General features: G+C 42.4%; 5 protein-coding genes and 2 pseudogenes across 11 annotated transcripts; 4 read left to right on the top strand and 3 right to left on the bottom strand.

The window, feature by feature from the left end:
• Window positions 1-11,316: 11,316 nt before the first annotated feature.
• Window positions 11,317-65,103, top strand: Psma8 (proteasome 20S subunit alpha 8). Of its 2 annotated transcripts, XM_057789149.1 has the most exons (7): window positions 11,317-11,418; window positions 31,146-31,272; window positions 35,593-35,717; window positions 45,019-45,141; window positions 58,363-58,482; window positions 58,700-58,762; window positions 65,011-65,103. In XM_057789149.1, the coding sequence occupies exons 1-7, from the start codon at window positions 11,317-11,319 to the stop codon at window positions 65,101-65,103; spliced, it is 753 nt and encodes a 250-aa protein (XP_057645132.1). The 2 variants fall into 2 exon arrangements, with proteins under 2 accessions (XP_057645132.1, XP_057645133.1); XM_057789150.1 differs by lacking the exon at window positions 58,363-58,482.
• A 17,820-nt stretch (window positions 65,104-82,923) lies between these two features.
• Window positions 82,924-84,256, top strand: LOC130886547 (60S ribosomal protein L3-like; annotated as a pseudogene).
• Window positions 84,257-106,365: 22,109 nt separating this feature from the next.
• On the top strand, window positions 106,366-307,007 carry Taf4b (TATA-box binding protein associated factor 4b). 3 transcript variants are annotated; one of them, XM_057789330.1, is made up of 15 exons: window positions 106,366-106,999; window positions 121,216-121,361; window positions 124,408-124,515; window positions 130,313-130,453; window positions 130,544-130,666; window positions 132,787-132,876; window positions 139,338-139,934; window positions 145,961-146,078; window positions 146,768-146,879; window positions 163,209-163,378; window positions 167,341-167,471; window positions 172,646-172,771; window positions 177,413-177,469; window positions 190,406-190,510; window positions 306,464-307,007. In XM_057789330.1, the coding sequence occupies exons 1-15, from the start codon at window positions 106,657-106,659 to the stop codon at window positions 306,743-306,745; spliced, it is 2,649 nt and encodes an 882-aa protein (XP_057645313.1). In that variant the 5' UTR covers window positions 106,366-106,656; the 3' UTR covers window positions 306,746-307,007. The 3 variants fall into 3 exon arrangements, with proteins under 3 accessions (XP_057645313.1, XP_057645315.1, XP_057645314.1); XM_057789332.1 differs by lacking the exon at window positions 306,464-307,007 and adding an exon at window positions 268,728-268,876 and having other exon boundaries at window positions 106,367-106,999; XM_057789331.1 differs by lacking the exon at window positions 306,464-307,007 and adding an exon at window positions 224,571-226,498 and having other exon boundaries at window positions 106,369-106,999.
• Window positions 121,687-122,362, bottom strand: LOC130887057 (protein UXT-like). The gene has a single exon (XM_057789338.1). The coding sequence runs from the start codon at window positions 122,340-122,342 to the stop codon at window positions 121,911-121,913; it is 432 nt and encodes a 143-aa protein (XP_057645321.1). The 5' UTR covers window positions 122,343-122,362; the 3' UTR covers window positions 121,687-121,910.
• LOC130887055 (60S ribosomal protein L17-like) lies at window positions 259,896-260,500 on the bottom strand (annotated as a pseudogene).
• LOC130887056 (40S ribosomal protein S23-like) lies at window positions 267,948-268,448 on the top strand. The gene has a single exon (XM_057789337.1). It carries the CDS (start codon window positions 267,972-267,974, stop codon window positions 268,401-268,403), a length of 432 nt encoding a protein of 143 aa, XP_057645320.1. The 5' UTR covers window positions 267,948-267,971; the 3' UTR covers window positions 268,404-268,448.
• On the bottom strand, window positions 294,197-500,575 carry Kctd1 (potassium channel tetramerization domain containing 1). 4 transcript variants are annotated; one of them, XM_057789333.1, is made up of 5 exons: window positions 396,783-398,796; window positions 342,816-342,994; window positions 315,331-315,475; window positions 299,849-300,154; window positions 294,198-295,651 (listed from the first exon to the last, which is right to left on the bottom strand). In XM_057789333.1, the coding sequence occupies exons 1-5, from the start codon at window positions 398,574-398,576 to the stop codon at window positions 295,493-295,495; spliced, it is 2,583 nt and encodes an 860-aa protein (XP_057645316.1). In that variant the 5' UTR covers window positions 398,577-398,796; the 3' UTR covers window positions 294,198-295,492. The 4 variants fall into 4 exon arrangements, with proteins under 4 accessions (XP_057645317.1, XP_057645316.1, XP_057645318.1 ...); XM_057789335.1 differs by lacking the exon at window positions 396,783-398,796 and adding an exon at window positions 500,457-500,575 and having other exon boundaries at window positions 294,202-295,651; XM_057789336.1 differs by lacking the exon at window positions 396,783-398,796 and adding an exon at window positions 398,917-399,386 and having other exon boundaries at window positions 294,202-295,651.
• Between the last annotated feature and the right edge of the window lie 28,200 nt (window positions 500,576-528,775).

Here is a 528,775-nt window from a genome sequence, read left to right as displayed (position 1 = left end):
CCTTTAATCCCAGCACTTGGGAGGCAGAGGCAGGCGGATCTCTGTGAGTTCGAGACCAGCCTGGTCTACAAGAGCTAGTTCCAGGACAGGCTCCAAAACCACAGAGAAACCCTGCCTCGAAAAACCAAAAAAAAAAAAAAAAGATGACACATGTACATAGTCTATTTTAATTTGAAATAACTTCCATTTAGAGTGTGTGTGAGTGTATGTATGTATACTATGGCTCACATGTATAGACTAGAGGACAATTCACTGGATTGTTCTCGCCTTTCATCACATAGATCCAGGGGATCAAATTCAGTTTTGTCAGGCTTTAGAGCAAGCACCTTTACTCCCAAGTCACTTGGCTGCCTGAATCTACAATATTCTAGTTAATTAAAATTGGTATCTCTCAAAATAAGAAATGAAGGCTGGAGAAGTATGTCAGAGAAGAATTCTTTATCCAACAAAACTATTTTTCAAGGATAGTTTTGAATTCAAGGAGAAATTTGAAGCTGGGAGATGGTTCAGTTGCTTAGGTGCTTACCACACAAGCCTGAGGACCTGGGTTTGGATCCCTAACATCCACAAAAAAGCCAGGGGCATGGCAGTGTACATCTTTAGTTCCAGGATGAGAGGCAGAAATAGGCAGATCCCTGGAATTCACTGACCAGTCAGCCTGACCAAATTTGTGCAATGTAGGTTCAGTGGGAGATCACATCTCAAGAAATAAGTTGGGGAGTGATTGAGAACACAACCAATGTCAACCTCTGGCCTCCACTGCCACCCCCCCACACACACATGTGCAAACAGACTTGGATGTACACGCACACACATACACACAGAGACATAATGAAGGAGAAATTGAGACACCCCTTACAAACAACAATTGAGAAACTGTCACTAGAATACCTGACTTATACAAAATACCAAAGAGAAACCCTTTCAGACAAGGTCTCCTGTAGCTCAGGCTGGAACTCATAAAGTTGACCTTGATCCTCCCTCCCGGTCCACCCTTCACGCACTTGCATTGAAGTTATACACCGGCACACCCTGCTCTGAAGGGAAGCCTTGACGCTAAACTGGTAATGTGCTAGAAAGTGACTTAAATCCCCCTCCCCTAGAAAGAAAGTATTTTAGTGGTAAAGGTAAGCACATAGTAAATATGACAGAAGCAGCATATATACATTTTTGTTATAAATCTATCACATTAAAAGAAAACTACAAAAGTCAAGTTATGATTTGAAAGCTAGTAATACATAATGACAGAATTTGAGTGTCAAATAGCAGCATAAGGGAGAGAGAGCTGAATGTGGTGATAAGTGGATCTCTGGAAGTTTCAAGCCAACCTTTTCTACATAGCGAGTTCCAAGACAGCCAGAGCTACAGGGAAAGACCCTGTCTGATAAACAAACAAAGGGAAAGGAGAGAAGGAAAGGAGCAATACAGAAGTACACAGAAGTAGATAAAGTATTAAACCAAAACAGATTTCTTCAAGTTATTAATTATAACATCATAATTCTCTTAAATAAAATGATAGTCTTGGAGACATAGTCTCACTATTGGTTGGCTGATCTAGAACTTGATATGTGGCCCATGCCAAGCTCGAATTTATAGAGATTCACCTGCCTCTGGCTCCTGAGTGATGGGATTGAAGGCATGCATTACAAAAGCTATCTAAGAAAATGAGGGTTTTTTTTTTGTTTTTTTTTTTTTTTTGGTTTTTTCGAGACAGGGTTTCTCTGTGATTTTAGAGCCTGTCCTGGAACTAGCTCTTGTAGACAAGGCTGGTCTTGAACTCACAGAGATCCGCCTGCCTCTACCTCCCAAGTGCTGAGATTAAAGGCGTGCACCACCACCGCCCGGCTAAAATGAGTTTTTAATGTAGTAAAGAAATACCAAAAAAATGTCTCTGCCAGCTTAGACTATTGTAACACAATATCAGAGATTATGTTGCTTTAAAAATAAGTTTACTTCTCCATTATGGAGGTTAAGAAGTTAGAATACCCGACAGGAAGTGGTGGAGTACGCCTTTAATCCCAGCACTCCGGGAGACAGAGGAGGTGGATCTCTGTGAGTTCAAGGCCAGCATGATCTCTGGAGTGAGCTCCAGGACTGCCAGAGATACACAGAGGAATTCTGTCTCAACAAAACAAAACAAAATAAAAGTTAGAATGCTTATCCTTTACCCCAGATGTACTTTGTACATCAAGAATTTAAAAGCAATAACACAAAATTGGAAATAATCCAAATGTAGGTTAGTGGGCAGGTGTAATCCATCCCTGTAACAATAGTAGTCGGCAGTGAACAGGGGGAAGCACATTACTGTGTGTAATAAAATGCACAAATTTCATGAATAATTCAAAACAGACAAGCATAAGTAAAGCCAGACACATAACAGTCCACTGACTGACTAGAAATGAGATGGATTAAGACAACGACAGAGAAGCACAGATGATCTATTGGGGACGATGAAATCACCCCGTTTATTCTATCATCATCATGATTCTATGGGTAGATACATATGTGAAGTTCATCACAGTATATTTAAATATTAACTGAAGTACTTTCTGGAAAAATAAAAGTATTGCAATTCTTGTTGGTTTTGCTTTGGGCATCTAGACGTCAATGTGAGGAATTCATCCAGGAATCTGGTTTTACCCTTGCTTAGGTGTTCCTTAGGTTTTCGCAGTAATGCTTTATGGTGTTCTCTTGGGCCAGCTAGTTCTGCATCAAAATGACAAACTGTATGAGATAATCAGATACTGTTTTGATACAACTTCTAAGAGATGGAGCTATAGCTCAGTGGCATATCGCTTGCTGACCATATATAGGGCTATGAATTTATTCTCCAACACCATAAAGTAAATGCACTAAATAAATAAATGTCTCGACATTAGTGTTTGTTTTCTTAAAATCTTGTCTTCTATTTTAAAATTTTATTTATTTGTTTATTTATTTATTCATTTATTTAATGTGTCTGTATGTTTATGCATCCAGGAGCCGAGAAGAGCCAGAAGATAGTGTGAGATGGGACACCCTCGAAATGGATGTCCATGCAGTCATGAAACACCAGATAGGTGCTGGCTACTGGACTCAGTCCTCTGAGAGAGCAGCCCATGCTTTCCCTGCTGAGCCATTACTCCAACTCCACTTCCTCCTTTCCTGGTGTGAACATCACGCTTTACCTGCTGAACTCCAACTCCACTTCCTCCTTTTCTGGTGTGAGCATTTAGGGCTATAGTTTCCTGTTTGCTCATTATTTTGGTTATTACACAACAGTTTCACTCCATTACATTATTAAGATGATTATCAAAATATTTTGTCGGTTCCTATTGTTAATTCTTTCATGGCATGTAGTTTTTTTCCGTAAAAGTTCAAATAAATGGTACCCTGCAATTAGTCTGTTATTTTTTGTTGATTTCATTTCTGTCAGAAAATGTATTATGTCTGCTTATGATGTTTTGAGATTTATAAAATTTGTCTCAATTTCTATCATACAGCCAATTCTTGTCAATTTTCACATCTGTTTAAATTATCATCTTCATTTCTTCTTTGATCACTTCTTTCTGCTTGAAGAACATTTATGAGTGTTACCTTTAGTGAGTGCCTGCTGGTGACTAGCCTCTTCTGCCTCCATGGAGCGTGCCTTCACTTACCTTCACATTTGATGTCTGTGTTTTACACTAGAATGTCATGCAGACAGTGAGAATTTCTGTCATATAGAAATTAGCTGATAGCCTTTTATATTTTTATATTCAGATGGTTTTTAAGAGTTTCTCATTGTATTTCATTTCATACAGGCTTACTGTTTTTTGGGGGGTATTTTGTTTTTTGTTTGTTTGTTTTTGTTTGTTTTTTTGGTTTTTCGAGACAGGGTTTCTCTGTGGTTTTGGAGCCTGTCCTGGAACTAGCTCTTGTAGACCAGGCTGGTCTTGAACTCACAGAGATCCGCCTGCCTCTGCCTCCCGAGTGCTGGGATTAAAGGCGTGCGCCACCACTGCCCAGCCAGGCTTACTGTTTGAGTGTAAATTTTATTATGCAAATATTACATTATTATCAAATCTTAAGTTTGATTCTACTGTCAATTTTGAAATATTCCAAATGAAGCACGTTTGTATATCATTCTTACTCAATTATGTAAATCTTCTGCCTGGCATCCCAGTATATATGTGAGTAGATGTTTTAACACATCTTGTCAAATCCTTCACCATCTCTTTATGTCTCTATCTGTACTTTCATAATTTTTTTATTTTTACTATCATCTACCCACATCTGCCTTCAGCTCAGTGTTGGCCACTTTTGTATCATTTTCTTTATCTTTGTGAGCCACTTTAAAAGCCATTCACGGAGCTTGTACTCCAGTTAATGTCCTTTTTATTTCTACACCTTTCATTGCCTGGGCGTCTTAATCTTGTCTTTGATTGCTTGATTATGATTATCTTACGTTTTAAAGATGTGCCTCTGATAGCTCCATAACTCAGATCTACTAAATTAATATCTATTAATATCAGATCAATTAAATTAAAGTGTCCTAAGTTTCATGGTCTGTTTCTGTGCCAAATGTTCTCCTTACTCTTTGGGTGCACCATTTCTTTGGTTATTTTTGATCAAGCATAGACATTGTGTATGAAAAAAATTACAAGTATCCAAGCTGCTCTTTGCTTCTGACAGGTACCTAGTCACTCTCAGGCTTTCAAAGCTGCAGTCCTTGCTTTTCCATCTTAAAACATTTTTAACACCTTAAGGTGCACTAAGATTAGAAAGTTAGAGGTACTTTAGATACCAGCTCATGAAAAATGCTTTTTACATACTCACAAACTTAACATATTTCTATAAACATTTTTTCATTTTAAAAAACAATTTTACCATTTTAAATTGTGCTCTCTTCTCTCTCTCTCTCTCTCTCTCTCTCTCTCTCTCTCTCTCTTCTCTCTCTCTCTCGTGCGTGCGCACATGTGAATATGGGGCAGAGGTGTTGAAACCCCTGGAGCTGGAGTTGCAGTCCGTTATGAGGGGCTGATGTGGTGCTGGGTCCTTTGCAAGAGTAAGGATGTATCTTAGCCACTGAGCCAGCTCTCTGCCCCCAAACCATCATTTAAGGGAGAAGAGTGCCACTGCCGTTCCTTTCTTCCCTTCTCTTCCAGTGCTTGGGATTGAACTCAAGGCAATTCACAGTGTAGGCAAATATTTTACCACTGAGTCACTTTGAGACTTGGCTTAATTACAGACAGATTCTCATATCTGCTTCTATATTCAAATTATCACAATATGGTATTCTGGTTGAATATATAGCTAAAATTTTTTTTGTTTTGTTTTGCTTTGTTTTTGTTTTTCAAGACAGAGTTTCTCTATGTAGTTTTGGTGCCTGTCCTGGAATTCATTCTCTAGAACAGGCTGGCCTTGAACTCTCAGAGATCCATCTCTCTCTCTCTCTCTGTCTCTCTCTGTCTCTCTCTGTCTCTCTCTCTCCTCTCTCTGTCTCTCTCTCTCTGTCTGTCTCTGTCTCTGTCTCTCTCTCTCTCCCAAGTGCTGGGTTTAAAGGCATGCGTCACCACTGCCTGGCCGCTAAAATATTCTTACAGGAATACTAGCAAGCAGAGGAGTACTTGAAGTGTTTCTTGAACAATTCATACCAATTATTCAGCGATTTCATATTATTAGATATTCTTTGGCAGCAAACCAAAACTCAGGAAATTGTTTCCTACAGATTAGTTGACATTCATGATCTAAAATAATATCAATAAACCTTTAGTACATTGTTATATTAAAACCTATTTGAATGTTTTTTACTTATATATACTTTCATATCAAACTTTATTATAAAATACTAGCACACAACTGTGCATATCTTGAAAATATACTACATCAACAATTACACTTATAGCAAGGTATATAGCGCACACTTGTAATTCCAGCACGAGAAAGGCAGCAGCAGTAGGATCATCAGAAATTTGAGGCCAGCCAAGTCTATGCAGCATGTTTCAGAGTAACCAGGGCTATACAGCAAGGCCTTGCCTCAAAAAACAATTGAACAAAAAATGCTAGCTTAAATAACTATCGTTCTTATTATAAGAGTCTTTGGTTATTGAGAACTGACAAGTTCATAATGACGAGTAAAAGTCTTCAAAATCCCAGTTTGCCTGAAATACTGAGTTTTGTCTTTGGCATAAAAATCTGTTACTTTTTTTTGAGAAGCAACAGGCTCATTTTCTTCATGTTCAAATGCCTCCCTACCTAGGGGAATAGCCACAGTCTGTCAGTCATTCTTCCAAGTACAAAGGCAGCAAGGAGAAAAGAAGCTCATTCATTCAACTCAGGGGTCCACATACTGTCTTTCTTATTCCAAACCAATGAGATCTATTTGAAGGCAGCAAGATTGCTTTCTGTGTGCTTCCTGCTTCACCATTTTTAACACGAAGACAGTTACTCAACAGCCAAAAATACAACAAATAGTCTAGAGATAATTGAAGGGCATCCTAAACTTAAGCTGGCATATTTTTCTCATGAACGCTATGTGATGAGAAATACCATATGCACTAGTCCAAGGTTGCTGCTAGTGACTCAGTTTACACCAAGGACCCAGTAGCATCACCTAGTTTTTCTTTTGCACTATTAATATAAATATTTATGCAACAAAAAGGCAAATATTAAGTTAGTGGGGCTGGAGCAATGACTCAGCAGTCCAGCGTACTTTGAGCTCTTCGTGCAGAGGACCCAGGTTTGGTTTCTCGAATATATATATGGTGCTCGCAATAACTTCAGTTTCAGGGAATCAATACCCTCCTTTGACTTCTACAGGCACCCAGTGTGCATGTGGTATACAGACATAAACCAGGCAAAAACTCATGCATATAAAATAAAAATTTATATATATTTACCAATATATATCATTAGTGATCTACTCTATTTTTGACTATGTAAAGTCCTTGGAAATTTTCTAGGTACCTTCAAAGATCAGGGAATTTCAATTATATAACTATGATTTTCTTCCAGTTTTAATTTGAAATGAATTAAGTCTTGGTGTTATTCTCTGCAAGAAAATTTCTCTCTTTCTCTTCTCTCTGTCTCTCTCTGACACACATACTCTCTCTCTCTGGTAGGTCTGAAAACTTTATTTGGATATTTTACAAAACTGTTAATTACGATTAAATTCTTTGAGTTAAGAAAACAAGAATTCCAATGACAATACATTTTATCAACTTTAGCATATCTTGAACCATTTAGGTTTTTATTCAAGAAGATTTCTAATGTTTATTTAGTATGTGTTAACTCTGTGTGTGTGTGTGTGTGTGTGTGTGTGTGTGTGCAGAGGAAGAAGAGAGTCTTGGCTCACCAGAAAATGGAAATGGAGTTACATGGCGTTGGGAGATGCCCGATACTGCTGCAAGAGTAGCAAGAGCTCTTAACGGTAGCACCTTCTCTCCGGCTTCTAATTTTTATTCTACATTTTAGTGACCTCACCTCTTCTTCCTATACCAACAGAAGAGTTCTTTTTTGCCCCTACCAGCTGGCCTCACAGGTGCAGGAGGCAAGCCAGTCTTTCAGCTGATTCTGATGTATAACGGGGCAGCAAAGCCTTCTAGACTTGAGCCAATCTCCTTGGATATTTCAAAGTTAAATAACTATAATAAACAGAAAAAAAGAAAGAAAGGAAAGAAGGAAGGAAGGAAGAAGGAGAGAGAGAGAGAGAGAGAGAAAGAGAGAGAGAGAGAGAGAGAGAGAGAGAGAGAGAGAGAGAGAGAGAGAGAGAGAAAGGTTAATGCTCGTGGAATGGATGGTGTATATTGGTGGCACAGGCTTCGTTATAATTTACCTGCATGTTTCTCCTGTTCAGTTTATTTGGGGACCCGGGATGTGGCTCTGTGGTAAAGCATTAGGACCCGATTTTGGATCCCCAATGCCCATGTAAAAACTGAATGTGGTGACCCAATCTGTAATTCCAGCGCTTCTATACTGAAATGAGACAGACGCTGTGGGTCAGCTACCCTGATGAATGCAGCAATGAGCACTGAATGAAGATCTTATCTCAAACAAGGTGGAAGCTTTGAGAACTGTCGCTCTAGATTGCCCTTTGACCACCACATACGTGCATGCCATGACGTGTGCACACATACATACACATGCACACAACACACACGCGCACACACACGTATCAACTTGAATTTTTTTACTTTTGAGGTAATGGATTATTGGAAGACATGTGGAAACACAGGCCCTGTGCCACAGAAGACACAGAACAGGGCATTTTTCTTTTGCCCTGATTCTGTGCCACAGCCTTTGGAACTCAACAAAAGCCTAAATGTGTACCATAACACCTTGCCAGACTTTGAATTTCAATTTTGTCAAAGGTCCACTTTAGCTTCTTAACTGTGCTTTGAGAAGAGGCAAATGTCTCCAGGGTGAAAGCTGAGCCTGTCTTCCTATGTCAGAATCGCTCCGCCACAAAGTTGTATTCTTTGTAGCGCTCTTGAGCGGACACAGATCTACTTTAAAATTTCTCTTTTACTATTAATTATGAACATTCACATGATTCTGCGCATGTGTGTGCCGAGGCCTGGAGACACTGGATTCCCTGGAGCTGCAGTTACAGGAGGTTGTGAGCCCCCTGACAAATAAGCTGAAGACTAAACTTGGGTCCTATGCAAGCTCTCTTAACCACTGAACCATCTGTCAAGCTGGCACATGGATTTTAAAAGTATTTTGTTCAGTATTTTTAGTGGTTCTTTTTGCTTGTTTGGTTTGGTTTTTGTTTGTTTGAGACAGGTTTCTCTGTGTAGCTTTAGTGCCCGTCCTGGAACTAGCTCTTGTAAACCAGGTTGGCCTTGAACTCACAGAGTTCAAGTTAAACCTGCCTCCTGGGTTTAAAGGTGTGAGCCACCACCTCTTGGCTGTGGTTCTTTTGTTGTTGTTGTTGTTTGTTTGTTTGTTTGTTTTTCGAGACAGGGTTTCTCTGTGGTTTTGGAGCCTGTCCTGGAACTAGCTCTTGTAGACCAGGCTGGTCTCGAAATCACAGAGATCCGCCTGCCTCTGCCTCCCGAGTGCTGGAATTAAAGGCATGCGCCACCACCGCCCATAGGAGAGTTAGCCCAAGTCATCATGATTGACAATGTCAGAAACCTCTAGGAATTATACTGTTTCATGATGTTACTTTTGCTAAGTGTAAGCTAAGCAATGCTGAACAAAAATTTAAATAACACACACACACACACGAGTTTAAAATGGCAATTTCTTCCTCCTTGCCACATCTTTCTAATCTCCAGCCCTCGTCATGGAAACACCCTTTTGTCAAGTTGACATACGTCTTTTCGCTCTTTTCTCTATTCAGTTCCAAAGTTCCATTTCTGAAATGTGTCCTCTAAGAGGTTCTACTATTTACAAAATGCTTTTAAGTCAAAACTAGAGATGGGGCCGGAGAGATGGTTCAGTGTTTAAGAACACTTGCCACTCTTATAGAAGACCTGAATTCGGTTCCCAGAGCCCACCTCAGGCACCACACACTGCCTTGTAAGTCCATACGCAATGGTCTGACATCCTATTTTTGCCTTTAGAAGCCTATGTTCATGTATACATACACGCTCATACAATGCACATAATTAAAATAATTTTTTCTTCAAATGTACAGATATACAGTAATGCTAACCCCTGGCTTTTTTTTATTATTCTGTAAATGTGAAAGGTATAACCACCTGGTTGATACAAGGAACCTGTATTGTTCTCTTGACTTCTTGGGAGGCTATACTCATTTTTTTGAATAAACTTTTTGGCAGAGGAAATTATAGAGGTGGAGCACAGGTTAGTATATGTCAAAGGTTGCCGAAGGGGCACCAGTTAGGTGTGCTTGCACAGGGGACCTTGACTGTGTTGGTTGTATAATAAGCTACACCTGGCAGATCTCACAGAGAGGCCTACAGAGAGGTGCAGGGAGTTGTTGGAATCTAGAAAAGCTCTCTGAGGTGCATCGATGCCAGTTTCCTGGGTTTGATAATGTAAGTATGCAAGTATATTCATCAGACTGAACTAAGGAAAGGAGGCCCTCACTTTCCCTGCAATTTTGAGACTTCCCATGAATCTATAATTATAGCAAATTAATTAAAAGGAAAGTGAATGTTTAACAAGAATATCAAACGTCACACATATGTCTTCTGGCAAATGCTGTTTTGTCAGGATACTGTGAAATCGGTGCATAGAGAAAGTGGTCAAGAATGCCACCCCACCCCACCCCGAGCAGATCAAACTTTTTAAGACTGGTGAGCACGGACGAGAACCTTGGAGGGGAGGGATGACTACCAGCTACTTTTAGAAGCCTACTGGAATCTAGGATTTTGACCTGAGAGAAACGAGTTTCCCTTCTTTGTGACATTTCTTTTTCCATTTTAGTTAAAGTTGATTTCACAATTTTAAGAGTCTTCCCTATGGAAAATGGTATCTAATAAAAATACATGTGATGTAATAATAGCTAAATGTACCTGCCTGCTAGTGCCCATCTGGCACCATTTTAAGTTATTACACCTATAAACAAATTTTAATCTCACAACTCATTGCTGCAGATTTTTAAGATTCCCATCTTACTGATAAGGACAAGGATTTGTTCCACGGGCAGTAATGTTGCACCAGGTTACATATAAATTTTCTACAGCTCAGTTTCAAATATTTAAGCCATATCTTTGGACTTTTAAATTTTTTCTTTAATTAAACAGTATTATCTTAGTTCTTGCCTGTAGAACTATGTCTTATTTGCTCATAAACTCCATTTTGTTTACAGAGTTGGCAGAGGAGGAAGAAGCAACAACATTTGGAAAATCACTATTTCTTTGCCACCCTGGGCAACTTAGTACGATTTTCTCAAAATTTGAAAAAGCTAGGGATGTGTCTTGGGGGCACATCCTGTGTGTGGCCTGTGCAGTATGCTAGATTCAAAGTCTATCACCAAACCAAACATCCACCTTTTTGTTGTTGTTTTGTCTTGTTTTATTTGGGACAAGGTTTTTCCGTGTAGCTCTGACTGACCTGGAACTCACTCTGTAGACCAGGTTGGCCTCGAACTCACAGATCCTTTGAAGAGCACACATGTTAAGTCCATCCTCCCTATCGTTCAGGCCAGGTCTCCTAGGCAAGTAGGACTTGGGAGGCAGTCAGGGCGCCCAAACCTGGGGGCGGGACCAAAGTCTGAAACTCCAACTCCGGGACTTCCTGGAGGCGGTTGGGAGCGCGAGAAAGTTCCTTCCTGTGCACCCACTTCCGGGAGTTAGCAGAGTTGGCACGTGGTGGCGCGTGGGCTCCAGCCTCGTTCTAGGCGGCTTTTGAGGTGTGGTAGAATCTTCGAAGTCCATCGTGATGGCTTCTCGGTACGACAGGGCAATCACCGTCTTCTCTCCAGACGGACACCTTTTCCAAGTGGAGTATGCTCAGGAAGCTGTGAAGAAAGGCTCCACCGCGGTAAGCTGCTCCCCGGGCCGCCGCTGCTCCCCGGGCTCCCGCTGCTCCCCGGGGCTCCCGCTGCTCCCGGGGCTCCCATTGCTCCCCAGCCTCCCGCTGCACCAGCCAGGGGGCCCCCAGAGCCCCGGAACGGCCGGGTGTGAGGACCACTTCCTTTCCTGGAGCAGACACAGCTTCAGGCCAGCGGTCCGGGTTACACAGACACTGGTAGACAGGTCAGCCCTTTGTCTAACGACAGCTCCAGGCACTAGGGCGCATGTGTGTAGCAGCTGGTAAAGACACCTAGAACATTCTGCCTCAGTGCTCATGGCCCACTTCCTCAGGGACCCACTGACCCATGGTAGAGGTAATAGTTCTTTTCTGTTGGAAGCCATTGTTTGATAATGATAAAAATTAAAGCCTGGCCGTCCAGGTCTGTCACCGCCTCCCATCCCAGGACAAATCGACTACTTACTCTCCACTAGTGAGAGGAACAGTTAGAAACTCTAATCAAGATGGTGCCATTAAATTGTGTGTGTGTGTTCAATACCAGAAATCTCATGAGCGTGTACCCCATTTTAGACTCATGGATTCACATTACCTCAAACAGTTTAAATACTCAAAGCAACTGTAATACTGCTGCCAATTTTTAACACAGTTCAATGATCATCATAATTTATGAAAATGTTAAAGGCCAGAGGCTCCTCGGCCACCACAGATCTGTCAACCCAGACCCCAAGTCCTAGTCTAGGAATGCAGGATATGAGTTTAAAAGAAGAAAGAAAGAAAACTTTTGAAATTTCAGGAGTATTTTCACTGTGTGTTTTGGAAATTGAGACAGTGAACACACAGAACATGTCCCTGTCTCCAAGTGTCTGCTCTCGTTCATTTCTGAACCAACTTGGTAATGGAAAGAAGTTAATTCACTTTCATTGGTAATCTAGCAAATGTAAAGTGACAAAAATAATTACAAAGAAGATAATTTTTAAAAGTGTTTTTCTGTTTAACTCGGCCTGCTGGTTAAGCTCTGTCAGAGTTCAAGTTTAAGGAAAGCCTGATACAGTCGAAACCCAAAGGGTACCATTTTGGTAAAAACAAAAAGTTATATAGTCCCCAGCATGGTGAGTAGCATATGTTTAGAAAATAATGCCCGAGTTTTAGATCCTAAAGTAAAGGGAGTAATGGGAGAAGATGGGGATGTGATAAGAAACCACACTGGCCCATTTAAAATGTTTTAAGGATGCTGTAGAACTGATTGATAGTTCCTCTGTAATGAGCTGTAAAGGGTGAGGATATAAAAATACCTAGAGTGGGCATTTTTAAAGATACAGTGGAAGGTGAGACTCTTACCTCAGGATTCTGAAATTATATTTGCATCTTTTTATGGAATTATCATGTTTCACTGCAAGTGCTATGACCTTTTGCCCAGGATAAAGCTGTGTTTGTTTATTAAACTAGGCTTTTAAATATCATGTCTATAAACAGCAGATACGAGGGGCTACAAGTAAGCTAGACTGATCAGTCTTGACCACTATGTAGACATGGTATTACTTAGTAATATAAAAATTATATGGGCCGTAATTAAAGAGCACAGGCTCTGCTTCCTGCTTGATAATCACCTAACAGCATGAAATGGAGCCAGAGGGCTCCTTTCTTTTTAGTTAGGTTTCCTTTTCTATAAAGGCAAAATACGTTTGGATGGCATTTTGAAAAAGTACCACAATTTTAAGAGAATATGAATCACAGCATTGTCATGAAAAGTTAAGATTTATTCTCTTTTTTTGTCTTATCCTTTCCTTGACCCCGAATTCTTACTGGGGCTATATTTCCCCTTATCAGATCACATCACTGTAGTCTTAACCTTCAAAGTTTTCCTTGGTTGTCATCTACTTCTTTAATTAAGGGGTAAATTTTTGGTTTCACTAATAAACATTTCTAACACTGTACAGGGAAGAAGGAAGCACACTCACACACATATGTGGTTTTTCTAGACAAGATTTCTCTTTGTAGCCTGGCTGTCCTGAATCTTGTTTTGTAGACCATGTTGGCCTCGAACTCAGAAAACCGCCTGCCTCTGCCTTCCGAGTGCCGGATATAAGTGTGTGCACACTACTGCCTGTATTTACTTTTCTTTAATGTTGATTTGTGTCTTTTATCTCTTGTGTTGGAAGTCAAACCCAGGGCCATGCGTGTTATATGTGTGCTTTAGTATTGAACAACATTCTCAGCCCTTATTATCTTTAAGAATCTTCATACTTAGGTGGGTAAAATGTGTGCTATGTAAGCATAAGGGCCAGACTCCAGTCTCTTAGAACCCGTGTCTAGATGAAGCACATGCTTGCAATCAGAGTGGATGCAGGATGGTCCCTGGGGTTCAGGGCCTGACAGCCTAACCGAATCTGATGGGACACCACCCTGAGGGCGCTGGGAATCGAAGGAGTCCTCTGTGAGAGCAACAATCAGTGCTTTTAATTATCTAACCATCTCTTTAGCCTACAGTTTATTTTTCCTTTTTTAAAATTATTATTTAAGATTTGTTTGTTTTATTTCTGTATGAGTATATGTGCCTTCATAAGTTTTGCACCATGTGTGTTGGTGCCCTCAGAGACCTGAAGAGGGCATAAGATCCCAGGAGCCACAAGCACTTGTGAGTTGCCTGATGTGGGTGCTGGGATCAAGCCTGAGTCCCCTATGAGAGTAGTAAGTGCTCTTGATGACTTAGCCTTCTCTCCAGCTGCTCCCTAGAAGATTTTTGTTGTTGATGTGGTGGGTTTTTTTTTTAGTAGTAGCAAAATGAACATCAAAGTAACTCCTACTTTATAGGATTGATGTGTGTTGAAAGAATACATGTTAAGATGTAAATTACATAAACTAATAAATTGTATCCATTATTATCTATGATTCTTTTGTTTCTTGATTTAGTTTTATCTATGGTTCTTCCAGCATATCAATTTTTAAGACCTTTTAAAAATTTACATATGCTAACCTGGTCTGTAGAATCTCACTATGAAAGTGATGCAGTCAGTCCCAGTTCTCAAAGAACTCTTGCAAGACATTTAGAGAATTGAGAAAATACTCCTTTAATCGCAGCACTCAGGAGGCAGAGGCAGGCGGATCTCTGTGAGTTTGAGGCCAGCCTGGTCTACAAGAGCTAGTTTCAGGACAGGCTGAAAAGCTACAGAGAAACCTTGTCTCGGAAAAACAAAAACAACAACGAAAGAAAGAGAGAGAGAGAGAGAGAGAGAGAGAGAGAGAGAGAGAGAGAGAGAGAGAAGAAAGAAAGAGAGAGAGAGAAAGAGAGATAGAGAGAGAGAGAAAGAGAGAGAGAGAGAGAGACAGACAGACAGACAGACAGACAGACAGACAAAGAAAGTAGTCCTTGATGACAACGGTGGCACATGCCTGTAAATCCTGCACTCAGGAAGCAGAAGCTGGAAGACTGTAGTTTCCAGGCCAGCCTGGGCTATGTAGGGAGACCCTGTTTTGAAAAAGAGGAAGTCCTTACAAAGCCTAAATGAGTGTAATAGTAGAGAAGATATGATATGATACAGAAATTGCAGTTGTAAGAGAAACCCTCCTGAGAAAGCATATTGAAGAAACCATTGGAAGATGGAAGGTAGCCAAGTGAGGAGGTGGGAAGGGAAAGAAAGAAGAGTACTTTAGACAAAGGGAATATTGTATGGGAAGACAAGGCACACAGACATTCAGAATGGCTGAGGAAAATAATAGGAAGAGATGAGCTATTATAGTGAGAATATGCTTGACCCTGAAGGATCCTGAAACGATTTTGGTATGACTATTTTCCTTTTTTAGGTTATTGTCATTTTCTTCTTAATACAGTCTATATGCATACATTCTACTCTTGGTCAAGGGACTCGGTCCTGCAAGTCCATCACTAGAAATACTGATAACTTTCCTTTTCTGGGGGAGCTGATGGAATATGAGTTCCAAGATACTGGTGGCTATGTTTGTTTCCATCGAGAGGATGCCTGTCTGCTTCAGAACAAAGGATAGGTATTACACAAAGGATAAATGTTACAGATTTTGGATCCTTTTGCCCAGGATCTGTGCTGTCCTGGTTTGCTTAGTGAAAAATTGCTCCTACCTATACAAAGTAGGAAGGAAAAAATTTTGACTTTTGATTGGGTGGTAGTGGAGCACATTGTTAATCCCAGCACTCAGGGCAGAAATGTTCGAGGCCAGCCTGGTCTACAAAGCCCAACACAGCCAGGGCTACAATAGAAAAACCCTGTCTTGAAAAACAACAACAAAAAGGAACGGTGACTGAGATACACCCCTCCCTCTGTTCCTTCCTTTCTCTCTTCCCCTCTCTTTCCCACAGCCTTTCCAAAGATTTCTCAGGCTGCACTGTGAGTATCAGATATGATGAACATAACTAGAATCAGAGAGAACAGTTACACATCTGTGGTAATAGCATAGTTAAAAGGTATTAATTACTAATGTTTGCTAGGGTTGGAACAAAAAACAGACCCCGGAGAAACACATCATTATTATCTCTTTGGTGCTGGCCAAGGGAGGAGGAAGATCTAAGGTGGTGCCTTCATTCCTGAGTTCAGCTGCAGTTTTCTTTAAGGGTATGAAACACAAAATTTGAGAGGGACTAAATAGCAGACTTGGCGAGATTGAGGTGTTTCTGAAATTGCCTCTAATCCTCATCTTCTAGTGTTCATGCTCTCTGTGATGGCTCCTTGGATGGAGGATGCTTACTTTTAATGAATTGACTAGACAGAGTGATGGAATGCCACTCCAGGCAGGCAGATCTCTGTGAGTTCGAGGCCAGCCTAATCTACAAAGCAAGTTCCAGGACAGCCAAGGTTACACAGAGAATTCCTGTCTCAAAAAAACAAAGAAAAGAAAATAAAGAAAGAAAAATCCAATCCATAACTAATATGCTTGTCTAAAGCTCCTAAGATTGATCTTCACTGGAGATCATAGCAATTGTGAGGTATAATCTTCCTATCCTATTCCTCAAACCTCTGTGGAAAGTTTGGCTAACAAGAACTTCTGTTTGAAAGGAGCCTTAGTCTATGACCTGGGCTGGTATGAAACATGAAGCATCCTCCTGCTTCTGCCTCGTGATATTGGTTCTGCAGGTAGAGGCCAAAGAGAATACCCACAACTGAGCCTTGAACTTTGTGGACCTGCCTGCTCAGATTCCAGTGGAAGGGGAGCAGGAACAGTAACTAGGTTTCTGGAGACAACATTTGGCTTTTATAAGTTTGAAAAGCAAAAATGTAGAATTAGTGCTACCATCTTTTAAGATTTTATTTAAGACAAGAGAAACTTTAATATATTGGTGAGTAAAAAGCCTGGAGATAATATTGAGGTATTTTGAATGTATTTTCAAATTTTTCTTTTGTAGTATTTTAAAAGTACAACATGTAAAGGAAATCATAAAATGTCCTATATATGTTGATGGAAAGAGGGACCATTTGTTCTACCCGCCTGGCTAGCTTACACCCAAAATAATCACACAGAAACTGTATTAATTAAAACACTGCTTGGCCATTAGCTCTAGCCTCCTATTGGCTATCTCTCATATCTTGATTTAACCGATTTCTATTAATCTGTGTTCACCACGAGGTTGTGGCTTACCAGGAAAGATTCAGCATGTCTGACCTGGCATCTCCATGGTGGCTCTCTGACTCTGCTTTCTTCTTCCCAGAATTCTGTTCTGTCTTCTCTGCCTACCTAAGTTCTGCCCTATCAGGCCAAGCAGTTTCTTTATTGATTAGCCAATGAAAACAACACTAAACAGAAGGATCTCCTACACCATATATGCTTATTGCCCATCTTTAACAATTATAAACATTTTATCAATTTTTTTCTTTTTTTCTCCTGTTTTGGGAATTGAACCCAGGGCATACTCTACCACAGAAGTACATCCCTAGCCCTGTTTCATCTTTACATACACTTTCCCCCTCTTTACAATGGGTTTTTGTTATTATGATTGTTGTGTGTTTATAGTGGGGTAGCTTTACTGTGAGTCAACCCGAGAGGTTGTGCACGCTAGCATGCGCTCTCCGCCCCTGAGCTGTGCTGTCTGGTACTGCGGTCGTAGCAGTCTTTCTTGTCACCATCGTCGTCCTACTCCTCACTTCTCCAGGCTCAGCCAGGCATTCCAAACAGGCCTTCAGCTTCTGTATAGCTGAGGATGACTTTGAAATTTTGATCATCCTGCCTCTGCCGTATGTGTATATAAATTTATATGAAATTTTATTGCTCTTATATATTCATACTTTCACAGTTATGGAACTGAACACTTCCAATCCCACAAAGATCCCTCATGTAACCACTTTTTTATTCCCTGCCTGTACCCTAACATATAGCCTAGTCCTGTCTTCTCTGCCAATCATACTCCATATATAAAATTTTGTCAGTTCAGAAATGTGTTTCCAGGCACATACTGTGGTCTTTTTGGGGTAGGGGCTCTATCAGCAGGACTTGCCCCCCCCACAAGTTTAGTCTTAATACTTACTTAAAATTTGCTTTATGCTTTGAGAGTCATCCTTGTATCCCGTGTTGCTGTTTTACTACTGACATTCCCTGGTTGGAAACCTTTTAACTATTCTCCTGTTGAAGAACATTTGGGCTATATCTAGTTTCCTGCCTATGCAAAAAGGTGTTATGAGTATTCTTAGTAATTTTTGTGTGAATATAGATTTTTATTTTTCTGGTATAAGTTCCTAAGCATGTAATTGCAGGATTATAAGGTATTCCTTGTAATGGATAGGTTATTAGAAGATCACATGGTAGCTGTATCATGTTACATTCCCACTAGCACTGTATGGGTGATCTAGTTTCTCTGATTCCTAGCAAGCATTAGGTGGTTTTAATATTTTGCTGTTAAGTGTATAGAGATAACACAGAGGTCTGAATTGATGAAGTACATTCAGCATTAATGACTGATAACATCAGAGCACACTTCCATTTGCTTTTATTAGACATCTGTATAATGCCTTTGGTGAGATGTGTCAGATCAGTGGCCTGTCTTCTAATGATGAATGCTTTTTAACTGTTAATATTTTCAAGTTCTTTATATGTTGGAGGAACTAATCATTCATAGATGTGGTTTGCAGATACTTTCTCCTACTCTACAGCTTGTATCTTCATCATCTTTAATATAGATTATATTATCCCATGTTTATTGTAAAGATGAGTTTTCTGTGTTTCCTTGTATCAACAGAGGCAATTAAAATTTTTAAAAATTATACTTTTAGCTGGGAAGTAGTGGCACACATCTTTAATCCCAGCACTCTGGGGAGGCAGAGGCAGGTGGATCTCTGTATGTTCAAGGCCAGCTTGGTCTACAGAGTTAGTTCCAGAAACCCTGTCTCAAAACCTCCCCCACAAAAAAAAATTGTACTCTTAGTTTTAAAATTTATTAGTTTATGGTTAAATTTTTAAAATTGCTTTTTAACATTTCTTCTTAGATTAACCATGAGATTGTTCTTATTTTTTTAAAAAAAAAATGCTTGCTATTGATAGCAATTTTATTGTTTTCTTCCTATTCACTAGTATCTTCTTGCTTATTATTTTTTCCAGCTAACTTAAATGTTTGTATCTCTTTTTCTGAACTCCTAACCCCTAACTCTGTCTTTGAAAGTGGCCCAGGATATAGCAAGATATAAAACTGATGAAAGACAATGTCTGTATAGAACACAGACTCAGGTTTCAAGCAGCACTCCGGATATCAGGAAGGACTGCCCAAGTGTGGGGACTAACATCTGCATCCTGATCCACAAAGTGGGGACCAGCATTAGCAACCCAGCCTCACAAAGGTTTCCTTAGGAGAAACAGTACATTAGAAGTCATCCTCCTGAAGGAAGCCAAGAGGTTTGACTAGTATCTTTCATGAGACCCCAGAGTTACAAAGGACTACCCAGAGGCAAGGACAACCTTCACTACTTGACCTTGAAGGACCACCAGATTTACGATGAGCACATATGACCATGACCCCCACTGATGGGACAAGCATCTGTGATTTGACCATGCAGGAATGTTGACAAGTACCTGGGAACCTAGAAATAAATGCTGAAAGAGTTGAGGTTTCAACTTCCAGTCAGGCAGTATTTCTTTGTTTTGCTTTTATGTGTCCAGGTATTTTGCCTACATGTGTATCTATGACCACATGTAGAATAAGGCCAGAATAAGGCAGCCCCAAGAGTATTATTTTAAGAGAGTACCAGAGACTGAGCTTGGTGTTCTGAACAGAGGGCTAGTAGGAAAAGGCAGCACTTCATCCATACTGCAACCTAGTTCCTCTTGAACACTGCAGACATTTCCACTGAAAGAAGAGCAATGATTGAAACAACAATCTGGGCACAAGAGATGGCTAAGAGGTTAAGAGGAGACCCTTGCTTGAATCCTTGAACTCACAAAGGGGATTACAACTGTTTATAGCTCCTGTTCCAGGGTATTTGATCTCCTTTTTCTGGCCTCCATGGGCACCTGATATGCATGTGGTTCTTAGACATACATTCAGGCAAAAACCCAGATACAAAAAATAAAAATATCTTTTAAAAAATCCAAATAGTGAATTAGCATCTAACTCAAAATTATGAAATACCAAGGTATCATATCTCCTTCAAAAATGATTAATCTCAGTAAAATCCTCAAATAAGAGTGAATGAGATGAAATTTCCAACAAAGAATTCAAAAGAATAATTATTTTCAAAGAAATCAGAGAGTATACAAACTCCTGAATAAATTTAAGAAAACACAAGCAACTGGAAAAGGAAATCAAAATAGGATATGAAGGTAGAATTCAATAAAGGAAAAACATATAGCTCAATAAAAACAATAACAAAGAAAAATCTAAAAAAAGAGAAATAGTGAAAAGAATTACAAATTAACATGCTGCAAGTAAAATAATCAAAAGTTTATTAGCTCCATGGAGACCTCACTAGTATAATGAATCAAGGTAGGACAAAATACCAAGAAAGCATGTGTAGAACATTGTAGATCTGTGTGACTTAGGGTTTCTGTTGCTGTAAAGAGACACCATGAACATCCCACCTCTTATAGAGGACAACATATAATGGGAGCTAACTTACAGGTTCAGAGGTTTAGTACATCATCATCATGGTGGGAAGCATGGCAGCACTCGGGCAGACATGGTGCCAGAGAAGGAGCTCAGAGTTCTACATCTGGATCAGCAGGCAACACGAAGAGAGAGTGAGCCACTGGGCCTGGCTTGAGCTTCTGAAACCTCAGAGCCCACCCTTAGTGACACACTTCCTCCAACAAGACCACATGTCCTAATCTGTTCAAATAATGCTACTCACTGTGAGACTATGTGAGCCATTTTAGTTCAAACAACCTCTGTCCATTCCTTGGCCCCCATAGGATCATAGCCATATCAACTCAAAATTGTACTCACTCCTTTAGCTCCAAAAGTCCCCATAGTCTATAACAGTTTCAAACTTATTTAAAAGTATAAACCTCAAAGTCACTGATGCTTATGGAAATCTCAACTATTATCTCCTATAAAATCAAAATGAGAAAGTAGATCACAAACTTCCAACAAACAAAAGGGAGGAAATGGAACATAGTAAGGAAATACTAGACCAAAGCAAGACCAAAAACCACCTGGGTAAACTCCGAACACTGCATCTCCATGTCTGATGCCAAAATGCTCTTCAGATCTCCAGCTCTTTCAACTTTGTTGACTGCAATACATGTAACAGGAGGAGCAGGCTGCTTGTCATCCTGGCCACCCAGCTAGCTTACACCCAAAATAATCACATAGAAACTGTATTCATTTAAACACTGTCTGGCCCATTAGCTCTAACTTCTTATTGGCTAATTTTTACATTTTAATTTAACCCATTTCTATTAATCTGTATATCGCCACATGACTATGGCTTACCAGCAAGATTCTAACCAGCGTCCGTCTCAGGCAGGAGATCCATGGCGTCTCTCTCTCTGCTCTTCTTTCCAGCATTCAGTTCTATCTTCTCCACCTACCTAAGTTCTGCCCTATTAGGCCCAAAGCAGTTTCTTTATTCTTTAGCCAATGAAAGCAACACATAAACAGAAAGACCTCCTACACCAAATACATTTCTCTTTTTTGAGCTAGTTCCAGTCCCTTTTAGCAGCTCTCCTCAGCAGATATCCCATGACTGGCATCTCAAACATCTTGTGGTCTCCATGGCAATCTAGGCGTCACTTTATAGCTTCATACAATGACCTCCCTAGGCCTCAATCCAGGGACACCCCTGCAACATGACTGGACTCAGCTGCTTTCCTTAGTTACAGAAAGAGATTCTATAACCCCTGCCCCTTCTTTTATCCTTGACTCCAAAGCCATAACCAAGTAGCTAAAGCTGCCAAGCTCTTCTGCTTGTTGGGGCTGGAACATAACCCCCTCATTCAATTACATCTACATCAGCTTTCTGGTTTTGATGGTTTCCTTCACAGCCTAAGCTTGGCTGTTCTAGAACTCAATCTGGAAATCAGGCTGACTATAGACTCTGAAATCCACCTGCCTCTGCCTCCTGAGTGCTGTGATTAAAGGTATGTGATCTAAACTCTTCTTTAATTCCTTTTCACAAGTTGGAAGCTTAGCTGGGTAAGATCTGGCCCTTTATTCTTAGTGTTCCTTTACTCCTTAAACTGTTCGTTTTGTATTTTTCCTTGCTCAGCTTGCTTGTTTGCATTATAAATGTGGCCACTAATAACCAAACAACATAGTCAATACTTGACTGTCTGGAAATCTCCCATGCATGCATTGTTAATGTAGAACTCTTCAATTTAGCCTCAGGCAGAATTTATGGATAAGGGCAGAAAGCAGCCATATTCTTCAAAAAACATCACAAGAGTGATCTCTAGGCCACATATTAATAACCTTCTCCTATGAAAACTCTTGAACCAGAACCCACAGTTCAAATCAACATCAGAACCACTGTCTTCCATGCTCTTATTAGTATGGCCCATTAAGTCCACTTAAAGTGTTGAGTTGTTTTTCTAGTACAAAGTCCAAAAGTGTTCTATATTCCTTCACACAAAAACGTGGTCAAGCTTATAACAGTAATACCACAGTCCCCACTACCAACTTCTGTCTTTGTTATAATTTCCATTGTTGTGAAGGAATGTCATGAACATGGCAGCTAAACAGGAAGACATTTCATTAGGACTGGCTTACAGGTTCAGAGGTTTAGTCCATCATCATTATAGTGGGAAGCATGGTAGCACTCAGGCAGAGATGGTGCTGGAGGCAGAGCTAAAAGTTCTACATCTGATCATTAGGGAGAGAGAGAGCTGCTGGATGTGGCTTGAATTGCTGAAACCTCATAGCTTATCCCAAGTGACACACTTGCTTCAGTAAGGCCATACCTACTCCAACAAGGCCAGATTCTTAATCCTTTCAAATAATGGCCTATAGGGGCCATTTTCATTCAAACCACCCCACTATAGGATACTAAAAAGGTAAGATAACCTCCCTACATTATATTATAGACAAATCGCTAAATGTACAGAAGACAAATGGATATTTGGAAGTTACGAGAAACAAGAAGTCACACAGAAAAGCAAACCTATCATAATAACATCAGATTTTTCAACAGGAGTTTTTAGAGTGATATGTTTCAAGTTCTGAATGACAGTTACCAACACCGACTACCATACACAGTAAAACTGTTGGTCATAACTGAAACAGAAAAAGCTTACCACAATAAAAATAGACTAAAAAAATACATGACTACTTAGCTCTACAGGGATTCTTGAAGAAATCCTTCCAACTAAAGAAAATAAATACATTTGTAGTGCTAAAGGAAATACCGAATCACATTGGAATAGAACATAAGCAAATAAAGAATAAGAAACACACACACACACACACAAACATTGTAAATATGACTCTGGAATTAGTAACATTTCAGTAATGAGTCAATATTAGTGGTCTACATTTCTCAGCTGAAAGACAGACTAGAAGATTAAATTAAACAGGATCCAGCCAGATGTTGTGGTGCATACTTCATCCTAGCACTCAGAAAACAAAGGCAGAAAGTCTCTGTGAGCTCAAGAAGCCTACTCCAGTCTACCTAGTTTCAGGGCAGGTAGCTAGGACTGCATAGTGAGGTCCTATTTCAAAAAAGAAAGTAACAGCAACAACAACAAGACACAGAAACACCACACACATACACAACCAAAAATTAAAATCACAGAATCTAATTGTTGCCTCTAAGAAATGCACCTTATCATCAAAAACGTATACAACCTCTCATTGGAAAAAAAAATGTAAACAAAAAGTATTCCAAGGAAATGGAACTTGGAAACAAGCTTGTGTCTAATATCTCACGAAATAGATTTAAAACAAAAACTTTAAAAAGTGGTTAAGGAAACAATTCACCACCCAGAGAACATTATAGTTTCAAACATATATGAACCAAACACAGATGCACTAGTTTCATAAAACAAATACTACTAATATAGTATCCACAAAATAGTAGTGGGTAATGTTAGTAACCCATCCTCACCAATACATCATCCTGATGAACAGCAGCGCTAGTTAAATGACACCATAGATGACAGAGACTTCACAGACATCCATAGACTATTCCATCTGAACACTGTAGACTGCATAGTCTCATCAGCCTGTGGAACTTTCTCTAAAATAGATTGTTTAACAGAAGGCAAAGCAAGTCCTAAGAATGCTAGGAAATTATGATCAATTTTGAATGCTATCTAACCACAATGGGAAAAAGAATAAATAATAATAGAAACTTCAGTATATACAGACTTGTAGAGATTGAACAACATACTACTCAATGACAATTGTGTCATAGAAGAAACCAAAAAGCAAAGTAAATTCTTAGAAGCTGCATACCATGCATAATAGGAGAAACAATGAGTGATTTTGAGAGTTTATAGCTACAAACGTCTATAACTGAAATGTTAAATCTAAAATAAATAGGTCTGCAGGGACCACGATAAATCAGGAATCTGGTTCTCCGTAGGCACCATGCAGTCAGGTACCATTATACCAAGTACTACCAAGGTCTTCTAGGCCAGGCACACACTATCTCTTGTGGTTGGGGCAGGCAGTACAAGCAGCTCCTGTAACCCAGCCAAGAGCCCTGGTGCTAGGTGGTTAGGCACCCCGTGGGGAGAGGGCACTTGGGGGGAAGTGGAAGAGAGAGAGAGGTGTGGGGAGATGAAGAACTGGATGACATGAATACCCAGCTAGAGCTGGATGGTGTTGGTGCACACCCTTAATCCCAGCACTGGGGAGGCAGAAGCAGGTGGATCTCTGTGAGTTCAAGGCCAGTCTGGTCTGCAAGAGCTAGTTCCAGGACAAGCTTCAAAGCTATAGAGAAACCCTATCTCAAAGAAGGTTAAAAAAAATAATAATAATAAAAGAATGTGTATTCCTGGCTGCCCTGGAACTCACTCAGTAGACCAGGTTGGCTTGAACTCACAGAGATCTGCCTACCTCTGTCTTCCTGGTGCTGGGATTAAAGGTATGTGCCACCATGCTCAATTTAATTATTTCACTCTATTGATTTTGAGTTTCTTCCAAGGCTCTAAGATTCTTTTATATAAAGGTATTTATTAATTTTCTAAATCAATATTGCTTTTCTGTAGCATAATAAATGGTAAATATTACATTTCCCCTTTAATTGCTGATAAAAAATGTTTTAACGTATGCTCAAATAAAATCATTCTTTTTTAAAAAAAATTGGGAAACAATGCCATACACAGTTGCTTTAAAAAGGGACGGGAGTGTATCATATGTGCTTAGGAAGAAGAGGCAGAGCAGGTAGGCTTTACAAAGAGATGGAAGTGTATCATATGTAGTTAGGCAGAAGGGACAGGTAGTTTTTCTTGAGTTTGAGACTAGGCTGGTCTGCATACAGAGTTCAAGACCAACTAGGACTGTGTAGTGAAACCCTTTCTCAGATCAATAATATATGAAATCCTTTAGAATAAACAATGGAAAAAGACCTCTACAATAAAATCTTAAGAATTAAAAACAAAAGAAACAAAAACAAAAAAGACACTTAAAGCTGGAGAAAACAAGGGCTGGAGAGATGGCTCAGAGGTTAAGAGCATTGCCTGTTCTTCCAAAGGTCCTGAGTTCAATTCCCAGCAACCACATGGTGGCTCACAACCATCTATAATGGGATCTGGTGCCCTCTTCTGGCCGTCAGGCATACACACAGACAGAATATTATATACATAATATATAAATAAATAAATAAATATAAAATTAAAAAAAAGCTGGAGAAAACTCTTAAGCTGGTGAATTGGAAGAATTAATATAGTGGAAATTGTGTTATCAAAATTCCAACATTCTTCACAGAAATTTTAAAAAAAAGCTTTATGGGAGCATATGCAGAGACCCACACCCAAACATAAGGTGGCACTTGGGGAACACTAGGGAAGAAGGGAGGAAAGAATTGTAGGAACCAAAGAGTTGAGGACACCAGATGAACATAGCCCACATAATCAACTAAGCAGGGCTCATAGGGCTTCACAGAGACTGAAGGGACAATAATGGAGCCTTCATGAATCCTCTGCATATTTATTTAAAGCTGTTTAGCTTGTGGTTTTTGTAGGACTCCTAATAGTGGAAGTGGGAGTAGCTGTGACTCTTGCCTGCTCTTGGGATTCTTTTTGTCCTATTGGGTTGCCTAGTCCCAGTAGGTTGATATGAGGGTTTGTGCCTATTCTTATTGAATCTTGTTATGCCTTATTTGACTGATATCCCTGGGAGGCCTGCTCTTTTCTGAAGGGAAGTAGAGAAGCAGTGGATCTCAGGGGAGAGAGAGGAAGTGGTTGATGGGTAGAAACTGGGAGGAGTGGATGGAGAGGAAAAGCTGCAGTCCAGATGTATTATTGTGTTGTATGTATTGTAAGTCACATTGGCAGGAGCTTAAGGAAGCTGAGCATACTGCATCCACAATCAGGAGGCAGAGAACAGGTCTTTGGGGTGACACTGTAGGTAACAGTGTTTGCTGCCAAGCCTCATACTCTGAGTTTAACCCCTAGGAAGCACAGAGTGGTGGGAGAAAACTCAGTCCTGAAAGTTGTCCTCTGATCTCCACATGTATGCATTGTATGAGCTTTCCCTCACACATTAAACTAAATAAAATTATGTAAATTAAAAATTTTAAAAAAATCAGGTCAGGCAGTGGTGACGCACGCCTTTGATCCCAGCATTTGGGAAGCAGAGGCAAGCAGATTTCAGTGAGTTCGAGGCCAGCCTGGTCTACAGAGTGAGTTCCAGGGCAGTCTGTTACACAGAGAAACCCTCTCCTAAGGAATAAACAAAAAAGAAAGAGGAAAGAAAGAAAGGAAGGAAGGAAGGAAGGAAGGAAGGAAAGAAAGAAAGAAAGAAAGAAAGAAAGAAAGAAAGAAAGAAAGAAAGAAAGAAAGAAAGAAAGAAGAAAAGAAAATCTTAACAAGGAACAGTGAATGTCTGTGTTCAACTTATCTTCTTCTATTTGTTTGGTTCAGGAACCCAGCCCATTAGAACAGTACCACCTACATTTATGTTGAGGAGGCCGTCCTACCTCACTTAATTTAATCTAGATAATCCCTACCAAGAATGCCTATAGTTGTATCTCCTATGTGATTTTAATGCCTGTCAAGATGATGATATTAACAATTACAGATACTAATTCAGTTTATTAATGTTCTACCTTTAGAATATTATCACCTCTCAAAGGCCCTGTGTTCTAATACACAGAATTTGCATTTCAATATATGTATTGGGGCACAGCAAGCCCCTAACTCTTGGGCCTCTTAATTTGAGCTGCATAGGAGAGCTTTTGTGGTATTTTATCTGCTGAACTTAGTTCTAATGTTGAGGTTTGAATCCAGGGCCTTTAGTTGTTGGACAAGTAAGTGCTATACCACTGAACTGCCCTCTCAACCCCTTACCTTGATGTAGTTATATTTTAAACCTACAAATAAGAAAACCATTTTTAAAAGAATTCTTGCCCTCATTGTGTCTGTGTTGTCTTGTGTGGTGTGTACACATAAGTGTGCAGGTATGTGTACTTGTACGTGCATATATGGAGGTCAAGGAGAATAGCAGGCACCTTAGTTCTACTGCTTTCCACCTTGACTTGAAAGAGGGCCTCTACTGAACCAGACACCTGCCGTGTCAACTAGACTGGCTGGCAAGGTGGCTCATTATTGGCATCCACCTTTCTCTGTCCCCAGGGACTACAAATACTTGCAGGCATGCCTGACCTTTGTGTGGGTACTGTCTTCATTCTCATATAGCAAGTTTCTTACTCAAAGGGTTCTCTCCCAGACCCAACCTTCTATCAATATTGATAGAAGCTTTCATCAATGTTGGTTCTGCTAATACTGATTTGCATCTTCTTTCATTCTCCTAAAGTTGTATATTTAGGTGATGTGGGAAATTTTTCTGTATATATGTTGCTTTTATTGGTTAATGAATAAAACTGTTTCAGCCAATGGCTTAGCAGAGTAAAGCCAGTCAGGAAATTAAAACAGAGTAGGCAGAGTCAAAAAGATGCCATGTAGCTGCAGAAGGAGAAGATGCCAGAACCTTACCCTGTAGACCACAGCCTCGTAGCGATAAAGATTAATAGAAATGGGTCATTTTATGATATTTAAGAGCTAGCCAATAAGAAACCCTAAGCTATTGGCCAAGCCATGTTGTAATTAATATAGTTTCTATGTGATTATTTGGGTCTGAACATTTGGGAAACGAACAAGCAGTCTCCAACAACAAATTGCCTAAGGAGAAAGACACACAGAAACCTTGATGGTAAGCTATGGCCTCATGACAACACACAGATTGATAGAGGAAAGAGGTAGCTAGGAATATGCTAGAGTCACTGGCCAAACAATGTAATTAATATACTTTCTGTGTGATTATTCAGGTCTGGGGAGCTGAGAAATTAACACACAGTCTCTGATTACAGATGGCTCCAGCGTGGGGGCAACTATATCCACATAAAAACTGAGAGAGCTTGGGAAGGAATTCTAGACACAAAAGAACAGAGTTTAAGCACAGGTTCTTAGTAGCTACATTTCTTCAGATAGACTCTGTTTGCTGGCAGCAAGCAGAGACATAGCTCCTTTAAGCGAAGTCTTCCTGACTCAATGTTAGCTGCAAAAAATTTCATGGCTTCTTTGAGATCCAGCTTCCTGATTCATGCTGGAAGAACAAAGTCTTGTAGAAAGGAGCAGTGGGCTGCATTCCTGCCACCCGGTTCCCGGCTACCTGGCAAGCTTATGCCTCGAAATAACAATACACAAACTGTATTCATTTAAACACTGCCTGGCCCATTATATCTAGCCTCTTCTTGGCTAACTCTCATATCTTGCTTAACCCATATTTAATAATCTGTGTAGCACCACGAGGTGGTGTCTGACCGGGAAAGATTCAGCATGTCTGACCTGGTAGCTTGCTCCATCGCATCTGACCAGAGAGGCATGGCATCTGGCTCACTTCCCTTCTTCCCAGCATTCTGTTCTGTCTACTCCACCTACCTAATTTTCTGACCTATCAGACCAAGCAGTTTTCTTTATTGATTAACCAATGAAACAACAGATTGGCAAATGACCTTCCCACATCAAACTCTGACTCTTTCAGGAGGTCCTATACTTAAATGGAGTCAGTGAGCAGCGTGTTAGAAATTGCTTAATGGTGACATAGACCTGTTGCATCCCTGGAGCTGGTAATGTGAGCATGACTCGCAGAACTGGTTGTGAATATACCTTCCTCCACAATTGTTGTCGGAGTTTTTATCCTGCCTGGTTTCTCTCCTCCCACCAGGTCCAAAAGAATCACTCAGAAGGTCTCCATAAGTTATAAAACTAATTGGCCTATTAGCTCAGGCTTCTTGTTAACTCTTATAACTTATATAAACCCATCTTTCTAGTATATGTTAGCCACATGGCTCAGTACCTTTTTCAGCAGGGTAGGTCACATCCTGCTTCTTCAGTGTCTGGACAGGACTGTGGAAAGAGCTTCCTTCTTTCCAGAATACTCCTGTTCTCATTGCCCTGCCTCTACTTCCTGTCTGGTTGTCCCACCTATACTTCCTGCCTGGCTACTGGCCAATCAGAGTTTATTTAAAACATAATTGACAGAATATAGAATTGTCCTACACCACACAATGTTGGACTGAGCAGGGCCAAAAGGCAAAGCAGCCTTAGTCCTAGCCATGCTGCTTAGCATTTAGAAAAAAAAAAAAAAGACACTCCTGATCAGAAAATGATTATAGATACGCAATAAGACAGATTCAAACACTAAATATATGTAGGCTTGGGAGAGAGAAGAAAAAGAATATAGACAGTTATAAAAAGAAATAGATTTAAAAAAATAAAAATCTTTAAAGAGACAGTAAAAGTAATATAAAAGAGTACAGACAGTCGTAGATTAAAGGAGTAAAGAAAAATAAGCCATATAAAGAAGAAATATACATAGAGAGTCTGGATTATGTATCTTACTGTTTTTTTTTTTTAATTTTTTGACTACAGAGAAATACTTGATTCTGGCATCTGCTAAGCTAGACATATATATATATATATATATATATATATATATATATATATATATATATATATATAGAGAGAGAGAGAGAGAGAGAGAGAGAGAGAGTATCTTGTCTTCAAAATTTGGGTCTAAGTATATGTTGTTTTGGAAAAGAGGTTCTGCTTTTGTTTCCACAGAAGATGAGAACATGTGGATCCCTTCCAGGCTAATGTGGTTTGATGGAACAAGATTCCCCAAAAGTTCTCCATGGACCGTAAGAATACTTTGTACAATAATCAGCAGGAAGTAATCTCAAAAACTACACCCAGCCGGGCGGTGGTGGCGCACGCCTTTAATCCCAGCACTCGGGAGGCAGAGGCAGGTGGATCTCTGTGAGTTCGAGACCAGCCTGGTCTACAAGAGCTAGTTCCAGGACAGGCTCCAAAAACCACAGAGAAACCCTGTCTCAAAAAACCAAAAACAAAACAAAACAAAAAACAAAAAACTACACCCAAATTCCCAAAATTATTGTTTGTAAATGTTTGTTTTTCATTTAAAGGGGAATATGATATAGAGATAATATGCTGTATAAACTGGACATGCAGGACCCACAGAAAAGTGACTGTTGAAGTTTCCAAAAACCAGGATGGTCCTTGAGGATTCCTACTTCATAGAAGTCTGCCAGACATTTTGCAGGGCACAGAAGAAAATGACTGACAAACTGCCAGTATAGGCATAACAGGGACGCAGTGCGGGAACTCCTTCAGCCAATGGCCTTTAAGATACTGGCCCACTTTGGGCGTGGTCTTATGTACTACAAATGCAGATGTAAAAGTGTACATGTGCTCATTGACTGCTGGATTTGGTTCCAGTTCCCTGTGCACGCAGAGGACTGTGAATCACTGCTCTTTCTGTGAGTTTACCCTCCAATAAATAAACCTTGGTTATACTCCATTCTGGGCTAATCTGGAACTCTTTTGCACTGCAACATTTAGGTGTCATTTTCATGTGTTTTGTGGAAGATTAAGACTCTTGCATAGATTTACCACTGATTTTATTTTCTTTGTATTTTCTTCTGTTGGCCTTCTTTGTCTTGTGGCTGGGGACTAGGAATCTTCTCAGCTGGCACCTGTGCATCTCCTTTCCTACACAGCTCCTTCTTTATTTTATTGTTTAAAAGAGAAATCCATTACCTGTTTGATATGTTAGAATAATTGGTCCATTTTTACTTTAAATTTACTTTTTAAAATTGGCTTTACAGGTTGGAATTCGAGGAACTAATATAGTTGTGCTTGGGGTAGAAAAAAAATCAGTGGCCAAACTTCAAGATGAAAGAACTGTGAGAAAAATATGTGCCCTCGATGACCATGTCTGTATGGCTTTTGCAGGTATGTACAGACTTTCAGTGGTATGTATGATATATAATGTTGTAGTGGGATAGCACAGTTGCCCTATTGCCACTGTTTTGCTGTATCTACACAATATAACAATATATGTAGTCAGACCTATTTCTGTTTAAAACAAAGTGTCACCTATATTTAAAAGGCCTCAGTTCTATAAACTGTGGTTTCTCATGGTCTTAGTTAGGGTTTCTATTGCTGTGAAGAGACACCATGACCAAACAACTCTTGTAAAGAAAATTGAGACTAGCTTACAGTTTCAAAGGTTTAGTTTATTGTCATCACTGCAGGACATTGGTGGCATGCAGGAAGACATGGTGCTGGAGAAGGAGCTGAAAGTTCTACAACTTGATCCACAGGAAGAGCAACCTGTGCCTCACTGGGTGTAGCTGGAGCAAAGGGGACTTCAAAGCCCACCCCCACAGTGATACACTTCCTCGAAGAACAAGGCCACATCTACTCCAACAAGGCCACCCCTCCTAATGGTGCCACTCCCTATGGGGCATGTTCTTTCAGACCTCCACACTTACAATGGTCTTTGATAGACAGAGAGTAGATATGAAGATGGCCTTCTCCTTACTTATAACTTAAGAACTTATAATTCATAGAATTTATAGAATTACTGGGGGATTTTTTTCTTTTTGGGGGTCTGAAAATAATATTCCCCAACATAGAATTTTAAATGAGTTCTACTTACTTGTTTTTATTTGTATTAATGTATATGTGTGCGGGTTTCTGCATGTAAGTGTAGATGCCTGCAGAGGCCAGAAGAGGGTTTCAGTTCCCTGCATCTGGAGTTACGAGCTTCCCAACATGTAGGTGTAGGTAACTAAACTTGATGTTGTGCAAGAGGAGTAAGACCTCTTAACTAGTGAGCCCAGTTTAGGAAAGAGAGGGAGGGAGAGAGGGAGGGATACATTTGTGTGTGCTGGCCTACAGATTGACCTCACGCATGCTAAATCTCAACTTCTTAAACTGGGATTTGACCCAACTAAATGTGAGATGGAAAAAATTGACAATAGTAAAAGGTTTCACAATTCACGAAAACAGAAATTAACTGAGAATAAAACAGATAATGAGTCAGAGCTGCCTTTAGAAGTGCTTGTCTGTGTTGCATGAAGCTGCTCTATAACTTGGCTCTGAACACACATGTGAACAAATGTGCATTTTCACTATACATGTCGCCAGCCACACGCCACAACCATTACACTAAGTACCTGAGCTCATATATATGTATGTGTGTGTGTATATATATGTATATATTTACACATACACACACACACACACACACATATATATATGCAATGTTTTTACCTATATGCAAAGCTTTTACTCTTGTGGCATGACTTCATTATGGGAAACAGATAATATTTTCTACTACCATTTCTCAAAATATATCAAATTTGTGTGTCTTTGAATTGTATGAGTCAAAATATTTGATTTTAAAGGTTGTTTGAAATATTGACTTGACTTTCATAAAAAAAAAATCATTCATTGAATTTGGTTTAGTACATGTGGTTTGGATAAGAATGGCCCCAATAGTCTGATATATTTGAATGCTTGGTCATCAGGGAGTGGCACTACTTGAGGAGGATTAGGAGGTGTGGCCTTGCTGGAGGAAGTGTGTCACTGGGGGTGGGCTTTGAGGTTTCAAAAGTCCATGCCAGACCCAGTCTCTCTCTGTCTCTCTACCTAAGGATCAGGATGTAGCTCTCAGCTACTGCTTCAGCACCTGCCTGCGTGCTGCCGTGCTCCCTGATAATGGACTAAACCTCTGAAACTGGAAGCAATTCCCCAACTAATAAGAGTTGCCTTGGTCATGGTGTCTCTTCACAGCAGCGAAACACTATCCTGTCTTAATTATAGACAGCACAGGATTTCCAATTATTTCAGAAATTACTTTAATTTCTGTCATTTTATTAAATTAATATCTGTCATTTTGTTCTATGCATTTATGTGAAATTGCACTCTCAGTATTGATGGTTAGAAAATCAAAGTATTGATCAACTTTGAAAAAGGCTAACACTGCTCTGTGACCTACTGTATCAATTTTTTATGTGGGTGCAGGGAGCTTAACTCATATCCTTATGCTTGTGATAGAGGTACTTTGCAACTGAACTGCTTCCTATCCCATAGTATTTTGTAAGTTTTATAGTTAAAGAAAGAGTCATGGCGGATGATGGTAGCACATGCCTTTATTCCCAGTGAGAGGCCTTTATTCCCAGTGAGAGGCAGAGGCAGGCAGATCTCTGTGAGTTCAAGGCCAGCCTGGTCTACAAGAGCTAGTTCCAGGACAGGCTCCAAAGCTACAAAAAATCCCTGTCTCGAAAAACCAAATAAATAAATAATTAAATAAATAAATAAATAAATATTAAAAAAATTAAAATAAAAAATGGAATGAAACAGCATGATGGGGGAGCCTTTTCAGATGATCCTTGTTCATGCCACATCATCCTTCTGCAGTTGTCCCAAGCTGTTGGATGCCTCAGTAGTGGCTTTGGTTTGTGTTGTTGGGTAGTGTTGCATGGTATGAATGAGCCACTACTGTTAACAGGTTGCCTGTGTGTCTTAGGATAGGAGTTGTAAACTACATCATTCAGAAAAGAGAAAGGAAGAGCACCAGGAATGATATAGAGATGCTAGAGCAGAAAGAGCAACAAAGTGCTCAGGGGAGTAGGAGACAGCCAGCCAACTGCCCAGCTGCTGAAGCTCATGCCGAAAGCACAGTCACACATTCCTGGTGAAATGGAATAAGCACACTGTTTGCACAGGGTTAAACCTAGCAGAAGGACTTGGTATTGCTTTGACACATGTGACCTGCCAGCACCAAAGTCAAAGCTGATTTTGCTGTCTGTGTAGCGAACACTCACCTGTGGCGCCCCTCCCTAGCCCCACTCTAAGTAGTTTTAATGTCAACGTTTCTCTAGCTGTGGATCACGTTCACACTGTACAGAGGACATATTCTCAAGTAGCTTATCTGAACTATTTTAGTTGCATAAAACACTAACCCGGGGTAGATTAGGCCATTGCTAGCTAGTCCTTTCTCTTAGATGTACAGAGAATTGCTTTCTCTTTCTTTATTATGTATATAATATTCTGCCTACACGTATGCCTGCAGGCCAGAAGAGGGCACCAGACCTCATTACAGATGGTTGTGAGCCACCATGTGGTTGCTGGGAATTGAACTCAGGACCTTTGGAAGAACAGGCAATGCTCTTAACCGCTGAGCCATCTCTCCAGTCCTGCTTTCTCTTTCTTTAATCAGATCATACCCGACCTGTGTCAGGGTGATTTTTAAACTGGCGAATATTCAGACACTCCATTTTCTTTCTGCCCTCCTGTTTCAAGGGGTGAAGATCCAAGAGGATGTAGCAACAAGGTTTGACGTGATGGGGAAGGTAAATCTCGTGATGAAAAAAGAACAATGGCTATGTGAGAAGTGCCCGTTAACAAGATGAGTGAATCTGGGGTTCAATCTAGTTAGTGGTAAAGGAGGAAAGGAAGGGGTCTGGAGAGGTGCCGCAATCAGAGCGTGTAATACTTTTGCAGAGACCTGGTTCGTCCCCAGCAACCATGCCAGTCAGCTCACAGCTACTTTTAGGTCCAGTTCCAGAGAGTCTACTGCCCTTTTCTTCTTGTTCTGGTATCTGCATTCATATTGCTGCGTGCACACACATGCACACACAACACACACACACAGTTCAAAATAAATCTTTTTTTTAAAAAAGAGGGGGGGTCTAATAAAAAACCAAATGGCTGTAGAACAGTCAAATACCAGTGTCGTCCTTAATTTATACAATCAAACTAATCTGACAGTTACATGCTGCAGCCAGTCTCTGGCTTCAGCTAGAACACACTATCTCCTTACAGACATGCTGAGAGTTGTTTGGATGAGTCTTTTGGCTATTTCAGAAGCTCAGTCAGAGTCTGCCTGTCTTAATTAACATCCTTGATTTCAAAGTTTCCATTTTGACAAAAATTGAGAACTGCTATATCCCAGTTCATCAAGTATAATTTGAATACAATACTGGTGTGCTTCAGGATAGAATACCTTCCTTGCTTGCATAAGAAAAAAACTGCAATTTACTAGCAAGTCATTTGCTATTTCCTTTACCAGTGAAGTGTGGAATGAAGTCTTTAAAGGAAACGAGTTGCAGCTAAGGACATGGTGTTTCCTAGTTCCTCTATGAAGGCAGTGTTGTAGGGAAAAGATAACTATTGATGGGAAATATATATATTTAGAGAGAGAGAGAGAGAGAGAGAGAGAGAGAGAGATGTATAGGTTTTTAAGTGTTGACAATTCCACAGGTCTGACGGCCGATGCTCGGGTGGTTATAAACAGAGCGCGGGTGGAGTGCCAGAGCCATAAGCTCACTGTGGAGGACCCAGTCACCGTGGAGTACATAACGCGCTTCATAGCGACTTTGAAGCAGGTGAGCAGGCACTCTTAGCAGTTCTTCAGCTTTCTCCTTTCCACTGCCATTGGTCCTGCCGTAGACATGCTGCACTAGCTCCAAACATTTATTCTACCGAGTGTGTCAAATTCCTTATTCATTCCCACAATTACTTCGTTCACTTACTTGGGTAAAGTGGGTTACGTTAATCACCAGAAATCAAAATCTGTTTCAGTTCTTGGAATTATAAAAATTTTAAGAGAGTGTCAAATTTTGAAAGGTCATTTTTATTCTTGTAGAAACACAATAAAAATATTATTCCTTAAAGTTTTTCAAAGAAATAATACATTGTTTTACCTACAAACCAAAATACCCTAATCAGGGTTAGATGTGCCCTCTTCTGAATCTATACTTAGCCATGTCATTGAAAGCCAGGTGTAAGTGTGCGTGCAGGCCTGAGGGTTCACTTGCTGTTTGCATACTGTGTATTGGCTGAAGACTCCTTCCTGGGCATTCTCTCGCATCTATAATGTTAGAAACTGTGACATTTCCGATGATGTTTGAAAATGGGCGTCATTTCAGCGTCTTTTCTTCTCCTTTCTGCTAGCCTAGCATGATTCTGTTTGGTCATGGCTTGTTTTCTTTTTAAAGTTGTACTGTTAAGTTTTAGTAGGGTTTCCTAGCTTGGAGATTATAATTGATTGTAAGACTTTTATTGTATTTGACAGATTGCTTTCTAGAAAGATTGAACCAGTTTTTATCATGCAACCAGCTATGCCAGAAGAGTCACCAATGGAGGTTTTCACTTCTCTTTCTTTTGTTAGTGAGTGTTGTATAATGTAATAGCTGCCTTACTTTGTGTGTTGTAGCGAATGAGATTGAATTTCCCATGTTGGTTCATTCTTTTCACTTCTACTTGTGCAAATTGTCCTTCAACAGAAACATTGGTTTTTTGCTGCCTAATCTTGAACAGGATGCTCACTGTACAGATTTGTGCCCATTTATCTTCTCTTTAGAACATTTTTAAATTAAATTTACTTATTCTGGGGAGAGGGGCATATGTCACAGTATACATATGGAAGACAACCTGGAGGTGGGTCCTGGTGACAGAACTCAGATCAGGCTTGGCAGCAAGCACTGAACCATCTCACCAGGCCTACATTCCCTTTTCAAACTTGTTTCTGAATTTAAAGATGTATATAGTATATATTGAGTAAATTCCTCCATGTCTATCCTACCTCCTGTCCTCCCCCATAATACCCTCTGTTCCTCTATGCGGTTTCTCTTCTGCTTTCATGTCATGACTCTATATGTCTATATAAAACATGAACCAAAAATCAGAGAAAATACATAATTTTGTCTCTTTGAGACTGGCATAATTCATTTAATATGATTGTTTCCAGTTCTGTTCATTGTCCTACAAAGGACACAGTTTGGCTCTTCTTTGTGGCCTGGACTTTTTATGTGCATTCATACCATATTTTCTTAAGCCCTATTTTCTGTAACTTTGATTTTGATCCTGGCTCTTCTGTATCTTACTGCCTTTAAGAAACCATTCTTTGCATCTCCTAGTGAGCACGGGTGTTAGAACGAACGCTCCTGCTTCGCTGACTTGCACATCTCGCTGCTCTGGCAAAACAGGTACTCTGGTTCTACATGCAGACTTTTTCATAGACTCTTTGTAATCCAAATAAGAAAATTTTGAGATGAATAATATATATCAAATCACTGTTTTGGTTTTTAAAAGCTTTGCTACTTCATTTTAGAAGAAATTCCAAAATTTTTGTATTGCTACTTTCATATTTTGTTTCAGTTTTCCCAATTGTTAAAAAAGGAATTCATCATTCTAGCAGTGGTGGTGCACACCTTTAATCCCAGCACTTGGGAGGCAGAGGCAGACAGATCTCAATGAGCTTGAGACCAGCCTGGTCTACAAAAGTTAGTTCCAGGACAACCAGAACTAAACAGAGAAACCTTGTCTCGAAAAAACAAAAACAAAACAAAAACAAAACAAACAAACAAACAAACAAACAAACAAACAAATAAATAAATAAATAAATAAATAGAAAAAGGATACCAAAAACCAAGTATACATACAAGGTTCTTAAGTGTGGTTGTTAAGATCTCTTCTGGAGAAATCGAAGTTGTAAGTCTGTGACAATAAGATTACCACTGGGGAGGACAAGGCCTCTTGGCCAGAGATACAGCATGTTTTCCTTACATATTTAACTTGGTTTATATGACTTTTTCACAAAATGAAAAGACTAAACAAGTAAGTTAAAATGTCTTTCTTCTAAGATAATATGTAAAGCATCTATGTCATACCTCAGTGTGAGGAGAAACATAAGACAGTGCAGAAGAATTCGCCATAACCCCCACTTTAAAACAGGTCATTTATGTTCATAGCTCAGTTGTTTGCATTTAAAATCAAACTTTGCTTGCAAAACATGCAATATAATAAGCTTGAAAACTGAGACAATAGATCCCATATATTGATAAGCCCTAAAGAAAGTCACTTAAAGCTGTTTCAACCCACAGAATTATACAGCACTACATCAGCCACAGGATTAAGTAAAGTTACCTATGTATTCAGTCCTTAGCTTTCTGTCAGGGCTGCCTCTTCATAGAGCCAGTCTCAGTGAGAATGGCACTCTTTGGAACACAAATCCAGGAAGATCCCTGTCATGAAAATAATAGGAAATATAATTGGTTTCAGTGTTACATTTTCTGTGGGGGAAATGTATGCTTTTCTTCAAAAGAAACATAAGATCCCTTTTCTTTGGAGCTGAAGGAAATGACAGTGAAGTGAACAGAGCACATTTGATAGCAGCATTATCAAGTAGAAGTAGTCCCTAACAGTAACTACAGTGTCCCTCAAGGCGAACTAGGGTGTCCTTCCAAAGGGCAGCTCAATGACTCAGCATCCCTGACAGCAACACAAAAGCCCAGGCCTCTGCGGGGTCAAAGAGATTGCATACTGTCTTAGTCATGGTTCTGTTGCTGTGAAGAGACACCATGGCCATGGCAACACTTATTTTAAAAAGCATTTAATTGGGGCTGGCTTACAGTTTCAGAGGCTAGTCCATTGTTATCGTGGTAGAGAGCCTCACAGTACACAGGCAGACATAGTGCTGGAGAAGTAGCTGAGAGTTCTACATCCTGGTCTGCAGGAAGCAAGGAGAGAGAGAACTGAACCTGGCATGTGCTTGTGAAACCTCTAGTGTCACCCTTTCTCCAACAAGGCTACACCTACTCCAAAAAGGCCATGCCTCTTATAGTGTCACACTTCTCAGATACTGCCTTCCCTGATGACTAAGCATTCGAACATATTGGTTCATGAGGACCATCCATACACAGAGCTGAAAGAAAGTGTTTAAAGACCAGATTGTAATGATCTGTCTCTTTAAGAGACAAACCACGCCCACTCCCTCCCCCATCTGCAGAGGCAGGCTGATCTTCAGCTTCCTGCCTGAGCTCTATCTCTTTTACATCTTCCTCTCGGAGAAGCAGCTTCTGCCTCTCTCCCCACTTTTCCCCTTCCCCGCTTCTCTCTTTCTCTCTCTTTGCTCTTCTCTCCTTCTCTCTTCCCCCTCCATAACCCCCTTGAATAAATATCCAACCTCACTCTGCACAGCGTGCCTATCCATGTCTGTCTCTTGCCCACCTGCCACGTGTTTCCCTGCCTGGGACCAGCCACCACTCGGGGACAGGCAGTCATCTCTGCCTGGGACTGGCTCCTCTCAGGGCCCGCTGCCTGCCACCACATGGCCCGTTACCACCGCTTGAGGACCTACAGCATTTCTGCTGCCTATTGTCTCCGGGGATCCTGCATCATTTTTAATTTTTCCATTATACAAACTGGGTGGGTCAAAGAACGAAATCCATTTAACATGAAAATGGAAGAGGGAAGAAAGCACTCAGAAAAGGAGGACACCCAGGAAGAAGAGGGCAGGAAAATGGGAGTGTTGTGTGGAAAGGATGACTTAGAACGAAGCTGATGACAGATATGTATGGAAATGATCCAATGAAACAGATTAGCTTGTTTGTTAACCTAAAATTTTAATCTAAAAATGGGAAATAATAAAAGTTGAATAGGGATCTTCTAAGAAAAATAAGATCTGTTATGCCAAAATGTTATGTCCAAATCCACGAAGTCCCCGAAAAGCCAACAAGGAGACTGAGTCCCATATGTAAAAGCAAAGAGCCTTTATATTATGCAAGTTTCTCCACATGTCCAATGTACTGGAATAAATCGAGAGCCCTGAGCTCAGTTAGAGTTGGGTTTTTATAGTAATAAAGGTCATGGTGAGAGGTTTCTGAGGTTCAGGACCCCTGATTGACTGACCTTTGTCTAGGGGTGTCCTGATGAGTGTGCTGGCAGGTGATCCTATCTACAGTGGTTGGAGCATTAGGCATTTCCTTTGGGTAGTCTGTTCTTGGGGGGTGCACAGGTAATCTCAGTTTGTGGTTCTTCCTGCAACCAGGTTTTGCTTCAGGGTAAACTACTGAGACTCAGGCCTCCATTAAACTTATCGATGGCTGAGTCCTACTCTGGCAGGTGATAATGGTTGGAAGTAAAGAACTTCCTTTGGGTGATTTGTTCATATTTAGCTTATCATACCTGGCCTCTACAAGATCTATGAGCAAATTTGTGATTATATTTTACAGGTTGTATATATTAATTTCATTAAAATGTCATTATGTATTAGCAATATTCAAGAAACACTAAAAAATGTATACAATAAAACCAGAAAAATAGAGCCTAGAGAGATGACTCATTGACTAAGAGCACTTATTGCTCTTCCAGAGGACCAGAGTTTGGTTCTCAGCAGCTCATAACTACAGGTAACTCCAGCTCCTGTACACTCTGGCCTCTGAGAGTCCCTCACTCACATGTCCATACCCACGTGAAGATAGACACACATTCCTAATTTCAAATACTGAAAATGTTTTTTTTAAAAAAAAAAAAAAAAAATAGAAGAATCTAAAGTAGATGTAATGATCTGTTCTGTCTCTTTAAGAGATAACCCATGCCCACTTCCCTCCCTCCCCGGTCCGCTGAGGCAGATCTTCCTTTCTGTTTGCAGCCTGAGTCTCTTTTCTTTTCTCTCTCCCTCTCAAAGAGACAGCTTCTGTCTCTCCCTCCTCTCTGTCTCTCTCTCTCTCTCTCTCTCTGCTCTTCTTCTTCTCCCGTTTTTCCTTACCCCTCCACAACCCACTAAATAAATATCCAGTAAATACCTCACTCTGCATGGCGTGCCTATCCGTCTGTCTCTCTTCCACCACAGCCACCATGTGGCTCTCCACCCGGGACCAGCCACCTTTGGAGACCTGTGGTGTGGTCTGTGCACCATTCCTGCCTGATCTCGGACCTGCTGCCCCCTGCCTGCCACCATATGGCCCCATTGCTCAGAGACCTACAGTGATTCTGCAGGTACTCAGAGATCCACAGCATTTTATTTTACCATTACAGTAGATACTTTTGATTTATTTACTTTATTTACTAGAATTTTATCTGATAAGTGACATGTGTTTTGTGGTGATTTGAATAAAAATGGACTCCATAGGCTCATAGATTTAAATACATAGTCATCAGGAACTGTTGATTATTTGAAAGGATTATAAGGATTAGGAGGCATGGCCTTATTGGAGTAGGTGTGTCACAGAGTATGTATGGGCTTTGAGCTTTCAGAAGCCCATTCCAGGTCCAGTCTCTCTCTCTCTCTCCCTGCCTTTCCCCACCCCCACCCCAGTTTGTAGATCAGAATGTAGCTCTCAGATACTTTCCCAGCACCACTCCTGTCTACTGCCATGATGATAATGGACTAAGCCTCTGAAATTGTAAGTAAACCCCCAATTAAATGCTTTCCTTTACAAGAGTTGTCTTGGTCTTAGTGTCTCTTTACAGTAGTTGCTATGGATTTGCTGCGGGTCCCCAGCAGCTTGCTGCAGGGTTGAGACCACGCAGGTCCACAAACCAAGGTAGCTGGTCCCCGGTGGGTGGGAAGCACAGATGCTGCAAGTCTCTGGGACAGCTGGGGATCCAAAAGCAGTCAGTCACAGAGACTACGTGGCAGGGAAGGTGGCTGGTCCCCGGTGGCGACGGACAGATAGGCACATCATGTAGAGTAAAGTTGGACATTTATTAGGGGGCTTATGGAGGGGAAGGAAAAAGGGGAGGGGGAGAGAAGGGAAAGAGGAGAGAGAGACAGAGAAGGAGGGGAAACAGAGGAGTGGGGAGAGAGGCAGATGCTGCCTCTTCAAGAGAGGAATGAGAAGAGAGCCAGCTCAGGGTGGAAGCTGAAGATCGGCATGCTTCAGCGGATGGGGGAGGGAGTGGGCGTGGCTTATCTCTTAAAGAGACGGAACAATCATTACATTCCCATCTCTTTTTTTATAATAAAAAAGTGGGCAGTTAGGCACCACAGGTCAAAGCAATTGGGGCAGCGGATTCTCAAGACTGCTTCCCACTTATTTGTGGGCATCATCTTTGGGGGGGGGGGACCTGAGAAGGCTGGGCGCTGGCCACATCCTGGCATAGCTGGTCTCTTTGCTCCTGTCCGGTGTTTGTGGTATGGAAATGTCTGATATCTCTTACACCTGGTTAAGGTATTGGCAGAACAGAGGGCAAAGTTAAATTAAGGGAAAAAAAATTTAGGACCAGGAAATTGAGGGGGATGTATCTGACCTGTTTAAGATGGATTCTTTAATTCAGCTCCCTGGAATGCATAAAAATTTTTTGGATTTGTGAAAACAGAAGTTTTAGACACATACACTGTATAATGACTGTGACGTATTTTTGTACAATGAAAAGTATTTTTAAGACTATGGAAGGCAGCATGAGAGTGAAATTTGGTCTGAAATTTGTTTGGTAATGTTGTTCTCTTAAACTGACAAAACCTCTTAGCTATCAAACTGCATCAGAGATCTTTTGAGAAGGATAAAATTTTACTTGAGTTACTGATTAAAAAATGACGGAGAACTTTCTTGGTTGGCACCCAGAGCTACTCTTCAGGGTCCTCCATGGTCGCTGAAGGTTGCATTTGCCTTTTGATGTTTAGTGCAGGGCCTACCAGGCTCCAGAAGATCCTGTGGGCTAAGAAATCTGTAGGAAGACAAGCCTACCTTGACCTGAGCATCTAGGCTGTCAATTCCAGCAATTCTGTCCACTGTCTGGAGATCTTCGGTTTAGATAAAAGGCAGTTGTTCCCAGTGGTCAGTACTTGACAGTTGAAGTGAATTGCAGATGGACGTTGTTCTGTGCCCATTTGTCTTCTGTCTTCTTTGGAGGAAGTAGAGTGCTGCTTCTAGGAGCCAACCTGTCTCTTAATGTTATGAAAAGTTTTCTTAGTAATTAAATATTTAAATGCCATATTCCCTAGTTCTCTGAGCAGTTGAGGGCTGTTTATCAGATATAACTACAGTTTAGAATCTGCCTGGAGAGCTGGGTCTGAGCTTGACTTTACTGGCTCTTAACAGGTAAGATTTACACTCCTAAAAAGACAGAAATAAGAAAAAACTGCTTGCAATAGAAGGTTAATGGCAGAACTGACAATAATAGAGGACATCTTAATATATTTTAAATGAGGGTTGGATTAAATATAAAGTTTTTTTGTAAGAGACTTAAAAGTACATACCAGTTTAAAACATGAGACTTATTGTTTTTGTAGTCTGAAATGAGATGCAATTATAACATCAAGCACAGGTGCATTAAGTTACATGTATGATCACACACATAGAGAGTGAACAGGAATTGGGCAAAGTGGATGCTCTTGGTGGGCCCTACCAAAGGCATGTCACTATGCAAAACACATGAAACAGAGTCAACAAGAGGAATTTAGTGGAAAAAACATATGTAAAATACCGGGGCACAAGCAGGGCATGCTTCAGTAAAGATGGGAGAACTTGGTCACCTGACCTGGCTCTCAGCAAAGATGGTGGCAAGGTCACCTGACCCCAGTCAAAATGGCAGCAGCCACATGTTGAATGGAAAAGCCACTCAGTTAAGATGGCCGTGAAGTCACTTGACCTCAGTTAAGATGGTAGTGAGGTCAAAATGGCAGCAGTCACATGTTGTATGAAAAAAGCCACAATTTTTGAGCTGTAGGGGTTTTAAGCTCAATAAGAGATGGAAAAGCTTCAATTTTTGAGCTGCAGAGATTTTAAACTTAATAATAAGAGAGACCTAGAGGCATGATCTGCCCTGTCACTGAGTAGCCATGCCACAAGCCGCAGCGGGGAGCAAAAGGCTGGAACTGAAAAAGCCACACCATGCCATAAGCTACAGCAGGGAACAAAAGGCTGGGATTGAAAAAAGCCGGGGGACAGACATGAATGGTTGCTATCCACAGCTGAAATTGTGAAAACCTGCAAAATGGCGACACCACAAGGCCTATAACAGGGACGTCTCCCCCTATAGGTGGGGTGCAAATTGGCGTGAACACTGCAGGGCCCATGAGCCAGGTGTCCCCTGATCCCGGGTGAGGTGCTATGGCCTGGCTGGGTCCGGTCGGGGTGACTCGGAGGCCAGAGAGGCCAGAGGCCACTCTGAGTGGCCTTTTATGGAGAGGGGAAAGAAAAGAAAAGAAAAGGAAAGAAGTGGAAAATAAGAGAGAAAGAAGGACCTAAGGGACCCTGGGCTGCAGGCCATTCCAAACACAATTTAAGCTGAGGGAAGCAACCATAGCAGAATGGGGAGACTCACCATTGGAAGCTGGTGGTGGGAGTAGAGAAAAAAAACCTGGTTCAGGATCCCAATCTCTGGAGAGGAACTGGAGTGGAAGAGCCTATCTGAGTCATGGCACAAAATGTTATGGAAAAAATTAAAAATGCTGCAGAATTCCCGGCGGCAGTAGGCAGCAGAAATGCTGTAGGTCCCCAAGCAGTGGTAACGGGCCATGGCAGCAGGCAGCTGGCCATGAGAGCAGCCAGTCCCAGGCAGAGATGGCTGCCCGTCCCCAAGCAGTGGCTGGTCCCAGGCAGGGAGACACGTGGCGGGCAGGCAAGAGACAGAGACATGGAGAGACATGACATAAAGAGTGAGGTTGGATATTTATTCAAGGCGGTTATGGAGGGGGAAAGGAGAAGAGGAGAAGAGCAGAGAGAGAGAAAGAGAGAAGCAGGGAAGGGGGAAAGTTGGGAGAGAGGCAGAAGCAAAGCTGCCTCTCTGAGAGGAAGATGGAAAAGAGAGAGAGCTCAGGCAGGAAGCTGAAGATCAGTCTGCCTCAGCGAATGGGGGAAGGAGTGGGCATGGTTTGTCTCTTAAAGAGACAGAACAATCATTACAGTAGTAGAATAGTAACTAAGACAGTGTTGTAGTAAAATAAATTTTATTTTTTAGAAATATACACAGAGCAATGGACGAAGACCTTTTGGTATTTCCGCCTTAATTGTAGGATTTGATGATGATGGAATCCCAAGATTGTATCAGACAGATCCCTCCGGAACTTACCATGCTTGGAAGGCAAGTAATGAATTCATTCATTTTTCATAGAAGTTGTCAGATGCATTAATTTTTTTGCAAAATTGAAATAAATATAAATGTCTTATGACTTTCAGGGGTATGACAGAATTATGTTGCATTAAAATATTCACTGTGACACAAACTATAGATTGTAGTGATTTAACTCCTCAGAAATGATAGTTTAGGATAGTAAAAGACCTTGGTTTAAACCAGTCATGGTGGTGCATGCTGTTTGGTTGGAAATGTGGCCCCAAGCTGGCATCCAGATACCCAAAGAGTTTGGAATGTTTGGGTTAAGGCCTCACCACAGCCCCTGGCATCCATATACCCAAAGAGTTTGGAATGTTTGGGTGGAAGCTTTATCCCAAACCCCTCCTCTAGGAGTTGCCTCAGTCCAGACTCTACTTCCGAGAAAGCCCTCCAAATGATGACCCCTCCCCAGGGATGCTCAAGACCATTTCCACAGGGAATTTAAATTGTACACCAGAGAACAAACTTGTGATTTTTTGAGTCTTCTTTCTCCAGCTCCTCTCTGGGGGGGGGGGGGGTGGATGGGGGGAAATGGAAGGCCATAGAAGGCATTATCTAAAGGCAAACCCCAGAAAAGTTACATTAGCAGGGTGTATGCTGACAGGTGATCCTATCTACAGTGGTTGGAATGTTAGGAATTTCCTCTGGGTGGTGCCTGAGTTTGTGGTTTTTATCAAACCAGGTATTGCCTCAGGGTAAACTACTGAGACTCAGGCTTCTATTGAGCTTATCATGATTGGGTCCTACAAAGGGAGTGAAAAGTTTCTACAACTGATAAGCCTCTCCACCTACTTAGCAATCCAAATCAGACCAAATCAGAGGGAATTAGAAAAAGCTAAGGTTAAATGGACACCACACTCCCAGATGATTTTCCAGCCCCCCAGAGAGAAAAGGGGAAAGGAAGATGGGAAAACCATATCTCTGTTTTCTTAGGGGGAGAGGCTCGGTTTAAATATTCTGTGGGAGTGGTCTTAACCATCTTTGGGGGAGAGGCCATCATTTGGCAGGCTTTCTGAGATTTGTCAGGGTTTGGAGCTTAGGATGAAATTTCCACTAGAACAGGGAAAAAGAGTATTTATTATTTGTCTTTCTGAGTCTGGTTTCCATAGTGAAATGTTTAATTTGTCCATTATTGTTTTTAATATATATTTTTATGAATATTTATTTGTATGAATGTTTTGTCTGCATGTATGTCTGTGCCCTATTTGTATGCCCAATGCTCTCAGAGGCTGGAAGAGGGAATCAGAACCTTTGCAACTGTCCATAGCCACCATGTGGGCTCACTTTTAGCTGCTGAGTTATCTCTCCAGTACCATGTCCTCTCTCCTAGGGAGTCAGATAACCATAAACTCTGATACATATTTTGTGCTAGTATATAGTAGTAAGCTTCATACAATAAGTAGATTGTTTTTCTGCATAAGTTATTCTTGTTTCCGTACCCATCTACCACCTTCCTCAGTTGTGTACTCAGACACAAACGCTCAGAGAAACAGAGTTTCCAGCAGTGAGTTCTCATAGACTGCCTTGTGTAGAATAAGACTGCAGCTACAGAATGTAGAATAAGTGATTTTAACTTAATTATTAAAAATTAAGTATTCAGGCTTTAAATAATTTCACACTTGAGTTTATATCACAAGTACTTAAAGCCAAAGAAATAAATAGGGGATCTCTGCCGTGGTCCTTATTACCTGCATTAAGAAAGTAGTTTGACTGAGAGCAGAGTATTTGACCAGCTTGCATGGAGTCCTGGGTTTGATGCCCAGCACCAGCTCTCTTGGCCCTTAGAAAATGGGTGCAGGAAGTCTAGAAGTTCGAGCTGATTCTCAGCTTTTCAGTAAGAGAAACAGGTTAAGTTATAAGTGTAGGTTTTTGTGGCCCTATAGCCTCTCCACCAATGCAGTAATCCAAATCAAAGAGAATGAGAAAAAGCCCAGGTTTAATGGGTGTCCCTGGTAGCTCTCCGGGACAACATGGAGAGGGGGAAGAAGAACTGAAAAGACCACATGTTCATTCTCTGGGGGGCAGCTTACATAGCCTGTGGAGTGGTCTTGACCCTTCCTGGGGAGGGGTCACCATTTGGTGGGCTTTTTTGGAGGTGGAGTCTGGACTGAGGTAACTCCCAGGGAAGGTGTCTTAAAATGGACTTTTCCCACCCAGACATTTCTAAATGGATGTCAGGGGCTGGAGTGAAGCCCACCCAAACATTCCAGACTCTTTGGATAGAGGGTGTCAGCAGCTGGGGTGATGCTTCCAACCAAACAGTAAGAACTAGCAAGAAATGAGCCTAAGGTAGGCCAAGCATTCATAACTGATTATAAACTCACCATGCCGTGATTTTGAAGCTGGTTGGTGGCCCAAAAGAAAAAGCCTGCTACACTGTTTTCTAACTCAGACACCAGTAAAGCAGCAGATTATAATCTTCAGTCAATATAGGAGTAAGTTAGTAGTCAGCAGCTGTGATTACCTATGGAAAGTCTAGTATTTTATCCTACCAATGAGAAATCTTTTGTCCTCTACTTTTAAAAACAATTTGTATTGCCTCTGTTTGTTTAGTGTATATGTGGGTAAAGATGTGGAGGTTACAGGACAGCCTGCAGAAGTCAGCTCAGTTCTTTTCTTCCATTTTCCGGGTCCTATGATCAAACTCAGGTTTTTCAGGCTTGGTAGTAAGTCCCTGTCCCTGAAGAGCCATCTCACTGGCCCCTTACTTGGTTTCTGTGTCTTCTAATCATTGTCCTGAACAAACCAGATGTTCTGTGGTCAGTCTTGACATATTTTTAAGCTTGCTACCTTCTGTTTGTAGCTATCTTACTTCATTACTGTCGATTCTGATACAACACAGTAGTTTTACGCTTGCATAAATGTTTTTAATTTGACTAATGTCTGAGAGCATCCAGAAAAGATGGTTGTTTTGTTTTGTCTCCTGTTAACTAGGAAAATAACAGAATTTCCAAAATGTTTGAACCTTCACCAATGATGTGGATTTGAAGTGCAGTCTGTTCTGGTGTCTACTGGAGTCCAATGGCAATCTCAGATCTAGTTCAGTGAGATTGTGTTTTCTGTAGAAATATCTTCTGCACACACCTGGGGAACTTAGAGACTGTGTCCAGTATCAAACAAGACTTGATTTGGATTTATTAAAGTGATTGAGAAGCTATGGTCCAGATAGTCCAGCAATGACTATATACCAATGTAAGGTCCAAGAATCCAGTAATTCAGTCCACAAGACTGGATGCTTTGACTGCTCTTCAGTATACACCAGAATCCTGAGGACTTGGCTCTAGTACCAGTGAAGGAGCAGATTTGTCAGCGAAAGTGAGGGCAAGCAGGCAAAGAGTAAGAGTGTCATTCTTCCATGGCCTTCATATAGACTGCCACCAAAAGGTGTGGCCCAGATGCCAACAAGTGGGTCTTCACACTTCAGATGATTTAATTTAAAAAAAAAATCCCTCACAGGTATAGCCAGCCCCTTGGGTTTAGTTAGTTCTAGATGCAGTCGACAAGCACAGCCATCGCAGTGGCTAACATGGCGCATGATGCAGTGGGAGGAAAACCGCGTTAGCTGCATTACCTTTGGAGCATCATGTCATTGGGTTAACCCAAGCCTGATGAGGAAGGGACAGTCAGATATATCCAGAGTGTGAAATAGTCTGCTGTGCTACTGAAAGACAGAAACAACACAGGAAGACGTTTCTAACTTAAAGGGATCAAAGGGTGAATGTGAACCGTAATCATTTATAGCATTCTGGATGGGGAAAATAGACTGAAAGGCCATTTTGGAGGGGTAGAGGTACTTATATGTGGACTTACGTTAGACAACACAGTGAAGTTGTATGACAGTCATAGGCATGTTACATGTAAGGCACACCTATTTATTGTCTGTCAAAGACCTTTTAGATCAGGATGACCAAAAATCTTGGCCAACTTACAACTAATTCTATAATTCAGGTGGGGGAAAATCTTCCAACAGCCAACCCAAAGTGAATTGTTAAATGACTGTGCAACTGTCTCCTGCTCTAGGAACAGATGTGTTCCATAACTGAGCCTCTTCAGGTCTCCAAGCTGACTCAGCCTAACAGACTGACATTGTGGTATCATATCAATCCAGAAATATTAATGATACCTTCACTTCCAGCATGTAAATTAAATGTTGGGGTCCGGGGTCTGTTCTGGGCACCTTGCAGATGTGAGCAAGTGAACAGATATAACCAGTTCCATGGGCTTAAAGAAAGCTGACAGCAAGGCTAAGAGTGCAGATGGGAGCTTCACTGCCCCTCGAGCTGAGTGATTCTGTCCCTAATGTCACCAATTGCAGGTTGAGGCCTCATCAATAATTGGAGAAATCCCGGGAGTTCGCTCCCTATGCCTATCCCTTTGATATTCTCAGTGCTTCCTCAGAATTTCTATTTATAGGGCAAGAGTGAACATCTGGAGCCCAATAAAAAAAAGTGCTAGGTCAGTACTCATGTGGCCCAGCTCACTGTGTGTCCTCACCTCCCTTCCCTTTGTACATCTGAACTTGCTTGTGCCTCTCTGAGCCACGAGGAAAACCTTGTAACAGCACCAAGATAACAGATCCCTGGCATATACATTGATTCAGTGTGGTGAAGCTACTGGTGCCTCGGCGCCAAGCTTTAAAAGTACCTACTCTCCTTACACTCCACCAGCATGAATTTTCAGGAAGCAAACGAGAAATGTAACTGAGCCGCAAGCCTCTTTGGGTGAAGCAGTACGCTATGGCCGCTGTAGGATCTTGGCTGCATGCACAGCACTGTAGCAGTCCATTTCGTGGGACGATCGTGTGCAAGTATGGCAGGGTTGCTTTCGGAAAAACAGGCTTTTCTCACTTCCAAGGTGAAGCAGCCCATATTTAATGGAACTTCATTTGTGTCAGATAGAACAACAGACAACAATGGTGTTTATTTGCATGTGGAATTTGGCAGGACATGTTCTCAGGATTCAACAGACTGTACCTGTTTTATGCAGAAGAGGTTCAAAACAAAATTTGGAAAACATGTTTTTATCACAATGTATCTGACAGTTTCTCAGTATTTCTTTGAGAGTATTGGTAAAATAAAGGAGCGTGATTATTTGATATTTTAGAAATGAGATAGGTCAACAGAGTATGCTTCCAAGTGACCAATTCTTCCAGGTGACCAAGGCACAGTCCAAAACCTCCATTCAAAACAATGACTGTTGACTATTCAAAGTTAAAACCGATCATAGCACAAGAGCTGAATCAAGAACATAGAGTTCAGGCTAGCCTAGCCAGAGGGGGTAGGCTTTTCAAAATACAAAACAAAACCAAAAACATGACAATACTATCACCACCAACAACAAACTCCTCAGGAAATATAGAGGTTTATTTTTAGACAGTCTCTTTCTGTGTAGTTCATGCTGGCTGAGACTCATGCACCACCATATCCTACAAAGAAATTTTTAATTTACTTTAATAGTTAGCTAAGAGACTTCAGTGTAAATGGCTTAAAAAGTTCCCTTTTGTGGTTCCAGATTCCAGCCTGTAATTAGCTGTTAAAAAGCAACTACCTTGAGTGGAATACAGATGCTTCACTGAGGACATTTAGTATCCTTCCCTGACACTTGAATGAAGCCATAATCCAGCTAAAACACAAACATAGCATTTCAAAACAGAGAATGTGAAAAACACAGAAAACTTTTCTTTTTAGTGTATGTATGTTGTAATATGAGCGGCTGGGCTGCGTCCCCGGCACCCAGCCGCCCACATGGCTAGCTTATGAACCAAAATAATTACACGGAAACTGTATTCTTTTAATCACTGCCTGGCCCATTAGTTCCAGCCTCTTATTGGCTAGCTCTTACATATTGATCTAACCCATTTCTAATATTCTGTGTAGTACCACGAGCTGGCTTACCAGGAAAGATCTTAACCTGCGTCTGTCTGGAGTGGGAGAATCATGGTGACTCACTTACTCGGCTTCTTTCTCCCAGCATTCTGTTCTGTTTACTCCACCCACCTAAGGGTTGGCCTATCAAATGGGCCTAGGCAGTTTCTTTATTAATTAACCAATGAAAGCAACAGATTAATACAAGACCCACCTCCATCATTTCCCCTTTTTCTGTTTAAACAAAAAAGAAAGGCTTTCACTTTAACATAGTAAAATTACATATAACAAAATGGTTATCAAGCAAGAATTACAGTTACAATATTTATATCTATTTTATCTCTTATCATAACTAAGGAAAACTATAACTATCTATCCATTCTTCAACTCCATCAAAGACTCCAGAAGGATATAATATTACCTAAGTAAAAAAGAAATCCAAAACTCTAGAAATGACAGAGACATTTCGCTGCCTGGACAGTCACTCAAAGTTCCTCTGTACTGTTGGGGCATCCATCTTCAGCCTTCAGGCCCATAGTATCCAGCAGACATTTTCATCAAGCAGGAAATTCCAAAGACAGTTCAGTCACTTTTTGCTGTGTCCTGCAGAATGTCTTGCAGACTCTTTTATGAGTCAGGAACCCTGAAAGACCATTTCACCTTTAGGCAAGTTCAGCAGTCCTCTTTCTGCGGGTTCTCTGTGTCCAGTTTATGCAACAGTCCAGGCAAGAGCAGTTTCTTGCCCAAATAGCTATCAAACTCCTTAAGGAGCCTCTTCGGTGCCCATCTTCCTCTTGAAGTAGATTGGTGCTGCCAGGAGCAGACGTGTCTCATTGTCATGAAAAGCCCTAAGTTATTAAAACATTAAATGCCATGTTCTGTAGTCTTTGAAAGATATGAAGAATGCCTAATTGAAATATATCTCTATATATCTAGAAAATCTAACTAACATGACTACAAGCTTGACTATTATTTATGATTATCCATTAGCAACCTATATTTCCTAATTATACATTACATTTTTAAATGAACTACACAATCACAATACCTTAATCAAGATCAGAAATACATATACATATAACAAAATTGACCTTAAAATCCATACCAATGCAAATTATTCATATCTATATCATATCCCCCTTTACATGTAAAAGAATATTCATAAACAATATTTGGGAATATGGGCACAGTTTTTTTCTCTCCAAACTGCTTCCTGCTGAATGGGGGCGCTGTATTCAGATCTTTCATGGTGTAACCTGTGTGTCAGGGTCATCTCAGTCGGCAGTTGAGTGAAGTAATTTTCTGAAGGTGTTCACAGCAACCTTTCAGGAGGGCGTGGTCTATCATACCACATTGGGATAGACACAATCCACAGAGTCTCATCCTCTGTGAAAACAAAAGAAGACCCTCTCCAAAGCATCATATCCTTAGACCCATATTCTGAAATCATAATACCCTTGTATCCATTCTGGTTTAGCTTGGCAGCCCATATAATGAAATGTCTCTCTGCACTTAGCTCCTTTACAGTCAAAAATTTTAAAGAAAACACAATAATACAAAGAATCCAGACTCTCTGTGAATTTTCCATTTTTACGTGGCTTATTTTTCTTTATTTCTTTAATCTATAATTATCTGTACTCTGTCTCTTTAAAGACTTTACCCTTTTTTTAAGACATTAACTTTATTCTTTATAGGTTAAGATCTTTCCTGGTAAGCCAGCTCGTGGTACTACACAGAATATTAGAAATGGGTTAGATCAATATGTAAGAGCTAGCCAATAAGAGGCTGGAACTAATGGGCCAGGCAGTGATTAAAAGAATACAGTTTCCGTGTAATTATTTTGGTTCATAAGCTAGCCATGTGGGCGGCTGGGTGCCGGGGACGCAGCCCCGCCGCTCATATTACAACATATGTATTTGTGTATGTGTGTGCATTCAACTTTTTTGAAAAAAAATTTAAAGATGTATTTCTTTTTATGCGTATGGATGTTTTGCTTGCATGTATGTCTGCATACCATGTGCATGTCTGATACCAGGAGAGGACATCACATCCTTTGGATCTGGACTACAGTTAGTTGTTGGTTGCCATGTGGACATCTACTATGTCCTCTGAAAGGGACATATATACATAAAGGTGCTTCTCTGCCAATGTTTGAGAGCATGAGTGGGGTCTTAGCAGTGGGTCCCATGGCAGGTGGGTCCAAACCACAGTGGGTGAATACACCATGCAGACAGGGCTTGAATGTGGAGTTTATTAAGAGGATGCTATTGAGAGGAGTGGAAGGTAGAGGGGAGGGAGGGATGAGAAAGACAGAGAAAGAGAGAGTGAAGGAGAGAGAGAGAGAGAGAGAGAGAGAGAGAGAGAGAGAGAGAGAGAAGCCTGTTTACATATTTAGAAGAACTATAGAGAAAGAGAAGGAGCTTGGGAGTGGACTGAGCTTGTCTCTTAAAGGGACCTTTGCACCTGTTTACAGTCAGGCAACTGCTTGCCACGTGCAGAGGGGTGAGGTGCTAGGTTTCCAAGGGGCAGGGCCAAAGTGTGCCTGAATACCAGCATTCCTTCTTTTTTATTAAAATGGTGAGGAGTTAGGTGTGGCAGGTTAAGGGAATAAGAGCATCAAGCTCTCAAGACTGCTTCCTGCTGATTTGTGGACACTGAGATCTTGGGGACTGCTGCTAGGAGCCAACCTGTCTCTGTTACAAAAAGCCTTTTTAATTAAACTTGCAAATACTATATTCCCCAGATCTCTGAGCATTTGAGGGCTGTTTATTGAATATATCTGAGTTATGACTGCAGCATAGGATCTGCCTGGAGAGCTGAATCCAAGCTGAGAGGTTGTGGGGGAATGCTTCACCCAGCTTGACTCTAACTGGTTTTAACATAACAGGTGAGATTTTTTTACTTGCGAAGGACAAAGTAGTAAAGAAAAACTTCTTGCAATAGAATAGAAGCTTAACAGTAAAAACTGGCAATAATGAAGAACAGCTTACAGGAAAGACTGGGTAGTGTAAATTTCTAGGTTAGCTTTTGTTAATCTGAAATAGATATTTATAACCTTAAATTTTTATTATTATGTAGAATATATTTTAAAGCAGAGATGAATCACATAGACAGTATGTTGTGACAGATCTAACTATGTACTGTTTATTATTTAAGATTATATAAATTAAAATATTTGAGACTCACCACTTCCTTAGTCTAGAAGGAGATGACAATGAACAGAGTTTCATCTATGCACAGTTGAATTTGTGTTGCATACACAGGTACACATGCAGAGTTAAAGCTAGCTTACTTTCACACATACATGAAAGGTGAGCGAAAGGAAGCTGACTTTTTCATCTCTGACTCACACTTTGTAACAAGCAGGCAGGGTATTTAAAGAGAGAGCAGACAGACATCTGCAGGTCTTTGGAGCAAAGAAAAAAGTGAAGAATCAAAGTCGCAGATTGCTAGCAGGTGGAAGAATCACATCTGTTGCAGGTGGGGCAGGCAGGTGGGTGGGATCCCTGCAAGCCTGAGAGCTAGCAGGCAGCGGTCCTGTCACTGGCCTGTCACGTCATGTGGTTACCATAGCAAAGATGGCAGTTAGGTCATCTGACCTGCCCTTAGCCAAGATGGTGCCTGCCTACATGTTGCAAGGCACTAAGAAACCATGAGTTTTTTAGAGAAGTGCAAATTTTAAACAGACACAGTTAACAGGACAGACATACAGCACGCAGAAAAGATTAAAAACTCAGAATCACATCTGTGTGGCCACACCATTCACAGTCTTTCATACATAAATTAGACAGGAAACTTCGCCAGCACGTGCTGTCAGCCTGCAGCCAGGTAAGAGAGCAAAAGGGGGAAACTGAAGTCGGACTGGTTTGGCCAGGGTGGGGTCCGGTGCCACCACCCCAGGCTGGATGGTGTGGCGGTGTGGGCGGGAAAGGAAAAACAAAAGAGTGAAAAAAAAAAAGCCGAGGCTGCACTTCCAGCTACCAGATCACTGGCAGAATGTAGGGTGCAAATAAGCAGCTATGGGTTTTGATTTATGGGGTGGGTGTGCACAGTTTCCACGAGTGAGGTAAGAGATAAGGTCTGGAGACTGAACTCCAGTGTCCCAGAGATTCGGCATGGACCGCGGCTCAAGCTGAGTTTGGGTTGTCACCCACAAGGTCCGGGCTGTGGGGATTGGGCCACACCCCACATCATCACACAGGGATTGGGCCACACCCCACATCATCACACAGGGATTGGGCCACACCCCACATCATCACACAGGGATGGGGACCCAACCCCACATCATCACACAGGGATGGGGACCCAACCCCACATCATCACACAGGGATGGGGACCCACACCCCACATCATCACACAGGGATTGGGCCACACCCCACATCATCACACAGGGATTGGGCCACACCCCACATCATCACACAGGGATTGGGCCACACCCCACATCATCACACAGGGATGGGGACCCAACCCCACATCATCACACAGGGATGGGGACCCAAAGGGTCTAAGCCTGAGAGATAGGGGGTTGCCCAGCTGGTACTTCCAACTGGAGCTGGGAGGAGAGGAACCACAGTCCAGAGGCGAATCCTTACTCATGGAAGCTTGGGGGGTGGGGGTGGCGAGGAGCCTATCATTGCTGCCACTTTTGTCGGTGTTGGGTGTAGAATTTAAGCGATCCTGAGTTGGAAAAGCACTAACTGGATTGGAGATTACAGGGTTCTGTAGCTCCTTGAAACAACCAGGCAGGAGGAACTGACAGAACCTGCCAAGTGTCACAGGTACCGTTGTTATGATATGGTGCGAGTGGCACCTCAGCAGCGGGACCCATGGTGTGTGGCTCAAAACCTCTTTCATTGTCACGGTGTCAGAAGCCTGAACTCTGACCTGGGGCCCCGGTACACCGAAAGGTTTTTTGCGCCCCGTGGTGGTTGGAATTAAGTTTGCTTCTGGTTTCTAGACTTTGGTGGCCTGTTCCCTATTATTTACACGCCCTTGGGACCCAACAGTATAAAGCTGTGAACCGTCTGTTGTGGTAGGATCCTAGGCTGTAGTGCTGAAAATAACAAGGGCTGTAGAATTGCTCCAGAATTTCTAGAAGGAAGCAAGGAGAGGAACAGCAACTGGACTAGAGGCCATTCTTACAGTGTTTTGGCAAAGAATCTGGCTAACTCCTTCCCTTGTCAATGTTATGCCTAGATCACTGAGTCCCCCCAAAACCAACTAGGAGACCAAGTCCTCTATGTAAAAGCAAAGAGCCTTTATTCTTACACAAGTTTACAAACTTGGACTCTCCGTGTGTCCAACGATTGAGTGATTCAGAGAGCCCCAAGCTCAGTTAGGGTTGGGTTTTTATAATAGCATAGGTAGAGGTGAGGGATTTCTAAGTTTCAGGATCCCTGACTGGCTGATATTTGTCTCGGGGTGTCCTGGTGAAAAGCGATGGGTGTGTGCTGGCAGGTGATCCTATCTACAATGGTTGGAACGTTAGGAAGTTCCTTTGGATGGTCTGTTTCTGGAGAAACTCAGTGTTCTCAGTTTGTGGTCTTTCTCAGAACCAGGGTAAACTATTGAGACTCAGACATCTATTGAGCTTGTCATGGCTGGGTCCTACAGTCTTGAGAATTTATCAGAAGCTAAATTAAAAGTTAAGAGGCAGCTGGGTGTGGCGCACACCTTTAATCGCAGCACTTGGGAGGCAGAGGCAGGCAGACTTCTGTGAGTTCAAGGACAGCCTGGTCTACAGAGTGAGTTTCAGGACAGGCCCCAAAGTTACAGAGAAAACCTGTCTTAACCCCCCCCCCCAAAAAAAGGTAACAGGCTAGTTCTTTGGTGGAGAAAATATGAAAAATTGCATATTGTTGAGTCTGTGTAAAGGTTATTGTTGATAATGCTTACAGAGGTTTGCAATGAAAAAGAACAAATGATACAGAAAGAAACACAAATATAGTTTGAACACTAAGAAGCTTAGTGTTGCAACTGAGGTACATGCTGAGAGAGGGGGGCTGTCATTGGTAAAGGAGATTAGCACTCTGGAGGAGAGGCTTGCTCTCTGCTAGATAGACAAAGCGAATGGTGCCCTTAGGACCAAACCCTATCTAGCTAAACTTCTAAACTTGTGAGAAGCCCAATGCATTTTTCTGCTCCAGGAAAGCCAGCAATAAACAAAAACGGCTGGAAATGTGATTCAAGGGACGCAAGAGTCTCTCTCAAGTTGGCACCAGAATTAGATGGTTTGGTGCTGGCTCTAGAGATATGAAGGATACAAGACTATGCAGGTTGTGGATCCTTCCTTCATGATATCAGAGCCACTGAAGCTCGGTGACAAGGGGAGTCAGAGATGAAAGGCTATGGAAGGCCATTAAATGATGCTGTAAAAGTGAAGCCTGGAGAGAGGCTTTAGGGGAAACCCCAAGATGGACATGTCAGAGATTTGAGACATGCTGAGGAGAGCTGCATACACGGAGGACAGAAATAGAGGGAGAAGTACAGGCAGCAAAGATGGAGGGCTGAGCCGTCTAAATCCTTTGAAACTAACGCCCAGACACAGAGCTGCAGGATTTGGTGTTTGCCTGGCTGGGTTCCCATCTTGTTTTGATTCAGTATTTCCTCACTATACCCAATTCTTCCCTTTTGTAATGAAAATGTATATACTAACTATGCTATTGTATGTTGGAAGCATGTAATTTGTTGTTCTTTTATTCTATAAGGGGTAAAAATTAAGACTTTTAATTATGAAGAGACTTTGGAGTTTTCAACACCATTGGGACTGTTAAAGTCTGTGGTGGACTTTATAAATGAATTTTGCCATGGGCCTATGGGGGTAGGGAATGGAATGGAATGGTTTGGATAAATTCCCCCATAGGCTTGGCTCTTTGTGAACACTTGATTTTCAGTTGATGCCACTGTTGTGGCATTTGAATCCACTGGAAAAGACCAAAGACTTAGAATTAATTCAAATTTAGATTAAATGAATTTATTCTTACTGCTAGCAGAAAGACAGCAGCCTTGGAGTCTAATATCATGCCGTGCTGAAGCAGCTAAAGGAAGGGTTTATAAAGGTGATATTAAAGGTGTACATTACAATTTCTGTGGGCTCCTCAGCTGGCCAAGACAATTGTTTCACTCCCTGAAGATGTTTCTCTTTCCCGTTGTATGGCAGTTGTAAAGTAAAAAAAAAAAAAAAAAAAAAAAAAAAAAAAAAAAAAGACCATGTCATCCCAGTCCCTTTGTGACTCTGTTATTGAACACTGAAGTAAACCCGAAAGCCCGAACATACATGGTAACAACAAACCCAATTGTATTAATAGTTTTGTTTTAATTTTTCAAGGCAAATGCAATAGGCCGGAGTGCTAAAACTGTTCGGGAATTTCTAGAAAAGAATTACACAGAAGAGGCTATTTCTAATGACAGTGAAGCTATCAAACTAGCAATAAAAGCTTTGCTAGAAGTAAGTAATCTTGTAAGGTATGTTCTGAGAATATGCTTTCGGTTTCCTTATCCTGTTTTGTTCAATTAACACACAATTTTCAGAGATAGGTTGTTGTCGTTTATATATAGTGTCGAAGAATCAAACCAGTACCACACACACACCAGGCACACACACTACTACAGAGCTCTACCCAAGCCAGCTAAAGAAGTTCTTATGTGTCCTTGTTCTACACTAGGTTGTCCAGTCTGGTGGAAAGAACATTGAACTGGCTATAATCAGAAGAGATCAACCTTTGAAGGTAAATTATTGACCAAAGTAGAAAGTGTTACTAGCATAGCTTGATAGAAGTTCAGATGCTGTTGGAACCCATGAATTGCAAGCATGGTTCATCCATTGGCAGCACAATGGTTTCTTCTGGGCTGAGTGGCTCATCTCTTGGTTATTGCAAGCCACTGCTTACATCCTGTCTTTGTGAAGAGTTGGAGGGAATGAGAGCTCCGTACAGATCTGCCCATTTAGTATCCCTGCCTGTAGGTAGGAACCCTTACAGCCTGTCCACCCAGAGACCTCCTCTATGTAAGAGAACGCCACTCTTTCTGATCGCTGCAGTTTTCGTCTTGTTCTGAGGTCTAACCCTAGGCTTTATGCATGGCAAGTGCTGTACCACTGAGCTACACACCTCGGCCCTGTGTGCTGGTTTTTAGTCTGTTGTCTCTACATTTCATTTGAAAATGCCTTGAGCCTCTTTCACGTTTTAATTTTAATCCCTAGTATCATAACCTTTTCATGTTTCTTGGTGACATTGCTTGTATGTCTGTTTCAACCACTGTGAGTTACCTCAGAACATCCTGTCAGACATTTCGCTGGAGGACTCAGTGGCTAGAGAGTACTTGTTTCATGGTTTCCTGTTGTCCCCGAGGTTAGCAGTCTAGTTTGCCAATAGTTGTCTATGTAGAATGTACAAAACCTCTCAAAACATGGAAAACTACTAAAATACGCTTAGAAGACTTATTTTATATAGTCTTTCCTTTGTCTTTAAGGAAAGTATTTTCACAAGAAATTTGTGCCAAGTCAGTACTGTATAGAACAATGATGGTGCGTGTTTTACCACTTTTCCAACAGATGGGACAGCAGCAAAGTGTCAATAAATAAGGGGAATGGGGACAGGACTTTGGAGTCTGCTCTCGGCATAGCCCCACAGAAAAAGAGGGTAAACACAGACTATGGAGATGGCTAATAGGCTCAATTTTCATGTTTTCTGACAAGACTTTAGGGACAGAAACACCAAGACCAGAGGGACCCTGAAACCACAAAAAGCAGGATTATATCTTTAGCAATGTTACTAGCATACCTTCTACGATAGATATACATACACAAGTTATTCATATTTTCTTGATGCGTGACAGAAGGGTACATTCTGGAAGAAAAGTTACATTACAATTCCATATAACGTTTCAGGCTAGGCTGCATAGTAAGTAGAGCCCTTTGAACTTAGTAGACCTGCTTTAAAAGTTTGAGGTGTACTGACCTGAGTCTACATTCCAGCATATCAATTTCTTTCACAGAATGACCTTGAGCAAATTGTCCCCATCATTAGTTTTCAGTTTCCTTATCCACAAAATGAGGCTTGTAGTTCCTCTATCCAAACATTGTTGTATAGCCTAGCATGCCTGCCATACTAGCACGAGCAGAGATCACAAGTTCCAGGCAAGCCATGACTATATGGCAAGATCTTCTTCCTCAAAAGAGCATGGGGCAGGTGTAATTTAGTCCCGGCACTCTGAGTTGATGAGGATGACTGGCCAGGTCTCTTCCTCTTTGTATGGTAGCCTTTAACCAACCAGCTGGACCTCTTTCCACCCACGTACTAAATTACCCAGGTTTCCAGAGGACCTAGCTGCTCTATTCCAGTCTCTCCATTGAGGAGGTAGCTACTGGGAGACCCAGTATGGACAAGTTCAGCAGAAACACCTGGGTTAAAGTCCCAGAATCTGACAGTGCCCCAGTACCTCCATGTCCTAAGCGCAGGACAGGTAATCCTTCTCTCTTAAAGCCAAAAGTGGGGAGGGAAGCTGACAGAAATGGACAGGAGAGGCACTTCCTCAGGCCAAAAGAGTCACCACAATAGGGACTTAGGACGTGAGAATGCTAAACACAGTCGGGGAACTGGCTTGCTTATGCACGAGCTCAGCCACATCAGATGGGATGTCATCAGATTGACAGAAACGCATTGGACAGGAACAAGAACTTGTAGTAAACGGGTGCAAGATTATAAACTCAGGTGCAGGGGAAAACATGCAGCAAGTGTAGCTTTAGTGCTGTCCAGTTTGACTCAAAAATGCATGCTCGGGTACAGACCTGTAAATGACCGAATTATATCAGCCAGATTTCAAACACAGTTCACATGACACAGCCAGTAACTATCATACAGGTATATGCACCAACAGTGGAAGCAGAAGAGGATTCATCAACAGTTTCTACACAGATCTACAGAATGAGGGCAACAGGGTGCGTAAGAATGACATACTAATCATTATGGGTGACTTCAATACAAGAGAAGGATCCAGAAAAAGAATGGACTATAGCGTCATGGGAACATACAGATTCAGACAAAGGAATGACAGCGGAGAACAACTGCTTGACCTCTGCTATGAAAATGATTTCTACACATCCGACACAAAATTCAAGCAGGCCAAACCATGCTGAACATGGGAATCCCCTGACAAACGCACACACAGTCAAGCGGACTACATTCTGGGCAGCAGGAAACTCTTACCTAGCATGCAAAACAGCTGATCATTTCCTCGTGCTGACTTAGGGTCAGATCACCAACTTGCTATGTCCAACATTCAACTGAAACTTAGGAGGGGCACACCAGGCAAGAAGAATCAGAAGACCGATTGTAAACAACCAATGAACCCAGCTGTACAGAGAGAGTATAAGAGAACCACTGAAGAAAAGGTGAGGGAAGTTATTAAAAAACCCTTTACAAACATAGAAAGTGAATGGGAGAAAATCAAAAGAGCTACACAGGGGGCTTCAAAGGAGATGCTTGGTTATGTAAAAAGGACAACACCAGTAGAATGACTTACTGCAGAGATGATCAACCTGGCAGAAGAAAGAAGGAAGCTAAAGAGCAAACGAAGCGGCAATCCACAGGCAGCAAAACATCACAACTATGTGTGCAGGGAGGCAAAAGAAGAGCGAAGAAGGATGGAGAGCTGTATATATAGGGTGTATGCAAAGAGGTCGAAGAGGCTAGACTCCATGATAAAACACATCTTGTCTGTGAAACTATTACATAGACAGCTGCCTGATATGCTCCTCAGATTCGGGTGATTGGAGATGGGCAAGGTCATTTATTAACAGAAGAGGGGAAGTAAAGCAAAGGTGGAGACAATACTTTGACACCCTATGCAATGACCCTGGTGCTGTCAACGTAGACTACAATGAGAAACACTTCGGCGGCCACTCGAGCACCAGAGATGGTGAGGAAATATTAAATACTGACAGGAGCTAAAAAAAAGGAAGCTATTAAGAGAGCAAAATGCAGAAAAACCCCAGAAGTGAATATCATGGTGGAGGAGCTGGAGGCAGCTACAATAGATTCAGGGGCCGAGATGCTTCTCAGACTCTTCAGAGAGCTATGGGAACACGAAGTGATTCTCACATAATGGAAGCACTCAGCCATAATTCCCATCCACAAGAAGAAAAACAAGATGGACCGCTCACATTACAGGGGCAATAGTTTGTTGTGCCATAGCAGCAAGATCGCCATTTTCCTGCAAAGAATCAAGGGCAGAACAGGAAGTCCTAGCAGACGCCCAGTGCGAATTTTGAGCTAACAAGAGCACAATAGGTAGATCTTCATTTTGAGGCAACTGGCAGAAAAATACAAAGAATTTGGAAAAGACTTATATGTCTGTTACATTGATTTCAGGAAGGCATTAGATAGCATTTGGAGGAAAGGATGTTGGGAAATAATGAGGTTCTACAGGTACCCAGAGAAAAACACAAGAATACTAGAAAATGCCTATCAAGATACCTTTGCACCACTCAAAGTCTGTGGAGAACTAAGTGAACAGTTTAAGACAATCGTGGGAAGGTTGTAGGGATGCGTCCTCTCACCACTGATCTTTAATACTCTCCTGGAATTAATAATAAATAGCAACAGCCCTGGAGGATGAGGAGACAGGCGTGCAGTTGGTGGTGTGCGAATCAATAACTAGCATTTTGCTGATGATACAGCACTGTTTGCTGAAAGTCCAAAGGAGCTGCAGGCCGTGGTAAACAGAGTGGTGGAGGTCAGTGAAAACCTTGGTATGAAAGCAAACATCGAGAAGACTGAGATTCAATACATGAGAAGGGGGCACAAAGATTTTAACATTGTAATAAAGAATCAGAACCTCAAGCAAACAGTCAACTTTGTCTATCTGGGAGGAAACCTCAGTTCAAAGGAGGAAACTATTTCAGACATCAAGAGGCAGACAGGGATAGTGAGGGCTGCATTCCAGGCATTAGGAAAGGTTTGGTCAGCAAGAGACATAACGACAACAAAATTACAAGTATATGAGACACTTGTCTTGATCTGCCTTCTTTACAACTCTGAAACCTGGACAATGAAATGCTCCTCAGAACAGCGGCTGCATGTGTCTGAGATGGCATGTCTCAGGAGGATTCTAGATGTCCCATGAAGAGATAGGCTGTGCAATGATGACATTAAGAAACATCTCCATCTACAGAAGGAAGTAAATAAGGATGCGGCAACAGCAGTTGAGATACTTTGGCCATATTATGAGAATGACGGCAGATACCCAAAGATAGCACTGCTTGGAGAAGTGCATGGGATAAGGCAAAGAAGAAGGCCCAAAAAACACTGGATAGACAACATAAAGGAAGACTGTAGAACCTTGGGTATGACAATAACACAGGCATCTAGGACTGCCCAGGATAGGAACAACTGGAGAACCGCCATAAATGGGCTGCCCATGCTTAGGCATTGCTGGGGCATAAATGATGATGATGACTCCGAAGGCAGAGGCAAGCAGAGCTCTGTGAGTTTAAGGCCAGCCTAGTCTACATAGTGAGGTCCAGGCCAGTTAAAATAACATAGTGAAACCCTGACTCAAGCACAACAACAACAAAAACGCTATTAGTAAATGAAATAGCATAAAGTAATAGTGTGCTACTCAATAGATTCTTAGTGAATGGTACCTGTTTCATTGAGTATCATCATGAACTAAGGAAAGATATAATATATCTACATATGTGTTCTCATACACAGGCAGAAAATACCAGCATTTGGTTCTTGGCCCATTGAGCCAGTCTTTTGTAATGTCTAGATAAAGCAGCAAGACCAAGCAAAAATGTAAATCAAAAAGACAGTTAATGGGGAATAAAAGGAATAATAGTAAACAAAATGAGAAAATGTATTTACCAAAAAGAAAAAAGAAACACAGAGAATTTCTTAGCAGCAACGTCAATAGTTCTTAAAGGTGGAATTCAGAAAATAAGTTTTATCAAAGCAAAACTGAAAGAAAGCTTGGTGTTGGCATAAAGATTAACGATAGCACACACATAGCTGTGGACATGCGGGAAGAATGGTAACGCCAACACTGGAGGTGAGGTGAGAGGTTGTTCACAGTCTGCAAATCGGAGAGCAGAACGGCTCTAAGGAAAACAGGGCACAGACTCTCCTCCTCCACCCCAGGGAGTCAAATGGTTATCCCTTAGACTCCTTTATGAAGAACTAGATATATAAAAGTCAGCTCTTCTGGCCCGGTTCATGCTGTGTTCCTAGAACATACTGTTTACCCCTGACGACTATAAAATTACTTTTAGCCTGTGTTAGTTGGGGAGGCTTTAACTTTATCATAGACTCGGTGGCTTAAACAACACATTTTTCTCAGCTCTGAAATTCAAAGATCAAGTGCCAGCACAGTCAGCTTCTAGTAAAGACTGTCCTCTCTTCTCCTCACAGATGTGTACATACATGCACTCACTACCTGTCTGTCTGGCCTCACCCACCCCATAATCTGGGCTTGAAATCTTCCCTATCTCCTCCTATATACTCTAGAACAGTAAGTAGAGACAAGGACAGGAAATGACAGCAAGCCATAAAACTCAAGGACCCTACATTTCAAAGGTTCCATTGTTTCTAAAACAGCTACACCAGCTTGACACCAAATGCCCAAAATGCATGAGCCTGTGGGGGACCTTTCATACTCTAATCATAACAGTAGCTAGACTATGTAAGAGCAGCACACAGTAGGATGGAGTTACTCAGAAATAAGTCTTGCAACTAAATGTTGCAGAGTGACAGTGTACGTACAGGATGTCTAACGAAGTTTCTTGTCCTCATCCTGCCGTGCAGTGATACCAGATGTCACAGACCTGATTTGACCTCATTAGTACAAGTGCATTTTTTTGTTTTTTTTTTTTTGAGACATTTTGTTGCATTCCTGAAGGTATACAGTACAAAGCTACAGATAAAAAACACTCAAGTATTGGTATAATTGAAAAATATTTGATGTTTTCTTTTTTCAGATGTTTAGTGCCAAAGAAATTGAATTGCAGGTGACTGAAATAGAAAAAGAAAAGGAGGAAGCAGAGAAGAAAAAATCAAAGAAGTCAACCTAGTTGTTGGGATAAGCTCTGGATTTGTTTGGATTAGAATTTCTTCCTGAGGTTTTAGAAGAAATGTCAGTTGGAACCATATGTTTTTATATGTCTATTTTCAAGAGTGTTAGGGTTGAAGTTGTCTTCAAACATAGGTTAATGTGAAGATTTTCCTTAAAACTCCTCAATTTCACACAAGCCTGAGACTAGACTGTGAAGCTAGACCAATATGTTGCTTTTCTTCATACAAGCAAATTCCTGAAAAGAAGATGATTTTAAAAGTTGGTAAATTTTTGAAGTTTGTGTCTTCCTCATTGTTAGTTAAGGAACTAATCATTTAAAAATAAACCGAGTGCAGCGCCGAGCTCCATTCCTTGATGAACGGTAAGAACATCAATGTTCTGTGAAGTGTCAGCCATGGGACAAAAATCCCTGTGTGCTGACTCAGGAGGCTGAGGCAGGGAGATTGCAAGTTAGATTTGTGATAGTTGCTAAGAATATAGTGACAAAAATAAACTCAGTTTGTCGGTTTTTCTTTTAAGACCGGGTCTCATTTAGCCCAGGCTGGCCTCAAACACCTTATGTTGATGTAGGATGCCCTTCTGTTCACTGTGAATATGTTTTATTACCACTGGTTAATAAAGAAGATGATTTGGTTAATTGCCAGGTAGAATAGAGCCAGGAAGGAAATCTAAGCAAAGATAAAGGGAAAAAGAAGGCAGAGTCTGGGAGAAGCAAGATGTGAGGTAACACTATGGCCACGTGGGAATATACAGATTATTAGAAAAGGATTAATTTATACGTAAGGGCTAGCCAGTAAGAAACTTGAGCCACTGGCTAAGCAATTATACTTAATATTAAGCTTTAGAGTGGTCATTCAGGGACTGGCAGGCAGGAGAGAAACTTCTATCTACAAATGGTGCCAAAACGGGACATGTACATCTGCATAAAACATGAGAAAGCTTAAAAACATGGATGCTAGGAGCTGGAGAGGTGGCTCAGCAGTGAAGAGTGCTGACTGCTCTTCCAGAGGTCCTGAGTTCACAATTCCCACCAACCATGTGGTGGCTCACAGCTATCTGTAATGAGATCCCATACCCTCTTCTGGCCTACAAGCATACATGCAGACAGAACACTGTATACAAATAAATAAAAAAATGATTATAGACATACAAAACAGACTCAGAAACGACTTCTTTATAGTCATATTTTTCGGATAGGCTCTGATTGCTGGCAGCGAACAGAAATACAGCTTCTTTAAGAGACGACTTCCTGGTTTGTGCTGTCAGCAATGAGGGGTCTTTTGGGAGGTCATGCTATGGGGCACTTGAATGAGGTTTGTGGGCAGTGTGCTGCAAGTTACGTGGTGTCAGCGAGGACCCAGTGTTTCCCAGAGGTGGGTCAGTAAACACAGCTCCCACAGCTGTCAGTAAACATACCTCCACCAGGATGCAATGCTGAGTGGAGTGGAACCAACAGCCAAAGCAGCCGCTCTGGTCCTAGCCACACCCACTTTACAGTTTAAAGCTGTCATCAAAAATGGATTGCAGATATGCAATAAAGACAGATTCAGACAAAAATAAACCTCTAAATGGGTCACCATGTGTTTAAAAAATTGTACAGAGACTTAAGAAAAAAAATAAATGGGCATAGGCAGTTTAGTTATAGAATAGGCAGTTACAGAAAGAAATAGTTAAAAAATAAAGTAGCTAAATGGTGGTGGTGCATTCCTTTATTCCCAGCACCCAGGAAGCAGAGGCGGGCGGATCTCTGAGTTCAAGGTCAGCTTGTTCTACAAGAGCAAATCCCGGATAGGCTTCAAAGCTATAGAGTAACCCTGTCTCAAAAAACCAAGATAGTAATAATAAATAAATAAAATTTTTAAAGAGACAGTAAAAGTAATATAAAAGAAATAATTCAGGCAAAGATGAAAAATACAGAGTCAGGATTATGTACACTATTGTGTTTTCTTTGAATTTTTTGGCTGTCATTGAACTAACTGTTGAGAAACATTTGATTGTAGGAGCTGCTAAGCTAAACCAGCATAAAAAAATCTTGACTTCAAAATTTGGGTCTAAGGATATGTTACCTTTGGAAAAGAGGTTCTACTTTTGTTTCCACAAATGATAAGAAGCTGTGGACTCCTTCCAGGTTAATGTGGTTTGATCAAGAAAGACCTCTGAGAGATCTCCATGGGAACAATGACCCAGGTGATTCAATATCCAGAACAGCTTCAAGGAAACTGAGACTATGTAACCTCACAGACTACTACAGCCAAGATTTAACCATAACTCTAAATTTTCTTGGGATCTTTCTAAAATTATCAGTGTCCCCAATCAGCAGGAAGTAGTATATGGAAGAAAGCTATGCCCAAATTCCCAAAATATCATTTATTACTGTTTGTTTTCATTTAAAGGGGGCTAGTTATAAAGATTAATGGTTATTGTCAATCTCTTTTTAAAGAAAAAAGGGGGATACACATAGAAATGATGAAAAATTAGATTATTTTAATCTACTTTAATTCAAAAAGCAACTTAATTTCAAAATGCTTTACATTGGTGTGGATTTTGGTTTACTGATGCAAATTTTAGGACAATTTTGTTATTCTATATGTATATTTCTACTCTTGTTTAAGATATTTTTATGCTGCTTATTTAAAAATGTAATATATAGTTAAATACAAATTAATATTCATCTATAATAGTCAAACTTACAGTCATGTTAGGTTTTCTAGATATTCAGAGATACATTTCAAATGAATAGATAATCTTCAAACACTCCAAATACCTACAGGATATGGCATTTAAAATGTTTTAAGAACTTAGACTGGGGCTGGAGAGATGGCTCGGTGGTTAAGAGCATTGCCTGCTCTTCCAAAGGTCCTGAGTTCAATTCCCGGCAACCACATGGTGGCTCACAACCATCTGTAATGAGGTCTGGTGCCCTCTTCTGGCATGCAGGCATACACGCAGACAGAACATTGCATACATAATAAATAAATATTTAAAAAAAAAAAAAAAAAAAAAAAAAAAGAACTTAGACTTTTCTCGACAATGGGACACATCTGTTCCTGGCAGCACCAATTAGGTCAAGAGGAAGATGGGCATCAAAGAAGTTCCTTATGGAGTTTGTTTTCACTGATGGCAAGGCTAACCATTTGGGCAAGAAACTGCTCTTGTCTGGACTGTTTGGTGGTATGCTGTATAAACTGGACATTCAGAACCCACAAGAAAATGACTACTGAACTTGCCAAACAAGGTGGGACAGGCCTTCAGGGTTCCTGTTTCACAGAAGAAACTGCCAGACATTCTGCAGGACACAGAGGAGCATTACTGACAAACTGCCAATTTAGGTGGGACAGTCTTTCAAATTTCTTGCTTCATTGAAAAGCCTGCCAGATACTATGGTCCTATAGGCTGAAGATGGATGCCCCAACATTGTAGAGGAACTTTGGGTGACTGTCCAGGTAGTCAGATGCCTCTGTCATTTCTAGAGTTTTGGAAGTTGCTTACAATGCACTACCCAATTACTCAGGTAATATTATATCCTTCTGGGGTATTTGATGGAGTTAAATACTAGATAGCTACAGTTTTCCTTAGTTATGATAAAAGATAAACATGAAACTTTAGACTCACAAAGATAGAATAGATAATAGAATATTTTATTTAATTTTGCCAAATTCAAATAGACTAAATATTATAACTGTAATTCTTGCTTAATAACCAATTTGTTATATGTAATTTTACTATGTTAAAGTTAAAACCTTCCTTTTTAATTAGATAGAAAAGGGGGGATGATACGAGATGCCCTTCTGTTCACTGTGAATATGTTTTATTACCATTGGTTAATAAAGATGATTTGGCCAATAGCCAAGCAGAATAGAACTAGGCAGGAAATCCAAGCAAAGATAAAATGAAAAAGAAGGAGGAGTCTGGGAGATGCTATCAGCTACCAGAGAAGCAAGATGTGAGGTAATGCTATAGCCATTTGGCAATACATAGATTATTGGAAATGGGTTAATTTATATGTAAGGACTAGCCAGTAAGAAGCCTAAGCCATTGGTCAAGAAATTATAATTAATATTAAGTCTCAGAGTGGTTATTTGGAAACTGGTGGATGGGAGAGAAACCTCCAGCTACACCGTAGCCAGAGGATGACCTTGAACTCCTGATCCTCCCAAGTGATTACAGGCATGGTACTGCCTTACCCAGGAGACTTAGTTTTTGTCCTTATTACTATATAGTAGGAAGGTGAGCATTAAACCATAATGCTTTTTATTTGGGATTAGAGTTGTGAAACTTTTGGTGTCTTCTAATTTAGAGAATCTATATAGGAACTTTAAGGCTGGATTCTGATGGCTTGCCTGTGGGTAGGACTTAATAAATGCTTGTAAAGTTGTTAACTTTTAGATTGACTTCTTTAAAGAGCTGGGCATTAGGAGGAAAAGGTGGACTAAACATTCTATCTAATTACTTGTCAAGAACTCTCTTTGGCACATCATGGGAATATATACATACGTATATACATACAAACATATATACACCCAAATGCATATATGCACACACACAAGCAAAATGGAGTCTTAAGTCAAAGCAGGCACACTTCCAGGAGTGGGAGGCATTATATAAAAGTATGTGACCCTAAGAAAGCTGAAGGTTCAGCCATTTGGAATGACCTTCTTATTCTGTTCCTCCCATTAGATACATGCTGAGCAAACAGGGAAACTGGCAAGGTCTAATCCTTGTCTAGAAGAGGTCATGATGCCAAATAGTTGAACTCCTTCTTACAAATTTATGAAAGCTGAAAGTCTTATTTCCTTTACAACCTGTGAATTGAAAAAGACTGTGTTGCTAATGGTTTTGGAATTTTTAAAAAAACCTTCTATAATAAATATAGCATACAATACCAGATCTTTTAAAAAGGGAACTGAAGTATTTTATGTCTTTATGAAAAAAGACGCAGCTAAAACAGCAAAAATGTAAGAAATTACAATTTATTCCTAAGGTAGCAATCCTTTACAAGAAGAAGGGTGATGTGGCGCAGATCTGTAGATCAGCATAAAGACTCTCAGAGATGTACAAGTGAAAACAGCTCTGTGTCTGAATAACTGCTTCTCAGCTAGTGACACTGTTTTGGAAGGTTGTGGAACTGTCAAGGACAGAGCCTTTCTGGAGTAAGGTCGCCCCATTTAGAATGGAAGTGTTTATTCTATGCCATTGTTTATTGGAACTGTGTAACTTGAATTTTATTGTACAACATTTCACAGTTAAGAGCATGAATCTTAACAAGAGAATCTGTACTTAACCCTTGAACAGCATTGGAAATGTGTCTTAGGTAAGGTTTCCATTGATGTGATGAAACACCATGACTAAAAAAAGCACAGCTTTGGGCTGTTTTTGTATGTCAACCTGACGCAAGCTACAGTCGTCAGAGGAAGGAGCCTCAGTGGCGGAAATGCCTTCCTGGGATCCAGCTGTAAGGCATTTTCTCAGTTGGTGATCTGTGAGGAAGGGCCCAGCCCATTGTGAGTAATGCCATCCCTGGACTAGTGGTCCTGAGTTCTATAAGAAAATAGGCCGAACAACTCATGGGAAACAAGCCAGTAAGCAGCCCTCCTCCGTGGCCCCTGCATCAGCTCCTGCCTCCCAAGTTCTTGCCCTGCTTGAGGTCCTATCCTGATTTTCTTCAGTGATGAACAGTGATATAGAAGAATAAGCCAAATAAACCCTTTCTTTCCTCTCCAACTTGCTTTTTTGGTCATGGTGTTTCATCACAGCAATAGAAACCCTAACTAAGAAGTCATGTATACGACAGTACTTCTACACCCCCCCCCCCCCGCTAATGTGTTTGTAAAATACATGTTTGTAAATGCTTGCTGACTACACTAACCATAATAATTCCAAATTCTGTGTTGTTTTATTTACTGGTATAGGGCCTGTGCCTCATACATAAGGAGGTAGATGGTAAAACCTCAGTGAATACCTTAAACCCATTCATTTAGATTAAAACTTGAAAATTCAAAAGCAAATGTCTGTTCTTTCCAGTCTTTTTGATTAAAAAGTAATGTATCTCAGTGTGGGGATGCACATTCCAGTACTCCAGAGGCAGGTGGGTCTCTCTGAATTCAAGGTCAGTTTGGTATACAAAGTCTGCATTGGGACAACCGTGGCTACATAGTGAGACACTCTTAAAATGAACAACAACAAAATCGATAGGTAAAATCGCCGGGGAAAATTGGTTTACTCGCTGTGACTGAAGACCTTATTGATTAATGATGAGGAAAACAATGGTAAACTTTTTTACAAGCTCTCCAAATGATAGGTACGATGATTAAGTTTAATTGCCATCTTAACTGGACCAAGACATATCTAGTAAAGCACTTTCCCCATCGTAGAGGGAGAGTGTTTCCAGAGACTATTGGGATCATCTCTCTCAGTGTGGGTGGCACCGTCCTCTAGACTGGGAATCTGAATGGAACCACACCCGAGAAAAGGCAGAAGCCTGTCGCCACTTGCAGGTCCCCTGTTTCTGGGCAAGGGCTTCTGTTGCTGTTGTCTTTGCCTGTGGAATCATACCCCTTCTTCTGTCCCAGTTGTAGACTAACACCAACAATTCAGGGAGCCTCCTAATTTCAGTCTTGGACTAGAACTGTATCATTGGTCCCCCGTTTAGATTTATTTATTTTACGCGTATGAGTGTTTTCCCCTCATGGTTGTATATACACTACCTTTATGCCTGATGCCAGTGGAGGTCGTAAGAGGGCATAAGATCCTCTAGAATTATGGGTGTTGGGAATCCAACTCAGGCCGTTTACAGAAACAATAAGTGCTGAGCCTTATCTCCAGGTCCCAGTCTCTCCCCCCCCCAGCTTTTTGAGGGTTCCATCTTCTATTGAGCAGCTTTGTTTGACTGACTCTCCATCATGCAGATGGACACTGGCCATTCAGCTTCCAATCACATAAAGTTATCATTTTGTTCCTCTAGAAAATCCTAAGTAATATGTTTATTTGGTGAATTATAGTTCTTGTCTTTGAGCTGTATATAAACATGAGGGTGATTGTGCATGGAAGATTTCCCATACTGCACTAGCATTTCAGGGACAATTCAAGGTCACCTAATTCAGATGTGGTTCTTGAATTTTGATGACTTTGCTGTTTCACTGTGCCAGTTTGAATTGAGATATTTTGTTTTTAAGAAAGATTCACTTGGATGGTGTCCAATAAGGATACAGGAAATAAAGGCTGTGCTCTCGTGGGGGAGTCCAGAACTGGCGACAACAGCAGCATTTTACATCTTAGCAATCAGCAGACCCAGACATGAGAATGTGAGCCTATAAAGATTGATTTTCATTATATGTGTAGGTGTTTTGCCTGCGTGTATGTCTCTGCACCATATTTGCAGTGCTCCTGGGGTCCACAAGAGGGTGTCAGAACCCCTGGAACTGGAGTTACAGATGCCTGAACAATTGTGACAGCTGACCCGTGAACCTGGGTCCTCTGGATCAACCTGGGCCCATGGTCCTAACTGCTGAGCGACCTCTCCAACCTAGCCTTTGGGATCTTAACAATTCTGTTCTTTGTAACAATAATAGGAAGGCTCATTCTTCTTGTTTTATCTTTACTATCTGACTTTCTCAGTTTCATTTTCTTTCATTTACTGCTTTTGCCAAAACACGGTTGTATTAAATGGTGAATCAATAAAAAAGATATGATTTTTCAATTCTCTGTGTAATAAATGAGAAGAACACATCACAGTAGAAGTTTGAAGAGAAGTATTTGTATAATTATTTGAATTCTCATTTGGGTTTTTTGTTGTTGTTTTTGGTTTTTTCGAGACAGGGTGTCTTTGTACAACTATGGTGCCTGTCCTAGAGCTTGCTCTGTAGACAAGGCTGGCCTCAAACTAGTAGAGATCCACCTGCTTCTGCCTCCCGAGTGCTGGGATTAAAGGTATACACCACCACCACCAGGCTGGGTTAAACATTTTTCAATGAACCACCATTTTGAATTCAAAAGACCCACTGAAAGACAAACTATTACTTTGTCTTTCTTGAATATTTGGCAAACATTTTCTCAGAAGCGACAATGGTGAATTGTCTCTTCAAGGAAAACAGCTGACCCTGTTTATTAGCAGTGCTAAGAATTTCAAGGAAGTGTGGGTCTAGTGCTGCTGGCCGGTGGTTCTAGCAGCTACCCAGGAGGCCAAGGTAGGAAGGAATCCCAAGCTTATGGCCTACATAAACTGTAAGTGGGTACAAGCCCAGTCTAATAAACTCTGTAAGACCTTGTCTCAAGAAGTAAAGGGGGGCCGGGCGGTGGTGGCGCACGCCTTTGGACAGCTCGGCCCGTAAACAAAGTACAGTCTCTGTCTGCAGCTTTCAGTAGAATGTAAAGTTTCATCTCATATGAAACAAGGAAAACATGTATAAGAAAAAAGATTTTTGTAGAAATCCAAGTGGTAATAATGCCAGCCTAAAATCTGGAGCTTTGCTGTGGTGGACTAGTGATTGTAGTTTGCTTCATTTTGTCATAAATGTGGTTTGGACTAAAATATTGATAAATTTTTATTTTGGTGTTGATTTGTCTTTTGACTATATATATCTTCATTGTAGAAATTTTGAAATACTTATTTTTAATTATGTGTCTGTATATATCCCTGTATGATCATGCTCACATGAGTTCAGGTGACTGGAGGCCAGAGGCATCAGATCCCTAGGTCCTGGAGTTACAGATGGTTGTAAATCACCAGACAAGGGAGCTGAGTCCTCTAGAAGAGAAGGGAGCCCTCTTAAACACTGAGCCTTCTCTCCAGCCCTAGATTTTTCTTACATGAAGAAACAAAACAATGTCAACAGCATGTCAGAAGTTGTGTGGCTGGGTGTGAGTCATGAAGGTATCCTGTAACATCAATTGGTAGGAAGTGCTCTTTTGGTAGGTTCATGAAAGATGCTTGTAGTTGATGGATTTTCTTTTACTCCAGTCCCACATTGGAACATCAGAATGTAGTTGCTTGTATTTTACTCTTTGATTCTTTTTCCTTTTCTTATTTCTGTATATATTACTTTCAGTCTTATCCTCCATGGCTGGATGTGGGGGAGGTAGCTGGCCCCTGACACCTTCTCTTGCTCCTTCCTCCTCTTCCCAGATTTCTCCTCCTATTTATTCTCTCTGCCATGCTTGCCTAACCTTTTTCCTGCTTCACTATTGGCTATTTATCTCTTTATTAGATCATCAGGTGTTTTAGATAAGCGAAGAATCACAGCTTCACAGAGTTAAACAAATGCAGCATAAACAAAAGTAACACATCTTAAAATAATATTCTACAACAGATGCTAAAGATGGAACTGCAGTTCACTAGTGGAGGGGAATGAGAAAAAGGGCATGTCACATATATGGCGCTCCCTTCACCTGCAGATGCAGATGCTCGTGTGGGGTGGAAGCATATCTCCCTATACACTACCCCCCACATACACCAATTGCTTTTCTGACAAGATAGTCAAGATTCCCTGTAAGTGAATGTATAGACTACATTACTAACATATAGATCATATAGTTTGATGAACACTGGGGCACAATGTACCTAATTCAGGACAGTTTCAAAACAAATATGATAATAGGCAACTAAAAATGGTTACAGAGATAAGACAGTACAAGTGAAAACGACAGGCTTATTTGGAGGTAGACAACTACTTCTTAACTTCAGGAGATACTGTTTAAGTCTCTCCTCTCAGTAGGACATTCTAGGGGTGAGTATGTTCCTGGGACACACCCTGCACACCACAGCCAGAGGATTCTACCAGAGGTGAAACAGTAATGACAGAGACATGACTGGGCGAGATAGAAGCTGGTGCTGCTTACTGTCTGTCTTGTGAAAGATATCTGTCTTCCAAGATAGTAATTAAAGCACTATGGATTGCTGGGATAATGTGAGGACTCCATAGTCACTATCAAAGAATCAAAAAAGTGAGAATTTGCCTAGTCCAAAGTACCTTTAGCTTTGAGCTAGGTAATTTAGTACAAGTGTGGTTGTAGTGATGAGGCAAGCAGGCCTGCTTTTCGTCCCACCTGGCTCCCACATGGTTAGCTTTACACCCGAAATAACAACACACAAATTGTATTCATTTAAACACTACCTGGCCCATTAGCTCTAGCCTCTTATTGGCTAATTCTCATATCTTCGTTAACCCATTTCTAATAATCTGTGAAGCACAACTAGGTGGTGGCTTACCGGGAAAGATCCTAACCTACATCCGTCTTGGGTCAGAGAATCATGGCGTCTGCCTGACTCTGCTTTCTTCCTCCCAGAATTCTGTTCTGTCTTCCCTGCCTATCTATGTTCTGACCTATAAGGCCAAGCAGTTTTCTTTATTAATTAACCAATGAAAGCAACAGATAGATAGATAGATAGATAGATAGATAGATAGATAGATAGATAGATAGGAGACACTCCTACATCATGTGTTATTGACAATGAAAAGGCTGAATGGATTTATTCATATTCCTTGTGGTTGGAGTCAATGTTTTGATTGGTGTTTATATAAAAAATATGTATCTGCCTGGGCATGGTTGCACACACCTTTAATCCCAGCACTTGGGAGGAAGACCCAGGTGGATCTCTGAGTTTGAGGCCAGTCTGATCCACAGAGTAAGTTCCAGAACAGTTGGAACTATATAAACAACATTGTTTCAAAAACAACAATAAAAATATGCGTCCTTCCTTGTGGAACTGGGGCTCGATGCTTTACTCTCAGCAGAAGATAAGCACAAAACAACTCCTTCAGAGCTCAGGGAGCATTAAGGTGGGCACAAAAAGAATGTAATAGCCAGAAGAAATGGTAGGTAGTTTAAAAGTAGATTCAATAATATACACTTTTTATCCTATCATTCCTATGTCCCTTTTTTTCTTTTTAGAAAGAGATTCACTCCCATCTCTTGGGAATGTGGGAGTTGTGATCTTAAAATTGCTTCTTGTTGTCTGTGGGAAATAGCATCTTTAGGGGTGCCTGAGAAAATTGGGATAATGGTAAGTTCTGGGACTTTGCTGTCTCATTTGTTGACCAGTCCCTGTGTGATGGGAAAGTACAGGGCATATCTGAGATCCTGATTGTAATAATCTGTGAGGATGGACCATCTCAGCTAGCTACTTTGAAATTGTCTAGTATGCAGACTTTTGGGGAAATGGCAATGGAAACATTCTGTGAGAATGGATCACCTGGACTACTTGTCTGTCTTCCTTTTGTTCTGAAAACATTCAAGTTTTAAAGGTAACATACGTATCTGCATAAATACAAATATTGAATGTGAGGTGTGCACAAATCAGTTAAAGATGATTCTCATGAGGACTCTGTAACCAATAAGATTTATCATCTCCTGTGGTCTCAGGGCTGTTCCCATGTAGTAGAATAAGCACATACGTCACCTGTCTTACAGGTTTTCTTGTTTTTCTTCATGTTTGTAGGCAAATTTTCAGGAGATCTCCCCCAGTCAAGTCTGATATTTATCAATTTTGAAGGAATCCATAGTTTATTTCATGTGGAAACAAAGGCATAATCCCCCCCCCCTTTCAATACATTTTGAACTCCACTCTAAAGTTAAGACATTCTTAAAATGTGTGGGCTGGTTTAACTAACAGTTTTCTACACTCCAATGTCTCTCAGTAGCTGCTGTTTTTGTTCATTTGTGTTTAAAGAAGTTAAAGTTAATAAAGCACTATGTAGGGTCCAAACACCCTGTCTTCCATCCTTATGTGACTTACTTTTTCATATTACTTTACTCTCTCTTTAAAAACTTCACTTTATTATTTTCAAATTGTTTATTTCTCTATATATACCCATTTCTTTTTTTTTCAGCACCTAAGCACATTTTCAAGCATACTGTAACTGTTCAAAGGTTTTTTCAGTCTGGGCTCGGCTTTTTGCTTGCCTGCATCCATTCTGTTGTGAGCCAAGCTTTAACGTGCCAGGCAGCAAGTTCCAGAGAGGATACAGTTGCTAGGAAGCTGTGTCTGATTCTTTGTCAGGAATTTTTCTCATATTTCTCAGGCCCTATGCTTGGATATACATGCCTGATATTAGGCACCAAATGTAAGCAGCCTTTCTTTGGATCACCAACTTCTGAATAATGATGAAAGGACTTCTTATTAATTGTGAAAGCTTGTTCTGAGCTTAGGCTTGTTCCCAACTAGCTTTTAAAACTTAAATTAACCTGTTTGTATTAATCTATGTTCTGCCACGTGGCTCATTATCTATCCTCAGCACAGAAAGTCCAACTTCTTCCACATCTGGCTGATAAATTTCCCATCTCAGATTCTTTCCCAGAGCTCCTATCTCTGCCCAGAAATCCCACCTATTCTCTTCTGCCTAGCTATTGACTGTTCAGCTCTTTATGAAACCAATCAGAACGTGCCTTAGGCAGGTGAAGTTAAACAGAGACATATCTTCACAGTGTACAAAAGGTGATCCCAACACAGAACCACTGTGGAGAGAACTGGTTCCTGCACACATGCACTGTTGTATTTATGCAGTTTAATGAGGCTGTCACTCCACATTCCAGATATCTCTCTTGTCAAAGTCACCGATCATCTTCCCAGGGTGTTGCTATACAGGCACTCTCCATTTTACCTTCCCATTTTAAAATGCCTTCCCATTTTACTGATCAGCTGCAGTTGACACAGTCATATTCTTCATCTGGAAGTTTTATCTGGAATTTGTCTCTTGGATTCTGGGAATCTACACTGTTGATGTTCCTTGTACCAATGGTGACTCCTCATTTACCGCTGGATCTGTTCTCTAACACTGGAGTGTCTGCGACTCTAACCTTTTTGTTCCATTCATTCTCATGGTTTTTCAAATGCTACTTACATGCCAGAAAATGCATGTACACCAACGCACTTCACTCTGCCACACTCACTTTTACTGTGTTTCAGAGACACTGATTTTACAAATGGCAAGGTTTTGTAGCAACTCCCCCCAGCAAATCTCTCAGGGCATGTTTTTCCCATAGCATGTTTCTCCTTCCTATCTCTGTCACATTTTGGTAATTCCTACATTTCAGACTTTCTCAGTGTTGCTGTCTCTGTTATGGTGACTAATGGTCTCTAGTGTTAACTGTTGTAGTATTCTAGTGCCCCGTGGACAGCATCCATAGAAGGTATTAATCTTCATCAGTGACTCTGTGTTCAGCTAGTGAGATGGCTCGGTGGGTTAAGGTACCTTCCTCCAAACCTGGCAACCATGGTTGGATCCCCAGAACCGACATAGTCTCTGGAAGGAGAGAATCAGCTCCTTAAGGTTGTCTTCTGTCCACTACATGTGTGCTATGACACACCTATGCCTCCACATGTATACACAATAAATAAATATGAAATGCATTATAAGATAATGTGTATATATTTGTGACCATTTTACTCTTCCAAATGGATATTTCTCCATATCTCCCCCTCTTCAGCTTTCCCTATTTTACTGAATAACAATGTATTAAAATTAGGTCAATTAATAACCCTCAAGTGACTAGTGACATTATATGTATATGTATAAAGCTAAAAATGATAAAATTTAGTGAAGACTCTTTCACCATACAATGCTGAAGGCCGACACCATTGTTGATCCTTTTAACTTGCATCTCTAGAACTATATTTCCAAATAATCCTCTTTTCTTTATTAAATAGCTTGCTTTAGGTATTTTGTTACAGTAATGAAAAACTAACAAATGCATTTTTTGCTACTTTAATATGAAACACAACAAAATTGCCATAAAAGGCTTGTTTTTTGAGGTTAGAGCTTCTGCTTTGTATTATCAGCAGGCTACTGCATGTGGCGGAGCAAATGAATGTAGACAGATTATATAGATATATACAGCTTTAATAAGGAAATAGACTTACAGGACCACAGGTTCCCGCGGCGGAGCAAAAGACAAAAAGAGCTGCTGGGCTCACGCCCGGCAGATTTATCCGTAAACATTAGCCCGAGGCGAACACGCCCCCAATGGGTGGGGCTATGTCCCTACATCTCCCCCTTTTGTCTAAATAAGATAGAACCAAACCAAATACAACTATATACAATAATAACAAATAATAAATATAACAAACAATATTGAGAACAAAACTTTTGCTAAACATTCTATCTCAAGGAGTCTAAATAACATAGAGAGTAACTACAATTATATAATCTTTAACTCCGTCAAAGATCTGAGAAGGGAATAAAGATTACTTAACAATCGAGAGATATCCAAAATGTGTAACAATTGACAGAGACAACTGACTACCTGGGCAATCACCCAAAGTCTCGTTTGCAATGTTGAGTCAACCAACTTTGGCTAAGGCCTAACATAACTGGCATACCATTATTAAAGGCAAGGAACTTTTTTAGGACTATCCTACCCTGTCTTGGCAAGATAAGACAATCCTGTTTTATCCACTTAGGGATATTTTGTATCTTTGTCAGAAGTTGAGGTATGGGCTTTTTTTTAACCCAAAGGCCAGTTCTGCCAAGAAGACAAACTCCCAGTGGAGTGTCTTTGGTGCTCAACGTTCTCTCGGGAGTAGAGTGGTGTTGCCAGGAGTAATTGTGTCTCTTTGGCATAGAAATTTTAGGTTAGATTAAAGGCCATTTTCTACAGCTCTTTGAAGAGGCTGAAGATCATACTATCTATACTAAATATAATCTCTATGTAACTAAAAGACCTGATAAACTTAAAAATAAATATGACAAACATATAATTCTCAATACCTATCTAACTTTGAAGACTAAAAGAATAAACAACTGTGCAATATATGAAGACAATGATCTTCAACTGTAAACAATGTCATAGTATCAGAGGTAGAAATGTACAATGTAATATGGTAGAAGTATCAATACAATATAGACAAAGTTATAAGCATACTCATACAAAAATAGAGGTAGGAACACTCACATTCAATATTTAACATATCAGTATACAAGAAACAGTACCAGTACAATTTTCTATAAACAGTAATTTACAAATACCAATCATCCCAAAAAACCAGTTAATCCCCCTTCCGAGTCACGTTCTCTGTAGTAACTGGAAATGACTGAACCATGTTTGCCATGGGGGCCTGTGAGGCCCCCCCTCTCACGTTTTCCGTCTGTATTAGGTTGCCTTGTCTATCTCTTGTAGACCTGCACTCATTCGTCCAGTGTCTGCCCTTTTCACATCTTCTACATAAACCTGAAGGCTGAGTCCTCCTATTTTTGTTATTTTTAGAAGATGCATTATTATTATTTCTGAAAATCCGTTGTCTACAATTCCTTTTTATATGACCCATTTTGCCACAATTAAAACATTTGGTATTTTGATGTCTCCTTTTACCATTGGAAATTGCTTTTTCTACCCATGCTTTAGTGCCATAGTCAAATGTATCAACATCTAGTGTATGCAAGACCCATTCTTTTAATGGCGCTGATCTGAGCTTTAAAGGTCCCAAAATCCTTTTGTATTCCACATTTGTATTTTCATAAGCCAAAGTCTCGATCATTATACGTCTTACTTTTGGGTTAGATATCCCTATTTGTACAGCTTTAGTTATTCTTTGTAAAAAGTCACTAAAGGGTTCTCTCTGACCCTGTTTAACTCTGACAAATGATTTCATCCTCTGTCCTGGGTCTTGCACCCTGTCCCAAGCCCTTAAGGCTGCTGTAGTACACACGGAGAGTATGTTTTCATCCAAATTAGCTTGTTCCTGAGGCTCAGAAAATAGCCCCTCTCCCAAAATTTGATCTATGGAAATCTCAGTTCCCTTTGCTCTTTCTTGCTGTTTTAAAAGTCTAGCCTCTTGCCTGAATAAGCATTTTCATTTTAATTGCGTTCCACTCTCAAGGACAGCAGAGCTCAGCTGAAACCAGTCAGAGGGCGTGACCTTATTCGTGGTGGCCCAAGACCTTAGCATCTCTTTAACAAAAGAGGCATTCATTTCAAAAGTCATTACAGCCTGTTTAATTTTTTTGAGATCATTCATACGGACAGGTTCCCATGTATCTTCCTTGATGAACCTAGGGTTTTTGGAACCAACTACTTTCTCAGTTGTTACAACTGGAAAGGCAGGTAGAACTGTAGGTAGAGCTTTGTGGGAATTGTCCCGGAGGGATTTACCCACAGATTTAGTTAAAATATGCTTTTCTACCTCTTGCTCTTCTTTCTCAGAATTTAGAAATTCCTCAATCATTTCAATTTTATTTACCATTGCCTTTTTTAATGTCTGAATCTCCTGTCCAGAATTATGTTTTAAAGCCTTCATTGAGGATTCTAAAGTATGAAGTTTGTCCATTAGAGATAATGTCTCATCTTTGGACATAAGTTTTATAGCATATACCGTGCCTTCTTGTACAGATAATCTTTTTGTCAATCTGTCATAAGCTTTAGACAAAATCCGATTGTCACATTCAGCAGTTTTGATTCTCTCAGTTAATGTTTCTGTTCCTACTGAAAGGGACTGTAGCTTACGATCCAAATCAGCTGTTCCTTCTTCCATAGTAATGAATTTCTCCTTAATATCAGCCGTTAATATTTCAGTTCCTACTGAAAGGGACTGAAGCTTACAACTCAAATCAGCTGTTCCCTCTTCCATAGTAATGAATTTCTCCTTAACATCAGCCTGTACCTCTTCTAAATTTTTTTTAGTTTGTCGAGTTGTGTTAAACAAAGATCTGTTCTCTGCCTGGAGAACTTCAAACTGATTTTTGAGAAGATTGTTGTTATTCTCAATTGTTTTTAAGCGTTTTTCAGTTTGTCGAGTTGTGTTAAACAAAGATCTGTTCTCTGTCTGGAGAACTTTAAACTGATTTTTGAGAAGATTGTTGTCATTCTCAATTATTTTTAAGCGTTAAACCTCGTCTCGTAAAGACTTTATCATATTTTTATTGTCAAACCATACAGTACCAAGGAAAACTACGAATCCCAGAAAGATCCATATCTGTGGGCTGACAGACACTTTTTGTAAAATCTCCCACATGGTACAACTGAAAAGGCTGTTAAAGTCTTGAATGGTAATGTTTTTAGACATTTTTCTTATTTATAAAAGAAAATTATGTACCTGTAATGAAGTTTTCCTGCCAGTGGTGGCTAAAGAAATGCACCTGAGTCCACGTGGTCTAAGCCAGAGCCGGTCTGAAACAATTAACTCAAAACAAAAATTATTGTACTGCCTGTTAAGGAAAGGGGTTGGTGGCTTTTACTTCAAAACCGCGGGTGCTTTACTTAAATCAGGCAGTGAAGGTTTGGAAGAAACAGGGAGCTATTAACTGCTCTGTGGGGGTTGCTGCTCTGCGACCGTAGTGGCCTGGAGTGGGGGAAGGGAAAGCGAGCAGGGAGCACGCTGTAAATCGCCTTCCTGAGCTCAGGCAACTAGCCGGGAAAGGTGGAGCTTGCGCCCCCCCTGTGCCGGGTCGGGGGCAAAATAGCCCCACGTTGGGCGCCAAATGTGGCGGAGCAAATGAATGTAGACAGATTATATAGATATATACAGCTTTAATAAGGAAATAGACTTACAGGACCACAGGTTCCCGCGGCGGAGCAAAAGACAAAAAGAGCTGCTGGGCTCACGCCCGGCAGATTTATCCGTAAACATTAGCCCGAGGCGAACACGCCCCCAATGGGTGGGGCTATGTCCCTACAACTGCACTTGCACAGCTTCTGAAGTCCAGTAAAGTTTCTCAGGTTCTATTATAACAGCCTGGAGATAATGAACACATTATGTATGACAGTATGTGTAATGACAGTATACACACACACATATAATATTTGATGTTAATATTTGAATAATTATGCATCCACTGCAATAATATTAGAAAACAGAGAGACTCTATTGGTGGTGGTGTGTGACAGAGAGATGTCTCACAGCAAATTTTCTGCTCCCAGGCATGGGTCCTTGGGCTTCTTGCCTCAGAAATGCCACAGCAGGCATCATAATAAAGTGAAGAAGAAGAAGAAAAAAAAACAAAAACAAAATAATAATAAAGTGAAGAGCTTCCCCAAGGATGACCCTTCGAAGCCTGTTCACCTCACGGCCTTTCTAGGCTACAATGCTGGCATGACCCACATTGTCGGGGAGGTTGACAGACCAGGATCCAAGGTGAACAAGAAGGAAATCATGGAGGCTGTAACCATTGTAGAAACACCACCGCACCAAAGATACAGAGAAACCCTGTCTCAAAAAACCAAAAAAAAAAAAAAAAAAAAGAAAAAGAAACACCACCTATGATAGTTGTGGGCATCATGGGATATGTCAAAAACCCCATGGGATCTCCACACCTTCAAGACAGCATTTGCTGAGCACATCAGTGATGAGTGTAAAAGGTGCATTTCTAAAAGAACTGGCACAAATCTAATAATGCCTTCACCAATAAGAAATGGCAGAATGACACGGGAAAGAAACAGCTGGAGAAAGACTTAAATAGCATGAAGAAGTACTACCAAGTCATCCGCAAAATTGCTCACACTCAAATGGGTCTGGTTCCTCTGTGCCAGAAGAAGACACACTTGATGAAGACCCAGGTGAATGGGGGTACTGTGGCTGAGAAGCTATACTGAGCCTGGGAGAGGCTTGAGCAGCAGGTTCCTGTGAACCAAGTATTTGGGCAGAATGAGATGATTGATGTCATCGGGGTGACAAAAGGCAAAGGCTACAAAGAGGTGGCCAGTCATTGGCATACAAAGAAACTGCCCCATAAGACCCATTGAGGGTTGCCTGTATTGGTGTTTGGCACCCTGCCCGAGTGGTCTTCTCTGTGGCTCGGGCTGAGCAGAAAGGCTACCCTCATCGGACAGACATCAACAAGAAGATTTACAAGACTGATCAAGGCTACCTTCTCAAGGATGGCAAGCTGATCAAGAACAATGTATCTACTGACTATGACCTTTCTGACAAAAGCATCAACCCACTGGGTGGCTATGTCCATTATGATGAGGTAGCCAATGACTCCATCATGCTCAAAGGCTGTGTGGTGGAAATCAAGAAGGGAGTGCTCACTTTCCACAAGTCCTTGCTGGTGCAGACCAAATAACAGGCTCTGGAGAAGATTCACCTGAAATTTATTGACACCACCTCCAAGTTTGGCCATGGTCATTTCCAAACCATGGAGGAGAAAGCATTCATGGGACCACTGAAGAAGGACTGTTTTGCCAAGGAGGAAGGTGCTTTATCCCAGAATTTGCTTAACTAGTGTGGTCTCAATAAAAACGTTTCCAGTGGAAGAAATAGAAAGAAAGAGAAAGAAAGAAAGAAAGAAAGAAAGAAAGAAAGAAAGAAAGAAAGAAAGAAAGAAAGGAAGGAAGGAAGGAAGAAAGAAAGAAAACAGAGAACATCGTGGAGAATGTATCCACAATGTGTGTGTGTATTTATGTGTTAATATATTATCATCTGAACATCACCAATCTGTCACATTATCAGCTTAAAAGATATCTTTATTTTCTAAATGGAGTTTTATTCTATATAATTTTATGAATGTTTTATGCCTAATATGCTAATGGCAGAAGTTGCAAAGTAATCCCACACTATTTCAGAATTGCATATAATAAAGGGTTATTTATTTAGGGGAGATTTACAGATCACTGTCCTAGATCACAATCCTCTGCATGAACGGGGAACAGGAACGGAATATAGCAGCTGGAAGTGAGGGCCAGAAGCAAGAGAGCCAGTGTAGGCTTTACAGTTGCATTTATAGTATAAGAGACCATGCCCAAGTGGGCTGGTATCTTAAAGGCTATTGACTGAAGAAGCAGAAGGAGCTCCCACAGTATCTCCCCCTTTTGTTTAAATATGAGAGTTCCAAAACCAATACAAAACTATATACACTAGGAATAGATATCAAGTATAATATTAGAATTACAATTAGTATAAACAATATTAAGCAAGGGACATATGCTAAATGTTTTAATAAACATTCTATTGTAAGGAGTCTACATCTTATATTGGAAATGACTTGGCTAGATCATAAAAGCATGGAAACTATGACTATCTAATCTTCAACCCCATCAAAGATCTGAGAAGAGAGATAATACTACTTGAGTAGGCAGGAAGTGCAATCAAGCAGCTTCCAAAATGTGCAGTAGATGACAGAGACAATTGGCTGCCTGAGCAATCACCCAAAGTTTTGTTTGCAATATTGAAGCAACCAACTTTGGCTAATGCCTAGAGTAACTGATAGACCATTTTCAGAGGCAGGAAATTTTTCAAAACCGTCTTACCCTGTCTTGGCAAGATTTGATAGTCTTTTCTCTTATTTCCTGCTTGTCCAGTCTAGACATTGTGCACTTTGTCAGTGGTTGAGGCATGGGCAGTTTCTTGCTCAAAGGTCAGTTGTGCCAAGAAGAAGACAAACTCCAAGTGAAGTGTCTTTGGTGCTCAACACTCTCTCGGGAATAAATCAGTGCTGCCAGGAGCAATCGTGTCTCACGGCAACAGAATCCTAAGTTATTTAAATGCCATATTCTACAGATCTTTGAAGTGGTTGAAGGTTACCTGTCTATGCAGTATACAATCTCTGTGTATCTAAAGAACCTAATTAGTCTGACTAAACATATAACAAACATGAATGACTATTGACTTAATACTACATAACTTAAAGATTAAGAGTTCATGTAAGATTATTAAACTATCTTTAAACAACTGTGCAGTAAAGGAGGACAATGACATCAAAATGTAAATAATGTGTAAATATCTTAATCAGAGGTAGAAATATATAATGAAATGTGATAAATATATCCTAAAACTGTATCAATATACAAAATGTCTTAAACAGAGATAGAAACATGCATAAATACAATATGACAAAATAATTTTGCATAGGTTTACAAATATTGTAAACAAAAATAAATATAATTTGAACTTGTATCAATATACAAGAAACTATACCAGAGCCAGGTGGTGGTGTTTCTAATGGTGACAACAAACTTTGTTAGGGGAAGGGATGATGCTTTCTAGAATTACTTCCAGCTGTCATGAGGGCAATGTTTATTTTATGGAATCCTGTAAAAGTAAAATGATGGTTAAGTTTCAAGATTGCTGTTCTGTATAATTACAAAAGGTCTCTGAGTAGTTGATGGGGTCTTTATGTTGTTTATTTGTTTGTTTTGAAGTTGTTATTTGGAGAATAAGTTCTTATCTGACCAGAACATTGTAAGAAGATGCGCCATTTCTGTAGCTGGTACCCAAAAACCAGTCTCATAGTAGTACTATCAGCATCATGATGTCATATCAACCAGATGGAGTTGTTGTTGTGGGGCCCCATCTTCTTCCTGGAAGCTTCAAAGATTACTGCAGGAAAATCTACTGTTCATTGTGGAAAGCTTAAGCATTATTCATATAAACATTTATTCAATGAAAGATACAATAAAAACAAAATGGGCATGGAGAAAAGTAAAATATTTCCTTAAAATCTATATTCATACTGTCACATACCAGATGGCTCCTGAGACAGAAATTCTGAATTTTGCTTTTAACAACATCCTTTAAAGAAGGATAGCCATTGTCCAATTCCAAAGTCGGCTGTTATTTTTAAGTAGAGATGTATATGTGTCCAAATAATTAAATTTACTATGTAGATAATACAGCATCATAAGGCAGACTTCTCTTTGTTTGTTGATTCTTTCTGGATAGCTATATTTTTATCTTTAGGCATCTATATGTCCAATGTTTCTCCACTCTTTGAAGATGAATATTTTCCTGCAAAGACAAGAACAGAACCTTGCCCCAACCCTTATGAAGTTTTCTTACCACCTGTAGGGTTGTCACCTCTGTGGATGAGCTATAATTTCTCTTTCTGAAGAGGTTTCTCATGTTCAAACTGAATCTTTATCAATTTTGATGGTATCCATAGCTTTTCTTCTCCTGTGGAAACAGGAGTGAAAACCCTTTCCCAATGTAGCACATCTCCTGGTTTCCATTTTGAGGTCAACACATCCTTGAAATATATTGGCTGATTTAATTCAGAAGTTTTTTCTATTATCCAATGTCTCTCTTATGCTGTTGTTCCTTTCTCATTAGCATTAAGAAAATTCAAGGTTAATAAAGCATTATGCAATCTATTTCAGGAGGTATATCCATCCCTTTCTATTTGTTTAGCATATCCTTTATAGTTTGATTTGATCTTTCTATAACTGCCTGATCTGTAAGATTGTTTGGTATACCTGTAATATGCTTTATATTATAATAATCAAGAAATGTTTCATTTTCTTTGAAACACATACTGGACCATTATCTGTCTTTATTTGTTCTGGTATATCCATGGTGGCAATAACTTCTAATAGATTCATGATTACTGAATCAACCTTTTCTGAGCTCAAGGCAGTTGCCTATTAAAAACCTGAATAAATGTCAATCATGTCATTTACATATTTTAATTTTCCAAATTCTGTAAAATGGAACACATCCATCTGCCAGATTTAATTCATTTGAGTACCCTTTGGGTTACTCCCTGCTGCTAATGGTGTTTGGTTACAGAAAGAGTAAGTAGGACACTTCATTATAATCTCTTTAGCTTGTTGCCATGTAATAGGAAACTCTTTCTTTAAACCTTTGTTGTTGACATAATGTTTCATATGAAATTCTGAGGCCTTCAGTACACTTCCAATCAATAATCAATCAATTTCTGCATTACCTTGTGCTAAAGGACCTGGTAGACCAGTATGGGATTGGATGTGTGTTATGTATATGGTACAAAGCCTATTCTTGATTATATCTTGATACTGTATGAATAATGAAGTCAATTCTATTTCATCTGGTATAAATTCAGCAGTTTCAATATGCAAGACAACTCTTTCTGCATATTGTGAATCAGTAACTTTATTGAGAAGTTCTTTAAAATCTCTTCATACCATGAGAATAGCATATAATTCTGCCTTTTGGACAGAATTATAAGGGCTTTTCTCCACCTTATTTAAATTTTCTGATTTGTAACCTGCCTTTCTGATTTATTTGTATATGTATAAAATGTATGGGCTCCAGTTATTGGTACATCACATACAATTCAGGTAAGAATCCAAATAGTTCTCTTTATAAGGTTAATTCTATCACTTTTCGGGATAACTGCTATTAATTTCTCCCCCAAAATCAGCACAAACTCTTTGCCAAGTTTCATTGTCTTCCAATAATTTTTAATTTCATCAGCAGTAAAAGGAACTATAATCTCTGCTGGATCTATACCTGCTAGTTGATGAAGTCTCAATTTTCTTTTTATAATTAATTCAAAGTCTTTTACCACATATGTTTTTAAATTTTACTTGTTTTTTAGTGGTAAAAAGATCCATTCTAAGATAATCTTCCCTCTGCATTAAAATTTCTGTAGGGGAAATTCTGGAAGGCTACAGTTAAGATTTGGATTTACTCTATCTACATATGCCTCCTGTAATTTCTCTTCAACAGCCACCAATTCTTTTCCCACTTCAGCTGCTAATTCTCTGGGACTATTTAAGTCTTTGTCACCATCTAAGGTTTTGTTTAAATAAACTATTAGGTCAGGTGTTATCCCAACAGCCAGTTGTAGGCTGGAAATACCTCCTAACAATCTTTGAAAGTCATTAGGAGTCCACAATTGGTCACTCCTAATTTGTGCCTTTTGTCTTGTAATTTTCTGTAAACCTATTATGTAACCTAGGTAATTGACAGACTCTCCTCTTTGTATTTTTTCAGTAGTAATTTGTAATGCCCATTTAAGCAAAACTTTTTTTGATTCTTTAAACATTCTTTCTAAAGTATCTTTATTTGAATCAGATAACAAAATGCTGTCCATGTAATGGTAAATTATAGACTTAGAAAATTGCTTGCATATTCTTTCCAATGACTGATTTACAAAGTATTGACACAGTGTGAGACTACTGTTCATTCCCTGTGGGAGGATTGTCCATTGGTATCTCTTAGTAGGCTGAGAATTATTGTAAGTAGGCACTGTGAAAGCAATTTTTTTCTCAATCCTTTTCTTATAAAGGTATAGTGAATAAACAGTCCTTTAAATCAATAACTGTAAGAGACCATCCTTTTGATAATAGAGAAGGCAGAGGAATTTCAGATCATAGAGGGCCCAATAGGTTGGATAACTTTGTTGGCAGATTTTAGATTTGTCACCATTCTCCATTTTCCAGATTTCTTTTAAAGAACAAATACAGGAGAATTCTAAGGGCTGGTTGATTCTGCAATAAGGTGAGCATCTAATTGCTTCTGTACCAGCTATTCCAAAGCCTGCAGTCTGTCTTCCATTAAAGTCCATTCTTTAACCCATATAGGTTTCTCTGTTAACCATTTTAAAGGCAAGGCAGTTAGTACCTCTGAAGGTTTGCTAGTTGATTTGTGTTTTTGTACAGTCTGAATGACTGGTGACCATTGTTTATATTTTATAATATCTTTCCCAGAAACATGGGTTTTGGGGACTGCATGAATGTTAATCTGGGTATTCCATTGCTGCAATAGGTCATGGCCCCATAAATTCACTGCAATATCAGCTATATATGGCCTTAGCCTTCCTTTTTGTACTTCTAGCCCTATTCATTCAACCCACCTTGTACTTTGTTTTACTTGAGATAGGGTTCCAAGTCCTAAGAATTGAATATCTGCCTCTTGAAGAGTTCAATCTGGATGCCAAGATTTTGAAGTAATGATAGTCACAGTTGCACTTGTATCTACTAATCCATCAATTACAATGTCATTTTTATATATGAATGGAAAACAGAAACAGAGTCTAGCAGCCAGAAGCAAGAGCCAGAAGCAAAAGAGAGAGAGAGAGAGAGAGAGAGAGAGAGAGAGAGAGAGAGAGAGAGAGAGAGAGTAGGCTTTACACCTGCATTTATAGTATAAGAGACTATACCCAAGTGGGTCTATTAACTGAAGGAGCAGAAGGAGCTCCCACAGAAATATACCATTATTTCCCTGTGTTAATTAATGTACCTTATAAGTGTAAATCTTTTTCTTTGAGATAGGTCTTACTATGTAGCTCTGGCTAGCCTGAAACTCACTATGTAAGCCAGGCTATCCTGGAGCTCACAGAAATCTACATGCTGCCACTTCCTAGAAGTGGGGGCTTAAAGGCTTGCATCACCACATCTGGCATAAGTGTAAATCTCAATGGCCAATTAATTTTCTACATTTTGCATGGATTTTTGATAATGCTTGGATCCTTTGTCCCTGTTCATTCTTTGTTTTTTCAAGACAGAGTATCTCTGTATAGTCCTGGCTTTCCTTGAATGCATTCTATAGACCAGGATGACCTCAAACTCAGGTGTTTGCTGCCTCTGCATCCTGAATGTTGGAATTAAAGGCATGTATCACCATAATCAGCTGTTCCTGATTATTCTTTAAGAAGTATTATTTGAGTCTGGATAGATGCCCAAGAAGGCAAGAGTGCATATTGATCTAGAAGATCTGTATTCTTTTCCCTTGCCCACATTGGGCAGTTCACAATGGCCTACAACATGAGTCCCAGGGAATTCAATGTCCTCTTCTGTCCTCTGCAGGCATGTACAAACACATGACAGATACATATAGATTCAATACACACCAGTAAAAATAAAAAGAGATTACCTGTTATATAGTGATCAGGACTATGAAACCTTTAATGGAGGCATAATAATGGAGGGAATATATTTGCATGGTGGCTCTCACCTATAATTCTAGCACTTGGAAAATTAAGGAAAAATTATTTTGAATTTGAGGACAGTCAGGGTTATAGAGTAAAAACCCCATCTCATAAATAATAATAAAGGATATTAGTTACGAAGTTAAACATTTTTTGAATTGTTTAATCTACATTCCTCTCGAAGGGAAATGGCAGCATATTGTGTGAAATATGTGTGCTCTGTTGTAAAGGTGTTTAAATGCATTGATGAGAAAACACCATGGACTAGGTGCAAATTATTACCCATAAAGATATACCTTGCTGTGGGAACTCTTTCAGCCAATAGCCTTTAAGATACTGGCCTAATTTGGACATGGTCTCATGTACTATAAATGCAGGTGAAAAGCATGCATGAGTCTGTTGGCTGCTGGATTCAGTTCCAGTTCCCAGCACACACAGAGGACTGTGGACCACTACTCTTTCTGTGAGTTTATTCCCAGATAAATAAATCTTTGTTATACTCTATTCCAGGCTATTGTAGAACTCTTTTGTACACCAGCAAATTGGCACCAACATGGTCTGAATCCATGCCACTGCAGGGCCCTACCCAGGCCCTTATGGCCTTGTCCCACCCTATGCAGCTTAACTACACCTTCGCAGCTGAACTACCTCTCTGTGCAGTTTGGCTTTGCTGGCCCACCATGGCGATTTGGCAACTCCCCACTGGCTCATGGCCCATGTGGCTTGGTCAGGCCTGCTACTACTGCCCAATGTGTTCTGCTGCAACTCCTCCATAGCTTCTCTGGCTTCTGCCAGGCCTGCTCTGATAAGGCCACGTTCCGACTCTGGGAGCAAGGGCTCTAATCCTGCACCTAGAGCACCTGGAGGTTTGCATTCCCAGTTCAGATCCACAAATTCTTGGCTTGAGCTTGGGCCAGTAACCTCACGGCTAGCATCTACCTGCTAGTTCTGGGTTCCTTGATATTCTGCCCATCTCAAACCTCCATAGGCAGATGTGCTGCTCTTAAGTCATTAACCAAAATTGTTAGTATTTCTAAGTCTCCGGTAATTCAGGTATTGATCTTGGACCTGTCTTACATTCACAACTCTGACACCTGCTGGCCAATCAAAATTATTATGCCAACAACAATTTTCTGAAAATTATAATGGAAGTAAGTTAATTTAATTAATAAAGAAAGAAAGAAATTTGAAAATAAATTGTAAACCAACCCCAAGATAATATCAAAATTTAACAACATTTTTGTTTCTACTAAGGATGGAATTCTGCAGGAACTACGTGAGCTACCTTGTACATATATTTTTTGTGATCATGGTGGCAATTAGCTTTGCTCTTCATATTGTATCCTTAAATAAATGGTTTGATAACAGAGTCAAGAATGAGAAAATTTTAGAAAGGATAGAGTCTTTAGCTGAAAGGATTCATACAATTGAAAATGCTAACCTTAGTTTGACAAGAAAAATTCATGTCAATGGGTTATAAAACTTTACAAAAGGGTACTGAGAGATTACCTGAAAGGAATCATACTTTTGAAATTGACAATCAAAGTCTGTTAAAAATGTATAATAAGCTAAAAGGTAGACCATCTCTCCAGGAAGCAATCTACACACCGCTCAAATAATATCTAAGGATGAGAAGATATTATTAATAAAAATTTAAAACCTTGGAATCATGTGCAGAATCAGAACAAGTAATTAATTGATTTTATGATATAAGTAGAAATATTTACAGGTCAAGGGATTCAGGCTTTACAAATGACAGTGATAAAAAGAGTTGAATAAATTGAAGAACTTGTCAGAATTGATAAACAAGAAGAGGAGATACAGGCAAAGGTACAGGCAAAGGATTTAACTTTGCCAGTACCTCTCAGAGTCAGACATGACTTACCAAGAGTTGTAGCTACTTATCCTGTTATTACTTCTGAAAATCCAGCAAATACTCAATACCAATACAAAGAATATAAATAGAAACCTATACATATGAATGATTAAAAGAAATTAAGCAAACAGTAATATCTTATGACATGCAGTCACCATTTGATAGGGAGATGGTAATGACATGGACTTTAAGCAATAGGGTTCCTTCCTCCACATGATTGACTTTAACTAGTCTCAGTGGTGCTAGAAGATGGGATGCAGTTATAGTGGAAGTACTATTATAGAGACGAGGTGTAACATGAGGGGGCCTGCCTGATGGGGTTTCTGTACTGCCCAGTACCCCACAGCTGGCAAGTCCCAAAGAAAATCACACATAGGTCTACATGAGTTATAAACTGATTGGCCCATTAGCTCAGGTTGCTTATTAGCTCTTATCACTTATATTAACCCATTATTCTAATCTATATTAGCTATGTGGTTCAGTACCTTTCACAGTGGGGCAGATAACATGTTACTTCTTTGAAGTTTGGGCAGGAGTGGGGAAAGAGCTTCCTTCTTCCCAGAATCCTCCTGTTCTCCCTGTCCTGCCTCTACTTCCTGTCTGGTTTTCCCACTTACGCTTCCTTCCTGCACCATTTCCCAACACGAGGGGCCTGCTTGTTGGGGTTCCTGTCCCAACCAGTACCCACATTCGGCAAGCCCCAAAGAAAATCGCACAGAGATCTCCATAAGTTATAAAACTGTTGGCCCATTAGCTCAGTTTTCTTATTACCATCTACTTCCTGTCTGGTTGACCCACCTATACTTCCTGCCTGGCCAATCAGCATTTATTTAAAACATGCTTGACAGAATACAGACAATTCTTTTGCACCACTTTCCCCTCTTTTTTTAACAAAGGAAAATACCCATAGTCCATTTTTGGGGAATGTGGGCATAGTATTCCAGGCTACTTCCTGCTGGTTGGGGGCGCTAATAATCTTATGGGGACCTAAAGAAAATTTAGAGTTATAATCAAGTCTTGACTGGAGTATCCAGTGAGTCTTCATCATCTCAGGCAGCAGTCTTGAATCTGTTCTGGATGTAGAACTCTCGACAGCCAAGCCGTCTGTTCGTACCGGAGATTTCTCAGGTGATCTTCCTTGATCGAACTGGATTTTTCTTAACTCACAATGAATCCACAGCCTCTCATTTTCTGTGGAAACAAAAGCAAAATCTCTTCTCTAAAGTAACATACCTTCTGACTTCAATTTTGAAGTCAAGGTATTTTCAAAATACCTATCTTGGATTAATTCAGCAGCATTTATAAACAAATATCTGTTAGCAGCTGTTGCTACTTCCTCAGCATTCAAACAATTCAAAGAGAGCATAATAGCATACAGTATCAAGATTCTCTGTGTATTTTCCATCTTTATATGGCTTTACTTTAACCTCTATTTCTTTTATTTTTACTTTTACTGTTTGAGACAGGTTCTCTGCATATCTTTGGCTGTCCTGGAATTCCCTCTGTAGACCAGGCTGTCCTTGAACTCACAGAGATCCTCCAGTCTCTGCCTCCCAGTGCTGGCATTAAAAGTGTGTGCTACCACACCTTGAAGTCACAGAGATCTGTCTGCATCTGCCTCCCAGGCATTGAGATTAAAGGTGTGTACCACCACACTCTACTAGTCTCTTTCTTTCTTTTTAATTTTTAAGAACTTTAACCTTAGCTTACATATATTTTTAACACACTATAAACCACTTAGAGGTTTTCTTCGACTTTGAATTTTTCTTTTACTGTATATCTCTCTTTTTGTGACCACATGAGTCTTTAATTTACCAAGCAATATCAGTAGGAATAAAGCCATGGCTTTGATGGCTGTATCCAGCCCATTCCTTAGCTTTCCAGCCTCATGGCAGAGGTACTGCCTGTAGACATGTTTATCGCCACAACTCTCTGGCGTTTCAAGATCCTTGCCAGCAAGCAAGCTGCAGCATTCTGCTCACAGACCACACACAGTCACAGTCTGACTGCCTGCCTGAAAAAGTCAGAGTTTACCCTGGCAGGAAGGCCCAGAAATCCAGCATTTTGAAACGGTGCAACTTTTTTCCTGCTACGGCTGAAAACAGAAAAGCATACATTCAGCTTTACATCAACACTGTTTAAGTGTTCATGCAGGACCTCTTAAAAAAGCTGCAAAGTTTTGCAGCTAAAACTGAGTCAGAAAGCCTCTCTTAGATGAGAGCGCTTACTTGCCTCTAGCAAGCAGAGGAGACCCAAGAAATTGTTGCTACCAAGAAGCCATGCTTTATTGTTTTCTGCCCAGAATTACTTCCCAAGGCTTTATGTGGATGCAGTTTCCCCACGTTGGGCGCCAGATGAAGTCATAAGTCATAAACAATCCCACACCGGTTTGGAATTATGATTAACAGAATAGTTATTTATTTAAAGGGGAAAACTTAGAGATCACTGTCCTAGACAACAGCCCCCTGCACAATCAGTTTCAAGAGGTCCCATTTATTAATTTTTCTCTCAGTATCTGTTATACTTGGGTTATATTTGATGGGGTTAAAGACTAAATAGTCTTATTACTTTCTTCTCATTACTTAGCCAAACCATTTCTAATATAAGACTTATATTTTTTTAGGATAGGATAACTATTGAAACATTATCATATGTTTCTTGCTTGATGTTGTTCATGCTGGTTGTAATTATAATTTTTATACTTTATATTTGTTCTTTTTTAATATTTATTTATTATGTATACAATGTTCTGTCTGTGTATATGCCTGAACGTCAGAAGAGGGCACCAAACCTCATTACAGATGGTTGTGAGCCACCATGTGGTTGCTGGGAATTGAACTCAGGACCTTTGGAAGAGCAGGCAGTTCTCTTAACCACTGAGCCATCTCTCCAGTCCTATATTTGTTCTTTTTGTATATAGTTTTGTGTTAGACTTAGAACTCTCTTATTTAGACAAAAATGGGAGATGTTGTGGGAACTCCATTCAATAGCCTTTTGAATACTGGCACACTTTGGCCGTGTTGTCATGTACCATATGTGTAGACAAAATGAGTGTAAGGGCCTTTGGCTGCTGGATTCAGTTCTGGTTCGCAGTATATGCAGAGGACTGTGGATCAGACCTCTTTCTGTGAATTTATCCCAAATATTTAAACCTTTGTTATAATTCATTCTGGGCTAGTGTGGAAATTTTTCATACTGCATCAGTGACTTTTACTTGTGACTTCTAGGCTTCTGTAGGGTCCCAAATATATGTCCTCGTCTAATCCCACCACCTTCTTTACTTTAGCCACCATTTAGGCTTCTTCCAGGACCTTCCATACCTTTGTCCACCCCCAGAACCTTTTTTTGCACTGCCTCTACCATTCTACTGCATATCCAGACTTCTATAGGGCCTGGCCTGGTGAGTGGCTAATTGTGATCTTTTCATATATGCCTTTTTCATAATTTACAAGATTTTACCTTGATCCCACAACCAGTACACAGATCTATTCTTAGCTTCCCAACCTTCACTGCAGAAGATGTCTGGATTGGGCCAGTGTCCTCCCTACCTATCTGCCATACTACAGGATTCTCTTACATTAGATTCAACCTTTCCAATCAGACTTAACAACCCCACATTTCCATCTTAGAACAGGAAGAAAATCCTGTATACCAGTCCAGTCCCCTCTGCCCAGATGACACCATTCTACTCTAGACAGTCCCAACATGCCTCCACATCTTCTCTTCTCTCCTACACTGCTCTACCATAACAAACTTAAAACTAACAAAGGAACTCCGCACGCTTAGATAATTCCATAGTAATACCAATAATATGAAAGATCAAGCCAGTATCTTTTCCCCCAAACATATCAGTCATATAGAAATGTTTGCTTATGAGAATTACCTAGATGTACTTCAGGACAAAGAAATTAAAAAGAACAATCATCTCTACAGAGAATTTAGGGAATTGAAAGAAGACAGAAAAAACCAGCTCATTAACAGCAAGAAGCCAGAGTGATGCTCAAGAAAACTCAAACTTCAGGTTGATTAAAATGATGAAGACAGTTCAATAAAGAGGCAGAAACATTGCAGTGAACTCAAGCAGAAAAAAAGGTGGAGTTGGAACACCAATAACCTAACTAGAAAACTCAAAGGAAAACCTGACAAGTAAGATGAACCAATCAGAAGACATAACATCAGGTTTCAAAGAGAAATAGAGAATCTAGACCAAATAAGTGATAAACAGGAAATAATTTAAAATATATAGGAAAGGAAGACACAGGAAATTAAAAACAAAAACAAAAGCCAAACCTTTGAATTATAGGCACAGATAAGAGAGAAGAATCACAAACCAATGGCATAGGCCAGATCTTCAATAAATTATAAAAGAAAACTTTCTCAGCCTAATGAAAGACACACCTGTAGACAGAAGTTCCTGTCCTGCCTGGTCCTGCAGCCATTCAGTCCCAAATAAACACACACAGGCTTATATTAACTATAAACTGTTTGGTCTATTACTCAGGCTTATTACTAACTAGCTCTCACAACTTAAACTAACCCATAATTATTATCTATGTTTAGCCATGTAGCTTGGTACCTTTTCTAAGTAAGGCATTCTCATCTTCCTTCCTCTGCATCTGGTTGGTAATTTACTCTCTGCTTTTCCTCTTCCCAGGTTTTCCTAGACTGGTTGTGCTGCTTGTACTTCCTGTCTGACTACTGGTCAATCAGCATTTTATTAAACCAATATGAGTGACAAACTTTTACAATCTACAAAGCATTATCCCACAGCATTTCCCAATATTTTTCTTTTCAAAACAAGAACCCTGAATCTAATCTCCTTTGTTTAATTTTTTCCTGAACATTATCCAGAATTACCTTTAACCAACACTTTAAACAAACATCTATAATTCGTTTGGGGGGGGATGTAGTTTCCTGTTCATTAAAGGTTTCTGGTAATCTTTGGGGGACCCTGAGAAAATTTAGGATTATGGTCAAACCCTGACTATAATAATCTGTGAGGCTGGATTATTTCAACCAGTCACCTTGAAAGTGTTCTGGAGCTGGGCGGTGGTGGCGCACGCCTTTAATCCCAGCATTCGGGAGGCAGAGGCAGGCAGATCTCTGTGAGTTTGAGACCAGCCTGGTCTACAAGAGCTAGTACCAGGACAGGCTCCAAAACCACAGAGAAACCCTGTCTCAAAAAACCAAAAAAAAAAAAAAAAAAAAAAAAAAAAAAAAAAAAAAAAAAAGAAAGTGTTCTGGATACAGAAATCAGAGTAAACGACAACAGAGGGGCTCTGAGATATTGGCTTATCTGGGCTATCTGCTCCTATCTGAGATTTTTCAGGGAGTCTTCCTCTATCAAACCTATTTTTTCTTAACCCAGAATAAATCCACAGCCTTTCATTTCATGTGAAAATAAAAGCATAACCTCTTTTCCAAAGTAACATCTTTTGACTTAAAATTTGAGGTCAAGGTATTTTTTAAATATATAGGTTGGTTTAATCCAGTGGCATTTATAATCAAATGTCTTTTATCAACTGTTGCTTCTTCCTCAGCCGTCAAACAATTCAAAGATAACACGGTAACATACAGTGTCCAGATTCTCTGTGTACTTTCCATCTGTATGTTTGGTTTTTTTGTTTTTTTGTTTGTTTGTTACTCTGTTTTTTTTCTTTTTTGGTTTTTTAAGACAGGGTTTCTCTGTGCAACAGTCTAGCTGTCCTGGAACTAGCTTTATAGACAGGTAGGTCTAGAACTCACAAAAATCAGGCTGCCTCTGTCTCCCAAGTGCTGGGATTAAAGGCCTGGCTTCTATTTCTTTTTTAAAGACTTCCTCCATCCTTTTTCTTTTCTCTCCTAAGCATATATATGTGTGTGTGTATATATATATACACACACACACAAACACACACATATATGTGTGTGTGTCATCATTGTATATCTCTATCTTTTTATAACAATATGAATCTTTAATCTCCTATGTGGAATGACTAGGATTAAAGTGGTGGCTTTACCAGCTGGCTCCACCCCACTCTTGACTTCCTGTGTTTCTACCTTTATGGTGGGGGTACTGGTGAGACTCATGTTTATCGCTACAACTCTGTGGATTTTCTAGGTTCATGCTACTAACAAGAAGCATGCTGTGGGCTGCTCATAAACACAATTTAAGTGTTTGGTAACAGGGCTTCTTAAAATAGCTGCATGGTTTTTACCGCTAATGCTGAGTCAGAAAGCCTCTCTTAAAGGAGCCTTACTTCTGCTTGCCTCTAGCAAACAGAGCCCACCCAAGAAAATGCTGCTACCAAGAAGCTGTGCTTGACTCTGTTCTTTTGTGTCTAGAATTCCTTCCCAGGCTCTCTCAGATTTTATGTGGATGTACTTGCCTCATGTAGGGCATCAATTGTTGCATAAGTTCTAATTGGTCTTAATAAGAAAAACCTGGAGCCAGGTATGGGGCAAATACTAAAAGATCTGAGAGAGAAATGAACAAGCCACAGCCAGCTCTTACCTTGCTAATGCCTCAGCTGTAAAGGGCCAAAATATATAGATATGATAGGATATAAGGGTAGTATATCATTGAATCTACTCTAAAAATAAAAAAGGGTAATATAGAAATAGAAAAAGACAGATTATTGAATCTACTTTTAAACCAGAAAAAGCCACTGCTAGTTTTAAATATTTTACATTGATACAGATTTTTGCATATTGTTACAAATTTAAGGTTATTTTTGTTAGAACATACTATACATAGATTTCTAATCTTGTCCAAGGTATTGTACCTATACAGCTCATTTAACAGTGTAATGCAAATTTCTAGTCCTTGAAAGCTCTTACCAAGTAATTATGATATAAAGAAATGTAAGTTAGTAGTTAGTCATTACAATCTAACATACTAGGTATGTTATCACGGTCAAAAAGATATATTTTAAATAGAAAGTCTTCAAATACTTCAGAGATCTACAGAATATGGCATTTAAGATGTTTTAATAACACAGGTCCTTTTCTTTCTTTATTTTTTCAATGACAAGGAGACATGTGTGCTCCTGGCAGCACCAACATAATTCAGAGAAGATGATAAACATCGAAGAAACTTCACATGGAGTTTACTTTCTTTGTTGCAAGAGTTAGCCACTGGGCAAGAAAGTGCCCTTGCCTTAGCTGCTGACAGTGTGCTGTCCTAATTGGACAAGTAGGACACTAAACAAAGGACTATTGAATTTTGCCAAGACAAGGGAGGAATATCCTACTTCACAGAAAAGTCTGTCAGGTAAGTTAGGCATGTAGACTGAAGATGGATGCCCCAACATTGCAGAGGAACCTTGGATGACTGTTCAGGCAGCCAGATGTTTCTGTCCTTTCTCACCTTTTTTTGCATGCCACTTGTTTGCACTTCCTGCTTACTCAGTTAATATTATCTCCTTCTTTGGTCTCTGAGGTAATTGACATGATAGTTATAGTTACTTTTTTTTTTTTTTTTTTTTGTTCTTTGTTACCAGATTTTGAAAGCAAATTCACTGAAGAGGTGTAAAGTATATAAAGTCAGAAGATATAAAAAGGTACTTTTGGGTTGGCAGTGCACGTTAGAACGGAAAGTGGACAAGAAAAAGCTCATCAGGCCTCAAGCCTACACAAAGAACTTCAGGCAACTGAGTAAAACTGGGAACTGGAGGAGTGTCCCTCCCCAGGGACAAGCACACCAATTGGTTGTCTAGTGCAAAAGAACACTGAAGACATACCTACAAGTAACGCTATATGGACTCCACATGTTATATTTGGGAATATATGTGTATACACAAATGTGTATATGCATGCAGTAACAATTGATGAAAAAAGGGAATATGAATTTGAAGGACAGCAGAGAGGGGTTCATGGGAGAGTCTGGAGGGAGTAAAGGGAAATAGGGACTGTAGTTGTCTTAGTTAGGGTCATTGCTGCTTCAGTGAAACACCATGACCATAAAGTATGTTGAGGAGGAAAGTGTTTATTTGACTTAAACTTCCATATCACTGTTCATCACCAAAAAAATTCAGGTCAGGGGCTCTAGCAGGGTAGGAACCTGGGGGCAGAAACTGATGGAGAAGCTCTGGAATGTGCTACTTATTAGATTCCTTTCCTTGGTTTGCTCAGCTTGCTTTTTTATATAACCCAGGACTTACAGCCTAGGGATGGAACCACCCATAATGGGCTGGACCCTCCCCCACCAATCACAGGTGTAGGCATTCTCTCTCTCTTTCTCTCTCTCTAAATTTATTTAGTTGTATTTTATATACATTGGTGTTTTGCCTGCATGTATGTCTGTGTGCGGGTCTTAAATCAACTAGAGCAGGAGTTACAGACAGTTGTGAGCTGCCTTGTGGGTGCTGGGATTTGAACCCACATCTTCTGGACCAGCAGCCAGTGCTCTTAACTGCTGAGCTATCTCTCCAGCCCTGGAGGCATTTTTCTCAATTGACATTCCTTGCTTTTGGATAACTCCAGTCTGTGTCAAGCTTACCAAAAAACCAGCCAGCACAGTAATTAACATACAATATCAAAAAAGTGCATGGTTGACAAAATATTTAGGGCCAGTGTTTTGTGGGCATGACTTTTCCCTAGCCCAGAATGAGACAGAGGCTTTCATCAAAGTGGGGGTGGGAATTCAGAAAAAGAAAAGAAAAAGGTCAGGTGTGGTGGCTATGCTGGACCAGAAAAATCAAGGCTAACCCATCTACCCAGCTTTTGATAAACCGAACTAAACTTTAAATAGCTTACACTACTTTTGCTTTGCTTGAATGTTGCTTGTCTCTATTCAGTCCATCCTCTTAGCAAGTAATCATTAAATACTTTGTATGCCCGAGGCACTAGGGCAGAGACAGTGTTTTGTTTTGTTTTGTTTTTGTATAAATTTCTCTTTTAACAGTAGGGATTTTTAGGAGCCCATGAGTCTAAAGCATCCTAGGCAAACACTCTTTTCTATTACTGTGCTTCTGCCTTTAACTGCCCTGTTAAGTCCCTTACAATGAAGTAATCATAAAAATAAAAGGAAGTGCATTCCAGTGAGTGTCACCCGGGAGCTGCTTAGTACTGTCAAGGCACATTTCCTGAACTTCATTTGGGGAGTCAGCATCAATGTAAGAGAGCAGGAAAACTGTAGAGTGCTTCGGGTACAGGATGAGGAGAGCTGTAAACGAACTGGGTCACCATATGACTACCAAAGCTGGCCACCCTCCTGCCTCCATTTCCTGGGTTTATAAACTCTCATTATTACAGCCAGCACGAACAGAGGTTTTACCTGGAATGGATATGTGAGACAGACAGTGGAAAAAGTGGAGACTTCTAAGTCACAAGTGAGGATGGAGAAGGAAAAGTTCTGAATGACAGATTACTTGCTATCTTTGTCATTTCAGATGCTGCAACAAAAATACTACCCTAAGCCAGTATGATGGTTCAGCCAGTAAAGGTGTCTGTGACCAAACCTGATGACCTGAGTTCAATGCCCAGAACCCACCTGGTAGAAGGAAGCAGTTGACTCCTGAAAGTTGTCTCCTGACTTGCACACATAATAATTCCATTCCTCTGTACCTAAGTAATTGCCATGACAACCTATCCAGCAGATATCTAAAGTCTGAGACATACAAGATAACAGAGTTGGTTATCTGGTAAGGGATGGTCATCTTTTTATCTTGACCTTACCATGCACATTAGAAGAGGCACAGGAATTCTTTTAGAACTCGTTACAAAGTATTTATTAATGAGTTTGTTTAATTTTGGCAGACAAAACAGGGTCTCAAACTATAGCCCTGTTCATTCCTGGCTGCTCAGCCCTGAAATAACCACACCGAAACTGTATTAATTAAACCACTGCTTAGCCAATTAGCTCTAGCTTCTTATTTGCCAACTCTTACACCTTAATTTAACCCATTTCAATTAACCTGTTTATCACCACGTTGCTGTGGCTTACCGGGCAAAATTCCGTCCTGTCTATGTCTTTGTCTCTGACTCTGCCTTCTTTCTCACAGCATTCAGTTTAGTCCTGTCCCCTCCCACCCGTGTAGCTCTGTTCTGCCCTGCAGATTCCTTATTAACCAATGGTATTCACAGCATACAGAGGGGAATCCCACATTGTTGTAATATGAGCGGCGGGGCTGCGTCCCCGGCACCCGGCCGCCCGCATGGCTAACTTATGCCCCGAAATAATTACACCGGAATCTGTATTCTTTTAATCACTGCCTGGCCCATTAGTTCCAGTCTCTTATTGGCTAGCTCTTACATATTGATCTAACCCATTTCTAATATTCTGTGTAGTACCACGAGCTGGCTTACCAGGGAAGATCTTAACCTGCGTCAGTCTGGAGTGGGAGAATCATGGCGACTCCCTGACTCGGCTTCTTTCTCCCAGCATTCTGTCTGTTTACTCCACCCACCTAAGGGCTGGCCTATAAATGGGCCAAGGCAGTTTCTTTATTAAATGAAAGTAACTCCTCCATCATTTCCCCTTTTTTTGTTTAAACAAAAAAGAAAGGCTTTAACTTTAACATAGTAAAATTACATATAACAAAATGGTTATCAAGCAAGAATTACAATTACAATATTTATATCTATTTTATCTTTTATCATAACTAAGGAAAACTATAACTATAACTAACCATTCTTCAACTCCATCAAAGACTCCAGAAGGATATAATATTACCTAAGCAAACAAGAGATCCAAAACTCTAGAAATGACAGAGACATCTCACTGCCTGGACAGTCACCCAAAGTTCTTTTGTACTGTTGGGGCATCCATCTTCAGCCTTCAGGCCCATAGTATCCAGCAGACATTTTCATCAAGCAGGAAATTCCAAAGACAGTTCAGTCACTTTTTGCTGTGTCCTGCAGAATGTCTCGCAGACTCTTTTATGAGTCAGGAACCCCGAAAAACCATCTCACCTTTAGGCAAGTTCAGCAGTCCTCTTTCTGCTCTGCGGGTTCTCTGTGTCCAGTTTATGCAACAGTCCAGGCAAGAGCAGTTTCTTGCCCAAATGGCTATCAAACTCCTTAAGGAGCCTCTTCGGTGTCCATCTTCCTCTTGAAGTAGATTGGTGCTGCCAGGAGCAGACGTGTCTCATTATCATGAAAAGCCCTAAGTTATTAAAATTTTTTAAATGCCATATTCTGCAGTCTTTGAAAGATATGAAGAATGTCTAACTGAAATATATATCTCTATATATCTAGAAAATCTAACATGACTACAAGCTTGACTATTGATGATTATCCATTAACCTATATTTCTTAATTATACATTATATTTTTAAATGAACTACACAATCACAATACCTTAATCAATATCAGAAATACATATACACATAACAAAATTGACCTTATAATCCATACCAATGCAAATTATTTATATCTATATCACCACATCACAGCCCAGGCTGGCCTCAAACTTGATACAGTCTTCTGACCTCAAGTTCCCATGAGTGCTTTGTTTGATTATTATTGTTTTATTATTTTGAGGCATCACACCAGCTCCCTAATACCTCTTTATACAAAAAGTCTAGATTTTTTTGCCTGAGGGCTCCTGAAATAAGACCCCTCCCCAAGGAGGGTCAAGAAAGCCTGACAAACGGTAACCCCTCCCCAGGGAAGGTCAAGACCACTCCCACAGGCTACTTAAACTGCCCCCCAGAGAATGAACTTGTGGTCCCTGGGTATTATGTGGTCTCCCCTTTCCTCTCTTTCCTCTTCATGCTTTCCTGAAACCACCTGGGGGCGTAGCATTAAACATGGGTGTCTTTTTGTGTTGGCAGAGAGACTCATCTTAAGAAATACCTAACAGGTCTCATTACATAGCCCTGGCTGACCTGGAACTTACTGTGTAGACCATGTTGGCCTTGAACTCACAGAGATTCATTGCTTGTCTCTGCCTTTCCCGTGTTGGGTTAAAGGTGTACACTGTGAAGCTTGGCTGATTCTTTTATTCTTTTTTATGTGTCTGTGTGTGGGTACATGAGTGCAGATGTCCACAGAGAACCGGGGAGTCACACATCCCTGGAGCTGGAGTAACAGATGGTTGAGAGCCATCTGATGTGGGTGCTGGGAATTGAATTCGGTTCCTAAAGAGCAGTAGGTGTGCTTACCACAGAGCCATCTCTCCAGCACTGATTATTTTAATGTTTAATATTTAATTTTTTTTAAGAGCGTGTCTTGCTATGTAGGCCTGACTGGCCTGGAAACTGCTGTATAGTCAAGACTGCTGAGACAGAGTATGTAGCCAAGAATGGCTTTGAACTCTGGATCTTTCTGCTTGAATCTTCTCAGGGCTGGGATTCTAGGCTTTCATTCCCACACCTTACTGCAACAAGTACTATTTGCATATCTGTAGGTTATAAAGTGCTGTGTCATGCGCGCTTAAATCATGTTACCAGAAATACTCACATACTTGCTAATTTTGTAGGGGGTGGGTTATCTTTTAATAAGAGCTTCATGATTTAATCATGTCCCAGAGGCCCTATTTCGTAATGCCATTACAATTTCCACATATTTATTTGCGGGAAACCCTCTCTGAGCTAAGCACCTGTATATATGCAAAGTTTCCCTCAGTACAGTTAATGTAAATCACTACAAAACGATCCTGTGACAGGTAGGCGGTAACGGCATCTTCCCCGGCTACGTCCTGGAGAAGGTTTCTAAGGGACTGTGAGCAGCTTCAGTAAGGCACTTACGATCTTAGAGCTGGAATCTGTAGACGAAGAACCCGAAGTCCTGTCCCAATTTCGCAGAATTTGTCACATAAACAATTTAAATGAGCTAGGAAATGTTCAGCATTGAGGGAACTGACACAGGAGGAGCCGCACACTTTCAAGGCCAGAATGCTCGTGTAATGAGTTTGGGAACATCCTCAAAGACAGTGGGAGAGTCTAACAGACAATTCCAGGTGGAGAGGAACTGGGGAGGCAGAGGTAAGCAGCTAGGTCCCAGGCTAACCAGGCTAAACAGGGAGGCCCCATCTAAAAATACAAAACAAAAACCAAAACAAAAAACTCAAAAAATTCAAAAGAGGAACAAATACACTAACAGAGACATATAAACTGGTGAGGAATAAAAATTCTTTTCCAGTTTGTTTTAGGTATTTCAAGTCTAAAGTAATATCTCACAAATATATTTTAAATTTGGTTTTTCAAGACAGGGTTTCTTTGAAGCTTTGAAGACTGTCCTGAAATTAGCTCTTGTAAACCAGGCTGGCCTGGAACTCAGAGATCCACCTGCCTCTGTCTCCCGAGTGCTGGGATTAAAGGCGTGTATCATCACCGCCCGGCAATATATTTTTAAAGACGATAAAATTACACACGGTTTTGATTTTTACAAGGTCAACAGGAGTGAAAAAAATTTGGAAGGCTTTTCAGTGATGCCGAATAAACAGGAACCAGACAAACCCAAAGCGGGACTGAGTTCCTGAATTCTGCCTTCAGCAGAATCAGTTCTCTGCACTCATGTCCTAATGCGTCGCGTCCTGGGGACGGCGGACGGAGGTGCTCCGAGGCGACAGCCCGGGCAGCCCGCGGGGACGCCGGGTCGCAGCTCCGCCGCCGCAGCTCGCCCAGCACGTGATAACTTCCCGGACCCTGCGCCTCAGAGCTCTCAGGGGAGGAAGAGTCCGAGCCACTCCGGAGCCGGCCCTCGTGACGTCACGAGCGCGAGTCCTCTCGCCGGCCAATCAGAAGGCCGGATAGCAGGGAAGCCCCGGCCGGCGGGGGCCGCCAGGGCGCGTGCGCATGGGCTCCGCGTGGCTATATAAACATGGCTGGCAGCGCGGCGCCGTGGCCGGTGCGGAGCGCGTGTGGGGCGCTGCTGGACGCTGTGGGTCTGTAGGGCTTTGAAATTTTTGGCGGGGAAGCGCAGAGCGAAAGCTCCCCGGGTGGGAACTGAAGTGACGGCCCGAGGGAGCTGCCCGTCCGGGCGGTTCAGCGGCGGGACCGGGGCTGAGGCGCGCACGTGTGGGCGCCGCTGGCGGAGGGAGTGCCCGGCGCGGTCGCCGCCGGCCGGGCCAGGAGCGCGCGTGTGCCCCGCGATGCTGCGGCGCCCGGACTGCGCCCGACTGCGTTGCCGCCTGCCCCGGCTCGCCTCGCCTCAGCTCCGGGAAGGGCAGCGCCGCTGCCGCTGAGTCCCCGAGGGCATGCCAGCGGGCCTCACGGAGCCGCCGGGCGCCGCTGCTCCGGTGGTCGCGAGCGCCTCGGGGACCGTGAGCATGGCCCCCGCCGCCGCGCTGCCCGTGCGGGTGGAAAGCACCCCGGGGGCCCTGGGTCCTGTGACTAAGGCGCCTCCTGGCAGTGTCTGCGTGGAATCCGTGGCGCCCCAGCCCCTGCCAACCCCAGTGGGGACGCTAGTGACCAAAGTGGTTCCTGTCACGGCTCTTCCTAAACTCGGCAGCCCCCGGCTGCCAGCTCCTCAGATAGTCACCGTGAAAACTCCGGGCACCACGACAATCCAGCTGCCTGCTAATTTGCAGCTGCCTCCAGGTATGTTTATCACCTCTGCTCGCCGGAGGTGACTCGGGGACCAGGCAGCCCCCCTGTGTCTCCGAGGAACTTCCTAAGGTTGATGTTGCATGTGGGCGGTGCTTTGGGCTTAGCATTCACGCAACCTCTAGGTTCATCTCTGCGTTTCGTATTGAGGAAAACAATCTTTCCACCCTGTGGACACAGACTCGCAGACGCACGTTCTAGACTGCCCTGGAGGTGTTGCCAGGCACCCCAGTGGGGACATAGGGACTAGCTGGAGTTAATTTTCTTGTGGAGAAAGGTCCAGTAAAAAGATGACTTTTTAAAAGAAAGGGTTTTGAAACTTAAGACGAAGGGGTTTCTTAATTTAAGCAGGTTAGAATAAGTTTACTGCAAAAGTGATTACTCCTCCCCCCCCCCCCCCCCCCGCCGCTTTGAGATAGGATCTTTTATTCCGGGCTGGCTTTGAACAGTCCCAGTGTAGGGAGGGTGACCTTGAACTCCTGTTGTCTCCTTCCAAGAGGTGGGATTACTTGTGCGTGCCACAGCATCTGACCAAATGCTGCTTTCTACATCGTCTTAGTGTGCAAAAGATTCCTTCTAGTAGGGAACAAGTGCCCGGGTTGACAAATCGGAAACCTGCAACTGTTGTATTTGATACAATGTGAGAGTGTTAATGAGTCTTTGGCTGCTTTTTCTCCACTGGAGGCTTGAGTTGGGCTGTTTTGCTTTGTGATATTTTACATATTGTAAATGTCTGACTGTTGTGTTGTTATGTGTTCCTTGATTGAAAAATATCTTGAATTCGTCTTCCATTAATTTTGCTAAGCAGAAAGTGGAAATGGAATATATTGGTAGTTAGCAATAAAAAAACTGTCAAGAGAACTACAGTTAAGCCGAGCGATTGTGACACACCTTTAATCCCAGCATTCGGGCGGCACAGAGGCACGTATATCTCTGAGTTCGAGGACAGGCTGGAGTACAGAGCGAGTTCTAGGACTACCAGGGCTACACAGAAAAATCCTGTCTCAACATATCCCCCCCCCAAAGAGAACCTTGGTAAAGAAGTGGAAACATTAATCGAAAAAAATTCTTTAGTATCCACTAGCAAAAGGAGAGAGGCTCCTTTTTTTTTTTTTTTTTTTTTTTTTTTTTGGTGGGGAGAGGGAGTGTGTGTAATACTTTTATGTCAACTTCACACAAACTGAAATCATCTGAGAGGAGGAAGCCTCAACCTCCTTCAGAAGATGAGGCTGTAGGCAGGCCTGTAGGGCACACTCTTAATTAGTGATTGCTGGGAGAGGGCCCAGCCCATTGTGGGTGGTGCAGGCCTGGTGGCCCGGGGTTCAGTAAAAATGCAGACTGAGCTAGCCACGGGGAGCAAGCTAATAATAATAAGCCTCTCCCCTCCATGGCCTCTGCATCAACTCCTGCCTCCAGGTTCCTGCTCTGCTTGAGTTCCTGTCCTCAGTGATTTTGATGAAAAACTTTATATGAAACTGAGTGAATGAAGCCTTTCCTCTCTAGGTTGCTTTGGTCACGGTGTTTCACGATAGCAATGGTACAAATACAAATATTGTATTTGTTTATGGACATCCTGAGCACATTATGTTCTGCACATTTCACACAGCTCTGAGTACAAGTGGAGTACACAGGGTACCTCTACAACAGTAATCATTGGATACAGTGTTTGCCAGTTGTAAATTGTTACCCTGCCTACAGTCTTACAAAGTAGTGGTGAATGTATTTGAATGAAATTACCTGCTTGTTTGTTACAATATACATTCTTGTCTAGTCACTGATTTTTTTTTTTCAGAAACAGCCAAAAACTATTAAGAGAGAAGATTGTCAAGAGGGAAAGCTTGTTGCTTAGTTGTAGCAAGTTATTAACTGAGGGCTTGCCATGGTAGTCACCACATCTATTCATTCATTCATTCATTCATTCATTCATTCATTTATTTCTAAACAGGGTTTCTCTGTAGCTTTGGAGCCTGTCCTGGAACTCACTCTGGAGACCAGGCTGGCCTTGAACTCACAGAGATCCACCTCTCTCTGCCTCCCAAGTGCTGGGATTAAAGGTGTGCACCACCACCGCCTGGCACCATGGTAGTCACTTTTAATACATTATTTATATTTTTATTCTCTCCTCATAGTGGGAAACTAGCAAAAGGAAAAGAGGTCTGTAAGGATAGATAATTCCCCAATGCCAGGCAAGTAACTCACTGAAGACTTTGAATCCATGTCTGTTTAGCTATATTCTGTATACATGGCTGTGTTTGCCACATGAATGTGTAAAGTATACTTCGTGGAGCGTCAGTGCTGAAAGGTAACACAGATTTGTGAGTAAAACTTCTCTTTACTTTTTTTTTTAAACTTGTGTATACAATGTTCTGCCTGCATGTATGCTTGCACACCAGAAGTGGGCACCAGATCTCATTACAGATGAATTCTGGGAACTGAACTCAGGACCTCTGGAAGAGCAGCCAGTGCTCCTAACATCTGAGCCATTTCTCCAGCCCCCAAACTTTTATTCTCTAAATCAAGAAACTCAAGCATGCCTTTAATCCCAGCACTCGGGAGGCAGAGGCAGGCGGATCTCTGGGAGTTCGAGGCCAGCCTGGTCTACAAGAGCTAGTTCCGGGATGGGCACCAAAGCTACAGAGAAACCCTGTCTCAAAAAACCAAAAAAAAAAACAAAAAAAAACTCAAACTGAAATGTCCTTGAGTTTTATTATAGCAAAATAAGATCACAGCCCAAGTCTTATATGAGTTGCTTGGGGGAATTTCTACTGGTGTGTATCCAATAGATGAAATGACAGTGATTTATTGTGGTTTATAAATTCTATACAATTCAGATGTGCTGATAATTAACAGTTACTCAAGAATGTTTATGTCAGTTCTTAATTTACCCAGATAAATGCCTTTGGGTACTTATTTTGGATTTTCCCTTGAGTAGAACTTGTTTTTAAAAATACTTAAACATATGAATATTTGTTCAGGTCAGAGAGTGCACAACCCTGTAATTTGAGCACTTGCAAGTTCAAAGACCATGTTCAGGCCTGTAACCCAGTAAGGAGGCTGAGGCAGGAGGATTGCCTCAGGTTTGAGGCCACCCTGGCCTAGTGTGAGACTGTCTCAAAGCTAGGAACTAGGTAAATGACTTGACTCCTAAATGCACTAGCTCAAAATATAGTGTTATTTTATTTATCTTTTAATAAACAAAGCTTGTCTGAAGCTCAGAGGGTAAAACTAAGCCACTAGAGGCCAGGCAGTGGTACCACACACCTTTAATCCCAGTACTAGGGAGTCACACGTCTTTAATCCCAGCACTAAAGGGGAATTTAAGTCTGCAGCCGCCCAGCGTTGGTAGAGGTGAGACTTCTATAGTGGCATGACTGTTTTGCTTTTCTGATCTTCAGCTTGAACCCCAATATCTGTCTCTGGATTTTTATTACTTGTGCTACAAACAAAGCCTGAATTTGTTCCCTTACACAGTGGTTCTCAACCCTCCTAATGCTGAGACCCTGTAATATAATTCTCATGTTGTGACCTACAACCATTAAATTGTTTCATTGCTACTTCATAACTAATTTTGCTTCTGTTATGAATCATACCATTGTGCAGGATATCTGATATGTTAACCCCTGTGAAAGGGTTGTTCCATTCCCATAGGGTCGTAGTGGTTTGAGAACTACTGCCTTAATAGAACCCATGCAAAAAGCTGGATACAATGGTATACATCTTTAATCCCTGCTATCCTAAAGTGAGATCACAGAGACATTGCCTTAAAACAAGGAGGAAGGGGAGAAATGACTTCTCGAAAGTTTATCCTCTGCCTTTTATGTACATGTTCCTCTCTACACGAAATAAATAAATCTTAAACAGAAATGTGTTTAAACATGTACAGGGTCTAAAGATAAAAGATAAGGGGGTATTTATGGGGAAATAAAAGATTTGTCTTCAATATTTTCTTTAGTGAACATGTAGGACTTTTAGGTCCAATTGTGGTCATTTCTTGAGTCACTTTAAAGTGTAGTGCCATGGTTCATTTTTCTTCGTATATCTGTAGTTATCCTTCCAGAGAAAGTTACAGCAGTCAATTTTGCCCTAGTATGTGTTCCCAGTCCTTCTACTATGGTAGTACTATTGCACAACATAGTATTATTGCTTGCTTTTGCTCTAGTTCTGGCCATCCTTTCTGCAGCCATAATGCACTCTGTAGTCCTGGCTGACTTTAGTGTCCTTAGTTTTAGGAGTACATGCATTCTGGAATTACAGGTGTAAACTACTAATCTTAGCTACCCGAGTTGTGCATGTGTATAGATGAATGTAAAAATTTTTAAAGTGTTGGGTTGTGCTGGGGATTGAATACAGGACCTTGTGTGTGCCAAGCAAGTGGTCTACTTCTGAGCATCCCCAGCCTCCTTAATTTTTAAATACCAGCTTCTAGACTGGGCATGAAGCTGTGTTCCTTTAATCCCAGCACTCAGGAGCCAGAGTTAGGCAATTCTCTTAGTTTGAGACCATCTTAGTAGTGTATTCCAGGATAGCCGGGCTATGTAGAGAGACATTGTATTAAAAAAAAAAATAGTAATAGTAATAATACCAGCCTCATTGAAATATAATTTTTGTAATTATATTTCAAAATTGGAACCCAGGTAGTTTGGATGCTCACCTTAATAGACCTGGATGGAGGTGGGTGGTCCTTGGACCTCCCACAGGGCAGAGAAACCTGCTTGCTCTTTGGGCTGAGGAGGGAGGAAGACTTGATTGGGGGAGGGGGGGGAATGGGAGGTGGTGGCGGGGAAGAGGCAGAAATCTTTAATAATGAAATAAATTAATTAAGAAAAAAATAGTAATAGTAATAATACCAGCCTCATTGAAATATAATTTTTGTAATTATATTTCAAAATTGGAACCCAGGTAGTTTGGATGCTCACCTTAGTAGACCTGGATGGAGGTGGGTGGTCCTTGGACCTCCCACAGGGCAGAGAAACCTGCTTGCTCTTTGGGCTGAGGAGGGAGGAAGACTTGATTGGGGGAGGGGGGGGAATGGGAGGTGGTGGCGGGGAAGAGGCAGAAATCTTTAATAATGAAATAAATTAATTAAGAAAAAAAATAGTAATAGTAATAATACCAGCCTCATTGAAATATAATTTTTGTAATTATATTTCAAAATTGGAACCTATTGCTGGGCACTAGTGGTGTGTGTTTTTAATACTAGCACTCAGCAGGCAGAGGCAGGTGGAGGCCAACCTGGTCTACAGAGTGAGTTCCAGGACAGCTAGAGCTACAGAGAGAAACCCTGTCTCAAAGCAAAAACAACAAAACAAACAAAGGAACCTATTTTCAGTGAATGTTGAAAATTTTGATTTAGCCACCTAAGAAGTACTGTCTTTTTGAAAGAAAATATATGTATGTCTTCTCTATTCTGTGATACCATTTTTTTTTTTTTTTTTTTTTTTTTAAGTTTCTGGAGACAGGGTTTCTCTATGTAATCACCATGGCTGTCCAGGAACTTTGCAGACCAGGCTGACTTTGCACTCATGGAGAATGCCTGCCTCTGCCTCCTGAGAGCTGGGATTAAGGCTTGTGCCACCACAACCCGGTCTGTGATACCATTTTTATGTCTGCTTTTCATTTACCATTATACGTTAACAATTTTTGTTCTAAACTCAAAAGCTTAATATTTATTTATATTTCTTGTCTCCTCTGGAGACAAGGTGTTAGTATGTAACCCAGAATAATTTTGAACTTGTGATCCTCTTACCTCTGCTTTCAGAAGTATTAGGATTACAGGTGTGTTCCCTCATGTCGAGCAAAAGTTTAAATTTATTTATTTAACTTTTGTAGGGGTGTTTACATGGGAGTTAGAAGGCAGCTTATAGGAGTCAGTTGTCTTCTACCATGTGGATTCCAGGTCTTTAATTCATGTTCTCAGGCTTTGTAGCAAGCTCATTTACCTACTAAGCCGTCTCAATAGCCAAAAAGCTTAATTTTTAATGGCAACATAATTTATTATTTAATAATTCCCTTATTTCCTGTTTAGGTTTTTATTTTAATTTTTTTTTTTCAAAACAGGGTTTTTCTAACAGAGCCCTGGCTGCCCTGGAACTTGCTTTGTAGACCAGGCTGGCCTCAAACTCACAAGAGATCCTCCTGCCTCTGCCTTGCAAGTGCTAGGATTAAAGGCGTATACCACTATGCCTGGCTAGTTGCTTATTATTTTTTTATGTACTGAAGTAGATGTTTTTGTATTTAGCTTATGTTATGCATTATGATTTTTTGTGGGGTTAGTAACATGGCCAATAGCATCTTTTGTACTGATAATTGCAGTGTAAGCTGGGATAAGAGCTCAATATATTTGTAGGAATATAGCAGTAAGTAAGGTAAACATTTCTTTCTTGGAAATCCAGTTGATTTTCTGAGTTTTGATAGATTACTTTGGGCTTAATTTTCTCAAACATTTACTTTTTGAAAAATAATGCATCCATAAAACTAGCTACAGATATGGAAAGTAATAGTCTCTTGGAGTCTTACATGTCTGATTTTAAAGATGAAATTTAATAAAGAGAAATAAAACCTGCTTTGGCAAATTAATCTGTTTTGACCAGTGAAGAGTAGTTAAAACCTAGTGATTTAGTTCCTTTTTTTAGAAAATTTAGGAAATGAGAAAAGGAAATTATCACATGAAAAATTAGAGGAATTTAGCCCATGGTTCCTAGAGAAGAATACAGCTTAGACATACACATATTTGCAGGACTAAGTGTGAAAATGTAACTGAGCTAATATTTATATGGTTTTGAAAGTAACCCTTGAATCTTATGGATCCTAAAGGAGACACATTTTGTTTGGAAGGACTTTGTACTCCTAGTCTGCTTTTGAAAGAGTTATGGTTGTGTATCTCATTTTTCCTAACTCTGGGTTGAGAAAAGACTAGAAAGTCACAGTCAGGTCTTTGTAGCAGTTGAGTTAGAAGTTTTCTGGATCTTGATTTTTAGAGATCTACTATTCTTTTAGGGCCCTGTTCACAAATGCCAAGGATATGGAAAAATCAAAGAGCTCCCACCAAGATCAGACTTCGCTGTTTGAGACAGAACAGTAAAAAAATAGACCATTAGATTATGTGAGGGAGAGACTGGATACTAGTTTACTTTAAAGTCATGGTATTTATAAAGTCTTTTTTTTTTTTTTTTTTTTTTTTGATTTTCGAGACAGGGTTTCTCTGTAGTTTTTGGTGCCTGTCTTGGAACTAGCTCTTGTAGACCAGGCTGGTCTCGAACTCACAGAGATCCGCGTGCCTCTGCCTCCTGAGTGCTGGGATTAAAGGCGTGCACCACCACCGCCCGGCTATTTATAAAATCTTGTTACCCGATCTTTTTCTTTAGAAAATAGAACATCTTTTATTTATTGACAATTTCTTACATTGTAAACAGTGTGTCTTCATCATATCCACTCCAGTTCCTCTTCCATTCCCCCAGCCAGGTATCCACAAAATGCCCACCTCTCTGTTAATATCCTCATTTTTTTTTTAAAGTAATCACAATTGAGTTAATGCTAACTGTTGGAATGTGGACTGATCTTGTTGGCTTGATCCTGAATAGTTCTAGTGCAGGTGCACTCATTCCCAACTTCTGACCTAACATTCTATTCAATCCCTCTTCCTTGGTGTTCTCTGAGCCTTGGCAAAGGCTGAGGTTGATACAGATGCTGCATTTAGGGCTGAGCACTCAGTAGTCGCTTATTCTCAGCCCTTAAATCAGCTGTGAGTCTGCATTAACTGCTGACCACTGCAGAGAGAAGCTGATCTGGCCAAGATTGAAGGCAGCACTAATCTGTGTGTGTAAACAAATATTTAGAAGGCAGTTTGACAGTTTGTCAGTTTAGCAAGACAACAGTATTTGGACACCTTACCTTAGAGCCTATGGCCTCCAAAGGTGTGGGTTTTGACCAGGTTTACAATTCCAGCCATGAATTCCTTCCTGTGGAACTCTCCTTAAATCCAGTTTCAAAGTAGTTGGTTACCTACAGCTGTCATCACTATTGCAGTGGTGGCCCATCTTGTCTCATGTATGACTTGCTCTACTACCATTGATACTACTCCCACATGGCCTGCTATAGTACCTCATGAAAGTTAGTCAGGGCAGATATTTTGGGTCAGTGCTAGTGTGGTTTCTTTATGTCCTGTACCAAAAGTGTATGTTCAGCAATAGGTCTTGCCGTCTGGTTCTTGTGAACTACCAAGAATAGTGGCATTTAACTCTGTTGTCTTAAGGGCCTCTGGGGCCTCTCTAACTAATAACTTCTTCTTTTTTTTTTTTCCCAAACATCTATGGGCCATCCCAGGAGATTTTTTTTTTTAAATTTTATTTATTTATTATGTATACAACATTCTGCCTCAATGTATGCCCGTACACCAGAGGAGGGCGCCAGATCTCAGTACAGATGGTTGTAAGCCACCATGTGGTAGCTGGGAATTGAACTCAGGACCTCTGGAAGAGCAGCCAGTGCTCTTAACCTCTGAGCCATCTCTCCAGCCCTAACTAATAACTTCTTAAGGCATTATCTCATACTGTTGTTGGATTTTCTTTTACTCTAGCCCCACGTTGGAATGCCAAAATGTTGTTTTGTACTCTTTTTGCTCTTTTGGCTTTTTTGGGGGGCCCACCACCCAAATAAATCTCTCATGGAGACAGAGGCTTATTATTACCTATAAATGCCTGGCCTTAGCTTGGCTTATTTCTTACCAGCTTTTCTAATCTTAAATTGTCCTGACTACCTTTTACCTCTGGGCTTTTTCCTTTTAATATTACTTTCACTCTTACTCTGTGAGTGGCTAGCCTCTGTTGTTCTCCTCCTTTCTTTGTTCTGTTGCTACTTTTTTCCCAGAGTTCTCCTTCTATTTATACTCTCTGCCTGCTGGCTCCCTTTTTATGCCTTGCTATTGGCTATTCAGCTCTTTATTAGATCATCAGGTGTTTAGACAGGCAAAGATTCACAGCTTCACAGAGTTAAACAAATGCAGCATAAACAAAAGCAACACATTGTTACATTGTTAAACAACTGTTCCAGAGCATAAACAAATGTAACATACCTTAAAATAATATTCTACAACATCATACCTGGCATATTAATAACTCATGTCTTCTGGGGGAAGCATTGTCCAGTAATGCAGGATAATTGTGTTCAAACTTTTGCAATTATATTTTAAAATTATTTATATTAGTAGATTTTTAATTTTTGGTAAATAATTTATTATTATTATGTTGTTTTTTTTTAAATTTTAAGTTTCTCAAGACAGAGTTTCTATGTAACAGCCTTGGCTGTCTTGGAACTTGCTCTGTAGACCAGGCTGACCTTGAACTCCAGAGATCCACCTGTCTCTGCCTCCCAAGATTTGGGATTAAAGGTATGTACCACTGCCACTGAGTGGATTTTTAATGTTTTTTTTGAGGCAGGGTTTCTCTGTATCATTGATTTTTTTTTTTTTTTTTTTCCTGGAATTCTTTGTAGACAAGGGTGGTCTTGAACTCAGTGATCTGTCTGCCTCTGCTTCTGGGGTCCTGAGGCCAAAGTTGTATGCCACCACACCTAGTCTAAATTAGTGAATTTTCCTAAGGGTTTTTCATACTACCTTAATTTAGATTAATCCACCCTATACCCACTCCTCTTCCTTGTCCCCTGTTTCTTATTGCATAAACCTTTAGCCTTCAGTATTTTCCTTTGCTACTTGCATATGATAAGTGTTCTACTATCCATTTACTCTTTTTTTCCATCCATCCATCCATCCATCCATCCATCCATCCATCCATCCATCCATCATGCTGGCTGCAGTTTTCCAACCCTCTTCTCCTCCCAGTCTTTCCCCCACCCCTCCCTTCTATTCTTACCTCTCAATCCACTCCTCACCTTCTGTTTAGAAAAGGACAGCTCTTCAATGAGTATCAATAAAACATGGACTAAGCAAGACTGGGTAAGGTGACCCAGTAAGGGGAGTAGGGTCTTAAAAGTCGGGAAATGAGTCAGAGACAGTCCCTGCTGCACTGTGAGTCTCACAAGAGGACTAAACTACACAGCTGTAACATGTGCAGAGGGCCTAGGTCAGTCCCATGCAGGCTCCCTGGTTGTCAGTTCAGTCTTTGTGAGCCCAGGTTAGTTGGTTTTGTGGGCTCTTGTTTTCTTGTGTTTTTGAGGCCTCTAGCTCCTGCATTACTTCCCCTTCTTCTGCTTGACCTAATGTTTCACTGTGGGTCTGTATCTGTTTCCATTAGTTGCAAATGAAGTCTGTCTGACAATTGGTCTAGGCACCAATCTATGAGTGTAGCAGAATATCATTAGGCATCATCATATTTGACATTTTTTTCTCCAGTCGAGTTTGTTTCTAGCCTAGACTTGAGCCATCCAGCCTATGGCTTCTGGTGCTCCAGGCAATTTCAGGGGTGGGCTTACTCTCCTGGCATGGGTTTTAGGCTAGATCAGTTATTGAATTGGCCACTCCCTCAATCTCTAGGCATCCCTTACCTTAGCACATCCCATAAGCAGGACAGACGTAGGTAAAAGGTTATGTGGCTGTGTTGGTTTCCCAATCTTTCTACTAGAAAGTCTTGCCTGGGTCACATTGAGATGACCAGTTCAGGCTATGTTATCTGCTATTGCTAGAAGTCTTAGCTGGCGTCACCCTTGTAGATTTGTGGGAATTTCCCTTGTATCAGGTTTCATTCTGACCCTGAAAAGCCCTCCTTTCCAGCCATCTCTTTCTGTACTCTCCCCCTCCCATCAATCCCCAACCAAGACCCCTCAGGTTCCCATGTCCATCCACACCCAGTCCACCCAAGAGATCTCTTCTATTTCTCCTTTTCAGGGAGATCTAGGCATATCCCCCTCTCCCCCCCCATGAATCCTCTTGTTAGTCTTTCTGGGTCAGTGCATTGTAGCATGGTTAACCTTTATTTTACAGCTCATATCTACTTATGAGTGAGCACATACTGTGTTTGTCTTTCTGGATATGGGCTATCTCCCTCAGGATAGATTTAAAATAGCAGGAACCTGGAAACAACCTAGATGCCCCTCCATCGAAGAATGGATAAAGAAAATGTAGTCCATTTATACAATGGAATATTATTCAGCTGTTAACAAGAACATTATGAAATTTGAAGGCAAATGGATGGAACTAGAGGATGGATCTATCCTGAGGGAGATAGCTTCCGTCAGAAGGTGAGGGATGTTAATGGTTTGAGATCTTTTTAAGATAAACGTTTGTAGCTATAAATTTTCTTATAAATACTTCATTGACTACACCGCATAAATCTTGCTATTTCATATTTTCATTATCACTTACCTCTGTATTTTTTTCCAGTTTCCTTTATGATTTTCTTAAATTGATCCATTGGTTTCTTGGGAATGTATTGTTTAGTATCTGTACGTTTGTAAATATATTAACTCTTTCTACTCTCATCCAATTGCAGTTGGACACAGTACATTTTATAATTTCAGTACTTTTAAATTATCATCGCTTGTTCAGTGTCTTATTTTCATTAATCTGTGTACGTTTTCCTGTGTATTGATATGTACATATGAGACCAAGTGTTCTCAGAGAATTAATCCCCTGGAACTAGTGTTTCAGAAGTCTCCTGATGTGATCGATGTTCCATCCTGCTGATGAAAAGAGCAGCAAGCATTCTTAACCTCTTCCTCATCTCTCCAGTACTCTCTCTCCCCATGTAGTACTGATTGACTTGGAATTTATATAAACTAGGCCGACCTTGATCTTGCAGTGATCTCCCTACATCTTCCTGAGTGCTAGGATTATGGATGTATACCTTCACACCCAGTTTAAATGGTTCATGTTTAAATTTTTTTCTCTGTACACATCTTAGTATGGGGTAAAATATCTCTGAATGTGTGTTGAGTTTATTTATACTGCTTTTGTCTTCCTTGTTGGTCTCCTGTGAGTTTTTGGTGGTACTGCTAGGCATTGTCTTCAGAGCCTTGTGTGTAAAACAGGTATATCTCCTTCCCTGAGCTGTCTAGTTTTTATGTTTAGTGAAGATGGCAGTTTTACAAGTGTTCTACTATTCTTGTCATTTACAGTTTTTCTTTATGTATTTTAGGCTTTGTAGTTTTGTTACCTGTGATAGAATCTGATTGTTATTTCTCGATTCTTGGCCTCTTATTCAGGGAACAAGATAAAGGAGATGCACGGTAACAAACTTTATTCTAAAGCAACACCACAGTGTTTAATCAGAAAGAGACACTATCCTTAGTCACAGCTGGTCACGTGATTGAGATTACTAAGGACCTAAATAGTTGTTTGAGCTTCCTTTTGAGAAGAAGGATCTGGTTACTAAGGGATTTCGTTTTGTTTTGATCGACAAGCATGGAATGTATAAGTCTTTGCTCACTGTGCATATCCCTTTCATTAATAAATGTTTTAGTTAGAATTTCTGTTGCTGCCATGAAGCACCATGACCAAAAAAAGGAAGCTGGGGAGGAAAGTGTTTATTTGGCTTATTCTTTTACATCACAGTTCATCATTTTTTTTTTCTTCTTCCCCGAGGCAGGGTTTCTCTGTAGCTTTGGAGCCTGTCCTGGAACTAGCTCTTGTAGACCAGGCTGACCTCTAACTCAGAGATCCGCCTGCCTCTGCCTCCCGAGTGCTGGGATTAAAGGTGTGCACCACCACCGCCCGGCCATTTTTTGCTCGACTCTGTTTTGTTATTATTATGGTGACTTTTGCCTTCCTCTGGCTGCTGTTCTGTGATTTTTTTTCCCTCCACCTTTCTTTCTTGAGAGTAGGTCTTCATGGTTAGCTTAGACTGGCCTCAGACTTACTGTATATGTCAGGATGCTCTCGAATTCTCAGCCTCCAACACTGAACCTTTACCATGCCCAGTTTCAAACTTTCTGTTTCTAAATCTAAGATAAGTCTTAGGAAAATTCAAAAAAATGAATTTGGTGTTTGCTTTATTTAGTCCTATATTTTGATATAGTTGACATTTAGCTTTGATATTTTTGTTTTTCATTTCCTTGTTTCATCCTTTTGTTTATATTAAGAGGGTTTTTTTTTAGCATACCATAATTTCTTTAATAGTTTTTCATCATTTTTTTGTGGGGGACCGATTCCTTCAATGAGGTATTTAGGGTGGTGACAAGACTGGCATGTTTCCCTTGGAGTGACATCTTATAGGAGTAGGCTGTTGTGTGGCCCTTTCCCATGGTGTTCTCCCGTCAGAGATATACCTTATAAAAGCATGGTCATGGTCCTTGGGCTTCAACTGTTCTTCTTGTGCCAACTGAGGGATACCTCCGGTGAGTGGGAATTCTGGGAAGGAAAAAAAAAGTAAACTTGCCTTCCTATGGATGATTCCTTACCAGATCCTCCCTGTGGAATTAACTCTGAAGGAACAATGGCACGTCTCCACCAAGGGTAGACACCATTCTTCACTATAACTGTGTCATACTTGGAATGGTTTGGGTTTTGGAGCATATTGGCTTTCCTTGTCTCAGGTTAAAAATGTTTTGAAAAAGTCTAGGCAAATATTCTAAAAAATCTGAAATACCTCAAGTCAGAGGAATTTTGGATACTTAATCTGTATGACATTTCTTCTGGGGACATTTTGTTCTGTTTGGTTAGTTTATGTAATACAGTGCTGTTCCCATACCATCTTTTAAAAGTTTTATGTGTATGATTGTTTTGCTTGCATGTATGTTTGGACCACTTGTGTACAGTGTCCTCAGAGACTTGAAGCGGGCATTGGTCCTCTGGAACTGAACTTAAAGAGAGGGTTGTAGGTTTCCATATGGGTTCTGCAAGATCATCAAGTACTGCTGCGGCCCCCATCCATCTTAATATACTTTTATAATATCAGTATCATCAAGGAAACGTATTTTGCCTACTTTAGGAGTATCTTTTTATATTCTCAGATTAAAAATATTTTTGTACAGCTAATTTTTATTTTTTAATAAGACAGGCTCTTACTGTGTACCCTCACCTGGCCCTGAGCCTGTATTCCTTTTGGCTTAGCTTCCTAGTCCTAGAATTATAGGTATGTGCTGCATGCTCAGCTTAGCTTTGAATGAAAACATTTTGCCAGCTTATGCTAATTAGTGAATATGGACTTCATTATATTTCGGCATTTATTCTGAGCATTTCCTAGTGTTGGAATGGGAGACAAAAGTATGTGATCCTTGTGTTATCAGCTTTAGAGTCACAGTTGTTTTTCTTTTAATTATAGGGACAGTTTTGATCAAAAGTAACAATGGTCAGTTGATGCTGGTATCTCCTCAGCAAGCTGTAACAGGAGCCAAGACCACAAGTAACATAACTCCAAGGCCAGCAGTACCAGCAAATACTCAGACAGTCAAGATCTGTACCGTGCCGGTAATCTACCTTAATTTTCTTTGTTTATAGCTACTATCTTCCTATAAATTTGAGATAATTTAAGTGCCAATTTAGTTGATACTTGGTAATTGCTAAAATAATGAAAATTATACCTTTATACTCAGCGATTTTATTGTCCTCAATGGAATTTTTCAAAGTATGCATCTGTTGAAAGAAAACAACAATTCTGAGTCAGGGTTTTAGAATGTGTTTGTATGTGGTTGGATGCCTGCATGTGTTTTCATATGAGTCTGCTGGCCAGACTGATAGCCATTGGATATCTTCCTCAGTTGCTCTTTGGTGTATTTTTTTTTTTTTTAGGAAAAGGAATTAAATTGTGACGAGGTGGGTCGAAGTTCACAAGGTGACAAAAAGGGTAAAGCATAAAGTCACGTGGAAAATACAAATCAGAGGCAAGACCTCTAGAGTGTTTTAGAGGTTCTACAGAGTGGATGGGTCTCCAGGGCACTTAGTCAGTGAGAGGGGGAAAAAGAATGGCTATGTAATTCCAAGGCATTCGGCTCTTTAATATTAGATGGGAGGAAGCAGTCAATGGGGAGATGGCTCTGGGAAATTCTGCAGGCCTTGTAGTTCTCTAAGTCCCTCTAGCATCATGTGGATATGGGCCTTGATATTCATGGAGTCCTTGGTGAGGCTGTCGCTGAGCTCTGTAAGGAGAGAACTCTTTCGGTCAATGAACTTGAGAGCTTCAGCCAGTGTCAACTCCAGGAAAAAACCATATCCCAGGGCCACATAGATGCGTGAAGTATCTGGGACCACTGTGTCAACGAAGAAGTTACAGCCCAAATCCACCTGCATATATAACTCCGAATGATTAGTTTCCTGGAGTCGCTCAATGACATTTCTCAGTTGAAGGTATACAGACAGCTGCTCATATACCTTGTCTCGATGATTCAGCACCTTTCGCAGCACTTTCTCTCCGACAGTATCCAAGGCCCGCCGTTTGGGGGTTGTCGCCATGATGTTGCCTTAAGGCCACCTGCAATAACTCTTTGTATTTTTTGAGACAGGTTTCTCATTGAACTTGGAGCTCACAGATGGACTAGATTCTGGGCTAATCAGCAAACTCCCAGAATACTCCTGTCTTTGGTTTCCCAGCAATCCCCCTACCTGTTGGTTTTGGTGTTGTTGTTTTGTGTGTGTTTACTTTTTGTATAGTGCTGAGGTCTGAATTCAGATCTTCATGCTTATGAAACAGTCACTTTACTGTTTGAGCCATCTACCTATCTCTGTTTCACTTTTAATTTGTGTTTAGTAAGACTCCTATTAAAATATTCATTTCATCCATATATTATAGAAATTACTTCCGAGTAATATGAGTCTGCTTTAGTATTTCATTAGTTTTGTCTTGTTTGAAGTGACTTTTTTTAATAAAGATGTTGATCTTTTTTTGTATCTGAAATTACTTTGTGTCATTGAATTTAAAAATATTCTTATGAACGTCTGTCTTAATTAAGGTTTCTATTGTGTGAAGAGACACTATGACCATGACAACTCCTGTAAAGAAAAACATTTAATTGGGGCTGACTTACATATCAAAGGTTTAGACCATTATCATCATGGCAGGATATGGCAGCGGGCAGGCAGACATGTTGCTGGAGAAGGAACTGAGAGTTCTGTATCTGGATCTGCAGGCAGCAAGGAGAGAGAGACACACTGGCCAGGTTTGAGCATCTTGAGACCTCAAAGCCTGCCCCAAATGGTACACCTCCTCCAGCCATGCCACATCTCCTTCAACAAGGCCATAATAGTGCCGCTCTCTATGGATGTTAGGGGGGCCATTTTCATTCAAACCACAACATTTTTATTTATGGTGTTAGGGAGATAGTTTGTTTAGTAACATACTTGTAGCCCAAGCGTGAGGATTTGAGTTTGATATCTAACACTCACTATACAAACAAATGCCAGGTGCTATATCGTATGCACCTGTGATCATAGCAGAAAAGAGGATTCCAGGACTTGCTGTCTGGCCAGTAGAGCCAAATTCAAGAGCTCTCAATTTAGTAAGATACTCCCTCAAAAATAAAGGTAGAGAATAATTGAGGTAGATAGTCTATGCAAAGGTTGACTGCTTTCCTGCCTATCCTCCTCCTTCTTTTCCTTCTTTTAAAAGCTTTATTATTACATTTATTTTAGAGTGTGTATGTGTGTGTGTGTGTGTGTGTAATATGCATGCTGTGGCTGTACTTGTACAGGTCAGAGGCCAGAAGTCACTTCTCTCCTACCAGGATGGAACTCAGGTCATCAGACTGGCAGCAAGCTCCTTTACCTTTATGCCGTCTTGCTGATCCTACTTGCAGGCTTGATACTAGTTCCTCAATTAGTTATTTTCTCTGCCAATAGTGCATTTTCTTTCTAATTTAACTATGGGTTAACTGATTTTTGTTTATAATTAAATATTAAATTTTATTTGTATAACAAATCAAGTTTAAGATTTTATTTTTTATTTTGTTTATGTATGTATGAGTGTGGGTGCATACATGCTACAGTGCTTGTGTGGAGCTCAGAGGATAACCTTTAGGACTTAGATTTGTCTTCATCATGGGTTCTGGGAATCATATGCAGATTATAACAAGAGCTTTTTATCCCCTGAACAGTATTCTTGGCCCAAGTTTAAAATTTTAGTTGGAAAATTAGATCTAAATTGGAAAATTAACATAAAAGAAAAGGTTATTTTGTGAATCAGTTGCCTTCTTTAAGAAATGTCAGCTGGTCAATTGACCAGTTAAGTCATAGTATAGAATGTTCATAAAATACAGTATATAGCAAATATTTTTGCAAAAGTCTTTTCATTTTCTTCCCAATACTGATTGATTTAAAATAATTTATATTGACTGGGTGTGGTAGCATATGCCTTGAGGCAGAGACAGGTAGAGCTCTGTGAGTTCCAGGCCAGCCTGGTTGGTATATTGAGATCTAGGCTAGCCAGGTACATACTGAGACCCTTTCTCAATAAAACAAAATAAAAAATAAAACCAAAATGACTAGTATCAATAACTTTGCTGTCTTGTCCCTTTTTCCCAAGAATTCTAGCTCACAATTAATGAAGAAAGTAGCAGTGACTCCTGTTAATAATTTGACACAGATAGGAACTACTGTGGCATCCACTGCCTCCAGTGCTTCCTCAGGACAAGTAAGTGGTGTGCGTGTATGAGATATTTAAGTGTCTAACTATGTGACGTTGAAGGCATATAATATATAATGCTGTTTATCAGGCTGAACCACTGGAGATGTAGCAATAAGAAAAAGTGGTATTTTATTAGACATCCATTTCATAAATGCATTCAAGTAATATAAATACATCTAACAACCACATATTACAGATTCCAGAAGGAGATGCTAAAATAAATATGATGGATAAGTTATTTTTTAGAAATCCTATTTGTGAATAGAGGGAGAGTAAGTTTAGCCTAAGTTCATGATTGATAAAGTTCCAGCCAACCTAATTGAGATCATTAGAGCACATGTACCTTGTCGGCATTGGACCACTGCTGGGCTTTACTGGACTTTCCTGGGGAAATTACACAAGGTCTCTTCTTTGCAGCAGAGACCACATTACTGGAACTCATAACTGAAAGTCATCCAATAGAATTCTAGCAGCCAAGACAATACAAATCTCTCCTTGCAATGGTTCATTGACATTTATATCTTATTTCACTTGTATATATACTTCTTGTACATGTTACAGACAACTGTCCTGGGATGCTAGAGAACATCTTTACTTTGGAAATAAAGAGGTTAAAAGAATAGGTTTTGTAGCCTTATTCCCACAGCCTACACTAAATCATACCAGTTCTTTTTTTTTTTTTTTCCGAGACAGGGTTTCTCTGTGGTTTTGGAGCCTGTCCTGGAACTAGCTCTTGTAGACCAGGCTAGTCTCGAACTCACAGAGATCTGCCTGCCTCTGCCTCCCGAGTGCTGGGATTAAAGGCGTGCGCCACCACCGCCCGGCCATACCAGTTCTCTGTTCATTTTATATCACCCTCATTCTTGGCCTGCTACTATGCTGGTCTTGGGATTGCCTACTAGTAGAATCAGATTTTCCTCTTAGGAATCTCTGTGGATCCCTATATGGATGTGTTTCTGCCCTATCTTGGAATTTTTGTTTTTCTTCACTTGTAACAGGATAGCACAGACTGAGTAATTTATAAGGAATAGAAACTTGTTTGACTCATGATTCTGGAGATGGGAAGTCAAAGATCACAGTGTCAGTATCTGGGGAGAGCTTTATCCTATGGCAGAGATATCCTATATCAAGAGAGCATGGAGTCCCAGGAAGAGGAGAGGTTACATAGAGGAGGGAGGGGAATGATGGGAGCTGAACTTACCTTTTTAGGAGTTTCTCCTAGGAATGAATCTCCACTCCTGTAATAACAGCCTTAATCCATTTACAATTTAAAAATACTCATGCCTTGATCACTTCTTAAAGAGTTTTGAAAGGGATATTTAAACCATAGGATCCTCTATTGTGTGATAACAACTCTACATCTTTTCAGATGATGGGAGTCAATTACCCCTCTCAAGGTTCAGACTCAACTTTCCATCTGGTCCCTGAAATACATAGGCACTGGAAGTACCAGGTGGCAGCTGCAGTGTCTGGTCTCCTAAGGAAAATGTGTTCCCCGTGAGCAGAAATGGAAAGCACAGAGTCTCCCAGTGGTTATTAGGACTGAGTAAGGGTCTATTCATACATCTGCTCCTAAGTTCCTTGATCCATGTATTTGTCCTACCACGAGGGCAAAGTACCATACAGAATATTTTGACTTAGTGATTTTCCTGAGTCTTGGAAAATAGAATCCCATCCTTAATAAGTGTATCGACCCAGTTTATCTGTGCTTGCTATGCTGGTAGCTTCTGAGTAATACTGTATGTGAGCCACTAGTGGGTTCCATGGTTTGGAGAATGGTGTTATGTTCCTTCTGTTGTGAAGAAGATGCATCGTTTTGGTGCTTAGCTAGATAGAATACTGTACTGATGATGAGTCTTTCTGTTGGTGTTGTAAAATTTATTTAATCATTCTTTTTATATACTTTATTTTCTACTAATTGGGGTCATAAGCACAAGTCTGATTTAAAATAGTTCTTTAAAAATTATTGGCTAGCCATTTTTGATCACTTAGTGTTCTTTACATTTCCTAGGTATTACATATTGCCATCCATTAATCACTTCATTTTACCCTTGTTAATTGGAGTATTATATCCATCTATATATGTGATAATAAGTTAGAGAGGCTAAGAAACTGACCTGATTTCTATGTGGAAGAATGTCTATTTTAGCCTCAATGTCTTAACTTTGGAAACTATTCTTGAACTAGAGTACTTATTGATTAGGCCCGACTGTATATTCTCTCTAGAAAGTGTCCTTTTTTTTTTTTAAATAGTTGTCAGTATTTGTTTAAAATGACTTGGGAAACGTGTCTTATTGTTGTTATTATGAAACAGAACCTATTGAGGTCTTATGTCTAAATGATCCAATTTAGAATTAGTATTTTATTTTTTCATTTTGGTTTTTCAAGATTTTTTTTTTTTTTTTTTTTTTTTTATAATTGCTTTGCCTGTCTTGGAACTTGCTTTGTAGACTTGGCTGTCCTCAAACTCATAGAAATCTACCTGCCTCTGTATCCTGAGTGCTGGAATTAAAGGCATGTGCCACCACTGCCCGGCTAGATTTAGTATTTCTAATTGAATATGAACAAGCCTAATGTAATTGCTCTTTCAGACAGGTACAGAAAATGACCTTCTTGAAATATAGCACAATCTAGTAAACATTCATAAGTGATTTTTACACAGATCCATTTCATATATAATCCAGCCATTTTCTCTGCTGTCTCCAAAATATATTTAATTAATGCAATTCAGTCTTGCTAATATTGGAAATACCATTGACTGCTCTAGAATATTTAATTCTAAGACAGAGTTCTGATTGAGTTTAAGAAAGTCTATTCAATACCGAAGTGGAAAAACCAGGGTAAAGTATCTCCCCATGCCCTTTAAAGATCAGAATAGACATAAATACATATTTGGTAAGGTACAGCAAGAATTATTAAAGACAGCTTTGTGTTGGAGTATGTAATTTTTTCATCATTGCAACAAATAACTGAGGTAAATCAACTGGAAAAGTTCTATTTTGTCTCACAGTTTTGTAGATTTTATCTGTCACCTATATGCCCTGTAATGGCACAGTACAGACCATGAGTATATGTGATGCAGGGCATAGTATAGTGACTCTTTCTTTGTACCAAATTCCCAAATAATGACATGGAGACTTATTAATTATGAAAGCTTGACCTTAGCTTAGGCTTGTTTCCAACTAGCTCTTAAAACTTAACCTATATTTTTAAATATACGTTCTGCCACGTGACTTTTTTCCTCTCCACGTGGTTCTTTACCTTTACTCAGTGTGCACATCCAACTTGCTCCAAGTCTGCTGGCAAAATCCACATCTCTTCTTCCCAGAGTGCTTTCTCTCCCTGAAGTCCTACCTATTCTTTCTTGCCTAACTTTTTAAAAACCAGTCAGAATGTGCCTTAGGCAGAGACATCTTTACAAGTGTACAAAAAGATTGTCCCACAACAGGGTAGCTCACTTTATTACAGGAAGTCAAGGACAGGAAGAAGTGAATGCCAGTAGCCCCTTCAAGGGTGCATCTCTAATAACTGGGCACTAGGTTCCATTTTTCTCAATGTTCTATCACCACTCAATAGTATCATGGGGCTGGGCCACAAGCTTTAGAGTATGGGCCTTTAGAAGTCATTTAAGAATCAAACCAGAAATTGGTGAAAAAAGAAAATATTGGCAAGGAAGTAAGATTCTATGAATACTTCCTCTGTTCATGGATGACATCATTGCGTGAGCTGACATGTCACTGGACACTGTTTGTTTCATACATAGCAGACACTGCTGCTCTGAGGTACTACTCCCACCATGCCTTGAAGGCATCATAATCACTAGTTAAAATTACAAGCCACACTTTTCTAAATGCAGCCTTATAGATTATATACCTAATTATTAATTCTGTAGTCCAGGTTTAGCTTAACTTAGTGTGTAGCTGAGGTTGACCTCTACCAGTTCTTTAATTTTCACCAAGTGATAGGATTTCAGATATGTTGTGAACCACTCTTATCCCTGAAGAGTCTTCCTTATTGTTACAAACATAAAAGTTTAAGAGTCTTCAGAAGGATTCAGAAGCCATGTCATAGGATTTGTCTCTGGAAAACGTGGAAGAGTTCAAACTGGGGAAGGAATTTACTTGGAATACCGTATTTAAGCGTTCTGTTTAATGAAATTGGACTTTTTGGAAAAATCATCCTTTAAAAAAGTTATTTTAGGTGTATGGATACTTTACCTCCATATATGTATATGTCCTGTGTGTATTCATGTTGTGGAGGGCAGAAGAGAGGGTTGGATCTCTATGTAACTGGAATAGAATTAGAGGTAGTTCTGATCCACCTTGAACTCAGGTCTGGAAGAGCACCCACAAGTGGTCTTAGTCACTGCCCCATCTCTCCAACACCTTAATTTTACCCAGAATTTCATCACTGCTTTTAGTCATCATTAATCAGTATTTTAAATTTACTTCCTATTTTACTAGAAAACACTCTGTCTGTATGTACCAGTTTATCTGGAAGGAACTTGGGTGTCCATTTGCCTCTGTCTTGACTTTTACAGAAAAAACTTTTCTTGAGAAGAATGCAAGAATCTCAGTTACAGTTATGCTGCAAATGCTTAGTATTCTCTGTGCATATTGTTCCTTCTACTATGCTTTTTTGTTGTGTAATCTTTAGTATATTTGTTGCTGTATCTCTCTGGTTTTCTAATTTTGTTCTTAACTTATAATTTTTTGTTAAACTCTCTGTCCTGTAGGTGGTGCTAGAGTCACACCACCTCACCCGACAAGTGTAGAAATTAATGAAATTCCTTTCAATGTGGAAATAAAACATCCCTCTTAGAAAAACCAAAAAAAAAAAAAAAAAAAAAAGCCGGGCGTGGTGGCGCACGCCTTTAATCCCAGCACTCGGGAGGCAGAGGCAGGCGGATCTCTGTGAGTTCGAGACCAGCCTGGTCTACAGAGCTAGTTCTAGGACAGGCTCCAAAGCCACAGAGAAACCCTGTCTCGAAAAACCAAAAAAAAAAAAAAAAAAAAAAAAAAAAAAAAATCCCTCTTTTGTAATGCTATTATGCTTATTTTGATGGTCCATATGAGATCAGCATAGGTGAGCATATGAAAATTAGTTAATAACTATTTTATACTTAAGAAGAAGCAGGAAAGTACATAAAAGCATGAAGATGAAGATTTGCTATTACAAATATATTTTTAGAGAAGTGCAAATGTGTATATGTGTTGTCTTGTGTGATCACCTGTGTGTGCATGGTGCTGAATAAAGTTTTCCTCAACTGCTCTCTATCTTATTTTAAATAGTGTTTCTCACTGAACCTGGAATTTGTCATTTGGCCTATAGTGGCTGTCCAGTGAGGATACTCCACTCTGAGATTACCCTTCTCCACCACACAAACACTTGGAATTCTGGAGTGCACCACCATGTCCAGCTTCTGTGTGGGCGCTGATGTTTGCATTCAGTCATCTTCCCAGATCCAGTAATAATATATTTTTATTAACATCTTAAAGACTTTTGCGTGGCATTGTTTTTCACAGGCCACCCTAGGGACAGTAAATTTCTATTTTTGTTCCTGCAGGCGGGTGTCAAGATTAGGAGCTTAAAGTGACTTGCTGGTGACTAGCACTGTAGTAGACGACAGCGAGGAGTAGAATGGTGCTGAGTGAGGTGCGCCCTGCTCTAGTCCAGCGTTCTGATGGAGTGCTGTCTGAAAGCAGAGATGTCAGATTCATTTGTAGTCCTTTCAGGGTAAAGTGAAGTTTCCACTAAGGGATCATAGCAATACTCATTTAACTTTATGTTGACTTAATTTCAGTCTGTGACTGTACCTCCTGTCAAGCCAGTGAGTACTGTACCTATCCTGAAGCCATCACGTGTGGGAGTGTTACCTACCCCCTCAAATGACTCCAGTCTCAAAGCAGAGACCCCAGTAGCTGCTCAGATTAGTCTTTCTCCGGTAAGCTTTCAGTTGTGTCTTGTATATAGTTTTTTTTCCCTATGTTCTATTTTCTGTGTGCTCTTATTTGTGATTATTTTTCTGTTATAGGCAGTGCTAGAAAATGTGAAAAAATGTAAAAACTTCCTTTCAATGCTAATAAAACTCGCTTGTAGTGGATCTCAGTCTCCAGAAATGGGGCAGAATGTGAAGAAGCTGGTGGAACAACTCTTGGTAAGCTAGTATTATATAATTTTCGCAAGCATTATGGGATTTCATAGGACATGTTTCAAATGGAAAATGAGAATGTTTTAATGAGATTTGTTTTAAATATACTTGCTAAAACTTTATACTTCATTAAAGCTTTGTAATTACTACAGCTAGACAGTCTATGTACAAGAGTAAATCTTTATTTAATTTTACAATATATCTAAAATGAACTTAATTTTGAATATATGTGATTTTTTTTTTGGGTTTTTTTTTTTTGTTTTTTTTTGTTTTTTGTTTTTTTTCGAGACAGGGTTTCTCTGTGGTTTTGGAGCCTGTCCTGGAACTAGCTCTTGTAGACCAGGCTGGTCTCGAACTCACAGAGATCCACCTGCCTCTGCCTCCCAAGTGCTGGGATTAAAGGCGTGCGCCACCACCGCCCGGTGAATATATGTGATTTTTATACCAATCTTTTGTATGTATATTTTGTGAACAGATAGCAAGTTAGAAATTCATCAAATACCATTTCTAGTTATAGATTTATTTATCTCAGACCAACAGACTGCAGTTCTCAAAATTTTGGTATAGGATACATTAATATTCTTAAAAATAAATAACCCCTCAAGGTATTTTTGTTTGGCCCTTGGAATTAAAACTATTTATTCAACTAAGAATAACAAAGCCATTGCATATTAGCATATGTAATATTTAAAGAAAAACTAGTTTCCAAAATAATGAAACTGAGTGGGAATTGACATTGATTTGCATTTTGTAAATTTGATGCTGCACTTAATAGAAAGCATCTGGATATTATTCCCTTATTTTATGAGTTGTTAGAGAATTTGTTGTCAAAGTTAGGAAATTACTATTTTCTTGCAGAAAGGTAGTTGGAATATTATGCATTATTTTAGTAGCCTTCTGTAGATCCGTGTGGATATTGTGTAGTCTACTAGTTAATTATTATACTGTGAATTAATATCTTTACTGATGTATAATTTTTATATAACATGCATTGTTTAAAACAAAATACTGGTTTTTAAAATTATGCAGTTCTTTCAAAAGTTTCCATATAGTTGTGTATTAAGGTAATTGATTTTTAATTTCATCTAACCTTAACATATGTACATCTGTATATAGCTATAAGTGTCTGCCTAACTCTACTTATCTTCTTAAATCGTGTGTGTCTGACTGGTGTGTATAAGTGTATGCATGCTATACACAGAGGCCAGAGGAAGGTGTTAGGTATCCTTGTTTATCATTCTCTTTTTTATTTGAGTCAGGGTCTCTCATTGAACCTGAAGTTTTTGGTTTTTTTACAAGACTGGCAGTTAGGATGCCCTAGAAATCCTTTCACTGCCCAGATAACATTGGGGTTACAAGTGCACTGGAGATTATATCTGATTGTTGTGTTGAATATTGGAATCCAAAAGCAGGTCTTTTTACACAGCAAGCTCTTAACCACAAGCCACCTCTCTGTCACATAAGCATTCTTTGTTTTGTTTTTGTTTTTTTGGGACAGGGTTTCTCTGTGTAACATTCCTGGCTGTCTTGGAAGTAGGTTTGAAGACCAGGCTGGCCTTGAACTCATAGAGATCTGTCTGCCTCTGCCTTCCAAGTACTGGGATTAAGGGTGTATGCCAACACCACCAGGGCTTTAAATTTTAGGAAGCTATCAAGTTTAGAGAAAGAGTTATTTCCAGAATTGTGATTCTTTGCATTTTGGAATCATCTTCTTCATGAAAAGAATACTGTCTGTCTTCACTGTTTTCTCTGATTGGGCATATCTATTTCTTATTCATTTACTTCTCTGGTAACATGATATAACAAGCCCTTGTAAATGTGGAATTTACCACTTATGAAAAACTTGTCTATAATCATGAATTAAGTACTTTGCTTCTTTGTATTTTTTAAGTTCATTTAATTTTTAAGAGACTGGCTCACTGCTGTTATACTGGCCTTCAGTTCCTAGGCTAAAGTGATTCTCTTGTCAACATCCTGAATAGCTTTCCTCACAGGCATTCACCATTGTTCTTAGTTTTTTAAAATATTTGTGGATTGGGGAGGCTGTGGTCAGAATGTAAAATAAATAGTAAATTAAATAAAAAAGCATTTGTAGATTGAAACGTATCTTTTTTCCATTTTTTTAGGATGCAGAAATTGAAGCAGAAGAATTTACTAGGAAACTATATATTGAACTCAAGTCTGCACCTCAGCCACACCTTGTACCTTTTCTTAAGGTAGAGATGTATTTCTCTGGAAAAATTGTTTGGGTTAAATTACTTTAATTTAAAAGCTGAATGTTTTAATGTGACTGGAAATCTGTCGGGAGATACTTAATGATGAGAGGGACTTTAGTACATTTTGAAAGCACAAAACAACATTCATAGTATTGATTTGAGCAGTTTAGAAAAACAGGCATAACAGTAGCTTTAAAAATTCACTTGCTTTTAGTTACGCTTATATCATATGTACGAAGGTCAGAGGACAATTTGAAAGTAGGTTTTCTTCTTCCCCATGGAGTTTCATAGTATAAAACTCTGCTTGCCAGGTTTGGTGGCAAACACATTTCAGCCACTGAGCTATCCCACTGGTTCTCTCAGACCCCACAGAATAACATCTTTCTCATGAATGTAACTTGATGACTTGATATTGTATAATGTTTGTATTGTAGTATATTCAAAGATTTTTGTTTTTAGTTTGTGTGTGTGTGTATTGAAACCAGAGGTTGAGGTTGAGCATCTCCCTAAATTATTCTCTACCTTATATATTGAGACAGAGAATCTCTCATAAAACACAGCTCATGGGTTTGGCTAGTTTTATTAGCCAGTTTGCTTAAGGAATGCCTTGTCTCTTTCTCCTAAGTGCTGGGTTTCATGGGTGCTGGGGATTCAAACTCAGATTCTTAAGTATTTTTTTTGTTTGTTTGTGTTTTTGGAAACAGGGTTTCTCTATACCCTGTCCTGGACCTTGCTCTGTAGACCAGGCTGCCTTAAACTAACAGTGATCCACCTCTCTCTGCCTCCCCAGTGCTGGGATTAAAAGACCTGTGGCATCAGCACCTACTCTCTTAAGTGCTTTAAATTCTGAGTCTTCTCCCTACTCTCCTTAGTTTTTTCGAGACAGGGTTTTAGGTCTTCCAGGCTAGCTCCTACTTAACATGTAACTGAGGAGTACCTCGAGTTTCTGATAATTCTGCCTCTACCTTCCAAGGGCTGGAGTTATAGATGTAAGCCAAGGTTCCTGACTCAAGGGGGGCAGGGTGACAGAGAGAGAGAGAGAGAATGAAAATGAGATCTTGGTGATCCATGTTAAAATAATAAAGCAAACATGGTTTATTATAGCCAAATTTAATGTGGTTATAATTTAGCTAATTTACTAGTGCCAAATTAAGTGTGATTATAATTTTAATGATTTATAATGTTGACTTTCCTATTCTGAGTTATTGAAGTAAATAAAATTTCGATGAAGAATTGTATCTTTGATAACAAAATCTTATTTTAGCAGAGTAAAATAAAATTCATTTAGATTTCAGAAACTAAAGAGGAATTAAATTAAAATTATAAAGTCATTAAAGACCTAGAACTGTAGTGAATTAAAAGTTTGAAGTAATAGAATGAGGAGTTGTCTTTTGAGATTGTTAGGGTAATGATCCAGGAGATGAAAGACACTTCACAGGGAAGACTTGTTCTGCTTTGTAAAGAATGAGTGGGAAGAAGGTGGGAACACCCCAATTTCATAAGGATATTTAAACAATGGAAACTGTTCCTGAGTAAATGTCCAAATTGATTAGGTGGCTACAAATTATAGGAAGTACCAAAGAAACCGGGAAAGTGTCAGTTAGAGATTTGGTCCTAGGGTAAGAAAAGCTGAAAGATTAGCATGGTGTCTAGTCTTATATGTAAATAAAATGAAATATTTGGTCCATCAAGAGCCATAGCTAGGATCAGGCATATTTGTCTAGAATGTAAAGTTCTATTTGTAAAATCACCCACGGATGTTGTCTGGATGCCCTCACCTACGGCTTATAGAGGCAGTAGAGCCGTTACTCCAAAGCCCCTTCATTTCTAATGTTTTTAGTTGTAGGTGCCATCATAGCAGTGATGTTTTCCTTTGTCCATTAATGCTTTGTTTGCCCCTGCTTATGTACTGTGGGGGAGAAGGAGGAAAATTGGTGACTTCCCCATCTGCTGTGTAACAGATGATGTCAGTCAGCTTTCAGTTGTCATAATGTTGAAGTGATAAACCTTGTAAGAGAAAGGCATATTTTGGCTCATATATTTTTAGTCTCTGATCTGTGATTGTCTGTGGTGTTAGCCGTGTGACAACACCTCATGACAACAGCATGTGATAGAATCAAACTGTTCACCACATGGCCTGGAGATAAAAGTGAAGGAGTAAGAGATCAGTCCTACAGCCCTGTTAAGTGGCATGCTCCAGTGGCCTTAAGATGAGGTCTCACATTGGGCCCTATCTCTTAAAAGTTTCTGCTAGTACCTTTCCATGGTGCCAAGCTGGGGACCAGTCTTTCAATCTCTGAAAGACACTGAAGAACTGTCCAAATTATAGCAGATGACATAATTAATATGCATTGTTTGCATTTGATTGTCATATGACTTTTTTTTTTTTTTTTTGGTTTTTCGAGACAGGGTTTCCCTGTGGTTTTGGAGCCTGTCCTGGAACTAGCTCTTGTAGACCAGGCTGGTCTCGAACTCACAGAGATCCGCCTGCCTCTGCCTCCCGAGTGCTGGGATTATCATATGACCTTTTGAGAATAGACACCAGATAGTAATTTCTTTTTTAGAGAGAACAAAAACCATTTAAATTGCCATTCTCCCCCCTGAATTTATTTATTTTTATTTTATGAGTGTTTTGTCTGCATGTAGCTGCACAATGTGTGTGTCTTGTTTATCAAGAGGTCAGAAGGTGTTAGATCCCCTGTAACTGGAGTTATGGATGGTTGAGTTGCCATGTGGGTGCTGACAATCAAACAGGTTGTCTACAAAAACAGAAACTGCTTCTAACCACTGAGCAATTATGTAACTCTATTTTTGCAAAGGTTTATTTTCTTTTTATTTATGTGTATGTGTGTATTTGAGTATATGGTGTGTGTGTGTGTGTGCGCGCGCGCGCGCATGTTACCTTCAGAGGTCAGAAGAAGACTTCACATATCCTGGAGCTGGAGTTACAGGTGATTGTTAGTTTCCCAGTTGTTGCTGAGAACTGCGGTCCTCTGGAAAAGTAGCAAGAATTATTAACTTTTGAGTCATCTCTTCAAATTTTTCTTTTTCAAAAATGTTTTTATTATCATAGAATAGTTATATGTAGTAATGGGTTTTATTATGATAATTTTAAAACACGTATACGTTATAAGTATTTTGACTATATCTAGCCACCATTATCTTCTCTTGTCCCCTCTCAAGACATGTGCTTTTCCCCCTCACTACAGAATGTTGAAAGGACCAATTTGGTACAGATCATTTTCTTAAAATAGTTTTTGTATTTTGAGAATTTCATAAATGCATACTATATATTTTGATCATATTCACCATGTCCCTTTCATTCATAGTTTGATACTATATTTAGTAGTCCCTATTTCCTATTCCTCCCAACTTTATTTTCATTTTTTCTTCTTCAGCAAGTTCAGTTTGTTCCAACCATATGCTTATGGGTATAGGACATTGTCTACATACCAGGGGCTGCACTCCTAAGAAAAACTGACTTTTCCTCCCCTAGAAACCATCAGTTGTCAATAATTCCCTGGTTGGGTGTGGGGACTTGTGGATTCTTCCCTATTTTTTGACTCTGTGCAGGTCTTTTGTGGGTAGCCAGAGCTGCTATGCACTTATAAGTGAAGTGGTCCTGTCATGTCCAGAAGACTCTATTTCAGTGATCCTTATTCTTTCTGCTCATTCTCTGAGATGTTATATAGATGTTTCATTTGTGATTGAGTACTTAACATATTTGAGCAGTTTTGAGTTTCTGTACTTCATGCCCCCCCCACAGTGCTTTTCTGATGAGATCTGAGCACTGTCCTAATCTGTAGTTTAGAGATAAAAATTTAGAGAGCAGTTTGATATTATGTTCATTTAGCAAGATAATAGTAGTAGGATCACCCCTGGGGAATATGAGCTCCCCCAAATACTGGTTCCTGGTCAGGTTTATAGTACCAGGCATGTGTTATCCCCATAATATCCTTGCCTGTGTTGTACCCATGAGTTTATTTTTGACAAGCTACTGAAACTCACAGGGTTCTCTAGCTAAGACTGTTCATGACTTACCCCCAGCAGAACACATAGTACCTTCCAGTACTATGGTACCTTCCTGGTCAGTACCAACTTGGTTTCTCCATGTTCTATGGCCAAAGTGTGTCTTCCACAGTAGATCTTACCAAATGGAAATAGCCTGTGTTGCTTTAGGGGTCTCTGGAACAACCTTTACTAACAAGTTGAAAGGATGTATCCCACACTTACTACTGGGTTTTTATTACCCCTTCTTCACTCTACCTTCCCTTCCTCTCTACTTTCCCATTTTCCCCACTTTTATGCAGATCTTGTGAAGGCAATCACACCTGGAATCTATGTTCTACATGGACTCCCCTTCCTCTGGTGCTATAACATGATTACCCCACTTCTGTGATAATCCCTGAGACTTGAAGGGATTGATAGAAACGCCTGTTATAACTGGCCATTCAGCGACTCCTTATCCTTAGCACTTTGACCAATTATTAGTCTTTATAGACTACTGACTGCCGCAAAAAGAAGCTTCACTGATTCAAAGTTAACAGCAGCACTAGTATAGGGACACAAACATTATTTCGGAAGCAATTTTGTTGATGTATAGTGCTCATTTAACAAAAGAACAGCAATAACATTACTAGGGCCTATAATTTCAGCCAGAGGATTTTGAACAGGTTTGCAGTAGCAAGATCTCAGATCTATCTAATCAGAAAGCAGTTGATTTCCTCTATGGTGGTGTTGCCACTGACTGCAGTAGTGACTGTATCCTGCCTGGCTTGGTGCATGCAGAATCCACAGCTTAATAAAACTTTTTGATGACTTCCCCGGAGCAGCTTAAATGGCACATCTGAGGACTATGGAGGGATACCAGCACAGAGGAGCCTCCAGCCCAGTTTCACCTTGCTTTTTTTGTTTTGTGACCCTCGCATGTGTCCACTTCAGCAAGGTCTTAAATAGGTCTAGCGGGGCCATGGTGGCGCACGCCTTTAATCCCAGCACTCGGGAGGCAGAGTCAGGCAGATCTCTGTAAGTTTGAGACCAGCCTGGTCTACAAGAGCTAGTTCCTGGACAGGCTCCAAAGCTACAGAGAAACTCCTTCTCGAAAAACCAAAAAAAAACAAAACAAAAAAAAAACAAAACAAAAGGGGGGGGGTCTAGTGAGCAATCAACAGCTGTGGCAATTGTCTATATTGTTTGGGGGCCTTGGGACTCTGCTCAACACCTTGAAGCAGTAGTCCCCTGCCGGCAATGAGAAGATCATTTAATGGTCTCTGGCTTTTGCAAACAGCTACCTACCACACAGGGTACCTCCATTCTAACTTATACTGTTTTTCCGATAGCTTACCAAGCATTGGATTTTTATCCCCTGCACCCATACTTAGTTTTAGTTGACTCTCTTCTCTTCTCCTTTCTGGCTTCTCTCTTTGTTCTCTTCCTCACTTAAACCTTTCTACCCCTAGAATTACCTCCTTTTGTATCATATTCTAGTACTTGCCCCTCCTCCCATAGAATTTTTTTTTTATAGTATTGGTAATTGAATCTAAGGTGTTGAACTCCAGTACCCTAGCTAAAGTCACTAGCTTTTGTTTTCCTTCCTTCCTTTCCCTCCCACCCGCCCACTCTTCCTCCTTCCCTCCGGTTTTGTTTTGTTTGAGACAGGTTTCTTTGGGTAGCCCTGGCAGTTTGCTACTCACTCTGTTGACCAGGCTGACCTTGAACTCAGATATCTTCCTGCCTCTAACTCCAGAGTGCTGGGATTAAAGGTGTGTGCCACTATGCCCAGCTGTGTCTGCTTTTTAAGGACCTATGAATCTTCTTTTTTTAAAAAAAAAAAAACCAAAAAAAAACCCACTTGATATCTCCTGGCATCACTGAGAGTGCTTGGGGATTAAATGCTACATAGAAAGGATAGATTTGGCACTTAAGCTTAATCTTTGTCATGATTAGAAATAATTAATTATCTCTTTAACTCTCATTATTTTAGCATTTGTTTCCAGCTAGGTTTTTCTGGGAACTTCCTTTTAAATTTCTAGTTGAAACATATTAAATCCTTTTTCACTCTGTTAGTTTTACTTTGATGTAAAGGCTTTACATTGGATGTAAACCAATGTACATCCAATGTTAAAAGCTATTTAACAAAATGACCTAGGTCCTCTGGGCTATAATTAATCTTACAGATAATAAATCAATAGTTTACTGATGAACTTAGATGAGTAGAGAGATGAGTTTTATCAAGTTGATCATTGACATATCCAAATAAATTTAATATTTTCACATTTAAAGTAATATTTTCTCACTGAGAAAGCAGTTTGGCCTCTAAATCCATGTACTGATAGGAAAACAAAAATACCAGTTTTCTTATGAAATACTTGATTACTTAACCATATGTTGTTAAATACAAAGTTTGGTTTACTTTATGCTTATTTTGTTAACTTTTATCTTCTTTCCTCTACTATGTCTAGAAGAGTGTGGTTGCCTTAAGACAACTTCTCCCTAACTCCCAGAGCTTCATTGAGAACTGTGTTCAGGAACTCTCTGGTGAGGTGGTCGTTCCCTCCTGTACCACGACAGCAACAACTTCTGTGGTGACAAGTACTGTTTCCCCCGTCCTTGGCTCTGGAGCAGCAACACCCAGAACTCTGTCTGTTCAGACTCTGAATCCACTTTCTGGTCCAGGAGGAGCAAACACTGGGGTTGTGACACTACATTCTGTGGCCCCAGCTGCTGTGGCAGGGGGTACAACACCTGCGACTGTGTTGCTGCAGACTTCAAAACCACTTACAACGTCGGTACCAAATCCAGGGACAGCAGTCTCCCTTCAGCCTGAGAAGCCAGTTGTGTCTGGGGCAGCAGTTACACTGGCCCTTCCAGCAGTAACTTTTGGAGAAACTTCAGCTGCACCTCTTTGTCTTCCATCTGTAAAGCCTGCCATCACCTCTGCTGGGACCAAACCTGAAAAAACTGTCATTGGCCCTCCAGTCCAGATGAAACTTGCACAGCCAGGCCCCTTCCTTCCACAGTCAGCTGGCATTGCACAGGCAGTCAAAGTCAAGCAACTAGTGAGTAACAGTTCATTGCTTCCTCAGCTACCTATTCCGAAAACTTCACACAGTCAGAAGACTGGCAAGACTTCGTCTACTTTCCAAATGTGAAGTTAAGGTTAAGGTTTTGTTTTTGTTTTGTTTTGTTTTGTTTTTGCTTTGCTTGGTCAATTTTCCTCTTTATAACTACATAGAGAAGCTCACACATAGTGTTTATCGAACATTTGAGAGGTATGTGGGAGTGTGACTGTGTACTTTAAAATTTTATGTATATTTGTCCCTTCCCTTTCCACTCCCTTCCTCCCATCTTTCTTCCCTTCTTCTTTTTTACTGATAGAGAGTGTGCTAAAATGCCTTAAGCATTCTACACAAACATTCTCCCATTGGCTATATCGCTGACCTTTTTTGTTTGTTTGTTTGTTTAACTTATTCCCAAGTTGATTTTAAATTTGCAATCTAGGAAATACATGATTGTACTCACATGTGTGATTGTGTATCTCCTAATGAAAGGGATGGTTTTTAAATTTACATAGCCAAACCTGTTGTCACACATAGGACATTGATATAAAATTTATTAGTTGTCCCAATATTAATCACTTTTAAAAATTGTTTTTAACATTTATTTCCTTTATTTCGTGTGTGTGCGTGTGTGTTTGTGTTTGTGTTTTGCTAGCTTGCTGCATGCGTAAGATTCACAGATCCTCTTCCCTTTGATTCCTAAGTGTTGGGATTACATTATTGTAATGATTTAAGTGCTTAGGATAAATATTTGATAGAAGTCTCTTTTATTATTGCTTCAATATTACATTAAGTCTAAATACTTTCGAGAGCTATTACATAGGTGGTTATTATGATGACATTATTTTAGTACTGAAGATTGAAACTAGGGCCTCGTTCATTCTGGGCAAATGTTCTATCATTGAACTGTAACTTTAGTTTTTTGTAGTGTTCCTTCCCTCCCTCCCTCCTTCCCTCCTTCCCTCCATTCCTCCCTCCTTTCCTCCCTCTCTCTCCTCCCCAACCCCACCCCCCCATGTGTGTGTATCTACAGGTGTATAGAAACCAGAGATTGAAATTAGATTTCTTCTGGATTTCTGTCCACTTTATATTTATTTCTGCACATGAGTGTCTGAGTGAATATATCACACCTGTCAGAACTGGGAGCTGTAATTACATACAGTTGTGAGCCTCCCAGTGTGGGTGCTGGAAATTAAATTGTGTCCTGGAGAGCTGTCTCTCCATTCTCTTCACAGTCGAATGCTCCTGTTTCTGCCTTCAGTATTGGATTTATAGGCTTGCTCTACTGTCCCAGCTTTGTGGGTACTGGGAGCACTATTCATTAAACTCATCCTTCCACCACCCTTTTTCTTTTAAAACAGGGTCTTAGCTGGACAGTTGTGGCCTTCAGTCCCAGCACTTGGGAGGCAGAGTCAGGTGGATCTCAGTGAATTCCAGGACACCAAGACTGTTAGACCAAGAAACCTGGTCTCGAAAAACAAAACAAAACAAAAAGTCTCTAGCAGGGCATGGCACATTCCTTTAATTTCAACACTTGGGGAACAGTGGCAGGTGGATCTCTGTGAGTTTGAGACCAGCCTGGTCTACAAAGCAAGTTCCAGGACAGCAGAGAAACCCTATCACAAATACAGAAACCTAAAACCAACCTAGGGTCTCATTGCCCACGCTAACCTTGAACTTGCAACACACCTGCTGACCTCATATTACCAAGTAACTAGTATCATAGGCCTGTGTTGTTAGGTGTGATTCTTATTTTGCCTTTAATATTTAAAAAAAATGCTAAGGAATTTAAAGGTGAAAAGTAATTAAAAATATCATTAGGTCTACTTTAAACCATAATCCTATGTTTAGGTGAGGAAGAAAATGCTTAGGAAATAAAGCTAAAAAGAAGCGAGCAAACATTTCTTTTTTTTTTTTGTTTTTCGAGACAGGGTTTCTCTGTGGTTTTGGAGCCTGTCCTGGAACTAGCTCTTGTAGACCAGGCTGGTCTTGAACTCACAGAGATCCGCCTGCCTCTGCCTCCCGAGTGCTGGGATTAAAGGTGTGCGCCACCACCGCCCGACTGAGCAAACATTTTTTTATAGTTTATAGTTAACCACACAAAGTTATTTAAAAATGAAAATCTCCACATTGGATCATATCTGCGGTCAAGCTCTATTCACTATAAAGAAGATGCGTATTATAAAGAATATGCTCTTGAATGCCCTGATTAATGAATGTCAGGATTCTTCCTTTAATAATTTTTTGGTGAACTGTAACTTTGTTAATTAATTCAAGATTTGTCTTTTCAGGCACTGCTTTAAAGTGAATACAATTCTAGCATCATTAAAACCACACAGACACAATTTGACAAAGTATGAGACAAAGTTTATTCTTTACGATGTCTTACTTGAATTCATTAAAAATCTGAGAAAGACTGGATCAGTCTCTTATTAGTTACCTTACATCAAGAGGAAAATAGAGGCCGGGCGATGGTGGCGCACGCCTTTAATCCCAGCACTCGGGAGGCAGAGGCAGGCGGATCTCTGTGAGTTCGAGGCCAGCCTGGTCTACAAAGGGAGTTCCAGGACAGGCTCCAAAAAGCTACAGAGAAACCCTGTCTCGAAAAACCAAAAAAAAAAAAAGAGGAAAATAGAGCCTAATTACCTAATGGGTTCTGGAACAATGGTTTGAGAAGACTTGACTTTGAAAGAGTAATATTTCTCGCAAGTCCAATCACATGTCTGTAAATTGCACCGCGGAACTTAAATAAAAAACACGAAAGCAGCGTGGTTGAAGAAGACTGTATACTTGTGTTCCTAATACTACACCGGCTTCTAAATTGGGCATGTGCTTTGAACTCTTGGTTGGCTCTTTGGTCACTGCTACATTTGCAAAAGTACTAGACTATGTTCTGGACCCTGGCACTCCGTTCAGCACCTTTCTCCATCATGCTTTATTGCTACTGCTTTCCAGCACAGCCCTGCTTCCTTTTTCCCCTAACCTGCAGAGGCTGGCTGTTAGACCTGCTAATCTATTTTCCAGTCTGACTTTAAGGAAGACATCATCTGTTTATAGTAGGCCCTTTCTGAGATGAGCCTCATGCCAATATCACTATTCTTTAATGAAAGTAACATAAGTAGCATCTTTGACATCAGAAGATGTTACATATTTTTGGTCTCCTGATATGTAAATGTAGCCATTGGTAAGACATCCAATACTGCTAACCAAAGCTTCATCTCCTTCAGCTTCTCTTTGCCAGAATAGCCAAATCTTACTACTCTTTGTTTCACAGTCAGCCAACCAGTAACTACATCTATATTCATACTATGATAATTCTTTTAATACTGATCATGAGCTTAAGATTTTCTTACTATTTACCTTTCATTAGAATAATTCTGGAGAGTTTTGTATCTTTAGGCTTTTGCATAAGATCTCCACACAAGTTGTAAGAATTCTTCCAAACTACCATTACATGGTTTCAATTCATATTTTATGAAATACATTTTACCCACCACCACTTTAAAGAGTGGTGCATGCTCTCTTTTCTTCACATGTTACCCTTTTTTCTTGTTAACTGTTGTATGTTATATTCAGGGTTTAATGTTATACAGGGGTTGTATGAACTAAAATTGCTCAGTTTCTTTTAGTTGTAAGCTTTTTATTTTGTACTCAAATATTTGAAATGTGAGCCTTCTTGGTAGTCTGGGAATTTTTGTAAGAATTCAGTTCTTGTAAAGGCTAATTTTACCAGCTCTACATCATTTTTCCTATAGTAGTTACACACTCAAAGTAAATACTAACCTTTTATTTTATCCTTAGCTGTTTTGTATAGAAACAACCAAGTGAGTTTTGATCTGGTTTATTTCCTTTGGCAGGTAAGGATTTGAAGTGCAGGAACACTCTCCAGTGAAGCAGGTAGCAGCAGAGAAAACTCACCATAAGCAAGAACAAACAGAATCAGCAGTTTAAGAAAGGCTTTTGTTGAGGGTGAAGAAACACACATACCATAAACACACAGACAAAACAACCCAAAGCCCCTAGGCATCATTTCTTGATGGCTCAGCTCAGGGCCCTAAGGTTCTCTGGTCAGTAGAGCTTCAGCAAAGTACATCAGCAGGCCAAGTAGGACAATGAGGAGGGCGATGACACTCCTGTGGCAGTACCAGTGAGTCATAACACCTTGACTGCATCTGGATGGTACTCTGAGCCACATAGGATCATGCCACAACGATGCTGTTGCTGCTGAACGCTGTCACCTTCAACATGGGCAGGGCACAGGACACCAGGGCATTGGCACAGCCAGGCAGGGTCAAAACTATCCTCAGGATTGCAGACCAGCAGAGGCCATGGTAAGGCTGAGGGGGCTGTAAAAGAGACTGCAAAGATTCCTAGGTCAAAAGAGAGATTCTTTTCTGATTGTCAGTCTGAATGTATAAAAATGTATTACTTCATTAACTTTGAGCCCAAACCCTAGTAATTCAGAATATGCATGATCTCAGATCTCAGTTCATATCTTGATTGAAACATATTATTTTTTAAAAGAGTTCTTTTCTAGCCTGACTTTGTGGTTCAGGTCTGTGATCCTAGTTACTCAGGAGGGTGAGGTAGAAGCATCACACATTTAAAGCCCACCTAAGCTACTTAGTTTTAAACTCTCTCAAACATATAACACAACTTTTATCAAATAATGATGGCAAATGAATTATTCCAACTTACATCTCCACTGCTAAGAGATCACTTCTAACAAACAGTGATAGCAATTGAATTATTTCTATGTCTATAATCTATGGAATGCTGTGTGTTTCTTGTTACTTTTGTTTTTTTCTTTTTTGAGACAGGTCATATTATGTATCCCTGGCTAGCCTGGAACTTGCTGTGTAGACTAGGAACTCATAGAGATCCCCCTGCCTCCTGAGTACTGAGATTAAAGATACATACTTGCAGTGCTTTGCTTGCTACGTTTTTTTTTTTTTTTTTAGTTGTACACACTTGATTTATACATTTTTATTACAGATAATTATGGTATAGAATAAATTGTTTTTATAAATTTTTATTTAGAATCATTTCTCTTGGGCAGACCATCACACTTTATATAAATATAAGAACTTCTAATTATATCACTATCAGTAGCTGGCCCAAGTACATGATGACTTTTTCTTCTTTGAAGTGAAAATATGACATTCTGCTTTTCTGTCTTTTCTCTGAAGCTTAAAATAATAATCTTGTTAGTACTTTAGTTTCTCTTTATCCCCAATCATTACTGTATTTCTGTAACTATTATTTGAGAGAACAGTACTTTCTGAAAGGTTTAGGATGATACTTTTTTAAAAATAGTACATAAACATTCTTGTCTTTTATAGATATGCTTTGAAATATTATGGATATAAAAGATATTTCTTAAGCCAGGTGGTGGTAGCGCACGCCTTTAATCTCAGCACTTGGGAAGCAGAGGCAGGCGGATCTCTGTAGTTTGAAGCCAGCCTGGTCTACAGCACAAGCTCCAGGACAGCCAAGACTGCACCGAAAAAACATGTCTGGAAAATACGAACATACAAACAAAAATTTCTTTTATTTGCTTTAAAATTGGGAAGTGGGTAAAAGGTATAAGTGAAATGTGATTATGTAAGAATTAATCATTATTTAATCTGGCTAGTGGTGTAAATGGTTTCATTTTTGTTCTCTATATTTTGCATGTGTTTGCAATTTTCCATGGTAAATTAAGAAAAGTACTATCTATATGATTTATTTCTTAAATTTGAATTCTGCTGTAGAAAATGATTTTAATATATGTGATAATGTTTTTTAGTTTTGAATGAGATAATTTTGCTTCATACAAATTAAACTGGGTATGGTGATAGACACCCAAATTCCAGGTAGCATTCAGGAAACTGAGACAGGAGGATCCCCATGTCTCAGAGGCCATCCTGAAGATGAATTTTAAGTAGGCTTTCTTATTGTGTTAGATAGAGAAAAACTGTGGAAACTCTTGTTCATTGCTAAAGCGTGCTTTTTTGAGTGGCTATAATGGACTCTTATTGTTTCAGGTAGTTCAGCAGCCTTCAGGAGGCAATGCAGATCAAGTGACCACCATTTCCCATTCATCACCATTGACCACTCAGAAATGTGCACCGAAGATGCTAGCGAATACTATAGGGCCTACTAGTAAGTTTCCTCCATGTAGTGCTGGCATTCCAGGCTTCATCACAGTGAATCTGGAGTATGACTTGCACCTGTTGTATCAAGAGAAGACTGAAAGATAGTTATTACATTACAGAGACACTCTTTAGGGTTATATATTGTTTTAAAACAAACAACTGCTTATGGTATTGTATTATTACATAAAACATTCTAGTAGTAAATATGTATTAGTAATATCACAATGAGGCCGGGCGGTGGTGGCACACGCCTTTAATCCCAGCACTCGGGAGGCAGAGGCAGGCGGATCTCTGTGAGTTCGAGACCAGCCTGGTCTACAGAGCTAGTTCCAGGACAGGCTCCAAAGCCACAGAGAAACCCTGTCTCGAAAAACCAAAAAAAAAAAAAAAAAAAAAAATCACAATGAATAGCAACATTTTTCTGTCACTTTTTGTGTATGATGTTTTTATAATGATTCTAATTCTAAAGACAATTTGAGACTGCATTAAAAACATAATCTAAAGGTATTTATAAGATGATTTCTTATTCAGGGGTTTCATTCACTGTCCTTTTATAATTTAAACATAATTCTGTGGTAGCTTAAGATAGTCTTTGATTATTTTATGTGTATTAAAAGCTGTCCTGAATTTTCCTGATGTGACATGATTGCTTTTTTTTTTTTTAATTCTGTTTTCTTTCTTGTTTTGTTTTTACAGCTTCCATCATAAAACAAATTACTCTGCCTGGAAATAAACTTCTCTCGCTTCAAGCTCATGCATCTTCTATTCATAACAATAAAATAAAAGAGAATGGAGCAACACGCTTCAGGTAAAGAAAATCAGTAGTTAAAACTTGATCTGATGTGTAGAAATAAAGTTTTAGGGGAAAAAGATGTTAAAGAATAATGTATAAATAAACAGATACGAATGTTGTTTATAAATACTGAAAGAAATAGCCCTGGTTTGATTCCTAACACCCACATGGCAATTCATAACCTTCTGTGAGTCCAGTTTCAGTGAATCCAGTGACCTCTTCTGGCCTCCCTGGCACCAGGCATTTTTGTAGTATACAGACATAAATGCAGGCAGTATAACCACATACTTTATAAATAATTTAAAAACTGACTATAATTTACAAATATCAGACACAAATCTTATGTGCTTTTTTCAGTGGATTGGAAAAGTTTGCATAGTAGTCGTCTAGACCCAGGCACTAAGCATGTCTGCTATCACCTTCATGTCCTCTTCAGGTCATTTAGCTCCGTCCCACGCTTCTGCCAGGTCCTATTCTTAGGCTTGCTACTGCACAACAGATCATTTTTGTTTATTCTTGAACTTTATACAAATAGAATATTATTACTATTCTTTTATTTCCAATTTTGTTTCTGTAGTGTCAGATAATGACAATTAGGAATGTTATGAAAATATTAAGTGTAAAATTCTGGAAATAATCCATATGTTTAAATATGTCATTTTGAATGGCATGACAAACACGTTGTCATCACATTCAGCAGGTGAGTCATTCCTTGTTCAATGTGTCCAGAATTAACATGCTGTCCACTGCTTGGTCAGTTGGTGGCCACCACAATTACCAAATGAGTCAGTGCATCTGTTCAGGTAGTTTAGGTTCGACTGTCACAGTGCCTGTGTCACTCACTTTGCTTCATCTCCTTATGTAGGCATTTTATTTTCTATTCATGTCATCATACAAAGGGTGAGTCCTGGTTATTTTGAGGACTGAGAAGAACCTCATTATACTCTTGTTAAAGTATATTGTTATAATGAATTCTAATTAGCCTTACTGCACCTAATTTACAGATTAAACTTTATTGTAAATGTCTGTTTATAAAAAAAAAAAACAAAAAAAAAAACCCACCATATACGTAGGTCTTGGTTCTAGGACTTCTTGTTCAATTCCAAAGTCCTTAGATGCCCATCTTTTGAGGAACTAGATGTTTTTTGACATCTATGTCTTTTTTATTGTAGTTGTTTCTCTTTTTTCTTGTGGTACTTTGAGTTTATAATTTAATCTTCAGAATAGGTGCTTCTCCTTTTACATTTCTCTTGTCAAGTATCTCTTTCCAATTATTTTCTGACGTGGGGTATATTAGCCATTCTCTGATAGTGTATTTTGTCCTTATGGCCATTGCTACCTCTACTTTCTCTTTTCTGTGACCCTTCCTGTTTACCACAAGGCTTGAGGCCGGTGCCTGTGGCATGTTGGGCAAATATCAGGCATCGTAGATCAGTGGCTTTATCCTGCGCTTTCTTTCCATTTTTCATTTAGAAATAATTGTAGTTTGGATATTCAGGCTACACAGAGACTGTAGCTATTGTTCAGTATTGTTTTGGGAGGAAATCTTGAAAGACAACGGGATATTTATGGAATAGTGTTTTCCAATTCAGTAAGTATTGACAGAAAGGGTAAACCCATGTGCCAGGTACCATAATCAAGATAAAAAGAATATTTTCAATATCCCACAAGGTTTTTGTGCTTTTTTTTTTTTTTTTAATCAGCCAATCCTCACTCTTTGGACCCAAGACTACCACTGTTCTGATTCTTAACATTGGAAGTTAGATTGAGGGTTAAAGTGTTCCCTATTTCTAGCCTCCAAAGTTGGAGATTTAGTTCATTAAACTTCAGTTTTTCTTGATCTAAACATTTAAAACTGCCAAATTCCCTCAAATACTGACCATTGAAGTTTTGCTTTATTTTTTTCATGTTTATGTTCTGCTTCCTGTTTAGTAGTACAATTTTCTGAGATGGCTCTCAGACGATTACAATAAAGTAGTCCCACACTAGCTCAGAATTGAGTATAATAAAGGGTTCTTTATTTAGGGGTAGACTCACAGATCAACAGTCTTATGCAGAAGTGGAGAGCAGAGAACAGGAACCAAATCCAGAAACAAAGAGGCTGCACGTGTTTCTACATCTGTTTATATAGTACATATGGCCTGTGCCAGTATCTTAAAGGCAGAAGGAGTTCCCACAGTACCTTACAGTTTTGTCTAAGTATGAGCATTCTAAGCCTAATGCAAAACTATATACAATAAGAACAAATGTTAAGTATAAAAATTAGAATTACAACCAGCATAAACAATATTAAGCAAGAAACATACTAAATGTTTCACTAATTGTCCTATCCTAAGAAATCTAAGTCTTTTATTAGAAATGGCTTGACTAAGTGATGAGAGGAAAGTAGCTACTGCTATCTAGTCTTCAACCCATGGAAGACCTGAGAAGGGAAGTAATATTACTTGAATAAATAGGAAGTGCAAACAGGCAACTTCCAAAATGTGTGATAAGTGACAGAGACATCCTGGGCAATCACCCAAAGTCTCATTTGCAACATTGGACCAATCAACTTTGGTCTAGAGTTACTAACAGACAATTTTCAGAAGTAGGAAAATATTCAAGACCGTCTTATCCTGTGTTGGCAAGGTTTGGCAGTCTTTTTTTCTTGTATCATGCTTGTCTAGTCTGGACATTGTGCATTTTGTCAGTGGTCAAGATAGGGACAGTTTTTTGCCCAAAGTTCATGTTTTGACAAGAAGAAAAGAAGCTCCAAGTGGAGTGTGTTCAGTGACCAACATTCTCTCGGGAATAGATTGGTGTTGCCAGGAGCGATTGTGTCTCACTTCAACAGAACCCTAAGTTATTTAAGTACCATATTCTATAGCTCTTTGAAGTGGTTGAAGATTACCTATCTTTGTGAAATACAGTCTCTGTGTATCTAAAGAACCTGATTAGTCTAACTATAAGTATGAAAAACATGGATGACTATTGACCTATAATCCTTAATACCTATATAGCTTAAAGATTAAGGCTTCATATTAGAATATTAGACAATTTTTAAACAAATGTGCAGCAAATGAGATCAGTGACCTCAAAATTGTAAACAATGTGTAAGTATCTTGATCAGAGGTAGAAATGTATAGTGCAATATGATAAACATATTTTAAAATTGTATCAGTAAACTTGCATGCATACAAAATATGACAAAATAACTATGCATAGTTGTACAAATATTGTAAACAGAAATAGGAACATATTCAATATAACAAATATAATTTGAATTTGTATCAATATACAAGAATCTTTACCAATGTAAATTGTCTATAAATAATAGCTCACAAGTATTGACTATTTTGCTCAATTGTTAGTGTGAGTAAGCTCACACTGATCAACTTATTATCTCTTCCAATCCCCTCCCCCCTTTTAAAAAAGATCCCTGAGCCTACATAATTTCCACCCCAACCCCTAACTGTATACTAGTTATACTCAACCCCTAATTGATGTCCGTAACCCTGAGGACAAACTTTGTTGGGAGAGGGGATGTTGTTTTCTAGAATTACTTCCAGCTTTCATGTGAGTGATGTTCTTTCTATGGGATCCTATAAAAATTAAAACGATGGTTCAGTTTCAAGATTACTGTCTATTATAATTGCAAATAGTCTCTGAGTAGTTGGTTGTTTTCTGAAGTTCTTATTAGAAGTTCTGACCAGAATGTTGTAAGAAGGTGTACCATTTCAGCTAACCAAGTTGGAATCATCTTGTGCAACTGGTACTCAAAACTGATTTTAAAGTAGTGCTATCACCGTTATGATAGCATATTAACCAGGTGGAATCGTTGTGGTGCCCCATCTTCTTTCTGGAAAGTTCGAAGATTACTGCAGGAAAATTCATTGTTTATTGTGGAAAACTTAAACATTATTCATATAGACATATTCAATGAAAGGTATGATTGAGACAAAAATATTTATGGGGAAAAGTAAAATTTTTCCTAAATTCTTTCTTCTTTCTGTCCCATACCATATGACTCCTGATATGAGACAGAAACTCTGAATTTTCTTTTAACAACATGCTTGGATTTAGAGAAGGATAGCTATTGTCCAACTCTAAAGCCAGGTTTAATTTTAAAGTGTGTGTGTGTGTAGATAGATAGATAGATAGATAGATAGATAGATAGATAGATAGATAGATAGATAGATAGATGTATGTTAAATAAATTTTACCCCGCAGATGATATGTCTGCCTAAGTCAGATTTCTCTTTGCTTGGTGATCCTTTCTGGATAGTTACCTTTTCTTATTTAGGTTTTCAGATATCCAAGGTCTCTCAGTTTTTTAAAGATGGGTATTTTCCTGCAAAGACAAGTACAGAACCCTACCCCAAACCTTAAGAGGTTTCCTTACCACCTGTATGATTGTCACCTCTGTGGATGAGCTGTTATTTCTCTTTCTTAAGAGGTTTGTCTTTTCCAAACTGAATATTGATTAATTTTGATAGTATCCATGGCTTTTTTTCTCCTGTGGAAACCAAAGCAAAACCCCTTCCCCAACCTAACACATCTATTGGTTTCCATTGTGAGGTCAACACATCTTTGAAATACACTAGCAATGATTTAATTCAGAAGTTGTTTTTTTATTATCCAGTGTCTCTCTGCTGATGTTGTTCCTTTCTCATTAGCATTAAGACAATTCAAGGTTAATAAAGCATTATGCAATCTATTTCTGGGGGTATTTTCCATCCCTTTCTGTTTGTTTAACATATCCTTTATAGTTTTATTTTATCTTTCTAAAACTGCCTAGCCTATAGGATTGTTTGGTATACCTATAATATGCTTTATATTATAAGAAGCAAAGAAAAACCTGATTTCTTTTTTTAGAGACATATGTTGGACCATCATCTGTCTTTTGTGCAGGTATACCCATGATGGCCTTAACTTCTGATAAATATGTGATTACAGGATCATCCTTTTCTGAGCTCAAAGCAGTTGCCCATTGAAAATTTGAATAGGTATCAATGGTGTGGTATGCATATTTTATTTTCCCAAATGCCTAGTGGAATTATCCATGTGCTAGATTTAATTCATTTGAGTACCCTTTGTGTTACTCTCCTGCAGGTAGCAATATTTGGTTATGATATAGAAAGAGCAAGTAGGACATCTCCTTATAATCTCCTTGTAGCTGTTACCATGTAATAGAAAACTCTTTCTTTAAACCTTTGCTATTGACATGATGTTTTTATGAAATTCTGAGACCATCAGCACATTTCCAATCAATAATTGATTAATTTCTGTATTATCTTGTACTAGAGGGCCTGCCAGACCCTTATGGTATCAAATGTATGTTATGTATATGGAACAGTTCTTACTCACAATTATATCCTTAACCTGAATATATACTGAAGTCAATTCTGTGTCCTCTGGTATAAATTCAGTGGTTTTAATATGCAAAACAACTCTTTCTGCATATTGTGAATCAGTAACTATATTGAGAGGTTCTTTAAAATCCCTTAGTACCATGAAAATAGTACATAATTCTTACTTTTTGACACAATTATATGGGCTTTGTTCCACCTTACTTAAATCTTCTGATTTGTAACCTGCCTTTCCTGATTTATTTGCTTCTGTATAGAGCGTATGGGCTTCAGCTATTGGTGTGTCACATACAATGTGGGGAAGGATCCAAGTAGCTCTCTTGATTTGGTTAATTCCATTGCTTTTGTAATAATTGCTGTTAATCTCTCCTAGACAATTAGCACAAGCTCTTTGCCAGGGTTCATTGTCTCCTCATAATTTTTTTATTCATCACTAGTAAAAGCACTATAGTATCTGCTGGATCTATCCTTGCTATTTGACAGAGTCTCCGTTTTCCTTTTATAATTAATTCGGAGACCTTTCCACATAAGATTTTAACTTTTTATTCAGTTTATGTGATATGGTTTATTGTCCATTCTAAGATAATATTTTCCTTCTGCATTAAAATTTTTGTAGGGGAAATTCTAGAGGGCAATATGACTAGAATGCATTTAAGCTTTGGATCAATCAAATCCACATGTTCCTTCTGTTAATTCTTTCTCAGCTTCAGCTGTTCATTCCTTGTGACTATTTAAGTCTTTGTCACCATCTAAGGTTTTGTTTAAATGAATTATTAGATCATGTGTTATCCTAACAGCGGGTTGTAGATTGAACATGTTTCCTAACAATCTATGAAAGCCATTATAGTCCACAATCGGTCTCTCCTAATTTGTGCTTTCTGTGTTTTAATTTTCTGTAAACCTATTTTGTAACCTAGATATTGATAGACTCTCCTCTTTGTATTTTTTCATGAGCAATTTGTAATCCCATTTAGGCAAAACTTTGTCTACTTCTTCAAACATTCTTTCTAAAATATTTACATTTGATTCAGATAGCAAAATGTCATTCATATAAGGCTAAATTATAGATTGAGGAAATTGTTTATGTATTGTTTCCAATGACTGACTTATAAAATATTGGCATAAGGTGGGGCTATTGAGCGTTCCATTTGGAGAACGGTCCATTGATATCTCCTAGTCGGATGAGATTATTATATGTAGGTACTGTGAAGGCAAAATTTTCTCTGTCCTTTTCTTGTAAAGATATAGTAAAGAAACAATCTTTAACTATAAGAGCCCACCAGTTAGGTAATAGGGAAGGCAAAAGAATTACAGATTGTAGAGGGACCATAGGTTGACTTACCTTATTTACATTTCTCAGTTTTGTCACCATTCTCCATTTCCCAGATTTATTTTTGATAACAAATGCAGGAAAATTCCAAGGGCTAATTAATTCTTCAATATGGTGAGCATCTAGTTACTCCTGTACCAGATGTTCCAAAGCCTGTAGATTCTCTTCTGTTAAACACCATTGCTTAGTCCATATTGGTTTCTCAGTCAACCATTTTAAAGGTAGGTCCATTAGTACCTCTGAAGGTTTGTTAGTTGTTTTGTATTTTTGTACAGCCTGGATTAACTGGTTACCATTTTTTATAGTACCTTATAATATCCTTACCAGAAACATGAGTTTCTGGGACTGTAGGAATCTTAATTTGGGTATTCCATTGCTGCAGCAGTTCACAACCCCATAAATTCACTGTGATATTAGCCACATATGGCCACAGCCTTCCTCTCTGTCCTTCTGGCTCACGCATTCAACCCATCTCATGCTTTGTTTCACTTGAGATAGGATTCCAATTCCTAGGAATTGAACATCTGCCTCTTCAAAAGGCCAGTTCGGATGCCAAGATTCTGGAGAAATGATAGTTACATCCGCACTCATGGCCAGTAATCCTTTTTAATTGTAATACTTTTTAGTCTCACTGTCAGCTTTGGTCTTTGTTGATTTATAGAAGTCTGCCAAAATATGTTTCCTATTGTCTATTGGAATTTTTTATTCATTCTCTATGTTTATTCCATCATCCAGAACAGCATGGTTTTTTACAGCAGGCCTTGGATTTTTAAATTTTCCCGATGAGACAAATCTTCCACAGTGACTGGGAATGACTGGACCACTTTTGACCTGGGGGCCTGCAAGAGCCCCACCCCCCAAGGAGTTTTCCGATGATAACAGAATGCCTTGTTTGTCTTCTGTTGATCTACGTTCATTGGTTTAATGTTTGTCTTTCCCATATCTTCGACATAATTCAGAAGGTTGAGACTTTGTAATTTTGTTATTCCCAGAGGAGACATTATTTCTAGGAATGCCTTGTCTACAATTCCTTCTCAAGTGTCCTGTTACCATAATTAAAAAACATTTGGCATTTTGGTGTCTCTTCATACCTTTGGAAATTGCTTTTCCTACCCAAGCTTCAGTGCTATAGTCAAATGTCTCAATGTTCATTGTATGCAGGATCCATTCATCCATTGGTGCTGATCTAGCCTTTAAAGGCCCAAGTATCTTTTTGTATTCTATGTTGACATTTTCAAAAGCCAGAGATTCAATAAGTACTCATCTATCTTTTGAGTCTGTTACTTCTATTTGTACAGCCTTAGTTAATCTTTGTAAAACATCACTGATGTGTTCTCTTTGGCCTTGTTTAACCCTTATATTTGATTCAGTTTTTTCCTCCTGATTCTTGAATCCTGTCGGAAGCATTTAAGGGTACTGTATAGCATAGGGACAAGGTATGTTCATCATAAAGAGCTTGATCCTGTGTATCAGCATAAAAGCCCTCACCAAGAATTTGATCTTGGTAAGCCTAAAATCCTTTGACTCTTCCCTGTTGATCTAATATTTTAACCTCCTCTCACTAGTATCACTTCCATTGTAATTATGGCTCATTTTCAAGGACCACTGAGACTAAGTGAATTCTGTCAAGTGCAGTAGCCATATTGTTTGAAGCCCATGTCTTTACCGTCTCCCTAACAAATGGTGAATGCAAGCCATAAGATACTACTGCTTGTTTAATTTCTTTTAGATCGTTCATACATATAGGTTTCCATTCTTATTCTTTGAATCCTTCTGGGTATTTAGTACTTGATGGTTTATCAGAGGTGATTATTGGTAAGTAGCTGAAACTGTTGGTAAGTCTTTTCTGACTCTCACATGTACTGGCATTGCTAAATCCTTTCCTTGTACCTTCTCTCCCTGCTCATCAGTTCTGATAGTTTCCTCAATTGATTCAAATCTTTTTACCACTATTTTTTGTAAAGTCTGAATCTCTTGACCTGTGACTATTTCTAATGATTTAATCCACTCAAATAACTTCTGGTCCTCATTCTACACATAATCCCAAAGTATGAAATTTTTTCATTAATGATAACTTCTCATCCTTGATTATTATTTGGATGGCATGCAGATTGCCTTTCTGGAGAGATACTCTATCTGCTAACTTATAGTTTTTAACAGGTTTTGATTGTCAATTTTAATAGTATTAATTATTTCAGATAATTTTTCAGCACTCTTTTGTAAAGTTTCATAACCCATTGACATGGATTTAATTTTGTTTGTCAAATTGCTGGTATCCTTTTCAACTACATTAATTTTTTTTCAGCCAACTTTTGATTTTTAGTGGTATAAATCCTGTCAGCTAGCTGTTCATTATTAGTCTGTAATGACTGAATCATTTCTAAAAGTGCCTCATTCTTGACTCTGGTATCAAACCATTTTTAAGGGTATGATATGAAGTAAGCTAAGCCCCAGTATCACATAAATGGATGTATCAGAAAAACCTCATAAACTTCGCAGAATACCATCCATAATATAAGCAAAGTTTATTAAATTCATGGGTAGTGATATTGTCTGCAATTATATAATTTTTAAATTTATTGATTTATTCATTAATCAAATGAACTTAACCTCCGTTATGAGTCTTCAGTAAATTGTTGTAGGTGTAATAATATTTATTGACCAGCAGTGTCACTGTTTTGGTTGCTTGCAACCGGCAGTGGCAAGGCAGGTTTTGGTACCTAAATTTCCTGGAATTTAATTACCAAGAAATTTAGATAATTAAGAGCATTGCTTTTATATATGGAAAAGGGTTGAGCTGATCAGAAGAATATCAAAGAACTCAGAGCTTCCAGGCAGTCAATGATCTACAAGCGCAGACCAGAGACGTCTGTGCTTCCAGGTGGTGTGCAAGTTGCCACACAGAAAAGTATGCATCGGAGAACAGGCTACAGGGAAAGCCACCAGGGTAGGGGAAGGAAAGCGTTCACGTCTTGTAAATTGTTAAATTGCCAAGTTGCCGTGCGGCATGCCTGCCAAAAGTGTTGCTCTGCTGCAGCTTGATTTTGGCAAACAACCACTTAGTTGAAATCAAGCCAGGCAGTTGAAGGTGATGGTGGTGGGGACCTTGTGGGTCGGTCCCATTAGGCATGGTGTTGGAATCCTTGTGGGGTGCTAGATGTAGATGATTACAATAAAGCAGTCCCACACTGGCTCAGAATGGAGCATAATAAAGGGATTTTTACTTAGGGCTAGACTCATAGATCAATAGTCTTCTGCATGAGTGGGAGACAGGAGCTGAATCCAGCAGCCACGTGATGTCTTGACTTTGGAGTCCTTTATGTACTCAGGAGTAGGATAGTTGAGTCACTTTTGTACATTTGATAAACCTGTATGGATTTTCATAGTGTCTGAACTAGATTGCATTCTCAGAAGCATTCTCACCTTCTATTCACATCTTTGCCAACATTTTTTATTTACTTATTTATTATTTTTATTTTGACTGGGTGACATGAAATCTAATGTAGTTTTAACTTAATTTATTTAATTCATTTTTCAACTTTTGAGAATTGTCTTCATTTCATACTTTAAATAATGGGTTATTTGATTTCCTTTTCTTTATTCTTTGAATGTTCTAGGTATTAATACTCCAGCAAAGATTTTTTTTTTCCCTTTCTGTAGATTGTGTCCTTATTTGTTAACTCTTTCCTTTTCTGTGCAGGAATTTTAATTTCATGAGACCCCACTGTTTAGCTGTTTATATTATTTTCTGAACATTTCCCTACATTTTCCTCTAATGGTTTCAGAGTTTTAAGTCTAAGTCTTTGATCCATTTCAAGTTCATTTTTTTTAGAGGGCGAGAGGTATGGATTCATTTTCATTCTATTTGTGGATATATCTGTTTTCTTAGCCTCATTACTGGAAGAGGCTACATTGTGTTTTATTTTTGATGTCTTTATTTTTTTTTTAAATCAGGTGTCTTATTTTTGCACTAAGATATAATTTAAAAATACTTTCTAGTAATTTGGATCATATATAATCTTACACATCTTATAGGAGGTTTAAGAAATTTGTGCTTTTTTGGAAACATTATTACTGCTACTTTATCCAAATGAAAATAAAAAACAGACCCTTAAAAAATAGTAGTATATGACATTAGGCCCTGTCTTATCTAAACTAGATTGGTGTTAGTAATACAGAGTGATATCTTGCATTTTTGTTGATCAGAGATATCTGGCTAACCTAAATTTATATTGTAGATTTGTGACTTTTTCACTAGAAAATCCTATTTTATATTTAGCTTCTTGGTGTCTCTGCAGTGATTCTTAGAGGTTATATAGTGTTTAAGACACTAGAGGGCACCAGAGATTCAGGTTTCTTCTAAAACAAGGTACTAATGCTATTTCATAGTTTGTATTACTTTTAAATTTGCTATTCAGTTTTTCTGTATTGCAAGGGTAATCAAGTTCTCTAATATATTTTAAATATGTTTAAAGATATGCATATGCATCTTGTTTTGTGTATCGTACATACAAATCCATCAATAGTATGTATTGTTTATGTGCTGCTGATACAATGTTTAATCATTTCAGGTTAGTGAGTTTTTAAAAACATGTTATAGTTGAGCTGAGTCACTACTGGGGAGAAGAACTTGGAAGGCAAACTTCACAGGGAAGATGCTGAGTGGCTGAGACTAGGTGTTTACCATACCTACCTTACTTTGTTGGTAGTTAAAAAGATTTTTGACTGAAATATAAAGCATTTTGCATACTATTTTGCACTAAACTCAAAAGGTTATATAGAAAGAAAAGTAAGGCCTGCTCATGCTTTTGCTCCACTGTCTGGGATGCTAACCCAGAGCCCGTTACCATTTTCCTGTGTCTTTATATATTTTTTGTCATGGTGTACTTTGCCTAACTGTATAACAGTCAAAGTATTCTGAACTGTTCACAGGAGGCTAAGGTAACCTATGATGCTTGGTGTAGAAGGAGCTGTGGGCCGCTTCCCGCCACCAGCTCCCGGCCACACTGCTTGGCCCATTAGTTTCAGCCTCTTACTGGCTAACTCTTGATGAACCCATTTCTAATAATCTGTGTAGCACCACGAGGTGGAGGCTTACCAGGAAAGCGAAGAATCATGGCGTTTGCCTCACTTTCCTTCTTCCCAGCATTCTGTTTTGTCTACTCCACCCACCTATGTTCTGACCTATCAGGCCAAGCAGTTTCTTTATTAACTAACCAATGAAAGCAACATATAGAAAGAAGACCCACCTATGTCAGCTTGGTATATTAAATGTTTGTTCAATTTAGGAAGCTTATAGTTTACAAAGGACTTGTTGGGAATGCCACCTCCATCATAAGTTGAAAAGCATGTGGACTCCCTGTTTGTATGATATAAATTCCCTCTTCAGTCCTCAGTCTAAGGGGAGGGACTAGTATTCTACCCTTTTATTGAAAGTAAAGTTTCAGATACATTAAACTTTATTTTACTTAGTAATTGGCAGAGTCAGTATAACAAGGTAGGCATAGTGATTCAGAATTCCTTTATTTTTTGTTTTGTTTTTACTCATCTCTGCTGCTTATTATATTGTCTTAGGCAATCATCACATTATTATAAGGCACATAAAAATTCTTTAAATATCTATGTGCAAGTCATATACTGTTTTGTTAAAAATATGGTCAGTAAGGGTAGTTTTGTTGTAAACTGAGGCAATTACATTGAACATTAGATTAGATACTGTAGTAAGATCTATTGTAATGGGTAAAAATATGTTCTCAGAAGTTTAAAAGTTGTACCGATTTGAGAAGTAATTGAAATATTTAAAGAGAAATTGGGCAGATGTTTTAAGAATACGTAATTGAAGTTGACCTAGCATATAGATCAGGTTTTAGCTGAAAATAAGAGAGCAAGGCAAGTTGAAGATTAGACAAGAATCAAGACTTTCATAGAGGCTAGGATCAGGAGGAGCTGTTGATAATAGATAGAGAGGGGGGGAACCAGGCTCCTTCAGTAGACATGAACAGGAAAGGGATGTAACTCTGTCTCCTTCAGAAGACTTAATCTAATGCTATTGTAGAGTTTAGCAGTAGAAACATATAAGGAAATAAACATTGAAAAAGTATTTAGTTTTATCAAAAACAAATAGAGGAGTTTCAGAAGACATATACATGACAAGTGGATGGTACCTAATTTGTATAATGTGCTACAGTACCCAGACTCTTGAAGGCTTTTCTACGAAAGTACTAAATTTCTCAATATTTTTTTAAAACTAATAGAAAATGGCATAATACCTTCATTAGAAGGTCCTGGATTACACTCGAAGACTTGGGCTCAGTGGCTTTCATTTTTCACCTTTAAAAGGAAATAAAACCAAAACAGAATCACAAACATTGCTGTGCATGATAGCCTTGAATTTGTCCTAGTCTTTCTTGCCTTTCTTGACAGTGCTGCTGCCTGTGTTGCCTTTGCTTTCTTACCGTCTGCCCCCTTTTCCTGAGAAGCTTTTAAAAGGCCTGAGTACTCTTTCTTTGCCCCTTTTCTTTTTCAGTAGAGGCCCTCCCTGCTCCTGTGCAGTGCTTACTGCTAGCTGTGCCAGAAGGAATTATGGTTAGGTTGGGACAAGGTGGGTAAAAAGTAATTGTTGGGTAGTTAGTTTTTTATTTGTCAGGAAGAGCTTCTCTTTGAATTAGATCCTAGTACTGGTTTTTGAACTTATAGTATATAGGCCTGGAAATGATCTCTAAAGGCTGTTTGAATTCTTACTAGTAGCTGTGGAGAAACTCTAACAGAAAAGCAAGATGCTATATTTACATGGGTCTGCAAACAAATCTCATTTATAAGCATTCAGTCTTAATTGGTTCTCTGTAATAAACCTTTATTTTTAAAGATTCATTTATTTTAATGTTATGTATTTGAGTGTTTTGCCGGCAGCTAAGTAAGTGTAACACATGCATACAGTGTTCACTGAGGTGTCAAAATCCCTGGAACTTGGGCCAGAGACCGTTGTAAGCTGCCATGTAGGTGCTGGTAACCAAATGTAGGTCCTTTTCAAGAGCAGCAGATTCTCTTAACCACAGAACCATCTTTCCAGCTGCATAAACTTTTAATTTATTTATAATTTTTATTTTTTGAAATTATATCACATCATTTAGCTTCTTTTCTTTTTCCAGCCCTTCCTACATACCCCCACTCAAAATAATGGCCACCTTTTGTTTGTTATTATTCATGCAGGCACACATTTTAAAATATATAAATACATTCTGTTCAGTCAGTTACCTGTATGGACTAGGATCTCAGTGTTTATTCCAACTGTCCCAGTCCAATCATGAAAGCTATTCTATTTCCCCTTCCCAGAGAGGTCCATGCATTCTGTTGGAGCCCTCATTGTTATTTAGCCTTTCTGGGTCTATGGATTATAACATGATTATCCTTTGCCTTATAGCTAATTAATGTCCACTTACATGAGTTTGTCTTTCTGGTTCAGGGTTATCTCACTCAGGATGATTTTTTTTCTAGTTCTGTCCATTTAACTGCACATTTAAAATGTCATTTTTTAAATAGCTAAATAAAACTCCATTGTGTAAATGTATCTTGGTTGTTTCCAGTTTCTGGCTATTATGAATAAAGCTTCTGTAAATATAGTTCAGCAAATGTCTTTGCGGTAGGACTGGGTGTCCTTTGGGTTTATGCCTAGGAGTGTTATATGTGTCTTACATCATTCGGAATGGTCTAAGATTAAAAACACAAGCTGACAACTCGTGATGGCTAGGATGAGGAGTAAGGGAAACACTCCTCCATTGCTGGTGGAAGTATAGCTACTTTAGAAATCAATATGATGGTTCCTTAGAAAATTGGCACTTGAGCTATAATGTTATATATTTATTGATACTGTGTTATGTTTCAATACATGTATACATTGTATAATGTTCAAATCAGAGTAATGTGATACAGTATTAATTGCCATTGCTTTTTGGTGAAAATACTCAAGATCCTTGTGTTTTATTTTGTTTTGTTTTGCAACATACAGTCATTTTTTATAGTCACTTTACTGTATAGTAGAACATCAAAACTCATTACTCCCTCTTTTAGTACCCAGGGATGCTAGGTCATTTTGAAGTATTTTACTTAGGCCTTTTAAAAATGATTTCTTAAAAAAATCTTAGACTCTGATCCTTGTTTTGGTAATTATTTTTGGCATATTATGCTTTGTGTTTAAATATTTAAATCTGGACGTTCCATTTGGTTTATATCAGTTTGAAGTTGATTTTTAAAGCCATTGAGAACTTTGCGATATTAATAGATGGACTCTATTTTCTTTATTATGAATGTTTCAGTAGTAATTTTGAGATATTAAATTTTTTCTTTTTTCTGCTCTTATAGACACACCTTTACATGTTGAGCAGTTAGTAGCCTGCATGACGATAAAGCCATTGTTTTCTCTTTAACTTTAAACTGTGTGTCTGGCACCGTTTTTTTCACTTGACTCACTTCTGTATGTTTGTATGGGCATTTTTATCTTCTTGTCTTTAATGTGCTGCTTTTTAAAGGTGTACACCAAGGATCTTCATTTCTTGAGTTTTTGATGATTATTATTCTTTACATAAATGCATCATCACAGAGGGATATGTAATTTAAATCTATTTGACTTAGACTCATGATGTACCATTTTCTCATCTTTTTATGGAATACTTGTTAATATAATAATCACTTTTGTATATTTAGTACGTGAATCATGATCAGTCTAGTTAGACTGTTATTACATGTGGTGGGTAGGATCCTCAGAGGGAATTGTATTATATTTCTCTTAACTACATATCCTCTCATTAGTACTATAGACAAATAACAGCCCTATAAGATTAATTTTACTGGTGTAAAACAAGGAACCCAAACCTATTTCAAGTTTGTTTTTGTGTGTATGTATGTGCATGTGTGCAATTTTATTTATACTTTGAATATAGGTCCTTTGTAGCCAATTGCTTGAGAGTGTGTTTTAATGCATTCATTTGGTACAGAGGACATGTGCAAAAATGTGAATCATAAAAACAAAATTAATTTAGAAATTTGATTTCAGAATAGCTAGGCTTATAAATAGTTTCTTAAGGGACTTTATGTGATGTGACTTTATGATCTAGTGTTTCTGCTGCCATTAAGTGGAATAGTGGAGTACACAGGGGAAATCTTGAGAGGCTTTTAACAATCCTGGATGAAAGCAAAGAGTCAGTTTTCATTTCCTTGTCTTTCATTGTAGAGGATTTGTGGATGACTGGGGTAAGTCCAAATCTCTCTTGGTGTGTCTCAACTACCATAAGAAAAGATAAACTCTGGAACACACAGCAGGTTCTGATTTCTCTTCCGGGAAGCTTGCTCTTCTAATTTTAAAATCTTAAGAAGAAAGATAGTCTTCTTTAGTTCACTTCATTGAGTTTATAAGAAAGATCTGTTTCTGTTTTCCATATGAAGACTGACCTCGAATTGGCTGTGTAACCAAGGATGACCTTTAACTGCTGTTTCTCCTGCCTCTCAAGTACTGGGATTACGGTGGGCACTGCCATATTTGCCTAAGACCTATGTTTCTTTACACTCTGAAATCATGTATATACATGCACATGCATAGGTGTGTGTGTACACATGCACACATGCACAAACATACATACACACTATCCAAACTATAACTTTTTGTCCCTTTAGAGGTGAAGATGACATCAATGATGTGACTTGCATGGCCGAGGTCAACCTTGATGAAGAAAATGCCTGCATCTTAGCAACACATTCTGAATTTGTTGGCACACTCATTCAGTCATGCAAAGAAGAACCATTTCTTTTCACTGGAGCTCTACAAAAGAGAATTTTAGACATTGGTGAGTATGGAATTATGATTATTGATCTGATATGTATGTTTGTTGAAGAGAAATGTTATTTGAAGATATAGCCAAACTTTTCTAGATAAGGCTCTAGAAATATTTTGAGATTTCCTGAGTATTATAGAATGAAGCATTTTAGTTTAAAAATAGTTACTTCAACCTTTTGTTTTTGGGATAGATAATAGAAGTTAATAATTTTTTAATATTTTGTTTTTGAGTAGTAGAACTACATATTTTGCATGAATATTTTATATGTGCTGTTTTTAAAATATTATTACTTGTTGATTCTTAGTAATGTGTGTATACAAATAAAAGTCTATTTTAAATGCTGTATTTATAAATTGTAGGAATACATAATAAGAATCAATCCCTCTTTCCTTGTATCAATCCGAAAATTTAATTCCACTCTTACCATAGAAGAAAACTGAGCTAGAATATTAAGATTTTTCTCTAGGTACAGGGTGGTCTTTAATTGACTGCAGTGAATTTAAGAAAATGGAAGAGAATGTACTCTTATTATTTGGAGCCAAATTTCAATACCACGTGAAAGACTATAATATATAATATTTAATGTAATGAGAAACAGATTATAGATTTTATATGAATTATACCATATTTGGTTTGCTTCATAATAAATGAATGTTTTAGCTGTGATATATTGGACACTTTTATTTTGTAATTTAAATAAGGCCATATTTTTTGTGAGCAACTATAATTAACAATAGTTTTTTCTGGTATGGTTTTTGTTGGTTAGACACAAGCTAGGTTATCTGGGAAGAGGAGCCTCTATTGAGAAAATGCTATCATCAGTTGACTATAATGCCTTGTTATCCAGAGCATTGGCTCAGTTCTCTTGACCTTCCAAATATATTATTCAGTTTGGTTTAAATCTTCATTAAACGTTACATTTTAAATTAAATATTATTTTTGATTCTGTGTATATGGGTATATTCTCTAATGTGGGTGCCTACAGTGGTCAGAGGTGTAGAGTACTTCTGGAGCTTGAGTTACTGGTGATTGTGAACTTCACAATGTGGATGTCAGGAACTCTGTCTGAATCCTCTGCAAGTGCAGTATGTGTTCCTAACTACTGAGCTATCTTTTGATCCCTGGATGATCATTTTTTTAAGGTTTGAAGACATCGTAAGATAATAGCCAGCAATTCTTTCCCACATGGGACCAGGTGATCTCTGTCACAGATGTTCAACTTTCTTGTTCCAGGTGGAAAGCAAACAGGAGCAACATGAACAGAGGAGCAGGACTGTATCTTATTGGGGTTCTGGCTTCCTTTACAAAATACCATAGCCTTGAAGGTTTCAATGATGCATATTTATTGTCACAGTTCTGGAGTGGGAACGTCAGATCTGGATGCTCATCCGGATTCCTTGCCAGAGACTCCTTGGTGGTCTTTGGACAGCTCTCTTTATGTTGTACCCTCGTGATCTACTCTTACCTTATTCCTTTTGATAATTATACCTAAGGGCTACACATTAGTTGTCATAACTAAGTCACAAACAGAATTTCTGCATCTGTTTTGGGAGAGAAACAAACCTTTAATCCATTGATTGGATTCCTATAAAACTTTGTGCTTAGAAAGAGATGAGTTTTGACTTGTTGGCTGTAGTTTGCAGCCCTATTTGCATTAGGAGAATTGAAGAAACTATTTGTGTTTTCAGTTCTTAATGATGAAACAGAAGCAATATAATACAAAATGTAAACTGCAAAAATTCTCTGAATTATCTAAGCTTAAAGGAAACAGCCAAGGGGTGAATGAATGTTCATTTATTTTTGGAGGTGTTTTCCATTTATAATAAAATTCTTTCCTACACAATAGTTACCAACTGAGGGCATTCCTAAAGATAGAAATTACACATTTTGTGAAGGTTAGATTAAATGTCAGTATTCTTCATTTTTCTCTAATTATCTTAATTAAATTGCAGACATTCAATAAAGTCAATAGTAAACACACAAGCACTAACTAACTCTCCTTAATCAATTATGTTGGCTTTTTTTTAAAGTATTAAAAGTGGGAATTAATCTATAGTTTTTAACTTGTGCTTTAAGATTTGTTGCTTAATGAAGATAAGTTTGAACATTTGTTGTTGCATATACTCAGGAATTATTTATTAACACTTTTTCATTTCTACTGCTTCAAAAATATTATAGATTTTTAAAAATAAATACCAATTATATTTTATCTGTTTTGCTAAGAATCAAGTCCATAGCCTTCTATAGATAGTATAGATTTTTAAGTAAATTGCTTCAGCTTTATAAGTATATTGTTGTTTTCAAATTCCTCTTCCCCAAGAACTAATTTTATATGCTCATTTTCTTTAATCTTGAAATAACTTGGCTTCCCATGTCATTTAATCTTGAAATAACTTCACTTCCCATGTCTACCGTATGTTTTGTTGTGATACCTATTTATTTTTTAAGTTTGTATATGTGTGTGTATCTGTGAGTATCTGCATGTAAGTGCTGTTGCACAGGGAGGCTGTTGGAGTTACAGGTTGTGAGTCACCATTAAGTATGTAAGGAATTGAATTCGGGTCCTGGAAGAGCAGTGTGCGGGCTCTTAGTTACCAAGCCATCTCTGCCACCCGTGTTCAGTTACCATTTTAACCATGTGATGTTTTGAAAGTTTACTGTTTCTTGTATACAAGGCCCAACTAATTATTCACATTGAGTGTTTGTTTAAAGGTAGTTGGGAATTTGTAGTGGGTTTTTCTTTTCCCTTTGTTTCAGTTTGAATTGGAAATGAGCTCAGTTTTGCCAAAGTAATGAATTAGATTTTGAAGGCTTAGTTTAAAATAAGTTGGATAATTTTAAATCTTCTCCCTAGTTAGTTTACTTAGACTATGTTTTAAATTAAAATTTATTTTGTAGTAATGCCAAAGTATATTTGAGCTGTAATTAAATTATGTTTTTGCTGTAGTTCAGCCTTTGATGAAAATACGAGTATGGATTATATGAATTAGCATATAAAAATCAAACAATATTTTTAAATTACTGTGAAGATATATATAAATGTCTTTTAAAACAACATCAGAGGCCTGGGGAAATGGCTCAGTGGATAAAACACTTGCCCTGCAAATGTAAAGACTACATCACTAGCATTACATACACACACACACAGCACCATCACCATCACAACAGCAACAAAAAGAACACACAGGAGCCTTTAAAAACATATCTGACTTAGATTCTTTACTGCCTGTCTCTTTAGGTTTGCATGTCTATTGATTGCAGATCTATTGTTTTGTCTGAGAAACACTGTTTGGATACTGTTAGGACTGTTTGTAAGAGAGGTGCTGCTCTTGTTTGTCATTCAGATTCTTTTCTTCATTACAACCTGGATAAAACAAGTTGTTTTTAAACAAGTTACTGAAATTGATGGTGAAATAATGGCTTTTGAGCATATTTCAACTTGTAATTTAATAGGTTAATTTTTGAAAACATGAGTAGTGCAAAATGTAATTGGTAACAGACAAAAAAGATACTTTTATAGATCAGGAATTAACAGATTTATAATTTAAGTTCACTGAAATGAATGTCATGAATTGTTAACAGTGTCAAACATGGTAAAATGTGACTTTCCATTTTTTTTAATTACTAAAATTAACAGAATATAACACTAATTTCTGCAGTTACCATTTTCCTCCCTGAACACTAAACTTGATTTGTGTTCTTATTAACTTTGTCCTATAAATGACCTTGCAGGGAGAATGAATCTAGAGGCTAAGGGAAACAATGTCTATATTTTCTGAGGCTCCAGGCTAGGTTTTATTAATGTAATGTCTAAGATCTTTGAAGTTGTGACTTTACCAGGAAAATCATAATCTCCAAACCTTTATTCATAATGGGTATGACTTCCAGGGGGAACTGAATACCTGCTGTGCTAATTATTTCAATTATAAGCCACTACTAAAACATGTAATGGATTTTCCATGCCTCTACAGGTAAAAAGCATGACATTACGGAACTTAACTCTGATGCTGTGAACTTGATCTCCCATGCAACACAGGAGAGATTACGAAGCCTTCTAGAGAAACTGACTACAATTGCTCAGCATCGAATGACTGTTTACAAGGTAAAGGGAATCATCAAGGAAGTGTAGACTGTCATCTCCCGAGAAATGCTGAAGGTGGTTTCATGGACAAAGGTCCAAATCTTGATGTATTTTTAGAAGGAAGGTTGAAACTTATATTTCCTGTTAGTAGTTTCCTTAATTGCCTTACTTGGATATGCTTATATAGTAAATCAAATTAAAATAGGATTTGAAGTAGTGTCTAAAGGAGGTTTTGTGTTGCATATTGGAATATGCACCTGTTTTGTCCAAGGCTCCTCCTCAGAACTGTGTTAGGGAGGAAGCTGTGCTAGGGTAGAATATTGGTGGTGGGTGTTCTCTTTGGTGGTCTGGACTCTGCTGACAGATATATGGCTATTAGTTACATGGTGACCATGAGTGCTCATACTAGTGCCACTCAGTACTGTTCTTGACTGCTGCTATGAACGACTAAATGCAAGGATCGCCTGTCTGATTTCTAGTGTTACAAAATGACCTGCTCTTACCAAGATGAAAGTACTTAGTGTGTTTGAATTGTAGTTTTTATTGCTTCGTGGCCTTTAGGGTAAGATCAGTTGTGAATTGTAGTTTCAGAGCCAGGGAAATAACTAAATGATTGTGGATTTTAAGAAAAGATAATGGGATGAAAAAAACAACCCTTTATTAAAAAATGTTGAGAGCTAGATTTCCAACATGTTGGTAAATAGGTAACTTCATGAGGTTTTAAGTTTGCAGTAGGATCATTCATTGCCAGCCATACAGATGCAAAGAAATCCAGAATATCTGCTGCTGTTTCCCTAGCAAGCTAGCTGGAGAAACCAACCATCTTACGTACATTCTGCTTCATGTAGAGCTTTGGAAGATGTATAGGTATTAAGGTCCTTACTTTCAAATTTTTTGTGAGAATTTATCAGACTGTCTTAAAAATATGAAATCAGCATCATAAAAAGCTGTGGAAAACAGTGTCAGTATTTCATTTTATGTGAGTTTAGGAATTTGTCTCTTTTTGTAGGTTATCTATTATGTCAGTTCAGTTGGCGGTAGTAATTGCCAATTGATAGTAATTTTGTTTCTGATTCTTTCTTGTGTCTTCTTTTTTTCCTTTGTTATTCTGGTTAATGGCTTCTCTATTTTATTAATCATTACAAAGAACCACATACTTTCTGTTTCTCTGTTGATGGCTGAGCAAGCCTCTGATCTATGAGTAAAACAGAGTATCATTAGAAATCATTTTATTGTTACTTTTTTTTTTTTTAAGGCCAGTAGTATTTGGTTTTACCCTAGGTCTCTGGGCTATCTAGTCTCTGGTTCTTGGTCACCCGAGCAGTGTTTGAATATGGGTTTCATCTCGTGGAGGGGTCCTTAAGTCAAATATAGAACATTCCAAATTTAAAAAGTTGTAGAGAATTTAAAAGAACCCATCACTCAGAAGTCTAACTTTTCTTTAAAAGTCAAAAAACTCTCAACTGTAAGATCCTATAAGTTAAAGAAAAGTTATATACTTTCTTACTTGAAGAGGAAAGAACCAGAGCACCGTTACAACCAAAGCGAAGCCCTAGTCCATTACAATCAAAGCAAAGTCCATCAGTATAAATAGCTCAGTATGTGACACTCATGGTCTTCTGGGCTCCAAAGGCTTTCCTTTCACCAGCTCTGCCATTTACAGCATACCCAGTTTGTCATGAAGTTTCAATTCAGCTTTTTCCCATAGCTGCTGCTGTCTTTTGTTGTCATTGCATGGTCCTGGCATCTCCTGTTGACTGGGGTGTCTATGGGAGAAACACCTTCATCGTTTGCCTCCTGGGCTCTTTTCAGGGACTCTGCCCTTACCACATGGTTTCAATAGTCTCTCTCCATTATGCCTTCAATCATGGGTCTCCACTGCAACTGAGACTCTGCCTTTGAAGAGAATGGCTGATGGCTTCTCCTGGCATCTTTTTAGGGACTCCAGCCCTTATATACAGACCTTTTTACTCTATTACCTTTTCATGCCTGAATCTTACACATTGTCAGGTTTGGCTGTCAGCATGAGATATACAGCCTTGGCCTACTCTGGACCACAGTTTCTAACCCCAAGGAAATTCTCCCAATAGATTTCATTTCAGTGTGCCATTCAAAGTGCCATTCAAAACTTTGTTGTATAATCTTCAGGTAGAATCTTTCTATTGTATCAGTTACCTTGTTACCAGGATTTGGTATCCATGGAAAATGTGTAGTATTTACCCTATTTGAAAGACCTTGATCACTTAACTTAAAGATAAATACCTTCTTAACTTACTGTTATACCATTGGCTCTCAAGTTTTTTTAATGCTGTGACCTTAATACAGTTTCTTATTTTGTGGTGACCCCCAACATAAAATTACTTTTGTTGGTACTCATAACTGTAATTTTTATACTGTTAGGAATCGTAATGTAACTATCTGGTATGCAACCTCTATGAAAGAGTTGTTTGACACCCCAGGGGTCAGGACTACAGATTGAGAACCACTGTGCTCTGTATTTACTATTTCTATTGATTTATCCTGCACCCTTTTCCCCACATTCATTCTTTAGCACAGCTAGTATTGCTGTCTCAATATTATATAGAAAGATAAAATTATCTTTTAAGAAGAAATTAAAAACCACCTAATTGCATTTGAACATACTTTAAAACTTACCACTATTTTATGGACGTTAATTGTAAAAATAGTATGTGTATCAAAGATTTGGCCTGGTCCTTCTGTCTCTTGAGATTTATTTTTATCTATACAATAAAAGAAATACTCCACAAACTATTAAAAAAACGAGCCACCATTATTAAAAACAAAATTCTAGGCCGGGCGATGGTGGCGCACGCCTTTAATCCCAGCACTCGGGAGGCAGAGGCAGGTGGATCTCTGTGAGTTCAAGACCACCCTGGTCTACAGAGCTAGTTCCAGGACAGGCTCCAAAGCCACAGAGAAACCCTGTCTCGAAAAACCAAAAAAAAAAAAAAAAAAAAAAATTCTACCATCTTTCCTACTCTAGATATTAGTTACTTTTGAAATTCTTTTACTTGATTAGATATAGTGTTCTAATAGGTCATAAACTGAAATTTAAATAAAAATGTAGAAGTAATCTAGTATGTAGTCTAGTGATCTTTTTTAAATTTGTTTTTTCGTTTTTTTTGTTTTTTTTTTTTAAGACAAGATTTCTCAGTGTAGCCCTAGTTATTCTGGACTTATTCTGTAGACCAGACTGGCCTTGAACACAGAGGTACGCTTCCACAGTGCTGGGGTTAAAGATGTGTATCACCACCACCCAGCTCTGCTGACGCTGCAGTCTGTGCTGTGGCCATGGAGAGAGAAGTTTCACTCTCCCTGAAAGGTACTGTGATGGTTCCTTTAGGTGGGGCCGCCTGATGGTGCTAATATCACCTGAGTCTGGGTATCTAGTGGCTTTCATACTTTTGGACGTGAAGACTTTAGTTAGTTGGTTCACCGAGACAGGAAGGAACATGATAATATTGGGGTTACCTATTACTTAACAAAGGTGGAAGGGATTTAGTAGGTTAGGGAAAGATAGCTATTTACTGTAGCTAGAAGAAAAAGGAGAAATTATGCCGCAGGCAGTTGTATCTGAATTGGTAAAGGAAACAGAATGAGAATGTGATATGGTTAAATTTTAGAATGCCAGTGCTTTTTAATTTAGTGTTTATTGTCCCTTTTAAATTAAATTTCTGTCTGTAAACTGTCTCCGGAGTTTCTGAACACAGAAATGGTTAAGATGAAGTATTTAGGAAACTGCTGTAATTGTGCTTAACCTCTATACTTGGCCTATAATGTATTCCACATTTTATCTTGTATTATTTAACTTTAAAGACCATTTGGGAATTCTTGTATTAAACTTTAAGTAAAATAAGTAGCACTAATACATCCTTCTTCCTTAAACCATGTAATATTCTTTTGATCTAGTTAAATGCCAACAATAAAAATTTAATTTAAAAAGAATCTTGGGCATATGAAATCTCTTAGTCTAAGCTAATTGAAGCAGTCACGAGCACGAGGATAAAGTGGAGACAGAGATGGAAGTAGTGAGGTGCTGGGTTCCCAGACGGGCGCTTACTGTGAGCTCAGGGTTGCGTTGTTTTTGGCAGTAAGAGTCTCCTCAAGTGTTGACTGCTGCGATTAGATGGCAGGGTAAGTGTTGATTGTTTAAACCTTTCTGCTTCGCCCACAACAACCCACATATGGATATTTGTATTATAGAGGGCGCTAGGTGACCATAGGTGAAGAAACTAGAAGATTCTTAGATTTGAAGGCACTGTTATTGTACTTTAGCATACCCAGATAAGTGAGATAGTTTTAATTTTGTCATTTTTATGGAATACTGAAGGTAAGAAAGTAGAGTTTTTTTGGTTACAGTTTTCATTTGTAAATTATATGCTTTCCCACTACTTGGGAAGCTAAGGCAGGATGACTTCAAGTTCCAGGAGATCCTGGTCTGTATAGCGACAACCTGCTTATAAATAATTAAATAAATGATAAATAAGCATATTATATACAAGACCGTCATTTTGGGGGAGGTGGGGGGAGATACAGGGTTTCTCTGTGTATCTCTGGCTGTCCTGGAAGCCTCAACTGAAGTAATCTGCCTGCCTTTGCCTCCATAGTGCTGGGATTAAATCATGTGCCACCACCTCCTGGCTTGTGATTTTAATGTTTCCCATTTTATGTTCTATTAGGATAGAAGTGTTTTAGTTTATTTAAATTAATATTCTAGTTAAGATTAAGCCAATCTATTTCTTTTTCTTAGCTGTCTTTTTCAGTAAGGTGATTGTTTCTTGCTTTTCATCAAAGATTTAATTGCTCATGTTTATGTCAATAGATAGGAATTAATTTGACTAAGGGAGATTGAAATATAGGTAATGTTATATTCTACTGGATTCTTTTTCCTATTGATAGGATCTGTTTGACTTAATTACTTTTCCTGTCTCTTGAGAGTAGACTTACTAAGGAAATCTTTCTGAAATGTAAATGCTAAATATCATCTCTCAAATTTTATGGTTGATTAAAGTTTCTGGCTTTTATTTGTTTGTTTGCTTGTTTAACAAAATTTAAAAAATACTCTTTTCTGAAAAATATAGTTCTCTTTGTGTATCCGGTACTCTTTTGTATTGTTGATCAAAATGCCTAAGGCAAATGTATTGCCCAGAATCATAAGACTGTTTTTTCTTTAGGGAAGTGAAAATTACATCTTGTCTACCGATACCCGATCACAACTCAAATTTCTTGAACAGCTAGATCAATTGGAGAAACAGAGGAAGGATCTAGAAGAAAGAGAGATGTTACTAAGAGCAGCCAAGGTAAAGCACTGTGTGACTTATAGGAATGTGGCCTGGCAATGTGATCACAATTGGCTTCATCATTGACTGATAGTCTTGCTTTTATTAAGCCTTTAGATTTCTCTTAAGAATATCTTAAATGAAATTACAAATATGGTGTCTCATAGCCAAGGTGGTGTGGGGTGGTAGCTTTCTGTTAATTTAGTTAGTGAATCATAATCTTTTGTCTGCTCCCCCCAATTCATATTCTGGTATACCCAATATAATTTTTATCCAACTGTCCCTAGTCCCATGTTAAACTTTTATACACATTTTAGATTCTTAAGCTACTATTTGGTATATACAAGTTGAAGTTAACAAGAACAGTTTTTAAAAGACAGGAAGATTGCGATAGTGTTAGGAATAATTTGGAGTATATGGAACAAAATAAGTTGATGGAAAGGGGTTAGATAGGGAAGTGACACGAGTGCAGGCAGAACCATAGACCCTGTTCTTTGTTTAAGTTGTTTTCTAGGACTAGTAGTTCAGTTCTACTACAGGTTTACATTTTGTGCCTCTACAGCTCTTCATAGACAGACTTGGAGCTTCACGAAAATTGTAAAGGCTGAACTCCAGAGTCTTAATTTTTATTTTGAGGACCTTTCTTTTAATTTCTCATGTTCCTGAAAGATTTATTTTTTTCCTAGTTACAGACTATTATCTTCCCCTTTTCTTTTTTTCTTTTTGAGACGGTCTCATCATGTAGACATGGGTGTCTTGGAACTTTTCCCCTATGTTAGGTTGGCCTTGAACTCATAGAGACCTGCATTCCTCTTCTTCTTGAATGCAGACATTAAAGACATGCACCATTACACCCAGCCCACCAACTACTGTTTGTAACCCCTTTAGTCTCCTATGATGAGACAGGATCTGTGTGCTAATACTAGTGTAGCCCATACAGTCTTTGAACTCACTATACTATTGCCTTTTCTGAAGTGCTGTGACTTACAAGGGTCAGTCATGATATGTGGCTCTAATTTCTTCTTTGATCTATTTTAAAACAATTTTATACTTACATTATAGTATCAAATCTATACATTTGCCCTTTTCTAAGATTCTGTCATTTTCTGGCATTTGTTCATCTCTACTCATTCCCCCACCCTTTGTATGCACCTGATACACACAAACTTTAGTTTGTCAGTATGTCCACCTTCCCTTTAACCTTAGTTGAGAGGTTTTTTTTTTTTTGTATATTTACAGTTATGTAACTCTACTAGACAATTCAGAGACTCATTGGAAAGCAGTCCTGAGACATAATGACTCATCACCCTTAAATATTCTAGTATGTATTTACAAAAATCAGAACATTTTGTCTTTTTAGGATGCTAGCAGTGTTAACACTGTTGTGCATAGCACAAACCCCTGTTCATATTTCATTAGCCATCTCACTTGTTTCTTTTCTTCATGTTCCATTTTTCTTTTCAGAAATAAGTATTTCATTTAGTAGTTCACACTTTTCACATTTCTTCTGACAGTCTCAACTTGTCTTATATACTTCTTTCCCTTAGCACTTACAAGATCTTACTTCCAACTTATTTTCTATGTTATGACCTTCACCTGCATTCATTTGGTATTTTCTTAGAACTTTATGTAAGCCATGTACTTCGGACAGATGTACACAGAGGTGATTATACATTTTTCTGAACTAATAACCTCAAAAGGCAACCTGATAATCTGGGCATGTAGTTATCTACCAGTTCTTTCCATTTTAAATTGACCATCTTCCCTTGAAGGTTTTTAGTTTTACATGGATTAGTTTCATGTTCATAAATTGTATCAACATTTTTTCCTTATCTAATTTTCATGCATCAACCTTAACAAGTTCCTGAATCAGCCACTTCTGTGGAGATTGCCTGACACTAATTATTCCCATTAGCTTACCATCACATATTAACCCTCTGTTATATGAAAGGCTTTCTTCTCCTCCCTTTTCATGAATAATGAACTGTGGGTTCGTTCGTTCATTCATTCATTCATTCATTCATTCATCATTCATTCATTCATTTGTATTTTCTGCCTGCCTCTCTACCTTCAAATAACTGCAGAATTTTTTTCTCCAGGAGTCAGAAAGTTTGCTTTTGTTATTATCCTTAGCATGTTTAGCTTATGTCTTCAGTCAGTGTATATATCAATGACATTCATATATTACCAGCTTAACTGACTCTTATCTACTGTTTCCTTCATGCTATTTTATTGGCCTTACCATTATGATCACTGGTTTGTGTCTTCCTGAGACATCCCAAACTTCCATAAGGATGTGAGCATCATAACATTGTCACTGCCCTGCTGTCTCAGTCCCAAAGTGACTCCTTTGCTGAGAAGGGCAGGTATATGGGACAGGAAGATATTTTTCTTGAGCTTAAACTCACTGTTGTAACTAGGTAGTTTGTTTGTTCTTTATTTCTAGTAACTGCATTAAATAAGGTTATAAAACTATTAAATACTATTCTAGTTATTATTTATGTAAGATATCTGGTTCTTAGTCTCTTTGGGTTTTTCTTCCTTTTTGAGGTAGAGTGCTAAATATTGGGATGCCCTGGGTTTTAGTCCTATGCCTTCTATGTCTTTGTGTTCTCCTAAGATTATACTTCCAGCTTGGTCTACATTCTGAAACTTTTGGCATGTAGGTTAACTGGTTGTTTGCTATCACTTTTCTGGCGAATAGGACTCTCAAAGTGTTTATGTCCAAACAGACTTCTGATTTTTCTCTCCTTTAATATGACTTTTTCTAACTCAATCAGTAACAACCTAATTTACCATAGGTTCATGGAAAAAAACCTAAATGTCACCTTTGCTTCTTCTCCTGCCCATGCCCAGTTTTCTCACACTAGTCTACAGTGTCCATCCTCTCTTCAGTACATTGTCACCACCCTAGTCCAGGACATTTTATATATTCTATCTTATCTGATCTCTTTTTCCTTCCATATCCATTCATAAGAATGGTTTTCATAATAAAAACACATAGTCTTCAAGGTGTGGTAGTTCATGTCTTTAATCCCAGTACTTGGGAGGCAGAGGCAGGTGGATCTGAGTTGAAGACCATCCTTGTCTACACAGTGACTCCAGGACAGCCAGGACTACAGGACACACTGGGTCTCAAAATAAAACATAGCTTTTACTGATTTTTTGTTGTTGTTGTTGGTTGTACTTATCCAAACTTCTTACAGGACTTCAAAAAAGGCCTTACATTATCTAGTAGCTGACTTGTCTTTGACGCTCCTTTACTCATTCCATTCATCGTGCTCACGGGTCTGTTCCAAGCTTGTGTCCAACTTAGGACATTTCACCTTTCGTTTGGCATCTGAAACTGACAGTTGATCCTTTTATTTCACTGTATACTTTTCATTAGATCTTCCCTATAGAAAGTTAGAATTCCTCTCAGTTGCTTAGGCCAGAATCTAGATATTACTTTTTCCTCTTTAGTTTGTATCCTGTATCTCGTCTACCACAAATTTGGTTGGCGTTACTTGCAAAATGGGATTTGAATTTATTTGTCATGGTCATCTTTGCTGTACTGCTGTTCTAGACTGCATTCATTATCTTCTCGGCCACCCTCTATTCGTAGCAGTTGTTTGACAAGAGTTTCTTAATTATGTGGGCACCTGTGCCTTCAGTCATAGATCTTTGTAGTAAACAAGATCTTTGTAGTATGCTGGAGCCCCTTTCTTAAGGGGTTGCTCCAATGTATTCTCATTCTTGTGCTATGTAATAATAGTATTCCTATTACAATAGTCTTCCTTTAACAATCAGTGGCTGGTTGTTAAAACTACAATTAAACCCTTCTACCTCTTAAAATGGCTACAGGGCAACACATTACCCTCCTTTCTCTTCATGTTTTCTAGTGCTTCAGACACATGGTCATCTTGTCTTTACTCAGGCTTGCTGTCATTTTAAGGCTTTGGTATTTACTGTATCTTCTTATTTGAATTCTCTTTCATAATGCCTTAATGTGACTAGCTATTTCTTGTTATTCAGACTTCTATTCATATGTTATTCATCAGAGATAGATGTCTAACCCACTACCGTACTAGAGAAGTACCTACCACATTCCTCATGCTCATTTTTATTACGTTTTGTTTTTTTATAGTATGTAGCATTGGTTCATTAAGTGTTGTAGAGGATCTAAAACTAATAAAAACATTAGAATGTGCTTAATACTTTTGCTTTCAGAAATTACTCTTTTTAAGATATTTCATTCAAGGCTAGTTGAGTTCTTGATTTTAATAGCTGTTGAAATAACATATGCTTTGTCAAAATGGCTTCACCTAAAGATGAGCCAGTATTGTTTGTTTTCATTCATTTGAGCACACACTTCTTTTCCTTTTCTTCTGTTCAGGCAAGTTTTCATTTTGCTGTGTTCCAGCAAGAACAATGTCATGCCTTGACTGGACCTGACTGACATTGTTAGCATCATTTTCAGTATGTGTTTCCTCCAGGCTAGAACTGCAGCAGCCGGCCCAGATGATGAGGAGGAGGGGGCCAGGGCTGGAGTGCAGCTAGACTGGATTGAGGCATTGCCCCTGGAGCTAGGGTTTTCAATCACAGGAGAAATCATCATTTATTAAATATTTAACAGTAATGCTAGTATTTAGATGATTTCTATTAATTTTTTTCCTTTGACAGAGCCGTTCCAATAAAGAAGATCCAGAACAGCTGAGATTAAAGCAGAAGGCCAAAGAGGTAAGACTTTCAAGTTACAGTTCTGGTCTTTTTGTTTGAGGGAAGGTTGGCAGCCTCTCTCTTGGCAATTAGGTCAGGGTTTATTTTACTGTTGCATACCATTTGCAAAAGCCTTGGGGAAGGACAGGAACTGCTGAAGGCAAGGGCAGTACTTCAAATGAGGTCAGTGAGCTATGTGCTCTCCTTTTAAAATTTATTTTCAAGGCTTAGGCCTGTCTGGAAATGACTCTTTGTAAACTTCAGTCATATAGTTGGAGGAATACAGTGTGGGATTAAAGGAAAGAAAGGAAGAAACTTTGAGATTTAGCATCTGGGACTGTACAATAGGCTACATTTTTCCAGGGTAATTGTTCGTTTTGTAAATCTGATACTGCTTATAATTCTTTGGCTGGGAGGCGGTACTGGGATTTAGTTTTAAATGGAAAATGCCTCTGGCTTTTAATTTTCTGGGCCCAGCAGTTTTCTGTTCTGGAATGGAGCCCTTGTTTCACACAGTTCATGTTTAGCTGCGGGGGTTTTAGTTTATAGCTTAGACTGGTTAAGCTTTTACTCCCAGAGGCCTCTGCATAGCAACTGTAGAAATCAACAAATAAGTTCATTTATGTCTGCAGCCTCCTCTCAGTAGCTGACTTTTTACATTTCCCAATATCCATTTCCTGACTTCTCTAGCCTCAGAGAAAAAAGCTCCACTAATTGGAGCTTATTTTAATTGAGCCTTAATATTGGATCTCACTGGAGTTACCCCCAGAGCTACTGAGAACAGAATGAAATGAAAGTACCTAAGGTTGAAGGGCTGCGTGACTGTGTGTGTGTGTGTGTGTGTGTGTGTGTGTGTGTGAGAGAGAGAGAGAGAGAGAGAGAGAGAGAGAGAGAGAGAGAGAGAGAGAGAGAGAATTTTCACTTGACCTACAGATTCTTTTCCCTCCTGAATAAATCATCAAGCCTGTTCACATTCCTGGTTAAGGATCTGACAGCAGACGATAATAAAGACAATTGAGGTGTGAGATGTGTGATATGGAGCTGAAGAAATCGGTTTCTATAGTTACTTGGCTGATTTCATGCAATTTTTAAGCATCTTTGTGCTAAATAAGAGTGATTTCCTGAGCAACTTTTTCTTTAACTGTGCCTCTTGAACTATGAAATCTGTTGTCCTCAGCATTGCTGTACTTGGCATCTAGGTGCCAGCAGCAGGAGGTTATTTATTAATGTTCTAAAGGCCCTTATTGTTTGGATTAATGTAGGAGCTGAAGCAAAACACATGGAAATGTAGTAAGATTCTTAGAATCAACGTATTTTATTTTCTTTAACATAAAGAAAATACTCTGTGTAGAAGGGCTTAAAAATCAGGGCAAGAAAGGAAGAACATTAAATGTTAGAAACACTCATTTTAAATAAAATGTTCCTTATTCTAATTTCCTTCCTCTGGGTTTTATCTAACACTGTTAACCTGAGAACCGTGTCTCGATTTCTTTTTAAGCACACCTAGATTAATGATAGTGACTTGCAGCTGTGCCACTTGTCATTGCGCTGAATCCTGGGTATCTGTTCTTTCTTTAATTAAGGACTGATTGGATACTTATATCTTTTTCTTTTAATTGATTCTTGTTTTGGAAAGTATCTCCCAAAAAGTTAATTATTTTGCCATGTGTGTTGTTGTTTACTTAGATTCTTTTTTTTTCAGCTTTGAAAGAGGTGGTTTTATTTGTTTAATACATTTTGTTTATTCCATAAAGTCAAAGATAGTCAGCAGTCTTCAAACAATACTGTGGGGTAGGATGTGGTTTCTTTTACCAAAAATGATTGATAGCAAACCTGCTTTTTATATGTTCTTTGCACATCTATTTAGTATTTCTTTTTAAAGAAAGGGTAAAAGAAAATATAATTTCCTTCCAAACCGTTTTTTGAAGTCTGTTAGTTGTTTTTTATTTTTATTTTTTACTGTAAGTCCTCTAGGATCAAAAAGAAATGAAATTTATTGTCCTGGTTCCAAGAAGAGAGACATTCTGTGTTATTGGCTGCAAAGTTTTTGTTATATTGAAAGTTAAATAATGTGATTTTTGTCTTCCTTCTGTTCTGTGGAGATGTAACTTTGCTGTACTAAGTAGCTCCCTTTCAGAGTCACACATGGGGTACTGTATTTTGATTATAAAAATACTATTCCTCTCTGTGGAGTTGAAATATTCTCAACTATAGTAATTTACAAATTTAAGAGCTTGTAGAAGTTGCAATACTGTGGGCCTTTTTTTGGTATAAACTAGGAAGTTTTCTTGGTTTAATTGGGAAGGTTGGCGCTATTTTGTAGTGGTTGCTCCAGTAGCACAGCTTTGTTTCCTTTTACAAACCGGTCACAGGACAAGTGGACCAATGACAACATTATAACTGCCGAAGTCCAAAAGAACTGCTTAGAGAAGTTGTAGGCTTTGTTTATGCTTGGAGATATTTCAGCAGGGGTCTTTATCATGATTCAAATCATGCCTGAATCTGGAGTTTGAATTGTTAATGAATACAGTTTTGATACTGATAGTTCTCCTGGGATTTTTCATTAAAAAAATAGTTTTAGAAACTTTATTTTTTCATGCTCAGTTTATATGGGCAATTTGTTAAATTGGCAGGTTTTTATCTAGGTGTCTCTTCTAAAGTTGCAGTTCTCATCTGGTTGCCTTTGGGTTTGCCTCCAGCCTTGTCTCAGTTTTTTGCAGTGACCCCTGCTGCACACCGCTGCCACTGACCCGACAGGTCATCCATTTGAAAACCTTATTGCTGTCTGGAAATGTCTGGGGCCATTTCTGTAATTCAGACATTTGATTTTAAACTCAAAGGGTATCTTCTCTCGTTTTCAGTGTGTTTTTTGTTTTTGTTTTTTCTTTCTATAAAAACAATTTCATTTTTGGCTTCAAACTCAGTTTTCACAGCTGCAGTTTAGGGGTAAATAGATACTTTTTAAAAATATGTATGGTGATAGTCTTCCATTTTACCCTCTATTTGTGAAGCTTTAAAATACATTGCTAGTTGCCAGATTCTAATTCTAAATAAGCAGGCTTAGTACAACTGCAGACTTATGTGTGTTGTAGAATAACATCTATCTTGCCCTCAGTGTTTTCCCTTAGTACATCATTGTTGTAATGTTTTGCTCTTTTGACTTTTTGGATGCCCACTACCCAGCTCCCAGATAAATCACACACATAGACTTACTCTTAGTTTTGAATGCCCGACCTTAGCTTGACTAGTTTCTAGCCAGCTTTTCTTAACTTGAATTATCCCGTCTACCTTTTGCCTCTGGGCCTTTTCCTTTTCTTACTTCTGTATATCTTACTCTTACTTTTACTCTGTGGCTGACTGGGTGTGGGGTGGTTGGTCCCTATCCCTGTGGTCCTCCTCTCCTTTCTCTCTTGTTGCTCCTCCTCTTCCTTGTTTCTCATTCTGTTTACACTCTCTGCCTATCCTTGCTCCTGCATCGGTATTGGCTGTTCAGCCCTTTATTAAGACCATCAGGTGTTTCAGACAGGCAAAGAATTACAGCTTCACAGGGTTAAACAAATGCAGCATAAACAAAAGCAACACACTTTAAAATAATATTCTAACACATCACCCCCAGTCCTGCAGTGCAAGCCTTCTGATTTTGAAGTTCAAGCATCCTGATTTCTTAAGAGTTTAAAAATGTGTTTTTATATCCTTATATTCATTTGGATTTCTTTTTTCTCTTGAGAAATATGAGTTTAGTAGATCTGTGCAGAGTGAAGCAAAGAGCTCATTCATTTTCTTTTGGACACTTCAATGCATTCTCGCTTTCATTTTTGTATGAGACAATAAAGGGGAATAAAAGAACTACAGTAATGTATATGTTGGCACATTGACTTTGCATAGTAACCTGTAGGGGATTAAAATGCATAGCAGATTAGAAATATACTCTGAAATAAGGTTTTTTTTTCCTAAATAGATTATGAACTGAAAACTCAGGGTGCAACTCTTGGTGACCATTATTGTGTAATTAATAGAGTACTGCATATAAGGCTTCATTTCTGAATAGAAAGTATAATATGAGAAAGGCAGCGCAGAATTTGTTAGTTGGTCTTTTGCTGTTATTACTTTTTTGTTGTTTGTTTGTTTGTTTTGAGGCAGGATCTCACTATTTAGCCCTGGTTGCCTTTGTACACTCTGAATAGAGAAGGTTGGCCTGGAATTCATAGAGATCGTCTTGCATTTGCCTCCCAAATTCTGGGATTAAAGGTGTGTGCCACTATACCTGAAGGACATTGTTTTGTTTTGTTCTGTTTATTTGAGACAGAGTCTCCTTATGTCGCTCTGTAACTTTCTGTGTAGACCCGAGTGACCTCAAACCCACAGAGATCCAACGCCTCTACCTCCTGAGTGCTGGGATTAAAGGTGTATAATACCACACCCAGTTTTTATATGAGATAGATCAGCCTGGAATTTCTGTTAATCCTGTCTCAGTCTCTCAAGTGATGAAATTATAAGAACCTCCATGCCCAGCACTGACACATTTTGTAGTGGAAATTTAAAAGATATGAAATAATGAAACATGATAGATACTTAAAGGTAACTGTAAATGTAGTATTTTGTGGTTAATGCTATTTTTGCCTGTGCCAAGGACTTGTGGAATATTGATCAAGGCAATCAAATCTTTTATTAAGAGTATATTATAAAGATCTTTTATTAAAAGTATATTATATGTATGTTCTATTGTAGAAATCAAAATAATATATGATGAGACATTCTTAAAATGACAAGTTATAAAGAACTTGTGTATATCACAGTGAAAGAGATGATTCAAAGCACTGACAGTCTCAGGATGTGACTTTCCAACTCTAATGTATATGCATGTTATCTGGAGTGTTTGAAATACAAGTTGCTGGTCCCTGGGTAAAGAAGTTTATGATAGAGTAGGTGTGGGGTAGGGCCTAGAAATGTGCATTTCCAGAGGTTCCTGCTGTCGCTGCTGCTCAGCAGATTGCCCACAGATCACTGATCTAGGAAGAAAAAGAAGGATGTTTTAAAATTTATTATTTTCCTATTCCCTTTTGAAGGTATAACATTGTGATCTGGGAATTGGAAATTTAGGATCTTGAACTGGCAATATTGGATTATCATCCAGTGATCCTTCTGTAAGTTTCTTTGGTGACCAGGAAAGCCACCACAAAATTTTTCAAGTGATCTTTTTACAGAAGACCTTTACTGAGAGTAGAGACTCCAGAAGGATGACAAATTCTTAGTTTTGAGATGTTGGATCTGTGTATATTAGACATAGTGGTCTCTTGTTGGAAGAGGTATGTACATTTCATAAAAGAAATAGCTGTGGGCTAGCAGTCAGGAGTTGTGAGTTCCATGTGGATCTAGTGCTCAGGTATGTTGCTTCACTTTGAACTTACTTTTGTTCTTTTCTACTTAAATGTAGCATAGCTTAGTGTGTTGTTTATAACCGGCAGTCATAACTTAGGTAAAGATGGAGCTGTAAAGGCTTACAACCATGAGCCAAAGGAACAGTTTGGGTAACGTTATGCCATCAGTCTTAGCGTTAGGCTCAGACTAACCCTGAATATTTTATTTAACCGCCCCCCCCCCCCAAGACACAAAGAAAAGTAAAGGAGAGGCAGGACTATATGGATGAAGAACTATGGGGGAGGATGGGGCAGATGAATGGATTGCTATTTAGGATAAACTAAGATAACTATAGCACATTTTTATCCTGAACAGTTCATAAGTATTATGTTTAAGTGAGGGTGACCGTATCTGTTGTAGTCTGACTTCTTTTTGCTTTAACCAAATACCTTAACAAAACAGTGTAGGAAAGGAAGAATGTTTTGGTCTTTTGAATTTAGGTTCCAGTATATGGAAAATCTGTTGGTTCTAGACCCCTAGCAGGAAGAACATCATAATGGCGGTATATTTGTGGTAGAGGCTGCTTAGCCATGCAAAACTGAAATCAGAGAAGGGAGAAGTTCAGGACAAGATTAGCCTCAAAAAACAAGCTAACTTACTAGAGTTAGGTTCCACCTTCATAAAGTTTCCGAATCCTTCTGACCTAGTGCCATGGTATCTTGTCAATACCTTAGCCTCTTGAGGAAAATTTCATATTTGAACTGTACCAGTGTGTATTTAATTAATGTTTTATTCACTGTTTTAAAAAGCATATTCTTTTTTAATCATTTTATGTGCATTGGTATTTTGCCTGCATGTATGTCTGTGTGAGGCAGTCAGATCTTGGAATTACAGATATTTGTGAGTTGTCATATGGGTGCTGGGAATTGAACATGAGTCTTCAAGTGTTTTATAGTTATTAAGTAAATTGAATTAATACTTACAACCCAAGTGCAGATCATTTTACTATGTAAATTCTATCTAAGATTTGATACCACTTTTATACCATTTCTTTAAAAAAATCTAAGAAGTAATATCTCCAGTTTATTTCTCAAGAAAGCATAAACCTAATATTCAAAACCAGAAGGGTATTTCAGAACAAGACATCCAGTGTCTCCCATGGAGACATCAAGAATAATAATAGTCAAGTCTAACAACATATAGAAAAGAGTGGTAGACCAGCACAACATAGTATCAACCAAAGAGGTGTAAAGTAGCTTTAATATTTGAAAATTAATATATAAAACACCAAGACAAAAGTAGGTTGGGGGTAAAAGGTTTTCAGTTTACATGTTCCAGTCACAATCTGTCATGAAGGGAGTTGAGACTGGAATTGAAGTAGGTGCTGTGGAAGATCACTGCTTACTTACTGGCTTCCTGTTTGCTTTCTTAGAGCATCCGTGATCACCAGCCCAGGCGGCACCACCCACAGTGAGTTAGGCCTTCCCACATCAATCATCAAGTAAGAAAATGCACCACAGGCTTTCCCACAGTCCATTCCAATGGGGCATTTTCTGAATTAAGGCTCCCTTTTTCACAATAACTAAAACTTCTGTCAAACTGACATAAAACTAGCAAACATACTTAGCTCCTTGTCAGCTTGACACACAAGTCGACACTGTTAAACCATAACCTTTTCTGACTTCTTGTCCCCAAGATGTCATATTAACATCACAATATAAAGTATATTCCAAGGTTTGAAAGTTTCAAAGTTTTTAAAAATTCAAACACTTTAAAGTTCTCTTTAAAATACCCCAAATCTCTTTCAAAGTTCAAAGCTTCTCCAAAGTATCCAAAGACTTCCCAAATGTCCAGAGGCTCTCTAAAATATTGAACATCTTTCCAAACATACAGTGTTCTCTGAATATCCAAGTCTCTAAAATCCCAAAATCTCTCTAAAAGTTCAGAGTCTCTCAAGTGTGGATGCCTATAAAATAACAACAACAAAAATAGTGACATACACAGTCACAGTCAAATTAAAGCAAAACTAAACTCTAACCAGGCTAATTACTCACTGGCAAATGTCTGGTATTCATACCTCTCTGATTCTGCCATTAATAGCATGTGCAGCTTCTCTGTGGGCTCAGAGCAGCTCCACTCCACAGCTGCTGTTGTCATTGCTGATTGCCCCATGTTACCGGCATCTCCAAAATGCTGGGGAGTCTGTAGCTGGGCTTTACCTTCCGTGGTAGCCTTTTCTGGAACTCTAGCCCTGCCACGTAGTACCAAGCCTTATAAGCCTTAGCTACTCTCCATGACCCCTTCATGGCTTTAAATCCAGTACCATCCGAGTAACATTCTCTCTCTCTCTCTCTCTCTCTCTCTCTCTCTCTCTCTCTCTCTCTCTCTCTCTCTCTCTCTCTCTCTCTCTCTCTCTCTCTCTCTCTCTCCCCCCATCCCTCCCTCTCCTACTTTCTTCCTGTCGTGTTGTCCTGTCCCAGTCCCGTCCGTCCGCCCGCCCCCGCCCGCCCCGTGTGTGTGTTTTCTGAGACAGGGTCTCTCAATGTAGTTCTGGCTTTCCTGGAACTCACTGTAGATTAGCAGCTTGTGTATGTATCAGGTTGGCCTCGAAATCACAGAGATTCATCTGCTCCTGTCTCTCTAGTGCTGGGATTAAAGGCATGGGCGGCTACTACATCTTAGTGATGGCAGTTTGGCTGCCAGCAGGAGATACAGCCTCAGCCCCCAGTATATATGAGTAAACACTCCCAGATTTAATCTTCAATAGTGCTAGTCTTTTGTTAATCACTACTCATTTCTAAAGCAAAGATTTCACTTCAGTGATGCTGGTCTCTTCTTAATCATGGCGCATTCTTCAGTGCCATGACCAGAACTACAGATGATTTCAGAATGGCACATAAATGTTCCCAGCAAAGTCTTCACTTTTCCCTGAAACTTCACAAGCCAGGCCTCCATCGTCTGCAGCGCTCTCTGCATTCTTATCTTCAAACTGCTACAGCAACATCCTATTAAGCTTCATTGTTTTCTCCAGCCCAAAGTTCCACAATCTTCCGTAAAACACAAGGTCAGATCTGTCGTAGCAATACAGATGGCCTGGTACTAATTTCTGTCTCAGGGTTTTTTTTTTTTTTTTCATTGCTGTTACTAAATTAAGATCATGACCATAAGCAGCAGCTTGGGAGGAAAGGGTTTATTTAAGTTTATGCATCATAACCATGTAGGGAATTTGAGGTAGGAGCTCAAGACAGGAAACTGGATGTAGGAACTGAACCAGAGACTGAGGAGGATCGCTACATACTGGCTTGCTCTTCATTGTTGTGAGAGGTTCTTCGGCTCCTCCAGCCAATAGCCGCTGAGATACCAGCCCATTGGGGCGTGGTCTCTCTCTTTAAAAAAGCGGCCACTTCCCTCCTTGCTCGTAGCGCTCTAATCCTCTCAGCGGCAATAAACACAGCTACAGGCGGTACTCCGCCACGAGGCTGGAAAGCTAAGGAATGGGCTGGATCTAGCTGGCAAAGCCACAGCTTTAATCCTACCCATGTTGCTCAGTAATTTAAAGGCTCATATGGTCAGAAAAAGAGAGAGATACAGTAAAGAGAGATTCAAAGACAGAAAATTTCTAAATGGTTTACAGTGTGTTTAAAATATATGCAGGCTAAAAGTTAAAGTTCTTAAAAGTAAAAAAAAGGAAGAAAGAAAGTAGTTGGGTGTGGTAGTACACACCTTTAATCCCAACACTTGGGAGGCAGAGGGAGATTGACCTCTGTGACTTCAAGGTGTGGTAGCACACACCTTTAATCCCAATGCCTGGGAGGCAGAGACGTGCGGATCTCTGAGAGTTCAAGGACAGCCAGGGCTGCAGAGTTATTCCAGGACAAAGATATATAGAGAACCTGTCTCAAAAAGTTAAAAGTAAAAGTAAATGAAATAGAGGTTAAAATAAAGCCACACAAAGATGGAAAATACACAGAGAATTTTGATTCTGTATGCTATTCTTCATGACTTGTTCAACCAACTTTTTTATAGCACCCAGGACCACCAGACCAGGGGTGGCACCACCCAGTATTTACTTGTGCTCTCCACATCAATCACCAGTTGAGGAAATGCACCACAGTCCAGTCTGGTAGTGGCACAGTGACTCCAGCTTCTGTCAAGTTGACATAAAAACTAGCATTTCATTCTCTTAAATGTATTTGTCACAGTTCAGAAGATTTTAATTTTGATGAAGATCAGCTTGTCAATGCTTTTATGGCTAGAAATACCATATCTGAGAGGTCTTTATGAGACTCCCAACTCATGAATCTCTGTGCTTTTTATGGACGTGTATGCTTTTTATACCTTGAGTTAATTTTTTTATAACGTTTGAAGTTCAGGTCCAGGTTGAATGTTTTTAAACTTTATAAATGAATGTCCACTTACTCCTCCATTTCTTGAATGAACATAATGCTAGACATTCAAGTGCTAAGGGCAGATTTTGTGTGTGTGTAATGAAAGAAAAGTACTTTATTTAAAAATGGGGGATTGGACATTCCCAAGGAGGAAGTAGATGAGTAAGCTTGGAAGGCAGATGTGCAGTTTTTGACAGGATTTCTAGTCCTTTATTGTCATTCACCTAGCACCCACCTTCCAGGGGCTCTCCCAGGGCGCTGGTGAGGACCATAGCTGCACTTACTTTTGCAGTGCTGAGTAATTCCCACGTATGCTGAGCAAGTACTCTCTCTTGAATTGTAACTCTTCTCTCCCATATAAACCTTAAAATCAGTTTGTTCTTTTTGGTTTTTTTTTTTTTTTTTTTTTTTTTTTTGGTTTTTCGAGACAGGGTTTCTCTGTGGCTTTGGAGCCTGTCCTGGAACTAGCTCTGTAGACCAGGCTGGTCTCGAACTCACAGAGATTCGCCTGCCTCTGCCTCCCGAGTGCTGGGATTAAAGGCGTGCGCCACCATCGCCTGGCCGCTAATCAGTTTGTTCTTATTCACCAGGAATACTTACTGGAATTATGTTAGATCCTTGAGTCAATTTGCAGAAAACTCTGGTGCTTAAGGTAGGGAAGTTGGGTTCTAGGGATTAAACTCGGCCGGCCGGCCTCACACATACTGGATAGGTGCTCTGCCTTTGAGCTATAACCTTGGTTTTCAAAACTTTTTATCATGTCCAAATTAGCAATTCATGAACACAATATGTCTCTTCATTTGTTTTTCTTGAGTGATTATTTTGTTGGTTTATCCCCCAGTATTTCATTTCCGTGTGTCTGCTTTCACCTGTTTCTCATTGATGTTTGGGTAGATGATTATTATTGTTTGTGAGAACTTTGTATCTTGTAGTTTTGCTGAATGCATTCATTAGAAGCAGGGAGATTTTGTGTAGTGGCATTTCATTTGTATTTTAATAAATATAGCTTGCCTGATGAGAGAGTAAAACACCCCCACTGGCTAGCCTTACAGCCAGGCAGTGTAAACACACACTTTTAATATCAGTAGTCCCACTAGTTGCCATAGATACTGGGTGATGCATGCCTTTAATCCCAGTGGTGCACACCTTTAATCCATGCCCTAGAGAGGATTATAAAATGGGAGGAGACAGCTCCCAGTCTCAGTCTCATTCTGAGATTTCTGAAGGCAGGATTGCCATTTTGGGCTGAGGTCAAGGTATAAACCAGTATCTAGCTGCTTTGCTTTTCAGATCTTCAGGTTGAATCCCAATTTCTCTCTGAGTTTTTATTAATCGTGCTTCAATTTTGTTTTTGTTTTTTGTTTTGTCTTACATTTCTTTGTATATGAGTATGTGTGTGTGTACATACTCTCAAGCCACAGCTCACATGTGGAGGTCAGAAGACAACTTGGGAAGCTGGTTCTCTTAACCATGTGGGAGGCTCAGCAGGCATCTTACCCATTCACAAGCCATCTTGCCTGCTGGCCATGATTTCTGTTGTGGGGGGGGGGGGGTTGTTGCAGCTGTTTTCATAGATAATTTAACTTTTCTGCATTGATAATTATACAGTCGTCTTGAACTTTTTTTCTGAGCTTTATGTTGTCATCAATTTCAACTACAGTTCTATCAAATCTATATTAATGGCCAGAACTTCCTCTTGTTCCAGTTGTAAGTGTCTGGTTTCTTTGCTTTGTACTGGCTAAACTATATTGGTTTTGAGAAGGTGTTATTATGATCAGTTTCTAGGTATTTTTATTAGCTTGGTTTTATTTGGAAATTTTTCTAGAATAGTATGTGTAAAAGATTATTTACATAGGTTAAAAACCTTTCTTTCAGTGGGTGGGAGTGAGTCCTCATTTGATACGGCTGTCTTTAAGATACCATATCTTTTTATAGGGAAGGCCTTTAAAATACATTTTTATTTGATTTGTGCTGTAGATTAACTAAAATCTTTTTTGTTTTTGATACATAGAAAAAGTTCTGGATTGTGCCAGCATCAGACTCTTGACTTTAGTTTTTATTAAAAAGTCATCAGCAACAAAGGATATAACTTCTGAAAACCCTTATCAAACAATATATTTATAAGAAAGCCTACTGCTTAAAGAGGATTTCAGTCCTGTGATTTTTGGAGCAAATAGAATATAATTCTTAGTTTATCTACTTGGATTAATTGTTGTCTAAATATATTTATGCTGCTATATCAAAAGCCCCTTAGTGAGTAGCTTATATTCTATAGGATTTGGCTTTCCACAGCTCTGAAGGCTAGGAAGTCTAGCTGTCATCCTTCTTTTATAATGTGTTTGAGCTTTGGTTATTCCCCCGCCCCCCCAAGAATGTTTCCAGTGTAAGTTTTTCTTACTGAACTGTCTCGATCCTGTTGGAGTATGTCTATCATTCAGTCTCAACAACATTTTTGCCTTATATAGCAGTAAGATTTTCTTGAGAATTGAACATTTTTTCTCTTCTAGTAAAACTGAGGGGCTTATGCAGTGGTATTTTATTTTTATTGTCTTTATCAAAATACATAACTATGCATAATCACTTTGATGAAATCCTTTTTCATAAGACATAATTTGTGAATACCTTCTGTACTGTTGCCTGAAGACTGAAAAATTGTACATTGTAATTTTGGCCATTCTGGACTAAACTACATCACTCAAGATTTTTACCATGAAGACAAATACAGAGTAAATCCATGAGTCTTATTTGTAAATGTTTGTAGTGAGAACATTTATCTCTGAGTACTGGTTCTCCCTCTTTTTGGGGTGATTTCTATGAAATTGTCCTAATCTCTTCGACCCTCACTGTGTAATTTTTTTTTGTTTGAACAGTCAGTGAATACCCTTTCGTGTGTTTGTGAAAGTTAAGAGAGTAGTTTGTAAATCATACAACATACTAGAATGAGCTCTGTAATGTATAAGCTCTGTTTGATTTCCTCTTCTTCTGTCTACAATTCCTCTTCCCTGAACTTTGTCTCTTCTTTGTAAAGATTAGGGACTATGAGTTAGTGGAGTCAAGACATCAGGAATGTGCCCTTGGCTGCAAGGGAGTCAGTATTCATTTTATTATATAATTTTATTTGGGAATAAATACAGAAACTGGTTTAATGATAGTTTCTTTTTCCCTGAGCATCTGTGTAAACATGGACTTTCTTTTCTCCCCCATCTTCTAGTTGCAGCAATTGGAGCTCGCCCAGATCCAATACAGAGATGCTAATCTCACAGCTCTTGCAGCTATTGGACCACGGAAGAAGAGATCACTAGAATCAGGAAATGAGGTACTGATAATTGTGCTTGTAATTTTTTTTTTTAATGTCCAGAAAGTAAGCCAAAAAAGAAAACAAAAGACACGAGGCGTTGAAATAGTCTATCCTGCTCTACATGCCGCCAAACAAATTCTTCTTTGACAGTTTTATAAAGTAGATTTTGCCAGTTTTTTTCAACTCGATTCTTACATACTGTTTTTCTTTCTAGTCACTATCTCCAGGTATACTGAATATCACCATTTCCATTTTTAAAAGCTCTGTATTCTAACATTTGCAAACATTTATTTTTAGTCTGCACGCGTGCGCGTTTCTGTGTGTGCGCGCGCGCGTGCGAGTGTACACCTGTGAAAATAGATGACTACAGTGGACAGAGCGTGTTAGATCCTCTGGGCTTGAGTGACATGTGGTTTTGAGCCATCTGAGATGGGTACTAGAAACTGAACTTGGTTCTTCTGCAAGAGCAGTATATACTCTTAAGGACTTCAACTCTAGGCCCCTTCTAATATTTTTATATAATCCCCCACTACTAAGACTGCATCTGCCCCTGCACCTGAGCACAAAATGTGTTTATATGGCTTGATGATTCTTTTATTATTTCCTAAATACCATTTTTAGAATTTTAATTATTTTGTGCACATTTGTGTGTGAGAGTGGATTATACACACTCTTGCCAAATTGCACATATGGAGATCAGAAAACAGCCGGCAAGCCTCAGTTCCCATTTTCTGTTTTCTCAAGGCATGGTCTTTTCTTGTTTTTGTTGCTGTATTGCTCACTTCAGGTTATCTGGCCTGCAAGATTCCAGGTGATAATCCCATCTCCACCTCCCATTTCTCCTTAGGAATGTTGGAATTACAAACATGTACCCTTATATCCTAAAATCTTTTAACATAGTTATATGACAGTACTGCATTTAAATGAACCATAATTTATTCAACCACTTTCCAATAAATACTCAGGTCATTTTCAGGCCTTTGCTTTCAGTGTTTCTTAGGATTTCCTTTTACTTAAATTGTTGTGTAAGTGAAGTTCTGGAAATACTTGGTTGGGTTAAAAAATATCCGTATCTGAGCTGGGCGGTGGTGGCGCACGCCTTTAAACCCAGCACTTGGGAGGCAGAGGCAGGCGGATCTCTGTGAGTTCGAGACCAGCCTGGTCTACAAGAGCTAGTTCCAGGACAGGCTCCAAAACCACAGAGAAACCCTGTCTCGAAAAACAAAAACAAAAACAAAAACAAAACAAAACAAAAAAAATCCGTATCTGAAAAAAAATTTTTTACTAGAAATATTCAGGTATACACAAAGGTAGAGAGCAGCGTAATGAACTCCTGTCTACCTCACCTTTTTCTGCTCTGTCAACTATCACTTTGCCTACTGTGTTTTATTTATGCCTGAATCAACGCTATCAGGCTAGGAAGGTTTTTACCCTTCTGACTGTTGTAAAGTCAATTCAAGAGTCAGTAATAATATTTCTTCATTTTTTTGGTCATTCCTAAAAGTGTAAATAGGAAATGACTAGACTGACTTCTCATCACTTGTCACTTCTCAATTTTTCTTTTTCCCACTGAATTATTCTTTACAATTAAAGAAATAGAAACCTTTCCTCTCATTTTCTTTTCTGTTTTTCTGTCTTTATTCATCTAAAGTATACTTGTTTGTTTGCTTTGCTTTTACATTTGAAAACTTTAATTTTCTTTTAAATAAGGCTTCCATTATTGTTTTTTTCAGTTTATATTCTCATTAGAATTCTCTATCTGTTTTGTTTCTTTTACTTTTATTTTTAACTCACTGTGTAGGTCAGGCTAGCCTTTAACTTGGATCCTTCTGTCTCAGCTTCTAAACTCAGGGATTGTAGCCAACATGGCTATGAAGCCCCTTTTTAATTAGAATTACATGCTAATACTTTTAGTTTTTTCACATTGTACTTTTTAGGTCTATAGTTTTTAAATTTGTCTGACTTTTTCTTATGGTGCTGGTATTGAACCTAGGGCCTTCTACACTTCTGTAGTGTTTCTTTCTGACTCAGTGTAGTGAACTTCTCTGTTCTACCATGGTTTCCCTGTCTTGATGAATTGACCTCTCTGAAACTGTGAGACTGAATGAATCTTACCTCCCAAAAAATTAATAAATTTGGTTTAAGTTTATTCCCAAGTCTCTAAATTAGAGCTGAAATGTAGATTATCCATGGTAATGGTGCATCCTTACAATATCAGTGAAGCCAGGAGTGCACAGCCAGCTTTGCCTAGATAGCAAGGTTGAAACAGGTTTTCTGAATATTAATATATAGTGAGACATTTTCTCAGAGGGCTGGGAAAGTTGTTAACGCATATTTAGTTTTATTTCTCTGGTCCTAATAACTAGTCAATGCTGTTTACTCAATAATTCTTAACTTACTGATTTGAAATGTCACCTTTATCACAATCCAAATTTGAATTGAATCCATATGTATTAGTGTCATTTATGCACACTGTGAACCTGTTTTAGTAGATTTGCTATGAGTATGAAAATATTTTGTGTCTGTTGCATTTGTTGTTTAGTTCAGAAATGAAGCTAGCTAGTATAAGGGAGGAAACTCTCAACTTTTATGTGAACAGAAATCTTAATATTCACTTGTGGCTTCTGACTATTTTATTGGGCAACACAAAAAGACTTATTCTGGCATATATCTTTGTTAGTTACTATTGTTAGTTCTGTGGATTACATTGAGAGCTGCACATAGTCTGTCAGTGAGGTGCATCCTGGCTCTTGAAGATCTATTAATCTTTCATTCTCAAAACCCTTTTAAATACCATCTGAACAATTGTAAGTGTGTGGATAATTAGTATTGAACATATTTACATTTTTGAAAGATCTTCCTTACTTTTTCATCTTTATTAAAACACTGTTCTGATTAAACATTCCATTTCCTAAGCCCCTTGTAAACTTTACACCATTCTGCTTCTATAAATTAGACTACTATTATAATTAGATATCACATGTACCTGGAATTATTATTCTCTCTTTCACTACTAGCTTATTTGATTTAGCATAATGTCTTCAATGTTTCAAATCCTAAAATATACTTAAAAATGTGATAAAGCTGGTTCATCAGAGAAGTTACTTTCTTCTTCCCTCGCACTGGAAAACCCAGTGCCCTATATGTATGTAAATCTGGGTAAATGTCAAGATGGAATATGATATTTCATCAAGAATATAACTATGAACAGTCTTCTTACCATATTTTTACTTTTAAAGCACACTTAGTAACTGTTTAATATTGTTACTCATTAAGAATGGTTTATAAGCTCCCGACCAACTTTCTTACTCTACTGACATTATATAACATAGTTTGTCAGATTTTTTTCATGGCGAGAACTCACTGCAACACATGGGGTAATAAATAAGTACATGTACAGGTGTGAGCTTGATTCTCAAGTCTGGTAAACTTAAATTTGGAGACGCCCTTTAAGCCTCATTCTTCAGTTATCCCAGTAGGTTGAAATGGTATAGCACTTACTTTGTCATGTTTTATGGATGGATTTTTATAAATTCTACTATTAAGTAAATGCTTAATAGTTTATCTTTGTCATTATAATAGAAATATCATTGTTTCAGTTTGAATGGCTTAGAGTTAGTTTGAAGTGCTGACCATTAAACTATCTAGGTCAGTGGTTCTCAACTTTATTAATGCTGCAACCCTTTAATACAGTTTCTCATGTGGTAACCTTACCCCCATACACTATAAAATTATTTTGTTGCTACTTCGTAGTTGTAATTTTGCTACTATTATGAATCATAATGCAAATATTTGATATGCGGGATATCTGTTATGCAACCCATGTGAAAGGGTCTTTTGACTTACAGGTTAAGACTTGAGGCTACGACTCACAGGTTAAGAACCAGAACTCTAGGCTTTCATTTTAGTCTCATTTGACTTTGTTGCAAATTTCAGAGATATTAAATCCTGATTTCTTGTAAGATTTATTTTTAAATTTATTTAGTATGTGTATGTATGCATGAGCACATGCCACAGCATGCCTGTTGAGAACAGAGGAGAACTTTATAGAGTTGGCCCTTTCTTCCACCTGTGTACTGATTCTGAGGATGAATTCAGGTCTCCATTTTTCCATGGCAAGCATCTTTAACACCCAAGCCATCTCACCAGCCCCAATAGAGTTTACATGCCTTTCCTTCATTATGTATTTATGTCTTCAGGTATTTGGTAAGAAATGAATGTGTCTTTTATGTTCCAATGTGAAAGTCAGTTTATGTGATTTGTCTGTGTTGAATTTTTCTGGGGAGACACAAGTATCTGTCTACTCCAATTGGGTACTAACCACATACCAAAGTCCAGCTTGTTGAGAATAATGAGCTTAAAGGGCTTGCTTACACGCTGAGGTGAGAAGTACTTACAGACGTCCTGAAACAGCTACATCATCTCAAAAGTTTCACCCTCATATGGCACCCTTTGCCTGGAAGCTGCATCCTGAAGCCATCTTTCTTTCGTCCTTACACTGCTTTATGATCGAGTATCTTTTAAGTTCTACTCTACTAAACATCTCTAGTCCTATGGGGAATGAGGTGATCTTATTAGACTCTACTGTATTTTAAATTAAAAATACAAAGATACACCAGGATTATAAAGTCCACCAGAATTTTATTTTGCATCTGTTATATGTTAAATATAATAATAAAGAAATAATGATAAAACAACAGCAGTCAGTCCAGGGAAAGAGAAAGCTAATATATGATTTCTTTCAGGAATGAGGATTATTTGGAGAAAGGGCCTCCAGGCTGTGATGGGGCCTCATGGTGGGAAGCAAAGCATTAAACATTAAACGGCACAATATATGAGAAAGGCCAAAACATGATGAGGGTCTTAAATGAAAACAGAAGCTCCATTTGAAAGTCTGGCAAGAAGCTTCATAAAGGACAAGAGAAAATAGGAGGGAAGAGAGGGGAAAGTATTAGACTTTTTAATGTAAGTTTTGTAGGGTCTGGCGGGAAATTTCACATCACATGATTTGTTTCAACATAGAGTATGTGAACAGGATCATGGAAGAGCCAGGGCCTGGTTAGTAACATAAATCGGGGGCTGCTGTTAGGATACAGGACAAAGAGCTTTCTTAATTCTGTATTAGGAAGAGCCTGCAAGGGAAGAATGGCCTGTTCTCTGCAGTCTGACTACTTGAAAGTGACCACTGTCTTAAAGGGGCAAGCACACAATTCTTTATATATAAAAAGTAAACTGATCCTGTTTGAAGAAAAATTGAAAGTTACTTAAAAATCAGTGTTGAAGTAATATAAAAATAGTAAAATGCATTGTATGTTGGACAAGTTTCCTTTCGTGTTATTAGTTCCTGACCTCTTGAGACGGCTGAATAAAATAATTAACATTGATTTGGCAAGTTAGTATTGAATACTTGCTATTTTAAAATCTTTAATGAGTTAAATGTAGCCCAGATTAGCCTTTAACCTATGTAAGTGTAGTGGCCTTAAGCTTCTGGTCGTCCTGCCTTCACCTGCTGAGTGCTGTAGGCATATTTATACTACCACTCTCAGCTTCTGTTGTGAATGAACAAAATTCATTTTGTTGTCTTTGGAGCCTACTTTTTAATTTAATGATCTAATCTATACACTTACCAAGTCATTAAATGCTTCTTTATACATTTCATTGTATAATTTACCCCTCTCTGTGTTGCTAAGTATGTTTAGTTTCTAGTATAATATGTGATCCTTTTTATAATTACATTTTTGGATGTGGTTTTGATTTTTATCCTTTTAAATATTAAAAATAGAATTAACAGCAAAAATGAATATTCATTATTAATTTTTTCAAAACAAGGAGATGGCTTAATAGGTAACTGTGCCTACAGTCATACCTGATAACCTGAGTTTAATTCCCTGGACCCACATGATGGAAGGAGAGAACCTATTCCTGCAATTTGTCCTCTAACCTCCACAGGAACACCAGAGCATGCCCCCCCTCCCCATTGAATGAATAAACAAATAAATACAATTTTAAAAATTGAGTGGCTTGGGCTGACAGATTGAATGAAAAGGGAAAGATATGTTAGGTATAGCGGTGAGAAGAACATAACAAGGTTTCCATTTTCTTGGAAGGTAATCATCTAAAAGCTAGTTTTCTTTTTTGAAGCAGAGCTGCATTTGTGTTCTTACATTTTCTGTCTTTAATTCAGAACTGTGACTTGGACATAGACAAATGGTGAAAGTATTATGTTACTTTTTAGCAGTTGACCATTAGAGGCTTATGATCTGAAGATTGATGTGATGTGGGGGCAGAAAAAAGCTGAAACATCTTGGAGTGGTTCTATGAGCCTTTAGCAGCCATTTCTTCTCTTGAATGTTTCATTGTTAGCACTCTGTTGCTACATTAAGTGTTCTGGGTAAGGTTCTCCTGGGGGGCACATGGTATTTATATGTAACATTTAAGACTTTTCTTTGAAAGTATGTTCATTAAGGTTAGCTTAGGTAAGCTTTTCCTGAGAAAGTTGCTTACTTAAAATTGCATAGCTTTAAATTTATTTCTGTGAGCTTTCAGGATCCCAGAAGCATTTCTTGAAATGTTGTATCTGTCTTTTTTTCCTTTTCTTTTTCTTTATTCACTTTTATATATTTTAATGCATCCCTTCCTTCCTTCCTTCCTTCCTTCCTTCCTTCCTTCCTTCCTTCCTTCCTTCCTTCCTTCCTTCCTTCCTTCCTTCCTTCCTTCCCTCCCTCCCTCCCTCCCTCCCTCCCTCCCTCCCTCCCTCCCTCCCTCCCTCCCTCCTTCCTTCCTTTCTTTAAGATTTCTGCCTCCTCCCCGCCACTGCCTCCCATTTCCCTCCCCTTCCCCCCATCAAGTCCCCCTCCCTCATCAGCCCAAAGAGCAATCAGGGTTCCCTGCCCTGTGGGAAGTCCAAGGACCACCCACCTCCATCCAGGTCTAGTAAGGTGAGCATCCAAACTGCCTAGGCTCCCACAAAGCCAGTGCGTGCAGTAGGATCAAAAACCCATTGCCATTGTTCTTGAGTTCTCAGTAGTCCTCATTGTCCGCTATGTTCAGCGAGTGCGGTTTTATCCCATGCTTTTTCAGACCCGGGCCAGTATGTATCTATCTTTATATGCGTGCTTTTTCTGTAATTTAGACTAATGCTACCCATGTTGTGGCATTCTCACTTAACTCACTATATTGTTGTGAGTATTTCTTGATGCTTTGTTTTAGACTCTCATACAGCTGCTTGGCTCACACTTTAGTGATAAGCACAAATTGCTTGTTAATATAGGATTATCTGTATTAAGTATTAGATTTTAGAGAACTTTCCAAAATGATAGGTAAGTGCTAATTAACAACAAATAGCATTTATTGTCAGAGGATTGTAGGCGGCTTTTCTTAATTGAAATGATAGTTAAGTTCCCTATGTTTCTTGCCCAAATTAGATGTTCAGGTTTTTCAATTAATGTTTTCAGCTTATTTTTTGTTTGGACTTTGCAGCACCTACAAATTTTTAATTTGAGGGGTTTGTTGATACTTATTTATGAACAGTAAAGGCACCATTTCCCTCTTCTTTTTATTTATTCTTTGTGTCTTTTTTTTTGTTTTTTTTTTTTGTTTTGTTTTGTTTTTTTGTTTTTTTGTTTTTCGAGACAGGGTTTCTCTGTGGTTTTGGAGCCTGTCCTGGAACTAGCTCTTGTAGACCAGGCTGGCCTCGAACTCACAGGAAACATGTCTATCCCATTCATTTCTTTATCCCTTTGTATTCATCCTCTGGCCTTGCAACCTCCCCCACAAAATAAAATAAAATAAAATTTAAGACAAAAAAGGAAAAGAACCCTTTGTATTCATCCTCTGGCCTTGAAACCTCCCCCACAAAATAAAATAAAATAAAATTTAAGACAAAAAAGGAAAAGAAAAAGAGAGAAGGGAAAAATTAATCATCATGGAAGCTATAGTGACACAATGAGTCATTCGTAAACCCTTATGGATAAAAGGGTTTTTAATCTGTATTTTATTCTAGCCAGAAGATTTTCTCTGTCCAGTCTGGTCCCACTGGACTGGTTTCTTCCCACCTGCTGGCCCCTGCAGCCACTTATAAGTAATTACTCATAGGCTTAATATTGATTATAATTGATTATAATTGCTTGACCAATGGCTCAGACTTCTTTGTTTTGTTTATTTATTATATATACAGTGTTCTACCTGCATAAATGCCTACAGGCCAAATGAGGGCACCAGATCTTATTACAGATAGTTGTGAGCCACCATATGGTGGCTGGGGGCTCCGACTTCTTATTGACTAGTCCTTACATATAAATTAACCCATTTCTAATCTATGTATTGCCACGTGCCCTTGACTTACCATTAATGCTCTGGCATCTTACTCCTTTGGCAGCTGCTGGCATCTTTCCTACTCGGCCTGCTTTCTCCCTCACACTCTCTGCTTGGATTTCCCACCTAGCTCTATTCTGCCCTGCCATAGACCAAAGCAGCCTATTTATTAACAAATGGTAATAAAACATTCATAGCATACAGAGGGGCATCCCACATCACTTTACTTGCAAGTGTTCATTGCAAAGTGTCATTGCAAAGCCTTTGATTTCTGTGACATTATCAGTACTGGAACTCCTCTTGGTTATCCTGTTGTCGTGTTGCCTTGTGTCAGAGATCCTGCAGCACCAGTGCCATCATGTGTTCGAACAGATCACAGATGGGGTGGATATTGGGGTAGACCAACACATAACCCTGTTGCTGGGCCTGGGTAGTTGCAGGGTTGGTTAGCCCCCCAGCTCTCCCTTGTCTCACCACTAGTGTGGGCTCTCCTACATAGCCCTGGTGAGTTTACCCCTTGCTGTCATGAGCAAGGGGTGGGACCAGTTCTTCTGCTTTCATGTCCTCAGAGTCTGGTCGTCCCACACCTACACCTTCAGGGTCAGCTCTACAGTGCTGCCCAGTTGTGCAGTAGGGGCTACTCTCTCAAGAGTTGGAACTGATGAGGTGCAGGGACTGCTCTCCCAACCTTATGACCTCAGGACAAGCTTTCCCACCAGCCTCAGAAGTTAATGGAGTGGGGGAGGCATCTCTCCGCAACCCATGATGGCACATGATAGAGGGCAATAGGGACAGCTCTACAATGCTCACAACTTTAGGGCTGGATTACCCTTACCTCGACCAATGGGGTTGACTCTTGTGCTGCCCTCGCGAGGTGCAGGGCCTGCTCTCATGAGTGATGTGGCTGGTGGCAGACAGGCCAGCTCTCCCACCTGCCTCAGGCATTGATGGATTGGGGTGGCGGCAGATTCACCATTTTAAAGTGCACAGCTCAGTAATTGTCAGTATTTGCACCACACAGTTCAGGTAATCACCACTCTAACCCTTGAGCATATTTGTTACAGCTAACAGTAGCCGTGATCTGTTCAGCTATGAGCAGCTAATCAGCAGCTTTGGGGCTTTTTCTTAAAATTTTGTCCCTTTGAACTGGCTATGGTGGCGCACATATAAGTAGAATTGTGTGATGGTTATCCTTTCGTGTTCAGCTTCTTTTACTAATTGTGCTTTTATGGTCTGTACATGTAATATATCAGCTGTTGTATCTGTTTTGTTTGGATAATCCATTTTGTGAATGCACATATAGCACTTTGTTCTTACATCAGCTTTTAGACATTTGTTTGCACTTTTTGAGAACTAATAAAGTTGTTCTGAACGTTCATACACAAGTTCATGTGTACTTGGTTTTTCTTTCTCTTGGTATATCTCTAGTAGACTTTTAGAATCAAATGGAACTTGATATTTGGTTTTTTTTTTTTTTTTTTTTTTGTTTTTTTTTTGTTTTTTTTTTTTTTTTTTTTTTTTGGTTTTTCGAGACAGGGTTTCTCTGTGGTTTTGGAGCCTGTCCTGGAACTAGCTCTTGTAGACCAGGCTGGTCTCGAACTCACAGACATCCGCCTGCCTCTGCCTCCCAAGTGCTGGGATTAAAGGCGTGCGCCACCACCGCCCGGCGATATTTGGTATTTTGAGGAGCTGACAAAATGTGTTTTCTGGTGATTGTACATGTTATTTACAATACAGGATAATCCTTGGCACCACTTAACTATCATCTGTATTTAAAAACCATAACTATCCTGGTGAGTATGAAGTGTATCTCACTTGTGAGTTTGTTTTGCATTTCCCTCATGACTAAAGATGATAAGTATGTCTTTCATGTGCTTACTGACCATCTATTTGTGTTAATTTTTGATTGTTTATGCTTTGAGAATCATAGCCAAGAAACTAATCTAATGCAATTCTACAAAGACTTATATCTATGTTTAACTTCTTAAAGGTTAACACATTCTAGTCCTTATATTTACCCTGTCTTTGATTTATTTGACCTGTTGTAAGTCACATCAAATTCATTCTTAGCTAGGGAGATGGCTCAGCTGGTGTGTTATGCCTGATGAGCTGAGTTCAATACCTGGGACCCACTTGGTGAAAGAAGAAAACTCATTCCCCCTGAGTTGTCCTCTAGCATCCATCCAAGTGCCATGGTGTGTTTATACGCACACATATAAACAGAATGAATGAATCAATCAATCAATCAATAATTTTAAAAAGTCATTCCTTTCTTTTATTAAAAATAGGGTTTTTTATATAGTATACTCTAATCATGGTTTCCCTTCTTCCAAATCCTCCCAGTTCCTTCTCACCTCACCTCACCTAGATAGTCCACACTCTTTTTTCTTTCCTCAGAATTTGAACAGACATCTAAAGAATGATATAGTAAGATAAAACAAAACAAACAAGTTGGAATAGGACAAAACAAAGAGAAGAAAAAGCCAGAGAAACAGAGATACACACATTCACACACCTAGGAATCTGATAAAAACACAACACTAGAAACCATAATACATACAGAGGACCTGTAAGGTTTATATATTGGGGGAAAAAAAAAAGCCCTGGCACAGCATCACCCAACAAAGAACCTCTAAAGATACCATTGAGTTCATTTTGTGTTTGCCATCTCCTGCTGGGTATTGGGTCTGCTCCTAAGAGTGGATGCACCACTGAGACTTCTCGGAAAAATACTTCACTATCAAGCTTCTGGATTAAGGATTGGGATATGTGTTCACTTTCCCTCTCAGTGCTAGGACCTCTTCTGGTACAGACCCTAGCATGCTGCCACAGTCTCTGTGAATTCCCATATGCCTCTGTCCTGCTGTGTTTAGAAGGCCTTGATTCCTTTGTGTCCCACTGAGTCTTAACACTGTTCCCACCTCCTCTTCTCAGGGTTTCCTTCCTGATCCCTGAGGGGAGGGATTTGATAGAGACACTCCATTTAGGGCTGAATGTTCAAGGTCTCTCACTTTGCACATTGGCTGTGGGTCTCTCTATTTGTTCCCATCTGCTTCAGGAAGAAATTTCTCTGACGTGGCTGAGCAGGAATTGATCTGTTTCCTTGGCTGTTGGAGTCAAGTTGTCTGGCATCAGTATTATAAAGTCCATTTTTTTTTCCCATTGAAGGTTCTCAACAACCTTGTTACTTTTGGCCTGTCGCTTTTACGCCATTCATCTTTATGCTGCATTTGATTACTTCGTTGCTGTAACTTTTATAGTAAATCTTGAAATTGAGAAATGTCAATCTATTATCTTTTCTTTTTTTACTCTGAAGTGTTTGGACTATGATGGATCTCTTAAATTTTCATATATTTTAGAATCAGATTGGTACTTTCATCCAAAAATGTGATGTTTTGATAAGAATTAAATTGACATTGCCATCTTAACACTGTTAAAGATGCTAGTCAGTGAACATGGTGTGTGTTACTTTTCTCACTGCTATGACAAGGATACCCAAAAGAAACAGAGAGGGAAAATAGATTTTTGCTCACATTTTCAGAGGATTAGAGTCCTTTATGATAGGTAGGCACTGCAGAGGACTTAGTTCATGTGCCATAATAAATGGCTGCTTTTTAAATGATGCCTACCAGGAAGCAGAAACTGGGGTAAAAATTAGGGCAGCCTACAGCTTAAGGCTGGCCCCTCAGCAACCTAATTTTCCAGCTTGATCCCATTTCACCTAAAGATTCCTAGAATTTCCTGAAGGTGTACTACCCAACTAGGAACCATAGAGAAGGTAATTTATGCTTGATTTAGTTTAGAATGTGTTATTCAAGGAGATTTTAGTTGTTTACCATGTATTGCTATCTGGGAACCGTGTATTTGAGCCAGTGCTAAACATGCATGGGTCCTTCAGAAAGTCTTGTGGATATATTATTTCACTCAGTAATTTGGTTTCCAGTGGCATTTCTTTTTTATTTGTTTTCTTTAATTTCTCTATTTAGAAATGTCAATAAAACTATTATTCCTCATTTGCTTGAGTCAGTCTTAGACATAGCAAATAAAAGTATGTATTTTCTTCCCCTTCGAGATTAAGCAGGTAATGCTGGATAAATCATCAATTTTAGAATTAGAACGGTGAGATAGATTAAATCTACTAATTGGATTCTTTTTTTTTTTTAATGCTGCTTGCATGTGCTTTTGATTAGAGTACTAGCCTAGAGTATTCTTAACTATGGGCAGTACCTTCTCCCGTGGTGTGTTTGGAAATGTGTGGAATGTCATTTTGACACTACAACTCTGAATATTATTTTGTCGCTGTAATACTGTTCCTGCCTTCCAACATGTTATTGGAATTTTTGATAGCTGGGTTCCACTAAGCATTGAGCAGTGTGAGGGGTCAAGTTGACCCACTTAAAGCTACGCAATATTCTGTTGTTAAATAACAGAAATAGGTAGGTAAATTTCTCAATACTTGGAGGAGTTAGTCATATTCTAGGTTGGATTTTTTTTTTTTTTAAAGAGAAGTTTCGTTTAGCTTAGGCTGGCCTCCAACATGCTATAATATTAGAGGATGTTCTTGAATTTTGGATCCTCCTGCCTCTTGAGTGCTGAGATTACAGATGCACACCACCACCCCCAGTTCATGCAGTGCTAGGGATCAAACCCAGAGTTTTGTGTATGCTAGGCAAACTTTCTTCAACTGAGCTACAGTCCCAGCCCACACTCTAGGATTTTATAGCATCTTCCACATACCTTAGTTTATAAGTTTTCTGTGCAAGTATTGGAGTAAGCATGTTTTTTGTTTGTTTTTGTGTCTGTGAATGTAAAATTCTACGATCACCAACTTCTCAAACTTTTATACTAAAGGGCACCATACTGTACAGTTGAGTTACCATGTTCCATTGGGCACATCTTGACAGAATACTTTTGAAATCTTATTATTAAGGTAAAAGTTAACAGAATCTAATTTATTTATTAGATTTGAGACATAATTTATATACAGTAAAGTGTGCTGGGTTTTATTATAGTTATTTCTTAAAATCAATATATAAAGGTGTTTTTATGTCCTTTCCGAAAGTTTAACCATGCATTCTTTTTGCAAAACTCAACCCACTTTGCAATCACTGTTTTAATTAATTTTTTTTCAGATTTATTTGTATCTAATTGTGTGTGTGTGTATGTATGTATGTATGTATGCATATATGCATATGTCTGTGTGTACATTCACACGTGAGTGCAGGTGCCCTCTAAGGCCAGAAGAAGGTATCATCTGGAGCTGAAATTACAAGCAGTTTTAAGCAACCTTGAGTGAGTGCTGGGAACTGAACTCAGGTTCTCTGCAAAAGTAGTCTTAACTATCGACTGCTGAGCTTCCAATGCCTTAATGTCTATTGCCATAACTTAGTTTTGCCTATTTTAGAATTTTGTATAATTGAAAATCATGGGTTAATGTACTTTCTGTTTATGTCTGTGTAGTTTCATTTAGCATAATATTTTGAAATTTATTTATACTGACCATTGTAGTAGTACATTACTGTCAGTGCTGAGATGCTATATAGTATATGAAGACTATAATTTGCTTATATGTTGACTAGTTGGTTGGTTTATAGATTTTGCATAGTACAGATGAAGTGGCTATGGACATCTTTATAAAAGCAATTTTGTGGATATATTTTTATTTCTCTTATGTAAAGGATTGGAGCATAAAAAAAAGTTGTATGGTTAACTTTCCAATGAGCTCTTACTGATTTCCAGCTTACTACACTAACTACTTTATACTCCTTTGAAGAACATACTTTGATTTTGTTGTCCTGGAAGTAGTGAGGGCAATTATTACAAAATCTAGTTCATGCTTTTAATGATTATTAATTTTATATAATAAAATAAAATGATTTGTTCCATATTCATAAAACTTCACTATGTTAGGGTTTGTTTTATTTATTTATTTTTCCAGCTAAAATTATTTATTTATTTATTAAAGATTTCTGCCTCCTCCCCACCACCACCTCCCATTTCCCTCCCCCAACCAAGTCCCCCTCCCTTGTCAGCCCTAAGAGCAATCAAGGTTCCCTGCCCTGTGGGAAGTCCAAAGACCATCCACCTCCATCCCGGTCTAGTAAGGTGAGCATCCAAACTGCCTAGGCTCCCACAAAGCCAGTACGTGCAGTAGTATCAAAAACCCATTGCCATTGTTCTTGAGTTCTCAGTAGTCCTCATTGTCCGCTATGTTCAGTGAGTCCGGTTTTATCCCATGCTTTTTCAGACCCCGGCCAGCTGGCCCTGGTGAGTTCCCGATAGAACATCCCCATTGTCTCAGTGTGTGGGTGCCCCCCTCGTGGTCCTGAGTTCCTTGTTCGTGCTCTCTCTCCTTCTGCTCCTGATTTGGACCTTGAGATTTCAGTCCGGTGCTCCAATGTGGGTCTTTGTATCTGTCTCCTTTCATCTCCTGATGAAGGTTACTGTTCAGAAGAATGCCTATATGTTTTTCTTTGGGTTCACCTTCTTATTTAGCTTCTCTAGGATCACGAATTCTAGGCTCAATGTCCTTTATTTATGGCTAGAAACCAAATATGAGTGAGTACATCCCATGTTCCTCTTTTTGGGTCTGGCTCACCTCACTCAGGATAGTGTTTTCGGTCAAGGGTATACGAGTAGCTGCGCTCCCCTGCTAGAACCTCCAAACAAGCTCTCAAGGGTTTGTTTTTTTTAAAGCTTTATGGTTGACTGTTTTTCTTTTAGATCTTTGACCTGTCTTGCTATTTTCTTGTCTGGTGTTAGGTGTGGGTTGGATTCCTTCAAACAGAGGTAGCTTAACTATACCCTACTTACCCCATTGCATTTGACATTAACTATAGATTGAATATCTTCTGAAGACCCACCATCTTCAGAGTCTTATCTACTTCAGGGAGATGATGGAGCCTTGGGTAGAAGTGACCTAATAGTCATTAATGCTGTGGCTTGAAGGGGACTTGGAGACTCCTGTCCCTCCTTGTTCTCTTGCTCCCTGACCATGAATTGAGAGGATTATGCTCCATCACATACTACTGGCATATGGCTTTGCTATAGTACCAAATTAGCCAGTTCAATTTATGATAGATTGGACCCTCCAAAATTATGAACCGATCAAACCTTTCTCTATTTGTTAGTTGGTTATCTCAAATGTCTCTATAGGTGGATTTTTCTTTATCTATTACTATATTCCAGCTTTTCTTCATTATTTGACTTGAAATCAGGCAATGTAGATTTTATGACTTTTTTAAAAAGCTATTCCAGGTATTTTTATGTGAACTATATGCATTTACATGAGTTTTATACTTATCTCATCAGTGTTATAGAAAGCCTGTGTGGGACTCTTTCCTCATTTAGGCTGACATTGAATCTAGAGATAATTTGTAAGCAATGGACATCTTAGCTTTTAAGCCCATGAGTATTGTATATTTCTTGATTTATATCCATCATCATTTTAGTTTTTTTTAAAGTCTGTTATGCCATTCACTGCACTTACACATAAGTACCAGTGTTTGATGCTTCTGATAAGAGTATTTTAAATCCCAGCTCCCTGAGAGTATGAGGCACAGGACAGTACTTTCAGGGCCTGCTTGTGCTACAGAGTAAGTTCAAAGCCAATCCTGATAACTTACTGAATAGTGTTCCAAAATGAAAAAAAGTGGGCTGGACATATGACTGTCATATAGTGTTTGCCTGCCTTAGGTTGAATCCCTATATATGTGTGTGTGTGTGTGTGTGTGTGTGTGTACGTACATGCACACGCGCGCGCGCATACACACACACACACACACCGGAAATTTCAAGACAGGATAGTATTCAGGCCAGAGTGCAGTGACAAAGTTACTACTTACTGCTCTCATCTAAGGAAAGGAAGGGAGAAGGCTGAGAGAGAGAACACAAGAACAAAAAGTGTAGGAGAAAGATATTAAACATGAGCACAGCTCATGGAGGTTTTAGAAGGGAATAAGAACTCTTTCTTGAACTGAGCTAGCAGCCGTTTGTGTGACATTCTGACTGCATTCTGTCCATGTTTGTGAACTTGACTGAAGCTGAATACAGGAGTAATGGACTGATTTCTTTGGTGTAGGAAATTTCAAGACTGGATAGCATTCAGGCTACTGCTCACGTCTCTTTTTTTCTTTTTTTTTTTCTTTTTTTTTTTTTTTTGGTTTTTCGAGACAGGGTTTCTCTGTGGCTTTGGAGCCTGTCCTGGAACTAGCTCTGTAGACCAGGCTGGTCTTGAACTCACAGAGATCCGCCTGCCTCTGCCTCCCGAGTGCTGGGATTAAAGGCGTGCACCACCATCGCCCCGGCCTTCTGCTCATATCTCTTAATCCAGGTCTATAGACATTTCTGTGTGGAGAAAATTCAGCATTGGATTTTCTCTTTGTATTGCTTGGTAAAAGCATGTTTCTTAAACAGTTTTTATACTTGCAATGATTAATCTGGATTGTCAGCTTGATGGGATTTAGAAACAACAAGCAAATATCTGGGCCTAACTGTGTGGGTATCTAGATTTGATTAATCGAAGTGGGAGGACTCCTGTAAATTAGGCCGTTGCTTTCCGTGGGCTGGATTTAAGACTGCATAGAAGAGAAATGGCTAGCTGAGCACGCACATTCTTTACTCTCTTTGAGTCTGAATGAAAGTTGGCCAGCAAGCATCTCCTGGTTTTGCCACTGTACTTTTTCTGCCAGAGAGACTATGTTTGTCTGAGTTGTTCAGTTTGTTAATAGGAAATTATTCATCATATTTTATTATTTCTTTTAATGTCTGTGGCAGTGCCTGTTCTTTTTCATTCCCGATGTTAATAAATTTTCTTCCTCTCTTTTCTCTTCTTGGTTAGTTTAGGTAAAGGCTCCTTTTTTTAAAATTAATCTCTCTAAATGCTAATTTAGAATTTATTAACATTTTCTTTAGACATGATAGCATGTAGATCAGGCTGACCTAAAACTTACCATATCGTCAAGGATAACATTGAACTTCTGATCTTTCTTCCTCTATCTCCTGAGAGTTGTAGAAATCGAAGCTGTCTACACCTACCACTACCCAAGTTTTTGTGGTACTAGAAATTGAACGAAAGCTTTGTGCATGCTAGGCAAGCATTCTACCAACTGAGTTTCTACTATAAATTTTCATTATCTTTCTATTCTGTTTCACCTATGCAAACTTCAGTATGTTGGGTAATTTGCTTATAGTATTAGTTCTAATTTCCTTTTTGATAGTTTTCACATACCAGCTCTTTGAAAGTGTATTGTTACATCTACGCATTGGTTTTGTTTTCATGTGGCCAGAGAACATAGTATATGATTTTATTCCCTTTAAATCTGTTGAACCTTGCCTATCTGTTTGGTTGCTTTGGATAAGTTTTTAGAAACATATAAATCCTGCCGCTATCAGTAGGATGTCTCTAATCCTCTGTCTTCTAACTAGTTTATTTTGGACTAGAGATGCTTATTCCATAAAGTTCTGAGAGACGGGGTATAGGCATCTACTTTTACTTTAATTTCTTCTGTATACTTTAATTTTCTTCTATCATAAGACTTGTCTTTCTGATAAAATTGTCCTTTAGTCATTATGAAATGATCTTTATTCTAGAAATAGTCTTTGTTTAGAAGCCTGCTTCCTTTAATATTTTGTTGCTAAGGTAGCTTTCTTAAGCCTAGGATTTGCATGGTTTGTCTTTTCCACACATAGACTTATAAGTTAACTGTGTCTTGATTTATAATTGGTCATTAAGAATACTATATAAATTGAACTTTTTATTTCTCCTGTATGTTACCATTTACCTTAGTCAAGTATATTTAACAGTTTCACTCTGAGTCCTCTTTTTTTTCTAACCTTTTTAGTTGTACTTGTGTTTTTGTTTTCGTTTGTCTTTTTAGAGGTGTTTTTAATCTGTTTAAGCATACAATATGTATATTTGACTGTTCCAAACCTTGAGATAGTGTCATTCATTTTATGTAGGAGTCTTCTGAGCCACCACCCAGATGCTTCCTGTCCTTTGTACTGTGTCTTACCTCTGTAATGCGCATTGTTGCTTAGCCTTACAGCGAATGGAAAAGCACCACTGTTACTGCGCTTTCACTTTTCCTGTCAGTCCAGATTTTTTTCTTGGAGCATTTTCTATCCTGTATGCAGCTCACCAACTCTATAATTCCTAAACTTATAAATGAAGCGACTGTTAACACATTCAAAGGTATTAATAAATCCTCCTTTAATTTTTCTACAGTGCCCTTCATGATTCTCCAAGTAGGAAACTAGAGCGATTTCACTGTCAGTCTTTTGAAGAACTTTTTTTTGTTTTTGTTTTTCTAGACAGGGTTTCTCTGTAGCTTTGGGCCTCCTGGACCTAGCTCTTATAGACCAGGCTGGCCTCAAACTCACAGAGATCTGCCTGCCTCTGCATTCCAAGTACTGGAATTAAAAGTGTGCCACTACTGCCTGGCTCCTTTGAAGAACTTTTAACAAAATGTAAGCAGATCTAGATATAGTTTATATGAGTTTTCTTACTTTTCAAATGCTTTTTAGAAAAGTCCCAAGTTGAAGGACATCTAGGTTGCTTCCAGGTTCTGGCTATTACAAATAATGCTGCTATGAACATAGTTGAACAAATGTTTTTGTCATATGATAGGGCATCTCTTGGGTATATTCCCAAGAGTGGTATTGCTGGGTCCAGGGGTAGGTCGATCCCAAATTTCCTGAGAAACCGCCACACTGATTTCCAAAGTGGTTGCACAAGTTTGCATTCCCACCAGCAATGGAAGAGGGTACCCCTTTCTCCACAACCTCTCCAGCAAAGGCTATCCTTGGTGTTTTTGATTTTAGCCATTCTGACAGGTGTAAGATGATATCTCAAAGTTGTTTTGATTTGCATTTCTCTGATCGCTAAGGAGGTTGAGCATGACGTTAAGTGTCTTTTGGCCATTTGAACTTCTTCTGTTGAGAATTCTCTGTTCAAATCAGTGCCCCATTTTTTAATTGGGTTATTTAGCATTTTAACGTCTAGTTTCTTGAGTTCTTTATATATTTTGGAGATCAGACCTTTGTCTGTTGCGGGGTTGGTGAAGATCTTCTCCCAGTCAGTAGGCTGCCTTTTTGTCTTAGTGACAGTGTCCTTTGCGAACCTTCATCTAGCGATGGATGGAGATAGAGACAGAGGCCCACACTGGAGCACCGGACTGAGCTCCCAAGGTCCTAACGAGGAGCAGAAGGAGGGAGAACATGAGCAAGGAAGGCAGGACCACGAGGGGTGCACCCACCCACTGAGACAGTGGGTCTGATCTATTGGGAGCTCACCAAGGCCAGCTGGACTGTGACTGAAAAAGCATGGGATAAAACCGGATTCTCTGAACATGGCGGACAATGAGAGCTGACGAGAGGCCAAGGACAATGGCACGGGGTGTTGATCCTACTTCATGTTCTGGCTTTGTGGGAGCCTAGACAGTTTGGATGTTCACCTTCCTAGACCTGGATGGAGTGGGGAGGACCTTGGACTTTCCACAGGGCAGGGAACCCTGACTGCTCTTGGGGCTGGAGAGGGAGGAGAAGAGGAGTGGGGGGAGGGGGAGAGGGGTGGGAGGAGGGGGAGGGAAATGGGAGGCGGGGAGGAGGCGGCAAATTTTTTTTCAATAAAAAAATAAAAATAAAAAGTCCCAAGTTGTATTTTTCTTCTTGGCCACAGGAGGCAGTCAAGTTAATGTCTTTTTAGAGTTGGCTGCTGTTTGGCCATGTGCACAATTGTTTCTTTACTTCTGTCTGTATATCCCAACCAAAGTTTCCTCTCCTCCCAATCTCTCCTCCGCTGTACGCTTCACCCATCTACCACTTCTCTACCGTTTCATTTCATTTACTTGTGGACCCCCCCCCCCCCCGCCATGGATATCAAGGTATATAAAGTTGCAGTGAGACTAGGTACCCACCCCTCTCTTCTGTTAAGGCTAGATGAGGAAATTCAGTAGGAGGAATAGGCTCCAAAAGCAGGTTATCAGAGTCAGAAACAGCCCGTGCTCTCACTGTCGGGTGTTTCATAAGAGGGTCAAACTACACATCTGGAACATACATGAAGAGGACCTAGGTCAGTCCTTTCCAGACTCCCTGGTTATCGGTTCAGTCTCTGTGAGCCCCTATGAGCCCAGGTTAATTGGTTCTATGGGTTTTCTTTTGGTGTTTTTTGAGTCCTCTGGTTCCTACAACCCTTCCTCCCCCTCTTCTGCAGGAGTCCCCCCAAAATTGTTTGGCTGTTGGTCTCTACATCTGCTTCCATCAGTTGCTGGGTGAAGCCTCTCTGATAACATTTGGGCTAGGCACCAATCAATGAGAATAGCAGGGTTTTTTTGTTTGTTTGTTTTTTGTCATCGCTGTTTGGTTCTATCCTGTGTCTCTGGGTCCGGATTTTCAGGGATGAGCTCCCTCCTAGGGTATGATTCTCTAGCTGGGCCCATCGTTAGTTGATCAGTTTCACAATTTTTATACCATCTTTACCCCAGCACATCTTGTAGGCAGGACAAATTGTAGGTTGAAGGGTTTGTGGTTGGGTTGGTGTCCCTAGAAGTCTTGCCTGGTTACAGGAGATGGCCAGTTCAGGCTCCATATACCTCATTGCTAGGAGTCTTAGCCAGGGTCACTCTCATAGATTCCTGGGAGTTTCCATTGTACTAGGTTTCTAGCTCATTCCAGACATGCCGCCCAATTCCCTTTATCTCTCCCTACATCCTCCCCACCCTCACCTGACCCTTCCTATATTCCCTATTCCAGGCCCCTCCCCCTTCCCTTTGCAAAGTCCCATTCTCTTTTCCCTTCACAGTGAGATTCTTGGAAAACACCTCTCCCTCCCACCTCCCAGCCCTTTTTGTTACTTAGCTTTCTGGGTCTGTGGGTTGTAGCATATTTCTCCTTTTCTTAATGGGTCTGGGTTACCTCCCTCAAGATGATCTTTTTTAGTTCTATTCATTTGCCTGCAAATTTCAAGATGCCATTGCTTTAAACAGCTGAGTAATACTCCATTGTGTAAATGTACAACATTTTCTTTATCCATTCTTCCATTGAGGGACATCTAGATTGTTTTCAGTTTCTGGCTATTTTGAGTGACGCTGGTATGAACATAGTTATGCAAGTCTTCTTGTGATATGGTGGAGCATCCTTTGAACATATACTAAAGATTGGTGTGGCTGGGTCTTGAGGTAGATTGATCCCCAGTTTTCTGTGAAACGGCCACACTGACTTCCAAAGTGACTGTACAAGTTTGCACTCCCACCAACAGTAGAGACATGTTCCCCTTGCTCCATATCCTCTTCAGGATGAACTAACACTTGAGTTTTTTATCCTAGCCATTGTAAAAGGTATAAGATGGAATCTCAGAGTTGTTTTGATTTACATTTACGTGATTCTTGGCCATTTGAGATTACTCTGTTGAGAAATCTTTGTTTATGTCTGTATCCCATTTTTTAATTGGGTTATTTGAGTTTTTGATATCTAGTTTCTTTAGTTCTTTATATATTTTGGAGATCAGCCCACTGTCAGTTTTTGGGTTGGTGAAGATCGTTTCCCATTCTATAGGTTTCTGTAGCAGCAGCACAGACACTAAGATCGATAATTAAGAAATGGGACCTCATAAAACTGAAAAGCTTCTGTAATTCAAAGGACACTGTCAAAAGCTAAAGTAGCAGCCCATAGAATGGAAAAGATTTTCACAAAACACACATATAACAGAGGGCTAATACTCAAAATATAAAGAACCCAAGGAATTAGCCATTTGATATTCTTAGGTGTTTTATTACTTGGCCAGCTGCTGAAATATCTTCTCACTATTTTGAGAATGTTGGAGGGGGAAAACTTAAAAAAAAAAAAAACCATTGTTTTGAATAAATTCTACCTGATAGTAGCTTGGCGAGAGTGAATAGATAAAAAACTTTTTAGAGGACTAGATAATACATTACAAATATACCAATCAAGAACTTTACATTTTCTTCCAAGATTTATTTGGCTTAAAGCTAAGACTAGCAACACTGTTTTGACTCAGAAAAGCCAAGGATTGTTATTAGCTCAATTTCACTGTTCATTCATGCCAGTTACATTATTGTGTGATACTGGATTCTGCACAGGAATCAACCTACACATACTGATCAGATCCTTTCTCCATGACTGTAAAAATCTTCATAGGTCACAGACATCCTCTAAAGTACAGTGAATGATGTTTACCTGACTTGAAGCCGTAAACATTTCAGCGTTGGGACTTGAGAATACGGTTGCTGGACTGTAGAATGTCCTTTCATGAAGAAAGCATACTGTTTGCCATTAACTGGCTGCATCAAAAGGAGAAGTTACTTCTTCTATGATCAGTAGTTTGTGATAGCAATAAAGAAATGAGAGACAAGACTGACTTTATTGTGGTTGTAAATGACTATTTATATCCTGTCTTTGTGTGTTTGATTTTGGTCCTGTGGATTTTTAGTCATTAGAGCATTTTAAGCAGGCAAACCATATTGCTAGATTATTGTTTTAGAACAGTCATTCATACTGCAGGGTAAGCAATAGTAACACAATAGATAGGCTATTTAAAATTATTAGTTTTACAAAGAGTAGGTAATAAAAGAAAAAGTGTTGAAAGAAGTAAGTAGGATTGGTAAGAGTGGCAGGTAGATCATAGTGGAAGGAAAGCCTGAGGGTCTCGTCCAGGTTTCTGGATTGGGCATTTTTGTACATACATTTGTACTCCTTGGAATAAAATGAAGAGGAAGAAGGGAAAGAATGACGGTTCAGTGTATGTTGAATGTGGTATATGTGTAGTACATTTACTGGAAGCTTTTCTAGAAAATTGAACAGTGGGGCCTGAGGTAAAGATAAGGGTCAGTATATTTCCTTTGTAGCTGACATAATTTCAGAACTACAGTTAGAGTTCATAGCCTGTGGTTCAGTGTCACTTAAGTCTCTTTACTTCTTTTGAAACGCACTTAGGAATGACAAAAGTTTTTGGCAGAGACAGACATGTCAGACTGCTTGTGCCATATCTAAGGATATTGAGTGTGAGTCAGAGACTTCAAAACTTCTGCTTGTTGACCAGCAGAGGGCAGTCAGTCTTAAAAGTTCAGTTCTGCTGTGTTTTCTTTAAGGTTTAGAAAACAGTCTTGTTTTTTGATTTGAGTCAGGGTATTGTGTAGCCCAGGCTAATCTTTAGCTCCCTGTGTCAATGTGGTTGACCTTGAACTCTTGATCTCCCTGCCTCCACCATCCAAGTGCTGAATTCTCAGATGGGAGCCATCTTCCTTTGCTTGTGTGGTTGAATCAGCACTCTATCAACTGACTTGTGTCTCCGACCAATAGCTTAGATTTTTGAGTATAGATTCTATGTTTTATTGCCTTGGGTCAGGCAGAAACTTCATTTATTTACTTGAGGTCGTGATACATGCCTGTGCAATTTTGTTCACCTGTGCGTGTGTGCATGTATAGACCAGAAGAAGACGATGGATGTCTGTTACTCTCCACTTTCTTACCTCAAGACATGGTCTCTTACTGAACTTGGAGCTTGCAACCCTGGCAATTCTCCTATTTTGATGCCTCCCTATAGTGCTGGTGTTAGAAGTATATATACCTGATCATGCCCAACTTTTTAAATGTGGCTTCTGGATATCTGAACTCAGGTTCTCACACCTGTGCAGCAAGCGTTCTTGTCTACTGAGTCAGCCCCAGTATGCCTATTTATCCTTGCTTCTGGGTCCTAGAGAATATTGAGTTTTTATCCTGGAACCAGGTGTCATCCTGATTCCTAAATCCCGTGGCTAACATTGTTTCGTCCTTCAAGTTTAAAAAAACTTAGATCCACTATAAGATTAAAATGTTAGAATGGTTTCTCACTGGGCTTTAGTATAAATTAGACAGAGCATCTGAGAAATGTGGTGAACCATTGTTTCCAGTTCCTCTCTATTAAAAACGCCCCAGTTTTTGTGCTTGGTTAACTGTTAAGGTTCAGAGAACATTTCTGTTCTCTCAGTCTTATAATTCAGGAAACAGTGTGGAGTCAGCTAGAGACAGTGTTTGATGAAGTTACAGCAACTTTTCTGTGGTTTTATTGAGAAATATAGGAAAGATGTCTCTAGACGTATCCATTGTCCAGCAACTCCATATAGAAGTGGCCATTAGTCTACATTTTAACTTTAAGCACTGAAAGTTCCCTGAAATTAAAAAAGTTCACCGAGAAACAAGAGAAGTCTAACAGTATTTATCATTTCTCTAAAGTTAGAAGGTTAGCCATTTAGGGAGGACTTGAGATGCTAGGGTACAGGTGGTAAAATTAATTAGGAGGAAATTTCTGGAGTAAAGTTATATTCTTACCTGTTTGCAAACAGTCCGTGACTCCCAGTGACTGATAAAGGCCAACACTTAGAGATCGCATATCGTGTCCCAAATGTTGTTTTCATTTAATCTTCATATGGATCTTTTAGGACCCTCTAGCATAGAGATACTTGTTGTTAGTATCCTTGTTTGCAGTTTAAGAAACTAAAGCACAGAGAAGTTAAGTAGTCTGTTTTAGCATGTTTATGAAGTTGACAACTAGTGTTTTTTTTCTGTTCAGTATCTTGTGACACGATACTTGAACTATATCAAGCTGTGGGTTAGCATGGAGCCAGGTTACTTTGAGTAGGTTTTTAATGGAATATTTTTTATTAATTCTTCTAGAATTTTATGAATTCTTATACTACATTTTGATCAGGTTCATGCTGACTCTTCCCCCTAATTCTTTCAGATTCACTCCCCAACTCCCTGCCTCCTCCTTGATGTCCTTTTTAGATATCCAGTCAAGTCCAGTTTGTGTTGCGGGCCATCCACTAGAGAGAGCATGGTTGATTGCCAGGGCCACACCCTTAAAGAACACTGACTCTCCCTCCCTCAGAAGTCATCAGCTCTCTGTAGCTTCTCAGCATGCGGAAAGCAGCTCATAAGCCATGCCCTACTCCATGCTAGCATCTGGACTAGCTGTTTTGGACTGGATCTCACACAGCTGTTCTGCTGACTGACATAGGAGCTGTGGGTTTGTGAGTGCAGTGGTCCTGTCATGTCCAGAGGACACTGTTTTCATCAAGTTCTTTCAATCCTGACTCTTAGAGTCTTCTGCCCCTCTTCTGCAAGGGTGCTGACATTTGGATAAAGGTCCACGTGAAGTGAGGGACCTGTGGGAAAACTCTTGAAGCCACTTGGGTCACACAGCTCTTGTTTTGGCTTCTAACTTGGTGTAGTAATAATATAATTTAAGGAAAAGTTGAAAGGTTCTTAAAGATTTTATTTTATATTACTTGCTCTATTGCGTAGATGAGAATAAAATGTGAATGACTGTTTTTTCAGTTACTGCTAAGTGACTTATATCTAAAGCTGTTAACTACTGGTGCTCACTTTCTCCTTACAAGAATAGAAGAGTTCCTGCTGTGTTTTTTTTTTTTCCTAGATAGAAATAAGAAACTTTGTTCAATGAAACAATCTAACAAATTGTGAAACTAGTTGACTTGGTCTGTAGTTCTAGAGGGTGCTGACAGTAGGTTTGCTAGGCATTTGGTGAGTTGATTGTTTCTCCATTCTACTCTTTGATTCTAGTAAGAATCCATAGAAAAGAATATCCTTGTGTGACAAGTGGATTAGGAATCCCTCTGTTTCAGAAATAAACAATGTGTTCTTTATAAAAGCCTGTTTTTTTCTTGTATGTGCTCCCTGAACTACATTAGTGATTTAGTCTTGACACTGTAGAGCTGAATGAATGAGCTAGTGGCATGGAGGGAAAAGAAAAGTGGTGTGAAGAGGCAGGTTTGGTGTTGATGGATGTAAGCTGTCATCTGATGACCAAGAATTGCCTTCTTATTGTGGCAACAGAGGATTTGTTAGATTGTTAGTTTCTAACCAGTCAGAATTGTTAACTATCCCAATTATAAAAATGATAGGAATCTATTTTGCATATAGATTCAAGAATTCGGCTTGCTAAGTCAGTCGTGATTTTGGTGAAGAGAATGCTATCACCTTTGGGAAGTTGTAAATTATGAAAGCCGTTTGTGATGGATTGTAGAATGTCCCTTGGGGTTTGTATGATTGATAACATTGCCTCAGGCCTTCTACTGCCTCCTGTTGGAATGACCTCCTCTTCAACCCTGGACTGCCAGCTATAACGCAGCTCTTTCCCTTGCATCCTTTAGGTTTGTCACATGACAGACATGAACTGTGACCCCTTTGTTCCTTATCTAGATGACTGGGTCTATATTCTTTGCATCTTCTTTTTGTTCCCTTATTACACTTTCCTTTTAATTTCCTACAGAGATGAGATGGGGTTTTTGCTAGTAGTTTTTATTTTCTGTCAGAGTGCAGCATTGGTGCAGAAGGATCAAAAATCAAATCATAAGCTGACTAAATTTTTATGTAGGGAACATACCCACCTAATCAGTGCTCAGAATAAAAGGGAAGCATCATGGGGACTCTAGGAAATCACTGTACTCATCTAATTGTTTCTTCGTTCCCCAAGAACTCACTACCTGAATCCTGGAGCCTTGCTTCTATGGAGACTTGGCAAAAATAGAACCACACAGTTCTTTTGTGTCTTGGGTTCTCTCAGTTGTTACAGTTACTATGTGACTTTTGCTAACAATGACTTTTCTGTCTTTTCTTAAAGACAGAATTTCTGAGCCATTTTAAAATTTTTGTAACATGACAAATTTGGTTGCAGGAAGATGCTTGGTGTGAACACTTAAATATATATAGATTTAGAATTGTCAATAATATATCAATTATGGATCAAGTAAACACTGCCTTGAGCTGGAAATGTAGCTAGGTAGGTCAAAGTGGTGATATTTGGTTTGTGCTTTAACAGATAACACTTGCCTGAAGATGAGGGTGTGGAGCTAGCACACAAGTTAGCCATAGAGGCCAGGCAGTGGTGCACACACCTTTAATCCCAGTACTTGAGAGACAGAGACAGACGGATCTCTGTGAGTTTAAGATTACTCAGGGCTACACCAGATTGAATCAATCTAAAAAGGAAACAGAGCCAAGTGGTGGTGGCGGCTAACACCTTTAATCCCAGCATCAGGGAGGCAGAGACTGGAAGTGATGTGGCTGGGCCGAGAGAGGAATATAAGGGAGAAGGAGACAGGAGCTCCGGATTTAGTCTGAAGTTTCATAGAGACAACATTAATGCTGAGGACTTGTAGAGACAGGATACCCCATTCAGTCTGAGGATTTCATAGAGGTAAGAACAACTAGTGGCTGACTGCTCTGCTTCTCTGATCTTTTAGCTTTCAACCCCCTAATATCTTATTCCAGGTTTTTATTACTAAGACCAGTTAATAATTCATGTAACAGTAAAGTCCTTGTACAGCTTGCTGAAGCCCTGGGTTTGATCCTCACAACCATGTAAACCAGGCATGGTGTCACATGTCTGTGATCCTAACATGTGAGAGGGACAGACAAGAGAGCCAAAAGTTCATTGTTTATCCTTGGCTGCAAAGTGATTTGGAGGATAACCTGAACTAGGTGAGATCAATCCTTCCTCCCTCCCTCCCTCATTCCCTCTCTACCTGATTTTCTTCTTTTCATCCTTCCTTTGTCCCTGTCTCCCTTCTTTCAGTACTTTTTTTTTCAAGACGGGGTTTCTCTGTGTATAGCCTTGGTCTTCCCGAAACTTATTCTGTATGCTAGACTGGTCTTGAATGTGGAGATCCACCTACCTCTTCCTCTCAAGGACTGGGACTAAAGGTGTGCACTACCATGCCTGGTATCAGTACTTTAGAATGCACTAACGTTTTAAATAAATCTAACTCTTATAAACAAGATTATCACTGTCTAGGCAACCAGCTTCCAAGCAGCACAGGACTCAAAGGGAAATCCACAGTGTCACTGCATACTAGACTTTTCCAAGGGGGGTAGGGAAAAAATTATCACTCACATACTTTCTTGATGGTTTCCTCCAGAAACCTCTATAGAATAAAGGAAAGCCTTTATTCTTCTTTTGTATTCTCTATTCTTTATTTTCCCAGTGATTTTCTACTCTTCATTGTTGATGCGTTCTTTCTAACCTATCTTTATTCTTGATGTTTTCCTTCTAGTTCCTACATTCTTGATGTTTTCCTTCTAATTCTCTTATTGGTATTTTCCTTCTAGCCCATTTTAACTTAATTTATTTAATTCTTAAATATTCTTTCCCTTACAGCTTATATACCCTAGCAGAATCTTTCAGGAACTATAAAAATTAAAATGAGGTTTCATTCTGTTTTTCAAGTGAATGAATACAAGTAAAAAACAACATCTTTTTCATATTTATTATGTGATAAAACACTTTACATATTACAGATGAGAAACAAATTTCCCTAAGAACCAACATACTCTAGCACCTTGTTATAGATTAACCGTGTAGGCAAGGAAGCTATTCTTCTCAGTCATGTCTTTTACTAGCAAGCTGCATTTTGCTGTTATACAGAAAGGGTCAATTGCTTTATTACTTATCTTGAAAGGGAATCTTAAAGGAATCACAAACCAAAACTTTTATATATGAAAAAGAATCAGTCAGCACTACTTTAATTCTTTAGAGTACATACTTATATCTCAAAAAAACCAGAGATAGATACTGGAGTTCAAGCTGAAGGGAAGAAAAGCAAAAACATTCAAGCCATTGGAGAAATCTTAACCTCTACCAAGACTGGGCAACTGCATACTAAGTCCTAAGCCTCTGTCTCTTTCCCTCTTATATTCCCCTCTAGTGTTAGAATTAAAGACGTATGACTCCCTAGTACTGAGATTAAATGTGTGCTTCACCACCATCTGGATCTGTTTCTGCATTGATCTTATGTAGTGCAGGGTGGGCTTGAACTCACAGAGATCCATTTGCCTCTGTCTCCTAAATCCTGTATATAAGGTGTGTGCCACCACTGCCTGACCTCTAGTGGCTTAGTTTTGCCCTCTGATTTTCAGGAAAGCTTTATTTGTTAAAACATAAATAAAAATATCGCTATATTTTCCTTTTGTCTAACATAAAAAATGCTATAACTAATAAAAACTGTATACATTAAGTAAAATAACTATATACAGTATATATAGGCAGTAAGTACATCAACAATGTCTCCTCCATTTGTATTTGACAAATTCAGAGAAATGACTCTATTTATCTGATCTTGGTAAATCCAAAGATTTGTACCTAATTTATTTTCTACCACAACTCACCATACAAAACTATATTTTGATATTTCTCAACCTTCTATACTTTATATTGCTTTAGTGAATTTCTTTCCTGAGTCATGTAAACAGGAAAATGATAACTATAACTGTCTAGTCTTCAGCTACCTCAGAGACCCTAGAAGGAAATAATATTAACTAAGTAAGCAGGAAGTGCGAACAAGCAACTTCCAAAAAACGTAAGAAATAACAGAAACAGCTGACTGCCTGGACAGTCACCCATAGTTCCTCTGCAACGTTTGGAGTGTCCACCTTTGACCTACACACCTAGAATAACTGACAGACTTTTCTATGAAGCAGGGTTTTAGAAGGACCGTCCTATCTTGTCTGGGCAAGGTTGGACTGTCATTTTCTTTTTTTCACTGGCTCTGGTTTCAGGGTTTGGGTGGGTTTCTTCGGCTGTCAGTAATAATTGGCAGTAGTAAGGTGTCATTTATTGCACACCTGAGTAGCAAGACTTGCAGAGAAGAAAGACAGCAGATAATTCAGTCTGGACTCCCATGCTTATTTGATCATAGCCCAGTATTTGGAATGGACAGATCATGTTCTGCACCTGTCAGAGCTCTGAACTGTAGGTGGTGTAGAGAACAATCCTTTTTATTTATGGACTGTCCTATGAACAAGATTAACGTAATGGGAGAAAAGATGTGGTTAAGATGGTATAGCCCTCAAAAAATTGAATGTGTTAGAAGAAAATTTGTTTGGCTAGATAAAGCCTCCCGAAAGTCATGCTATGAATGTGCATTAAATTACGTTGACTGATTTGATTGTGGTATTTTGTTGACTTTACACACATGCCCTGCACTGTCAAACAAACCGAAATTGTGATGGGAATAATTAATATCCAGTATTATTAAAACAGAATGGGAAGATTTGATTCCCATGTTACCTAAGTACCTTTGTGTAAGTCTTGAGGATGAAGCAGAGTTGCCAATCCAATCAAAATGTTTTTCTTTTTACTTTGAGATTTTACAAAATCAATTTATTGTTGTGTATGCATGCATTTGTGATGCATGTGTGGTGTGGTAGAATTGTCTGTATTCTGTCAATCATGTTATAAATAAACGCTGATTGGCCAGGCATGAAATATTGGTGGGAAAACCAGACAGGAAGTAGAAATGATGTAATGAGAACAGGAGAATTCTGGGAAGGAGGAAGTTGATTCCTCCCATTCCTGCCCAGACCACCGAAGCAGCAGGATGTGATCTGCCTCACTGAGAAAAGGTACTGAGCCACATGGCAAACATAGGTCAGAAAAATGGGTTAATCAAGATATGAGAATTAGCCAGTGAGAGGCTAGAGCTAATGGGCCAATCAGCTTTATAACTTATCGAGATCTATGTGTGATTTTCTTTGGAGCTAAACAGTTGTGGGGTACCGGGCGGGACAGAAACCCAAACAAGCAGGCCTGGCCCCTTCATGTTACACATGTGTGTTGATTTTCACAAGAAAACTTTCTGGAGTCAGTTTTCTTCTTCTGCCTTTACATGGGTTTCAGGGATCAAACACGGGTCTCCAGGCTTATGCTGAATGTGCCTTTACCACTGAGCCATCTCCCCAGCCCTGAAGATACTTTTCAAAACAGAATATAGTTCTAAAATAAAATGAAAGGCAAAAGATTTATATGATCTGGAGAGTCTCAATGAATAATTGTCTAGATTAACTTGACCTGTCTGTGCAAGATTATTTTGATTATGTTATTGAAAATTAGATGTCAATGTGGGCATCGTCATTCCCTACTATAGGGATTCTGAACTTAGCAAGAGTATAATGTTTAGTGCTAGCTGAGTGATAGCATGGACATATCTGTGACTCTCTTCTGTCTGCAGATATAATTTGCCCATTTTTCTAAAGGCCCTGCTGCTGTGCCTTCTTTGCTATGATGGACCGTAACCTGGAATTCTGACTAAATACCCTCCCCAACACACAAAATGAAATCAAGAGTTTCACTTTTATACAATTATCCTTTAAAGTAATTCTTTGTTTGGGCCAAGCAAGATTATTCAGTGGGTAAAAGTGCTTACTGTGCAAGTTCAATAACTGTAGTTTGATCCCTGGAATCCATGGTAGAAGGAGAGAACCTACTCCTCAAAGTTGTCCTTTGACATCTGTACACTGCATGTGGCATGTGTCCACCAGCACTCATATATAACATACACACATGCACAATAATAATGATTTAAATTCCTTTTAAATTTATTTTTATTTTATTTATTCTTCTATTTATTTTGGTTTATTGAGGCAGAGTTTCTCTGTGTAGCTCTGGCTATCATGGAACTTGCTCTGTAAAACAGGCTGGCCTCAAACTCAGATCCACGTGTGTGTATACGTGTGTGTGTGTGTGTTGTGTATATACATTATATGTCTTCCTGAATATAGCATGTTGAATTCATATACTACTTTTAATATCTTTTCAAGGCTGAACGTTTGGCACTGGACAGCTAATTGCTGTGCCTTTCCTCAGTTGCTTATACTTCTTTATATTGGGTTGAGGCCTCCTGGGCCTTTCCCTATTCAGTTTGGCATGTTCATTGGTGTCTTGCTCCTTCACATTTGTGTGGTCATGTTGGTGAGACTTTATATGTGTAGCTTCTGATATTAATAGAAGACTCAAACTCACAGCAAACTTAATCCCTCTTCTGAAATGATCTCTGAGCCTTGGGTGGAGCTGCAGTTGTATTGTGGATGTATGTCAGAACAGGACTTTGCAACTCTGCATTTTTATTGGTTGTAGTTTTCTGTAATGGTCTCTGGCTGTTACAAAGAGAGGTTTCCTTAGTGAGGGTTAAAGACTACTCTTATCTCTTGGTATAAGGATAAATACTTAGTGGATTATGGTTAGGAAATATGTTAGTTTAGTAAAATTATGATTGTAGATTCTCCTCCAGTAACCAGGATTTCACTAGTACTGAATAGTTAGCTAGCTTTCCAGTATCAGACATGGTATGCCTCTTGTTGAGTGGGTCTTAAGTCTAATTAGAGATATGTTGGTTCGCCATGCATAGCATGGCAGTACTGCACCCAAAGGGTAATCATGCCATTCTGGTTGCCTATGTGGTTCATAAATGTCATAGCTGAGTAAGACTGTTGGTTGTCTTTCTTTCTTTCTTTCTTTCTTTCTTTCTTTCTTTCTTTCTTTCTTTCTTTCTTTCTTTCTTATTTATTGGTGACATTGAGATGGCTCAGTGGATAGAGTACTTGCCACAAATGCTTGACAACCTGAGTTTGATTCCTAGAACCCATATAAATATAGAAGATAACCAATTCTACAGAGTTGTTCTCTGGTCTCCACATCCACACCATAGCATGCATGTGCCTCCCCCCAGCCCCACATCATAATTCACAAAATAATAATAATAATAATAATAATAATAATAATAATAATAATAATAATAATAATAAATAATTTAACATAATAGTGCATAGATGTCAGTGTTCAGGAAATGGTCTTAATGCAGGAGTACTGGGTTTCAGTTTATTCTTGGATGAACTTGAAACTTATATTGGTTGTTGTGTTCATAGTCAGTAAATTCAGTTAAGAAAATATTACGCTGGGTATGGTAGTACATTGATTTTAATGCCAACACTTCAGAGCAAGAGGCAAGTAGATCTCTGAGTTTGAGGCTGGCCTAACTACACAGTGAGTTCCAGGCCAACCAAAGCTAAATAGGGAGATCCTTTTCCAAAAGAAAATACTATGGATACTCATGCTGTTTGTTCACGATTTGACAAGTTTTGGAGGGGCTATAAATAATAGTCATTGTGCTTAGAGAGCTTTGGTCTGGCAGGTTAGTGATGGTATGGAAACATCCTCTTGCAGAGAAACATGTAGCTAAGATTCTTTGTAAAAGAGTGGGAAGTGTATGCTTGGAGGCAACCAGAATGGAGAGTGCTTACCTGGCACCATCAATAATACAACATAACACAGTGACTAACTTTATATCAAATTAAAAATTGAGACCTATTACTCCTTTGCTGTGAGACTCAGGACATATGACTAAGACTAAAGTCATTTTCCTGTCTTGTCTGAGAAATAGAAACTGCCCTCACTCACTTTGCTGTTTTATGAAAGAAAGGAAACAAATTGTCAAGTGAAGCTCTGGCTACCGGGGAGCTATTAAGAATTTTTTGGTACTGTGACATGATGAAATTTGAACCACAATGGGCTTTTGTTATGTTTATTTTTACTATTGATGCACAAAAAACTGCTGTCCTTTGAGGCAATGGATTTTTATGTATATGTAATTTTTCATCAGCCCAGGATCAAAATAAATTTATCCATCACTTTGAAGTTTTTTGTAAAATCTTTTAAATGGGATGGGCAAGAGAGTAGAGCAAAGAATCACCTAGAAGAGAAGAAATCATTTCATTCAAAGAAATCAAACTGTTTCCTGCCAGGCCAGGAGAGAGAAGTAAATGATGTCATGACCTCAGTGGGTTTAACCTTCCATAATACCTTCCCAGTGGACAGTGGGCTCCTATGTGCCACAAGAAACAAGTTTTCCTTTATGAAAATTTTTATTTTAAACTAATTTTATCTTTCCCCCCTCCCCTTTCCCCTATACCTGTTTAGGGCTTCAAAGATAACCCTTCTGCTTCTGGGACGTCCACCCTAACAGCCACCAAACCATTGCTTCGACCAAGAATCACAAGAATCTGCCTCAGGGACTTGATATTCTGTATGGAACAGGAAAGAGAGATGAAGTATTCTCGAGCCCTATACCTTGCCCTTCTGAAGTGATCACTCCATCCATCCACCCATCCATCCATCCATCCTTCCATCCTTTTGTCCATCCATCCAAATGCTCACTGTTTACTGCCAAAGAAGATATAGAGAGCACTGTTGCACTGTCCTGAAATCTACTCTGGAAAATAGTCACCAGTATGGAAGACCACTGTTTACACTGACAAGCTCGCGCTTTCTTTTTTCTTTTTTTAAACTAAATTTTGTCTGTATGTCCTGTGGGTTTTTGCAGATGAGAATTCAGATGCTTTCTGAAAGTCAGTACTTTAGAGTATACTTTATATATAAGTATCGCCTACCCACCTGCATTCAATTACAGCAGCTAGGGATTCCCTCTTATCGTCTCTGTTTTCTGTTTTGTTTTTTCACACCATAGCAATAAGGTACCACTCTCAGATACAGACTGCATCTAGATGTAGGAGAAAGGAAGCATCAGAATATATCCTGTACTGAACCTGTCTCCTAGTATTAGATTTCATGTCTGCAATTAGAAGTTAGGTAGCTAACTGTGACAGGTACCTTCTGAAGTTGACATGTGGCAAGCCACAGCATAGGGTCACTCTCGACTTGGATTAGCTGAACTAGAATTACAAACACAGCTGATGGGACCATTTGTGCCTGAGGTTGCTGTGTCTCTGGCTCCCCACACTGCACTGTTTATGATACCTAGTGAGGCATTCTTGTCAACTAAGTTTCAAAGCTGAGTTGCTACTGATATACCTCACTGAAAAATGGAAAAACTAGAAAATATTAGAAGGAATATGAGGACTTGCATTCAAATTGACAAGTGAAAAATGAAAATGGCAATATGAAACAGATAGGTATACCATGTGCCCAAGGAGGGTGACTGCACTTGGAATGAATGACAAAGCTGGTTCTTGTTTTGGTGATGGCAAAAAAAAAGAAAAAAAAAGAAGAGCGAGAGAGGAAATCATAGATCAATCAAAGAAGAAAACCAGGCAAACATTTAGTTACAGTATTTCAAAAGATTCCTCTTTTTTTTTCTTTTTTTATTTTTGTATTATCTTATTTCCCAAGATGGAGTTCTTTCTTTCTTTTGCAAAGAATCTCCCAGTTACTTTATGTTTTAAGCATCGAGTGCTTTTCAAAACCTCTAACTGCTGGCAAGAACATTCTAGGACACCCTTCGATTGTCTAAGAGGTGCTTTCAGAGTTTCACCCTTGGGGTTGTGGCTCTGTGAGCAACACATTATGTACCACTCTGCACGGAGGAATCCGATACTCAAGACACCTCCCCTCTTTTTAAAATCTACCTATGTAAATTATAGCTGACAAAAAAATAATAGTGGAATTGAAATCACATACCAAAAGAATGCCACACCCTCCCAGAAGATAATTAAAGGAAAATACTAGGGGAAAGATTCAGAGGGAACACCTCTAGTATATTACTATACATTCTTCTGTTCTTCCCACAGTATCTGTTATGGCCATATTCTATATTGTTATAAGAGTTTAATTGGCCACAGTTTTTGTTTTAGCAAGTTATGTAAAATGCCATAAATTATGTATATGTTTAAAAAGTAACTTAACAAGAAATCTATATCCAAAGTTGTTTTGTATATTTAAATGCTTAGCTTTATTTTTTGTAAAGTACAATGTGCTTCCACATCTGTGTAATCTTAGTGATCAGATGTTTAAAATTATTTAAAATACACCATTAAAGCCATTATTTTATGATTAAAAAACCAACAAAACACAAAACTTTGCTCAGTCACTGACTTTGCAGCAGTTTTCATTGGTAGCCAATCCCTGGAGGGTTCTGATGTGCCTGGCAGTGAGTCTCTTATTTATTTTGGACTATGGACATTTGGTTGTGGAATCTCACTTAGATCTAAGTTGTTGTATCACTTCCTTTGCAATAGTTATAAATTTGCCTGCTGTTTGACTCACAAAGAAGGCTAAACATAGTTATTATAAAAGCTTTTCTTGGCCCATTGAGTTTCTCTTACCAAGATAATCTTTTTCAAAAATTTTAATAGAAAGCCTTTTTGTGGTATACATGTGGGTGTCTTCCACTTTCACCCCTCTATCTTACGTTAGATAACAAGGTCTCCCTGAGTCTGGAGCTCACTGTTTGGTCAGGAGCATCCTCCTGACTCTGCCTCTGAGCCCTGGGATTTTAGGGGCTACCAACATGGCTTTTCACACGGGTGCTGAACCTACACATGGGACCGTATGCTTGCACAGCAGGAGCGTACCAACATGACTTCACATGGGTGCTGGGGACCCACACTTGGGACCGTATGCTCTCATAGCAGGAGCATACCAACCTGACTCCACATAGGTGCTGGGGACCCACAGTTGACACCGTATGCTCACACAGCAGGAGCGTACCAACATGACTTCACATGGGTGCTGGGGACCCACACTTGGGACCGTATGCTCTCATAGCAGGAGCATACCAACATGACTTCACATGGGTGCTGGGGACCCACACTTGGGACCGTATGCTCACACAGCAGGAGCGTACCAGCATGGCTTTTCACATGGGTGCTGGGGACCACATTTGGGACCTTATGCTCAGTCTGCAGGCCCTCTAGCCTCTGAGCCAGTTCCTAACTTCCTTAATGTCAGTTCTGAAACTTGTGTTGTGGGATGTATATTACACAGGGAAAAACAAACATGTGCATAGAAATTATTCCTCCACACATTTGGCAAAGCGGATGCTTTGGGGTAGATGCATTTTTTTTAACACAATATTAAGGAGCATTGATTTTTTGTTTTTTGTTTTTTTTAAATGTGAATGCTATGGATCCAACTCAGGTTGTCACATTTGCACAGCAGTACTCTTACCCACTCAGTCGCTTCCCTAGCCTCAATAGTCTTTTTTTCAAAATAAACATTAAATATTTTTTATATTTTGTGTGTGTTTTCATGTGGAGGTCCGAGAACAACTTGCGGGAGTTGGTCTTTTTTATGTGAGACTGGAAATCACTTCAGGTCATCAGGCTTGGCAGCAAGTGTCCTTAACCTGCTGAGCCAGTTTACTGACCCAGCAAGCACATTTAAAACATATAAAACTCTTCAAACTTACACATGACGTATTTTGTTTCATTAGGATTTTTTTGAGAGAAATTTATTTAGAATTAAGACTTTATACTAGTGATGATATGGTTCAAGCAGAAAACACAGCAATGCTAAGGCATAATTTTTAGGAACGTTAACAGGACCAAGGTACTTGCTGATTTGAACTTTATTACTTTGTCTGTTGTAGAACCAGTTAAGTGTGTCTACAAATTGCCCTCAAAAGTTCCAGTTAATATTCTGCAGAGGGGAAAAATTATATTATGTCACATGTGTGTATATAACCTAGTAGAGAGTTTTGCATTGTACCATTCTTGTGATATTCTGGCTCATTTTTCAATGTCACATATAGGCTTCAGGGAAAGCCTGTGAGGGATTATCTTGATGAAGTTTATTGTCTAATCTACAGCACACACAGCTTGTCTCGTAGGTTCAAGCTGACTCCACTCTACGGCAAGTTCTTGGTGGCCATTCCATGGTACTGACATCTCCAAAATACTGGGGTCTCTCCAAATGGCCTGTATCTTTGCCGGTAGCCTTTCATGTCCTGTCCTCAAGGACTTTTAACTGTGTCACATGTGCCAGGCCTCCATTTCTCTCCATGAACCCTCTACCTGGGTCTCTATAGCAACTAAGTCTCTATCTTGGCCAATGGACTTTCCTTGGGGTTTGTAGCCCTATCACACGGTACCAAGACTCAGCGGCTCTCCATGAACATTTCATGCCTTTAAAACCAGTACCAGTGAGTGACCCTTACACTATCAACATCAGCTAACAGCACATAATACATTCCTGGATGGCTCTGGAACACAGATTCAGAGGAAAGATTTCCAGAAATTTCACTTCAGTGATGTCAGTCTCTTCTTAATCACTGCTGATTTCTCAACTTCAGTTGAACAGTATAAACTGTCAGAGCAAAACGAAAGATTTAACATTAGTGGCTCTGGTCTCTTGTAAAACACAGCCAATTCTGTTGGCTAGTTCTGTGTGAACTTGACACAAGATAGAGCCCTCTTTAGTAGAAGGAACCCCAATTCAGAAAATGCCCTTACCTGGTTTGTCTGTGGGTAAGCCTGTGGTGCACTTTCTTGATAGGGGTTTGATGGACAATTCAGCTCTCTGTGGGTAGTGCCACCACGGGGCTAGTAGCCCTGAGTGCTATAAGAAAACATGCTGAGCAAATCAGTAAATACCACTCCTGTGGCCTCTGCCTCTGCTTCAGCTCCTGTCTCTAGTTCCTGTCCTGTTGCTCTTACTTCCCTCAGTAATGTACTGTGTGATGTGGAACTGTAAATTGAAATAAACTATTTCCTCTTCAAGTTACTTTTGCTCATGATATTTTATATGTTTTATCACAGCCATAGAAAGCCTGCAACACATACCTTGGGCAAATTATTTTATTTTACTTTTGTTTCCTGTTTAGGACAAAAAGTATGTGGCCTATGGGGTGACTTTGAGAATTTAGTAAATGATTGTGTTTTTATGTAAACCACTCAGACCAGCGTATCACAATACTAGGAAACAATGCAGGAGTAATACTTGTTTGGAGATTTACGTCCTGCCTAACTGCTGTACTTGGCTAAAAGCATAAACCTTAGTGTATTATTTAAATCTAATTAAAGCTTTACAAATTCCTGTGTGTACCATTGAAACTGGTACAGAAAGTCACAAAAAGACTAATTAATACAGAAAGCTATTTAACAGGCTCTCTCTCTCTCTCTCTCTGTCTCTCTCTCTCTCTCTCTCTCTCTCTCTCTCTCTCTCGTGTGTGTGTGTGTGTGTGTGTGTGTGTGTGTGTGTGTGTGGTGCTAAGGACTGAACTGAGTCTTGTCATGCAAAGGTTCTACTACTGCGCTTCATTCCAGTATTAGTTACTTGTTCCTGCAACAAAATACCCAACCAGAGATCAACTTAGGAGAGTTTATTCTGGCCCTGGTGTAAAAGACGAGCAATCCATCAAGGCTGGGAAGGTCTAGCAGCAGGAATGTGAAATAGATGAATCATATGCTGTCTGCAGTCAGAAAACAGGTGAATGCTGGTGTTCAGCTCACTTTTTTTTAATTCTCATTTTAATTGTTTGGATAGGATGTGCCATACATTTTCCACCTCCCCTTCCACCAGCACCACCCTGCCCTCCACACTCCCAATTTACTCAGGAAATCTTGTCTTTTTCTCCTTCCTAGGCAGATCAATGTATCTCTCTCTTTGTTACTTTGATTCTCTGGGGTTGTAACTTGTCTTTCTGGGTCTGGATTACCTCACTCAGGATGGCTTTTTCTAGTCCTGTCCCTTTGCCTGCAAATTTCAAGATGCCGTTGTTTTTTACTGCTGTGTATTCCATTGTGTAGATGTACCACATTTTCCTTCTTTGGTTGAGGGGCATCTAGGTTATTTCCAGGTTCTAGTTATTATGAATATTGCTGCTATGAACATAGTTGATCAAATGTTCATGTGGTATGATTGAACATCCTTTGGGTATATGCCCAAGAGCGGTATTGCTGGGTCTTGAGGTAGAATGATTCTCAATTTTCTGAGAAATCACCATACTGATATCCAACGTGGCTATACAAGACTGTACTCCCACCAGCAATGGAGGAGTGTTCCCCTTACTCCGCATCCTCTCCAACATAGGCTGTCATCAGAGTTTTTGATCTTGTTCACTCTGACTGGTATCTGGTATTTCAGAGTTGTTTTGATTTGCATTTCCCTGATCACTAAGGATGTTGAATATTTCCTTAAGTGTCTTTCAGTCATTTGATATTCCTCTGTTGAGAGTTCTCTGTTTAGCTCTCCACCTCATTTTTTTTTATTGGATTATTTGGTCTTTTGATGTCTAATTTCTTGAATTCATTGCATAATTTGGAGATCAGCCCTCTGTCTGATGTGGGGTTGGTAAAGATCTTTTCCCATTCAGTAGGCTGCGTTTTGTCTTGTTGACTGTATCCTTTGCTGTACAGTAACTTCTGGGTTTCAGGAGGTCCCATTTATTAGTTTTTGCTCTCAGTGTCTGTACTATTGGAGTTATATTTAGGAAGTGGTCTTCTGTGCCAATGTGTTCAAAGCTACCTTCCACTTTTTCTCCTATGAGTTTCAGAGTGGTTGGTTTTATGTTAAGGTCTTTGATCCATTTGGGCTTGAGTTTTGTGCATGGAGATAGATATGGAATTATTTGCATTTTTCTACATGTCGATATCCAGTTATACCAGCACCATTTGTTTTTTTTTATTCTTTTTTAATTAAAATTTCCACCTGCTCCCCGTTTCCCATTTCCCTCCCCTCCTCCCAAATATTGCCCCTCCCCCAAGTCCCCTCCCCCTATCCCCACTCCTCTTCTCCTCCCCCCACACCATTCCCCCTCCCTCTCTATACTGAAGAGCAGTCCAAATTCTCTGCCCTGCGGGAAGACGAAGGTCTTCTATCTATGTCCAGGAAGGTGAGCGTCTAAACAGGCTAAGCACCCACAAAGCCAGTTCATGTATTAGGATCGAAACCTAGTGCCATTGTCCTTGGCTTCTCATCAGCCTTCATTGTCCGCCATGCTCAGAGAGTCCAGTTTCAACCCATGCTTATTCAGTCCCAGACCAGCTGGCCTTGGTGGGCTCCCAATAAATCAGTTCCACTGTCACAGTGGGTGGGTGCATCCCTCGTGGTCCTGGTTTCCTTGCTCATGTTCTCCCTCCTTCTGCTCCTCATTTGGACCTTAAGAGCTCAGACCGTTGCCAGCACCATTTGTTGAAGATGCTTTCTTTGTTCCACTGTATAATTTTAGCCTCTTTGTTAAAATTCAGGTGTTCATAGATGTGTGGATTGATATTAGTGTCTGTGATTTGATTCCATTTGTCCACCTGTCTGTTTTTGTGCTGACACCAAGCTGTTTTCATACTATAACTGTAGAGTAGAGCTTGACGTCAGGCGTGCTGCTGCCTCCAGAAGTTCTTTATTGTACAAGACTCTTTTGGCCATCCTGGGTTTTCTTGTATTTTCCATATGGAGTTGGGTATTGTCCTTTCGAAATCTTTGAAGAATTTTGTCGGGGTTTTGATGGGTATTGTGTTTAATCTGCAGATTGCTTTTGGTAAGATTGCCATTTCTACTATGTTAATCCTACCTATCTAAGAACATGGGAGATGTTTCCATTTTCCATTTTCTGATGTCTTCTTCAATTTCTTTCTTCAAAGATTAAAAGTTCTGTCATACAGGTCTTTCACTTGTTTGGTTAGAGTTACCCCCAAGATATTTTGTGTTATGTGTGGCTATTGTGAAGGGTGATGTTACTGTGATTTCTTTCTCAGCCCTATTATCATCTTTATATAGGACGTCTGCTGATTTTTTGAGTTAATCTTGCATCCTGCTAAATTACTGAAGGTTTTTTTTCAATTTTAGGAGTTCCCTTGTAGAATTTTTGGGATCACTTTTAGATACTATATCATCAGCAAATAATGAAAGTTTGACTTCTTTTCCAATTTGTATCCCATTAATTTTCTTTTGTTGTCTTATTGCTCTAGCTAGAACTTTGAGTACTATATTGAATAGCTGTGGAGAGAGTGGAAAACTGTCTTGTTCCTGATTTCAGTGGGATCACTGGGTTTCCATTTAGTTTGATATTAGCTGTTGGCTTGCTGTATACTGCCTTTATTATGTTTAAGTATGTTCCTTATATTTCTGCTGTTTCCAAGCCCCCCTTTTTTTAATCATGAAGGGTATTGAATTTTGTTGAAGGCTTTTTCAGCATCTAATGAGATGATCATGTGGTTTTTTCCTTTGTTTGCTTAGATGGTGGTTTACATTGAAAGACTGTCATGTTGAACCATCCCTGCATCTCTAGGATGAAGTCATTGTGGGTGATTTTTTTTTTTGAGGTATTCTTGAATTCGGTTTGCCAGTACTTTATTGAGCATTTTTGCTTCGCTGTTTATGAGTGAGATTGGTCTGTAATTTTCTTTTTTTAAAATATTTATTTTTTATGTATGTATGTGTGTATGTCTGCAGGCCAGAAAAGGGCACCAGAGCTTATTACAGATGGTTGTGAGCCACCATGTGGTTGTCGGGAATTGAACTCAGGACCTTTGGAAGAGCAGGCAATGCTCTTAACCACTGAGCCATCTCTCCAGTCCAGTCTGTAATTTTCTATCTTAGTTGTGTCCTTTTGTGGTTTGGCTATCAGGGTAATTGTAGCCTCGTAAAAAAGAGTTTGGAAGTGTTTCTTTTGTTTCTATTGTGTGGAACTGTATAAGGAGTATTGGTATTAGCTCTTTGAAGTTCTGGAAGAATTCTGCACTGAAACCATCTGGCCTGGGACTTTTTATGTTTGGGAGACTTTTGATGACTGTTTCTATTTCCATGGGAGTTATAGTTCTATTTAATTTGTTTGTGTGGTCTTGATTTAATTTTAGTAAGTGATATTTATCATGAAACTTGTCCATTTCCTTTAAATTTTCCAATTTTATGGAGTACAGTTTTTTTAAGTATAACCTGATGATCCTCTAGATTTCCTGAGTGTCTGTTGTTATGTCCCCATTTTCATTTCTGATTTTATTAATTTGGATATTCTCTTTCTGTCTTTCGGTTAGTTTGGATAAAGTTTTTATAAAATCATGTTGATTTTCTCAAAGAACCAACTCTGTGTCTCATTGATTCTTTGTATTGTTTCTATTTTATTGATTTCATCCATCTATTTGATTATTTCTAGCCATCTATTTTTCCTGGGTGAGTTTGCTTCTTTTTGTTCCAGAGCTTTCAGTTGTTCTGTTAATTTTCTAGTATAGGATTTCTCTAGTTTCTTTGTGTAGGCATTTAGTGCTATGAAATTTCCTCTTATCAGTACTTTCATTGTGTCCCACAAGTTTGAGTATGTTGTGCCATCATTTTCATTGAATTTTAGGAAGTCTTTAATTTCTTTATTTCTTCTTTGACCCAGTGGTAAGTCAGTTGAGCATTGTTCAGTTTCCATATGTTTATGGGTTTTCTACAATTAATGTTGAATTCTAACTTTAAGCCATGGTGATCTGATAAGATATAGGAAGTTATTTCAAATTTTTTGTATCTGTTGATGTTTGCTTTGTTACCGAGTATGTGGTAAATTTTAGAGAAGGTTCTATGGGGTGCCAAGAAGAAGGTATATTCTTTTGCATTTGGGTGGAATGTTCTATAGATACTTGCTATACACATTTGAGTTATACCATTTGTCTGTTTTTATTGTCTGACAGTGAGGTATTTAAGTCTCCCACTATTAGTGTGTGGGGCTTGGCATGTGATTTAAGCTTTTGTAATGTTTCTTTTGCAAATGTGGGTGCCATTGTATTTGGGGCATAAATGTTCAGGGTTAAGGATTCATCATGATGGATATGAAATGATCTTCTTCATCTCTTTTGACTAATTTTGGTTTGAAGTCTATTTTGTTAGATATTAGGATGGCTACACCAGCTTATTTGTTAGGACCATGCCCTAGGGCATCCGTTCACTTCTCAAGATGCGTCCATTTTTATCAGTTTCGCTCGTATCAGTCCATGCAGTTCCTATGTTCTTACCCTCTTAATTATATATGACTGCATACTGACTTATCTTAGCCGATTTTCACAATTCCATTATTCTTAATTCCACCTGTCCTATTTTACAGGCCAGCTGTGCTAGTAGAATCTTGCTGTAATCTTCAGAGGAAAACAATTTCCCTTGAGGGATTTAGTTTATTTACTATTTTGTAAATAGAACATGTTTGTTTGCCATTTTGTAAATCGTACTGTTTTCCTAGAAAAATCTACCAAAATATGTCTATGGGTTCCTTTAGTCCTCTACCAAATGAGCACAGTAAGAGATACAGGAGAGGAGAGATATCCTATGCATATATTACAAGAAAACAAGAAAAGTCATCTATCAGAATGACAGACTATGTCAGCTATAACTCTAAAGCCTCACTGGCATCATCATCCTACGTGAACCAACCTGGCTTCAAGATCACTTCCAACTTCTTTGTGTGATTTATTTTCTTAATTAAAACAGTGAGTGAGTCAGAACAGGGATGATGTGAATTTGGCATTCCTAGGTGCGATGAATGCGATTGCCAAAGGTACCCAAACTACCCAGCAAGCCTCTAATAATCTGTCAATGAGGTAATATGCAGGACAAAGAAGTAAGATGTAGTGTGTGTCCTCAAAGGGTGCTCCTCATGGAAATACAGAATAATTGCATAAATACTGCATAAATGGCTATGTGCACTCTTTTCCAAAAATTGTTGAGAATAGGTTTCATAGAATCTTTAGAGAAGAAATATGTTACTAAGTGAACCACTCCTGTTCAGTGAGGAAATAAATATTGATCTTGGCTTTGGAAAAGACATCTTTAAACATGTGTACCACAGTAGTCATGTGGAGATCAGAGGACAACACCCAGGAGCACATCCTTTCTTTCCATCTTTACTTTGGTTCTGGGAATCAAACTCAGGTTGTCAAGGTTTGCTTAGCTGGGCCACCTCACTGGCCCTCTAAGTGTTTTTAGTCATATACTCTAGAGCCTTAGGAGAAACACCATGAGGCATAAAAGCATGCTGCTTGAACTTAAGTATAATTAAGATAAAACATTTTTGGCTAATTTTTGAGACCCATGAAGGGAGGAAATGGAGATAGCATTGGCAATGTGGAGGGGAGGAAAGTCATATTTTCATAATGTCCAAATTGTTCCAAAATTTGAAGAGTTCTGAAACTGGTATCCACCTTGGTAGATAAATTCTTCACAATTTGTGTTTCAAAAAGTCGCTAAAAGGGAATTTAGTAAAAGTGTCACCTGTAAGCTTTTTCCTTGGTTATAAGAACTATACAATCTTAGTTAGGAAAATTGGCAAATAAAATTATAAGACAAATGAGAACACATCACTGTGACGCACTTTGGTGTCTTTCTCTCCAGTCTCTTTCTGTGCTAACCATACATTCAATCTATTTATGCAGCACTCTGTCCTTTTGAACATGCCCCAAAAGTCACCAGGGGGAGTGAGGAGCAGCACCAGTAGGAGAGAGAAGTAAAACTGTGCAGTTCCATCACTCAGTGTGATGTGAAGGCCATGTTTCTCATTCTCTCAAGGAATGCATGGATTTGCTTAAGCTACTTCTTGCTGAACTGAGGGTCAAGATGAACATGTCCTTCCTGTTTCATTACTAACAGTGGTCCTTTACATGCTGAGGTAATGAGGCAGAAAAATTACCACAATTCTATGCAAATTATTTTGCAGATTGATAGCTAGTATAGAAATGTAAGCCTTGAGGTAGATGCCAGGGACTCAGAACTTTTCTGTTTGTAATACTAGTGAAGGTTTTTCATGAAAAAAAGGAAGGGACTTGCTGGTTGACTTCTTGAAGCCTGTTGTGTTGGGACTCCAATCCTAAGGCTGAGAGAGGTCTCTCTCTGTGGTTATTTTAATGAGATTGGCATGCATAGGCTCATGTTTGAATAATTGGTCCTCAGTAGAACTGTTTGGGAAGGGTTGGGAGGTGTGGCCTTATTGGAGGAGGTGCATCAACAGGTGCTTTAAGGTTTCAAAAGCCCAAGCCATTAAAATATCTTGATCTTCCTTCCTTGTACTGTGGATACAATGTAATTCTTGCCTGTTGCCACAGCACCATGTTTGCCTGCAAGTTACTAAGACACTATTCAAAGAAACTTTACTTTTATTTGCTGATAAAAAATATCTGATGTGGGAGTCTCCTCTGTGTGCTGTGATTACCATTAATGAATAAAGAAACTGCCTTGGCCTGTTGATATGACAGAACTTAGGGAGGTGGAGAAAACTGGACTGAATGCTGGGAGGAAGAAGGCAGAATCAGAGAGATGCCATGGAGCCACTAGAATCAGACATATCCAATCTTTGCAGGTAAGCCACTGCCACATGAAAATATACAGATTAATAGAAATGGGCTAAATTAATATAAGAGTTAGCCAATAAGAAGCTAGAGCGAATGGGCCAAACAGTGTTTTAATTAATACAATTTCTGTGTGATTATTTAGGCTCTGTGCAGCCGGGATGAACAAGCAGCCTCCTCCTACAAATATCTCCCATCACACAGCTCTTAGTAATGTTAATTCTTATAAAATTATATGTTAGCCTCTACTCCCAAAGGGGGAAGACCATTGACAAATGGTCAATAAAGTCCTTTCTGTGACTTCTTTAGCTAGGGTCATCCTTGTAGATTCCTGGGAATTTCCCTAGTGCCAGAATGCTTGTCTGAGCTCACTGACTCCAGACTGACAGAGGGGGAACCAGGATAGGACCAAATTAGGCCCTCTGAATGTGGGTGAAAGTTGTATGGCTGGGGCAGTCTGCGAGGCCACTGGTAGTGGGACCAGGATTTATCACTAATGTTTGAACTGGCTTTTTGGAGCCCATTCTCTTTGGAAAGATACCTTGCACAGTCTAGATATAGGCAGGAGGGCCTTGGTCCTGCCGCAAATCAATGTGCTAGACTTTGTTGACTCCCCATGGGAAGCCTTACCCTCTCTGAAGAGTGGATAGGGGTGGGGTGAGGGGAAGAGGAGGAAGTGGGAGGAGCAGAGGGAATGGGAACTGGAATTGGTATGTAAAATGAGAAAAGATTGTTTTTTTTACTTTTTTATTACTTAAAAAAATACAAATCCAAATTCCCACTCCCTTCCCTCCTCCCAGTCCCCTCCCTCTCCCTCCACAGACCCTCCCTCCTCCAACCCTAAGGGATTGCCATGCACCCTATCCTGTGGAAAGTCCAAGGTCCTCCCTACTACATCTAGGTTGAGCAAGGTTTACATCCAAAGAGAATAGGATCCCATGAAGCCGGTGTATGCAGTAGAGACACATCCCAGTCACTATCAGTGGCCCCTCAGTCTGCCCCACTGTCAACCCCCTTTCAGGGGGGCTTGGTTGTTCCCATGCTCATTCACTCCCAGTCCAGTTGGAGTTGGTGAGCTACCATCAGCTCAAGCAAACTGTTTCAGTGGCTGACCCCTTCATGGTCTTGAATTTCTTGCTCATACTCTCACTCCCTCCACTCTTCAACTGGATCTTGGGAGTTCAGTCCAGTGTTCCGATGTGGGTCATTGCCTCTGTTCCCATCTGTTGTTGGACAAAGATTGTTTGTTTGTTTTTTAAAAATTATTTTTAAAAAGTTCTAAAACGTCCATAATGTCACCAGCTGGGGATTAAGTGCTCAAACACCTGTGCTTATTGTTAAGTTGGGAGCATAGGCCCCAGCCCCTCACATCTATCCCAGCCCCCAGGCCTAAGAGTTATATTGGTCTGGACTCCAAATCCCTGCAGGCCAGGTCCTGACCCTGAGTTATGTTGGTCTGGACTCCAAATCCCAGCAGGGGGGTGGGGTCAGGACCACTCCCACAGAGTATTTAAATGAACTCCCAAAAGAGGAACGCATGGTCTCTTTTCCTTCTTCCCCGTGGTGGGCCACCGGAGAGTACAGGAATCCCATTAAATCTGGATATTTCTTCTTTTTTTTTTCCTTTCTTTCTTTTTTTCCTTTCTTTCTTTCTTTCTTTCTTTTTTTTTTTTTTTTATTTTCGAGACAGGGTTTCTCCATAGCTTTTGGTTCCTGTCCAGAAACTAGCTCTTGTAGACCAAGCTGGCCTCGAACTCACAGAGATCCACCTGCCTCTGCCTCCCGAGTGCTGGGATTAAAGGCATGCGCCACCACCTCCTGGCAAATCTGGATATTTCTTAATTTGGCTTGTTTTGATTTGGCTTGATTGGGAATTTGCGTCGGTAGAGAGCTCGCATTAGGAAATAGTCCTAACACTTATAGCAGATATTCTTCATTCATCAACCATCGATGGTTAGTGTTGTCAGCTCCATAGATGGTTAGTGTTATTTGTCTGCTTCATAGAATCTTGAATCACCTATGAGATGTAGCTTGAGGCATGCCCATGGAGATTATATTGATAGCATTAATTAAGATGAAAAGACCCACCCATTGTGGATGGCACCATTCCCTTAATGAGGTCCTGGACCCTTCTAAGTGGAGAGGAGTGGAGCATCAATGTGAGTTCATCACTCGCTCTCTGCTTCCTGATGGAGGATGGGATGTGACCAGCTGCTTTAAGACACCACCTTCTTGGCACCCTTGCTGTGGTGGGCAACCCCCTTGAATTGTGTGCCCAATAAACTCTTCCTTAAGTTACCTTTGTGAGAGTATTTTACACAGCAGCAGGAAAAGAAGATAAGTCATGCAGCAAAAGAAACTTATTCTCTCACATTCTGGAAGCCAGAAGACCAAATGCAGGGCTCCAAGCAGGACCACACTCCCTCCTCAGGTTCTAGAGGAAACCCCTTCATTGTCTTTTGGCTACTGGTAGGGCCTGGCTTATAACAGGAAAACTTTTCTGTTCTTACATGGATTCTCTGTGTCTTTATATCTTCTCTTCCCAAAAGGACTCTATTCATTAGATTGGGTTTGTGCTTAGTCCAGTATAACCTCATCTTGACTCTTAGTAATAACTTCTGTTACTACTTTTTTTCCCAGTAATGTGTTCTGAGACTCCAGTGGACACAAATTTAGGGAGAACACCCTTCCCTCAACTACAGAAATCATATTATATATGATTTTGTATCTCTAATAAGTCTTCACAATTTCTGACTTCACAAATAAATAGTGGAAATCAAGACATGTCTGGGTTAATTTTGCGTTTCCATAGACTAGGAACTTAGAATCTTAAGGTCTATAAAGATGATGGTCATTACTTTCCCTTTACCCAGACCCAAAATTCTTCGTAAGTGGCTTTTTCTGAGAAATGTCTTTGTTGTGGTTAAAACAATGCCACCTTGGTGTTCCTAGTCATATATACAAGTGAACATCTTCAGAAAACTTTTTCTACCTTGCATTAGCCTTTTGTTCTTAAGGAAATTCTTCATCAGTCACTGTTACTATTTTTATAACCTTAGTAAGGGGGTCTTGTGAATTTTATAAATTTCAGGAACCTCCAGAGATTTGAGTTATTCACTATGTTTTTAAAAATTTCATTTACTTCTTGAGTCTTATCAAGTGTCTGGAATGAAACTCAGGAAATTGCTACACAGCAGTACCTCTTCTAGCTCTTATATTTTTTCTGTCCCATCTTCCGTGATATTCCCTGAGTCTGAATATAAAATGTCTGATTGCTTGTCTCTGTCTATGGCTGAGCATCAGGCCCCTGTTCACTGCAGCGGTCATTTCTTCTCAGGAGTTTGACTAGTAAGGAGTATTTGTAGTATAGCTCCCACTATAGAAAATGTGACTTTCCATCCATGGCCAATTAAGAATGAGAGAAACAATGGACTATGGAGCATAGCACATGTATAGAAGGCAGTTTGACAAGCACATCACATCCACTTAAAAAATAGCTATGGTTGGGGGCTGGAGAGATGGCTCAGAGGTTAAGAGCATTGCCTGCTCTTCCAGAGGTCCTGAGTTCAATTCCCAGCAACCACATGGTGGCTCACAACCATCTGTAATGGGGTCTGGTGCCCTCCTCTGGCCTGCAGGCATACACACAGACAAAATATTGTATACATAATAAATAAATAAATGTTTAAAAAAATAGCTGTAGTCTACCCACTGGGACCTACAACCTTTCCAGCCACAGGCCTATGAATTTTGTTTATGACGTAACAAATAAAGCTTGCCTGAAGGTCAGAGTGCAAAGGTAGTCACACTAGTCAGCCAGGCAGTGGTGGCACATATCTTTAATCCCAGCAGCCCCACTAGTTAGCCATAAAGGCTGGACGGTGATAGTGCACGCCAGCACTAGAGAAGATTATAAGGTGGGATAAGACAGGAACTGATGGAGGAAGGTCATTGGTTAATTAATAAAGAAACTGCTTGGCCTGATAGGTTAGAACATAGGTGGGTGGAGTAAACAGAACAGAATGCTTGGAGGAAGAGGAAGTGAGCTCAGACGCCATGCCTCTCTCCAGGGCAGACGCGATGAAGCGCCGACCCAGGATGGACATAGGCTAGAATCTTCCTGGTAAGCACACCTCATGGTGCTATACACATTAATAGAAATGGGCCAAGCAGTGTTTATATGAATACAGTTTGTGTGTCATTATTTTGGGGCATAAGCTAGCCGGGCAGCCGGGAGCTGGGTGGCAGGAACGCAGCCCCGCAGCTCCTTCTACAGAATGGCACCCAGACGTGGATAACTTAGTCCACAGATAGCCTGAGAAATCTTGGGAAAGAATAGAGTAAAGCATGTTTTCTTGGTAGCAACAATTTCTTGGGTCTGCTCTGCTTGCTAGAGGCAAGCAAACGCTTTCATCTATGAGAGGCTTCCTGACTCAGCTTTAGCTGCAAAACCCTGCAGCTCTTTTAAGAGGTCCTGCCACGAAACACTTAAACGTTGTTGACGAAAAGCTGAACACATGCTTTTCGGGTTTTCAGCTGTAGCAGGAAAAAAGCTGCGCCGATTTAAAATGCTGACTTTCTGGGCCATCCTGCCAGGGCAAACTCTGACTCTTTCAGACAGACAGTCTGGTTCGACTGAGTATGGTCTATGAGCAGGATACTGTAGCTTGCTTGCTGGAAGGGACCCTGAAACGCCATAGAGTTGTGACAATAAAAATGGCTACAGCCGGTACCTCTGCCATGAGGATGGAAAGCTAAGGAATGGGCTGGATCCAGCTGTCAAAGCCACAGCTTTAATCCTACCCATATTGCTCAGTAATTTAAAGGCTCATGTGGTCAGAAAAAGAGAAATATACAGTAAAAAGAGATTCAAAGACAAAGAAAACATTTAAATGATTTACAGTGTGTTAAAAATATATTCAGGCTAAAAGTTAAAGTTCTTTAAGTAAAAACAAAAAGGAAGAAAGAGAGTAGTTGGGTGTGGTAGTACACACGTTTAATCCTAACACTTGGGAGGCAGAGGGAGATTGACCTTTGTGACTTCAAGGTGTGGTAGCACACGCCTTTAATCCCAATGCCTGGGAGGCAGAGACAGATGGATCTCTGAGAGTTCAAGGACAGCCTGGTTTACAGAGTTATTCCAAGATATACAAAGAACCTGTCTCAAAAATAAAAGTAAAGTAAAATAAAAGAAATAGATGTTAAAATAAAGCCACACAAAGATGGAAAATACACAGAGAATCTTGATACTGCATACTATTATGCTCTGTTTGAATTGTTTGAATGCTGAGGAAGGAGCAACAACTGCTAAAAGATATTTGTTTATAAATGCTGCTGAACTAATTCAACATAGATATTTTGAAAATACCTTGACTTCAGAATTTGGATCTAAGGATATGATACTTTGGAAAAGAGATTCTTCTTTTGTTTTCACAGAGGATGAAACCCTGTGGATTGCTTCTATCCCAATATGGTATGATGACCACACCCTCCTGAATGGTTGCTGTGAACACCTTCAAAAAATTACTTTGCTCAGCTGCCGACTGAGAGGAACCTAGCACACAGGTTATACCATGAAAGACCTGATTAACAGCGCCCCCATTCAGCACGAAGCAGTTTGGAGAGAAATAACTATGCCCATATTCCCAAATATTGTTTATAAATGTTCTTTTACATTTAAAGGGGGATATGATATAGATATGAATAATTTGCATTGGTATGGATTTTAAGGTCAATTTTGTTATATGTATATGTATTTCTGATATTGATTAAGGTTTGTGATTGTGTAGTTCATTTAAAAATGTAATTTATATAGGTTGTTAATGGATAATCATCAATAATAGTCAAGCTTGTAGTTATGTTAGTTAGATTTTCTAGATGTACATAGATATATTTTAGATAGACATTCTTCATATCTTTCAAAGACTACAGAATAGGACATTTAATGTTTTAATAACTTAGGGTTTTTTATGACAATGAGACACATTTGCTCCTGGCAGCACCAATCTACTTCAAGAAGAAGATGGGCATCGAAGAGGCACCTTATGGAGTTTGATAGCCATTTAGGCAAGAAACTGCTCTTGCCTGGACTATTGCATAAACTGGACACAGAGAACCCGCAGAGAGAGGACTACTGAACTTGACTGAAGGTGAGATGATCTTTCAGGGTTCCTGATTCATGAAAGAGTCTGAGAGACATTCTGCAGGACACATCAGATAGTGACTGAACTGTCTTTGAATTTTCCTGCTTCATGGAAATATCTGCTGGATACCATGGGCCTGAAGGCTGAAGATGGATGCCCCAACAGTACAAAAGAACTTTGGGTGACTGTCCAGGCAGCAAGAGGTCTCTGTCATTTCTAGAGTTTTGAAAGTTTCTTATTTCTTGTTTACTTAGGTAATATTATATCCTTCTGGAGTCTTTGATAGAGTTGAATGGATAGTTATAGTTTTCCTTAGTTATGATAAAAGATAAATAGATATAAATATTGTAACTGTAATTATTACTTGATAACTGTTTTGTTATATGTAATTTTACTATGTTAAAGTTAAAGCCTTCCTTTTTTTGTTTAAACAGATAAAGGGGAAATGATGGAAGAAGGTCATTGGTTAATTAATAAAGAAACTGCTTGCCTGATAGGTTAGAACATAGGTGGGTGGAGTAAACAGAACAGAATGCTTGGAGGAAGAGGAAGTGAGCTCAGACGCCATGCCTCTCTCCAGGGCAGACGCGATGAAGCGCTGACCCAGGATGGACTTAGGCTAGAATCTTCCTGGTAAGCGCACCTCGTGGTGCTACATACATTAATAGAAATGGGCCAAGCAGTGTTTATATGAATACAGTTTGTGTGTCATTATTTTGGGGCATAAGCTAGCCAGGCGGCTGGGAGCTGGGTGGCAGGAACGCAGCCCTGCAGCTCCTTCTACAAGGAACTTGCTCTCTTTTCAGTCTGAAGATTTCGTAGAGAGAAAAGCTCTCTAGTGGCATGGCTGTTTTGCATCTCTGATTTTTCAGCTTGACCCCAATATCTGTCTCTGGATTTGTATTATTCATGGTATATCTGGTGGCCAACTTTTGGGTTATGAATTAACAAAAAAGCCAGTTTTTTTTTTTTAATAGTCGGTGGTATAGGCTGGTGCTACATGCGGCTGTAGTTGCTGCCTTACTGGGTAAGTTTTTTCTTTCTTATCTCCTTGGGCTGCTATGAAACTAGGTAGCTGCCTTGAAATCCAGTCAGACTTTTACTGTTCTATGCAGCAGCAATAAGCCTCATATCTTCATCATTGGTGGCAGATTTGGTGAGAAAATTGGGAATTCCTTAAGAAAGGAATTAGTTAAAAGGAAGAGTTTTTTCCCCACATTAAAAAATGGGAAACACACAACACAGAAAGTTAGGTATCTGCATGATTATGTAATACATGATTTAAAAATGGAACAATGAACTGAAGGGATAATCAACTTAACTGGGGTTGACATAGTGTTATCATTTTGGCAATCCTTGCTGTTTTGATAATTCTTGGTTGATCTCTTAAAAAATGTTTGATTTGACTGCCAAGATACATGCCTTAGATAAACTTAATAAAACAGATCATAGAATTATTTATGTCCAGACAGAGGAATTTAACGGAGAACCAAATTCAAAGTTGCATTATAAGGTTAGAGAGGAACAGCCAAAACTTTTCATGTAACCAACTTAATATATCCAGTAACCTTACAGGACTTGCCTAATGAAAGAGGGTTTATTAGAGCTAATTGGACTTTTGTGCTGATGTTAGATTTAAGGAGATTCAAGGACACAATAGTCTCATATGACATGAATTCACCTTTTGTGAAGTAAATGTTAAACTCATGGTCAGTTTGTAATAGAATTATTCCTAAGGACTGGAAATACTTGGTAAAAGCTGTTTTAGAGCCTGGTCCACAGTTACAGATCAGAGAAGAAGCTAAGATTATTGAACAATGAAGTAAGCCTGGAGATAGGGAAATATCCCAAGATCAACTTCTTGAAGAAGGAGATTTTATGCTGCTAAATAAAAAAACCCTTATATGATGACCATGCCCTGACTTTATGCCACGCAGCAGTTTTGAATGCTTGGGACAGAATTGAAGAACTAGGAAAGAAAATCGAGTCATTTACTTAAGTTATATAGGGCCCAAAGGAAGTTTTCATGAATTTCTTACAAAGAGTGACTTCAGCAGTAAATAGAATAATACCAAATTCAAAAGCTAGATAAATAATAATTGAGTCTATGGCTTTTGAAAATGCTGATTTTCAATACAAAAAGATATTAGGCCTTTAAAGGCAAGGACAGCACCCTTGGAGGAATGGATTCAAGATACAATCAATATCTCATGACCGTGATGATGCTTGGATTGGAGAGGTGATTTCTAAAGATTTGAGGAAAAATGCAAATATCAAGTGCTATAACTGTGGCAAACAAGGCCATGTTAAAAAGGATTGTAAACAGGACATTTCTAGAAACAATGTGTTTTCTAAGTATAATCCAATCAGAATGCCCCTCCCTTCTAGATAATAAAAATGGTGTGGCGAAGGCAGGCATTGGACTAATGAATATAGATCAACAAGGCATATTCATGGTAATCCTTTGCCATCAAGAAACTGTCAGTCATTCAGGCCAGGCAGTGGTGGCACAAACCTTTAATCCCAGCAGCCACACTGGTTAGCCATAGAGGCTGGGCAGTGATTGTATACACCTTTAGTCCCAGCACTAGAGAGGAATATAAGGTGGGATGAGACAGGAACTCGCTCACCCTCTTTCACTCTGAAGATTTCGTAGAAGTAAGAACTCTCCAGTGTCTTGACTGCTTGGCTTCTCTAATCTTTCATCTTGGACCCCAATATCTGTCTCTGGGTTTTTATTAGTCATGCTACACTTACGCCCTGAATAGAGTACCCGTCAAGCGTTGACTCTAATAAGAGCATTCTTGATTGCACCCAAAGCCGTCATGCCACGGCTGCACCATGGGGTATCTTGTCTGCCATGATACTGCTATCATCACACAGGGCCCATAGCCAAGCAGAACTGTTGGTAACAGTTCTCCCTAAGCAACCTGCATGGTGCTCATGGAAGCTAGTCAGAAGGAAAGGAACTTCCAGTTTCAGGTTGATTTTTAAAATGTCCTGCAGCTAAAGCTGGCAGTGCCTTTAGCAACAGGGACTGGTCACCTAGTTCTGGCAGAATCCAATAAGCAATGTCATTATTTTTATGACTTATGAATTTACAGCAGGAGATAGTCTACCCTTGGTACTAGGGTTTCCATCCAACAACCTTTCCCCCCATTCCTATGGAGTGACTGTATTTAAACTCTTTTCACAGCTGCCCTTATCGTTCTTCCTCATGTGCTTTTACAAACGTGTAAGACATGCAAATTCAGCATTACTTAAACCTTCTAGAGACAAGGCAGTTTCTCTGAATGCTCACCATTATCCATTCATGTTTGTTTTCATGTTTGTTTTGGATGGCTAAAAGGATAAATATTATCAAGGCCCAAAATAGTCTTATAAGCTAGGCTGTGACAGGCTCTTTCATTGCTTGTGTAAAAGTCTTTCTCAATTCAAATTTTGGCAGTTTGGGTGTCAAGTATTCCCTGATTGACATAGTTTCTTGTACTGGGTCATAGCTAAGCTCCTGTCTACATGTTCAATCATGGATTTCCCTTTCCTATTAAAGCTTTGGCATCTCTTCTTCAACTTTACCATGTTCTTTTGCCATCTGATTCTTGGTTCTAAATTTTCAGGTCCCAGGAGGGGCTTCTTAACAGATCTAACTTGACCTTTTTTCCCATTCAGTTCCCCAGCTGTAAGAAACAGCAGACCATCACCTCCACCTCATCCTCATCCAATTTATAGGACAAATCAGAGGATTCTGTGAAGAATGCAAGCCACATGTCCCATTCCCATTGTAACCCCTCTCTCAAGTGGTCACGTTCTTTCTGGCAAGACAGCTGGGCCTCAGTTGCATCTACTGTTGTCCATAGCAAAGGTCCTGCACCTACCTTACCACAACCAACTCACAGTTCCAGCCCGTATGTGCTCCTTTCAGGAATTAGTTTACTTTATTCTATCCTATGTCCTCAGGACATCCCATAGTCACTGATGAGTAACAACCTTTGAGTAAAAATTACTCAGGCAACTATGTAGTTCATTAATTCTCTCAGCCAAAAGTTGTGGTTGTTTTGAGAGAGTCTCATTTAATTCAGACTGACTTTAAACTTGCTGTGATGCTGAGGTTGACCTTGAACTCCTAATTCTCCCTCTCTACCCTCTGAGTGCTAGGATTGCATGCATGTATCACCATATCACTTTATCCTATGTCTTCAAAGACTTCATAAGCAAATCTATGTTCATTCCTTGTCCATAAATGTGTTGAACAAGACAGGGCCAGCAATAAAACCACAAGGCATGTCATTGACCTCCAACATCAATCTCTGCTCTATTGTCATGGCCAACTGAGACTGTATCTAATTGCAGAGTTCACAGAGTTGTCATGGAAGTTGCTATAATGATACTTAGCCATGGCTAATCAGCCCAGCAACCATCCCAAAGAAGAACATGGGAAAGTTAGGGGCTGAATTGTGGCACACACAGCCATTCCTATGTTGAAATCCTAACCCTAACTAACTCAAAATCTGATTGCATTTGGAGGTGGGGTGTTTAAAAAGTAGAGCTAAAATAAAGCCACGATGATGGGCCCTAATATATTGTAACTGATATTTTCTCAAGAAGAGATTAAGGTGCAAACATACAGAGTAAGGTCAGAGAGAGACAAGGGGAGGATTGCCATCTTAAGCTGAGGACAGTTGGGTTGGTTCATCCTAGCCCCACTGGGGTCTTGATTTTGGATTTCTAGCCTCTAGAACTGTAGGAAATTGATGGCTGGTGTTAAGCTGCCAGCCCCGTGGTCCTTCCATTCTTCCTCTATTGCTTTTTAGTGGCATTGACCACTGTGAAGAGACACCATGACTATGGCAACTCTTATAAGGTTTAGTCCCTTATCATCATGGTACAACACGGTCTTGTGCAAGCAGACATGGTGCTGGAGAAGGAGCTGAGAATTCTACATCTTGATCTGAAGACAACAGGGAATGAGACACTGGGTGTAGCTTGAGCATATGCAAGATCTCAAAGTCCACCCCTGCAGTGGCACACTTTCTCCAACAATGCCATGCCTACTCCACAAGGGCCATCTCCTAATAGTGACACTCCCTATGAACTTGTTGGGTTCAATTTCATTCAGACTACCACAGTCACCCTAAGTGAGACAGGATGGAATAATATCATACAGTCTCTGAGGTAAACATGACCGTTAATGATTCTACATTTAAACTACCTTTTAAATTTACTTTTTGCCCTATATTCTATAGGAAAATCCTGGCTAAAGTAAAAGCCTGCCTCAAAGTAAAGAAGCCCTTGGTTGGGGTTGTGAAGCACAATGGGATATTCAAGGTATTGGCATTTATGGGTTTAGTGGAAGGTTACAGAACATAAGACTGCCTCTGCCTCCTGAGTGCCTGGATTAAAGGTGTGCGCCACCACGCCCAGCACCGGTCACGTTTTTGTTTGTTTAGTGTATTGCAAACCTTAGCATGTACGTAGAAGTCAGATAACAACCGAGGGGAGTCTGTCCTCTCCTTTCACAGTGTGGGCTCTGAGGAGTGAATCTCAGGTCCTCAGACTTGTCAGCCAGTGTTTTCACCTGCTGAGCCATCTTGCTAGCCCAGCTGCTCACTGGCTATCATTTGTCCCTGCAGTATCAGAAGCTCTTTCTTTTAACTGGTGCTCCGGTTGTCTCTGTGTCTATGGCCAGCTTTTTGTGCTGCCATTGCTCTCTCTTGAGGGTTCCTTTTGGCCCATATTGTCATCAGTCCTGGACCTGTTGAATACCAATGCTTTAGAAAGTCCTTTTCTGCTAAACTATCTTTTTGGTATCTGGCCAGGCTAGAGATGGCTGCTTTGGAGTCAAGGGACTGTCCCCATTGCAGACAACCTGGCCAGATGGCAGTGTCACAGACATAAGGACAGGCTGAACAGAGGCAAGGGTGCATCTTGACAATATTTTGTAGAGGGAGCCTTTTGCTGAGGAGGCAGGTTACTTAACGTGTGACCCATGGGTCAGCAGCCTGAGTATCACTTAGAAACCTGCATGTATAGTTCATCTAACAAACTCCATAAGGAGCCTTTTTGATGCCCATCTTCGTCTTGAAGAAGATTGGTGCTGCCAGGAGCAGATGTGTCTCATTGTCATGAAAAGTCCTAAATTTTTAAAACATTTAAATGCCATATTCTGTAGACCTTGAAAGATTTCAAGAATACCTATCCATCTGAAATACATATCTGTCCATCTAGTGAATCTAACTAACATGACTACAAGCTTGATTATTATAGATGATTATCTGTTAACCTATATTTCTTAATTATACATTACATTTTTTTTTTTTGGTTTTTCGAGACAAGGTTTCTCTGTGGCTTTGGAGCCTGTCCTGGAACTAGCTCTTGTAGACCAGGCTAGTCTCGAACTCACAGAGATCCGCCTGCCTCTGCCTCCCAAGTGCTGGGATTAAAGGCATGCGCCACCATCACCTGGCCTACATTACATTTTTTAAATGAACTGCACAATCACAATATCTTAATCAAAATCAGAAATACATGTGCACAGTGTAACAAAATTGACCTTAAATTTGCATCAATCAACCAAGATCCATACCAATACAAATCTCTATAGCATATCCCCCTTTAAATGTAAACAAACATGTATAAACAATATTTGGGAATATGGGTGTAATTTCTTCAAACTTCTTCCTACAGTTTATTAGGCAAAGTATTTTCTTTGTGGGGATGTTCACAACAACCTTTTGGGGGGTCTTGTTCCATCAAACCATATTAGTCTGGAAGCAATCCACAGATTCTCATCTTCTGTTAAAATAAAAGAACCTCTTTTCCAAAACAACATATCCTTAGAATCAAATTTTGAAATCAAGATACCTTTATGTTGGTTTAACTTAGCAGTCCATACGATGAAATGTCTCTGTACTTAGCTTCTTCACAGTCAAAAAATTCAAAGAAGACACAATAATATACATAATCCAGACTCTGTGCATATTTTATCTTTATGTGGCTTGTTTTTACTCTATTACTTTTTAATATTTATTTTATTATCTTTACTTTTTTAATCTATGACTGTCTGTACTCTGTCTTTTTAAAGACTTTGCTTCCTTTTATAACTGTCTATATTCTTTTTCTTCTCTCTCCCAAGCCTACATACATTTATATAACACTGTAACCCATTTATAGGTCTTTTTAATCTGGATTTGTCTTTATTGCTAATCTGTAATTATTTTCTGATCAAAAGAGCTTCTTAAAATGCTAAGTGCTTAAAAATCTAAGCTGTTACATTACTAGGGTACATACAGTGCTTTCTACTTGCCATACCCAGTCCAACATGGTGGAGCTGCTCGCTGCTTTCGAGAGCCACACACATACTGCCCCACTTCCAGGCACACAGCTGGTCCACATTGCCATCGAGAAAGGCATAGCATGCTTCTCACAAACCCCATCTAAATGCTTGGTCTCCCAAAAGAGCCAGAGTTTGTTCTAGCAGCGTGGCCCATGCTGGGAAGCTGCCATTTTGAAGCCATGCATCTACTACCACTGAATCAGTAAAGCATCTCTTAAAGGAGCTGCCATGTGCCGCCAGCAAGCAAAGCCTGTTTGGAAAAAAATGTGGCTAAACTTTGTCTTTTAGTGTGTAGAATTCCTTTGCAAGCCCTCTCAGGTTTTAAGTGGATTTTAGTTGGCTACATGAGTGCCAGTCTGTTGGAGGAGGGAGCTGTTTTCCACACCATCCCAGCACTGGGATTGCAGGCTCACACTGCTGTGCCCAGCTTTTCATATGGGTGCTGGGGACCTGAACACAGTTCCTTACATTTGCATAGCAAACAATTTTACCTGTGGACTCATCTCCCCAGTCCCCTTATAAATTTCCCTCACAAGTTTTTCATACAGATCAAACACTGTAAAAATAAAAGTAATTGTGATAGTAACATTGATAGCAATACTAATAACTAAAGATTTTCATTTTTAATGGGCTTTTGAGGAAATTTATTAGCATGATTTGTGATTGTATAAAAATGATACTATGTCCTTAAGAATTTTTTACTGAATTTGCCATTTGATTTATACATTGGTCTAATGTTTAAAAACTACTTTCTTGTGCTTAGTAATGGTCCTAGACATGTATTATTAACCACAGAATTTTATAGGGCTTTTATAGGATGCATACATATCCAAAGGAATTTTATTTAGATACTGATACAGGCAACTCATTTTACAGGTAAAGAAATAATATCTGTATTATTAGCTTTGTAAGAGAATCTCTAAGGAAATTCACAGAGAGAAAATATTTATTAAAGCCCATATTTCAAGTTTCAGGTCTAGATTAGTTGCTCTGTTGCTTGGGACTGCTGCAAGGTTCCGTGCTAGGAGTATGTAATAGGACCACTGTTGACCTCATGTCTGCCATGAAGTGAAGAAAAAGAGGAATGGGGTAAGTGAGGTTCCAGTATCCCTTCAAGGGCAGATCCCATCACTTAACTCCCTCCTAGAAGGAAGGCCCTGTCTATTTATTTATTTATACTTAAAAATTTCCACCTCCTCCCCCTCCCTCTCCAGTCCAAAGAGCAGTCAAGGTTCCCTGCCCTGTGGGAAGTCCAAGGTCCTCCCCACTCCATCCAGGTCTAGGAAGGTGAGCATCCAAACAGGCTAGGCTAAAACGCTGTCTCTTAAAGACTGTATCAACTAATCTCATCATATGCTGGCAAACAAGCCTGCAGCACATGGGACAGTGGGGGCAATGATCCAACTCCAAGCACTATATATGGCCACAACAAAACAGAAACTGGCTCAGCAAAGTCTGAGTCATCCCCTAGGACTACTCACATGCCCCTGAGCCCTTAGGACTAGCCTGGAAGCTGCCTGACTCTGAGCATTTGTTTGAGTCACCTGGTAAGGCGTTGATTCCCACTCCAGCTACAGAGCTTAACTTTAGCAGTCCCCCCGCCCCAGGACTTGCAGTTCCTAGAGTTCCTGGTTGTTAAGTTGGATCCGTTTCACACCGTTATCACATTCACCCTCAAAGTGTGGGACTGACACCTCCGCCCCAGAAATTCTCATGTTCATTGGTTTTACGTCCATGTAGCACACTCTGAGTACCACATCAGATGGTACATCTCATACAACAGCCCAGGATAAAGAAGACCAGATCTTCCCCTAGGAGCTCCTCTCACAGTGGTTAAGGTCTCTGGGCAGGTGGCTAGAATAGAGTATGTCAAGTGTAAAGCAAGGACCAAGCACTTTCTGAGATCTATTTGTCTTGACTGCCATCCCTGTGACTGTACGTCTTTTTTTTATTATTATTTCAGTTTATCTTCTTCAGACAGAATAAGGGTTTATTAAGTTAGACCTGTGCTCAGTGGGTAAAGCTGCTTGCTGCAAAGACTGATGACCTGAGTGTAATCCCTGGAACCACATGGTAGAAGAAGAGCGCCAACTCCCTCAAGTTCTTCGACCACCTCACACACACTGTGGCGCAGGTATATCCCTCTTCACATATACACTAAACCAATCAAAAATGTATTTGTACTCCTTTAATCCCAGCACACGGGAGGCAGAGGTAGGCTGATCTCTGCTGATCACAAGGAACAGAGCATAGTGCCCCTTCTGTCCTATGATTTCCTACCAATGATGCCATGATCACTCAGTGGATCTGGTCTTTGATAGTCTCAACAATAATGGCAGGGCATTTCCCAGCAGCCTCTCAACCTGTCAGAAAGCAACACATTTTTGTTTATTCAATGGCCTCAGCAGGAAAAAGAAAAGTTGAGCCCTTGACTAAGGCTGGAATTCAGAGCTGTAATCTTCAGAGTCATCACAGTAAAGATGAAGGAAGGAGATGTGGGAAGGTTTTAACCAATTTTGAAAGAAATCTCAGGTCAGATGTGTTTTGAGTTCCATGTTTGTGTATGAAGGTCATATAAGATTGTAATTGTGAGAGGCAGAGGCAGGTGAATCTCTGTGAGTTCAAGACCAGCCTGGTCTACAAAAGCTAGTTCCAGGACAGGCTCCAAAGCCACAGAGAAACCCTGTCTCGAAAAACCAAAAAAAAAAAAAAAAAAAAAGATTGTAATTGTGTTTGAAGTGTTGTTGAACACCAGTGCTTTATTCTACCCTCAGTGGTCTCCATCTTCATCCCTTTTTCCATGTCCACCTCTGCCCTGTTCTTATTGGGGCAGTCTGTTCCAAACAATTCCTTATGCCAATTCTCTCGGCTATCATTGGAACCATGGTGCGGGAGAATTATCTGTATTCTGTCAATCATGTATTTTAATAAAACACTGATTGACCAGGCAGGAAGTATAGGTGGGCCAACCAGACAGGAAGTAGAGGTGGGATGATGAGAACAGGAATATTCTGGGAAACAGGAAGCTCCCTCTGCCACTCCTGTCCAGGCCACCAAAGAAGCAAGATGTAAGCTGCCCCACTGAAAAGGGTACTGAGCCACATGGCTAACATAGATCAGAATAATGGGTTAATATAAGTTACAAGAGCTAATAAGTAGCCTGAGCTAATGGGCCAATCAGTTTATAACATAATGTAGATTCTGTGTGATTTTCTTTGGGGCTTGCCAGTTGTGGGGAACTGGGCAGGGCAGAAACACCACCAAGCTGGCCCCCTCATCACTACAGAAGCATCTTCTCTTTAAGAAACAAAATAGTATTTTTATTAGTTTCTTTGTTCAAGACTGAATCTTTATGTGACCTCCTTTTGTTCCCACTTAGCATCCTTCATGATTCTGTCCCCAGGTGAGTCAGGATTTGAAGGGATGCCCTGAAGAACTTATGGCATCATAGAATCCTTATCCTCTTTCTGCGACTCTTTCACCCTACTCTGTCTTCTCCTTCTGGGTTATTTAGGGGTTAGGGTGAAGTTACAGTCTCACATGGGGTGTTTGGTAACATACAATGGATACATTTTTCACTTTAATCCCACAGTAAGAGATCAGAAGACATGAACTATATCCCCATCAAGCCAGAGGTCTTAGCACCTGCAGGGTCTCTCCCAGAGCTCTCAGCCCTCACTGTCAGGTATGGAGACTGATGCAGAGTCCACCAACAGGGACTTTATTAAGTCAGCAGGAGTCAAACCACCACTGGAAGGGCCTGGCTGCTGTCCTTTGGCTATGTGTTGGTGGCAGCACAGGCCACCTTTTGAGTCACATGCTTGTCTCCCATCCCCCACCAGGTGCCTTTTCAGCATGGTTGGTTAGGAACTCCAAATGCAAAACCATTTTTATTTGCTTTATAAGCCTCTCAGAGAGCAAGATCACTTGAGCCATTTAAGCCATGTTCCCCAGTGAAGCCTTTCCCTATAACACGAATAATAAAAACCCAGAGACAGATATTGGGGCTCAACCTGAAGACCAAAAAAGCAAAGCAACAAAGCCATTAGAAAGCTCTTACCTTTAAGAAAGCCTCAAACTGAAAGAGTAAAAGAGTTCCTACCTCATCCTGGCTTATATTCTTCTCTACTGCTGGGATTAAAGGTATGACCCACCACCACCTGGGTCTCTTTCTGCATTGATCTTATGTAGTCCAGGGTAGCCTTGAACTCACAGAGATCCATCTGTCTCTCTCCCCCAAATCCTGGGATTAAAGATGTGTACCACTATAGCCTGGCCTCTAGTGGCTTAGTTTTATCTTCTGGTTTCCAGGCAAGCTTTATGAAGCATAAATAAAATGTCACTATATTTCCCAGTGAGTTCTGTAGTAAGATTCCCCTATCTCTTAAGCCCATCAGTCACAGCAGTACTTCCCAGAATACTGACTGTATCGGTCCCCTGATATAACCCTTCTTCTCTATTCCTCACACCCCCATGGCAATATGGCATCCTAGTCCTCACCTCACACAGGACCAGATGTATCTGCAGGGGAAAGACTCCCAGTTGTTGTGGGAACTCCTTTAGCCAATAGCCTCTAAGCTACTGGCCCACTTTGAGCAAGGTCTCATGTACTATAAGTGTAGATGCATAGTGTGAATCTTTTCTGCTGGATTCAGATCCAGTTCCCAGCACATGCAGAGGACTATGGATTGCTACCCTTACTGTGAGTTTTTCCCCAAATAAATAAATCTTTGTTATATTCCATTCTGGGCTCTTTGGTACTACAACAAATTGGCACCCAATGTGGTCAGAAAATGGTTACAGATGTGCAAGAAGACAGATTCAGATGAAAAATGGGTCACAGTGTTGGATAAATATACATGGGCTTAAGATAGAGAAAAGAAAAGGTACAGATAGTCATAGATTAAAGGAGTAAAGATAATAAAATAAATATTAAAAATTAATAGAGTAAAAAAGTCACGTAAAGATGGAATATATGTAGAGAGTCTGGATTATGTATATTATTGTGTTTCCTTTGAATTCTTTGACTGTGAATGTACTAAGTACAGAGAGACATTTTATTGTATTGGCTCCTAAGCTAAACCAACATATACATTTTAAAGGTTTCAAAATTTGAGTCTAAGGATATGTTATTCTGAAAAAGAGGTTCTACTTTTGTTTCCACAGAAGATGAGAACCTGCGGATTCTTTCCAGACTAATGTGGTTTGGTTTGATGGAACAAGAGCCCCTGAAAGGTCTCTGTGAATCCTAAAAATGCTTCACCCAACAAACAACAGGAAGCAGTTTGGGGAAAACAATGCCCAAATTCCCAAAATGGTTGTCTATAAATGTTTGTTTTCATTTAAAGGGGGTTGATTATAAATGATTAATGGTCACAGTCAATTTATAAAAAAACGTAATAAGGGGAATATGATATAAAGATGTATACTTGGCATTGGTATGGATCTTTGTCTATTGATGCAAATTTGTTTGATTTTTTACACTGTGTATATGTATTTCTGCTTGTTTAAGGTATTGTATTTGTAATGTATGTATAATTAGGAAATACAGATTAATAGTCATCTATAACAGTCAAACATTTTATAGTCATGTTAGTTAGATTTTCTAGATGTACAGAGATATATTTCAGATATTCTTCAAACATTTCAAAGACTCACAGAATATGGCATTTAAAATATTTTAAGAACTTAGACTTTTCTTGACAGTGAAATATGTCTGCTTCTGGCTGCACCAATTACTTCAGAAAAGTTTATGGGCATTGAAGAAACTCAATATGGAATTTGCCTTCAATGTTACAAGAATAGAAACTGCTCTTGCCTGGACTGCTTGACAGTATGCTGTATGAACTGGATATGCAGGACCCACAGAAAAATGACTGCTGAACTTGCCTAAAGAAGGTGTGAGTGTTCTTCAGGGTTCCTACTTCATGAAAGAGTCTGCCAGACATTCTGCAGGGTACAGAAGAAAGTGACTGACAAACTGCCAATATAGGCAAAACTATCTTTCAAATTTCTTGCTTCATGGAAAAGTTTGCCAGATACTATAGCCCTGTAGGCTGAAGATAGATGCCCCAACATTACAGAAGAACTTTGGGTGACTGTCTAGGCAGTGAGATGTCTCTATCAATTCTAGAGTTTTGTAAGTTGCTTACAATGTACTTCCTGTTTACTTAAGTAATATTATATCCTTCTGGATATGGATATTGGTGGAGTTGAAGACAGGTAGTTATAGTTTTTCTTAGTTATGATAAAAGATAAATTAAATATGAAACCTTAGGCTCACAAAGATAAAATAGATGATAAAATATTTTCTTTAATTTTGCCAGATACATATAGACTAAATGTTGTAACTATAATTCTTGTTTGATACCTGTTTTGTTACATGTAATTTTATTTTGTTAAAGTTAAACCTTTGTTTTTATTTAGACAGAAAAGGGGAGATGATGTGGGATTGTCCTCTGTATGCTGTGAATATGTTTTATGACCATTGGTTAATAGATAAGCTGCTTTGGCCTTTGACAGGGCAGAATAAAGCCAGGCAGGAAATCCGAAAAGATATATATAGAGAGAGTAGGTAGAGTCAGAGAGACACCATGTAGTTGCTGAATGAGACAGACACTGGAACCTTACTGGTAGGTCATAGCCTCATGACATAGATTAAGAGAAATGGGTTAATTTAGATGTAAGAGTTAGCTAGGAATACGCCTAAGTCATTGGCCAAGCACTGTTGTAATTAATGTAGTTTCTGTGTGATTATTCCTGTGTTGGCAATTGGGAAACATAAACTCAGTATCCGTCTACACCCAATGGTCCACCCCTTAATCTCCAAGCAAAGCCGCGTGACCCATAGTCAATATTGACAGATTTTTTTTCCTTCAAACCCTCCTAATGCAGACTCCCAGGCTTCCAGTTTGATCCTCCAGCAGACTCCAAAGTATGTGAACAACCAACCTTACTAATCCCAGCACCCTTCAACCTGTTTTCTCCTCACAAAAGACAGACTTGGGCTTCAGGAATTACAACCTTGGGGACGGCACTGGGAAGAAAGGGGACATCCTGCAGTGGAAGACACACTGCTGGGAACCTAGCTGAAGAGGCTGAGCTGTGAGTCTGCACAGCAAAAAGCAGAAATGCTTGGCCTGCAGTGAACTCACTTCCTTGACTGGTGCTGCAGCTCTGCAGAGTCTGAAGGAGCAAGGCCAGCCAATAGCTGAAACAGAATCCTGGTTTCTTCTTCATCCTTGCTTTTAACCATCTCAGACTTCCATCTGGTGATTTCTCAGGAGAGAAAGGAGTGAGAACTTAATACAGCAGAGTCCTGTGTCTTCTTTAGAGTTGAGGCCCCTGTTGGGGCCTGGAGCTCTGGAGCTCTGAAAAGTTCTTGTCAACATCAGGATCACCAAAACCCATAACTGTTAGTTGGAAGTGTGGATGGGTAGTTTCTTTTTCTGGCTTTACTCCCTTAAAGGCTTGTGATTTGCCCAGCTGGTCACTCTCTTAGGTGAATGAGTGCCCAGCTTCTCAAACAAAGCAAGGAGAGAGAGCCTCTTACCTGGTGCTCTTTCCAGACTCCTGCTGAGACGGAACGAAGCTGGCTTATAACTTTGGTAGTCTTATGAAATAACCTTAGATTTGCCTGGAGATATTTATAAGAAAGCATGTAGGCACTGATTCTTACTGATTCAAACTTTTTTCTTTCAAAGGCTAATGTAATAAATAACAAACAAACAGTGTCAACAGCTGGAACTCTGAGGGCAGCTGGCTGGAGTCATCATGGTTTCTGCACCCTTTGTTACAGATACAAACCTTCCACTGAGAAGTCAAGCAGGCCTGGCTTCCCCGAAGTGCTTCATAAACAACCTCCCTGCCCCACTCCAGCCCGTGGAGAATGAATGGCCTAGGAGAGGCGGGCCTGTCTTTCTGCCAAAGGAGAACAGACGCCAAGTTTTGCTTTCAGACAATTTAAAGCAAAGCAATGCCTGGCATTAGGTGAGGCAAACACCCTCCAGACAGGCCCAACAGGATGGAGGCATTTGTAATTCATTCAAGAAATTTGCAAGGATATGAGGTTGGCAGCGACACCCTTGATCCTTCCTTCTCATAGCGTCATTCATACTGGGCCTGGTCTTTGGGGCATTTGCCAATGTCAACATCCCATCATCTCTTTCTGTCTCTCTCTCTTTTAACAAGCCCTTCACTCGGATATCACATACATTCAAACAAATCATTCTTGAATAATCACGGAGTTTCTCTGAATGTACATAAGATGGAAACTTGTTGAAGAAAGGGGAAACAGAGAAGAAAAAGAGAGAGCAAATGGGCCTTTTCTTGATTCTGAGAGGCAAACAGAGAATACCATAACCCCTGACTCCCAAGGCTGTCTGGCTCCCTGGGTTGCCAGGCTCCCAAGGCCTCCTGGCAATGCTTGGACCAGAACAGGGAGGAGTGTCCTTTAGTGGCACTTCTGGTCATGCCAATTGCCAGTTCTGGGAATCCTGACTCAGTGCACACCTGAGTCATGTTGAGTATCCAGAATCCACTGTAAATACATGGCCATTGCTTGTTGAAACAAGGTCTTGCTGTGTAGCCTAGGTTGACCTTGAACTTGTGATCCTTCTGCCTCAGTCTGCCAAGTGCTGACATTGCAGGTGTGCACCAGAAATGCCACTTCTCTAACTTAGCTTTGGATATCATGAGTGTCCACCCCCCCCCCCATTTCTTTTTGTGTAGAAGATAAATTTATGTAACAAAACAAAACACTGCACGCTGAGCAGGCACACAAATGTAGTCCCTGAACTTGGGAGGCTGAGGCAGGAGATAGTAAGTTTGAGTTCAGTCCTATAGTACCTACAAGTGCCTAGAGGTGACTAAAAGTCAGAAGAGTATTATGTGTAGATTTGCAAATACTAAGTCATTTTATTTAGTATTTTTCGAGCTGAGTTTTGCTATGTTCCTTGGGTGGGTCTTGAACCCTTTCTTCAGCTGCCCAAATAGCTGGGACTACAGTTATGCGCCACTGCACCCAGTATACAAGCCTTTTTTTGTAAGGGACTTGAGTACCCATTGATTATGGTCATTGTTGGGTGGAGAGCATCTTGGCACCAATCTCTCTCAGGTATGGAGGAACCAGTGTGCTCTCAATCCAGCATATTGTTTCAGAAGTTACTGATTTTGACATTTAAATTCTCTAATTTTCCCTTTATAGTTTATACAGTTGTGTTTGGCTTTGGGATCCTACCACATACAAGTTCACACTCTATGTTTTCCTTTTTCTCCCATTAATTTTTGTAGCTGGTGAAAATATGGGTTTCATTATACCATTTTCATTCTTATATATCACTTCCCCCATAATCCTCCCCTGTCCGTCCTCCCCTCTTCCGATGGTTTCTTCCTTCTGGCAAGTGGTTCTCCTTATGCATGTGAGATAATACATATGATATTTTGCCTTTCTTATTCTCCATTACCTTCTCATATTGCCTCTACCTCCTCCATTAAAAGGATCCAGCTTCCACGTAGCCCCCCCTTTACTTTTATGTCATATATACGTTCACACATATTTATTTAAATATGTATTCTGTATATGATATATATCTGAGTCTGGTTTGCTTGATTAACCCATTCTATTGTTTTCCAATTCTATTAATTTTCCTGCAAATGATATAATTTAATTCTTCTTTACAGCTGAGTAGAACTGCATATGTGTGTATGTGTGTTGTGTGTGTATGATTTTCTTTATCCACTCAAATGTCTTTTTAAAAGATTTCTTTTTTTTTTTTTTTTTTTTACTTTTATCTGCATTTATTTCATGCTGAATTTATTCCCGTGCCATAAGTTTTTGTTTCTTCAGTTTCTTCTGGGATATCTTTTTCTTCTGTGCAACCTCCTCTTCTGGCTTTGGAACAATCTGTTCCTTTTCAGTGAGGATCATCTCGATGTGGCAGGGGGAGCTCATGTATGGGTTAATCCGGCCATGAGCTCTGTAAGTTCGTCAGCGCATCTTAGGTGCTTTGTTCACCTGGATGTGCTCAATGACCAGAGAGTCCACATCTAAACCCTTCAGTTCAGCATTGCTCTCTGCATTTTTCAGCATGTGCAGCAAAAATTCTGCACTCTTTTTTGGCCACCGACCCTGTGTCCAGCCCCACTGTTTGGCCTGGGCGCACCTACCGACTCCACCATTGTACCGTCGGAATGGCACACACTGCTTCTTCAAAGTGACATCTTTCAGATACTTGGTGGCTTTTCGGATATGCATACCCTTGATGGCCTGGGCCGTTTCACAGGTGTTCTTAAAGTGAACCCGAAGGTTTGATCCTCTCGATTTGCATGATTTTGTAGGGTTTTCTGGGTCAAGAGAGTAGCGAACCATCTTCACGGGTCACCTCTGGCCGCTTACAGGAAGACCTTAAAAGATTTCTTTATGTGTATGTGTGTATATTAATATGTGCACGTGTGTGGGTGCCCATGTTGTCCAAAAGAGGGCATCAGATCCCCTAGAACTGGAGTTACTGGTAGTTGTGGCTCTTCACCCATACTCTCCTGCTCTCGGTGGCTCTTCGTCCACGCTCTCCTGCCCTCGGTGACTCTTCGTCCATCCCTCCTGCCCTCAGTGACTCTCCATCCTATGCCTCCTGCTCTCGGTGACTCTTCGTCCACGCTCTCCTGCTTCCGACAACCTTGTCTCAGCTCTCAGCTCCTCTCTGTAGGGAGGTTTCCTGCCTTTGGTACTTCAGTCACTGTGACTGTGGCTTCTGCCTTCATTTTCCACATGGTCTTTTATAAGACCATGTGTGTCTGTCAGCTCTTCCCTGCTATGTTTGTCTGGTGCCCGTACTTCTCTCATGTCTGCTTATGCGTTCATCTCTTGCATCACCTTGATCATTTAGACTCAGACATACGCTTTGCTAAACAACGCCCAATGTCTTCCTTCCTGCTCTCTCAAATCTCTCCCAGTTGGTTCCACCTTCACAGTCTCTGCTGACTCCAGCTGCTTTGCTCTAGCTCAGGGCTCATCCTTTGCCCTGGGCCCCCCATTTCCTGCCTCTGACACCAGGCACTTTTCTATTACCTTTGTGTTACTTTAAGCAAATCCTCAGACTGTGGTAGAAGCCCATTAAAAGCTATAACTTTTAGGATCTAACTGGGATTTGAATCTCACTCACACTACTTACTACTATCAGTGTGCTCTATTTCTATGACACTAATGTCACTCATCTCATATAATTTGTGTGAGTATTAAGCAAGATAATAAAGTTACTTATATGTAGTTACACTATAGTGTTATATTAATTATCTTATTTAAATAACAAAATGCCTTATACAAGCAATTTAAGAGAAAGAGTTTAATTTGGCTCCATGCTTGAGAGTAGTCTGTCATGGTGGGGAAGGCATGGTTAGTGCAAGCATAAGGCAGCTGGTTACACTGTCTGTACCCACGGTCAGGAAGCAAAGAGTGGTGAACGCTGGTGCTCAGCTCAGTGCCTCCTTGTGTTCACTCCAAGACCTTAGCCCACAGGATGCTGCCTCTCACGTTTACCGTGTGTCTTTTCCAAGTTAACACCAAGAGACATACTTGGAGATTTGTCTCTTGTGTGATTCTAGATCCTGTCAAGTTGGCAGTTGATATAAACCATCACGTATCTGACGCATTAAAAAAACATATAGATGAAGTTTTTATAAACCAATAAGCAGTTCTAAAAAACTGAATAATTTTCCAGAATCACAGCCTACAAAGCAAAGTGGATTTCCACACATTTCACAGGGCAAGCCCTAAGCTTTTATTCATCTGTATTAACTAATGAAAATTAATTAATGGCCACAAACCATTCTGGAATCACTCAGTTCTTTCAGAGCCAAGAGAAGAAAGACACTGACTGCAATGGGGTGTGTATTCTGGGATAAGCATAAGGCAAGGCATGCTGCAGCGGACACCAGTGATGTCAAGACTGGAGGAGAACTCAGGTAGGAGAGTGTGGTACAAAAGTGCCTTCCCTTCGTGGTCAGCACCGAGGAGAAAGTGGGGGCGGGCTGGTTTTCATGGTGTTGGGGAGATTTCATCCCTGAGTTTCCAGAGAAACTCACTCTTAATGAAGGTCTCTTACAGTGGGATATCTAAGAGAAATCTTTGGTGATGCCAAACGCCATTTTATGATATTGGCAACTATAACTTTCTCAAGTCATAAATCTTGGGGTTGGGATTTGGAAATTATTCAATTTCTCTGAAACTGCTTATTGGTTTATAAAAAGTTCATCTATATAGGATTTTTTAGGCATCAGAGAGCATGCCTAGCAGGCACAAGTTCAGTTCCCAGCACTGGCATAAAGAAAATCAAACTATAAATCTCCTCCCTTAGGATATTGCTTTGAAAAACTCTACGGGATGATCAAACTTAGTCCCAGATTGGGGTGGTGACAGATACATCTGGTAACTTGACAAAGCTACTGCCACACACAGAACTGGTGTGATGAAGGCGTAGCAGCGTACCCAGTCCACACTTGTAGCAAGAAACCAGAGAGAAGGTAGGACAATGCACACCTGTCTGTGACACACGCCTGCACCTTGCTGCTTGAAGCCCTGTATCCTGCTGTTTGACTCGTGGCTATGTGGCTTTGGTCTAATGACCTTCAGGTCCATGGGGTTGGGAGCTGTGCTCTCCCCCTTAGCTTCAAATTCCCTGGATCTGTGGCTAAGGTGGTTTCTCCTCCAGTCTCTCAGAAACCCCCAGGCAAAACACAAAGAATGTGTTTTATTATTTTTTATTATATTTATATAATAATAATTTTATTATTATTATTTATTATTATTATTATTATTATTATTATTATTATTATGTGGGAGCTTGCCCTTCCTGGAGGCTCATGGAGAGCAGCAATAGTAGAAACTGAGTCTGCCTTTTAGCAGATGGCTGTCAGAACCAGGCTACTTGGCTTCAGACACGCACACTTAAAATCTCAGTGTCTTTCTTCTCTACTCACTCCTCACCACAGTAGTTAAGAAGTCCGTTGTTGTGTGTTGTTGAACATACCTCGGCCACTCGACAATAGCATGAGGTCTAGTGATGGTCACTTGAAGTGGCATGTTTGGGAGTGGCTTCTGTCGCTGCACTGCTGAGTGGAGGGTGGACAGCAGGTGCACTCTGGGAACTCCCCAGCAGCCTCATCTGAGGCCCAGAACACAGCTACATGGCAGTACATTCACAGGAATACCCTGCTGGCTCTACAGGTAGGCATCTCTCGAAAGGGTTTGTGGGGGAATAGGAAAGTAAATTGGCTTTTCTTATGTGCCATTTCTAATTTCTTGTCTGATGTTATTTGCCTCTTGAAAAAAAAAAAAAAAAGAAAAGAAACAGTGTCTCATGTAGCTCACAGTGACCTTGAACTGGCTGCATTTGAAGATGTCCCAGAATTCTCAATCCCCCTCTTCACTTTCTAAGTGCTGGGATTGCATACATAAACTACACATCTAGCTCTTTGCTTTAATTATATAGCAAGGTACAAATCTTGAGTTAGCCAACATAGCTTTTCTCCATGTGTGCTTAGTTCCTTTTGTTAGAATGTGGATTACCTGAGGAGAGATGTTGGCTAAAGCTGATGACTCAAGAGTTTCAGAGGTTCGGTGCTTCCTTCCTTTTGTAACTAAGAGGATCTCTTATAGAGATGCTAATTCATGGCCTACCTGACTGCTAGATGCGGACGTGACCTAAGCCCAGGCACCTGGTTGCCTAGGAGACAGCCTAATGGGTTTTCCCCCCACTGGATGTAGATATAAGATGTTCCGGGAATACAGATTCATTCTGGCCTTTTCCAAGATGACCTTGTAAGCTGTGTCGGTCTTATTCCTCGCGACTCCGTTTCAGCCGGGTTAGGGAATCTATGTTGGACCCACATGGGCTCCGACACTGGGATTGCATACATAAACTACACATCTAGCTCTTTGCTTTAATTATATAGCAAGGTACAAATCTTGAGTTAGCCAACATAGCTTCTCTCCATGTGTGCTGGACATGAGTCTCTAAGGGATTTTTATAGCATATATGTGTGGAGGGCACACATGTGTGCAGGTACATATGTGTAGAGAGTACACATGTGTGCAGGTGCATATGTGTGTAGAGGGCACACGTGTGTGCAGGTACATATGTGTGTAGAGGGCACACATGTGTCCAGGTGCATATGTGTGTAGAGGGCACACGTGTGTGTGAGGTGCATATGTGTGTAGAGGGCACACGTGTGTGTGCAGGTGCATAGGTGTGTGGAGGGCACACATGTGTGTGCAGGTGCATATGTGTGTAGAGGGCACACGTGTGTGCAGGTGCATATGTGTGTAGAGGGCACATGTGTGTGTGCAGGTGCATATGTGTGTAGAGGGTACACGTGTGTGCAGGTGCATATGTGTGTAGAGGGCACACGTGTGTGTGCAGGTGCATATGTGTGTAGAGGGCACACGTGTGTGCAGGTGCATATGTGTGCAGAGGGCACACATGTGTGCAGGTGCATATGTGTGTGAACATAGAGGCCTGAGGCTGATGTGAGGTCTTCCTTGATTGCTTTTCAGCTCCCTGTGGAGCTTGATTTTGTCAGCTGACTGACTTGTAGATTGGATGACATTTAACAGTAAAGGAATAGAAATTTGGCAATACTTCTTGTAAAATATAAATATTTAGTCTTATCACATATTTGAAAAAGTAAAATAGCAGTCATATAACAATACAAGTAAATGTAAGGCCTGTGCTGGTCTAGACAGAGAAGGTAATGACTGAACTACACTGTGAACTACACTAATCCCCCGCTACCCCCAAAGATGGCTTCATGGGCATTCGGTCATGCTTTGATTTTTTTGGTCTACCCCCTCACTCTTACGACGTGCTGGACTTTTTGAAGAAGGCCTTGTGGTTCCGTTTGCTCTGGGCCCATGGATCATGGGGATCACCCTTCACTACATAGGCACATGCCAGTCTGGGACCCATCTACGCATGCTCTGAGGGCCAGCTGCCCTCATCCCACGTGACACACATGGTCAGAGTCATCCCACATGTGCAAACCAGGGAGAGCTCCACTCAGAGGCATGCTGTCTCGCTGAACTGGAGGCGTACTCTTTCTTTCTCACATGCCTTCCTCAAGCCAAATTCTTCTCCTAGCCCAGAGCAGTCACCAAATAGCAGGCTCTTGTGCCTGGGCACACCTGTGAGTGTTCATAGGCCCGACGGGCTTAAAACATCGTATCTCAGCCCTGCCTCCTTCCTTCTTGTCTCTTGGCATATGGTTGTAGGAGAGTTCAGTTGCTGTTAAAAGACTTCCTCTCTACTTTATTATTTCAGCCCTAGCAGACTCTTGCACAGAGGGTTTCTTTTGGGTGAGCAACTGTATACCCAAGGGTGAGTGGTTGGCTCAGTCTCAGAAGCACTGGCCTTGGACTGTGAACTGTTCCTAGGCTCTTTGAGTGGTCTGGTCTCAGAGCTAACTTCTTCAGCATCAGTAAGCATATGACTGAGGGCCTACAAAAATCTTTGTTTTAATTTTCAGTCCAGGAAATAAAATGGATATAGTTCATATATTCATTGTATGCCATGTCATAACCAAATTCATTTATACTCAGCACACGTGTGCTCACAAGTTTTTTTTTTTTAATTGAGGAAGGGCAAATTAGTAAAGATGGCTTGAGTTCCCAGAAGTCTGTGGGACCCATATGTGTACCATTACCCATGGTATGAGGCACCCCACAACTTCTGCCTCAGACTCACTAGCGTAGAGCTAAGCTCACCAGTGTTGGAGGCTTCCTAAGATGAGATGGGAAAAGAGCCCTGTGACTCCGACCCCAAAGCAACCCTATGAAGGGACTGCCTATGCCACTGTAGACTCCTCATAGGTGTGTGGCTACAGTGCGCAGCCCCACAGTGCTCAACCCAGCAGCACGCACCGCAGCACACAGCCCCGCAGTGCGCAGCCCCGCAGCGCAGTGTGGTATGCACACAGTAGGCTGGGATTGTGTTGCTTAGTATTAGTGTTAGCTTTATCAGGTTTAGTGCCCCTAAGGGATAATCTTTATGACCAGGACTGTGAAGAAACTTCTGGATTAGGAGGGGTAGCCCTAAATGCGCACAGCAGCACCATTCAGGGACTTAGGTCCCAGATCACACAAAAAGTAGAATGTGAGTGTGGCGAGAACATTCATCTTCCTCACTGCCTGACTGTGGATGGCAGTGTGACCGGTCATCTTCCTCCTGAGCCATCACAGGCTGTACCCTCCAGCTCTAAGCCCCACTAACCCCTTCTCTTCCTTAAGTAGTTTTTGACTAAAGAGGTCCCTGTTCTTGAGCTATACAGCCTGTGGTGAGGCACAGAGAAAGCTAAGGAACCAAACATCTCCCAAGAGTCTTTGCTGGAGTATGTGCAAGTGCTATGTTTCATCCTGGCACACTTTTTTTTTTTTTTTTTTTTTTTGGTTTTTCGAGACAGGGTTTCTCTGTAGCTTTGGTGCCCGTCCCGGAATTAGCTCTTGTAGACGAGGCTGGCCTCGAACTCACAGAGATCCGCCTGCCTCTGCCTCCCAAGTGCTGGGATTAAAGGCGTGCGCCACCACCGCCCGGCTACACTTTTTTTTTTTAAAGGAAATTTCTTTTTAACCTCTAGGATATTGAAATGAGAAGAAGGAGCTGGGTGGTGAAGGTTCTCTGTGCCTCATGGGTAAATCTTTTGGCTCTCCTGCACCCCAAAGTGTTTTGGGATGGATATCGCTCGTGAGACGGAAAACTTGTCTGAGGTCCACTGAACAGCCAACAATGCACGGGGCACAGCAAGCCAGCCTTGTGTCCCTGAGGACACTGGATAAGCGCTGCGCTGTGGCTGAAGGTCCAGTGTCAGCGCATCTAGCTGTGGGAGGACTGGGCAGCCCGTGTCTTGGAGCTTCTGGACAACTGCCCGCTGCTGTCACTACAGGCTTCTGAGGAAGAGGCTGGTGTGCCCATTGTTGGTGGAAACAGAGTGCATGACCTCCCGTTCCCTGGGGCAGGCACACTTCCTTGAGAAACAGCCTCTGTCTGTACTCAGACTGCCCAGGACCCTGCCCTGAAGGTTTGTTTCTTGTCCGTGGTCCAGCTCATTTTATATTCCATAGAAAGGAAGGGTGACAGGGGTGGAATCCCTATCTGGGGTACATTCATGGCACATTGCCAGGCAGTGTCTTAAGAAGAATGCCAAAGAGAAGGAAGAAACACCCCGACCTTCACTGACCCTTCTCTCTGTGATGCCCACTGGTTACTTGTGTTCCTCAGATAATCAAGGTTGAGCCGTGTTCCAAGGACACAGCTCTAAGGGACCCAGTGCAGGCTGAAACTTTGTACTCCATGCATGGGTTTCTTCAACACACAGCAGCTTAAAGTGGTGTAGGAGGTTCTTCTGTTTGGCTGAATAAAGAGACTGCCTTGGCCTTTTGATAGGGCAGCCCTTAAGTGGGCAGAGTAGACAGAACAGAATGCTGGGAAGAAGGGAAGTATGGCAGATGCCATGATTCTCCTGCCCGAGACAGACGGACCCTGGTTAGACTCATGCTGGTAAGCCACAGTCAAGTGGCGACACACATTAATAGAAATGTGTTAATCAGGATGTGAGAGTTAGCCAATAAGAGGCTAGAGCTAATGGGCCAGGCAGTGTTTAAATTAATACAGTTTCTGTGTAATTATTTTGGGGCTAAAGCTAGCTGGGCAGTGGGACACAGCCCGCTGCTCATCCTGCAACATTAAAGAGTCCTCATGTGCCCTCTAGAAAGGCCTGATGAGGAAAGAGATGCAGAAGCCCTCTGGTGAGAAGTACCCGGTGTCAGGTTAATAACTTCTGCTCATCTTTCTCTCGGGCCCGTGGCGTCGGCAAGATGGGCAAGTGTCGTGGTCTCCGTACTGCCAGGAAGCTCCGCAGCCACCGACGGGACCAGAAGTGGGATGACAAACAATACAAGAAAGCCCACTTGGGCACAGCCCTGAAGGCCAATCCTTTTGGAGGTGCCTCTCATGCCAAGGGAATCGTGCTGGAAAAAGTAGGAGTTGAAGCCAAGCAGCCAAATTCTGCTATCAGGAAGTGTGTCAGGGTGCAGCTCATCAAGAACAGCAAGAAGATCACAGCTTTCGTCCCCAATGATGGTTGCTTGAACTTCATTGAGGAAAACGATGAAGTTCTGGGTGCTGGATTTGGTCGAAAGGGTCATGCTGTGGGTGATATTCCTGGAGTCCGCTTTAAGGTTGTTAAAGTAGCCAACGTGTCCCTTTTGGCCCTGTACAAAGGCAAGAAGGAAAGACCAAGATCCTAAATTTTGACAGTGGAAGCACAGTAATAAATTTTCCTATTCTAAAAAAAATAAATAAATAACTTCTGCTCAGCCCTGCCTGGCACCTCTCCTACCTTCTTTCCCCTCTGCTCGAGTCTGGGTTCTGCTGTCCTGATTCGGGGCAGGAATGATTCATGAAAAAGCAAGTTCGGCAGTTACATTTCATCAATGGTTGATCATAGGAAGGCAGCTTTCTATTCTAGCCTGTCTTCCTGCTGCCCACTTCCTGCTCCCTTTCTCCCTCTTCCCCGTCCTTTCTCTTTCCTTCTCTGTGTTTCATTCTCTCTCACCTTTCTTTCCTTCCAGAAAATACTCCTTGAGCTGGCACTGTCCACACCACGCCATTCCATGGCGCTGTTCCAGGTTGCAGTGAAGGAAACAGTAGGAAGTGCCTCTCAAATAACCAGGCAAGAAGAACAGAAGTTCCCAACACTTTCTCCCATCTGACTACTGCCGTCCCATACACATTGATGCTCAGATTAATTCATCGCACTGTGCTCTGGAAAGATATTTGAACATTGTATCTCAGTAAAGAAACAGGGAGCAGCCCCTCCCGTGAGGCTTGGAGGATGATGTGAGCTAAGCCAGGAACAGCCCCGCTCAGTCAGCCTCTTACTAATATATAGAAGTCTGAAACACTTATGTGATATTATTTCATCACTAAGGACAGGCTCAGTGTGTGTACATGTGATTGGAATATAAGGAGTGAAGGAAGGTGATGAAAAGAAAAAAAATCACTAATAGATTTTTCTGGAAATGTTCTCTGAGCTTATCAGACTGAGCTCTGGGGTCTTCTAAGATTGGAGCCAGAATGGGGGTAAAAGATCATTAAAATCCTTTCATCCACAAAGCGGCCCTAGGGAGAGGGGAGAATGAATTACTGTCCCTGCAGGAAAGTTAGACTTAGCACGAAGCTGACAGATGCAAGGAGGATGTCTTTGAAATAAATCTTTTGTGATTTAAAATGAGTCTAATTTCCTGCCTGCTTCTCATTGCAGAACTATTTGTTTTAATGTAAAAATTATCCCTGCAAGACCACATAAGCATGATTCCATCTGTATGAAATGTTCAAAACAGACAAATCTACAGAGGCAGAAAGTAGATTAGTGGTTGCTGAGGCAGGGTGGGCTGAAAGGCACTGGGAGGCGATGGTGAGGGCACAGTCATCGTTCCTTAGAGGAATAACAGCTCTGAACCAGAACAGATCGTGGTATGATAGTGGTGGTCACATAACTGGCAGAGTTCTCGAAACCATTTGGTTGCCTGTTTTCAGTGAGCAGATTGTATGGGATTGTGAATTAGAACTCATAACCTGTGTGAAAAAGAAGAACTGCCCTCAGCTCCTAACTTCCACGTAAACTCAGCGTTCTTGGGAGGATGAGTCACTTGGAGTATGTCACCACTTCGGAAGCTGGGTTAGATGTGCTCATTGGAAAATCAGGATTCGTTCCCAGCTCCACCAATTGAGAGTTTTATAGAAGCCCAAGGAAGTGGTATGACTTGGCCACCCAGGCTAGGAAAGACAGATGGGTCTCTAAACTCTAGTCCAGAACCATAAGACAGAGCTCTGGATGTAGTTGGTACTGGCCTTGCACTTGCTTTGTGCTTTCCTAAATCAGACTTAGCAAGTCCCTGCAGCCACACCCGTTCCCTGGCAGGTGCCTGTAGCCCTCCTTCTGGGGCCTTCTCTAGTGTTCCACATCCTAGGTGCCCCAGGTTCTACCTGCACATCCTCATACCTACTACCCACCCATAGGACTGGTGTGTGTGGCAGAAGCAGATTGCCACATCCTTCCCTGACTGGGCCTCCCTCAAGCCAAAGGCCAGCTATGCAATAGAGGAACTTTGGGAGTGAGGTCTGCTATCTGCTTCATCATGGAAGAAGCTGTGGTATCTGGGTGGAATCTCAGCCAGGATGCTTTCATCCCAACCTGCCTGTTGTTGGGCAAGTGTAAAAGTGGATGGGTAGGAGCAGAAATGAGGATGGGTTATGTTGTAGCCTGCCAGCCCACGCTAGGAACACCATAGGTGTGCCCAGAGAGTGGCAGCTCTCAGTCAGGCCAGGTCTCCTCAGTGTTCCAGAGGCACATAGGGTCTCTGGTGACTCTGGATACCCCTTTCAAGTGGTTCTATTCAATTATAACATCCCATTTTGCCTATGGTTATTATTAAAGTACTGTAAGTTAAGGAATTTGGACACTGATTGTTCTCAATTTTCAATAGAAACAGGGTTAAGGATTGTCAGTTTATCTGCCAAGGTTTCTCAGCCAACCAATGAAGGAGCAGGTCTTCTCTCCACTTCTGGACCAGCCTATTTCTACCACATCCTGAGATCTGTGGACCATGAAGAGTGGCCTATGATAACAGTATGAACATTACTGAATCTCAGGAATGATGTCATTTTAAATACACTCCTAGGGCAGAATGTGAAGGAAGATCTGTGAGAAAGCAGCTTGAGAACACAAGAGTTTCTTAGTTGTTGGTTCTCTCTTCTCCTGCCCTTCTTAGAAGCTGGAGGGATGAGCCATCAAAGAGGGCAGGGTTGGATGCTTTGCTGAGGAGGATGGTGTTTTGCCACCTCTCATCTAGAAGGCGAGTCAGCCCAAGAAGACTGACAGAATACTGTTCCTTATCAATCAGAAGGAAGTCTGGGTAGTGTGGGCTCCAGAATACTAGGGCAGAGGGCATTATACTTCCTGCGCTAAGTGAGGTTACCTCATTCAAGGACAGAGGCCTACTATCTTCTATAGGCTCATAGACTTTAAATGATCTATTTCACTATTTTATGCACTTATAAAAACATACAGAATGCCAACGTGGATGAGAGAAATTTATAAGGCCCCAGGGCCTAATGAAGAGCTAAGGCGATCAATGGGGGCTGAGAGAGGGAGAATCAATCTTCTCCAGAAATTAATCCATGATAGGTGTCCAATCCCAAGTGGTCAGCTCTAGACACATGTACATTTGAGAAATACTAAATGGAGTTAGTAGTGTGTGTATATGTGTGTTTATCTTTAAAATAATTATAGATAAAGACATAGTACAGAATTGATGGGAGAAAGGGACGGATTGTTGACTCTACTTTTGAACTAAAAACTACTAGTTTCACATATTTTATATTAGTATGGATTTTATATATTGGTACAAATTTAAGGTTATTTTGTTATACTATATATATATATATTTCTATTCTTTCTAAATATTTTGTACATATACAGCTTATTCAACAATGTAATATAAATTTTTGGTCCTTGAAAGTTATTAGGATAATAAAGAAATACAGGTTAGTAGCTAGTCATCTATAACAATCAAACAGAGCCATGTTAGTTATGTTTTCAAAGACAAACAGGGATATATTTTAAATAGATAGATGGTATTCAGACACTTCAGAGACCTTCAGAATATGGCATTTAAAATGTTTTAATAACAAGACTCTATGAAAGTAAGACATGTCTACTCCTGGCAGCACCAATTTACTTAAAAAAAAAGATGATGGGCATCAAAGAACTTTCATATGGAGTTTGCATTTTATTTCCATCTGGGCAAGAAACTGCCCTATCTTGACTGGTGACAGTAAACTGTACAAATTGGACAAGCAGGACACAAAAGAAAGTGACTGCTGAACTTGGTCAAGAAAAGTTAGGACAGTCCTTCAAAATTCCTGGTTCACAAAAAAATTTGTCAAATATTCCAGGCCTGTAGGTCAAAGATGGATGCCTCAGTGTTGCAGAGGAAACTTGGATGACTGTCTAGGCAGCCAGCTATCCTTGTCATTTCTATAGTTTTGGAGGTTGTTTGCTCTGCACTTCCTGTTTACTCAGAAAATATATCTTACTCAGGTCTCTGATGGGATTGAAGTTTTTTATTCATAGTTACAGTTTTTCTTAGTTATCATAGAAAGTAAATTAGATATAAAACTTTGGACTCACCAAGATAAGATAAATAATAGAATATTTTCTTTGACTTTGCCAAATACAAATGTACTGTATATTTTAAATGTAATTCTTATATATAATTGTTATTATTATAAATAGTTTACTGTGTTAGAGTTAAAACCTTTCCTTTTTTATTTAGACAAAAGGGGGAAATGTTGTGGTATATTTGTACACTGTGTGAAGATTTATTGCTGTGACTGGTATAATAAAGAGTTGAATGACCAATAGCTAGGCAGGAGGCAGAGGTGAGAATTCTAGACAGAGAGAGCTCCTGGAAGAAAAAAGGGGGAATAGCCAGCCAAACACAGAGAAAGGAGGACATGCAGGAGGAAAGGTAAATGCCACAAGCCACGTGACAGCATGCAGATTAATAGAAATGGGTTAAGTTATAAAAGCTAGTTAGAAACAAGCCTAAGCTAAGGTTGAGCTTTCATAATTAATAAAAAGTCTCCATGTCATTATTTGCAGCTGGCTGGTGGGAGAGAGAAAGACTCATTACAGTCTCGGTTTTATAAACTTCAAGAAAATCCTATAGAAGCATGAGGTTAAAAGAAAGGGAAAGGGGGAGAAGAGAAGACAGGGAGGAAGAGGAAGAAGGGGAGAGAAGGGCAATCTGCCCTAGTTTTCATGGAGTTGCCACAGCATGGCGCTTGCTTTCAGGAGAGTGTTGCTGATGGTCCACTCAGTGACTGTCAATGAGAACCTGCCATGCGGCAGGCAGAGTTTGGCGATGTGGGCTACAGATGTGAAAGACACATGAGAAGACCTTTGACCTATGGACTCAGACTGGAAGAGTGATTTGGAAGTAAGAAAATATTCCTTGACTGGGGCTCAGACCTTAAGGCTTGCTTAGCATGCACAAAGCCCCAGGTATCACATGCATGGATCATGGTGGCACACACTTATAATCTCAGTACTGGAGAAGCAGTGGCCATAGGATCAAAAGTTCAAGGTCCTCCTCAGCTACTTGGAGTCAAGGCCAGTGGAGAACATATGACATTTGTCTAAAACTTATCGTTAAATAGTGGTCTTCAAATGTGTAAGTTCAGTAAAGAAATGCAGTTGCTCGAGTGCATCTTGTAATCCCAGAGTTTGATCTCTGGTACCACATATGTGTACATAAATACATATATATATTATATACACACATACATACACATATACATACACAGATTATATACACACATACATACACATATACATACACAGATTATATACACACATACATACACATATACATTAACAGATGCATGTGCATGTACACACACACACACACCTGTAATCCCAGCACTCCTGAGGCACAGAGTCAGCAGCTCAAGGCCATTTCAGCCATAAGTTCAAAGCCAGTCTTGGATACATGAGCCTCTGTCTCAAAAAAGTTTGTGAATAATCTAACAGGGAGTGTCATTGTTCTAATGATACTCCCCAGAGCAAGGCTCTGTGTTTCTAAATTATATACATGTGTTTCCTCATTAGTCTCTTAACTAGATTAAATATATGCTTCAAAGTAGGAAATATTTTATATTAAATACATCTGGAATTTCTAACCTTTCCCTCTCCCTAGTTGAATGTGTTTAGGATGCCGTCCCAACCACCCTACCAGCTGGACATTTATGAACTCCACTGTACTGCATACAAACTCTGAGGACAGATGTTCAGTTTAGGTCATTTTAAAATTCAGAACCTTAGCCCTATTTTCCTACAATTGCTTATTCAGTTTTCCCCCCTGTGGTAAAATATTCATAAGACAGAATTTAATTCCAATATTTTGAAGCAGGCAGTCCATGGCATTATCACCCAGTCACACACCGTGCAAGCACCCGTCTCCATCTCTAGAACTTTATCCTCTCCTAGTGAAACTCCATGTCATTAAACAATAACGTCCCTTCTCCCAGGCCCTTTCTAGCCCCTGGCAACCCCTTCTTCTTTCTGACTCTGTGAAGGGATGGCGATGCTCTGTCATTACTGTCAGGCTCCTATGATGACCCCGTAGAGACTCAGTGGTGAGCAAGCACTTTCACCACAGCTGCTAGCCTCGCTGTGGCCTAGCCTTGCACAACATTGAGGCAAAGAGGTTGGCGGTATCAGCTTGTGACTGAGTTTAGAGATAGCAAGTGAGATGAAAGGAACAGGAGAGCGAAGCCTGGAGACAGGTGGTTATGGGACAAAAAGGTAAATATCTCCCAAGAAATTCTCAAACATTTGGAGGAGATGGGACATCTTTGCATTGTGTAGGCTGGGGATATATTTGCTTTAAACTTCTAAAATTACATTTATTTGTTTGTTTTGTGTGGGGGTGCACACAGATCACTGTGCACATGTCCAGGTGAGAGGCCAACTCTTGGGAGTTGGTTCTCTCCTTCCATCGTGTGTATCCCAGATCAAACACAAGCCATCAGCCTTGGCAGCAAGCACTCTCGCTCACCAGTCCCATCTTACAGGAGCACATTTACCTTACTTGAGGATTACCAGAAGAGAATCTCCAAAAGCCTGTGTGCTTGGGAACAGTAGGGTTTCACTTTGTGCCTCAAAGGGACCAAGGACTCAAAGCTTGGGAGAGTCAGACTCCAGGGCAAGAGTGGAGAGGGAGGTAGGCTGGCCTGCCTGGGTAACGATTTGCTATAAGCTGAGGTCTGCCCATGCTGTCCTCGTTCCATTGTGGGTCCCCTTAGCCTGAAATCTTAGGATAAGATTACACATTTCTAATGATGGGTCTGGTTAAAAACCAGTACAAAGCCGGGCGGTGGTGGCGCACGCCTTTAATCCCAGCACTCGGGAGGCAGAGACAGGCGGATCTCTGTGAGTTCGAGACCAGCCTGGTCTACAAGAGCTAGTTCCAGGACAGACTCCAAAACCACAGAGAAACCCTGTCTCAAAAAAAAAAAAAAAACCAGTACAAAGGTGGGATCAAATAATTTTCTTATGGCAATGACCATTTTCATTAATTTTTCATCAGAGCTGGCTTTGTTTTGATATCCATCACTGGCAAGGCTATGAGGTGCATTCAGCATTAAGTGTGCTCCTTGATCTGAGAGAAACTGGCAGATAAACCCCACTGTTGACTGCTGGAGGCTTCTGCCTGTGGAGCAGGCTTATGTGACTGTTTTTAACATTGTTGTGTTAGTTAAAATGTGCTTTGAAACATGTTTCCATTGCCTAAAGCTAATTTCTGTTATGGAAATTCTGCTTTTAGGACAAATACATGCTGAACTTCCATTATGTGGGTTTTCAGGTGTAGGGGTGGCCTTTAAGGGTGTTTTTGGCATTGCTTGATAGTATAGTTTGTTTGGCTGTGCACTTTGGGAAGGAGAGCCAACTTTGGGACTCTGGGATTGAGATCTTGGATAGGAGTTTGGGCAAGGCTTGTTTCTTGTATTGTCTTGATCTGTCTGCACTTTCAGTGATTGATTTATCCTTAATCTCAATCCTGTGGCTCTTGACCTCAGCTGCTTCATTCTCTCAGAAGCTTAAACATCAGTGATGCCTTCTCGACAGTTACTGGGATGAGTGTCATAGATGTCTATAGATAATGCCTTCATCCCCAGGTCAGCAGCATTGGGAGATACTGTGGACCACTGAGAAGTGGGCCTGGAAAGAGATCCTGAGGTCATTGAGGATGTGCTCTGAAAAGGAATCATGGGGCCTGTTTCTCCTTTTACCACTTGCCCTTCTCCATGTATTCATCTCTCCTCCTCCTCCACCACCTCCTCCTCCTTCTCCTCCTCCTTCTTCCCTCCCTCCCTCCCTCCCTCCCTCCCTCCCTCCCTCCCTCCCTCCCTCCCTCCCTCCCTCCCTCTCTCTCCCCATTCCCCTTCCCTTCCATTTCTTTCCCCTAAGGTTTCTCTCTAACCAGTAATATATGAGGTACTCCATAATATACTCATATCATAATGTAGTGCACTCTCTAGAGTCCCAAACTAATGGGATTGCCTGACTTGGACTCAATTCTCCAAAATCATGAACTAAGTCTTCTCTATAAGAAGCCAGTTTCAGGTATTATGTCTTCGTGACACAGAGCTAACTAGTACAATTTCCCATAGAGCAGAGTTGTTTTTACCAGTAAATCTCCTCCCTACTCCTGCTCTGTTATACCACAGCTCCTCATCTGTTCATGGGTCTCCCCTCATGTGGAGTACTCTGAAACCAGGAACAGTGACTTTTACTCTTTGGATTTACCAGTGCCTCACAGCATTCAACAAATAGAAGATGATTAATTAATGTTTATTGATAAACAACAGCAATGACAAACCCTGGAGCCCTCAAAATCATTTATCTGCTTTGCATATCAAGATAAGAGCGCTCGTCAGTTCTAGGCTGAGGTGCAACAGGGCCATGCAGCAAAGGAGAACCCAGCACTCTTCTGCTCGCGCAGAGACACACGCATTCCTTCTCTCGCCACCATCCGCATCTAATTCTCATCAAGTCTGCTGTGTCTACCTTGGAAATACCCCATGCATTCGTGTTGTGTGGAGCGGCGGGCTGCGTCCCGCCACCCGGCTAGCTTTACACCTGAAATAATTACACAGAAACTGTATTCTTTTAAACACTGCCTGGCCCATTAGTTCCAGCCTCTTATTGGCTAGCTCTTACATATTGATCTAACCCATTTCTAATATTCTGTGTAGCACCACGAGCTGGCTTACCAGGAAAGATCTTAACCTGCATCTGTCTGGAGTGGGAGAATCATGGCGACTCACTGACTCGGCTTCTTTCTCCCAGCATTCTGTTCTGTCTATTCCGCCTACCTAATTTTCTGATCTATCAAACCAAGCAGTTTTCTTTATTGATTAACCAATGAAAGCAACAGATAAATACAAGACCCACCTCCATCATTTCTCCTTTTTCTGTTTAAACAAAAAGGAAAGGCTTTAACTTTAACATAGTAAAATTACATATAACAAAACAGTTATCAAGTAAGAATTACAGTTACAATATTTATATCTATTTTATCTCTTATAATAACTAAGGAAAACTATAACTATCTATCTATTCTTCAACTTCATCAAGATTCCAGAAGGATATAATATTACCTAAGTAAACAAGAAATAAGAAACTTCAAATTCTAGAAATGACAGAGACATCTTGCTGCTTGGACAGTCACCCAAAGTTCTTTTGTACCGTTGGGGCATCCATCTTCAGCCTACATGCCCATGGTATCCAGCAGACATTTCCATGAAGCAGGAAAATTCAAAGACAGTTCAGTCACTTTCTGCTGTGTCCTGCAGAATGTCTCGCAGACTCTTTCATGAATCAGGAACCCGAAAAGATCATCTCACCTTTAGGTAAGTTCAGTAGTCCTCTCTCTGCGGGTTCTCTGTGTCCAGTTTATGCAATAGTCCAGGCAAGAGCAGTTTCTTGCCTAAATGGCTATCCAACTCCATAAGGATCCTCTTCGATGCCCATCTTCTTCTTGAAGTAGATTGGTGCTGCCAGGAGTAGAGTGTCTCATTGCCATGAAAAACCCTAAGTTATTAAAACATTTTAAATGCCATATTCTTCAGCCTTTGAAAGATATGAAGAATGCCTATGTAACTGAAATATATCTCTATATATCTAGAAAATCTAACTAACATGACTACAAGCTTGACTATTATTGATGATTATCCATCAACAATCTATATTTCCTAATTATACATTACATTTTAAATGAACTACACAATCACAATACCTTAATCAAGATCAGAAATACATATACATATAACAAAATTGACCTTAAAATCCATACCAATGCAAATTATTCATATCTATATAATTTCCCCCTTTAAATGTAAAAGAACATTTATAAACAATATTTGGGAACATGGGCGCAGTTTTTTCTCTCCAAACTGCTTCCTGCTGAATGGGGCCGCTGTTAATTAGGTCTTTCATGGTGTAACCTGTGTGCCAGGGTCATCTCAGTTGGCAGTTGAGTGAAGTAATTTTTTGAGGGTGTTCACAGCAACCTTTCAGGAGGGTGTGGTCTATCATACCATATTGGGATAGAAACAACCCATAGGGTCTCATCCTCTGTGAAAACAAAAGAAGACCCTCTCCAAAGCATCATATCCTTAGATCCAATACCCTTATATCCATTCTGGTTCTGCTTGGCAGCCCATATAATGACATGTCTCTCTGTACTTAGCTCCATAACAGTCAAAAATTTTAAAGAAAACACAATGTACATAATCCAGACTCTCTGTGAATTTTCCATTGTTATGTGGCTTATTTTTCTTTATTTCTTTTAATCTATAACTATCTGTACTCTGTCTCTTTAAAGACTTTACCCCCCCCCTTTTTTAAGACATTAACTTTATTCTTTATATTCTTTTTCTTCTCTCTCCCAAGCCTACGTACATTCATCCAACACTGTGACTCATTTAGTGGTCTTTTATGTCTGAATCTGTTTTATTGGGAATCTGTAATTTTTTTACTATCCAGGAGCATTTCTTAAAATGTTAAGCACTTCTTAAAAACTTAAGTTGCACCATGTACAGGTAATACGGTACCGCCTGTGTCCTGCCCAGTCTAAACCTTAACTGCGCTGTTATTATGGTAATTACGGTAGTTCCTGCCTGAGACCAGCACAGTTCAGCATGGTGGAGCTGAGCTGCTCCTGCCTCAGAGCCATTTGGTGCCCCTGAGCCACATACAGTTCCAGGCACACAGCAGTCTACATTGCCATCAAGCAAGCCGTAGCACTTTACTCCAAATGCTCCATTCAAAGACTCTGTCTCCAGCAGGAGCCAGACAGAGATCGCAATGGCGGCACAGCCCAGAAAGCCGGCATTTTAAAACAGCCAGTTTTTTCCTGCTGCTGAGTCAGGACAATGTCTTTGCAGCATGCAACCCAGAAACAGCAAAACACTGTCTTAAATTCTCTCTCTCTCCTTTTTAAGCCCTCTCAGGTTTTAAAGTGGATTTAGTCCATCACGTTGGAGGGCCACTCTGTTGTTCACCTTTGCCCCAATTGCAGCTAGATAACCTGACTTACCTCTTCCGTCTCTGCTCCACGTCCTGCGCCATTCTATCACAGAACTAGTGTTCCTGAAAACAGTTCTACTTCTCTCACTTCTGCTTTCAGACGCCCTGGGTTCCTTAGTGCCAGTTTCTGCTTCCGCTGCTGAGTCTCCTGGGTCTCAGGGTTAACTGGGTGTAGCTTCCTGGGATATGGCCCCCTTCCTGACTTCTCCAACCCCACAAAGAACTTACACCCATGTATGTTCAAGCATTTGTATTCTACATGAGCTGTTGTCTCTAAATCCTTTGTTCCCCAATCATCTTCCCTTGTCTTCTTGGTAGGATCATTCTAAGATTCAACCTTAGCCCAGCAAGGCCTTCTCTGACCTCTCTTCCATGTCTCCAGAGTTGTCTGAACATGTTTCTGCTGAGGAATTGCTATTGTTTCGGTATGTTCTTCTGTTGAAGGACATTTCTTGTGAAGTTGTAAACATACATCCCTTTACAGCAGGAATCCAGATAGGATGATAGACCAAAAAAGTGATTCCTCCAAATCTAGCTTGTGCCCGTAAATCTGATGGAGTAGCTTATCGGATCATGGGTGAAGGTTAACTTATGGAAGCTTACTGACTCAGGCACCTAGGTCACTAGAGCACTCTATAGGGTTTACAGGCAGCTCCACTGACAAGCCCCCTCCCAGACATTGTTTACTGTGTGGATAAGCTAGGGATGGACCTGTTCACCTGTAACTTCCTAGTGAGTTTGTTGTGAAAAAAGAAAACATCTTCAACAAGTGGTGCTGGCATAACTGGATGTTGGCATGTAGAAGAATGCAAATAGATCCATATCTATTGCTGTGCAAAAACTCAAGTCCAAGTGGATAAAATGCCTCAATAGGAATTCAGATACACTAAACCTGATAGAAGAGAAAGCGGGAAGTAGCCTTGAACACACTGGAGACAACTCCCTGAATATAGCACCAGTAGCATAGTCACTAAGATCAGCAATTAAGAAATGGGGCCTCATGAAATTGAAAAGTTTCTGTAAGGCAAAGGATACCATCAATAGGACAAAATAGCAGCCTATAGGATAGAAAAAGATCTTCACCAACCCCATATCTGACAGAGGACTGATTTCTTTTTTGTGTGTGTGTGTGGGGTTTCGAGACAGGGTTTCTCTGTGGTTTTGGAGCCTGTCCTGGACCAGGCTGGTCTCGAACTCACAGAGATCCGCCTGCCTCTGCCTCCCGAGTACTGGGATTAAAGGCGTGTGCCACCACCGCCCGGCGAGGACTGATTTCAAAATTATATAAAGAACTCAAGAAACTAGATATCAAAATCAAATAATCCAGTTTAAACTTGGAGTGCAGACGTAAACAGAGAACTCTAAAGTGAAGAATCTCTAATGGCCAAGAAACACTTAAGGAGATATTCAACATCCTTAGCCATTAGGGAAATGCAAATCAAAACTACTCAGAGATTCCATCTTACACCTGTCAGAATGGCTAAGTCCAAAACAAGCAACAGCTCATCCTGGAGAGAGTATGCAGAGCAGGGGAACTCTCCTCCATTGCTGATGGGAGTGAAAATGTGGACAGCCACTCTGGAAGTCAGTGTGGGAACTCTCCTCCATTGCTGATGGGAGAGAAAATGTGTGCAGTCACTCTGGAAGTCAGTGTGGGAATTCTCCTCCATTGCTGATGGGAGAGAAAATGTGTGCAGCCACTCTGGAAGTCAGTGTGGCAGTTTCCTGGAAAACTGGGAATCAACCTACCACAAGACCCAGCTATACCTCTCTTGGGCATATACCCAAATATATCCAGTCATAGTACAAGGACACCTGCTCAGCTATGCTCATACCAGCTTTATTTAAAATAGGAAGAACCTGGAAACAACCTAGATGTCCCTCAACCAAAGAATGGATAAAGACAATGTAGTACATTTGCAGAATGGAGTATTACTCAGCTGTTAAAAACAATGACACTAGGAAATTTGAAGACAAATGGGTGGACCTAGAAAAAAAAATCCCCGAATGAGAAAGAAAAACATGGTATGTACTCACTCATGAGAGAATTAAGTAACAAAAAGAGCTCATGGGGAGATGTCCAGAACTCCCTGGGAAGGGGAAATAGAGGAGATTTCGTGAGTGGAAAGAGAGACGGTGGGTTGGGACGGGAACATGAGTGACCAGATTGTGTGGGGGATGGGTAGAGAGAGTACTGAAGGAGACTTCTGGAAAGGGGGTCAGGTAAAAGCCTGGTACCAGGAAATCTCCTAGGAATCTACAGTGATGACTCCAGCTAATACTCCTAGCAATAGTGGATTCATAGCCTGAACTGGCCATCTCCTGTGACCAGGTTGGTGCCTGGCCCAGTTGTCATCAGAGAGGCTTCATCCAGCAACTGATGGAAGCAGATGCAGACCCAGAGCCAAACATTGGGCAGTTTGGGGAATCCTGCAGAAGAAGGGGAGAAAGTATTATAGGAGCCAGAGGGGTCAAGGACACCACAAGAAAACCCACAGAATCAACTAACCTGGGCTCACAGGGGCTCACAGATACTGAACTGACAACCAGGGAGCCTGCATGGGACTATACTAGGCCCTTTGCTTATATGTTACTGTTGTGTAGCTTGGTTCTCTTGTGGGACTCCTAACAGAGGGAACAGGGGCTGTCTCTGACTCTTCTGCCAGGTTTTGGGACCCTAACCCTCATACTGGGTCGCCTTTCCCAGCCTTAATACATGGAGAGGTTCTTAGTCTTACTGCAACTTGATATGCCATGCTTTGTTGGTATTCATGGGAGATATGGCCTTTCCTAAACAGAAACAGAGGAGAGGTGGATTGTGGGGTGGTAACAGGGAGGGAATGCAGGAGAGTGGCTGAGAGGAGACAAGGGAGGGGAAACTGTGACCAGGCTGTAAGATAGATAGATAGATAGATAGATAGATAGATAGATAGATAGATAATAGATAGATAGATAGATAATAGATAGATAGATAGATAGATGATAGATAGATAGATAATAGATAGATAGATAATAGATAGATAGATAGATAGATAGATAGATAGATAGATAGATAGATAATAGATAGATAGATAGATAGATAGATGATAGATAGATAGATAGATAGATGATAGATAGATAGATAGATAGACAGATAAATAGATAGATAGATTTATTTTAAAAACAAAAACAAAAATGTACTACAGTAAGTAAGCAGAAAAATAGAAACAAAATGAATGCATCACAAATCCATCTACCAAATGACAAAATAGCAAGATTCTTTAGACATATGTTGCTGAGAAACACTTGGGTGAAATGTGTTAATGTCATTTAAGTGTTAGATATACTTCTGTGGACCCAGGAAATCTTTGCTTAAATCCCGCCTGGCCTAGCTGTCAGTTTGGCGTGACTTCCTCCATTCCCAGGAAGCCACATGGCTCTGAGATGCATAGCTGGCCAGGACTGGGTTATAGCAGGACTCCATCAGCCTGCCACATATACCCCGGCCTCCTTGCCCTCAACCTGGTGCCCCTGATTTTATCCCTGATCAGCATGGCGAATCTACTTTTTCTCTATTTTTAATACTTTTACTGACTTCCATTCTAATCTTGAGTTCTGCTCAAGTTCGATTCAATTCTGTGAATTTCCATTGTGCTTCTTTTATATTTTCTTTCTTAACATCATTTCTTTATTGATTCTTTGAAAATTTCACATAATGCATCTTAATTCTGCTCATTTCCCAGTCCCTCCATACCTGCCCTTCACCCTTGTAGTATCTCCCATAAAAGAAAATTAAAAATAAAATTAAAACCAAACTATAACAAAACAAATACATTAAAAAACTACTTAGCAAGCTGGGCGGTGGTAGCGCATGCCTTTAATCCCAGCACTCGGGAGGCAGGCAGGCGGATCTCTGTGAGTTCGAGGCCAGCCTGGTCTACAAGAGCTAGTTCCAGGACAGGCTCCAAAGCTACAGAGAAACCCTGTCTCTAAAAAACAAAAACAAAAACCAAAAAAAACCCAAACCAAACCAAACCAAAACAAAAAAAACACTTTGCTTTTCTCTCATTTCCTCCTCTCCAGCACCTCTTCATTCATCCCAGTGGCGCTGGGAACCTTGGTGTGTCACATAGTGAAGTGTTCATTGCGATGACTCACCGGTCCGGTTCAAGGCCTCTGGTTTCTGGCCCACCATCAGCACTGGAGCCTCTCTGAAAACTCCTCTGGGATATCCTGTCGCCACCCTGAGTCACGGAGACCCAGCATGTATTGTTTAGCAGGACCAGTCCCTTCACAAGCTCCACCAGGTAGCAGATGGGGTAGATGTTAGGGTGGACCGACCCAAGGCCGTGGGTGTGGGCCTGGGTGGTAGCTGAGTTGGTCACACGTGGCCACTGGGACCCCCGCTCCCCGCCCCCAGGAACAACACAGCTCCTTACAACCAAACCATCAGGGCCAACTCTCCCAAGCCTATTGTAAGGGACATCTCCCCCCTAGTGCAGGTAGCTGGCTCTCCCGTGCCCAGGTCACTGGGGCCAGCTCTCCTGTGAGGGTCAGGACCAGTTCTCTTGCTGCCGTGTCCAGCGAGGGTCAGAGCCCGTTTTCCCAGGGTCAGTGAAGGGCGGGGCTAGTTCAGTCCCACCCTCAGATTCCATCATGCATCAGCGTGCATGGTTCTTTCGGCTCTCTGGTGACACGAACCACAGACATCAACACAGATCCCAGCTGCAGCAGGGCCACAGAGCCAGACATGGCCGTCAGCAGCATCTCGGGCAAGCAGGCACCATGGCCCCTGGGTCAGCTCAGATCACCCAGATCTGTATGGTTCCGGTGGCAGTCTGGCTCTTGCACACCAACATGGTCTTAGGTAGCTGACCAGACCCCAGGCATTCACACAGGCCTTGATGGTAACAGCAGCCGTGGACATCAACCTAGACCCTGGCTTCCCTAGGGATGTGGACCCAGACATGGCCCCAGGCGGCACTCAGGCCTGGATGACACCATGACCGCTGGTGGCAGCACAAGCCACCCAAATCAACATGGCACAGCTGCAGCATGGCTTTTGGACATGAACATGATCTCAGGAGGCAGGCCAGAGCCTGGGCATCCCCATGGCCTTGATAGCAACAGGAGCCAAGGACATCAACTCAGACCCTGGCTGCAGTAGGACACAGACCCAGACATGGGCCTCAGCTGCAGCTCAGTCCCGGACGTCACCATGGCACTGGGTGGTAGCACAGGCCATGCAGATTTGTAAGGCCCCTGGGTGGCATGACCCTCCGACACCTGCATGACCACACTGGGTATCCTGTGGGCTTTGGTGCCAGCATGGGTCACAGATGTCGACACAGACCCAGACATGGCCCTTGGCAGCAGCCCAGGCTCTGACTTCGCATGGCTCTGGGCGGTAGCAGGCCTCATGCTAGTCCGCTCCTCACTGCCTTCACTTTGCCCTCTCCCTCTTTCCACAGCATTCGAACCATCCTGCTTATCTTCCTCTCCCGTTTCTCCCACACACATTTGCTCATCACAATGGCGCCCTCCCGACTGGTGCTGCAGGCACTAGGTGGGCCTGTGAATGTCTTTAGCCACGCCAAGCCTCGAGCACCCAGGGCAGCCTGTAGGGTGACTGCCACCCGCCTGAGTTAAGTGGCATCAGGAAAGTCTCCATTGCTGTTTTCTTAAGGTAGAGGCTGGGGTCATTTACTTAAAACTTTTTTCTTTTCCTACTCCAGATACTGGTTCTGGAAACCTTGCCAGAGATGCTGCTTTATCACAATGCTACTCTAATTATTTTAATATTTGTTCCACTTTACGTATGCCTCATGTCTGCCCCTGCACCATCTGTGTGCCTTATGGAGGTCCTGCTGCCTATGGAGGTCAGAAGAGGGAGTTAGAGCCCTTGCAACCGGAATTATGTATAATTGAGGGCCAGTATGTGGGTGCTAGAAACCAAACCCAGGCCCTCTGCAAGAACAGAGACAGGGTCTGTGCAGACCAGGCTTGCTTCAAACTCAGAGAACTGCCTGCTTTTAGCTCCTAAGTTCTGGGACTAAAGGTGTGTGTCACCAAGCTCAGCCATTATATCATATTTTCATCCCATTCAAAATGCCTCCCATCTTGGTTTCTCTCCTTGTTGCTATGATGAAACATCTGACAAGAAGCAACTTGAGGAAGGAAGGCCTCACTGAGTCACAGATTGGTTTAGGCTAGGACCCCAGTCCACAGAATGGTCTGCCCACGTTTAGGTCTTCTCAGCTTGATTAACATAATCCAGATAATCCCTCACAGATATAGGTATGCAAAGATTCCACCAACTTGACAGTTAGTATTAACTATCATTCTTTTTTATTAATTTCTTCTTTACTATGTAATTCACCTGGAGTTGTACTGTTTAGTTTTAAATATCTGTCTGACCTCTGTTTACTTTTGTCACGGTTTCTCGCAATGTATCTTAAGTGTTGGAGTTTAGATGTCAAGTGTTCTTCATAGGCTCATGTGCTGGAATACCTGGTTCCTGGCTTTAAGGTTACTTCGCCAGCCCCGCTTCCTGTCCTCTCTGCACTTCTTCCCTGTAAGCGCACGCTGACCAGCTAAGCCATGCTCCTGGCATGACACCTTCCTCGCCAGGATGGGCAGTATCTCTCCTTGAACTGTAAGATAAAGTAAGTATTTTCTTTCTTAAGTTCCTTTCCATCAGGTATTTATTTAATCACAGCAATGAGAAGAGGAACTGATAGCCCAGGTTGTCCTCAGACATGCTATGTATCATAGGATAGTCTTGAACTTACAATCTCCCTGCCTTGACTGCCTAAGTGCTGAGATTACAGGTATGGGCTACTGCCACTGGTGAGATATCAGCGATTGCACATTTTACCATGCTGGGTGAAGCATGATTAGTAAAAACCCAGAGACAGAAATTGCTCTCCCTGGAGTCCCAACTCTGACTCTGCCACTTAGGGACTCTCTCTCCCTGGCTTATCTCTGCACCACGAGTGAACACTACCCCAGTGCAGTTGGCCAGGACAATTTAGGGCTCAGCAATATCTGCTATCTGCCCGTTGGAGGTACTTCTCTTTTGGTGTCTTATATCTAAGGTCTTGAAAACCTATGTCAGGGAATATTATTTTTTAGTGTGTGACTTTTGTTTATGCTGCATTTGTTTAACTCTGTGAAGCTGTGTTACTGTGCCTGTCTAAAACTGGTCTTAATAAAAAATGAACAGCCAATAGCGAGGCAGGAGCAAGGATAGGTGGGGCTAGCAGGCAGAGAGAATGAATAGGAGAACAGGGTGGGGGAAGGCGGGAGAGGGAGAGAGAAAGGGACAGAGAGGGAAAAAGGGGCAACAACAGAACAAGGAAAGGAGGGCATCAGTGGCCAGCCACCCAGCTACCCAGCCAGCCATAAAATAAGAGGAAAGGAAACATGTAGAGGTAAGAAAGATAAAGCCCAGAGCTGACAAGAAACAAGCCAAGTTAAGGCTGGGCATTCATAACTAAGAATAAGCTTCTGAGTGAGATTTATTTGGGAGCTGGATGGTTGAGGTTGTTTCAAGGTTTTGACTATTACAAATAATACTGCTATGAACATAGTTGAGCACATGTCCTTGTGGTATGACTGAGCATCCTTTGGGTATATACCCAAAAGTGTCATTGCTGGGTCTTGAGGAAGGTTGTTTCCTAATTTTCTGAGAAATCATCATACTGATTTCCAAAGTGGCTGTACCAGTTTGCATTCCCACCAGCAATGCAGAAGTGTTCCCTTTTCCCCACAACCTCTCCAGCATAAGCTGTCATCAGAGTTTTTGATCTTAGCCATTCTTACAGGTGTAAGATGGAATCTCAAGTTGTTTGATTTGCATTTCTCTGGTGGCTAAGGATGTTGAGCATTTCCTTAAGTGTCTTTCAACCATTTTAGATTCCTCTGTTGAGAATTCTATGTTTAGGTCTGTGCCCCATTTTTTTTTTATTGAATTATTTGTTCTTTTGATGACCAATTTCTTGAGTTCTTTGTATATTTTGGAGATCAGACCTTTGTCTGATGTGGTGTTGGTGAAGATCTTTTACTGTTCTGTAGGCTGTTGTTTTGTCTTATTGACTGTGTCCTTTGCTTTACAGAAGCTTTTCAGTTTCAGGAGGTCCCTTTTATTAATTATTTCTCTCAGTGTCTGTGCTACTGGGGTTCTATTTAGGAAGTGGTCTCCTGTGCCAATGCATTCAAGTGTACTTCCCACTTTCTCTTCTATAAGGTTCGGTGTACCTGGCTTTATGTTGAGGTCTTTGATCCATTTGGGCTTGAGTTTTGTGCGTGGTGATTAATATGGGTCTATTTTCATTCTTCTACATGTTGATATCCAGTCATGCCAGCATCATTTGTTAAATATGCTTTTTTCCATTTTAATTTTTTTGCATCTTTGTAAAAATCAGGTGTTCATAGGTGTGGGGATTGATATCCGGGTCTTTGATTTGGTTCTATTGGTCCTCCTGTCTGCTTTTATGCCAATACTTGTTTTCAGTACTATAGCTCTGTAGTAGAGTTTGAAGTCAGGGATTGTGATGCCTTCAGAAGTTCTCTTATTGTACAGAATTGTTTTGGCTATTCTGGGCTTTTTGCTTCCAAATGAAGTTGAGTATTGCTCTTTCGAGGTCTGTGAAGAATTTTACTGGGATTTTGATGGGGATTGCATTGAATATGTAGATTGCTTTTGGTAGGATTGCCATTTTTTACTATGTTAATTCTACCTACCCAAGAGCATGGGAGATCTTTCCATTTTCTGATGTCTTCTTTAATTTCTTTCTTCAAAGACTTAAAGCTCTTGTCATACAGGCCTTCCATTTGTTAGAGTTACTCCAAGATATTTTATGACATTTGTGGCTATTGTGAAGGGTGATGCTTCTGTGATTTCTTTCTCAGCCCATTTGTCATCTGTGTAAAGGAGGGCTACTGACTTTTCTGAGTTAATCTTGTATCCTGCTACATTACTGAAATTGCTTATGATTTGTAGAAGTTCCTTGATAGAATTTTTGGGGTCACTTATGTAAACTATTATATTATCAGCAAATAGTGAATGTTTGACTTGGTTTTTGATTTGTATCTCCTTGATCTCCTTTTGGTGTCTTATTGCTCTAGCTAGGACCTCAAGTAGTGTATTGAATAGATATGGAAAGAGTGGACAACCTTGTCTTGTTCTTGATTTCAGTGGATTCGCTGGGAGTTTCTCTCCATTTAGTTTCAAGTTGGCTGTTGGCTTGCTGTACATTGCCTTTACTGTGTTTAGGTATGTTCCTTGTATCCATGCTCTCCCCAAGACCTTTATCATGAAGGGATGTTGTATTTGGTCAAAGGCTTTTTCAGCATCTAAGGAGATGATTATGTATTTTTTATTTTTCAGTTTGTTTACATGGTTGATTACATTGACAGATTTTTTATGTTGAACCCATCCCTGCATCTCTGGGATGAAGCCTTCTTGGTTATTGTGAATGATTTTTCTGATGTGTTCTTGGATTCGGTTTTGCCAATATTTTATTGAGTATTTTTGCCTCAATGTTCACGAATGAGATCGGTCTGTAATTCTCTTTCTTAGTAATGTCTTTGTGTGGTTTGGGTATCAGGGTAATTGTAGCCTCATAAAAAGAGTTTGGCAATATTTCTTCTGTTCTATTATGTGGAACAATTTGAGGAATATTGGTATTAGTTCTTCTTTGTAAATCTTTTAGAATTTTGCACTGAAACCATCTGATCCTGGGCTTTTTTTTTTTGGTTGGGAGACTTTGATGACTTAGACATTGCTTTTCATGACACCTAGCATTTCATGGGGTGACAGATTATTATTGCTGTCAGTAATAGGAAGGATTCAAATCTTTATGATTATGTAGCATGATAAAAAGTTCGCATCAAATTTTCATCTTTTTATGAAACTTATGGCCTTAAACAAGTTAGTTCTTATATTATCACCATGAAGTTCCACTTAAATGGCATTTTTATGGAATGTCTAAAATTGTTTTTTTTTATTTCATAACTCTGAGTTACAAACTGGTAGTTGGCAGATGTCTCACTTGGTCTGTTTATTTTGAAGGATAGTTTGTTCCTACATTTACTTATCTAGATATTTCACACAAAAATAAATTTCTTGGTTTTAAAAGTGCTTTGAGGTAGTTTAGTATTATTTTATTTACTCTCACATGTAAAACTGAAGTAATAAAACTAAATAAAGGAGCAGAGATATGTAAATCCCCCAGACAGCACCTTTCATGGCACACAACATCTAATGGGGTGGTGTGTGTGTGTGTGTGTACTCAGGTATGTCTGTGTACCATGTGTGTGCAGTTCCTGTGGAGGTCAGAAGAGGGTGTTAGGCCCTCTGGAACTGGAGCTACAGAGTATTGTAAGCCATCATGTGGGTGCTGGGAATCAAACCTGGGTCTTCTGGAAGAGCAGCCAGTACTATTAACTGCTGAGCATTCTCTCCAGCCCTGATTTCTAGGTTTTGCAGAAAATTTGTTTGAATTGCACCCATGTTCTTCTAGAGTTGTGGCTTCCTGGAGTTGGGGAGGTTCTGACTCTCTGAATGGGGAATACATGCCGCAGGTTTTTGCCTCTTGCTACTAGTTGATATGGTTTGCCTGGCCCCTGTAGGCATCTGCGTGTTACCCAGACATTCAAGGTAATAATTTCTTTCCTCATCTATCTTAATAGTTGCCAGCTCTTAGCCTATGTTGTAGACTATAGATGTATGGGTGGAGAAAGCAGCCCCTTAGTTGTCCTTCCCATCAACAGACTTCCCAGCCTGTTATTCCTGCAGAGCCCCTAGATGGATATTTGTAGAGCCAAGTTCAGTGACTCTCCAGCAGGTGGGCTTTGGACTCAAGCTCAACTCCACCTCTCCCAGTGGATTTAACTTATCTTTTCTACCGTATGTGTCCTGTTTCCAATTCATCTGAGCTGTACCCCACACAGTGTTTTATCCCAAGCTCAGAGACAGCTTTCCTCCCTGCCCTTAGCCAATCCTGCTAGCACATGCTTCCTGAGTACTACTTCCCTGGGGATGGTTTCTTTTTTTTTTTCCCTAGATATGACCCCTGATGATTTGACCTTTTTCTAGTCCATGGTTTATAAATAAGAAGTTATGCACATCTTAGTGTGCTTTGGACTATGGTTAAATATGTAGATAACCTCATTCTGCCACTGGATATGAAAACCCTGCTCACTACACCCCAGCAACCCAGGGCAGAAACCATTTCATAGTCATTAAGGTCTAACTCAGACCAGGGACCAGTATGTTATGAGATGCTCAAAGTATTTGTCTCTAGGAATACATTGCTAATCTAAGGAGTAGATGTATTGATAATCTACTTCAGGGGCTGGGGAGATGGGTCAGTGGTTAACGGTGCTTTCGACTCTTGCAAAAAGGTAGAGCTTGGTTTCCAACACCCATGTTAGACGATTTACAACTGCTTGTAACTCCAGCTCCAAGGGATCTGAAACTCTTCTGGCCTTTCAGGGCACCTCCACACATCACACACACACACACCTAATCTTAAAAAATCTACTTTAAGATCAAAGAGTTGGATCAACAGACATGCACTTCACCAAGCCTGACAACCCGGGTCCTGTTCAGTCGCCAGGAATTCCATAGTAGAAGGCAAGAACTGGCTCCCACAATTTATTCACCAATCTCCACACAGCATGGAACAGGTGTGCATACAACAACAACATACAAATAAATTAAAAATGTAATAATTTTTAAAAAGAATCTGTACTTCTTTGCTGTTACAACTTGAGAGTTATTCTCTCTCTGTGCTGTGGTTTTGTTTTGTCTCTCCTGTAAACACTTAAGGGAACACTCACTTCCATTATGCTGTTTACTCCATTTCTCCCCGTCTTAGTTACTTGAGAAACAAGGTAACACCTGTGTGCTCATCCAGATGAAATGAACCACTAGAGTTAAAAGGTCAGCATATACCTGGCACACGGTGCCCGCTCAGTACATGTTCCTGGCACACGGTGCCCGCTCGGTGCACATTCCTGGCACACGGTGCCCGCTCGGTGCACATTCCTGGCACACGGTGCCCGCTCGGTGCACATTCCTGGCACACGGTGCCTGCATAATGCATATTCCTGGCACACAGTGCCTGCTCCGTGCACATTCCTGGCACACGGTGTCCACTCGGTGCATATTCCTGGCACACGGTGCTTGCTCGGTGCATATTCCTGGCACACGGTGCCCGCTCGGTGCATATTCCTGGTACACGGTGCCTGCTCTGTGCATATTCCTGGCACACGGTGCCCGCTCGGTGCATATTCCTGGCACACGGTGCCCGCTCAGTGCATATTCCTGGTACACAGTGCCTGCTCAGTGCATGGCTCTTCTTCCTATGTGAAAACTTACCCACGATTTGGAAACCAGTTTAGGCGTGCTCTGTTTTTCCAAAGTATTTCTTAAGAAAGAGTATGTTAGAGATTTTGGTTTGTCTGCTCCAGGTTTAAAAAAAAAATGCATTTTCTTAAAAAAAAAGTTATTTCAAGAATCAATGGTTTAACCATTCAAAGAACACTTTTAAGATTTTTATAACCGCCGGGCGGTAGTGGCGCACGCCTTTAATCCCAGCACTCGGGAGGCAGAGGCAGGCGGCTCTCTGTGAGTTCGAGGCCAGCCTGGTCTACAAGAGCTAGTTCCAGGACAGGAACCAAAAAGCTACGGAGAAACCCTGTCTCGGGAAAAAAAAAAAAAAAAAAGGTAAAAATTAATTGAAGAAAATACTGCCAATGAATGGTAAAACCAGCAGACATATATGTGGAGGAAATAGATATTCACAGTCTTATATTATCACCCTATGGACTAATTAATAATTATAAGGAGAAAAATCAAGTTTTACATTTGGTAGAAGTTACTTTATGCAAGAGACAAAAAATCGGTCAGCCAGGTTGGCACATCTTTATTCCCAGTACTCAGGAGCCAGGGGCAGGGTCTACATTGTGAGTTCCAGGCCAGCAAGGGCTATATGGTGAGGCCCTGTCTCAAACTATAACAAGAACAACAATAAAAAAAAAATCGTCATAATTAACACGGACCAAAGCAGCTTTTAGAAAATGAGGCAGTAAGGACATGACATCCGCTATGCAGTGTTCCTGGAGAAACAGAAAATTCCCTCTTTGGACTCTACCGACAAGGGAGTAGTTAGGCAAACCCAAGGCTTTGTGCTGTGTTAAGAACAAGTGAGCTGGACTCCTTAGATGAGTCCACTTGGGGACACCCTCCTCTCAAAGGAAAACTTCTCAGAAGGACGCTAGAGAGATATTAGTGGTAGGCATCACACGCAGTCCTTGATCAGATCCCCAGAGGGAAAGAGCACAGCTGCCCAGGTTGCTCTAAGCACAGCGATGAGAAGTTGAGGCTGTGGCCCACTTACGTTGTGACTGACCCACTGTTTCTGAAGTGCTTTAGTGTCTGAACACGGAGGTTCCACTGAGCTGATCAAAATAGTTGCAGTCAGTGGAGAACACATACATTTTGAGGGGACAGTTCTAACTGCACAAAGAGGGTGCTGGATAAAGTTCGTCTCCACGTGTGTCCTGTGTGTGAAGGCAGGGGTCATTTCTCAGGCACCTTCTGCCTTTTGTTTGAGAGCTGCAGCATAGGCTGGAACCTCACTGAATAGACTGGAGTAGCGGCCAGCAGGCTCCAGAACCACCTGTCTCTACTTCCCGTCTTACCAGTGAGCACTATCCTGAGCCTAGCTTTTCGTATGGGTTCTGGGGCTCAAACACACCCTCGTGTTTGCAAGGCACACTTTACTGACCTAGCCATCTCCGCAGCACTAAATAGGAACTTGATCGGAACAGTGGGACCAGAGCATGGTCCTCCTTTTTACTCATCCAGGGATACCTGGCCTAATGAAAATAGATTGCTCTAAAAACCATGGTGAAATTTCTTCTTTTAGTGGGACAGGGATGACGAAACAGCTGGCAGGGGCAGCCCTGGCGGTCTCCATCAAATTCTGTGGCTTATTAGCCTCATATAAGAGGACATTATAGAAGATTGTGGCAGCCTGGTTGGCAGTCACTAAAGAAATTAAACGTTCAGGCTGCCTCTGTGTCAGAGGCGGCGGCAGACAGGAGCGGCTTACTTTGAGTTCCAGTAGCAATGATATTTTCATTACCGGTGTCCTCAGGCACAGGTTTTTTAATTTAAACCAGGAAGGTAAGTTCAGGATGGCAATAGCCCAGCACTGTAGGAGCATCGCTCCGCCAAAACACAGTATACCTTACCTGCCAATCTTAGCAGCACGCAGGGTGGTTTGGGGTGGCTGGAAGGAGGATGGAAGAAAGGTATCGGGAAGGAGAGACCAGAGTCACCAGTGTCCTGGAAAAGCTGGGGATTTTGTTTTAAAGGAAGATGGGCACCTCAGGGTTTGTACCTTTCTGACTGGTGAGGTGACTGATTATTCGGGCGCTTATTAGTTGTAAAGCTATAACACCTCTCTTCGAAGATCTTTTGGCTGATACTATAGTGCATTTAAGTTGACACAAATTTGTTGTTATTGTCCTTATCCGATGGGTTTTATGAACTTTGCCTCAGTCTGAACCGGTTATGTCTGCTCAGAAAACAGACCACAGCCACAGCACAGGTTGGGGTGTGGCCTCTTATAGGACTGTACTTTCCATTGCTTGCCTCTCAGAGCGCTTACAGCAGCACCTTGCTGACGGGGTCTTAGCCGCAGGGAGGGCTGGCAGCCACCTGGTAAGACATCATGACTCTGCTGCCCCCTGGATGGCATCATAGAACAGGAGCAGACCAGCCAGGGCCAGTGTGTACTTGAGAATCCCAGACCACAAGCAAGAACACTTGTTAAACCACGTAATATTGGTCTGGTTCCCTCTGCAGTAAGATAACCTAAGCATGACTGAGAAGCTTGTAGGAATAAAGACTGGAGTCCAGGCATGGTGGTGCAAACCTGTAACCCCAGATTTTGAAGTGAAGACATGAGAATCAGAAGTTAGGACCTGGATGGGTGACACACTGACTCTGAGCCCTACAAGGGCTACATGAACCTCAGGGAAGGCTGTAGGGAGAGAGGATTGTATAGGAGAAGGTGTAGGGAGGGAGGGCTGTATCGAGAAAGAGGGAGGAGACACAGAGATTGGCCTGGGGAGTGTCAGTTTTAGAATTCAAGTTTAGCTTGAATGAGGTCCTGTTTTCCATCCTCTTCCTCCTCATCAAGAAAAACACAAAGTGATTTATCTTATTCAACAAGGCAGAATAACAAAGCCCTGGAAGCAGGAAGCATTGGCCAAGCTGGAAGAGAAAGGGCCCTTGTCTGTCCGTGGGCCTTTAGAGCTGCTCCAGCCGCCAAGAGCTCTTTCTGAGGCCCAACATAGGGAAACAGGAAAAATTTCATCTCAATCCATCCTATCCCAACACGTGTGGTCTACACAGGACTCATTTTTTAAACAGAGTTTATTGTATTTAATACATTATAAAATCTGAAAAAACTGTAGGAAAGCAGCAGACTGAAACTGGAGATCTCTTAGCAAGAAATAGCTCTGGCCCCTCTGCCAAACGATCAACAATCAGCATAAAAACAAGGAAAGGTCACGGTTGTGAGGAGGACAAAAAAGTGCCACTCCTGTACAAACCACAGTTCAAATGTCCTGTCTATGTACGTCCCATGCAGTGTGCTCCAGTGGTCCTCTGATTCCCTCCTGGTCCCTACCTGATGAAACATGACACCTCCACTCGCAAAGAAACACCAGCTGAGGTGTTTTGTTTTGTTTGTTTGTTTTAAAAAAAAGAAAAGCAAAGGAAGAAAGAAACAATGCATGACTGTTGGCAACTGACAGCATCAGGAGACTCTGTCCTCCCTGGCATGGCTTATTTACTGGACAGAGACCTCAGAGGCCCAGGACACGCGTGGCCATCGCAGCACCCACCGTAGCTCTGTCTCTCTCTGCATTTCCTACCTTTTGACATATATATATATATATATTTATATATTTATATATTTTTTTTACATCTTGAGGATATCATGATTCCAATTGTTCCCATATGAACACAGGTGTGATTTCTAGAGCATAGGAACGTCTTTTATTCAATTGTAGCTTCAGAGCTTGGTTTACCGTCCCAGCTGCACACAAATGTTTCTTTTCGCATATTGTTAGATTGTGTATGTTTTCTTTTTGCATAAGAAATATGTCTGTTTAGTCCAGTGGTTCCTGTTTTATCCGAATGACTGAGGGTACGCGGGGTGTCCGCCTCAGCTCCCGGCGGAGGACATATTCACTGAACTGGGACGAGTCCACTCCTCCCCCACAGGAGCCCACAATTTCAAATCCTCGTTGCTGCAACCGCTCGAGGACCTGTGAAGACAACAAGACAGGCATCTACTTAGGGGCAAGGCAAGTGCATCGGCCAAATAAACACACCAAAGATGTGTTCCAAAGCTCAATTCATGTACATTCAAGAATGAAGGCAATGGTTTTTCGTTAGAAAATTAAGCTATTTCTAGCAGGGGCTGTCACTTGTGGGAGAGGGCTTGCCCAGCATGCACAAGGCCCTGGTTTTGACCCCTAGGACCACAAACAAACAAGAAGATACTTTACAGGTCTCCTTTAGCCTAAATGCTGTTTAATTAAATGTTGTTTAATTTCCAAGTCAAATGCTAGCCAGATCCTAGCATTTGCTGTATGCTGGATACTTGGATACGGGAAGCCACCCTGTGACCCTGAGATAGCGAGACAGGGAGCTAACTGTGCGCACTCTGTTTCTTTGGCAATCCAACAGATAGTTCACTGGATAGAATCAGACTGCACACATCTCTAAAGGAAAGGAACACTATAAACCATAACTTTAAAGATAAGCTTGCTTCAGCTTTCTTCTGTTTTGAGTGAAGTGAAATGCTCTTAACTGACTCTCAAGCTGTCAGTAATAAAGTGGACCATGTGTGATGTCACGTTCAGCACTTGGAAGGCAAAGGCAGGAGGATCAAGAGTGTGGGACCAGCCTGGGCTACACAGTGTGAGTCTGGCTCAAAATAAGCAAGCAAAACCCTAACTATAACTAAGCAAGGCATTCCTAATTTTAATTAATAGTTTAATTAATTAAATGCAGTGCTAGGGATTGAAGCCAGCATCTTGTGCATGTTAGTACTCTACCACTGTGCTACATTGCCTCCAGCTTCTTAATTATCAGTTCTTATCACCAACTTTTACACAGAATATAGAAGTAAAATAATGTACTAGGAGAGACTGGAAAAACGAGGATGTGTTTCAAATATAAGGCCTGGACTGAGAACAGTTGCAAGTGCTCTCCACAGCACTCAGCTGGGGCAGGTGAATTCGCTTTGCACATCCGCTCATGGGACTAAGGACAGGGTGATGGGACCGTCCCTGAGTTCTGGTGAATACAATGGTGGCAGACAGCTCTGGGCAGAATTCTAGCAGAGCGGGGAGTGGAACCCATCAGGTGACAGTCGCCTCGGTGTGCTCTGAAAGGATCTTCTGCCCCATTAGGAGAGGACATATGAGCACCAGGAGCCACTAGACAGCAACAAACCTCATTCTCATGCGTATGTCCCCCAGGGGCGTCATGGACACCAGTTGTCTTTTGGCCCAGAGTATCTGGTGTGGCCCAGTGCTGGCCTGCATGTGGTCAAGTGCTTGTTACGGTGCCTCGTAAACTGCTTAGGAAGACATTGCTTTTCATTCTATTTTTTTCAATTATCTATTTACATTTTATTCTCTCTCTCTCTCTCTCTCTCTCTCTCTCTCTTTCTCTGTGTGTGTGTGTATGTGTGTGTGTGTGTGAGTGACTGAGTGACCCAGCAACTGAACTCAAGTCATTAGACTTAAAGGCAAGCATCTCTACCAGCTGAGCTAACTCACAGGGTGGTTAAACACGAAGTCCATAGCAAAGTTCCTTGGTTTTAGGCATGCCTGAATGACTGGGTATATCTGCAGTTATCTGATGCCCTGTCCCTAAGTCTCTGTGTGTTGACAGACAGGTGTCTGCCTCTTGGTGGTGGGTAGAGTGGGAAGCAAGAATGGCTTGGGGCTGTGTGAGTGACGAAGGTAGGACAGGAGAGACTCCCACAGCTGATTTGGCCAATGCATCAGGCACACAGAAGACGGAAGGTGCTCACTGGACAAGGGGAGAGGCTGAGACCTTCTTACTCTGCCTTTGGTCAGTTCAGTGGGCACCTGGAAGGGTGAATGGGAGGAGAAAAGTTTGAGGTTTCACAAGCATTTAGAGACAACACAGCCTCGTGTGTGTGTGTGTGTGTGTGTGTGTGTGTAGCCGTGTACGACCACCTCATACCTCCAGTGGAGAATGCAACTGTTGCTCTCTGGAACCCTAGTAAGACTGGGTACCTTCCTCTGGATGCTGGCAGGTCTCATTTTTCTGAGTTTCCTGCTATTCTGCTCTGTGACAACTGCTCATACATTTGAAAAATTATAAACAGTTTGTGACGATTTCCCTGAGGCAGCATGATCTCATGAGAGTTTCTAGCCTTTCAACTCTTGGAGAGCACTTAGTGGTGCGGGGGATGGAATAGAGATAGGACTTGCATTCGCTAGGTGAGCGCTTTACCACTGAGCTATGTCCCAGCCCATGATGACCACACAGTGAACAAAGTCATGGGCCAGTTCCGACTAAAGAGAGCAGGGGCCCACTGCCTTCTAATAGCGTTCAGTGCCTCTGCACCCTCACCACAAGGCAGGTACACTAGCAGAGCTTGCTGCCAGAAGACAGTGACCCACCGGCCACAGCCAGGGCTGGGGGGTACAGAACAGATACTCAGCACCCTGAGCTAAGATGGACATAGGACCTATCAGCATCTAAGGCACATAGCACCAAATCATCAATCCCACCCCCATGTTTTCTTCTCCCAAAGGTGTCTCCACCGCAGAACACGACAGTTCCACTCCACTTCTGTCAGAAACCTGTAGGGCTTCTTACAGCTCCTAGCCACAGTCGGAAAAGCTGTGAAACCAGCAGTTGAGATGCTCAGACCGAGACATCGCTTGGTGACCTGCCTCCTCCTTCTCGATTATCATCTACTGTTGGGTTTTTGTTATTTTGTTTTGTTTTTTTCTTTTCAAGACAGGGTCTCAATGTAGATAAAGCTGGCCTTGGACTTGCTAATGAGCTGAAGATGACCTTCAATATTTTTATTTCATTTACACACACACACACACACACACACAATTGCTTGTCAGGATGAATTTGTGTGCAGTTATCCAAGGAGGCCAGGAGAGATCACCAGACTGGAGTTGCAGGCACTTGTGAGTCAACCAATGTGGATGCTGGGTACTGAACCCAGGTGGTCCTAATCATGGAGTCATCTCTCTAGCCCTGACCTCAAGTTCCTGATCCTCTTGCCTCTACCTCCCAAGTGCTAGAATTACATAGGTTTGCACCACAGCTCATGGGGCACTAAAATCAGTCTCAGTGCCCAATTCATGCTGGGTAAACCCAACTGATCTACATTCTTGGACCCTGGAGTATTTATTTTAGAACAAAGTTACAGCAGCTTCCTCTTCTGTTCAGATTCATTTTCTGGCTTTCCTCTCGTCTCCCACAAGCAAAAGAACCTAACAGCAAACACCGCAACCCTTTTCTCCCAAACCCCACTAAAGCAGAAAATCTCCCCGAGGCTCACCATCACTGTCTCCCATCATCCTTAACCTCCTGTACTATTCAAACTCATTCTGGTTCCTTTCCTTCAAGCAACATTCCTGATAGCACTCAACATGCTGAGGGCACTTCTGCTGTGGGCTTCTTACAACTTGATCTTTCTGCCTGGCAGATCATTAGGGGTTTGCTATGGAGTACACCACACAAGGCTGGACAGAGAAAGCCTGTTCTGCAGCTGGTGGACTCGGTCACTGAGGACACTAACCGAATCAATTCCTTGATTCGCTGACGGCTTCACAGTGAATGGGCTGTCAGGAGGTGGTGCCTGATTGGAGAAAGTAGCTCACTTGAAGATGTACTTCTGAGGGGCACGTCATGCCGGGGCCACTTCCTGTTTGTTGCCCTGTTTTTTTTCTGGTCACCATAGGGTGAGCAACTCTCCTCTACCACACCTGTCGGTAACAATGTTTTACCTCATTGCAGCCCAGTGTGCACCAAGTGATCACCTCTGAGACCATGAGCCAAAACAAATGAAGTTGTTTCTCTAAGGTGCTTGTTACAGTGACAAACACTAACATAAACACCGCCCCATGTCCTGTTCTTACTATATGGACAGGGCTTATGGTGGTTAATGTCTCTCCCCACCCACTTTTGAGATACAAACTCTGCAAACACAGAACTGTTGTGTGTTTTCTTCTGCATCACCTGTACTCACAGTAGGTACACATAGTATCAGGTACATAGTAGGTGCTCAACAAAGACTTGTCGATTTATGGGATGGATGCTGAGAAACCACCAACCCAATGTAATCATTGCCCATGACAGTTCCTCAGCTCCCTGCAGGAAAGGCACTGGTGGAAGAACGGTTGAGTGACGGCACCGAGAACGGCATTGGTGCCGTATGGTATATGCTGACATACCTGGACTGAGTTGAGGTGACAGTAGCCATTTAGTGGAAACCTGATGACATGTGTGGAGTCGTGATTCCAGCCTGCATTGACGGAGTTGCACATCACATCACCAATCTCTGGGAAGACTTCTTCTATCAAGGACTTGTCCCCACTGAGGGTGATCCTTTCTCCAAGGTCCGGGGCCACACGCACCACGAGGCACTCACAGGGCCGTGAAAAGCGGCCAGTTTCTCTGTCCTGTTTCCATCGTTCCATCTCCAACAACATTGGCTGAAGTTGAAAATATTTTGCCTCTTCATATAACAAAGTATAGTCCTGGCGGGGGGGGAATTAAAAGGCATAGTGGGAAACACATATATAAGGTGCCAAAATAGTTGTGCTTTGATTGATTTGTTTTGCTTAGGCTCTTACAAGATAGCTCAGGTTGCCCTTGAATTCATGGTCCTCCATGACCCCTAGTGTTGGGACTACAGGTGTGTGGCCTTGAACTCATGGTCCACCCCCCCCCGCCCCCCCCCCACACACTGTTGGGATACAGGTGTGTGTGACACTTCTGGGCACAACAGAGCCGCTGTAGCCATGAACCCACAGCAGCCGTGGCCCTCTGCACATTCCAGCAAGCAGGGAGAAGGGCTCGCAAGCCTTCCCCCAGTGATGGAGCTTACGACTACAAGGAGAGGAGGAGCCTGTTTTCTTCAAGGGAGTGGGCCTAGTAGGCTGCCCATGCCCCAGGGGATGGCTCTGCATACACAAGCTTGTGCTCAACACAGACCGAACTCAGTGGGTTATTTTTCAAAAGGAAAAAGAAATGGAATTGGAGTAGGGATTAGGGAGTCGATTTATGAGGAGGTGGGGGAAGGAGTGGGGATCAAAATACAATCTTGTATGCATGTATGAAGTTATCACATAACTAACTTTAAATGTTACATTGAAATTGATGTCTCTTCACTTCTGTTGTATTTCAATAATCAATTCTCAATGTGAACATTTCACTTACAACACATTTGTAAAGACTCCAATTGCACTCACTCATTCACTCATTCATTCATTCCTTGTGCTGGCTACAAGTTGATTTCTGTCAACTTGTCACAACTAGAGTCATCTGAGAGGAGGGACCCCAACTGAGAAGATGCCTCCATGAGATCGGGCAGAGCATTTTCTCAACTTGTGATCACTGGTGACGGTGCCCAGTCCATCACTGGTGGTGCTATCCCTGGGCTGGTGGTCCTGGGTTCTACAAGATGGCAGGCTGAGCAAGCCATGGGGAGCAGCACCCCTCCATGGCCTCCATCAGCTCCTGCCTCCAGGTCCCTGCCCTGCTGGAGTTCCTGTCCTGACTTCCTTTGGTGACAAAACAATGATATGGAAGTGTAAGCCGAATAAACCCTTTCCTCTCCAGGGTGCTTTGGCCCTGGTTTCATTACAACAACAGAAACCCCAACCAAGGCATTCATTCATTTTGTTAGAGACACAGGGGATTAAGGGCTAGTAGATAGGCCTGTTTAAGGGATTTTCATGAATGAAGTCCTCAAATCCCCTATGAAACCAGGCCCCATCCTTACTCCCATTTCACAAATGAAAATCTGAAACGCGAAGGATTCACTTTCCTCTTTCAGTTCAGAATGTTCCTGGGGATCTCAAGCTGGATGTTGCTGGTGGGAATCCAAATGTAGTCTGCTCTGCTGGACGCCCAGGAGGTTAGGCTCAGCTGCAGACACACACACGGGGGCCTCGTTCTTGCCACCTTCAGAACTCATCGTGGGGAGGTGAAGGAAGCAGCATGGCCTGGGGACAGGCTTGAGTGGCTGTGGATGCGCATGTGGCTTTTACTTAAACTTGGGTGTTGGTATGTGATGGGTTAGGTGAGGCTGATAGAAATTTGGAAGGTTCTCACCCTGCCCCTGGCCACCTGTCACTGTTTTTTCAAAGCAGAGATGCAAACAGCACACAACTCTGACTCCTGGGAACTGGGTGAGAAAGAGAACCTTATCCATTTCTGGAAGGCTTAGGCATTCTTTGCCTCAAGTCATATACAGATGGCCTGAATTAAAGCCCCAAATCCACACAGGAGCTACTGAAAGAGAAGACAAAGAGAACGGGGCCAAGGACGGGATGGAGAGGCAGCATGAGAGGCGGTATTGACAAGCAGGTCAATATTATGTCTCAGTGTAGCTATGGTCACAATCATCCCTGGGTGTGAGATAAGTGGATACTTGTCCAGACATGTCGGCTGAGAACACTTTAATCAACTGACAAAGTCATCTCTGCCTCATGACTCTCAGAGCAAGGGGCAGACCAGAAGCAGAGGATACAGAACTACATTTACAGTTCCCTCCCCCTCCCCAAGGAAGCAGTAACCATGATAGCAGCTTCATTCACATCTTCGGGACCTGGAGAATGGTACAATGGTTTACACCAGTGTGCCTCTCATTGGACAGTCCACTTCCTCTGTTGGGAAATAAAGACCAGGTGTAAGATGCTGTCGTGAACACTCATCTCGCAGAATCTGATACTTCTTTACTCAGCCTTCCACCTTCCCAGCAAAGGAAGACGCGGCTCTGCCAGTCTTCCCTGCCCGTATTTCTATTTGCATGGCCTCCTGACCCTGGGGACACAGTTTGGTTTTAAGAAATTGAGAATTAGCTGAGATGTGTCCACTCTCAAGATAGGGTAAATTAGGCCGGGTGGTGGCGCACGCCTTTAATCCCAGCACTTGGGAGGCAGAGGCAGGCGGATCTCTGTGAGTTCGAGACCAGCCTGGTCTACAAGAGCTAGTTCCAGGACAGGCTCCAAAACCACAGAGAAACCCTGTCTCGAAAAAAACAAAACCAAAAAAAAAAAAAAAAAGATAGGGTAAATTCAAGTTAGGTATGTTTGCATAATCACAGCATTTTTGAGGTAGTGGCAGGAGGATCAGGAATTCAAAGCCAGTCTTGGTTACATGATACTCTGTTTAAAGACATAAGAACAAAAGAATAGGGTGGGTGTGGGGTACACACCTTTAATCCCAGCATTTGGGAGGCAGAGGCAGGAGGATCTCTGTGAGTTCAAGGTCAGCCTGGTCTACAAAGCTAGTTCCAGGACAGTCAAGGCTACAACAAAAATATCACATCTCAAAAAACTAACCAACAAAACAAAACAAACACACAGACAGAAAGGAACAAAAGAGCAATAATAACAAGACCTATGCTAAGCCGTAAGGGCAGGAGACAGTAGACCTGGGTTTCTGCTGGCTACCAGAGTCTCTATGACTGCAAGAAACTGACCTAAAATACTAAATTGAGCATTCTCAAAGAGATTTAGACAGAGTGGAGGGCTGGGAGATGCCCCATCAGGGGTGTAATGGTTGTGTAAATGTGAGGATCTGAGTTCCTTCCCAGAACGCAAGCTAATAAGCCGGGCAGCATTGTCATTCCCACTCTGGACATGTGCAGACAGGTGGATGCCCGAGGCTCACTGGTCAGCCAGCCTCATGCCAGCAAATGTGAGGAAGTAAGATCCCTGTCTCGGTGACAAAGTGGATGGAATGCTGAGGCTGATCTCTGACCTCTAAGTGAGTACACATATGCCTGTGCATACACACACATACACGCCCCACACAAAACCCAGACTCAATCATAGTAGCTACTTAGGAGGTTGAGAAGGGAGGATTGAAAGTTCAAGGCCAGCCCATTGAACTCAATTAGATCCTGCCTTAAAAAGAGAAAAGGAAAACTTAAATAAGGGCCAGGATGCAACTAAGTAGTACTGGTCTAACATGTATAAGGCTCTGGGGTTAAGCCCTAGCCCTGCAACACACCCACACACCCACACCCTCCCACAACCCCCCTCACCTACACCCACCCATACACACACACCTCACACACCCACACCCCCACACACCCCCACACACCCCACACCCCCCACACACACCCCACACACACCCACACCCCCCCACACCCACACACCCACACCCACCCACACACACACACACACCCCCATACACACACACACACATACCCACCCCACACACACACCCATACACACACACCCACACACCCCCCACACACACCCACACACACCCACACACACCCCCACACCCCCCACACCTAGATCCTGCATACGAAAAGAAAACGTGATATTAATGCTTAATTTGCTTAACATGATGACCCCTAGTTCCATCTCTTCTGCTACTTGCATGATTTTGTGCCTCTTTACTGCTGAATACAACTCCATTGTGTACACATTATACTTTCTTTTTACAATTTTATGATTTACTATTGTGTGCGTGTCATACATAGGTATGGGCCAGTGTGTGCCACGATGTGTGTAGGTATCAGGACAACTTCGTGCAGGCAGGGGGCTTGAGAATGGAACTCTATCAGTCCTGTGATGGGCATCTGGGCTGGCTGTGTATCCTGGCAGCTGGGAGGCATTAAGATGGATGAGCAAGTACCCGTGGGAAGCAGCCTTAGATCCCTTCGGCTGCTTACGCAAGTCCAGTACTTGTATTTGTGTGTGCGTGTGTATGGCACCTGCATAGTGATTTCCACAGTGGTCACACCAGCGTGCCTTCCCACCAGCAGTGTGTAAGGGCTCCTCTTGCCCCCCACTGTCACTAATATCTGTCGTCGTTAGTTCTCTTATTGACCCGCATTCTCACAGGGGTGCGATGAAACTGGAAAGCAATTTTTAACTGCATTTTCCTGACACCTCACGATCTTGAACATGATTTCAAAGAATATCTTTTATCTTGTAAAAATCCATTAAAATGCATGATATCTGACTGTAAGACGCGGGACTCTAGAATTGCTAGAGGAACGCATAGGCTAAACACTTTAAGATATGCTTCAGAAGGGCTTTCTGGACTGATCAAGAGGACTGCATGAAGCCAAAGCCTTCTGTACAGGCGAGAAGACAGCAGGGGCAGCCACAAAGGGGGAGAAAACCTTTGCCAACTATATATCTGGCAGGGGATTAATACCTAGAATCGGTAAAAAAAAAAAAAAATTACAAAAATTCAGTAACCCAAATCCATATCAACAAATGGGCTAATGAACCGAGTTCTCCAAGGCAGAAAAACAAATGGCCAGAAAAGTAGAAAAAATGTTCCACGGCCTTAGGGCCAGAGCTGTTGTGATTTTCTCTTTCGCTGACCTGCCCTTCAAACACTGTGGCCTTGCATCATGCTGGCTGGGATTAACCTTCCAGCTCTCATTCATTTGTTGTGCCTCTGAGGGGCTTCATCAGCCACTTGTACTTGACACTGCTGATATTTTCCCTAACACCCCAAAAGCACACAACACTGAGGTGTCGCTCAAGAATGTTCAGGACAGCCTCTGCTCAGCGAGAGGTTCTGCCGCTGCTGAGGACACCATGTTTCCAGTCACTGCCGGCCAGTATGGAAGAGGTGAAAGGAAAGAGCCAAGTGGCTGGCAGCATCCCCTTCGTCCTCCCAGCCTGCATGATGTGAACTGGACCATGCATTCTCCAGCACATCGGAGGCAGCCTTCTAAATCCGTGAGCCAAAGTCAACCTTTCCCCAACAAAACCAGCAAACATTGTATAAAGGTGATTCTCACAGTCCTGGTCAAAGGCGTCGGAGTCTACGCTGCCGTCTTAAGGATGAGTCTTGCTTCCAGAGGCTGCCCCCAGCCATTCCGTCCTCTGCCTGCATTGCCATAGGTTTTTTTCTGACTCTGACCTTCCTGCCTCCTTTTGGATTTTTAAGAACCCCCATAACACAGCACACCCAGGTAATATGGGGTTATCTTCCCAACTCAAGTGCCTAGCTCAATCAAATTGGAAAGTTTTTCTTTGTCATGTACAGGAGAAAGGGCTTGGCTGTCAGTGCTACTGGTCTACCTGCCCCGCCCCCCAGCGCAAAGGTCATCCTCTCTTGGCACCCCAGCTCTCTGAGTCCCCTTCACCAGAGCTGCTGTGTTTGAGGTCCTCATTTGATGTCTGGGAGTGTCCTGAGAGCCACCGTAATTTACCCCACCCTAACTTCCATGCTGTGGGGTTTGAATTTTTTCTAACTAAAAACTTTGATTCCCTCATCCAACACCCTGTGTCATTCTGAACTGCGCAGTCTGTTCCTATGTGAATCACTGTACAAAGCAATAAGACAACAGGGCTAGATGAAACACTTTGTGGGGTTCAGGCAATAAATCAACACTGAACTTTGGCTATCAGCAGTAACAAAGCCATCATTCTAAGATCTTGAGCTTAGTAGTGGCATTTGGCAGGGATCTTGTTGGAATGCTACAGTTTAAAGCGGGGTTTTGAGGGGACAGATGGCATTCAAGAATGGGGTCACATCTTCACACTGCCCCAGGCTCCTCCTTCACTGTTCAGACCTCAGCCTCTGTCTGAAAACTCAGGGGAACAAGTCATATTACAGCTTCTTCCCACTGTAAAATGCTGCATCTGCAGCAGCTGTGATAGAGTAGAGATCTCGTAACCAAAGGTGATAAAGCTGATAGTGTTTGGCAAGATGTGACCTTGGGTTCAACACCCAGCACAGTAAATAATAAATACATACAAACACAAATAAAATCAAAGGTAATGAGTCTAGAAGGACTTGCGGTTAGAGTCCCTCTTTGCTCACTAAGCCCTTACCTTTTTTTTTCTTTAAATATACAGGCTACATATTTTATAAGTGACTCTGAAGCCTGGTCATGGATGGACAGAGCATCTCACAGATGGACAGAGCATCTCATGGATGGACAGAGCATCTCACGGATGGACAGAGCATCTCACGGATGGACAGAGCATCTCACAGATGGACAGAGCATCTCACGGATGGACAGAGCATTTCCTGGTCTAATGCTTAAATTCATAATTATCATCATCTTTTCTTGGAATGTAAGAGAAGCAATGGCTGTTTTGAGACTTCTGGCCTTTCTTGGCAACTTCTGTTGCTAATGAAGATTTAGAATGCCCCCAGCCCATCTTCTTAAGCCCTAGGTGCCCTCCTGTGGGCCTCACACTGAACAATGCCACACAACTGGGTATCTTTCTCCTTTTTAACTATCCTGGGTACGCTTTCCTTTATCCCACTGCTCTTTGGTTCCTAGGCAGACAAACTCTCTCTGTGGAGATGAAGGGTACCACTGGAAAATGACGGCCCATCATGCCAGCATGCCTTAAGCACTGACCAGCCTGGTCATTATTGCACGGGTTCTTCTCACTATGCCACCATTTTTTTTTTTTGTTTTTTTTGCATGGTTAGGATTACTCTGGACATTCACATTCTTCTTTTTGTTTGTCTTTCTGTACTTCCTAGCCCACAGTTCTGGCTCTGGCTCACTGTTGGCTTTTTCTTTAGAAACCTGGGCCTTATCCTTTAGCAGGCCTGTTTAATTCCATGATTTTAACTTCCTGCTTTGAGAATTTTGCATGGCTCTTTTGGGGTTTGCTGGTCCTGGGCTCATCCCCCTGTTGCCTCTAAATCTTTGAAATCTTCCTTATGACCCCTTTCTGATCGGGCAGTGACCTTTCTTCACCTCGTATAGATTAAATAACCCCACGTTTTTCATCTGAAGATGCTTGGTAGGAATAGGCAGATGTCAGTGCAGCAGTGGGCTGGGCGGGTGTCAGTCAGTGCAGCAGTGGGCTGGGCAGATGTCAGAGCAGCAGTGGGCAGAGCGGATGTCAGAGCAGCAGTGGGCAGGGCGGATGTCAGTGCAGCAGTGGGTTGGGCTCCAGCCCCTCTGGGGAAGATGAACCCACAGCATCTGCTTTTCCTCACTCATGAGCGAGGAGCATCCATTATGACAACGAGAGAATGGTGAAGGCCAACCCAGCAGCGAGAACCCAAGGCCACTTCCTCAACTGCTCATCGCCCTAAACTAGTAAAGGGAAACGTTTTTTCAGAAACTTATCATGTTTCAGTGATTTTAGCTTCCGAGATTATGTATTTAATTTTTTGACATGTAAACCAGTTTTTGAGCTAGAAAAAGGGTGACCCCACTTCATAGGTGAGCTACTCTAAGACCTGAAGACCAGCACACAGGAGAATAAACATGGGTGGAATCCAACTTGCAAATGAAGCATGTTTTAAAAACATATTTCTTGGACTGGAGAGATGGCTCAGTGGTTAAAAGCACCTGCTGCTCTTCATGAAGACCCAAGTTCAGTTCCTAGCACCCATGTGGTTGGTTCCTAGAGCTGGGCCTGTAGCTCCAGGAGATCCAGTGCCCTCTTCTGGCCTCCATAGGTACCTGTACATACACAGTGCAGGCACGCATGTGCACATGCACACATGCTTACACACACACACACACACACACACATGTATGCACCTACAATGCACTAATGCACTCATACTGAAAAATAAATCTTATAAAAATGTTTTTGTTAATTACATGTTTCATGGGTAGTGGTAAATACACCATGCATTAGTCTCTCATTGCTCCTGTAAGAGATGACCGCAAGCTTGGTGGCTTACATCAACACAGACTCATTCTCTTATAGTTTGGGAGGTCAGAAGTCAGAAATGGATGTCACTGGGCTGAAACCAAGGGGTCAGCAGGACCGCTCTCTTCCAGATGCTAGGGGGCAGCTGCTTCCTGGTGGCCAGCATCACAGCGCTTTGTTCAGTCACATTCTACCTCAAGCCTCTTGTCCCCTCCTACGAGGGCCCACCTGGGATCTCCAGGAAAACCCTCTACCCCTGTAACCTAACCTCCTCTGAAAGTCCTGCTTGCTCCACGTGCAGCATGTGCACTGGACCTGCACCTGGGGCTCGGCTTTTCACAGAGCTTCTGTCTGCAGAAGCCTCAAAGGCTTCAGCTACTGACACACTTGATGTTTTACACTCACTGACATATCTTCTGCTTGCAAGCCCACTGACCCATTCACTCATTCGCTTTAAAAGTCACGTCTGTGACAAACACCCTGGGGATGCAGTCAGGACTCAGGACTGTATTCCTGGGACCCTGGGACTCTGGCTCCTGACAGCACGGCATCACCGGGAGGCCATAGAGGGTACCGTTCTTTGTTTTAAAGCAGCACTCAGCCATCAGAAGTGACAGACCTCTGCAGGACTTACCTCCACTTGACTTTAAGGACTTCCCCCTATGGGGGTGGGGTGGCCAGGATGGTTGTGCAGTGTTTAGACTTCTAGGGTAAATCATTTTCCTCACTCTGCAATTCTTTCTTAGGCTGACATTCTGGTGTTTTCTTCATGTGTGTATGTATGCATGCACATGCACAAACACACACACACACACAAACACACACACACACAACAGAAATCAACCACAGTCTCATTCCTCAGTTGCCCTATACCTTGTTTTCCAAGGATCTCTCCTTAGCCTAAGCCCAGGGGATCTGTATGTCTCTAGTCCACAGTGCTGCTACTGCAAGTGTATGCTCAGCTTCTTCATGTGGGATGGAACTCAAGTCTTGGTGCTTGTGTGACCAACACTTTAGCATCTTATGGAGCCATCTCTCCAGGCCTGGGCTCGCTTTCTCTGTTCTCAGAGCCAGAGAAGTTGGCTCACCTGTTCCTATTCTGCTCTGACCCACACAGCTTCTTACCAGAAGTCCTCGCCCCTCACCAGCGGAAGGGAACTCCCAGCTTCTCCTGACAACTCTTGGGTTTGGGGAGCAACGGGCACCCAACTTCACATTTATCTTTGATGTCTATTAAAGGAAATGGACGCAGCAATGTGTCCCTTCTGTGCTTTGTTGTGTCTCCACCTCCCCCGACACCCTGCAGAGAAAGACTAGACCAAGCACAGCCGACAGTGACCTGACGCTTGATGACAGCCCTGAAGGTACAGACGCTGGAGCAACAATCAGGCTTGCAAGCCACATGAGCATTGCACTACAGGAGACAGGCCTGATTTAGGACTTGGTGAAGGGAGGGGCTCCGGGTACTGTCTAGAAAGGGCTGAGACTGGGACTGGCTGCCTGCCTGGCTCTTTGTCCTCCTAGGTTGCTGCAGCTAGTTTCCGGCTTCTGAGGAGCATCCTTGTGAGGAAAGAAGTACGCATGGGCAAGAGTAACATAGTCTCTGGGAGGGGGAGCCAAATGCCAGGTGGTAGCAACTGAGAGGGCTGGTGCAGGTCCCCCCCCCCGAGTGGGAGTGAGGTCCAGAGATGGTGCAGGTCCCCGAGTGGGGGTGAGGTTCAGGGCTGGCGCAGGTCCCCCGAGTAGCGGTGAGGTCCAGAGATGGCGCAGGGACCCCGAGTGGGGGTGAGGTCCAGGGATGGCACAGGGACCCCGAGTGGAGGTGAGGTCTCTCCGCTCTGAGTAAATCCTAACAAATGAAGCGACTAGAAGCTACGCTTGTATCGTCAGAGTTGGCTAAGGAGTCTCTCAGTGGAACCAGAGGAGAGAAGAGACTCTGGTCACTGCTGGCTGCATCCAGGGTAGTGGCTGTGATTTAGGAGAAGTCAGGCACGTCTAGCAGCCGTGATCCTCAGAACTGTCCTACTGTTTCTACCCATGAAAGAAGGCTTCCATGAGATAAACTGGCCAAAGTCTCTACCCCACCCCATAAACACTCTTTTTCCTTAAGCTAGACGGCCGGTACTCAGCTGGGCTGATTCTAATGCCTGAGGCCATTTAGAAGAAGGCTTAGAGAAGTTCTTTGTTGCTGTAACTGGGGGTGGGGCACTGCTGGCTCTTTGGTGGGGAGAGGCCAGGAAACGGATCAAAGTCCTACATTGTACAGGACAGCCCAACCCCAGAGAATCATTTGGCCACAAATGTTGGCCATGCTGAGGCTGAGAAGTAGGCTTCACAGAGCTCATTTCTGCTGCAGCCCAAGGGCATATGCCTCATTATCTGGCAAAGTTCAACCTTAGCATCCTAGGCTGACACAAGCTTGCTCATGTGCAGTAAGACGGAGCACACAATCTCACAGGGTATGTGCTCTTGGAAAGATGTGGAACCCACAGCCTTCAGATGTGACTTCCAGGCCAAATGACATCGGGAGATGACTGAATGAGCTAAACTGTGTGAATGGCAAACAGGCAAATCTAGATGACAAGCCATTCTGTGGGACAGCTGGCCCAGCCTCAGCGCTAAGTGAACAGGAACCGGACTTACAGTTTAGAGAGTGAAGAGCTGTAAATGCTCACTCAACATGTGGCCAGGTAGTATCTCAGAAAAACCACTGTACAGGGCACTTTGGGGATCAACCAAGTAAACTTCGACATAGTTATGGCATTACACGAAACAAAATTTAGTATAAAGGACAAGTAGAAAATTGTTAAAAATAGGTACAGGAGAAGTTCCAGAGGCTATGCAAGGCTCTGTGATAGCTCCCGTTGGCTGTCCACTCTTCCTATCTGGAAAGAGGGAGCTTCACATGGGAGATTGCCTCCATCAGACAGACCTTTGACTGGGAGAATTTTCTTAATCGCTAATTGATGCAAGATGGCCCACCCTACTACGGGCAGTGCCACTCCTGGGTGGACGGTCCTGGGGATGTGTAAGCTGACAAGCGAGAGGAAGAAAGCCCGTAAGCAGCATTCCTCCCTTGTCTGTTTTGGCTCCTAGTGCAGGTTCCTGCCTTGACTTCCTGTCTTGCCTTGCACAGGATGGATTGTAACTTTAAGCCAAGCAAGCCCTTTCTGCTCCAAGTTGCTTTTGGTCACAGTTTATACCAGCAACAGAGAAGCAATCTCGGGCAAGTTTTAACACTGACAATCTGAGCAGTGGGAAGATAGTACATAAATGGTTTTTGCTTTTTTATGTTTTCAGTTCTTCTGCAGTAGATGCATACTTCTATAATATTAAAAAGTATTAGAGTTTTGGATAGAGTGTAGATTGATAAGCTAGGCTGCCTGGTAGTGGTTTGTGTAGATCTAGGAGGGGTGGATATTCACAGAGTGATCACAGGAGGTCTGTTTTCAGAGATGTTAAAAATAACAAGCAGGAGGGAGAGATAATCTCATAGGTCCCGAGGAGAAGAGCAAAGCATCAGTCTTCTGGGGAACTGGGAATTACAAACATGCATTGGCATTTGTATGTGGGGTTTGAAGTAGCAATAAGCAAATCGTTATGATTGAGGACAGAATCGAGAGGAAGGGCAGTAAGATCCACGTAAAAATAATTAAGAGAAGTTCTGACATTGCGTACACTGAAAACTGACTTTCCACGGAAGCCAGGACACAAGCTTCTGAAATATGACATTATCAGAACTGTTAAGTGGGCTTTAGCACAGACAACATATTTGTGGAACTGGACGTTGATGGGCACAGGATACTAAAATTGTAGGGCTTCACACCCTTGCTTGCGCAGCATGAAATGCTGGAGACAGAAGGAAGCAATCAAAGATCATTCTCAATGGCAAACCTGCAAAGCAATTCCTGCAACGTGACAAGGCCAGGTCCCATTGTCAGGGTTAGAAGGAAAATTCTGGCATTCTGACAGCTCACATGGGCATGTGTGGTTCCCACGAACTTCTCTTCTCTTTGTGGTTTAACTCCATCAAGGGCCACAGAGCTAAATGCCATCTCAGCTTCCACCGTTCTTCTCCCTGCTGCTCCGCCTCAGTCCCAGAACACTGTGGTGTGAGCCTATCTCCCAGCAGCCTCAAAGGAAGCATTTGAAGGTCCCTGGATGTGTGGGTTTCTTTTGACAAGTTTTTTTTTTTTAAAAAAGTTTTTTGTTTGTTTGGTTGGTTTTAGACCCTCCCCCTCACAAGCTTGGGCTCTGATTAACTAAAGGAGGTGTTCTCTGCTTAGAGTGGATGAACAGCAGATATTTGGGGTTCGGAAATCCTCAGAGGACACTCCACAGGTGTGGTTAAGCAAATGGCCCAGTCTTAGGTGACTGGGTGAGTCCCCAGAGCATGGCTGCTGGAACTGCCCATATCAGCATCTAATGTTCCCTGAGACAGAACAGTGTCTTCCAGGAAAGTTTGTGACTGAGAGTTAAGACAAACTCTGTGTTTAAAATACCGAGCTCCTTCCTTGAAATATGCTGCCATTAAAAATAAATGGCTATATTTGTTTTCTAACAATAATAACCATTTTACTATTTGAAGGTTCCCTGGAGTGGCATCCCTGTTAGAAACAGGAGTTATACATGATGAGATTATATACACACAAGCTTTCTGTTGTCAGGTTAGTTCTTGATGAGTTAAGAGAAATGCATTTTCTATTGATATTCAACATCTGGTCTCCTATGACATCTGTAACTAAATAAGCAATTGTCTTGGGCACAGTATACAATATTCTTTAGAAAAGCATGTGTCTCTGTCTGTAAGAATATTACCATGCAGCAGTTAGTCAGGCTAGGACAGCATATTTAGGTCAGATTCAGAAGGTTATATGACGGGAATTTGTTAATTTATTTCCTGCTGGCATGGGAGTGCGTATGTATGGGTGGGTGTGCATGTGTGGGTGAATATACAGAAGTCTGAGGGCAATGCTTGCCTTCTATCAATCCCTACATTATTGTAATTGTTAGCGTTTGAGACAGGGTCTGTCACTGAACCTGGGACTCCCCACCACTATGGCTAGACCAGCTGGCCATTGAGCCCCATGGTTCACCTCTCTCTCTGCCTGGCTTTTCTGTGGAAACTGAGGATCTGACCTCAGGTCCCCATGCTTGCACAAGAACTTTTCCCACCGAGCCACCTCCCCAACACATATGACCAAGTTTTAGTGAACCACTATAAACCAGCAGATCCCAAATTACTAAGGGGCTCAGGGGCCTCCATCACCTTCTCTTTCCTGAATTTAAAGCAGTGCGCATGTGCCAAGGGTTATTTCTCAAACACAATTGAGTACAGAGGAGTTACGTCAGGGCATGTCCGTTTTACATGAAAATCTATGCACCTTTAATAAGAAACTAAGGAGCGTGAGAGTTGCTGTTGGGACGTGCAAGTCCCCTGTACCTCTGCAATGGGCGTGAAGAAGACTGGAGCCTGCTCTCCCAGGCCAGCAATAAGTTCTGGGCTCTCTCAGAAGTGCATATCTCACTTTCTATCCCAGGCTCTAAAGCCTTGGCTAATACACCAGCTCTGCAGTGTAAGTGAACTGCATCCATGTATTGAGAAGATGCTATTTCAAATATTATAACATACATGATATTTTACACAAATAGAAACACATTGCATATCTTTTTATAACTTGCTATTTTCACCAAATCATAAAAGTTTGTTTTTTTGCCCCATATATCAATAGATATGCATGAGTTACACTCTTTAAAATTATTTCATTATACGGATACTCTATATTATATTCTACCATCTGCTGTTTCTGAACTCCTTTTAAGTATGTTTTCCTATTATAAACACAAGTACCAGACATCCTATGTACACACATGTTTGCATGCTCTTGTGAGTATTTATAGAAGATAAATTCATAAGCATGAAATTGCTAGACAGCATGCATGTTTGAAATTTTAATAGCTATTGTTGAATTATCCTCCAAAAAGGTTTAATCACTTTTCTACCCAACCATATTGTAAATTCCCCAACACTGTGTCCATAAATCTATACAATTTTATTCAAACTAATTTATAAAAAGGATTACCATTTTAGTATTGTACCTTTTTTTCTTCTTTTTTTTACTAAAGAGAGAATGAATATCACTTTAAATATTTACTGACAAAATCTTTTTCTCCCTTTGGGAAAATCTTGTATATATGTAAAAATTTCTCCTAGATTGTTTATCTGCCTTCACAGATCTGGAGGAACTCTTTTGTGATGGATATTAATCTCTTGTTGCAAATATTTCTCCCACTAAGACATTTTCTATTTGAATATGATCTTCTTTGCTTCACATGGCTCTTTAAAAAACTTCCTTTGTGTATAAGTCTTAAATATATCCTTTCTGTCTCAAAATAGAAATTCGTTTTTTAAATACATTCTGCCCACTTCTCATCGAATTTATTGCTACCTGTACATTACAATTTTTGTTGTGCTTTTTTCTGTTAGAAGCTATCAGTGATACTTGTTATTCTGTTGATTGGAGGGAATTGGTTCTGCATTTAGAGGTTTTAATTAGTTCTCTATTAGTTCTAATAGTATTCAGAATTAGTAGCTTTAAAAATCTACCAGCCATAAAAATTCTATTTCACGCATTCCCTTCTAATACTAACACTTTTTTTTTTTTATGTTTCTCTGGTCAAATTCCATTGCCTACCAGGCTCCCTTTACTGTGGTTGATGCCAATTCTTGCTACTCCATTTAAAAGGAACAATTCTAAAAGCATATTTAAATTTCTGGGAGACAAATTTTTATTGAGTTAAGTTCCTTTTACTATCTAGAATGCTAAGACATAGCAGAAATTAAATTTGAATTTAACCAACTTCTTTTCAATTTCCTAAAATGAAGTATATTATTTAAATAAAAAGTGAATGCTTGCTGATCCTACGTGAATGGCATGCACTCTGCTCCACAAAGACAGTGTCGCCACGCTAAGGGTTGCTGGTGCCATGTGAGTTGCTATGCGTGGCAAAGGGTAGGACTAGAAATAGGGGGTTTTTTTGGAGCACATCAAAACAAATCACAAATTTACTATGAACATGGATTCCCTCACCTTGAAATCATCAGGAATGAGGAGTTTTGATGTTCGTAGAAAATTCAAGATATATCTGAACATCTGTCCATCTCTGTCAATGAAATAGTGCTGTTTGAGACTGTCCAAAACAATGGGTTCTGTACCATCAAACAGTCTTCCGATTCTGTGATAAAAAAAAAAAAAAGAGGGAAGAGTGAAGACAATTAGATCAATTGTTTGGCCACGAAGACTCCCAGCTTCAGCTTGTGCCACTGTGAAAAGCTTCCACGGACAGGGGACTGCGCCAATCACCCACTCAGCAGAGACGGGTCTGAGACGTGCTGGTCCTTATTGAGGAGAAAGCTCAGAATGTCTCAGGTCTGCTCAGACACGTGTCTGTCTTCCCTGTCACCTGTAAAGGAAACGCTCCTGACGGGAGAGCTTTCCCCAGTGTTATCCGCTCTCTGCCATCCGTGGTGTCACTTCTCCCGTGTGCCTTTTACACCTATCCTACTGTTTACAAAGGGGTTCTGTTCCTAAAATGTGTTTCAGCGTTTTCCCACACATGAGTCCCAGGCTTCTAAAAAGACGGCAATGGAGTTCATACTACGAGCAAATGAGGACTGGCGAGTGAGGGCCGGTCAGCGGCACCGGAGCGCGTCGGCAGGCAGTACACTCCTCACCAGAGGCTCATCTGACTTCTCATTAATAGTATGAGTGGATATATTACCCCATTTTTTAAAATACAATTTTTTAAATGTTGTCATAACTTGCCCATCTTGGTTTTGGAATGTTATTTATTGCTCTAAAGATCATTTTGAAACAATGCATTGTCTAGTACTATGTTGAAATGTGACAAAGGTCAGAGAAAATCAAGTATTCTACTCTTAAACATGACAAATCATATTTTTTCCTTCTCTGGAATCAGACATGTGAACTTCTGTTTCAATAAAAATATTTCAAAGATAATTCTAAAACTCATACCCTACCCAAAGGCGGATCCAAGAAAGTCACCGTGGGGCTGCATTTCTCAAACCCAGCAAGTTTTTTGTTGAACTTCCCATGAACTAAGTATGATTCTTAAGGGTGCGGATCATAATCACCCCGAGGTTCTTTCACTGTCTGTTACTGCTCGTTCTTTTCGCACCGACGCATCAATCAATCAAACAGACAAACCCATTGCGTCACTCACGCGTTGTCTTCCAGGACAGCCTGCTGCAGGATGGGAAGGAATGACACTTGCTTGCCTCTTACTGAAACACTTTACTCTTCACTTAATAACATGATAAATGTAATGGTTGACAGGGAAGAAAGGAGGCTGGATTAATGAAATGCTTCCCAGGCATCTTCCACCAGCCTCAGCACTTTCTACATGTGACAAATCCATTATCCTCACCTTAATGATGAAGAAATCAGGTTGAAAATGTGAAGAACTGGCCCAACGGGTTAGGTAGCAATGGGGGATTCTGCTGCCGATAGGAAAGGGACAACCTTATCCTCATGGGAATGAAAAACATTGTCACCGTGCAATGACAGCTTTTGGTTGAGAGTTGTTTTATCTGTATTTGCTAAACAAGAACTGTATAATAAAATACAAGCCCTGATACTGATTAATTTAGGGGCCAGCATCAATGGTTTCATCACTTCCTTAAACAGAAATGAAAAGTATTTTATTTTTAATTAAGTCCTATGCTCTAGTGCTCTTGAATACTCACTCCCGAGCCTGGCAGCGCAGGGCACAGGACGAGCCGCTAGTGCGTGTGTGCTGAGTGGACAGAAAGGAACTGCCCGCTCCTGTGTGAGCAGAGTGCAGAACAATGTGACCGGCCATTGACGAGCTGTCATCTGGACACATGCCTTCCTGTATCTACATTTCCTTTGTATAAAATTGTCCCATTTGTTTTCTAAAATAAGCTTTCCCCCTCACAGTTTATGACCAAACCCCACAAGTCATTCTGAGCTCAAAGGTACTCAGGAATAGCGATATTCCATGGGAACTAAGAGAAGTTTCTTAAGCTCAACTTAAGAAATGGTTGGCTTTTGAATTCTCCAAATTAGGAAAAGGGTGTCACTCAAATGGGAGTATCGCTGAAATGGGGGTTTCGTCGCTGAAATGGGGGTGTCGTCGCTGAAATGGGGGTTTAGTCACTGAAATCGGAGTGTCGCCACTGAAATGCGGGTTTCGTCACTGAAATGGGGTATCACTGAAATGGGGGTTTAGTCACTGAAATGGGGGTGTCTCTGAAATGGGGGTGTTGCTGAAATGGGGGTGTCATCGCTGAAATGGGGGTGTCGCTGAAATGTTTTTTACGGTGTAAAACCAAGACAGAAAATGTGATATGTATCCAACAGAAGGTGTCTGAGGAAAATGAGAAATTATAAAGAGAAAGCAAGAGAGAATTCCAGTCAGCCAGTGCAGACTCGAAAGACAGCTGGGCTGTAGGCAAGGCCTGAGCAGTGGGACAGAGTCTCTACGGAGAAACAGGAGGGACTGATCCCAGCCAGGGTTTCAAGGGCTGAGGGGAAGACCCCAGTCCTGCACTGATGCTCTCTTCCTTAATGAACCCCACAGTGGTCAAGTCACCCGATCCTGGCCTTTTCTCCAGAGCTATGACCCTGCGGTATGGAGCAACACTAGGTAATCAGACCCGGAGGAAATGGGCTCACTACCGGGAAAGACCAGACTGGGCAGGAGTGACCCCAAGGAACAGGAACTAGGGGCTGGAGAGATGCCTCAGAGGTTAAGAGCACTGACTGCTCTTCTAGAGGTCTTGAGTTCAATTCTCAGCAACAACATGGTGGCTCACAACCATCTGTAATGAGATCTGGTGCCCTCTTCTGGCCTGCAGGCATACATGGAGGCTGAACACTGTGTACATAACGAATGAATAAATCTTAAAAAAAAAAAAAAAAAAAAAAAAAAAGGAACAGGAACAGGAACAGGAACTAGCAAAGACTGGGCCGACTGACGTTCTCCCAGATGGAGGAAGGTAGTGGGAAAGCCTGTATGCTTCGGGCAGAATGGGCTGTGGAGAAAGAATCAGGACTGTAGGGAGAAAGTGAGAGGACTGTAAATGGTTCTGGGGTGTCGGATACACATTCCTGACTGAGGTGAAGGCCCTTATGAGGGGCAGGACCTTCCCTATCTGAGCTGCAAATGTTAGAAGTGTTCCACTTTCTGCCCACCTTAAAGGAGGAGCCTGTGAAAACAGAGCGGAAAAGAAGGGCAGGCGGTGCCAACAGCCGTAAGATGCTGTCTCCTGGTGGTTTTGAGATGCGGTAGATTCCTGTGGAAAAGTATTATTTGGCTAAGCAAGTAAGGGGAGAAATCAACGGGACAGTACTTCTCATGGACGTACGAAGGAGTTACAAATCACGCGGCAGTGGTGTGTAAACGCTGCTGCTTGGAAACTATGTGGACTGATTACAGTGTTCAGACCTTGGAGAACATTCCTGGTTTCCAACTGACCAAGACCAAGCCGGCTCTGGAGGACATATGGCTGAGGTCTTTTTTCTCTCCCTTTTAAAAATGCCTCTTCACTAATGCTGAGAACGACTTCCACGATGTTTTAAAGGCTAATAACTATTTTATTAACAATAACTAATTTATTCTGGATAATTTCAGCCTCACACCAAAACTGACAGAATAATAAAATGAATCTAAGTGAAGAAAGACACCGTCACCCCGGTTTCAAAACCCACGAACTCTTAATTCACGTCCACCTCCCTGCCTCACTGCCCGTGCTGGGGACTTTGACCTAAATCTCAAAACATCACATCATTTTATCTAAATACTTCATTAATTACTAGCATTATAAGGCCTGCTAGAATCAGACGTAGGTCATGTTGAATATTTTCCTTCTTTGGTGCTTTTTCACATGAGCAGTGTTGAGTCTTCTTGCTTGTTGCTCAGGGCAGAACCTGCGGCGACCAGGCTCCTTTGGGTGAATAGTTGGCCAGGCTTCCTGCTATACTGGGCTCCCCTTTTACCTGGCATAGTTGTGGTAGGCACTGCGTGCATATAAATATGAAAGGGCTAAAATCTGAATCTGCCCTTAAAACTGTTTTCTCCTGCAGTCATTCATCTATAAGACCTGGTTTCTGTAACTTACTGAGTCCGTTTCTCAAGAATTTCCCTTTCCTCCATGCTTGTGTAATCATTTGGTTATTCATTCAGTATCCACTGAGCCCGTCTATACCAGTAAAGGGTGTGGGTGTGTGACAAAGACATAGACCTTGCTTTTGTGGAATTTAGTAGTCCACGGGGCTGGACGCATGGGCCAACGGCCGCATGATGAGTGAATCAACATGTGTGGAGTGGACGGTAGAAGTACAAAGGAGGTACAGCCAACATCGACCCCATGGGGGTTATCAGGGAAGGCTCCCCGGGGTGAAGAAGGAGGGGGAAATTAGCTGAGCACATGGCTAGGAGGTCAGGGCAGGCTGGGGCACAGGAGATGAAGGGGCTTGAGCTGGAAAAGGCTTCTCTCGCGACTGCTGTGTTGAATCAGGCTGACTGAAAAATGAGGCTGAAGCAGCAGAAAGAAGATGCACATCAGGTGATGGACCACAGATTTGTTCTGAGGGTGATGGGAGCTGATGGCAGATTATTCTCTTGGGAATCTTAAGAGAAAGCAAATTTAGAAACGAGACAAAAGTGAGACGCTACCATGTCTGAACTCACGTCTCCTTACAGCCATGGCTCATCCACACCTGTCTCCCATGCTTGTTTTTAACCATGTCATGGGCATGGTGTGGTGTCTCTTAGCCCTGGCTGATAATGGAAATTCATGAGGAGCCTTTAAACAAATACTGATCTCAGGGCCGCCCCAGTTATTCTAATGCAGTTAGGAATAAGGCCTAAATGGCTATAGTTTTAAAGAGTCTTCATTCGTTTGTGAGACAGGATCTCACTGTGCAGCCCAGACTAACCTTGAACTCACAGAAACCCACCTGCCTTGGCCTCCCTCCCAAGTGCTGGGATTGAAGGTGTGTACCACCACAACCACACTGGGCAACCCTGGACTTTAGGCCGTCCCTCCCTTCCTTCTCCCATCTCCCAGATGCTAGGATTCCAGGTGTGCACATCACAGTGCTCTCACTAAGTATGAGTGTAAGGCGGGGGGGGCGTGGGGGGAGGCACAGAGACTCAGAGTGAGCCCCATCCACCTGCAGTGTTTCACTTAGTCATCTGGTCACTTTAAACTGTAACAGCCCTCACTCCTATAGTCATCTGGTCACCTTAAACTGTAACAGCCCTCACTCCTATAGCCAACCATGCTCTTAGAAACACTTCAACCTTTTGTTTTGTAAATGTAGCAACATTCATAGATAGGCAGATGGGCAGAAACAGTTTCTCTAAATCTCATCTCCTGCTCTGTGGTGGCCAGTGGAGACTGGCACATTCCAGCCCCTAGAGGGCAGCCACTCTAAGGCTAGTTATTAGGAACAGGTCCCCTCACTCAGTGTCTTAAGAGCCATCTTGGTTCCTCTTGGTTCCCACAGGTGGCCTTAGCCTCTCATCTTGCAGGTATGGAAATAAGCCCAGGTGTTAAGTTGCTTGGCCAAAGGGACCATATTTAAATGATGGCGCTCAGGTGACAAGCTTGGTCTGATTTAAAAGCTTTTCTTGATCACTAGATCAGATCAAGATCCTCACTGATGCTTTAAGAAAAAAATAAACATTTTATTTTAGGAAATGTACAATTGTTACAGTTCGATAAAGCTTGATAGTCCAAGATAATATGTTGGTAATGATTGTGTAGGGAAAATAATTGATTTGATAGCCAGGACAGAGAACGCTGAAGATCTGGGGTTTCTAGCCAACGTGGGTGAGAGAATTGGTGTTCCGTGAAACCACCGCAACCCAAGCCACAGCAAACCAAGTAAAACACGCAGGACTTCTGCGGCTCCCGTCAACACAGCCGGGAGACCCGGGACGGAGCAGACCTAGGGTGGGAACAGAGGGCTGCAGAGCAGCGAGAGCTCCTGGGAGGAGCGCACACAGCGGCCTCCTGACCCCACCTACTGGGTTACTACTACCCCAGAAGCTGTGTCCTCACACTGAATCTGGAACAGCCACGGAAGCTACTGGGGAGTTCCCAGGCCTTCTGCAGCCACCTTCTGTCCCCAGTTCTTACACCCTACACTTCCCACAATGCCTGGGAGACACCTGATCACATCCTGTTTCTAGGCGTGGAACTGGACACTTGCTGTGTTTATCTAGGGACAAATGGAACCTTCCCAGGTCTCTAACCCAACCACCATGGTAACCAGAGGGAGTGATTACCTGCAGTTTCTGAAGGATGGACGTGACAGGGAGATGAGAAAAATGCTTGGAGAATGAAATCCTAAGACTGACCAAGAGGCAAAGGGGAGAAAGGGGAGGTGGGCCTTTATACCCATGCAGGAGCTTTTTGCCAATAAATGTCTCCACCTTTCCGTTCTAAGGGAAAGATGGCTTAGACTTGGGAGAGAGACTCCATTTAGCTTCTGGTCCAGATTTTTTTTGCTGGCTACCAGATTCAGAGGCAACTCCCAAATGACCTCTTTAGCACTGGGGGGTGTTTTTAAGCTATAAGTAGTACCCATTAGTTGAAAATTGGGAGAATGTAGAGGGTGGAAATTAACTGAACAGAAAGAAAATCTATCATGAGTCTACCACCTAACGAAGCATTAAAAAAAGAAATTGATTTTAGATATGAAAAGCACCCCTGACACACATACACGCACAAACACGCACATGCATGCACACACGAGCACCTATGCCACCAAAGGTCCCCAACTGATGATGTACCATTGAGAAGTAACTGGATGGATGGGGTGCTAACCTCATCAACATATTAATGAGTTCCCAGCCAATGGGTTATCAGAGGTGGGACCTCGTTGGAGGAACAGGTCACTGGGGAGGTGACTTAGAAGTGGTATATTTGTCCCTAGGCCTTTCCTCTTCTTTCTCTGCACCCCTGGGTACCATGAGGTAGCCAGTTTTGTTCCATCACGTGATCCTACGATTCTGTAGGATCTCTCGTCAGCCTAACAACAATGGAGTCAACTACTGTAAGACAAAATAAGCCTTTTGTCCTATGAGATGGTTCTGCCAGGCAACTGAAGCCGATGGCACAAAAAACATACAGCTTTAGATGTTTTTTTATGTCTTCTATTTTGGCTTCCCAACCAAATTTCTTCCCTAACCTAATATGTGAAGTCTAAGATAAACGGCAGACATGGTAGAGGGATGGGTAAGGGCACTTGTGTGTCCATGCACAGCTCTGTGTGTGTGTGTGTGTGTGTTATAGGTGTAGGAAGAAATGTCACCACAGGGTTTGGCTGGCCTCAGAACATCAGGGAGATAAGCACATAGGGCAGAGATGACTGTGATCAAGGGGTTCCTTCCTCTCTTTTCTGCTGAGATTACAGAGGAAGGAGAGAGGGCGTGAATGAAGAGAGATGATACATTAATAACGAATATGTTTACAACATAGCATTAGATCGATTGAGGGATTCCATGAACCTTCTCTGCCATGACAGACAATATTTTCTGAAACTGTGCACAAAAATAAGGAAGGAGAAAAAAAACCCACCCTGAATGATCATAAGGAACATTTAATTTCAAGCAAATAAAATGTTGTTTATGATCATCCAGGGTTCTGGAATAATTCTTTAATGTTTCCAGTCTTGGGGAATTTCATGTTTTGTGACTACAGATAAAAATTGATTTAGATCTTGTTATAGAAATGGATAGAAGTAATTTAAGGGAAGAAAGAAAATAATTTCTTAAGTACAAACCAAAGCAAATTGTATCTACTTATGGGAAGCCATGCTTCCAGCACCTGCTCCCTAGGGCAGCATCGTTTCCTGTGATAGATGGAACTGGAGGCAGCGGGGAGGAGAGACAGTGGGGAGGAAGAGCATTTAAAGTGAAAACAACAGAGCGTGTGCAGTGCCAACACGGGAGCTCGGCTCAGAGACGCACGGCGCAGTGCAGGCCAAGGCCACTTAATCTACGGGAAATGTTAAATGCTTTTATTATTGTTGTCGTGTGTCTGTGCTCACACGCACACATGTGCCTAAAGTGTCCTCACTTGCAAAGCGGGTGTAATAATACAAAGACAAAGCCGGGAGTTTTCCTCATGTGCTCTCTGCCTCACTTTTGAGACAGGGTTTCTCATGGATCCTTGAGTTCACAGACTCCCTGGCTGGGAGCAGTCTCCAGCACCTGCCCTCTGTACCTTCCAGAGGATGATGGTGTGCACCAGCACACTGGGCTTTGTATGTGGGTGCTCAGGGTCCCAATTCAGGGCCTCATGCTTGTACAACAGGTACTTTACTCACTAAGCCATCTTCAGCCCTTCAGCTTGAGTTTTGATTTTGTTGTTGTTGTTTTAACTAGAGAAATGGGATCCCATCAGACAGCGAATTCTTACAAGGAGCACGTGGACACTCGGTAAAACATTCACATGTGTTCTCTGCAGGGCACATGGTGTCAAGTCATGACTTCATGAGGCTCCCTACTTTACAGGTGAGGACGCTGCAGCAGGCAGATAAATAACCATGCCAGAACTCCCAAGGCAGCTGACCACAAGACCTGGCTCGGACCTTCTCCTTTACTGCCCAAGGTTGTTTTATGTCTCTGTAAAGTACCGTGCCCTCCTGCCACGGACTTGGTAACTGCTGGCAGGTGTCGGCCTTAGATGACTGAGTGCTGTGCCCAATCAGATGTCAGCCTTAGACAATTGAGTGCTGTGCCCAATCAGATGTCAGTCTTAGACAATTGAGTGCTGTGCCCCAGTCACGATTCTTCCCATCTAAAGGACCAGGCTGAGTGTGACAAAGAGAACTGGATCACCCGAGTGTGCTCCTGGTTCACGTGAGTGTCTGTTTTAAATGGTTTCTAGAATGAACAGCTATTTTTCTCAGATGAGCCCAGGACGAAATCATTGGGCCTTTTCCTGGAGCCCAGCTGTGTATTTTCAGTGAACACAGCCTCTTTCGGTTTTTGTCTTGCTTTCTGTGTGAACAGGCAAGCATGAACATGTGTGCACGGGCCTGCCTCCGCAGCCACCCCCTTCCTCCTCCCAACAGTCAGTTCTATATTTAGAGGGATTTTTGACACACTCCTTAGGCTTTTTTCTTGATTTCAGAACTCTAGAATATCTTTTCCATTTTCCAGTAATAATCCCTATTCAGAGGGGGAAATGCTATAATAGCTAACATTTATTGAGAGTGTGTTCAACACTCGGCTGAAATTTTTACAGATTATCTGCTTGAATTCTCACCACGGTAATACTAAGTAGAAAAATTCCTACATTTGACTGTAGCAGTGGAGAAACTGGGTTGTAGTGCCATCACGTAGCCTTGAGGATGCTGAGCTAGTCTGCGTTCCTAAGAGTGGGGGTCAGTCCATCCTTGAACTGTCCCAAGCCTTTTTCTTCCCGTAAACTTCCAAAACCACTCAAGCACACTAAATGTCAAGCCGGGGATGAAGATACATGATTGATCTTGCTCAGTGTGTGCGGGTGCCGGGGTTCAATTCCCAGCACCGCAAGACAAACCAAAGACAAGAGCTGAAGTTTAGGCCGACAGTACTGTCCCGAGTCTGCCCACCTGTCTCAGAGTCTAACTCCTGACCCTTTCCTGCCAGCCATCTTGCAGTTGTGGTCCCTCCCTCCCTCCCTCCCTCCCTCCCTCCCTCCCTCCCTCCCTCCCTCCCTCCCTCCCTCCCTCCCTCCCTCCCTCCTTTCTTCCTTGCCTCCCTCCTTCCTTTCTTGGATCTTCCATCTCTTTCCCCTCCTTTCTTTCTCTGCTTCTTCTCCTGGTACCAAATCCTCAAACCCAGAACACAGTGCATGCTGGCCAAACATTCTACCACCAAAACACATCCCCAGGCCTTCACATTTCTTCTGACAGGAAATTTTGGGTGAATCTGAGCTATGCCTAATATCTACACTTATTCCTGGGCTTCTTTGTTATGAGAAACCTGATTAGTGGATGATAGAATATGATACAATATTCTTGGCCCTTCCTCTGGATTTGTCCCCTGGCACTGCGGCTTACAGGTGAGCCCTGGCCCCCTCTCTCCTCACGCTTTGTGACCACCAATAAGCACAGGCTGGGGAGTGGAGTGGGCCCACGCTTCCTTTGTTGTTGCACGGTTCCAGACTGTTGGAAATCACTGACAATATGCCACAGTCGTTGCTTCACACAAACGCACATCATATTGATCACACGAGAGGACGATGGCCAAGCCAACGTTTCTATTTTCAACTTCACAGTTTCCCCACTTGTGATCCTGCCAGCAAAACAGTGGCTTATAAGGAAAGTATTTAAATCTTGTGCTTAGTATGTTTAAGAGAAAAATATAGAAGCTTAACAGAGTTTAATGAAAAGAACACAAAATTGCCAGGAGACCAGGCCAACGCTTTTCTTACATCTTCAGGAAGATGGACAGAATACTGAATCCACCCGGACTTATTTGTACTGCTTTCTTACTCTCCCATGTTCAGAGACACAAATGCACAACCTACCATATGCAAAAATACCACACATGTACATAAATGCATGGACACACATACATGTCACACATACATACTAACATACACAACACACATATATACAACTTATACACATACCACATGCATGCATAAATACTTCACAATGCAGTAATGCATGCATAATCACACGCATACATGCCACATATATACACTGATGCACACTCCATATGCATAAACACCACACATACATAAATACATGTATAAAGACATGCATACATGCCATATACAAATGCACATACACATTGCATATGCACCACAGACATACACAATTGCTCACATATGCATGCATACATGGCACACACATATACAAATGCACACCTAGATAAATGCAAGCATGCACACACAAATACACAAACACACACACAGGCACACTGTCTTAGTTAGGGTCACTATTGCTCTGATGAAACACCATGACCAAAGCAACTTAGGGAGGAAAGGGTTTGTTTGGCTTACACTGCATCACCAGAAGAAGTCAGGACAGGAACTCAAACAGAGCAGGAACCAGGAGGCAGGAGTTAATGCAGAGGCCATGGAGGAATGCTGCTTACCAGCTTGCTCAGCCAGGTACCCTATAGGACTCAGGACCACCAGCCCAGGAATGGCACCACCCACAATAAGTTGAACCCTCTCACATCAATCACTAATTAACAAAATGCCCTATGGCTTGATCTTTTGAAGGCATTTTCTCAATTGAGGTTCCCTTCTTTCACATAACCCTAGTTTGTGTCAAGTTAACAAAGTTAGCCAACACACACACACACACACACACACACACCTTCATTACTACTGTCATTCAAGAGTTTATAGAGCAACAGTTTCATTTAAATACTGAGAGCATCAAAAGATGGTTGAATGAATGGAAGTGAATTCATCCTGTGTCCGTATGACTTTAGAGTCATGAAGCTTAAAAACACATCCAGAAACTGGGCTTTCCAAGGACACCACCACCTCAGGAGAGTAAGATGGGCCTCAAGAGAAGAGAGAAAAGCTGAAAATCGAAATTCATTTCACAGAGTCAGCAGCACATAGACACGTCCGAGGGTGCACTGAACATCCTTGTGGCCAACAGCCTCTCAGAATCTGATTGTTTCTTTGGATCACCATGGAATGTGCCTGTTTGGCTATATGCTCTCTGAAGCCACTATTTCTAGGTGATTCTGTGCATATACTTAGCGGTCACCAACTCAAAGTGTCATGTGAACAACATGGCCTGCAGAGCCTCAGGACCGCACGCTCAGCAGCTGGAAGCTGGCCTTAGGAGCATCACAAGTTTTGGGGTTGGCTGCTGAGACCTTGTGCTAACTGCCTGCTCATAAAAAAGTTCAGATCTGTTCATGATCTGAAGACAACTCTTACAGGTGTGTGCTCAACAGCATTTGCTCTGGAGATGTCTGTCTGGGGCGATCACCACCTCCCTGCTGAGCTTATGATTGGTTCACGTAGTTTAAAAGTTACCCACAGAGGGGGCTGGAGAGATGGCTCAGAGGTTAAGAGCATTGCCTGCTCTTCCAAAGGTCCTGAGTTCAATTCCCAGCAACCACATGGTGGCTCACAACCATCTGTAATGGGGTCTGGTGCCTTCTCTGGCCTGCAGGCATACACACAGACAGAATATTGTATACATAATAAATAAATAAATATTAAAAAAAAAAAGTTACCCACAGAGGTCCATGCCGGTCCCTCAGCACACTGAGCAACAGGTGTATCTCTAGATATTTCTCCCCATCCTCTCCAACAACAAACAAATAAACAAAAAACCAGAAGAACCAGGCCCCAACCTGCAGATCAGCTAAAGACGTAAACGATTCCAGCTAGGAACGAGAACTTGTCGTTATTCCTCTCCTTCTTCGGGTGGGCATACACAGAATCCGGCAGCATTAGTCCGTCGACATGGCAGCAGCCGCCTACTTGTTCTTCCACCCCCCATGCAGAAGTCCTAAGGAAGAAGGAAGTGCTTTTGCCAAGCAGATGAGCTCCTCAGGTGCCCACCAGCACCCTGTTCTTGGAGAGACAAAGCCACTGCTTTCCCGTCCTGCTTTCTGAGCATCTCAGACACCGCATGGTGGGAAGAAAGGAACGTGCCCCATCCGAACACAGGTTCACGTGTTAGCCTAGTTGTTAGGACCTTTAGTCCAATAATTTAATGCATCTAATAATTCTCTTTCTGAATTCTCCCTCATGCCCGTTCATTCCTTACATGGTATATTGTCAAAATATGAGGTTTGGGTGAGACCTCTTTCTTAAAGTGCTTAAGACTATAGATTAATGGGCCAGTCTTGCATTATTCCTTAAAGACAGAACTAGAGGAAAGAAAGGTGGGTTCATCTAGGCATATAACTAAGTTGGTAGAATGCTTGCCTAACATTCCCAAGGGCTTAGTTTCAATCAATGGCTGTGGGGTGCCTACCTGTAAACCCAACACCTCATGTAGAGACAGGAAGATTGGGGTGGGGGGACGGGGTCGCGGGCTACATAGTCTGGTTTACCTGAGTCCCCAAAGACAGAGGAGTTGGGAAGGACCTTTCTTTTCTTTTTCTATGGATTGAGCTCTTTTGAGGTCAGGGGAGATTTCAGGTTTTAGGTAAGCTCAGAAGTTCTCAGGGTCTTCTACGTTGTTTTTTAAAGATCATTTTTTTAGATGGGGGGCGTACTGAGCTTCATGAGGTTAGGGTGGATCCTACAGCTCACTAAGTTCAAATCAAAGACATAGATGGCGTGAGCGCCAGTCCACCTTTCTGTGATAAAGCTCCCCAGCCTGTACGCTTTGCATTGCTAAAAACATCCTGGTTCTCTGAGACACTCAGCCAAGCTTCTCGGTAAGGCACAATGCCATTTCTAAGTCACCTGATACTGGCATTTATTAACAACATGAAGCCATTGTTCAGAGCCAGTGTCACTTCCAGGGACATGGTGCTGTTCTGTTATGTTTCAGTGAGCATGTGCACGCATTCATGAATGAGTTGAGTGTGCACGTGGAGGTCAGAAGGCAGCCTTGGGCCTTAGTGCTCAAGTCCACCTGTTTTGAGATGGGTCTTCTTCTGTTATCTGCTGCTATGTATGCCAGCCTAGCTGGCTGGACAACTTGCTGGAGTCTCCTGTCTCTGCTCTGCCTCTCCAGGAAAGCACGGAGATTAAGATACAAACTACCACATGTTTGTTAAATGTGAGCTCTGGGGATTCAAATTTAAGTTTTCATGCTTGCACAGAAAGCGGTTTACCCATAGATCCCTCTCCCCAGTCCCCAGTGTGGTCTCCTGATTATATTCAACAACTCACTGATACAGTTGCTGAGCAATGACATTTTCTGCCCTCAGACTGAGGAGCTTTTGGGTATCTGCCTTGGGATGAAAATTCATGGAAAACATATAATGTAGTAGTTTGAATGTAACTGGCCCCCATCATCTCACAGGAAGTGGCACTATTAGGAGGTGTGGCTTTGTTGGAGTGGGTGTGGCCTTGTTGGAAGTGTGTTGCTGTGGGGGTTGGCTTTGAGGTTTCCTATGCTTAGAATACTGCCCAGTGTTGCAGTTGACTTCCTGTTGCCTCCAAGATGTAGGACTCTCAGTTATTCCCCTGGCACCATGTCTGACTGCATGCTGCCATGCTGCCCACTATGATGATAATGGACTGAACCTCTGAACTATAAGGCAGCCCCAATTAAATGTTTTCCTTTATAAGAGTTGCCACGGTCATGGTGTCTCTTCACAGCAACAGAAACCCTAACTAAGACACCTTATAAGAGCTTGCCTGAGTTCCTATTCTCTCCGAGCCCCCACCAGGAGCACTGAGGGCAGTGTGTACCCACTTCTGCTAGCTGTTGGCACAAAGAACCGCCACTTTGTAAGCATCTTGCAATTAATATCTCAAAAGCACAGCACTGATAATGCATCGGGTCAGTGCAATGCATTCTAAACTCTTAATGAAATGGTTCTGAACGGTGACATGAATGACAAAAGGTAACTATATGGCCGACGTAATGCGTAGGGTGCTTCTTTTTCTCTAGTCCAGCTACAGCCTCAGTGGGCCTCGCCTTGTCTTTTTCTTAGTCTCTTATAAAAATTTCATTTTGCATGGTACAATATTACATAAGAATGCTGTCCACAAGAATATGCTACATGTTGAACACGTTCTCGCTACTCTCAGTACCCCACACGTCCCGCCTTCCCCACACTTCTGCTCCGGTTAGTACCTCTGTTTCTCCAGACAGTTTTCCTTTACTTTCCTATCATAGACACACACATGATTTTATGCACATAAAATCCAGAAAGCACAAAGATGGAAACCCTATATTGTAAATGGAACACTCTACATCCTGCAGAGAACACTGACACGCACAGTGGATCCACGAGACGCCTTTCACTGTGATGTTTTGATACTACCTATGGGAGAGTTCTTTTTGAAAGTGATCTAATTAATTAGATCTAATTAATTAATCAACCATTTAATTAATGTTTTTGCTTTCATGAGGCTAGGTTCCCTATGTTGCACAAGCTGATCTTGAATACCTGGGCTGTCTCAGCCGCGAGAGAAGCTGGAACTACAGGCATCAACTCCATGGCTGGCTAGGAAACTCAAATCTTAAATGAAGTTTAAGTTATGTTTGGATGTGAATAAGTGCTTCTGTTAAGAAATATTTGTTTCCTGCATACGTGTGAGACACTCTCACCATGAAGACACATGACAGAGGGACCATGTGACACAGATGGATTTGCTCACCCACAGACAGATCCCCTGTGTGATGTCAACTGTGGTAGCCTGTGAGGATGACATCAGAACCACCAGAAGACACAGGACTAAGGCTGTGGGCTATAATTATTCTTACATTCAAGGTTCCCATATGACAAAAAGGCAGTTGAGTTTTTGGAAATCCATATAAATATTTATTTGTCTATTACTTTTAATTACTATTATGTGTGTATGTGATGATGTGCATTAGAGAGTGGAATATGTACATTCATGTCAAATGTATGTGGAGGTCAGAGGGCAGCTTAACATTGTTTTTCTTTTTTCTTGAGAATCTCATATATGTATACAATGGAATATATACCCCATTTCTCTCCAATTTCCCCTCATCCCCGCAACATGTCCCCTCCCCAACTTTACCATATATTTTATATATTGTATAATAGGTATAGACTATGTATATGTAAAATATATTTAAAGTATAAATACATGTATATGTGTGTCTGTACATGCACACATACACCTATAACCCACCAAGTCCACTTAGTGCTGCCAATATGTGCAGGGTATTGCACATATCAGGGGCCACATCCTCAGCAAAGAGTGGTTCTTACTCCCTCAGAGACTATTGGCTGCAAGAGAGGACATCTTCTGAGTCAGGTGTCTCCTTCATGGGATTGAACCCAAGACACCATGCTTGCATAGCTTTTGTTCACTGAACTGCCCCACTCTTCCTAAATGCTTTCATATTGGACTTTAAAAAAAAAAACCCCTCCCCAAATCCACGTGTGTGGATGGCAGAAATGGCAGGGTGTGTACAAACCACAGCCAGTCCCTGAGAAGCAATGTCTGAAATCTGCGGGCTGAGCTGCAGGGGAGCAGCTGCAGGGGAGCAGCTGCAGGAGAGCAGCATTTAAAAACTGGAGCTTCTTTACTGGAGCCCCTCTCAGAAACACGGTGATGGGGCACAGCTTTCACTTGGTAACCTTGTAGGAAATTACCAAATGAGTTAACTTTTCACACCGATGAATAGATCGGGCATTTATTAAGTTTTTTTCTTGTATGATGAGAAGAAACATGAAGATACTGAAAATAAAAATTACCTTGGCGTTCTCAGTGATACTATTCATCATGCCAAACAAAAACTGAGAGCTACTTTTGTCCCAACCGGTGTGACTCATAGCCCAACCAATAAGAAAAGGCTGGTTTTACAGACTGTATGTGAGCACACCAGAGCCTGCACAGAACAGCCCGTGACACTCTACCTGTTGCTGTACACAGGTACCCAAACTCTGAGACGCACGAGGATTCAGGGGCATTTACTCCGGCTGGAGAGGCCAGCAGGGGAAGGGGCCAGCAGGGAAGCTAAGCTTCATCTCCAAAGCCCACATCAAAGCTGGGCACTGCGGCACATGTCTGCAATCCCAGTTCCGGGATTCGAAGAGACAGAAGGATCTGAGTGGCTTGCTGGCCAGCTGGCTGAGCCAAATTAGCAAGCTGCAGCTTCAGGGAGAGACCCTGTCTCAAAGAACCTAAGGCTAGATAGGTCATGGGCCCTAGGGGAAAATCTACTATCATTATTCTCTAGATGATCATGGCAACAAAATAACTCCTAACGACATTGCTACACCCACAGATCAGGGAACCACTCAACTTCTTGCAGCAAACGGTAATTAACACAGAAACCCACACGGTCAATTTACAGAGAGGAAGTAACTTTAGAACACTCAGACATAACTGGGATGTCTATATCATAGCTGTCCCTGGAAGGCTCTGGGATCTCTGTGGAAGAGAGGGCAGAAGGATTGTAAGAGCCAGGGGGTGGATGACTCGGAGAGAACTTTGGCAGACACTGTGTGCGCTGACGCACAGACAATGGCAGCACGTGGAAGACCTGAGCAAGTTCCACAGCACTGCAAGGAGAAGGGAAAGTAGGCACGAAGCCCCGCCCCTAACCATGGCGCATTTGATCGCAGCTGGATAAGGGAAAGTCGCAGCTGGATAAGGGAAAGTCAGTTCATTGATGTGACAGTTGATGCATTTCCCATGCTCCAGAGTGGGCACCACACCCAGGAGGGATCAGTCAGCAAAAAATAAACTCCGTGGTTTTTTGTTTTGTTTATGTTTTGCTTTTTAAGAGAGCTAGAACATGAAGTTGGATGGGTAGGGGTTTGGGGGGGTTCTGAGGATTTGGGGGAGGAGAAAGAACATGATCAAATATATTGTATGAAATTATAAATAAAAATAGGATTTAAACATAATGCACAAAGTAGTAAAAGACCTAGTGTCTTTTCCTTGGTGTGTGCATGTGCCCACACAGCACACTCAGAAATCTACACTTCCTGAGATGGAGGATTAGGAAGAAGGTACCAACTAGAGGAAGTCAGGGGTCACTCTTCTATTATTCTGGTTTCTTCTTATCCACTGGAGAAAGTAAGCTTGAAAAACAAACAAACAAACCAATAAACAAACATAAACCTCCTGTTTTGTGCTGTGAAGGAAGGCAGGTGTCAGTCCTTACTGCAACACACTGGGCCCCAAGGACACTGGGTGGAACAGAAGGAGGCAGCCTGGTAGGGTAACAGGAAAATGTCCAACAGGAAGCTGGGCTCTTGACAAATTCGGACATACACGATATGACCTGATATTCTGCCTGGAATCATCCTTCTCTGGTATTCCCACGTGACTCTAACAGCAGGGTGCCAGCGGGTACTTACATGCAAGGGCCCTTTGCCTTCTTTCCCGGTCTGACCGGGAGAATGAGGACTAAGCTAAAGCATTATTTGCTTCCATGAAGCCTCTACACACATTTATTTCAACAGATTTAATTCACTACTTCAGTCAAAACCAAACATAACTTCACACGCAAAAATGAAGGACATTGTGGGTGCTCAAGCAGCTGCTTGAGCTCCACACCAGGGCCTGCAGCGTGGACATCCTGTGGGTCCCTGACCACTGGCACAGAGGGGTAAAGCAGAAATGCCTATATGTCCTGGAAGATACATCACAGGACCCAGGAGAAAAACAGATGGGATAAGACTCAGCATGCCACAGCAGCAAAATTCTGCTTCCTGGTGAAAGGCAAACTGGACTTTTGGCTTAACTTTATTTTCAGATAAACAAAGACATTTCTTGGAGAAAGAAATAACTATATGAAAATTATCTTTAGATTTAATACAGTGGGCACGTTAATTCCCAGAGGGTCTATTTATCATGTGCAGTACTCTTTTCTTTCTTTCTTTCTTTCTTTCTTTCTTTCTTTCTTTCTTTCTTTCTTTCTTTCTTTCTTTCTTTCTTTCTTTCTTTCCTTCCTTCCTTCCTTCCTTCCTTCCTTCCTTCCTTCTTTCTTTCTTTCTTTCTTTTTTTTTATTTTTTTTATTTTCGAGACCGGGGTTCTCTGTAGCTTTTTGGTTCTTGTCCTGGAACTAGTTCTTCCAGACCAGGCTGGTCTCGAACTCACAGAGATCCGCCTGCTTCTGCCTCCCAAGTGCTGGGATTAAAGGTGTGCGCCACCACCGCCTGGCTTGCAGTACTCTTTTCTAAGATAGTGTCTCATATAGCCCAGGCTAGCTCAAACTCATAGTGTAACAGACATGGCCCTACACTCCCGATCCTCCCTCCTCCACCTCCCAAGTGCTGGGATTACAGGTGTCCTCCAGGCCCAGCTATTTCTTAGTAGTAATTCACTATCTAGTTAACTGTTGCTTTTGACTGTTTGCTGTTTTCTATGCTACCTCTGTCTGACAAGCTATAGAGGTGGTTGTAAGAGACTAAGGCTTTTGTAGGCCATTGAGTGTTACATTGATGGAAGGGAAAACAATAATCCATCAATGAATGTCAGAGCGTGGTGGGGGAAAGTACAGGCACTGCAGTTATCTTGTCTCCAAATTATACTTTAAGACGAGACTCTCCGAGTCCACAAGTCCAACCACATTGAAAGCAAGCAAGGCCCATCTTGTTCTCCTGTGGCCAAGGAACCACACAGGATAGTCTCCCAGCACTAAACAGAAAAGCGGGCTCCTTGTTTAAACACAGAGGTCTTTTCCATTGTTCACCTGCATCTCAGAGGAGCAAACTGTGGGAAAGCAAGACTGTAAAATGAGGAGAGGAGACAGAGAAGGAAGAAGCCTCCCTATTAGCCCCGGGAAACTCCACACGCTCCGTTTCCAGGGTCTTGTGTCTTCCAAAGTCCGAGTCTTCACAAGCTTTGCTCCTCAGTCACTGGGTGCATGTCATTTCATGGAGACAGCAGTTCCTTCTCCCCTCCCTTTCTGCGGACACTTCATGGCTGACCTACCCTCTGACACTTTAACATAGGCACTGAATTATCTAACACGTGGCTCAAAAGGCAGGGCATAACAAAATGGCTTAGTCTCTGGCATGCAGTAGCCTCCTGTGTTTGTCTGTCTGTTTGCTCTTTAGATTGATTCTCTCTATGCAGCCCAGATAAACCTCATCTGGGATCCTCCTGTCTCTGCCTCCTGAGACCTCAGATTACAGATACACACCACTGAGCCTGGCTCCATGCAGCAATTCTGAAGAAAAGTTTGGCGAACAATTTGGCAAATCAGATGCATTCATTTAAGCAGAACTTATTTCCTGAGGTCTTTAAAATATGGGCTCATGTGATAACACAGTGGGAACCACGTCTAGAAGTGACAGCATTAAACTGGAAGCAAGAAGACAGGAAATTTGACATCACAGAATCCCCACATCCAGAAACTTCTCTAGGCCAGGGTACAAGTGCACAGATGCAAACATTGTATTTGTCTTCAGAATATGGGCTTCAAAGATCCTTTTATTTCAGGGTTTTAAAAATATTTATCGTATTTAAAATTATATGTGTATATATGTGTGTGTGTGTTCATGTGTGAGTTCACGTGTTTGTGCAATAGAGAAGAGGGTTTGGATCCTCTGGCTATGAACCACCCAGCACGGGCATGGGTGTTGGGAACCAAACTTGGGCCCTCTGGAGGAGCAGGAAGTGCTCTTAACCAATGAGCCATCTGTCCAGCTCCCTATTTTAGGTGGTTTTGTTTTGAGACAGGGCACAATATATGTAATGTAGAGAGGCCTGGAACTCACAGCTCTGGCCTCTTTAATTGTCTCTATTACACCATGTGCCTCCCCCTCAGTGCAGCTCTACTGAAATGATGCTGTAATGGCTAATGTGTGTGCGAGTGATGCCCTCCAGATGACGGACCTCTGCTGATGGGGCACACATGCTTGGCTCCTCCATCCTGAAGCTCTGGATGCACCCTTGGGTGGCCATAGGCATCAACTCCATGGCTGCAAAGGAAGTCTCTTGAGTCCTGCAGTTACACACATCCCTGTATGCTAAGGAACGCCGCTGCAGCTATTTCAGAGACACCCATTTAGCATAATCTATTTACAGGGGACTTAACTCATGGTCTGGGTTTAAAATATACAAAAGCCCTGTCAAGCCGTCAGCTCAGATGGCTCAGGGGACCTGAGAAGCTCTCAGGCTGGCAGTGAGTGTTTCGCACCGAGACCCTCACTTTATTAACACCGCACGGGTCCCACTGACTAGTCCACCTCCCCAGGTGGGAGAGTTCAAGTCTGAATAAGCATGAACACAGCACTACTAAAACTGCCTTTGCCAGAAGGGACAGTGACGGATGCAAAAGTCCCAAATTTGAACTCAGACAAGTCCTCCTTGTTCATCATAAACATATGCCAAAGATCTTCAGGATGCTTTGTATTTTGACATGGGGCTTAATAAACAATATTGCCATACTTAAGTCTTTCATTATCAATGGTGTTAATAAGGCGTCATTGATGTTTTTGAGCCAGTCATAATCAGATCTGCCCTTCGAATCTGCACAGCCCAGGGGAAGAGCACAGCATCTATAACCACCTCCCCTGAGATGCTCACACTTCGAATCAAGTGAGAGAATCTGTGAAGTCTGTTTATTTTAAAGCAGTGCTGGGTTGGATCAGGCATGTCAGGCAGGTGTCCTCCTACTGAGCTACATTCTCAGATCCTCCACACTCTTAAAAAATATTTTGAGAGACACAATCTTGATAAGTTGCCCAGGATGGCTTTGAATTCACAATCCTGTTTCCTAAGCAGCTCAGATTACAGGTCTGTATTACCAAATCCAGTTGAAAAACTCTGATGGGGACATATTTTTCTTTACTGTTGTCTCTAGCTAAACTTTATTTGTAAAACAGGCAACACATCCATGAGTCCTAGTTCGTTGACCTCTGATCGTCCATCTTTCCATGTCCATGGCTGCCTCCTATTCCTATACGGGTTTGGTTTGTTTTTTCTCAAGGTGACTCCTATTGTAGGCCATCTTAGCCTTAAACTCAATATACGTTTACTTCAGCCTCCCAGGTGGTAGGATATATCCCACTGTCCTTGCTCTGGTTTTTGGTTTGTTTGTGGGTTTTTTCCCTTTAAACTTTGTTGGCGTATAGTTACTATAGTTAGAGACAAGGTGTTCTTGTGGATTGCAACTCCAAGCTCCAATCCTAACTGAAGATTTATAGTGTCCTCCCTTCCTTTCTTTGCCAGTGCTTGGGCTTAAGCTCAGATCCTTGCTCGTGTACTGTACCAGCAAACTGTGTACCCACTGTACGGTAAAAGGGCTAGCCAAAGAAACCCACCCTGGCACAAAGACCGGAGCCAGTGGAAGAAATACTTTAGCCTTGAACCCAGTACCAAAGAAACACACTTTAGTCATAGAATCAGCGTCAGTGAAATAAATGTGCCGAGGCCCTGAAATTAGAGCCAAAAGGTTAAAAAGGGGTCAGTGAAAGAAACACACTATGACTCAGAAACCTGAGTCAAATCTGCCCCTGACCAACTAAGAAGAAAACCAAACAATCCCTGTACAGGGAAACTAGTCAATCCCTGAGCAGAAAATAAGAAAATCAACCGATCCCTGAGCAGAGATCTAGCCAAGCTGAGCTCAAGAGACTGAAATCTGACCCATTCTCACCCCCGGAAATCTCCCTGGAAAAACTCTGCCCCTAAGAAGAGAAATATATATGGCTTCTTAGGGGCAGAGTTTTTCCAGGGAGAGATGGCTCAGTGGTTAAGAGCATTGCCTGCTCTTCCAAAGGTCCTGAGTTCAATTCCCGGCAACCACATGGTGGCTCACAACCATCTGTAATGAGATCTGATGCCCTCTTCTGGCCTGCAGACATACACACAGACAGAATATTGTATGCATAATAAATAAACATTAAAAAAAAAAGAAGCCCTATATAAGCCCTGCACCCTTTTCCACACTGGCAGATGAAGTCACTCTCCTAGATCCTTCCCTCCCAATAAATCTCTTCTTGTGAATGAGGTTTGGGTGAGACCTTCTTTCCCCAGAGCAGAGCCAGAGCCAAGCGGGACTGTAACACTTTAGCTAGGGAAACCATCCCCTAGCAGAGCAGAGCTGTTACACGCTGGGGCACTGGAGCCCAACTGTAACAACTTGCTTGGGGAAGCCCTCCGCTGCTGGAGCAAAACTGTTACATTGGAGAAGCCTTTCCCTAGAGCAGGGCTGTAAACTGCTACACCGCACCCCCCCCACCTCACCTCCTGTACCCCAATTCCCACACCTCACCTCCCGCATCCCACCCCCTCACGTCATGTCCCACACCTCATGCCCCACAACTCACCTCCTACGCTTCACCTCCTACATTACATGTCTTTTAAGGTTATTTGTTACTCACAAAAAAGACTTAACTAAAGTCTTTCCTGTAGTTCCTGAAGAGCCTCTTCTCTCTGGGCCACTCCATCAGAAGAGGCAGCTAGAGAGGAACCAGGGGTTCACAGGGGCTCAGTGGGTAGGGCAGGGTGAGTGCTTCAGGGAAGGAGGGTCCTAAAGCCCCTAGAACCTAGAGAATGCTAACCAGAGGAGTTGCTAATAATTCCAAGGTCATGAGTAATCCAGCCAGCTGTCTGGGTTTATTGACAGAGGGTTGGCTAGGTCGGAGATCTTCACAGAAATGGAAGGGACTTATAGGAAAATCACAAATGTCTGTTCTTCTAAATATGCTTGACTGCCAAAATCTGAGTGGAGTGTGGGTCCCTTTCTGAATTTTCTTTGGGATGAATATTTAATTACTGCAATGTCACAAGAACTAAGGAGAAGCAGAGCAGCACACGGTGGCCAACGACACCCTCAGCCAGTATTATCTGACCAGTGTCATTAGTTTTAGTTATAAGCCGTGGGCAAGGAAGCTTCTTTGATACCTGACATGACTTTAATGCTATGTCCTGTTAGAAAAGATGAGCTTAGGGTGAGTATGCAAGAGAGGACACAATATCAGATACAAGGAAGGAGAGCCCGATGCCAGGCTGTCTCTTGGCTGTAGGCATAGAAGGAGTGGGGTCTATTTAGAATTCGGAAGGCAGTTTGCTCTGCATCAAACACAGGGCTATGAAGATATGTCTATGATCACGTTTGCAAGAAGACATGTCTGTACCTGTTCTGAAAGAGGGAAGGAAGGTGTTCGGCCATTGGACCCTACCAACCTATCAAAGAACTGCGGGGTGAATGGCAGAGCCTGTGTCTAAATGCAGATACAACGAATCAAATCACTTCTGCTTGGGAGGTGAGGCTTACTGGTAGAACATGTGCTTGCCGTGCATAAGGTCCTGAGTTTGACCCCTGAAACCTCCAAAGAAAACAAAACATTTCTTTGTCGTTGCTGCTATGTCGTTGCACTATGGGTGACTGGAAATGAGAGGAAAACTTAGGAAGGCATGCCCATAACCCTGCCTTTTCTAATATACTGCTGAGAAAAGTCAGTTTGTGGTGCGTGCAAGTATCAGGATGGGGAAGGAGTGGGTTTAATTCTTTTCATAGAAGCCAGGATTCCTAGTTTAGTGTTGACATGCAGGAAAGAAGATGCAGAAGTCACATGGGAAAAGCGAAAAGAGACAGAATTTGTCTGACATGCATTTCCACTTAACTCAGAATATTACCATTCCAACATGAAAAGGAAGCAATATAAAAACCATTGAGATATTTTAGAGGTTTTTTTTTTTTTTTTTTTTTTTTAGTTCTATGCCTCAAAATTGAGTGTGTAATGTACATCAAAAGGGAATTTCCATTCGGACTGTCCTCTCTTTGGATGCTCGGTAGTGCACGTGGCAGCTGACTGCTGTAAGAGACCAAGCAGCTAGAGAGAATAAAGGCATCTACGAAATCTGACGCATGGTTCAGGATCTGAATCATGAGACTCGAGGAAACTCATGGAAAGATAGACTAGGAAGTCTCCAAACGAGACATTAATTGAGGTCTAAAATATGTAGCACCAAGAAGAGGTGACTGGAAAATTATGAGAGACAGAAACAGAATGAAGAGAGTGGCCAACCTTTTATCTCCCACCACTGCCCAAAGTTCAAGCGAATCCGGGGTGCTACAAACGGCTGACCCTCAGAGAGCATCAGACTATAGAAGATCTACGCAGCTGCACTGAGCAACTAGACCAAAACCAGTAGCCTAAGGCACAGGCCAGTGGTCCAACCACCCCACATCCAAAATGCTCCAAAGTCCAGACTTTGAGTGGGCATCTATTGGAATGTGTGCACATATGTGTTCATGCATGTTTGTGGGGCGTGGAGAAATGCACGTGTGTATGGAGGTCAAAAATCAACCCTGGTGTCATCCCTCAGGAGCGGTTGGTCCACCGTGTTTTTGGAAACAGGGTCCTTCATTGGCCTAGGACTTGCCTAATTAGCTGGTCGGCCATTGAAACCCAGGGATCCACTTACTCTGCCTCCCTGGTACTGTTTATTCTGCCCCTGTGATCAAACACCCTGAAAAGGAGGAGGAAAGTGTTAGTTACCTTGTATTTCTAGGTCACAACCCAGCACCTAGGGAAGCCAAGGCAGGAAGTCAAACATGAGCCTTAAGTGGATGCCACAGAGGAATGCTACCTGCCAGCTGGCTTGCTTGAAGACTCATGTCTAGCTAGCTTTCTTATACAACCCATGACCCCTGCCTAGGGACTGGAAAGCCTACGGTGGGCTGAATTCCCTAGACTCATTAGCAATCAAGACAGTACCCACAGGCATGCCTAGCTGGTCAAGGCAATTTCTCAGCGGAAGTTCTTTCTTCCTAGGTGACTGGGGTAAGTGGCACAGCTGGGATTATAGGGACATACCAGCTTCCTTTTGTGAGTTCTGGGGGTGAGATCCATGCCTTTGTGGCAAACACCTTGCCGATTTAGCTACTCCCCCAGTCCCCAAGACCTTTTGAGCACTAACATAGCACCCTACATAGAAAATTTTCATGTCCTGAAACTTTATTTTGTTCACAGAATTACTAAAAGCACAATACAGAATGATCCTCAGGATATGTGTGTAATATATATATATATATATATATATATATATATATATATATATATATATGAAACGTAGATGAATTTCATGTTCAGCTTGGGTCCTATTTCCCCGGATATCTTATTATATATAGACAAATATTCTAAACTTTGAAAACACGCCAAATCGGAAATACTTCTGTTCCTATGTATTTGAGAAGGAAGCCCCTCTGGCTGCATTAACTTCCCCCTAATATCAGAAGTTTTAAAAGCAAACAAAAGCAAAGGCCACCAGACCAGGTCACTAACTTGCCCTACATTTCAGGAGAGAATATGGACCTTTGTAGATGGTGTGTACTTGACCCTGGATTTAACTCCCCCATCTGAAGGGCCAGCAGCAGTTTTCTGTAGTTGATGTCAGTATCAACAGGAGGTTGGAAGAAATACAAATAGGTACTCTTTTAAAAGAATAATAGTTATAGAGCCAGATTCTTATTTTTTTTAATGAATGGACAAGTCGCTTAAGAGGTTGTAAACCTGGCTGCAGAGAAGGCTCAACTGTTAGGAGCACTTGTTGCTACTGAAAATGAGGTCTAGACTTGGCTCCTAGAACCCACGTGGTAGCTCCCAAGCATCCGTAACTGCAGATCCAGGAGAACGGAAGCCCTCTGCTCACTTCTGAGGCCACCACGAATGCACATGCTGTACATATTTATATGTAGGCAAAATATTTATATGCATGAGGAAAATACAAATCAATGCATATAAAAAGTTATTAACCATTTTATAAACTAAATTTTCACATCAAGGAAATAAAACATTAATGAGCCCAGGGAAGTGGGGAGCGCCTCCTTTAATCACAGCACTGAGGAGGCAGAGGCAGCAGATCTCTGCAGGCTTGAGGTCAGCCTTTTCTATGTAGTGAGCTTTAGAGTCATATTCTTGAAAACTAAAACTACAGCCACTGTGACCATGTGATTTTGTATCGCTTTCTTAGCATTTCTGAGTCACACCTGAACTAACAGCTGAGAGCTGGGGTAAATACACAGCTCTGTGGATAGTTTACAAATCTATATTTTAATCACTTTATTTTTATCGTGGAAAGTAAATCTGGAAGTCAAGATTTCTATCCTTTTCACCCCAACTTTAAAATTCTTTATATATATATATATATATTTTGCTTTTTCGAGAAAGGGTTTCTCTGTGTTGCTTTGGAGCCTGCCCTGGAACTAGCTCTTGTAGACCAGGTTGGCCTCGAACTCACAGAGATCTGCCTGCCTCTGCGTCCCGAGTGTTGAGATTAAAGGTGTGTGCCACCACTGCCTGGCTGAAATTCTTTTAGGTAGTCAAGAAAGATCTGAAAAAAACTAAAATAATTTATAACATTCTTATCACAAATATGATTTATACTCAATATTGTCTATTTATGTTATAAACATTATTCTCTCTCTCTCTCTCTCTCTCTCTCTCTCTCTCTCTCTCTCTCTCTCTCTCTCTCGTCTCTCTCTCGTGTCTGTGTGTGTCTGTGCCCACACACTACAGTGCACAGGTGGAGCTTAGAGGACAATGCTCTGGATTCTCTCCTTCCACCTTGACATGGTTTGAACTGAGGCCATCAGGCCTGCTCTGGGTCATTTCACCGCCCCCTACCAGTCGTCATTTTTATTTTGAGATAGGGCCTCATTCTATAGTCCTGGCTGGTCTTGAGTCCATTATGTAGCACCAGCCTGCCTTGAATTCATGATCCTTCTCCTTAGGTCCTTGAAGGCTGGAATTACAGGCATCTACCCCGGCACTCAGAAAGTGGCATTCGGACAAGTACTCCATGCCCCAGCTGTGGAATCAAACAGCCATGGCCCTGAATAGCCTCAGCGGGTCATGCCCTGTGCTTGGTATTGGCCGGGCCACACTGTTCTTCTGATCAAAGGAAAAGCAGTCAAGAGCATCAAACACACACACTTCTGAGAGAGACATCCCCACTTTTGCAGTTACCTTGACTCGGGGTATTTGGTGAGGGTAGCCAGGCTGCTGGTGTACATGTGACCGCCCACGTCGATGTGGACTGGCGCATTGGACTTGGTGAGCTGGGCTGGAGTGGGAATGCCTTGGTTGTTCAGTGGCGATGCGGGGGATCTAGTGATCAGAGGTCTTGACATATTGGGCCGACTGTCCTACAGAGAGAGAAGCACAGTTAGACATGGTTCTGTTGCCAATGACGACGAAAACATAGATCCTGGAAATGAGCGAGTGAGCAGCGATGATGACCACTTTAATAACACCTGGAAAATATCAGGTCCTCTCACTTTGGTTTTCAGTATTATAAGCAAAGCAAAACCTGCAACAGAGAGAAAGGAATTTCATGCGCCCGGGATCCAATTCTGCCGACTCTGAGGGCTTATTATACAAATGGATTTTCACATTATGCAAATGACAAGTGGCTTGTGAAGAAATCCTACTCATTTCAAATGAAAAGATAATCAATGCTTAAAACAATATGCACCCAAATAAAACATGTATAGTTTATAGTTCTCTTTGAAAACTTCCTCATTCTTATGCATAGGAACTAAGCCATGTGTGTTCTACAGGGCAGATTCTAAGGCTCTAACTTTTGAATCACAAAGGAGTATTGTACAGTTGTAGCCATCAGCTGTTCAAACAGACACCATGAGCTTATCATTCCATAGATTTTATTTATTTATTTATTTTGGTTTTTCGAGACAGGGTTTCTCTGTGGTTTTGGAGTCTGTCCTGGAACTAGCTCTTGTAGACCAGGCTGGACTCGAACTCACAGAGATCCGCCTGCCTCTGCCTCCCAAGTGCTGGGATTAAAGGCGTGCGCCAGCCAGTTACTTGCTCCCCAGCTCTCTTCCTGGGAATTTGTGGCTCAGGGATGCTTCATAACAACAGATCCCAGACAAACTTCTTTGCTGTGTGCCTGACTTCTCAAGAGATTAAGTTTCTAAGGTGAAGAAGATGAGGCAGATGCTGCTGCTACGATGTGTAGTCACAGCAGCAAAAGGTGTGATGTGAACAAACAGACCAGGACACTGGCGGCGCGTGGCAGCACCAGGAAGAGACCAGGACGCGGGCGGTGGGCGTGGCAACAGCAGGAAGAGACCAGGACGCCGGCGGTGGGCGTGGCAGCACCAGGAAGAGACCAGGACTCGGGCGGTGGGCGTGGCAGCAGCAGGAAGAGACCAGGACGCAGGCGGTGGGCGTGGCAGCAGCAGGAAGAGACCAGGACGCCGGCATCACGTGGCAGCAGCAGGAACTGCACTCTCAAGAGCAGAAAAGACGCCAGTTGTCCCAGGATACAGCATGAATGAGTAAACAGCATGGTGATTCCACACCACAGGCAAGTCACGCCAGGTTCTCCACAGGGTTAGATACTTAGAGCCATCAAATGATAGATCAATTGCGGAACAAACCAAAAGAGCGTTCTGTAAGATTAAACACACACACACACACACACACACACACACACACACACACACACATTCTCTCTCCATTCTCAGATTTGAAATTTAGGCAGAGACTGTTTTCAAACACACTCACCATATGTGCCAAAAGTAGTGAATGGGTTACATGAAAAATGTCTCTGATAGAGATTTCAGAAGGGAAGTTGCTTAGTCTTGTGCTTAAAGTGCAAGGGATAACATAAATTTGCAAAGCATCATGGGTTTCTTGATCCTGGAACAGATTGAGGTGTTACCTGGTGCTTAGCTGTTAGACTACTTAGTTTAAGCCCAAGTCCAAGAGAGACTGCCGCTGACGAGCTTTCCCAGACAGCCACTAGGAACAGCGAGGTGATGGGGCCTTGCACAAAATGTTTACCATCTGTGTGGTGCTCTTCTGCAAGGCGCAGGAAACAGAGCCCAGAAAATGCCACTCGAAAAGAGTTCATTTTCAGTTCCTAAATCGGGTGGCAAATTCATGGGTATTCACTAGAGCATTCTTTACTGTATTCTTCAATAATGCAAAATAGAAATTAAGGACACAAAAGGGTGCTTGGAACACACAAAGAAAAGGAGTTGAAAGGGTTATTATGGGGTGGGAGCGGGGACGAAGCAAAGTCACAGATGGTAGAACATATTAAGGTTAAGTGCCAGAAGAAGTATTTTTAATTCTGGATGACAGACAAATACTTCACCCTTAAAAAGTGATCAAGGGCTGTGGAGATGGTACAGAAAATAAAATGCTGGCTATGTAAGTATGAGGAATGGATTTAGAACTCATATCCGCCCTGGCCCAGCAGCAAGTCTGTAATCCCCATGTTCCTACTGCCCAGTGAGAAGCTGAAGCAGGAGACTGCTGGGAGCTTCTGAGTCAGCTAGCCTGGCACATGAAGTACAACCACGATCAACAAAGGGAATGCTCCAGCTAGCATTACCACTGCTGTGAGGAAACACCGCGGCCAAAAGCAAGTTGGGGCGGAGGGGGCTCATTTGTCTCACGCTTCCACATCACAGTCCATCACGGAAGGCAGACAGGAAGCTGGAGGCAGGAACTGTCACAGAGGCCACAGGGGTGCTGCTTACTGACTTGCTCCTCACGGCTTCTTCAGCTTGCTTTCTTATGGAACCTGGGACCACCAGTCTAGTGATGGTGACACCCACAAAGTTCAGAGCACACCCCTTCAACAGTCACTAAAAGACGCCATAAGGCTCGCCTGCACCCCAATCTTATAGAGATATTTTCTCAATTGAGGTTCCCTCCTCTCATAGGACATAAAATTAGCCAGCACAACTGACCCCGTCAACACACAAACACACCACTGTTTAGCCTCAACCTTTCTTTTCTTGTTCATCCCCAAGCTCATACATTAAATATTGACATCACAATGTAAAAATTTTAAACTTACAAAGTCCCACAAGTCATACAAATTCAACCCCTTTTAAAAACTCATTCTTTTAATAGCCAAAGTCTTTTAACTGTGGGATCCTATTTTTTAAAAAAAGTTAAATACTTTCTTATTTCAAGAGGAAAGAACTGGAACCAGGGCACAGTCATAATCAAACTCCAACTGTGTAAATAATTCAACACCCAATGTCTGGGATCCACTCATGATCTTCTGGGCTCCTCCAAAGGGTTGGGTCACTTCTCTGGCTGCACCTTCTCCAGCACACACAGCTCGTCTTCCAGGCTCTGGCTGGCTTTCCTCCCCCACTGCTGCTGCTCTTGGTGCTCATCCCATGGCACTGGTGTCTCTAAAATGCTGGGGTCTCTGCTGCAACTGGGCTGCTCTGTCACCAATGCCTCTTCTGTGTTCTCTCCAGGGACTGCAGCCCTGCCACAGTGTCCAAGCCTCAGCTGCTCTCCATGACCCTCTCCTGCCTTCAAACTAGTGCACGGTGACACACGCCTGTAGTCAGGAGTCTGAGACAGGAGGACCACTTGAGTCCAGGGGTTCTGGGCTGTAGTGTACCATGCCGATCGGGTTCGGCATCAGATGACTCTTACACAACCCACTTCAGCTGCCTGGGGAGCACAGCTTCTGTGTGCTGACCCTGAGGAAACCCTTCCCAGATTTCACCACGGTGATGCTGGCCTCTTCTTCTGATTCTCCAGTCCCAGCTGGCCAGCTTTCATTGTCCCAGAAAAGCAAAGGTTTCACTTCAGTAATTCTCGGCCCTTGTTAATCACAGCCGATTCTTCAGGTCCAGCTGACCAGAACCACAGATTCTTCACACAAAAGCCTGGTAGAGTCTTTACTTCCCTTCTGAAACGTCACAAACCAGGCCTCCAAAGTCTAAACTGCTCTCAACATAGTTACCTTCCGAGCCCCTGCGGAACAGCCCACTGAGCTCTCAACACTCAGTGAGTTAGCCTAAAGTTCCAAAGTCTTTCCACAATTCTCCCCAGGACAACACGGTCAAGTCTGTTACAGCAACACCCACTACCCTGGTACCAATTTCTGTTTAGCTAGGATTACTATTGTTATGATGAAACATCATGACCGAAAGCACGGTGGGGAGGAGAGGGTTTATTTGCTTTCTGTTTGCACATTGTGACCCATCACTGAAAGATGTCAGGGCAGGAACTTGGACGCAGAAGCCATGGAGAGGTGTTTTCTTATAGAACCCAGGACCACCTGCCCAGGGGTGGCCCCACCCATAATGGCTGGACTCTCCCACATCAATCACTAATTAAGAAAATGCCTTACAAACTTGTCTGCAGCCCAATCTTAGGGGAGCATTTTCTGAATTGAGGCTCCTTCCTCTTGGATTACAATAGCCCATGTCAAGTTTACATAAAAGTACCCAGCACAGGGGACCTGCCACACACAAGATGGAAGGTAGAGGACCAATCCCTAGGTTGACCTCTGATTTCCACATGTATGCTGTGACTTGTGTGTACACATATTCACCGACTCACACACACATACATGTATCATGCCCACACACCTCACAAAGCAATAAGAAACACTTTTCACAAATACCTGTTGGACCCAAGCTGCTGCCAATGGCCATGTCTGGGTCCATGGTCCTGCTGCAGCTGGATCTAAGTTGATGTCTCTGGCCTATGTCAGCTCAGGAAACCAGAGGAAGCATACATGGTGAAACCAGAGTGCTGTGCTGAGCCAGTACCACACCTCATTGGCACGGCCCCTCACCGCACACTACAGCAAGAGAGCTGGCCCGACACTCAGGAGAGATGACTCCACCCATCCCCATGGGCGAGGGAGAACTGACCCTGAAGGCATGGGCTCTGCCTCCTCACCTGAGACTGACCAACTCAGCTACCAGCCAGGCCCACAGCCAGGCCTTGGGTTGGCCCACCCTAACATCTATCCCATCAAGGACCTGCTGCAGATCATGAAGAGATTGGTCCTGTGAGATGCTCTGCAGGACCTCCATGACTTGGGGTGGTCAAAAGATAGCTGAGGGGGGTTTTGGTCAGTATTCAGTGAGGATGGTGTACCAGAAACCAGAGGCCTTGAACCAGACTCGAATGACTTGTTAGTCATTGCAATGAACATTTGCTAGTAAAGCTGACTGGACACACTGCAGCTCCCAATGCTACCAGGATGAGTGAAGAGGTGTTTGACAGGCGGGAAAGAAGGAGAAGCAAAGAGGCTTTTGTTTGTTTGTTTGTTTTTAATTTTCTTTTGGTGGGACACTGCAGAGGTGAGGGAAGGATATGGAGGACTGGTAGGTGAGCAGAATTAGGGTGCATGATGTGAAATTCCCAAAGAATCAATAAAGAAATTATGTTTTTTTTTTTTTTTTTTTTTTTTTTTTAAGAAATACTTCTTATATGGCTTCCTGAATGATTCCCTGGCTATGTATGCACACATACATGCACATACCCCTGTTACAATTCAGCCCATCACTGCACTGCAGAATTGAAATAACTTCAATTGGACACATTCTGTATCCCGCCTGGGGGTGCTCGGGCGGAAATGAACAGATTTGCAGGGTTAATACTGTAGTTAGACTGTGACCTCATTCAGCACAGCTCCAACACTGCCGGGTCTACAGAGAAAGAGCAAAAATCCAAAGCATAACTGATTGGTTAAGGATTCCAGATCGCTACCATTTACTTCTCCAGATCTCTACCATTTACACTGTAAATCAAAAATGGATAGCTACTGCTAAATTTAAAATGGAACCAGCATGTCTTCAGCTGGACATAGGGAGGGGGCAGGGCTGAGCCCTTCAGGGTAAGGATTAAAATTGATCGCCTGAACCTTCTGGAGTTTTCTAGACTCTTGCCCCATCCTAATGCATCCTCCAGCACATGCCCCCTTAGATAAGGTCCTTTAAATTTGTTTCTCTTTGTATCTGTGTGCATGTACATGCATGAGGGTGCACATGTGTATACAGACACAGGTAGAAGCCAGAGGTCACCCTGAGGTGCCATTCCTAGGACATCTTCCGCTTTGATTTTTGGGACAAGATCTCTCATGCCTATGTAACTTGTCAGGTAGGCTGTACTGACTAGGTGGTGAACCCCAGGGCTCCGGCTGTATCAGCTTCCCCGGTGCTGGATTTACAAATGTGTGCCACCACCACAGTGGGCTTTTGTTTCCGTGTGTTCTGGGAACTGACATGCAGGTTCCCAGGCTTGCGAGGTAAATACTTTACCACCTGAGCAAGCTCCCCAGCCCCCAGGAAGACCCAGAGCAGAGGTGGCTGTGACAGAGCACACGCTCCCTTCTCTTCATGGAGACACCGAATACTTAGAACTGTTGTCACTCGCCATGCAGCAGCTGTCCCCCTCGAAGCCTGAAGATGAAACCAGGGTCCACGGTGCAAACCGAGGCCTGGAATCTGCCATGCTGAGCCCCTTTGTCTCTGGATTGCATGCTACTAGGGTAAACGGATTTTTGTGTGAGCTGTAATTTCTGTCACCTCCCTTTGAGGCAGGCTGGCCTTGAGAGACTTGGCCTGTCATGCTAAGAACAGCTTCCTTGATCCTAGAGAAGTTAAATAAGAAGGCGAACCCAAAGAAAAACATATAGGCATCCTCCTGGATATTAGCCTTCGTCAGGCGATGAAAGGAGACAGAGACAGAGACCCACATTGGAGCACCGGACTGAAATCTCAAGGTCCAAATCAGGAGCAGAAGGAGAGAGAGCACGAGCAAGGAACTCAGGACCGCGAGGGGTGCACCCACACACTGAGACAATGGGGATGATCTTTCGGGAATTCACTAAGGCCAGCTGGACTGGGATAAAACCGGACTCGCTGAACATAGTGGACAATGAGGACTGCTGAGAAGTCAAGAACAATGGCACTGGGTTTTGATCCTACTGCACGTACTGGCTTTGTGGGAGCCTAGGCAGTTTGTATGCTCACCTTACTAGACCTGGAAGGAGATAGGAGGTCCTTGGACTTCCCAAAGGGCAGGGAACCCTGACTGCTCTTAGGGCTGATGAGGGAGGGGGACTTGATTGGGGGAGGGGGAGGGAAATGGGAGGCGGTTGCGGATGAGGAGGCAGAAATCTTTTTTTTTTTTTTTTTTGGTTTTTCGAGACAGGGTTTCTCTGTGGTTTTGGAGCCTGTCCTGGAACTAGCTCTTGTAGACCAGATTGGTCTCGAACTCACAGAGATCCGCCTGCCTCTGCCTCCCGAGTGCTGAGATTAAAGGCGTGCGCCACCACCACCCGGCCAGAAATCTTTAAAAAAAAGAACAGCTTCCTGACACAGATGCAGCAGAGGTCTCTAGCACCCTTCTTAGATGCTATTTTCCATCTGCGTTTCTGTGTAATCACTTTTCTGCCGACCTGTAGTGTGCACATGTCTGTCTGCATTACTTCTACAGATGGGAAAACCATAAACTAGAGCCAGAATAAGTACAGAGGACTTCAATGTACAGCTGCTTTGCTGAAAGATCAGCTCAGGGCACGGAAAGATACTATGAAAGCTGGTCACACAGAAAACTGTTTCCAGTAACATCTTTTTTGGAGCTGCCTCTATTACATGACAAGAAACTCCACCCTCACTCTAAGCAGGCAGTTACTGTTCTGGCCTCCTGTGACCAGCAGCTTCTTCCTTCCTTGATATGAATTAATATTTCCTAAGTGTTGAGAATGGTACCATGTGCTGGACAAAACAGCGAAGGAGAAAGTCTAGCCCCAGTGAGAATAATCCTTCTGTGCACTGTGAATATGCATTACTCTCATTGGTTAATAAAAAGCTGCCTGATAGCCAGACAGGAAGTTAGGCAGGAAAGTCAAACTGAGGATGATGGGAGGGAAGAAGGCGGAGTCAGAGGAACATCAATCCGTTGCCCAGGAAGCAAGACATGTTAGATGACAGGTCAAATTCACAAACCTTCATGACTATACATAGATAAATAGAAATGGGTTAATTTAAATGTATGAGTTAACTAGTAACAAGCCTGAGCTATCAGCAGAGGATTTATAAGTAATAGTAAGCCTCAATGTGGTTATTCAGGAGCTGGTGGGTGGGAGAGAAACGACTACCCCCAGGGTCTGGGTCCCTGGGAGAGATCAGCAAATAGAGGTCATTAGGAAACAAGAAGGCCATATGACATGGCAGCTCATGGAGGATCACTTTACTCTGATCAAGGCTGGGAGGGACAGCGGGAAGGTCCAGGGGACAGTCTGAGCCTCTGGTGTGGGCTGGGAGGGACAGCGGGAAGGTCCAGGGGACAGTCTGAGCCCCTGGTGTGGGCTTGGAGAGACAGTCTAGTTGAGACCCACGGGTGAAGAGACTGACAAGAATGCTCGAAAGAGCATCACTAAAATCCCAAGGTGTGCAAGGCACATTCTAGAAGTTATGGGTTCAGTACAGCAGAGGGTTCAACCACTTGCTTGTCCCAACCCTCAGAAAGAGCTCAATACAACATCCTTTCACCTGTAAATGAGGAAGAAGAGCCAGGAAGGTTATTGTTTGCTGCTGTAGGAATGTTGCTCACTGTGGTACCTGATGGCCTCAGCCGGGCATCCAAAGTGTGTCCAGTGCCATGGAGGAAATGGATACTTACTTACTTGTTTTTGCAGAGACTGGATTTCATGTAGCCCAGACTGGCCTTAAATTCAACATAAAGCAACATGTGGTGTTGAACTCCTACTTTCCAAGGTCAGTCTCCTCAGTGCTGTGGGATCACAGGTGATCTCACCATGCTCAGCTTCTGAGTTTTTAACTCTCATGAATTTGAATGCATTTGAATTTTAATTCAAATAGCTCCTACGGACACTGTCTATCATCTTGGGCAACAGAAGAAAGTTTGCTTGACATTTTCTTATTATTTTTGGAGGGCAGCTCATGACAAATCTGAAGCTTTCATCCTTGGGCTAGGGAAGCAGGAGTATTTTGTGGCTTGTTGTTGTGTTTCTTGTGCTTCTGCTTGGTTGGCTTTTGTTTGTCGTTTGCTTTTTGAGACAAGGTCCTAATGTGTATCTCAGCATGGGCCTGGAATTCAAGATCTTCCAAACAAGGGGAACTTTTTTCAGAAATTAATTTTTTTATTAATTTATTTTTATAATTTTTCTCTGCTCCCTTCCCTTCCTTCCCCCTCCCCTTCCACCCTCTCCCATGGTCCCCATGTTCCCAATTTACTCAGGAGATCTTGTCTTTTTATACATTCCCATGTAGATTATTAGATCCATGTATGTCTCTCTTAGGGTCCTCATTGCTGTTTAGGTTCTCTAGGGTTGTGAATTGTAGGCTGGTTTTCTTTGCTTTATATACAAAGATCACTTATGAGTGAGTACAACTATATTTGTCTTTCTGAGTCTGGGTTACCTCATTCAATATGACGTTTTCTAGATTTATCTATTTGCCTGCAAATTTCAAGATGTCATTATTTTTTTCCACTGTGTAGTACTCCATTGTGTAGATGTACCACATCTTCTTTATCCATTCTTTGGTTGAGGGACATTTAGGTTATTTCTAGGTTTTGACTAGTAAATAAATAAATAGATAATAAATGATGCTGCTATGAACATACTTGAGCACATGTCCTTATGGCACAATTGAGCATCCTTTGGACATATACCCAAAAGTGGTATTGCTGGGTCTTGAGGTAGGTTGTTTTCTAATTTTCTGAGAACTCATCATACTGATTTCCAAAACAGCAGGAGAATTTTTAAATTGAAGCCAGGAGTACAGGGCCCTACCATACATTCATTCCTCTCATTGTTTCCAACAGCATTTCTGCCATTTTCATTAGCATTATTACAAAAAGAAAAAAGAAAAGAGAAAACATATAATGAGGGAAAATGAGGGAAGAATGAGGCCTTCAGGATTGGACAGACAGTCATCAGACGGACAAGAGCACACACTGTGTCTATCTATGGGAAGTGACAGGCAGACAGGCAGGACACATCTGTAATGACAGAGGTCAGAACACTGGCACTCTCTGGAGGCCATTCACTGGGAATGGAGAGGAAAACCTTCAGAGAGCTAGAAAATTCTGTGTTAATCTGGGTGCTGCACAGGTATACCTAAGGTACATGCATATTCAAGATTTTTCTCTTTATTCTAAATTCTAGCAAAATGCCAAACAACCAAATTTAACCAAAAATAATCTTTACAGAAACCTAGTCAAAAACACTCTCTTGATCAAACACTTAATTTTCATTAAATACTGCCTAGAAACAAAACAACAACAATAACAACAACAATCCAACCAGAGCTGGAGATAGCTCAGTGGCAGAGTACTTGTCTACCCTGTGAGAGGCCCCAGGGTCCATTCCTGCCAGCAGGTGTGGCTAGGTGAAAAGTACGTATCATTTCCTTTCATAGGACGTGCTGAGTCTAACTGAACTACTCTGGAAGGAAGCAGTCCCCGGGACTCTTTCTAATTCCTCCCTTGCTCATATCTGGCCTGCACAGATTTCCCACCATGTCAATCGGTTTATCTCAACATTAACATCTCCCAGCTGCTTCAGTTTTCTGCCTCATGGTAGCTTAATCATCCATCTCACCTACCCAGCAATGGTTTGGGGAAGCAGAATCCTTCAAGGGATTTCACTTCAGGCATCTTCCCACAGAAGCTAATGAAAAATTTGTCTCTTCAGTCGAACCTGGCTGTGTGCTGTTCAAACAGGCACCCCGGGGGGCACCGCCTCCAAGAAACGAACTGAAGTTTAAACTGGAAGTTCTAATGGCCTTATCTGTTAAGAATGCATGCCCCTGCCTTCCATCACTCTCACTTGCAAGCTGGACTTTATCAGTCTTTCACTGGGGAAAGACACGGGCTTCCTGGTGACACCTTCTGAAAGGCATGTGCAGGGCAAATGCCTGCATTATTTTCTACTTTAATTTACAGTATACAACAGAGTAGGAAAAGAATCCGGTATAGATTAGAATCTTTCCCCAGTTTCAACCAAGATGTATGAACCAGTCTTTGTCAGTCTCCTCTCTCCCTAACCCCCTCTCTGTCTGTCTGTCTCTCTCTCTCTCACACACACACACACATGCATGCACACACACACACATGAACGCACGCACATGCACACACACGCACGCACACACACATGCACACACGCACGTGCACGCGTGCGTACACACACACACACACACACACACACACACACACACACCACTAACATCTACAGACTACGTAACCCAGGGAAAGCAGCACTATGACTCACTCTCTTCCAGACCCTGACAGCCATTTGTAGCAAGCAAACTATAATCAAAATCTCATAGTCAAGGACCTCTGACTCGGGTATGTTATTTCAGGAATGACACAACTCTGTTGGATTTTCAAGGATTCTTTTTAAAATCACACTGTTGCCAGCCATTGTCCCTTGAGCCAACTGCAAGCGTCTCAGACAGTGCCTGAGTACTGAAGGGAGCTCCTGCTTCTCATTCCTGCAGCGCTGTTTACCAGGCCTTCCTCGGGTGCTATGCGCTGCTTTCTGTTGACTGACTCGAAATAAACAACAGAATTAACTTAAGCCCACGGAGAGCAACTAAAAAATTATTTCTCGATCAATACATAAGTTTTTAAAAGGCCAACAAGTGCCAGAATGCTTCAAATCTGATGATTACTGTATTTATAATCTACTTAGGGGACAATGTCTATCAGTCTCAACCATGAGGAAGACTGTGCGGAATTAGGCCCCCAAATCTTGTGAGATTCATGTCAAAACTTCCACTTACTTAATGCATAGGCTCCTTCAAATTATAGGGCCTATTTTATTTACTGCATTTTTAAGATTTTATTTTTAATTAATGTGTGTATACACATGCAAGTTTGCACACACATGCATCATGTGATAATCTCTACAATGACTTGGAGTTTCCACACTGTAAGTATCTCAGGCCAGGTGGTGATGGCTCACACTTTTAAGACCAGAACTCGGGAGATAGGGGCAGGCGAATCTCTCAGTTCGAGGCCAGCCTGGTCTACAGAGGGAGTTCTGAGATAGCCAGGGCTACACAGGGAAACTACCTCAGAAAAAAGAAAAGAAGAAAGAATCTCAGTATTGCTTTTGTAGCTCCTTAGCAGAACCACCCCCTTCATCAATTGAAAATCAAACGCCAGGCTGGGGCCGACTTACAGTACAGTTTGAACGTATTTCCATCACCAAACTGTACTGAATCACTTTATTTTTAAGTAAAGGCCATCTTCAAAACTTCATATGTCTGGCGAAGTTCTGTGTAGGGTGTATTCAGTATGACAAGACAGAACCTATGTGTCTAGAGTCTGAGGATCTGGGTTCGGCTCAGCCCCGTGCTCTGCGTGATCCTGGAGAAACCCAAACCATGTGCACCCAGCTTCCTCTGATGCCAGACAGGGATGACCCTTCCAGCCTTTTAGAGGGTAAAGACAGCAGGAGAAGCTGGGCATAGTAGCCCATGGAGGACTGCCACAAGTTCAAGACTCGTCTAGGGTACATAGTGAGCTCTAGGCCAGGCTTGAATGAAGCCCCTTCTTGTGTTTGTGGTGGGGAGGGCAGTGACAGAGACAGGGAGAAGTGTGAGCTAGGGATGTAACTCGTGCTTGCTAACACACGTAAAGCCATGTGTGCCTCCCTGCCTCCCTATCGCTGTAGAAACTGGGTGTGGTGGCACACACCTGTAACCCAGCACTGAGAAGCCGAAGGCAAGAGGATCTGGAGTTGAAGGTCATCCATCATCAGCCACACGTGAGTTAGAGGCCAGACTGAGCTATTGAGATCATGTCTCGAAAAACTAAAATATGATGGAAGATGACATTGCGCTTCTGAAGAGGGACAGTGGGTGCTTTGCATACAGAAGGGACAGTGACAGTTATGGAACCTTCAGTATCTGGGATGACACACCAAGAGTGAAAGGAAGGTTGGCAGTATTGTTTAAAATCTATACCGGGCATAATTGTTTTTAACTACAATCCCTTACAGCACTGTAGAACAACTGTTTACATAGCGATTTCATTGTATTAGGGATAATAAGTGGTTTAACATCTGTAGGCAGATGTGTACAGGGTCCATGAAAACCCTGCATCATTTTACATGCAGGGACCATCCCAGACGGAGGGATGCCATCTTTCCCTCCTTCTCTCTCTCTCTCTCTCTCTCTCTCTCTCTCTCTCTCACACACACACACACACACACACACACGCACACACACACCCCGCAAACTGGTAACCCAGATGCCCAGATGCCCGGAGCCTTCTGAAGACCTAGCAAAAATAAGGAACTTGTTAATGTCTTTGAGCAGAGTCCAGGACAAGGGCCCTAGCCCTGAGTGTGGTGCTTCTGGGTGTACAGGAAGAGGAAAGGGACCCAGCATCGAGATGCTGCCACACATTGCCAAACTGCAGGAAGTGGGAGAGCAGGGAGTCGGTACGGCAGGCTCCCGAGTGAAATGCATTCCTTCTTTCCAGATAAAAATCTTAAGATCACTGAAATAAATAAATAAATAAATAAATACGGCGTGCTTCAAAGTTGTTTTGAAATGACCTCTAACCCGGTACACGAGTGCATAGCTCTTTCCTAAGCTGCAGCCATGCATGTTGCTCTTCCTGTAACGACCAGGAAGATGGTCACTGCTATTCATATGCTGCAATGCACAGGGTGTCTCGCAGATATGGACTAAATGCCCTCAATGTGCATTTCTTTTTCTTTGGAATAGTGAAATACGTATCTGAAAGTTCCATTATTAGATTACTACACTGGAAAGAAAGCCCAGTCAACAGCATTTCTCTCTATCCCTGTTTCTTTCTTCTCCAAAAGGAAAATGAACTTAAGAGAAACATATGTATGGAATTTTGTCAAATATTTTTAAAATTATATTGATTAGATATCTGTAATATACTTAAGACGCATCACCCTTAAATGAACAGCTGCACCTGTATGCTAATTTCACAAACAAATGTGGCCCTAGAGTGACAGAGGGGCCCGGGACAACAGTTCTAGAGGGAAAGCCTATGTGGCTGTTTGATTTTTTTTTTTTTTTTTTTTTTTTTTTGGTTTTTCGAGACAGGGTTTCTCTGTGGTTTTGGAGCCTGTCCTGGAACTAGCTCTTGTAGACCAGGCTGGTCTCGAACTCACAGAGATCCGCCTGCCTCTGCCTCCCGAGTGCTGGGATTAAAGGCGTGCGCCACCACCGCCCGGCTGGCTGTTTGATTTTTAAAGTATATGAGCAACAAAACCCCAGAGATTATTGCATCAAAATACTAGGAGTTTGGGAATAGCTGATAATGTTACAAGCAAGCTTTTTTAAAAAGTGTATATGTTCATGAATGTAGACACATGTGTGAGTACGTATGCACATGTATGCACATATGTATGGAGGTCAGAGACAACCTCAGGCGTCCGTGCCCAGGTGTCCTGACTTTGTTTTTTTAGACAGTTTTTCGCAGGCCTAAAACACACCAAGTGGGCTAGACTGGCTGGCCAGGGAGCCCGCCTGTTTCTACCCCGTGCCCCCAACAACGAGGTCGCAAATAAAGGTTCCTAGATTTTAAACAAAGGCTCCACGGATTAAACTCAGGCCTCGTGCTCGGAGGCCTCGCTGGAGGGACTGAGCTATCTTTGTAGAAGAAATTAATACTGCAAGAAACGGACAGCTATGACTCGGGGAAAATTTTTTTTTTTTTTTTGGTTTTTCGAGACAGGGTTTCTCTGTGGCTTTGGAGCCTGTCCTGGAACTAGCTCTGTAGACCAGGCTGGTCTCGAACTCACAGAGATCCGCCTGCCTCTGCCTCCCGAGTGCTGGGATTAAAGGCGTGCGCCACCATCACCCGGCTCGGGGAAAATTTTTTAAAATCCTGTTCTTAATGGGGAAAGTCAGGAGGCTATCGCTCCATGACGTCAGCTGGGAAGACTGTCAGTGTGCGCTTCAGTGTACCTCCACAATAAAGGTTTTTAACAACATAGAAGGAACTGGAAGGCAAAATCAGAAGTGGAACGAACTTCGGGAAACTGCTTCCTCCCCTTTATTTTCTTGCCAGAAAGGAAATGTGCAGAACAGAAAATCAAACAGGCCTCAGGTCATGGTAAGCTCATACCCAGCAAACACAGAGCCTATTTAGTTTGTTCCTCAAGGCCAGAGGCAAAAGTTCAGGGTGGCTACACTCTTGAGGCCAATCTGGCTGTCTGGTCCCTCTTCCCAGAAGCCTGCCTGCCAGGCTCTAAGACCCAGGAAGGGCAGAATGATTCAGATCCAGGGACAGACAAAATCTCCAATGATCCTGGAGGTCAGGGCTCTGCAAGCCTCAAAGGAAGAATGTGAGCAGCAATGAGGGTTTGGCTGTGACACAGAGTCTTACACGGAGGGCCTTCTAGGCTGCAACCAGAAACCGCTATGAGATGCTAAGCATTATCACCTTTTACAGAGAAGGAAGTCGACTCTGAGGTCAAGTGGCTTAGCCTATAATTACCTAGTAATGAATTTACTCTGATATTTACACGCTGGCCTTTGTGTAGCGAGATAAGGTTGCCACTCTCCTAGTCCCCATGTGCTCTGGCTTTCCCAGAAGGGGTGGATTCACCATTTGTACCCATCCACATTCTTTCCATCCATCTGTCTGTCTAGGGAGGACTATAGCAAGTATAAGGACCGTTACTGGTCACAGAGGAGGCAGAGGCAGCTGCCCGGGCAGTGGACTCTCCCTTTCTATACATTCTCCATTACAGAAAAGTGGCACTCTCTGTACCCCCAACTTCTAGTTCTATGGGTCACATTGATCTCTAAGCAGACACTGTCATGACTGCCCCTGACTGTTATACGTTCCCATAAAAGTTCCCTGTGTAGGGACAGGAAGATGGCTCAGCTGAGAAAGTGCTTGCCTTGGAAGCATGGAGACCCATGAGCTATCCCTAAAACCCACATAAGAATCTGGGCTTGGAGTGAGTGCTTGCGATGCCAGCACTGAGAAGAAACAGGCAGGTAGACCCCTCACCAGTCAGCCATCTCAGCATACTTGCTGAGTTCCAAGCCAATGAGAGACCCTTTCTCAAACAAGGCAGACAACACTTAAGGAATGGCACCCAACTAGGTCTTCTCTGGCACACACAGATGTGAAGGTTGATAGCATTGCTGAGGATGACACACATACTGCCCACTGACCCGCACACATACACACACACACACACACACACGCGCGCACGTACCATCACCATCCCTTGACCAGTAGCAAAAGTTAATGTGTTTCCTGAAACCCTAACTGAGTCTCTAGGAACGCCCTGCCCCTGCTAGATTTTAAAATGCTCAGCTGTTTGCCCTATCTGTATTAATATGATAAAAATTAAGACACACAAATTTATGTATTCCTTAAAAGCTCACTGACTCATTCATTTAGAAAATGCTCACTGGCTACTGTACTTGGGACCAGGCTAAGGTACTGTGGCCATCAGCTCCTCAGGGAGTTGAGAGTTCACATGAACAATGACCACAAGCTCAGAAATCTGTGGTGGCAACAGATGCCTATGAGTATAAAATGCTTTTTAAGTTGTCACACATTAAATCAGGGTGTCCAGCCTTTGGACATTATGACAGCACTGCCATCACCAAATGTCTGGCATATTCACAGGTATGCTAGGATGCTTGTGGTCCCTGGCCCACAGCTGGGCATGCCTACTGTGAGGACTACTTCTAGGTGCCCTTACCTGAGTCCCTCTGAAGGCAAATAATACTTCAGAGAAGAACACACTTCTCTTGGTTTCATAAATCTAGGGCATATCATTTTAAAATACAGCATACCTATATTTAGTATTTCCACATCACAAGATTATTCCAACTTTGACCCAATTACTTTTTTGGTTGTTGTTGTTTTGTTTTATGAGTGTGTGTGAGTGTGTGTGTATGAATATACATGTGTGTGTATGTATGTATGTGTGTGAATATACAGATGTGTATGTGTGTGTGTGCAGGCCAGAAGAAAACTACTTACGGCATCATCACCCAAAGGCATGCCATTCAACCCCCTTTGAGACAAGTTCAATTATAGGTTCTCCAGTTCTTAAATGGCATGCATGTGCCACCATGTCCAAACCTTTTCTGTATGCTCTGGGCATTGAACTCAAGTCCTCAAGCTTGTAAAACAAGCAAGGAAATTCAACTGGTGCCACTAAATGATGCAGACACGAATAGAGACTCCTAAACCTAGAACTATTTTCCCAAGGACCTGGTGACAGAGCAGCTAAGTTTCAGCCTAAGCCACGTCACCACTGCTTCCTGTAGCCTTGGACAATTACTCTGTCTCTTTCTTCAGTTTCTCCTTTCTAACACATGCACGCGGTTGGAGCAGATGGTCTAGGGTGCTCTTTCCAGTTCTACGATCTTAAGAAGTACAAAACTTTGAGACTCAAACATCTTAAGAAAGCTTGCATTTCAGGAGGTCAGAATGCGAGTTCTAAATCCCTTTGCAGGAATGAAGAAGAATTGGCAATCAAATGAAAGGCACTCCCAAAATAGCACAGGCAGAAAAGGAAGCCAGCTTAGAAAGTGTTCTCAACAACCAGACTACTTTCTCCAGCTGATGGGGAAGATTAAATTTTAATCACTATATTACTTTGATTTTGCTTTCACTTACAGGAGGGATCAGTTACTAAAGCAAGGTGTTTGCCTACTTGAAAGTCTTTTCTGAGTAGCCTTGTTTTAGAGTATTGTTTATATCATGTATTGCACTAAAATCTTGGACCACATGTTAGATTCCAGCATTTGGGAAGCTGAGGCAGGAGGGTTATGAGGTGAGAGACCAAATTGGGCTACATAGTAAAAACATGTCTTAAATAACTAAAATACAGGGCAATCTGTATGCGTCTGTGTGGGGTGTATGTATATGTGCACGGGTGTGCACATGTGTTAAAGCTAGAGTGATGTCAGGCATCTTCCTGGGCTGCTCTTGGCCTTAGAATCTGAAACAGTCTTTCACGGAACCTTTGGCTAATCTGACTGATCACTGTGTCCCAGGAGGCCTCCTGTGTGTGACTCTCTAGTGCTGAGGTTAGAGATGCATGCCACCATGCCCAGCTTTTACATGGCACATGGGGATTAGAACTCAGGTCCTTACGCTCGTGCGGTGGGCACGGTATTGAGGGTGCCATCTGCCCAGGGCAGTCTTAAGGAGCTTGTCTGAAATTCTTCAACAGAATGCAAGAAATCTGCTTTCATAACACGCAGAGTTATAAGTCTATAAGCAGAGTCAGTGTTTATCTTTCCAAGTGACCTAGCCGGTGATTAAAAACAGGGAAAGTGGGTATCTGAAGATATGTTCACGTTTACACACCAGATCCAATGGCCATGTGTCCTTGTGGGCAGGCATGCCCGAACCCTTGTGCTTTGCCAAAATTCTTCTCATAAGAAACATCCGATGCTTCCTAGGGTCCTTGCTCTCATTTTTCCCATGTTTACTTGACTCATCCTAACCCTTAGTGGCTCATCCCCAAATGGGACTTGGCATTGAGCGAATAAATGTGGAGGTGAGTGTTCTCCTCCGGCTACCTTCTCATGATGTGGTGGGCATGGGTTGGCCGGCAGTCAGGTGTGACTGTGAGGCCAGTCTCGCAACAGAACGCTGGCCCTGGTGTCAACAGAGGGGACACCACAGTGGCTCTGAGACTTCCGGCTTAGGAGACAGTCCTGAATGCCAGTAGAGGTTAGGAAAAGGGACACAGTCAACTCACCCTGGCCCTCGGCACTTTCTGAGCTATTCTTTACAAGGTTCACACTGAACAGGAAACATGTGTTCTAGAAGACATTGCTTAAGATAAATACCAAAAGGATTAAAAACTGAACCAATTTAAAAAAAATTTGGGGGGGGGCAGGGTCTCGTGGAGCCCAGGCTGGCCTCACGTCCTGTGTAACTCCAGACTCTAAGCATTGGGTCTCCAGGCATGTGCCACCCCTTCTGCAAAAATGTTTTTAAAGATCAACCTGACAGGGAAGAAAAAAGTCGCTATAAAAATGGAAATACCATGCCTTCTATTTACACACTGACTTATCAGATAGAGTAGCCGTTTATGAGAGCCAAGAACCCCACACACTATGAATAGCCATGACCTTTATGTCATTGGGAGGAGGGATGCAAGGGTGGTTATTGTCTTTTACGAAAAAGGATCAGCAAGGCTGTAGATTGGGGCCGGGAGGCCAGCAGTGGCAAGGACTCTGGGATTGAAGCTCATACCCTCCCATCTCAGACACTCTGTCTCTGTCGGGTCGATGTTGTAGCATCCGGACCACCAGGACCTGCACTGTTTTTCTATTTGTGCACACCAGGGACACCAGGGAGCCTTGCCACTCAAGATAACACAATGTGAAGTCTTTCATGGTTGCTTGTAAAAGCTCCACTTATGTTTTATGATACAGTTATTTAGTCACAAGACAATAAAAAAAAAGTCAAGATAGTGGGACAACGTGATGGTTAAATGTGGTTTGTTTGAGGATGAAAAGAGCCATGGCTAGATAAATGGAAAAGGCCAGAACAGCCCAGGAAAAGAAAGCAAGGAGAAGTGAGAAGCAAAAGACGAGAGGGAAAGGACTGAGGTGAGAAATGGGAAGGGAAACTGAGGAAAAGGAAGGAAGGAAAAAAAGATACGCACAGGAGGAACAGTGTGCTGGGATAGAGCAGTTTTATCTTTGTGTTTTCTTGAGACAAGGTCTCACATATCTCAGGCTGGACTTGAACTTGCTATGTAGCTGAGGATGACTTAAACTTATTGATGTGTATGTGTAGTCATGCTGGTTTGAATACAAACGGCTTCCCTAGGGCCACAGGGACTGGCACTGTTAGGTATAGCCTTGTTAAATAAGGTGTGTCATTGGAGGGGGGTGAGGTTTCAGAAGCTCAAGACAGGCTCAGTGGCTGACTGTCTCTCCCTGCTGCCCATGGACCCAGATGGAGAACTCTCAGCTGCCTCTCTAGCACCATGCCAACCACCATGATGAGAATGGACTAAACATGTGGCATGGGACCAAAGTCACGCTAGGCAGGTAGTCCATCAGCTAAGCTGCATTCCTGGCCAATAAGCTCACCAGTAGTTCTTGAAGTCAGTGTCTCCTGTTCTTTTGCTTGTTCCAGAGCAAGGTCCTACTTTGTCCCTTTGTTCATGAGCTTTTGTGACGAGCAGTCTAGAGAGGTTCGGGTCCTCCAAGCTTTGCAAATTGCTCCTGTCACCTGCGAGTAAATCTAAATGACCCTTCTCAAGACCACAGGCTTCTACCAAGCCTAAGTTTCTGGAAAATCAACTGGATGTATTGCTGGTCCTAGTGGGAAGTTTGCCAACGCAGAGGCTCATGGACAAATGCTGGCAAATAGAAGAGTCAGTTCGAAGCCCAGATATAGTTGTGGTGTTCTCATCTTTTTCCAAAAAATGACCACAGTGTTTTGTCTTTTAAGGTAGTGGCCCTCAAATGCCTTCTGGTTTGTCCCATCCCTACTGTGGGACAATGTTCTTGTACCCTGTAAAAATTTGTCGCTTGTATTTGTTTAATAAAATGCTGATTGGCCAGTAGCCAGGCAGGAGTATAGGTGGAGGGGTGGCAAGAATAGGAGAATTCTGGGAAAAGGAAAGGTTCAGTCTGCAGTCGTCACCCAGACACAGAGCAAACAAGATGTGACTGCCTCGCTGATAAAAGGTACCAAGCTAACACAGACAAGAATTATGGGTTAATTTAAGATGTAAGTGTTAGTTAATAAGAAGCCTGAGCTAATACACTAACCAGTTTATAATTCATGTAGGCCTCTGTGTGTTTCTTTGGACTGAACTGCTGCGGGACCAGGCAGGACAGAAACCTCCAACAACACCCCCCATCTCACCCATCAAAACAAAAAGACTAGTTTCACAATCTCACGATGTTCCAGCGGCACATGTTCCCATGTCTATTAGCAAAAATGTCAACAGCAATGAGAGTTTGGATTCTGTGGAAATGAAGTTAGGATATTAATACCTCCTAGGATAAAAACAATGTTGTCACAAGGAACTGGGAGGTCTGCCCTACCCCAGGAATCACTCAGAGTGATGTGATGATGGAGCAGAATATTAGGAAGCTGAGTATTGTGTTGGCCTAGAAAATGACAAGGAGGTGGCCAAACCAGGAATGACAGAGAACAAGGCAGTCAAATCAGCCCAGTTCTCACCCAGGATGTCTTTACCAAGGAAATGTACTATCCAAAAGCAGGCTTGGAAATTAACCAGGATGGGGGTTCATCTGGGAGGGGAGCTCTGCGTTTTGCTTGCTGGACCCTCTACACCACACAGCTGGGTTTAGTATGCACAAAATAAGCATCTGTGGGCTGCATCAACCTAATGTGGAACTCCAGGGGGATGAAAAGGATGCTGCATCATGGCGCCCATCATTTACCTTCCTACACAGAGGTTGTTTCATCTCTTCAATCACCACATAGAGCCAGAACACCTCAACACAGAGAACAGAGGCAGAGAGGGGAACCCCGAGATTAACCCTGGCATGGAGACGACACAGAACTTCAGGAAACAGAATGTAGCAATACAGGCTTGTGACATTTAAACACCCAGACTCTGAGAAAGGCTGCAAGGGACCAAGGTGGACATTTACTCTGTGATAAAAGTAGTAACATCTTAAGATGAAGTGAGCTATTTTCAGGTATAATACTGCGACCTGACAGCCATGTTTTAGGATTTTTCTAGTTGGAAAGCTGTTGCCAACACTTGAGTAGCACAGGGTGGAGGCAGAGCGGAATGACGCTGCAGCTGCACCGAGTACTGCCGCTCCTCCACCCTGGGTGCAGCGCATGCATTATACCTCAGTTTCCCCCTCGTGGCAATAGTAATCATTATGTCTTTTATGATTACTATTTTTTTAAAAACCTCATGGACAATAGTAACAAGTTATAGAAAATATTTTTTTAGTGCCTAGAATATAATTCAACAAACAAAACAACAAAATTTGTCACTTTTAATACCGGTTTTCAAAATTTTGCAAATGATCATAATTTTTTTAATTAATAACAACTTTTGAGAGATATAAAACTTCCATCTCACATATGTTGCTTAGCCATCATCCTTATTTCCTTATTATTTTTGGATGCTATCCATCCATTTTTCTATTGTGCAATCCCAGCATTTTCTGTTCTGCATAGAATGCAGTTGCAACCCGAACACCTAGAAAGGTAGCCCCTAGGTGGCTGCTGTGGAGTGTGGACCAGTGAGCTCCTGATAGTCTTAATCACCAAGACCAACAAGTAGAGCCAGACATGGGCAGCAGAGGCAGGAGGAGAGAGCCAACCTGAGCTATATGGCAGGTTTCAGGCTACCCAGCACTATACAGTGAGACCCTGTCTCAAAACCTTAATAAATACATGTGTTGTGAAGTAATGCCTTTTCCGACTTTTCTTTCATTCTCAAAGCTGTTCAAACACAACTTCTCTATCAATTAACAGTTATGCCTAGGGCAGGAGATGGTGTCTTAGCGTTACTATTGTTAGGACAAAACACCACGATCAAAAATTGTTTGGGGAGAAAAAGATTTATGTGGTTTACATATTCAGAATCACAGTCCACTGAGGGAAGCTAAGGCAGGAACTCAAACCAGGCAGGAACCTGGAGACAGGAGCTGATGCAGAGGCCACGGGTGAGTGTTGTTACTGGCTTGTTCCTCGTAGCTTGCTCAGCCTGCTTTCTCATAGAACCCGGGATCGCCATCTCAGGAATAGCACTACCGAGAGGGGCCGGACCCTCCCACATCATTAACTAAGAAAATGTCCTACAGTCTTGCCTATAGCCATATCTTAAGGAGTTTTCTCAATTGAGGCTTCCTCCCCTTAGATGATCACAGTTTGTGTCAAGTTGACATAAAACTATCCAGCTCAGGTGGCCTTCAGTTAAGACCACACACAGGACCCAGTTCACAACCACCTGTATCTCCAGCTCCAGGAAATCTGATGCCTTCTTCTAACCTCCACAGGCGAGGGCTCATGCGTGTACACACACACACACACACACACACACACACACATGCACGCACGCGCGCGCGCGCACACACATACCACACCTCTAAAAACCAGAATTATGCTTAAATCTCATAAGTAATGTTTTTAGTCCATATTCAGAAAATTCTTACCAATGATGACCTTAAATAACCTTTGTATAAAGAATTCTCACTTAACTAGAAATGACCTCAGAATATAGACCATAACTCACTGGTATACCTATCTTTTTGAAAGTAGACACTTGCCATATAGCCCCAGTGGCCTCAAACTCACGACCCTCCCAGCTCCAGTCCCCACCAGTTGTGATTATTGGCAGGAACCAGAGCACCTGTCTGTCTCCTTGCTGTGCATTCTATACGCAAATAAGAAAGCCAAGGCTCCAGCGAGGCTGAAACTCTTTGCTTACATTCTGTTACTTCTGGAAAGGGGTTTATTGAGACCAACTTATGAATATTCTCAAGCTTTTTATATGAACATGCAAGGGCCCTGTAATTGTCTTAAGCTAAAAGGTAATCTAATCCAGTTAATAATACTGTCTGTAATTTTCTGTTCTGCTCTTCACCATTTGGAGATGGTCCAAAATTTAATATTCAGCCTACCACTTATATAAACTGAGACTCAAGTTCTATCACTGGAATAATTTTAATAATAGACTTGCTATCCTGATCCATGTACTTGATGTACAGCTATTAAAATGTTAAACAAATTAAACAGTGAAGGCTGCATCTCTTTGTGAAGCTATATTCAGTTTCTCTAATGTAATTTGGTTGGATGACAATAATGAGAGAGATAGGAGGAGGTAAGACATTAGCATACTCAAAATGTAAAAAGTAATTGTGGAAAGGGAGGTGGCCGCCCTAGGTAAAAGCCTATGTATTCAGAGCCAATTGCTGCCATGTGTTACCCTTCATTTAAAAATCTGTAGGAAAGCATCAAAATCAATCCTGCGCAGTTTTAATGAGACAGCCCGAGCAGGAATCTATTCACTGGGCCTGCTCTAATTAGCATGAGTATGTCCTCAATGTCAAATCTGACAATACACTTAACGAAATTAACGTTCAGCTCCTAACACAGAACCACATTTGAGTTAGGAGCTCTGACACAGAATTTGCATATTAACATTCTGATAATGAATAGCTAGAGAGGGTGAGGCTGGAAAAGAGATGTTTGAGGTCTTAAAAAAAAAGAGGGAAACTGAGGTTCAAGGGAGTTCAGCCGAGAAGTGCCTGGCATGTGGGGTTCTGGGTTTCAATGCATTATATGCCCCATGTTTCCTTTCTGCCAGTGCTCAGTGCAGAGGAGCTGTGGGACCTTGTCAGCCTTCACGGGAGGAGATGACACCCACCTTATTGGTGACTGAGAGGATCTGCTAAGGTTCTGTGTGGAAGACCTCAGATACCCCTATGGAGGTTATTAAGTTTAATTCTTACTTTTTAATTGCCACTTAAGCTAAAATTACTACCTCTTCATGATTGATATGAAGATGTGATTTAGTTTGAGATGTCAACACAAATGCAATTGACCTTAATTCACATGTATTTCTAAAGTAATATGAAGGAAAAAGGATAAAACTATAAAAGGATAAACTGTAACAAATGAGAATTTTTTTAGAAAAATTATCCTAAAAATAGCTACTAAAACAATGGCGCCTGGCAATTTCCCACATTTGTTCTGAATCGCTTACTATGTCCCAAGCACCAAACTGAAATAGCCAACTTTTGGTTTATGTCTTCTAGAAAGTTTACTTTAGCTTGGCAGGTTCTGGAGATCCTGAGCTTGTTAGAGGAGCCCCTGTTTTAATTAGCATGGCATGGACTATCTCAATGTTGGGTTGCCATCTTTCCTTTTACCTTCCAAAGGCTGCAAGTCTGGGGAGCCAGAATCAAGGGCTGATTCTGAAGACACTGGCTGCCCTGCCCACTGCTCTGCCCCACCCACTGCTCTGCCCTTTACAACCTTAGGTTGGTGGTACGCTGGTCACATGGTCTCATTGTGAAACCTTCTTGGCCTTTGCTTGTTTGTTTGTTCTCTGGGATAGTAACTCATATATCCTAAACTGGCCTCAACTGAAGACTTAAAGTCTTGTTCCTCCTGTCTCCACTTCTTGAGTGCTGGGATAATAGGCATGGGCATCACATTTAATCACTGCAATGACCTCAGACACCACACTGAAAATACTACCTCAGGCATGCTCCACTATCTCAAGAGGCTAATGCTGGTAAAGACCTGAATTCCCCTCAAACTCATTTTCCAGGTGGACGTGATCAAAGTTCTTACTGTTAAATGTTTTAAGAAATTAAATTGTTAGCTGATTGTAAAATACATGACTATAACCCCTACACTTGAGAGCTGAGGCAGGAGGATCATAAATTCAAGGTCAATATGAGGTCCAGACTCTGTCTCAAAAACAAAGCAAACAGACAAGCAAACACAGCCCCTTTCATGAATAGGGAAAAGAATTACTTTCCTCCCAGGCAGGCAGACCCAAGTCACGGGTTTTGAACATGGAACCATGGGCACGGTTAAAAAAAAAAAAAGCAATTGTTTGGGATTTGCTGGTGGTGGTAGTGGTTTGTTGGTTCCTTCCTTCCTTCCTTCCTTCCTTCCTTCCTTCCTTCCTTCCTTCCTTCCTTCCTTCCTTCCTTCCTCCCTCCCTCCCTCCCTCTCTTCCTTCCTTTCTTTCCTTGTTCTTCTCCTTCTCCTTTTTCTTCTTCTTTTTGTTTTTATTTTTTTAGAGACAGAGTTTCTCTGTGTAGCTTCAGAACCTGTCCTCGAACTCGCTCTGTAAGCCAGGCTGCCCTTGAACTCAGAGAGACCTGCCTGCCTCTGCCTCCTCTGTGTTGGAATTAAAGGCTCACACGCTACCACTGCCCAACTCCAGGAGCAATGTATTAAAGGGAGCTCTGTCGACATTGTGCTCTAGCAGCTGCAGAATTCTGAGGGTGGGTATGGTGACTAGAATCTTTGGTACTGAACTCTTGACAAAGTTGGGGACACAGCTGAGTCAGTAAAGTGTGTGCTTTGTAAGCACACGGACTGGAGTTTGATCTCTGAGAAGCCATGCTCAAAATATATGTGTATGTATATACATATAATATTATATATTATAATATATATAATTCATTATATAATAACAAATAAAAAACTGAATGAATGAATGAACGAATGAACGGTAGTACTTGCTTGTAATTTCAGATCAGGGAAAGAAGAGACAGCTGGATTGCTGAGAACCCCTGGTTAGCCAGCCTAGCCTACTTGGTGAGCTCTAGGCCAGTTAAAAAACAAGGTAGACAGCATCTATGGAACACATGATGTCCTCTGGTCTCCACATGTATGTGCATACATGTGTAATTGTACCCAGAAAAGCTTATGCACCTGTACACACACACAGTAGATATAAACAAAAAAAGCCAGAAAAATAAATATATGTGGTATAATTTTGTCTATATGAAACTCTGGGGGGGACAGCTTCAGTTAATGTGTGGCAGGACATAGGACAGCAATGGAAACTGGGATGGTCCCTGGGTGAGCAAGGAAACAGGCAACGCAGAGACAGGAGGAAGCCTCTAAGATGGTAGAAATAGTGTATTTCTTGACTGGGTCATATATTTTTAAAAATCCACTAACTGTATACTTGGTGCATTTACTTAAAATTGGTCCATTTTAACTAGCATGTACCTTAGTAAGGGTGATTGAAAGAATCGAATTCTAAGAGGAAAAAAAAAGCATAAAGCAACACAACTCCAGTTCATCTAAACTCTTCCTAGACAGGAGAGAGCTATTCATCCTCACTACCCTCAGAAGGAGCCACCTGCCAACACCTCAGTCTCCAGGTTCAAGCCTCCAGACCTGTGGGACAAGAAATTCTGGCTACAGAACACCACTCAGTGTGGCACTTTGCTTCAGAAGTCTAAAAACTAATACAGCCAGGGAGATGATTTTCTCCAGCTACACAGGGTGAGACACTTTTACCTACTTTCTCAAACGTAATCAGAGCTTGAAGGATTTCTTTCCAGACTTTTCTGTTGCTGTCTTCAATCAAGACAGAGTCTAAGACAGGAGTCTTCTGAAGAGGCAGTCTGCTCAGAGGTCACGAATTGCATCATCCACGTTGGCATTTTCTGAGCACTTCTTGTGTTAGACATGGGGTCAAGGGCTGTGTGCAAGTTGGCCCATCTAACCTAGTCAATGAGCAGGATGTGTGAACGAACACTACCATTTCCTAAATTTAATAATAATAATTTATTTTTATATGTATGGGTTTTCAGATGCCTGACAAGGTGTCAGATCCCTTGGGAGTGGTGTCACAGAGGTTTTAAGTCCTTGTGTAGGGGCTGGGAATTGAACCTGGGTCCTCTGGGAGAACAGTCAGTACTCTTAACCCATTACTGTCCTTCTAGTACCATGAATCAATACTATACCATTCTCAGAAGAAGTTTATGTAGACTGAGTAATTCGGCCAAGCCAAAACACTCATTAGCAGCTGTATGAACTTCTGGAATTTCTGTATTGTTGTAATTATTTCAAACAGTACAAGTTTAAAGAACTCTTTGAAAGTTGGTGAGAACTTGCCTGTTTCCTGTGGTGATGTGTCTCTCACCGTGTTAGGAGAAGTTGGGATACCACAAACTGCCAAGTGGGAGTGAGGGAGGGCTAAAAACCTAGGGAATCTGGGAACCACTGAATTAGTTAAACAGGTGCCTTGCTGTCTTGTCAGGGATTGAGCCCAGGGCTTGTGTATGCTGAGCACACACTGCGCCCCCTGACTACAGCCCACTGCGAACAAGCCAAAGCGGCATCTCTCTTTCGTTGACTGTATTATTTTGGATGTTTTGTTTGTTCCCAGACAGGGTCTCTATAGTCTAGACTAGCCACTCCTGAGCATCCTGCCCCAACTTAACCATCTCTGAGATCACAAGTGTATAGTGTGACATGCAAAATAGGTATCGGCTATGCAAGAGGATGGCACCATTCCCCAAACCTACCTGACCTGAGATCCCACGTAATTAAATATTTTTTACATACAGTAGCACTAGTGTCTCCTCTAACTCAGGGTGAATTATTACAGACAACGGCTTAGTCTCTGTTTGAAACTGTCACAGGACTTGACTACTTTGAGTCTCTCTCTCTTTTTTTTTTTTTTTTGCATCAATATAATGAAAACAATAGCACCCTCAACCCACATTCTTCCAGGGCTGGTGTGTAAAGACATGAAAATCTAAAAAATTGTACTTAAGGAAGGCTGTGTGTGGTTCTGTGAGAAAAAAAAACATCCATCAATTTGTGGGTATCTTCTATACCCTGTCCTGTAAAGCAAGAAAATCTGCCAGCAGTGTTCCAGGTTGTGTGGGACACCATCAAGGCACAAGGCAGCAAACTCCTGTGGGTTCTATTACAAAGCACCCCTGGGCTCTGGGGTCTGAGCATGCTCAGTGTGACAACGCAGCTTTCACAGGGGACAAACTACAACCTAGAACCCACAGTTCTGTGGAATCCTTCCATCCGAGCAGGGCTTGGGACGCCCTAGCAGTGGTCCTAGAGAAAACAGGGCAGGAAGGGGAACACTGTGGCTGCTACACGGTGACAACTTCCAGTGCAAAGATCCCCAGGCACCCAGTAACTAGTGCCCCCATGGAGGGTTGAGGAGGTGGATTTACCCTGGGACAGCGAGCGGCTTTGCCTACCTCCTGGCACTGGGGGCAGCTCCTGCCTGGGCTTTTATTTCTCTGCTGGGTGTGTACACGCCTGAGTGAAGGGCCCCACGAGGCAGAGTTTATTGGCCCTTCTCACTTTCTAGTCTGCCGGAAAAGGAAGGACACCAAAAGATTCCTCTCATGCGTATAAGATGAGAAAATTCAAGGTCTCGTTTCATTTCCAAACATCCTGTCTCTGCAGACAGAATTAGCTCAATTTCACAGTACATTTATTTCCGTTTCATCCCATAACATGCTTTGTTTGTGGCTTTGGCTTACACCAACCTCCAAACTCACCGTAGACACTATTCTAGTGTGTTCCGTAGAGTTCTGTTTGGTCCGAACCTGTAAGCAGGGGCTTCCCATCCTAGCTTCTGGTAAAAACCTACCTTCCAGAAACCACGTGTGATGAGAATGAGCTGTGAAGAGCCCACGGGAAACTAACCATGCTTGTCTCTAGAGAAGAAAACAGGGACCAGCAGGCAGAAGCCAGAGGCGGCTCATTTACCATGGTCTACTCTGACATTTTAACATGTCTGTGTGTTAAACTTTAGTCTCTTTTCATTTGTGAAAAATTCAAGATACAAACTACCTGTGCTGTTAAGAGCTGCAAAGGTCATTTTTCTTCTGAAAACAAAACCAAAAAAGCCCAACTTGGGGGCTGGAGAGATGGCTCAGAGGTTAAGAGCACTGCCTGCTCTTCCAAAGGTCCTGAGTTCAATTCCCAGCAACCACATGGTGGCTCACAACCATCTGTAATGGGGTCTGGTGCCCTCTTCTGGCCTTCGGGCATACACACAGACAGAATATTGTATACACAATAAATAAATAAATATTTAAAAAAAAAAAAAAACAGCCCAACTTGTTCTCATTGTATCTATGGCCAGCCCAGGTGAGCTGCACTAAAAAGAGGGGGATGGGACTCAACAAAGAGGTTGAATACCAAGGCTCATTTCCCCGACAAGCAATGACAGCAAGAAAACACCCTATCTTCTAGACACCAAGCCAACCCTAGCTGCCAGTCTTCAAAGACCTCCTTTGACAGTGGCACTGGCTGACTCACCCTGGAGGTGGGAACCTTTCTTCTCGTGTGGATCTTTCTTTTTCCTACCCTTCCTAGCCTTCGGGAAGAAGGGCTCAGGTCAGCTTCCACGAACCGTTTCCTTGGTCTGATGGGGCCATCCTTGGAGCGCCACTATACCACTGTGGGACTCCTTACCTAGCAGCCTATGTGCACAGCCCTCTCCTCGGCTGGCCACCTGTCATGGTCCCCTGCATTCATTTCTTCAGAACACTTTCTGTCTTGTAATATTTCCTTATTGTTGTCTAGCTCGCCCTTCTTTCCATCTAATTCCTTGGAGTCTAAGCTCCAAGAGGGTGGGGACCTTGCCACCTTGACTGCCAGCTGTCATTTCTGGCGCCCACAGTGGCTGTTCGATAAGGAGCAGAGAACAATGTGCCAATTATTGATCTGAGTCACCACAGCTCCGGGTTCTCGTTGCCCTGGACTACATATCCCATGATGCCAAGGCATGAGGTCAGGTGAAAACACAATCCACGTGAAATTGTGACAGTTACACACGAGAAAAGGGAGCAGCTGGAAAACAGCCTCGACTTGACAAACGTGCTGCTTTCACTCCTGGGGACTCTGGAGCAATGGGAGGAGGAGACCACATCACCCCGCACAAGGAACTTTATGGGACTTCCGTGTTCTTTCCACCTCTGAGGTTGTGATGTAGGTGGGTGGTCCAGGTAGGACTCACGCCCCAAGAGAGCTTCAGGGAGGACAGGTGTGGACGGCTGTCTGGTTTTTCCTAAATACTTATGTACAGTTTTCATGGGCACTAGAAAGTCTAAATATAACACCAAACTGCTGATATTGTTACCAGAAAAGAACTCTCTAGAAAAGCAAGTGGTAAAACGAGAAAAGGCAAAAGTCAGACCAGAGGTGCTCCTGGAGTCCCAAGCCGGTTTCCCTGTTCTCCGTCTTTGCTTCAAGGCATGGAGAAGGTCACTGGGAACCCAGGAGAGGCTCCATCTCATGGCTTCATGGACGAAGCACTTAAGAGAGGGGACCTTTCCCTGACTAACTGGCATCTTAGTTCCTGCACATTTTGAATTTCCTCTACCAAGAACTTCCCAAGAACCCAATCATACAATGCCCACTTTCCTTGACTTTAAAGCAGTGCATTTGTGTGTGTGTGCAGAGTGGACCCAGCAAGGACAGTTGTGAGCACAGGTATGTGTGTGCAGAGTGGACCCAGCAAGGACAGTTGTGAGCACAGGTATGTGTGTGCAGAGTGGACCCAGCAAGGACAGTTGTGAGCATGGGTGTGTGTGCAGAGTAGACACAGTAAGGACAGTTGTGAACATGGGTATGCAGAGTGGACCCAGTAAAGACAGTTGTGAGCACGGGTGTGTGTGCATAATGGACCCAGCAAGGACAGCTGTGAACACGGGGGGGGGGGGAGGCTTTAACCCCTTTATTCCCACAGAGTGCCTTTCCGCTAACCCTTTAATGTGGCTGCCTCTAGCCTCCTGTGTTGTAGTAGATATCTTCAAAAGCCCAAGGGCTCTTCCTAGATGGGGAGTTGGGGGGTAGAGAGGGGAGATGGGGAGGAGTGGAGAGGTGGGGAGGGGTGGAGACACCTTACAGTCATTAGGGAGGGGCAAGCCTAGGGCAGGATTTTTCCTTCATGGCCAAAGAAGGAGAAAGAAGTTCCTGCTGAAATATTAACTACAGAGAGCTTTAAAGAGGGAGTGGGAATAATGACAGAGAAGAGAACAAAGCTGGCATTAGATAAGGACAATTACACAAATTAAGGGATTTGCTGCTTTAAAGTCATTAATTCCAGGTCAGTGACTAAATTTTCCTTTTGTGTACTCAAACCAAAACAAACCTATTAATAAGGTTGCACCACAGGCTCTTCCGGAACGGTGAGATGGGAAAACAAATTGTTATGTTTACACGGAAGAGGACTACCACAGACGAACGAATGCACGGGAGGAGGAGGGTGCACGGCGGGACCAGAGGGCTCCAGTGCCGCTTTCAGTGTGACCCTCTTTGGTGGACACGTTCATCCAGACTTACAGAGTGTACAAGAGAAGCCCCCACGGAAGCTCTGGACACTGATGTGTATAGACCCCATATCAGCTGAGCTGGTGTCCCAGCTGAAACCAGTGTGCAGCCCCAGTCACGGGGACTGACGGGTTTTCCTTGTTCTTTCTCTCTTCATTTTTTACCTTTCTTATCTTTGGAGACAGGATGTCCCTAGGTAGCTCAGGCTGGCCTGGAAACTCTGTATGCAGCCCAGCCTAGCCCTGAATCCTCAAGCTTCATGCTTCTGCATCTTAACTCCTGGGGCAGGGCCCCCCAAACCCAGTGTGCGAGGTTCTTCTTACACAGGGACAAATCCATGGGAGCGCCAATTCTCCATTCAGTTTTCTATGAACCCAAAGCTGCTCTTAAAAGAGTTTCATAAGAAAATAAATACTCTGGGCAGTGTGGCGCACACCTTTAACCCCAGCACTCAGGAGGCAGCAGCAGGCAGATCTCTGTGAGTTTGAGGCCAGCCTGGTCTACACAGTGAGTTCCAGGACAGCCCGGGCTACACAGAGAAACCCTGTCATAAAAAGCCAATAAAATAAATAATAAACAAACAAACAAATGAAAAACTACAGTTGTTTCCAGGAAAAAAAAGGTTGGGGGGGGGGCTGGAGAGGTGGCTCAGTGGTTAAGAGCATTGCCTGCTCTTCCAAAGGTCCTGAGTTCAATTCCCAGCAATCACATGGTGGCTCACAACCATCTGTAATAAGGTCTGGTGCCCTCTTCTGGCCTGCAGGAATACACGTAGACAAAATATTGTATACATAATACATAAATAAATAAATATTTTTTTAAAAAAGGTTGGGGAACAACTAGAGGTCTTTTTCCTTTCATACATCAGGTTTCCACATGCCCAGCTCAGCCTGAAACCTAGACAGTGACCCTTTCTGCACACAGGTACCTCCTTAAAATCAGGTAATGTGACCAAAAGACGATTTTAATTCCAAGAAACCCCAGGCCTGGTGTGTTGCGCAGAAGGTCGCTATGGGATTCTCTATTTCAGCAATGTTTCCCAACAGTTTATATGTATTTATGTGTTCCTTTACATATTTGGGTCATCAACGGGGTTTTGCTGTTAGCCCAGGCTGGCCTTGAACTCTCAGCCCTTGCCCTGCCTCAGCTTCTAAGTAGTAAGGTGACAGGTATGAGCGGCCACGGCTGTGTTTGCAATGGAGAACTAGAGCCTTAGCTTTGACTCTGGATTACTTCAAATTCCAGTTGAACTCAAGCTGATTGGGAACTTTCTGGAACAAACAGGGAGCCAGGATCCTTTAGTGACAGAATTCTAGTCTTCCTCTGCCGCCTCCCCCACCTCTGGAACACAAGTCCCGCTGGGCAGGGTCTCCTCTGGCCTAGCGGAAAGGCTGTGCTGTACTGGTCTAGCCTGGGCTAATCTTTTCTGCCCGTATCTTTTGAAAAGTACAGTAAAGCGTTAATAAGACAACCCATAGCCAGTCAGGTGACCCACCCTCAGAGTCCTGCTATGTCCTGACTCCAGATTTCTCATTCAGATTATGTCAGTTTCAGTCTCCCTTCTTAAAGGTACAGAACCCTCCCGTAAACAGAGACTGCTTTTTGGTTTCCTAGCCACCCAGACCCAAATAATCACACAAAAACTATATTAACTACAACACTATTTGTCCAATGACTCAGGCGCATTCCTAGCTAGCTATTATATCTTAAATTAACCCATTTCTATTAATCAGTGTATTGCCATGAGGTTATGGCTTACTGGTAAGGTTCTGGCATTTTTTTCCTTCTGCAGGGACATGGCGTCTCCCTGACTCTGCCTTTCTTCCTCCTCTATCTCTGCTTGGATTTCCCGCCTTGGTATATTCTGCCCTGCCATAGGCCAAAGCAGCTTCTTTATTAACCAATGGCAGTAAAACATTCACAGCACACAGAAGGGCACCCCACACCACCCTGCAGCAGCCCGAATTTCAGTACACCTGCCCCTCCTCAAACCTCCCTTGCCAAGACGACCACAGGCCTCCCTAAGGGAATCCAAACACACACTGTACGCCTCGTCTTCCTAGAGCTCCAGGCTGCACTAAGCAAATGGGCCCCTTGCTTTGCTTCTGAATCTGCCTTATTGCAGCCCACTTGGATGCCATTCACTCAGCACAGTGCCCACATGGGTATCCCAGACATATCTCCGTTCCTAGAAATGACTCCTGGTCTGTCTGCCTTGCTATGGCAGAAACCTGTGACTCTGCATTCCCTCAACCCTCAAAATCAACCAAAAGTTCTACCAATGTCTCACCCTCGCTACCATCCTCACCCCGGGCCCTTTGACCCAACCTCTCTGCAACCCAGTTTATATGTCAATGAGACAGAAATTATAAAACACAAAACAACAAACACCAGAGGAGGAGCAAGTTGCTCTCCTTTGCCCCTGCCTTCGGTGTTGCCCAAGACCTGAAATCTCCACCGTGGACTTGACATAAGGATGGGACCCTTCCCAGCCCCCTTGGTTTTCCCTCTCACCACTTCCCCCCAGACTCTGAGCTCCAAGATCAGAGCCCTTTGTTCTGGAGTATCCTTGAATGTCCATGCCCTCTTTTGGGAGGCCTTTGCTCGTGTACTTCCTTCTGTCTACCATATCTCTTGGTTCAAAATCCTCTTTCCTGACTTTTCTTCCTCTGAACATTCAGAACTGAAAACAGTATTTCATAAAGAAAATTAAGTGTAATATACGAACAATACAATAAATGATAAATATATTTAAATGCCATTAAATAGTATATAATACCAAACATCATTCATTATATATGAAGGAGGAGAGTTGTGACACAGTTCCGTGCACCCCCAACAGGTCTCAAAGTCACTCTAGGGCTGAGGATGACTTTGAACTGATCCTCTGCCTCCACCTCCCTAGTGCTGCGGTTACAAACGTCACCATTCCCATGCCTCAGATGTCATTCTTTATATGAGAAAAGAAGGGTCTGGATGGCGGGATGGTTCAGTCAATAAAGCACTTGCCTTACAAGTCTGAGGACCTGAATTTGATCCCCAGAATCCTATAAAAATAAAAATACATGGGAGTAGCTACACACAGAGACTGGTGATGCCAGCACTCAGGAGGTGGCCACAGAGGGTAACCGGGGGTTGCTAGCCAGTCTGGCCTAATTAGTGAGCTCCAGGTGTTCCTGACGATGATACCACTGTTGTCCGCAGGCCTCCATAAGTATGCAATCATCTGTACACACATACATGCACATGCGTGTGTGCACACTCATACACACATACAGGGGAGAAAAGGTAACTCCTTAAGATTGTACCTACACTAGAACAAAGCACCAATTTTCAAATATTAAGTCATCTTCAGAATACTGATTTTAATTCCTATAGTTATGAAAAATCAAAAAGGTAGGACCATGATCAAAGCTCATAGAAACCAAGCAGAATTCATGTCATCATTACTGACATTCCGAAACACAGCATGTTGTTTATCTAGACCTTGACAGCAACCCAGACAAGGATCTTAGCCCTTCCTGCCCCTTCTCTAGAAAACTTACTTAGAGACTGAGTTCTGTTAGGGGCCAGGCAGTCACCTGGACCAGTACCAGTGCACGGGGGATATTTAACTCTTGGTATTCTAAGGCACCGTGTATAGAATTCTTACTGCTGTATTTCCCAAACCCAATCATAACACTGTCCTATCTAAAGTTGTAGAGGCTCTCTCCAAAATTCCCAGTACTGCTGCATGCCTATCCTTAGAGAAAATCCTACACATTGGGTGAGTACTGCTGCGTGCCTATCCTTAGAGAAAATCCTACACATTGGGTGACTGGGCGAAACAAAATGATGGCGTCTGTGACAGTTCTTATTGGTTGTATTTATGTGGCTGGGAGTTATGATACAGGAGAAATGGGAATAGAACAGGAAGGGAAAAGAGCCATGTCTAGAGAGATACAGAAAAGAACGCCCATGAGACTGGAAGTCTTGGTTACTCGGCAAATCCCTGCCAGCCCTGGCTTTCACAGCCAGAGATTCATCCTGCCTCGCAGGCGCTCTCTCACCAGGAAAGCCTTTACCTGGGCTGTATGTGCTTTCTGTTGTGGCCTAAGAACTGAGAGCGGAACAATTGAAACTGGAACATACGCAATATTGAACGGGACAAATTTCAGGCTCTGTCTTCACCCCGGCCCAAGGGAGGACAGCGCTGTGCCGGGCTCCCAGGTGTAGGCAGCATGTGCGTAAGGAACAACATACTTCCTGTGTGTGCTACTGGGAAAGCTTTCACTTCTAATCTGTAAAACCAAGAAACGAGTTTTCATATTTTCAGATGAGGTTATAATATTTAGGGGAAACCTTTGAGCTTTCAGCTGGGGGAGGTGGCGGCAGAGAATTAACTTTAAATGATACTACAAAATATGCTTTTTCTGTAAATGTGTTTGAGCTCTCAGGATGTACTAGGCATGGGAAGGAGAGTAATAAACAATGGAGCAATGTCTCTACCCATGGAATGGATTTTAATAAAGAATAAATGACTAGATTTTATGAAAATGTTAATGCCAACGCTTTAAAATATTCAACCTTCTTTTTATGCTTGGGATTAAACCCAGAGCCTCATGCATGCTAGCAAGTACTTTACCATGAAGCTGTATCCCTAGCCCTCATTTTACTTCTTATTTTGAGGTAGGGTTTCACTAAATTGCCCATGTGGTCTTAAGTTGAATCTGCAGCCCTAGGGGGCCTTAAAGTTATTATGCTCCTTTCTCAGCCTCTTAAGCAGCTGGGATGATTGGCTTATACCACCATTACAGACCACTATTCTTTTAAGGACTATTCTTCATACATCACATTAAAAATAATTAGAAAATTTCAACCACTGGCTCAAATACATTAAGTCCAATGCATGTAAAGTATATTATAAAAAAGACCCTGTTGTGAAATATTAGTTTAATATGTGTTATTTATGCTGTAGAATTTGTTTAATGATGCAAAAAAATGTGTTGCATTCTTTTATGTTGCATTTGTTTAGCTCTGTGAAGCTGTGTGACTGTGTCTGTCTAAAAGACCTGATTGGTCTAATAAAGAGCTGAGCGTCTGTAGCCAGGCAGGAAAGAGAATAGGCAGGACTGCCAGGCAGAGAGAACAAACAGAAGAGAAGAGGGAGGAGAGAGAAAAGGAGGAGAGGAAGACAGCAGGGGCCAGCCACACAGCCACACAGCCAGTCATGGAGTAAGAGGGAACAAAAGAAATAAAGAAAGGTAAAAAGACGAGAGGCAAAACATAGCTAAAGGGAAACAGGATAATTTAAGTAAGAAAAGTTGGCTAGAAACAAGCCAAGCTGAGGCTGGGCATTCATTCATAAGTAAGAATAAGTTTATTTATTTGGGAGTTGGGTGTTGGGCCCCTAAAGAGAAAAAAAACTTCAAGACCCCCCTTTTCTATCTCTCTTAACATATAAATGGCAAATAGAAATAGCAATAGATATGACTTTATAGAGTACACACAAATATGTTTGAAGAACCTGACCTAATATTAAAATTTATACCAGGGACACACAAGTTGGAGCTTTAGTACATGAGCTGTCAAATCGAAGCTTTAAAAAATAATTTCTCTCCACGTATTTATTCTGACCTAATTTACAAGCATTTTACTTGCAGATATTTTGTCAAAACAGAATCATAGGTTCTCAGGTAAGAGACAGATTGTATGTATATTGCCTGGCCAGATATCATTTCTTGATCCTTATGGGCCTGGTCAGCTCCTACCTGGTTGGTGGCCATCTGATGGCCTGGCAGGGCAGGATGGAGCTTAGCTGCATCCCTACCAGCCAATCTCTCTTTCTCAGAAGTTAACTCCATGACTCAGCTATGATTCAGCATTTGGTAGGCGTGTAGACCTACACTGTTGGCTGCTGATCCCGCAGGTTCCCCTCAGCTCTCCTTCATGAGAGTCAGAAAGAAAGAAACAGCATTTGCAGAAGAAGCACCTGAGAGCACAAAGATGCCCCTGCTTCCTGCACCCAGAGTGACTCATTTAGTGTTCTGGGTGGCATGATGGGATGTCACGAGAGGCCTGCATGAAGCACAGTGGCATGAAATCACTGAGGTCACGTAGAACCTTACACAGGAGAGAGGTTTTGTCGTCAGGGAGAACACTGACTCCACGGCTGGGACCAGTCAGACTCCTCTTTTCATCTTGAATGTCTCTCTCTCTCCTGACCTCAAAAAGACTGCTGAGTTCTCCGGAGCTTGGCTAACACGTGTTCCAGAGTTCACCACCCTGATTTAAACCAGCATGAATTAGGAAATTCAGGCTGCAGAGATTGCTCAGAGGGTGAAGAACTTGCTGAGCTCAGATCTCCAAATTCCACAGAAAGCCTGATGTAGTAGCTTACATCTATAATTCCAGAGCTCCCAAAGGGAAAGGGCGGGGATAGGAGTGCTTCCCAAGTCCATAGACTAACTAGTCGTGTTTACAGGGCACTGAACACAAGACTCTGTCTCAAACTAGGTGGAAGGTGAAGAATGACACCCAAGCTTGTCCTCTGACCTCTACACATGTACCATGTCATGCATGGACCTGTACCCCCAACACACACATTTTTTTTTTTAACTTAGGAAACGGTACATTTTATAAATCTCATGCAAGAGCGACCACCTTTATCTGGAAGAACAGATAAAGCCAGTCACAGCTTCACCTGCCCATTGTCACATGAAACCTTCCTGTAACAACGTCAACAAGACTGGTTCGTGTGAAAGCCTGCTTCTGTGGCGTGGGACCCAAGTGGCAGGGGAGACTGGACATCATAAGGCGGGTTTGGTGGCTTCCGTCTATTTTAATGACCAGTTTTGTCAGTTCCAAGATCTGCTTGAGCTGGGACGCGACGGTTGTGGTCACTGGCTTACAAATATCCAGCTATTTCCGGGGTCCTTTGTCTTACTCTTAGGAGAATACTGAAAATCGGGAATAAATGACCCCCAACTTGCCACTCACCAAACAACAGAATTTTCAAGCTTTAATCTATTAAATACTTACTTCAAGATTTTTTTTTTTTGTACTGGGGATCAAACTCTGAGAATCAAGCTCACTAGACAAACACTCTACCACAGTCCCACCTTACCAGTTTCATTATGGTCTTAGAACACCCCTGAACACCTGTGAGGCAGTTTTCAAAGATTTCAGTTACCATGGTCAAGTGTGGTCTGAGAATATTCAATGAAAAATTCTAGAAGTAAACAATTTGTAACTTCCAAATTACACATTGTTCCAAGTACTGAACATGCTGAGACCTTGTATCAATCACCCCACCTGTCTCACCTGAGATGTGGGCCATCCTCTCCCCTAGCACCTCGACTTTTAATGCCTTACAATTAGACGCTTCATAGTCATAGGATCAACCCATGGAACCCAAGCAGTAAGTCCTGTGCTCATGTCATTCACTTAATAACCACCCGGGAGCACAAGAGCCAGGCTGCTGGGAATTCCGGTAAGGCCAAGAGCAGTTGTAAATATGTCCTTTGAAAGGCAAAGCTTTTCAGCTGTATAGACTTCGGGATTGGTTAATTTTTAGGTGTGCTGTCTCTATTTTCAGGATTTAAAAGTGGAACTGCTTTATTTAACAATGTGAAAGGAATCCACCGAGGCTGCTTGAGCCGACATCAAGAGGCTTCTGGGAAACTGCGCAGAAGGAAAAAGAATGAATATTACTGTTGTTGCTGCATCTCACATAGAAAAGTGCCCGGCGTGTACTTCATTCCATGCAGAAGGCATTAAATATGCACAAATGTGTAGGAAGAAACAGCACGGCATGAGTCTGTGGCCTTCACCGTGGGCTTCGAATACCTGGGGAGGCTGCTACTTTCCCAGGGTCTGCTTCAACGGATGAGAAGTGCCTTGCCCTATAGGCACCCAGGTTAGTTATTTACATGACTTGAATTTGTCCTGTCCCTTGGCCATTCTACCTGAATCAATAGGGAATTGCACACAGGTGTAGCTTCTTCCTGCAAGGGTGCAGGGGGCGGCCCCCTCGCCTTCTTTGCGTTGTCTTTTTACTCTGTCTTTCCCTTGTTTTCTTTTGGGCTCCTGGGTCACCAAAGTGGCCTTTATTCCTTGTGTACTGTTGTCACCAATAAAAGGTCTACATGTCTGTGGTTGTCACTTCCCAGAGATGTTCTTGCAGCAGAAACAAGTCAGGTGACTCCCAGAGGGCTGAGTCCTTTCAACAGCGAGTTCCTGCTGGGCAAGTGCTGCCTGCCAAGAGCCAGCAAGAGAAAGGCCTTGGTGGGGAGGGCCTGCCATCCCAAGCCAGGAGCCAAATCCTTGCCCGCAAAGCGCTGTGGTGTTATTAAACATTTTCTATTTGTAGGGCACTTTATGGTCATTTTTATTGGTTCTTTTACCAGTCACAACTCTGCATCAGAACTGTGTGGGGTTTTTTCTTTTAATTAAATGCCTTGAGTGAAGTGGAAGAGACGAAAGGTTTTGGGGAGTGAGCCCTCAATTGCCCAACAGAGAACTGGCCTGGTCACCATGAGTGTCTGTGAACACCCCACCACTGGAGAAAAGGTGGGGTTGGGTATGTGCATGTTCATCTTTGTATAAAAACAAAAACCCCCAATCAATCTAAGATGGTAGCTTCCGGTCACTGGCAGCTGAAGTGTGACTGGGACCACTTCACTCGAATTCACGATGCTTATTTTCTAGTCTCCAAACCAGAACCACACTGAACGTAGGCTGATGCCCATCCTTTCCTGCCTGCACACTCCTTCCTCCTTTCCCTCCCTCCTTTCCCGCCCAACTTTCCCTTCCTCCCTCCCTCCCGCCATTTTTTTTGTCACTAGAGAATGAAATCATTTCTAAAACATGCTAGGCATGCATCCTACCACTGAGCTATAGGCAGCCTTTACTTTCCTGTTTCAACTTTTAATTTTGAGACAGCACCTAACTCCTTTGCCCAGGCTAGCCTTGAGCTTTGTGACCTTCCTGCCTCAGGCCTGCCCCAGGCCTAGCACCGTCCACTTTGCTGTCCATTTGCACCATGTTTGCAATGTTAACTTATCTTCTCAGAAGTGCCACCGTATAAGAGGCCTAGATCTCACCCAGGAACTACAACCTCTCCCTTGCTTTTTGGGAGGTGGGTGAAGCTGAGAAGTTGAACTCTCGGAAAACTGGGTCTTTCCACCTGTTGAATGGGACCAATCCGGGATCGTGAGGGAGGTAGATCCCCCTCAGTGGGGCATTTCCTCTCTTACAGAATATCACAGGCTCATCACACTGTCAGGACTTACTACTCCCCAGAACACACATGGCTAATTCCTCCAAAGAGGATTTCATTTTTATTTCAGTCACACAATACACACGAAAGAACATGGTGCACACTTAGGGTGACTGTGATCCTGGGAACGTGCCAGTTTACTGGGGCCTTTCAGCTCGAGTGTGCATACTGGCTAAGCATCCTGTATCAAATATCCAAATTGTTCTGAGTGCTGACCTGCCACCAGAGTGGGAAATTCCTCATCTTAACGTGCTGGATCGCAGCGCGAAGAAATGCATGAAGACAGTACTATAGAATCAGCTCCAGGCTGCATGCATATGGAAAATACGGAATGTACGTGAATTTCACATATATGTTTGAGTCCTACCCCCAAGATATCCTATTATGTATATAAACATACTCTAAAAATCCCAAAATGAAAATCTGAAACTGGAAATACTTCACGTCCTAAACTTCCTGGATAAAGGGCACCCAGCCAGTGCTAAGCTGAAGTGTTATCGCAAAGAGAAGGCTTGATATTTTTTCCTGAGTTTCCACATACTGTACAAACTTACAGCTAAACTTCTCAGTTCTGTCTGGCCACCTTCAGTCATGTTTCTTGGAGACAAACCAACGGTTTGCTTTCTGACTGTGATCAGTCAGGAAATGAGGCGACCTTCCTCTCCAAACAGCCTACTGGGCACATAAAAGTGCTAACTGTGGCCCCCAGTGTCTTCTCCTAAGCCATCTAAATTCTTCTTCTCCAGGTTCCTCCAACCCTTGTGCATAGTAAGCCTGATCTCTGGTCTTATATCCACTGATCTTATAACACACATACTAGCGTTATCTGAAAGGAGAGAACCTTAATCGAGGAAATATCTCCACAAGATCCTGCTGTAAGGTATTTTCTTATTAGTGACTGATGGAGGCGAGCCCAGCCCGCTGTAGATGGGGCCATCCCTGGCTGGTGGTTGTAGGTTCTAGAAGAATAGCAGGCTAAACAGGCCATGGGAAGCAAGTCAGTAAGCGTCCCTCCATGGCCTCTACGTCAGCCCCTGCCTCCAGGTTCCTGCTCTGTTCCTGTCCTGACTTCCACCAGTGCTGAAGAGTGATATGGAAGTGCAGACCAAGCCCTTTCCTCCCCATCTTGCTCTTTGGTCAAGGTGTTCATTCTGACAGCAATGGAAACTCCAACTAAGATGGCGAACTTCAACAAATACATCTGTGAACCAATCACAGCACCAAGGGTGTGGTTCAGTTGGCAGGGTGCTTGTCTAGCATGTGTTAAGTCCTCAGTTCCATCTCTAGTGCCAAATAAAACTGGGTGCAGAGGCTTTGACTGCAATCCTAGCATCTAGGAGGTGGGGTAGAGGGTCGGAAGTTCAGGGCCATCCTTCACGACGAGCAAATTCCAGGCTAGCTTGGATTACTCGGGACCCTGTCTTGAAACAATCCTTCAACCTCCCAGAGCTTTGCTGTGTACGAGTCTCCATCACTCCTCTCCAGTAACAGCTCTCACTTCAAGGAATGTCACCATAACCAGTGGGCGCTGCCAGAATGGGATCCATGACTCTCCTCATCTCTGCGTTTCCTTTCCTAAAATGCCCAGTGAGACAGTTCAGGGGTAAAGGCCTCACTGCCAAGCCTGAGGGCTGAGTTTAACCACCAGAGCCCACATGGTAAAAAAGAGATCTGACTCCCACAGGTTCTCCTTTGACCTCTACATATGTGTGATAACATGCACATTTGCACACATGTGTACATATACACACACAAATGCAAAAAAAAAACATTAAAACAATAGAGACCTAAGAAAAATTCGTGAGACTTAGTTATTACCAGTCTGAAAAAGTCTCCGAGAAAGAAGTCACCAGTTCTGGGGATGGCTTGCTATTACTTTTCAACACGTGACAGACACTGGGGTGTGGGAGGGGAAAATGGCACAACCATAATCAGTTCCTAAAGTTCCTGCTACTTTTATTTTGGTCTGTTTCCACAGCAACGTGTTTTTGAATTGCTATCTCAAGCCACTGAAAAATAAATATTCTGTCCCCTCTTTCTCCCTTCTCCTCTCCCCGCTTCCTTCCATCACTCTGCCTTTCCATCTCTCTCCTAGAAGGAAAAAAAAAACACAGTAAGATTTTTGTTCAAGATGAAAGAAAATGCCTAAAATATCTAAAACCTATTAAGGTAAGTCTTATCTGAAAGGATGCTAAAAACTAGAAGCTATAATATTCTAGATGAGCTATCTTACTAATGAAACCTAAAATCTAAAAGCCCACGAACTTCTCCTACAAGGACTATACTGGCCGAGTTTCATGGACTTTTGAAGGGCAAACTGAAAGCAATAAAGCCCTGTATTGTCACATCAATCAGTTCTATTTTATAAGCACACTCGGTCACACTAAAAGAAGGCACAAGAGGTCACGCACTGGTTGGCGGTGTTCCATTAAGACTCCAGTCACCCTGGCCCTGCAACATCAAATGCACTTCTTCTCATTTACAGTGCAGCCAGCGCAGAAGGTGGCTTCAGTTCTAACTATCAGTTAGAAAACTGTAGTCCATTTATGCATTTGAGAAATAGCAATGGTAGAAGATGAGGTTTAGACCAATAGAAACCCTACTCTGTAGTAAGAAATTAGTCGACTTTTAAAAGTGATCGCTATAACAATTTTCCCATCTTAAAAACACCAGTGTGGGGCTGCTGAGACAGCTCAGTGGATAAAGGCGCTTGTAGCCAAGCCCAAAAACTAGAGCTCAGGCCTCAGAACCCACAGGGTAGAAGGAAAGAACAGACTCCTGCAAGCTTCCTTCTGACCCCCTCCCCCCACGCACATATGCACACATATACTTAACACATATTCACACACACACACACACACACAGATAAATGTTAAAAAAAAATTAAAGGCATCCAGTATGATGAACCTCTAACCCCCCAATCATATAAAAAGATTTTGTCTAAGCCATTGTTGCTGAATCACTGGAGTTTGGGCAGCAGTTCTATCCATCTGTGGTCCCGATTCCCTTCAACCTTAAAATCCCCACGTTCCTACAAAGAGAAACAGGAGAGGTCTGCAGAGCAAGCCCAGGGTGGGCAGAGTGAACTCCTCTTAGGCTCCTGGGCAGAGCAAGCCCAGGAGGGGAGAGTGAACTCCTCGTAAGCGCCTAGTCAAATTTTAAAGGGAATCAAGCCAGCTAAAGATGGCTTCTGTGATATAACTGGGGAGAGGTCAGAGAGCACCAGAGGGTCACAGGCTACAACAAAATTTCACCGTCTATCAGGAGGCCCATGGTCTCTCGTGATCCCTGTCCAGTTCATAGAGAAGAAAGTGCGAGGTCGCTATTCAGCCCCGGAACAGCAAAGACTGGCATGGGGCTTGACTCAAAAATCGCATTTTCCCAACAAGCAATACTTGGTGCTTACAAAATGATAGTAACTATTTCTAGAATGTCTTGAGAAGCAATCTTCAATCTTTTCTTTTCTTTCTTTTCTTCTTTCCTTTGCTGTTTTGTTTTGTTTTTGAGAAAGGATCAAGCCCAGACTGGCCTTGAACTCACTATGTAGCCGAGGGTAACTTTGAACCCTGATCTTCTTGCCTCCATCTCTATTTTTTTTTTTTTTTTTTTGGTTTTTTTCGAGACAGGGTTTCTCTGTGGTTTTGGAACCAGTCCTGGAACTAGCTCTTGTAGACCAGGCTGGTCTCGAACTCACAGAGATCCGCCTGCCTCTGCCTCCCGAGTGCTGGGATTAAAGGCGTGCGCCACCACCGCCCGGCTTTGCCTCCATCTCTTGAGTGCTGGGTTTGTAAAGCATGTGCCATCACACCTGGTTTATTCTGTGCTAGGAACTGAACCCAGGGATTTATAAGTGCTAAGCAAGCCTTCTACCCATGGAGCCACATCCCTAACCTAACTGAGAACTTGTCCAATGGTAATTAATTTAATCCCAATGGGCATCCCATTTGCTAAGGAGGAGATGGCCCCCAGGGAGTGGAAGGCAGAGCTGCAAGCAGGTCTAGGGTCAGCTATGGGGACTGGTCCTAACTGTTCTGTCATTTGGTCTCTCAAGGGTTTGTTCCAGTCCCCAGATCCAGCAAAGTCCACGTGTGTCTGCCAATCACAGGAAAAGATACTTGCACTCCCTACATTTATCTATATTTATATTTTAGTGCTGTGTAAAAACAGGTTGTCAAGGGAAACCCCCAAGCCTGAGATGTGATTTGATATGCCATCGTCTTTTATTTGAACAGTTGATAAGAAATTTGGCACCAATAGACCACGTATTTAAATCTCTGAGTTCAAATCCCAGCTAGGTTACCTGATGGTCATCAAGTCAGTCAACACCTACTAGCCTTGTCATGCAGTAAACTGTAAAGCAGGGCTATAACTCCATGAGCCCCGGGCAAGCGACCAGCTCAGTACCCAGAAAAACCCCCAGTGAACAGAAACCATTTAGGGCTCCTGTTGAAGTAAAGGACCAGGACCAGGCCAGCACGGTGACATTCCACACTGTATGGTTTGGGTAGGGAATGCCTGCCTCCCTCCTAAACTCATCAGCTGAAGGCTTCAGATGCTTAGCATGGTTTTTGGAGGTGCTGGGACTTCAGGAGGTAATGCTGTGCTGGTAAGTCCCTGGGGATATGGCCTTGGGGCTATGATTGTACCCTACCCCTTCAGTGACTGCTCAGTGAGAGGCTGGGAGCTCTTAAATCAGGACACCACCATGAACTGAGCCCTGTTTGTCCCTGCAGCCTACAGCCCAATGAAACAAGACCCCAGCACTTTTATTTTCCTTCCTGCCATGATCTGGCTGGCTAGTCTACTCTTTGACCCATGACAGGGGGAAGGTGGAAAACGCTCACATGCCTGCATGTCAGCCCTTACATACAGTGTTGGAAACAGGAGCAAGCAAGAGAATCGGAATTAACCATTCTCAGGAAGCGTGCTCAAAGTAATTACTTCCCAGACTATAACACAATGAAGGATTGTTCTTTTAAAGTATCACATGCAAGCTGGGTGTGGTGATGCACACCTGTAACCCGAATGCAGCACTCAGGAAGCTGAGGCAGGAGGATAGCCACAAGTTCGAGGCTACTCTGGGCGGCATAGCAGACAGTTCTAGGCTAGCTTGGGATTATACATTGTGAAACCCTATCATAAACACACACACACAATCAAACTTATTTGTGTGCATGTGCGTAAAGATTATGAAAATTTTTATAAAAGAATAAGGTAGACAAATCCATAGAGACTACAAGATTTTAAATATTTATTATATTTAATGTTAAATCTATAAACATGTTATACATGTTTTAATATAGCCTCCTAGCTTAGCCGAAAGGCTTCAAATGGAGCTGAGCTGTCAACAGTGGCTCCCTCTCCATGTGTCCAGAAAGAACCAACTAGGGAAACACTGAACTAACTACAATAACTTTGACTACAGGCATGAAGTAAAACCGAAGATTGACAATTACAAGCTTCCCAAACTGTCCTGACATCTTAATGTGGTAACTGAACACCTCATAAAGGAAGTGACATCCTGGGTCAGCCTCTCTTCTCTCCGGGGCCCTGCCCCCACATACCATCTTAAATCTGTCAGCCCCTTCCTGTGGCACATTCTTGCCCCCCTCCTCTCGGACCCAATCACAGCAAGCCTTTCAGGGGTCACTGCCAGGCAGCGGAAAGCTGCAGTTCCAGGTGTGAATGAGGCCTGGTGCTCCCAGACAAGGTTTGTCCCGGTGGGGGAGGGGTCTACCAGCATGGGGCTGCTCAGTATTTCAGGGGAGATGGGCTGGGAACAGAGGGTGGAGGCTGGAAGGGCCGGGGGAGTCAGATTAAAACAGCTCTTCTAGCCTGTCTTCCTATTTCCCCCTTCAAGGTCACACGAGGTCTCTCAGTTATTGGGGTGTCTCTAAGGGGTTCACCATGAGAGACTGACACCATCCTCACTGTCCTGTGCCTCAGAGGATTAAAACAACCAAAGTTTCACTGCCTAGCAGAGAGAAGGAGCTCCAATCACACAGCTCAGAATGTAGAGGGTCTCTAGAACAAGAGGATTCCCCCGGGACTGACAATGTTGAAAGCCCTGTGCTAACAGGGGAGCACCTACAAGCAGTTCAAGGATTGCTCAACGCTGCCATCTGCTATTTCTACTTTTATAACTACAAAAAAAAAAAAAGCCATTATCTAAGACTTGAGCAAAACTTAAGCTATGATGTAAGGGGGAAAAAATGCCACTAAGTTCACTCTTAAATACAGATAGCTCTCCCTCTGACCGGAAAGGTGTGGAAAGGTAGCCTGACAAGAAAATGTGGGTCAGAGGAACTGGGAGAACTATGGAAAGCCTTCAAAGCCCCTCACCCGATAGGGTCTGGCCTTCTGAAGCCCACCACATCAAACTTTCCCACCCAGTTACAGACACGGGCACGAGCAGATCCCACCATCATGGCCTTTGCTGCATGAAGGAATCTTCCAGGACATCGCTGCTCATTTCCTCACAGACCACACAGGATCCAGTCCACACCATTCAGTCTGTCCCCTCTGGAGGGTGGGAAAGAGCAGGCCAAGAGGAAGCTACCTAAGCAAGAAAGTCCAAGAGACATTTCCAGAAGCCAAGCTTGAAGAGTCTACCATTTCTAGTATGTTTGCGACCACATGGTCTGGACCCCATTCCCCTTTGTAACACACAGCATCATAGAACATAAAAGTGTTACATAAAACGGCACTTCAGCTGTAGGAATGGCTCTGTGAAGTATCTGTAACGAGCATAATGGTCAGACCCCTCGGAAAAGCCAGGCCCAGGACAGGTACAGCACTAGCAGTGGAGAGAAGGAGACAGCCGCAAGAGAACGCTACATGTGACTGGCCGGCCAGCTCGACAAACCCGTGAGCTCCAGGTTCCGTGAGAGACCTGATTTCAAAAGTTAAGGTAGAGAGCAAGCAAGGAAGACGAAGTCAACCTCTGGCCTAACACACACAAACACATACACACACATTCACAGAACACCCATGTACAAACAAAACACATACCACACACAAACACACACACATTCACAGAACACACATGCACACACACACCACACACACCACAAACACGTACACAAATACACACACACATGCACAAACAACACACACACCACACACAAACACACACATTCACAGAACACACATGCACACACACACCATACACACATACCCAAATACACACACATTCACAGAACACACATGCACAAACAACATACACCACACACACAAACACACACATACACAAACACACATTCACAGAACACACATGGACAAACAACACACACACCACACACAAACACACACCACACACACACACATACATCACATACACACATACACAAACATACACACACACAATGGGCCACTTCAAAGACCTAAAACTACATTTTGTTTTTTCACTTTAGTTTATTAAGACCAATCAATATTCCTTCTGAAACAGTGAATTCAATCACACCATTCCTTATGTATATTCTCCAAAGAAGCTTTCAACCAGTTCTTCACCAATCAGTTTAATGCAGCGAACTTTAAGTAGAGAGAGAGATCACGCGGCTTATAGGAACCAAAACCTGGCTCACACGCTTGCTCTAGGAGCTGTAGTATAGACGGTTAACGAGGAATCCCAACACCAGTCAGCTTTAGAAATGGCAGGTACAACACCAAAAGATAACCTGAACCCAAGGACTTGGGAGCTAAAGTGGGCTTCCTTGGCTGCAAACGCCGCCTCCAGTGACCTCCCAAGTGACCTCTAGTTCAACTAGCTGTTCCAAAGCAGTTTCTCAGACTAGAGGAGAGGGTTTGCCTCGAATGCAGGAAGCCGGGTGACACGGTGTATACCTGTGATCCCACTTCAGGAGGGTCAAGCTTACTCTTGGCCTCAGAATGAGTGCAGGGCCAGTGTGGGCTCCATGAGGCCTGTCTCAGAAAATCAAAAGGGATGTGGGGCTTCTCTCTGTTCAAAATCTACTTAATAATAACAAGTGGGTGTCTTTAGGGGTATTTTATTTCAAATCAGAGTGATAAAAACATTAAATTTTACATTAGGAGTACCCAGCCTGTGGCCCAGGACAGCTGTGAATGCAATCCAGTAAAATCTTACTCAAAATGTTAGGAGATTTAGGGGTTGGGAGGGTTAACCATGAACTTTGTGGATGAAAATGAGGCTCACAGAAGTTCAAAGACGACACCCAAGCGCCTGTTTCTCAGCACATCCTTCTTTTCCTAGTTCATATATCTGCTTTAATGCAGTGAACTGCTATATCCCTGGTATAGATTTCTATATGCTTAAAATAATAAAGTTCTGGTGGTGCATTCCTGTAATTTTAGCTGCTCAAATGGCTCAGACAGGAAACTGGAGACCAGCCTGAGTAACGCAGTGAGATGCTACTTCATCCACAGCAATGAAAGCAAAATAATACTAATAATATCCCTAGTACGGATAGAGATATTAGTATGTAAGCGTACATAAGGGAGGATATAAAATTAGATTACTTTCTTCCGAATAACAGTTGAGAGCACCAGCCAGGTATGATGCTGCTACCTGTAACCTTAGTGCTTATGAGACAGAAAGAGGAGGTGTAGGGGTGAAGGCTAGCCTGGGCTACATGAGGCCTTACCCCCCCCCCATCACCTTCTAACATTTTTTCTTTTGATCTGGTTTTAATACGAAATGAGACTGAAGTCTTGCCAAGGAGACCGACTGCCAAGTAGAAAACTGATCAGTTTATAAACTCCTAGCATAAAGCTGAAATAGTCAACACTCAGAAACTACTTCCTGAATGACAAAACAGCTCTGTACTTCTGCACAAGACAGGTAGTTCCTCTGCCAGTTTGAAATTTCCCTAAAAGAGCAAGCATCTTACTGTTGAAAAAGGAAGGTAGCCACAAACCATACAAAAAAAAAATAGGAAAACACAATTTTTAACAAGGCAATTAAGCCTAGTGCTGCCAAGTGGTCAGTGTGAGAAGCCTTGTTTCCATCACTGTCCTTCCCGCCTGCACAAATTCTCACCTGCCTAGTCCTCCAACCCATAATACAACCTGAGAGTTGGTTTCAGTACATCAAATGCACACTTCTGTCCATCAAACACAAACGCGGCACCCGGCAGCTCCTCCAACACGGCAGTACAGAATGAGAGCCAACTCCAGGAGCCAGGCGTTGTAGGGCACACCTGTAATTCTAGCACTTAGGAAGCAACGGCTCCACCACTGGCCATTCTAGGCCAGTTTGGGCTACACAGCACAGCCTTCTCTCAACAGCACTGCACCCCCAAACGCAACAGTGATGTTAGCCTCTGGCTTCTTCCAGAGGTGAATTGGAGGGCTATGTGTGTGTCAGCTAGGTGCTCCTCTGTCTAGCTTGTATATTGTAAGGAGCAACTCAAGAACACGATGAGGCAGGTCACACAGAAAGAGGGCACTCACCCCACCTGAACCTTTACGCTCCTGGACTTCTACTTACGGCATCTCTTTAAAAGTATTTCCAGAATTAATCTGGACTAGAGCCAAGCAAGTGTAACCAGACACCTTGGTCACAAGTTGCAAGTACTCTGGATGTTGGGGGGAGAGGGACACACATACACACATTAGAGAGGAGAGAGAGAGAGAGACAGACAGACAGACAGACAGACAGACGGAGACAGAGGCAGAGTGAGATACAGAGAGAGTGAGAGAGATACAGAGAAAGACAGAGAGAAAGTGAGAGAGAGACAGAGAGAGACAGAGAGTGAGAGAGACAGACAGACAGACACACACACACACACAGAGAGAGAGAGAGAGAGAGAGAGAGAGAGAGAGAGAGAGAGAGAGAGAGAGAGAGATGAGGGCTCTGTGCATGCAAAGTATAATCCCAGCACTCCAGAGGCAGAGGCAGGCAGACCTCTGTGAGTTTAACGGCAGCCTGATCTCCAGAGCTAGTTCCAGGACAGCTAGGGCTGTTACACAGAGAAACCCTGTCTCAAAAACCCAAAAATGAAAGAACATCAGCAAAGTAAAAGCTCTAACGTTGAGCTACATCTTCAGCCCCAAGTATGTTTTAAAGTGAACTAACTTTCCCATTTTTATTTTGCACTAGACACACAAACCATCTACCAAAACATCAACAAAAAACTATGGCAGGTAGAACATAAGATTACTAATACTTCTTCTTTTGAGTGATGAAGTACAAAACTCCAGGTACAACTCAGTGTTAGGGCCTGACGATCACACTGGCGAGTCCTGATTCCATCATAGCACAACTAAAAACCAATTGTGAATCTCTACCATTTACTTAAATAGGTAAATGCTGCATTTCCATGCAAGGATAATAGTTATAAAGATGTAAGATATAATGTTAAACCTATTTTTCCAATTAATATTTCTAAAATTTTATTTTTGAGGTAAGACTGCACTATAGAGCCCAGACTAGCCTCAAATACGAGACCTTCCCAGTGATGGGATTACAGTGTGTGACACTTGATGGTGTTACATTTTTAAATGGAGATCTTCAACATAAGCAAAGTACTGGGTTCAGTTCCCAGACACTGAAATAAATAATGAAGTGGAACAGAGAGAGCAATTACTACCAAAAACTTGATCATCATGACACCGTGCAGAGGGAGCAGACATAAAGTGGTTTGACTGCTAACACCACTAAGGAGAGTATGAGCTGTCTGTCAGAGTCACCATCACCCTCCCAAAGCAGACAACTCCGCCGAAACTCACAGACTCCATCCTCCTACTCGTCTTGGGTGTATTCATTTTTCTACCTTTCCCATAGATGAAGTTAACACCCTTTAAGGAGATTGTTCATCCTTACCCATAGTTCTCCTTCTCGCGGTCAACTACGGCGTAAAGATATTAAATGGGAAATTCCAGAAATAAAGAAGTTTTAGATAAGTTTTAAGACAAGTATTGGTTAAGTTTTCTTTTAGGATATTGTACTGGTTCTACTTTTATCAAAAGGTACTACTGTCCATCTCTTATTGTGCCTGATGTTTAAACCAAACTTTATGACAGGTGTGTATGTCAGGAAAACCAGAGCATATCCACGGTTCAGTGCCGTGTGAGGTGGTATTAAGAACACAGTTGGAGTTCAAAGTCTGAGCATCTCCAAGAGTTGAGGTGACCGAGAAAAATGGATCCTTCCATGTTGCCATTGACCACTAACCTTGACCATCATTAATCCGCAAAGATAGGGATTTAATATATGCCAAAGGTAAAGTTTAGTGGATCTCTCTACATAAAGCAAATGTGTTTCGTGACGAGAATGCCCGGGGCCCTTCAAGTGAGTTCTGCAGAAGCCAGCTGTTAAACCTTATTTTTCATATAAGTAAAATACACCCATATCTCCATTTAACTTGGGAGTTGCCTGACAGTGACTTGAGAATAAAAGAAGTCTCAGTATAAAGTTTTCTAGGCTGGTTTGGTTCACTGGGGTAAACACAGTGATGGGGTAGAAGGTATGCTAAAAACAAAAGCCAGGAAAGAAGAAGAAAAACAAAACAAAACAAAAAAAAAAACCTGTTATGGACCCTTCAGTCACACACCCACATGACACCAATATCCAGAACTGGCCATGTCATTACTGTCCGGCATACATACATATTTAATATACATTATTGGTGTTAACACTCTTAAACAGGTGTGATTTTTAACCCAGGGCACTTGAAGGGTATTTATTAGAAGAATGTGAACATTTTTGTTTTGCTTTCAAAGAAAAAGTAAACTCCAATTCGACTCTCCATCCTTAAAATTCTTTTAAATGACTCCCGATAGAATAAACTGCACAGAGAGAGACACACAGGACACACAGCCGCAGGCTCTGTGGGTTTAGAAGCCAAGGATGTTTTTACTGCCACTCGCAGCCCTCCTGGCCGCCTTGAGGCATGCCTAAGCCTCTGAAAGGGTCAGCTTGTCCAGAACTGGAATTTCCACTTTGGAGAAAGAGCACAGAGGTAGTGATGGGCCTCACTATTTCTCCTATTTCTGCTGATAGCATGTGTGGGTGGGTGGGGGGTGGGGTGTCAAGAAGGTAAAAACTTCCTGTGACTCCTGCCAACAAAGGGGGTCACAAGAGAGCTCCCATGTCTGCCTTCTGGAGAAGCATCCAAGACAGGAACATAACCCTAACAGTCTGGTGAGCAGGCTTCTCCAGGCACAGCAGCAGGGGAAAGACTCTCTAGCACGCAGGCCATCTCTGTGTGCAGGCCATCTCTGTGCACACTGCTGTCACCGATTAAGGAATTTTGCTGTGGGTTTCTTTCAGGTTCAACAACAATACCTAAAGCCCAGACAGGTGAACTGATTTGTCCAAGTTTTATCCTTGTCCGGCTGTCCACTTACTCTGAGCGGATTCCTTCCCACCCCCCCCTCCTTGTTTGGGCCCCAGATAGTGAGCCTCTACAGGCTAGGGATGAATAAACCTGTTTCAGTGCCCACAGCCAGCTTGGCACGTCACAGCTGCACATCTGTGTATCATGTCCTTAGCTCAGCCATCACTTTCCCATCTGAGGATTGTTAACAACACTAATGGGAACGACACCCCAAAGGTCACGGTACACGCGGCTGCATGTTAAAAGAATAAACAGGCACTCCACTGTCTGCCGCTGCATCTCCGCCCCTTTTTTTTTTTTTAACAACAACAAAAGCAATGTACAGGAAGTGAAATTGGCATGTTTTCCTTTTAATAATTTAGAAGCGTATTTTTCTACCTTTAGAAGTTATGGCGAGTATGTAATGGAGCATTTTAAAAGTAACTTCATTCCAATTTACTTAAGATAACTAACTCCATTCTGCACTCTGGCATCCTTCCTTTATAAAACTCAGGCATCATGGAGAGGCACTTCAAGAATGAGCTTAAACCTTTTGTTCTAAGAACTCTGAGGTTTCTAGCGTTAATTTGTTACTTTGCTGCAGAGACTTGGAAGCTAAGGCCCCCTGGCATCTTTTAAGGTTAGAGCTAGAGTTTCCCCCAAAACACGAAGAGTTACATTTCTAGGGAATGTATCAAACCCAGTGCAGTATAACAACTACTTAAAAAAGAATCCCCCCCTCAACTGACGGGAGCACAAAAGTTAGTCCTAAAGTGTAACAAATATTTCATGCATAGACTTTGGTTTGGTTACCTGGGTGGGGGAAACAATAGCAGGTGAAACTATGGTGGGAGAATTGGTGCTTCGGTGCCCATTGACTTCTGGAAGAAGAGGCAGGGGGTCGTGTTTCACGGAAACCACCACCACCGCATCCACAGGTTCCGAGGAAGGACGGATACAAAGTCTTTTGGGGGAAGAAGGGCCGCAGATTTCCCCGGACCCAAACACTGACTCGTACAGTGCGCGCTTGGGCGCAGCTTCGGATTTCACGTCGGGCCCGACCTGGGTGTCTTTGGGGAGGATATAAGTGTTCCCCAGCGAGGGCGGCTGGGGGCGGTGGTGGTGGGAAGGATGGGTGGGGGGATGGTGGGAGTGATGACGAGCTGACCCGTTCAGAGATTCGGTATAGCAGCCCTGTGGGGCCGGGGAGCCTAGCTTGGTCCCGATGCCCGCGATGCTGTTGAGCGTGGCGATGGACACCGCGCCGATGCAGTGATTAGTGTAGGTCTTGGACAGCTTGGCTGCCTTGGAGAGCATCTGCATCCTGGTGCCCAGCAAGTTCTTGCCTATGGCTTTGTTCTCGTACCAGGTCACATCGCCCTCGCTGCAGTGGTCCCGTGGCCGCTGGAAGAATGCCTTACAGAGGGGATTGCGCTTCGACAGGTACTTGACAAAGCTGGCATAGGGACAGAACTCGGTGCCGGTTTCGTACATGCGCGGCAAGTTCTCTTCGTCGCTGCTTTCGGCTCGCTTCTTACTCCAGGACGAGGAGCGCGACTTGTGGTAAGGCCCGAGCGACTTGAAGTATACGAACTTGCGACCGTCCTCGTCCATGGCCAGCCCGAAGGAGTCCTCCTCCAGCTCGCGCTGGTTTTCGCGGCCGCGCGTGCAGAAGTACATGCAGGTCTCGAACCAGACCTTGTTGAGCAGCCCAAAGGGCGTGTTGGTGCTGAAGACGCTGGAGGTGTAGAGCTTGCGCAGGTCGGCGCGCGTGATGGCTTGCTTCTGCACCACCGGCCCCGCGCCCTGCTCCTCGAGCTTGCGGATGACTGCGGCTAGAGTCAGGTTGGCGCTGCGCAACTCGGGGTCCTTGGTGAGGTCGAGCGTGCGACAGTACGGGGGCTCGTTGAGGTAGCGGTTGAGGGAGCTGCGGATGCTGATGAGCGAGGACTTGCTGTAGAGCTGGCCGCTCTTAGAACGGGCCTCGGCGTAGAAGGAGCGCAGCACGCGACACAGCGCCCCCTTGTCCATGGTCTCGAAGTCCGGGCTCTGAGCCTTTTCGCTCAGGTACTCCCGGAAGATGCGCACGGCGTAGCGGGTAGCCAGCCGGGTGTTCTCGCTCAGCCGGGCCCGCTCGGGGCGCTGCAGCACGTCGGGGTCCAGCTCCGCGCTGTCCCCCGGCGGCCCCGCGCGGGCCCGGGGAGCCAGCAGACGCGGCGGCGCCTCGGGTTCCAGCGCGGCGCTCTGGTCCATATGGATCATATGGACCGGCTCGGGCTCCAGCTCCTCCCCGGCCGAGTCCTCCGGCTCCAGGGGCTCTTCCCAGTCCATCCCCATCTCCTCCTCTTCCTCCTCCTCGTCCTCCTCCAGCCCCCCACCTCCGTCCTCCTCCTCGTCCCCCGTTATCTGCACCTCCTGGATCTCGTCCTCCTCCTCCTCCTCTTCCTCCTCCTCGCCCGCGCTGCAGTAGTGCGGGCGTCCGCGGCGGCGTCCGCGGCCCCCAGCACCGCGCTCGCCCTCGCCCCGCTCCCCATTGTTCTCTGCCGCTGCGGCGGCGCTGCCGCCCGCGCTGGTGTTACAGTCCCCGCTGCCAGGCATTCTCGCCATATTGCCGTCTCCCTGCCAGTCCTCGGGCAGGGCGCATGCGCTATATTGGACCGCAGCGCTGTGAGCTTTTGTGTTTAATGACCTTCAGCTACCGGGAGGCAAAGCCGGGCTCTTAAAGGAGCCGCGCTCCAATTGTCATTCCGGAGCGCTACTCGGGAGGGGCGAGGAGATGCCCGGGAGACGAAGTGGGGGGTAACTGTGGCCAAGAGAGGGTAAAAGAGGAAGGCCACCCGGACCTTCTTACTCCCTCATCCCGATTCCCACTTCTAGGAAAACTTTGGGGGAGAAAATAGGAAAGGGAGGGAGAGCTGTCGGTGGGGGCGAAACACTCCCAACTTACCCTCTAGCGGAGCCGGTGCGCGGGCCCGGGCGGGCGCGAGGGAGGGCCGACGGCAGGGCGGGGCGGTGTCGCTTCTCTAGGTAATGCCGGAGGAGCAGTGCCCCCTCCACCGCCCCCTCATTGCCCCCCGGAGTCGGGGGATCCCGGCAGCTGCGGCAGTGTGCTGGCCGCGGGTGCTGCAGCGAGAAGCCGGTGTCCGGACCGCCCGGAGCAGGCAGGTTAATGAGCTGGGTGGAGGAGGCTCCGCGAGGCCCTGCACCCTCTCTGTGCCCGCGGCCAGGGCGCAGCGGGCGAGGCTTGGGAGCGGGATGGGGCTGGCGGCCGCGGCGGCTCCCCCACCTACTTGCTGGCGGCGAGGCGCAGGGGCCTGGGGCCAGCAGCGCGGCTCCCAGCTCCCATCCCGACTCTTGCTAAGGAGCGGAACACGCCCCACGTCAGCCTCATCTGTTTAGACTTTTCCAACTGCCACTTTTAAGCTGTCATTAAAGACCTGGGGCGCTCCCCAAAGGTCTGGGGCAAGTCCGCGCCGGTCTAGCCAGCCCCGGGAAAGTGCGAGAAGGAAAGACTGGGAGGTGTTGGTGGGAGGGGAGACGTGGGAAGAGGAGCTTTCCGGGACCCCAGGGACCCACTCGCCACCCATTCGGGCCACTATCCTTCCTGCCCCAGAGCAAAATGACACAACACACCGGGGCAAGGGGTGCCAGGTTGGCACTAAAGCAGCGCGGATCCCTAAAGGACAAGCGGGAAAGCGAGCTGTTGGAAAAAGTGAAGTTGGGCTTTGGGTAGACCCCACTCTCCCACAATTCTGGCAAATCCGATCTTGAGCGCGCTCTCACTTTTAAGTTCGCAAGCTGCCCAGCATTCGCCCCCTGGGCTACGCTGCCTCCGGCGCGTGGGGGCGGGCACCTCGGAAACTGGAAAGACAGCCGCCGAAGAGCTCGCCGGGTCCCTCTTTCCCATAGGAAATACAATCCCACTTCCAGCCAAACTCCTGCCTCCGGTGCACCTAGGCTCCTGGTGGTGGTGGGGAACAGCACCTTACTGCCACCCTTTAACTGTTCTTTGGTGGCAATAGCCAGGGTAGTGTCCAGAGATGATCTTCATCCTAACTTTCTCCAACTCCGTGGGAAGCCCAAGTGTCCCCAGGCTCTCTCCAGCGATGTCTGAGACTCAAGACCATAAAGAACCAAGGGAGCCAGATCCCAGTAGAGTACCGATGTGCCAGGCAGGACCTCCTGGAGGCAGCCTCACTGGGTCCTTGCGTGCGTCATTGGAATTTGCCTCTAAGTCTCAATTAGAGCTATGGGGAATTTGTCTCAACTATTCTCTATTTCCCTGTTGCCTATCTTTTTTTTTTCCCAGGGCGTTTATCATTTTGTGCCTCAATAGAAACCATCCATCAAATTGTAATTTACAAGGAATATTAAGTAAGAAGAAAGAAAGGTTAAGTCCGGGCCGCGTGGGCATCTAAGGAGGGAGGTGACAGCAGTTTTTCTGCAGCCATCTTTCGTCGCCCTGCAAGAGCCTCCTTAGCCATGGACACCGCAGAGCGTTGGGGAAGTCATGCCAGGTGTGAAACAAGTTGTAACAAGTCCCTGTCTCTCAGGTTTCCTTCAGCTCCTTGGGGAAACACACACACACACACACACACACACACGCCCACGCCCACGCGCCCTCTCATCACAGGCAGCCTACATCTGTCCAAGGAGTCGAGGATCTTTGGGATGGACTTCTGGGGAATCCTTCCCCAGGTGGTAGTAGAGATGTGGTCGGATTTGTCACCGCGTTCTGTTCTCTGTCTTCGCCACTGGAAATATGTAGCGAGATGTATTAGCTTCCTAGAACTTTAAGCAGTGGGCAGCTAAGTTCATTGACCCAGAGCTCAGCTTATGAGCGGCACTTGATAGTCGCACACCGCCACTTCCGGAGAGCGGGCCTTTGGTCCCAGCATGCGGTCAGGTTTTGGATTCTCTGAGACTTGCTGCAGTGCTGAAAACTCAGTTGGGCAAATCACTTAACTACCTTGAATTCTTAAAAGCACCACGAAATGAGTGTGCACCCAAGCTCCGACCTCTGCCTGAGGATCCAGCTCCAAGCTGGGGCCCACGGGGGGCGGGGAGTAGTTCTTCAGGTCTTCTCCTCCCCCTCCCCCCCACACTTTTGCAGCAGACCGGCTAGGCTACAGCCACTCCCCAACCAGCACCCACGCAGACACCGGCTCCACTCTCCTCTGGGGGAGCTGCTTCCAATTGCTAGCAGTTTGCCGGAGGCAGTATGCTGGATTGGACGCTCCGGGGAAACAAAGCAACCAAAAACAGCTTCCAGTTGACGTCAACGTATTTCCAGAAAAGAAAATAGTTTTGTGTTCCCAGGACAAAATACCCCCCAGGGCAAGTCCCTACTGGCAAAAGCCAGGCGATGGAGGTGGGGAATGGCAGGGCTGAAGAGGATGAAATGCCACCCAGGCACGAATAACTTTTTAACGGACTTGGAGAAACAGCAGTTTCAGGAACAGCCTCGACCTTATGCGAACGACGAGCAGGACCCGAACTTAAACTAGGGATGAAAAACACACCTTGGAAAGTATGCTTTGGCCTGATTGTCGCAGGACTGTTCAACCAACTTCTCGCATAGCATCAGCTTCTGCCTGACTACCAAAATTTAATACCTATAAGAATACTTCATCAAATACTGAAAAGATCTCGTCAGGTTGGTAACCAACATAGTTACCAGGCAGAAAGGCCAAACAAAACAAACAAGGAGAAATATGTGATCTTTCCCCACTGCTTCCATCAAAGGAAACAAAGATAAGGGAGGAGAGTTGCTTAGTTTTTAAAACCCAATAACATGAAATTGTAGTTGAACTCATAAAAGAGTTCAATTCCAGGTTTATTAAATAATCTTTTACATAATGTGGTTCCATAAACTCAATTTGAAATCGAAAAAAATTAAAAAATGCTGTATGATTTTTGTAGAGGCAATATTACTTGTTTAGCCTGTCTGTTTTCTAAGCTCCACCTGACTCCACATCAGGAAGTCTATTCCGCTCACCACTTAAAACTGTGCAGGATGTGCTTTCTCTGTTACAAACAGCAATCTGGTTCAAGGTGGAGCTTTGGCTACGGTCACCCAAGTGCTAGAATCATAAGCCACCTGAAGGTCTGTGCAGCTTCCACAAGAAGCCTTGACCACATGAGCTATCTCTGCCAACATTACCAGAAAGTACCACGCATGTCTCTGTGTTTCCCATCTCAGAAAGTAGAGACAAGGTTATTTGGGGGCGGAAATCCTCCACGCACAGCCCCCTACATTCACACACACCTGATCTATAAACCTTGGGTTCCCATTTTAGATTTTCATAATTTTGTTGTCAATATCAGTTAGAAGGGCCTTTTAAGAAAACCACCAGGCAACCTCTTCCAAATGCCATCAACATGTTCCCAATGACTCAGATATAGCATCCAGTCTTGAGATTCATCTGTTAGGAACTTTTCTCAGTGCCTTTGAGCTACCTTGCTTCTTCTACTAACCCAATACACCTAAAGTCTCAGTATGCTGTCCAGGGCAGGGCAAGCTCTCCAGCCATTTATTACAAACGAATGAACACATAAACAAATGGGTTATATTTAGTTAAATCTTATATTTATCAGTTTTTTAACATGAAAAATCTAAAATAGCATGAATGATATTCTACAGTTCAAAAGAAGGACAAAAAAGGATGCTTAGACAACACCAGCTCCCGGAGTTAAAGAGAACCCAATGACTGCATTGGGCTAATGTGTCCATCACCACGGTTTTCTCTGGTGGAAAAATTGTAATTTGCTGCAGCAGTAGAGAAAGGGGCCACCTCCTCTGACCCAGGGGAGCCAGTTATTGTGGACTCTTTAAAGAGAGGTCTCAGGAATGGAGGTGTCTGTGTGTTATGAGAGGTGAGTTGGAGAGGATTTACATGTAAACCCTCAGGATTTTGTGGGCTCTTGGGCAGAGGCCAGAAAAGGCATTTAGTTAAATCACTTTAAAAAAACAAATCAAAAGAAAAAAAACATGCTCTCTTGATTCGATTACTTAAAGATTCATAAAGTGCTTTTGATGTTAAATATGAATTTAAATCGAAGCTATTTTGACACGTCTTTTAAAAGATTTACTATTAATTCTGTTGCATGCAAGCGAAGACCATCTTGAGTAATGTTTTTGAACTCAGATGAAATTCGAACTCCTGTAATCTAACTCTAAAAGTGGAACAGAAATGACTCTGAACGGACAAACGGCTTAGGACTGCGGGCTCCATTTAATCCCCCAATGTTTTAGCAAGGTCCCTGGCATATAGTAAACACAACTGTCCAGGCTCTCACGTGTAGGGAGAGAGCAGACACTGACTACAGGGGTGCAGTGTAACTGAACCCAGGTTGTTGGGGGGATGGACCCCACTTCGCCTTCTCAGGTGCTTGTTTGTCTGTTTGTTTGTTTGTTGAGACAGGGTTTCTCTGTAGCTTTAGAGCCTGTCCAGGTCTTTCTATTTTCTTACTCTCCCTGTTCTGTGTTCTGGGACCCAACTTTTGATTGTTTTTTTGAAAATTAAATATGTTGGTATCTGTCCAAGCATTTAACATGGTATCTGAAGCAAATCGCACACATTTAACATGGTATCTGAAGCAATCGCACACATTTAACATGGTATCTGAAGCAATCGCACACATTTAACATGGTATCTGAAGCAATCGCACACATTTAACATGGTATCTGAAGCAATCGCACACATTTAACATGGTATCTGAAGCAACAGTACACATTTAACATGGTATCTGAAGCAATCGTACACATTTAACATGGTATCTGAAGCAACAGTACACATTTAACATGGTATCTGAAGCAATCGTACACATTTAACATGGTATCTGAAGCAATCGTACACATTTAACATGGTATCTGAAGCAATCGCACACATTTAACATGGTATCTGAAGCAATCGCACACATTTAACATGGTATCTGAAGCAATCGTACACATTTAACCATTGGTCATTTTGTTTCGTTGTTGTCGTTTTGAGTTTTGAGACAGGGACTCATGATGTAGCGCAGGTTGGCCCCAAACTCAAGATCCTCTTGCTTCATTCAACCTCTCAAATTTCGGAATGACAGACATGCTGAGCCCACAAGGCTGAACCGTTAGCTCTGGGCTATTAAAACTCCAAGATTTCTTTATACAGAAGAAAAGCAAGGCCGAACAGTTTTTAAGGTTCTGCTGTAGGCTGTGGTGTGAAAGAGAACCAGCTTGGCAGGCAAGAGGCCTGCAGTTTGATTCCCAGCACTGCAGAAACGTTTAAAATACAAGTTAAACCATGTGACTCAGGTCTTCCAGACCTCACAAGGGTAGGCTGACTGGTTCCAAAGCACATGACCAAACTCCTTGACCACTTTCAGCCTCTAAGTAAACAAACAATAAGCGCTCTCTCTCTCTCTCTCTCTCTCTCTCTCTCTCTCTCTCTCACACACACACACACACACACACACTTTCTCACACACATTCTCTCTCTCACACACATACTCTCTCTCTCTCTCCACACACACACACACACACACACACTCTCTGTCTCTCTCTGTCTCTGTCTGTCTTTCTCTCTCTCACACACATGCATGCACACACTGTTCACTCTTCTTAAGGAAATAATTCCTTACCATTTAAATTTCTGTGCCTTTGACTTGGGGATTTGGAAGGCAGGAGGCTGCTAGGCCAGGGTCCTGGACTTTGAGTATGGTATAAACAGGCTAAGACATGGCATAATCTTTGCCAGACATCGGTTCTATTTTTCTAGTTTATTGGAAGTAAAGACACTTTTGTGCTTTAGAGGAGTTTGGAGACGAAAGGAATGCTCACGCACACAACCAGATTAGCCCGTAAAACACTCTACTTAAGTCTTGGACTCTTCAGTGAGCATCTTGGGGGGCAAGGTAGAATATTGCATATTTTGTCTTACATTCTATGCCAGAAAAACAGGTCACAGTAAACTTAACATAGTGATTGACAGGAGTAGAATGTTTAGATTCTAATTACTACCAGGTGATTATAATTCTGGACCAGTTTCCTAGGTATTTTTTAAAGGAACAACGTACAAGAGGAAAATGGTTTTCTGTAAGCAAAGCATGTGTTTGTGGAATCTGAAAATGTGTTGTCTTTCTTTATTATAATATCCTGATAATAAAATGTCACTTGGCCAATAAAGAATTCAAATGTAAAGATAGTCAAACCTATTATTAACAAGAAGAGTCATTTCCTTCTCTTCTAGCCATGTATCTTTGGAGTTCACAGAAGCATCCATCAGTACTGTTATTAAGTAATATATATTTTCATTTCATCACAATACTAATTAAAGTGGAAGAAGAGCTAATGATATTCATTAATGTCATGTAATAAATGCTTTTGAGTAATGGGGTTATTTATAATCGTCTCAGTATATAAAATATTTCTGGAACTGTTTGCTATATTCAAAAAGCTTATTGAACTAGTGAGATCAAAACAAAATAAAGAATGAAATTAAAAATAATATCTTATTTTCAATGTTGATATAAAACTTTTTTCATGTTTTTTTGTCATTATCAAAGAAGGACAGCTTCTTAAGGTGACCACAAGTCATGAAAAAGTTCATAGTCTTTGGTCAAGAAATCACTTCCAGAAAGCCATTTTCTTAAGAAATATCTTGTTTTATTTCTGTTTAGTTTTGTTTGGTTCATTGAGTTTAGGCCATTTGGACAAAATGGTTCTGAAGCTTGTGTTCAACGCATATTCCACAATGGTATCTCATAATTTCCCAGAGGCCTGACTTCATTGACAAAAGTTCACAAAGCATTCCTAAATGGAGACGGGAACCTCCTGTCTCGGTAGCCTTGTCAGGCACCTCTTAGTGACTGTGGATAGTGAATCTGAAGATACAGGATATGAAATAAAAGGGCTAAATATTAATGATCCATTCCAAGCTCTGAGATAGTTTAAGGTCCAGCACTGAAGCTCTAGATCACAGAAACTGGTCAAGGTGTTTGGTGGCTCCTCACAGGATGTGAGGAGGAGTTTGGTATGTACCTGCCCTGTGGCTGTGTTTCTAATGAACTAAAAAAGAAAAAAAAACCCTTTTAAATACCCAGAAGCACTAACCCACATTTTGAACTAATTGACTTACTTTTTCTTAGAAAAGCTTAATTTAACTGATAGGGGCACATGGGTTTTTCTGAATATTTAAAGAAGCCCTGGGATGAGTTTGTTCCATTTCTTCAACTTAATGCTGGGGATGCTTCTAGCCTGCCAGTGAGAACTGTGGTAGAGAAGAACAGGGAACCCAGAAACACTGTATCCAGCTCCTCCATCCTGTGAGCCACGAGGCAGAGATGGGGCAACATTCCTACTGGTAGAAGAGTCTCGGCCCTGCATTGTTACTCTGTCTAAGTCTGTCAGCAACTCTTGGAATAAAACCAGCCTCCTCTAACATTGAGGCGCCACTTTGCTGTCGTATCTCTCTTCTGCTCCTTCCCTGAAGTTAGCTTTAGCATTCTTTCTTTTCTATAAGTGAAAATTAACAATTCTATAAAAATCTAACTTGAGTAGGTTTGGTGTATGTTTGTGTGTGTGTGTGTGCGTGCGCATGGTTCCAGGTTTATACTTAGGGAGTGTTTGTTGAGGGTCTGAGCTTGGAACACTAATTTTTTTCTTACTGGTACATGAAGCTGGTTCCTGTGTCATGCACGAGTGGAAATCCAGAGGGCTTAAATAGCTCCTCCTAGATCTCTCTGACTCCAGAGCACACACTTTCTGAACAATTCTCCAAGCCAGTCTCTTTTGATTATTTTTCTATTTTTATGGGGAAAAAAAATCTGTATTCCTGTATATTCTCACAGATTCAACTTTCATAGAGTTTACTGTTTAAGTTCTAAGTATTAAATATTTAAACATTCAGAAGCCAAAATATGTCATCAATAGAGGCTATGGTTTGAATGACTCCTCCAAATTTTATGTGCTAGAGACTTAATCCCTAAAGTGATATATTAATGGCACTTGAGAGAGGAGACCTTTAGGAGAAGCCTGGGTCAAGAGGGCCTGGCCCTCACGGCTCTATTAATCCACTCAGGGATTAATGGTTTAACGGGTAATGGAGGGAGTGGCTTTGCCATAAAAGCCGGCTCGCTCTGGCACAGTTGCGACGTCTTGCATCAGACACCCTGTGCTGCTTCAGGCTTCGGCAGCATCCGTACCTGCACGAAAAGGTTCTCACTAGGTTTTGTCCTTTTCATTGATCTTAAACTTCCCAACTTCCAGAACTGTAAGAAATAAATCTCTTTTTTCATAGATGGCCTGTTCTGTGAGGTTCTATGATGACGGATTTTTGGTACCATCTGCCAAGCACATGGTCGAGCAGGTAGGAAGGGGCCATGATTCAGGAAGCACACATCGCCAGGCTCTCGAGAGGCGGTGGCTTAGGTAGGCAGCTGTGCTTGCCTTTCCTCCGACTGTGGCATTTCTGCATGCCTTAGATCTCCCATCCTGAAGACTGTTTTGAACTACTGGGGTTTGAAGACAAAATCCAAGCCAGGCCACTTCTTGACACTCAGGGACAACATTTAAGGGGATGACCACAGAGAGAGAGAGGGGACCGGGAAGCAGTTACCTGATGTCATTCCCAGTGTGGTGGCATTTTGGAGTTTGATAGCAAGGGCTTTTAGACCTTAGCACAATGGATTGGTGACTAATATGTGTTCTAAATTCATAGTTAATTAAGCTTTCTTAGAACTGTGTGTGTATGCATTCAGGGTTCAGGCCAGAGGTCAGATTTGGGTGTCATTAGTCAGGTCCTGTCGAGTTTGTTTTTTGAAAAGGGGTGTCTCACTGCCCTGGGATTCACAGAGTAGGCTAAGCTAACCAGCCAGGACGGCACAGGTATCCGCGGGTTTCTACCTCCTCAGTGCTAGAATTAGCTATAAGCAGGTTGCACCTCATCTGTCTTTTTCTTTTGGGTTCTGGGAATTGAGCTTGCAAGCGTCACTGTCTTTTAGATTTGAAGCCCAAGGCTGCATCAGAATCTCCCATTCACCTGGAGAACTTGTTTAAAATGCAGATTCTCAGGTGTCTCCAGAGGTCGGGAATGTGACTCAGGGATGTAAGAGCCACTCTCATCACAAACAAATCTAATACCAGTCTGACCCCACCACAAGAGACACTGCTGCTAAAGCTAATATAATTTATTAAACCAGAAAGCAATTTCCTTTCCAGCAATGGTAACTAACCACATTGGAACTGCGAATCCCCTGGAAAATCGGATGAAAATTATGAAACCTCTTCCTTAGAAGATCCACATGCTGAACCAATGTGACCTGTCAATCATTTAAGGGAAGCAAAGGACTGGGGTGAAGGCTGCCTTGGCCCTGATTTTCTTTTTTTTTCTTTTTTTTTTTTTAAATTTTTATGGTTAATATTTAACTTTATTTTATGTGCATTGGTGTGAAGGTGTCAGATCCCCTGGAACTGGATTTTCAGACAGTTGTGAGCTGCCATGTGGGTGCTGGGAATTGAACCCGGGTCCTTGAGAAGAGCAGTCAGTGCTCTTAACTGCTGAGCCATCTCTCCAGCCCCTTGGCCCTGATTTTCAACAGCACTGTAATACATGTCTTCCCCTAGCCAAAACATAACCATGTTTCCTTTTTTTTTTTTTTTTTTTAACTCCAAGCCTAACTTCAGGATTTAGCCCCAGTTTAATTTCTGAGCATTCTCTGTAAGATTTCCTTGGCACCGGTCTCCCCTGTGTAAGAGGACTCCAAAGGGGGAAAAAAAATGCTAGAAAGTCCACATGCTCAGACCATCCTGGCTGGCAGTCACAGCTGATCCTGATACTTGACTTGGCCTCCGAATGGCCCAGGATGCCAATAGAAACTGATAGTGCCGAGCCTTCTCCAAGTGTCTGGAGGAGCCAGTCCCACGTGGGCAAGGGGGCTCCCGCTCCCAGGCACTGCTGCTGCTGGCTGCCCACATTGTTCTTGAGAAGCTCAGGCCGTCATGTGTCCCCACTGAAGCACGTGCAGGTGTTTGTTGTTGCGATGATGTTGGACGGTGGAGCCTTGATGACCTGATCACCCAGAGGGATTAACACACGGTCTGGGGATGTAGTAGGTGCTCACCTTACAAAGAGCCCTGAAAAACAGAGGGGCTGTTGACACCTTTCTCAAGGGACTAGACTAGCTGCTCCAAGACTGGGTTGTTATAAAGTGAGGCCCCCCATGTGTGTTTGTTCATCTCTATTCTGTACCAGCCTGCTTGCCTTTCTGCTCTCTGTCAGGGTTGAAGTAGGCTCATGCCCTCACCATGTTTGCGGGGTTCCCAGCCTACAGAATCATGAGTCAAAATCAACTCCTTTCCTTATAAGTCGTCCTCTCTGTTATTTTGTAACAGCAGCAGATATTGGACCAAGACAACACCCAAAAGAATGAATCAGCAAAGGGGGGACAGTGGGGTGAGGGTCAAGGGTGCAAAGCTGCCATGTGTTGGTAAGCAGGACTATGGTAAGGTGCCTTTCAGGTCACATCCACAGCTCGGGCAGTGTGGGAGAGGTTGGTAGGGTGCTAAATCTGAGTTGACCCTGCCCTGAAGCACCAATTTTCTTTCTCATTTCTCCTCTGCTGATCCACATTGTCTTTGCTCTTTTATTGATTTATTTTTAAATATTTATTATTATTTTATTTTATGTGTACGGGTGTTCTGCTTGTATGTATGTCTGTGTACCATGTAGGTGTCTAGTGTCCATGGAGACCAGAAGAGGGTGTTGGATTCCCTGGAACTAGAGTTACAGAGAGTTGTGAACTACCATGTGAGTGCTGTGAATTGAACCTGGATTCTCTGAAAGAGCAGCCAGTATTCCTAACCCGCTGAGCCATCTCTCCAGTCCTGTCTTCATTTTTTACACAAATTGTTTTAATTGTATTTATTAGTGTTGGGGGGTGGGTCATGTGAATGCGTGCCAGGGTCTACATTTGAAAGTCAAAAGAAGAACGTGTAGGGCCAGTTCTCTCTTTTCACTACGCAGGCTGTCCGGCTCAGCAGTCAGCCCACACATCTGTGGAGCCATGTCACTGGGTCCTCTTTAATTCCTTACTTCCCTCTGGCCTCTCTACTACAGTAGCTTTTGAGTCTGGTTGTGAGTTAAAATCACATGTAGAGATTGCAGAATCTGCTGACCGAAAGCTCCTTCCCAGGATGCCTGCTGGGCTTACTCTTAGTAGTGGTCTAGCCTGGGAGCTTGTCCAATCTCTGCAAGTGATTCTTGTGAGCAGTTCAGATGGAGACCCAGTCATACGTGTATATTCAGAGTTACTTCATAGAAGGGGGTAGGCTCCTGGGTGGTTAAAACCCACAGAAATTATTTGCAGCATGTGTATGATATATCGGCATATTTTCCTAGGACAGAGATCCACGGTTTGCAGCAAAATCTTAAAGAAGTCCATGACCCAAAGTAGCTTAAGCAGTCCAGATGTGGGGCTATAATTAGACACCATCCATCACTGCAAGCAGTGCATATTGGTACCACCTTAGAGGGCAGTGGTTCTTTTGGAATCAAATGACTCTTTCACGGGGGCCACATATCAGATATCTTGCAAAGCAGACTTTTGCATTCTGATTCATAACGGTAGCAAAATTACAGTTACGAAGTAGCAATGGAAATAATTTTATGGTTGTAGATCAGCACGCCAAGAGGGACTGCATTAAAGGGCTGCAGCATTAGGAAGGGTAAGAAGCTCTGCTCTAGAGAATGGATGGCGGGTGGAACCAGTGGGCAAAATGTTTAACCCTTTCAACCCAGCAACTCATTTCTAAGAATCAGGGCTGGATTCAGACATGTTCCAGAATGCTGTTGAATCACGGCTCCTAATTCAAAACTGCCGAATTGAATCTAATTTTGGAATTGGATAGTGAATAATGTCTGATCCTTCAACAGAATGCCAACTGTAGACCGAATAATGTAGATTTGTAAGTTTTTTTTTTTTTTTCGAGACAGGGTTTCTCTGTGGTTTTGGAGCCTGTCCTGGAACTAGCTCTTGTAGACCAGGCTGGTCTCGAACTCACAGAGATCTGCCTGCCTCTGCCTCCCAAGTGCTGGGATTAAAGGCGTGCGCCACCACTGCCCGGCTTAGGTTTGTAAGTATTAAGTGAACTTGCCGCTAAGACTTTTGATGGAAAAAACTGAACTAACAAGATAGAAACAAATTTTGCAGATGTAAGCGTCTGTGTGTGGTGGGGATAAGTGTGACCATTGGCAGCGGTGTCTTTGGGAGAAGGCAGGTGAGGGCTCTAACAGGTCTGAGCATGGCAAGCACTGCATTACAGACAGGTTTTGCCCTTTTACCCTTTTTCTTCTCCTTTGCTAAAGAAAGTTGCATTCCTAAAGCTAGCCCCCAAGGTCTATTCCCTTATTTGGCCACTGACTCATTCCTGAGATGAAACACCAAGGTCCAACAATCAAAGCTCATTATTTGGCCAATATTTCCAATCAGGATCCACCAGCTCACCATAGCACCCTTCTTCTTAGAAACCTGTTCCTTCAGAAACACCCTCTCTGGTTCTCGCTCTTGCTCTTTTGCTCTCTTGCTTGCTTGCTTGCTTGCTGTTGCTGCCGCCCTTGTGGCCTCTCCCCCATGCCCTACTTGCCCCTCCAGGGTAATAAATCTCCTTTGAGCTGAGAATTTGGTGCCGGGTATGTCCTGTTCCTATTCGGGGGGGTTGGGGTAGGGTGTACCCTTCAACATGTATTGAAAGACTTTAATTTCCCATAAACTATGCTTTGATGTTGTTTTAATTTTATATCCAAAAAACATGGTCCCTTCTTGCTTCATTATTGGAGATGGGTGTTTATCCATCACCACAAACCATTCTCCATGGCTTTTCTTGCTTGGCCGAGTAACCCACATCTCCAAAACACTTGCTGGATTTTCCCAAGTCCTGTGTATTCAACTAAACATCCTTTAAATAAAGCAAGCCTAAAACCCGAAATAATGATCTTAGTGTCCTTCTCTCCACGCAATGCCTCCGTTAAAGCGCCTGCCACTCCCACAGCTCACAGACACTGAGAAGGGGCACGGTCTGTCACATGGTCAAGAATGGGTGTCTGGGACACAAGTCCCTATGCCAACCTGAGCCTGCCTCTCAGGAATCAGGCTGAGGGTCACTCACCTAGTTGAGAGAAGGAAGAACAGTGGGGCCATGAAGGAGTCCAGCCATGATGTCTGTAGTGTGCGCTCCAGCTGACAGTGCCAAGGACTGGCCTCCAAGTGGACACACTCTACGATTCTGACCTCGGGTTTCCGTAGCGTTTCACCTCCATTATAGATCATGGCACCTGCACTGCCAGTCACTCCTGATGAAATCTCTCTTGCTTACAAATAAGAAATGCTAATTCTTGCTTTACCCCCTGCCCACATCCAGGCTGCACCTCAGACTCAAGCCACCATACTTCATCTAAGACTTAAACGACCCCTGCTCATCTGCCAGGTCCTTCCCTGGCTCCCAGCTCCACAGGAGTGCCACACCCTGCTTAACGCATGGTTTGCCTTCAGTCTACAGTGAGTGAGCTGTTGTTGCCTTTGCTTTAGTCTGCTTTGGCCGCCATCACAAAATGCTTGAGCCTGGATGGCTTAAATGACAGAAATTTATTTTCTCAAAGTTCCGAAGGCTAAAAGTCCAAACTCGAAGTACCAGTAGGAGCTGGCTGATTCTTCTCTAGTTGAAAGGGTATAGAGAGATCTCCAGTGTCTTTTTCTATCTTTCTTGTTCAAAAGACCCTAGCTCTACCAGATTAGAGTCCTACCCTCAGGACCTCATTTATCATAGTTACTTCCTTAAACACCGTGTGTCTAAATAGAGGCACACTGGAGGGTCATCACTTCCAAGGTACAAATTGGTTGGGATGACCCTCTTCTCCTATACTCCCATCCTCACAAGTCAGGAACATGGACGTTTTCTTCTTTCCCTGTTGCATCCATGCCAGATCTGTCCCATCCATGCCATGCTCTAATAGCATGTCTGTCACTAATCCAGGTGGCTGGCACCGTTCAGCAATATAGGGACAGAGGAAAGAGAGTAGACTGCTTCCTATTGTGTTCAGGCTTCTTGTCTTTGGATATTCATGGATGCCTTGGTGTGATTACCTTGAATTATTATTATTATTATCATTATTATTATTATTATTATTATTTATTATTATTATTATTATTATTATTATTGTTGTTGTACCGAACTTGCCTGGCACGTGACTGGCACATAGAAGGTACTCAACAGATTTGCATGTGTGTGTATAGCTGGGAACTGAACTTGTTCATGTCACCCATTAGCCCATGAACTACCGTTTCTATCTTTCCCTTTGTACAAGGAGAGACAGTGAGCTGGCAAGATACATGGACCCAGAGCCAACACTCTACTCTAAAATCAATCACTGCTACTTCCTGGCTGTTGTAACTTTCAAGTCACTTTTCCGGTCTCAATTCAAGGAGCTCCACTCATGTTCCAAGCCAGGGCTGTAGTCTCACTACAGTGACCTTATAAACCGGGCCATCTATGTCTGCTTATGTCAGGAGCTTTTGTTCAAGTGTCCTCACTCTGCCTCGGGTGCCTTACTGTCTGGTATAGTTGACACGTTCTTAATTATCTGTGCAGACTCTGATGGTTTCACAAAACCATCTCTAATACTTGTCTTTGATATTCTGTTGTTGAAGCTGGGTCTAACCCACATTGCCTTCATATTTGATATACAATTAAGAATAACCCTGAACTAGTGAGCCTCTTTTTTTTTTTTTCCTGGGATTGCAGGTCTGGGCCACCTAGCCACTTCATGTCATGCTGAAGACAGGATCCAGGGCTCTGAGCCCCGCTAGGCAGGCATTCCACCAACTGACCTGCATCACCAATCCTCCGATGGCAATGCTTCTGCATTATTTTACAATTATATATCCACAGAGAAGTTGTGGGGGCAGAGAGTAGTCAAAGGAATTTTGCAAAGCCATGGATGATACACTGTTTCTTGAAAACCAGACAAAAGGAGATATCACAGAGCCCCAAAGTCAGCAGCTGCTGGTAACTGTTTCCTCAGATGACAGGACTGTGTGGGCCAAGCCTGAACAGGTTAGATGAACTTTTCTTTGAGTAGCAGCTGTCCAGAAGAAGACCAGGAGAGGCAGTACAGAATTCCAGCAGTGGTGAGAAAGATGGAAACGTGGGGAAAAGCACTAAGGAGGACATTGTTGTAACAGGGACCCTTGTCGCTCTGATTCTGCAGACCATTTGAGTTTTGCATTTGTAACTTTCCTCTTCATATGGTTATGTGCCTGAGGGCATCCACCAAAAGGGCTTGGACAGAGTCAGACATCAGATTGTCTTAATGCCTTTAACTATCATGCTGTGGAGATGGAGCCTTGATTTTCCCTTCGGGTGTGTGTGTGTGGTGGTGGTATGCACATGCTTATGGAGATGTTCTTGCCCATGTAGGTTTGTTTGGAGACCAGGTTGTTTTCATCGATTGTTTCTCTAAGTTTTTGAAAAATTGACCTGGATGGAGATTGAGTTTCAGGCAGACTAGCTGGCTAGTGAGCTTTGGCCATCTGCCTGGCTCCACACTTTGCTGGGGTTGACAGACATAGGTCGCCATGCCTGGCTTTTATATTGGCGCTGAGGTTCCAACTTTCACTCTTCATGGTTGTATGGCAAGTATTCTATCCAGAGAGCTAAATCCCCAGCACATTTCTCTCTGTTTCTGAAAACAAACCTTCTCAGAATGTACCTGGGACTTCAAGTCTCTGAGACATATAGAATCCCAGCAAGAGTGCCTAAGACAGCCGAGGATACAGCTTTGTGGCAGAGCGCTTGCCTAGCATGTGGAAAGGCCTGAGTGCAAGGCCTGACTCTGAAGAAGAAGTAAAAAACACCAAAATGCTTAGAGGTGCATTAGAATAGCTCCGCACTCCTCACCCAGCTCCCTTTGAGTACCTTGCGTTTTGTGAGCATTGGGTCTGATTTGTTTCCTGAGTACTACCTTACTCTTCGGGTTGAATTAATTGTACCTTTAAATTTTCTGCTGGATGCTTCTCATGCAGGGTGAACACACATGGTCTCCAGAACCTTATCCCTGTGGGATGTGGTTGTTTGAAAGACGTATGGAAGAGTCAGCTTTAGTACCTGAGGATCATCACAGCAGTGTCTGCTAAAGAAAGGGTGGGGGGATCTGTGCTAAGAACTCGTATCATTGTTATTATCGTGGGGAACTACCCATTCAGAGACTTTCTTATGCTTGGATCATTTTCTCTCTGGATTTATGATGTTAACATTTCGCTTAAGGAAAAAAATCTTTTTCACAAGTATTCTTTACATTTCTTACCCAAGATAGTACCTGTGTCTGGTCCAGTGTGAGCTCTATGGTTTGTTCTGTTGTCTCCTTCTATACCCAGTGCTTACCAAGTGCCTAATGACCAAGAACCATTTTGGGAACTAATTAGATCTAATGACTTGCCATTTTATTGCTGTATTTAAATCTTGTTTTCTTCTAAACTGTTTCAAGCAAAAATTGGGTATCTTAAACCATTATCATTATTGTTTATTACTGCTTCTATTGCTATTTCTCCTCCTCTCCTCCCTCCTCCCCTGCTCATTTTCTCTCTCCCCTCTCCTTCTCTTCTGGATATGAAACATGCCAGGCATGTGCCCTACCATTGAATTGCTTCCTGGGCCCAGAGATTTGACTTTTCAGAGTCTCCTGATCTGCCCATGGCCCTTGGGTTCTTTGTGACCCCAGCATGGAGGGAGCTGGAGAGCAGATTCCACAAGGACAGTGATCTCAGCCCAGCCTCCTGCCTGGTGTTTTCCCTGGCTGTGCCTCCTACACTGCCAGTCTGGCACCTGCACCTCGAAGGCACCAGGCCAGTTCCATCAAGCTCTCTTTGTCCCCAAACAAACAGATAGGATGTGCCCCTCCCACCACGCTGCAGGATCTCTGAGCTCCTTAACAATTCACAGAGAATGTGTCTTTTCCCACCAAGGATGATGGTGGGGCTCCATGAGTCTTTTCCTACTTGACAGGGAGTCTGAACTTGCAGTCTGGGAGGGTGGTGGTTCACAGAGCGTCTGATGGAGCACGGTGTGGAGCAGCCGGGATGCCATGAGAGCCCAGAGTCTGGCACTGGAAGCTCAACTTGACTCCACAGGCCCTGTGGTCTCCTTCCGAAGTCACAGCCCACACAAAAGGCATTTTCTCTTCTGGCTCCAGAACCTTAGGCTATGGTCCCCAAATCTCTCTCTGGGCATTGGGATCTTAAAGGGAAAGAGAAAGTATTAACTAGCTGTTATTTTTTTACTCCAGAATTGTCCCTGGGGTCCTCAGGCTGGTGGAGGTGTCAGTGTGGAGGTCTGTGCCACTTGGGGCTGCTCACCGAGATAAGAACAGGACACATTTTCCCTGGCTGCAGGCTGCAGGGGACCCTGGTAGGGAAGGGATGAGAGGACACGATCTAGAAGGTCAAGCTCACCTCCTCCTGGAACCCACATCCCTATCAGCCTCCCTTTGATATTAGCTGCCTAATCTGTCATAAATCATATTCCCAACAGATCCTGGCAACTGCCACTCCAGTCTGTCTTTTAGTATAGTATCTGTTCTGGGAATTTTTCCCCAGAACAGGGACTGCAAGGCTTCTGCTAATCCTTATGTTGGGATAAGAAACCCCAGGCATGTCTAAGAGCGCTAGGCAATGTGCTAGCAATTCAGCGGAAAGTTACATAAAAATTATGTAACAATGGCTGCAGTATCTACTTGTGACTTCTTGAGAGGAGGGATACATTAATCTGTGTAGCTCAAAAGGAGGACCCTGTCTGAAGAGAGCCTGGAATTTGGGAGCCTGTTCTCATGCAGAAACAGAGGCCTGGGACTTGGTGATCCAAACAAGAAATAAACATACAGTTTTCCCCTTCAAAGCCTTCAAAAGCCTCTCTAGCTCTCCCTAGGCAGCTTTTTCACACAAAAGCACCTCTCTCTGTCAGAAGGAAACAGCAATTGAACGATACATTTCAGAGGAATATTGCCTATGCAATCCCAACCAAGAAGATCAAATCCCTGTTTTCTGAAACATTTGTAGGATTTTAAGTTAGAATATTTGAGGTCTTTTTCTTCTACAGTCAACAGAGAATTCGTTTCCTATCTGCTTAATGAACCACAATGGCGATATTCTAGATGATGTCAGAGAAAACCCAAATGCAGCAAAAGGAAGAAGTAGAAGTGTCAAGGGAAAGATGACGGTGGACCAACCAGCGCAAGCTTCAGTCTTCTTTTTCTGTGGCTTTGCACATGCTAAGCAAGCACTTAGCATGCTGGTTCAGTCATGGCACTTAAATATTTTTTTTTACTTTTGGTATTAAAAAAATAACAACAGAAAACAAATGCAAACCCACCTGTGATAGGTGTAAAGACAGTCTTTTATCACCTCACAGCTAATGATTACGCCTTAGAATAATACAAGTTAAAAAAAATCAAATTAGCATGATCCATTTCAAGCTCATTCAGGGCTGACAGTCTCTTCCTAGCTAATTTGCAGCCGATCTTCTGCTTTTGATACCAGTTCTGAAGACTGACAGCAAACACTGCCATTTCCGTTTTCTACCCATGCTGCCTTCCTTATGCTAAAGTGACCTTTGCAGGTCAGTTCTATTAAAGAATGAGGGTCTGGGGAGATGGCTAAAAGCAATTGTTGCCCTTCTAGAGGACCCAGATTTGATTCCTAGCACCCACATAGCAACTCACAACCATGGGGATCAGATGCCTCTTTCTGGCCATGAGGGTATCAGGTGTGAAACAAGTACATAGACAGACATGCAGGCAAACACCCATAAATATAAGAGAAAGCAATGTAGCTTAGTTTATGTAGAATGCTTGTCTAGCATACTTAAAGTCCTGGGCTCTGTGTCAGCTCTGGGGAAAAAAAAAACCACCAGGACACCAGGCATAGAGGCCTGTAATCTCAGCCACTTAGAAAGTGAAGTAAGGGGCCATCCTTAGCTACATAAACAGAATGAGTTTGAGACCAGCACGGGCCTCATGAGACCCTGTTTTAAACTAAACAACTCCAACACGCATTCACGTGTATTTTCCTTTTCTTCTTTTTCAATTTGGGGTGTAAATACTTGATTTGACTTGTGGGGAACGGATAGGATTTGCTCCTGAATATTTTTAAACCAACCCCATCTTATGGCTGAAGTAATATTTAACACAGGATAGAGAAAAATCACCTCAAACACTAACATGGAATTGGGCTTTGCATGGTGGGTTAAGGTTGTCAAGCCCTTTCCCCGTGTAACTTAACTACACTCCACAACACACAGCAAGGAAGTCCTTCTGTTATCCTCTGCTTGAGGAAAACTGAGGGCATGTTAGCATGTCGCTACCAAATACCCAGGTCTTATGCAGAATGAAGAAGCTGGCAAGATGTCTCAGTGTCTGAAGGAAGGTGTTTGTCCTCAGACCTCACAGCCGGAGTTCTATCCCCAGAACAGACGTTGTAGAGAAGAGAATCAATTCTCAAAAGCTGCCATGTGCACACGGTCTTGCACCTGATTGCATACAGAAATGAAACGTGAAGATGGTTGGTTGTTTTTAATATGCAGGGTGAAGGACTTAGGTTTGGGTTTGGATTCTCAATGCCCTGCTCCACCACTGGGCTACTGCAGCTGCCACGCACCCCAGAAGTGCTTGCTCCAGGAGGCTGGCTCAGCTTGCTGGCTGCTTCGCTCTCCTCAGAGCCTCACTAAGTATGGAAAAGAAGCCCACTCAGACCCTCCCTTCCTGACAACTCCCAGCTCAAATGTCATGGGAAAGAAACACCTCCTCCCCCTCCCCTGCCTTCCTCCCACCCCCAGCAACACTCTTCTATTCAGGCTGTCAGATTCTTCTTGCAAAAAGCGTTTGGGACTCTATGGGGAGGAGGGAAGGCAGCGTTTTGCCTGGATTTTTATGACAGTGACAAGGACAGAGCTGTTACATTAATTGTTGGGGGGAAGCAGGGTGAGGGCTGTTCTTGAAGAACAGGTAGCTTCAAGTTGACCTAGGGTCAGAAAGATGTTTTTAAAACGGGGTCTTTATCCTCTCCCTTCAAACAGAACACCAGCTACTGGAAACTAATTTTAGATAGAAAGACACCCAGCACATAAAATGTGTAATGACAACGCACATATTGTCCAGGAATCTGAGTCAATTAGATAGCAACAGCCTGTTAATTAAAACAACACCTAGAGTTGGGACCATGGCTCATCCATTGCCACCTGCAGACCAAGATTTCATAGGACGTGAAGGGCAAGTTCACCAGTCGAACAACCTATTGGTTTGGAGCTTGGCTGTCACTGAAGAACCTTGGCTACAATATTGAGTAAAGACTATTAAAGCCAGAAGAATCATGCTGTCTATCACGTTGTTGGTAATAAGACAGCTAAGTTCCAAACAGGGAGAGTTGAATAAGCTGGAGTAGCGTGCGGGTGCTTCTTGGATACAGGAGGGGTCTTCAGCTACCTTGGGAACCCCTGTCCGTATCAAATCAAGGAGTACTAAAGGCACAGAGAGCTGTGTTCTGAAACCATTCATGTTGCGAACACGCAGCAGAATCCAGAGAAGGATGCCTGGGAAGAGCAGAGGTGAAGCTAGGCCTGAGCCAAGGGCTACTGTCACAGCCTGTTCTAAAATATGTGCTTGGCTTGGAATCCAGTGCAGAAATCCCCAGAAGAGGACGTGGGCCCTGTCTGAGCACTTTCCCGATGGGATTTCTGATTTCAGGCTAACCAGACTTTCTAGATTTTAGCCTCATCATCTGGAGACAGCCATCTTTCCTTCTTTCTCTAATATTGAAGAATTCCATAAAACAGGAAAATTACACTTCAGTTGACTGAAATAAAGAAATTTAATATGACAATAATCTTCAGAGATTTATGATTCCATAATGTCCAAGGATGGTCCGGTCATATACTAAACACCACTTAATATCTGTTTTGGAATGTTCTGGTTCTTCTGTCATTATAATTCTTTTGCTGAGCACCCCCCCTTACGTACTCTGAAGAGGTCTCCAAAGCACTCCAAGAAAGTCCAGGTCATACACAGTGTCATCTCTCTGCAGACGTCTTGCTCTCATTCTGGGTATAATTTATCTGGATTTGTTCTAGGCATTCTAAAGACATATTTGCACACACCATTTCTGAACCTTTTGCTTCCATTGTTATTACTACCATTGTTATTACTAAGTATGAAATAGTTGTGCTGGTACATAGCCATTACATCTAAAATCCCTCTGCTTTTGTGTAGAGAATCTAAGGGCTCACTAATACAAGTAACCATGAAGTGTGGAAAGGTGTTCTCACTAGCTGGAGGACCAGGACCGAGTCTCTGACCATTATTACATTAGCAGGAGTCAGGGTTGTTTCTTCCTCGACCTGTACAGCCCATGCCAGCGAATGGGTGGACGCGTCAGTAAGGAGAGAATGGCTACACCTCAGCTCTCCTTGGGAAAGTGACACAATCCTAAGGCCAAGAAAGAAAAGATGAGACGCACTCAAGAACCCTGCGTAGCTGCAGTTTTAAAACACACCCACAACCGACTGTTTACAGGCATTTGACTCACGTGTGACAACTGTGTATGTCGTCCAGCAGTCGCAGCTCAGATAAATGTCCTTAGAAGCAGAAGCAGAGAAGCAAATGTAACCTTTGGTAACACGCACCTATTTGGACACGCCAAGTGAATTTGCACAGTGAGGGTGGAAAGTACTGTGGGCATAATTCATAGCTTTTTTTAAAATTGGCCTCATGCTAGTGGTAAGATGTTTTTATTCCTAACCTGCGCCGCTATGGAATGACAAATAAGATTTCTCTCTGTGTAAGAAAATCATTTCAGATAATTCAGGAGAAGTAAACTATCACAGGTTTGAAGCTCAACAGCACACGGGTCAGATGGAACAATTTTTTGTTTATTTGCTTTGTTCTTTTTTTTTTTTTTGCTGTTGTTGTTGCTTGTTTTTTTGTTTTTTGTTTTTTGTTTTTTTTTTTCTCATGTATCCCAGTCCTGGGTTATATATCCCAGGACAACCTTGAACTGCCAGACCTCTTATCTTTCAAATGCTAGACTCACACACTTGAGTGTTAAGACAAGCACTCTACCAACTTATCTATGTATCCCCTTTCCCAGTTTTTTTGGCTTTGGGAGGGTTCTGCTGGGGCCAGCGGATTCAGCAGTGCTAATGTATGAACTCTGTGATGGCTGTCAGCAGTATAACAAACCCATCAGAACTGATCAATGTGTGGTGCTCTGACTACGGGTGAAAAGCTTGGCTCCTTCCAAATGCAGGGACCATCACATGGAAAGTGGATGAACCTCATGGCTTGGTTGCCAACCGCTGCAGGCTCTTTCTCATTATTGTATCTTCGACAAATCAGCCAGCCAACCAACCAACTGACCAACCAACTGACCAACCAACCAACCAGCCAACCAACCAACCAACAATTCTTTATCCAGGAGTGATGCCATGGTGATATACTCCCAAGATACTAAATATATTAGACCAGTTTCTTAATTTGAGTGAGGACTTCATGTCCAATCATGTTACTGAAGAAAAGGGCATTGATAGTAAAAGGTTTGTGAATGTACAAAAAACAAAAATAATTAAAAAATCAAGCGCACCTGTCTCCTGTTTCTGGCTGTATTCACCTGTGTTGTACCACACATCATCACAGCCTTGGTTTTGCATACATAACACACACACTCTCCATTGTGCAAGCCATCAGACCACACCAATAAGCTACCCCAAACACCTTGACTAGGAATCAAGACCACTGTAAGAATTGAAAAAATTGTTTACTATAGACACAAAATTTTCTTCTCTATAGAACATGATAAATTACAGAAACCAGACTTTAAAATGCTTCTATTACTCTTGAGCATGCAGCTCTTACAGTAATATATCTTCAGATTATATTGTGTTAGAATGGAGTTGCTCATTTAAAAAAAAAAAAGCATTGCATAAATTTTGGCTGGGGATTAGGACAGAATTTCTAGCATGGCCCTAACAAATTCCGAAGTGGCACTAGGCAAACTTCTACCATTTATTTTATGCTGTGTGTTTATGTGAAGCAGAATTCCCAGAATTCCCAGCTCTAAAGGACACTGAAAATGCTCCATGATTTCCAGTATCAAATGCCCAACCAAAGTTTACTTCTTTGTGTAAAGATGAAATAAGCATCCATCTCATTAGTATACAAACTTGCTGTCTTCTGATTCCCACCAGTTATCCTCTGACCTCCACTTGTTCACTGTGGAATACACAGACACACAGACAGACACATCCACGCACCCTACACACAGACAAAAACACATTATATAAAATGTAATGATCTTGTCCTATTCATAATACAAATGAGAAATAAAGGGAAGTCAAGCTATTTTGAAACAAACCAACAAAACCAGTAATGTTTGGGCACAGCAATACTAAAGGAGGAAACACGGCGGCGGCATGCTGGTGGCTCGGCATGAATATGAGTGCTAGAACGCAGTTTACCAAAGCGCGTTTCCAGAGTTATTGTGGACCCATTGCCAAATGACACATGGGAAGTCTGCATAGAACCACTGAGGTTTTCTCTGGATGTACACCATTGTTTAGGTTTTGGAAAACTCGATGCTGTTTAAAATCTTACAGAAAGAATGTTTATATGCAAAACAGGCTGCATTCATTGGCAAAAGATTTTCTTTCCACCTCCATATTGGGTTGCATTTGAAAGTCACAAAAGATACAGGAACAAGTCTTTGTCATTTGGGACTATCTTTAGCATCCTGCCACGTGTCCCACTGGGGCTCCTTCCCACTGCATACTAGTAGCACGCCACAGTCACGGCAGCCATGGTGACTGCTGAAAGCCCCCCAAACAGACACCACAGCCCTTCTTGAGAGCCACAGACACGGGCCACTGCTCTCTGTCAGACCCAGCTTCTGGTTTGAGTTCTCTTCCTACCCAATTTCCCGTTTCTTGACGATTATAATTCTGTTCTCTTTTATTGATTAATATATAACAAAATAATTTTAACAAGCTTTCCTAATTAGCAGAAAACCAAATAATAGAGACTCTCAAAACAGCACCCCTTCCCCATCTCCTTTGATAACAGGAGACGCTGGAAAAAGTCCTTGGTACTCGCTGCAGTTGGAATCTACACTGACAGCCTTCATGTAGCACCCGCCACCTAGACCAACACACATTCAAAACCAGTTCCAGAGAACACACCCAACACTGATATTTACACAGCACACACACATTGCCAGAGTGCGGGTCCTTGTCTTAGGACTTCTCACGGTACAGAAACGCACTCCTTTCAATGTGTCTGTTGAAATGAATTCAGTTTGTCCACGTGAGCTACTGATATTAAATTTTTTTTTTTTTTTTTTGGTTTTTCGAGACAGGGCTTCTCTGTGGTTTTGGAGCCTGTCCTGGAACTAGCTCTTGTAGACCAGGCTGGTCTTGAACTCACAGAGATCCACCTGCCTCTGCCTCCCAAGTGCTGGGATTAAAGGCGTGTGCCACCACCGCCCGGCTACTGATATTAAATTAATGAAGGGCTGGCGAAATGGCCCAGCAGTTAGGAGCACTTGCTACTCTTGCAGAGAGCTCAAGTTGGGTTTCCAGGATCCACATGGGGCTCACAAATTCCTGTCACTCCTGTTCCAGGGGACTGGACATGCTCTTTCTGGCCTCTGGCGCACCAGGCTCCCTGGCAGTACACATACACACATACAAGCAAAACGCATACATTAAAAATAAATTCTTTGAATTAACCAAAACACCCAAGCGCCAGTGCTTCCAGACACACAGATTCAAGGGTCACGTGAGAGTATGCCATCTGCTCAGCGAGTGGCCTCACACAGGTGAGCGGCACCGAACATCAAAACTCTTCATGTAGCTGAACCGGTGATTTCATCGGAGATAAAGTGAAGTCACCTGAATTCTGCAGCATAATTACGCTAGATAATCCCGCGTCATCATCATTCAAACCCGGGATAGAGCTGCTTCTCTTAGGCTCCCCCAAGAAACAAGCCCAGCTAATACATGCAACCTCCAATTACCGCGGTATCTTGGCGGCAGAGAAAAAACACAAACGTGTAATTAAAATTTGCAGGTGCGAGAGCCCCGCTCCTGCAAACCAGCGAGGAAATCTGTGGAATGATCACAAGCAGTGTTCTCCAGTGTCGTTTGGAAATTAGCCCACCTGGAGACATAAACCCACAGTTTCCTCTGCTATTGTTCCCTCACGTTTATCTTGTCCTAAACGCTAAGGTTCCTGCTACAAAAAGAAACAGGTTGGGGCCACTCTGGTCCTGCCAGTGGGGGAAAAAGATGTCAGAAGTCTGAATTCCAGGCCCACTGACTTTCACGGTGGCTTAAAAAGACCATAAAATCCAACCGAAAGTACTGCAGGGCATAACGAACCTGCCAGCAAGGCTCTGCTGGGGCTGCGGTGACTGAGACACGTGTAGACTTGAACTGGTCCAGCGGGTGCCAAGCCCTGCATCCCCTGAGGCCACATGCAGCACGGTGTGTGAGTGGGGACCTGGCTGGGATGGAGGGCTGGCTCCCACCCATGGGGACCTCCTGGGCAGAGCCTCCTTAGACTTTCCTCTGGGTCCCTTTGGTCAGACTCGGCGTGCTGTTTGTGTGAGTTTTCACTGTCCCTCTGACCTAGGAGAAGACTTGCTCAGCCCTGGGTTAGCTAGGTAAACCTTGGAGAACCCTTGTAGGAAAGATTCTTCACTATTATCTGGATGTTTGATCATCCTTTAGGACTTCAGTCTTTAATATACTTCCCAGCTTCCCAGGATGTTAGCAAGCCTGGGAACTTTGCTTTCTCCTTAGGCTCTCAGTGCACAAATTTCCGGTTTTATTATTGGAGTTTCTGGACCAGAGCCAAAGATGGTGGCTCTAATCAACAGCTGTCACAATGATTGCCATTCCCTGGTTATTGTTTCACACACTTTTGTGTCATTCCAATGCTTGCACATCCTATATACACAGACATAGTCAGTTATATACCTACAGAAGGTCATGTCCTATATATCTATTTCTCATCATGAATATCTCTGTAGCCCCTGTGACAACACCACTGTCTGGAAGCCCTCCTAACAGCCCAACTCCCTCCCCAGGGGCAGCTTTTAGGCTGGCCTTGAACTGATCCTCCCGCCCCCACCTCCCATGTGCTGGGTTTACAGATGTGTGATACCACATTTAGCTTCTTTTTAATTTATTTTTATATTATACCTCTCAGATCATTTATCACAGTGTTTGAACTCCTTAAAGACATGGGTGCCATCATTTATGGCCATTTCTCTTATGTTGAGCACAAAGCATCCTGGGAGAGATGGAGGAGTCTAACATGCTTGGGAAGTGAATGCATGGGTATCCCTGTGTGCTTTTGTGTATTGATATTGTCACCAATCTCTTTACTTTCTTATCTTAATTAGTAAGAACTCTACATATTCACTGGGGGTGCACAGACATGCCATAGTACTTTTGCAGACAGAGGACATTGCAGGGGTCCTTTCTCTGCTCCTCTAGGATGGCTCTCAGATCTCTAGGCTTGCTGGCAGGTTGTTCTCCACCGAGCCACGCTATCACCAGCTTATTAACTGTTATGAGCTGTGTTTACACCTTCAAGAGCCATAGGTGCTCCTGGCAATGATTTCTAACAATGAGAAGAACTCTTAGAGGAAAAACACTTTCTCCTCCAGTCTCATGATCTTTCTGTGCAGAAAAACTACCATAAAAGCCTTTCATTTACCTTTATAGGCATGTATTTAATATATCATCCAAATATTTTTAAAATAGTTATTCTTTTATTTGAGGTATATTCCACCCTTTGTTTTTCAAACAACGTATAAATTATTTTTCATATATACATTCAGAATACTCATTTATTCTGATATTTATTTACCTACTTATCTATTCGAATGTCAGCATTATGAAATAAAGTATAAAATTGTAACTGCTCTTTCCTCATTCAATACCTCAGAGGTAAATGGGTGGAATCCTACATGGTTTACCTGCCTGAGAGAATCTTACACGATGGTCTAGACTGGCCTACATGGTTTAACTGTCTGAAAGAGTCATACACGGTGGTGGAGACTGACCTGGAGCTCTTGTCGCTGGGGCTGGCCTTGACCCTCGCCTCAGGGCAGTCCTCCTGCTCAGACTCCCAAGTGCTGGGGTTATAGGCATGAACCAATATACTAACCATGCTTACTTTTAATGTGCTGAATAGTTTATCCCCACAAGTTCAAACTATTCCTTTAAAAAAAAAAAAAAGAATGTGTGTGTGTGTCTGTGTGATAGTATGGCACATGCCAGTGGATGAGAAAAACCAGAAAGGCCGGAGAGGGTATCAGATTGCCTGGAGCTACAGTTGAAGGCCCATGTGAGCTGCCTAACATGGGTGCTGGGAAAATCACCCAGCTGTCTCTCTCTCTGGCCTTACACTGTTTCTTTATGTATCAAGAGCAGACAGGCTCTGTTAGGTCCTTGAGGAGCTGAGAATTTGTTTTTTTTTTATTCCATTCTCCTCCTACCCTTTCCCGTCCTGACTTTCTGTTGCGCTGTGTAGCTTTTTTGGTGGTTACATTGGCAACATTATGCAAAGCACTTAGCATTCTATGAGGTTCCATCAACCTTAGCAGCCACTGGTACCCTGCTGGGTGCCTTGCAGATGTTAGAGCAGCTAAGCTCCCTCCAGCCTCTGACCTCCTCTCACTCAGCCCATTCATTGCTGTCACAGTTTATGATGCTTACATCCGGCCCTTAGCAATTCCCATTTCTCCATGCAGAGCCCCTGCTTATGGCTTTCAGAACTTTTCCTTTCTTCCCTCCCTCCCTCCCTCTCTCTTTTCTCTTTCTTCCCTCAGTCCTGCCCTGTACTGCTGCTGTTTGTTTCTGAGGTAAGGTCTTACTCAGTAGCACAGGCTGGCCTCAAACTCATGGTAATTCTCCTGCCTCAGCTGGGATTACAAGCGTGAGTTACCATGCCTGGCTCTTTTGAGATTTCTTGTCTGCAAATAACATCTGTCCTGGGGTTCATTCATCCTAGATTTATATACATATTGTTGTTATACAGGCTTTGGGGAGTCACATGAGCTTATAGTGCCATCTTGAACTGGGTCCCCAGTTTCTTTCAGGTAAGTTAATGAGCGTGTTTTAGAAATTCTGATTTCCTATAAAATGAATGGTGTCTGTGGCTTGAATTGGCTTGGGAACACGTTAAAACCCTGGGAAGAAGCCACTGGAGACCACCCTTTCCATGCGGCCACTGCAGCCCAACCTAAGTGGACTTTCTGTAGCAATGACTTCAGAGTCCTGTAAACAAACACAGGTAGGATATTGCTGTTTGCAAAGGACCCAAACTTGCTTTAATAGGCATATTTTTACAATTGAAGTCAAAGCTAAAACTCTATGAACGCGCTGGCAGTGGCCTGGCTGGGAAAGGCACCGGCCCTCAAGTCCCGCTACCTAAGTTCCGTCCTTGGGATCCTCATGGAGGAACCAGAGAAGGCACCTTGACGATTCCTGTTGGTTCTACAGTGTTGACTTCTGGGCTTTAGGTCATGAGAGCGTCATGGTTTTCCCCTTCTGTCTATAGGTAACTATATGAAGCAGCCCTGGAGATGCTGAGAACCCCCCTTTAATCAGTTTTATGACTTCCTGTCTCTTTCTTGGTATGCCAATAGTAAATGTACCAAGGAAACTGATTTCAATTATAATGGGTGCTTCCACTTCCTATTCATCAAATTACACACACACACACACACACACACACTTTCGTGGACGTGATCCAGTGTAATGCTCAGTGCAAAGGAGCAGGAACAGGGTGCCAATTACTTAAGAGGTGCTCATTAGGAATGAAAAAGCAAATATAATTACCACACGCCAACTGCATAGGAAATAAGAATGCTTTCCAACAAAGCCAGGCTTATTTTCTGTGGCCCATGTAGCTGCCACAGGATGTGTTCTTGCCTGTTTCTCCTCTACTCTACCAGATACTGAACACACGCAGAAGTCGACTTACGAAGTAGGAAACACATTAGAACGTAAACTCTGCATTCTCTCTCTCTTGTTCCTCTAGCACTAAGGTGGGCTTGCTGAGGATGCTCTGGCCACACCTGTGGCATCTTTTAAATGCTTACAGTAAAAAGGAAGGCAAATTTATATAATGTGAATTCTTCCTTGCTGTCACACATACACACAAATTCCTCCAGAGGTTAGGATGTGCCGGCGTAATGTTTAAGTTTACAAAATGCTTTAGAACTGGGATTTCCTTTAGGGATTGACTCTCTTGTCTTGATTTCATAATGGGTAGGTAAGACCAAGGTTCTAAATGACAATGTGACACCAAGCCAAAGGACTTCTTTCCCAGCCTTACACCCTGCTTTTCTCCCTTCATTATAACTACGCTACAGCTCAGGACCAAATCATAGAACATACCTCTTCTATTTGTATTTATTCCCCCTTTTCCCAGTCAGTGTCTGAAATCTTGTCTTGTATACTTAGCAATCGATATCTATTTGGCAGTTAGTTACTTAGGTTATCTGTGGGATAGTTTAAGCTGACTATGCACTTATTTGGCAGATCCTCTATAGCTATCTATACACACACACACACACACACATATCACAACTCAGGGGCTAAGGAGGTAGCTCAGTTGGTCTCTGCTTGCTTGCTGGGTTGTTTAGCATCCACGAAGCTCCAGTCAATCCTTAACACTGCAGAAATCAGACGTGGAAGCACATGCCTGGAATCTCAGCCCTTGGAGATGGAAGCAGGGGGAGCAGAAGCTCAAAGTCATTTTCAGCTATGCAACAAGTTAGAGACTAACCTGGGTAACACGAGGTGTTGTGTTGGAGAGAAAACAGATTTCCAATCAAGGTGACTAGGCTAACTCAACAAGTTAGCTTGGGCTTTGTACTGTTTCGCCTAAGATGTCCTGCTGCCCTTTGAGAGTTTAGTAATATTCTCTTCAAATGAAAACATTATACAGAAATATTTGGGGAGGGTTATGGACATGGCTCAGTGGGTAAGAGTGGGTGTTTTCCAGGTGTGAGGACCTGAGTTTGGGTCCCTAGAATGCATGTAAACACAAAGCTGGTTGTGGCTCAAGCCTGTAACCCGGAACTATGAGAGGTGGACGCAGCCAGAATGCCGGGGCTTGCTGGCAATAGCCTAGCTTCAGGGTCAGTGAGTGGCCCTGACTCTCCCACCCCAAAACTGAGTGACAGAGCAGAACACACGATGTTTTCCTCTGGCCTGTTCATGGATGTACACATTCACATGCTCATGCACCACACAGACATTCACACAGGGAGAAGAAATGTTTGGGGGGGGAAAGGTCAGCTCTAGATGAATTCTCTGGAAAATACTCATCTTCCTGTTTCTTTCCTGTTAGCATGAAGAAACATGAGCAATAATGAGTAGTTCAGGACTGGCCAAGGATGGTGTGAGGGGCCAGTTAGGTTTTGTTTGGTTTAGTTTTTCTCCTGTTGGGCAATTTCCTCTGCTAATGTGTCTCCACGCTCCAGCAGGGACGTGGTTACCTCTGGAGTCGCAGATCAAGTGGAGCAAAGAAGAATGCGAGCGTTTCCACCTTTACCCTTTTGTCTGCTCAGCCACACGGACGAGTGACTAGCAGTAACTTGTTCTTCGTGGAGGGTCTTTGAGTCCCATGTTTAAAATATTATTTATTGCCCGGTGTCGTGGTAAACACATTTAGTCACAGCACTCAGGAGGCAGAAGCAGGCAGATGTCTGAATTTGAGGCCAGCCTGGTTGACAGAATGAGTTCTAGGAAAGTTAGGGCTACACAGAGAAACCCTGTCTTGGAAAGAATAAATAAATAAATAAATAAATAAATAAATAAATAAATAAATGCCATTTATTATTTATTTGTCTTTTTTGTTATTTGTGTCTCTGTGTGTATGTGTATGTGAGTGTGTGTGAGTGTGTGTGTATGTGAGTGTGTGTGTGTTCACAAAAGCCAGAGGACCGAAAGGTGTCCTCTTCAAGTGCCGTCCACCATCTTTTATTAACATAATCTTTTGTTGATTCTTTAGGAATTTCACATCATGCTCTCCATTCCCACTCAGTCCCCAGTCCTTCCACACCTGCCCTCCACTGTGGTAGCCTCCCCTGCAAAAGAAAATTAAAAAAAAAAATTCCTCCTTCTCTCCCACCTCTCCATCCCAAATTTGGTTGTAGCAGCCTTGGGAGCTGCAGTGTGTCACGCGGTGTACCCCCTTGTCCAAACAGCTTCATTTGCAAATGTTCAGTGCAATGAGGTGTTGGTCTAGTTCAGGTCTCTGGCTTCTGGTCCACCATCCTCACTGGACCTGCTCTGAAACTCCTCTCAGATATTCTGCTGCGGCCCCAGTCCTGGAGATCCTGAGGCTATGGTTCCTTAGGACCAGTTCCTTCATGCTCCAGCAGGTCATATATGGAGTAGATATTGGTGTAGGTCAACTCAGAGCCCTGGATGGAGTCTGGGTGGCAGCGGGATTTGTCAGTTCAGGCCTCCACTGCAACTGCCCCCCTTCAGATGAGAGTCAGGACAAGCACTCCTGGTGTGCATAGCTAGGGGTGGGTGGGGCCAGCTGGGGCCAGTTTTCCTATTGCAGTCACTGGTGAGAGAGGGGACAAGTTCTCCTCTATGGTATGTCATGGAGCCTTTTTTTTTTTCTTTTCTTTTCTTTTTTTTTTTTTTAAAAAGCGGGCTTTCTCACTGGCCTGGAACTCCCCATATAGACTATACTGGCTGGCCAGGTGCCTTAGGGATCTATCTGTCTCCACTTTGCCTCCCAGCTCTGGGATTTCAGGTATGAGCTGCCATACCTAGCTTTTTCCACATGGGTTGGAACTTGCTCTTTAGGTCAGGCTGGCCTACCACTCACAAGAGATCTGCTTGCCTCTGCCTCCCAAGTACTCCACCACTCCTAGCTTTTTAACTTTTAGAATTTTTGAGAGAGGGTTTTGTAATTTGTCGCTGTCAACTTTGAATTCGGTATGTTGTCCAGCACAGCTTCATTTTTAGTGAGGCTCCACACTGATGTGTGTTCCGGCTCCACCAGCCTAAGACAGGTCACTGACGCCAAAAGGAGGGCGTCCGCTACCAGCCCACCTGATGTCCAGCCACGGTCCGGACTGCGACCGCCAAACGGTGAGTAAGGCGGACCTAGCTCTCACACCGATTCCAGTAGGAACAGCCATGGCGTGGTGTCAGGTGTCCTGACCACGGGTGCAAAGGACAGCAGAGTTTAGGCAACTGGGCGTGGGGGTGGGGAAAGCTAGGGAGGCGGGGCTTGCAGTCCATAGGGGAGGAGCCAAGACTGCAGAGGATTCTCTGGAACACTTTGGGTCTTAGTCACCCATAATGGTCTACACTCTGCTGAAGGCAGGTACACCGAGACCGCTCAATAGGTGGGATCTTGGAGAGGACATGGTTTGTGGCATCAATTGCCCAAGGGAATGATTAATTGCTTTTGTTATTACTATTACTGATGCTTTGATCTCTGCAGACCTTAGTAATGACGTTCCCGTTTCTAAACCTGATTCTATTACAGGCTGCAGACAGAGCTTGGAGGGCGTCCAGGAGACAGTGTGGTGGAAATGTTTTAGATTTCAGTCAGCATCCTGTGGCCTACAGGACAATCGAGGCCTCTTAGTGTTTTATAGGCACCGTGGGCTCAGAATGATTTTTTTTGTTGGTGATTTTGTCATTGTTTTCCTCCCATTTTTAAAATAAAAAAATAAGATAAAGACTATTTGTGACATAAAAATTCTATGAAATTCCACTTTCGGTATTCATAAAGTTTTATTGAAACATGACCCCACTCATTTTCAGCAACCTGAGCTTGGCTGCTTTTGTGCCACATTAGCAGAACTGACAGCTGGATTGGACCGTGTGTTCCATGGAGGCACAAATATTTATGAATCCATCATAGGAGGAAAACTGAGCTCATCTTTTGTAAGAGTATCGTGAGGTTGTAACATGCTGGGGCAAGAATACTATACAGTCATAAAAAATAGCTGTGTCTATATGGTCAACATTTGCATTGGTAAGAACAAAACCAATCTGAATGCAATACATTTGGCTTCTGTATCAGTAGGATCCCATCATCCCAAGAGCATCCTATGTCTGCTTAGCTCACTTTTGTGTCTCTCCTCCCTAGGACTTTGCCATGGTACATGTTCAATAAATGCTTATTGAATAAATGAATGATCACAACACAAGCATCCAGAGAACAACCAAAGAAAAGATGTATAGATTTGGTTGTGTAAACGCATGATTTTCATTGCAAACCATCATGCCCGCCTTCAAAATCTCTATTTTGCTTGTTTGAGACATGATTTACCCTGTTATTGAGGTTGGCCTTGAAATGCAATTCTGTCTTCCTGAGTGCTGAGATTCTAGGCATGTGCCACCACACCTGGCTTCCTTGAGAGCATGTCTCTTCCTCCCTCCCTTCCTTCCTTCCTCCCTTCCTTTTTTGACAGGGTCTCATATACCCTAGGCTGACCTCAGATTTTCTATGTAGCTAAAGACGACCTGAAATTCCTGACCCTCCCACTTGCACTTCCCAAGCGCAAAGAAGTCATCGAACCCAAGGCTTTATGCATGCTAGGCCAGCAATACACCAACAGTGATCCATCCCCAGAAGCCTGACCCACCAACGGTGGTCCATCCCCAGAAGCCTGACCCACCAACGGTGGTCCACCCCCAGAAGCCTGACCCACCAACGGTGGTCCATCCCCAGAAGCCTGACCCACCAACGGTGGTCCACCCCCAGAAGCCTGCCTCTTAATGAGTTCCTACAAATAGTACTGCCGTGAACTGTATGGACATGTGCGCTTACAATATTAACAGAAAATCAGCTGCAAAGGAAGGCTCATGAACGTAAGGCAACAACAGCCCTGGGCATGCACAGAGAAACTAAATGGCGCCATATAAGATGCCGAACTCCCTCACCTCTTGGCTAGGCAGCAAACACTGTACCAACAGAACTGTAACTTGGCCAGACTTTCTAGGGAGCACAATTTGGACAAATGTAAGCTGTCTAGCCAAGAATGCTTGCATTCTCTGACAGCCTATAATACTGTCCTACAGAAACACCCTATCGAAAATGATAGCAGTGCTTCTGCATGGATGGGCTATTTATAACTCCATACTATGGGGAGGAATTCTAGCAACAGGAGAGATAGACCAGTGGATAACCTGCAAAGTACCACATGATACTAGGGAAGACTGAAGCAGCTTTCCCTGCATAGAGACTGGGATGGCTTTCAAATCCCGTGGAGGAGTGTGACAAGCATGTCTGCAGCCACCATTTGTTTACAAAGCAAGAGTAGAAAAATTTATATGGAGTCCCTAACACAAATCACCTTTAGAAAAATACAGTTGAAACTAGTATTGGCAGTTACATGCAAGCGGGGAAACTGGTCCCCTGGGGACCAGGAGGAAGGGAGACTCACTTTTATTTCATATTTTCAATCTTTATCTAAATAGTGGCTTTTGTGGCAAGTGCTTCAATTCACTGAGTCCTAAGACACATATCTCTGTACTGTTTAATAGGGAATGCACACTGAGAATAAAGACGCCACAATGAGTACAGGAGAGAAAAGGGAGGCTGGGAAGATGTCTCAGCTCTTGGCCATGGATAGTTACACGAGAAAGGGTGGACACGCCTTCTCATCTGATCCCACCACTGTCTAGATCCTCAGCACGCCGAGCTGCAGCGAGATCTCATACAGGTCACTCTGTGCTGACCTTCGTCACAGTCTCCTGAGCAGTTCATTTAGGAAATTAAAAATAAAAAACAAAACAACCCTTCTTCTTTTAAAGAAAGCTTGTTGGATTTATCAGGCTAGCAGTCTATAAAATCAGCTCCTAAGAGCCCAGAGGAACCATCTGGGTCTGTGACAGGGACAGGGTCTTTCCACACAGTTCTGCTAGGCCTGATTCTTGCTATGTGCTATGAAGTTGGCCTCAAACTTGTATCAGTCCCCCTGCCTAAACATGCTGAGTGCTGAAATGTACAGGTGTGCCCCACCTTGCCTGGCATGGTAGCTCTTTCGTAACACAGAGGAGGGATGCTCAGTTTCCTTTTCTCATAAACGCCCACTTCCTGGATTCTCAGTTTGACCTGTTGTTTAGTATCCTCGAGGGAACATGGTCCTCAAATTTATTAGACAAATTGTAGACTGTGGGTGCAGCTCGATGTAAGGGGCCATGCTGAGCACCCAGGATGTCCTGGGACTGATTCACACACACACACACACACACACACACACACACACACGCGCGCGCGCGCGCGCGCACGCACGGACACACTCACACATGCACGCACGGGGGGGGATACATAACTAAATAACTAAATGCTAACAGTAATTTTAAAAAGAACTTTTGGAGCTGGGTGGTTGTGGCACACACCTTTAATTCCAAAACTTGGGAGGCAGAGATAGGCAAATCTCTGTGAGTTCAAGGTTAGCCTGGTCTACATAGTGAGTTCCAGTTCCAAGGCAGCCGGGACTATTTCACAGAGAAACCCTGTCTCAAAAACAAAACGAAACAAAACAAAAACACAAAACAACAACCCTGGGTTAACAAAAGATATGAGTAAAATCTTTTTCATTTACTTCTTGCTTTTTGAGAGTTGATCATAGAAGCTAAAACCCACATGTGTGGGCCTGCATTATTTTTATATTTGATGGTATCGAGTTAAAGGCTTCCTAGCTCAGTCAGGCATCCCTTCAGCAGTGATCCTATCAGAGATGACTATGTGCTGGGCACAGAGCTGGACCCATGGGGCACCCTGCTGAGAACACTGCCTGCCTTCAGGAGCAGAGTTTAGTGCACGAGGCAGATGTGGAATGTGGAGACGGGTCCTCATAAGTATTTTGAGTGCATGTTCAGAAAGCCAGGTATGTTGACCTAGGCCAGAGGCTCAAAGAAGTCCAGAGAAGATGCAATGCAAAGCAAGAGCTGGGAATGAGGGGGGGTGGGGCAAGTTAGCAAAGTGCCTTGAGGGAGGAGCCTCGGGTAGGAGACAGGTAAGGGCCAGGGAAGGAAGGGGGAGCTGCCTGGCTCCAGTCTGACAGCAGAGAACAAAAACCGTGGCAGGGAGGACTGGTCTTGGGGATGCCCCTCCCAGCTGCTGACTGCCTATGACATAATGTGAGACCTCAGCAAATTTTCTACCTCTGTTCTATTTCTTTTAGTTATTAGCCCAGGCTGGCCTCAAACTCAGAATGCCCCTGTTTCAGTGTCCTGAGAGCACAACTCTTAAGCCTTTTCCTTCCTGTTGTTATCAGGTTAGAGTTTGCCTCTGAGAGCAGAAGAAAGAGGTGACAGCTAGAGTCTCATTGCTCCATGTGTCATACTTGGCCAGAGCTGACGTCTGTCTGTAGGGGAGAGGCACTCCTTGTTCATTTTGATCACTGGAGAATGATTCTGCAGTTATGCTAAGGTCACTATCTGTATTCATAGTTTACGTCAAGCCTAACACCTCTATTCAAATGGAATTCGTTCTGAAAAATTACAGTCATTTAGTGTGCATGCATGCATGAGCAGACTCAGCGCTCACATGGAGGTCAGAGGGGAGCCAGTGGACGTTAGTGCTCCTGTTCAGGTTGTCCTGGGCGGACCTCGGATCCTCAAGGCTGGCACCACAGCCTTTACAGCTCAGCCATCTTGTTAGCCCTAAAAGGAGTCCTTTATCCAGACAAAGAATTCAGTGTTTGACCAAGAAACTGTGATAAATCCTGGTGTCAGAAGTTCTTCCTCATCTACTTAAAGAGTGACCTTCAACAACACAATAACGTGCCGGTGCCTCTTTGTTGTTTTATAATGAGGGCTTTCTCACGACGTTCTGTAGTTTTCTTTGGGTTTCAACTTTCACAGAGTCTGATAAATGGTACATAGCCAGCAATGAATTATCTAACTGGGAAGTGTCTAGGTACAATGGCAAGAAAAAGAGAGAGAGAGAGAGAGAGATTTCATTGAGCTCAACGGTCCAAGTCAGAGGAGTAATTACATATTTTGCAACTATTATTCAAAGTATCATGTTTTCATGAATTATGCTGTGTTGAGGCATCTGATATTTTTAAGCAAAACTGGCAAACAAAAGAGTACCAGCCATGCTGGGATAGAACATTCCTGACGCTAGTTTTTAAATCTATCAAAAAAGATGACCTACAGTTGGAAATGTAAAACTTATATTTCAATTAAAATACTAGCTAAGCCAACATGGCTGGCCAAGCGGCCCTTTTCATGGCACTGGGGTTGAACCAGGGCCTCACCTGGAAAGTGTGTACCTGGAAAGCGTGTACCTCAACTGCTCGGCCACACCCTCAGCCCAATAATGGGAGACCCGTGACAGACCTCCCATTCACTTCAGAGCCTTTTCCAACCCGAGCCAACACTTAACCCCTGTTGTGGAACTTACTTTGGTGTGGAAATTTCTAGAATTCACTGGGGACTATAAAGGCACCGTGATGGGAAATCCTAGAACATAGTGTCAAATAGCAGCCCTGGACTGCTTAGCCTTGCAATGACTTCACATTGGCAAAAGCCATTAAAGGTTCAAATGGTAATGGGAAGATGGCTCAGGGGGTAGCAGGGCTTGCTGTACAAGCCCAGAAACGTCCTTTCAACCCCCTGGACCTATCTAAAAGTGGAAGGAAGGTGTCCTGTGACCTCCATGCACTATAGTGATTTGTGAACCCACACACATACATACCACGTACAGACACATTACACACCCACACATACATACCACGTACAGACACATTACACACTCACACACACATACATACCACGTACAGACACATTACACACCCACCCACACATACATACCACGTACAGACACATCACACACACACACACACATACTCCCACACATACAAAACTCACTTAAAAAATTTAAGGCCATCTATTTGAGATTTTATAAAGAACCATTTTATGTCCTCAAAAGCTTTCATACAAGGAATATATCTGTCAATATTGATTATCTAAACAAATGAATGCTGAGAAATCATTAAAAGATACAGTTTTAAAAATATTTTTAAAACATTACATGAATGCCTATGTGTTTTAATGTATTTGGCTTTTATTCATTCTTATTTTTGAAACCAAGTCTGCATAGTCAGCCCAGGCTGGCCTTTACCTTACAATTTCCCAGCATCAGACTGCTGAGTGCAGGGATTATAGGTATACAACATGCTTATCTCAACTGTGGCTTTTACTTTGCAAAACCAAATGCACAATAGGAAGTGTGACATCGTGTTGTCCCTAAGTCTCTGCGGAGTGTGATGTAATAAAGGCAGCAAGGCCCTCACCCTTCCGTCTACACTGACTGTCCTGGTGTCACACATGACATGTCCTTTAGAAAACTACACTGCACACTGTAGGGCGATCGAGTGACAGTAACAATGCTGATAGCACTAGGAAGATAATCTGATTCACATAACCCGTGAATCGTGTGCCTCAGAGCTTCTGTCACTGCAGAAGGAAAGCTCTGGAAAACTGAAGATGGACATAGACAAAGTTTATATGTATGCACGGCCTTTGGAGAAATAAATAGTGGCTGAAAGACTGCCTGGGAGTCAAGGACAGATGTGCTGGCTAAAGTGTTGGTGGTGACAAGTACACAGGTTGACATCGGAAACAAGGCAGCCAGCGTGCACCAACACATTGTGGAAGAATTGTCCCTGGAGACTCGAAAACCACATTCTTGCAAGCTGGGCTGCTCAAGAGGCATGCAACCACAGGGAGCCCTAGGGTGGGCGTTAGGTGAGACTTTCGGACTTTGCTTGAGAGAAGAGACAAAGTGCAGAGGTAAGCGAGGTTCTGTAAGTTCTGGAAACCCCACTGCAGTGATCATTCAGTCCATGCTAGGAGCAATCTGTGTTTTCTTCTCAACAAGACTCGGATGGAACCCCCTGAGAGACACAGTGTGGGAAAGTGGGCTGCCTTGGCTCAAGTAGGGGAGCGGCCCACGAAGTTTGGTTTACTGATGGTTACCAATGTTCCCATCTTGGCCCAGCCAACTTTGAAGCATGGCCTCAGGATCTAGACTTCAGGGAAAGTGGGAAGAAACCATTAACTGCAAACCATCACCAGAGCTTTGACAAATGCCCAAGGTCCTGTCTCCTGGGTCCATTGGTGGATGTCTGCAGGATCAGCTGGGAACAGAAACCACTCAAGACATCCAAAGAGTGCATCTGGGATGGAGACAAGAGAATGAAGGCAACAAAGGTGAGGTTCGGTCTTAGGTCCTGGAGTCGCCATTGGGCACATGAGAGCATTAATAAAAAGCGAGGGATTATAACGATTAGCATTAATTGAGCACTTATTATATACTAGGTATTCTGTGATAAAACCTCTGCGTACAAGCTTGCCTCATCCACACAAAAATTTTATGAGGTTTTATTTCCCCTCCCCGCCCCCATTTTATAGAAACAGAGAAATTAAGTAACTACAGCAAAGGATACATATAGGAGCAGGCTTCTGAATGAGTTTATATAGTAGCTAGAAGGCTTCTGAGATGTCTCAGTGGGCAAAGGGATTTGCTGCCAAGCCCGAGTTTGTGTCCTGGGATCCAGATAGTGGAAACAGAGACACAACTCCCAAAATCTGTCCTCTGACTCCTCCCCCGTGTGTGCCACACAGCTGTGTTCACACCTGCACGTGTGTGCGTCCATACACACACCCCCAAACACATAAATAAATAAGCATAATTAAAATTATTTTTTAAAGCCGGGCGGTGGTGGCGCACGCCTTTAATTCCAGCACTTGGGAGGCAGAGGCAGGCGGATCTCTGTGAGTTCGAGACCAGCTTGGTCTACAAGAGCTAGTTCCAGGACAGGTTCCAAAACCACAGAGAAACCCTGTCTCAAAAAACCAAAAAAAAATTAATAATAATAAAATTATTTTTTTAATTAAAACAAGCTTTAAAAACTTGGTTTAGATTAAGCAAACTTGGAAAAGGCTTGCTAAAGATGTATTCTGCACGCTTTGGCCATTATGAAAGCTACTGTCAACGGCCTCCCTGCCTGCTGCCCACCTCCCTTCTCCCTTGGTAGCCGAGCCGAGCCTTCATTACGTATCTCGTGCCAAATTGCGTCAGGCAAGGCTCTCTTCTCTAGTCACAGTGGACAGAGTTAAGCTAGCAGAAATCCGAAAGTATGGCTCCACCTTCTTGCCAGAAATGGACACACAAGGTAATTCTAGCTATTGAGGCAGACCTTAGAACACGCTACACAGTCTACCTACTCCTGTTAATAAAGGGACACTTGGGAGGAAATAGCACCTCTTCTCATGCCCTAGAGCCGATTACAAGTGACACCTAGATCTACATCAGCCTTATGAGCATGCGCAGATCTGAGTGAGCGGTGACTCTACATCAGCCTTATGAGCATGCGCAGAGTTGATGTTGAGAAGGCGAATGGAAAGGAGGCAAAGATTTACTTGAGGTGCTGGTGGTTTTTTATTCATTCATTCATTCATTCATTCATTCATTCACTCACTCATTCATTCATTCATTCATTCATTCACTTTCTTCTGAGATAAAATTTTGCTACGCAGCTTTGGCTGGCTTGAAAGTCGCTATGTAGCCCAGTGTGGTCTCAAACACATGCCAACAGACTCCGGACTCCACAAGACCTTGCTCTGAGCTACAAAATTACCAAATGCTGGTGTTTGTGTGTCTGTGTGTGTGTGTCTCTCTCTCTCTCTGTGTCTGTGTGTGCACATGCATGTATGTGTGTGCGTATGCATGCAGTCACATGTGTATTTGTCTGTGTGAGGCCAGAGGTCAATCTTCCTCAATAGCTCTCTACCTTACTTTTTGAGACAGGGTCTCTCACGGAAGTGGAAGATTACTGGTGGGGCTAGACTCTCTGGCCAGCAAGCTCCAGGGATCCTCCTGTCGTGCTGACCCCTCTTCCTCTTGCTCATGTTGCAGACAAGTGCCCCTGAGCCCAAATTTTTGGGGGGCCTGGGATCTGAACTCAGGTGCTCATGCTTGCTCATCAGACACTTCACCAATTGAGATAACTCCTCAGCTGCGCTGTCCTTCTTAAGGAACAATAAAGTTTTATTTTTTATTAGAAACATTTTAGAATATTTTTAATATTCCAATGTTTTTATGCTAGAAGCATCTGCCTTGAAAAGATACTGACAGATGCAGTTTCCTGCCATCTCCATGCCTCAGGACATCGCCCCTGTTTGCAGAGCTTTGTTAAAAGCTACAGTAGCAAGCATCCCTCCTTTGTCCACTGTGCATGGTCTATTGTGGGTAGAGACGGTCTGTATGCATTCTGAGTGCTCCTAACTCCACAACTCTAGACGTGACCCACAAGGAAGGTATGGCATTAATCATATCTTTAGCAAATGTTGACTAAGCCATATTATATCTCTTCCAGGGACTCATTTTTTAAAAAATCCACTTAAATGATTTTAAAAAAGAAAGTTTCTATTTGGTGGCCATAATGGTACACTTTAGTTAACTGCTGGGTTATGCCGTTTATTTTCTATGCGAGGGGAAATAGAAAGTGCTTCAGATTAGATTGTGTATTTCAAAACACCTTGAGAACCCATTTCAATCTTTTTTTGCACTTTTTGTTAGAGACCACCTAATCATCTTTTGTATGGTTCACATTAAGAGGTCCTGAGCTGAATGTCAAGTCTACTTGACTTTAGAACACAATTATGGGCCACACTCTGTCCTAGCTTTAGAATTACCACCCCCAGCCGTCGCATAAGCTGCCCACGTGATACACAAAAGGAGTGGGCAGGAAGACACCGGAGTCAGCACAGGCAGCTGGGCAAATCTCTAGACACGTTAGCACCCTGTCTGAAGCGATAAAAAGAAAACCCTGGGCCCAGAATTGGTTTTCCCAGCAGATATAAAACCACAAAACATTCAGTTACCATGACTACTCATTCTTCTACTTGAGAGGCAACCTTGGCACCTGTGCATACTCACGATGCCTCTGGCATGTCCGCTAGAGCCATGTGCCACCTGCCAGCCACAGATATACTGGTAGTTCCATAAGAACAGAGCTAAGGGGCTGGAGAGATGGCTCAGAGGTTAAGAGCACTGCCTGCTCTTCCAAAGGTCCTGAGTTCAATTCCCAGCAACCGCATGGTGGCTCACAACCATCTGTAATGGGGTCTGGTGCCCTCTTCTGGCCTGCAGACATACACACAGACAGAATATTGTATAAATAATAAATAAATATTAAAAAAAAAAAGAACAGAGCTAAATGACTTCCATCACCTAGGGACGAGTAGCTATAGGGCAGTGCAATACTCAGGTCACGTGACTGTGGTGGTGCCCTAAAGAGCCTGTTGTGCAGCTGGGCATATAAGGGTACAGTAGATAGAGACGGAGCTCAGTGGGCAAGTGTTTGCCTAGCTCATGTAAGGATCTGGGTTCAATCCCCAGCAATGAAAAATATTACAGAAACAGTAATAATACATTTTATATATATATATATATATATATATATATATATATATATATATATATATATATAAAATTTTATTTTTTTGAGACAGGTATCTAGGAGAGGCCAGTGTCAAAATCTATGTGTAGCTGAGAGTGATCTTAAACTTTTGGCCTTCCTGCTGCCGCCTTGCCAGTGATGGGGTTACAGGTGTGTGCCATTGTCCCAGGTCATGTAGTAAGGGGGTGGAATCCAGAGCCTCATGTACATGAGGGCAAAATATATTCTTTCAAAGAAGGAGAACACATGGAATTGTGCTCAGTACTCAATACTTGGTGATGATAATAAACATTATGTGACCACTCTGTGTACTTGTTATGTTTTTTATTTATCATATGTGAGCATACTCATCAAGAGAGTTTAGTGTCTAGCAGAATACCAATGTGATGCTCGCTGCAAGCAGCCTCCTTCATCTCCTCCTCTTGGGTGTATTAAGAGGTCAAGTTGAAGACTAAAACCATGTAGGCCTGTGTATGATGTTCCCTCAGCAATGACACTTCCTAAAAACTAATTTTTCATAGCCTCTCCTCATTATTAGGTGACGAACATCTGTCCTGTCTCACATGGCCTTGCTGGCTGCACAGGAGTGTGAATTAAAGGAACTGAGTTCTCAGTTCCTATCTCTTACAAGTTGACTGTACTATTGATTGGTTCATTGGTCGGCTGATTTGAGACAAAGAGTCTCACTGTGTAACCCTGACTGACCCAGAATGCCTTATGTAGATCAGCCCAGCCTTGAATTCACAGAGCTCTGCTTACTTCTGCCTCCCAAATGCTAGGATTAAAGGGGAGGACCACCATACCTGAGTGATTCTTAAAACCTATTCTTCCAAAAAAAAAAAAAAATTATTTAAGCCGGGCGGTGGTGGCGCACGCCTTTAATCCCAGCACTCGGGAGGCAGAGGCAGGCGGATCTCTGGGAGTTCGAGACCAGCCTGGTCTACAGAGCTAGTTCCAGGACAGGCTCCAAAGCCACAGAGAAACCCTGTCTCGAAAAACCAAAAAAAAAAAAAAAAAAAAAAAAACCTATTCTTTAAAATAAATTTTACAGTATAAAACTTTAATTTATTTTCATTTGACAGCAAAGATAATTCAAATAAACCTTTGAAACCATTCAGTTTCTCAGCAGTGAAGGATATGAAGGAATCCATGGTTCTGAAATGGCTAATTTGCAGTGGACGATGGGAACACTATCTACCTGTGATGGATTTGTATCTCATGTGATGCCCAGTATCTCATTATACCAGTCTACAGGTAGATACTTCCAGCATCTACTCTTGGCTTCTTCCCCCAAATTGCTTTTTCAACTGGATTCCACCAGCTTCCAATGGCTCCATTCTATCCAATATAAGACCCTTCACTTCCACGGCCACATTCCTGTCTTTGCCTTTCCCTGTGTCAGCTCTGGCTCTCTGAGCTTACGTATTGGAATCCCCTTTTTACTTATTGTCCTATTTCCTCCTCTGCTCATGACGCTGGAGGCAGTTGAGTAACAAAAACAAATAGAAAAAAAAAGGACAGTTTTAGCAGTAGGCAGATCACCTAGCTGGCTGTGACCGCAGACACATTCTTGTGTGTCTGAACTGCCTGCCAATGGGACAGAGGAGTTGTCAGGACCCTGATGCAGGACCCTGATGGATGCTTCATGGGAATGGAAGTGTCCAGAGGCACAGTCGGTGCTCGGAGAAGCTGGTCTCCCTCCCCTTGCTCTGCCTCACACCCACTCTGTTCTCAGGTCTCCAAGCCGAGGCTGGTCTTTCCAGTCTCCTCACTCCTCTGGGCTCTGCTTGGTTTGGGTCAGTCCCAACCCTGGGACAATACAGCTCTCCCACGGTTCACTCCTGTTCCCAGCTGCTGGAAGCATTAGCTTGGCCACAAAGGTTCTGCGTGTTTGGTTTCAGAATATATCAGGTAGAAGAGGAGGAGAAGGAGGTCGGTGGAGAAAAAGGGGGAGGGAGGGGGAAGAGAGGACATCCCATGAGGTCCACTGTGATTTTTACATCTCACAGTGATAGACAATTATCATAAATCAAATTTTTTCACCTTTAAAAGGCTTCATTAAGTTGAAACTTTATGATTTTTAAGAGATCCTAATAAAAATCACTTCTAAGTTAAGTTTGGTGGTATCCACCTGTAATCAGGAAACCAGGATAGTGAGTTCAGGGCCTGCCTGGGCTATACAACAGCAAAGTCAAACAAAACAAAAACGCCCAGACCCGAAACACATCCACTCAACTTACAAACATCAGCAAAGAGAGGATATGAGCATGCGTGCCAAGATTTCCCCTCATTACTAAATAGATGTGTGTTAGACAGCGTGTGTTGTCAGCTCACAGCGTCCTGCTCCCATTTACACAAATCCTCCTCTGACTCCTCCTCAGACTTAGGTGGCCCCTGACCCAGGACCTTTAGGACAGAAGAGACTAAAGAAGAGGAGCAGTTTGGCCAGCTGTGAAGGGTCTTCCTGTGGTGAAAACACCAGAGCTGAGGCTTCCAAGAAAAATCAAACTTTAAATTTCTCATGAAACTCTTACATGTTTTAAAGTATCTTTTTTATTGTTCAGTCATAAAAGTTTTTTATATATTGAGGATAAAAGTCTCTTACCAGATCATAATTTATAAATGTTTTTCTACTTTATAGGTTTCCTGTTCAGTTCTTTTTTTCTTTCTTTCTTATTTATTTACTTTTTTATTTAATTATTTATTTATTAAAGATTTCTGCCTCCTCCCCGCCACCACCTCCCATTTCCCTCCCCTTCCCCCAATCAAGTCCCCCTCCCTCATCAGCCCGAAGAGGAGTCAGGGTTCCCTGCCCTTTGGGAAGTCCAAGGACCTCCCACCTCCTGTTCAGTTCTTGATGGCATCTGGTTTGTGAGCAAGAGCTGGGGAAGGTCTCCTGTGGCTCTGTAGCTGAGAATGACCTTGAATTTCTAATCCCTTCCTCTATCTCTACCTTCTAGGTGCTGGAATTGTAGGCATTTAGTGCTGGGAGATCTAGCCCAGATCTTCATGAATGCTAGGCAACTAACAGAGCTACATCCTCAGCCCATGAGAATATCTTCTGAAACAAAACTGTTTTTAATTTTGGGAAAGTCTAATAAAGCTATTTTCCTTGTCTATTTGTGGTTTTGGTGTCAACAACAACAAAAAATATTACCAAATATAAGGGCATGAAGATTTTGTTCTTCATCTTCTTCTGAGTTTTACTGCTGGTTAGCATTAAATTCACCTTTTTACATGGTGATTTTGCATATGGTATGCTGTATAATGGCTTTTAGTTCTCTTCCTTGTCATATCCTCATTCTCATAGGGACATAGCTGTCCCATTTGCCGAGAATAATATCTCGCCCTCATTCAACTGTTTTGGCATTCATACACATTCAATTGATAATAAAGTTGAGGCCTCTGGAATCTTGAGTCTATTCCATTAATCTATGAATTAATCTGTATTCGTCACCACCCGTTGCTGTGATGAAACAGTTGAGAGACAATGGAAAGGGGAAGTATTTACTTGGCTTATGGTTTCAGTCTGTGGCCACTTGTCTCTATGGCTTCTGGAAACTGGGTCTTATGTAGCCCAGTCTGTATGTTTGAGGCAAGTTTGTTGCTAACTGGCTGTGAGTTTGAATTTATAATCTTCTGCATCTACATCCTCATGCAGGGATTATAGGTGTGCAGGCTAGGAATCGAGCTGAGATCTCCATGAATGATAGATAGTACTCTATCACCTGGCTTACATCCCTAGCCCATTGCAACATCTTGTGGGGGGCAGGGAGGCGGAAAAATCATAGGGCACATTGGATAGAGCGGAGTGGCTCACACATGGTGCGACTAGAGGTGTAGGGGGAGAAGACAGACCAGACAGGCTCACCCCAATAACCTATTTCCTCTAGCCAGGCCCCAACTCCTAACAGATCATTCAGTCATGAAGTCCCCAATGGGTTAATCTCTTGATGAGGTCAGTGCGCTCATGATCCAACCATCTCTCAACAGTGCCACCAGCTGGAGACCAACGCTTCGACATACCCAGCCTGAGGGGACATTTTAATCTCCCAACTATAGTACAATCTTTATGTCAACACCAACGTCTTGATTCCTGTATCCTTGTAGTATGTTTTAAAATTGAAAAACCTGGGGTCTTCCAATTTTGTTTTCCTCTTTCTGAGGTGGTTCTGTGGAGGCTTAGGTGCTACCTCTCATTGATGGAGCACTTGCCTTGTATGTGGGAGACCCTGGCTTTGACACTCAGCACTGGAAAAAGTTTTGGTCACTGTGATGCTTCAAATTTTGTCCTACATGTCAAGACCCTACTGCCAATTTCCACAACAAAGGCAGCTGGATTCTGGCAGAGTGCACTGAATTTGCAGGTCAATTTGCGTTGCCATCTTAACAACTTTCAAACTGTGAACATGGGACGCTGTCCCTGCTTGTTCTTTCTTCTTTCATTTCCTTCCATGTCATTTATGGTTTTCAATGTACAAGTCGGGCATTTCCTTCATTAAAATATTCCTAGATAAGTTCTTCTTTTTGATACTACCACACATGAAATTGTTAGGGGTCATTTGTTTCTGTTATTCGGTTTTCCATTTTCTAGACTGGGCTACCTTGAATTCTCTGTGTATCCCAGACTAGCCTCAAACTCATGATGCTCTGCCTGAGTGTAAGATTGTAAGTGTGTACCACCGCTCCTGACTACATGAGACTGTTTAATTTCAATGTTTCATGGAGAACTGTTCACGGTTAACATACAGCGTTGTTTTAAACATGGAAATTGTATTTTACAACCTTCCAGAACTTATTTTTTTGACAACTCTTTAGTGGATTCCATGGTGTTTTACACACAGAGACATAGACAGACAGAAGACAGACAGACAGACAGACAGACACACACACACACACACACACACACACACACACACAGAGTCATCTGCAGTTTTATCTCTCCTAATCCAGGTGCTTTCATTTTCTTTTTCTTTTTAACTAAAAATTTAAAAACAAAAAACTGTTTAAGTGTATGCATTTTTTGTGGGATGGGGTGAGGGGTTCTTGTGTGTGAGTGTAGGCACCTGCAGAGGTCAGAGATATCGGGTCCTCCTGAACCTGGAGTTACAACAGCTGGAAGCTACCTGACATGGGTGCTGGGAACTGAGGTCAGGTCCTCTGCAAGAAGCAACAGGTGGTATTAGCTGTCCAGCTTCTAACTGCTATTTAAAATGTACACATGGATGCTGGAGAGTGTGCTCGGTGGTAAAAAGCATGTATTGCTCTCATTGGTGACCTGGATTTGGTTCTCAGAACCTATGGAACGGCTTGCAACCATCTATAACTCTAGACCCAGAGAATCTGACACCTTCTTCTGACCTCCTTTGGCACTAGGCATACATGCGGGATACATGCATACATGCAGGCAAAACATTTAAACACATAAAATAAATAAATCTAAAAACAGAAATTAGAGTCAGAAAATGATCTATTTAAAAAATAAATGTGTGTTTGCATGCACGTGCGCACGTGTGTATGTGTGTGTGTCTAGTTCATCAGTGCATTTGTACCTGTAAGGAATGTCAATGTCATTTTCCTGCCTTGGATGTGTTTATCTGACCAATACCAAAGTGATGTCATTTGCAGGCTAAACTGGGAAGCATTCTCTTCTATTTCCTAGAAGTGTTTGTCAGGTATTAACATTTGATTATTTATGCTTGGGTAAAATAAGCAGACAGCACAGCAGAGATGCATGAAAAGGTGTTTTCGCATCAGGTTAAGAGGCCTCAGTTCCTCTTCCAGGTTCTCTTCATATAACTCTGAACCTTAGGGTTAAAAATCTTTGTATCTCCATGGATGTGATCAACCAGATTTATGAAAGAACTCACAAATATTAACAGTCCTGGGTTGTCCTAACAGTCCAGAGAAGGCTAACACACGAGCAAAGATTCCACATTCCAGACAGCGTGTGTGCTGAGTTTCTGTTTCATCTGGAAGCCAGGAAGTAGGCGGGCAGAGCAGAGTTACGATGGAGGCTTTTGGAACCTGGACTCCCTCCAGCTCACCATGCTATTTCAGGTATTGATTTTATGAATGCTTATGTTCCAGGAAAGAAGACAGAGAGTGGAGAAAGTAGCCAGACAGTGTGCTCAACTCTGCTTTAGCAAAAATTCGAGAAACTACCTCATGACACCTGGCTGCAGCCTGGATGCCTTCTCAGTTGTAACCAAATCCATGATGAAAACAACTTTAAGGAGGTGAAGGTTTATTTTGGCTCACAGTTTGAAGACTGATTCCATTTCATGACCGTGGGAAAGACCAAAGTATGTGTGTGACAGAAGCTTGTCATGTCTCGCAGAGCAGAAAGCAGAACATTCTGACTAAAACCAAAAGCAAGGACCACCAAAGGTCTATGCCCAGTGACAGTTTCCACCAGGCAAACCCTACCTCCTAAAAGTTCTATGGCCTTCTAAAGCTTGGGTCAGAGTATTCTAAACACAAATCCACTTAGGATACTTGAAGTTCAAACCAAAACATATGATCTTGTTTAACTGCCAGGGAAAGTGGGAAACATGGTCTCTGTTCTCAGCCAGCACAGCCCATTAACTCGCCGGCATGGGCAGACAACAGCAACAATGGACACTGCCACCCATTCATCCCCCAGACTCCCAAGTTTAATTAGCTGTTTTCTGTCCACTTCTGATTCTCTGGTACAACCCTTATCATTCCCTACCAAAATTAGCACAGGTTTCTCCCCTCCCCAAGACTGGGAATGGAACCCAGGGCCTCATAATCTCAGCAAGTGTATCACTGAATTATGCCCAAGTCATTTCTTTTTGTTTAATATTTATTTATTTGTTTATTATGTGTACAGTATTCTTCCTGCAGGCCTCATTACAGATGGTTGTGAGCCACCATGCGGTTGCTGGGAATTGAACTCAGGACCTTTGGAAGAGCAGGCAATACTCTTAACCACTGTGCCATCTCTCTAGCCCCCCCCCCCCCCCACCTGCCCCCAAGTAATTTCTTAACTGGTTTTTAAACTACAGTCTATTCTGGGATATGTCCTTTATAACTCTTCTCAAATAAGATGGAATCATCTGATCCCATGATGATCTTTCAACTGCCCCCACCAACTAAACCTCTAAACTTGTTTGTCACCCCTAGAGCCCATTTTTGCTTCCTCGAATCAATTTCCTTGACATCTTTGTAACTGCTGAGGTTAGATTACCATCCTAGTCTGCAATGTGACTGACTTACTTCAGCTGAGTGATAAGATCTATTTCTTCACTCTGGCCGCTCTGTGACTTGCTTTGTCTAGTCAGGTATAGAGCTAACTGGCAGAGGTTTTGAATCTGAGTCTAAAGAGGCCTCATGTGGTCCTGCTGGCTCTTAACCACTGTCTGTCATTAGCACAAGCCAGAGCTAGTCTTCTGCTGGACCACGAGAAAGCAAGGGCTGCGGCTGAGTCAGCCCAGCCAAAACCGGCTCTGATCATCCAGCCCTCAGCTGACTCACTTGCTGACCTCTGCACTGTGAGCAAGCTTGCGTGAGATAGGCCTGGCCAGGCACCGACCATGGTTGGCCTGGCTGACACGTGGACCCTTGAAACGTGGACCCTTTGCTTGGGTAAGCCGCAAAGCCAGCCAAGGCTTGTTTAGGCAGTATCTTATTTTGTGTGTGTTCCTCCTTTGGCTTGAAGGCCCCGCCCCCTTGCTTCCATCTTTGCATTCCTAGACTTCTCTATGAATCAAGACCCAGATCAAATTTGACAGCGACTAGGCAAGTTCCTGTCACAGGTCTAGCTTCGATGATCTTCAAGTTTCTTTCTGAGCATGTGACCTCTGGTTTCTCACATGTAAAATCATCTCTCCTCAAGTCTGAGATGACTGAGGGCAAGGACCACCTCTTGTAGGGTGTATACCAAAAGTACTTACATGAATTTAGAAAAAAACAAACCTCTCAAATTGTAGGGTGTAGAGCAAATTAAATGCCCTTTCCTTTCCTTTCTTCTTCCTCAGAACTGAAGGCCATTCCCTGAACTGGTGGGTCCTTTTTGAGGTGTGGGGCCCCACCCTCATCTACGTTAGTAGATGCTGGGTTTTTTGTTTCCTTAATCCCTTTTGTGCCTCCTTACTAGAACCCCACAGATCAGGTAGTTCATAATGAACAGAAATGTATTTGGGTCACGGGTCTAGAGGTTGAACTGTCCTAGGTCAAACGGCTGTATTCTGTGAGGGCCTTCTGGATGCATCAGAAGAGAATGAAAGGCTTGAGAAAGGAAGGTCAAGAGAGGTCAGTTCTTGTTTTAAAAGAAACCTCTTTTGGAGAGAGAAGGGACAGATGACACAGGACTGACAACGGTCTACCCACGAGAGCAGTGGGTCGATCCCTCTTAGTGGACGTCAAGGTGCTTCTGCACCAGGTCAAGGTTCCAACACAGACTTTAGGGACCACGCTAGGCATCTTCCTGAGTGAGTTCCACGAGGCTATGCAATGTTACTTTGTTTTTGATTGGCAACTTTCCATATTTGGTAGTCATGTGACTGTGAGATTTTTGGGTTCTTAAAAATTTCTCGATTGTTCCCCTTACTTTTTAATTCTGCTCCCTAAGGCGGCTGAAGGTTGCATATTTAAGCGTGAACATCCGCTTCGGGTAGAGTCAATTGCGGCCATTCTGTTTGATCTCTCAGTTTATTGAACTCACTAATTGTACTTCCCAAGTAAGGACACTGTTTTCACCATGGGCTTTGGAAGTCAGGTGGAATTCTGTGTCCTGTGGCTTCAGTTAGAGCTGTCCCATTAACCCAAGGCGCATTAGTGAGACCTAAGAGAGACCCAATGTGATCCTTTGGCTAATCACTGAAGTATTCTAGAAGGAGACCGGGAGACACAGAAGCCCTCACTCCAGTGGCCAACTGTCCGTCTTCCTCATCGTTAACCCTGTCCACTGCTCCCCAGTGCCTTTTATATTTTGCATTTGATATTTTCCCTATGCGTGTGATATTATGATAGTCTCAGAATATCTTAATGATAGTTACAGCTGTTCTTAGTCTCTACTGAGGGTGGGCTCTGGTCCTCTGGGAATGCTAAAGTCCAAGTACTTGTATATAATGTATGAGCAGCCTCCTGTGTCTCATGTGATCTCCAGATAAGTGTGATACCTAAAATAGTGAAAATGTTGAGGAAGTAGTTATTGTTGTTTAAGAATAATGACAAGAACAATAAATTGTCTTTACATGCTTAGTACATATGAGTTAGGGGATATTATCCACTTGTGAGTGGTTGTATCAGTGGGCATGGAACCCTAAGCCAACAGAAATCACGACCTGTGCCCCACTATGCCTAGCTACGCTTCGGGGCCTTTACAATGAACACAGGTTTGTAATTATCCTGGAGAAGGAGCGATAGTAACAAGAAGTGTATTGCAAACTTCTATTTCATGGCAAAGCTTTTCTGTCGTTCAAGACGGCTGTTCCTGAAGTCTAAGTTAGCAATCATTTTACAGACTAAATGAAAGCGTTTATCGCCGTCCATCAGGCCACCGTACAGAGACTCATTAGTCACACTTCATGGTGTTCTGGTGGGGCTCCGGCAGCTGTGATACCTGCTTTACAGATACTGAAACACAGGCAGAAGATAAATGAGTGGCATTTGCCTTTGGGTCCATAGGAAGATGTCACAATTGGGGTCATAAATCTTGTGTCCTGCCCACTAGATCTCTCTGGATAAACTTTTAAAACAGTAGCAACAGTTCATAGAATGCAGCAAAGAAATTCCGCCGTATCAGCCATTGCATTCTGTATACTGTGTGCAAATAAAAATCCCTAAGCATTAATTATTTAAGGAGAAAAACAGTTAATGAAAAGAGTAAACATCCCAAGTGCCTGGCCGTCATGCGCCATGGCCTAATTCTCCGTAATAGGCTATGAATTTAATATGAATTCAGCTCCGGCCTCCCATACAACATGCTGCCATGCTGGGCAAACAAAGCTGAGTTTGAGAAGGCTTCTCTGTTAAGCACCAACTTTGGCCCTCTTAGAAGAAGGTTCATAGCGTCACAGTATCAGGTATCTCAAAGTCAGGTCTCACACCCAGGTCAGGGGACAGGCAAGCCTTTCTATACAGTTCTTTGCTGTTTGTAACTCTGGGTTCAATTCATGTTTTAAACAATTGGCTTTCCCTCCCCTCTAAACTCTGAAGAAGATTGCTTGGCTAGACTAACCCTCAGATTCTTACCACTCTAGCTAAAATAGTGCTAATGCTATTTCCTGTTGTCTCGGTGGCATTCCATACTGCAAATTCAAGACATGAATTTTACAAGTGCAAACTCAATTATGTTTCCCAGGGAGGGGGGACAATTAGTTAAAATTTTGCTGATAGACTTCTAAAATGCTGTGGTTGAAAGTAAACAAAACATTCGCCTTGACGTGCACAGCGCCGCATTACTGTTGGGTCTGTGAGGTACAAAACATTGGTTGGTTAGTTTCTGTCGGCCTGACACACACTAGTGCCACCTGGGAAGAGGGCCACTTTAATTGAGAAACTGGCTCTACGAGATTAGTCCCTGAGCCTGTTTTTCATGGCACTTTCTAAAGGAATTATCAGTGTGGGAGGGCTTAGCCCATGGTGGGCGGAGCCACCCCTGGGCAGGTGGTCCTGGGCTGTGTAAGAAAACAAGCTGAGCAAGCCAAGAAGAGCGAACCATTAGAGGAAATCCTCTGTGGTCTCTGCTTCAGTTCCCGCCTCCAGGCTCCTGCCTCGAGTTCCTGCCTTGGCTTTCCTCAGTGACCCTGTGGCCCTTTCTCCCCAAGTCAGTTTCAGCAGAGTGTTAATCACAGAACAGAGAAGCAGACTAACCCTACACCAGCCCTCTCTTTCCAGGATTTACTGCCCATCCAACCACTCGTTCAAAGCTGCTTCATTCAAAATTGTCCTGTGAGAGGCAAGAGAAGGAGGTCTTGATATTTATGAGGACACTAAGATATTTAAGCGTCCGTGCTAACCGTGTAACCACATTTATAAGCGAAGATTTTCACATTGGCAAATGTCAGGGATCAGAGACCATCACAGCTTCTTGTATGTGTGTGTGTGTGTGTGTGTACATGTGAATGTGTGTGTGCCTGGTGCAATGGTACATGTGAACATGTGTGAGAGAGAATGTGCACACCAAGCGTCCTCCTTGCTTGCCCCCCCCCCCTTATTCCCTTGAGGCAGGCTCTCTTACTGAACCTGGAGCTAGGCTGGCTAGCTCCAGCTATCTTCCTGTCTCTGCTCTCCATGGTGCTGGGGTTACAGAGGCAGCATATTTATTTATGCTTTTCATGGGGTTGCTGGGAATTCAAACTCAGGCGGTCTTGCTTGTGCAGTGTCTGCTCTTATTCAGTGAGCCATCTCCCCAGCCCCAGCCACTATCTTTTATTCTTCCTCTGACCTTGAGTTTGGTCGAAGCCTCTGGCTTACTTTATCTGAAAGAATGCTGCAGAACCTGTATCCTGCCGAAGCTGGGCCATCAAAGTCTGGCCTTTTCTTTGGGTTTGTTGATGGTTCTTGTTCTCAGGATGTTCACACTCAGACTCTAGCTGTCATGCACACCATAGGATGCTACATCAGGATGCAGCTGGTGGTCAGGCCCCAGGAAGCTCCCTGCATGTGTGGGTACCATTTTGAATGCTCTTGCCCAGTGGCTGCCTTCCCAGTGTCTCAGTCAGCATAGCACAGGGCAGAATCAGCCAGCAAACTGGCAGAACCCTGAGTTACATGCTGTGTAAAGGTATTAAGTATGGGGGCAGTTCGTTATATAGAATCAGATTGGAAATATAGAAGGGGAAAGAGGACTGTTTAAAAATATGTATAAGCCACAACAGAATGTGAATTATAATGCTATCTTTAGCAAGGCACATATACTACACCACCTAAGTCCTACGAAGATAGTGAAAACTATCTACCCCTTCCTGCCAGATCCCCGTATTGAAATCCATCCTCCAAAGTGAATTTGGATGTGGGACCTTGGCTAGTCATGAGGGTGAGGTCTCTACCAAAGAGACTCCAGGGGACTCACTCCCTCATCTCCTCTGCCATGTGAGCACAGTGAAGAAAAGAGGTTCGTGAGCTTGGTCAACAGACTCTGGACAGGTAGGCACCTTGATCTCAATGCCACCTGGTCTGTGACAGTCATCTGTAGCAGCCCACATGGACTGTAGCGGGTCTCTTCTCTGATCTTTGCATATGTCATGCTTCTGTCTGAAGTCTCTCCCAGCCACTAGGTCATTGCAAACCTTGCTCTCCTCCCCAGCTACAAGCCAGTTGATCTCTAAGAAGGCCCTCCTGTTCTCTCTAGTCTGTAAGCTCTTGTCTTTTTTCTAACCCACACAGTCATCACCTTAAACACATCAGCCTTAAACACAACAGAAGACGATAGCTTCCCTGAGGTTGGATAGGTATTTGCTAAACCGCACATATGTGAAACACAGTTTGCTGCTTGTCCTTCCTTCCTTCCCTCCCCCCAGCTTTCATGTGCCCCTTTGTAATCTTGTCCTTAGAACCTCTTCCCACTCTGTAAGTACTAATCTGTTCAAGGTCACTGTAATCTAGTCTACATCTTCTCAAGAGTCACATGAACAGCATCACACAGTACGAGTCTGTCTGGTTCCTGTCGCTAACTTAATTACTCTGAAATCTACTGATGGTGCTGCATCAATCACTCATTGCTGTATACACACATTTTTCTCCCAGCAGTATTCTAGTGTATAGACTATCAATTTTTAAAAATACTCTCACCTGCTGATGGTCATTTGGATTACTCTCAGAATGGGCTTTTATAATAAAGTTGCTGTAAACACTCATGCCCGAGTCTTTGGATAAGTACAAGCTTGCTTGATCTCTCTGGGAAGTACTTAGGATGAAATAGTCAGGACCTGGGTGAGACACATTTTTTATCTTTTTGAACTATTACTCATTTTCCAAAGTGGTTGCGATTTCCATGTCCCCAACACCGAGGTGTGTTCCACCTCTGCATTCTTGCCCGTTCTTGGCATGGCCAGTCTTTCACTTGTCACTTTTCAGAGCCTTTTGTCATTGGGTCTTTGTGTCTTCTTTGGTAAAGTATTTGTTCAGATCAGACCTTTAATGTATTTCGAAGGGACTTAGATTTCCCTATTGTTAGTGGTGTTTCCTCTTTTTTGTTTCATAGAAACCAGTGCAGACTGACCTCCAGCTCACTAAGAAGCTGAGAGCAACTTTGAACCCCTGGTTCTCTTGCCCCTGCCTCTGAAGTGCTTGGATTATAGGTGTTTGCCACTTCTTTTTCTCTTTGCCAGGAGACACATGCTGCCCAGCAGAGCAGGGTACCCAGTCAAGACTGAGAGGGTTGAATGGCAAGCTCTGGGCCATCTGCATTTTCAGGTATCCACCGAGGACCTCATCAGAGACGGGGGCTACTGAATGCCAGTCTTTGATCAGAATCTCTGGTCTGTTTATTAGATGTCTTAATTGAAGAGAGCAATTTTTAGTTTTTTGAAATTAATTTATTAGTTTGCTCTTGCATGGGTGGTACCCATTAGAAGTTTTAGTTTTGATTTTCTTATAATCCTTCTTGAGTACTTTTTATATATAGTACAAGGAATGGCTCAGTGGATAAGGTGTTTGCTGCCAAGCCTGATCATCTGAGTTCATTGTATGAGGCCCATGTGGTGAAAGGAGAGAATCGACTTCCGTGATTTGCCCTCCGGCCTTGCAGTGTGTACTATAGCATTTGAGTGTGTGCAAGTTTCTTTGCATGTGGTTTTTTTTTTTTTTGTGTGTGTGTGTGTGTGTGTGTGTGTGTGTGTATGTAAGCCAGAAGTCAGCCTTGAGTGCCATTCTGGAAGATGCTGTCCATCTTGTTTCTTAAGACAGAGTCTCTCATTGGCTGGAACTCACCTATGAGTTCCAGACTCAGAAATCCCCCTGTCTCCGTGTCCCCAGCCTTGGATTATAGGAGTGTGTCACAATGCCTGACTTTTTTATATGAGTTCTGTAGACTGAATTCAGGTACTCATGCCTATATCACACGGACTTTATTGACTGAACTGCCCACTCATTTGATTCTTAATTGTGTGATGCTGAGTATTGATCAAGTTTGCGCCCCTGGAACCTTGTTTTGACTTGTGTGTTGATTGCTCGTCTTGTCATATGACAGATACCTAACAAAAGCAGCTTCAAACAGAAGAGCTTTGTTTTGACTCACAGCTTGCTGTTTTCAGCCTGTGGATCTTGACCATTTTGGGGGTGTCCAATGGCCTCTTTCACAGGGGTCACATATCAGACATCCTGCATCACAGATATTTATATTATGATTCATTACAGTAGCAAAATTAGAGTTATGAAGTAGCAACGAAATAACTTTATGGTTTGGAGGTCACCCCAGCCTGAGGAACTGTACCGAGAGGATGCAGCCTGCCAGCAAGGGAAAGCCTGCCAGTGGGAATGGCTTGGTCTGTGGTGGCCAGAGCCTGTGGGATGGCTTGTTCACCTCTCAGTGAACAGGATTCAGAGAGGACTTGACCTGGAAATGGAGGTGGGTATTACCTTCTGCTAGAGAGGCCCTGCATCCCAAAGATTCTACATACATCTGAAACAGCAGCAAGAGCCAGGGATAAGTAGTCACATCCATGAGCCTGTCGAGGCCCATTTCATGTTTAATACATAACAACACACCAATGAGATTGGAAACTCTGAATCAGAGGCCATATCTAAATATAATTCCTTGCACCAACCAACATATCTGGACTAGTACCCTGCTCCCAGTCGGTGCTGGACAGTTCTGACCTCAACATGTAGTTTTTGAGTCTTTGGCTCAGCACACTAAAGATCAACTCAAGACAAAAAAAAAAAAAATCAATGGATGGGAAAATTTTTTAATACACTTGATATTTTTGGAGTGTGAAAAATAGCTCAAGGGCAGGCTGCGGTGGTGCATGCCTTTGATCCAGGTCTCAGAAGGCAGAGGCATGTACATCTCTGTGAGTTCCAGGATAGCCAGAGCTGCAGAGTGAGACCTTGTCTCAAAAATAAAAAAGTAAAAAGAGGAAAAAAAAGAAAGGAAGAAAAATAATCCAAAATGAATATACTTTTTTCTTCTCTTGTTTTCAATGAAGTGACACTTTGTTTCCTTCTAAAATTAACAGTCGTGTGTGCCACAGCACAGGGCCCTGAAGAAACTCCAGGGTCTCAAACCACCTGACTGCCAAGCAGAACGAACAGCCTGCTGGGTTTCGTCTAGATTTCTAGTCGTCATTGCTTGCTTCTTTAAAAGAAACCTGTAACTCTTTTTAGATCCCACCTTCCATGATAGAGGTGCCGAGGGCACTGGAGACATCTCACTTTAAGTGAGAAGCATCAGATTCACTGGGGTTTTTTATGTTATTACTAAAGAAAAGCACCCAATGAGACCAACGGACTTGCCAATCACAGCTTTTCAAGATTCACAAGTGGGGTTAGAGAGGCAGCTCAGTGTTAAGGGCACTTGGTGCTTTTGTGAAGGACGGAAGTTCCCAGCATCCCTACTGCAGCTCATAGCTCCAGGGAATCCAGTGCCCCCTCCTGTCCTCTGGGGGTACCAGGTTAACACAAGCTAACACTTATACACGTTAAAATGGTAGATTGTCATGGGTGGAGTCACAATTTTAATACACTATTAACAAGGTGGGTGTTTTTGTCCTACTTTTATCAAAGAGGAGAGGTTTTCTTTCACAGAAGAAACTGCTGACAGAACATTCTGGACATTTAGCTCAGTAGGGAGAGGGTCAGCCCAGCTTACCAGAAGCCCTCAGTGTGATCCTCAGCACCACCTAAGTGGGGCGGTGGTAGCAACATGCAAGGCTGTCATCACAGACCCTGATGGGAGAAGCTGAGACGGGCAAAACCTCAGGCTCACCTTGGGCATTGGCAACCCAAGGCCCATCTGAGGTAATTTTACCCCAGGTCAAACAATAACAGGACGCTAATATCATTTTACACATTTAAGAAATGATTAGACATGCTCCTCTCTCAGGGCCCCACATACTGCTTCCTTTGTCTGGAGTTCTCTTCCTCCAGGTATCCACAGGGTTCTTGGACTCACTCATTCAGGCCTAGGCTCGCTGGTCACCTTCTCAGTGTGCTCTTTCCTGACTACCTTACTCTTAAGAGCCTGGCAGCCACCACTCACATCCACGTGACATTTCTTTCATTCACTCTCAGGTCTTCTCTTATACCTATCATGTGCTCCTTCTGCCTTGGCAGTCACAATTCCATAAGCATATATCCAGCCGTTTGTTTAACGTGTTTGTCGTTTGCCTTCTGCAGGACGTATTTCATGGAAATGGAAGCAGCTCACGCTACATTCTTGGTGCCTAGAGCAGCACCAGGATGCTCTCGACAGATACCTGATGAACTGGTGAAGATGTGTCTGCCAGCTCTTGTCCAAGGAGAAGCTGTACGGTGAATGGCTCCCATCCCTTATTTCATGGACTTTCCCTCTAGGCAGAAGGCAAACACCACAGTCTGTGGAAGGTGTCCCAGTGCAGAAACCTCATTAAGGACTACACTTTCAAGGAACAAAGGAGGAAGGGATAAGGAAATGCGGAGTGGTTTGCCCCAGAAGGTGATGGGCAGAGAAGAGAGCATGAGTCTAGCCTGAAGGTACCAAATGGGCAGCTATCTGGACACTAGGAGTTGGGAGAATGTTGTCTACATGGGGGGAGATCTGTATGGATGGATCTATGAGGTAAGATTGCATGGGAAGTTAAGGGCATGATTATGGTCATAGCGGTTTGTGTTTAGAATTTATCTTAAAGGAGTTAGGCAAGTTAGTATTTTAAAACCACCCCTAGCTGTTCAGCCTCTGATCTGGGATTTAGAAATGTCTAGCAGTGCCCCACTGACCATAAATTCATTAACGTGGTAACTAGCATGTGTCTTGATACTTCAAGTATAATACTTAAGGGTGCTGTGTTTCTAGCAGGTTACTTCTAAGCTGCTGTGACCAAATGCCTGAGAGAATGATTTAAAGGGGGGCTTAACTAAGACAATTTAGTGTGTCTTGTGGGTTTAGAAGGTTTGGTCTGAGGTTGCTTGGCCCCATGTATTTGCTCAAACTGCAGAGACCAGAATGTATGCTAGATATCGGTCTTCCCTTGGTAGATGAGAAACAGAGGGGCAAGGCCTTCACTCAGATGGTTTTTCTCCTTTTCCCCATTCCTTCTGCTCAGGATCATAGGATGGAGACACCCACATTCAGGGTGAGTCTTCCCCGACTGTACCTTTTGTCTGAAAACATCACTTCGGCCTGGGTTTAGGGGAGGGGTGCCCCCCCGATCACCTAGGTCCTTCTAAACCCAGTCATGAAGATTGATTGTCCCAGCCAGCAGGTACACATATTGAGAACACAAGACTGTAAGAATAACGAGAAACTTTCGCTGATGGCTTGCTCACTGAATAATTTAAAATGACACATATTTTCATTTGTTTCTGTTTAAAAATGAACCCAACACTTAATTGAGGAAGCTTCTAGATCTGGTTGTGACCAGATAAATCACAACTGGCCTGTGGAAAGGCAGAATAGTGACTCATGGGCCATCAATTACAATAATCTCCCTGTCTGAGTAGGACTTACAGAAGGCTTATTGTCCAACTTACCATAAACCTTACCAACAGCTTCCAGCCCATCTCTTTATCTTACTCCCCTAATTCCTGCTCTTCACAGTGGAGAAGCAGGGTTCAGCCTGTCCAACGGTGCCCAGTGGCCTAGAGGCTGGACAAAACCTACCGATCAGGTGACATCTGGTGTAGAAGGCACAAGGCTCTCACGCTCATGCATAAGCACCAGAGAAGCCAGGAATGATAAACATGTGCGTCTGTCTCTTCAAAGGAATGGACCTGTGCACCTGCGTTTCACCCAGAAGGCTGGGAGTGGATGTCGTTCATAACCTGGTGACCTTTGCTACTCTGTAGAGCCAGACTTCACTGCAATTTCCCAGACTTCTGAGCACTATTTCTCAGTCAATAGAACACATTCTTATGAAAGAGTTCCCATGTATGTTGAAAAGACTTTACTATTATGCTTATTACAAACACTTCCTTTCTAGACCCTCATCCTGAGACTTGCTTCTCAGTCAACAGAACCCATCCTTATAGAGGAGCTCACAGGTACTTTACAAAAGACATCTTCTTTGCAAGGGAGTTTCCATGTAGTTGTGCCTTAAGCTTCGTTGTAATAATGGTAAAAGGAACTTTCTTCCAAAGTTGTACTGCGCTTAAATATGGCAAAAATAAACTGCTTGGAGTCAGGCTACAATCTTGAACCAGCATCAGCCAACTAAGTCATGCTGAGCTGATTTCCGTCTTGCCAGATATAGCATTTTCGGGGACCCACACATGATGGCTGTAATGGAAAAGGCCATGTCAGGGCCGCTGGAAGAGTCACAGTGCCATGGTAAACACTTTGCTGGTTTGACTTCATCAGAGCCAGGGAGAGAGAGTGGTGAGCAGACTTGGAGGACTTTAGAAATGAGTAGTGTTGGGTACTGCAATGTCCCGATGAGGACGATGATGAATTGACTGTGAAGCCAAGTTGGAGCTGGAGATGTCAAGAAAAATGTTTGCTTTGGGAAAGTCCCTCTGTTCTCAGTGCCACCCCTTTCAAGGACTGGGCCCTTGCGAAGCCTGAGACGGCATCCTGTTCCATTTGGAGCACGACTGTGTGCCTGCCTGTTTTAAAGTGGCAGTGTTTGCATTGACCAGAGATAGAAGAGAACTCTCAGCGGGGAACCTGGACTGTGCAGCATCACTGGATGAGTGCACATGCGCATGGCACGCACAGCCAACAGCCCAGGTCCAGCAGGACAACAGTTGGTTAGTAGTTTTGTCTGTCTGTTTCCTTTTCCCGGTGGACCTCAGCTAGTGACTAGAGCTAGCCAGCTCTGCCATCTGCGGTTCACTGTCGTGGGTTTGTGCTGCAGGGATCGGTAGACTGAGTGCCTTTTGTCCTTGTCCCCCCTCAATCCCCCACCACAGGCAACCTTGCTTGGGAGTGTCACGGTGATATTTCCAGGGTAATGTTCTCTGCCTCTTTCTTTTTCCAGTCTGTATTACTCCTTTCAGGCTCACCCAAGACATTATCTCGATGTTTAATATGCATTTTTTTTGAGACAGGATGTCATGTATCCCAGACTGGCATTGAATTTATCATTTAGCCAAGGGTGATCTTGAATTTCTGATCATTCTACCTTTGCTTCCAGACACTGGGATTATAGTCGTGTGACTCCATGCTTGACTTTTAACTGATGCTGGGGACTGAACCTGGGGCTTTGTGCAAGTGCTCTACCAACCTCCTAGTTCCCTAATGCATCACTTCTTGTTTTAATTAATTATAACATTTCGATTGATTTTTATTAAGTGATTGTGTTTATGCACAGGTGTGTCATGCAGAAATCAGAGGGCAACTTGCGGCTCTCCTTGGATTGAGTTTGTTCAGTTCCAGACATTGAACTAAGGTCATCAGGCTTTTTGGCAACCGGCTTTACCCACTGAACCACCTTTCCCTTCTCTCCAAAGGACCACACCTAATATAGCCTACAGCGGCATCTATTTTCTTACACATGGTCAAAGAGATGGTCATGAGATTGGCTTGCTTTGGGGAGAACATCACAAAGTGATAGACTTTGATACGTAAGTTCAATACTCTGTATCTTGTTGATGTGAAGAACAAGCAAAACCTGCCATTATTTTGATTGTTGCTGGAATGTGTATTTTGTCTGACCTTGACCGAGCACAGTCAGAAAGGAAAGGGGACAGGACTTTCTGGGCTTGTCATGTTCTGCTCACTTGACACCTATAAGTGGTGGGCACAACCCTTTTTAAAAATAAAATTGGCCATTCCAAAATAATCCCCAAGGTCACCTCTCTAGCAAAGCCCATTCAAGCACTCAAAGCATAGATTATGTCTGGGTATTGCAAAACTCGGGGTCAATGAGCAGGCATTGCTCTAATCCACCAGGTTAGTTATGTCAGTCAGGAGGAATGCGCTGTCAACCGCTGCACACAGATGTGTATCATCCATGGGGCTTCTCCAGATATTTCGTTTCTTTGAGAAGAAGCAGCTTTCTAGAAGTGTGAGAACTGACAACTTAGCTTCTGAAATATGAGACAGGAAAATCAAGACAAGCAGGATTCTTTTGCCCTGCTAGATACTTTTATTATTGAACTAAAAATAGGAAAAAGGCAGAGAGGGATCATGTTTTATAAATGATGAGAGGTATTTTAAGTTAACCAACGGTATCAGTTTAATGCTTTTGATTTTTCAAACTATGCCAGGTTTGGCATTTAGAATGTGGTAATGCAGATCCCCTGAGTTTTATAATTGAAATGAAAGGTGCACACACACACACACACACACACACACACACACACACACACTGTATATATGTATGTATATAATATTGGATGGGAGAGAGAACTTAGCTTAGTGCATTTGCTTTTATCTCTAAACCACAACTCTTAGCAATAAGCGAGAGGAAAGGAGTAGAAAAGGAAGGGGAAGAGGGAAGGAAAGGAAAGAGAAGGAGGGGAGGGAGGCAGGGAAGGAGAAAGGACAGAATGAAAGGAGACAATAAAGTCAGCTGGCCATGTGAACTTTTAAAGAATAGCCTGCACCCCAACTCAGAAAATAATCCCTCCTTTGCTGTCTGTTCTTCCTATGCTGGGCATCAAGACTGCAGTCATGAGTTAAAAACACCCACTAGAGTTGAATGAGTAAGAAGGTAAAGGGTTGGAGGGGGAGGGAAGACTCTGCCACTGAAAGCCATATGACCGCAAGCAATCCACTTTATCTTTTTAAAGCTTTTTTCATCTGCAAAAGAGGTGGCACAAGGTTCTTCCATGCAGTTCTGCAGATGGGTGGTGGCACCATTGGGTGTGGCCCGAGTGGAAAGACTCAGGGGCTTGAGCTTACAGGACGCTAACGGTGGTTACAGGTGCTACTGACCCACTGTGCAACATCAGGGTCCCTGGATAGTAAGGCAGGAGGTATTGGAGAGCCCCGCCATGGAGTCCCAGAGCATCACACCCCACCTGCTTCTTCAGGAATCACAAGTCAAGGAATGAAGGAAATTAGAACAGAACACCTCCATCTCCATCTTCCTCACACAAAGTCCCAAGACAAGAAAAAGGTGAACGGGGTGGGAGCTCAGCATCGAGTGGGTTGGTCGGTTCTGAGTGGATCTCTACAGAGTGTGAGGTGCTGTGATCTGGTTAGCATTCTCTTCTAGGTGGTTTTCTGTCGTACATATCAGGGTTCTTATTACCAAGCTAGAACTGAAGCAGACTGTGTTCCTCTCTGAGAAGTTATACAGGATGAATGGCATTTTGGGTTGGATGTTTGTGGATGTTACAGTCCTGGGCATCAAACGCAGAGTCTTGCCCATCCTCTAGTAAGTTCTCTGCTGAAGGGTATAGCTCAGCACACTCCTCTAATTTCCAATATGACAGAGAGGACAGAGTTCAGTCTAGACATATATGGTATGCACATTACTGCTGTTTCCAAAACATGGGAGAATCTTGCTGTGCTAAGTAGGTTAATCAGCTCCTTCAGTGAGAAAGTAGGGTTGATTCTGTTGAGATGCCCAGTGCCAGCTTCCTGTGTGAGCAGTCCCTGACAATGCCCCACCACTAACAATCCCCAGCACTAACAATCCCCAACACTAACAATCCCCAGCACTAACAATCCCCAGCACTAACAATCCCCAGCACTAACAATCCCCAGCACTAACAATCCCCAGCACTAACAATCCCCAACACTAACAATCCCCAGCACTAACAATTCCCCAAGCAGTCCTTATTTCTTAATTTTGTGTAGATTTTGCCTCTGATTGTGTAAAAGAGACTATGTGCTCCATTTTTGCAATTGATAAATAAAATAATGAACGTGAAAAGTGTCCATCATACTTCCTCTCCATTACAGACCAGTGACATTTGAGTACATGCAGCTTGTGTCCTTGCTGTTTAAGGAATGAAGAGGCTATGTCATCATCAACAGTGCAGGCTTCCTAAAACAGCAATTTCCCCCATTTTCATTGCTACTACAGCATAGGTGTGTGTGCGGGGAAGGGGGTGGGAGTTGAGTGTGAATACCCACCATAGGATCATGTGTTTGAGTACTTGGTGACCTGCTGGCAGCACTGTTTGGGAAGTTTCTGGAACATGCCAGGATAGGAGAAAGGCTGAAAAGGTGGGTCACCGGGTGGGTGTGGGCCTTCAGGGTTATAGCATAGCCTACCTCTGATCAAAGCTCTGTGTTTCTCAGTCCCAATTGAATGTAAGACATTTTGCAAGCTTCTGCTGTCTTGAACCAAGCTGATTCTGCCACTAAGCCTTCTTTACCACGAAAACTGAGCTAAACTAACCTGTTCTCAGGTAAAGTTACTTCTGTCCAAGATTCGGTCACATCAATGGCACCCACATCAAGGCCATTGTATTTCCCTAAAGCCATTTCTCTAAGCAAACCTTCTGGGGACATATTGTTTCCTCCTAGTCACCTGGACACAGGCCCAGAGTCCTTCCACTATGGTCTGGGGTGAGTGCCAAAATGGAAAAGGGGAACTTACTAGAAACAATGGGTATATGCTAATTTGAGACTGTGGCAGATTCTCAAAGAAGGTGACTTTTAAGTATGACCTGAAGCAGGTATAGGAGCCCACCAGCTGTGGAGACAGGTGATAGCATTTAGGGATATGCCTGCAGGCTCTTGGGTTTGTCAAGAACCAAGTAGAGTAGATCAGAAATGCAAAGAAGGTGGCTGTGACCTGGGAAGAGAGGGGACACAGGGGGAAGTGGCAGGCAGGTCTTCCAAGCCCCCAGCAGCTGGTTTAGTCTAGGAGACTTGCCAGCTTCTCTGTCTAGCCATCTCTCACACTAGTTCATACTAGTTTTGAACACATTTCTGGATTGTTTTTTAAGATAGGGTCTCTTGTAGCCCAAGATGCCTTTGAATTCACTACGTAGCCTAAGTGACCTCAACTCCTTCCTCTACCTCTCAAGGACTGGGATTACATGTATGTGCCATGCCTGGTTCATGGGGTGCTTGGGATGGACCCCCAGATCTGTCAAGTACTGGGCAAGCACTGTACCACATGACTACGTACCCAGCCTCAGCTCTGTCTTCTCATATCTTACCCTTGTGCTTGTCTAGACTATTCTTCCTAGGCTTTCCTTGCTCCAGACTTTCCCTGTCCCCAACAATCCACCCCACCCCTCCCCACACTGACACCTCGTGTCACAGGGTCTGCAGACATCTAACTATGTTCCCCTTGGCACGTCATTCATGAGACTGTGAAGAAATCAAGCCTTCCTTGAATGATGGCTAGACACTCCCTCTAAGGTCTTCAGCAGAAGCTGGTGTAGAATATCATCTGTGATCTCTGCAGCTGGGAGGCTGAGGCAGGATTACCATGAGTTAGAGGCTGGCTGGGACTACACAGAAAGACCCTTTAAAAAACAAAACAAAACAGCGTCTTCACACTAAGACCCTACATGTCTTTCTGTGTTCAGATTTTCGGTGTGATTAGCGGGCATCCTTCTCCACAGTTCACCTCCTACCAGGGCCAGTGTTTCCTTCTTTTAAATCTCTGCATCTTCTCCCCTGGCTCAGACAACCCAACATCTCCTCTCTAGACCAACTGCTACGGCTTTGGAGAGAGCACATGAAATGACTGCAGTCTGCCTATCAGTCGTTCGAGACTCCTCGAATCCTTGGGAAGAGTTGCCCTCTACCATGAAGGACGTTATGTTAGTGTGAAGCCTGGAGCTGCCCTGAGGTTTAAGCCGAAGCTGGCACTGTGGCAAACAGAAAGAGAGAAACTCCATCTTCCCTCAGTAATGGGTATTGGGACTTACAGCTTCAGTGGCCAAGAAAATACCTTTATTGTTGGAGCTGCTTCAAGTGGGATTTTGCTTATAACATAACTGCCTAAACCTGTGCTAGGCATGCCCTCGTTCATGAAGCTGTGCTCTCATCCCGGGGCTTGAAGGAGGCAGTTTACATATTGGAGATGTCTAGGAGGAAAAGGGAACAGATGAGGGAAAGGGTTTGACTTAGGGAAGGCTGCTTGGCTGGGCAGGCAGGGACTTGTTCAGGGGCTGACGTTCACTGACAAACAGGAGCTGAGATTAATGGGAGAGAACATTTGAGGAGAGGGTGCAGCCATCACAGGCCCTGGGAAGTCACTTGATAGATCCCAGAAACAGAAAGAAAGCTCCATGGTAACCATACATCTTTCGATGATCTCCAGGCCTAATTTATGTCCCACCACTTTCTGCGACATTCTCTGACTGGTTTCAGGGGCCACAGTGTTTCCATGCTAACCCAGCTCTGTACTTCAAACTCCATGTGGAAAGCAGTGTATCACCTTCTATTGTCATATATTTTCTGCATGATTTAATTTTTAAAATTTATTTACTTATTTGTGTGTGTGTGTGTGTGTGTGTGTGTGTGCGAGTGTACACTTGCCATGGAAAAGGTGTAGCATTCGAGGACAACTTTCATGAGCCAGCACACTCATCTACCATGCGGGCCCTGAGGGCTGAAGCCGGGCTGTCAGATTTGGAGGCAAGCACCCTTACCGACTGAACCATTTTGCTGCACCCCTTGTCTTATTACTTTTGGGTCTTGGAGAGCATCTCACATTATTGGTTTGCTCATCACAAAATCTTTGTGTGTGTAATCCACACCAGGTTCACAGGTTCCCGACCAGATGCACAGGACTCATTTGAATAAAACAAGTGGAGCTGCAATGTGCTTTGTGGTCACTGTCGCTGGACACCATGCAGCACTGTGGTGCCAGCCTCGCTGCTGGAAGTGTGGCGCGTTACACACACTGGATGTTTTCCCAGAAGAGTGCAGCTCTCTCTCTGCAGGGGAATGCATGTAATCAAGGTATTCATAGTAATGGATCTGGTCCATCTATGAAGGACCAGCATGGACTGCTTCCTCCCACTTGTCTGCACTGAACACTACAGATGCATAAAGTCATGTGTACACACATCATGAAAATAGAAACAAACTGTTTATGGAAATAAGGGGCTTAGTTGGGGTAAAAAAGAGTAGCAGGGTTTGGGTGTGCATTTCACATTTGCTTGTGTGAAAATGATCTTATACAACCTCGTATCATACAGCTAGAAACATGGAAGAAAACTGCACACCAACAAATTCCTATGGTTTGATCCCTACTCTAGCATGATTTTAAATGTCACCACAATCCACAGCTACCATTCTCTCAGCTCCAGAAAAACTCTCTGTGGAAAGGTTGCTGTATGATCAAGCTGTATTTCTTTGGTCACCTTAATTAGTTGTGGTCAATAAACAAAAGAACCACAATGGAACACTCCAATACTATGTAATTTAGCATTCATTTTAATTTAGGTTTATGGTATTCAATTTCTAGTGGTATAGCTGAACAAAAGGAAGGGTTACTCAAGCCTGGGTGACCTGGCCTTAGAACTATTAATTAATTAATTATAGACCAAGTCCCACTAAGTTGCTTAGGCTGGCCTTGACTTTTCTCTGTAGCTCAGGCACACTTTGAATTTTGAATCCTCCTGCCTCAGATTCTTGAGCAGATGCGATTAAAGGCACTAGGCCTAGCTCTTGGACATTTCACATTTTCTTTCTTTTTTGAGACAGATCCCATGTAGCCCAGGCTGGCCATAAACTCACTGTGTAGTTGAGTGTGGCCTTGGATTTCAGATCTTCCTGTCTCTACCTCCCAAGAACTGGCTCACAGGTACGAGCCTCTTTGAGTCAAGTCTCGGGTTCATTTTCCCACATGGGAAGAAGCACCTGCTTCTCAAGGAGGCTGGGAATTCGGTGGTGGAATAGATTTTCAGTGAACAGCTAGAAGAAGACAAACTAGTGCCCACACAGACAGGCAGGCTGCCAGGAGGCTGCCTGGACCCCGCCCAGCTCCCCTTACATGATCTGCCAGGGCCGTACATCCCCTCATGTAACTGCCAGGATTTGTGTGATTACAGCCTCACCTGGGCAAGGCGCTCTCAAAAATCCACTGGGTTCTCTATGTGAAGCACACATTTCACCATTCACATTCTCATTCAGGCCAAGGCCCTCCGGCAACTCTTTGGACATGAGTTTCTCACCCGCAAAATGAGGGCTGACCCTCAGACTTCTGAGGTCATTTTCATACAAGAGCCAAGTAGCTGACCAATACACAATGCACCCCTAACACATATGCACACACACAAACATACACGTGCACACATACAAACATACACATGCCCACACAAACACACATGCACACACGCAAACACACATGCGTACAGACAAACACACATGCGTACACACAAACACACATGCACACACACAAACACATGCACACGCACAAACACATGTGCACACACAAACACACATGCACACACACAAACACACATGCACACACATCAACCCCCTTCTCATGGATGTGATTTTTGCATAATTCCCCAAGGATCATTTTTACGCTGTTGCTTTTAAAAAGTGGAAATGAATCTCTACCCCAACAACATACATTTGGGAAACAACTTCATTACGGTTCAACGGAATTTCTTTATACGTGCCAGCACCAAGACAGGCAACTTGAAAGTTCTTAGGAAATCACTTTGCTTTGAGTTTTTTTTTTTTTTTTTTTTTTTTTTTTTTTGTAAAAAAGTATCTGAGTGATTTCTTAAGTGGTGAAATTCCCCCCTTTGCCCTTTTACTAGGATTTTTAAAATAGCCTAAATGAAATCTTACTCAATGCTCTGCAAGAAAATATACCTTCAGGCTGAGAAGCAGCGTGAGTTTCATCCTAAAGAATTATTTTTGGGGGTGGGGCGGAGTTACAGGTGCCTAGAGACTGAGGCTTCTAATTAAATTGCCCTCTCGGCCAGAACTGCAGAACGTGCACTCCAGTCACCACAGCTGGCTTTAAATCTGGGGCGGAATGATAATTTTGTGAGTTCAGAGTGGGTTTGTTTTTTTTTTAAGTGTGGCTCATAACGGCAGGAGAGTTTCTGATGACTTTTCAAGCTTTACAAAGTGTGTGTATTTGCTGAGGGACCAGGGGACTTTCAGTGACTGAATAAATAAGATTCTCAGGAAGTCTGAGGTTGTCCCCGATGAACAGAAAGAGCGGGGGAGGGGGGTTGGCTTTCTGGCTCAGATGATGAGAAGCCCAAGGCAAAGTGTGAGAAGGAAGGGTCGGGCAGTTTCCATCAGTTGATGGGTTTGCCCTTAGTCACCTCCATCCCACTTTGTTGGCAATAAAAGCTGCACGAATGGAAGATGGAGGGAAAGGGGGAAGTGTGTGTATGCGCGTGCATGCAGGGGTCACGATGGGTGTAGAAGTCAAGGGACAATGTTCTCAGGAGTCCATTCTCTCTCCTTCCACAATATGTAGCCCAGGGGTCAACCTCATGTCATCAGGTTTGCAGCAAGTGCCTTTACCTACTGAACCATCTGGTCAGCCTGTTTTTATTTTTGAGACGTGATCTGACGTAGCCCAGGCTGACCTGGAACTTCCTATATATATAGGAGTCCTGCATCCTCCCGTAGCCGCGAACATGGGGATTACAGTGCACCACTCTAAGCGGTGTGGTGGTGAATCTTGGCAGTCAACAGGATTGGATGGAGAATGGTCTAGTGGGAATGAAGTGCCTCTCTCCTTTCTATTCCAGAGACAGTCGGCTCCTGAAGACTTTGACATGAGTAAGACTCGGGGTGATGTGGAACTGTAGAAAGTGGGTTCAGAATGAGAGAAGAAATTCTCCTGGGTTGTGCCCCGGGGCCTCTATCTGACATCTTCCTGTTCCTTCTCCACTCTGCCTCCTGTCTGGCGTGATGGTGAAAGTCTCTGCCAGCCTGCCACATCAGTCCCCCATCACTCATCACTAATGGAAACCTCCGGAACTGAGGGGAGTAAGATTTCCTCATTGTTCATGTCAGGGGTTTAATCAAACAACAGGGAAGTACCTACAACACAGTGCAGCCATGATACCACTGCCTCAGCCCAGTAGCTACCAAGCGGAGGGAGCCGGTCCCAGGCACAGAGGCCTTTCACTCATTGATTTACTCAGTAACATTTACCAAGGGCACTATGCTCAGCCATGTGCTGAGTGAGGGAGTATGAGGCAGAATAGAGGACTGGGGTCAGACCTTTGAGAAGCAAATGTCAGTGGATAAACATACAAGTACTATGTAATTCAAGATTCAGTAAAAGCTGTGGTGACGCTGAGGTTTACTGGGGGTCCAGCATACAGTGGCAACTGTGACTTGAGGCACTGACCTGTGAAAGAGAAGTTTGAACCTTAAGGATGAGAGGGAAGTTGCCGGAAAGAACACTCTGTAGGAGAGGAACCAGCCTGTGCTGGTCCCGAGGTCAGAATGACATTGGCTTTTTCCAAGGGCAAAAGAGGAAACCATTTGTCCAGAGCAATGGTTCCCAGAGTGACCCAAGGGTGGCAGGAGCCTACACAAAATGATTTCAAGCTTTCATGGCAGAAGAGATGTTTAAAATCAGCACAAAGATCCTGGAAGGAAATAGCAAAGAAGGGAATTGCCTCAGCAGACCTCAGAGCACAGTGTAAAGATAACAGGAAATAAGGGTTATGTGAGCATGGGAAGAAGAATGGCCAATGGAAAAGAGAACCTAGGAAGAGACTTCTATGTGAGTGTTTAGCATGCATTATACACCAAATGAGCAGTTCTGCTCAGTAGGAAGACAAATTGTGCATAGAACAATACCAGTGTCCATCTAAAATAAAATAACCTTCTGCAAAAACACATCACCTAGAGATTATAGTATTAAGTGTGAACAAAACAAATTATTACAGTAATATCTAAAAGAGTTCACAGATAACACAGAGACCAAGAAAACTGTTTAAGACTGGAAAACACAGAGGCCATACAAAGATAAAGATGGCATATTTATATGATCCCACAATACATACAACTATTATTTGAAAATTACGATAAAAAAATTTAAAATCTATACCCATCTGTAGTAAATGGTATTATAAACAAATTTAAGTCACATGATAGATTTGGGGTTTAAAAAAGTTATAATTAAAATAACAGGGCTTTGAGAGATGGCTCAGTGGTTAAGAGCATTGCCTGCTCTTCCAAAGGTCCTGAGTTCAATTCCCAGCAACCGCATGGTGACTCATAACTATCTGTAATGAGGTGCCCTCTTCTGGCCTGCAGACATACATACACACAGACAGAATACTGTATACATAATAAATAAAAATATTAAAAAAAATAACAAAAAGTTCTATAACATAGGGAGCGGCTTTAGAAACTGGTGACACAACAGAAGAATTAAAAAAAAGGGATAGAGTTTATAGAGCCATAAATCCAGACAAATGTACAAAAAGATGCTATAATTTGCCATATTCATGTAAAGTAAAGACACATGACACCAGGTCCACCAAGTCTGCCAAAATAAAAACTTCCTACAATATATGCTGTGGTCAGAAATGCGGTGTTTATGGCATTTGGGTTAAGATCTAGGCAGTATCTATTAAAATAGATATGTTTATGTAAAATAGACATTAAAAAATAAGCTGTGGCCTATGAGGACAACGGAAGGCCACTCACTCAGCAATGACCAGAACTATTTTACACACAACAGTGTGATTGCTAATCTTCACTGTTAACTTGAACACCTATGCGATCAACTAGGAAGCTGTTCTCCCGCAATGTCAATGGGATTGTCTTTATAGGTAGACTGAGGTGAGAAGACCCTCCCACTGTGGGTGGCACCATTCCCTGGGCTGGGATTGTGGGTCAGATAATAAGGAGAAAATGATCTGTGCACACTTACCACTGTCTGCTTCCTGACTGAGGATGCCACGTGACCAGCCTGAAGCTCCTATGCCATGGCTTCCCTGCCTTGATAGGTGGCCACCCCAAACTGTCAACCAAAAGAAACCCTTTCTCCCTTACTTTGCTGCCTTTGTCAGGGTGTTTGATCCAAGGAACGGAAAAAAGAACCAAGACAAACATCGTGGTTCAATCTAAAACAATGTTACACTGCAAAATAATCCAGTCATAGCCGAGTCCTGGCTTTGTGGGATTCCATTTATATCATGTCCTAGAGCTGGGTGAATGAATCTACAGCATCAGAACCTTCAGTCAGTACCAGCGACTGCAGCTCTATTGTCAGAAGTGGGGTCAAGTACAGCCTCTCTCACAAAGAATGGGAGATTGAGTTGTGTTGAGGACCAGTGTACTGCCACTGACAGACAGGGATGGAGTTGCTGGGATTTCCAGGTTATTATTGACCAGTAGAATTCAGAATAGTTTCTATGACACCATCCTGTTCTATGCAACACGAGTCCCCGGACTTCATATCCGAGTGTGTGTATTGTTATACACATTAATATGTCATGACTATATCTCACTATGGAAATAGAGAGAGAAATATAAAAACATACATATTGGATTTTTTCATGTTTTTTTTAAATGTATTTCTTCAAATTTCTTGATGCAGAATTTTGTCATAAAGCCTAGGTTAGCCTTCATGTTCAGTCTTTTGCTTCGGCACCCCATCAATGGAACTACAGGCCTGTGCCATGTCCAGTTCGGGAATGTCAACATGGGTTCCAAGACACGGGGATGAAAGCAAAAGAGGAGGAATGGGGCGTCTCACTGAGAGAAAAGGCTGGACTAAAGCCAAGAGAGTGATGCGGTGTGTTTGTGATTCACAGAATCAAAATTTATGTTTAAAGGTGATTTCTGAAAAAACAAAGCAACAAAAACCTGCTGTCCATCATCCTGCACGGCTTTAGCCTTGGTCCTGGGAGTAACAAGAACAACAGAACTCTGCACCCGAATGGCAGTGCTGTGTTCGCTGGCCCCCTAAGGTGAATGGCAGTGTTGTGTGTGTTCATTGGTCCCCTAAGGTGAACAGCAGTGCTGTGTTCACTGGCTCCCTAAGGTGAATGGCAGTGTTGTGTGTGTTCATTGGTCCCCTAAGGTGAACAGCAGTGCTGTGTTTGCTGGTCCCCTAAGGTGAACAGCAGTGCTGTGTTCACTGGCTCCCTAAGGTGAATGGCAGTGCTGTGTTCACTGGCTCCCTAAGGTGAATGGCAGTGCTGTGTTCGCTGGCTCCCTAAGGTGAACGGCAGTGTTGTGTGTGTTCGCTGGCCCCTAAGGTGAACGGCAGTGCTGTGTTCATTGGTCCCCTAAGGTGAACGGCAGTGCTGTGTTCACTGGCTCCCTAAGGTGAACGGCAGCATTGTGTGTGTTCACTGGCCCCCTGAGGTGAACCTTGTTCCTCTCGGTGTTACAGAGGAGCAGGAGCTATGGACTGTGGCTTCCCCAGGAGAACACGATAAGGAAGTATGGATCCCAGGATTTAAAGCCAGGCAGCACAAGTCCGCAAGCCACACACCCGACACCCTCTGAGAGCTGCAGCAGAGATGGCAGTGGTAACATTTAAGAGGGCTTCAAAACACTCAGGAAACAAGAGGGAGAATCTGAAAACTATACAAATATTATTTGTTGTGGCATTTCATTTGTATTTGAATAAATAATGCTTGCCTGAAGATCAGAGAGGAAAACAGTCCCACTGGTCAGCATTACGAATCCGGCAGTGGTAACACACACCTTTAATCCCAGTAGCCACACTAGTTGCCATAGAAACCGGGTGGTGAATGCCTTTAATCCCAGTGGTGCAAGCCTTTAATCCCAGCTCTAGAGAGCATTATAAAACAGGAGGGAACAGCTCTCAGTCTCAGTCTCATCCTGAGATTCCTGGAGGCAGGATCACCATTTCAGACAGAGGTAAAGGTAAGAGCCAGTGACTGGCTGCTTTGCTTTTCGAATTTTCAGGTTGAACCTCAATTTCTTTCTCTGAGTTTTTATTAATCCTTCAATTATTATGTTTTATATCTATGCTGAACTGGAGAGATGACTCAGCAGTTAGGAACGCTGGCTGTTTTTGTAGAGAGGTTCAGGATTTGGTTCCCAGCACCCATAGTGGCTCACAGTGAGCTGTAACTCTAGTTCTAAGGGATCTGACATGCTTCCGGCCTCCATGGGCACTGCATGAATGTGCAGTGTGATGTGTATACATACAGACAGGCACTCACACATACACATAAAAATGAGTGTTTTTTTTTAAAAAACTAAACAGAAACCTTATTAATAGAGAAAGAATCCTAGGAATTGGGGGCATTGCTTGATGTAGGTGTTGCTTTCATTGGTTAATTAATAAAGAAACTGCTTGGCCTGATAGGTCAGAACATGGGTGGAGTAGACAGAACAGAATGCTGGGAAGAAGGGAAGTGACTCAGACGCCATGGATCCAGCTGCCAGGTGACACACATGCTGAATCCTTCCCGGTAAACCACCACTTTGAGGTGCTACACAGATTATTAGAAATGGGGTAATCAAGATGTGAGAATTAGCCAAGAAGAGGCTAGAGCTAATGGGCCAGGCAGTGTTTAAATGAATACAATTTGTGTCTTGTTATTTCGGGGCATAAGCTAGCAAGATGGCCGGGAGCAGGGCGACGGGAAGCGGCCGCAGCTCCTTCTACAATTGCTCACTTGATAGACTGCTTGCCTGCCATGCCTGAGGCCCTGGCTTTTATCTCCAGCACTGCAGAAAACTGCTTTTGGTGGTGCACACCTATAATCCCAGCACTCCGGAGGTGGAGGCAGGGGGATCAGAAATTCAAAATCATCTTTGACTACAAATGGTTTTGAGTTCGGGCTGAACTACATGAGACCTGACTCAAAGCAACTCAAAAGAGAACCCTTCTCTTACCTCACTCCTTCCCCCAATTCCAGCTACCTTAGACCCTATCTTCATCAATTATTTTCATATTTTGTTCCCCATAGGTTCTGTGCATTAATTTTCATTCCCAAAGCATTGCATTAAATGATTGCTCATCTCCAGCAGGATACAGTGGAGATAGTCCTATAGTCCCAGATACCAAGGAGGCTGAGGCGAGAATGGTCTAGAGGCCTCACATGACCTTGTCTCCAAGTTAAATTAGGAAAGGCCTGGGGATGTAGCTCAGGGGTTCTAACTAGCCTGTGTGAGACTCTGGATTCAAGCCCCACCCCCGTACTGATAAAAACATTTAGTACTTTTCTCAGTTTCTGGGGGTTTTGTTTTCAGACTGGAAACCTTGTTCCTGGTGGTTAGTATACATCACTTGTTTCGTGTTGATCTCTGGCCGATTTATCCCTATACAGTGATGTCCTCAGGAAACCGAACAGAACCTGACATCTCTATACCGTGACTTCCTCGGAAAACCGAACAGACTGAACACCTGGGCTTGGCTCCTAGCACCTACATGGCAGCTCAAAACTTTTTGTAATTCCAGTTCCAGGGGATTTGATACCCTCTTCTTACCTCTGAGGGCACCAGGAATGCTTGTGGTACACATACGAGCAGGCAAAACACTCACACACATAAAATAAAACTTAAAGATCAATCAAAAATCTAAAACTCAAAACAAAAGCACACCGGGAGCTGAGAATGTGTATCAATAGGTGGAGTGTTTGTCTTCCATTCACGAAGCCCCAGGTCCAGTCCCCCGTACTGCAGTACTGCACAAACTGGGCACTGTGACCCACACCTATAGCCCCAACATCAGTAGAAATATCACAAATTTAAGGTACTCTTGCTACATGATATTTGAGGCCAGTTTGGGGACACATCGGAGCCTGTTTCAAAAATAAATAAAACAAATAAAACAAAAGGCACAAAACCAAACTCCTCAGTGGTCGAGCATGTGCTTAGTGGGCAAGAGTCTGGGATGGGACAGAAAAGTCTGCATTCCAAACAATCTCCAGGCTATGTCTTAGCTATGTGTCCCCAGGGCTCACTGGCTTTGAGTAATGAAAAGTTACCAGAGCGGCAGATGGCGAGTAGATTAAAAAGACACCAAAATGTCCCCAAAAACAGCTGCACTGTACACACCAGTCTTAACATCGTTACTAGCCCCTGTTGATGTCCACCAGCCACAAACTACCGAGAACACACCTCTTACGAAGTAGATTTACTCAGCCTGTCACGGTAGGCGAGGATGTGGCAGAAGAAAGTTTGGGGGCAGGGGGTTGGGGGGATTTATGGGGTGGGTCGGTGGGGGGTGTCTCAGCAGAGTGAAGGAAAAGGGAATCTAGGATTGGACTGGGGAAATGCAAACCCACAGTCAACTGGACGGTAGAGAGTATCTTTTTAAAACGTGTGTATGTATGTGTATGTTCCTGTGTGTAGGTACACATGACGCCTAAATATGAAAGGTAGACATAGCTGTTGTTCCTCACGCCTGTGTGACTGGACACATCGCAGGACGGCCTGGCAAGTTCGCTAAACCCAGCATCCACAGTACTGTATTTTGTTCACAGTACTGTGTGGCATTGAGGTAGCAATGGTAACACAACAACCATTTTGAGTGGCTCAAATTGCTTATGGTGGGGGCTGGGAGAAGTACTCATTTGTAAAATGTTTCCTCGAGATGTTGAGCACCTTAACTTTAAGACAGTTTCCCACTGGCTTGAAACTTGCGAAATGGGCTAGGCTGGCTAAGTGAGCCCCAGGGATGGGTGTTTGTCTGGGAGTGTGGAAGCCGCACTGATACAGAAGCATGAGTGTGACTGGCCACAGGAGGGACGTTTTTGTTTGTGGTTGGAGCATTCTTCTCTCCTGAGCTACCCATTTCTGTTAGTGGGGTTTGTTCTCACGTCGCCATGGAGTGACCTTGTCTGGTGGCTGTTTTGATTCTGAGAATGAAACCTATGTTCCTTGAGGAAGGCTACAGCCAGTATTATCCCTTGATCTAGGTAAGTCAGGCTCCTTAGACTGGAAGAACTTCCTTGGACTTTTCTAAGTCCTTTCTCAGCACCAGTATGGGCTGATGGTGCAACCTACCCATATATCCAGACCCCAAACAAAACTCACACAGAGATCCAGGCCCTGTTTGCCCTTCAGAGACTGAGTACTTGGGTGGTCAAAGCCTTGTGGAGGACTCATGCTCACATGACTGTCTTGGGCCCTGTGTTGGAACATTGTAGTACAGCCTAGCAGCCAGGTTGTCCCCACTATTCACCCACAGAGGACTGTGGGAAACTGAGCTGGTGGAAGGGTCCCGGCTTGACAATTCAGAGTGGCACAAATTGCTTATACAGCAGTAAGGAGAGGGCTCATTTGGTAAAGTGCTAGCTGCATAAGCCTGGACACCTGAGTTCACCCCAACAATGCACATTACAAAGCCAGGGTTGGTGGCATGTGCTATAATTTCAGGACTGAGGAGGCAGATCTGGCCAGCCAGACTAGATGCATGACAAGTGCAGAGAGGGACCGTGCTTCACAACAAGGTGGGCAGTGCTTGAGGAATGCTACCTGAGCTAGATGTATGGTACCCAGGCTTGGACCCATCACAGCCTCCCGGACCGGTGCTGCTGTCCATGTTCATGATAACCTCTCCAATGATGAAGAAGAGTTCACCAGGGTCCACAGAGGTCAGCACTGCTCTGGGTGTATAAATCGCTGGGCTGACCTTTCTCTCTTTTTCTGCCCAGTATCTGGAAACCAGCACTCATCTCTCTGACCACTTCTCCCATCTCCCTAGCTCTGCTCCTGGTGGGGCTGTGGTTGGGGGGTCTTACACGCTCCATCTGAGCCTCCTTTTCCCCTCAGTCCCCCTTTGTTTCAGAATGACATCGACACTTCAGAGCTTCCACCCTGGCTCTCTGGGCCCCCAAGCCTCCGAAAAGGAAGGCAGCTCTCTGACAGGCCGCAGCAGGCTGCCGAACCAGATTGCTGGGGGTGGTGCTGAGGTTAGCTGTGAGGAGGAGGTGGTGAGCATGTGGGCAGGGTGTGAAATGTGCCAAGTCTTCTATTATGGGGTCAGCCCACTTAGTGCGGCCACCCTCCGCTCTACCAGTCCCAGGAACTGGAGACAGAAGTTGAGCTCTGATTTAATTCCATTCATTCTTTCATCATCTTTTCAACAGACGAGGCAAACAGGCATCCCTGTGAGGTGAGGCCTGTTCACCTCTCTGGAGAGGATTCTAGAACACAAAAGCATTAAGAAGCTGTTTAAGTTATTATTTTAACTAGGCAAAGACGTGTTACATTTGTATCTGCTGCTTCTGTTAACAATGTAAAGAGGTGTTATGTTTGTTTATCTGCATTTGTTTAATTATGTAAAAATGAGTTGCTGTTTCACCTTGCCTGCCTAAAGCGCAGGATTAGTCTAATAAAAAGCTGAATGGCAAACAGCTGGGCAGGCAAGGGATAGTCAGGGCTGGTGGACAGAAAGTAAGTAGGAGAAATCCAGGCATGAGAGGAGGGAAGAAAGGAGGGAGAGAATGAGGGAGAAAAAGAGAGAGACACCCAAGGCTAGCCAGACAGCCACCCGTCAACAGACACGGAGTGGGACACGCACACGCACCACCCGCCACAGACACGGAATGGGACACGCACCACCCGTCAACAGACACGGAGTGGCACACGCACCACCCGTCAACAGACACGGAGTGGCACACGCACCACCCGTCAACAGACACGGAGTGGGACACGCACACGCACCACCCGCCACAGACACGGAGTGGGACACGCACACGCACCACCCGCCACAGACACGGAATGGGACACGCACCACCCGTCAACAGACACGGAGTGGGACACGCACCACCCGCCACAGACAGAGTGGGACTCGCACACGCACCACCCGTCAACAGACACGGAGTGGGACACGCACCACCCGTCACAGACAGGGAGTGGGACACGCACCACCCGCCACAGACAGAGTGGGACACGCACACGCACCACCCATCAACAGACACGGAGTGGGACACGCACATGCACCACCCGTCAACAGACACGGAGTGGCACACGCACCACCCGCCACAGACACGGAGTGGGACACGCACACGCACCATCCGCCACAGACACGGAGTGGGACACGCAGAAGGAAATAAAAAGCCATGAGGCAAAATGAAGATGAAGAGGAGCAGGTTAATTTAAGTTAAAGAAAAAAAAAAGCTAGCCATAAATGGAGTAAAGCTAAAGTTGAACATGTCTAACCAATAATGTCTCCATGTCTTGATTTGGGAGCGCTTGGTGACCCAGAAAAGCCGGAAGCTGCTGTGTGAGAGCAGTGGCCAGCCCACCCTAGACGCAATATTCATGTGTCAGTCAATGCTGACTGTCAAAAGAGACAAGCCTGGGGATGTGTGACTGAAGAAGTGTCCAGGTTAGATAAACGGAGGTGAGAAGACCCACCCAACATGTGGACAGCACCCGTCCGAGGGCTGGGGTCCTGGACTGAATAACAAATGAACTGGGACCGGCATTCACCTCGCTGTGTAGACGCAATGTGACCAGTGGCCTCACACTCCTCCACACCCTCCCTGTACCCTCAAGCAGAGTCCAGGTAAATCTTTCATCCCTTGCTTTTGTTGGGTGTTTTGTTACAGCAGCTGGGAAACAATCTAGTCCACTAGCCCAGCTTTGGAGTTCTCTGATTGTCATCTCAGCTCTGCTGTGGTCTAAGCTGTGCAATGCTATGATAATGACATAAAATACAGCTCTCTGGCCGGGCGGTGGTGGCGCACGCCTTTAATCCCAGCACTTGGGAGGCAGAGGCAGGCGGATCTCTGTGAGTTCGAGACCAGCCTGGTCTACATGAGCTAGTTCCAGGACAGGCTCCAAAACCACAAAGAAACCCTGTCTCGAAAAACCAAAAAAAAAAAAAAAAAAAAAAAAAAAAAAATACAGCTCTCTGTGCTGCTGTTTCCTTATCAGAAGGGTGGGACAACAACCCTTAAGTAGCTGCTGTGGACAGTGAGGAGCATGATGCTGATACCAGGCCCAGTACCAGGTCTTGCAGGCTGCTGCCATCACCACGTTCCTCTCAGAAAGTTGAACTAAGGACAGTTTGAGTTAATGGACCACAGGCCCCTAGCATCATTTCAGGAAGTCTCTATCATACATATCCATATTTTGAAATACTGTTTGTAGATAATTCACCCACTAATAACACCCAAAATTTCTGTATCCACTGTATACCTTCATCCCCCAAGTTCAAAGTCTTTCCATCCATTCTGTAATAGAGGCTTCTTTGATTAAGCCTCAGTCCCTATTCTCCACAGGGTATAGCAAACCATTTCAAAGTCACTCTAATTACACTTCCACAAGGTCCTGCTGTACTAATTACTTTTCTATGCTATGATAAAACACCACAACCTAGGCAACTTACAGAAGAAGATGTTGATTTGGGATTGTGGTTCCAGAGGGTTGGAGTATGTGATATGGGAGAACAGAGGCAGCAGGAGCAGGGAGCTGAGTGCTCACATCTTGAACCCGGTCTTAGTTAGGGTCTCTATGGATGTGAAGAGACACCACGACTGTGGCAACTGGTACAAAGGGAAACATTTAATTGGGATGGCTTACAGTTCCAGATGTGTTGCCCACTGTCGTCATGGTAGGTAGGACACAGAGGCACGCAGGCAGACAAGGTGCTGGAGAAAGAACTGGGAGTTCTACATCGTGAAGGCAACAGGAAGTGAACTAAGATACTGGCTTGAGCATATATGAGACCTCAGATCCCTCCCCCATAGTGACACACTTCCTCCAACAAGGCCACACCCACTCCAACAAAGTCATGCCTCCTAATAGTGCCGTTCCCTTTGAAGGCCATTTTCTTTCAAACTGCCACAAACCCCAAGAACAAAGCTACAAGTTTAACTTTAAACTCTCCACAGCACACTTCCTGTAGCAAGTCCCTGCTTCCTAAGCCTCCCTAAGCAGTGTCACCAACAGGTGACCAAGTATTCAAATGTCTGAGAGTAGAGGGGTCATTTCTCATTTAAATTACCACATCTGGACAGTTCACAATCTTCTAGCCCCGTAAATACTTTATCTGTCTCCAGGGTTTTTCTGATAACTCTGCCAGAGATTCCATTTTTGTGACTTGATTGTGTGGATTTGGAGCTCTACAACATGAACTTGGAGCATGACAACGGCATGTCACCATAGCAAATGGCTGGATCTACACAAAGCTCCTTGTGTCTCTGCAGCACCACTGCCAACTACCTCCTCGCAATATGCCTTCCTGTTAGAGTCAGCCCTAGTACACAAAGGTTCTCCAACCAGTATGGACAGAAAGTCTGGGACTACCGCCCGGTAACAAGTGTGCACAGACTGTCCCCCTTAATGCCTTCCCCTAAACCACACAGCACAGCACCACACTCAGTGTTAGAAGAAGCTTAGACATGACCACTGTGAAGGCTATAGGAAGACACCATGTTATTTCCTATATGGGACATGGGTGTCTGTAGACTTGGTATCAGCAAAAATCCTGGCACCTAAATCCAAGGATAACTATACTACTGACCCATTCTTCTAGAAAGTCCCATTCATCAGGATGTCCTTCAAGTCAAAAAGATCTTCCCCAATTCTCTCCTTGTCAGTTACTGATGCTCTTACCCCCCCCCCCCGCCGTGCCTTTGCCTCTGCTCCCCATCTCTGGTCCTCTTCAAACACCAGAGAAGTTTGACAGAAATGGGGAGATGCTAACACAGTTGCAACCTAAACTCTCCTTCAAGACCAGCATCTGAGACCTGGGCTTGAAGCTCTCAGAGTTTGAGGGAGCAAGCATCTGGAATCTGTCCTGAAGCTGAAGGAGATAAGGGTCCCTGAGGACAAAGGACACTATAAAGAGAAGATAGTAGCAGGACACAGCAGTTTGGGACAAGGAATCTAGAGAGGCCTTAACCTGGCATATAAGTGGGGTGGTGGGAGGGGTCCCCAGTAAGTTGGGCCAAGGCCAGTGGATGTATGGATCCTAGGTCAGGCCTAGGCTTTTTGTCATGTCCAGTATGCTATGGAAGTTTCTGGAATATTTTAAAGCAAGCATAGAATGTTGAAAACAAGAGCAGTTTGATGGCTGGGAAAGGATCTCAGTTATTGTCAGGTGCAGTGGGGCATGCCTGTGATCCCCGTACCAGGGGGGTTGAAGCAGCCATCTAGTTAGTGTGTGTGTCAGTGAGCACCGCGTGCTTTCCTGCACTGCACATCTGTCTTCATGTGTAACTCTGTGTAATAGAGGAAGAAAGAAAGCCACAAGGACTCTACACTGGGTACATGGGTGAATGGTAAGGCCACTGCAGGAGAGGCACAGAGAGCAGGAAGGTTGTGGGCTCATTTGGAGATGCCACAGAAGTGTCTGTCTGCCAAGTGAAGGTGTACCCTAGGCAGGTGGAGACACACAGATGAAAATAGTTCTTATGTGAGTCAAGGGACACAACACTCCCTGGGATAGAGACATCTTCTGAGGAAGCCCAGGGAAACCAGAGAAGACAAGAACTGTAAGTTGGGCAAATTGATGGGCTCTAGATCCTAGGAAGGAGCCAACAGCATCTCGGAGCCCACATTCTTTGCCTGTCTCTGTCAAAGCCACATTTATCTTTGATCTACTTCTTTTATCTGCTTCACTGTCCCAGCTGTGTGCATTCTGTGTGAAGCTGTGCACATCCCATGTGCAGCTATATGCATCCCGCGTGCAGCTATATGTATCCGGCGTGCAGCTATATGCATCCCGTGTGCAGCTGTGTGCATCTGTGTCCAGCTATATGCAACCCGTGTGCAGCTGTGTGCATCCATGTGCAGCTGCATGCATCTAGAGTGCAGCTGGGTGCATCCCGTGTGCATCTGCATGCATCTCATATGCAGCTGTGTGCATCTCATGTGCAACTGTGTGCATCCCCTGTGCAGCTGTGTACATCCCCTGTGCAGCTGTGTGCATCCCATGTGCAGTTGTATGCATCCTGTGTGCAGCTGTGTACATCTCATGTGCAGCTGTGTGCATCCCGTGTGAAGCTGTGTGCATCTCGTGTGCAGCTGTGTGCATCCCATGTGCAGTTGTATGCATCCTGTGTGCAGCTGTGTACATCGCATTGCAGCTGTGTGCATCTCTAAGCTCTCGTAGGTCCTTGCTCCCTCCAGTGACCATCTACTCTCCTCCTCCAAGACCCTAAGCCTGGAGAACTGGGACCATTCTCCCAGCCAAGCAGTGCCAGGTAACAGGCCGTGAGTGCATCAGTTGCTTGTAACTGACAGCATATGTAATACCCACTTGTACAGTTTGCATTTTTAAAAATACACCCGCACTGTTCAGCAGAAGATCCTCTGCCCTTTTTAGCTTAGTCACAGCTTTGAGAATTCTTCCCACGACAGTCCCTCTCCCTGTCAGGCTGGCATTTGGTAACTCAGGCAGCCACAGATGAACCTCCTTTTCTGCTCACTTTGCTTTTTGAAAAATTCTCCTACTGGTTGGTCTCTGTCACCGTGATTTCCCCCAAGTCTCCTTACCCTGAGTTGTGAGAAGCCTCCTCTCCTGAGTTCACGACGCACTGGACTCTCCATAGGAGCTCATCACCATCATGATGGCCAGGGCTTTTTTCTGCTCAGTGCCCCACTTAGGCACGAAATGCTGTGGCTTTTCACCACAACTCCAATAGGAGGTATAGTTCATGTTACAGTTATCACAACTCCATCCTGTGCTCCTTCATCAACTGGGCTGCGGCTGTAGCTCAATTGGTAGAACACTTGCTTAACATAAGGTCCTGCGTTTCATCCACAGCACCACATAAACTGGGTATAGTGACTCACACTCGTAACCCTAGCCAAGAGGATCAGAAGTTCAAGGTTATCCTCTGCTATGAAGACTGAATCCACAAAACCAAACCAAACAAAACCAACAAACAAATAAAACCAGACCAGTAGGTTCTATTTAGAAGCAGAAAGGCCAGACTGATGGTACACACCTGTGATCTCAATGCTTGGAAGGCAGAGACAGGAGGATAACCACAACTGAGGCCAACCTGGGCTACATAGTCAGACAGGCAAAAGCACCTCACTCATGTACCTGTGCATATGTGTACCTGAGTGTGTATGCAGATGTGACAAGTATCTCACAGAGGTTGGGATGACATCACTGCAGCTGTCTGAGCCCTGACCACAGGTCAGGGACAGAGTGCTCTCTTAGGGTCTCTTTGATGTGGGAGTGATTTCTTTCTAATCTGTTGCTTTCATTGGTTAGTTAATAAAGAAACTGCCTAGGCCCATTTGATAGGCCAACCCTTAGGTGGGTGGAGTAAACAGAACAGAATGCTGGGAGAAAGAAGCTGAGTCAGTGAGCCGCCATGATTCTCCCACTCCAGACAGACACAGGTTAAGATCTTTCCTGGTAAGCCAGCTCGTGGTGCTACACAGAATATTAGAAATGGGTTAGATCAATATGTAAGAGCTAGCCAATAAGAGGCTGGAGCTAATGGACCAAGCAGTGTTTAAAAGAATACAGTTTCCGTGTAATTATTTCGGGTAAAGCCATGCGGGCGGCCTGGTGCCGGGGACGCAGCCCCGCCGCTCCCACTACAACATCTCTTCACATCCCTTGCCCTGCAGGTTCCTTTCCTGTTCTCGGAACCAGGGCCCTGCCTTTATTCACTGTGTACGACACTGAAAGGGTGTCCTGTGGGGGTGCTGGGGGCCGAGGACCAGCATGAAACTAGAAGTCACCACGGCAACAAAAGCCTAGTCTCATCTCTACCTCTTGTCACATCTCCCATAGACGGTGCCAGAATTTGACTGTCACAGGCTGACTTGGGAAAGTGATGACATTTATCCTTGAGATAAAAGGACCTTGCAGGCTTGTGATGTGACAATATTTCATTTCATAAACAATGGTTGGGATTCTAATTTCATATATAAATCTTGATGTTTCACACACACGAGGGGGAGAGAGAGGAGAGACAGAGAGAGAGACAGAGAGCTCACATTGGAGTCTAGAAGGGAACATTTCCTTAAAACCATCTTCCCAAGTTTGATTCCAAACTTGCATTTCTGCTTCAATTGGAACGAGGCAGATGACGGATGGTACTACCTATGTGGAATACTAAGAAATTCAGTTATAGCTCCCCATTTTTCTAAATAACTTGGGGAAAAAACCATTCAGCTAAAGAAAAAGACAGTACTATATCAGGAACTAGGCTGAGATTTGGTGACAAGCAGAGACCAAAGTGACCTGCAAGGTCAGTTAAGTAGCATGGGATACTGGAAGGCCTCAGAGGTTTCTACTCAAAGAGAAGTTAGAAAAAGCCCTGTGGAACATCTGCAGATTCGTGTTTGGGATCCTGTTCTGCTTGGCCTTGCTACTACAACACATGAGGAAAGGAAATGATTTGAAGAGTCAGGAGTGAGGGGAAGCTGAGTGTGTGCATGTGTGTGCACGTGCTCACACCTGTTTTATCTTTAGAAGTGTGTATTTTATTCAGCTTGGATTCTATAACACACTTTCAGACCAGTTGGCTTTAAACAAATTTATTTCTTATGATTCTGGAGGACAGGAATTCCAAGATCAAGGTGCTGGCCACCTCAAGAGCTGGCAAAGGTTCAGTTCCTGGTGCACAGACAGCCACCAGCTTGCTGTGTACTTGGCAGTCTCTGGTGGGTAAGCCTTACTGACTGGAAATCCCTGGGTGTGTCCAGGGGGGTTAACTGAGGTCGGAAGACCCACCCTGCATGTGGGTGTTGCACATCTGAGGGTTGAGGTCTCAGAGTGAAAAGAGGCGGAGCCAGTATGCAGTGCTGACCTCCCTGACCGCAGGTGAAGCGAGACCACTGCTCACCCTCCAGACCGTATAGACCAGGACACGCCTGCTACCACTCATGCTCTACCATCGTGAACTCCACCTCCTTGAGCTCCATAAACCTCTCTTACCTTAAGTTGCTTTCGTCAGGCTTTTGTAAGAGTGATGTCCAAAGTAACTAATGCTGTCTCTTGATGCAAAAGCAGAGAAGAAAGATCTCGCGGCTAACCTGACCAGGTAACAACTCTAGGCCTTTATGACTCTCTTTGTCCCTAACTATATGCCTCGAGGCCAGTTCTCCAAATACAGCCACACTAGAGCTTAAAGATGAAATATTTGAGGGTTGGGAGGACACAGACATGTGGATTGTCTAGCAGTTGTAAGCCAGGGTCAAAGGCACTGAAGAGAAGAAGAGAATTTTTATATCAGAACCCCACCCCTCATGAAGAATGAGGTAAGACAGTAAGAGAGTCTGCCAAGCACAGTCATAACAAGGGACAAACTATGCCCAGCGACAGTGACACCATCCAGACACTGACCTGTTCTAATTATTACACAGCACTTAATTGCACCCACTTAACCTCTTTGGGCGTGTGCCTGTATGCATGTTCATATATGTGCATGTGTGTGTGAGAGCCAGTGTTCATCCTTCACTGTCTTCCTTAGTCACTCTTCACCTTGCTTCTGAGACAGGGTTTCTTACTAGCCTGGAACTCTCCTACTAGGCTAGGCCAGTGAGTTCTAGACATGGAACACCAGTGTGTACCGTCGGGATTGGCTGTTAATGTGGTTCCCTCTGACCTCCCTGTCACTAGGATGACAGTGTGCCGTCGGGGTTGGCTGTTAATGTGGTTCCTGGGGACCAGACTCAGTGCTTTTGTTAAGCTACATTATGGTTATTCCAAGCACACTTTCCTTACACTTGCATGGCAAACACGTTACTGACTGGGCCACCCCCTAGCCCTTCATTAACTTCTTATCATGTGACCCCAAGAATGAAGATGAACACCTGGGTCACTGCCTTGTTCCTCATTGTTTTGTAAGATTAAGGATAGCATCTGGCATAGACAAGACAAAAGAGAACCAACACAAACAAAAAACAAAGCATATAAATCCTGTCTAAATGAATACATCTATTTTAAAGCATGTTTAAAATTACATTTATGTATCAATTACGAGGACTTGGGTGCACATGCCATAACACATATGCAGAGATCGGAGAACAATTTACAAAAGTGGATTCCTGCTTCCTATGAGGAATTGTCCCAAGGACTGAACTCAGATCCTTGGACTTGGTACCAAGTTCCTTTACTCACGGACCCATTTTGTCAACCAGGAGCAGATACTTTTTTTAATGGCACCAATTAGGAGAATTATACGACGAACTGCCATCATCACTCATGTCCCTAGGATGAAAAGGAAACCTTAGAAAGCCAAGAAGGACCAAGAGGTCCAGAAAATAAAGGAATAAGGGGCAGGAGCTGTTGACTAACAGGGCAGCAGCAGCGAGGTGCAGAAGCAAAAGCCAGGCTAACGAATGTGGAGCTCACTCTGTTTTCAAGGGTGACCCCAGCGCTCGTTTCTACCATCAAATCCCTGGCACTGCAGGCAGTGTCAGCAGGGTGTGGTGTATGCATTTCTACAGTTTGAAGCCAGGGCTTCCCAAATATTAGGTGAGCATTCTACCAGCTGAGCCTCCCACTATGTAAACCCCACTATGAGCTCTTGAAGAGTCACAAACAGATCCTATGTGTGGCCAGCCATAAACGCAAATCCATAATCCGGGGTTAGGAACTATTGTGTGCGAAGGGCTTTATCCCCCAGTCAGCCGAGAAGCACTGTGCCTTCTCCATAAGGACACTGAGTTAATGCTGAAACTTAGCAGAACATAGCTTTTGTTTCAGTTGTTAAAAAATGTATCTGTCTTATTCCTTAGTGGGGTAATTTAGAAATGTTCTTCCCAGGCATTTATAGTTTGCAGAAGAACTGTCAAAAATAACTGAAGTACATGAATATTTCAATTGTACAATGAAAGAAAAAGAAAAGAAATCTAGGAGCACATTTTAAAAAGCAAAATCTGAATATGAAGTCTGAAATGCACGTAAATTGTATTATGCTTTATTTACTCATGTCCTTTGGGGTGTGTGCACTCACGTTTGCATGTGGGCAGTTTCTAAAGTTCAGAGAACAACTTGAGGGAGTTGATTCTTTCCACCCACCAAGTTCAGCCTGGCTGAACGCAGGCTATCAGGTTTGATAGTGGCAGACACCTGTACCCCACGCACCGTTTCTCTGGGCCCTAAAATATATTTTGACTAACACAGTATTTAAGATGGAGGGATGACCATAGAAGACTCCTTAAGTAATTACGTAGAATGAACCAGTTTAGCTTCCTTCCTTCCTCCTTCTCTCTGTGTCTGTGTCTGTCTGTCTGTCTGTCTGTCTGTCTTTCTCGAAACAGACAGGGTTCTTGGCATATCTCTGGCTGTTCTGGAACTTGCTCTGTAGACCAGATTGGCCTCGAACTCAGAGAATCCCCTGCTTCTGCCTCCTGAGTGCTGGGATAAAAGGAGTGTGCCACCACCACCTGGGTTGGTTGTGCTTTTTAAACTATTTCAACTTCAGCTAGAAATATTCATAGTTTCTCATGCATTTAGACACAAAGACACATCAGAAACAAATAAACAAAAACCATAGCATTGTGCAGTGATTTGCATAAACACAAAGGTGTGATTGCAAGGGCCAAAAATGATGAGAAATAGTCCTGATTGCTTCAGGTGGAAGGTTGTAGAGTTTCGATCCCATCTCACATCCTCAGTTCTGACTCATCTACCAACAAGCATGACTGCCAGGGTACCCATGATTCCACCAGCTGTGAACTCTCATGGTTTTTCCTGCTCATCAGTGATAGATGAACTGGTCAGAGGGTAGATCAAGATCTGGTTTCCCTTCAGAAAACCCTGTTTTTCATGCAGCTAGTGTGACTTACAAAACCTAGTAATGATTCGTCACTTCTTTCCTTCAGATTTCTGAAATATTTCAGCCACCCGAAAAGCAGACGTAATTCTGAAATTTTGGCTTTCTCTTAGAGACTGATGTGTCTAACAGCTTTATTTGATGGTAGCACAGGCTGCAGAGTCCAAACCCACGAAAGCTCAGCTCCTAGAACTAGCCTTGCCTCCCAGACTTCAAAGGGCATTTGCTTTGTCAGTCTGTTTATTTTTGAGAGGGTTCTCGATAAAGGTAGCACAGGCTCAGAATCCTCCTGCCTCCATGTCCCAAGGCCAGTGTCCTACACCCCAGGTCAAGAAAGGGCTAAGTTAGTGCATGCTGCAGGTGGCTTGCTTCACCAGTGTGTGTTTCCAGAACACATGTGTAAGAGTTGTTTTACCAGCTGTTCCGAAGTGATGGGAAGAACCTGGGGTGGAGTGTGCCTGCAGTGCCAAAACTCGGAAGGCAGAGGCAGGAGGATCAGGAGTTCAACCATCTTTGCCTATGTAGCAAGCAAAGAGACTTAGCAAGTCACCTGGCTTTCCCTACTTCCTCAGGAGAACACCGGTGGCAAGTCTAGGAGTGGAGTCTCTCAGGGAGTGGGGCCACCCTGGGTCTCTGCTAACAGTTTAGGTTTCTGAAAATAGCTTAAAGGCTATAAATGTCTAAAGACCCCTCATTAAAAATGTGAAGAGATTTTGTAAGTGTTGATGTAATGCATCACGTACAACTAGAACATAAGCCCATACACTCTCGTTGTTGATTTCCCGTGTCTATAAATCAAGGCCGAGCTCTCCAAGGACCCGCAGTTAGAGCTTCACTCTTCCCCCTGCAGTAGGAGCACCATTGGTTTGTCTTCTGGAGTCTGAGCATGAAATACAGGCAATGTATCTGTGCTTCTTTTGAAATCCTCTCTCTCCCCTACCCCATGAAGTCTCTTGCATCCCAGGCTGGCTCAAGCTCCCCTATGTAACCAAGGATGATCTTGAAGTTCTAATTCTACCTCCGCCTCCTGAGTGCTGGGATTACGGGACTGTATCACCATCCCCGATTGATGATGACCCAGGTCTCAGGGCAAGCACTTTCCCTGCTGAGCAACACCCTCAGGTCCTGAAGGGCCACTTTGTGGTTTTTAATAGGTCAAGACATAACTATTTCTTCCATTTTACAGAGTTGCTAGGAAGAATTAGTGTCTAAGAATTAGCACTTAGGAGTATGGTCAAAGAGTTAACAGAAGACTCAGGGCTCTGAGCAACTGGAAGACCAAGTTTCCAGTGCCCTACAAGACAGAACCACATATTCAGTAACACGTAACATTTTTTCCTTCATGGTGGCTCATGAATACTTAAAACTGAGTTATCATCTTTATTTAATTCTTGATTTCTGATGAATCCCAAGTCTTTTCAATTGAGCATGTGATAATATGGCCGATGCTGGGGGATAATAGCACTTTCCTCTGTTGATTTCATTAGACATTCAGCACCCCCTCCGAATTCCCCACCCCCACCCTCTTCACTTCTTCCTCCCATCCCACCCCAGTCCCAGATAATTCTGTTCTCTGGGAAATGGATCTTAGTCGTGGATGCTAACACAAGTATATGTCTCCTCCCTGGCCCACTGCCCAGGAGGAAATGGGCTACTTGGAGATGTCGATGCTTCGGGCTTGGAGCTGTCCCTCTGCGCCTCAGTTGTTCCCAGGGAGCAGCCAAGGCAGGTTTTAAAAGTTGGCTTAACCTAGCTTTTCTCAATGCCAGAAAGTAAAAAACCAGAGGCTTGGCAAGATCAGGAGTGTGCGTCACCGCCATCTGCTGGATGGAATGGGTATCGCACCGAGTCGCTCAATGGTGCGACGAACTCCAGAACCGGGCGGGGTCAGAACAGGGTGGCTTATTGGCCCTGTCTTCCAACACCAGCTCTAATTGTCTGCATTGTTTGGTAAGCCTACAAATCTGCACAGGATGAATTTCCTGTGAGCACGAAGCTGGGTTCGATCTCCCAGCACGTCTTACACTAGTTGTGGTGGTGCACACCTGCCATCTCAGCACCCAGTAGGTGGGAGCAGGAGGCTAAGAAGTTCAAGGTTTTCATTAGCTGCACACAAAGCTTAAGGCCAGCTTGAGCTACATGGTACCTTGTCTTTAAAAAAATGAAACAAAACAAAAAGTAAAAAAGGACTATCTTTTAAACAAAGTTCGTCTGTCCCAAATGAGAGATCTAGTTAATCAGACAATGCTGAAAACCATCAGGCCAGGGCATCTGGTGGAACATGGATTCTTTTGTCGGTAGCAGAAAGGGTTTCCAGGAAGGCAAAGTCAGCATCCACTATTTATTTATTTATTGAGCATCCACGCTGTATGCCTCAAAGAACTGGGTATGGCCGTAAGCTCTGGCAATGTCAGTACCTGAAGGCAGAGGCAGGACAATCAGAAGGGCCAACTCTGACTAGTAACAATGGAGGCCAGCCTGGGCTGCGTGAGGCTTGACTCAAGAAGAAGAAGAAGAAAAAACAAACAAACAAACAAACAAAGAGACAAATAAAACTGGTTGCAGAGATGGCTAAGCTCTTAAGAACATTTGCTGTCCTTGTTGAAATCCTGGGTTTGGTTCCTAGCACCCACGTGAAGGTCTGTAACTCACCTCCAACTCCAGTCCAGGGAATTTGACACCCTCCTTGGGCCTCATAGCAACAGATCTCCACCAAGGGCAAATACATCCATACAGAAAGAGAGAGAGAGAGAGAGAGAGAGAGAGAGACAGACAGACAGACAGACAGAGACAGACAGACAGAGAGAGAGAGACAGAGAGAGACAGAGAGACACAGAGAGAGAAACAGAGAGAGACAGAGAGAGAGACAGAGAGAGACAGAAAAAGATAGAAAGAGAGAAACAGACACAGAGAGAAATAAAACTTTGAAGAGAAGTTAAAAGTAGGAGCTCAAAGGTTAGGCGCATTGCTGTACATTGCCAGTCTTCCAGAGGAAGAGGTGGTTTCTTCCCCATATTGGGCAGCTCACAATCACCTGTACACTGGCTCCACAGAGTAGGAAAAACTCTTCTGGCCTCTTTGGGCATATAGACACATTGACATACATAAATAAAAAAATAAATAAATACTTAAAACCAAACCCATTCTAACAAAAAGAGGTGAGAAAATAAACACAGCCTCTACTCTTAGACTACGCTCTCTTCTGATGGCCGCACACGACGGGCACGTGTGCCACACTTGACTCTCAGAATAATCTTCAGCCCATTGCTGTCTTGTTCATAGCCAGCCCACGCTGTTACTCAGTCACAGGGCAGAAGACTGCTACCAATTCCTTTACAGTCTGAACACCAAGGCTTAGAAAAGTGAAGCTCGTCAAGACGATACAGTTAGAAACTGATGGAGGCAGGTGTGAATATGGGCTCATAGAGCAGGTAGGTTTGGGGGAGAATTGTTAATACCCTGGACCAAGGTAGTGTTTGATTCTTTCACACAGAGATACTTAGTCTTTGGTTTTATATACATTTTCTGTTCCAGCAAAGTGAGATTGGTATCCAAATAGTAAGTCATGACGACAGCAGATGCTTAGGAAGGAAGCATCAGGAAAAATCTCCCCGCCTCTAGAGAGCGACTGAAATCCTTCCAGCTCGCATGCTCTCCAGTTCAGAAGGCATTGTCCTAGTGGCAGCCTGTGGCGGCAGCAGGGGCCACTGTCAGTTCACTCTGAGTAGAAAAACAAACCCACATTTTGATTGACGTGGCAGAGTATGCGTGAGTCTATACTTTGCTCAGCAAGAGCTTTACAACCGGGATGTTCTGATGGCAGCAATCACAAACCACTTTGTTGTGTACTTAGATACAAGGGTTACATACGTTGGTGTGTACATGCGTGCTGGCATGTGCAAAAGCCAGGGGTTGTTATCAGGTGTCTACCTCGATGGCTCTCTATCTTATTTTTTGAGAGAGACTCTTCCACTGGATCTGAAGCTGACTGTTTTGGCTAGATTGGCTGGCCAGTGAGCTCCCAGCATCTGCCTCCCCCCTCCTTACCCTCCCCCACTGCTGGAGTTACAGAGGAGAAGGCCCATACTAGGCTTTTATGTGGGTGCTGGGGACCCAAACATAGGTCCTCATGTGTGTGCAGAAAACACCTTTACCCATTGAGCCATCTCTCCACCACCTCAAATCATTTTGATTCTTTGCTTTTTCTCTTATGAATGGCAATATTAGTGGGAGGAAAGTGGGGGAAGAGAATGAATGGGAGCTGATGGCAGTGCAGGAACACTGCAGAGTGTCTATCAAGATGCTCAGAACCAGGTGGCACAGGCAGAAGGGTCTCTCTGAATTTACGCTAACCAGATCTACAGAATTCCATATAGTTGAAACTATAGCTTTCACATATTGAAAGACTCCATCTCTGAAACAAAGAAACAAAAAACCTCTCATATTAGCCTAGATTGGAGAGCGAGCTAGGAATGTTCATGGAACAATAAAGAGATTAATGCTAAGATTGGTTGTGGTAATGCATTATTATGAAATAGTACATTCAAAGGGACCAAAGCTTTTGCTGGACCCCATAGTCAAAGTTAATAATATACTTTAAAGTCATGTAAGGCTTAAGATTGTTATCATATTGCATACTAAGCCTATTTATTTAACCTGCCTTTAAAAGAACTACGTAAAAGCCAACCTTACTTGCCTTGGATTTCCCATATAATCAACTTTTATAACCTAAGCTAATGCATAGCTGTAATCTTAAATTACATACTCTTGCATGCTCCAGACCCAAGTGTGTGTGTGTGTGTGTGTGTGTGTGTGTGTGTGTGTGTGCATGTGTGTGTTATGGTAATGAATGCTGGAAACAGAAAACAGGCTGAAAGCAGCCTTATAAACGAGCACTCATCACAAAGGCTGGAAACGGCATTTGGATAGTGCTGGGCAGCGTTGCTAGTCAGTGACTGTGAAACTCTGTTAAAGAGTTTTATAAGGTACCCATTCCTTCCCCATGGGGCGCTTTCTGTCCTGTGAAGTAAACACAGAGCAAAGCCCTTTGTTAACAGAGGAACAGACACAGACATGCAAGGACGGACGGACGGACGGACAGACACACACACACACACACACACACACACACGGATGTATGGAGAGAGGAACAGAGAGACAGATAAGGCAGCATTCAGGTAGGCTTGGATTCAAGTTCATGCAACAGACAGGAATAACAGAAGAGAGAAAGGATTCAAATCTAGCCTCACTCTTGGTTAAATTGCACCAAGGGGAAGCTTAATAATTTCTTTCCCTTAGTTCAACACCAACACATTATTGGTGACTCTGAGTTTATCATTAATACTTCCACATTCGAGAGTGAGTTCACGGGATTGGAATCCCTGCTTTATCACCACCCCAGACTTACACCAACTCCTACAAGCTTTGTAGTTGGTGTGATTCCAGGGGTTCAGTGAGGTCTGGTGGATTTGCTCCTCTTAACCACGGACGTTCTGGGCACTCATGAAGCCAGGACACAGCAGGATTCAAGCTTGCAGAGGGGTGAGCATTCAGAATTGGGCTGATTCCTCTAATAGTGTGTGTCTTGGGGTGTTTGATGCTGTATATACTCTCAGTAACCACACAAGGGAGGTTGGAAATGGAATTCCAAGTCATGCGGCCGAAAGGATGGACATTTATCTAATCAGAGCTCACCCCCAACACTTAGGGAATTCATTTGTGTATCAAACTCCCATGAAGAGAATGGTATTCACATTATTTCCTGGAAATAACTGAAGCTTGAATTTTCTGGAAGGAGCCCCAGCTTGGAATTATTTGGAAGAAGTACAAGCAGAAAGAGACATACTATTATAAAAGATCTGTGGCGGGCTTCTTCAGTGGAAATTCCCTTCCTAATATATTTTGATATTGAAAGTAAGATCACTTAATGCCCAATTCTAAATTACTTAAAAAGTAGCCATCAGTCAGTAGTAAGTGCTGTTTTGGTAGTGAACACCAGACTAGACAGAACGATTGCCTAGTAGGTCTCCATCTTTTAGGAATCTAGACATCAAGGAATACGTTTTGTAGAAATAAGAACAAATTGAAAGAAGGAACAAGATATCAGAAGAGTCAAAATATCCACTTATACAGAAATACGAAAGGCTGCATGGAGATCAGGCTAGCCAAGGATCAGTACAGAAAGTTTGAGATGGAGGGATGATTATAGTTTAAATTTAAAATGTTCCCCAACTGGTTGATGGTCTGGAGTTCTCCAGTGGATGAAGATATTTTAGGGGGCTGTGGATTGTTTAGGAGGTGGGCCTAGGTGGTAGAAATAGGTCACTAGGAAGTCCCCAGTCCCAATTTCTGTACTTCCTAGTTAGTCACCATGTAAATAAATAGCCCCCGCAGGAGCCTGCAACCCCAAACTGAACCTCTCTCCCGAACCTTCCTCCCTACCATATCTTTCTCATTATAAGCTGAAACCTTCTGAAACCAGGAAAAATGAACATTTCTTCTCTTAATTGCTTCTGTCTTAGATTTTCTTTTTTTCCCAGAAACACAAATGTCACTGTGGTGGTAGGAATGGCCCCCACAGGCTCATAGCTTCCAATGCTCAGTCTTTAGGGAGTGGACCTTGAAAGGGATCAGGGTTGTGGCTTTGTTGAAGGAAGTATGCCACTGGGGGCGGGCCCACGCCAGGCCCAGGGTCTGTCTCTTCCTGCCACCTCTGGATCCAGATGAAGAACTCTCAGCTACCTCTTCAGCACCATGTCTCCTGTGTGCCTCTATGCTTCCCACCATGCTGATAATGGACTAAACTTCTGAAAAAGTGAGTATGTCCCAATTAAGTGTTTTCTTTTGCAAGGGTTGACAAGGTCATGGGGTCTTTTTACAGTGATAGAACACCGACCAAGACAGTCACCTGTACAAAGGACAGACGCACAAAAATCTTTCAAAATAGGAGACAATCTAAGGGTTATTTGTGTAGTTACAGGTCTTTCCTTCCTTCCTTCCTTCCTTCCTTCCTTCCTTCCTTCCTTCCTTCCTTCCTTCCTACCTTCCTTCTTTTCTTTTATTCTTTCTTATGACATGCAATGATTGTATTATTTGTATGTAAATGCCTTTAAAATGTGGAGTTGAAATTAGTTTTTTATAAATACATATTCACTTATTTGATTTATGTGTATGTGTCTTTGCCCGCTACAGTTATGCGCACCACATGCAATGCAGGAACTCACAGAAGCCAGACATCATAAGCCACTGTGAGCCATGTGGGTACTGGAATCCAAACTCAGGTCCTCTGCAAGAGCAGTAAGCAGTCTTAACCATTGACTAAACAATTCATTTTTCTAGTAATTTAATACCTTGATTTTTAAAAATTACTAGTATAAACGTTTTATGCACAATAACATATTTCATACATTTACATGATATATTCCATTCACCACATTCCCTTCCCTTGTTGCCCAGCTCCTGCCTGTGCCCCTTCTCTTCCCACCCACTCCCCCTACTTTCATATTGTTTTCAGTGACCCAACAAATTGAATTAGATTTGCTTACAGGGGCATGGATACAGAGTTATTTGTAACACAGGCAGCTTGCCAGTCACTACACCACTGGTTTAATGAAATTCTTGACACAATGTGTGTTATAAGACACAGACCTGATTTTGTTCCAGCAGGTTAAACACAAGATTCTCTCAATGATGACTCCCAGCTTATCAGGAGATAGTTATACAGACCTCACAGGGCAGGTCATAAAGAAAAGAGGGGCTTGGAGGACAGGATGCGAAAGGCAGGCAGGCGAGGGCCTGAAGGAGTGCAGGCCCTGCACAGGACTGGGGAACAAACGGAGCAATTGAAGAATGACAAGACAAGATGCCTTGGTTGCCTCTGTGAATTCAGATGCCCTGGGTGTGAATGAGGCTTCTCATTACCAAAGCCCGCGTCCTGAACACCATCATCTGCTTGATTAACATGCCCTATATTCACTACTTTTCCTGCTGTATTACTTAAGGAAGCAAAGGTTTGCTTGGGCTTACAGTGTGAGGAGTACAGTCCATCTCTGAGGGAAAGGCATGGAAGCCATGGTTATATGGTAGCAGGCGTACGCTGGTGGACTCCTCACACCCTCACATCATGTTTGGACTGATGCAGAGAGTGGGCAGGAAGCAGGGCCAGGATACGAAGCTCAGAGCCCACCCTCAGTGGCCTACTTCCTTAAGTAAGGTCTACCTCCTAAAGGGTCCATAATCATCCAAACCTATAGAGCAGCTGTCATCTACTTGGAGGGCACTTCATAGCCAAGTCACAAGATGTCCCTTGACACTCAACACTTCTCCCTTCTTGGGGACCTGTGACCAACCTTTCCCTGGGTTCCACACTGTTTTCCTTCTAAGTGGATCTCAAATTCTTTCATCACGTTCTGTCATTGGCTACATCTGTTCTTGTCCAACCACTGTAATGGGCGATGCAAAGGTTACATATCTCCCACCGTGGGCTGTCTCATTATCTGCCTATGCACTTCCAGATCTGTCCTTTCAATGCACGCAGTACACTATGCCTCTCCCATCTCTCTCACCCACCTACCCCTCGGTGTTACTCTGGGAGTTAAAACCAGATTTCCATCCTGCAGCCCAGATCTTCCACCTGCCTCTCCAACATTTAGATCTCAGAATCTAGAGCTTTCTCTGGAAATCTGACCCCAGTCGTGGCTCTTTTGCCCCTCTTTGGTTCATTCTACTGATATTTCCCTTTTCTTCCAAAGCACTAATCTCTTATCAGTTGTTCAGTTATTCGGTGAATGTCTGTCTCTGTAATCAAGCAATCGTGGCGCCGCATGCCGTTCCCACCATGGTGTCTCCAGCATCTAGCAGGGAGTTTCCTGTACAGCCAGCACTAAGAAATAATGGCTGAATGAACGGATGAGCTTAATGAGAACAAACTTCAGAAAATGATTCTTAAAAGTTAACCTCATCTTCCTCTTCCCAGAGCTCTCAAACCAAACTCTTCAAAAGCAAAGCCTTAGTATAGTACATTTTTATGAATCAGAAGTCAGGGAGCTGCTGCTGTCTCCAGGGAAGGGAAGGCCAATTGTTTCTCATGCCTTCATGGGGAAGCTCTCAAAACAAGCAAGCGCTTGCACACACATATGCAAAAGATCATATTCCCGTGATGTTTCATCTTCAGGATAAATGTTTTATTTATAGGAAAATAATAAATAATACCCGAAAAAAGTTCAGAAATGCAGTTTAAAAAGCAACTTTCAAAAAGCCTTGTTTGACTCACCTGGGATGTGAAGGGGAGATCTGAGCAAATTTCAGGCTGCTGCAGCAATCGCATTGAGTTTAGAAAGACTAGAAAGCATTGCTAAATTCAGAGCCAAACGAAAGTTTCATTTCAGAACACTCTCCAACAAATGCAACTTTCACTGTTTATGTTTGCGTTTTAAAAGAAATTGCTTTGGGTAAATAATTTGGTGCAGGCAAGCCTAAAATGCAGGATTCAATGCAAAGTGAGCAACATTTTCACCAGTTGACGGAAGTCTTTCTTAAATTAATCCCTTTCCAAATGCGTGGGCAACATAAAACGGGCAGTAATTGCTGAATACTCTCCCCCAAATATGGAGAATAACCAGGAAGGCAAAATTACTTATGAACCAGGCCTTCACTGAACACCCTTATTATACAAGGTCTGGTAGAGGATTACAAAGCCAACAATTGTACAGCTAGAAGAGAGACCTCTAGTGTGTGCTCGGGGAGTCTATATTGTGCTTCGGGCATAATTAATAGAGAAAAAACCACTGCAGTCATTTTGCATGCTGTGGTGGGAGATAACCCCCCCCCCCCACACACACACAAAATCATTCATACTTAATGCATCTAGAGATTTCTTCCCAGTAAACCTACGGCACTTTGACTAGTCAGTTGTATTCTCCTTACACACAAAAGTCCCATCCTGTGAAGTTCTCTCTGATCTGAAGTTATAAAGTTCCAGGGTCACCTTTGCAACCTCACTGGTAAACATTTTACCTACTGCTACTGCTGTTCTTACAGTCACCAGCAGCTCTTCTCAATCTGCATGAGCAGGACTCCTACACAGACAGCCCCTTCTCCGAAGCCACATGCCACTAAAATCTAAATCGGCATCTTGCCCATTATCCCCGAGACAAATGAACTCACAGCTATTAAAAATTCGCCTAGCCGGCTGGCTATTAGCTCCCACAGTCTCCCATACAGGCAGGTGAATTTCTTGATTTAATGAATCATAAACGGTCCAGATTTAACGAATCATTCCACAACATCAGTCTCAGCCTTTAAAAAAATCCTTTATTTTCGTTTTTTCCACATTAAAAACATTTGAGATACACACAGAAAACGCTTCCCCCGGAACACACACACAATAACACACGAAACAGGAGGTCTCTTAAGGAGTCTACTGCTGAGAAGGTAAAAGCATTTTGCTCCTTTTTAATTTGCTAAAACAATCCAAGCATGCTTGGTACCCAGAGGGTATTCTCAAATAAACTTGTATCTCTGGCTGCCAGCTTAGTTGATTGAAAACAGAAGGCAAACGTTTCTTAAAGAATGAGTATGTTAAACTGTGTGTCTCTCTGAGTGCCACCAAGGGCGCGCGCGCACACACACACACACAGGAGGTGGGCAAAGCAGCCAGTCTTATGGTCTAAACGGTAGTATAATATTTGTACAATATTTGTACCAAATTACTTCTGCCTACTGCGGTGTCTCTCTTAGCCAGGAAGCCAGAGCCAAAGGGTCCTGGACAGTTTCCGCGTGCGATTCTCCACATACAAAGCCGACCGCCCCATCGAAACTTTGCTAACTTAGTCCTCTCCGGCCCAGCCGGAACCCGAAGCACAGACAGTGAAAACGTGTTTACACTGGAAAATCATTTCCACGACAGCCTGAATGTTGGAAAGCACAAAGGCAATCCCTATCGGCCCGCGATCGCTAGAAAGTTGTATGCCGGAAGCTTGTGCCAGGCCGGCGTCCAGGCAAGGAGTTCCCGCACCACAGGTTCTCCCTACCCTTCTTGGACATTCAGGGGCTCCACCTCACTTAGGAAGCAATTCACCACAACGCGTCACCCTCCCCGTTCTTTTTTCCAGGAGGTGAGGACTCTTATTTTCCAGCCAGGTCCCTCTTGGGGGCAGGAGAGGAAGCGCACTCCACAATTCCACCAACAGGGGAGGCAGGCTGGGGGTGGGGAGGAAAGAGGTCAGAAAGGAGCCAAACTGACTCCCTTCCTCCTACCCCTGCGCCCCGGAGCACCGGTTCAGACCGTGCACACCGGTGGCGACCAGGAAACTCTGTCCCTTTAAGTGAACAGTGGCCGCCGGAGGAGGAGGAGGAGGAAGAGAAGGGAAGGACCGGGCTCCGGACTCCACGTTGCTGGCTCGGGGAGAGGAGGCGAATGCCAAAAGCCACCACCGTTACCTGCGGCGACCGCAGCCCCCCCACCCAGCGCCCCAGTCCGCGCCCGCCTCCCAAGGAGACTTCTTAATTCCAGCTCACTAACAAGGGAGGAGGTGGGGAGGAAGAGGAACCGGCGCTTTTTAAAAATAAATGAAACATTTGCACCCGGGGGGGGGGGAGGGGAAATGGGAGGAGATGGGAAAGGGCTTTAAAGGCGCCCGAGTGGGCGGAGGCGACGAATCTGGATCCACCCTGGTTGCACGCGGGCCGGCTCTCGGCACTAGCCGCGGCTCACAAAAGGGCTCGGCCAGGGAGAAAAGGGAAGGGATAAATAAATAAATAAGTAAATAAATAAATAAAGCGCCCCGGGGCCCGATCCGCTCAGCAGCCACAATGGCGTCTTTGAGCGAGTGTCCCGGGGGGCGCCGCCAAGGCTGGCTGGGAGTAGGGCGACGATCCCCACCCCCACGAGATAGGCGCCGAGCCCCGAGCCCCGGGCGCCCGGGGAAGAAAGGACGCGCGCGGCAGCGGGAACAGGGACGGGGGCGACGGGGGTTCGAGAGTCGCGGGGCTGCGCTCCGAGACTCAGGACCCGGCCGTGGGGACCTCCCCTCTGCCCGCCCCAGCCCGGTCGGCGCGCCTGCTACCGACCCCGCGGAGCCCCCGACTCGTACTCCCGTGGCCACCGCCCGCGCCCGCTTGGCTCCCTTGGCCAGGAAGAAAACCGAGGAGCCGCAGCCGGTGCGAGCTGCTCCCTGGCCGCCGTCCGCGCCCGGCTGCGTGTGTGCGAGTGTGCCGCGCTCTCGCCCCATGCCTGGCACATGCGTAAAAGCGAGTTGCGCCCAAAGTCCCAGCCATACCCTCCTTAGCAAATAATAACAAACCCAAACCGTCAGATCTTACCTGAAACATTGAAGCACAAAGTCTCTCTCCAAGTCCCCTTTTCCTTTTCCTCTCCCCCCTTTTCCGATTTCTCTCCCAGCGATCTGCTCGCCTCGCCACACCAGAGAGAAATGCAATAGCTTGGCTAAGGTAGACAGAACAAAATACAGAGGAGAGTTGCTCCAGGGCTTTGAAACCCCTCAAGGCAAGGATCAGGATACAATTAACTCGCGCCTCTACCTCTAGTCCAAATCTCCAAAATAAAACTTAAATCAAATTAACCGATCACAGGGCTCACAGTTGATCTTCAAAAATAAAGACTTACATAGACTATAGAGGAATATACATATAGAAAATTTCCCCAGATTTTTTTTGTTGGAAAAACAGTCTCATTTCAGCCTCCAACTTGCTTTTTACTCTCCTCTTGCACAGAAAAGCTGATTTTAATCGTTGTGATTAGTTTTGATGTAACGTGTCCGCAGGCAATTTCTACAAATGGATGGAGTGTTTCTTTGCCAAAAGAGGGAAATGCAGCAGATGATGATAATTACAAGAATTGTTGGTTGTTTTTTTTATTTGTGTTTAGGGCTCTCGCTTCACTTTCTCAAGTTGACCTGACGTTACTGTTACAGAAAGGTCGCACAACTTGTTGATGAGGCTTGCCGCCCTGTCTGATCAAAGGCTAGGTGATAATTTGGCAATAGAACAGCATGGTTTGGGTTCCTTTGGCGACATAAATATCCCAAATGACGTGGATAAAAATAAGCACATGCAGCCTGCTTTGCCCCAATCAAGTCTGAATCAGTGCCTGGGGGTGATACACAAACTCATTTCAAATGTTCAACCATGCAGAATTGTAAAAAGATTGAAGGAGTTACACTGCATTTTTTTTTAGTGGCAAAATTAAAAGAAAACAAAACCTAACATACCTACCATTTAGGTTTATTTGTTAACCTTTTGAACATACCTCCCGTATTCTCTCCTTGCCTCCCCCCGGCACCTTTGTTGGGAATTTGTATGAGTCCATTATTTGTTGGAGGCAAAGAAAGGAGTACAAACACATATCCCCAGTTGCAGTTCTGACTTCTGACCATCTTCCCCTCCATCTCTTCCTCCTCTCTAGGTCTTTGTTCAAAGACTTTTGCTGAAGACTGTCTTTTATCTTAATTCTTTTCAGTTAGAGTGGGATATTTGATTGTAAACTCAAGGGTCACCTCCCATTAGTGTTAAATCTTTGCAGCATGCAATTTGAAATGGTATGTTTTTGAGTTCTTCACAGTTCATTAATTCAAAGACTTTGCTGACACTTCATATAAAATACATAAACATGTGTATAAACACCACACACCAGAGAGAGACTACACACACATACACAGAGGAGGGAGGGAGGGAGGGAGGGAGGGAGGGAGGGAGGGAGGGAGGGAGACAGAGAAAGGAGGGAGAGAGAGGGCAGGGGGGTGGTATGGTTGTACAGCCTGTACAGCCAAGGATACAGAAACAGGAAACCCACACAGAAGCAGATATGCCTTGCAAATATTTGTAACTGGCAGCGTTCTTCAGGAAGTGATTTTTACCCATCATTTTATCTCTTAAGGTGAGGAACTGCTTCAATGTCAGCAGAAAAAGAATGGATTACTGTTTTTGTTTGTTTGTTTGTTTGTTTTTTTAATAAGCCCCAACAAACCAATCTGTAATGACTCAAGAGATTGATGCTATAATGAGAGCCAGGGATGGTGGTCGGTTTTTATACATAGTGTGAAAAGTGTGTTGGTATGGGCATTTGCTTTGAAAACATCATTCCTTTGGAAGAAGAAAACAAAAATATATTAGAAAGCAACACAAAGAGACCCATAATTTTTTTTGCATATTGTCTTTGGTAAATATATTCTGTGAGCTGAAATAAAATGTTTAAAGTCACTACAAAAAGCTAAATTCAACAGAATTAATGGTTCATTTTCCAAATGTTGTTAACATAGAAAAGTGAGGAGGAAGGGGCCTCAGCAGAAAAAAAGCCCAATCATTTGATATAGAAACTTACTGGAAATGCCTAGAATAGGGAGAGTTCAGATTTTCAAATAAAGCATACGCATAAGAGACATGAGTGGCTGGGATCCAGCCCGGAACATCACATTTGTTTATGTCTTACTTAATACCTTCTATGAACAGCCTAAAGGTAAACACACACATTTGTGTGGGGTGTCTATGTATGTGTTTATGTGTGTATGTGTATATATGCAGATGCAATTTCGTGTGTGTGTGTGTGTGTGTGTGTGTGTATAGGCCAGAGGTCAACATTTAGTGTTTTCCTTTTGTTTTAAATTTTTGAGACAGAATCTCTTACGGAAGCTCACGGATCCAGCTAGACTTACTGACCAGCAAGCCCCAAGAATGCGCCTACATCTGGCCTCTCAGCTCTGGGTTAAAAATGTATGCTGCTTCACTCCTTCTTGCAGGGTAAGAGTTTTGGCTGAGCCAATCTCCCTGCCATTGTGCAATATATTCGAGACTCTTGTGCCTCAAAGGAAGTCTCACAGTGGGGAGTTTTCCGCTTGTGCCGTCAATCACAGTGCTACTCAACGAATTTCAACTTTTGGAGCATGTGGTAGCTTTAATTGTCAATTTATGCAACCTAGAATCTTCTAGGAAGAGCGTCTCAGTGACAAATTTTCTAGATCTGGTTGAACGTGTCCACGGGTAATTAATTTGATAACATTAGTGAAGTGGGAAGACCAACCTACGCGTGTGGCTGCTTCTCCCAGGCAGGGCGTCCTTAACTGTGTAGAATAGAGATAGTAAGCCAAGCAAGCCTCCCTCCCTCCCTCCTTCCCTCCTTCCTTATCTATTTCTTTCTCTGTGTTTGACTGTGGATGTGATTTGACTTCACACTTCAGGTTCTTGATGCTGTGACTTCCCTGTCCTGTGGTAGCCTTACCTGGAATTGTCAGTGAAACCAACCCTTCAGCTGTTTTCGCAAGGCATTTTATCACAGTAACAGAAAAAGAAACTAAGGCACAGCATTTCAGAGTTTTGGAATCAGGGACTTTCAACCTGTTTGTTAAAGCCATGGCTTAGAGGGAATGTTAATTAAGAAACAGAAACATTTCTCCCTAAACTCTCAAACCCACGTGTCTTGTGGAGAACAATTTGCTGCTATCCTGGTTGTTAGAGCTGGACGCTCCTTGGCGGGTAGTATGTTGTCATCCCCATTTCGGAGATGAGGTGGGAAGCAAAGCAGTTTGTCTACTTGTTTTCAAAGGTTTCGCTTGTATTGGTTATTATCGTGTGTGTCTGTGCTGAATGAGTGGGGAAGCGCGTGTGTGGAAGTCAGAGCACAGTGGTGTGCAGCTGGTTCACATCGGCTCTGGGACTCAAACTCAGGTCATCAGGCTCAGGCAAAAATCTTTTACCTGCTGAGCCATTGTGCTGGTCCTAGGTCCTCATTTAAAAAATCGGGTCATTGATATGTTGAGGTGGTCCAGCCTTGGACAGATCTCCAAATTTGTGGTAGTTCCAGTGGCAGGAAGTCTCCAGAAAATTCTCACTTCACTACCTTGAAAATGCATTTTGTTTTATGCAATACAAATAGATAAATGAACTTTAGGCCCTCTAAAGATGATGAACTTTAAATTTTACAATTTAAGCGTGCGAGTGCACCTGTAATTCAGCACGTGGGAGGCGGCGGAGGCGGATTACCAGGTCAAGTAATCCTAGGTCACTCAGGGAGCACTAGGCCAGCCTGGACGATAGAGCCTGCCTCCTAAAACAAACAAACAGGTTACTAATAAAACAGTATGAGAAGAGCCAGGCCCTGTCTTACCTCGAGGCCAATTTAAATTATATTTCCAAGCACAAAATGACTTGAAAATACCTTTTTTTTTTTTTTTTTTTTTTTTTGGTTTTTCGAGACAGGGTTTCTCTGTGGCTTTGGAGCCTGTCCTGGAACTAGCTCTGTAGACCAGGCTGGTCTCGAACTCACAGAGATCCACCTGCCTCTGCCTCCCGAGTGCTGGGATTAAAGGCGTGCTCCACCATTGCCCGGCTTTGAAAATACCTTTTTCAGCACTCTGAAAGCAGGGGCTGGTGGATCTCTCTAATTTCGAGGCTAACCTGGTGTACATAAAGAGCTCTAGGACAGCCAGGACTATATAAGGAAACCCTGTGTCTAAGAAAAGAAAAAGAAAAGGAAATAAGAAAGAGGGAGAGAAAAAAACCCGAAATACCTTTTTTCCCATAATTCATACCATAAATGAGCGTCAGCCTCTTTAGAGTTTGTGCAACATGTGTGTGAACATCGTATGTGTTTCAATTACAAATGAGAAGGGGAATGTATTCAAACTCTTCCTAAGCTCTTACTATCCACAAATAATTAAAAATCAGCATTCTAAAAATCATTAGCAACAGCTAATGGTTACTGCTTTTGTCAGCAACGAAACAACCAGGGTGTTGGTGAACACCTGTAACAGCCATGGTGGTGGTGCACACCTATAAACAGTCAAGGTAGTAGTGCACACCTGTAAACAAATAGCCAGGGTGGTGGTGCACACCTGTAATGCCAGTGCTCAAAAAGCCAAGGTCAGAAGACTAAAGAACGGCTGTGAGTGTGAGACCAGCCTGGACTGCCTCAAAACACAGAACAAAAAATAAAATAAAATAAAAAAATACAAGGAAAAAAAAAACAAAGAGGACACAAACTCAGACTTTTCCACGACTATTCCAAGATTTTAGAGTCAAACTGAGTTCTACTAGTGTTGGAAATCATAAACAAAACAAAACAAAACAAAAACCCCCAAAATGAAACAAAACAAAAAGCTATTTTGAATTGCAGCCAGAAACTTGGCTGAAAAAGTTGAGCATGACGATGGCTGTGGAAGAGAAAATAAGATGTCCTTTCAGGAGTGTGTGCCTCCCTTTCCAGGGTCTCTGTGGGGCGAACCATTTGGTCGCAGCAAAGTCACTGAACCCTCAAATCACAAGTTCCCACAGAACACTGCAGTTTTGTTCAGGGCGGCCCCGAGGTGCCTTCTTGGTGGCGATTTGACAAGATGTGGACATTAGCTGCTGAGATGAAATGTGAAACTGAAGAAGCCTCCAATGAAGCAGCCAGACACAGACGGAACTGAAGAGTTCAGTTGCGTTTCATATTAGGAAATGCAAACAGACCTCAAAACTCGGCTTCAACCTGCCTGTGCTGAGACCTCACTAGCTGGGGCTGCATGGCCAGCCTTTCTCACTGGCATGTTCTCTGGATGAAGATCTTGCTCCAGCAGCCTCCACCTGTGATGCCACGAGAGGTCCCGCCACACAGGAAGGGCAATTCTGCTGTTTTATTTTATCCCCGAGTCATCTAGGGGTTAGGGGTTTGAAATCACCTGGTTTTTATCAGCCAACCTGAAATTCCCTGTAATGCTGTGGAATGTGCATTTTTTTTTTTTGAGTTGAATAGAAGCATTAATGAACTGAGCAGAATGCCTTTGTGATTTCTGGAGTTCGGCCCCAGCCACCACCTGTTTATAATTAGCCTTTGCAAAGCATCACGGCTTTCTGCTTCTTCGGGGATGTTCTCCACCGGTTGGTGATAGCTTCTCTCTGACAAGGCGGCTCTTCTGCCACTTGTAAGTGCGCTGATGGGTCATTTTCCACTGGCGTGTGATTCTGACACATGCCAAGGCCTCCTACAGAGGCCCTTAAATCAATGCCATCTTTTGTCAGAGTTTCTTCTCTGACTTCCCAATGCGAGCATTCATTATACAGCAATACAGATAATGCAAGAAGAAATCACATGCAATCATGGTCAAAGGACCAATTGTAGTAGTTGTATTTAGTGGGAAACATACTTGATCACAAGAGAGATGGGTAGTCAGTAAAGGTGTCATGGACCTGCAATCCCAGCACCTGGGAGACTGAAGCAGGAGGCTTGCCTGGAGTTTGAGGCCAGCCTGCCTATATAGCAAACCTTATCTGAAAACCAGAGTTTGTAATAGAGGAGGCTGGGGAGGGGGGTGCACAGGCCTTGCTTGGGTTTAATTCCCAGCACTGCAAAAAATAATGAAATATTTACTTACTTATTTTTGAAACAGCGTTTCACCATGATTGCTGTGGGTTCTTTTTCGTCTTTGTTTTTTTTTTTTTTTTTTTGGTTTTTTGGAGGGTGGATGCAAAGGAAGCAGAGGTTGGGCATAGTAGTGCACGTCTTTACTCTCAGCAGAGGCAGGTGGGTCTCTGTGAGTTTGATGCTAGCCTGGTCTATATAGTGAATTCTAGGACAGTCAAGGCTATATAGGGAGATCCTGTCTATATATATGTGTGTGTGTATGTAAATGTATATATAGATAGGTAGACAGATAGATAGAGATAGGTAGGTAGATTGATATTGTCTTTGTCTAGTTATTATGACATCTCAAGGTCATGACGATCTTTTATCTTTTTTTTTTTTATTAAAAATTTCTGCCTCCTCCCCGCCTCCTATTTCCCTCCCCCTCCCTCTCCAGTCCAAAGAGCAGTCAGGGTTCCCTGCCCTGTGGGAAGTCCAAGGTCCTCCCCCTCCATCCAGGTCTAGGAAGGTGAACATCCAAACAGGCTAGGCTCCCACAAAGCCAGTACATGCAGTAGGATCAAAACCCAGTGCCATTGTCCTTGGCTTCTCAGCAGCCCTCATTGTCCTTCAGGTTCAGAGAGTCCGGTTTTATTTCATGCTTTTTTAGTCCTGGTCCAGCTGGCCTTGGTGAGCTCCCATTAGATCAGCCCCACTGTCTCATGAAACAATGAGGAATGAATGGGAACCCTCATGAGGTAAATCCTAGCCAGAAGAGAATATACATGGTACTCACGGTGGCACATACCTGTAACTGTAGAACTCAGGAAGCTGAGGTGGGGGTTTGAGATCAACCTAGACCGTGTACTAAGACCTAGTCAATGAACCAAGAGCAGGGATTGCAAGGATGGAGGGCTGGGGGTGCTGGGGGGAGAGGATCCGATTTTTATGATGCTGCCTCCTAGCGAGCACACTTCCTGTCTGTTCCTTTGAGCGCACTTCATTCTGACAAGACTGCCTCATGCACATAAAACAATTAATTAAGCATTTTGTATAACTGAGTGAGAAGCAAGACTTGACTAGAATTCTTTCACAACTTCTCTCTTTGTAATTATTTGCTTTTGCCTTTCAGAAATTACAAAGCCCCGAAAGAAAGAAAGAAAGAAAGAAAGAAAGAAAGAAAGAAAGAAAGAAAGAAAGAAGGAAAGAAAGAAAGAAAGGAGAATGCAGTTTTGTAACTTCGGGACTGATTCCAGTTTCTAAGGTTTCCCACCAGTCAGTTTCCGTTCCACCTCCAGGTTTATGGTTTTCTTTCCTAGACTTCAGACCTTATCATGTTACGGTTGTGCCGGGTGAATCTGTTAGGGTACCGGTTTTCAAGTCATGCAGTGGCTGTTTTAAAAGAAACATTTTTAATAAGATAAACATTTCATTAGATGCACACGCTTTCCCATTTCAGCGCCTCATAGGAACGGGGCCGGCATCCAAGCTACTTCCATTTGCTGGTAATTCGGCTCATGGACAGCTCATCCGGTTCAGAACTACTTAGCTTTGCTTGGCTGTTCCACTGAAGCTGGGCTGTTCATGAGAAGCCCTGCAATACAATTGTGGCCCCTCGGGGGACCATATACATTTATGTAAGTTATCTCCGCCTGCGCCCTGTGGTGTCAGAACCTCTCAGATTTGCTAACCATAAAAAATCTGCCTTAAGCATATTACTAACTTTAAAACCCTAATGATATGGATGTCATATTTCAATTTTTAAAAAACCTCTCTATGCTCCACCCCTGCAAAAAAAATGTGCAAAACTTATCCAATGGAATCATGTTACGGTTAAAAACACGATTTATTTAAAAGAATGGCAAATGCACTCCAGTTTAAAATACACAGGCACGCACACACATACACACACACACACGTACACACACGTGTGCGATCCTTCATGTACACACAGACTGTTTAGTCAAAATGTAATAACTAAATAAGTAATAAATCTCCAAACTGAAGTAAGACCTTTAATTAAAAAAATCACTAATGGAAGTAGGAATCTATGTAGTTTTCTTTAAAGTTAAGAGAGAAAGAGAATTTCTACGGGACTAATGAGTCTAAGCCTGATTAGTTCAAGAGAGCACGGGGCAGCAGCCCCACGGGTCTAGCACAGTTGTTAAGAAGACCATCCACAGCAGCCTTAAGAAGAAACTGTGTGTGATGGCGGGACCCTCCACTGCATATAGACCGTCTGGCTGTGAAAGGCAGATAGGAAATTCTAAAACACAGCCCTCAGCCTGTCCCTGCAAGGTTACTCTGTAATAATGGATTTTTTCTTTCAATTCTTTAAAACAGAAAAAATACGTTGTACCAAGCACGCTGCATTTCTTACTAGGGAAACACAAGTTGACCTGCACATCTCTGGAACCTTCATGGGCGGCTTATACGAGAATGACGGGAACTCATTAGCTTTTTTATTTTATTTTATTGTTTGGCTTCTGAAGATTTTGATAGACTACTGTCATAATTCTGTTACTTTCTGGGCATGCTAGAACATTTCTACAATTCCAACTTTGGATATAGAGGCCAAGTATCAAGAGTTCAGAGTTATCCTTGGCTATACAGTAGGTTCAAGGCCAGGCTGAGAGCCTATCTCAAAAACAGGGCTGCAGAGATGGTTCTGTGGTTAAGAGTACCTATTGCTCTTCTAGAGGACCTGAGTTTGGTTCCCAGCACCCATGTCTGTGGCTCATATGTCTGTAATCCAGCTCTAGAGAGGGAGATGCCCTCCTCTAGCCTCCGAAGGTAACCATAAACTTGTGGCACACACTCACACAGACGCACATAAATTTAAAATCATGAATCTTAAAAAAGAAAGAAAGAAAGAAATCCTCCAACCCAGTGTGCTTGTAATCCTAGTACTCAGGAGATGGAGGGAGGAGAATCAGGAATTCATGATCATTCTTGGCTATATAATAAGGTCTTGGCCAGCCTGAGCTACAAGAGGCCCTGTCTCTCCCAGCTATGCCTCATCCCCCAAAAAATACAGAAAAGAAAGGAAGGGAAGGGGAAACGAAGAAATAAAGGAAGAGCAAAGGAAAGAAGACGATCAAACAAGCCCTAGAAGGACTGAGAAGGCTTCTAGGAAGAATCAAGTCTATGATAGAAAAATAATCTACCAAAAAAAAAGTTAAGAGATACTTATCAACTTAAGGGATAACACACACTCAGTCAACTGGCTTTTCTTCAGGGTTAGGGCACAAGGACCAGGGCTGAGTGGTATTGACTATACAGAACCACCGCTCCCTTCGCTGGGATCTTGGGTGTCAAACTGCTTATCTCCGGAGAGATGGAGATGAAGGTGGCAGCACCCAGCAAGGCTTTAGAGATGGTGTTTACTCTCAGTGAGTCTTGACCCAGATCCCAGTCTATATCTGAGCTGGTGCGTGTTTCATCTCGGCTGCCTCTGACATTCTTCACTCAGTTCTGCTTGTTTTGTGATCACAGCTCTCTTTGTTTATGATTTTCTTTAATAGAGGGAGACTATGAGAAGTCATTAGCAGGTAATCTTACCTCTAGGACTTTACTGTGCACTTCCCCCAGGGTTCTCATCCCCACTGTGTGGGAAATGAGTGAGAAGAAAAAATGACTTTCACTAAGTCCCACAGCTTGAGGAAGAGGTATCCTAACTCCAAGAAGAGGGCTGCCCACACCGATATCTAGTCAGTTCCCACCCAGTCTCCTGGCTTTCCTGTCTCTCTCCTGCATCTTTGGGTTTCCAGGGAGCTAAGGGACTCTTATAGCAAGCACACTTAAGTTAAGTCAGTCAACACAAGTTTTTGAATAATTAATTACTCTACACCACACTACCCAACAAGTAAGAGAGGGAAATCAAGTCAAGGAACAATAGCTAGGAGAGTGAGACTCCTTTTTGGTTCTTTTTGGTTCCAAGAAGACTTGTCTAGTTGCCTTGCACCAATCTCTCTGTAGTCAGAGCCTCTTTCTCTGGAATTGCTTGCTCTTCATGTAGCAAGAAACAGCTGGGCTTGGGAACCCCAATAAGACTTTGTCCTGTTCCGGAGCAGCAAAGTGGTAGCTTTTCCATGAAGGATGAGTAACAAGGTCTTCATGGTGGGGTTGAGTTTTTGATCTCTGGAAGGAAGGGGCAGGAAGGCAGGCAGGTGGAAGAGGAGCAGCAACATTCCCAGGGTAACCAAGCTAATAAATTCCTGGGCAGTGCTGTGCTGGATCCCAAATCCTGTGGCTGGTTGGAATCCCAGGGTCCAACCAGGGTGCCTGGGAACTGAATGAATGGAGATAGGACTTGGGCACACAGGTCCGCATTCACTGGATGACCCATTGATCCTGGTTCTTCCTTCCTCCTTCCCTTCCTTTTCCCACCTCCCCTGTTTCCTTCATACCATCTCTCCTTCCTCCCTTTTTCTCCGTCCTTTCCCCTCTTCCTCCCTAGTCTCTTTACTCCTGCTCTTTTCCTCTTTGTCATTTCCTTTCACCTCCTCTTCACAACAAATAAAAGGAAGATGTTTCCCAAGCACAGCGAGTTCTAGAGGAAGATCTTTACAGCCTAATTAGCTGGCTCTTAATTTGTGAGGAGCTTAGCTGTGTATGTTTCCTAATTAGACTAGGAAGCCCTAATGGGACTGCAGCTACTGCCTCCCCCAGGCAAGCTGTGTTCACAAGGCACTGCCCAGTCCCAAGGAAAGTGCAGGCACTTTCCTTTGTAATTACGCTCCCAAGCTCCAGCCCCAGTTCAACCTGCACTTTGTGCAAGAGGAAGGCTTTTCATTCTCTGCCTAGTTATATGCACTTCAGATGTTGAAAGCACTTGAAAGTCTGGCGAGGAGGGTGTCCAAGTTTATCCCTTTAAAAGCCGGAAGATTGTCTCAGCTTTCTCTGACCAGTCTGTCTTTCTGTGCAATCCCCTCTGAATTCCACACATAGCTTTACATTTCTTCCTGAAGAAGAAAAAGGAAACTGTTCCCACAAATGAAAACAAACTCCATTATTTCTTAATGAATCTAAGATTCCCAAAGCTGAACTGGACCCTGCTCTGGGGAGTCAGGTAACTTGCCTCTGGCAGAGGTCACAATGCCATCCGTCAGGGCAGGGGGAATAAGTCCCAGCGGCACACAAAGCCAATTGTATATTTTATATACAACAGGAAATATCTCTCTGCAGCCCCACGGGTGGTCTCACAGCCTAAAGCAACCGAATTGATTACCCGTGGCTTGTTTAATTCCAAATGTCCTTGATGGTTGACAAAGGACCATGTTGACATAGGATTCTCAGTGTTCATCTGTAGCCAGGCAATCTAACAGTGAGAAATCCAAAGAAAGTCCAAGAAGAATCTGCATCCATGCCACTGACTTCCACTACAGAAAGTGAGCCTGTCACACATTAGGCCCATGTTTCGTTTATGTCCTGTAGAGGAGCCAAGTTTCTCCTTTGCACACAGGTACGATGTCACCTCAGAGCTGGGACAGAGACTGTAGCTTCCTATGCTTGCTGATGACATGGACTCCTACTGCTCATAGATGGATTTGGACCTTAGCATCTGATGTTAATAACAGGTCTCCAAGGACTCATCTTGCCCATCTCTTTGAGGTTAGCCTCCCCCACCCCAACTCTGGATTGCCTCTTCTACTCTATAGCTTTTCTGACTTAACTTATTCACTGCCGCAGGGCCTTTACAAAAGAGACCTTACCTGAATGCAAACTGTTCTTCTCCTTTCCCATCTAATTCCTCTCCATCTTTCTGCTCAAAAGCCTATTCCTTCCCCTTGGGGCCAGCTCAGGGCTCTCTAGTTCAGTCAGTTGGTGTACTTGGCTAGTCTTTTTCCTTTAATCTAGAAACCAGCCAATGCCTATGAATTTTGGAGATTGGCTCATCCTCCGCTTCCATAAGGTAAGAACAATGTCTGCCTTCTGTCAGAAGTGGCTCCAGCACCTAACATAAAACTCAGCAAAGCGCTGCTGCCCAGTATGTAAAATGAAGGAAGGCATTGACTGAATAGAAGAGAAAATGAATGACATAAGCAAAGGAGTCATCAAGAAAGCAACTAGACGGGGCAGAAAAGACCAGGGCTGCTAAGGGTTTGAGGAGGAAAGACTGTGTGTCATTGCCATTTGGTGATGTCACAATCTGGCATGACAGGTCTTTGCTTTTGGTTTCCAAAGCCCTGAGAATGAATCTTAAAACCTGAGGCCCCACTCAGAAGAGTAGGAGACAGAGACTCGGCTGTATATTTGTACAATGAGCTCACAGAACTGCTATAGATAAGAAGTGTCCACATCTGAGTATCACAAGTGGATGGGTAGATACTAAGTGTCACAGTGAATGGATGGATACTAAGTTGCCTAGCTGGGCGGTGGCACATACTTGGAAACCCAGTACCTTGGAGATAATGGCATAAGGATAATCAGGTCATCCTGGGCTCCACAGTTTTTTGTCTTATAAAGTACCCAGAGCTGGTTCAGTGGGGAAGAGCGCTTGCTCTGCAAGCACATGTGTGAGCACCAGCATGTGGATGCCAGCACCTATGTTAGGAGCTGGCGTAGCCATTCATGTTTCTGCAACCCCAACACAAGCGTGAACTGAGACTGGGGAGAGGTGGAAGCAGGAAAATCACTTGGGGATTGTTAAGGCCCAGCCCAGCTCCAGGTTTAGTAAGAGACCCTGTCTCAAAGGAATAAACAGATTGATAGAGCAAGGCACCTGCCATCCTCCTCTGCTGCCACATGTGCACAGATGAGCTCATTCACACACAGATCCGCACCCTTGCCTCATGTGCACAGATGAGTGCACTCACACCCAGAGCCGTACCCCTGCCTTATGTGCCCAGATGAGTGTACTCACATCCACCACTGCACCCTTGCCTCATGTGCACAGATGAGTGCACTCACATTCAGAGCCGCACTCCTGCCTCATGTGCACAGATGAGTGCACTCACACCCAGAGCCTCACCCCTGCCTTCTGTGCCCAGATGAGTGTACTCACACCCACCACTGCATCCTTGCCTCATGTGCACAGATGAGTGCACTCACACCCAGAGCCTCACCTCTGCCTTCTGTGCCCAGATGAGTGTACTCACACCCACCACTGCATCCTTGCCTCATGTGCACAGATGAGTGCACTCACACCCAGAGCTGTGCCCCTGCCTCATGTGCATAGATGAGTGTACTCACACTCAGTACTGCACCCCGGCTGCCCATGAATACATATGTTCTTTCTTTCACACAGGAAATAGTATCATTCAGCTTTAAAAAGGAAAAAAAAATCTGACACATGATTCAGTGCTAGTGCTTGCAAAGACATTGTAGGGGCACCGGAGTGGTACCTGAAACAGGCTTTGGAGGAAGGTAGACAGATGAGCCGTGGTCCTAGGGTTGCTTTACTTTGTTTGTTTGTTGTGCCCCTGACAACCTCCAATCCTTGGTTACTTCATTTTTGAGATAAGAAAAATGATGTTTGCTTCTCAAGGTATTATAAAGATTAAACAAGATAAATTATATAGAATATATGTATATATTTTAAATATTGAATAAGAGAAACACACACACACACACAGAGGAGGCAGGTGTTGACCTAGAATGAAAGATTGGCAAAATAACATAATGGTGCATCTCACTAAAAGTAAGTCTAAGAAAACAGCAAAAAGTGGCAAGAATGTAGGAAATCTGTAACCCTTGCACCTATTTAGGGGATGTGAAAAGATGTAGTCACTTTGGACAGAAGACTGGGTAGTTCTTTAATGTATTAAGGATGGCATTAGCCCTGGAGAGATGGCTTAGTGGTCGAGAGCGCTTGCTCTTGCAGAGGACCCAGGTTCAGTTCCCAACATCCACATGGTGACTCACAGCCATCTGTAGCCCCAGTTCCAAGGGGTTGCTGATTCTGACTTTTGTGGGCCCCGGCTATGCATCTGATTCACAGACACACAAAAGTTAGGAACAACAAAATGTCAAATTATTATCTGACACAACAATTGTGCATAAGGGAGATAAAGTTATGTGTACATATGAAACATACACCTGAAGACTTACACAGCAATATTCTTAGCAGCCAAAAGGTGGGCATCACCCAGATGCTCACCAGCTGGTGAGTGGACAAACAAATGTGGCATATCTGCATAGGAGAGTATTATTCGGAGTAAAAATGAAGGCCGTACGGATGCATACTACAATGGGTTTTTCACTGTCAGTTTGACTGGACTTAGAATCACCAAGGAGACACACCTCTGGGCATGTTTGTGAGGATATTTCCAGATAGGTTTAATGGAGAGGAAGCTTCACCTGTGGACAGGAAAGCAGGTTGAGCAGCAGCATTCCCGTCTGGCTCTCTGTTTCCTGACTGCAGGTTTGACATGATAGCTGCCCCCTCCCACTGCACCATCCCAGCCATGACAAGCTGCACCCTCAAACCCCGAGCCAAACACTCCCTTCCTTCCCCAGGCTGCTTTTGTCAGGTGCTCTGTCACAACAGTCAGGAAAATATCAAACCCACATGCTGAAAGATGAGTGAACTTTGAAAACTAAGGGAATAAAAGTAGCCCGTCAGGAAGAGTGTCTGTGACGTCACCTGTGTGAAAGGTCCCAGATAGGTGTGTGGTGGTTTCAGTGGGAATTGCTGCCATCAGATCACCTGTTTGAAAGCTTGGTCATTAGGGAGTGGCCCTACTTGAGAGAGCGTAGGAGGTGTGGTCTTATTGGAGTGGGTGTGGCCTCAATGGAAGAAGTGAGTCATTGGAGGTGGGCTTTGGGGTTTCAGAAACCTAAGCCAAGCCCACTGTCTCTCTCTTTTGCTGCTGCCTGTGGATCTGTATCCAGAACTCTCAGCTACCATGTCTGCCTGTGTGCTGCCATGCTCCCCACGATGAGGATAATAGACTAAACCTCTGAAACTGTAAGCAAGCCCTAATTAAAAGCTTTCTTTTATGAAAGTTGCCAAGATCATGATATAGACTAAGTGTTATATACACTGACTCAGACAAGGTGAATCCTCCAGAGAGCAGAGGGCATGCCAGAGGGGATGGGGTGGGTAAAGGGAGCAAGGCATGGGCAAGTGGAGGAGTGTTGTTGGGACTAAGGATTCTGTGGGAGCTGATGGATGGACATAGTCAGGGACTAATGATGGTGCTTACTCAATATTGCTAATGTATTAACTGTCACTCAGTTCAACACTTAAATGGGCAATAAAATATGAAAAATTTAATTTTGTCAATTCTATTGACTTGAGAAGCACCAGGGAGATTAGAAAAGCCTGCCTTTATACACCTCTGGTGTGTCTGCGAGTGTGTTTCCAGAGAGGTTCAACTAAGGAGAGACCTACCCCTCCGTGAGTATGGGGATATCTCACATTCTAGTGACCCAAATAAAATAAAAGACATTAAGAAAAATGACCAGAGGGTAGGCTTTCTCCACCCCCCCCCCCTCCTTGTGATTTGAGCATTCTGCTGTAGCCTGCCAAGGTAAACGGAAACTTCTGGACCTTTGAGTCAAATCCTTTCCTTTCAGCTGTTCTGTTGGGGACTTTGTCACAGCAAAGGGAGAGTTAAGTAATGCGCAGTACAGAAAATAAATCTACACAGAAACAAGTGAACTTTCCCAAATATGTGGGGGCCAAACAGATGCTCCACAGTGAGAAGCATGTGCTGCTCTTGCAGAGGACCCAAGTTTGGGTCCTTACACCCACACTGGGCATCCCAACCACCTAATACTGCAGTTCCAGGGAATCCAACCTCTGTCCTCCTTGGACACCTGCGCACATGCCACAGATGCACATAGAGACACAGAAACAGACAAATCGAAGGGAGTTTGCTTGCTGTTTCGATTGGCAGAGAGGGACAGGAAGCCAGAGTGGAGAAAAAGGAGATTCTCAGATCTAACTATGTGCTCATAGATTTGAGTGATGGAAGAGAACAGATAGACACTTATGGGATGGGTAAAGAACAAAAGCCAGGCATTTAAGAGGGAGCAGGATGTCAGATCAAAGATAACCTAGAGGCAGCCAGCCCAAGGCCTCCCTGGGGTAGCAGAAAGCTCAGAGACAAATGCATGGATTGGGGGAAAAGGAGTAAAAAATGGGAAGTGGAGAACCTGTGGGGAGTTTGGCGCTAATGAGACCACAGTATTGGGTGCACAGCTCAGTGGTACAGGCCTTTGCCAATGGACACATCTCTGTGTGTGTTTGTGGGTCTGACCTAGCTGGAGTCTGCTTTAACTGGCGTGCAGTGAATGCCAGTGTCTGGAGTAAAGGAGTCTTGGGGGCCTTACCCGGCAGGTGTGGAGCCAGGGATTCCAGGAGGGCCATTATGAGAGCGCACCCCTATTTGAGCTGCTGCAAGAATCTGTAGAGAGACACCATCTTCCCTCACAGTGTGTTTTGCTCTCTGTGAAAATTGTCCTTGGGGTATGAAGAGCCTCATTTTTGGTAAAGAACAGACACAAATATGATATTTCATATCTTCTCTGCCATTCTCACCTTTCCCTGTAATTGGAAAGGCTCGCCGCCAGTCTCACCTGTAGGATTCTGTCTTCAAATGCAGAAATCACTTCTGTTCCTGTTTCCCCTCTCCCCCACCCTTCAACTTCTTAGGATCTTATCTTTTCTTTTGATTAAGGATGGGATAGGGAGTAGGGAAGATGAGGGAAAGAGACCGTCTCTTTGATCCCTTTCTGATAAAGTGTACAACGCCCAACATTGCCCTTACACACCACCTGCACTCTTCCTGCCTCCAATTCACACTCCCGTGTGTGCTCAGAGGCAGGCATGCCCCCCTCCACCATGGCTCTCCTGCTCCCGCTGCAGCTCCTCTGAGGACCTTTTGGCCCTTCAGCCTGCTATTAATCCTTTTCTTGGAGCTTGTGCCTTTTTCTCAAGCTCACAGTGATGGAGCTTCTCTTGAGAGTCAACTTCCATGATAACATCAAGCTTTGCTGCGTGGGCTGGGGGCGGGGCAATGTCTTAGTTACTTCTCGCTGTGCTATGCCTGGATCTCGCGGTGCTATGCCTGGATACCTGGCAAGCAGCAACACGAGGGAACAATGTTCTTGTTTGTTTAAACAATGTTCTTGATGTTTAAACATCATTTAAAGACGGGTATAGTACATCATGGCAGGAAAGGCATTGCAGCAAGAATGCAAAGAATAGCTAGGAAGCGGGCAGTCTACAACCTTCCCCAGTGAGCCTCCTTATGCCTCTGCTGCTGAAAAGTTCCACATCCTTCCAAACAGCGCATCAGCTGAACAAAGTGTTCAAACACATGAGCAGATGTGGGACTTACTCAACCCTGGCAAGAACCCAGTTGCCCTCTGCAGGTCTTACACTCCGTCTCCTTCAGCTCTACAGGACTCTGCAGATTCCTCCCTCCATTGCGCTGTGTTAGTGAGAGCCTTTGTAAGTCATCCATCCCTGGGGGTGGAGATATGGCTCAGTGATTAAGTGTACATGCTGCTCTTGTGGAGGATTTGGGTGTGGTTCCTGGTGCCCACACCATGCAGGTCACAATTGCCTGTGATTCCAGTTTCAGATCACAATCACATGCACGTGTGCGCGCGCGCGCACACACACACACACACACACACTAAAAGGAAGAAAGAAAAGGAGAAAGGAAGGAAAGGAGGGAAGGAGGGAGGAAGGAAGGAAAGAAAAGGAAAAAAGAAAGCATCCATCCATCATGTCCTTGGCAACCTCTAGTGGGCTTTACGAGGAAAGGCCCAGAGACTCTGTCATTCTAATCACTATCGATTTAACAATTTCAGGGCTGAACATGTAGCTCAGCGGTAGAGAGCTTGCCTAGCATGTACAAGGCTGTTAGTTTGATCCCCAAAGGTGCAAATAAAGCAGAAGCAACAGAAACGCCCCCGAGTTGTTACTCAGTAGAGGCATTTTCCCTAAAGACTTTATTTCAGTGTCTTTGGGCATTTGGTTGAAAACCAGTGACTTAGATAAAATTCATTTGGAGTTATTTTCACCTTTGAGATGCTTGCAGCTTGAACTGGTCTTCAGAGTGCTTGTTTTTGGGTAACAAAAGCCACAGGTCACTCTGCAGGGATTTTCTCTCCCTCCCTTGTCCATCTGTCTTCCTCCCTCCTTTCTTTCTTCTCTCCTCGGAAGGGGCTGTGTCTCTAGTACCCCCAGGCTTTCTTTCTCTTCCTCCTAGCTGGTCCTCCCCAACTCAGCATCCAGACTGTGTTTAGTTATTTTCAGACATTTGTATTATCACACATGGATCATGCAATGGATTTCACGATGACATTCCACACTCCTGTGTACGGTGCATTTGATCACATACCCACATGGCTCACTCTCGTTCTCCTTTTCCTTGTGATGATCCCCTTCTCTTTCCCTATGAGGTATCCTTCCACATCTATGCCTTTTTATGCCACTGGCTACACCACAGAAGAAAATGTCTTTGCTTCTCCCAGCATCTATTAACTGCCTATAGGTTCTGGGGGAAGGGCAGGGTCTTACGAGCCCTAGTCCATGATGAAATGCTGATGGGCTTCATCTTCTGTAGCTCTTAAGCATGTAATTAGAGCTGCTGAGCATTCCAGAGTGCAGTAGTCATGGCATACCTGGAGGGCTGTGTTCCACAACACTCCACCCCTTCTTCCCACTCCAACATTCTTTCCACCTCCTCACAGTGTTTTGTGAGACTCGACCAGGTGGTATCCATGTTCCCTTTAGCAGTGAGTATTTAACTGTTACTTTTTGGTGTGGATACTTCCTCCTCTCTTGACTCTGGTTCATTTCACCTCATTCAGAGAAAGAACCATTTTTTTTTCTTTCCAGGTGTGTTCCTCACTCTTTTTCATTCTGGAAGACACTCAACAACAAAGCAGCCTTAAGGTTTCTTGCCATCCTAGCATCTACTCAAACACATACACACACACACACTCTTCAGGATTTCTCTGGAATTCTTAGGACCAGAGAATATTCTGGAAATTTCGAGCTTACTATTTGAGCTACAGTAGTTGTGAACATGGCTTTGTATCTACAGCCTAAAATTACTTATTCCTAACTAGCACCCAACTTTGGGCATTCTCCTCCAAAGTGGCCCTGTCCTAGACTTTAGAGGTTGGAGAATATGGTTTCTATCTCATTTATTCATTCATTACTCATTCTTGCAGTTGCTTCTACAAATATCTGGAAAGGGCCCAAGTACGGTTGTTAAAGTAAGAATTAGAAGAGGGCTGGCAATGTGGCTTAGTGGTAGAACACTTGATTAGCGTGTGTGAGCCCTTCAGTTTTAGTCCCCAGAGTTAAAAATGAAAATTGAGTGATAAATGGTTTCAAGTTTGCAGCACAGGGGCACCAGAGCTCTTGGGAAAGGGTCAGGGTTATATATACTTCTCTATAGTCAAAGAATACCGGCTCTGTTTACTTTTCTCTTGGTAAGCTCAATTCTGTATTAACGTGGGCTCAAGTTTTAGCAGAGATGTCAGAAGAAAGAATCATTTAGAACTGGCCCTGTGTATGAAATGTCTCTAAGAAGGAGTCCCCGTGTGATGCCTAGAACCTCTTTCGATTAATTTGCTCGTGTGGCTGTAAGGCAGAGAAGTTGGGCCAGCCTTTGTCCTGTGACAGCAGGCTCAGAAAAGCTGCACGCTCACTTTTGGGGTAAAAGGGGGACAGACTGTTGTAGGGGCTGCCTTTTTGCTTCAAAATACACATGAACCAACTTCTTCTGCCCACTACATGGGTGTAAAGTAAGGTGGACTGCATCTCTTAACCTAAGAGCAAAAGTTTCAACCTCTGAAGAGCCTCCTACTCTGTTCTCACTGGAAGTCTCTTCTCAGCTGCGAAGTGAGCAAGAGTGTCTGGGGATGTCGTTAGCGGCCAGAGATTGTCCCTGTGGACCTGGTAATAAAGTAGGATCCAAGACATCATCAGTCCTAAGGCATAACAGTATTTTATTTCTCTGTCAGCTTTCCGTCACAGTGACACAATGCATGCGGAGATAGTCATCTTAACATTGGGGAAGGGTTATTTTGGTTTATGGTTTTAGTCCATGGTCAGTCAGCCCCATGGTCTTTGGGTCTGTGGTGAAGCAGTGTGGCATGATGGGAAATGGGTTGTGGAGGAGTATTGTGAAGTCACCTCCATCAGGTATAACATGATCACCCGGTAAATGTGTGTGTGTGTGTGTGTGTCAGGTGCCAGCAGAGGCCAGAAGTGGGTGCTGGATCCTTTGGAACTGGAATTCCAGATGCTTGCTAGTTTCCATGTGGGTGTTGGAAATTGAACCTGGGCCTTCTGGAGGAACAGCCTGGGTTTTTAACTGTTGAACCATTTCTCCAGTCCCTCATTTAATGGTGCCCAGATGTAGGGCTGATCTGCAAACCCCAAAAAACACAGAAAAAGTGACCAGATGTGAGGAACCCACACACACAAAAAAACTTTACCATATATGGATACGTGAGCATTGAGCGCTCAGAAATAGAGATCAAAATTTTAAAAATGTAGAAAAGCGGGACAAATGGCGCCTAAACAGGTACCTGAAAACATCATGGAGGTCTGAGAAATGTCACTGCATACGGAGGACAGGCCTGTCCACTCACTTGAGCCATCGTGGCCAGCAGCAGCAAAACACCAGCTCAGCTAGAATCACCACGGGGAACCCGACCATGAGACAGACGTCATGAGGGACCGCTGAGACCCTCCCTCCCGATAAAGCCATGTGAGTTGTGTCTTTATTCCTGTGCCCCCACGCCGGTTCAGAGAGATAGTTTATGTTGGGGTCTGGTTCAGAGAAATAATTTACGGTTCAGGCTAGCACCGAACCCCTACACTCATTTAGATTTTTAAATTAGCAAAAGTAGGTGCTGGAAACTGAATCCAAGGCTTCATGCAGGCTGTCTCAGTGCTCAGCACTGAGCTATGGGAGTCATACAGTTCCATTGGGATTTCTATTAGATACTTATTGAAAAACATTCTTTAGTTTGTTTTGGCATTGGTTTCTCTCATTCATATCTGATGCATACACAAAAATAGAAATCAATTGGCAGCTGCACTCTGAGCTTGACTCTTATCATTCTCTCACTTGATGTTGTCAAGTCCGAGTGTGCCTACGTAGATTTTAGAAATATCAGTGTGTGGATAGAGCCACAGCTCTGTCTGCTAGGCACACGTGATTGTCCCTGGGGCGGGTGTTTCACAGTGCTGGGTTTAATCTAGCTTCTCAGTACCATAATTCTATTCTATTTTACTTTATTCTATTTGTGTTTTGCCTGCATGTATATCTATGGAGGGTATTGGATCATGGAGTTAGAGTTATGAGCTGTCATATTGGTGCTGGGAATTGAACCCTGGGTCCTTTGGGAAAGTAGTCAGTGCTCTTAACCACTGATCCCTCTCTCCAGCCCCAAGCACCCCAGTTCCAACATCTCTCATGCTCCACCTAGCCCTCTTACAAGTCAGTTGAGAACCTTGTTCAGTCAGTGTCGCCAAAACTCAGGGATTCAGGACTCCTGTGGAGCGCCCAGTCCGAAAGATTGAGACAAAGATGTTCTGCCAGCTATGAGTGTGCGTGTTTTCCATTTCATTCCATGGAAACTAAAGTGATGAGGAAAATCACAGAGCCTCTTGGCTGTGGGGGCTCTTAGTAAGGGACTGTGCTGGACTTCCTTCAATGAGTTTCTAGTTTTCGTATTCATAATACATCATGTGGCTGGAATGGGCAGAAGACTGTCATAGTCTGATGTGGTTAAAAGGTTCCTGTTGGTGGCATGTAACGGCTCACTTCTGTGTTGGTGACATGTAATGGCTCACTCCTGTGCTGGTGGCATGTAACGGCTCACTGCTGGGTTGGTGGCATGTAACGGCTCACTCCTGTAATTCCTATGCTTTGAGGCCAAGACAGGAATATTGCCATGAATTGGTGCATAGTGAATTCCAGGTCAGTCAGAAAGAGTGTAACACTGTTCAGAAAACCATACAAAGCAAGGAAATGGCTCAGCAAGTAAATGGGCTTGCCAGAGAAAGCCTGGCAACCAGAGCTCTCTCCCTGGATGCACGTAAGAAGCTGGATGGTATGATCTGTATTCCTATGGAGAAGAGGGAGGAAGAGGTAGGAGCAGCTGAAGGTCACTAGTCAGCAAGCCTGGAGTACCAGTGCCGGGACAGAGAGACCCAGCCCCAATGAGAGGAAAGCAGAACTGACTTCCACTCTCACACATACACACAATTACATTGTATACACACACACACACACACACATACACACACACACACTGAAGGCTTTTTGTTGTTTGGGGTTTTATTTCTTTTGTTTTCTAACCAATTGCATGTGTGTGTGTGTGTGTGTGTGTGTGTTGGCACCTGTTCATATGTGGGCAGGCACATGTTGGTGTATGTGGGTACAAACACACCTGTGTGCGCACACCTGTGGAGGCCAGTAGATAACTTTGGCTGTTGGTCCTCCAGTGTTGTCTCTCATTGGCCTGGAGGCTAATTTGCCTGGCCTGGAAGCCCAGAAATCCACCTGTGTCTGAGTCTGCAGCAGCAGGATTAAAAGCGCTCACTGCTATACTCAGCTTTTTCACTGGGGGGCCGGGTATAGAACACATCGTGCTTGTAAGGCAAGCATTTTACAGACCGAGCTCCTCCCAGCCCTCACACCTCAATTTCAGAATTCCAGCTGAAGGGCAAATGCCCCCTTCATAGTCCACAGGACAGCCTCACCATGCCTGAAAATAGGTCTTTGTCCTTCCCATTACCCCATTTCCGGTTTTCTTTGACTACTGGGTTGTTTATTTATTTTCTATTTTGGTTGCTAGGGACCAAGCTATTTGTCTTCTATTTGTTTCTCTAACTCTTTTTTTACAGTTTAACAAGTCAAATACAAAACTCAAGGGAGCTGATGAGCCTCGCTCTGGTCTTGTGCGCAGCATCTTATGTATTGATCGGCTATACTGCAATGGAATGCTGTGGAAAAACCCCCAAACCAAAAATCTCAGATGCCTGAAGCTTTGAGTTTTCCAATTAGAATGAAGGGTTCCCCTGATATCCAGTAATGTCGGAGCTCTTAATATAGTTTAGCTCTTCCGGCTAACAGCAGCGCTCTCTGGTTTTGAAGACCAGAGGATCACTCGATGTCAGCCAGGTGGCACATTGAAAACCCTTGCACACTTCCTGGTAAAATATTCTACCTAGAAAAACAAAAACTTAGGTTAAGCAGAAAGTGGTCATAAGTGGGAACAAATGCTTCTTGCCCTTCTTGAAGGCTGTCGTCTCTTGGACAGCCTATTTTGCATCCAAAGATACATCTGAAAGTCGAAATCCCTTGGAGCGAAATATTCTAAGCTGGCAGGAGAACTTGGAGCAGCGCAGCCGCCTGGAGCAGTGTTTTTATGAGGACGTCACTTTCTATTTCGAAGCTCCAGCACGCACCCTTGCTTTCTTATTGCTGAGAGCCATGCCACATCAACTTGCCTCCCTCTCAGCTTTTAATGTTTTTTTAATGGAGTCCAGTTTTCCGCCTAAGTTATGGTTAGCTTTCTGACAAACCATCAGATACCTAAGTAACCATAATGGAGGAATCTGGACGCGACAAGGGAAGGCAGGCATGGTGAACTATGATGCCTTTAAATACAACCACATTCTAAGCATTCTCTCTCTCTCTCTCTCTCTCTCTCTCTCTCTCTCTCTCTCTCTCTCTCTTCCTTCCTTTTCACCTGACCTTTGAGTTTGCCACAAAGGTGAAAGAGGCCTTGAGAAAACATTTTTAAAATGAATAAATGATACTAAGACTTTTCTTGTGAACCATGAACTAAACCGATCATTTCTGTATCTGCCTGTGCAGCATTACGTTGGCAGCAGCGACTGCATGTTTACTGCATGTTTTGAGCCTAGAATTGCTCACACGGTAGTGGGGTTGGCTATCTAACAAAAAACCTGAACACTCTTTGGCAGGTTATTAAGCAGAATTTAAGAAAACAACAGTAAATTAAAACAAATGGGGAGCTGTTGAAGATTCGGACTCACCGGGGACTTTCTTCTGATAAACGAAGGGCTGTGCACTCTTGAAGGTCAGCACTTTATACAGTTTTATCTCTACAATTTGGAAGACATTTGCAGAGCATCCCATAATTAAATAAAGTCCTCAGCTGAGCCGTGATGCCTGGGGTGGTCCTGCTGGTACGTAAAAGAGGAATGTTGTGCGGAGATTAATATTTCTGCTAGGAGTGTATTTGTGTGTGTGTGTGTGTGTGTGTGTGTGAGAGAGAGAGAGAGAGAGAGAGAGAGAGAGAGAGAGAGAGAGAGAGAAGGAGGGAGAGAGAGGTTCAATAATCTATGCAGTGATTTGAGTCAATCAACATTAAGAAATGATTAGTTTCAAATTCAACATCTCCACCTCCCCAGTGAGACCTTTCCATCCCCCACTATCCCTTCCCATCCCCCACCCGGTCCCCTTTTTTCACTAGCTACTGCTGAGATGGTTGTCTTTATCTGTTGGCTGGTTTATCAAACATCTGCCTAATAGAAAATTACCTCGAGGGCTCACTGCGGCCCAGCTGGGGCAGTGCTGGTGTAGCCCGAATGAAGCCCAGTTCACAGTAGCAGGATCTAAAGCTCATAGGGTGGCACAAGCCTTTAATCTCAGAATTTGGGAAGTAGAGGCAGGAGGATTGGGAGTTCAGGATTCCATGACTACACAGTGAGCTGGATGCCAGCCTGGACTATATGAGATAAATGTTTCAAAATTAAAAAATAAATAAATAAATAAATGGAAGAACTCAATGTGAGTAGAGGCTCTTTCTTACCTCCTTCAGCTTTGAGGTCCAGAGCCAGACCCAAGCAAGCACAGGGGATGAGGAGAAAGGATGAAGGAATGGCTAGAGTGCTGTTGACGACAACCTTGTTTCACTCACGGAATGTTGGATGAGTCAGTGCAGCCATGTCATCCAGGAGCTAGGGGAAGGGGAGCAGACAGGTGTGGTGGTGGTGGTGGAGATCTCAGGGATAATCTCACGGAGAGGGTTGACAGGGCCACCTTCTAGGCGCCGACAATCCTATCATCTTGAAATGCCCTGAAGAAAGTCATTTTTCCTAAGAAAATGGTGGGGAGCCGCAGGGAAGTATTTTTTAATAATTAGTGTTTTGACTAACATTTTGTCTGTTTTCTGTCAAGCCAACCTTGCCATCTTATGCGCTAAAATAATTGCTCTTATCAAACAAGCAGTTTGATTGGGGGTCTGAGATTTATTACACAGATTACTGCCTTAAACAGAAATAGATACTTCTTCGAGTTCATGGATTTTAAGGAACGGTCTGATTTGCTGTTTCCAGCTTAAGGCTTCATCCAAACCGCCCTGAAGAGGCTTTTCTGTTTTATCTTATTCCTATCTTCTAAAGGGGAATTTTCTTTCCCTTTTCTTTCCTCCCTCCCTTCTTTTTTCCTCCCTCCCTCTTCCACTCCTTCCCCCCTCCTCAGAAGAGTAGGTATTATGGAACACAGCTTTATTAAGTTCCCGAACAGTCAGTTGACTCACACACAGCCAAGGCACAGTGGTCTCCGGGTGCATAGTTTAGCCTGAGGCTGTCGGGGGTGCCTGTGTTTTACGTGAGAACTTGTGATTAGTGTCTCATGTAGATAGTATGTTTTCATCTATGAAGTCTCAGGTATTTAATTCACATTGTTCCTAGCTGTTTTCCCTTCATTGCCTTAATAAAGACAGTCACGTGATGGCACATAGGCCTGGAGAATCCCCTGCAAGTGCAGACTTCTCAATAAAACTATTTCTGTTTGTATTATAATTCCAGGCAAATCAAACTTAAGGTTTATATTTTATGTTTATTCTGAAGTAGAAAGAGAAAAGAAGGAATCAAAGTGTTCCTATAGATTCTGTCTAGTGCTTCTGTTCAATGGGTTACCCAGGGAAGTCCATCAGAAGGATAAATATGCACACACCACATAACACACACACACACCACATACTCATACACCTCACCCTCACAGTCACACAGCACACACACAGACACCACACCACACACACACACACACACACTTTTCTGCTGCTATGTTGCATGCTAGACTGGCTGTACTACTGAGACACACCCCAGACTACTGCACGTTTAACTAAGTGTGGGGCTGAAAAGGACACACTAATATGGTGTGTTCTTTAGGTGGAGCTCGTTAATATGATGAGATCTGGTCAGGTTCAAAAACTCTTAAACTATGAGTTTAGGGACCAGGCCCATTGACACACTTCTGTAGTCCCAGTGCTGAGTATTTTCTTGTGTTTTATGTGCTTCAATGAGGCTGAGGGGTTATGATGTCTGCACAACTGCATCATGAACTAAGTATGAAAAGCCACAATGAAGTGCTTAAATGCAATAAAGTCACAGTCCAACCCTATGATGTCAGTGTGGTGAATGAGAGCTTGCCAGGCCCCAGTTACTGACAGAAAATAAAACAGAATAAAAGCAATAATATAAACCAACTTTTAGGAAGGGACACATAGACTGATCAAATTTTTTGGTTAAAAAAAAAAACCTTGCAAATTCCCTATTGTTGTATTCAAGTAGTCCTAAATTTTTTTTTAAATGTGTAGAAAATGAACCTATTGTATAGAAGTTGATGGAGCCCAGGTCTGAGGGTTCATGAGAGCCTTCTGGAACTTGTCATGGGGTGGTGGAACATCTCAGTCCTCTCAGAGGGGCGCAGAGAGGACGGGAATCTGGAGCAGGTGGAAGAGGAAGGGCGGTAACACCGGGAGCGGGAACCTGGGCGCACCAAGGATCCTCCTCTGTAAACTTGGAGCTGAGATTCCCAAAGAGTTCGCATGTGGTATTTCCCTGGTGCAATCATAGAACATCTTGACTCAATAAAGACAGCAGCTAAAGGAAAGGAAGAAAGAAACCCGCAGCAAGACAATAAAACGCTTCCTCCTCTCCCTCTGCAGCCTCGGGGCTTTTTCCTTTGAGTTTCAGAGACTCATCAATTTTTGCTTTTATGCTGGAAATCCCTGAAAACATTTGAAGCTCCACAGCTGCCCCTTGGGGTAGAAGATTTCCCAATGCTGCGGTGCCTCACAGCATGTCCCCAGAGACAGCCAGGGGCCACAAGGCCAGAAGCAAAGGACTCTCTCCATTCTGAGGCTGGGGCTGTGGGCCTCTCATCAGCCGACCTGGAAACAAAGGCCAGAACCTCAAAGCCTGGGTCCCAACTCCTGACCGCAGGCCAAAGGCAAAATATTTTAACTCTAGGTCCTAGTGACAGCAGATTCTCCGGCCCTGCAATTATGGTTCTGATGTGACCAGAAACCCTTGGTGGTGGTCCTACTGCCCTCTACTTCCCTGCCTGACCATTTATTATTGTGTATCTTTTTGAGAGCTGTGGGAAACTTTCATAACCAGAGCCTAAGCCAGGGGAAAACTTGTTCTATTTGGAATTTGTAATGAAGGCAAAACAGGGCCTGGCTTCTCTGAAAGCCTCCTTTGCTGCCTGCAGAGCCCCAGGGCACAATCAGACCCGGGTGGAGGAGGCCTGGGAGCAGATTGGTTACCGAGAATAGGAGGGAACAATATTTGCCTCCCAAACACTAGGGCTGTTGTTTACCTTCCCAGCTGCAGGGAGGAGAGATAAATGCATAGTTCACATAGACCGTAAATGCCAATTATTTTTTTCATTTCTAATTTTCAGGATTTCCCCCCCTTTTGTTAACTCCCCCCCCTACACAAAAGGTTAAGGAGAAGGTTTAGCATATTTGATTTCCTGCCCCGAGGGGAAAAATTCTTTATTTTGAACTTTTGACCCCAAATAGTGCTGTTACTTTTACGGAGATGAAAGTGTAAGGAGGAGAAAGTGGGGGAGTTAAAGTGTGGGTGCATTTTAAGGTGACTAGGCTGTGAAAAACCCATTGGTGGACATTGATGTAAGGGGTGGCTGTATAGATGGAGACCTTTACCTCCTTTTGAGAAGTTCTCACAAATGATTGACTGGCTCAAACATCTTGGCTTGAGAGGAAGTCAGGCCTCCCAACCCCAGAAGCCCATATGATATAATTCTTAATTTTTATTTAAGTCAAAGGTTAATGGTGGGAGGGGCTGATCCCTCACCATTTCAGGAATTTCCTAAGGCTTTCATTTCACTGCTGACAGGAAGGTGGGAAAACTCAGACTTCGTGCCCCAGGGCTTGAATAAAGAAAAAAAAATTACAACAGCACTCGCATCTGTTTAACCGGCTCAGTTCTCAGAGTCTTCTCGCCAGTTAGATGGAAAAAACAATATCTTTAGGAAAAACAAAGCTATTCTAGGAGATAGTTGCCAAAAACACAATTCAGAGCAAGGTAATT

The sequence above is a fragment of the Chionomys nivalis genome, chromosome 14 (genome assembly GCF_950005125.1).
Source record: "Chionomys nivalis chromosome 14, mChiNiv1.1, whole genome shotgun sequence".
Taxonomy (NCBI): domain Eukaryota; kingdom Metazoa; phylum Chordata; class Mammalia; order Rodentia; family Cricetidae; genus Chionomys; species Chionomys nivalis.
Note: the sequence above shows the minus strand (reverse complement) of the source record. Positions and strands in the feature narration are given on the sequence as shown.

Coding starts and splice junctions, on each gene's coding strand:
- Kctd1 (XM_057789333.1), bottom strand. CDS start 398,576: ATGGCGAGAATGCCTGGCAGCGGGGACTGTAACACCAGCGCGGGCGGC. Junction 315,476..342,815: donor ACCAAATACCCCGAGTCAAG/GTAACTGCAAAA, acceptor TTTTTATCACAG/AATCGGAAGACTGTTTGATG. Junction 295,652..299,848: donor GTCACCTCAACTCAGTCCAG/GTATGTCAGCAT, acceptor TTGTCTTCACAG/GTCCTCGAGCGGTTGCAGCA.
- Psma8 (XM_057789149.1), top strand. CDS start 11,317: ATGGCTTCTCGGTACGACAGGGCAATCACCGTCTTCTCTCCAGACGGA. Junction 35,718..45,018: donor TCATAGCGACTTTGAAGCAG/GTGAGCAGGCAC, acceptor TTTATTTTTTAG/AAATATACACAGAGCAATGG. Junction 58,763..65,010: donor GAAGAGATCAACCTTTGAAG/GTAAATTATTGA, acceptor TTCTTTTTTCAG/ATGTTTAGTGCCAAAGAAAT.
- LOC130887056 (XM_057789337.1), top strand. CDS start 267,972: ATGGGCAAGTGTCGTGGTCTCCGTACTGCCAGGAAGCTCCGCAGCCAC.
- Taf4b (XM_057789330.1), top strand. CDS start 106,657: ATGCCAGCGGGCCTCACGGAGCCGCCGGGCGCCGCTGCTCCGGTGGTC. Junction 124,516..130,312: donor CCAGTGCTTCCTCAGGACAA/GTAAGTGGTGTG, acceptor ACTTAATTTCAG/TCTGTGACTGTACCTCCTGT. Junction 190,511..306,463: donor CACTAGAATCAGGAAATGAG/GTACTGATAATT, acceptor TTAAATATACAG/GCTACATATTTTATAAGTGA.
- LOC130887057 (XM_057789338.1), bottom strand. CDS start 122,342: ATGGCGACAACCCCCAAACGGCGGGCCTTGGATACTGTCGGAGAGAAA.